Here is a 576,716-nt window from a genome sequence, read left to right as displayed (position 1 = left end):
AGCTGGAGTTTTCCTGCCTGGCCCACAGTCAGGACAAATCTCTGTCACCCGCCAGTCCCACAGCCGTCAGACCTAACCAAGTAAACACAGAGACTTATATTGGTTACAAACTGTATGGCCGTGGCAGGCTTCTTGCTAACTGTTCTTACAGCTTAAATTAATCCATTTCCATTAATCTATTCCTTGCCACGTGGCTCGTGGCTTACGGCATCTTCACATGTTGTTTGTCATCGTGGCGGCTGGCAGTGTCTCTCTCAGCCTTCTGCTTCCCAGAATTCTCCTCTCTCCTTGTCCTGCCTATACTTCCTGCCTGGCCACTGGCCAATCAGTGTTTTATTTATACAGAACAATATCCACAGCACATATCCATGCATGAGATGTCTAGGTATAGGAAGAGACACTCAGAAGAGGCCTAGTACATGAAGATTCTTTGAGAAAATCTCCAGTGCCTCTATATCCAAAACCTAGAAAGTAAACAAACACATTCAGACTTCAGCTTCCCTTCTGTAGATACAACCAAACATCTATACTTGGGTGAGATGGAATAGCTCCCAGCACAAATCTGGGCTGCAGGGCTCTTCACTACATCAAGATTGGCCTGTCTGCCCTTCATGTTACCTCACCATCCCTCCCTCCCTCCCTCCCTCCCTCTCTCCCTCCCTCTCCCTCCTTCCCTCCTTCCATATCCATTCACAGAACCTTCTCCAACATCTTTTTGATGAGTCCTCACTGTCCCCATTTCTCAAGCTGGCCATTCACCATGTCTGCAGCACCTAGTCCACTCAAAGCTTGTAACCCACTTGAGAGGGAACTGACAGAGTATAAAGGCATTGAGAGGACATAGGAATTATGTCCAAAATGCACTCCCCCCAACCCCGCCCCAGATCTTTAATTCATCCCTAAAATTCCAGGCTGTCTAGAGAACCAAGTCACTGTTGAGGAAGTTTTTTTCCCAAGACTCAGTGTTCGGTGTTTCTGAAACCTGTCTCTCCTTCAGCCTTTCTGGGTGCCCAAGAGCAAAGAAGAGCGGCATCCGGATAGCACAGAGCAAAGAGGACAAGGAGGACCAGGAACCAATCAGGTATGGGGGCCAGCAAGGCCTGACCTTGGACATCTGTGAGAAAAGGGGACGGTGGGTTCTAGAAGGTGCCTGCTGAGGTTTCACTAAGCAACTAGGCCAGATGAACCTAAACCAAAGTGCATCTGCTAACTGGCCACAAAGTTTCAGATGTCCAACCCCAGTCTGTGTCACCAAGTAATGTTCCCTTCCCCAGAGTATACTGGGGACTACAGGCTTGTGAAAGGCTGTGATGGCTTAAACATAATACTGAAAGCAAATTTTCTGCCCTCATGCTGGCTTGAGAAAAGCAGCAGTAGTGCTTTGCCTTTCCTGATGTGAGCTTGGGAGTTCAGCTGCACTGAACCTTCCTCTGCAGGCAAAGGGCTGGTGGATCTGCTTGTATTTTGTTTTAATTTTCTATTTCTCCTTGCTTTCCCTCCCTCCCCAGGCCCCAAACCTCACAAGATAAACTTGGTGGGTCTGCATTAAATTTCAGTATCAGTACTTTAAGAGATAAGTTTTAACTCAAACAAAAATCAGTGAAGACATAGATTATTAAGATAAACTAAAATGTATCAAAATAAAAAATATGGATTCTGTGGTATGTAAATTTTGCTATTCAAAAAGAAATGTGGGGTTAGAGATATAGCTTTATTGATAGAGTCCTTGCCTAGCATGTATGAGGTTCAAAACTCAGCACTGCATAAATCAGCATGGGTGGCACAGACCTATAAGATGAAGACAGGAGAATCTTCAAGGTCATCCTCAGCTACATAGCTAGTTCCTCAGGCCAGCCTGGACTACATGAGACCTGGTTGAAAGGAAGAAAGGGAGGGAGAGAGGGGGAAGAGAGAAAGGGTAGGGAATGGAAAAAAGAAAGAAAGGGAGCGGGAAGGGAGGGAGAGAGAAGAGGGAGGAAAGCGAGGAGGGAAAGGGAGAATGGAAAATGAAAAGAAAATGCAAGCAGACACATGGCCCTGAGCAACGGAGATTGTGAAGTCAGCCTCAGCCTTCTCTGAGACACACTGGGACACTTTCTTGGCTGAGCCTGGGTTCCTCCTGTACTGTGGCAAGCAATCAGCTGTACAGTCCCAGGCAGGGACCTCCAGCTCCCCACACCTTCCACTCTAGAGCCTTAGATACGGCTCCTGAGGTATGCCATCTCATCTAGCTGAAAGGACACTTCGTGTCCAAGAGCACAACCACATACAGAGTGCTTCCTAAGCCTTGAGAGAACGCAGGTTGATGAAATTGCTTTCATTAGCATATACTAATTGAACTCCTACACTGACCCATTGGCTTTGCATTTTACCACAAGAATTCTGTCCAAAAGTGACATTTTCTGCAAACACCTGCATTTCACCAGTGCTCCTTGTGTGAGTCACCATACCTCCCAAAGCACAGGACATAGTCCCTTGAGCTGCTTATCTGTCCCTAGTGTCCATTTCTAAAAGGGTGAAATACCATGTGTCCCCATTGTGTGGTGTCTTTCTAGGTCATCTTCTGTATCCTGATTCTCCTGCCTCTAGTTCTAAGATTATAGCCGTGTGCCACTACATCTGGTTCTTACTGTTTCCCTTTCTCTTGTCCAGTAAAGCATGGGTGATAGTTAGGTAGTTAGGTAGTTAGTTAGTTAGTTAGTTAGTTAGTTAGTTAGTTAGTTTGCCGTCACATGGGGTGACTGTATTACATAGACCACTATGCCTATGATGGTAAAGACAATGAAGTTTGCCTCCTGTCTGTTGTCCAGGTGCCCAGTCCCTGGCTGTGATGGTCAGGGCCACATCACTGGGAAATATGCATCCCACCGCAGCGCCTCCGGGTGCCCCTTAGCAGCCAAGAGGCAGAAAGATGGATACCTCAATGGCTCCCAGTTCTCCTGGAAGTCAGTCAAGACTGAGGGCATGTCCTGCCCTACACCTGGGTGTGATGGGTCGGGACACGTCAGTGGCAGCTTCCTCACACACCGCAGGTGAGTCCTCATCACTTGGTGGATCCACTTTTCAGCTCTATGGTGGATGCTAAAGGGAGCAGGTTTTACCTTCTTCCTCATCATTCATGTTAAAAAAAACCACAATGAAAAACATCCAGCAAACTAACAAAATGTGGAGATCTGGGAAAGGTGTAAAGCTTCAGATTTATCTCAAAAGCACAAACCACTTCAACTGTGTTTATCTACCATGACCATGGTTTTTGGGTATTTTTCTTTAAATCAGGATTCATAGTAAGAAGCAGACTTTAATCATACATGAACCCACAAGAGCACACACATAGATGTCTGTAGACTGAAGCATGTCTTGCTTGGAATTCCAAAGCAGCCCCATCCTTGGAAAAGATGGTGGTGCTTGTGACAACGGCCTTATCAGATACATGAGAAAACTTCCAGGAAACTCAGCCAGCCCCATTCATTTTTATTTGTTTAATTTAAATAGAAACATGATTCAATGTCTTGAAAGAGGCCTGTTTTGTGGTGTGTCCTGGGTTCCTTGGGAAAACAATGGGTCTCAATGGCAGCAGCCTCGCAAGAAAGCCAGCAGGACCCATTTGACAGGGTGTCTGAGTGCCGGGACGACAATGCACAGTGTCAATCCTGCTAGTTGGGGAGGAGTCACAGGGGTCCCTTGCTGATGCTCCACGATGCTTCTTGCATGCAAGTGTGCTCACAAATACCTGGGTCTGCATAAAACCACCTCATTAATAAGCAGACTAAAGGAGTAACATTAGCTTCAAGACTTTGGGACACAGAGCCTGAACATTTCGAAGTGATTTTAGTCATTGAAGAAACTCCTGGGATAGAAAGATGACTCCGTGGATAAAAGCACTGACTGTGTAGACATGAAGACCTGACTTCAGAGCACAACACCCATACAGCAATGAGGCCTGTTCCTGTGTGTGTGGTAACTCTGGCACTGAGGCAATCACTGGGGCCTGTTGGGTGCCAGCCTAACCAAAATCCCCTGAGCTCCAGCTCCAAGGAGAGATCTTGCCTCAAAATAACAAGATGCAGAGTAATAGAGGAGTACATCCAATGTCCTCTGGCTTCCATGTGCTCACAGGTGTGCACACCCTTCAGAATAATTTACATATTAATACAACATACACACATACATACACAAAAAAAGAAGGAAGAAAAAAGATAGTCCTGCTCTGGTAGAAAACTCCAATGACCTAAATACTTTATAAAAAGAAAAATAAAGGTCTTTCCCATGATACATTCTCCCAACTTCTTTCCAAGGCTAGTGGTTCTTGTTTTCTCTCAGAAGTTTCTCTTATACAATAAGTTTACTCAGTGGAGATACTTCACAGGAGTTCAAGTGTGGTCTGCAAAACTGCATCTCAAGGCGTGTTTCCTGGAGAAAAGGAGACTATGCTAAGTGGAGGGGAGTTATGTAGCAACAAAGTATCCCCAGCACCAGCAGCTCCAAAGAGAAGGGTCTCATCCCCAGGAGAGGAGTAAGCCCAGATGAATGCAGACAGTGGAGGGCGTTACGATGAGGGCTTTAGACGAAACCTAGCTTTTGTAGTCCTAACAGAAGGCATAGAAGACTAGAAAAGGCAGAAGGAGGAACTGAGAGGTAATGTTGAGCAAGAGGATATGTGGTCCCAGCCACAGCAGGACTAAGAAAAACAGAAAAGAACTTAAGTTTTAAAGTTGGGCATATCAGGGGCACTTGCAATTATAACAAAATGTTAAGAGACTAAAACCATTCTCTATGCAATGGAGTTGAAGCCTGAAATTAAAATGGAGGCATTGCCTTGGGGGCTGCTGGTGAGAACCATTTCCTTGTTTGCATTGTCTTCCCAGGGTGGAGAGAGAATATAAGTCCTTTTTATAAGAACACTAATCTGATCAGGTCAGGGACCACCACCTCACCTCATTTAGCCTTAATGGCCTCATTAAGGATTCTGTATCCTGATACAGCCCCGTGGAGTAGAATCATGGATGGGGAGGCTAGGGATATTCGTTATATAAACTGGGTGTGGTGGTGCACTCTAATCCAAGCACTCCAGGTAAGAGGGAAAGGATCAAAAGTTCAAGGTTATCCTCAGCTGTATATCTAGCTCAAAGCTAGCCTGGGATACATGAAACCTAAACCAAAACTGTGTGACCTGGGATAGAGCAATGGATCAGTGATTAAAAGTACATACTGCTCTTGCAGAGAACTGAGTTCAGTTCCCAGCAACCACATTAGGTGACTTATTACTGCCTGTAACTCCTTTTCTGGACTCTATAGGCACCTGACCTCACGTACACACAAAAATAAATAAATAAATAAATAAATAAATAAATAAAACTAAATCTTCTTTTTAAAATGTGAACTTTGAGGCACACAAACATTGAGACTATGACAGAAGAAAGCTGGATTCATCTGAACTGTGTTTTCTTGAGATTTTCTGGCACTTTAGACTAGAAATGTCCACCAGACAGCTGGAAATAGGGTAAGGGAAAGATCTCTAGTAAGATCACTGTCTGATCACACATAGGTCTGTGGCTTATAAGGAGCAGAAATGGCAGAGAGGAGAGTGGCACTCTGAGAAACATCTCTTGGCTAGTGAACTGATGAGGTCAAGACCCCAAGGTCACATGACAGGGCAGGCCCACCAAAAAAAAAAAAAAAAAGACTAATATCACAGATATTGCAGAGGCCACATGGCTGAGAGGGCCTTGAGGTAGAGTTTTAGATGATGGTTAATCTCCAAAACTGGATATGTCTCAGCTTGGGTACCCTATCATTCTATGAAGGGCTTAGGCAGAGGGCTGGAGGCCCAAACCAGATTGCACCAGGTCTGGTCAGTAACAGTACCAAGGTAGTCACAGGACATTTCCAAAGTCCTGATCAGGGAAGAAGAGACAAGAGTGGGAAGCAGGAGAAGAAGGAGGGTGATTGAGGACATGACCCAGGGCACAATGAGGCCCAGTCCTGGTGGAAGTCAGAAAGCCAAAAACGAGGAGGGGAGTGGTGTGAACATCTGTGGGAACATCTAGGTAGAGGAACCACAAGCTAGAGGACATGGGCGTACTGTGTGTGGTGGGGGGAAGCTAGGGTGTTTTGAATTTCCTTCAGGAAGACTGATAGGAAGGACTGCAAGGAGAAAACACTGCTCCAATCAGGTCCCTAGTGTCCTTGTGTATGCTGAGTCACTGCCACCTCCTTCATACCATCCTCACCTCTCAGTGCTGCACAGAACTTCCATGCATCGGACTCTACCCATAGGAGGAAAGGCGCTCAAGTGTTGTTTAAGATAGGACACTGTGTTCCCTGCCACCCTGCATATCTGAAGACCTGAGGTGTATAGTATCCAAGTGAGCTTCACTAGATATGTGCAAAAAAATGGGAGGGAGGAAACAAATGCAGGCAAGGCCTCTGCCAGGTCTGAACTGGCTCAAGCCTCTGTCTTCTGGGAAAGCTTCAGTAGATTTGGGCAGAAGCAAGATTAGCCAGGGACATGCACAGCAGCTTCATAACATCTGGAACTCACTATTCATGTGTGAGTACAGGCAGCTTCTCCATCCCAGGAGTCAACCCACTGCAGGTTGCCTGGGCTCTGAATGTGTATACCCTTTATCCTGTCATTCTTCCCGAAGCAGCACAGTATAATACTGGTTTCCCCCGCATTACAGTGTTGGGTTTTTTTTTTTAAGATTTGTTTTTATTTTTTAGTATGTGTATGTCTATGTGGGGGGTGGGGGTGGGGAGGGTCTGTGCATATATAAATGCAGGTGTCCACAGAGTCCAGAAGAGGGCATCAGATTCTCTGGAGCTGGAGTTACAGGTGGTTGTGAGCATCACAGTATTGTTACTGGGGAACCAAACTCAGGTTATCTGCAAGAGAAGTATGAATGCTTAACTACTGAGCCATCTCTCCAGCCTCTCATACCAGCTCTGAAACAGTTACAGTGTATGAGTAGTATAAATGATCTACAGGAGTTTTAAGGTGAAAGGCATAGCTCTGTGGTAGAACATTTGCCCTATGCTCAAGGCCTGAGGTTCAGTTCTCAGTACCACAGAAAAAGAAGTGGAAAAAATGTTGGGATGTCCCATGTGAATACTAAATCATTTCAAATGAACGTACTTGTGAGTGTTGATATCTGATTGGGGCTTTGAAAACAATCTCAAATACTGAAGGATAAGTGTGTACCAAGTAAGCATCTTCATTTACTATCACCTCAATTCTAATTCCACAAAGAAACCAGAAAGAGTCTCCAAAATTAAAGTTTAGATTCACACTCTAAATGAGTATTTTTGTAAGTAAGACATATTTTCTTTGGAGGCATTACTCAGACCTCCCTGGCCTTGGGCTGGGCCACGAGTCTTTCACAGTCTTTCTAGAGTGTTTGTTTGGCTTCCCAGAACCTTGGCAAAGCAGACTCCCAATGAGACATTTATTTTTCTCTACAAATGGCAGACTGGAAGAGGACAGGAGAGTGGGTTTGGGGTGTCTTCAACACAATTTCCAAGGGTTGTATTATCTGCAGCATAAATGTGTGTGGTGGTGGTGGTGGTGGTGGTCTGGGTTTTACTGTTTGTGGTGGCAGTGGCTTTAATTGTGTGGTATTTGTGGTGTTGTGGTGCTTGTTATAGTGGTGATGGTCATGGTTGTGGTGACTGTTGCAATATAGAGATTATTCTGGCTATGGTTGTGGTAGTTGTAGAAGCTGTGATTGTGATGGTTTTTTCCTTGTGGTGCTTGTTATTACAGGGCCTGCTGTGGTGATTGTGACAGTGGGAGCTGTGGTTGTAGAGGCTGTGGTGATGCTGGTTGTGATGTTTGTGATTGTGGGGACTATAGGAATGAATGGTTGTTGCAGTGGTGGTGGTTGTAATATTTATTGAAGTAGCAATTGTGGTAACTATGATACAGTGGTGGTGGTGGTGGTGGTATTAGTCACCACAACGGTCACTACTACTGCCATAACTACTATCATTGCAGCAATCATCACCATCCCCACAACCACCACAACCACCACAGCATGGCTACCATCCATGCCCATAACTGAGCATTCTCTGCAACAGAGTTACTCTCATTTAGCTGTTCTTCCCATGTAGCAACGCCACTGGAGCAAAAGTAGCCTGTATGTTTAGACAGAAAGAAGACGGGAGCATGGGAACATTTTGCAAGAAACCAGATGTGTCACCAAGATGGGACTGCACTGATTTCCAAAGGCCGCCCAACGAACCAGTGAGCACTGGGAAGTTTAAGTCTTAGAAATGTCCCTCTGTAAGTAGAGTGGAAATATCAGAAACTTTGAAGATAGACCTTCCCAGGCCTAAGAACTCTGTCACCCCAAGCTCTGCTTCCCTCTGTCCTCACAAGCCCTTCTCTCCTTGTGCTATTGTGTGATATGGGTAAAGTTGCATTTGAGTCCACACTAACTTGACCTTATCCTTAAAGACCCTATTTCCAAATAATGCTGTACTGAAATAATGCTCACAACTTGGAATGTCAGCCTTTCCTATTTGAAGATCTAGCAGAGCAAAATCACTAAGTCTTGCCTAAGCCCCATCACCAGGAAAAGAAGAAACAAAATGGAGCTAGCCTTGCTGTCTGTGAGAGTCAGGGTTAGGACAAGCCTAAAAGGACCCAGATAGAGACCTAGCCAGAGACAAGCTCTCGTTCTGTAAGCACAAGCACTTGAAGCTGCCCTGGGGCCTCGGGTCATACTGCTCTCCCTCTGGCAATTTGAGCCTCCCTCTTTGGTCAGCAACCACATCTTGGATAAAGAGATTCTTTCAGGTCACCAGACCAACATGCAGGGCCACACTTAGTCCAAGGTGTACAAACAATACCCCACTAAGTGCTTGAGTCTAACTTCCTAAGAAAGGGGGCAGAACCAGCAGATAGACACCTGGAAAAGTGATACACCAGCTCTTTGTTTATGAAGTTACAGGAACATATTCCCCAGCAGAAATTTTACTGTATCACCTCTATTGAGAATCCTGGTTAAACTCCATAGACTGGTTCACACTTGTCCTCACTGAATCTCATACCAATAGCATGACCAGTTCTCCTCATGAACCTACAAAATACCATAGTACCATACAACATAAATACAAAGGAAGAGAACACATCACACTCACAGACACTGGCACATGCAGGGGAGGGACACATTCAGGGCTCAGCCTCCTGTTGAGAAGCTGGACTTGGGATGTGGAGGTAATACACAGAAAGGGAAGGAAAGCTGAAAAGAGGAGGACAGGAACACACACCTCTGAAGGTGTTGAGGCCAGCTGAAACTCTACAAGGGTAGGAGGGCTCTTGAATCCTGAGCCACATTCCTCCTGCACCCCAGTAAATGGAGAGTAGAGAACCTTGGTAACAAGTGCCCTGCAAGCTGAAAATGGCCAAATCTCTACAGAAAGCAGGAGCGAGAGGTGCAGTGGAGAGGCCCTGCTTCCTTCTTGGCCTCGGATTCCAGCTGAGACAACTGACCACTCCTGCAAATCTGCAGTCCCTGCCAAGTCCAGCTCTCTGGAAAAGGGGCCTGGCTCCCCACTAGAGTCGGAAGTCAGGCAAAAAATGCTGATGGCCACTGGCACCTATGAGAGGTAACCAGAGCCAAGAACCACAGCCAGTTAAGGACAGACAGTGCTGCCTTTCCTGACAGAAATTGAAGCAAACCAACCCAGAAAGGAGAGATGAGACAGAAAACAACAGCAACAAAGCAAACCAAAAACCAGAACACCATGCAAACAAAAGAACATTTTCCAAGCTTATCATTTGTCATCAGGCATAAAAGGATGGAACGATCATTAAAGTGTATCGTATGTATAGCCCAAGGGGAAGGGAATAAATACATCTGAAAAACCTAAGTACAAAGGAAGGGTTATCTGGAAAGTTCAGGTGCAAAATTGATGGTGTCTCCCATGAATTGCCAAGAGAGATAACAGGATGTCATAAACTGTATTTCAGAAGAATGTGTGACTAGTTCAGGGGGCCTAGTCACCAACTACTAAAGAGTACCCAGGAAAACAAACAAAAACAGAACTGAGAAAATGAAAGCAAGAGTATTACCAAAGAAATAAAGCAAGAAAAGTTCCCAGGGTGAAGATCCTGAGCATTTCAGGGGAAGACCTTGTTGAGAAACCAGGAAATGAGGAAAGTTCCCAATCAGGCTTTCCCAAAGAAATGGCTCCCATAGGAGATATGGATGGGACCCTGGCAAGAAAGGGGTTCCTCCCCCAGGGCTAGGAAGGTTGGTCCACCCATCAGGGCTACACTAACACTGCAGCCCGGGAACCCTGTCTCCTCTCAAAGTCTGCCAGCTAGTTTTCCCCTCACCTCTTTTCTGAAATAACTGAGGTGGGGTTTGCTCACTACAAATATCATCACAACAATATGCATTGTTGGATTAAATAATAAACAGCTAGAAACTGCAGTCTCCACAGGGACACATAGACCTGACCATGACAGACAAATTCCAGAATGAGGGAAGAAGGGAGGAGAGAAAAGAGAAGAAGAGAGGAGAGGAGAGGAGAGGAGAGGAGAGGAGAGAAGAGAAGAGGGATTCAGCAGCAGCATGGGAAATCAGAAGGCAGTGGAGTATCTACCCCCCCATGCCTAGGTGGTACTCTCTCCTGTACCCACTGAACCACCCAACCCAGTCGTCTCCCCAGAACTCAGTCTGCTTCCCCACAGCAGCTTCCACTGTTCTCTAGCTTTCGTCCACAGCCCTTTGCAGGTGTTCTCCATGATTCTGCCAGCAACACAAGCTTCAGGGCGCTGTCCTTAAATCCATTGCCCTCAGCAGATAAGTCAGGTCTCCAGCCACCAGCCTCTGCCTGTCTCTGCAGCTCCTTCTGTCATTCTAATGCTGGCCATACCTGAGCTCAAGGCTATCCACCTCCACCTCATTCATGGCTGCTCCTTACCCACCAACTAAATAATCAAAGGTAAATATCTACCAGACTTCCCCAAAGTCTTAGATCTCAAGTTAGGGAGACAGTGGTTCACAGGGGTCAGCCCAGGGACCCTGCCAAAATCATCTGTTATTCGGGGAAAGGACAGAGGACTCAAGCTGGTGCTTGGCAGCCGCTGTAGCACAGCATCTCGTTGCTATTGTCAGGGCTCCTTTTGTCCAATGAGTGCTGCTGCACTTGGGACAGCTGCACAAACACTGTTGAATCAATGGCTGAGGATATGAAATTCTGTGACCATACAGGGCCTGCTTTTTTTTCTTAAACCTGGGCCTCTCTGTAGCTCAGGCTGACCTTGAATTGGATGGAGATCTGCCTACCTCATGTGTGACTATGCTCAGCTCCTGGCAAGGTTCTTGACACTCTTGTAGTGTTTCAGTGATCACTACTGCTCAATAACCCCAACACTAACCTCTTAGGAGAGTACCAGCCTCTTTGATATTCCCAAGCTTTGGGAGGAGTATTTATTTATGAGACTGAAGAGGCTGACAGTAGTTCCACCAACTGAAAAAGCTAAACCACTTGGGTAGCAAGGACTTGGGTCTAGGTGGTTGATCACACCGCAAATTCCAGTATGTATAATACTAAATGGTGAAGGTTGCTGGAAGAGAAATGGCCTACACAGAGACAATGGATGCCGCCCCTCCCCCACTTCTAAAAGCCTCTAGAAATCTGAATCTAGGACTGCCTGGTTTTGCTGAGCAGACCCCCAGTGGACTCTGATTCCATGCTTCCCTGGGGAGACACTCTTCAGGAGGCATCTTACCTTGTGATCTTCTAAGGCAAAGTCAGTCATTGAGTTTCACTTCAGTTCTTAATGTTTCTATTCTATCCCTTTAAACTCATTCTCTTATTGATTTATAGCTGCTTTCACTTAGGCTAGACTCTAAACTTCAATGGGTGAAAATGAGTCATGTATCTGCATCTCCTCCAGCCCCTGCTACCTTTCAAGGCTGCATTAGGCAGCTGTCCTCAGAAGCACAAGTGATCTGTGGGCTTTCTATGTTTGCCATGGCCCTGTCTAGAGCCATGTATGGAAGTGACCATCCCAGGGTGTTTCCTGAGGAAAGCCCCATGAGTCCACTAGCATGTTGGAGAGAGGGTCTCTCCAACAGATATCATTATACAGCAAGACCTCAAAGAGTTCTCAGAAGCCCAGGTCTCCATCAGTGTAGTCACAATGCAAGACCCAGGAGAAACAAGCAACACCAACCAGGCCCTCTGGGTCTTTAAGATGATCACTCGGTGCCACTTACAGACAGCCAGGCACCCTATTTCCCCATGTATCCAGCTGTCTGCCTGGCACAGAAGTACCTGAAATTTCTCTCTCCAAATAGCTCTGGAGCTTCCTGTTTGGCACAGAATTTAAAGCTAAAAATCTTTCAAATTATGGATTAAGAGGGATCACAGGGATCCAGTTGAGACAGAGTGGCAGGAACTCTATGTGGCTCACCATCTTCTTGCCCATTCCTCACGGTGCTTCTCTCAGCTTGTTATTGATAGAAATGGAGCTGTGGTGTGGAGGAGCACATCATGGCCGTGTGTGTACACCATGCGTGGTGTACAGTGTGTGCCATGGAAAGCATCACTGCACTTCAAGAATATGAAAGGCAACTCAGCGAGGAATCAGAAGTCACATCAGTGAGCAAAGTGCCTGGGACTGTGCCTAAGAGCCTGATTCTAATGTGCCTTTCTTTGGGCGCCTCAGGACACCTGGCCTCTAACAATCTCCCTCCCATCTGTTGTTACCTCCTATCTACAAAGTGAACAGAGTTCACATGGTCAGCCAGCCTGTTTGTGAGTCACATAGACTAAACTTTCTTTCAGATCACATTTTTGCTCCTTACGATCATGTCCTGCCAACTTTGGTCATACACCCCCTTGGAAGTTTACCTACCTAGGTGCAGGTGAAGGTTCTCCAGGAAACCAATGTCCTGGTTAATACTGGGAGCCTTTTCTTCTCCTTGAGAAGCCACTAAAACTCTTACTGGGTCCTGCAATGATGACTGGTGCCAGATTTCTAGGACCCCAGGCAAGTAAGAATAGGGGAAATGGGCATTAACTATGAGTTGCCCAGAATTTCTCAGCACTGAAACTGCAAGTCTAAGCTCAGAAACCACATGTCTTTGTTAAAAAGAGTTTCCACAACAGAGTGAGCTCCTTCACTTGGATCTTGCTTTCTGTGGCAGGGAGGCTGGCTATGTGTTTCTACCTGGGGCGGGTAGATGTGTAGAGTACCTTCTACTATCCTAGAGTCAGCCATGCAGAGGAGACTGCATGAGTGACCAGCAGATGGCAGTATGTCTACAAGGAATCAGACACAACCCAGAAGTCTGAGCCAGAAAGCTCAGGGCTCACTTCCAAATTTGACCTATGGGGAAATATACTCATGGATTGGAATGGCAGGAACTGAATGAGATATTTGAGCAGGATGCAACATTCTTTGGGTCAGCCTTTGTTTCCTGATTCAGTTTCCCAAACTCCCACCCAGGCCTCATCCTTATGAAACACTGTTATTTACCATTCCCATCAGGGAGATTTATTCACTGAAGACAGAGAAGCAACATAAGATTGCTATTTCTAGACTTTATGTCCAGTTCAATGCGAGATGTCATTTTTTGTTTGTTTGTCTTTTATTTCCTCTTACAAATGTAAAAAGGAAAATGTGGGGATTCTGGGCAGTAAATTCCCGAGATCTAGACTGGCCCAGAATCCATCTGGCTTTCTACTGAGGACTCCAAAGAAAGGAGCGAGCGTTGCCTTGAGTTAAGTCTGAAGCTCTACTTCAGGAGACCTTGAGCTAGCTGCTGATAGAGCAGAGCCACTGGGCGGCACTTAACAACTGTGTCGTAAGCAATTCAGGTCAGCCCTGGGAACTCACTGGAAAGGGATTCTATAATCCTCATTGCAGAGAAAACAGAAGAAACTAGAGACATTCTCATAAGTAGAACCCACATCATGTCCCATGAAAGCTGAATCTTAAGTGGAGAAAATGTCATTCCTCCATCATTGACTATGTGCAATGTTACTGAAGTCTACAAAAGCACTCCTGAAATTCCTGGTGTGATGTGTTCTTTGTCTAGGAACAGCCTGAGATGCATGGGTATGATGTCTGAGAATATGATCCCTGAGGGCTGCAGCTGTCCCTGAATTAGGAGAGGCAACATGACCTGAGTAGAAGCGTGTGGTCCTATTTAATAGATAATTAGATGAAAAAAGTTGTGTGGTCAATACTCAGTGCTGGGGCAGGAAAACAAGACCAGAGAGCATCATGGGTATATGTAGAAGAGCAGAAAGGAGTCATCAGTGTGCAGAACCTTAAACTGACAATGTGGACACTTAGGAAACACTGGTCTTAAGGATCTGAAGAGATGAGCTGATGTCCCAGAACCACTTCACAGGATGTGTATGGTGTGTTGGATTCAGCCCTGCAGTTCCATTAAGGGACATACATGGGTGCAAGGCATGGTGACAGTGAAAAATGACAGGTAGCTTAGATGCATCCTTGGGTGGCAGCCTGGGTACACAGTAAGGAAAGGAGGCAGGCCTCTGGAACCCAGAACTCCACACTCTGAAGCTCTCTGTCCAACTTCTAGAAAATCTGCTGCAAGAATGTCCAGAGGCTTGCCTGGGAGAAGACAGTAACTGCTGTAATTTGGGAGATTCATGCTCTGTGGGGCTGGGCCAGGCCTACAACTTGGGCAAGGTGCTGTCCTTGTCCATAACCACAGTCCTGGGAATATCTACAGGAAGCTTTAGAGGTCCTCATGCCCTTGCCCATCCTGCCCTGGAACTGGGGATGGGTCCAGTTATACCCCTCTTTGAGAAACATGAGACCAGAAGCTCTGATTTCAGGAACTGACTAGCACAGGCTGGTGCAGCAATGTGCAGAAGTTACTGCAGTCCTTAGACATTATGCCCAATTCTAATCTGACCTTATTCTCCTTTCACAAGTGAACCAGCACAGGTCTATACAACACATGCCCTTGATGCATCCTAGCCAATGGCTGACAGAGGTCCTATAGATCACACTGTGACTGAGGCCTCTTGTCCCTGGGGTACCATACCCATCACAGTGGTATACCCCAGGCATTACATGTGTGTTGCAAGCAAAGCTGTAAACAATACCCACCCCAGCAGAGCTGGCCATATCTGAGCTCAGCACTTATGATTATGTACAGAAATGATGCTGATGATGTAACTGTGAGCAAGCAGCTGCTGTAGAGACCAGCTGTAGAAGACTTCTGTTATTTCAGAGTGAGACCCTTCTAATTGTACAGAGAAATCTGACTGTAAAGCAGTTGTGGTGTCTCATGGCAGTGGCCTCATCCAACATCTCGTTTGCACAAGCAAGTGTTTCACCTTGAGTTTGTACAAGCTCATCTCTTCAGATCCTTAAGACCAGTGTTTCCTAAGTGTCCACATTGTCAGCTTAAGGTTCTGCACACTGGTGACTCCTTTCTGCTCTTCTACATATAACCATGATGCCCTCTGGTCTTGTTTTCCTGTCCCAGCACTGAGTATTGACCACACAACTTTTTCATCTAATTATCTATTAAATTACAGTGATAGACTTGCTTGTATAGATCACCTTGTGTTGCATTTATCAAAGCACACAAAGGGGCAAAGGGAATAGAACTGTGTCTGTTCCCTGTGAATCAGCAGCAGCAGTTAAGGCTATATGAGGCCGGTTTTTCAGGAGCAAAACATGCCAAAAGCAGTCTCCTGCTTTCAAGTCTCCTGGTACCTGCAGACAGACTCCCTAGAGGGAGAACTCTGGGCAGTAGACTCAGTCTGAGTTCACTCCAGGGTTGGAGAAGTGTGCTTTGTTTTGTTTTCTGAGGAGGTCTCATCTAGCCTTGGCTGGCCTTGAACTCTTCTTTTAACTGAGACTGTTTTTGAATTCCTAATCATTCTGCATCCACCTCCCAAGTAGATGTGCCACCTCATAGGAATGTGCCACCATACCCATGCAGCCTGGGAAGGTTTTACTTTTGGGAGAGGCTTCACAAGTCATCTACTGTGCTTCTTCTTTTATAATACGAGCCTGAAGTCCAAAGTCAGAGGTGATTTTATCAAGACCCTGGGAAACTTACGTTTCAGTACCCTACTGCTGTCAAACTTCAGAACTGCACTGGGGTCTCTACATGGTGCAGGATATGGGGCCTTTGGAGGAATCGTGAATAGGTGATGGCCTGTGCCTGCCTGATGGGGTCCTCCTTTCCCTTTTTCACTGCCAGGGGAAGAGCCTGTGCTTTGGTGGGCATGAGGAAACCCACATACTCCATCCATGGAAAAGAGCTCTGTATAAAGGGCATGCTGGTTCCAGCAGACCTTCAGCCAGGAGAGCCCCTGTGCAAAAGTCCCATAAGACATGTCCATCAGAGAGGCAGTGGAGAGCTAGAGTGGAATTGGACTAGGTGTGGTATTAAAGAACCACCAGAGAGCCATGTATTTATTACTGTGACCAAAAGCAACTGGTGGGAGGAAGGATTTACTGTAGCTCATGGTCCTGAGGTCCCATTATGGCAGGGAAGGATGATGGCAGCAGCTGCTGAAGGCTGTGGGGGTGAGAACTTGCTCACATCTGTGTACATCAGGGTGCAGAAAAAAGGGGGAAAGAATGCATTCAGCTTGTTTCCTTCTTTTAAAACCCTTTCTATTCAGTCTAGAATCCTGGTATATGGAATGGTATTACCAACATTTGGGATGGCTCTCCCTCCTTGGTTAAAACGCTCTGGAAATGCCTTCCTTTGAAGGACTTTTACAACAGAGGTGCTGCTCCCAGGCAATTCCAAATCTAGTAATAGTGATAATGCAGAAGAACCATCACAGCAGGGCCACCTGAAAACTAGACTACACAGCTGGCTGGATAACAAGTCTGGTTTCAGAAACCTTGGTATTGTGTTTGACTTTATGCCTGCTTTCATCCCAAACAGTCTGTGGGAGAATGAGGTGAAGGGGACTTGCTATGGGTCATGGTAAACAAAGCTGGGTGGAACATTCTTACACTACTTTGTTTTTATGTGTTTGAGATTGGGTTGAATCTGGTTGTGTAAGTTTGATGCTGTTCATAAGAAGCAAGGTTTTAAGGAATATAATTCCCCCCATAGAAGCTGCAAAAGCTTTGTGAGCTACACCATGAGGAGCGTGTGTCCCCTTGTCTCATATGCCTGCTCTGGAGATCCCACTCCTAAGGCCACACTAACTATGCACCCACAACCAGCCCATGAGTGTGCTCATATGTAGACCATGTTACCATTGCACGTAAGTGCTGGCACACAGCACCATTGAACTATACTTCTCAGCATCTCTGTGATGGCAGTTGAAGTGATAAACACTGAGATACTGCACCTGCCACTGCAGGGCTTGGGCTTTGCTGAAGCACGTAGCTAACAGCCATCTCTTGCCTTACCAACAGCTTGTCAGGATGTCCAAGAGCCACGTCAGCAATGAAGAAAGCAAAGCTGTCTGGAGAACAGATGTTGACTATAAAGCAGCGAGCCAGCAATGGTAACCACACCCTGGGGTCCCCAGCATTCCTGCTGGTTAGAGAGGTGGGATGTCACTGCATGCCAGCTCAGCATCAGTGACTTAGTCCACTGTTCTGAGACCACAGAAGATCATTAGACTCCACCTATATCCCATATCCCAGGATCTCCAACACTGGGTCAACTTTCTCACCAACAACCATGGCACACCTTTCCTTCTTTTTTCCTCCGGCCTCTATTCCTAAGCCTGTAACCTAGGAGCAGCATTAGAGCACTAAGGACACAAAACAAGGACAGCAGCCTCCTTCTGCCCTCTCCTCTTTCTCAGCATGTTTGATAACTGATTGTCTTGAATTCATCTGCAAAGTCCACCCCCTTCAAGAAACCCTGTTGCTGGTGACTATTTTGTATGTGTATACAAAGTTTACCAAGGAAAATCAGAGATCTTGGGAGGATTGTGTAAGTAACATGTAAGCCACACTAGCTCACAGATTCTAGACACACCCCTCATGACTTTTGGATCCCATAAACATAGTTTAGCCACTAGCTAAAATTCATTTGCTGGGGCACTTTTGGAGCTATCTATAGCTAAGCATAAAGAGCAGCAGCAGCTAAGTGCCAATGTCAATCCCAGCCAAGATGAAGGAATGCTCTGCCCTGTGTCTCAGGTTTCAAACTGTAAACGAGTTTCTTCTTGTGGTGGTAGCTACTTGTTTTTTTGTTTATGTGTCTTTTGGTGACTTTCTTGTGGGAACAGGTCCCCAGGCATAGAGATGAAACACTGACTAGTGTCTCTGAGAGCATGAACCCATGATGTCCCTTGCAGAAGAAATGATTGTATGGGGATGCCTCCTTCAGAGAACATTAAGGTGCTTCAGGATGTGGGTTTGGTTTTGACCCATGGACTAAAGAGTCTTTATTCAAAAACACATAGAACAGGGCTGGGGAGAAAGATCAATAGTTACCAGCAGTCGCTGCTGTTCAAGCTTGAGGTCTTATATTTGGCTTCCTAGGACCCATGAGAAAAGTCAGTGATGACAGCATGCTCCTATAACCCTAGAGCTGTGAGGAAAAGAGACAGGCAAATCCCTAAAGCTCATATAGCCCAATCAGTGAGCTTCTAATTCAGTCATTGATTCTGTCTTTAAGAGAGAGAAAGAGACCAACCAAGTAAAGACATCCAAAACAGAACATGGCCTCCACTCACATATACACACCTTATACACATACAACACCACACATAAACAATAAATAAATAAAAACAGAGAAGAAACCAGAATGTCAGAGACTGGCAGCACCTCCTAAGTCTCCCTGAGACCCAGGGCTCAGCACTCACCCAAGCTGGTTCCAGTAAGAGACCCAGGGCTCAGCACTTGCCCAAGTTGATTCCAATAAGAGACCCAGGGCTCAGCACTAACCCAAGCTGGTTCCAGTAAGAAACCCTTGGCTCAGCACTTGTCCAAGTTGATTCCAGTAAGAGACCCAGGGCTCAGCACTCACTCAAGCTGATTCCAGTAAGAGACCCAGGGCTCAGAACTCACCCAAGCTGATTCCAATAAGAGACCCAGGGCTCAGCACTCACCCAAGCTTGTTCCAGTAAGAGACCCAGGACTCAGCACTCATCTGAGCTGGTTCCAGTAAGAGACCCAGGACTCAGCACTCACCCAAGCTGGTTCCAGTAAGAAACCCAGGGCTCAGCACTCACCCAGGCTGGTTCCAGTAAGAAATCCTTGGCTCAGCACTCATCTGAGCTGGTTCCAGTAACCTGTGAGTAAGATTTGCAAAGTGGTAGGGATGTCCTCACCAAGAAGTTCCACCTATAAAATCAATACTCAGAAGCAGTCACCCTGAAGCCAGAAAGGTAGAATCCCAGGCCCCTTTTGCATGATAATTCTAACTCTGGATTCACTACAAACACAGTCTACAGGTCTGAGAGATCCCCACATCAGATTGGTAGATCCACAATGGCATCCCAGTTCAGACCCTAGACCCTAAGTTATAACTCTGGTCAATTTCTGTCTTCTCTAACACCAGCTGAAGGCCAATTGCAGTGTGCAGGTACATAGGCTCAAATCATCCCCTTTCTATCTGTCATCTCATATTATTTGATGTCCTAAAAGTAGTACAATGCATCTGCCTACAGAAACTTTCTCTGCCAGTGACAGGTATAAATACTAACACGTGGCCCATCATTCTCCAGAGACATACTTGTATGTGTGGTGCAAGCTTTGGGACTTGAGGTACTGTGAGCCAGTGTCCATTCTGCCCAACACAAAGGACATGGAAATGGAGGTCAACTAGAGTTTCTGCTTCCCAGAAGGCCTAGGGCCTATCTGCATGCTCTCTCTTTGGAGCACCAAATAACCAGCACAAAGAGCTTGCATTGAGACACTTGCGGGCAGTGTCCACCACTCTCTTGCTTACTTAAGAAACCCAAGTTCTTTGCTAGAAAGAAGATAGGCACTGAACTCCAGCCATGCAGCAGGCATTGGCAAGACACTTAGCACTGCATCTTACAGACTAGTTCTGGTGCTAAGGCGAACACCTCTTAGTGCCCACTGGATACACATTAGTGAAGGAGGCAGCCGTCAGACAAGGATCAGCTCAAAGGAGAAGAGAGTGAAGAAGCTCGGGGACAAACGTGCATGTCCTGGAGGAGGTACAGCTCACACTGGACGGCCCTGTCCAGACAGCATGGGCAGCCAGCACTCAGCTTCAACCTTCCAGCCCTCTGTCTTACAGTAAAACATTTGTGTTTTGTTTTTTCTACTCACTAAAAGCAACCCCTAAGACTCAACCACCATAAACTTGTCTCTCTCTCTTCTCTGCTGGGACTCTTGGCCAAATACTACCTCTTTTCAACCAGACTTCACATATTTTTTTAGTGTCTCTGACATCCATTCTGGGCCCTTCTGCCTGCAAAGCTTAAAAACAGACTCTGCAAGGCCTGACCTAGTGCGTACTTACCCATTGGTCTGCAGGAGGGGCAGGTGACCAATGATACCCACAAGCCCAGGACTGTCATGTTTGAGAATAATGCCATCTGTAATTCTTCTGTACTTTGTGTGTCCTCAGCCATGTAAAACCACATAGTCCCAAACAAGAGAATCCCTGTCATATTGATATTGACGGTGCAAAGTTGTCAGCAGCAGAACACAGCAAATCAGATGTTGAAAATACCCTTTGTAAACACAGGCAGTTAGTCATGTGCCTGCGTTTGCCAGGGCTGGCCTAAGGAGACACCCAGGCTCTTGCACATTGGCAGTTGCTGGCTTGGACTACTCAGCCTGAGATAGTCAGGTTCACACCCTTCTCAACTTCTGAACATGTCTGGGGTCAGATTCTCTTAGGACTCATTATGGAAACGTGGTGTGCCCAGGATGACAGAACCAAAAATGAGCATGCTAGGATGCTAAGTGCAAAAAGTAATGAGTATAGCTAGATGAACTAAGGGTTAGCAAAGCAACTTCTGCCCAGAGTCAAAGGACCAAATCCTAAGGCTTTGGGCATTCAGCTGGAGCTCTTACCTATCAGTAAAGAACCTATCTTACCCAGGTTCTTTCTAGAAGGGCTTCACTTTCTCTAAGTGCCTTGGTCATAAGGCAGGCTGGTGTGGGGCAAGAAAGACATACACACTGTGACTCTTTATAAATTCAATGATATATTTCCCAAGAAAATTCAAGTCCAAATGAAAAAGGAACAGAGAAAACAATGTATTTCTGCTGCAATGTTTTCGGGCACTAACGTGTTGATTTTGCCATTACAGGTATAGAAAACGATGAAGAAATCAAGCAGTTAGATGAAGAGATAAAGGAGCTTAATGAGTCCAATTCCCAAATGGAGGCTGACATGATCAAACTCAGAACTCAGGTAACAGTTTGTGAAGCCGCAATTCTAGCTCCAGCGTGGAGCCCTGCTTCTTGTTCCTCTGTAGTTGCTGTTCCTGTTGCATTGAGAAAGAGTGTCCCTATGTGCCTAAGCTGGCCTAGAACTCCTGGAGTCCTCCTGCATCAACTTTCAGAGCATTGAGCTTACAGGCATATGCCAGTATCCCTGCCTGGCCCCAGTTCTAGCTCTAATGTCAAACTTTTAATTCTACTTCTTACAGAGTTGCAATCCTTGTACCAACGTCAAACCCGAGTTCTAGTCCTGTGATGATGCCTCGATTCTAGTATTAGCAGTTCAGCCTCAATTCTAGGTCTAGCATGGAGCCTCACTTCTAGTTTTAACAAGAAGCCTCTGTTCTAGTAGTAATCTGTGCTGTTGCTTAGAGGAGGGCTGAAGGCACCTCCTGGGAGAGCTGTTGTTTCTGTGTTTTCCCATTTTTCCTCAGATGTTCCCCTGGTGGGTAACTTTGCCTTCTGCAGAATCATTGCATGGCAATATTTTTGGTAACACAAAGGCCATATGTTGTCTACCTACCTATGTGTGCTTCTGTGCTCAGCCAGATCCATTTCTGAATAGCCATTCCCAGAGTATCACCTGCTGTAGGAAAGATGTGGGTTTTCTCTCAAGGTGGTTTAGGCCATAGTGTTACTGGTCATTTTGCATCATCCACAGTGATGGGGGAAGCTCCTAAGGTTTCTGAGAAGCATTGCCTCTTGCTTATGTCTCTTAGCTTGTGGGTTGGTGGGAAGCTGACCTTGCATTTATATGTTAGTTCCCAGGGTCTCGTGGCCAACTGGGAAGGTGAGGAGAGAGCTTGTTGTAGCACTTAGATGAGTATTTACTAACAGAGGAGCCTTCCCAGCCCTTCGTGACAATCACTGTGGTACTCACTGTGGCAGGTGTCACCATGGACATACATGTCACGCATGTCCACTCAGATCCTGGGTGAAGCACTTTTTCCCAAGGCTGCTTCATATTCTTGGGCTATACATTAACACAGAGGTAAACCAAAGACAGGTTAAGGCTGAAGTCACTTCTGACAGGATCACACTGGAACCAGGAATAGAGAAAGTCACAGCCAGTGCCCAGGGTTGTGGTTCCACTTAGGTGACTGGAGTCCTGCTCAGGAAGAGCCCAGACCTAACTTTGTCAAAGAACTAGAGAGTAAATCCTGGAAAGTAAAGAGGAGGTCCATCTGGGCATTTCAGTGTCTCAAATAGTTGACCTGTCAAAGAAGACCTCTCCTGCCACCCACGTTAGTCCATTCCTGTTGCTGGTGTGTGCAGTGCTGTAGAGGTTCATGGTGTGAAGGAAGCAGGCCCGTTTTCACTCATGTTTCTGGAGATCCAAGGTCAACGGCCACATCTGGAGATAGTCTTCTTACTGCTGGAATCCCCAGATGGTATGGCCTATCACATGGTGAGGGACAGTGTGTGTGTGTGTGTGTGTGTGTGTGTGTGTGTGTGTGTGTGTGTGTGTGCGTGCGCGCGCGTGCGTTTGCACACGCTCACGCGCTATATTACAGTCTCTTTTCCTCCTACAAAAGTACCAGACTCCTATCATCTAATTATGCGTCCACCCTGAGAACCTTACCTCATACTAATCACCCACACAGGCTCCATCACTAATATCAATATTTGGATTAAGTTTTCACTTTCATCACTCTTTTTCTTTCTTTCTTTCTTTTTTTTTTTTTTTTTGGTGTTTTTGAGACAGGGTTTCTCTGTATAGTTTTGGTGCCTGTCCTGGATCTTGCCCTGTAGATCAGGCTGGCCTCGAACTCACAGAGATCCACCTGGCATGCCTCCTGAGTGCTGGGATTAAAGGTGTGCGCCACCACCACCACCCAGCCACCTTCATCACTCTTCACAGCAGGTATTAAATGTCAACATGTGAAGCCCAGTGACACTTAAACTCCTTCCAAAACACAGTGTCTTCGCTAACCTAGGGCCACTGTTGTTAAATATCCAGTGTGTTCAGTTCACTGTCCACTGTAAGAATTCAATTTGAGAGACAAAGGTACCACTTAACTGGGAGGGTGAGCCCGTGATTTGGTAATACAGTTGAGCGGCATTTCTTGTCAAGTTGGTACAACCAACACGGCTTTTGTGAGCCCCAGGTGTCCCTGTGTGTGCAACTCTATACAAAGAATTCAGTCCCTAGGTCTCTGGCCCTATTATAAACTTGGGTCAAAGGTCCTAAGTGCCCAGACACCTCTCTGGGCCAGCAGAATGACCAAGGACAATATACACTTTATTCCAATTCAGCTGGACTCAATGTAGCACAGGTAATGGGGCTCTAGGTGTGTTGGGCACCCAGCTGAGCACTCTCAGACTGAGTCTCAATTCAACAAGTTAAGCACATAACATTTCATCCAGTCCAACTCAGTTCTCACCCACTGTATATAAACGTTAACAGCTTATACAGGAACTCAAACAGAGCTACAAAAGTGAGCTGAGCACACTCTGGACCAAGGAAAACATAGAAACTGAATATACACTTGGTAAAGAATGAGAAAGAGGAGACTAAGACTCATGGAACATGGCATGGGGGGGGGGGGAAGGTGGATGTAAGCTACCCCTGGGTGGTTGTGAGATGGCCCAGGAGAAAGAGAGGATGCCATTGGGTAGTAGGAAGGGAACATTCTAGCACAGAAAATGCAGGGGCAGAAGGAGGAGGGTTCAGATGGGAAGCCTGTAAAGAACCTGTCCCCTGTGGTCACCAGTTGGGCTCAGCAGCTTTATTGGGGAGGGAGAAGAGAAAGGGATGCTAGAATATGAAAGAGAAATCATATGTTCAGACAAGATCGCTAATGAGAAATTACCTGGCATCTGGCTCTGTCCTTTCTAGCTTGGCCTCTGCTAAGTTGGCTGGTGTCAGCCCTGCAGCTGGTCTTCAGCTGCTGTATCTCTGAACAACTCATCAGAGTGTGGTTTGTTTTCTCTGTGATCTAAAATTCTCTGTGTAACTCAGTCTTGGTCTTGATCCCACTTCAGTCTCATGTGGTGGTAGACGGCAGAGGACCACTTTGCTGTGGAGCTTTCCTCAAGTCTCTCTCCCTCAGTGACCTCACACTGGGTGTATGCTCTGTCTGTGCATCTTCCACACACACCTGTGAAGTATGTCACACTGGCCTTGGTTCTCAGCAGCCAGGAATTACAGAACAAATGTGCTGGCCTCTGGACCCCACAGCCTTTGTCATAATAGTTCTGTTCCAGGCTCCTGGCTGCTGCCATACAGCTCTGTATGTGAGGAAACAACCTGAATGCATCACAAAGTGATGTCATTCTGTTGGGTTTACAATAGCCACTGAAAGAAGCACAAGAGGCTCACAGGTCTGTCACAAGTGGGCCTTGGACTGTCTTTGATCTCTAATGACTCCTTCTGATAGAGGCCATCCTGGAAAATACTTAGGCCCAGAGGCGAGGTAGGCAGACAGACATGAGACTTGCTCAGTGGAAATAAATCTGTGGTGTATGATTGCCCTTTGCAGACCTCCATCTCGGCTTAAAGATGTCCCATTCCTCATGACCTCCTGTCATGATCACAGAGGATCTGAGGGTCCCTAGAGATCAAATCTGTGCTACCTAAGTAAAGAGCCAGTGTTCTTCCCAGAGGTCCAAAACAGGCACATTCTGACCCAGCCCTCAGCCTGAAGCCTGGCTCTGAAGGTAGTACAGGCTCTTCACATACCACTGTTGAGGGCCAGTACTTTTGGGAGAGCCTGGGGTTGGGGAAAGATATGTCCCCATATACTCTCCCACAGCACTCTGACTCTGAGAATGGCCACTGTGTTTCAGTTTTGACACTTCAGTGGAATTAAGCACCCTAGGAAAACAGATATCTTGTTGCCAGTGTACATAGAGGCTCCTGCTTATCCAAAGAACAAGGAAACTAGAAAAATAAGGAAAAAACTAGGGAAACCAGGGCTAATAGTCTGGGTGGACTCCCAGGGTCACAGTACCTTGACATAGGCCTCAGGCATGTGGATCTGAGTCCATAGGAGAAAATGAGTTCAAAGCCCACTTGAAAGTTGGAAAGTCAGATAGTTGAAAGGAAGGAAGCCAGGTTGCAAGACTTAGAGATGCCTACGATTCTACTGTGTATCCAGATACCCCTCTGAATGCCCTACCCACTATCCTGAATTGTCCAGGAACCCCACACATGGGCAGGTGTGCATATGAACAACCTGAACCTGGCTGGCTTACACCTAGAGACTGAAATTTCTAGGCCACAGCTGCAGCTTGAACTCCCTTTCTGATCAGAACTTGTGCTAGCCCTTCCCACAATCTCCATAGTTTTCCCCCACAGCTTAGTGGTTGGTATCTGCACATGAGACTTGTTTATTTTGCAAACAGTGCAGCTCAAGTCGCTATCTTCTCATGGGTAGTACTCCAGGAAATGATGGGGTGTCTTTGGCTGGAAAGCCTGCTTTAGACACATGAGTGGAAAATGCAGGGTAGAGGGGAAATTTATCTGAAATAGCCTATGAATGCTGGTGGATATATCCAGGCATAGCCTGAGGCTTGAACCACTCAAGTTGCTCTGACCATTCCTATGAAATCAGGCTGATTGATGTAAACCCACTGTACAGTAGAGAGAAAGCCAACGCACAGAGAAGTGGGGCTAGAGCCCTGCAGAGGTTTCCTGAGGTGGAAGACCATGGAGGGTACAAGGCCCTAAGCACAAATGCGAGGGGGTGGATCCTGGGGACCTATGTGGCCAATAGTTAAAACATGACTGTCTGGCAGACAGAGAAGCCAGGATACCCAGTGGCTACCAGGATTCTGTTTCCACTCCCCTCCTCTCCCTTTACTCTGCCTGAAATGTTTGGCACCTCCAGCCATCCTGCCATCTCTTTGAATTATATTTTAATCTCAGAAATCATGCTTTTAGGATCAGTTTCCTAGAACACAGGAAGCCTTGGATTCCATACCTAGCACTACACTAACTGGGTATAGTTACACCTGATTGTAAATCCAACACTTGGTAGGTGGAAGCAAGAAAATCAGAAGTTCAAGGTTGTCCTCAGCTACAGGGTGAGTTTGAGTGAGCCTGCACTACATAAAAAGTGGGAGGAAAAGGGAAGGACCCTGCATAGATTGGTGTCCTCTATACTAACCCAGCAGCCAACACTGGCTCTAAGGAATCACGCTGACTAGAAGAGCACATCTTCTGCCATGGGCCCAAGGGTAGCTGCCTCTGGGGCCTCCTTCCTCAAGAGCAACTGCTCACACACCCACTTGCAGGCCTGGGAGGTATCCCTGGGATGGTGCCTTAGTCACTTGTTTGTTGCTATGAAGGGACACCATGACCACGGCAACTCTTTTACAGGAAAGCATTTAATTGGAGGCCTGTTTACAATTCCAGAGGTTTAGTCCATTGTCACTACAGCAGGCATCCTGCTGGAGAAGTAGCTGAGAACTACATCCTGATGTACAAGCAGAAAGGGTGGGGAGGGAGGGAATGGGCCCTGGCATGGGTTTTTGAAACCTCAAAGCCCACCCCCAGTGACACATTTCCTCCAACAAGACCACATCTCCTAATTCCTGTCAAGTCCCTGGTGACTAAGCATTCAAATATATGAGCCTCTGGGGGCCATTCTTATTCAAACTACCACAAATGGAAACATTAATTTGACAGAAAAAAAATGCCAGAAAGTTGACCAAGGTATCAGGAGGAAAGCATTTGGCTCCAAGGAGTTCTCGCATAGGACAAAGGGGATGTGTTCTTTCCGAGGAGAAGTCCCACTAACACACTGCTCCAACTCTGAGATATGCTGAGTATCTCACATTTTCATAGGCCCTGGCCATGGTGAGAGGTGAGAGCCTAGAACCTAAACCAAGTGCAGTTCAAGGATGACCAGAACATGGGGAAAGGAGAAAATAAGGGAAAGAGGGATAGAGACACTAATGAGAGAGGAACTCAGTGTAGGGGACATATGGCAAGTCCTGAGCATGGACCATCTTGGCTTCCCATCCATGTAAGGTGGAGGAGGATCCACCCTGATGCTAGCACTCTAGCCCTTGGCAATTCTCCATTTCTCCCAGACCTTTTAAAACAGTGGTCCTCAACCTGTAGGTCCCAACCTCTTTGGGAGTTGAATGACCCTTTCACAGGGGTCACCTAAGACCATTGGAAAACACAGATATCTACATTATGATTCATAACAATAGCAAAATTACAATTATGAAGTAGCAATGAAAGTTTTGTGGTTAGGTCACCACAACATGAAGAACTGTATTATAGGTATTGGGAAGGTTGAGAACCACTGTCTTGGAAGAAGGAGGCCAAACCAAGAGACCAAGCCTCCACCTGCATACACCCACTAGCCAGCCACCCACATGGACACAGGGCACCCATCAGAGCAGATAGGAACACTACAAAAGGAAGTTACCATCGATTCTAGAGATTCATACAATTCCCACAAGACAGCAGGGACAGATGGACAGATAGGAGTACCCAGACTTGAGAACATTCAGTGGGGGAGAGCAAGCTGACAGTGAGGACACCATGGCTGCTGTGGCCAGCACCATGTGTTCAAGTGTAAAGAACCGAAGACACAAGTCCAGGTCCCTAAGGTGCAGCCTCTGCGCTCGAGCAGAAAGCTTCTGTCCTTGTCCTATAGCCTAGTCCCTCACAGCCAGTGTGCATGCTCCCAGAAGCCTGCCTTATGTTACATGTCACCCAAATGTGTGATTTCAGATCACCACAATGGAGAGCAACCTAAAGACAATTGAGGAAGAGAACAAAGTCATTGAGCAGCAGAACGAGTCGCTCCTGCACGAGCTGGCCAACTTGAGCCAGTCCCTGATCCACAGCCTCGCCAACATCCAGCTGCCTCACATGGTAAGTGACTGAGCTCAGGTGAGCACCTCGGAGCCTCCGCGGTCCACCTCACTGAGTAGATGTCTGTTTCATTGTCCATGGTCCTTCAGCTTTTGGTTGTTTTTGGTCACCACCCTGAAACCATACCGTTAACCGCTAGAAACATTGGTGGGGCTGATCGTATAACATTAAGTGTGCTCTGAGTAGGCCTGTTAAGTATTATGGAAACAGTGGCTCTATGCTATGATACTGTTTTATGCTTTTGTGAATATACTATTCAGAAAATAAAAGTTGTATATGAACTACTATTTAATATCTCGTAGGATCCAATCAATGAACAAAATTTTGATGCTTACGTGACTACTTTGACGGAAATGTATACAAATCAAGATCGTTATCAGAGTCCAGAAAATAAAGCCCTACTGGAAAATATAAAGCAGGCTGTGAGAGGAATTCAGGTCTGAACAGCTGCTCTAGTGGTGACTCATGCTTAAAAAGGATGCCTCTTGTTTCTTGCTGCTGTAACTTACCAGAAAGTGTTATATATTTATTTCTGTCGGAACAGTGTTATGCTACAAGACTTCATAATGGTTTTGTGTGCTCTCAAGATAGTACCTGCAGACTAGTTTTGGATACATTCACATTTTGTACGTTTTCATATAAGCTGACATAGTGTGATTTGCCATGTAATGTTTATAGCTGCTGCTGTCTGCACACTTGGGGGTCTCTATATTTCTGAAGAGGTAAGCTGATCAAAATAAATAGAGTGTAAATTCTTTTTAATGCTTTAGTGATTCAATGTTTTAGTATTTTGAACTGAAATGGACAAAAAAAGAAAAAGGAAAAAAAGCAGGTTTGGATGATCACTTTGTGGCCTCATGGCCACTTTTAGACATTATAATTTTGCCTCAGGTTGGAGGACTTTGTGGAATTTAAGAAATACATTTTGTGTGCATATTGTTTCATAGCAAGAATTGGTTGCAAAAAATGCTTTATTTTTGAACAATGCTTGGAAATATTATGTGACTTTTTTGTTTGTTTGTTTTAGGAGGATGGTGTATGGTGGGGGCAATAAATGAGGTTTTTTGCATTCCAAGGAAATGGCATATGGATTAACTATAAGAAATGAAATAAGTAATTTATTGTAAGACAACATCAAGCCATGGAAACTTGGCAGAAGATTCAAAGCAGCTTAAACAGCACTTTTAATTAACTCCTAGACATTACATGGTGGGACTGTGGAAACTCCGTTAACACAGGAGCTTGTCAGAGGTGGACAACATGAAGATTTCCTTTGCATTTTCAGTAACCTTTGGAGCACCCTTCTCTTATTTCTCCTAGAGCCCCGTGCCCCTCTGAACTGTTACCACAATATAGCTTACCTAGCAGAAGTTGATTGTTTTCCAATTTGAGAAAAAAAGGTAATTTAAGCATTTATCTCCCCTTTCACTTTCAAAAATCATCATCATTCGTTATTCTTGTTTCACATCTGAGGATGAAGGCTAACGGCTGTGGTTGCCCCGGTTACTGGATGGGATTCTCTGCTGGGCGGGTGGGAAAGCAGCTCTACCCTTCCCTTCCCCCTACCTGCCCCAACTCTGACTTTGAATAAGCCTTGGTCTATTCAGAACACTGTGGACACCAAGGCCAAGGACGTTCACGTTCTGCCCTCGCTGGGTCCAGCTGACTCCAGCATCTGCACAGCCTTGTTTGGTTTATGGTGACCTAACCTGAGAAGGAATGCAATCAGATTTTAAAGTTACTAAATATACTTCGGCACTTTTTTTGCTTTAAACTAGATCATCTTAGACTTGTTGATACCTTTGAAATTTGATGGTTTCATCCCAAATGACTGCACTATATGTATGCATACGGCCACTTTTGATTGCTGTGCCCCCTTCTGAGTAGTCTTTGACAATGTGTTGTGTTCCCCGACGTCGACTTGATTTCCTTTTAGTAGCATCTCTCTCTTCCATGTCTTGATGTTATGCAGGAAGTACAAAAGTACTTTAAAATTTTGTTATGAAATAAAAAAAAGATGGGTTTTGTAAAAATAAAAAAAAATATTTTTAGCAGAACAGGACTTACAGGGTCATTGTCCCCACAATGTGCCAGTCGGCTCTTTGCACTCGCCTTGTCCTATATATCCGTACGGAGGTGTGCAATCCTGTGTCAGTCGCCTTGTGACACTGAAGTGGATGAGTTATAGAGGAGGCCCTCGAGGCTGACCCAATACGGTTACTAAGGGAGACTACAGGGATCTCACGACAAATATTCTGATACAATACTCAACCTCGGTATATATATATATGTATAAATATAAGAATATCCCAGCGGCACTTTATACTGTTCACTGTACAAAAGCTTACAGTTTTCCACAAGGACTTTAATAACTAGCTGGGGAAAAGATTATGTAATTACTTGGGGCTCTGCGGGACCTTCTCTGTCCAGCGCCCCCTTTCTGTTGTGCGATTAGTTGTAGCTGCCATGCTCAGAATTGCCTTTTTGAGAGCTGAAGCAAGGTGCTTACTGTCACCTGATGCCATACACATGGTCCCAGGCCCTCACCCGGGGGGAGGGGGGGCTCTGTTCATAGCGGCACATGCATTTCCCCACCGCGTCTTGTCTGCAGCTTCTTGGCCAATGTAGTAATGCTTTTAGTAGAGTAATAGGTAGTATCAGTTTGGATTCTTATTGTTATCACCTATGTACAATGGAGAGGGGTTCTAAGCACAAATCTGCTGCTCATGTAACGTTGGTACATAATATCAAATCAAAAGTTATCTGTGACTATATATAGGGATCACACAGTGTCACATGTTAGAATGCTGACTTTCCACATGGGGTTATTGTGAGTCATCAGAGCATATTTATTATAACTTATTGTTCATATTCATTTCTAAGTTAATTTAAGTAATCATTTATTAAGACAGAATTTTGTATAAACTATTTATTGTGCTCTCTGTGGAACTGAAGTTTGATTTATTTTTGTACTACACGGCATGGGTTTGTTGACACTTTAATTTTGCTATAAATGTGTGGAATCACAAGTTGCTGTGATACTTCATTTTTAAATTGTGAACTTTGTACAAACTTTGTCATGCTGATGTGAACACATCTTACTCTGAATAAAAAGGTGTTGCCACGTTTGTAGCACGAAGGATCTCTGTTGGGTCTGAGTCTTCACTGGAGCCTGGAATGCCCTCTGGGCTCCTGGAATCCACGCCCCTGCACTCTTGCCTTGGGCGTAGCACTGTGGGGCTGGGCTGGAACTTGAGGCATGTGTGGATGGATGTGAGTCCCCATGCATCCTGCTGGACGTGCTTCCCAGAAGGGTGATGTTGCTTCGTTTACTGTTGCTCCTGTCCCTCACCCCCTCCCCAGCTGAGAGCCAACCTGAGCACTTAAGGCCACTTCAGTGCATATGTCTCGCAGCGGCTTGGTGCCTTTCCGTGACTCTCACTGGGAACAGCACTGCTGTTGGTGAACGTGAGCCCATATCCAGAATGCCCAGGTGGACTGCAGTGAGTTTCACAGGGCTTCCTTACCTAGAGTTCCATCTGTGATAACACCCTGGTTCCGGTACTCGCTCTACCCATTTTACCTCCTTATCACTCCAGTTCCATGGGTCTCCTAGGACACAGAAGCTTCCAGGGGCCATCATGGTTACTTCAAAAAATGCCCCACATTGGCTTCTGTGATTCATTTTAAAGGAGTGTTTTGTTCTTATACATAGCATCACATGACTGTTGTTGGTTATTAAACCCAGGAGCTCACAAAGGATGCAGTGTTGCTTTCAGGCTGTTAGCAAGGAGGTGAGCAACAAAATCACCTATGAAATGTAACCGGCCCTTCAGATACGGCACTCACATCGTCCTATTAATAAAACTTTAAAATTCAACAGTACCCTTCTATAGCATGCACAGTTCCCTAATACAGACAGTCTAAGGAAGCAGCCCCTGAAATCTTGGTGAAACTAGGACCTCACTCCCAGTGGTACCCTCTGCTGCTAAATACTTGGGGTCAATTGAACTCCTCAACCCTGTTCCAGCAGATTGCTTCTTGGAGAGCTGGCAGCAGCAAGAAGGTGCCTGGAGTCATTGTTGAGATCTTCCAGTGCCGGCAGGTGAGTGGTGACTCTTTACCCTGTTCCTTCATTTCTGCCTCAGACCTGTCTGTGGGCTCCTGTTAAATCCCATCTCTTGAAACAAATAAAGCTAATGAACCGGTGGCTGTCAGTGTCTCAGGTCAGCCAGCTTAGGAGCAACCCTAGAAGCAAGGTCATTATTTAATAATGTTCATAGTGTAAGAAAATTTAAAAAAGAAAAATTAAACTTGCTGTTTCTCAGCATTTGTCCTGAAAATACAAGAACAGTTGTGAACAGAGAAAAAAATAATCCCAAAATCCTATGATGGGAGAATGGATGAACAAATCTGAGAAATGCACTTTGCAGAGCATCACAGAAGTGATACATCACCAACTGTGATGGTGTTAAGTCAAGAGTAAGTGGCCAAAACCCAGGGGCCAGTGTCAAGGTGAGCTGAGTACACACAGGTAACCCAGAGACAGAGTGATGTTGGAGTGGGCTGAGTGCACACAGGTAACCCAGAGACAGTGCAATGTTGGAGTGGGCTGAGTGCACACAGGTAACCCAGAGTTGGTGCCATATTGGGGTGGGTTGAGTGCACACAGGCAACCTAGAGTCAGAGTGCCATGTTGGGGTGGGCTGAGTGCACACAGGCAACCTAGAGTCAGAGTGCCATGTTGGGGTGGGCTGAGTGCACACAGGTAACCCAGAGTCAGTGCCATGTTGGGGTAGGCTGAGTGCACACAGGTAACCCAGAGGCAAATCACAGCACTGGTGTGGGTTCAGCAAGCACTTAGCAGGAGAAATAGAACAGGAAAATACTCCCAGATTACTGCCCCAAGAAAATCAGAAGAAGAGGGACTCTTGGAAGGTCATAGCTCCCAGCACAGCACCTCTGTGTAAGACAGCACAGGCACAACAAACAGTGGTATTTCATACGCATGTCCAAGAGCCCTTTGTCTGAGACTTTCCAGTCTTCCCAGACTTACCAGTCTCTAGGAGAAGGGCTTGGTCATATATTTCCCACCATGGATAGAAAATTTGATTATTGTTTTTATTATTTATTTTGTTTTTTCAAGACAGGGCTTCTCTGTGTAGCCCTGGCTCTTCTAGAACTTGTTCTGTAGATCAAGCTGGCCTTGAACTCACAGAGATTCACATGCCTCTGCCTCCCAAGTGCTGGGATTAAAGGTATGCAACTACCACCACTCAGCTTGAAAAATTGATTTTTTTTTTTTCCGAGACAGGGTTTCTCTGTGTAGCTTTGCACTTTTCCTGGATCTCGCTCTGTAGCCTAGGCTGGCCTCAAACTCACAGAGATCCTCCTGCCTCTGCCTCCTGAGTGCTGGGATTAAAGGCATACGCCACCACCGCCCAGCTGAAAAATGGATTTTTATAACCACAATACCCAAGCTAGGGCAGATGAGGGAAGAAGCCATGGTCTGGGGCTACAGCAGATACCCAGAGTGGCAAAGAACAGCTTTGTAGCATCCCTTCCGCCATGGGCATTCAAACAGCTTGGCAAGCACACAGGGTGCAGGGGCAGGGAGGTCAGGTGACGGCAGAAAATGGCATAGTCACCTTAGGACACTGGCAGGAGGCACTGACCAGCCACCCACAGGGAGTCCAGGTCAGTGCCTGGCCACACCTCTTTGGCTGCTTTCCACTGGGAGGGTCAGTACCCTCTCCCACCCCTTAGCACAACCGGGATTGGGCTTCTCTTCCACTCACAGTGACAGCAGGACACACCTCTCACTGCCCCCTCCCAGTTCATGTCTAGACAGACACTGTGTACTTGAACTCAGTAAGATTCCACAGAGGGCCCAGGATCTTAACCAACATCCAGTTTAACTATGTGCCAAGGAGAAATTCAAGCAGTACACTTGAATAGTCTTTCTATTTCAATTGCTGTCACACACACACACACACACACACACACACACACACACACACACACACACAGAGTCACCAAGGCGGCTCTGAGCAAAGTGGGGAAAAGGCAAAGATCAAGTACATCCAGTGCACAGTGGACACAGGACAAACCTACCGCCCTGGATTCTGACCCATCCTTACTTCAAAGGTCCCCTCCCTTCTCTTCTCCAAACTCTTGAGGGATTCACTTCCCACTTACGTATTACTTCTATCGGATATGTTGCCTCGAGTCATTTTTCTTCAGCAGGGCAAGATAAGAAAGCAAAGGATAAGTGAATATCAACAAAACCAGTGAGTTACATGGGGGAGGCTTAATGATGAAGGAAATCTACTAATGGAAGGAAAACAGGAGCGGGGAGATGGGGCACGGGATCACAGACCAGTCACCTCCCAAGGCATAAAAAGTGACATGGTCTCAGGTAAGTCACAGCTGTCTTCTGCCCTGGTGGGGTCTGTGGTGGTTGTTAGGAGAGAAGTGCACCTCACAGGCCCCTGTATTTGAACAAGTGGTCCCAGGTGGTAGAGCTGTTTGGGGAGGCTGTGGAACCTTTGGCAGATGGAGCCTTGCTAACAGAAGTGTGTCACTAGGGGCCGACTTTGGGAGTCCATAGCCTCCCCCTCGCCCCGCCCCCACGTCCAGTTTGTTCTCGCTACTTCATGTTTTCAGTTGAAGATGTGATGATCTCTCAGCTTCTGCTGCCTGCTGCCATGCCTCCCTGGCCATGATGGACTCTGCTTCTGGAACCAGTAAGTCCAAATAAGTTCTTTCTTTCATAGAGTGCTTTTGGCCATGGTGTTTTATTGTAGCAACAGATAAATAATTCAGGGTCTGGGTTTGTTCTGATATCACGGTGCTGTGGTGTACTGGGTTGAGCCCCAACATTGTTTCCCCCAAGAAGCGGTCCACCCTGCCAGGGTGGTCAGCAGAAGTCATGAGAAACAAGGATGCTCTTTCAGGTGCTGACCACAGCTGGGGAACTACAGAAGTTTTGGCAACTGTTTTGTCTCGGGTTCAGGGTAAGTTTTCCACTTCAGGTCATGTGTAAGATAGAGGCAGGAGATGCTAAAATAATTTTTTCATCTAGTATTTGGGAGTACAAAAAAATACATCTAAGACCACGTAAGGAGTGGGCTGGGAATAAAAGGGCCTTATACTAACTTCCCCAGTCACCAACCTAAACTGGGTCTTTCCATAGTCACCTCAGAGTAGGGTCCTCTGGGCCCCAGAGCAGCAGCCACCCAAAGGTCAGGTTTGCAGAGGCCTGTCTGAGAGCGGCCTGCTTCTTAGAAAATATCCCAGAGAGAACCCTGGTCAAGGGACCATGTTCCTCCCTCTACGCTTTCCCAAAGTAGAGCAGACTTCTGGCCATGTCCTAGATCATCGTAGTGGGGTGAGCAGAATGATGCTGCCTTTCTCCCTTCTCTGCTAGAATGACCCCTAACAGAGACACAGACCAAACTGCCGAAATCTAAGTAAATGCATCTTAAACACAGGCTGAGGACCCACCTGTCAGCAAAGGGTAAGGACAGCCTGATTCCAAGTCCACCTTATTATGGAGAACAGCCAACCATAGTCTGGGAGAACACTGACTCCGTTAAGGAAAGATTCAAAGCAACTGCTCAAACTTGGGCTTCCCAGCAGCACCCACAGGAGCCTTCAGGTGAGCTAGATGGCAGTGGCTGGCCTCAGGAAGCCAGGAATTGCCCTGGGTTCCATCTGGGTTCCATCTCCAGAAATGCATACACCAGAGGTGGTGGCACAAGCCTGTAATCCCAGAACTCAGGACCTAGAGGTACGACATTCAGAAGTTAAAGGTCATTTTTAGGTATATAATGAGTTCAAGGTCAGCTTGAGCTAGAGATTGGGTAGAGGGATGGAAGAGGGGAGGGAAGAGAGAGGAGAGGAGGAGAGGGGAGGGGAGGGGAGGAGAAGAGAGGGAAAAGTTTAACTGGAATCTTAAAGTGCACAGTGTAACTGCAGAAAACACCAAAACCATACGTATGGCTACTACTAAGACTCCAAAGTGTTACTTTCTCAAGAAGCCCACAACCGTACTTGTGTCTCATCTCCTCCCTAAGCATCACCCTTTCTGTTAATGCCTGTGCTAGATATATATTAAAATATCTTCTTTAATAAATTCTGATTCTACGTCACACTGACTCTTCCTAAAAAGAAAAAAGTAAAAACAAAACAAAAAAAAAACATGTAAAAATGAAAAAGAAAAAAAAAAACTCTAGCTTTCCTTGAGTGGAAAGAAGTCCTTGGGCTGCTCCAGGGAAGAGCATGGAGCTGCCTCTGTGACTGCGGCATAGTAGCTGTCATAATCAACAGCTGCCTGCAGAGGGTGCTGGAGGGCACAGACAGGGAACAAACTGGAAGGTGGGTCATGAGCAGCAGGGCTGGGACTCTGACCTGCAGTGAGTCTTGTCTGGTTTAGAAAAGGAGAGAGGAGGGAGAGCAAGAGGTGGTTTAAACCCAAAGCTTCTCATCTACCCCAAACCCACTGACACTCATTCTCCAGAGCGGAAGTGGCTTTGACCAGCACATCAGGTAAGTATCACCATTTAGCGCTGTGTATGTTTGAGAACTAGTCTACAGAGGATGCAGGGATGGGAGCCATGAGCTGGAGTTCGTGGACAGCTCGTGGGAGTGGGGGCCTGGGTTAGGGCAGTGGTGGTGGTTAGAGACAGGGGGTGGACACATTGCTAGTGGGGAGCAAGAAGAAACCTGTAGTCAGTGGGAAGAGCTACATAGGTCTGCCCTCAGGGTACACAGCCAAGCCAACCCACCCACGGCACTGCATGAAGGCAGGGAAACACCTCCGTTCTGGCAGAGGACTGTGTGGCTGGAACCCAGAAGTAGGTGATAGCAAGTCCTAGGAAGGAAGTTGGGGGTAGAAGTCAGAGGTGTCCTGAGGCTGGCTGCTGACAAAGAGAGGGAAAGAAGCTTGGGGAATGTGTGTGTGTGTGTGTGTGTGTGTGTGTGTGTGTGTGTGTATGTGTAGATAGACAGGCAACAGACAGATAAAGTGTAGTTTGAAATAAATTCAAACTAGTGCTTTACAGTCTGTTCGTCTCTGGCTTCCTATGACTGCATCAGGCATAGACGTCATCCCAGACCTGGGTAGCTGGACACTGCCCATCTTCATTCTGCTAAGAAAGCAGCGTCCCTAGAAGGCTGGGGGCAATCACTGAGACTCTCACCTTAGCAGCCTGAGTCCAGGGCAGAGAATGATGCCTCTAACCCATTTTCTGTAGGAAAAGAGGAGCTGTGCAGCACCTGCTCATGGTGGGACACTCAGAAAGGGACAGACATGCTGAACCAGGACGCTTGGACAAGCAAGAGCCGCTCATTTTGACTAAAGCTCCTCCTCTGCTTGGTAACTAACAGCTTGGCCCTGCTGGTCCCCAGCTTCCCTCCATCACTGCCTGATACCAGGGGAAGGTAGAGGCCAAGCCCATCATATCTAAAGCTACAAAAACATGAAACTGGGGCTGTAGGAAAGCATTCTGCTAACTGAGTTATAACCTCAGCCCATAGTTCCATAGTTTTTTATTATTTGTTTTTTGTTTTGTGTTATAAACAGTCTGAGTTTTGGGTCCAGTGTGCTAAGAGTGCTTTGTGGCTCTTTTCTGCTAGTGTTTGTTTGAGACAGGGTTTCTCTGTGTATTCTTGACTGTCCTGGAGCTTTCTATGTAGACCAGGCTGGCCTTGGACTCAGAAACCTGCCTGTCTTTGCCTCCTGAGTGCTGGGATTAAAGGTGTGCACCAACACACCGAGTCTGAAACTGTTAATTTACAGAAAGGACTTGGGAGGCTAGAATGTCTGACATTCATTGTGAATGCCTGGAAAGCCAAAGAGAATGCAGAAGAATCCAGGGAGACTCTGTTGTCTCTATGAACATTTTTGGGATTTTCAATATGGGAATCTCCAAGGTGCTACTCTGGCCTTGGGTTGCACCTTCAGAACACAAGATCACATCTAGAAGGTCTAAAGGGGACTCACAGAAGCTTCTGGCCTTTCTGGGTCCCACCAAAGGAATCAAGGGCATCTGCTCCATGGCAGGGCATGCCCGACCTCTAGGAAACACTGGTATAGTAGGAATTCCCCTGCCTCTAACATGGACCATCCATGGGCAATGTGACTTCAAAGGCCTGCATCCAGACAGGCATCTAAAGTGAACCACGCATCACAGCCCACAAATTCTTGGGGAAACTGGAAGCCAAGTGGCACAAAGAAAACCATGAAGCACAGGTCTCCACACAATTATGGTGATTTTCTTTTCACCATTTTCCAAGGCACTATGGCAGACAATGTAACATTCAGTCAAAGTAAAATCTCCTGACCGCAGAGATCCAAAGTCAAAAGGCTCAAAATGGAGATCATGACAAGGTAACATCGTTCACACAGGGACCTTTACACTCAAGACCTTGGTAGGAACCTGCCATTTATCTCCCAAAGTGTGAGGGTCAGAGCCTGGCCTAGGCATCCTTTATTCCCTGTTTAGGTTCTAGCTCTGGTCTCACTTACCAAAGATCCTGCTGGAGAGGAAGCCCAGAACTATGGCATAACATATGGCCTACTTGGAACTCACCAACAGGAAGGAGGATCAGTGCCAGTCTCAACATTTGAGTCTATCTTGTACGCGATTATTGTCTTGGAGCATGTCTTGGGCAGAATCTATATGGAAAATGTTTAGAAACAAGGAAACACAAGTCATTCAAAATCATAATGAGCATGTCTACTAGTTGAGATGATGTCAGCAACATGATTTATAAGCCAAGAGTTCAGAAATGCCAAGTCACCTTTGTTCTTTACATATCTGGGGTGGTTTGAATGAAAATGGCCCCCCAAAGGGAGTGGCGCTATTAGGAGATGTGGCCTTGTTGGAGGAAGTGTGTCACTATGGGGGGCAGGTCTCTTTTGTTCAGGCTTCCCTCACTGTGATTGTCAGTCGACTTCCTGTGACCTGCATATCAAGATGTAGCCAGCACCATGTCTGCCTGCATGCCACCATGCTCCCCACTATGATGATAATGGACTGAACCTCTAAAACTGTCACCCCAACTAAATGTTTTCCTTATAAGAGTTGCCATGGCTATGGTGTCTCTTCACAGCAATAGAAACCTAACTAAGACAACAAAAGATGTAAATAAGAGCTAGGGAGGTATCTCACTTAGTGGAGGGCTTTTTCTGGCATGCATGAGGCCCTGGCTTAGATTCCCAGCAATATATAAATGAGCATGGTAGTGCAGAATTATAATTCTAAGCACGCAGGAAGTGGAGGCAGGAGGATGAGAAGATCATCCTTAGCTACAATGTAAGTGTGAGGTAAGTATGGCCTAGAGACCTGTCAAAGAAGATAGAAAGGAAAAGGAAGGGAGTGGAAGAGGAAGCAAGGTGGGAGGAAGGGAAGGAAAGAGAAATAAAATCTTGCCCAAAGGGTCTATGTCCCTTGCATTATTATTGATGAAGAGAGTTGGGTGTCTTAGAAAACTGCAGACTGATGTAGGGGCTCGCTCTCACTGGTGCTCACTCTCCCTGTATTTCCAAGCAAGGAACCTGCCAGTTGGTTTTCAGTTTCCTATCAGTCTCAAGGCATACTCTTCCTTTTTCATAGCTGAAATGGATTCTGAAGTTCTGAGTGGTCAATCTGTCCAAAGCTAGGAGGCTGGCCATATTGGAGCTGTCTTTGGTTCTAGACTCAGGTAGAAAGAGAAAGGACCTCATTTTTTAAACCACCACTGAGAGATGACTTTGGTAGCTATAGAGCAGGAAGCTTGGGTTTTATTCCTAGCCGAGCAGAGCTTTGGAGCCCAGTGCTCAAAAATCCTAAGTTTCTGTGTGCTGTGGGACCATCAAGAGTGCTCCTGAATTTGTGTTGATTTACAAAGAAGGGTCCCAGAATTTTCTCATAAAACAATCTCCTTTATTCTCTAGCTGGGAGACACACCAGCAGCTGAAGTCTCTGCTTAGGTAGTGTGCTTGGCATTTCTTGGCTGCTTGGTGTGAGATGGGAGGTAAAAGCTGCCAGGTAGCTTGGAACGCATTGACAGAAGCTCCTGACAAGTTAGAAACATGCCACCAGGAGCCACCTTGGCACTCCTAGGTCAACAAGGGCTTTGCTACAACGGGGAGTGGTGGCTGCCCACTCTCTTCTAGAGTACTTAGCCAGCCAGCAGATCACAGGTTCGTTAGTGACAACATAAGTACTTTGGCTGGAGAGTCAGCCTGTCTGGGAATGGAAGGTGGGGCACTCCAGCTTGTCCTCCACTGTAGAGTTATGGCAACACTCTCCACCGGCTCAGCAATCTGCTCAGTACCCTTTTTCATTTTGTGAAAGTAATTAATCCAGAGATGTGGGCTTTTCAGTGTTTCTCAGGGCCCCGTTTACCTTGTGAACTTGTCTGTGGTGGTGTAGCAGGAGACAGCCCCCAGTGTTGCAGTCTGGGGAGTTCCCTTCTAGAGGCCTCTCTACTCGGATACAAAGCTTTATCGGTTCTGGCCCATTTTCAAGCTTGGAAATGTTTCTCTCTTTTAATGAACTATTTCCCTTTCTGTTAGCATCCACATGTCTCTATCTGAACCATTGTTCAGAGACACAGAAGCTGGAAATTGCAGTGGATGCCTCCCAAACTCAGATCTGACCCACAGCACCATTTGGGGGGGCTCTCAAGTTATAGACAGGGTTTCTCTGTGTAACAGCCCTGGCTGTCCTGGAACTCACTGTAGACCAGGCTAGCCTTGAACTCCCAGAGACCTGCCTGCCTCTGCCTCAAGTGCTAGGATTAAAGGTGTGTACCACCACCACCACCACCACCACCTGGCCTCAAGTTACATCTTGATGGGTTGCCTTTTTTTCCCTTTTTGATAAGTGAGATTATCAGGTAGCTCCATTAGGTCTCTTGGATACAATTACAATCTGATAAGATGAAATCATCATCCCTGGGCTGCCCAGGGGGATTAAGTTATATCTTTTTATTGCAAGTGGGATTTCTAGAAAACTGAAGGTTTACAGCCAGAAAAGGACAAAGCCTTATATTCTTGCCCCTTAAGCATGGTCCATAGCTGTTTTAACATTATTATTTTAAATAGTTCTGTATGAAATAAATATTGTCTCTATGTAGGCAACCTTCACAGCAAATGTTATCAATTGTGCTGGAATTCTTGAGTCCCAGGTAGACTCCAGGGTGAGAGGCCTGTTTCTCTTCCTAGTCTCCATAATTTTCCCTCTTTCTATCCTTCTTCCGTTTCATTTACCCCATTTTCATTGTTTCAGGGACCACTTTGTCCATGTTTCTCACCTACATACATAAAATGTTACCTTTTACGGTTTAAAGTTAAGATTGAGGCACTTCTTAATAATTTACTTTAATGTATCTAAGGTTCTAATAAGCTTTATTTTGAAATGATGATAAATTCACAGAAAGTTGTAAACCCAGTGCTGAGGCCTCTGGGCTTCTCCTAATGCCTGTGCACGCATGGATGATACTTTTCAAAGCCATAGCCTACAGCTAGGCATGTGTTGACCCCAACACTGGTGCTCATCCACATTCTTCTTATTGTGACTGCAAAGAGGCCTGAGCCAGCACGAGGGCTGGGTCCACCCACTTGCCCAGCACCTTGTATTCCAGTGGTACTTTGTTTCATTTGAAAACCAGGCCCTACTGTACTGTGTAGCTAGCCTCGAACTCCTAGTTTCAAGCAACCTTCCTGCTTTAGCCTCCTGGGTATCTGGGAAGATAGGCACACACTAAGACCAGCAGCCAGCTAAATCTGCTCATCTCTAGGACTGTGTTGTTTCCCAGGGGCTGGGTGGGACTGATGGCTCACTTCCTAGGAAGTTGAAAGGACTCTTTGCTGACTGCAGTCACTTCCCTTCTGGTTCCAATTTCTTCCCTGCCTTGCCCATCCTGTATATGGGACTAACCTGATATGGCAAATCACCAAAGCCCATGATCAACTGACTGCTGTTTAGTGCCATCCAGTATCCCCTCCCCTTCCTTGTTTCCTGGAGCCAGGACTGGGTAGTAGCAGAACATCCACCAGATGGGTACACCCCTGTTGGGCTCCATCATAGATAAGTCTGGTCAGGATCAGGTTAAATATGACCCCTGGCATCGGGTTATGGAGTGGAGGGCTTGAGTACTCCCTGCCTCTGCTGACAGTGGGGACTCTGGAACTTTCCTGGTCTAGACCTCCTGTCGTATCTCACTTCCTGCTGGGCCTGGAGGGCAGCCTGAAGGCCTCACTATCTTTACCAAGGAGAATGTGTGTCCATGTGCAGACAAGGATCTAGGAGTGGATAGAAGGTAGATCTTCCCTGGGGGAGTCTCCAGAGAGAACCAGCCTTCCTTCTGGCTCAGGACTATGGGAAGGAACATTTCTGATGTTAGAATTATTTTGTCTGTGGTTCGTTGGAGGGTTCTCACCTCTAGCCTCTCAGCTATGGGCACCTAAGGTGACCCCTGCTTCCCCAGTAGGCTGTATGTGAGTATAGTGGTTAATTTTGCCTGGGAGTCAGGTGGAAGGGTCAGGGCAGTAGGTGGGGTGGGGCTGACTTACTGAGGATTCTTAAGTATTCCCACACCAAGGTCCAGCCTACACCAGAAAGCTCCCAGGGAGAATATGTCCGTGGCTCATTGCCTTACTCACACAGCCCACACTGACCGAGGATGAACTAGACAGGCACCTCACACTCGCCCACCCAATCCTCACTGGCTGTGGGTAGCAGCTGACCTTGCTTTACAGATGGAGGAACTGAAACTCAGAGGAAAGAAGGTTGAGGGGGTCTCAGCATTGGAAGCTGTGGCGATAAGGCTGCCTCCCTGTGAGCCCAGGCTTAGCTTGGTAGAGCAAAAGAAAGGATCTTGAGGCCATGCTGAGGCTGGAAAGTGGAGGTGTGGTCTGCATCTCAAGGGGAAGTTAGGTGAAAGACTAGAGCAGTGCAGCAGGGACTTGGGGTGCTCTAAGCACCCCCTTCTCATTCACAAAAGGGAACAAATGTGGAGGATGATAATCCAGAGAGGGTTGTGTGCCCCTCCCTTTGGCTCTGAGACTATTGAAACAATGATCTCCAGGATCTGGAATTTCCCAGGAATCTCAAACTGAGAGAGAGAAAGGCTGAAGCCCTGATGCCTGCCAGCAGGGGGAAGAGGGAGCCAGGTAAGAGATCTCACACAGTTCTGACCACTTGTCAATTTGCAAGAGAAGCCAGAGCTGAGACAGACCACACCTTGACTAGGACCACTTGGTTATATATTTCCTCTGGCCCTCCATTTAAGCCTAAACCTCTCATCAGGACCTTGAAGATGGACTCTGTGCGTGTGTGTGTGTAGGGGTAGGTTAACTGGGCCTACTTATTTTTTTTTCCTTTTCTCAGTGTGGCTACATTTAATAAATTCTCATCTATTTAATTGGCATATTGAAGACCCATGGTTGAGTCTATCCTGTTAGGGCTGCCAGGGCCCAGGCTTTGACCCAAGCTCTCTGAAGACAACATTTGCCTCAGAGGTTTTCATGAGGCTCCAAAACCAGAAATACCTGTATGAATATGGTTGGGGGATCACAAGATAAATGGATGGCATGAGCCAGGAATAGCTGGGAGGGAGCAGGCAGGGGAACAGCCACTGTTCACATTGTCTCAGTCCGTACCATCACTGGGTGGAAGTATTCGAACACTCCATCACCGAGCATTTCTCTTTGCCTGAGTATAATTAAATGTTTGCTGTGGAACAAGAAACAGGGTGTAGGGCTGATGGAAGGACTTGGAAAGAGCTTATAAGAGGGAAATGGGAATTCGCCTGGGTCAGAAAACTCATCCAGAGGTCATATGGAGGTGTGAGTCTTCCAAGAGCCTCTAGGGGGCACATGAAGGCGCTGATGAACACAGAGCATGAGAAGGACATTTGGCTCAGTGTAAGAACTTCATTGGGAAAACACACATTCTTTCAGTCCTTAGTCACGGTCCTGGCACTTAGTTCCCACCATATTTCATTGTTTAGAGCTGTACAGATGACTGCTATGCCTATCAGGCATCCTCTGGGACACAGAAACAGCAGGGGGATGGATGGACGGATGGATGGATGGGTGGATGGATGGGTGGATGGATGGACAGACAGACCGATGGCTAAATGGTTGGATAAGTGGATAGGAAGATGAGTGGTATGGATGGATCAGTGATGAATGGAAGGAAAAATGGGTGAGTGAACTGAAAAATGGGTGGATGGATAGGTAGGTAGATGGGTGAATTGAGTGGGTAAATTGAGTGGGTAAGTGGCTAGAAGTGGGGTGAGAAAGACTGGAAAGGACAGGCGCCACTAGATGGATGGATGGATGGGCGGAGCTGTTTTTAAAAAATGGTTAGTGTGTACAATATATGTTTGAGTGTATTTCTCGTACTTGTGTACACATGTGGAGGCTAAAGGTTGATGTCTGGTCTTTATCATTCTTTATCTTAATTTTTTGAGACAGAGTTAGGCTGGCTAGACTAGCTGGCCAGCAAGTTCCAGAGAGCCACCTGTCTCCCTTTACTCTAACCAAAGCCTACATGCTAGTATCATAGACCTCTGCCATTATACCAGGCTTTTATACATGGATGTTTGAGGGCCAAACTTGGATACTTCGGCTTGTCCAACAGGTACTTTCCCGACCAAACTGTCTCTCCAGGCTCTTGTAGCAGAATTTCTTCTCTGGGAAAACTCAGTTTTTATTCCCAAGATCTCAGATGATTTAGTCAGATCAAATATATTAGTGAGATCTCCCTTATCAAAGTCCACTGGTCAATTTTGGCCACATCTACAGAGTACCTCTCCAGGGGAATATCTATTCTTAAAAAGTCATAGGATGCTTTTATCCAGTCAAATGGATACATAAGACCAAACATAACAGATGGCTTAAACAGCAGCTGTACTGAAAAGAAAGAGCAAGCACCTGGAAATGTGGCTCACGCTGTGGGTGCTACAGGTTGGGGGGTGTTTAGGATGTGAGGAGTGGGGCCACTGCATTTGAGTGATGCTGAAAAAAAAAAGGACCGATATGCCTGGTAAGAACTTAAATATGAGATGAGACTGCCTATAGTAAGGACCATTTCCAGGTTGTTGCCTATAGAAAATCATAGTGTGTGCCGGGCGGTGGTGGCGCATGCCTTTAATCCCAGCACTTGGGAGGCAGAGGCAGGCGGATCTTTGTGAGTTTGAGGCCAGCCTGGTCTAGAGAGCAAGATCCAGGAAAGGCACAAAGCTACACAGAGAAACCCTGTCTCAAAAAACAAAACAAAACAAAACAAAACAAACAAACAAACAAAAAAAAGAAAATCATAGTGTGTGTATGGGGGGGAGATAAGTGTTAAGTGGGAAAATGCAATTTTGGGGGAGAAAGATATTTTTGGTTTCTGGTATCATACACTTGACTAAATTTTTAACAAGTAAGGAGACATGAGTGGCCTAGGGACCCTGAACTTGCAGTTGCTGTTGAAGGCAAGGCTGCCGGTGCTGGGGTCTATCAGGCCCTTGACTTGTACTAACTGCAGGAGGTAAGTCTGGTCTCTGTCACAGTATACAGGCTAGTCTGTCTCATCTTGTCCTTGCTCATCTCCACTACAATATATACCTGGAAATTCTGCCCTCGTGGAAACTTAGCTCTGGTTCTGCAGGAGCTCATGGTAGAGTGAAGGTCTCCTGGGGTGGGCAGCCTCACAGGAGGCTTTGTGGTCGGATCACTCCGTTCTGTCATTCTACTCAAGGGAGTGTGGCAGAAGTCCTGGAAAGTGAAGGCATGCTCCAGGCTTAGCAGGAAGGCCTTAATCCTCTTCTCCCCCTGGAATACAAGCTCCATCTGGTTGGAAGTGTGCCAGCCATGGAGAGGTCCCAGTGATTAGGAACTGGAGGAGGCTCCAGTTCCTCTGTGGTACAGCCTGCCAGCAGTGCAGCTGAAGCCTTGTGACCGTGCCTGAGTGTGACCCCATCCCTCAGCAGTACCCTGATGCGGGACCCCCAGAAACACCCCTCCCATCAGAGAGACTATCTGCCTGGTCACAGTGGGAGGACCGTAGTTTGCCGGTCAAGGCATATCTGGTGAGTTGGTTTTCCATCAAAGAGACAAAACACCGAGGCAAAACAACTCCAGGGAGAAAGATCTGTGTTGACTCAGTTTCAGAGATTTCAGTCTGTCTGTCCAGAGCTGGGCAGCTCCCTTCAAGTAGCCAGAAACCACAGAGGATACCTGGGCAGGCCGATTTCTTTCTTCCCATCTGTCCTATTACACTGCCAGCCTATGGGTGTCACTCTGGTTCCTAGTGGGTCTTCTCTTTTTAGGCAACTCTTTTGTAAATTTCCCTTAGACACAACCAGAGTCTTACAGAGTCTCCTAAGCGCTCTGTTCATTCCAGTTGAGAATCAAGATCAACTGTCACACCTGGACTCCACTTCCAAATCTGATACCTAAGAACTCTCTTCCTTTGGTTGTATTGCCTAGCCTGGACCTCCTGGTCTGAAGAATGGAGAGACTGGAACCCCAGGGAGAATCAAGGAAGCATATGTATAAACTGTCAGCATTCGGTCTTTCTTAGCACACACTCACGTTAATCTCAGGGCTTCCCTTTTATGCTGTCCATGTAAAAGCAATCTGGCCACAGGTGTTCTCCATCTTTCCTACAAAGGAAAGCAGCAGGTGGGCCAGGGCTCCTCACAGGTAGTCAGTGTTGGAGGCCTCGGGAACCCTCCCCGGGGAACTTCTAATTCTGCCGCACGGCTTCCAACAAGCTGTGCGCCACGGGGCTGGCCGTCGGTTTCTCCAATAGGAATGAGGAAAATTTAAATCAGGGATAGGTGCTTTGTGTGGGAGCTGCGGGGGGTGGGGGGGAAGCTGAGGAAAAGGAGTGTGAAAGCTCACTTCCTAGAACACCCAACACTTTTAAGTGTTCAAAATAAGGCATCACCAGCCACAAAACCCTTGCATACAGGCAGAAAGTATGGTTAAGGGATGTGGGGTGCCTTAGTTGCGGCACTACAGTTTTAAAAGTAGAATCAGAGATCCAAACCCGGTCCCAACCCTCGCCTCTGCTCTTCCTGGTACCCCCACAGTGGAGTCTGTGCGCATTGGACACGCTGTGCAGGGAGGCCCGGCTGCACCTCCCGTGAAGGGTCGCGGGGGATCCTACACCAAGGCCCTGGTGGTGCTTGCCCAGCCCCCGCCTTCTGCGAGGCCGAGAGGGGCGGAGCCACGCGCATGTGCACAGCTGGCGCCCCCCGCCCCCCGCGCACAGCTGGGACGTGGGCCCGGGACCTGAGGGCTCAGTTGGGAGCCGGCGGTGGACGCGCCCGCCGAGGCCTCCGCTGCGGTCCACGCGTGCCAGCGTCTGTCCGCGCCGTCTACCATGGCCGTGCGCTCCGTGCGCCGCTGCCTGCAGGCGCTCGTGCTATGCTTGGCCTGGGGGGCTATGGCGGTGGTCGCCTCCAAGCCAGGGGCAGGCTGTCCGAGCCGCTGCCTGTGCTTCCGTACCACGGTGCGCTGCATGCATCTGTTGCTGGAGGCCGTGCCTGCGGTGGCGCCGCAGACCTCCATCCTGTGAGTGCGGCCCGGGGGGTGCTGGGGTCCGCGGGACATGTGATTCAGGGGGATCGAGGGGTGTGAGTAGCCTGGGGAACCGGGGATATTGGTTTGGCGAAGTGGGGAGTCCCGGAGTCCGTCCTGGGCGTGCTGGGCCTTTGTCCGTCCTGGCTGGGACGCCAGGGGCGGACCTGAGCTCTGAGCGTGCGGCCTTGGGAGCCGCCTTTGTTCAAACTCAGAATCTCCCGCTGGCCCGGGAAGTGGTAGGGAGTCGCCAGGGAAAGCCCCGTGCGTCTCGTGCGCCCTCCCCGACTGGCCTCCCCTCCGGTGTCTTCTCAACTTTCACTCAACCCACTCCCTCTCCTTCCCTTCCCCCCTTCTCTTTCCCTCTCCTTGACTCTCCCTCTTCTCCTGAATCGCAGGCCTGGGGGGTGGGTCGCCCCTCCTCTGACCTCTTCCTCCACCAGTCTACCTGCCCCCCTTCCTCTGCCTTCTGGAGCGAGGCCCACACCACACCACCCTGTGCCAAGGAAACCTCTCTCGCAAATTCTGCGTCCCGCGGTGCCACCAGCACCAAGTGTCTGCTCTCATCAGCTTCTGTGCTAGAGCCTTCAAGTTAGCTGGGTGTCCTGGGGACCCTGTTGGGCGCAGCATTTGTAGGGGGCTTTTTCTCTGCCTGGAGGGAGCCTGACATCCAAGGTGCTATGGAGGGCCCACCCCTGTGCGGGTGACCAAGTTCTGGGCAGCCCGGGGGACCCCTCTTGCTGTTTCTACTCTCAGCTGGTCTGTTTCCCAAAGGTTCCCCACTTCCTGGACACTTGACTTTCACCTGGAATTGTGCACTTTTGCCTCTCCACAAGCCTCCAGATCAGAAGGAATCCCAGTCTCGTCTCGGGGAGAGGAGCCAGAGTTGGCTGCAGGCCTCTGTGTGCTCTGAGATTTGGTTCTGGTGAAGGCAGGCATGCGTTTCAGGGGCCAACTGTAATTCAGGGCCCTGCAGCTGCACTTCTGCATTCCAAAAAGAGTTTTCACTTTTTGTGGCTGGGCTGGAGGACTTTGGCATCTCCCGAGGAGCCTGTGAAAGTTATAAAAATCTGAGGGAACTATTCAAGGAGTGGGCGGTCAGTGTTCTCACTTCTAAAAGTGCATGGGTGTCCTACTTCCTCTGGCGGAGATTGTGCGGGCAGCAGGGCCAGGCTGGGGTGGGAGCGCCTAGTAGAGTCCTCTGAAGAGCTAAATAAGGCTTTCCATTCCAGAGGGTGCGGATGGTCAGCCAAGGCTGTATCTGAGAGGACAGACATCATCATGCTGTAAAGCATTAAACTTTTAAAATGGGCCAGAGTGGAGTGTCTCCAAATGTAGGGAGTTTCTGTAGTGAGTCAATGGCCACAACTTGGACCCTGAAGCCATTTTTAACATCTGGGCAAAGTCAGATACTCAGACTGTGTGTTCCCAAATCTTTAATTGCTTTTTGCAACAGTGTTTTAAGATGAGTGCTGCAGTACAGAATTGGAGCCCTCCACTCTGCTTTGCATACTACCATGCTACACATCACACACACACACACACACACACACACACACACACACACACACACACAATGTAGCTGGGGGGCAGAGCTCAGTGGTTAAAGATCTGAGTTCAATTCTCAGGACCCACATGATGGAAAGAGAGAACTGACTCTTGCAAGTTGTCTTCTGACTTCCATATGCATGCCACATGCACCCCCCTCCCCGTTATAGGAATAAACTTAGAAAATTAATTTAAAACAATTTAAATGTAGCAGAGGGTGTGAGAGGTGTCCAGAGAAACACTGGAGACAGTGTTTGGAAGATTTCCCCAGAAGGTGTGTTTCAGAAATTCAAACCTTGTACTTTTATGTCTGAAGTTTCCTGAAAGATTTTTTAACAAGGTACCACTGATTCTTCCAGGCAAGTGCCTGACAGAACATATGGTAAGTTAGCCCCATTCTGTGTCTGTGTCTGGGTTCAGGCTGGTATGGGTGGGATGGCCCGATGGGATAGTCACACACAAAAGCATTGCCTTCTTTCAGCTTCTCTGCCCACTCCCTGCTCTCACGTACATGCTGATACTTTATAGTTTTCTACATTGGAGGCAAAGGGATAGCTCAGTGGTAGAAAGCTTGCCTTAGTATGTGAGGCCTAGAGTTAGAGCGACAATGCTGAGGAATGAAACAAGAACAGTTGGTTATGTAGAAATCGGACACAAAAGATAGGAACTTACAGAACCCCACCGCCAGAGTCAGTGGGACCATCCCATTGTCACACCGCTTGCGGCCTAAAAGTCCCCCCCCCCCCATCTTCTTCAAAGACTGAACCTTCAGGTTCCTTCCTTCCCCAGTGTTTCAGAGAATGCCCGATTGTTTGGGGCTTCAGAAAGTTCCCAGGCCACCTTTGGTACAGGTTGAGACTGGCTTTGCTTCCTGGCACCTGAAAGTTCAAGGTGGAAGATGTCATGGGTACCCTGCACCTCTCTGTGCTCAGTGCCCTGAGCCTCTTTAGGAAGTGTCTGTCTCAGTCTGGCTTGGAAGGCTGGTAGAAATGCCTGCCTGGTTCTTGCATAGTGTACTGAGTAAAGCACCCCATAAAGCTGTTCCTTCCTCTGTGCCTCTGCACCCTGGCCTTCTGGGTCCTGTAGGTACTGGGCTTCTCACCTCACACCCTGCTCCTTTCACATCCTTTATTGTCTCCTGAAGTCTTTGCTGCTGAGGTCATGGGAGTTGAGCCGAAAAACTTAACATCCACTGGGCATTCCAGGCCACTCCAGTGCCAGGGAGTTGTTACAGACTGGTGGTGTGTCAGAAGCCCCAGTACAGGAATGATTGAGGCTATGAGTTTGGGACAGCTTTGGGTACCATGCAGAGGCCCCAGAGCAGTCACAGCCTGGCCTCCCGGGCCTCTGTCAGTCTGCCAGAGACCTGGTGCTCATTCTTAGTTTTCTGATTGCCTTGTCTATGTTTGGACTTGTGATAGATTCTAGACTAGCCACTTTAATAAAGATCCAATCCCTGTCGTCAACCTTGTGGGATATCGGCATTCTTGACGGAGACCAGGACAATGTCCAGGTGTGCCTGTGTGGGATAGAGGAGGCTGCAGAGCTCTGGTAGAGTGGATACGCTTGGCTTGACTGCATGGGTAAAATTCCCAAATGCTGACATCTCTTGGACCCATGGGTATGGAGATAGATTCAATTGTTCAACATGCTTGTCCCATCAGTCATAGCTGCTCACAGCTTGTCATTTACCAGCACAACATCCAAATGAGGCACTAAGGAGAGAGCAGCTTCCTACAGCTGTCCCTGTAGAATCAGTCACCTTCCCACAGGAAGCACAATCTTCCTTGCCTGAAGACTGGAAGAGAAGGAGGGCCTGGGGTGGTGATGTTCACCAGACTCTCCATTCCCGGCATTGCCAGTAGTGTGTTAAGTTCACAGGAAGTTCCCTGGCTCCTGACCATGTCCTCTGGGGACACCTTTGGCTCTGGTTTACTAGGATATACTATCTACAAAGTGGTCATAACATGAGAACTCATGTTCCTGGCCTCAGGGCTGAGGGATGCTCAGATGCATGAACTCACTGTTTTGTCCCATTGCTCACAATTCAGCCAAGATCTGGGAGGCTGCTGTATTCATTCTGGGTTCTTGGGGTGCTGGCCAAAGAGGAGAACCCTCAGTGTCCATCCAGGGCTCGGTAGGACCTGTGTCTATATGGCATGCATTGACACCCTTGGGGTGATCTTTGAGGCTTTATTCTGCTGGGACATCACTATTTTGTTCTCTGAATGCTTGTTCTTGTGTGTCTGTGGATATCTTTCCTCCTGTGAGGGAAATCATAGTGGTTCCACTGTTCTTTAGTCTTTCTATCTCTGCTCTTCAGTGTGTTTTAACGTCAAAGAAATGATATAAAGATAATCCATATACCTGGGACCTTTGTAGTGGTATTTGCTCCGCCCGTGACCTTGGACTATATGACCCAAAGGAGGCGGTACTTCCTGCCCTTGTATGTGACCTCTTATGAGGGGTTGGAGAAGGGTCACATGTGCTTCTCCCTGCTCCTGCTTGCCAGGTGGATTTGCTCCCTGTCAGATCAGAGGATGACTTTTGCTGTGTACTCCGTTCTGTAATCATGAATGTATTTCCTCAATTTATATCTTAATAAATTCTATTACCCATTTAATAGACTCATGTGGATTGATCATAATAAGTGGTGCCCAACTTGGACCAGGCAGCTATGATGGAAGCTTGGCTCTTAATGAAGCCACCTTCCTTCAGTTTTCTCCTCCTGTGCTACTTTTGGCTTTCGCCTATGTTAATAGACTCAGTTGGTGGTAACAGAGTATCAGGTTCCCTTCAATGAGCTTGGGAGGAGAATGCTTGAGTTTGGTGCAGGGTTTGTGGGGAGAGCCTTCCTGGGTCAGCTTGTTTGTGATCAGATTGCTTTCACTCACTCTATGTCTGCAGTCTGTGTTCCCCACAATGGGAACCAGAAGCTGAAGAGGAGTCCAGGGGGTTTTATCTGAAGTTTTGGGTGCAGGCTGGACAAGAGGTGCTTCCTACACAGATCAGAGGCACACCATTAACACATGGGCCCAAAGTGTATCTCTTTATGACTGTAAAACCATGAGAGTTGAAGAGTCATCATTAGTGTGCTTATTCCCATTGATGGAATATGAGCTTTTGCCCATCCTGTTGGAGAAACTGGCCTTTTTCCTTTGTACTGGGCAATAAGGAGAAATGAAAACAGATTCAAATGATAAAGTCAGCTAAGGCTATTATGGAGTTAGGAGGGTCAGGACCCCAGGCCTGGAGCTGGAGATTTCTTAGGAATCAGGAAGTTAAGGAAGTAAAGAGGCATCTGCAGGCCTCTGGCCTTTAGTGCCATTTGGGGAAACCTCTTGAATTTCACAATATCCAGGACAACCACTTGTTTTCACAATTACAGCTTTGTGGGCTTTGAGGTGCAGAAGAAAATTATATATTTAAAATGTCATTGCTTTAATGAATTCAGATTAAGAGCAGTTTAACTTTAATGTGGTGCTTAAGTAGCTGGGACTCTGTATTAGTTCCTGTTCTGTTGCTGTGGTAAAACACCATAACCAGAACAATTTACAGAAGAGTTTATTTGGGCCCCCAGATCCAGAGGGATGAGAATCTGTCATAGCAGGAAGGCACAGTAGTAGAAGCAGGAAGCTGGGGGCTCGCATCCTTAACCTCAAACATAAAGCAAGGGGAGCAAACTGGACGTAAGCAGGGATTTTAACTCTTAGAGTATGTCACTCAGCGACACACTTCCTGCAAGGCCACACCTCCTAGACCTCCCCAAACAGTTCTATGGACCAGAAAGAATTCAAATACTGGAGCCTACAGGAGACATACTTATTGAAGTCACTGCTGACTCTTCTGTGGCAATTCTGTCTCGGTGAGCCAGGAGTCTTTGGGATCGGAGTGGGTCTGTTTCTTTACCAGACTCTGAAAGCCAGATACCTACCATAAGCACCTGACACAGCAGCGCTCTGACAGTGTGTGGGAATGCTTGTTGCTTGAAGTGACAACTCGTGATGACTTAGCATCTTCCAAAGTTGGTAATTTCAGTACTTTATGCTTTCTTTGTCCTGGTGTTTTTGTTTTGAAAAACAGGAGCCTCGCACCATCTCCTACCCGTTTCTTTATCACTTGGTGTTCTAGTTTCATTTCTGGTCCCATGACCAATAGCTCCGATCAAAAGCAGCTTTGAGGGAGAAGCGGTTTATTCTGCTTACAATTACAGGTCGCAGGCCATCGCTGAGGAAAGTCACGGCAGAAACTCTAGTCAGGGTTGGAAGACAGGCCTCCTTGCCATTCCACACAGCTTTATCTCAGACGAGGTGCACCAGGAACCAGAGAAGATGTTGATTGCTGGATGGCAGGCAGGCTTATGCTTAGCTAGCTTTCTGTCTTGGCTAGTTTTACGTTACCACCATTTGGGAATCTCATTTGAGAGAATACCTGCATCAGATTGGCCCCTGGGGCATTTTTCTTGATCTATGATTGATGTGGGAAGGCCCGCTCCCTGTGGGCAGTGCCATCCCTGGGCTGATAGCTCTGAATGGTATGAGAAAGCAGGCTGAGGAAGCCATGAGGAACAAGCAAGTAAACAGGATTCCTCCATGGCTCCTGCCTCAGTTCCTGCCCTGACTTTCCTTAGTGATGGAGTGTGACCTGAGCATTGAAAGGGGCAATATACACCCTTTATTCCAAGTTGCTTTTGGTCATGGTATTCCTGTTGGCACAGTAATAGAAACCTTAACTAAGACACTTCAGGTTATAGGTGTTTCTATCTCACTTTAAAATTTTATGTGTGTTTATGTTCAAAGTGCATTTCTTGTAGGACCTTGCATTTCCATTCATCATTCTCTCCAGCACCATGGTATGTTTTTTTTTTTTTTTAATAGATCCTAGACGTCTTGAACTTCACTTTTTTTTGAGGACTGTAGTCAACCCCAGCTTTGTTCTGCTGATTTAGAGAAGTCACAGGAAGTCAAGAAGTTGAGTGCCCTGTTCCCCCAACCTCAAGTCTTACTATTAAGATTGGTGAGGCAGGACTGGAGGCTCCCTTTTAGACCACTTATTATTAACCTTTCAGGGCGAGACTCTTAAACACCAAACCAGAGCCCCGTGGCTCCTTTGCCGTGTGATGGACGCAGATGGGCACTCTTCACCTTGGTCCAGTCTGAGTGCTGCCTTTGAGCCATGGGGGTGCTTCTGCCCATGTGGGTGGATGTGAGCTGTCAAGCTCCGCTGCACACTCTGCAGCTTGCTGCAGTCTTCTTTCTCTCCTCCTGGGGTATTCTGGTGTTTCTGGCATCTCTCCTGAGAGTTTTGGCTGCCCCAGGATCTCCTGACTCCTGGTGTTATCTTCTCTCTCAGACAGTGTGCTGGACCAGCTGCATGCTCACCCCATTTGTTTCCCATCTCTCCAGGTTCATCTCTCGTTTTGACTGAGGTACAATACCATGAAAATGGTTGCCTATACATTATTTGGGGTTCTTTATAATGAAAAAGTCTCACCTGTTACTCCATCTTACTTGAGAATGAACAGCCCTACTTGCCTTAAAAAAAATTTTTTTTTGCCTTGTTTAAATTCTTTTTCAGAAAGATGTGGTAAAAAGGAGTAGTGCTCAGAATAAATAAAATGCTGAGTTAACTTTCACAAGTTCAGAGTCTTGAGAAAAATGTTTCCCATTTGTCTTTGGGCCATTTAGCGTGAACTGCTCTGACAAGCAGTGGCAGGGTCCTGGTGTATTGCACCATGTGAATTCCCACACAGACATTCTTGGCTGGACAGCTTTCTGCTGGAAGTTCTGCTTAAAGCCAGGGGTTACCAGCAACAGCTGTGAGTAGCCTGCCTGTTAAAGATGAGGTGTTGTTGGGACAAGCCAGGACGGGGGCTCACATTTTGTCTGTGGCTGCCTGCTAACCACAAAAGCAGAATGGAGTAGGTATCTGTACAGATAGACTGAATGGAGTAGGTATTTATACAAACAGAGTGTTTATATAAACCAAATAGTCTTTACTACCTGCCTCCTTCGGTTGCATCATGTTGGGTGTAGACCCAAGGATCTGTCCTCTGTCTGTCTTGAGCTTGTCTCTCTTCCATGGCCTTGAGGCTGTGATGGAAGCAGAGTGGGGTGGGGGGGGGGGGGGTGGCGCTAAGCTTCCTGAAGTGATGCCGCACTGGTGCTCACACTGCATTGGTGAATTCTGGTCATGTGTTTCACCCTACTTTGGGGTCCAGGACTGGATCAAGAATGTACCTATAAAGAAGTGGCTTCGAGCAGCTCATCTTCTCAGCTGTGGTGTCTCTAGGTTTCCTTTCACTGATAGATTTTCTGTTCCGTGTACTTCTTGACAGGGGGCTAGGTGGAAGGGTTCTGAACTTTGGCCTCTTTTCAGAGAGGTTCACCAGATGTCCTGCTGTATGTGTCCCTATGTTTCCATGTACTGTGACTTAGGGTAACTTTTACCCTCACCCCTAAAAGGAGAGTAGGAAATACTACCATAGAACAAGGTAGTCTTAAGACCCTCTCCTCATGTACTGCTTGGGGGTTCACAGTGGCCTGTTCCCGAGTGACATAGGGTTATCTGTGCTTTGGCCTCAGTGTTGGTCCTCACCTGTGCCCTTACAATAGGATGACTGCCCAGCCATTTGCATAAATGGGAGTTCTCCAAGGGATGAGACCAGTGGGTTCCTATCCTGACTGCTTCAGGTAATTGTTAAAATGATGGGTGATGTGGTGAAGGACTAGAAGAGAGAAATACAGGAAATCCTTCATCCTGAGGATCAGACCAATAGCTTCTGGGGACCAGGGGTCAGTTGCATTTCTGAACAAGTTTGGCTTCTGCTGTGACCATGCATCTTTGTCCACTGTGTGCCAAGGATGTGAGGCTGCAGCTCAGGTTCCTGTCCTCTGGCTGGAGGATACTTGGCCCTTCCTGTTTACCTCCTATAGCTCTAACGCTGCATGCTGCATACAAACTTGAAGATCTTCAGAAATTCACCCCTTGATGACTCCCTTAGGGGTCTCTGAACCGTCATCTCTGGGAGGAGTTAGGTTCAATAAACAAACATGTTAGATTAGCCTTCCCTGAGCAGCCATCTTCACAAGTTGTGCTAGGAGTTATGAAATCTGTCCCCTCACCCACTGATTGACCATTTTGTTTTTCTTTTACAGGTTATTAAAATTTTTTTTGCAAACAATATACATTTGTATTAAAAATACTTTAAATACAGATAAAACAAAAACAGATAGCTTACTTTCTGTCATTAGATCAGATGTACATTTATACAAATGTCTATGTGTATGCCTAGACATATCAATGTTGACATGCCTGTCATGTCTGTTTTCAAAAATTAGGACATGATACCTGTCCTGTTCTGTAATGTACTTGTATGCTTTAGCATTTGGCCAAGTACCATACTTTGTGTGTGTGTGTGTGTGTGTGTGTGTGTGTGTGTGTGTGTGTGTGTGTTGTATGTTATCTGGGTGTGTGCATGGAGGCCAGAGAATGATGTGAAGTGTCTTTCTTGATTGCTTTCCTTATATCTTTTTTATTTAAAAAAATTGTTTTATTCATTTTACATACCAAAGATCCCCCTCTTCCCTCCTCCCATCCCCTCAGCCTCCCCCTCCCAACCCATCCCCCATCCCCTCCTACAAGAAGGTAAGGCCTCCCATGGGGAGGTACATTTAGTAGAGACAGGTCCAAGCCCCTTCCCCCTGCCCCAAGGCTGTGCAAGGTGTCCAACAGGGTCTCTCACTGAACCTTGAGCTTACCGGTTGGCTAGACTGACTGACCAGTGAGCTCTAGGGATCCATCTCCCTCTGTCTCCCAGTGCTGCTGAAGTTAATGATGTCCAATGCTATGCCTGCTGCTGCATATTCAAACTCAGGTCCTCATGCTTGTATGACAAGTGCTTCACCCAGTGAGCCATCTCCCCGGTCCCACAAACTTGTTTTGATCATGTGTTTACTGGGTAATTGAAAGTCATTGTTTATAGGTAGAGACATGATAGATAGATAGGTAGATAGATAGATAGATAGATAGATAGATAGATAGATAGATAGATGATAGGTGGATAATAGATGATAGATAGATAGATAGATAGATAGATAGATAGATAGATGGATGATAGGTGAATAGATAGATAGACAGATGGATGATAGGTGGATAGATAGATGATAGGTGGATGATAAAATAGACAGACAGACAGACAGACAGATAGATAGTTGTAGTTTGAATGAGAATGGCTCCCTTGGCTCATATGTTTGAATACTTGGTCCACAGTTGCTTAGGAAGGATTAGGAGGTATAGCTTTGTTGGAGGTGTGCCACTCGGAGCAAGTTTCAAGGCTCAAAGGTCTCATGCTATTTCCAGGATGCTCTCTGGCTCCTGCTTGTGGATCAAGATGTGAGCACTCAGCTGCTGCTCCAGCTGCCTGCTACCATGCCTTCCTCCTCCATCATAGACTCTAACCCTATGGAACCATAAACCCAACTGGGTTGTTTTGGACAGAGTGTTTTATCACAGCAGTAGGGAAGTAGCTAATACACATGTGCACACACACATACATACATGCGAATTTGTGTGCATACATTGGGAATTGAATCCAGGACCTCAAGCTGCACCACTTTACCACACCCTCAGTCCTGCCTTGTCATTGTTAATGAACACTGTATTGATTTCTATGAAGTTGCCAAGTTTATTTAACCAAATTCTTATTACAGACTGTTGCTTTGCTTTCACTTTTTAGCAAATGTAAACAATACTTCTAAAATACACGGTGCAATTTCTGTGAGTATCTGTCTGGGTTATTTTTAGGGTGTGGTTCTGTAATCCTGTAAAACACAGGGTGAAGTTTCTTCGGTCACTGGCCACACTAACAGATCCACGGATAACACTGGTTTTGTGTGTTTCAGCTTGAAAATGCCTAGTGTGAGCATATAATTCATCTATTAACAATGAACTGGTGGCTAATAGCCCGCCAACCTATTCCTGAATGGAATCAACCTGTCTTGATCTGATACACTGTGTGTCTACAAGGCCCACCACAGCTGCCTGTTTAGAGACCAGGGCACATACCAGCATCATGCTCAGCTGGGATGTTGTAATAGCAAAATCAACAACACAGAGTACAGAACCACCAAAGCTGTGGTACTAAACAGGCCTTTAGAAGGGACCCTGTTGATAACATAAGGACTGGAGCAAGGAGGCCACCTTGGTCCAGCAGGTTGCCCTCCTTACAATTACTCCCAGCAGTCCCAACAGGCCTGAATGCTTGTGGGAACACCCTGGGAATCTGTGCCCCAATCTATACTAGCTGAGGGCAGGACAGCTCTATGCAAAGTAGTAGTAGGATGCTTAATGGTTTCTGAGGGGAGACCATATGTCAGCCTTTGAGGATACAACCATCTCAAAGTTGTTCAGTTTCCCTACTCTTACAGAGAACACACAGGGTGGAGGTGCAGTGTAGGAAGTGTGGGGTGTAGAGGTGAGCTAGGTGACTTGGTGTTAACCATGTAGTGGTCTGGCAGGGGGCAGGAGACCCCCTCCCTGGAGCCCTCATGTTATGGGGTAGGGCTGGATCTGGTGAGAGGTGAAGACCAGGCTCACAAGGTTATAGGCTCAGGAAGACCCCATCAAAGTGTGCTGGCCAAGGTGTGCTGGCAGTTCTGTTGGTGAGCAGGCTGTGAGCTTGCTGGACCCGATCCTCTCTATTTCACATGTTGACTTTAGTGGACACAGAGAGATTTTAATGCAAATAGGAAATTGCGTGAGTAAAGTTTTCCATGCATGCTTCCATGGGCTTTTCTAATGGGCCAAAAAAGATGTTTAAGAAACGTCTAATTTTTTCCTTTTGAGGGTGGGACATGGAAATACCCTGAGATTGTGGGTGCTGTCCTCAAAACCACTTCTTTAATTTCAGAAACAGCTTACCTTTTCTAAGACACTACAGACCTAATGTTACTCATTAAGAAGAGAGGACAACAAAAGTGGAAATGCAGACTTCCTGTGAAGAAGGCTGTCAGTAGAGATGGGAAATTTTGGTTTAGCAATGATTTGAGCTCAAGCTAATATTGTCTGTTTCTTAAGGGGAAAAATAAGGCCACCAACACTCAGGAAGATTTTTTTTTCATTCACGTAGAAATGTAGGAGGATTGAGATTGTAGCACAGTTGGAAAAGTACCTACCTTAAATGCACCAAGTCCTGAGTTCAGTCCCCAGCCGTGCTGTATAAACTGGCATGGTGCAATGTTCCCAGAACTCAGTGGGATCTGACAGTCAAGCTTATTCATGGTTATGTCGAAAGTTCAAGACCAACCTGAGCTACCCTAGATCCTATCTCAAACAAAACAAAACATGTCATAGGAAAGAAACAGTGCCTTTTGGGTATAATGTGAGAGACAGTATTGTTTCTCCAGTGGAAAACAAGCACTGCAGTGTGTCGGAAGTCCTTGTCATTAAAGTCATGGCCCTCCTCTTCCTAGTCATCGCTGGCCTTCCTTTAGGGAGTAAGATTAGGTCCGTTGCTTCCTGGAGTGAAACAAATGTTTCTGAAGCTCTGTAACCAGAGTAGCTGCACTTTTAACTTTTAAAAATAGCAATTAAAGTAGATTGATGGTCACCATTGTTTCTTTTTCAAATGTGTGGGATGTTTGTATTGGCATGGCAACAAGTTGATTAACCTTGAACATTTGTTTTCTCGTATGTGTTGTTTTTCATTATACACTTCTCTAAAAGCAATGTCATATTACCCCTTTATCCACTCATCCACCTACCCATCCACTTGTCCCACTTACCCATCTATCCATCCACCTACCCATCTGTCCATCCACCTACCCACCTATCCATCCACCTACCCATCTGTCCATCCACTTACCCATCTGTCCATCCACCCACTCATCCAGCCTCCTTTACCCACATATCCTTCTAGCCACCTGCACACTCATCATTCCATCTATTTACCCATTTACCTACCCATCCACACATTTCTCTATCCATTTACCCACCCACCTATCTACCAGTTCATCTGCCAACACATTCATCAGCTCACCATCCCTTAGTGACTCAAAAAGAGAGCCTTTGTGTGTCAGGTGCTGGTGTGTGCATGCTCTGTGGTCAGGCACTTGCTTTAGGGGAAGGGCTCAAGTCATAAGGCATATCAAGTAGTACTGGAAGATGCAGCAGTGTTACCTAGTTACTACCCACCCCCTGGTTTAAGTACAGGGCTGATACCCAGCCACCTCATTATAGAAGAGCTAGCTACAGAAAGAGCCTAGTGGAAGGCCTCTCCCCTCCTGTGCTCAGCCTTTGAGAACACTTGTTTGCTGAGACTCCCCGAGTTCTGTGTCCAGGTTCATCGGGTTCCCAACAGACCATGATTATTTCCCCAGCTCCCAGGGTTATCCCTGGCCAGCATCTGGAGGAAAGAGAGTTCCTCCCACACCAAGGTGGTACTGTTGTGCTTCTCGGGTGCTCAGGGAAGGGCAGTTCTGCACCTGGACACTGATTGGCACTGGTGTGGGGTGGTAGAGGGTGAGTTGGGGCGACAAGGGAGCCCCAGGAAGGGATATGAGGAAGTCCTCATACCCTTCAGAGGGACTTCTTTGGCTAAGAGTTGCTTTGGCTCTCTTTACAAGGGTCCATTCCATTTAGAGCTCCCAGAGTGCTGGGGGTGCAGATAGCCTCTCTGGTACACAGAATCTCTTAAGCATTTCTACTTGGTATACGTGTTTGTGGATTCTGTTTTACTACTACTTCCTCCACAGTCAGCCTGACTGAGCCTTAGGAAAGCAGCAAAGATCAGTTGGGGTCAGGAGGCCTGGGGTCAGCTCTTCATGCTGGCCTGTGGCCTTCTGCTGGCTAGGCAGCTGACTGATCCTGGATGGCTGCCCAGTGGGATAACATGATTCATCTATCTGCTTGGCTGCACCCAGAGTGTTCTGGTCTCTATGCAGAACAATCTTGGTTAACCCGCTCAGTTGTTTAGATAACAATGTTTTTGGTACATCTACCATGTCAACTGTGTAAGAGGGAGGGTACCCTTCATCTCACTGCCAGCCTATCTGTCCAATATGGAGAGTGGGGGGGGCGGTTTCATGTGTCAGTACAGCTAGGCCACAGCTCCCAAACATGTGGTCATATATTCTGACTGCTTCTGTGAAGGTATTTAGATGAGACTGAGATTAAGTCAGTATCCTGTGAATAAGACAAATTTGCCCCAAAAAACCTGATGGGCTTTGTAGAGTCAGTTCCTTAATAGAGTGGAAATAGGTCTCCCCTGAGCAGAAGGAGGGCAGGGTTGGAGGGGAGGAAGGGGGCAGGGGATGGGGAAAGGACCAATGAAAACAGATTTTAAAAATGCCATAACGAAACCTGTTACTTTGTATGCTAATTAAAAACAAACAAACAAACAAACAAACAAAAAACTAAAGAAACTTTTGAAAAAGGAAGTGGCAGCCTGTGGCAAGAACCGAAGACCACGTTGTGTCAGTAGAGTCAAGAGGGGCCTGTAAGAGAGCGAGAAAGTGCTGCTGGGAGGGGAGGGTGGGACCCCAGAAGAGCAGCCAGCTGGGGAGCTTCCTGAGAGGAGCCAGTGGGCACGTGAATTCCTGGCTATTGCTTGATTGAAAAAGGAAGGAGGGACAGGAGAGAAGGGAAGGAGAGCTTGCTCTTATTACACAAGCCAGGCCATTGATATCAGGTTTAAAAAGTACCTTAATTAGGAAAACTTGATAACCGTGGGGCCTGTAATTCGTAAGGCATGCAAACTCTTCTTCCCTGCACATCTGTAATTTTTTTAAGTATTTAGTAAAGAAAAATCCGTGCTTCCTGTGTCCTGTGTCTTTCCTTCACCATGCCTTCTCTGTGAGTGTATGGGTTTTGCTGTGTCCGGCATCTGTGTGTTTCTTTGTGTGTACACTGTGTATGCCTGTGTGTGTGCTCCTTTGCATCTGAGTGTTTCTGCATGTAGGTTTCGCTCCATGTGCCTCTGTGTGAATGCTGAGGTCTAGGTGTCCGCTGAGGAGCCCTTCTGAGGCTGTAAGACGTCCCCAACCTCTTCCTTGCTCGACTGAGAGTGTCCGTTGTCTTGTCGAGTCTTGGGCTGTACCCTCTGATGGAATGCCCATCACAGCCCATGGTAAGAAGCCTTGGTCTTAGTGTTATTTTCCAGGTCCAGAAGCAGATTGTGGGAGGGCTTTGAACATTGAGAGGTGTGAGGGACAGAATTGAGCTGGCCAGCACACACACCAGAGCTGGAAAGCTGCCTTGTCACAGAATACCAGAGAACCAGGGGCCTCTGAAATCTTATACCCTAAACAGTGAGTGAGCAATGAGTCACTCCCGTGTCCGGGGAGGGGAAGACACCAGCCCTACACCAAGGCCTGTTCTTCGAATTAGAAGACACAGCCACTCAGCACCTGTGTCCTGTTTTCATAACAGGAAGACTTGTGCAGTCCTCCTCCAGCCTCAGCTCAGGATTCCCTTTCCCAGTGCTGTGTCTGAGTGACTCTGTTGGGAATGGGCCCTCTACCGCAATTTTCTTGGCTGGTTCTGATTAGGAAGATGTCTGCCTGGTTATGTTTTCACCAACACACTTGCTTGGAAACAATGAGTTTCATGCTTTGTTGTGCTGTTGTTTTTTTTCTGACCTCCTTATTTGCTTAGAATAAGAGCTTGAGATCTTCTCTCCATTTATTGGGTTGCTGTTCTCACTCTTGGCCCCAAAGTGGGGAGCTTTCTAGGGCAGCATGAAATGGCCTTGACAGGAGTCACCTAGTACAGGTTTCTGGCCAATTATTGAGGAAGCAGGGAGAATCCTGACTTCATTTTTCAGTATCCATGGGAAATGTTTTGGGTTTGTTCCCAGGGAAACAATATGCATGGACTAGGGAGGGCATCTGTATTGTTTATTCATAAGGCGCAGCAGGGGGCTTTGCAGTGATTGCTTGTGTTTGCAAGTGGCCTGAAGAACGGTGCTCTAGTAAACAAAACCTAGACATGGTTGCACTTCTGGGTCCCAGCCTTTGGCCAGGCCTGCAGCATGCAAGCTGTGCATTCTGTCCTTCCTTACTCTCTGGGACCTAGGGACGGTTTTAGTCTGGTTTTGTCCAACTAAGCATTTCACACTTTTAAGTGACTAAAAACTAGGCAAGAGTTTTATATTAAATTGACATCCAGTGTGGTGGGTGTTAAGTCTGTTGGTTAGTGATTTGTAGAACCGTAGAGGACACAGTGTGGAGCCACTGGCCCAAAGCTCTTCCACACTGCAGGGAAATCAAGGCAGCAGGACAGACAAGGACAGAAAGAGAAGGAAAGCAGGCATGCTTTCCAGGGCTCAGTTCATTTTCTCTGTTATCCAGTCTCAACACAGGGAAAAATGCCACCCGCTTGTGGTCTAGGGTTTCCCATAACAGTTCCCATAACAATCATGACAATCCTCCACAGAGATGCCTACAGAACAACCTGATCTAGACGGTTCCACATCTTTGCAGGTGATTTTAGGTCATATCAAATAGACAATTAAATATAAGCATCCAAAGCCAGAGTCCTCTGTCCATGGAGCACACGTGGACCTGGAGTCCTCTCTGTGGAGCATGCATGCTCTCTGGAGCTCTCTCCTTACAGCCTGGGCATTCACAGGCCTGGTTTCTCCAGCCTTGCTCATCTAGTTACCCATCTCATGGGGGAGTCGCTCAGTTAACCAGTCACATGAGAGCGCCCACCACAGGGTTATTTTTGCAGCTTCAGTGTTCTCTTCCTCTTCAATGACGAGTGCGGCACAACTATGCACAGTTCCTATTGGGTACATCTTCATCTTGTACCCGGGACACCTCTTCCCAGAGCAGCCTCTGTCTGTGGGCTTGCATGGGTATCATTTGAAGAGGTAAAGAAACTAGAAGTCAACACGTGAGAGTGCCCCTAGCACCTGGACGCACGTGTGCTGTTCAGGCAGTGTTGTGTGTTACGGAAGTACCTGACTCCCGCCAGGTTAGGGCTGAGCAAACCTAGCACGCTGACTTTTCCATAATGAGCAATGCTCAGCTGCTGATGCAGTACATTCACACTTGGTTGCACAGGAAGAGCAGACTGGATAGGACATGGGCATGTCTGGCACCCCTCCTGTTTGGTGCTTTAGGGAGGAGCTCTTGGCTTGTTAAAAGCCGTGGTTACCATCCCAGACAACAGTCCTGGCTTTGAAACAATTGTTGTGTTTCTTCAACCACCTCCCACCCCTATCTTTATAAGTCAAGTTGCCCTTGTACCTATTGCTTTCTTTGTTTTTTAAGTGAGACGGAAGTGATGGAGGAGACAGACAGACAGACAGGGGGCTGGGGAAGGGGCAGCTCTCTCTCTCTCTCAGGCCTTCCTTCTTAGGCCCTAGATAATAGATCCTTTCAAGGTACTTCCTGAATCCATTTTCCTCTCCTGCCGTGGGGAGGTGACTCATCAACCTGATCTTTGAGAATGAAATGGTCGGAGAACTTGAGGGAGGTCTTTCTATTCTGTGACGGGAAGCAAAACTGCATTCTTCAAAGTCTCAAGGGACCTACATCGTGAGTCCAAACAAATACCCTGTATCAGAGTTTATATTGGAAAACCATCTGTGAATAATAAAGCAGGCACGGGGGTGACATTTCACTGTGTGCATGCATATAAGTGCTAAGCCTCTGCTCAGCTCTCCTGAGGCCCAGTGTGGGCATGACTGTTTCCTTCTGGTCACAAACAGAACCTTTGGCCCCACCCCTCTGAGCCTACTATTCATTCATGACATTTGGTGAAGTCTCACAGAGTTGTTTGTGGAGACAAGATGACTACAGATTCATGTTGGGCATTTGGGATAACCATTTAACATCAGAGATTGTCACGGGGCACCCAGGATGTGCAGCTGCCTTGTCCTCAGAGGAGTGTGGGGGCTTACCTCTGGGCCTTGTGCAGTTTTCCCTGGCCAGTGTCCTTCTCTGCAAGTACAATCCTGTTTGGAGCCCTGTGGAGCTGGTGAGCAAGGCTTGAGAACCCATCTGATGGTACAGTGGGGTTTCCATAACTGTCCATATGGGGAGCTAGCTTGTCAACAGGGAACCAGTGCAGACACAGGCCAGGACCCCAGCTTCATGCTTCTCCTGAGTTTGTCCTTTGTTCTTGCTGATCTGTGCCAGTTTTAATTTTAGTAACTCTGATAAAGGGAAGTGTATCTGTGTATGGTAGGGAACGTGTGCCCAAGAGGATTTGTGGGTACTTGAGTGCTGAGCAGGGTCCACAAAGGCCTCTGCAGACTGAAAGCATGAGCTAAGAGAAGTGGGGCGAAACTCATTAACTGTCTTGTTGAGTTGTACATTAAAGTTGTGCCCTGGGCTACAGGGAGGTCAGAGAAGCAAACAGAGCCAGCTCTTGCCCTGCTCAGCTGCTGTGTTATCTATGATTAACGTGAAAAGTTTTGCTATTGCCTCAACCTCAGCAGCATCTTAATTCCCCTAAATAGTTGGTTCAGTGTTGTCCTGGATCCATCGATTTTTGTACTTGAGTATAATTTCCTTCCTATGTTGCCTGCTGGGATACGCAAGGTCAGACTCTACCCTCAGCACCAGTGTGGCCCAGCTTTTGTGTGTGTGCTGCCCTAATTATCTGTGAAAGAACAAGAGAATCACAAACACAAGGATGTTAATCAGTGTACAACCTGCTGCGAAGTCCCCATGTGACCGTGCTAACCATTGTGTGTTATCAGTTTGGCTGTTTTCTTCGGAACTGCACAGAAGATGCTGGGGTGCGGGGCAGCTTCCATTTTCCACTCTTTTCATTATTGTAGTCGGCACATATCATAATGAGTTTCATTTGCACATAATACACACACACACACACACACACACACACACACACACACACACACATATATATATATATAAAATCACAGTATGTTTTCATTTCTAAGCCTGTGTGTATGTGTGTTTATGTGTGTAGGGACACATGTTATGTGCATTTCCAGTGCAGGCCAGAGGATAGTCTCAGGTGTTGGTCCTCAGGTGACTTCCACTTTTTATTTAAGGGAGGGTCTCTCTTTGATCTGGAACTTTTCCAAGTATACTAAGATTACATGTACACCCCTTGGTACTTGGCTTTTTACATGATTCTTGGGATAGAACTTGGCTCTTCAGACTTTATCAATAGATCCATCTCCCCAGCTTTGTATATTTTTAATATGAGCTGCATACCTATCAGATTGGGGTTTTATTAGTTACTTTTGTGTTGTTTTGGCAAAACCGTGTGACACATCATAAGAAAGGAAAGGTTTATTTTGACCCAGAGTCTCAGAGGGTATGGTCCATTTCAGCAGGTATCCCTGGCTCAAGGTGTCAGAAGGAACAGTCCATTGTGGCAGGGAGGTCCTGGATCATGATGTCAGAGGATACAGTCCATCATTCCAGGAAGGGCATACATCATGGTCTCACAGGGTGCAGTCCATCCTGGCAAGGAGGACCTGGCTCACAGTCTCAGAGTGGTTCAGTCCACCATTGTAAGGAGGGCATGGCAGCAGGGCCATACTGTAGAGTACTGTCATATCATGTGGACCAGGAGACAGCAAAGGCTTTGGAACCAGGGATGGGCTCCAAGCTCCTGCCTTTTGTAACCTACTGCTTCCAACTCCTAAAGGTTCCAGAGCCTCCTAAAATAATTCCACCATCCCAGGAACAAATGTCCAAAATGTGAGCCTTTGGGGGAGGTTTCAGATTCAGACAGTGTGGGTTAATTCACAGTCATTCCTATGGTTAAGTCAAGAGTATTGTTAATTCGAACCCAGCCTTGCCAGGTAGGACATCACTACTTCCATGGAGAATGGTGGACAGTCTGCTCTTGGGCAGGGAGGTGATACTGCCTCATCCTTCAGGGTTGCACATTGGAGATGCAACTCAGAAGAATGGCTCAGGTGAGTGGAAACCCAGGTCTTGCTGTCTGTCAGGAACATGCAGCTAGACTTGGGTGTAGGAGCTCTGACAATCTCTCCCTAAGGCAGAGTCAGGATCCACAGCTTTCTCACTGTGTGTGGAAGAGAGCTGTGTTAAAGCACCATGTTCTCAGGCTGGAAGGATAAAGTCAGACTAGGAGCTGTTACTGGGGTGGGACCTATCTCTGCTGTCAAAATGTGGATTATCTCTAAAGCCACACTCTCTGTCCTGAGGTCCGGGTACGTGGTTGTCACTTTATATCTAGGCTCTGGGGCTGAGAACAAGAGAACCCAGTGATTCTCCATTGCTCATGCTGTCCCTGCACTGGTGTGGTGATGCCTGTCCTCAGGGTGGTTCTGTCAGTGCTGACTGTTGAACCAGCAACCCTGTCCTGCAGTCTATGCTTCTCAGCCCTCTTCATGATGCCAAAGTCATGACTTGGCACCGGACTGTGCCCCTCCTTAGCTCCTGGCCCATGTCACTTTGGGAAGGAGCTTGGATTCTACCCCCTGGTGAGCAGCATCATGCCTAGCATTACTGATTAGAACTGATTACTGGATACCCCAGATTCCGGGAAATTAGGGCAAGTTTGTGGACATGATTGACATCACCTCCAAATGCAGCTGGCCTATTGTTTGTCCTCTCACCCAGCAGTAATTCTTAGGGACATACGCATTCATAAACGGAAAGTGGTCTGCACAGAAAGCCCCATTGCAGTGCTACTAATAGCAGCCACGGAAGGAAGGTCCTGGATAGCGTTTGTGGGAAGGAAGAAGCAGTGGTCAGCTGTGTGGAGGACAGAGGACCTGGAATAGTATCTGCATACTACTTGTATTAGCCAGCTCAAGCTGGTGTAAGAAAACACCACCAAGGGGTCCTGAACAGTGATTCTAGGTCTGGAAGTGTGAACTCGAGATGCTCGTGTCATACAGCCCTCCCTGCTTGCCGGCAGCCACCTCTCACTGTGTCTTCTTCCCCTGGTGTAGAAGGCAGAAGCAAGCACCCTGGGGTTTTTTTCCTCCCTAATCCCACATGGGGGCCCCATGTTGAGTGGAAAGCTGAGAATGTATGTTCTACTAATTCACCAAGTAATTCTGATTTCACTTGATAATCATGCCATTGTCAATCACAGAGCCCAGATTCTTTTATTCCAGTCTTAAATGCTATAATAACATTAACTCTCTGAACACACATTACACTGTTATATTTAGGTTATACAATGGCTATGAACAAGTTAAAGAAGCTACATTGAAGACAGAGATGGAGAGCTCACACAGCCTCAGGGAAGAGTCTGTAAGGGACCAGATCTGAGGTCTTTACGAATGGAGCTGCAGGGCTTATAGCCATGCAAGTGCACAGTTGTCGAACGTAGGTCATGGTAACAGCTGGTTCAGGAGTTGGCTTGAAGTGGATTGAGTATCATGGGCAGGAAAAATAGATGTCCCCTGCTTTAATAGTTTCTCAGAATAAGCTTTGAGACAACTGGTGGGTAATCCTGCTAGCTATTCAGTCTTGGTGTGCTACTCCTCTGCTCTTAAGGTGAAGAGGTTATATGTGGTGTGTATAATAGGTTTGGGGGGCCTACTTACTTTTGACACTAGACTTTGGATATGCCCATGTGCCTTAGTTTACTCTGATCAAAGTTTACAGGTAGTAGGCAACTTTTTTACTTGAGAAAGTTATTTATCAGTCTTTGCTTCCTGGGTGGTGCTGAGTGGTCTCTACACACACAAGTGCTTTTGTCTTGCCTGTGTATTTTCATTAAAAATGGAGTCAACTGCTACTTTGTGAAGTAGTCACCCAGGGTAGGTCATAGCCTGAAGCTGTTGTCTTATACCATATGGAGTCATTTTAGATCAGGGCACAATCTGATCTCCTCAGTATGAGTGTCCTGCTCCATCCTGGGTGAGAAATAGAACCTTGTGAATTCCATCCCACCCATGCAAAGGTAGATGAAGATCCTTTGGGGATCCTAAGGACTTTATCACTTCAGTCAGGAGAAGGCTTCATGGCAGTACAGAGATAGATGGGAGGTATGGCACCTGGTGGGATTGTGCAAAGGCAGAGGTCGTGGAGCTTGGAGATGAAGTCCTCCAATGGACTGTCAGGTCAGGGATGAGGTCCATGTAGCTGAGAGGAAGGTGAGGAACTCTTCCCTCATGCTAGCTCTGTGAGCCTTACACCCTGGCAGAAAACAAGACACATTTTTCTCCCACTGAGCTCTCTGATTGGAACCATGTAGAAACCAAGGATGAGCCTTTTGTGAAACAGTCCAGGCCTTTGGAAGTTCTCAGCAGGGTAGGGAATCCAAAGCAAATATTAGCTACTGGGTTTACACACAGCAGAGATGGGAAGATAATTTAAGAAGGGCCATTCTTCCCAGTCTGCAGGGCTGGGCGTGCCCTTGTGTTCCCAGGACAAGGCTCATTGTTTCTGCTGGGGCAGGGTTCCGATGAGGGTTCCTGGGTCATTTCCATCCCCGGGCTTGGTGGGCTCTTCAGCAGTCTTAGGAATTGTCTTGGGCACTCGGGCAAGGGTACTAGTTATTCTTAGGCACTGAGGGCTTCGTGTTCCTTCTATTAAGTGTCTGCGATCTTCTCGAGGATGAACTGGCAGATGGCTGCTTTGGGCACATGGACACAATTCTCTTCCCTGGGATTTTGACAAGGGTACAAAAACCTTTGGCTTCTCTGCTGTGTATGGCATATTCTTCCCTTGCCATACCCAGGCATCCTGGTCTGATGCAGAGGCACCCCACTGTGTGTGTGGGGTTTGCTCTTTCTCTACACTGGAAGGCTGGCATTGTTGTCAATAGACAAATTGTGGAGAGGGCTGGGCGTGTGGCCTGCTGTCTAAACGGAAGGCAGAGGAGCCTGCTGTTAAAGTAGATCTGCATTTTGGTTGCTTGTATTTGGCAATGTAATTTTTGAAAGACTTGCTAATGCAGGTGGGGCTACTTAAAAACACATCTGTGGAAAAAAACTTCAGCCATAAGGAATGAAGTTCTGTCCTTTGCAGGCGAACGGGTACAACTGGAGTCAGTCATTGAGTGGATTAAGTCAGTCCCAGAAAGACTGTTGCATGTTTTTCTCATTTGTGGGCCCTGGACTTTGTAGATGCATAAAATAACATGTACAGATGATATGAAAATAGAAGTAAGTGGTTTAGGTTGACGATGGTACATGGAGAGGGGGAGGGGGCTTGTAGAGGAGTGCAGCAGGAATATGTCCAAAGTACATTGTGCATATGTGTATAAATGCCCTTATGTACCTGTATAATAAGAAATAGTGAAAAGAGCCGGGCGGTGGTGGCACACGCCTTTAATCCCAGCACTCGGGAGGCAGAGGCAGGCGGATCTCTGTGAGTTCGAGGCCATCCTGGTCTACAGAGCGAGATCCAGGAAAGGCGCAAAGCTACACAGAGAAACCCTGTCTCGAAAAACCAAAAAAAAAAAAAAAAAAAAGAAATAGTGAAAAGAAAGAAACGCATTTGTCTCATTTGCATGCAGTTTTACTTTCGTCTTTAATATATGGTAAAATTATACGTGTGTCAAATAATTTTTTAAAATAACCTTCCTTATGGTTTACTATCAGTAAAAAAAAAAAAAGGACACCTTATTTGGATTTATCTGTTTAATGGATCAGAAAAATTAGGAGTAACTTGGGAGTGCCTGCGGGGCTGTGGTTTGCACAGTTCCCCTGTAACCTGTTTGCTATAGGACTTGCTAGGACATGATGGAAGTCTGGGGCTGTAGCCTAGCTGGACTCAGGGGCTTCTGAGAACCTGGAGTTGAGGGCTTGGATGCAAACCCCTGCCTGGGGACAGTTGGTACTGGGACTAATTGCCTTTTGAAAGTGAACGGCTCATAGTTTAAAGTTATTTTCTGAAAAGCTTAAAGTGGAAAATGTGATTTTTAAAAGCCATCACCAGGACCCCAAACCCTGAAACAAATAGCTCATCTAAGCAGGGTCTGAGCCACAAGCTGCTTTCATGCCTGTCCAGATTTTAAGTCTTTAAGAACTTTGCTGAGCTTTTTTGTTTTGTCTCTTAAAAAAAATTATTTTATTGTTTGTTTATTTATTATCTACTGTATGTGTACATGTGTATATGTCTGTGTGTACATGTATATCACTGTGCGGAAAAGGGGGTGGAACTCAGGCTGTCTGTCTTACCACCTGAGTCCTCTCGGCAGCCTGGTTTTGTGTTTTTAAGAAGCTCATTTATGAAGGTACATCATAGAGCTCTTCTCTTAGAGCTGAGCCTTGTGGCTTCAAATTCTTAGCATGCCTGAACACCTCGGCAGGGCCTCATCACAGTGCTTGCTCACATGGAAGTTTTGTTAGGCTCATGAGGAATTCACTCACTGGGCTCACTCGGTTCCAGAGCCCCAGGACCCCAGAAGTGTATGTAAAGTCACAGTGGGGTCCATCCAGGACCCTATCAGGAATTTTCTTTTTCTTTCCTTTTCTTTTTCTTCCTTTATTTGAGGTAGAGTTTTACTGTATAACCCTAGCTGGCCTGGAACTTGTTGCATTAAAAACCAACATGGCTGCTGTGAAGAGACACCATGACCACAGCAACTCTTGTAAGGAAAACATTTAATTGGGGTGGCTCGCTTACAGTTTCAGAGGTTCAGTCCACTAACGTCCTGGTGGGGAGCATGGCAACGTGCAGGCAGACATGGTGCTGGCTACATCTTGATCAGAAGGCAACAGGAAGTGGACTCAGTGTCACACTGAGGGAAGCTTGAGCAAAAGAGACCTCAAAGCCCATCCCCACAGTGACATATTTCCTCCAACAAGGCCATATCTACTCCAGCAAAGCCACACCTCCCTTTGGGGGAATTTTCTTTCAAACCACCACAGCTGCTAGTTTACAGAGATCAGCCTGCCTCTGCCTCCACGGTGCAGGGATTAAATGCATGCACCACCACACTAGACCTAACATGGCTTTGTGTCACAGCCTGCCAGACTGGATCCAGCTTTTCCTGAACTGTTGTGGTTACAGAGAGTTCATGGGGTGTATAGTGAGGAATGCTTCTGGGTCAAGAGGACATCATGTGCCAGGCCCTGGAAACAGGAGTTGTGTCTGACTGCTGGGTGGAGGAGGCCTGTGTGCAGTGTAGAGAGGGTTAGGGCTGGGTGTGGAGCCTAAGAAAAGAGGGAGGGAGGAGGGCTTTGTTGTTTGCCTTCCTAGCAGCAGTCATGGCAGTCACAGATTGGTTGATTACACCACTGATACTCCAGTAGGCCTCTGGTGGGCCCCACCAGGTGGTCGAGGAACACTCTTTACAAGATAGGGAGTGGAGTCCATCTAGGGATGGTAGATGGAGTTGGAGATGGGGGAACACATGATGCAGGAGGTGAAGCAGATGTGAAGTCCAGTTACACCTTCCTGTAGCTGCACGTGGGAAGGCCAGGGCATCTGAGATGCCCCTCTGAGATTTCCATGCTGAGCTAATAGGAAAGGATGTACCTTGGGCGTTGGGGGGATTGTCAGTCACAATGTCAAACATTCCTCTCCTTAAATCATTTGAAAGGATTTTGTTCTAAACACCCTATCTCAAAGAGCTCTTAACGTTTGAATAGAAGAAGGGATGTGCTTACGCACACTAGACTTGGATGTTACGGGTCTCAGCAAAATGCATGACTTTAACCCACAACGATGTTCAGGAGGAGAATCCAGAGTCTGAAAAGTATGCTCCTGAACTGCATGGATGAAGGTGAAGGAGGTGGGCACAGAACTCCACAGGCTGTACCCAGCAGCTTCCTGCCCATCGTGGCAGAGTCTGCCACAGCACACTTACTTTTTAAATGTCTGTGACTGAATACCTGAGTCCCATACAGCTCACAGATGAGATAGGAGCAGCATTTACAAGCAGGTCACTGTAGGACAGCAGGAGCCAGAGAGCACACAGAAAGCAGAGGCCTGGGAACAAGGTTGTCTTGGGACTACTGATGGGAAGAGGAACCACAGGGATGATGGATGCTTACAGAGTGGAAGGGGGAAATTAAGCAAGATTGCTGATGGAGAGCTGTGTGCTGAGGGAAACAAACTCTCCATCAGCAAGGTAGTTCAGCATTCTGGTTGAGGCCATTCATCCTCCTGCACTTGAAGACCCGTTTTCCTTGCGGTGCTTTGCTGTTGGGGGACCTGCAGGCAGAGCGAACCTGCAAACTCTACTGTGTCCTCCCTGTGCTACCCCTCCACAGATCATTGAAGATGAATCATTTCAATCAGAAGATGCCCCATATCACCCTCAAACACAATTTAGTGAGCTCAGAAAGGAGCTACATGTTCCAAGCTACCAGGAGATATCTAGAAATTTGATCTCTGGAACCCAGGTAAAGGTAGGAGAAAACCTACTCTTCCCACAAAGTTGTCCTCAGACCTGTCCACATGTGTACACACACACACACACACACACACACACACACCCATGGTGGAAAGGTTGTGAATGGCAATGGCCATGAAGCTTAAGCACATCCCTCAGGGCAGGTGGGCAGATGGGCAGGAAGCTGCTGGGTACAGCCTGTGGAGTTCTGTGCCCACCTCCTTCACCTTCATCCATGCAGTTCAGGAGCATACTTTTCAGACTCTGGATTCTCCTCCTGAACATGCATTTTCTCCAGCACATACTCAGCCCTGCCCTGCCCCTCCCAACCCTCTTCTTTGTTTCCATAAGTGTCATTCCAACCCTGGGCAAACAGTTCGCTAATTTACACCACAGGAATTCCCTGTCAGCTGCAGACATGGTTTGTAGTGGTTTGTAAAACACAATGCTTCCCTCAAGTCCCTTTCACATCTAACATCTCAAGCTGTAGTCTTCCATCCTCAGCAGGGCTCAGGAGCCTCAAGTAGTTGAGAAAAGAAAGGGGTGTCCACAGCTCCCTCAGCACACAGCTCTCCATCAGCAACCTTGCTTCATTTGCCCCTTCCACTCTGTAAGCATCCATCATCCCTGTGGTTCCTCTTCCCATCAGTAGTCCCAAGACAACCTTGTTCCCAGGCCTCTGCTTTCTGTGTGCTCTCTGGCTCCTGCTGTCCTACAGTGACCTGCTTGTAAATGCTGCTCTTACCTCATCTGTGAGCTGTATGGGACTCAGGTATTCAGTCACAGACATTTAAAAAGTAAGTGTGCTGTGGGCGACTCTGCCAAAAGACATCCTAACAGACACAAAATGAGTTGATTTCTGTGTTATTCCCCATAGGGAATGCTGTCTTTCACTATCAAAGCACCAGGTTTTAGCATTATTTTTTTCCAGTAAGAGGTATTCATTCATTTATAAGCACAGAGGGTAGAAGTTCTTTTTGGTTTTTCGAGACAGGGTTTCTCTGTGTAGCTTTGCACCTTTCCTGGAACTCACTCTGTAGCCCAGGCTGGCCTCAAACTCACAGAGATCCACCTGGCTCTGCCTCCCTGAGTGCTGGGATTAAAAGCATGTGCCACCACCGCCTGGCTAGAAATTCTTTTAGTACAGCCAAATATTGCTGAAAAACATGAGGTCTAGTTTTAGGATGTTGTTTTTCACCTCTCATTCAGCTGCCATTAAGTAGCTGTTCAGCATTTCACGATGAGATGCTGGGGTGTCTGGGGCTGGTCATAGTGTGTACTCTGGGTCATGCTAGGAGATGGGGCTTGAACCTGGCTTGTCATAATTCTGATTTTAAAAAGTAGAATGTATTTAAAATATCTCCTCTATAAAGAGAGGGAGACATTAAATCCTTTAGGTGAGTGGTGTGAGCCTACATTCCTGGAGAAGTGTTTGTCAATTGAAAATTTACAAGTCTAGGGCACACCCACTCTCAAATGCATGGAGAGCAGAAAAGCAAGGTTAACTGCCCTTGTGCTCAGTGACTTTTGATGTTGTGATACCAGTGATATCAGAAGTCTTCTATAACATGTAAAGATACTGAAATTAATAAAAAGAAAAAAAACTCCAGGCTGTGAAGAGAAAGTAGCAATAAAATCATGTCAAGTATACATGCATTCAGTTCAGCTCTGTGGGGTATTTGCAGGCTCTTGCTGGTAGAAACAAGCACCAAATACTAAAATACAAAGCAAAACCCAGTGAGGTGCAGGCTGTGTGGTCTTCATACCTGAAAAGTAACTGTATGTGGTTTGATGCTCTGTCAGCGTTCTTCATCTGTGAGCAAAGGAGTTTTGGTTCTCAGACCAAACAGAAGATGCTTACTGTTTTTAATTTATTGACCAAATCATTCTTAATATAAAAATTGAAAAATAAATGAAAACACGTGGCACATTTTTTAATGGGAAAAAAACCAACATTGTTGAAGTTCTGTTATTGAAGATTGCAGTAATGAACTTTACATGCCGCAATCCTTAAATGTGGCTTTTTTGTTCATAGCTGGTTCCTTCTGCTTAAGGTAAGCATCACTGAGTGGGGTGTGCCTCCTAAGTTACTGTGGAAGGTGATTCTAAGGCAGGGTTCCCAGAGAAAGATTTAAACTTGGGTTTTGAACTGTGAAAATGGCTTAATGGGTAAGAGTACTTACTGTGTAAACATGAGGACCTCAGTTTAGATCCTTGGCACCTGAGCTAGATGTGGCCATGTACTTCCCTGTAACCCCAGCCTCCACACACGCACATACATGTTCACTTGCATATACTTGTGTGCGCACACTCACATACTGCCCCAAATCCCAAAGCAACAACAATAACAACAACAAACAAAAACATCTTACATCTTATTTTTACTGTTCTATGGTTGTGTGATGAATTATGACTTTTAATCATTAGTATTACATTTACTTAGTGTGTGCACATGTGCACTTGTATGTGTGTGCCTGTATGCCATAGCATGCGTATGGAAGTCAACTTTGGGTTGGTTCTCTTCTTCTACCTTGTGGGGCTGGGGAAACTTAGGTTGTCAGGTTTGGTGGTAAGCGTGGCCGCAGGCCCCTTTACACCCCGAGCCATCTCACTGGCCTCAGGTGTTATTGGTTTTGATGTATAATACCAACCTGAACTAGATTGTCTTTTCAAGCATTAGGTTTTGCTATTCTGGTAGGTTTTATGTTAAAATTGAGAGTTTGGAGTGATGGAAAAAGTAAGCAAACACTGAAAGCAAGACAAACCGTGAAGCTCCTTGCTGGCGTTTTAAATGACTCTCCCCGTAGTCTAATGCTGAGCTGGAGTCGGAAACTTTTTATTTCATGTTTTTACCCTGATCGAAGGCTCTTTGCACCCCAGAGGGCTGTGCCAATTCAGAAGGCCGGTGCTGTAACCCGGGGAAGAGGAGAAAAGGTGCTGTCGGGACAGGAGAGTCTGGAAGGGGCTGAGTCTGCCGGGAACTTCCCCAGCAGGAGTCTGCTCACGGCTAAGCCCGATTCCCAGCCATTGCGTTTTTCCTTCTGCTGTGTACAAGATGACAGGCTTTAGACGGTTTCTAGTTTCTGAGCCCTTGCTTGCCATGTAAGGGAGTTTCCTCTGGCCTGACTCTAATCGCACCCCCTCCCCTCCTCTCCATCCCCTCCCACACACACCCCACGCCCCACCTCCACTCCCACAACTTCCCTCTAGCCCACAGCCTTTAGTTCCTTCACCTAATATCCCAGGGCTCTTCTCCAGAAGGGAACCTTGGCTATTACCATGGTAGACAGATGGGAACTATGAGGCAAGCCGTGATCTTGCCCCCAAATCACCATCTGGGGAGCCTTTGGGTGACTGCCTGTGCATTCTGGGGATACTCAAGTATCAAGCCTGCCTAACAGAGAGATTGACACCCGGTCTGTGCTGTCGCCGGGTGAATCCCTGAGCTCTGTGGGGTACAGACGATAGTCAGGATGAACGTTCATGGAGCTTCCTGTCTGAAAAGGCTGCTCACCTGGGATCTGTGTCCTTTATGGTATGCTCCTTGGTCTCACTTCTATTGGTTTTTATGATCTAGTATCCAGGGTTTAGAAAAAACAAAACCAAAAACTGGTGTTCTTCATCATGAAGAGCTGCTGTAAGGGTTTTTCTGGGGTATGGATCCTGGGGGCAGCGGAACATTCATAGTTACTCTCTCTGAGGTTCACACTCAAAGATGTTTTTAAGTAATCATTCTGTTTATGGCCTTCCCAGAACTTTCTAGAATCCACCTCCATCCCTGCTTCATGCCAACTTCATGGGGGAAGTTTGAGACATTCATTATTTGCTGGGAAGTGTTTTTTCTGAACCATGAGGGTGGGCACCAGATGGCCTGATCATTAGCAAGTGGGTGGGGAGTAGTGACTCCATGGCCATTGGCACACTTTCCCCACTCCTGGCCCCCGGCTCCTGGCCCCCGGCTCCTGGCCCAGTGGAGGAGAGTGAGAACTGAGAGCCAGGAAGATACTTTGAAGTGCTTTTAGTTTGTGAAGCCCGGGGCCATGGTCTTTTTTTTTTTTTTTTGGTTAGAGTTTTTGGTAGAACTATTTATTATGATGTTAAAAACAAGAATCACAGTGTCAACTGAATTGTACTAAATCTGTGATGAGGAGAGCAGAGGACACACACACTCCAGTTCTCTCTGGTCTGTCTCCTGAGGCACGTGCAAATGTTAAAGGTTGTTCTATCCACACTTAGACTGAGGCACGTGCAGATGATAAAGGTTGGTCTATCCACACTTAGACTGCTCAGCAGTGATAAGCAGATGGAGGGGCTGGAAAAGAAGTAAATGCTGCTGTAGCCGCACACCAGTGAATGCACGTATAAATGCCATTTCCGTATCATATATGTACACACATGTACAAACACATCTGTGTGCTGTGACCTTCCTGGCAGACTGAAGGGCATTGTTTTTGAGCATTGTCTCTCTTCCCCCAGAGAGTTTGCTAAAACACACACGTCTGCGCTGTCCCAAAGTTCTCATTTTGTGCTCTTGGGTGTGACCCAGAATTTCTTTCTGAAAGTCCCCAGAGGCCGCCTCTGCCACCACTTCTGCTGCCACCACCACTGTTGGTGACTGAGGACACCGCGGGACCCTTGTAAAGGGACAGTCTTCCCTGTGGCTCCTTACATAAGCATTCTTTCAGGAGAAATAAAGCCCAGTCATGTGCCTGCATGTCCTTGAACTTGTGGCTCATCCTTGAAAGGGCATTTGGTTCTTCTTGGAATAGTCTGCGGCCATAGCGTGTCTCTGAGTTGAAGCATAGAAGTCCGCCATCTGTCCTTCTCTTTCCTCTGCAAGATGACAGTGTCTGAAGCTATTCCAGTGTCCCCGTGAGGCGTGGACATGTAGACTGAATTGTCGGCCTGGCCTCCTCCCCTTGATCATGACCATTTTAGCTCTTTTCCTGTGCTGCGATCATCAGACAGAAAAACCTACAAGTGTACAAGGATAAATGCCTGTCTTTCCCGTTGGGTATCCTCCCCTGTTCAGCTTGGCTTCCAAGGTCCCATTTCTGCAACATGAAGTGTGTTGCAAGGTATTCGGAGTGAGCTTTTCATCTCAGCTGCCCTTTCCCCGTTCCAGGGTTTCACTTTGGTTCATTGAGGTTTCAGTTTGTTAGTTAAGAGCCCTGCCACCCCTTTGGTTTCAGAGGGGACCCTCTGACCCTCTTAGCATCAGCCTGAGATTGGCAGTCCTTGGCTGCTTATGTACAACTTGTGAAATCGCCTTCTGAACTTGTACCAGCTTTGTCTAGCAGAAATGCACTGTGACTAAGATGCTGTCACATTATAAAACAAGAACCAGCTCGGATAGCGTCTATCCAACTCTACTTGTCTAGTACTTAGATTTCAGCATATGGTCACCACAGCCATCGAAGCCCTGGCCGAGTGCTCAGAGCCAGCCCTCTGTCCCTAAGACCAGAGGATTGGTGGCCCCAACTCCAGACTGGGGAGCGTGCCTTCTGTAGCTTTCTCTTTACCCTGCTTAGACTTCATCCTCACTGACCAACCCACTGGCCATCATCCATTGCTTTCTAGCTTCCGAGTGATCATGCACGTTGTCCTTTGAAATGGAGTTTGATGAGTTCGAGATAGTGTGTGTCTGGTTTCCTAAGTTGAGCATGTTTTCTTGACTGAAAGTAGTAATGTGCAGCACATCTTCCAGAAGATGCCACGTGCCTGACACTTGCTTCAGGTCGGAGTTTCTTCCCCGCGTTTGACATCATGCTAAAGCCTGGCTAACCAGGTTGCATTTCTTGACAACAGCTGGTCCATTTGGCTCCCTCCCTTCCACCGATCTTTCACCTGTGGCCCACCCCCTCTTTTGACTCTCCCCATGTCCCACTGGATGCACTGTGAAGTAAAATCTCACTTAAATGAAAACATCTATGTCAGTACCGAAGAGGGCTGGCCAGGCCAAGAGCAGGACCCACAGTAAAATCTTAGAGGAGAAAGTAAATAAGGGGAGGGCGAGGTTTGGAGGCTGGAATGAAGCTGTGCTATTCTCGGAGCGGGAAGGCAAGCAAGCTTGGTTTACCCTTCACCTGGAAAACTTGACAGTAGCAAGAAGGACCACATCCTTTTGCTGGCTCCTCAGCTAAACAGTGGCGTTAGTGACCCAGATACATTTTGTGAAGTCTCCTTTTGAACCACGAACTGGAACTGATTCTGTAGGTCACTGGCATCTGTTGAATCTGCTCAAGGTAATTAGAGACAGTGAACACTTCAGGTCAGAGGGCATTCTAGGAGAATCGACCTCTCATTACTCTGGCTTTGAGTTATCCCGTGATTCCTATTCTATCCCAGGGCTGACTACTGCAGACTGGGTGGCTTAGCCAGATGTGCACAGCTGTGGGTGGAGGCAGGAACCCTAAATCAGGGAGCCCCCTCCCTCACCTCACCTGACCTCTTCCCTTCTGGTAGACTTGTGACCTTCAGTAGCTGCCCCTCCTCCCATCCTTGTATGTCTGTCTCCCTGTTTCCCTTCTTACAGGGACACCAGTTGTGTCGCGCTGGGACCTACCTTTTAACTTGATCTCCTGTGGAAAGACCTCATCTTCATACACAGCCATACCCGGAGGAACTGGGGTTAGGATTTATATGTATGAATTCTGAGAAAACACAGTTCAACCCTCAGTTCAAAATCCCTGCTGAAGTAGGAGGAAGGAATTTTAATTTTCTAAGACGACCTATTAAAGATGTGTGTTTCTCTTTATTACTCAGTGACATTCACATGTGTAAATTTAGGTGTTTACAGTGTGTGTGTGTGTGATTGTACGAGTGCCTCTGTGCTACTGTGTATGTGTGGAAGTTAGGGGACAACTTTTGGGGGTCACTTCTCTCCCTCCACCATGCGGGTCCCAATGAACAAACTCTGGTTTGTCGGGCTTGGTGGCAAGTGACTTTACCCTTGAGCCATATCATTTATATAAATTTACTATAAATTTATATAAATTGACTTTTCAGCTCAGGCTTCCTGAGAAGGGTGAGGCAAGTGTCTGCACATGGTCACTGCCTCGCTGCCCGAAGGCCTTTGACCCGACACTGTCCTGTCTCTGGGCTTGTGACTTGGTGTGTGAGTGGTTCGAATCTTCCCATACTTGCTCTGAGCTCAGCTCCTTTGGGGTTCAGAGCCCCTCTTTGGCTTGACTAGCCCAAAGTTAGTTCTTTTGTTTTCTCCTATGTGCTGCGGCCTACATATGTGCCCCTCCCCAGGGAAAATGAGATTCGGTTTTACTACTTTAATCTAAGCAGAACTTGGCTTATGTACTTGTTTGGAAGCACCAGCCCGCAGTCTGTGCACAGGATGGCCCTCCTTCCCAATTCCCCTATTGAGATGACTTTGTGCTTCGAGGCATCCGGTTAAATTCATGGAGATAGCTCTGTCCCTCAGTTGTGTTTTAGCCCATGTCCTTGCTGGTGAAGGCTAAATGTTTCTGCGCTCACAGCTGGCGTGACACCTTGAAGCTATACAGATCTACCTGTGTGTGTTAAACCGAGACTTTCTGGAAGTAGAACGTTCAGTGGGCTTGGCTAAGGGTGGAATGTGTAGGGCATTCATTCCTGTCATTTTTTTTTTTAAATCTACCCACACTGGTTAAACAGATTTCTTGTGTGTAATGTTGTTCACTCAGAAAAAAATATTCTTACATGAGAGAGTTCACCCAGAAATGGTGGCCTATATGATGTCATTTTTAAACATCTTTTCATCTTGAAGTCATTTGTTTAAAGGAGAGCAGCTGTGCATTTCCTACCATTAAAATACATTTCCTATCTCTTCGCAGGGATCTTCGGTTCAACAGAATCAGAGAGATCCAGCCTGGGGCATTCAGGAGGCTGAGGAACTTGAACACATTGTAAGTTAGAACATTTAGTTGGTAGCCAGTGAGAGAAAAAAGGAAGGCAGTTGTACTATGTACCTGTAGGTAGATGTCAAATGCTGTGGCCATCCTCTGATTGCCACAGTTAGAAGGGATGAGTGATAGAAGCCAGGACAGTGGAGAAATACCTGCCCTTTGCATGTAGACCAGCACACCCAGACTTCCTGTAGGACTAGCTCCCACTTCATACTTCCCTTTGCTGCCTGGGTTGGCCTCAGTGGATACCTACCTTCACCTTCCCCTTGTATGGCTGAGGAGGACAATCATCTCCTGAGCTCAGACTGGCTGTAGACAGGGCTTCGGAGCCACTGAGTTATGCCACAGAGCTTTGATCTCCCAGGGCAACAAGGAGCCACCACAGACTCCAGGCTCTTTGAAGTACCTTGAACACAGCAAGAAGCTGCTCCTAGGGGTGTGGGAATAAGGAACCACACAAGCCCTGAAGGGCAGAGTGGGAGGTGGCTCTGCTCCTCATCCTGTGGAAGAACGAATGGCAAACCTCAGAGACATACATCCTATACAAACTGGCCCTTAGTCATGTCAGAACAAGACTCTGAAAGGTGATGGACTAAAGATGCATATTCCTGTGTCACCGAGGGAGGATTTACTTCTTTAATGTATATGACAGTGGCAGAAAGAGATAATCTGGTGACCATAGTAACTCAAGCTGGTCCCTGAGCTGGGATTTAATGGCTGCTGGCAGTAAGGTCTGTATTTCATTATTTTCTGACCCTTCCAAGGCTACAGAAACAGTTTTCCTTAGTAAAATTTGGAAGCATTTTTGTTTGTGATTACATGTCTGTTGGCATTTTCTTCCATAGGCTTCTCAACAATAACCAGATCAAGAAGATTCCCAATGGTGCATTTGAGGACCTGGAGAACTTAAAATACCTGTAAGTTATGGGGCAGCTTTCTACCCCACAAACATGGGCTGCCTGCCTTTAGAGTATAAATGTAGAACCAAGGTGTGTCCTGTGTGTGAGTCACTATAAAAACCCCATCCCAGATGGTTTTATTTTTAGGTGAGTGACATTCCAAAACATGCCATCATCTATATAAAGTGATAGGTGATGCGGGCTGAGTGACATTCACGTATGTACTGCCTTTGGCAGCTGTGGTCTGGGCACTCTGACTTTCCAGGGTGGCAGGGCAGTGTACACAGCTTGCTTGGGCAGGCACAGCCTCCTGGGGTATATATACAGAGAGAGAAATGCATTTTGTCGATATGAGGTTTCAGCTGCTTTTTCAGCTGTAAGCAGGTTATGACCGTGAATTACTAATTTCTTTGGAGTGTCACTAATTCCTGGTAATGTTTTCATCTTCCTGATTTTGCTTCATCTTATTTTTACCTGGTTAAGTGATTTTATTTTTGAATATTCACCTTTATCATTTGAATCATCTCCTGCTTGTTGAAGTCAGCTCTGAAGTTTAGAAAACCATCACTCTTTAAAAAAAAAAAATGTTAAAAAGCCAGGAGTGGTGTTTGTGAGTGTAGCACTTGAGAAGTTGAGGCAAAAGGACCACCTGGGGTTTAGGATAGCCTGGGGTCACATAGGAATATCCTGTCTTGTACTGACTTAGTGCCCTGCCCAGGCACTTACTGTAAATGGGAAGGATTGAGGAGAACATGGTGTTTCTAAGGGTTGTGTCCAAAATGTGAAGGATTCTTTTAGGGCTTAGATGAATTCCCAAAGTGAGCCATTTTGTCAGTTATTTTTGTCGGGGAAATCAATACCATATTACATGTAAGCACCTTTAATTTGAGCTGATTTTTAAAACCAAATAGTTTTTTTTTTCAGTGTTGATGTGTACTGGAAATCTGCTTTGATTTCAGATGTCAGTGGACCTCCCTACAGTTCTGTTTTCTGAAATATATGTTTCTCAGTGCAAGTGTTGCATGCAAACCCTTTCCCAGCTTCTTTGGCGTAGGACGCTGACTTTTGGCGCTGATTCTTGAAGCCAGGATGACAGGCTTTCTGCCCCTCACCTTTGTTGTTGACCGCCTTGCTGTTGAGGTCCAAGGTCCACCGGGGAGCCGTAACTTCCTGGAAAGCGGATGGCATCAACTGATGCCAGCATCGCTGTATGTGCATCTGTATTTTTAACCATTTTGTGTTTCATTTTATTTCTCCTTCTGAGAATGCACTCAGTCTCAGGCAGTCTGGCGTACCGTTTCCTAGGATGTCTTTTAAATCATACTCGCTGGCCTTACCCTTTGCTTCCCTTCCAAGCGGCCATGCTCTGGCTTCTCCTCTCCCTCCCACAGCTTAGAGTAGGGTCTGGACAGTAGGTCTCCTTAGAGACAGGTCACACCGGAAGACAGGCGCCTAGGACTGGAGCCTAATGTCTCCTGCAGTTTTGCGTAGGTCCTGATGCCTTCCTCCTCCACTTCCCTGGGATCTCATTGGGAGAGTACTTTGATAATCACTATAATAATATTATTTTAAGTGTTTAATATGTCTAGGGACTGGAGAAATGACTCAGCTGTTAAGAGTACTGACTGGCCTTATAGAGGACCAGGGTTCAATTCCCAGGACCCTCATGGCAATTCACAACTACCTGTAACTCCAGTTCCAGGGGATCCAACACCCTCATAAAATACATACATACATACATACATACATACATATTTAAAAAGGAAACAGAATATCTCTAAAATGTATTGATTATTTCAGCTTTGTGGCTATTTGGTTAAAACATGGTTTTTGTTTGTTTTTCTTTTTAACTGTGAGTAGTCCTTATTTCCTGGACCCTTGTTGCTTCTATTTAGGCACTGGCCACCTTCTTCATTTAATTATTTCCCAGTGATGAGATGGGTGCTTGAGATAGAGTTCACAGTACAAGGATCAAACATGTGAAATAAGAAATTACAATTAATTATTAGAACATCAACTGTTGTTTTAGTCTTAAGGAAATACATTGTGTCCCAGTGTCTTCAATTTTATTTTTAAAGGTTTTGTTTTGTGGTACCGGGTATGGAAATCCAGAGATTTACCCCTCTACCTCTGAGCCGCACCCCCGACCCCACACCCGTGTCTTTATAAACACATATTCATATATATTAGTTGGATTTAATTATTTCACACACCCTTCAGGATTCCATCTCTCTGCATTAGTAGAGGGCAACATTCTTTGGTATTTTGCTTTAAGAAGTGGACACAGGAGTCAGTGGTAACTCAGGCCTAAGATGTTGACATGTACCAGGCATTTCCTAAAAATCTTGTACACAATTATTTAACTCAGTGATTCTGTCCATTTAAGAAACTGGGGTGCAGAAAGATTGAGTCTTTACTGTAGGTACATGGTTTCAAAGAGGATCGATTTCTGACGTGGGTTGGGTGTAGGTGCTGGGCTGTTGGTGGGGACAGGCAGGTCCTGGATGGTTCGTGTTAAAGTTCATGGTTCTTTGGGGGGCACTTTAGTGATTTCCACAGAGAGAAGAGGTTGAGACCCTTTGACAAGGTGCAGTCCCCTGAAGTGGGGTCTTGCATAGACAGCAATGAATACTGATCCGATCCTAGACATGTTATACCCCAAGAATTAAGGCAGAAAATGCTGGGTTTTTTTTTAATTTTATTTCCTTTTTTTCTTACACATCTTTTTGTTTGTTAGTTGCTATTCATGTTTTTTCAGTTTTAATTTTTTTATGTTTATTAATGTTAACACACAAAGGGCTGGGCTTTATTATGGCATCTTCATACATATCTGTCATTATGCTTTCTCATTTGTTCTCAGACCCCATTTCCCTCAGTGTGGCTCCTCTCCAGCTGGTTCCCTACTTCCCTCAACCCTGACTTCTGCTTTATTACCTGTATTCATTACCCCCTCTACTTCCTGCCTCCCTTAAGGTGTCATTCATTCTCTGCTCTCATGATATTCTTTCTAGTTTCATCATCACACACACACACACACACACACACACACACACACACACACACACGCACACACACTTGATGTGTGTTCGTGGAAACAGGTAATAATACTCGATGCTGAGCCATCAGCTTGAAATGTACATTTCACCTGACAGGGAAACAAAGTTGCCTTTGACCTGACCTCTGCCTGTGTCACCAATGAAGACAAGCCACCCAGGGGGCAGGGGAGCCATCTTACAGTACCCTCCAGAGCCACCAGGGTGGCTGCTGAGGACTGGGTGATGAGGGGCAGTGCAGGCCTGGCATGTCCCCATGTTGAGAAGTCACACTGAGGTAGGCCCAGCACACACACTAGGTGGCTCCTTCGGGACCTGTGGCACTTCACAGCAGCGGTCCTCACCCATGCTGAGTCAGGTTTCTCTGTAGAGGATCAGGGCTTCGGATTCGATCACTCTTCATGCAGCACCAAGGCAGACAAGGGAAGCTATGGAAGAATAGTGGTACCATGTTCCCACAGACCGTCGGAGGACACTGAGTGAGGAACATCACGCAATGTTCCCTTGTCGTGAAATACGATTATTTGTTTTAATTTCGACCATTGAAAAAACGTAAGGTCCTTTCTTGGACTGTATGCCATTCCAAAACAGACCCTGTAGTACACATGGCTCTTGGAAAGGATTGCATCTGCTGTATAAGAATGGGGCTCTGGGTGGGAAAGAAATTCAAGACACCTTCAACCCCTGTTTTTCCAGAGCTGTGCTGGTATTTCTGTTTAGCATAAAGTGCTGGCTTTGATCTTCCAGTCAATGCCCTTTACATGTGTAGGGAAATCATTTTATCTTCCCCAGGCTTTGAAGCAGATGTCAGCACATTAGTAGACATAGTAGGAGGATCTGTGGACCACTTGCTTTTGAACCTTGAAGTCTCAGAGACGCAACTGTTGAGAGTGGCCTGGTACCTACAGTGTAATGTCTTGGTTGTACCCCCATGCAGGCATTGATTTTAAACTGTTCTCCGTGTGTCGACCCAGAACTTCCCACCTGGAGTTGAGCGCTCATGTGTATGCTAATACTCCTCCGTGTTTCTTGTTTCAGCTATTTGTACAAGAATGAGATCCAGTCAATTGACAGGCAAGCATTTAAGGGACTTGCCTCTCTAGAGCAACTGTAAGTGTCCTCCATGCCATCTGCCTTATTGTCTCCCGCAGGGAGAGATGACTGATTGCATGATGCATGTCTGTACTTCCTGGGGTGCAGGGAGGATGTGCATGACGAGGAGAAGCAGCCGTGGGCGTTTTTCACCCACCTCTCCCACCTTGCTCCCCTGCGCCCACCCGAGAGCAGACATTGCTGTGTTTCTTCTATGCATCAGACCCTGGCCCTGCGTTCACCATTGCAGGAACAGGAGCGTAACTTGTTTTCCTGTCTAACAGTGAGAGTTTGGTGTTCACACGGTGGTGAAGACACAGACATGCAAACAAGCACAACCTAGATGGGCTGTTGTGGTAGGAGTGTCCAGCATGGGACAGGATCTGTGTTCACGGCCACATGCGGTTCCAATCACGGTGTCATTGTTTTGGAGAACACAAGCCTTACCCCCTTGTAGTTTTAGTTAGTGGGTGTTGAGTATGCCAAAAGTGCCATATGAGCTTGGACTTTGTTATGAAATCAGTCAGTGTGGGCTTTTTGTTTTTTGTTTGTTTCTTTCTTTTTTTTTTTCAGGCATAAAATTCAAGTAAAGTTACGAAGGATTTTCTGGTTTATGTGTCTGGCTAGTGACCTTTCACTCAGTAAGCTGAGGCAATCCTTGTGGGATTTCAGGCTATCTTGAGTTTGCAATTTCGTGGATGGGAAGCAGCTTTTAGATGTACTGCAGGAGTAGCCTTGCACTCCAGTCTCGTGTCTGTTGCTGTGTTTCACCGGAGGATTGGCACAACTGGGTCACGGCAGCCGCAGGCAGGGCCGTGTGCTGCAGCAGCCCACAAGGTGCACCTGTATCCACACAGAAGCTTAATTAGTCAGTAGGCAGGTCTGGGAGCCCAGAAAAGGGCGTAAGCATGTTCAGAAGAAGTTTGTAAGGCCTTGTGCAAATGGCTCCAGACAGATGAAACAAGGAATCCAGGTTATTGCGGAAACTCTTGGAAATACCTAGAGACTTTACAGATGTAGACGTTTACAAAGGGACACATTCTGTTTTCACCAAGTCATCATGGTGCTAACCTGGCAGTGAGTCCAGGGAAGGAGCCCATCTGGGGGGAATAAACAGCAAGAGGACTTGAGTGGCTTCCATGAAATAGCCAGTAGAGCTTTCTAGTGACAGAGAGCACCATCCTGAGACAGTGGGGATTTAAAAAAAAAACCCAGACTAGTGGGGACAGGCTGCTGCTGCTGGGGTATATGGCTTTCTTTCTGAGAACTGAATGCTGTAGTGAGACTAGGGGACGATGGACCCCTTGCAGGTGTGATCAGAGGAGCAGGTCAGTGTGTCAAAAAGGACTCAGACCTCTAGGGCTCTGTCTGACATTTGTGTTTGTACAGAGTGTGACTGGGAACAGAGTTCCTGCTGGCTCTGCCTCAGACTCTCGTAGCTTACCTGCAGAAGATGCAGGTCCTTGCCACTCAACAGGGACATTGGGAACCATGAGGCCTGGATGGGGAGCCCTGGAGCAGCACTGGGATCTGCCTTGCATTTTCAAATAGCTCCTCAGGGGGTCCTCGTCATCCTTCTCAACACCATACACTGGCCCAGAGTTAGTGGCTGATTCAGCAATGGTGTTCTGAGGAGTCGCACTCCCTGACCTCCATTGTCTCAGGCATCCAGAGAAGAAGGGCGATGGTGCCCAGAATCTACCTGGAGTCCCAGCAGTCCGGAGTTTTGCAAACTCTGAAAGCCACTGTCCTTGGTGCTTCTTGGGGCAGGATGTCTGAGGCCCACCTGTCAACTTCACTGCAGGCTCAAGGGCTTTGAACACAAACCATGCTCCCTGCCCTTGTGGGAGTCTTGAATATCCTGCTTTTGTTCCCTCTTGTTTTTCCAGCTTAGCTCAGGTTCAGCCAGAGACTCCCCAGCAGCTCCCCAGGGTTGATGGTTCATGTGAGCCACAGGGCCTTAGAGTCTGAGCATATTGGCCTCAGCTTCCTAGCACACACCAGGTACACATGGTGGAGACTGAGGCTTTCTCTTTGGTCCTGTTTCCTCTGGTATCCTTGGATCAGATGCGGTGCTGGAACACTCACTGACCTCGATGGCCTTCCTCTTTCTGTCCTGTCTCGCAAACACATTGTCATATGGAGAGTGAGGAGCACATACCTGCACCTGAGGAAGGTCAGGGAGGCCTTGGTGCCCTGTGCCCAAGGAAGGGCAGGTGGGCTGTGGACTGTGGCCCTCAGAGGATTAGTTCTGCCTGGGGAGTTGCCATGGAAAGAAGCTCGTCTGGGGACCCAGAAAGAACACTAATCTCACAGCTAATGAAAATGGGTTTGGAGAACAAGGCTTTATGTGGAGCTGTGGTGAAGAAGGCTGCATGTTAGCTCCGCTGCTTGATTCTGTCTCTGGCCCTTCATTGAACAGAAGTGTCTATTATCATAGTCACCCGAGGGAAGACTTTTCTCTAGGCCAATGAATCCTGGGTAAGAAAAGTGACTGACATTTTATTGAGCTGAAAAAGTCCCACCATCTTTCAAAATGAGCAAACTAGCATTCAGGAGAATGAAATTAGTTATATCCTAAATTGTAAATTGTTTGACCTAAGGAGACGTTCACCACCTCATGTTACCCCCTGCCTGAGTGCCTGGTTCTGTAACTATAGTGTTCTTAGTGTCACATGGAGGCATCCACAGCTTAGTGCAGGGGTCCTGTGTGTGCACATGGACAGGGGTCCTGTCTGCTAGGTTGCTTTTGGTTTTTCCTTGTTATCTGTTGCTGGGTATTTCATAGATTAACATGAAGGGGTTGGGCCACTATCACACTACTTGGGTTCATGGGGACCCAGAGCTTGCTAAGTCGTGAGGTGTCACCTGTGGGTCAGCCAACTACAAGGTAGCCTGCCTACTCTCACGTGTGTCCTCTTGTTTCCACACACTGTGCAGAGCATGGGAAGTACCTAGTGACATGTGGAAAAAATTTTGGAGCCAAAACTCTGGGTTGAAAAGGTCGATAAGTCGTTCACATTGTGCTGTTCTTTTAATCCCCTAGGTACCTGCACTTCAATCAGATAGAAACTCTGGACCCAGAATCCTTCCAGCACCTGCCAAAGCTGGAGAGACTGTGAGTACAGCTCCCTTCTTTAATTTGCAGCCAGGGCCCAGCTCATGCTGCCAAAATGGTCAACATCTGATTAACACTTCCTTGATGCTTTTTTGTAAAATCCATCTCTTGTCTAATAATCAGAAGTGGACCTTAGTATTCTGTGTTCGGTAGTAAAATAGAACAGAAATCCAGTTATTTCTTGAACTGAAGCACGTAGCAGTCAAATTCACTCATGTTAAATAAATACAATCGATAAGATGTGTGACCTCTTGGGCTTATTTTCACGTTTAGGAAGTTTTTGTTTGTTTTTTTAATGCAGTTTTGCTCTATTTTCTCTTTCCACAGGTTTTTACATAACAACCGTATCACACACTTAGTTCCTGGGACATTCAGCCACTTGGAGTCCATGAAACGACTGTAAGTGTGTGTGCATTTGGGTGTCTGCTGCCTTCAATGTCCATGGGACACCCTCTCTCCAGCTTCAGGAAAGCCTTAAGATGCATCTATATGCCAGGAAGGCAGGCCTGTTAAATCTGTTTCACTGTGAAGAGGCAAGCAGATGACTCACATGCGGCAGCAGGCTGATACTTTAATAGGGATCTTGAGACAGTTTTTAAATTATGTTTAAATTCCCCCAATTAAGTTTTAATTGCAAGCCACATATTTTACTGATGAGAATGAAAGCCATTCTGGAAGCATCTTCAGGCGTATGCCTCATATTCCTTTTCTTGAAATTATTTTACCTGAATAAGTAGATAGATGTCTGCCCAGTTTTTTTTTTAAGGCCTCCTGAAATAACCTTTGTATTATTGTTATTATTATAGTAGAATTAAGGTATTTTAGTGCTAATGGAGTTATTTAACAGCCTTGATTGTTGTCTTGTGGTCTCAAGAGCACAGTTTAGATGTTACTGGAATGTGTGGTGTCTATAATGGACTCCAGTGCTCATGGGGCTGGCTTCATTTCTGAAGCTGACCAGATCATGAGGCTCTCAGCCTGAATACTATCAGATGCACAGAGGCAAGCCATTCCCACCCAAAGAGTGGCTTAAATGGGGATAGGAACTCGCTGGGGAGCATGACCAGTCAGGGGCTGTTACTTTTTTGTCCATGTCCATGAGACAAAAACTCTTTCTCCAGAGAAGAAATTACCACCAGGCAAGGTGAATCCACATTTGGGGTAGGAAAATAGAATGAAAACTCATGTCTTTGGTGTATAAGAGGGGAGAAAGACATTGCTAAGATAAATGTCAGGAGGGCCCAAGCGAAGGATGGGGCAACCCATGGACTAGCCTACAGATGGATTTCCCTATTTACAGCCTCAGAGAGACACACTGCTCTTTTAGAGGAATCCCAGCCCTTCTAACCCAAGACATTCCTTCTTTTGCTGCCTTTACCTTGCTCAAACATGAACATCCTATATTTGGAGATAAGGACTAAGTCGATCAGAGTTGGCCCTTGCCCCTCAATGGCCTCACTGAAATGCCCTCTCCCAAGGAGTAATCAAGATGGTGTGTGGCCTTCTTCCAGCTCACTCAGCTGGCTGGGGTAGACTGGACACGTATGTCATGCTGAACTGCCCATCCAGGCTTACCCACTGCCCCCTTGGTACTCTTCTGACTGTAGGATCTTGCTATTCAGAAGTGGATTGCAGGCTGGGTGCCCCAGGAAGCGATGGCTGTTATCCAACCCAATGCCCATTTCTTACCTGAGTGTGGGGTGCTGCATCTTGTTGGCCATATTTCTGCCAGGGGATATAGATGTGTGTAGTGGTACCAGATTTGGGTCATTGATTCCTCTGAGCTAATACCCTGGACAAATGTGGATTGGGCCTGTGTCTTCCCCCTGGGTACCAGATTGTGGAGTGTGTATCTAGTAGTAGTGTTACTACCCAGAATTCAATCCCCGACTGGTCATGTTCCCCAGGGAGTTCCTGTTCCCATTTAAGTCACTCTTTGGGTAAGAGTGGCTTGCCTCTTTGTGTCTGATAGGATTCAGGCTGTGTGCCTCATGACCTGTCAGGTGGCAGGTGTCCCCACTTGAACCCCAAAGACCTTGCCTTTGTGCAGAACAATTTTCAAAGTGAGGGATCCTGCTGACTCTAGCTATGGAGGCAGAGTTTGTCCCCACAGTGCCGTTACCCTGGTGCTGCCTCATCCATGAGATGCAACCCCGGTCATCATGTCTGTGATGGTCCCATAGGCATGGGGACATTGAGCTGCTCTGGAATGCCACAGAGTGGAGCACTGTTGTGACCTGTCAGTGACTCTCAGGAAAGTCTGTGACTTGTCTAGCCCATACTTGCTGTGTTTTTTGATGTGTTTAGTTTGAACCTAGGGCCTCCAGCATGCTAGGCAAAAATGTTCTACTACTGGGTTATATCCACAGCCCATTCCTGGGTTTGAAGCTAAGTACTTGGTCATTGGTTGGCTTTACCTCTCTACTGAGAGCCTTCTCAGGGCTTTAGACTCTCGGGGCTTTTCTGTAGATATTTGACCACTACTGCCTCCCTCAGTCCTTCAGATTCTCTCCTGTAAAAACCAACTCCTTACATGATTAATGACCAGATGTTCATCATCTTTAGTATCCTTGAGGCTCTAGAACCTGGAGGTTGCTCTGTCCAGGATAGGTCAAAGTCTCCTTAACTCCTGGAAATCTTCATGTCTTCTTTCCATAGACGACTGGACTCAAATGCGCTTCACTGTGACTGTGAAATACTGTGGTTGGCAGATCTGCTGAAGACCTATGCCCAATCTGGGAATGCACAGGCAGCAGCCACCTGCGAGTATCCCAGACGCATCCAAGGACGCTCTGTGGCTACCATCACTCCAGAAGAGCTCAACTGTGGTGAGTGGTCCCTGGAGTCCCTGCCGAAGGACCAATATGACCCCAGGAGTCCAGGCTTATCCTCAGTTGACATTGCAGAGGGGCTGATTTGTCTTCTGTCATGGAAGGCTGAAACTCTGGAAAGGCAGTAGTATGTCATTTTTGGGGGGGAGGGGGGTGCCGAGATGTGTATTCAGGCCTTACAGTATCACTCCGCCAAGAGGATTCTGATTTGGGTTCCCACCTGTTTGAGCCTCATGTTTCTCCATGGTTCATTCCTTGCATGTAGAACGGCCCCGGATCACATCAGAGCCGCAGGATGCAGATGTCACATCAGGGAACACCGTGTACTTCACCTGCAGGGCCGAGGGCAACCCCAAACCTGAGATCATCTGGCTTCGAAACAAGTGAGTTGTAGAGAGTAGAAATGTTCACTGAAGTCCTGGGGGCCACATCAGGAGCCTATGCACTTCCCCATGCTTGACAGACACCTTCCCCTTCTATGTAGGGAGATATAAAGGAAGAAAACGTTCCATACCTTCCCTCTTCCACATAGCAGCTGCCTGGGAGACATTTTTGAGCCTGAGTTACTGGGAGAAGAGCTTTCTCTCCAGTGGGACTCATTCCTCCTAGGCCACAGGTCTCTTGCCCCTGGTCAGCCATTGACCTGGCAGCATTTTGGAACTTTCTTGCTCCATCCATTAGGAGTTAGGGAAGTGTTGTATGTCCATTTCTGTCCATTTGTTCTCTGGCCAGGGCTTCTGGTGTTTGGCAAGATGTTAGTAAGTTTTGGACCTGCGCCGTGATGATGGACTTTCTGGGGTTGGAGACAGATGACGTATTTGACCCATTTCTTCTCTTCTTTAAGGCCTAAGTGTGTGGGCTATGATGAGTCTACACAGGCCTCCTTTGGCTTCTGGAGTCTTGTTCTGAGTGAAGGAGCTTCTCTTCATTCTACAAACATGGTTGTGACTGCCTTACACCTCACAGCAGTTGTTCATGGTTGACAGAAGGGGTTATCTGCTTGCCAGCACTCTGGCCCAGCTATGGGATCATCCCGCCAGCTGGATCTGAGAGCTGGGTGTTGTTTGGGTTTATTGTGGGAGGGAAGTGGACACAGAGAGTCGAGGAGAGGGACACATATGAGTGGGGTTGGGACAAGCAGTGATGACCATGATGTAGGGGCAGAGACCCAGTCTAGAATGAGGTCAAGGTGCCTGGGGATAGTACTCTTGTCTGTGGTGATGTAAAGCGTTTTTAAACTTACATTTTGAAGGTGGAATCCTTAGAGGGAAATCCTAAACACAAAACCATCATATAATCACCTCTTAAATCCATTTGTACCAACAGACATCTGCCCAGAGTGATGATTGCATTCATGGTCTGGCTCCCAGTGTGTTCATGCCAAGCTCACTGGCTGTGCCCAGTCTTTCAGAAGCAGAGAAGCCTCCTTGAGAACATCACAAATTGAGTTTAGGAACAGAAGGTTCAGACACTGACTGTCAAGTCATCCTTGTTCCAGTTGAGACTCAGATTCCATAGCAAACAGGAAGCTCTCTTAAGTAAAGCTCTGTTTACAGACGAAACAAATAGGAGAATGACCACTCAACATTTGATAGAGTTCAGGGGCACAGTGAAAAAATGATACATCAGAGTCATGAAGAGCTCAGGATTGTGCCAGGTCTTGCGTTGGTCACATTGATCTTGGAGCCAACTGTATGGGGAAAAATGTGAGATACATTCAACCCTTTAAAAACCTCCATGTCATGTGTAGTTCTGGGGCTGATGAGAGTTAAAGTCTAGGACTGACTACAGTGGGATTCTAAAGTGTTAGAAGGTTGTATTAGACAATAGAGGAGCATCACTATGGCTCAAGACCTTCATACCTCTTATAAATGGAAGACTTAAGTTAAAACTACAAAAATAAATATGACTGACCTTGAGTCAAAGTCTCAAGGCCTGCCCTCCGGTGCCAGCTCTGCTTGTCACTCACTGACGTTCACTGACATTCCTGCTGCTGACCCACATGCACCCAGGGGTTGCTGCCTTCCAGGACACTGAGTCAGAAGCATGCTCAGAGTCTAGAAAGGAGTACCAGAGGTTGTTTTGTTTGTTTGAGATAGGATTTCATGCATCCCAGGTTTGCTTCTAACTTGTTGTGTAGTGGAGGATGACCTTGAACTTCTGATCCTTCTGCCTCAGCCTCTCAAGTACTGAGATGATAGGTATGGGAACCATACTTAGTTTCTTGCTTTTAATTGTATAAAACTATGTTTCTACATTTTTTAATGTAAGGGAAATGTGTTATTTGCATTTTCCATTGGGTTAATGTTTTCCTTGTTTGGAATTAGGACCACATTAAAGCATTTAGATTGGGCATGCAATAGTGAACACATATTTGTACTCCCCTAGACATGTCTGCTAAGTCACACTTGCTGAGGGGAACATCTGGAAGCAACATATCTGTTGCTCTTGTTCTCTGAGGCTAGCATGTGTCAACTGCATTCTAGAGCATTAGAGCCCACTGGAGGACAGACCCCCGGGAGGGGTACAGTACTGGCCTGAGCTGTGAGCACACTGGTTTCTGTCTCTGTAGTAATGAGCTGAGCATGAAGACAGACTCACGCTTAAACTTGCTGGACGACGGCACACTGATGATCCAGAACACACAGGAGGCAGATGAGGGCGTCTACCAGTGCATGGCAAAAAATGTGGCTGGAGAGGCGAAAACACATGAGGTGACCCTCAGGTACTTGGGGTCTCCAGGTAAGTGGAGGATATTGCACGTGAGGGCTACCCTAACCACCCACCCACTTCCTCCTTTCTTTGTACTCCAACTCAGTGAAGTCTGAGGTGGTAAAGTTCCCATGCCAAGTGGCTCACAAGATTTCTGAAGCATAGGGTCATAGGTCGTTCTAACCTGCCTCAGGCCCAAGGCTACACCCTGCTGCAGGGGTATATACAGAAGCTTTGAGTTACTACCACAGGTAAGAAATGAGGAATAATCATAACCAGTTCCATCTGCCTATGACAAACAGACTTAAAATCCTTAATTGCTTATTCCTCAGTAAGCAATATAACATCAGTAATTGCAACCACCGTGATTTAAACCCCATGAAGCTTTATAGGAGCAACCACACTAATAATCGCCAATGGACTTACCTCATCCCTGTTATTTTGCTTAGCACATATCAATTACAAACGAATTCATAGTCGAACTATAATTACGACCCGAGGTCTACAAACGCGTTCCCACTAATAGCCACCTGGAGAGACTGGCCATGCCTCACGGCAGGTACCCGCACATCCACATCATATACATGCTTCTTGGCACTGAGGCCTCTGTTTGCCAAGGGCTTTGATTATTTCAAATTAAATTTTAAAACGCTGATTTTTGTTTAGCATATCTATGCTTAAGGTACTCACATATCATATTTAAAATGCCAAACGTCTCTCCAAACCAGAGGAAACACAGCTGTGGCCTTTGCCCCTCTGCTACAGTTCCACAGGCACCAGCCCTGTTCTGGTCTGCTTGCTCTGTCCATGGCCGGTGTTCACTGTTGATCCAGAGAGTGGAACACCATAACCCAGCAGTTCTCAACCTGTGGGTCATGATAGTTTCTGTTTTTTTGTTTTGTTTTTTAAAGAAAGGCAACATAGAACATAATCTATTTACTAACTTATACTCTGGGGTGATATACCACAATCTAGGTGCTAATGCCCACAAGGAAAGCTGTATATAGAGTCTCAGTAGAAACTAGAAGTGCCTCGTGCTACTTATGTCAAATTTTGCAAAATAATTTTTTTTTTTAAATCTTGTTTTTTGGAACTTGTTGGATTACATGTTTATGGATAAGGGTTGTGGACCCACAAGAAACAGTACAGGGCATAATACAGACTTAGGAAATCATGTGTAGGTTGAGTATCAACGGTAGTTTCCAATACAAGGGTAGTTGTAGTGTAGTTTCCAATACAAGGGTGAGTGCAACTTCCATTCTTATGACCATGGCTCCCTCTCTCCATGTAGGCTATGTCTGCTATGGTCCCACTGCGTGTGAAAACCTTCCCATGAAACATAGTAGCAAATGTGGGAATTCCTCCCATTAGATTTAGAGTTGACACTGTTCTTTCAATTGCAGGTTTGGTTTTTTTTTTTTTTTTTTTTTTTTTGTGTGTGTGTGTGTGTGTATGTGTGTGATGAAAGTGATATTTTTTATATGGTTTAAATATACCCCACAATTTCTTATGGCAATAGAGACTACCACAAAGGTTTAATCGGGTTGCCAGTGTATTTATAATAAACAAAAGCAAAGGTTCTTCAGAGAATTTAGAGTCTGTCTGGGGAAAGAAATACAGCTCTCCCCATAGTGGTCACTGTCCACAGGTTGCCTACCTTTGGTTGAGCTGAATGTGGGCACCATTTTATTTTCTGCACTTTTTTCCTCCCATTAATCCATGTGTGCATGTGTGAATGTGGAGACGTGTGTGCCACAGTGCGGAGATCAGAAGGCGACCTTGGCTGTTGATCCATGCATGCCTTGTACCTTGTTTGAGACAGGGTCTCTTGTTGGTCACCCTACGTACAATAAACTAGCTGGCCAGCTAGCTTCTGAGGATTCTTCTTCTGCTTCCCATCTTGCATTATAAATGCTAGAATGACAGATCCTGTCACATCTGAGGTTTTGTGTGCTGGGGATTTGAACTGAGGCCCCTGTGTTTAACATGGCAAGTGTCTTATTGCCTACTGAGCCATTTCCTCAGCCCCATCTATGTATTTATTTGGAAAAGCAAGACAACAAGTGATTATGTAATTAAATGTTGTTGGTTTTACTTATTTTGGAAGCCATTAGGGTGAATGGACAGCCTAGGCATCAAAAATACCAAGTAGAGATCTTGTGAAGCTGTGAGAAATTAATTGAGAATTTCTGTTTGTGACAGCCCGACCCACTTTTGTAATCCAGCCGCAGAACACAGAGGTACTGGTGGGCGAGAGTGTCACTTTGGAGTGCAGTGCCACAGGCCACCCTCTGCCGCAGATCACCTGGACAAGAGGTGACCGGACACCCTTGCCGGTTGACCCTCGAGTGAATATCACTCCCTCTGGAGGACTGTACATACAGAACGTCGAGCAGAGTGACGGTGGGGAGTACACATGCTTTGCCTCCAACAGTGTGGACAGCATCCACGCCACAGCCCTCATCATCGTACAGGGTGAGCCATCAGATGCTTGTCTTCTCATGACTCCATCAGTGCCCTCGGCTTTGCCTAGCCTGCACCGTATCACATGCCCTCTGTACCACTTAGCTTACCCTTTCATTTTTCTTTGTTTTTTGAGAATAAGGTCTTTGCAGCCTAGCCTGGCCTTGAACTTTCGATCCTCGTCTCAAGTGCTGGGATTAAGGTGTGCACTGCCATGCCTAGCTATTTTGATATGTATATGTGTGCATGCTTATGTGAACATGTTCATGCATGTGTATATTTGTATGTGGGTGGGTGTGCATCTATATAACCAGAGAACAATGTCAGGTGCCTTCCTGGTTGTAGGGGTTTGGAGTTGTTTTGAGACTGAGTTTCTCATTGCCCTAGAAATCACCAAGTAGACTAGGCTGGCTGGACAGGAAGCTTCATGGACCCACCTCCCTAGCACTCTTTCCAACTTGGTTGTTTTATGTGGCTTCTAGGGACTGAGCCATTTTTCCAGCTCTGCCTTGATTTTTTTTTTAATTCTATGTATTATTCACATCATACATCTTGATCCATTCATTCCCCATCGCCTCACATCCACCCTCCGTGCCTGCACCCCCCCAAATAAAACAAAATTCAAGAAAAAAAAGGAAGAAAGTGTGACCAAATAAGTCACACCATATGCTCCTTTGTCCATACATCTCGACTTGCAAGTGTTCATTGCAAAGAGTCACTGGTCTGGTTCGAGGCCCCTGGTCTCCACTACGTGTTCAATGCTGGGCCCTGACTAAGATTCTTCCTGGACATCCCCCTGCCACCCTGTGTTGTGGAGATCCTGCAGCTTTAGGTCTGTGGGTCAGGTCCCTTCATGTGCTCTATCTGATCATAGATGAGGTGGGTGTTGGGGAAGGCCAAGTCATAACTCTGGGTCTGGGCCTGGGCAGCTATAGGGTTGGTCCACCAGATGGGAAATTGGGACAGCTCTCCCATAGTCACAGTTTTGGGACTGGCTCCCCTACACCTGCACTAACAGGGTTGGCTCTATTGTGCTACCCTGGTGAGGTGCAGGGCCTGCTCTCCCGAGTGTTGCAGCTGGTGGGGGTCAGGGATGGCTCTCCTACTCTTATGACCACAGGGTCATCTCTCCCACCTGCCTCTGGCATTGATGGGCAGTGGGGGGTGGGGGGGCACCTCTCCCCTGCCCCTGTTGCCACAAGACGGATGGGTAATGGGGACAGCTCTCCCATGGTCACAGTATCAGGGCTGGTTCTCCTACACCTGTACTAACAGTATTGTCTGCCTTGCTTTTTAAGATCTATAGCATCCCTTCCATTTGACCTGTCACACATGGTTTGGGGGTTAGACAGCTTTCCTTAGGAGAATAGGACTTTGAGGTTGCAATGTTCAGAGTACCCAGGTACTGGCATCTGTGAATGTGGACATGAATACCTGGGCGTTGAAAGTAAATCAGTGTGTATTGATGCAGATAGCTCTGAGTATACCCTGAGGTCACAGTGAGTCAGTGTGTGCACCTTGCATACAGTTTTGAATGTACTGACATTACAGTAATGTGTATACAGTATACATTGCCAAGGGCACAGTAGTCATGAGCCAGTGTGAGTGCTTTGCATACAGCTGTGACGTTTCTTAGATTACAATGCCATGTGCACCTTGTGCATAGCTGTGAGTGCAGATCAAAGTACAAATGTCACCAAAGTCTACTTGGGAAACCAATGAGTTTTATAGGGGTTATTTACAGGAATATGGGTGAGCAGAAATAATTCAAAGACAGCTGCATCACCAATGCCCACCCAAGCATGGGTGACAGCTCACCAAAGCAGGGAACCTGGAGGATACTGCACAGCCTGCAGGAAGCTCAGCAGTTTGGAGAGTATCCTTTCCAGTTGGCTCAGTTGGTCTGAGCATTGTCCAAGCAACTCAGTGTTTTTATTCCTTCTGGTCAGCTTGACTGGTCTCTGCTGCGTTGAGGCTGTTTGACTGGTGTTGACTGCTTCTTCCAGGTGGCTGGGACTGTCTGAGAGTCTTCTCTCAGCAGTGTTATTGTTTATATACTCTTGAGGAGGAAGAGGCCTAGGGAGTCTGGTCAGTTTGGGGGACTTCCTGAAGCTCTTTTGCAGTGTTTCCCTTCCCCTAGACCATCTGCTGTTTCACCTGCCTTTCGTCGATACTCCTTAAGTCTCCCTCGAAGATGGAAGGTTTTAATCTTGGAGGAACTGCTTACAAAGTACATGATACCCTTGGTAAAGTCCCTTGGCTGTGCTGTCACTTTATAGGGTGTTGTCTCTCAGTGTCACATTTAAATGTTCTTCCCCTGCAGCCCTTCCTCAGTTCACTGTGACCCCTCAGAGCAGAGTGGTCATCGAAGGACAGACTGTGGATTTCCAGTGTGAAGCTAAGGGCTACCCTCAGCCAGTCATCGCCTGGACCAAGGGAGGTAAGGTGTTACCCTGGGCCCTCTGTCTTCTCATTCATCTGGGACACAAGCTATTGTCCCTGGGTCAGGCAAAAACCAGTATCTTTCCCAGAGGGGTGAGCTGTGGCTTTGAAGAGGAAGAGGTACTCATAGAACCTGCCTTGTGGTGCCGCACTGGTGGTCCCCGTAGGCATCATGGATTGAAGCCGTCTTTGCAGAAGGACTCAGGGTGCCTGTTGGAGCATCTGTACAGTGGTTCACAGTGTGTGGGCTAGAACCTGTAGAACCCACTAAAGCAGGGTTTATCCCCTAATTCCCAGAGCTGTCCCACCATTTCTGCACTGGGTGTGTGATCACTTAACACTTGGTCAGATCATGGCTCCTGGGGTCTGATGAAAACTCATCAGGTTGGGTGAGATTGTGGCAAGGGCAGGTGCTAAGTTCACTGAGGAAACCTCTGTAGGTCTCCAGTGTTCCTGCCCTACAGCCTAGGCAGGGACCCTGGAGATGATCTGCCACCTTGGCTTCAACGAAAAGGTCGCTGCATCCTCCTTCTGGGGAGCGCTCATGGATCCTAAGAAACAGAACGAGGTAGAGGTCAGTTGCACACTTCCTCTTGGTTGGCTAGGAAAGCTACCTGGTGGAAAGGCTTATCCACAAAAACGTGTGCCAGCATCCTCCGCCTCCAAGGGGGCTTGACTTCTGTGCAGTCTGGGCCTAGGTTCTCTTTCTGTCTGTTTCCTTAGGCATAGCTTGGGGTCAGCCCTACAGGCACCTTGAGTCCTTGTCTTGTCCTCACCCCTAAATTTGCCTTTTGGCTCTGTTCCTTGTCCCTTTTTGTGATATTCCTGGGATATGATATTCCTTGACTCCTCCTTTACTGTTGGAGCCCACACGGGGATGTTGAATAAGTACCTACTTGCTGGAGCAGGAGTGGGCATTTGGTACCTGATCCAAGAAGTTCAGCCCAGTGACATTGCCATCTTCAGAGATAACATTCTCTTTAAATTGCCTGTCTCTGACCCTGACCCTGAAAGCCTCTATATCCAGAGTGACTGATGTCTTGCCCCACTTTGTAGGGAGCCAGCTCTCAGTGGACAGGCGGCACCTGGTGCTATCCTCAGGCACACTCAGGATCTCTGGGGTTGCCCTGCATGACCAAGGCCAGTATGAGTGCCAGGCTGTCAACATCATCGGCTCCCAGAAGGTCGTGGCCCACCTGAATGTACAGCCCAGAGGTAGGTGCTGTTGACTGGGTAGATTTGCGAGTGCCTATCACCAGTGACACACTTCCTGCAGCTGACATCAGCATCAGTATTGTAGTTCTAGCTCTTCTGGTCACTGTGTTCTGCTTAGCACCGTGGTACTTGTGTTCATGAGGGATTCACAGGCACTTATATCTTTATTTCCTTTGTTATAAAGACATTTATTCATTTCATGTTGGCCTCAAAGAGTCTGACTTTGTTAGTGAGCATATTAGGGAAGACAACTAGATGCAGCCTGAGGCTCTTGATTTCTGTAAGGCCCGTGAGGGTACCATGAACCTTGTTTTGTCTCTTAGACCCATAATGTCCACTGCGGGTTCTGTGGACTCCCCTCCTGTACTTGCTTGGCAAACGCAGTGTGCTCAGGTGCACTTCCCCATGGTGGGATCGCACAGCGGTGCCTGCCAAGCTACCTCTTCTGCCCGATAAGTCTTGAACATCAGGATCATTGTTTTGTCAGTGGGCCATACCGCACTGCATGCTGCTGCCTCTTGGTAAGGGGTCTGAGTTGAGGAGTGCAGGCAGCCTGGCTTGCCAACCAAGCCGCCATTTTTCATCTTCGCCAACAAGTTCACTTGTAGGGCTCCAGGTTGGCCTGTGTGGGCTCTGCTCTTCTGACGCTTGGTGATAGGAATCAGGAGCTGCTTCATTCTCCACACTTGCCTCCTAGTCACCCCGGTGTTTGCCAGCATCCCAAGTGACATGACTGTAGAGGTGGGGACCAATGTACAGCTGCCCTGTAGCTCCCAGGGGGAACCGGAGCCAGCCATCACCTGGAACAAGGTAAGAGCTGACACCTCACCCAGGCTCTCTCTAATGTGGGAAGTGTGATGCAGGAAGCGTGTGTTTCAAGTACCCTGAAGGCAGCCTTAATAATAAAGATAATGAAAACAAAATACACACTCCAGCATCAAAAGTAAAGAAAGTCCTCTACAGGTACACAACTTCAAGGAATGAAGTTGAATTTTTATTACTTCATTTTTTTCTTTGCTCTTCATATTTAGCCCATGGTTAGGCAGAATCCACATACTGTACACAAAGGAGCTTGCTGAGATGGAATAGTGACCTTACTAGGGATCCCTCAGAGTGCCAGTTCTCAAGGCTCTCCAGCTCCTTCACTGCCCACCCACCTTCTCCACAGTGGCACAGCTGTGGTCTGCACACGGCTTATCAGTTCTGTCTCAGAATTGCCCTCTCTCCTAGAGGCCTGTTTCTCTGAGCCCTTTCATGACCATAGCTCAGGGCCTCCAGGAGTTACCACAGGTGCTCCCAATATAGTGGGGCTCATCTTTTGCATATAGTTCTGTTCTCAGCAAAGGACAGGTGTGTGGAAGAGCTTGTCTCATCGAGTTGGACTTGGGAGAATAGTAATAACTCTCCTTCCCTGGGAAGATTGGGACAGATGTAAACATAGCCTCAGAGATTTTTTTTTTTTCCGTTTGAGTCTTAACACTGGGTGGACTTTCCTTTCTCCCAGGGCAGCAACTTCTGTTTCCCAATCTTACTGCAATATCGTTTTAATTATTCTGCTCCAGGATGGTGTTCAGGTAACAGAAAGTGGAAAATTTCACATCAGCCCTGAAGGATTCTTGACCATCAATGATGTTGGCACTGCGGATGCAGGTCGATATGAGTGTGTGGCTCGGAACACGATTGGATATTCCTCTGTCAGCATGGTACTCAGTGTGAATGGTAAGATGTGTATGCCAAGCACAATGCATTGTCTCAGAGGGTTTGGGAGATATAATATCAGGGCTGTATCTTCTTCCTATGAGCATCCGTTTCAGTGTGACATAATCTAGAATCACCCAGGAAAAGTTATTCAGGAATTATCTAGATAGGGTTGGCTTGGTGATGTATCTGTAGGAGATTGTCTTGATTGTTAATTAATGTAAAAAGACCAAGCCCACTGTGGGTGGCACCATTCCCTGGGCAAATGGTCTTGAACAGCGTAAGAGAAGAGGAAGGATACATTTGATTATTCTATGCTTTTGACTGGATCTGATACTTTTAAGTTCTTGCCTGACTTCCTCAATAGTGAACTGTAACCTGGAACTGTAAGCCAAATGTATCTTTTCTTCCCTAAGTTGCTTTTTGCCAGGATATTTGTTGTGGCACCAGAAATCAAATGAGAATATGATGGTAATATGATTCAGAAGTCAGAAAGTTTGGCCCTAACTAGGTCAATGGCTGAGCTTACCTTGGAGTAACTTCTTCTTCCTGTATTTTTTTTTAAATCTTTGACATCTCTTTTCATACCCAACAGTGCAATTTATGGTGATCCCTGCAGGCATTTCCATGCCTCCCAGTTGGTTATAGCTATGTGCAGCCTGGGATGTTCCTCATGCACAGGGACTGTCCTTTCCCAGGGTAGTAATTAGCCAGAGTGTGAAGATTTCATCTCTGCATCCTCCCCCACTTTTATTCTCCCCTCTGCCTGTCTTTCTTAACTTTGGGGAAGAGGAGAGCCAAGAACCCTGCTCAGACACAGCAAAGGGAAGAGATTGATGAGAGAGGTGGGAGGTCTGGAACTCAAGGGAGGAGTCGGGGCTGAGTATATTAACACCCAGGAGAACCTGTCTACAAACCAGAATGGCCATTCTGCCCTTGGGTGTCCAGCCATCAAACTGGCTAAAAAAGGAAGTCAACAAAAAGATATTCTCCAAATGACCAGTGAGGAGATGGGGCCAGAGAGCAAGGATTATATCAAATAGACTCTGTACCTGTCAATCGATGTGGAGAGAAGAGCCAGAGTAGGGGAGAAGAGGAAGAAGAAAGATGATGAGTGTGAACAGGAAGGCAATATGCACAAATGCACCAGAGGCTGGTCGAAGCGGGTAGTTCCCACTGTGTCCCAGGCAGTGGAGTTTTGCCTGAGCAGGAGAGTCTATCCCAACCATGCCTTGTCTGTCCCCGGGGAGGAAGTCCATCCCAGCAGGGGAGTTCACCCTAGTCACACATTGTCTGCCACAGCAACCAAGTGAAGGATCATTTCAGCAGGGTCTCTTCAGCTGTGTCCAGGCCTGTGAGGATATAAAGGAGAACTAACCATTGGATTAAGATGGAAGTGGTGAGAGCTGCTTCAGTGGCTGAGGGTAAAGATGGGTTAGGGTGGGGTTATTTGTGCTTGGCAAAGACTGACTACTGACCAGTTCTTAGGAGGTGAGAAAGGAACAAGAACTGAGACTCACACTGGAGTTGGTGGTACATGCCCTTATTGCCAGCACTTGGAATGGTGGTGCATGCCTTCATTGCCAGCACTTAGAAGAGACAGGTAGCACTTTGTGAGTTCAAGGCTGGTTTGGTTTATACAGTGAGTTCTATTTCAGCCAGGGTCTGGCATATCTTATCTATATAGATACATAGATAGATATAGATGTATACATATAGGTAGATAGATAGATACATAGATAGATACATAGACAGATAGATACTAAGACCTTGTTTCATAAAAAAAAAATAAAAAGGAATCAAGTGTGAAGCTTTGATGGAGACAGATTGTGGTGTGTTGCATTTGCTGTGTATTGTGTGTGTATCTGTGTGGTGTGCACTATGGTGTAGGCTTATTCTGTGTGCGATGATGGTGTAATATGATGTGATGTGTCTTCTACAGTGTGTTGTGTGGCATGTTTATTCTGTATGCTGTGGTATGTGTGTTATGTGTATGTGGTGTGTGCAGGCCATCTGGGTATCTAGGTGCTGATTTTTTTTTTTGCTCTGTGTGTGTGTGTGTGTGTGTGTGTGTGTGTGTGTGTGTCTGTCTGTCTGTCTGTCAGTCTGTCTGTCTGTCTGTCTGTGGGCCCTAATAAAGATGTTGTGATGATGACCACGCAAGCAGGGTAAGGGACTGGCAGTGGGGCGGGAAGTAAAGAGTGGAGTCCAGCATTGGGGATGGTTGTCCTTTTAGAAGAACAGAGACTTCTAGAATGAAGGCACCTCCCCTGATGTCATTATCCACCAGATAGACCTGAGAAGCCTCAGCCCCCCACAAACATCATACTGGGTATAAGCACTTGCGTGCTTTGTGTCACAGACATTTTGCCACTTTTACAGGATATCATATAATTTTTCACAATTAAAGAGCATATGATTTCCACACTGTTTAAAAACAGCTTCTAGCAGAATTGATGATGAAATAGCTTGAGCATGGATTCAGCAAACAGAAATATCTTTTGGATGAAAGCATGACTTATGTCTAGATGATGTCGTGTCTAGACGTGGTTGTATGAATAAGAACGGAGTGTTTATTTTTTTTCTGCTAACGTGAGTTCATGTTTTCCTAGTTCCTGATGTGAGTCGAAATGGGGATCCATATGTCGCTACCTCTATTGTTGAAGCCATTGCAACCGTTGACAGGGCCATCAACTCTACGCGGACACACTTATTTGACAGGTATGGTGGGCAGGGCTGTGGTGCTGGCCTTGGATGGGGAAGCGGGTGGGGTGGGGTGGAAGTCATGTTTTCCTAGTGCGTGGGTCTTTTACCTGTTTCACTCCCCACACTTCACTATAAAAGTCCTAAGAACTTCCATATGACAGCCACCAGGAGCGTCAGCTGACTGGCTTCTCTGGGGTTAGCGTGCTAGCAGGAGGTGGACCTTCTTCACAGGCTCTGGACTGTGATTCACAATCAAAACATTTTTTAGAAGACCCACCTCATTCTTTTTGGCTTGTTAGAAACCATTTGGCAAAAACAAAATGTTACTGAGGTGGCCAGTGGCTCCGTCCATGTTGGCAGCTGCTACAGACTCTATGTACCTTACCTGAAATGCGATGCCCGTGACTCTCTCTCTTGACTTATTAATGGTTTGTTTTCAGTGTCTTTGGTTCTTGTTTGTCTGTCTGTTGCTCTGTCGCCTTCCACCTGGGATGAGTAAGGTACAGTGCACCACGTTGTCCAACGTAGCGATAGAAATTTAGAAATATCAGTACAGATTTAGTTTCTGGATTTTGTCCCCAGTGATTTATCTCATTGATTCTCTCTCTCCCTCACTCCTGCCAGCCGTCCTCATTCTCCAAATGACCTACTAGCCCTGTTCCGGTACCCACGGGACCCCTACACAGTGGGACAAGCCCGGGCAGGAGAGATATTCGAGCGGACCCTGCAGCTGATCCAGGAGCATGTTCAGCATGGCTTGATGGTGGACTTGAACGGAACAAGTCAGTACCATGTTCTTCCACCTTCTTACTTGAGCATGAGGTAGCAAACACACCCTGCTGCATGTGCATTGTGTGAGAGGCTCTGGCCATGACTGCATTAGTATCTGAGCCCATTTTTTCCTGAACTTGCATAGGTCCTAGTGTCTCTTTGGGTCAGCTGGGGACTTTGCCCAGTATAGGACCTGATTAGCTGAGCTGTGGCGGATTGATCTATGTCTCTGCTGGGCTTCCTGTGTGTCCTTCTTTCTACAGACCTAGTCCTTGTGTGAAGGGGAAGCTTCATAGGACAGTCTTGAGGTAGCTGGTGTTTCTAATTGCTTCTCTCAGCCTGGAATTCCTCATGCCCCCTTGCTTTCTTGGATCTTTGTATGGATATTTTGAAGATCATCCTCTGTAAACCTTTAATATGTGCAGACTGAGTCTCCAGAGCCAGACATAGGCTAGAGATACTTTAATGAAAAGATTCAGTGCTGACTTTGACCAGCAGAGAGAGACAGAAAGAGAGAGTAAGAAAGAGAGAGGGAGGGAGAGAAAATGTACATGTATGTGTATAGGTCTTATATGCCTGAATATGTGCACATATGTGAATGTAAATGTGCCCATGTGTGAGCAAGTATCTCTATGAGCATATCTTGCATAGGGGCATGTCATATGAGTGTGCAGGCAGCATTGTGAGTGAGTGTGCATGCATATGTGTGTGTAGTTATGAGAGTTCATGTGTGAGTGCACACATGAGTGTCAGCATGTGAGCATGGCCCCAGATTGCATGTGTACAGGTGTGTTCATGCACAGATAGCTTTTCTGAAGACTCTGGTATATTCTGCAGGGGAGGAATAGTGAGGAAGGTGAAGGCCTTGGTGTAAGCAGAGTTTTCCCATTCTGGGAGCCACTTCCAAATTACCACACAGAGACTTATATTAATTATAAATGTTTGGCCAATAGCTCAGGCTTATTACTAACTAGCTTTTACATTTAAATTAGCCCATTTCTATTAATCTATGTATTGCCACATGGCTCGTGGCTTTACCTGTCCTCTAGCATGTCTTGCTTCCTGGGTGGCTGGCTGGCATCTCTCTCTCTCTTTCACTCTGTCCTTCCTTCCCCCAGCATCCTCAGTCTGGTCGCCCCGCCTATGCTTTTTGCCTGGTTATCAGCCACCAGTGTGTTATTAACAATGAGCATAATCCACAGCACCTTGGCTGTGCTAATGTCTACAGGCAGCATTTGATAAAACTGAGCTCTGAGCATGGGATCCTGGGGTCATTGTGTGGCTATGCTTGATGACTTTAGGAAGGTCATGGACACTTGGTAGAGGCATGCTGCTGACCAACAAGACCTGCAGTTCTCCTGTAGCAGGTGGACAGTCCGAGGTTCTTGATCAGGACGCCAACCCAGCAGGAGCCTACCCCTGGCTGGACAGGTTGGAGGTTATGTTTTGTGATGGATTCTGTGAAATTCAAGGCCAGTGTCATGAACAGTGTCCTAGGGTGATGGCAGAAGACTGGAAAGGATGGGAGGAGTCACACATGCAGGTGGCTATAGGATGGCCTCTGAAGAAAAGGCGTTTGCGTATAGTAGTCAGTACAATGTGTAGGGATGGGCACAGGGAAGCTGTTCCATAAGGAGGGGACCTCCTGTGGCTGGTGTAGAGGTACATTCTCTGCCTGTTCCGTGAAGCAATATGAGGTGAGGCTGAAGGTCCTCGGCTTTGGACCGCTGAATGTGACGCTCCGTACAGAGCCAGTCACATTATGAGAACCAGTGGTATGTACCATAGGCCTGATGGTAGGGCATTGAAACCATTAGCAAACAGTGAGCTGAGCCAGACGGTACATTCTACATCAGATGCCAGAGCATCTGCAGGCACCAGCTGAGACCCTGAGGGCAGTGGTCTGCACTGCTGGTGGAAGTCAGTACCACCCTGCTGTGTGTTGCAGGTTACCACTACAACGATCTGGTGTCCCCGCAGTACCTGAGCCTTATTGCTAACCTGTCGGGCTGCACGGCACACCGCCGTGTGAACAACTGCTCAGACATGTGCTTCCACCAGAAGTATAGGACGCATGACGGCACATGCAACAACCTGCAGCACCCAATGTGGGGCGCCTCGTTGACTGCCTTCGAGCGCCTGCTGAAGGCTGTGTATGAGAATGGATTCAACACGCCCCGTGGCATCAATCCCCAGCGTCAGTACAATGGGCACGTACTCCCCATGCCCCGCCTGGTGTCCACCACACTGATTGGGACAGAGGTGATCACCCCTGATGAACAGTTTACGCACATGTTGATGCAGTGGGGCCAGTTCCTTGACCATGACCTGGACTCTACAGTGGTTGCCCTGAGCCAGGCTCGATTCTCTGATGGCCAGCACTGCAGCAATGTGTGCAGCAATGACCCTCCCTGTTTCTCCGTCATGATTCCCCCCAACGACCCCCGCGTACGGAGCGGGGCCCGCTGCATGTTCTTTGTGCGATCCAGCCCTGTGTGCGGCAGTGGCATGACATCCCTGCTCATGAACTCTGTGTACCCTCGGGAGCAGATCAACCAGCTCACTTCCTACATCGATGCGTCCAACGTGTATGGCAGCACAGACCATGAAGCCCGCAGCATCCGGGACCTGGCTAGCCATCGTGGCCTGCTGCGTCAGGGCATCGTGCAGAGGTCTGGCAAGCCTCTGCTTCCCTTTGCCACGGGGCCGCCCACCGAGTGCACCCGTGATGAGAATGAGAGCCCGATACCATGCTTTCTGGCTGGGGACCACCGTGCTAATGAGCAGCTGGGCCTGACAAGCATGCACACGCTGTGGTTCCGGGAGCACAACCGCATTGCGGCAGAGCTGCTGAAGCTGAACCCGCACTGGGATGGGGACACTGTCTACCACGAGACTCGCAAGATCGTGGGGGCAGAGATACAGCACATTACCTACCGGCACTGGCTACCCAAGATCCTGGGGGAGGTGGGCATGAAGATGCTCGGCGAGTACCGGGGATACGACCCCAGTGTCAATGCTGGCATCTTCAATGCCTTTGCCACGGCGGCCTTCAGGTTTGGCCACACTCTGATCAACCCTGTGCTCTACCGGCTGGATGAGAACTTTGAGCCCATCCCCCAGGGCCACGTGCCCCTCCACAAAGCCTTCTTCTCACCGTTCCGGATTGTCAACGAGGGAGGCATCGACCCACTTCTCCGAGGGCTGTTTGGCGTGGCAGGCAAAATGCGCATTCCCTCCCAGTTGTTGAACACGGAGCTCACAGAGAGGCTGTTCTCCATGGCGCACACAGTGGCCCTTGACCTGGCTGCCATAAATATCCAGCGAGGCCGGGACCATGGCATCCCACCCTACCATGACTACAGGGTCTACTGCAACCTGTCGGCCGCTTACACCTTTGAGGACCTGAAAAATGAGATCAAGAGCCCCGTGATCCGGGAGAAGCTGCAGAGGTGAGTACTGGTCAGCTGGGGCACTTTCATTAAAGATGTGTGGATGCCGGGTGATCTTGGCTGTAAACCATGGTGTTACCATCACTGGGTTCAAGTTTCTGTGGTGGCTCAAGGTCAAGTGAGAGAAATCCGTGGAGGCTGAGATTAGACAGCTGACAGCCCGTTGTCTGGGATGCTACAGTGAGCCTAGTATTGGGTAGAGGCATGTCTGCCAGCCTCTCTGTGCCCAGGTGGTGGACTTTGTAAGCTGCAAGAAGTTTTCTGTTGAGTGTTGAGATAGGAGTTGTATTTAACTGGCTAGGACAGGTAAGAGTCAATGGCAAATGTGCATCAGACTGGCCAGCCTCCTGGGGTTGGCTCGGTTTGTAGCCCCCTATGCTTACTCAGGTGGCCGTTGTTCATGGAAGAGGAGAGCTGGACAACAAACAGGCAAGTTTCGAGGGGCGACGAATATCCTACCACTCGGAGGATAGGCCCAGGTCTGCCCAGGATTGGGTCACCTCACCTAGGGCCAGGCTTCTTCTCAGACCTGCCTCCTGGGAGCTGTTCAGACCTGAAGGTCTATGGAAGGGCTCTCTTTTTGTGAGATACCACTGTGGTTTCTAAATGAGCGCTGCTCTGCCTTCTGTGATCCAATTCGTTTACATAATAGTATTTGATTACTGGCAAGGGAAGCATATGAGTTGTCCGTGGGAACCATGTATTTTTTTTTGTCACCGTTATGCTTAATTGGGATTTATGCTCACTGACTGTACTTCGTGTGCTTCAGCGTCCCCCTGTGTTCCTATCCAGATGGCCACAGATGACTTTCCCAGTCTTTTTTTTTTTGATTGCCAAAATATTTCAGAACTCCTTAGTTTCTGGTAATCCTGCCACTGCTGCTAGAGATGGTGATCCTGTCCTGTCTGCAGGGGAGAGACCCCTGGCAAAGACAATGCTCACCCCCTACCCCACCCCCACAACACGCACAGAATTACTCATCGATTTTTTTTTTCCTGTGAACCCATTACCAAGAGGAAAAATGAGACATAAACAGGAGGAGAGATGAATGGCAACAAAATCCAGGGCTGTCAGGATTTTCAGCAGGCCTTAGGGACAGCAGCTGCCGTCTACTGTACTGGCAGCCTGTTGAAGTTTTACATTTCAGGGCTGCCTGGGGATGAAGAGCTGGGCTGAATCTGGGCTTCTCTCCCTGGTGTGCGTCCTGTAGGCTACACAATCCGGGTCCCCAGGCCCCTGAGTGAGAGAGCTTTGTAGTGTCATGGAGACCATCTCCAGCAGGCCTGAATTGGATATCCTTCAGCCTCCTGCCATCCCTTTATGAGTGGGAGGGTGGAGGACAAGGAGCAGGTATCCGGAGGAGGCACTGGTATCTGGTGCCTGTGGAGCAAGACCAGCAACCCTCCAGGCTCCCATGTCAGGTGGCTTCTCGTAAGGCCTTGGAGGCTTTAGTCCAGCATGCTTGTCCCTGGACATCAGACAATGAGCACAGTTTGTGCTTGCAAAGGCTGGATGCCAGCTTAAGTGAGAGCACATTTATTCCACTCACAAGATGAATGAATATCTTTTCAATAGCATGTCACAGCTAGATGGTAGGGTATTCCGCTGTCGTTCCAAGCCTGCTGGGGAATGGAGCCAGGGGGTGGAAGATGCTATTTCATGCTCTAGCAGAGTCTCTAGCAGCAGTCGGAACCAAGACCACCTGCTGCCTTGTAATCTCTTGGGAAATTGAACATAGAAAAGAAAGGTCTATAGGCATTGTTGTTTCTTTCTGTATGAACATATATTCCTGGAACTTGGAAGACTTGGTGAAAATGCTTTGTTAAACATTTTCAAATATGTAAGCTTCTTGTTAGATATCTACCCTATCTAATTAACCAGTGTTTCCATTGACAAGTACATTTCAATATATGATAAGGCCAATTCCTGTTATTTTCAAATACAGCTACTCATTGTTCATATACTTAGGGAAGAAGATAGGTGGGTGTGCCTCGTGGAGTTAGATGGTTCTCCCTGAAGCACAGGAAAGAACGTTTTAATTTTATTATCTACTTTTGGCTTTTCAAATCATTTGTAAGTTGTGTGTGTGTGTGTGTGTGTGTGTGTGTGTGTGTGTGTGTGTATCTGTGTCTGTGTGTTTGTGTATATAACAAAAGGAAATTTTTTAAAAATATCATTAAATATGCTTTAAAGAAATACTGGTGAGCTCTCTTTGTTCAGTAAAAATCTGGAGAATGTGTGGATATGAAATACTCGCTGTGTTTCGTATCCCAGGCACCTATGCTGGGCAGACCTGACTTCCTCCTTGTCTGTTCCAGGCTGTATGGTTCGACTCTCAACATTGATCTGTTCCCGGCCCTCATGGTAGAAGACTTGGTTCCTGGCAGCCGCTTGGGGCCCACACTCATGTGCCTGCTCAGCACACAGTTCCGACGTCTGCGGGATGGAGACAGGTGGGTGCTGGAGAACCTTGCTGTACTTAGATGGTTGTTCTGGACTCAGGACAGATGACAGTGAGGACCCCTCCCCACTTGCTGCCCTTCCGACGGCTCCATACCTCCTGTAGCTGCCTGATACCTTATCCTTTCCAGCTAACACACTGAGTCCCAGGAGCTGTTGGTCTCTGAAGCCTTTTGACTATTCATGGCGGCACTCAGAAGGACTAGAACATTGATGTTTGTTTTGTTTGGATTTTTGAGATAGACTCTCAGTGTATATCTCAGGCTGGCCTCACTCATGGCAAGTCTTCTGCCGCAGCTGTGCACCATACCACCTAACTGGGGCTTGCTTGTGGCTTGTGGCAAGACTTCTTTTCATTCTAACAATGTTAGTTTAATGAATGGGAAAGTTGGCCAGACCTATGGCTGAGAGTTCAGTCAGAAGTTTAGCCACCCATCTCTTTTGAAAAGTAGCCCATCTTCTTTCTTTCTATCCAGATGGGCAAATGTACCGTTTCTTATATGCTGGGGCTTTTTGCTTTTCTCACATTTATTGGGTGAGAATTCGAGCAATGTCTGGGTCGTTTTTTGTTTTTTTTTTAATTTCTGTTAATGGAATCAGTGATTTCCATGTTGGAAGAACATGCTTACCTTGGATCCTTGTGGCCAGCTGTCTCCCTGCCTGCTGCGGACCCAGCTGACCCTGTTGTCATCTCTGGAGTACAGGTTGTGGTATGAGAACCCAGGCGTGTTCTCCCCCGCCCAGCTGACTCAGCTCAAGCAGACATCCTTGGCTAGGATCCTATGTGACAACTCAGACAATATCACCCGTGTGCAGCAGGATGTGTTCAGGGTGGCAGAATTCCCACATGGTTATGGCAGCTGCGAGGACATCCCCAGAGTGGACCTGCGAGTGTGGCAGGACTGTTGTGAAGGTACGTGGTGCCAGCCCCTCTTGCATGTCTCCCCATGCTTTGCTGCTCTGGCCCTTGGTATGGTCATTATTTGTGGTTGCTTTGCTTGGTGAGTGGTTACGTGGTCTGAGAGATAAATGTCAAGAAGTCCTATCATGAAGGCACCTTATATCCTTCAGCCTAGGCTATATAGGTTGGTAACTCTACACCTCCACACTGCCTCGTGATGAACTTAGGAGACACAGAGGTACCCACGGTTAGTGTGCCACTTTACCACCTTAAATAGGTGTACACTGAAATGCTGATAAAAGTTCAGCACGGTAGGTGCACACACCAGCCACTGAGCCATGTGTGAGCATAAATACCATGCATTTAATGTCACAGTCCATCCTCCTGCCAGTGCATCATGTTTATTGATGGCATTATCACCACAGATGCCTGTGTGAAGATGTCACTAACTTTATTATCTTAGGCTGCACTGCATTCTGATAACCAAAATACTGTGTAAAAGAAACAAAACTTGAGTGTGTCCCTATTGCATATCTAACATTGAACCTTTTGTACAGCTACATCCAGGTGCTTGTGTGTTAGTCCCGTGAATCACAGCCACAAAGAATGAGAAATAGCTCCTCAGGAAGCATAACAAGCAACCCATGTTATGCTGATACCCTGTTGTAACTTATAGCCAGAGAAAGGAGCTCTGGACTCTCTTCTTGAGGAGGTAGAGAGTAGCCTACAGGTATGAGAGGTCTTGATGTTAGGGGTGGAAAGCCTCATAATGAGGTCCGTACAGTGTGGTGATACTTTATTTGTGCACCCCAATAACGCTTATCTGGAGATCAGAGGACAGAACCAGCTGCTAGATTAGACATAGAGGCCAGACACTGGTGGCACATACCCTTAATCCTATCACTCGGGAGGCAGAGATCTGTGAGTTCAAGGCCACAGTGGAAACAGAGCCAGGCAGTGAGTGGCACACACCTTTAATCACAGAACTGGAGATCTCATGTCTTTGCTTCGGAAGGACACACGCCTTTAATCCCAGGAAGTGATAGAAGGAAGCAGAAAGGAATATAAAAGGACCAGGAACTAGAGACTTTTTAGCAGCAGTTCAACTGAGACTCTCAGGGGTGAGGACTCAGAGGCTTTCAGTCTGAGGATTCATGGAAACAGGATCGGCTGAGAAGTTGGCGAGATGAGGTTGGCTGTGGCTTGTTCTGGTTCTCTGATCTTTCAGTTTTCACCCCAGTACCTGGCTCCGGGTTTCTTATTAATAAGACCGTTTAGCAATTCGTGTTACAGTGCAGTGCATCCCAGTCTGCCTGGGGAGGCCTACTCCCTGTGGTGTCTGTCCACCTCATACACAGGGTTACCGTCACAGCTCTAGCAGCCACGGGCTTCCTGTGGTGGCTGTTCTGCAGTCTCCTTCCCACTTTGCATTCTCGAGTTCCTCTCTCGGTTAACCTCAGTTTCCAGTTTCTAATTTGAGTGCAATTTTGGCTTTATCCAAACTATGATCAGAACCCCATACATAATCAAGCTGGGGGCATTTACAACCTAAGCCGAGTGACATATGTTTGTGGTGAGAATCAGAGGACTCAGGATGGATGCTCCAGCCACACATGGAGCAGCACACTTGGTCCTCAGCCCTGCCCTACCCCTTGGAGGCCCTGAAGAAGGTGGGCACACAGAAGAAAAGAGGTACACAGAGTTCAGAACTATGGTTATCTCTTATTTTTCTCCTAAAGTAGTCACCCAGGGTATTTATTAAAATGAGGTTGACTTTTGAAGCTGCATTTAACATCCTAAGAGGATGTGTGGTGGGGGTGGGGTGTATCTGTATGTGAATGTGTATGATCATGTGGTTTGCCCAATCTGATTTGTTTGTCTGCCTATCCCCCATATGTTTGTATATATGCATGTATTGTGTTCTCTCTCTCTCTCTCTCTCTCTGTGTGTGTGTGTGTGTGTGTGTGTGAGAGAGAGAGAGAGAGAGAGAGAGAGAGAGAGAGAGAGAGAGAGAGAGAGAGAGAGAGAGAATTCACATAAAGGACATTGTGCTTACTGTGTACCCAGTACTAAATGACTGCTGTTCTTGTGCTCATATTGTGGGAACTTGTTCTGCTTTTGCTTCTTTTTTTGTTTTAAACTCTCACAGGTTTTTTTTTTTTCAGTTTAAATACTTTGCTGCAAGGATGGCAGAGGATTTCATTCTGTTTGTAGGAACCTGTTGTCTTGAAAATAGTGTGCAAGGCCCATTCTGATTTCCAGATACAGAGCCTCTATTTTCTGATAACACGACCAGATCCCCTTCTGCTACAGAACAGAGCCAGCCTTCACTGTTTACTTAAAAATATCCACAGTCCTGGAAGAGGTCGTCTCTGAGGCAGGCCTTGTCTTGGCATGTGCCCCCAATCTTTTCCATTGTTCCAGCTACTGCAGATGCTCGGTGTCCAAAGTTCTTGCCGACACAGCTTCTTCCAGATACTGTGTCTCTTAAAATAGCAGGCTCAGTCCAACCCCAGAAGAGCTTTAAGATTCTAAATTTACTGGTTTCTGTTTCAGCTCAAACTCATTTCTAAATCCTGCAGGAAGAAAATGTTGGTTGCTGGGTTTTTTTTGGATGTGTGTGTAGTGTGTGCTTGCATAGCTTGTGTGTGTTTGCATGTGTGCAGATGCACATGCATGTGGTGCAGCTGGCATGTTGAGGCCAGAGATGGACATCTAGCATCTTGGGTTGACCATTCGGCTTGTCTAGCTAGCCAGCCTGCTCTAGGTATTCAAACTCCACTTCTTCTGTTTGCTCAGCGAGGGCTTTATTTACTGAACCGTCCCCCCAGACCCTGTTCTTTCAACTCACCTTTGAAGAAAGCTCATGACAGTATCATGACTTCCTGGAGCTGCACCTGGGTCACAGCCCCTAGAGCAACACGCATGCACCTCAGAACCTGCAGCAGCTGCTTCTGGGGTGGGGTAGTGTCCATTTCTTTTTACTGGATGTGGGAACTGCAGCCTCTTTCTAGGGACTTATGCATCCTGAGGGATTTCATACATACTTACACACATGTGCACACTCCCACATATGCAATTTGAAATATTATAGTAATGATTGAAATACTAAAAAGAATTTAAATATTTCACCCAGATTCACCAACTGTGTTAACATTTTCTACATATTTACTTATACTTTTATGTGTGTACAAGTATGTATTGTCTATAAATAAATAAAACACAGAAGTTTTTCTAAACAAGCCTAGGGAGTTGCAGATTTCCTGCTACCGTGCTCCTAAATAATCTATTTAAATATAATCGGAATTGAAAAATTTAGCATAAATAAAATAGTTACCTAAGTTTTGGATCCTGTTTGAATTCTATTATTTTCCCAATGATGTTATTTCATGACAGGTTCCACCTCACTTAATTTTACCTGAATGTTCCCAGGCTCCTGTATCCAAGATGAGTTCTTAGTCTGTTTCCATCTGGGTCCTTTTGGTAGGTTTCCCTCCATGTAGGTTTGTCTGACCTTTCCCTAAAGGTTAAACACAACAGTGGGGCAAAGATCGAGGCACAAAGAACTGTGTTCCTCTTGGCACACCGTAGCAGGAAGCACAGGGTCCTGTGACCAGTGACGGTGATTCAAGTTACTTATTTAAAATGTTTGACTCGACACTTTGAGTGTGAGGAGGGTTACAAACGTGGGTTCAGTTAGAATCTGAATATTCTCCTCCTCTACACCAAGCTCTTCCCGTTGTGCAAGGCCCTGGGTGGAGAACCATTCTTAGGCAGGGCAGGTGTTCCAGGTGAGGTTCAGGTTTGGAGCACAGGTCTCCTGTATACACAAAGCTTTGCATGTGTTACCATGGTTTGGTACATTTGCATTGTGAACATGGCTGCTTCCATAGCAGCAGCAGCAGCAGCAGCATTGTGTGTGGGGTTGCACTAGAGGCAGGGTGCATGCAGCTGAGAAAAGTCAGGCAGAGGAGTGTAGCCCAGCTCTGCTCTGTGCCTGAGGGAGAGCTGGAATATCCGTGGCAAATACGTGGCCCTGGATTCTCAGAACCCATCTATGTGTAGTGCTTAGGTCAGGGTCCCTGGGCACAGTCCATTCATATGAGGCCCACCTTGCCTTATTGTTGTTTTCAAATAATCTAGGGCAAGGCTTTATGAGGGAGAATCACCCTCTTCCAGAATATTCAGGCTTATCTGGCCTGGCTTCAGTTTTCAGGAAGACTTGGAGGAAGAGACTTCGGTGAAGACTGGGGAGTACAGGAAGTAGATATGGCATTGGAAGTCCAAGCTGCTATGGATCTGGTTTAGGTCCTTGGAGCCATCTAACAAGCTGCATTATCTGCTCTGATTGTTGGATAGGGCAAATTTAACCCAGCTTAACTGGGATCAGATAATGACCTGTGATAACAAGTTCAGAAGTGAGGGCTTGATTTAGCTGGAACACTTCCTTCCTTTTCTAGCCATAGACATCAGAATCTTAGATACTCTCATCCAGAAGCAGGCAGGCACATGACCTCAGTTTATTTCTCCTTTGCCTTTGTCTTGTAGGATGTTTACTTTAGTAGGGTCACAGGACTCGAGAATTTGGAAGATTGCCTTTGGCCTTTGCTTTCTTCTGGGCCAGGCTATTTTTAGGGGAGAAAGGAGACATAAGATTTGTGTAAAAATGGGTGTCTTTAATGAATAATGTAGATGGGGCTTAGGTGAGAGAGAATAGGGTTCCTCCCCATATCTAGAGCTTGGGATAGAGCCTCAACCAGGGCAAAGAAATTGCCTGGACTTGTTGCAGGTTGATTTGGGCTGATCGTGAGGTCTCGGGGACAGGGTACCATTGGAGAAGGGCAGGAGGACTTAGTTTATGATGGTGAAGTGCTCCAATTCTCCATGTGTTGCCTGCAGGAGGGCACAGTGGTCACCCGGGGTGCTCTGGTCCAAGGTGGTTTGTCCTCAGGGAGACTTGCTGCAGCTGTTAGCAGGGTTAAGTACTGGACTAACAGACCGACCCACTGTTCGCTCCATGAGTCCTTTTAGGCACTGCCTGGCATCACAGATGTCCTAACTGAAGGGGGAGGGGAGATGATGTGTGACAAAAATAGCTTCTACTTGACAAGATGTGAATTTATCCTACATTAGCGTCTTCTGTCACTGATTGCCCCTTTTTGCTTTCTCACCAGACTGCAGGACCAGGGGACAGTTCAATGCCTTCTCCTACCATTTCCGTGGCAGACGGTCTCTGGAATTCAGCTATGAGGAGGACAAGCCCACCAAGAGAGCCAGGCGGCAAAACTCACTAAGGTGAGTTTTGGTGCTGTCTGCGAGGTGTCCTAGCGACTGTGGGTCTTTGCCACAGGCTAAGGTCTTGCTGTTGTATTGAGCACGGTCGTAGCCTGGGCTGGCTAAAGCAGAGGTGTCCAGAGTAGAGTAGACAAGGCCTGTGTCCTGTTTGACAGTGCTGGGCTTCAGTGTGCTAGGCTGGGCTCTCTACAAAAGAGATGGATACACTTAGGAATACTGGCTTAGACCTGCACAGTGACACTCTGAATCTCCTCCTTGGCCCCTTAGTGTGAAATATGGCAAACATCTTAGCAATGTCACATCAGCCACCCGTAAGCCCTCGGAAGGACCGGAGACTAATGATTTAAAGACGTTTATTCTGGAAATGCAAAATGTCATCACAGACCTCAGGAAACAGGTAAGGCTGGCCCGAGCCAATGCCGTCTTCACCTCCTTGGACCTCTCACCAGCACCCCCCAAGAGGCCTTGCATTTCTGGGTGATGGTGAAGGTGTTGACTTTGCCCTCACCTGCCGAGGACTGGCCATTTGTGCAGCTTGCTTATCTCTAGCTTGCTGCTAGCTAGGCTGCACAGGACTCTTGTCTTCCTGCTTCTCTGTGGACCAGTGTGCTAGGTACTTTTTACTTTTTATTGCTGTGATTAAACACCACAAGCAAGACAACTTCCAGAAGAGTTTCTCTGTGCTTACAGTTTCAGGAAGTTAGCGTCCATGGCTGTGGGTGAAGGCATAGGCAGTAGCAGGAGGAAGCTAAGGACTCACACCTTCCACCAAAAGCACGAAACAGAGAGAAGAAACTAGAGATGGTTGGGGGCTTTGAAACCTCAAACTCTGCCCCCAGTAATGTACTTCTTCCAACAAGGCCACACCGTCTCAGCCTCCTCACACAATTGGGAAACAATTGCCCAAGACTATTAGGGGACAGCTCATTCAAACTGCCACAACGGGGGCACTGGGCCCAGTGGACAGCTGATGTCTCTAAATTTGGGACACCCTGCCACGGAATATGACCGAGAGGCTATAACTGGAATAGACAGACACCAAAGTCCCAGAAAACTCAGGCACAGCCAGAGGAAGAGGTGTGGGGGAAGACAAACTTGAATTCCTGCTGGTAAGCGACTCCTTCAGGAGCCTAGTCAGGATGGTAGACTCACCAAGGCTGCATGGCAGGGTACCAGGGCTACACACCACGGCCCTGGCTGAGGACCTATGGGTAAATTCCTCTCCTTCTGCATAAGGAACTTTGCTCTGCTTCTCCCAGGCTCTGTGTTCAATTACTAAAGGCCTTGTTTCAAAGAGTGGAGGCTGGGACCTCAGGCTAGACACGGGAGGTCTGTTCGCTTGATAGTAAAGAACATAAGTGTGTGTACCTGAATTATGGGACAGAGAAGTGTCCTGGGTGGTGTGGAGTGTGTCCCAGGAGGTAGTCTGACATTGGTGACTGGTTTGTGGGATTCTTGAGTCTGGCTCTGTCTCTATCCCAAGGCTACTCAGGTGATAGCTTAGAGGAGACTCATGTAACCCAAATTTCTTTCTGGATACAGAAGCCATTCCTATGGCATCTACTCCTGCTTGAGCCTTGCCCTGCAGGCACAGGGATCCACCTCTGTGCATTCCATCACCCAGCTTGTTTTGTCCCAAAGCACCTGAGTGGGTGGTGCTGGGGACTCCTGGCTCGGGTGGAGAAGCTGAGACCAACCCAAGGAGACCTCGGGATACTGATGGGAACAGGTGTCCTTCAGATCCATTCTTGGTCTAGGTAGGCCACATGGACTTAGTGTCCATGATACCACCATTTACGTTCTGCCTGCAGTCATGGGGCAGGACTTCTTGGCTGGAGATGCCAGCAGACCTGACAATACAGAATGGCCTTTGTACAGGCAGCTCAGGCGATTTCGGCCCTTCCCTGTAATCCCTGCATGACAATCTGTCAATGCTGATGGCCATCCAGATCATAGCCACCTTTGTCCTTAGCTTTTCTGGGTTTTGAGTTAACTCAGAGTCAGCCACTGATGCCCAGGTTACTCTCCACTTCCTAAGGATACTGGTCCTTCCTTTAGTTTTCTTCATGGCCTCAAGTAGGAATGTTGAGGGTTAACTAAATCGTAAATTATGCTAGTGAGTTATGACTACAGAAAAGTTTGTTTTGTTTTGTTAGGAAATGCTAAAACGTATCTTATAGTGAATAGCTCTTTGGCTAACTAAATTCCAGTTGGGATTTAGGCTGTTAAGATATAGTCATCCTAATACAAAGACAACAGAGTGATCTTAGTGCCAAGGGGGCTCACAGAGTTGCACAAGATTCTGTGCTCTGCTCCAGTGTGGACTGGGGACCACATTGTGCTGTAGTTGGAAGTTTCTCCAGTCCCACCCGGCTCCACAGTCCCATGTTTCTCGGTCCCACGGTCCTGCAGCCATTTATAAAACAATCACTCGCTGGGTGGCACATCCTTTAATCCCAGCACTCGGGAGGCAGAGCCAGGCGGATCTCTGTGAGTTCGAGGCTGGCCTGGTCTACAGAGCGAGATCCAGGACAGGCACCAAAACTACATAGAGAAACCCTATCTTGAAAAACAAAATAAATGAATGAATGAATGAATGAATAAATAAATAAATAGGTAGATAAATAAATAAATAAAATGATCACTCATTTTATTTTAGGCTTATATTAATTACTAACTGTATGGCCTATGGCAGGCTTCTTGCTAGCTACTTCATCTTAAGTTAACCCATTTGTATTAATCTGTGTTTTACCATGCGGCCATGGCTTTACTGATCTGCTGGCATCTTGCTGCTCCTTTGGTGGTGGCTAGGCATCTCCCCCTCCTCTCCTTTCTTCTCTCCATATCTCTGCCTGGGTTTCCCACCTCTGCCTCTAAGTTGCCTTGCCATAGGCCAATGCAGCTTTATTTATCAACCAATTAGAGCAACACATATTCATAGCATATAGAAAGACATCCCACAGTCTTGTGCTCAGTAGGTAGGACAGGGAAATTCAGGGGCTGAGGTTGAAATCCACATGGGAAGTAGACTGATTTAAAATGCTGTGGTTCCTATCACTTGTTGTAATGCAGAAAGCCTCTCCTCAGCTGAGCATAGTTGTTGAGGTTTATTCCACCAACTTGCACTGCTCTATGCCTTGTTGTAGATAACCAGCCTGGAGTCTCGGCTCAGCACCACAGAGTGTGTGGATGACAGTGGTGAATCCCACGGCAACAACACAAAGTGGAAAAAAGACACATGCACAGTTTGTGAGTGCAAAGTGAGTATGGGGTCGGTTCTGTGTTCGTGCCCATCACGTTTGGAAAGTGGGTGGCCCAGGTGTCAGAGTGAGGTCCTGCTGGCCCTGATCCTCAACCCTGGTTTCCCCTCATAAGCTGGAGAGAGCACATGGGGGCATTTGTGTGAACCACCCTAGCTTCTAATGGTGTACAAGGAACATACACACACCTGGGAACCTGAAAGCTCCACAGCTCATGACCCTTCCTCCCAGAGCTGGCTGTTCCATTCACCCCCTTATCCTCACTGTCTCTGTCCAGGTCTGGCCTGGGATATTAGTTACAGAGAATACTAAGGGCACATGATCCATTTTGGGGAAGAGGTGACAGATAGGCCAGGGATATACCTTAGTTGTGAACAGAGGTTCCCCTGAAGCCCTGGCAGCAGTATACTTGGGACAGAGCCAGAAGGCAGGGCAGCAGAGATGAGGACCAATCCAGATCATCTCTTGTCTAGCAGGGGACAGGGTTCATCCCTTTGCCGGAACAGTGCAGGGTATTCCAAGCATCCATGGGTTGCCTGGCTAGTGAAGATTAAGCTAGAGGAGTCAGCATTCTTTGCAGAGAAGACCATTTCTCTCGGGTCTCATTCTCCTTCCTGGCAGAATGCAGTGGGAGACCTGGGGTGGGACAGCTCAATCTTTTGATCCTGGGCCCCACAGTGTAGGGTTAGAGGGCAATGGGAAAAGTACAAGGTGTGCACTGTGATCCCCCAGGGGATGTATTTATAGCTTAAAGGCTCCAAGTGTCTTCAGTCACAACCCCGGGAGAGGAGAGAGCCAAGCACAGAGACTCCTGGGGCAGGGGTCGTGTGGATCATGCCCCGTAGAGGATTCAAGAATGTGACAAGACTCTTTCTCCCTCCTTCAGAATGGTCAGGTCACCTGCTTTGTGGAAACTTGCCAGCCTGCAGCCTGCCCAGAGCCCGTGAAACTGGAAGGTGCTTGCTGTCCGGTCTGCTTCAGGAGCACTGCAGAGGAAAAGCCTTAGCGTTCCTGAGCTGAGTGCCTGGAAGCTGGTCCACAGAATCCTTGTGAGCTTAGGTGGCAACATGGGGAGCTTCAGACCACAGGACAAGTTGGAATTGCAGACATTTCAGGGCCTCCACTGTGTCATCACTGAAGCAGCCCGGGTTGTGTTTGTAGAAGGAAATCGAGCAGGCAGGAGTGACTCTGGTCCTCACTTCATGTTAGACTTCTCAGGTTCTTATTTAATTATTTTTAAATGAAAAACTGGTGCTACTATTAACTCGCACAGTTAAGACATGTGGGTTCCTACATTGCTTCTGCTCGATGATGCCACATCTGTTTAATTGAGGCAGAAGGCCTTTGACAGGCTTCATTTAAGCAGAAGCATTTGGCAAATGGAACAGGATCTTTTAAAATAACTTCCCAGGCCAACAATCCCCACAGAAACACCAGGGCTTCCTCCTACCATTCCTTCGTGTCTGCTGACTTCACCTTCAGGGCTCTTCAATATTTGACCACAATCCCAATACAGTCCTGCATCTTGGGACCATGTCAGCCCTTCTACACATGACTATCAAATTATTATGCCACATTTAGAAATGATCTTGTTTCCACTTAGAATGTGTGTAAATACTGCCTTGCTGTAAACTGAATGTGAAATCCTTTGGTCCCATGCCACATCCAGTGACCTGAACGGCCCCTTGCATTGGCAGGGTGGGTCTACAGCCACCACCTGTCTTGGTTCCTGACCATAGTGTAGAGAGGGTGATTCGCTTTCCAGGCCCCTTCAATAGGTGGCAGGCAGGCAGAGCCTGAATGTCTGAAATCACATTGTGTGAATGCTTTAAAGGAAAAGAAAAATCCCGATACCTCATTTTTTATTGCATGATGTTTTATAAAAAAAAAATTGCCCATTTTAGATGTTAGAAAAATTATTTCCACTATGCAAAAGATTTTTTTTTAATTCAGTGAAAAGCAACTATTATACCTCATAGTCTCTTGTTTTTAATTGACCAAAATGTTCCATTCTATTCTCACAAGGTTCTGAGGACTCTCCCCTGAACAAGCAGGTCTCACCCTATATACACTGATGTGCCCGGCACTGTATGCTAGCCATGTGCGTACATCAAGAGGGTCATCTGACCAAGGGCTAGAGAGGAAGACCTCAAGGACACAGACAAGTCAGTGCCAGTTTGAGAAGGCAAAATGGGTGCCATTATAGGGAGCCCATTGCTGGGTAAGGTGATGTTCAGCTCCTTGCAGCCTCTGGCTTGTGTTGAGCAGTAAGGCCATTTTGGTACAGTCTATGTGTGACCCTTATGCTGATATGATTACCTTCCCAGAGATAGACACAAAGCCACATGTGTAAGGCTGCTGAGCAAAGACAGCATCCCAGCATGGGCATGTTCACCGTGGATTCACCACATTGTGTATATAAAAGTGGTCACCTGCCTTACTCTCCTGTTGCTAGTGATATTCAGAAGCCCAGTGGTCCAGCAGGGATGGAAATTTGTGAAATATTAAACTGAACTTCGTGATGAGATCTCAGAATAGACTTCTGTGAAGTAGGAGACATAACTGTGCCATCTGAAATCTGATGGCCGTGTAGTTGCTCAGGCATAGAAATGGCAAGAGAGCCCTGTCCTGGGTAGCTGGTATTTCACATGCGCCCTGGGGGTGTGTCTTGTGCCAAGGCATACAAGTGCACATGGTACCGAGACCGGCGTCCAGGGTTTTTGTTCTCTGATCCTGTGAAGGAAGCTGGCTGTGATTTAATTTCTGTAATTCAAACCAAGATGTCTGCAGATCTCCATTTTGATGTTATAGCATCACTGGCCAGGCAGTGGGCAGTGCCCAGACACCCTTTCTGATTAGCCACTGCACTGGGCTTCTGTGATACAAAGCAATGTACATATTTATTTACTTTTCTGACTGTTGCCAACAGTCAAATGCCATTTTATGTTCCTTGTATTCAGTACATTACCAAAGAGGTGTTTGCACTTTGTAATGACACCCTTTCAGTTCAAATAAAAGGGCCACGTTGTCAAGTGGAGAATCTGTTCTTTTTGCTTTGATGCGAAGGATAACTTGCTTGCTAAATGATGTGGAAGTATGAGGAAGGGACACAGTCCTACACAAAAACCCAGAGCTACACTGTGAGCCACAAAAGGAAAAGGTAACGGGAGGTGTGTAGTTAAGAGACTTTTTCTTCTGAGATAGGGGGGGACACCTTAGCCAGGCTGATGTTATATGGGTTCTGCCCCTGGGACAAGCCTCCAGCATTTCCATGTGGTCCAGTATGTTCCTTTTTCAGGAAATGCACAGTGCTTTTGGCCCTGGGAGGGGGGTAGGGTGGGTGGGTAGCTTCTGTTCTTCCCAGAACAGGAATAAAGATCATGCCGGTCTCATGGCACCACCAATGTTGAACGTTTTTCCACATGTTTGTGCTTGTGTCTGGCCTTCAGCCCAACCAAGGTGACCTGGGCAGCGGGTTTGGGAGGCATGCTGCTCCGAAGGAAGCAAGAAATTGAGGTTGTTTTTACAATGGAGAAGATCATTGCTGTTCATCTAACTATCGTCCAAAGGAAGATGTGATGTGAAGGAAACTTAACTGCATTAAATTTGTGTATGTTTATGTGTGTGTGGATGTTCATATGTGTGGAGACCAGAGGTCAGAGAAAGGTGTCTTCCTTGAGCGCTATCCACCTTGGTTTTTGAGACAGGGTCTCTCTCATGGACCGTGGAGCTCACTAATTAGACTAGGCCAGCTGGCCAACAAGCCCCAGGGATCCTCCCATTTCCACATACCACTGTTTCTAGCTTTTTACAGGAGTACTGGGGATCCGAACTCAGGTTCTCATGCTTATGTGGCAAGCACTTGGAGCCATCTCTCAGTGGTTTGCATTAAGCTTTCTAAGTGGCCAGATTGTTTCAGAAATAAATGAGAAACTGTAATTCCATGAATGTGCCTTGCTGTGGGAGAGGATGTGTGGGATTCTCTGCTGCACTGTCCTGGTGAGACAGCTTTCCCACGTGTAAACCACGGGCTGTGACACACTCAGTTCACATGAGGTCAGGAGCTTAAAACTGACTTTTGCAGCCACTAAGAATCACATGAAAATTCCTGCTGCTCTTTTATCCTCCCCAGAATGGTAGGTGTAGCATAGCTAAGCCTCCATTCTGCTTAATCTTTTTGAGGCAGACAGATCTCACAAGGCCAACTGGGCCCAGTGTTAGCAGAGCCTAAGAGCAAAATAAGTCCTGGTCCTGTATGGTGGCTCGCCAGCTGGTCCCGGATTTCCTTTGACACCCTGCTGACTGACAGGGACCCTGAACCATCCCTGCATTTTTACTTCTTCAGATGTGGAGTGTTTTTTTACTGTTCAGCTGAAACCATCCCATCATCTATATTCACATGACCGTCATTCTCCTAGTGCCATGACTCGGGGGGTAAGAGCACCTGCCCCCAAGCCTGACACCCTGAGTTTGATCATTGATCCTTGGGAACTACATGTAGGAGGAGAGAACTGACTCCCACAAGTCCTCTGACCTACACCTATTACCACCCCCCCACCACCACACACACACCAAATCTATATATATTTAATTTTTTTTTAACTTCCTAAACCCAGACTAGAGCCTTCAGTGGTGAGCAGCAGGAGTGAATTCAGAAGTTTGCAGAAGCACTATCGTGGCTGGTTTTCCATTTGGGGAATTTGTTAAAGGCAACTCTGTGTATATCTGTTACTGTAATGTCTGACTTTCTTTATTCAAGCAAGTAGGACTCCACAGGGAGGAAGCTGAGGTTGAGAACCCCAGAACCTTCTCCACAGTTTTTCTGTGTCACGTCCTAAAAGTCTCTCCCGAGTTGATAAAGACTGTGAAGCGGCTCTCCCCTTTGTTCTGAGTGCACCCTGTGATCTTCTAGGACTGCAGAAAGCCATGTGGCAGGTGCAGCTGTATTACTGGTGGCTGTGTTGCTGAGGAGAGATGTGGGTTTTGAGCATCTTCATCCCATTTTGACTGCTTCAATACTAACTATAAATTGATTTGTAGATGTCAGGAGAGGGTAAGTGACAAATCATATCATCATATTTTCTTTGTCTAATGTTGAGCATAAGTACCACGGCAAGTTTTATTTTTCAGTGTGCTTTACATAGACCCGACTTTATTCTTACTAACCCACAGTTAAAAGCACTCCTCGCCAAGAAAAATAACCTCTGACATCATTGTCCCATGTCTTCTAAACCATCTGCATCTTAGTGTTTTATTGTTTTGTCTATACTTAACCAGACCGGGCAGGATACACACATTGAACCCGAGAGGCCTGCAGCTGTTTCAGAGGAGATCCCTGGAAAACATCATGTTTGTGTTCCTTAAAGATGACTACATCAGGAATCATCTCAGATGAGGCTGCTGGTCATCATTGCTTATAACTATGACTCAGAGCTCACCGGGGGAGGAGGGAACAGGATGTGGTGCCTGTGGTCTCCGAGGGCACTGTGCAGCCTGGCCATTAGGTTTCCACAGAAGTCCCAGTGCTGCTGTCATAGGACTCTGTCTTTTGCAGAAGTCACAGGACTCTCCCCTTCTGCCTTGTGGGGCAGAGCTCTCCTGTAAGTCAGGAGCACCCAAACTGAGACTCAGGTCTTGCTGGCCCCAAAACCAATCCTGTGTTCATGCCACCAGATTTAGAGAAGCAGCACATCCATATTTGAGAACACTGGTTCTTTGTGCACCCTTTCAAACTGGTCCAGATAGATTTGCAGAGCTTGCCAGGCATGCCTCAGGTGTAAAAGGATAAATCTGTGATCTTAAGAAATCTTGATGCTTCCTGTTCTCTTTGAGTGTTCAAAGGTGATGAAGTCAGACCAAAACAAAACAAAACAAAAAAAAAACCAACCTCCTTGTCTCACCCAGAACCGCTTCGATCTCACCAAGAGCTGATAGCCCAAGTCCCACAGGGGCCAACACTGTTCCTAGGAGGCTACACCCTGAATCCAAGCCGTTTTCACTTGCCCAGGCCTCCTTTGTCAATCCTCCCTCCTTCTGGTGTGACACCTCCCATAGTCTCCCCAAACACTTACTGCATCTTGTTATGCCATGTTCAGTTGATATCACTGAGAAGCCTGTTTCCTGAAGGGAAATGGAGGAGCAGTGGATCTGGGGTAGAGGGGAGGTAGGAGGGAGTTTGGGAGGAGGGGAATGAGCAGAGGCTGCCATTGGGATGTATTGTATGAGAGAATTAAAACTAAAAGAATCTCTGTGGATGGCAGTAGCTGTACTTTAAAGCTCAGTGCCTTGTGGGCTGATCTTAGCAGAGACCTTTTTTTTTTTCTCTCTTTCTCTTTCAAACACATCTAAAGACTTGAGGTTTAGATAAGTTCCATCTCTGTTAATTGCCATTGGAGCACAGACTATAAAATCCACTGGGGCCTCAATTTCTTCATCTATAACTATCTAACTTGTAAGATTTCTTTTAATTAAACAAGATAAATCTAGTGGAGAGAAAGGAGTGTGGGTATGTTTACTGCCAGAGACAGTGTCTAGAACAGCCTCATGGTGCTCTGTATGCTGACCCGGAGGGATAGAACTTGGTCTGTGGGCTTTTGGGGTTCTGAGGGTCAAGTGGTGCTCTCCGTAATGTTAATTAGAAATCTAGCCCTTTAGATAAAAATCCATGAATTCTCCATCCTGTGAACTCTAGATAAAGGTGCCCTTGTTCTTGTGTAGAGGGCACCGAAGCCTGAACATGTGCACCTGCTCCTCCTGGATTTGGACTGTCAGCGTGAACAGGAATCAGAGTTACCTACATTTGGAGATGGACTGAAAAGTGTGTTCGAAGTTAGGAATGACTGGCCACCTAGGTAGCCCTTCTTTACTTGCTCACTCAGCAAACAGTAACCAGCTCATAGCCAGGGGTCCATGCTAGACTCTAGATGTGAGCAGATACACCTAAAACAGACATAGACTAGACAGATGTCCCAGTAAAGATTACCAGATACAGGCTAAATGGGCTAGAAACAGTCTAGAGGCAGAATATGGACTAGCTATTGACTGCTCTATATAGAGACTCACTGGACATACAGTAGGTAGATGGAACACACAGACTGGACATAGGCTAGACAGATTACCAGTCTGGGTTTGGTATAAATAGCCTATGTGTAGACTAAATATAGAACAGATACAAACTAGAAAAATGCTGAAAACGAACTAGCTGCAGACTAGACTGGTTTGCCCTCTCAGCACCATGGGATGAAGTTGGTGAAGGGCCAGCTGTGGAAGCTGAACTGTGAGACAAGGGGCAGGACCTCCAAGGAGTTTACCTTAGAGGCTAAAGAACTTCCTACTAGTGAAAAGCAGAGGGAAGGGCTGTGGTAGTAATACAGTAGTGTCTCCACCCCAGGCGAGGGAGCACCAAGGTGGGGAAGTGGCAGGTTGGCAGGGTGAGGTTTCCTTAAAGACTTGGCTCCTCTGGGTCCCTAGTGGACACCCCAGAAGGCTCGCAGCAGGGAAGTACTGCAATGTTGCCCACAGTAGCAGCCTCATGTCAAAGTAGGAGCTAGCTCCTCTACAACTGCACAGCCAGAGGGCCTTTTTTTTTTTTTTTTTTTAAACATCTCTCTTGCTACAGATGGGGGAGAGGTCAGGAAGGACCTCTGGGGCAAGAGGAGCAGTTAGGATGACATGACAGTGTCTGGTGAAATCCAGGAAGGAAGGAGGATAGAAGTACTGTGTGAGTAAGAGTGGGAAGTGGGAATGGACACATGAGTGAGCTGGACAGCTAAGCCACAGGGGTAGGTAGGCAGCCCCTCCTGCTGCTGTAAGGACCCTGTGACGAGCTAGTCATTGCTAGTCCTCCAGATGCCTCTTGTTTATTTGCTGGAAAGTCACAGGATCATGATACACAGTGACTGGCAGGTGCATGCACACTACAGATGTGTGGCCTTCAGGCTGTAAGTGTGCTTGGAAGCTGGGTGTTGCTGCTCTGGCTGTTCCTACCTTCAGTACTGTCAGTGCCAGAGTGGAATCATCCAGGATACCTTGGAAACTCCTCTCTGTGTGGCCCCAAATTCTTCCTGTTGATTACCTGACAACTTCAAGAACATGTCTGCCCATTACTACTATAAAATGTACACATCTAGGGTTCTTTTTGGTGTACAGTTCCCCATAAAGGTCTGCAGATAACTTCCATCTCTCACCTGGTTGGTTGCTTTTCACTGGTATAGTCTTCAGTTTATGGTTGTTATGGCCATGTTGATGGCGAGAAACAGTGGTAGAATGTGCATATACACATGACGTGTAGTAACCTATAGCTCTAAACCATTCAGACAAGGATCAGAGCTGTTAACAGTGTTCTCTGGCATGAGGAGCTGAGAGTGCCTCACCAGGGGCAGGTATCTGTGTTCAGATGAAGCACAGAGCGTCAGGGAGTCCTGAGAAGACACCAAGAGCAGGTGAGGAAACAGATACCCTAGTCGGTGAAAGGCAGGGTGTTTTGGGTAAGGCTCATACAGTCTTCAGAGCTGGCCCCCCATGGAGATGCTTCCTGTCATACCTTGGCTTGCAGATTCACTTCTGGTCCTGTACAAGATGCACCTCTGGAGTGGTCAGTCCTATAGCTTCTATCTGTGGAAAAGGGGGAGGGAGAAACAGCCAGCTGGCCATGGCCTTTGCCCCTGGAGACCTTAACTGGGACCTGGAACATCCCAAGTGAAGCACTTGCAGAACCCATCTTCCTGAGATTTGTCCTTTACCTACCTGGGACATGGCATTGTCTTTGTTTCTGAGCTGAACAGTAGTGTGGAATGGTGTCACACAGTGAGTGGAAGATTTGGAACCCAGTTGGAGTCTACACAATGGAAGTCCAGCTTCCTGGGAGTATTTTAGATCCTTGCATTGAGACAGCAGCAACAAGCAAACAGGGATCATGTGCCTGGACCCAACAGAGGAAAAAAGAGTCACACTCACAAGCTTCTCACAGGACCTTGGGAGAGCAGTGACCAGGAGACGTGTTGCTGGATTCTGGGGCACATAGGTCCTCAGACAGTTCATAGATGTGTCTCCACAGATCTTTATGTAGGACACATGACTGTAACACTTTAGAAGAAAACAGCATTTAAGAAACTTTTCTGGACTAGGCATGGTAGTGCACACCTTTAATCCCAGCACTAGGGTACTGGGGTGCAAGAGAAAAGTTCTCTGTGAACTCAAGACCAGCCTGGTCTACATAGTGAATTCCAGAACAGTCAGGACTATGTAGAGAGAACCTGTCTCAAAAAAAAAAAAAAAAAAAGTAAAATTACTTTTTAAAGCACATTTAAAAAAATGAAAAGACAAGCTACAGGATATATGAAAAATGTCTTTAAATCATATTTAATGGGAGACTTCAACTAGAACAAGATCTCTTAAAGCTCAACAGTAGGAAACAAACAACTCAGTCTAAAAGCAGGTAAGCTATTTTAACACTCACGTTCTCAAAGAGGATTTAAGAAAGATAGGTCATGTGTAGCTCCATTTCAAGTTCGGTGGTGTTTGGTTGGTTTTTCTCTTTAATCTCCACATTGAGTTTCATAGCTGCTGCACCAGCTTGCTCTCCCACCATCAGTAAGTATTCTTTCCCTGCATCCTCACCAATATTTGCTGTCATTCGATTTCCTGATGACAGCTATCTTGAATAGGGTGAGAGGGAGTCTCAAAGTATTTATTTACATTTTGAAGTGTTTATTAGCTGTCTTCTGTTCAGATTTATAGCCCATTTGGGGGGTTATAAGGAAGGAAGGCAATAATCATATCAACAGATTGTTAACTCTATTAACCAGTGGGAAGGGAAATTGAGTTGAGGTCCAGCAGGAAAACTATTGACACCACAGATGCCAAAAAGCGTAGAGGAAAGAGAATCTCATTCATGCTGGTGGGAAGGCAGGTGAGCATCCTTTATGAAAGACAGTGCAGTTTCTTGGGAAATTAAATGTGTGCTTTTCAGAGAGCCCATACCCTGCTCCCAGGAGAGCAAGGGGAGCCTATAGTAGGATTTTCCATGCTGAGTTAATCCCTAAAATTGATCTGTCTCTCCTCCACTTCGTCCCTCCTTCCTTGTTTCTCTCTCCCTACCTCGTTTCTTTTTCTCAGTCCTCAGCAGGGCAACACTAATTACCGTTGAAAGGCATGGTAAAATCCTTGGCTGAAATCCTTGGCACATTGTGTCAAAGTTCAAATTCCATTCCACTCATGTCAACCATAATTGGGACATACAAGGCTTTTGCTTTATTTTGTTTACCATTCCCTCAAGAGTAATTAAAAATATCTTTATACCTCCTAAGTTTCAGAAAACATATCATTTTCTTTTATTAAAATTGAGGTCAGTAATTTTATTATCAAAGATCTATGTTATAAGATGGGCATAAATTTGACTTTTAAAAATATACTAAATGGAGGAAGGAACATGAGCCTTCAACCTTAAACAAAGAACTACAAACAACTAAGGAATGCTTAGAGTTTGAGAAATTGTCTTCCCTAGGGAAGAGCACACCAGTTGGGTTGTCCAATATCCAAATGGTCAGCCCTGAAAACATACATAAAAATAACATTATACAGACTGACAGGTTGTAGTTAAGAATTTATATGTATTTATATATATTCATATATGCATGTGTCAATAATTAATGAAAAGGAGGCCATGAATTTCAAAGACAGCAGTAAGGAGGGGTATATGGGAGAGTTTGGAGGGAGGAAAAGGAAGAGAGAGATTGTGTAATTGTATGATAATCTTAAAAATAAAAGAAAAAATATACTGAGGACAAACACTTCTTTTAAAACATAATCATTTGAGATACACAGCCAAAATATCTTTGGGCAATCTTCATTTGGAATGAGCTGTTGGGTGGCGAGTGCTCAACTTGCCTGAGTATGAGGGTCTCAGTCTCAAGCTCAGTCTTTCTGACCTAGACAGGGGCAGTCTGTGTATTTGCAGAGGTTCCCTTGGTTACAGAGCCAAGACTGCTAACCATAGGCCAGCTTTGTTGAGATATTTGCAGTCGTGATTGCTTTCAAACACAGCCTCCTTTAGTCTTTGCTTTGGCATTTCCAGGAATCTCGTGGGGGTTCACTGTCTGCTCCCTTGTGTGGGTCTTGTTCAGCCAATGCAGCTATTGGGGTGAGTCACCGCTGTTCCTCATTGTTCTCCATTCTCACAGCATAACATGTGATTTTTATTGACTCCAGGCAGTTTTTAAGCCAGAGCTCAAAACAGCACCAGTCTTCTTGGCTTTCATTGTCCTCAACCATGAGGTGGAGATGCTGTGAAAGATGGAAGCCCTTGCCTCTCACAGGAGAGGGAGAGCTCGATTGAAAATATGAAATGTGAAAGTCCTGTGATTATCAAAATACTCTGCACTTAGTCATCCTTTAAACTGTAGTTCCGAGAACAAGCTGGAGAAAAACACATTAGATATTTAAATGATTAGATATTTCCCTAGAATTCCCCCAGAAAACAGCACAGTTTAATGTGATAAGAGAAAAGAACACAACCAAGAAGTCAGCAAAAATATCCACCAGGGATGAAGACAAAGTAAAAGGAAAGCATAGTGACTCTGTCACCAGCAGAGTGGGGACAACTACTATGTTGGCGATAGTTCTTGAGGACACAGAGAAAAGGCTGGTGAAGACTCTGACCTTCAGCGTTGTAGACAGCAAAGTAGAACTGATAAATACTTGGGAAAGCATCAAACACTGCCTTTCTCCTCCTGGGGACCTATATTTGTGTTGAGTGTGGGAAGCAAATCCATACCCACAGTGTCCAGTAGGAAGGCTCCTTTGTATGTACAGAATAGAGCCCTATTGTTTCAAAGCAGACCAGGAAACGTTGCATATTCTAAGCACTGGAGTAGCTGTTGAAAAATAACCCCACTAGGTATAGAAAATGCCAGCACATGACTTGAAATGAAATGCTAATAATAATTTTAAAAGCTAAGAGACAGTGGGAAGAGAGGAACAAAAAGTTAATAAAATGGCTTTTTAAAACCCAACTAAGTTGGTGATGATATTGTATGGTTTAGATTCACCACCAATTAAAATAATATTGGGTGAATAGACAAGGAAGAACCTTCAACTACATGCCATTTCACAGACCCACATTTTAAAGGTCCACATGGGTAGAACATTAATGGGTGAATCAAGATATGATAAACCCTGAATATAGATAGCTGGAGTGTCTGTTTTAGTGCCAGGTAAAATAGATTTAGCAGCAATAATATTGCCAGGGCCAAAAGAGAGACATCCCATAATAATGAGAAGTTTATCAGGAAACCATCATAGTTAACAGTGTGCATTTTTCACCATGCAGCACAGAAGTGGAGAGAGTTAAATATAAAAGCAGACCCTTTCACAAAGCAGGGGATTTTAACACTCCTCACCTGTGGTCATTAATAGAATAGTTAAAAAAAAAAAAAGGAAAGAAAGAAAATAGAGGCTGCCAAACATAGCAATTTCCTTGGTCTAATTGTTTCTTATGGCTCACCACACCCAACAGTTCCTCAGTCTGCATTGCCTTCAAGGGCACTCGGGCATTTGGTAAGGGTTAGTGTGTCTTTCAGAGGAGGAGAAAGAACAGACAAGTGTGAGGGTGGGAGCTGAGCAGGTGCATTTGTAATTCCTCGTGAGGGCTGGGGGAGAATGTGATGAGCTCTCTGCGCCTAGAAAGAGACTCAGCTGAGATTGAGCTGGGCCATTAAGCAGAGAGAGTTGCTTTGCTCTTCTCTGAGAGTGGTCAGATGGGAGGGAGGGAGGGAGGGAGGGAGAGGGAGAGAGAGAGAGAGAGAGAGAGAGAGAGAGAGAGAGAGAGAGAGAGCGTGTGCGTGTGCGTGTGCGTGTGCATGTGCGCGCGTGCTGTTTCCTCTCCTTGTGAAGGATATAAAACTCCGACCTGGCATCCCACAGCTGAAGAGTACCATGAAACGAAACAGCATCTCCAAGGGAAAAGGCAGGTAAGGGAAATGGTTGCTGTTCCCACCCTCTAGGAAGATGTGTGAGTGCACAGACTCTTGAGTGTTACCTTCCAGGGTTATGATACACCCTTGTGCTGGGGAATAATCCTTCTGTACATTGTGAAAATGTGTTGCTCTCATTATTAATAAAAAGGCTGATTGGCCGGTAGCTGGGCAGGGTGTTCGTGGCAGAGAGAATGCTGGGAAGAAGAAGGGCGGAGTCTAAAGAGCCATGAGCCTCATGCCAAAGAAGCAACTTGGGGAGTTCATAGATGAGGTAAACAAGCCTTGGGGCAGCACATAGACTAATAGAAATGGGTTAATTTAAGTTGTAAGAGCTGGCTGGAGACAAGCCCAAACTATTGGCTGAGTATTTATAATTAATAACAAGTCTCTGTGTGATTATTTGAGAGTGACTGCCAGGACACAGAAAAACTCAGCCTACACCCTTGGGATGAAAGCTACCTTACTCCTCCTGGAGATGGCTTCAAATCAGTCCCTGATCGTTGGGCTTCTAACAGACTAGGGTGAGCATTTGAAATCAGAGCTTCTTAAGTCTTATTGTGCTTAGAAATCATCTGTGGATCCTAAAAATCACACTTTATTCGGGTAACTGATTGTATACTGAGAAGAGTGGAGATAGGTGAGTGGTAAGAGTTAAAATCCACTGGGATCCAAGTACCTGCTAGAAACCCTGCTCAGTGCTTCCTACCTATTGTCTCTGCATTTATCTACAATTGAAACAGCTTCCCAACAAGGAATCTGCTGCCTTAGAGATCTTAGAGCCTATACCCAGGTCCATTTGGCTTAGAGCCTATACCCAGGTCCATTTGGCTTAGAGCCTGTACCCAGGTCCATTTGGCTTGGTGAGGACATAGATCTCTGCTCAGCTTCCATGTTAGGTATGGAGTAGCCTTGTAGGCTACAATCCCAACTAGCACTTCCCTGGACCACTCATTCCTTGTCTGCCAAGCCAGCTGGATTCTAGTCATAATGTACGGCTAATAGCTTTGATGCTGAGCTGGGCTTCTGCTCAAGAGGGTCCCCTGTACATTTCAAGGACTCTGACTAGTGACATCATGGTAGCATGGATTTCTTGTGGCTGAAATAATTGAACTTGACACTGGTACATGGTAAACCCAGAGCTTTTCCCTGAGAGCTGGTTGTTGAACAGTTATGAACATTGCCTCACTATGTGCAGTCCTAGGGGGACTTTGGGTTGTCCAATTGGTCCCTTACTCCAAAATTATGCAAAATCTATGGTAGGTAAATGATACATGTGTTTTCCTTGAACTTTCATGTTCTGGTAGCTCAGTCACCAGTGTCTACCAAGAGTTGGTAGGACTTTTGAGAGGTGGGTCTGTGTGGATGGTGAAAAGAGAATGGTCCAGCATCTTCATTAATGGAATCAAATTTTTCATGGTTTGTTTTTTGAGACAATGTTTCATGCTTGAAGTCTAGGGTGGCTTGGAACTATTATGTAGCCCAGACTGGCCTTGAACCTAAGTGCTCACTTGAGTTAAGCTTCCCTCTGAAGAGTGAATGGGTGGATGGATGAATAAATGAATGGGAGCATATTCGGTGCAGTGCCAGGAGGTACAAGAGCCACAGAGGCTGCCACCTCTACCCATGTTTGGCCTAGTTCTACACATTGGATTGGGTTGATTACTTAGTGGACTCCAGGCACATGTAGCCAGGCACGTGAAAGTTTCCCAATGTGTACCAGGTGTAAGAAGTCTTTGCCCCAAATCTAGGGCACCTGGCTTCTCTGCAGCCTGGACAATAGCCCAGGTCACAACCTCTACAGAGAACCCTGGTTCCTCCAGCGCAGCAGCTAAGGAGAACAGCTTCACTAAAACATAGTTATAGTCTACTAGAGTTTGGTGTGAGAAGTTCACTCTCTTCCTTAAGATCTGGTTCTAATTTTGAAAACAATCTTTTGTTTACATTCTTTGTATCAACAACAGTATTACCCTCAGGAAGAACCTTGAGATGGAAGTGAGCTCATTGTGAGGAAACTTGGAAAGTCAAACCCACCAGAGACTCTGGGGCTGGCAAGAAGAGGAGGGCACTTGAGGCTGCACAGCCACGTGGTTCCCAGTGGCAGGAAAGCCGTGTTGTGGATGCCCACACTTGCCGCCTAGCTGTTCTGTGACACTTGGGTGCCGCTCAGCATCTCTGAACCTTGGTGTATCTTTAAAATAATGAAAATTAGCCCTAGGCTGAGGATCATTTTTCAGGACTTCATGAAAAGACACTTAGCACAGTGCCTGTAAATCATTACCTCATCACTATTATTTTATCATGTACATACTTTTCCATTTCTCTGTCTTATTCATTGGCGTAGCAGGTGACTGACTATCTAATAACCTCGTATTTTGTGCACGTGTGTGTATGTGTTCGTGTGTACAAGATGCACATGTCAGAGACATGTCAGGCATGTGTGTTGGCATATGGAGTATTATTCCCTTAGGCATACCACCACCTTGTTTTTTTTTTTTTTTTTTTTTGTTTTTTTTTTTTTGTTTTTTTTTTTTTTTTTGAGACAGGATAGCTCAATTTTGACCTGAAACTTGCCAAATAGGGTAAGCTGATAACCCAGCAAGTCCCAGAATTCTCCTGCCTCTATCCATACTTCAGTGCTTGAATTACAAACTTATGCCGCCAAGCTCAACTTTTTCTGTGTGGAATCTGGGGATATGACTCAGGTCCTCACACTTGCCTAGCAAATGCTTTACCAAATAAGCCACAAGATTGTGGTTTTGTTGTTGTTGGTAGTTGGCTTGTTTTTTTGATTTCATAGCTCTCTCAAGAACTGTGTGAGTATTAAGAGCAGCTTAGGAGGAGACAATTGTCAGAAGAAGGTAGAAGCCAAGTGAGAAGCACAGGGAAACTCTGGTGTGCCAGCCAGCTTTCTGTCACTACAGCAAATGCCTGAGGTACTCAGCTTACAAAGACACACGGTTTATTTTGGCTCACAGTTTTTGAGGTTCTGGTTTGTTTGGCTGCTCTGCGGCTTTGGGCCTGTAGTAATGTAGCACACAATGGTGGGAATGTGTGACAGCAAAGCCTCCCACCTCAAGATCCGAGGACAGGTCAGGGAGACCCAGCCCTCCCCGTGCACCTGGCTGGAGGTCAGGCATTATTAGAAATCACTGAAAACAGTAAGTTGTAGTGCAAATCCTAATTGGTCTTAATAAGAAAAACCTGGAGCCAGATATCGGGGTAAATGCTGAAAGATCAGAGAGACAAAGGAGCAAGCCACAGCCACCTCTTACCTTGCCAACTCCTCAGCCTGAAAAAGGCTGAGCTCTTGTCTCCTCCCACCTTATATTCCTCTCTTCACCCAGTCATATCACTTCCTGTCTCCACTTCCCTAGCACTGGGATTAAAGGTATGCACCACCACTGCCTGGCTTCTATGGTTAACTAGTGGCGAGCTCCATACTCTGGTCTCCAGGGAAGCTTTATTTGCTAGAACACAAACAAAATATCACCACAAGAAGTCCTGATAGACACCCCTCAGTATTTTTCCTCTTATATGACAGAGTGGTTTGGCTCCTTGATTAGCAAATGTCAGACTCCCTGTGTGCCCTTCCCCCAGGGCGGTTTGCAGAGGGTGAAACTCAACTCTCAGATTCGAATGCTGGTCAGGAGCAATTGCTATCCTTCTAAAGTTCCCAAGTCAGCAAGGCTGTGAATGGAATTAGAGAACCACTCGGGTTGGAGGTAGCAAAAGTAGCTTCAGCCCCACCATTTCCAGATGCCTGGGCAGCTGTCAACCATATGGCCACTCTTTAGTAGTTCTTCAGACTGTCAGTTGGCTACTTTCAACATTCCTAGCTTTCAGGGGAGTAACTGATCCAGCTACGTACACCTGGAGGAGACTTCAGGCCAGCCACAGACACCTCCAAGGAAGTTCATTGGCATTAGGGGAAGGAATGCAGCTATCATGGCCACTGTTCCTGCATGGCTTTGTCTTGAGAAGCTTCATTCTTGCTATGACAGACCAAAAGACCCTTAGATGCCCCCACTTAGAGTCACTTCACAAAACTCCATGCACAGTTGCTCTGGACTTCATCATAGCATTCTTCAGTCTGCTTTGGGAGAAACCCCTCTCTCATGACAATGTGTACACACTATGAACTGTATAAATTGCTCCACTTACTCTCTGAGCAACAGTCTGAGACCTCCCTCCCTTCCACTGTTCCTATGCTTAGGCCTAGGTTCCAATGAGTAGTTATACTGCTTGCCTGTGGTCTTTCATTATAATCAGAGTGGGTTGTGATGGTAACATAAACAGGAAGCTTCTGAGAGTGACATACTCAAGCCCATGACTCACTTGTCCATCTCTGCCTGGCATACCTCCATCTCATCATCTACCTCAACTACTAACGGAGTGACTATGTGATTAACAGCTCCCCAGGCCTCTGAAAATGGTGGGGCTGACGCTGCTTTTGCTACCTCCAACCCTACAATTTCCTTCACAGCCCACTGGGGAACTTTGGAAGGACAGCAATTGCTCCTGACCAGACTTCACATCACAGGAAACTTGAGTTTCGTTCCATGGAAGCTGCTACAGAAAAATGGGTACACAGGGAGTCTGACAGCTGCTAATCAACCAGCCAAACTGTTCTGTCATATAAGAGGAAAAATACTGAGGGGTGCTTATTACAAAGATGTAGCAAGACCTTGGTCTTCATGCAGAACCCAATTCCAAGATCAAGTACTTCAGGATGCCCCTTGCTCTGCAGTCTGGTAGAGACATGTTCTGTGAGGTCAACACAGACCCATCTACAGAGGGTTTGGAAGAGATGTGTTTATGTACCATGGAGGATGCTCATTTGTGAAACTTTGGCTAGATACATAAACACCCACATAAGTAATTATTTTACCCATATGTTTATATAGCGTCTTGGTTTGTTTTGTGCAGCTATAACAGAGGGACTTAGATTGGGTAAATTGACAAAGATCTATTTTTATTCATAGAGATTTGTTTCTGATGGTTCTGGAGACTGGGAAATTCAAAGCTTCAGCTGGGAAGGGCCTTCTCACTACACCATCTCCACAGAGGGTAGAAGAGAAAGAGCAAGAGAAAGCAAGAGGGAGTTCAGTTCCCTTGTCTGACAAATTTCTTGAAACAGCAGACATAGTCCTTTGTAAGACCTTGATCCATCAGCGCTGACAAATTCTCTTAAAGACCCTGCCTCTCAGTGTGGTTGATGAGGAGACTGAGGTTCTAACACAGGAACTGTCAGGGATGCAATAAGCCCTAATGGTGTATAATATGTATTTACAGGTGCTTGCTTATTCATGTGCCGTAGTCATTTCTGCTTGTAGATTTGTTTTTTTGTCCATGTCTCATGACCAAACTGCAGCAAGGCAGAAGCAGGGAAAAAGGTGGGTGGGTATACACCACTGGTAATGAGGGTCTCTGAGTAGGGCTGTGCTGTGTGCAATATCTAAGGATTCTTGAAGAACCTTTGAATGCATGGTTAGGCAGGAAGGAAGAGTGGTGGGTGGGAGGACAGTGTGCTTGTATTCCTGACTGGATTCCCCAGTGCTGTGTTTAGATCCTGGTAAACAAAACTCTGAGCCTGTCTCTTGCACCACTGGCTCTTTTATGGGGTCACATTGCCTCCCCAAGAATGGCAAAGAAGGAGCATATTGAATCAGCTGCAGTTTGAGGCTTGATGTGAATAATGTTGCCTGGTTCTGCAACATGAATGCTCTGACATCACCCTGCACATCTGGGGAGAATCCAGTCTGCTCAAAAGGACTTTCTTTCCCAATTGTTTGACCAACAAATGCTGCTAATTGTTCCCATTAGAAATGTTTATTAGTAACTGAGACAGGCCTCTGTTTAGGCTAGGGCTTCTCAAGGCTCATTCCAAGACTAGTAGTGCCCCATCTGAGCGCTTGTCTGAGATGTACGGTCCTGGTCACTCTGACCTCTGGAAAGAAACTCTGGGCATGGGCTATGGATGTGTGTGTAACCGTTATGATTTCAGTGCTCAATGATGTTTGAGAGGCACTAAGTACATCTACTGGTGATAACGCCCTTTAAATAAGAATGAAAACTGGGCCTAGTAGTTTTGACTTGTCATTCCAGCTACTAAAAAAAAAGGGTGAGGCAGACAGATCGCAAGTTCTAGGCCATTCTGAGCAACTTAGGAAGGTCTTGTATCAAAATAAAAAATAGGAAAAAGAGCTGGAAGTATGTGTAGTACATTGGTAGTGTTCTTGCCTAGCATGGGTGAAGTTCTGGGTTCAATCAAGAGCATAATTCACACAGGAGGAAAAAAAGACTCCCCACTGTTCTCTTAAAGGGCCTAGGATGCCCTGGAGCCTGAGTTCTTAGGAGTGTGAGCAATTTGTATTAAATTAAACGGAACCACTGGGCACTGCTTAGGCCTATTTGCTCCGAATGCTTCTGCTTCTTATCCGGAGGGATTTCCCCTCCCCTGGTAAGTTTGTGGTTGATATGGCTTTTCCACAAGGCACTAGGAACTTCTACCTCAGAACCACTGAGATCCACCTAGGCACTACTTCCTACCCGTGAGCAAGATGTCACACATTACATGCACCAGTACAACTAACTTCTGCCCATCCTGTGGTCATGTGCCCATTCTGCCATACTGTCAGCATAGGAAACATGGATATCCGTGGTGGGAGCTCTGGACCCCATGCTGCTAGGTTGTGTTTACCTAACTCAAGAGAGTTAGGAGAGACTGAGGCAGATGAAGTATGTATCACTGTGCCTGGCAGCAGCAGGGTGGAAACTTTTTAAAGTGTTTCCCAGCCCAGTCTCAGCCTCCTGTGAGCTTCCCATCCACTGTGGCCCAGCTGCTGCCTCCACTCGAATGTCTGGCTCACCACATTCAGGACAGATGTCTGGATTCTCCTCACGTTGCCCCTTCCACACCTCCCATCCCAGCCATCTGTTGGTCCTTCAATCATCAGATCGTAGGCAGGATAGCGAGCTATGCTTCCTATTATACAGGAAGCCTTGCTGCTACCCTCAGCTCTGTGGCTTCCAGGGTTGTCATCCTGCTCTCCTCTGGCTGCTCTCACAGAAACTTTGCTCCCTACTGTGCTAGGAGGCCTGGGTCCCTCTACGGCATCACTTTCGTATTTCTTCATGCACAGGGGTATCCTTCACAGATGTGGTCCATGAATGCAGGGAGTATGTACTAATGGAACCAATAACCCCGGTTTCTGCTTCCTTGCTCCTCTCCATCCTCCACAGTTCATAGGCCATTTAGTTCTGGAAGGTTATTATTAAGAATATATAACATGGCTTCACTTATGGTATTTTCTGCTTTGATGTAGCTGGCCCTGCCTCTCACCTAGACCACCACAGTGCCTGGCTCTTCCTTAGTAATAGTCAGTACAATATTTCTCACCTGGAGCTGATCTTACTCACCAGGAAATCCTGAGAATGACTGGGGTCAGTTGTGGTGATTACCACCTTCAGGGTGAGAAGTGGAGACCAGCGGTGCAGCTGTGCACCTTGCACAGAATGAGAGGAGTGTTGGCATACAGAACCAAGAACAAGACCGTCTGACTCTCTTGAAGCCCTTTGATACTCCTATGCTTAGAGGACAATATGAGTTACTTTACATAGTCAACATGTCATGTCGTTCTTCTACTCGAAACCTTGTCTCACAACCCTGTCTCCTGGAAGGAGGCCCATTCTTTGAATAGATGCACAACTCTGGGTTTGTTGACTTTACTGAGAGGGGCTGTGGTAGGCTGATGAGTTCCTTATATTGCATGTTAAAATACACACATCACATCCATGGCTCCAGTACCAGGCCTTTGCTTCCTTTGAAGACCTCACAGACCACAGGAAGAGTACCCTCCTTCCAGTGTGTCACCTGATCTCAATAGTCTACAACATTGCCTCTATGCTGAAATCCTTTACCTTTGATTGATTTGTTTTCTTCATTTGGTTGCCAAGTTCCCACACAAGGATGGATTGTTTCAGCTGAGTATTAAGACAGGAATGTACTTTTCCCTCAAGAATCTGGACATGTGTAGCAGGGCTTTAGAATAAGTAGCATGGCAGCTGGTCCATCACCATAATGATGGGCCCTTGCTCATGCCCTCATGGCAGCTGGTCCATCACCATAATGATGGGCCCTTGCTCATGCCCTCATGACAGCTGCAGAGGCTCCTGCCATTATTTGTTTGTTTCAGACAGCAAGAAGAGACAAGGGCCGAAACAGAATGCAGGGATTATTGGGTTTGTCTTCTATTTAGGAGATCTGTAGGAATCTATTGTGAATGAACCATCTGTTTCTGAAGTGGTAAAACACTAACAATCTAGAAAACAACCCATAGCCATCCAGCCTGATGTGATAAATGCAGTCTATTAGGTGGTTATTCCTTGCAAGTGGTGGAGGACAATGGATGATTGTATTCACTCCATGTGGCCACAGCACTCCTGTCCAGCTCCCATTCACCTCTATGAGGATCTAAGGCAGAGGACCACTACTGTACTTAGGATGGCCTGAGATTATGGTTCCCAATAATAGCAAAAAGTGATGCAAATCTAGCCTTACAGCCACCTAGAATTAAGGCAGCCATGTAACTGTAGTCTTGGATAGCCAGGCACACACAAAACCAGACTCCTTGTCCTTCTAGGGGATTCTGCTGTCTTGGCAAACACTGTTTGGCCCTGGGAAAGTGTATCAGTCAAGGTTCTCTAGAAAAACAGAACTGATAGGATTAATTTATATATATTAAAAGAGAATTTATTAGAGTGGCTTATAGGCTGTGCTCTGGCTGGTTCAACATTGGTTGTCTCCTAATAGAAAGCTCAAGGATCCAGGGAGCTAGAGAGATGCCTCAGAGGTTAAGATCACTGATTGCTCTTCCAGAGTACCCAGGTTCAATTCCTAGCACCCACATGGCAGCTTACAACTGAAAGTTCAAGAATTCGATAGTTGTTCAGTCTATGAGGCTAGATGTCTCAGCTGGTGTTCAGTATATATTGGAATCCCAAAGAAGTAGGTTCTAATATCATTGAAGGAATGCCTCAGCGGCAGGATAGATGAACTTGCCAGCAGGAGTGAGGGTAAGCAAGTAAGAAGCAAAAGCTTCCTTTTATATCCTTTTATGCAGACTGCCATTATAATGTGTTGCCCAGATTTAGGGTGAGTCTTCATACCTCAAATGATCCAATCAAGAAAAACCCCTCACAAGTGTCTCCAGCTACTTGGGTTTTTGATGATTCCAGGTATAGTCAAGTTGACAAGATTAGTTATCACAGAAGGACAGTGTGTTTTCCTGCAGTCTGGAAGCTAGATCAGTTAAATGGTGGCTTGTTGCAAGATGGAGTTACTTCGGTGGATGAATCTCCATACATGATCCTACCCCAAACCTCTCCTCACCTCTGTCCAGATCTGAGGCACAGATCTACACTGTGTCTGAGAAATACACGTTTGCAGATGCTGCCTGTGAGACTGAAAAATCCAGTTTGTGTCGGAAAGGAAAGGGAAAGCTGCCACAAATCTGTCTGTATTTTCGTCTGAATGGATGCTTTCAGAAGAAAGTTCGTGTTAGTTCTGTTCTGAACCTTTGGCCCTGAGCCCTGTGCCCTGAGTACAGAGTCTCAGTAAACCTTTTTTAGAGTCTCATTTCTGGTCCACCTTTGTGCTTTTCCTCACTCAAGGTCCAGATCTGGCCTCAATGTCTTCTGTGCACAGGGCAAACAAGGGTCACCGAGTTCCACTTATTCATACTGCAGTACCAGCGGGAGACACAGCAACGGCCCCTTTGCTCTCTGGGTGCTGGAGACTGACTAGGTATTGGTGCATGCATGTGGTGGGAAGGGGTTTCCCTCAACCTAGGTGGGGATCAGCCAGCCACTGAGAGTTCTGGAGGGAAAGCTTCAGAGTCCAGACTCTCCCAGCCCTCTCACCAAAGTATGATTCTGCCCAGGCCTCACAGCATATTAGCATTTTAAAAGATGGTGGTGTTCATACACGTGGGCTGGGCAGTGGTCTGATTTCTGTTACCAGTCACACAATACCACAGATGGGTGAGCTGCAAAGAAAAAAGCTTTATTTTTATTCTGCCACATGGTTGCATCTGGTGATGGTTTCTTGCTGGCAATTAGGAGAAGCCACAGGGTATTTTATTATGTGCTGAGATGGCAGTATGGGGGGGGGAATGTGTGTATGTGTGTCCTTGACTCTTCCTCTTCCTATAAAGCTATCATGACTCAATGACAGCTCTATCTTAGTGAACTTATCAAACCACAGACACTTCCCACAGGTCCAGTTGTTAAATCCCATAGTTGGGTTGGATTGATTTTCTTCCTTCTCACATCTCACAGAGGGATTAATCTCAACACATGAAGACTTGAGAGACCCACGCAACTCCATCCAACTCAACACAAACTGTCATAACCAAGCTACACAGATGTTTTGAAGATGCTGGCAGTGTCTGGTCTCCTGAGGCCCCCTCACTGGCCTGTGTAGGCATCTTCTCCCTGTGTTCTCATGTGGTTGTCCCTCTGTGTTTGTCTGTGTCCTGATCTCTTAGAACTCCAGTTTCCCTGGGCCTGGATGCCAGAGTGGCCTCATTTCAACATAACCAGCTCTATAAACTCCTACTTCCAAGGACAGTTACACTCTTGAGTCCTGGGTCTAACCCTAGCTTATACGTTTGGGGACACAGTACAGACCTTAACAATGGACAAGGCTGGAGCTGAGGATGCCAGCCATGAACTGAGGTTTCTGTCTGCACCTGGAGCAAGAGAGGAGTGTTCTATCTAGAACTGAGTTCTGGCAACTTTGCCCAGCTACCTCTTTGCCCAGCTGCTCACCAGCCCAGACTCCCTTCAGTTCCAGCTACCCGCCCCACCTCAGCCACCCACTATGGCTCAGCCATCCTTCCCTAACTTAGCTACCCCCTGGCCTGACCTCTCCCTGGCTTAGTTTCATTCTTATCCAGCTGACTTCCATGCTGACACCCAGCACCGGGTGGGTTTACAGTCTTCCTCTGCTGTTTCACAGGAGGTGTTAGACAAGACTGGTAGACTTTGCTGTTCTCAGTTTCCCTACCTGTCTCTTAGGGTGTGAGCAAGGTGGTCTAGATGGTCATGTGGACGTATCCGAGTGACTCTGGGTGCAAGGGCACAGTCTAGGGACTTCAGTGACTTAATATCAGCCAGGTTGGTAAGAAAATGCATTTCCCCGGGAATCATGGATACTGGGAAAACGTGGGTCCAGCTAGAGCCTCTGAGACTTGGGAAAAGACCCAAATGTCTCTTGGGAAATGGGATCTTGCTTGGAACCCAAGTTGGAGTTGAACCTCCTGTTATGTAGAAATGGACACCCCTGTGAGAAACTCCATGTGCACAGTGACCCAGCCTTAACGGCCTAAGGGCAGAGAAATGCAGAGTCTTCATTAGTCATGTGTGTGTGTGTGTGTGTGTATGTGTGTATGTATGTGTGTAGATATTTTAGTATATGTGGGGTGTGTATATGTGTACGTGATATGTGTATGTGACTGTATGTTTCATGTTTCTGTGTGTATATGTATGTGTTTGTGTATGTATGTGTCTGAGTGTCTGTGAGCATCTGTATATGTATGGTGTGTGGGTAAATGTGTACTTGTGGTGTGTAAGTAAGTGTGCCTATGCTCATTTGTATGCATATGGTATATGTGTACATGTGGTGTGTTTGTATGTGCGTGTGCAAGTATATGTATGCATCTCTGTGTATAGGCTGTGTATGTCTTGTGTGTGAATTTGTATATGTGTATATATGTGTGTCTTTGTGTGTATCTCTGTGTGTGTGTATATATATGTATACATATATATGTGTGTGTGTGTTTGTACGTGAGTATGCATCTCTCTGTGCCTATATACAGTGAGGGGGGCAGTCCTGTTTGGACAAAAAAAATGCATCTTTAGAGAATGACTCAGTGATTTAGGGTAACCTCAACACCCTTCTTCCCAGTGCAGTGTCCACAGAGGCCATGAAGCATGGGAAGTGTATGGCCAGGCAGCTCAGGGTGGCCTGGCAGGGCAGCCAGAACACAGAGCCAGGGAGGCCCCTGCTCTCCCAAGCCTCCTTCCAACAAAAGGTTCTTGTTTTCCTCTCCAAACCCCTGTGAGCCATGTGGGACTAGAGGGCCAAAGTCTCCGCTGTGGTACTTTCCAGGGAGGGGAGCCAAAGAAGGCGGGGACACTGTGGTCACAGCTGTCCCACAGATGAAGCGGGTACCCCTGAACAATAATGGGGTGGTAAGCATTGGTAGGGGGAGCATTAGTGAGGCTCCCAGCTAATTTGGGAGGACCTAGCATCCTTCCAGAATTTGTTGGTGGAGTTATGTGAGGCACTTAGTAGAAGCCCTTCCCTGAAGGCAGGGAGGCAGGAACAAGCCCCTCACAGATGTCAGTAGCCTGCCTTCACTTTCCAGGGAGATCTATATGCTTGGTTTCCTGGGGTAGCTGGTATTACTCAAGTAGCAGCACCTGACATTTTATCAGCCCACTAAGCAGGGCCTGACCGTGTTCTATGTGTCTGTGGCAACAAGGCCTGGGATGGTTCCTCCCTAAGAAATAGTCTCTTGAGTCAAAAGAGACACAGAAATTCCAAAGTATAGGTCCAACAGAAGTGAACAGCCTTGGGCTGAGTGCTTCTTCAAACCTTGAAGATGGTACTGATTTACCTAGAGGAATGTGTTTCTCACTGTGGTGGTTTCCATTATTGTTATTACCTTACATGTTTTGATGTCCAGGGACCTCTCAGCCTGGCCCCCAAAGCACAGCTTTCCCACAGAGCTCAGCACGGTAGAGAATCTGGGAGATGGGGAGGAGAAATGTCATGATGAACTGTCTGTTCTACTACACTTTAGATGTAATATCCTCCTGCTCCTTGGTCCTGGGAGGTATGCTGCCCTTTCTGTGGTTAGCCGAAGATACTTGAAAAGTCATTTTCATATTGATTCAAAATATGTGCCTCTTGTGTGAAGTGTGTATTTACTCGAAGATTTGGAATGTGGTTCCCAGTAGTGTCTTGTTGAACCTAGATTCGTAAAGAAAGCTCCCAAGGCCATAACTAAATGCCAAATAGCTTCACAACCACACCTCTGGGCTGTGCATAGTCTACCTACCAAGAATGGAAAGCCTGGGGCTGGCAGCCTCGTGGTTCTCTCCACTAGACTTGTTACTGCCCAGCTGAACCAACTGGCACCTTTCTGTTGACCCTGGGGCTCCCACTCGTGGGAGTGGCCATGGTCAGACAATCAGAGGCCTGCTGAAGTCAAGGGGTACTGGGAGTTCTCCAGATCAAGGGCCAGAATTCCAGAATAGAAACATTTCACACAGGATTGCAAGGAATGTGGGGTTAGCATATCCAGGGGAGGGGCTCCAAGCCCCATCTCTGGGCTAAAGAGAGACTTTATAGGTCAAAAGGCTGTACTGACTAGTTTGATGTCAACTTGACACGAGCTGGAGTCATCAAAGAGGAGGAAGTCTCAATTAAGAAAATGCCTCCATTAGATCCGGTTGTAGGAAAGCCTGTAGGGCATTTTCTTAATTAGTGATCGATAAGGGAAGGCCCAGCCTATTGGGGATGATGCCATCCCTGGGCTGGTGGTCCTGAGTTCTATAAGAAAGCAGAATGAATAAACCATGGTGGGCAAGCCAGTAAGCAACACCCTTCATGACCTCTGCATCAGCTCTTGGCTCCAGATTCCTTGCCTGCTTGAGTTCCTGTTCTGACTTCCTTTGATGATGAACTGTGATATGGAAGTGTAAGCTGAATAAACCCTTTCCTCCCCAAGTTGCTTTGGTCATGGTGTTTCATCACAGTGACAGTAATCCTAAGACAGAGGCTGGCTAACATAGGACTCTATTTGTAGGGTGATTTCTCTTCAGCTTGAGTGGCAGTTTGTCAGAAGCCAGGGCCCTGGGCCTCATTTCCTCAATGTCTTCGCTGCTTGGGTCTCTCCCAGGTGCTAGGGCAGTCCCCAGGATGTGGTACCCAGGGTGTATGTCTTTGGAGGTTTGCAAGGAAAGAACAGAGCTGAGACAGATGTATAAAAGGTGGTAGACTATCCCCAAGAGATTATTGAAGTGTTTCTTGCTGGGTGTGAAATAGGCCTAGGAAAGGCTTTGTGTGGGAAGGGGCCTGGAAGCACGAGGGACCATGCTCTCTGAGCATTCTTCTGCTCTCCATTACCTGCACCAGAGGTTACATCTACAGACACCTGGGGAAGTGGGAGGCAGAGAGCACAGGGAAAGAGGACATTTTCAAAAGAGACAGAAAGAAGTTAGTGGTTTCATTTCATAGTTATTCTGTGGAGCAGACACATGAGTGGAGAGAATGGAGAGTGGAGCCAGGGGCATGGTTGAACAAGGCCTGGCCTTGCTCAGGATCACCTGTGTGCTACCTGGGCTCTGAAAAAAGTTGTGCGGGTACAGCTCCAGGAGCTAAAGACATCGTAGATGTTCTAAGCAGGGTGACAGCAGGGATGGGGCGTCAGGGAGCATCTTGGGTGCTGTTCCCATCAGGATGCAAGAAATCCCGAACTTTACCTGACTTCAGCCCAAATGCATCGTCTCCAGCTCTCAGGATGGAGTGGGACAGGATAGAGATCTAGGGGATCCAACAACACGGTGACTCTCAGCTGGAGAAAACCTTGGCTGTAGTCAAGTGTGAGGCAGTTGACACATTCAATCATTTCCATCCGTTATAGCAAGGGGCACAGATTGCCTGGTAGCCCTGCATCTCTGATACTGGGAATGGATCCTGCTCTGCCTTTGGTCTTCCACAAGATGGCAGAGTATGCCCAGGGTCCTACCTGGTAAGATGGTGGCACTCTTGTGCTGTAATAGCACGCTTTGCCGTTCATTGCAGGAGGGACTTGGAGGGCTGGCCACTGATGAAGAGGATCCTGGAGTTCTCTCTAACAGTGGGAGGAGACCCTGATCTTTTACAGCTGTGTTTCAGCAGTCATGCCTGGAAGGGAAAACTGAACTGAAAACTGTGCAGTAATGTGATGCTTCCTGTGTCTGGAGAGTTGAGGAATGACGAAAGCCCTCCTCTGTATGAGATTTCTGATGTGCAGGCCAACCTTCTCTTCAAAGTGAGAGAAAGTCTACTAGAAGTAAGCACACTGGGACAGAAGGCGTCCTGGTCTGCCTAGCCTTGTAAACAGGAATGGATGAATATATGACTTTTAGAAAAATCTAGACCCACCAAACTGTGGCAGCAGGCCAGGTCCCATTTAACAGAAGAGCTGGGTTTGTAGGGGTTACTTACTGGTCTCTCAGTGTGGCCAATGAGCTGCAAAACATTTTGTCTAAAGAAATGGACCTCTTGATTTATAGGATTTGGATGAAGCTAAGCTGGGGAGTGCTCCCTTGGGAAGCGCTGGGGCTGTCTTAGCTCACTAACAGGGAACCCAGAGGGACAGGGAGAACTTGCTTAAGAAAGAGATAGGAAGTGGAAGGGACAGAGGGAAGGAAATGAGGTTTGAGGAGCAGCTACGCATATAAACTGGGCGTTTGGAGGGGCCGGGTTAAACACAGCTGTGTCTTTGGTTGCTACAATGTACCTAAATCCACAGCGGGCTCAGAACCCTTTCAGGGATCACACTGGCTCTGTGAGGCAACACAGGAGGATATCCATCATAGACACACTCAGCACACAGTAGGAGGTGGTGTGGTCAGAGTCCTGAGCTGGAAATGTGTTACAAGGACCCAGACAATTGTGTCTCTACTTTTGCAGATAAATGAGAAACAAGCAAGCCAGGTAGGAGTGTCATACACAGCATCAAGGTGAGGCCACCTGATGTGGGTTTAGTACAGTATTCTCTTAAGGTTACGGGTAAAAGAAAATAAGGGTCTCTTGGATACATATGGTCTGTGCTACAATTTACCTCTCATGAGCATTTGAGGCTTCCACAGTATCTCAAGCTTGTTTAGTGTTACAGGCAGGGTGCTTGGAGGGCATGGCCTACCGGAGTAGTTACTGTAAAGCAGAGGGTGAGGACTATCCTTCTCAAATGTCAGGGGAATCTTCTTTGTGAGGAATCCAATTCATACAACAATTTACCTTCAGCACAGCATGACGGGCTCTGGAGCCCACTTGTGGTGCTAAGCATGGATCTGGGAGTTGCTCTTTGATATACCAGTGAGTTATGGCTAGGAGGCTGACTCCCTGTGAAGTGAGGCTGTCAGTGACTCTGAGCTCTTGGCTTTGTGGGAGGGCCCTGCAGGAATGAGGGTATGTTAGAAGCTGAGCATACCCTACATAGTTGCTAAGAGTTCCTTTCATTTTTATTATGATACTGGGTTACGTAAGGCTATTTTCATGCAAGTGTGTAATGTACTTTGAGCATATTCCCCCTGACATTATCTCCCCTTTACCAGCCTCCCCCATTAATTCCCTCTGATCCTCTATATTTTTACATCATCTGTGTATATATGATTTTATGAATTTATAAAGCCTAAAGCCCACAAATGAGAGAAAACATGTAATATTTGTCTTTTTGAGGCTGTTTAATTCATTTAATATGATCATTTCCAGTTGCATTCATGTTGGGGAGCCGGCCAGATGCCTCAGTGGTTAAGAGCACTGACTGCTCCTCCAGAGGTCCCAGATTCTATTCTCAGCACCTACATGAGGACTCACAGCCATCTGTCACTCCTGTGCTGGGGAATCTGACTCCCTCTTCTGACTAGGCATGCACATGGTACATAGACAAACATGTAGGCAAAACATCCATAATATAAAATATATATACATACATATAATATTTATATATATAAAATAGAAATAGAAAAATTTAAGAAGAGTATCTTTCGTGTGGGGGGTCTTCTTATCTGTTGTTGCTCATGGCTCAGGCCAGTCTTCTACTGAGCACTAGGTGTCTACAGGTTCCATTGTAGATGCCAGGGTCCCCTTTCCCTCCACTTGGCATTTTGGTCCCTTGGACCTGAGCTGGTAAACTCTGGAAAAAGGATTTGGGTTGTTCACAGACTCTAAGTGAATGCCTGCTGTATGCCAGATGCCTGGGTACACAGTGAATAGAGCAGGTGGCTGGCTGAGAGCAAGGAACCCTTTGCAAGCAGAGCATCTGATGCTGAGCCATAAGGGACTGAGGAAGATATCTGACTGTTCCTGCAGGGCAGAGGCTCTTCTGTATCGAGTGGCTTGATGTCACAATGCCAGGCTCCCTGCCAGGCCACACCTGGCCCTTTTAAGGGACCACCAACACTGTGCTGGAATTTGCTTCTTTATACCGAGGCCCAGAGGAGGACAATATGAAAAGGGGTGTTTATGTTGGGAATGCTCTTACCTGCTCACATCAAGTTGACACCCATGTCAACTTACACGTAGGCTGAGACATTCAAGTTCTGCTTTGGGGACAAGGGTGTTGGACAGGAAGGAGGAAGGAGCCTCATCATGGAGACAATACCTGGATGGTGTCTCAAGGAAGTTGCAGGAGCAGTTCCTGAGTGTGAAGCCGAGCCCAGTCTCTTTCCAAAGTTTCCATTTCTCTGTGACAAGAACTCCCAAACTAGTCTTGAGGCAGGAAGGCTGGTCTCAGAGCCACGTCCTTGTCTTCTTGAAGTTTGGCCTCCAAACCTGTTCTTCACCCGGGAGACATACTCTTCGCTGAAGCTTCCAGCTGTTGTCACTGTTTTCCACCGAGGAGTAGGAGCAGAAAAGAATAGTGGAATGGAAACAGACAGTATCATCACAGACACTGTGAACAGCTGGCCATGCTCTGGGCCAAAGCTAGTTTTTCTGAGGACACATGGGCTGGTTTTAATTTGTGTTTTCTACCCTCCCCCCACCCCCTTTTTTTTTTTGCCAATAAAAGTGTTTTTGTTTGTTGGGTGAATTAACTATGGAAAAACCTTGAGAAGTTCCAGAAGGAAAGCGTGGCTTACAGCTGTCACCCTGAGGAGTTTGAGGATTGTTATAAAGTTCTATGTAGGGGCTTCTCTTACCTAGTGGTTTTTTTTTTTCATAGTCTGTGGCTCTTTGTGGGGATCATTGTCAACCCTGATATGCATGACAGTGATGATGACTATTATTACTGCTAATAATAATTCATCATAATGTGTGTATTGTATATACTTTTATATAGATGATAATATGGTTTCTTATGACTTTCTCAGACATCTCCTCCTTCCTTCTTCTGCCCCTTCCCTAATTAATCATCCGGTTTTCTGTTTCCTCCTTCAAATCACTTGCACCCTGCTAACCCACCCTCAACTGCTCCCCTTCACCACCATTATTCCCTTTTACTTTCCTGGTTTCTGCAGCTACTCCAGGTTATATACTCATATCTGAAGACTTAAAGCTAGGAACCATGAATGAGAGAGTTATGTTTGTCTTTCCGGGTCTAGGTTAAGCCACTCAATATAATCTTCTTTAGTTTTATCCATTTACCTGCAAATTTCATTTTTCTTTACTATTGCAATCTGTCTGAAACTGTGACCCCTTCCAGGTCCATAGACAGAGCTGCCCCTGGTGTTAGTACATGTTACGTCCAACTAGAACATGTGGGCTTATGTGAACCCTGCGGATGAGATGTGGGAGGATATATGAATTGGAGAGTTTCTAGCCTGTATCACATGACCTTAGCATGAGCCCACAGTGATCAGAAAATGTGTTGTACTGTGCATACTCACTTAACCAGAGGGTATATTTATCATGATGTCACATACTCCATTGACCATAAGGAATGCCTATCGTACCATCACATACTTAACCAGAAGGCACACCTATCATGATGTCATATTCACTTAAACAGAGGGGGTACCTACCATGATGTCACATGCTCATTTAAACAGAGGGCACACCTACTTAGCCAAAGGACACAGCTAGTGTCAGAAGGAAAGCATGGCTTACAGCTGTCACCCTGAAGAGTCCAAGGATTGTCCTAAAGATCTGTTTAGGTTGTCAGGACGAAGCCCCAGAACCATGTGGACACTGGGGATACTGCCTCTCCCAGGATCTCTGTAGCTGCTTCCTTTCTTTCGCCCTACTCCCAGCCCCTTGTGCGTTCTCTCTGAGGAGAAGGCTGTGGATGATGGTGAGTTTCTTTGGTGTGTTTCTAACCATATTCTTACTGCCATGCTTTCTTTGGTGTGGCACCAAGGGATATGTAATGGAATTTTCCCAAGGCCAGCCCTGAGAAAATTCCTCCCAGAGACCTGGGAAAGATGCTATGTCTGGCGTGGGGTATCTGAGGGAAAGGAATGTACATACACTATTCTTTTGTTCATTTACTTTATTCCTTTAAGACAAAACTCTATCTATACAGCTTCAGTTCTGTCCTGACTCTCAGTCCTCTCTGTACCCACTTCTTCTGTCCCCTCACAACCCTGGTAATAACTTAGCCCTTATGCTTTTGATCTCATCTTCGTCCTCTGTTCCTCCGTCCTCCATCTATCCTTCCTGGCTCCTTACCCCTGGCCCTGATAAACTCTATAAGAGATCTGCTTTACCCTCTACAGAACCTCTGTCTCCCTCTTTTCTCTGGCCATGTGGTACTCTGTCTGTGGAATTCCGCTCCAGTCCTTACTGCACCTGTTTATGCAAAAAACCCTATTGTCTCCAGTCAGTCTCTCTGCCATGCCCCTAGGCCTGAAGGCAGGGGAAGGTCTGAGCTTCATTTGCACAAGAAGCAAAGTTATGCATCTAGGGTGCCAGGCACTTGGCCTGAGAGGCAGGTTGTCTCTGAAAGGATGTTTTACCTAGTTCAGGGGCTTCAGGCACCTAGCAGGTGGTCTAGTAGCTGTTCTGTTCCTCCTTGTCTTTCAATGCTTTGCTTTGGGCTGGCCCTATCTTTGGATGTGGCTAAAAGAAAATATTTGCAAAAGGCAGATACCCAATTCAAATGCTAAAAATGGGAGTCAGGAGCTCAGAGGCAGAGTTCTGCCTATGTGACTTTATCCAAGTACTTTTAGTGTATGTGCCCGAGACACACACACACACACACACACACACACACACACACACACACACACACACACACACATATATTCTAGGGGAATTATGAGCACAAGGAATTCATAGGAAGGCACAGCTGAATATTAAAGCTGCATAACGTCAAATATTCCGTGATAAATGGCTTCTCATTTGATGGACCCTTGGTCTGTCAAAGTATAGCTTATTATATACAGCTAGACTTTCTATTTCATTTTCTTGTGGCTCACCACAGATGGGGCGGGGGGGACAGAACTAGTAGGAGCTCTTGAGGAGGAACTACCTGGGGCCAGCAGTGGATCAGAAGGGAACCTCTGCTTCTAGGTGTTCTGACAGAACCCATGGGCTCTAAGACGATAGGAACAGGGCATCATCGAACAGGCTAAGGAAATTTAGACAACAGAGTCACAGGTGCTTTCCTGGCATCATGTGCATTTGGAGCACACTCTTGGAGGTACCACAGAGTCATATACCGTCCTGAGTGACTTAGAGTTTTCTGAGTCCCTTCCTTTGGTGTCACTGCCAATCAGAACCCCCAGTGCATTCAGAACAGGATAGCACACCCCAGGTGCTCTCTAACACTCCCAGGCACCAAGTGGCTGTATCTGTGGGGCAACACAGGGTCCCAGCTAATTAGAGAGCATTCACTGATCACTGGTTTCAAAGGAAGTATTCCAGAACTCCATAATCCAGAGCTTTCCTCATAAAATTCAGTAACAAAGCTGAAAAATTTAACTGACCCATTCAACCCTTAATGGTTCTTTAAAACAAGACTAGGGTTGTTTAGACAGATATTAAAATAAATTCTGACTGGAGCATATGATAAAACCTTTTTATCAATTGCTTTTCCTGTTTCTGTCACAGTCATGAATGGTCTCTAAAAGGCATGTTTCCTCCTTGAGTTTACCCCAACAATTTGTTGTTGTTGTTTGGCTGTCCATGTTCACGTAGCCATGCACTTCCTCTTGATTTCAGAAGTCTGGACTGGAAATTGGCTTTAAGGAACATTTTTCCTCCACAATCATTTTCCTGGTGATTAGCTACTTGTACGCTCATGGACTTGAGCCTGTTGCCTGGGCAAGCCCACCTGTGGGAGGGAGGTGCTGCCTTACTCCAAGATGGGTTAATGTGGAGAGGGAAAGGCTGCTGTGGGAGAAGATGGCCGAAGGCACAAAGGAACAACTTGGAGGTAGATTTCTGATAGAGCCTCTGTGTGAGCCCCTGGCTTGTGATAGCAAAGATGGCCTCCTGTAGTGTTCAGATGGAGCATGCCTGGAGGAGCTCACAGGCAGGGACAGTAATTTCCAAAGACACTTGTTCATGAACGCTCCTTGCCTGCCTCAGGTGGAATTTGGAGAGCTCTTGTCCGCAGTGATTGGAGAGCCCCTCACTTCTCTGAGACATAACTGGATTCAAAGTGGAGTAGCCCATTGGCTTGACTCAGTTTCCCCTTCTGTGAAGCAGCCCCTCCCTGCTATCCAGCCTGTGTGGGGCAACCAACCTTTTCCTCTGGAGTAGCAGCTACCCACAACCACATCTTGAGCTGGTCCAGATTGCATCTCCAGAGACTGAGCTGCTGAGCAAAACACACTGCTTTCTGGCATGCCCTGAAATGACTTCCAGAAACGGGAAGGAATGGATTTCCTTGAGTTTATGGGAAATCTTGTGGAATTTTCTCCACCCTCAAGGAAAAAGGGCTCTAGCATATGTTTCTGTTTGATCACCATGGCCGATTTTCTAGAAAGGTCTCTCATTATCCACCAGCCTACACTATGGTGCTTCTATGGCAATGATGACTGTGCCAACCATAGCTCACTTGGGCATATACCCGCTAGGCTGAGCTACATTCTGTGGGAAGTGTAACACCCTCTGGATTTCATGCTGGGAAAACTGGTTTGAGCCACCCCTGTGTGTGGTGGGTCTCCTAACCCACACACAGGCAGTCTGGTCCCTTCTGCCCCAAACAGCTTTCCTAGTACTAAGCCATAGAGGACAAAACATCTCTAATGGACTCCGGGTTTCAGAGGGTCACTGACCCAACTTCTAAATCAAGCCATGTGGGCAGGATGGTTTCTGCCTAGTCTGGGCAAGCCATCTATTGTGCTAGAGAAACCCAGTCAGCATAAGGATGAAGTTGCACTTAGAGGGGAGCTGGGGTCCCTGGGAAGGTCTTAGAGTTTCCAAATGCCCCTAGCCCTAGCCCCCAGATACTCCAGCAGAGTATTCATATGATAGAGCAGATATGAGCTGTTCCATTCTGCTGGTATCTGGGCCAGTCCCACGGTGTCTCTAGGAGGCTGAGGTGACTGTGTCTTCTTCTCTAGACCTGCCTCCAGGGGCTCTGCCCACCCTCCCCATGCTACTTGGTTTGCTTTGGGGATGTGATGAGGGTATTGAGCCTGGAACCACCTGCCAAGAAATAGACCCATCTCTTTGGGTTGGGTCACTCAACTTCCAAGACTGATTCAATGAATACTCAGACAACTGATCAGACGTCCAGCTATGACCACACCCATGCCTACCCCTGCAGAAGCAGGGGGGCACCATGGGAGATTGGGACCCTCATTTAGAGGAAGGGGCTGAAAAGGCCTTACAGAGAGGAGCAGGACCTCTAAGCCCTGGATGAAGCCAACCAGGGAGGCCTATGGTGTTAGGAATCCAGTAGTCTACATCCAGGGAGCTGGCCCAACTTTCCACCTAGCCCTGGAGGTTCCAGGTAATATTCCTGCCATTGAACTGCTTAAGCATCCACAGAAGACAGGATCTTTCCATAAATACTCTTTTGTCCCATGAGACTTGCCTGTGCTTGTGTGCATCTCCCCCTTACCCCCCCGGGAGTTCTCAGCAGCATTTTCTGAGGCTGTCCTAGGCTCATTGAGCTTTACTGTCATGGAAGCCCTGCCTTACTCCAAGCTGACCACAGCTCATGTTGTACAGGATGTGGTTGTAGGCTGAGATCCTCTGAGAAGAGGTAAGGGGCCAGTAGGGGGGACTGCACAGTGGTGCTTAGCAACCCAGACTGAACGAAGCCCAGAATCCTGGATGTCAGACTCTGATAGAGGACCTGATTCCATCAGCCATTGAAGAGGGTCATCTGAATAACTGAGACAATGTCTCCCCTTTAAAAGTCAAACTAAATCTTAGGAGAAATAACTGATCATACAAAAGTGAGAAAATAGACTGGTCGCGTTACACTTGTAAGAAACAAGGGCTCTTCACCCATGGACTAGAGTCTCGTAATAGACATTTGCAAGGCAGATTTGGGGTTCAGGGAGAGGCAGCAAAAGTCACCTGGTCATAACGTGACCTCTGAAGCACAAGCCCACCCAGCCTGCCATGTCTTGTTTGGGGAAAGCCCCTCAACCAGCAGCCCTTCTCCCTCTGTGGGAATGCTTAAGGTTGCAGTTCAGCATGTCCGGACAGCTCTCTGAGATTGGCACATAATCAAGAGCTCCCTCCCCGCCCCAGCAGAGCCTCTTGTTCTCTGCCTGACTTTATTTGGAAGCTGTCCCTGAGCCTGGACACCTGACCCTTCTCAAGCGTGACCTTTGACACAGATCCCTGTAGATGCTCTCCCCCGGCTGCCCATATGATAATTAGGTATTCTGCTCCAGCCGAATGGTAGGGCTGCACTGTCGAACACAGATTAGGTGATGCCCCAGCCTCTGTCTCCATCCTATATATTTCTCCTCACTCTGGAATAAACCTGATCTGGGACACTGAAACTGTCTTCCGGAAAGCTGTTTCCATCGTGTTCACAGCCATCCAAACTCTGCTTCCCACTCCTGCTCCCTCCTCCATCGTGGATCCCTGCCCAATGATCCCCGAGAAGGAAGGAGACCCACACCCTCCTCTCTTCTTTTTCTTTCTCTCCTTTTTGCTCCTCTATTGATGGGCCCAGGATCATCCCTCTTGTCCACACAGCCTCTCCACTCCCTGCTCTTCCTCATCATGATACAAGCCTAGGGTATATGCATGTGTATGTGTGTGTCCATGTCATACCTGAAGATTCAGTATAATGGCTACAACTCAAGGTGTTGAATACCACAGATAAGGGAAGATGCTCAGTGAAGTGTCATGTACAAGGGAAGTTGTGACACGTGATGGTTATTCAGCAAATCGCCTTTTCCTGCTCCTTGGGGAAAAGCTGACTTTCTGCTCTGGGCAGAAGTCACTTGAGGAGGGGCAGCAGGTCAGACCAAGGCACTGTTTTGAATGATGCTCTGACCAATCACCATCTGTCCTCCAGAAAACCCCACTTCCTCTTCCACACCCGAAGGGGGCTCTGCTTTCGGAGCTCCCAGCGCCGTCGTTAGCCCTTCACTTCATCCACCTCACTGTGCCCTATGGCCCAGGGCCCTGCTCCGGGGGAGCAGATGCAGACTGACTCACCACTGTCCAGACAGTCAGGCCTCACTCAGCACAAGACCCACTAGCTGGGTGACTAAGCAAATTCTGTTTTCTTAACTCACCGCAGTGTATGATCAGAGGCCTGTGCCCAGCCCTTCACAGTAAGTGACAGATCCCGTGTCAGTGATGAAAGAAAGGGTTATGACAGGGAGGAAAGATGGAGGGGAGGAAGGCCACTTAGGAGAGAAGAAGAATGGCTAAGTAGGATCAAGTGGAAGTCACCAGGCAGGAAATGTTTCCATAGTAACACTAAAGAAATTCAGAGTTACAGCTAATACTGAAGGTTTAGAACAAGCCCAATTCACAAGTAACAATTTGTTTATCATGAAAGGTCAGATCAGACCATGACCACATCCAAAGTCTGTCTCTTTTACAGGGGTGACTTCTAGACTCCCTCTATTAACAAGAGTTAGCGTCTCTGAAACTCACAGAGCAGATGTGTCCATCCCTGAATGATAACAGCTTCACTGATGGTATCAAGTGAGTCTGACAGCTGTTTAGTTTGAGGTCTTCAGGCCCAACGATGAGTATTTAGGCACCTTTAACAGATGTCTCCACTGGCCCCATGGGAACTAGGGGAGCCGATGGATGAGTCGGCAGGAAAAGGCTCTCTCCAACCATTTTCAGTGTTGTTGACATTAGGATGTTCCTAGGGGTGGAGCGATTTGTAAGAATGAAGATGTTAAAGAGTTCAGAGCTCCCAGACCTGCTATGGAACCACAGAGTTCTGATTTGTACATGAAATGTCCCTTAGAGCTTTGCTCCCTCAGCAAACAGAAACATCTATAAGGACCAAGAGAGCAAGTCACTGCTGATAATACCTCAGCTGCAGCCCAGGCCTAGATGTCACCATGTCTCCTGTGGCAGTACAGGCCACTCAGCACAATAACTATTTGATGGCAGATAAATGTTTCCCAGCCATGTGTCACTTTCCCATTGGCTCAGCGTTCAGTTTCTCCCACTGGTATCAATCATACAGGTGAGGACTGAATTCTGATCTTCATCCCTTCCTGTTATACAAGTTCCTAGCTGTTTCATGCTCTTTACTCAGTCACATGACCTCAGCCCACATCTGATCTGTGGTCCCTTCCTGACCCTAGGCCTTTCCATCATAGTGGCAGACACAGACCAGCCATGTCCTGAGATTCGTCCTCCTGGTAAAATGTTCATAGGCATTTCTTCCAGAAGATAGTTCGAAGCTTGTGTCCTTCCCTGTCCACCACTTTGTGAAGTTTTCAACTCACTAACGTGCAAACCCCACGTATGTGCAGAGTGAGTGGCTTTACAGCAGATACCAGCAGTCACCTGAGCTCTTTGGTGACATGTGGATGTAGTGATGGTTGGGGTGTCTACAGAGCCCACAGTGTCTGCATTGTTTTCAGTGACCTAGGAGGAACAAACTGAATTGGCTCCAGCAGCCAGTTCTGAGAGGACTCTCCTAGAGAGGGAAAAAAAAAATCGAGTGAGCATATTGTGCTCCCTGCCTTGTGACCACTGTTGGCCTTCTGTCTATGCCACTTCAGATGAACTCAGATGGCCGCGCATTTCCTCTGCAAAGCCAATTCTCTCTGAAAGCTCTTAAAGCTGGCTGGGGGCTCAGCTCAGAGCCAGGAAGGCTTTGTGGCTATCACTGTGTGAGGGGCCCTTACCCCTGACTTCTTGTCCAGTTATTACTGTCTTATGACTGTTTGTTAAAGTCATACAGGCACCTGGCAGTGTTTCAGATTTTCTTCTGGTGTGCTTATGGGATAAGGGGGCAGGGTACTTGTATTTTGCAGGAAACTGAGTCAGAGGAGGGATGGCATGGCCTGCTGTTTTCTTACATCATATCTGCTCTAAGTGGACACAGGGTCCACCTAGATTGCTTTCTCTGTCATTTGCATAACTCCAACAGCAATAACACAATCAGTTGAAACAGTTACCTACAGAGACACATCTTTGTCATCCCAGAAGTAGTGTGGGCCTTTTTCTCTTTCATATACCTTCACAAGGTGAAGCTTTATAGAAAATACTATCAGATATATAAAGTTGTGATAAAGTGTACAATTACTTTAATAGAGTCCTTATTTTTAATATTTTTGTCACTGTATAGACAGATACAGAATGTTCTTTCTCTAAATTAAAAACAAAAATATTTAAATATAATCAAATATTTATAGTAACATCCAACAACTAGGCCTTCAGTGGCATCTCAAAAAAAAATATAGAGCATGTAAGATATAGCAATAATTTTCTAAAGCTAAATTATAACGGAGTCCTTTCTGTTTTTCCAGTGTCTAAAATGTTTTGTTGACTGGAGCTACTTGTACAGGCAGGATCCTCCTTCCTCACGGATGGCTGCCCAGGCCCAGCAAGTCCAACTATTTGCCAAGCTTTGTTCTTTCTAAGTAAGGGACTGCGTATTCTGAGGTTGCACGGAGTTGCCTGTGGCTCTTGGCCTCAATTTTCCATCTAGTGTCACAGAATGAGCCTTCTGCAATATCTTGAGACAAATGGCAGCTGCTGGTTCCTTATCTGTCCCACCAAGCTGGGAACTGAGCTTCTTCTCCACCCTGTGAGGCTATGGTTCTTCTTTGATGTTGTTGTAAGCTTGCAGGAGTCAAATACTTAAGGACTGCTGAGGCCTGAGAAGAGTGTGTCCTACTCTACTGGGTCATCAAAAGGAAGGTGTCCCACCTCCTTGTCTTCCCATCACCATCAACCCCAAGGTTAATGTGCTAGCCCTGTCCTGACTGGAATTACCATTTAGGGCTCTGGAACGAAGACATCCCTGTCCTTTCTAGAGGATCCCACTCTGTCCAGGTTTGCCTACCCAGTCCCTCTCCTGCCCAAGGCCTGTGGCTAGTGTTTTCCAGGAGGGGCAGCTTGCCCCTCAGATCAAGCTAGACCTCTTTCTTAGTTCCTTTATGATCCAGTGTGGGATGCCCTCCAGCTCCTAAGGGAAGACTTACTCTACCTGACCTCACTGAGCTGTGTCTAATGGCATATGTGCTCTCTAGTTCTAGAACAAAGGCAGTGCTGGCCACTGGTGTTGGTGCTGAGTGAGGGAAGGAGTGGGGTCATCTCCAGTTCAACTCCTGTGAGTCCTGTGCTGCTTCTGTGAGGAAGAGAGGAAGGACAAAGGGGTGAGGGATACCCACACAGGGAGAAGAAACCTCCTGTGCATCAGGTTTGGACATGTGGGGATCAGGGGACTGTTTATTCCTCTCACTCCCATGGTACCAGACTCATGGTTGCCACTTTTATACTTAGAGACACGTTAGAAAAAGAAAAGCATAGTGCAATCATCTGTGGGGAAGGGGGGGACAGGAGATGTTAAACTTAAAAATGAGTATAGAGGATTCAGGAGTGCTGTGCTTCTGTGCCAAGTCTGAGGAAAGAAATGAATTGTCGTGGAGACGCATCACTGAAGGCCTGGGGCACACTGCTGCTGATGACCTTCATGGGCCAGGCTGGTGGGTTAAACACAGGGAGGTCATGCTTGTCACAAAGCAGTCTTGAGGGATGAAGTTAGGGGCAAGTTTCCTAGGATCGAAGGCTGGCTGGACTGAGGATTCAAGTTTCTATGACTGCCTCAGGGAGAAATAGTGAGGAAAGAGCCTGCACTGTGTTCTCCAGCCCCTGCAACTCACAACACTCACAGACTGAGTCGGACACATGGGAAGTCTGCGCTGAGCCCATAGGATCAGGTGGCAATGATGATACATACATTGCTTATGAAGTGGCTGCTTCACAGATGTGTACTAGGACAAATTTAGTGTTGGACTCTTTACTTCCTCCCTTCCTCTTGGCCACAAAGTCCAGGTGGCTCTTCCTGCTATCATGTAATTTCTTTGCATTTTTCCTGAACAAAGCTGACACACTTCCTGACTCCATGCTGGGTTTTCTTCCTGTAGTTCTGGATAGTTAATTTCCATCCATCCAATTGGACAGAGCCTCTATAATGCCCAGAAGGGCCATGAATTTACCTATGGCCTCTATTCTAGGGAACCAGGCCTGCCTGGAGCCATGAGGCCACTGCTGAGGGTGCAGTGGAGAGCCAGATTCTGTGCTTTGGACAGCGAGCTGGGAACCCAGTGCTGGGCTCAAGGGAAGGAAGCTCAGAGTTTACAGTTTCAGGCTTGAAACACTTCAGTATATTTTTGGAGCTTGGAATCTAGTGTGAGGCAGAAACTGTCATCCGTGACAGAGGACGTCTCTGTCATTCCTATCTGCCCCTGCAGGTGTACGGCAGGTGCTGTAGAAGGGAGGGATGAACAGGTGTGTGCTCTCAGCATGTACTGATGTGGCTCCTGGAAATCTATCAGTGTGGCTAAGAGTAGGCTTCAACAAGCCCTCAGCTCATCACACTCAAGAGTCTGCTGATAACCAAGGTGTTCAGATTTTCAGCCAAATAAGAAACTACCCATGTATATATAACTCTAAGAACACACTCATACACACACACACACCCACACCCACACACACACACACACCCCGGACGAAATGAAAAGGCTTCTGTGTGTGAGTCTCAAACAGCACATTGGAATTTAACAGACCAAGTAAATACTTCCCAGCAGAGCTAATACAATGGTAAGAAAATTCAGCAACTGTAGGGGTCCCCTATATGTGCCAGCAGGTGGCACTGTGGGACAATGGACAGAGCAAAAGCTGCCTCAAAGAAACCCTGGATGATGGGGTCTACCTCTTTGTCCTTTGTTTCTTCCTCCCCAGAATCATAGCTCTTCACCTTTTGGTCCTGCAGGAAGCTAGGTGTTATAGTTCTATGTCAGGGGATAGGAGCAGTCAGGTACTAAGATGTGTCATCAGTATGAAATGAAGGGATTAAAAGCTACCTGTCACACACAGTGGGGCTACTGGGAGATTTTCAGTGGGTAAGGAACATGTTATAGTTTGAAATATAGGTGTCCCCAAAGGCCAGGCTAAAGAGGGGCAGCACTGGAGGTGGGGAGAACTTTTATTTAGTTTTTAAAATTAGCTTGCAAAGTTAGTATATTTCTAATTATTCTTCCCCCTTTCTCTTATTAAATAGATTATTTTCTCATACAATATGTCCTGATTACAGTTTCCCCTCCTCCTCCCAGATAACACCCATCTCCTTTTCCATCCAGATCCACTCCCATTCACCATCTCATTAGAGAAGAACAGGCTTCTAAGAGATAAAAACAAAACATGACAAAATAAAATGTAATAAGATAAAACAAAAACCATTATATCAAAGTAGACAAGGCAAACCAACAGAAGGAAAAGAACTCCAAGAGAAGACACAAGAATCAGAGACCTACTCATTCACATACTCAGGAGTCCCATGAAAATACTAATCTGAAAATTGTAATATATATTTTTTGTATATATATTTATGTAATATATATTGCAGACCCATGTCAGCCCTGTGCTCGCTGCTTTAGTCTATTCTAATCTAATCTATGCTGTTTCCCCCTCCCAGGGAGATACATGTGCCCCCTTCTAGTCCCCATATTTATACCTAACCTCTCTGGTCTACAGATTGTAGCTTGGTTTTCATTTAATGACTAATATCCACATATAAATGAATACATACCATACTTATCTTTCTGGGTCTGGATTATCTCACTCAGGATGATTTTTTTCCTAGTTCCTCCCATTTGTCTGCAACTATGTCATGTTTTTAAAGCAACTGAGTAATACTGTATTGTGTAAATGTTCCATATTTTCTTTATCTATTCTTCTGTTGAGGGACATCTAGGTTCTTTCCAATTTTGGGATATTATGAATAGAACAGCAGTGAACATGTTGAGTAAGTGTCCTTGTGGTAGGATGAAGTATCATTTGGGTATATGCCCAAGAGTGGTATAGCTGGATCTTGAGGTGGATCAATTCCCGTCTTTCTGAGGAACTGCCATACTGATTTCCATAGTGGCTGTACAAGTGTGCACTCCCACCAGCAATGGGTGTGTGCTCCCTTTATTCCACATCCTCTCTAGCATAAGCTGTCACTTGTGTTATTAATCTTAGCCATTCTGACAGGTGTAAGATGAAATCTCTTAACCACTGAACCATCTCTCCAGCCTGTAGATGGAATCGCAAAGTAGTTTTGATTTGTATTTCCCTGATGGCTCACGATGTTGAACATTGTTTTAAGTGTTTTGCAGCCATTTGAGTTTCCTCTATTGAGAATTCTCTATTTAGACCTATACCCCAATTTTAAATTGAATTTTTTAATATCTAGTTTCTTGAGTTCTTTATTAATTTATCTAATCTTCTATTAGATGTGGAGTTGGTAAAAATATTTTCCCATTTTGTAGGTTTCTGCTTTATCTGAATGACAATGCCCTTTGCCTTACAGAAGCTTTTCAGTTTCATGAGGTCCCATTTATTAGTTGTTGATCTTAGTGCCTGCACTAATGGTGTACTGTTCAGAAAATCTCCTGTGCCGAAGAGTTCAAGGCTATTCCCCACTTTCTCTTCTATCAGGTTCAGTGTATCTGGTTTTATGTTGAGGTCTTTGATCCATTTCCAGTTGGGATTTGTGAGAGATGATTAGTTTGGGTCTGTTTGGATTTTTCTGCATTCAGACATCCAGTTTGACCAGCACTATTTGTTGAAGATGTTTTCTTTCTTTTTTTTTTCAGTGTGTATTTCTGTTTTTGTTTTTGTTTTGTTAATGAAAGTTCAGGTATCCATAGGTGTGTGCATTTATGTGTGGGTCTTCAATTAGATCTCATTGATCAATGTGTCTGTTTTTATGTCAATACCAAGCTGTTTTTATGACTATAGCTTTGTAGTACTTACTTAAAATCTGGTATAGTGATACTCCCTTCATTTCTTTTACTATTCAGGATTGCTTTAGCTATCTTTTTGTTTTGTTTTCCCTTATGAAGCTGAGAATTGTCCTTTCAAGATCTATGAAGAATTGTGTTGTGATTTTGAGGATACTTGCATTGAAACTGTAGACTAGTTTTTGGTAGGATGGCCATTTTTACTTTATTAATCCTACTGATACACAAGCATGGGATGTCTTTCCATCTTCCATTTCTTTCTTCAAAGACTTGAAGTCTTATCATACAAGTCATTCACATGCTTGGTTAGAGTTACCCCAAAATATTTTGTATTATTTGAAGCTATTGTAGAAGATGGTTTTTCCCTGATTTCTTTCTCAGTCTGTTTGTCATTTGTATATAAGAGGGCTACAGATTTTTGTGAGTTAACCTTTTTTTTTTCTTTTTTTTTTTTTTTTTTTTTTTTGAGACACGGTTTCTCTGTGTAGCTTTGTGCCTTTCCTGGAACTCACTTTGTAGAACAGGCTGGCCTCGAACTCACAGAGATCTGCCTGCCTCTGCCTCCTGAGTGCTGGGATTAAAGGCATGCGCCACCACCGCCCCGGCTGTGAGTTAATCTTGTACCCAGCTACTTTGCTTAAGGTGTTTGCCAGCTGTAGGAGTTCCCCAGTGGGATTTTTAAGGTCATTTATGTATGCTGTCATATCATCTGTAAGTAAAAATGCTTTGACTTCTTTCTTTCCAATTTGCACCCCCTTGATCTCCTTCAGTTGTCTTACTGCTCTAGCTCAGATTTGAAGTACTATATTGAACAGTATGGAGAGAGTGGACAGCCTTGTCTTGTTCCTGATTTTAGTAGAATTGTTTTAGAGTTTCTCTCTATTTAAGCTGATGTTGGCTTTGGGCTTGCTATAAATTGTCTTTATTACGTTGAAGTATGTCCCTTGTATCCCTAATCACTCCAGGACTTTTATCTGAAGAGGTGTTGGATTTCTGTGAAAGGTCTTTTCTGCATCTAATGAGATGATCATGTGGGTTTTTTTTCAATTTGTTTATATAGTGGATTGCATTTATTGATTTTTATATATTGAATCATCTCTGCAGCTCTGGGTTGATTATGGTGTATGATCTTTTTGACATGTTCTTGGATTCAGTTTTAAAGAGCTTTATTGAATATTTTTGCATCAATTGTCATGAGAGAAATTGGTCTGTAATTCTCTTGCTTTGTTGAATCTTTGTGTGGTTTGGGTATCAATGTAACTGTGATCTCACAAAACGAATTGAGTAATACTCCTTCTGTTTCTACTTTGTGGGTTAATTTTTTCCACTTTCACTTTATTTATTCTATATGTCTTTTACATCATGTATCTTGACCCCATTCATTTCCCTGTCCTTTTGCGTCCGCCCTCTGCCCCTGTAACCCCCTCCCAAAATAAAGTAAAATTTAAGAGAAAAAAGGGGAAAAATTAAAAATCTTACCATGGAGGCTGCAGTGTAACACAGTGAGTCATGCAGTAAACCCCTTTATCCACATATCTTTATTTGCAAGTGTCCATTGCAAAGAGTCATGGGTCACCAATGGGTCTGGTTCAAGGCCTCTGATTTCTACTATACTAGTGATGCTGGGCCCTCACTGGGACTCTCCTTGGATAACCTGTTGTTTCCCTGTGTGTGAAGATCCTGCAGCTTTGGGTCTGTAGATCAGGTCCCTTCCTGTGTGCCAGCAGAGCATAGATGGGATGGATGTTGAGGTGGGCCAAGTCATACCCTGGTTCTGAGCTGCAGGGTTGGTCCCCCTGACAGTTCTTCCCCGTCTTCACTGCCAGGGTAAACTCTCTAGCATTGCCCAGCTAATTCACCTCTTGCAGCATTGGGCAAGGGGTAGGGCCTGTTCTCCTGCTTTCATGCCCTCAACTCTCCCACACCTACACCATCAGGGCTAGCTCTGTTGTATTGCCCAGGTGAGGTACAGGGGCCACTCTCCAGAGTGATACAGCTGGTGAGGGGTAGGGACAGTCCTCCCGCTCTTATGACCCCAGAGCCAGCTCCTCCACCTGTCTCATTGATGAGTGGGGGTGGGGGTGGGGGCATGACATGGCTCCTCTGTCCATGCTGCCACATGTCAGATGAGTAATGGGAACAATTCTACCTTGCTCACAACATTGGGGGTGGGTCATCCTCACCTCCAACCACCAGGCCAGCTCTTCTGTGCTGCCTAGGTGAAGGACAGGGCCCACTTTCCTAAGTGCTGCAGCTTATAAGGGGGAGGGTCAGCGCTCTAGTCTGTTGCAGGCAGTAAAGGGCAAGGGGTAAGGGGGCATCTCTCCCCTTCTTGTGGAATAATTTAAGAAGTATTGGTATTAACTCTTCTTTGAAAGTCTGGTAGAGTTCTGCACTAAAACCATCTGGCCCTGGGTTTTTTGAATGGGAGAATTTTAATGATTTCTTCTATGTAGTGGGGGTTAGAGGTCTGTTTAAATTGCTTATCTGATCCTGATTTAACTTTGGCAAGTTGTACCTATCAAGATAATTATCCATTTCTTTTAGATTTTCCAATTTGGTGGAGTACATGTTTTTAAAGTATATCCTTATGATTATCTATATTTCCTCTGTGACTGTTATGTCCTCCTTCTCATTTCTGATCTTGTTAATTTGGATATTCTGTGTCTTTTAGTTAGTTTGGATAAGGGTTTGTCTATCTTGTTGATGTTTCTCGAAGAACCAACTCTTTGTTTCATTGGTTCTTTGTGTTGCTCTCTTTGTTTCTATTTTATTGATTTCAGCCCTCAGTTTATTTCTGTCATCTACTCCTTTGGGGTGTGATTTCTTTTTGTTCTAGAGCTTTTAGGTGTGCTGTTACATTACTAGTATGAGATCTCTCCAGTTTTTTTATGCAGCCATTTAGTGCTATGAACTTGTCTCTTAGAATAGCTTTCAGTGTGTCCCATAAGTTTTTGTATTTTGTATATTTATTTTCATTAAATTCTAGAAAGTTTCTGCCTTGACCTATGTTTTATTCAGTAGAAAGGTGTTCAGTTTCCATGAGTTTGTAGGCTTTCTATTGTTTCTGATGTTGTTGATATCTAGCTTTAATCTGTGGTGGTCTGATAGGATGTAGTGAGTTATTTCAATTTTCTTACATCTATTGAGACTTGCTTTGTGTCTGAGTATGTGATCAATTTTTGAGAAAGATAGCCAAGGTATGGAGAAGAAGGTATATTATTTTGAGTTTGGGTGAAATGTTGTATAAATATTCATTAGATCCATTTGGTTTATAATGTCAGTTAGCTCAAGTATTTGTTTAAGTCTCCCACTATCAGTGTGTGAGGGTCAATATGTGATTAAAGCTGTAATAGTGTTTCTTTTATGAAATTGCATGCCCTTGTGTTTGGAGCATAGACATTAACAATTGAAATGTCATCTTGGTGATTTTTTCCTTTTGAACACACACACACACACACACAGTGATATTGTTGTTCCTTGACTCTTCTGATTAGTTTTGTTTGAAGTCTATTTTGTTAGATATTAAAATGGCTTCACCAGCTTGATTCATAGGTTTTTCTAATCTCTCCTCTATCCTCTGGTCTTCTTGCTGATCCCCTTTCTCTGTCTTTTTCTCTTTTTCTAGAGTTTTTTCACCCTCTCATGGCCTCTTTCTAGTTCCAGGACCTAAACCCTCCCCACATACATATACAGTTATAAGAGAAAACATATGCTTACTGTCTTCCTGAATCTGGCTTATTTTGGTTAATATAATAATTTCTATCTTTTTCATATACAAAGGTCAGGATTTCAGTTTTCTTTAAGGCTGGATAAAGTTTTATTGTGTACATACACCACATTTCCTCTGTCTGCTAATAGATACCTAGGATGGTTCTCTTTCTGAGCTCTTGTGAACAGGGCAACAATCAACATGGGATGTGCAGGTATCTTTGTGGTGTACTGACTTAGTGTCCTTCAGATCCATGCTCAGGAGTGGTATGACTGGGTTATAAAGTAATTCTAGTTGTAGTTTTTGGAGAACCCTCCATAGCACTATCAATAGTGGCTTCAACCACTTTATAGTTAGGTGGTGGAACCCCTAAAAGTTAGGCCTAATGGGAAGATCACTGGACACAGATCCTTAAAATAGACTGTGAGTCTCTGTTTTAGCCTTGAGTTGAGCATCTTTGCTGCACTATGTGACCCCACCATAGTGCTGTGTCTTACTGGAGGCCCAAAGCTACGTGACCTATTGGTCATGGATGAAAACCTCCAGAATCATGAGTAAAAACAAAGCCTTTCTCTCTATAACTTCATCATGCCAAGTGTCCGTTACAGCCGTGCAAAGTGGACTAAGAGTGAGAGGACAAGGAGGGATTAGAGATGGAGAATTAGTGTTAATGAAAAAGCTAAGGTGGTTAAAGTGAAACAATGTTTCCACAGCTTATACAGACATGTAAATATGTTTTTAATGCAGTCCCAGAGGCGGGGGATATCTGTACCAGACCAGGATAAGGCTGTGGCATTTATTCATCTGTGCTTTGTGGTGACTAGGACATAATGAGAGGACTGAATGTATTTGGAGAACAGTCTTGGTGAATCTGAATGAACATAAAATTGTCTTGAAGGATCTGGAGTCTATGCCAGCTTCTCTCAATCCAGCCTTTCAGCCATGTGTGATTCTCTTAGCCTTCCACCCACTCATCCGTTAGCCTCCATGTGTAGGAGAGGCCTTAGCGAGGTCTGGCCTGGACTGCTTCCATGGAAAAATGTGAGATAGAAGTTAATGAAGCCTGTCCATGAGATTAACCATCCTGCTTCCTCAAGCCTCCGACTCCAACATGTGTCATGTTCTTTCCAAGCAGCTTGAGACCTGCGTTTGTCAATGCCTGGCTCCAAAGCAGTGAGGACTTCTACTCACACAGAAGGACCTGGGATCCATAGGCAGGTTCCTGCTGGAGAGAAAGCATGGTGAGCATTGTCCCCATTACCATTTTAGGTGCCAGTCAAGCCACTGAGTTGTGAATTTAAACTCAAAAGTACCATTGCATTTAGCTAAACAAAATCCTCACTTTTAGCAGGGAGAGCCCCAGGAGACAGGCTCAGCCACATTCAGCTTTGCAGTGAGCCTCGGGTGTGTCCATTCACCTTAAGGGATGGGTGCTATGGCTTCACCCAGCAGTGAATATTAGGGTGAAGGTAGTCATTCAAGACAGACCCCTCATGTGATAGGTGACTTTAAATTAAAGTGTGGGAGTTGGTTCTCTCTCTCTCTACCACGTGAGTCCTGGGGATCAAACCTGGGTCCTTAGGCATGGTAGCAAGTACCTTTACCAGTGGAACCTTGTCTCTGGCCCTACATTTTTTCATATGTGCTAGAATTGTGGAGTAAGTATATCAAGCTAGTTAACTAACTTGCCACCTCACACACTTAGTTTTCATGTAGTAAGAACATTTTGTATATCAGTTTTTCAACAACTCTGAGACTTATAACAGGTCTGTGGTCACATTCTGGGGAACAGCCCTCCTGTATGATTGAAGTTTCATCCCCCCATCCTGCCTCTCTGATGCTGGGTACCATCACTTACTAGCTGTGTCTAGGAACGGAAACCAGAGTCATATATGACCTATAAATACAACATCACCTGGGGTGCACATAAGGTAAGAGGTAAATAATCAAATTTATACTGATTTCCCCATGCTGGTTATAATCTTATTTTTGTTCATTTTTAATCCTGTGCATGTCTGGCTCTGTGGGTATGTGTATATGTGCGTGGGTAGCTGCCCAGGCTGTAAGAAAGCTTCAGATCTCCTAGAGTTACAGGCATGTGTGAACAGCTTCACATATATGTGTGGAACTGAACTTTGCTGCTCTAGAAGACCAGCAAGTACTCTTAACCACTGAGCTGGCTCTCCAGCCCTCATCACCATTTTATTTTAAAAGGCAAATGTAAAATTCAGGTTTTTTTTTTTTTAATTTCCTCCAAGTAATAGCTCAGATAATGTTTTCCTGTAGTTTTGTAACTGGCTTGTACACACCTTTTACTCTGGGGGCTTTGACACCAGATGTATAAAGCAAGGACATGACTGCTCCAAGGTATGGTTGAGATGAAGGTTTTTATTGTAGATATGAGGGAGACTACAGCCAGAGACATTTGGAAGAGTCCAGAGCAGGAAGAGAAAGTAGCAGACTAAACATGGACAGTAGCATGAACCAGGCTATGGGGGCAGGAGTGAGAGATGAGGACCAAGAGGGCACAAATGGCAGAAATATAGAAATGAGAAGCTGGGGTAAGGGAAGAGGCCCCATGAGCTGGAGAACTTTAGGGTAGGGGATGGTGTGGGAAGAGCTGAGAAGATGCCAGCATGGACTCTGTAATAGGTACTTGCTATGCTGAGAAAGCTTAGAGGCCACCATGAGCTGCTTTGGTATGCTAATAGCTACTACAGTTAGCCATTCCAGCCTTTTTATTGATAAGGGGTAAGGTAATCTCTTCTGTAACTGTCTCTTAGCTAAAATTAAGGTGTTGTCAGAGCCCAGGAAGGCTGGACTACTAGTCAAAAATCAGGAAGAGAGAGAGGAGTGCTGGGGGACATTTGTGTTGCTTGCTACCCAGATTCTGCAGGACCACCTGTGTCTAGCAAAATGCAGACAGCTTTAGTGCAGTCTGGACGTGCTGATTCATCAGAAGCATCTAGTTTACATTGGCTTTCAGCTAGTTCCAGTTTGGAGCGGTGTGCAGTCTCCAGTTGATTGGAAATAGTTGGGGCAGATATATATTAGGGATAGAAGGTAAAGTTAAGGATCTCAGGGGAAAATCTATATCTTAGGTGTGCACTTGAAACTTCTGGGCCTGTGGTCCTGGTAGTTGGTGTGGAAGTGGCAGGTCCCAAGAAATTCTGTTTCTCAAAGTCTGGCATTTAGATAAAAGCTAGCATTCTCTTAGGGATTTGAGAAGCTAGTTCCCACTTGCTAGAAGTCATTTTCTTATCTCTGGAAAAAGGGACATACAGCTCTCCTATTAATATATGCCTGTAGTGCCTATCAGCATGGCATCATCCAGGCTAGCCTCTACACAGTCCCTACTCACAAGTACTTGTTATACATGGCAAAGCCTCCCACCCTAGTCCATTGGTTCCCTTTCTCCCAGGTATCCATTCCCTTATATCCCTGAAGACCTTTCCCCCTGTTGCTTCTCCAAGGTTAGGTCCACCACACAGATAATTCATATCTACTGGGGGCAGAGGCAGTTCCCCCGATAGACCACCACTGGAATTTCCAGGTTAATGCTGAGAATTAGTCCCCTGACAGAGTAGCCTGAGACAAAATGATTATTTGCCACCTGGTTGGCCTCCCATAATGTAATTCATTGTGATAAACTGAGAGAGGTGTTGTGGGAATTCGTTCCACTCATAGCTTTGGGGTGTGGCTTCTTGTCTGCATATATGACCACTTAAAAGGGTTGCACTCTCTTGGGGTGAGGAGGCCTGGTCAGGCAGTGGAAAGTGGCTTATAGTTGGTCCCCAACGGCCTTGAGAACAGAAACTGGATCAGGAGTGGATCTGCAGCACATCTACCTTGCTTTGTATTAGTGAGTCTGTCTCCCCATTGTACCCCTTAATAAATTGATACATATATACCTCTGTGGGCTCTCACCTCAGAGAGGTCACTTAGAGGCTGGATGAAAATCCTCACCCTACTTACAGAGGCTCTCCTACAGTACACAAAGCTAGATGCTAATTCTCAAGATGGCATGCTTGTCTCACTTCATCTCCCAGTTAGCTCTTGATATTTAAAAGGCTGGATGACAGCCTTCAACCCTCCAGAGAGATCTGTGGAATATGACATTTAAGGTGTTTAATGGAAGTGCCAGCTCCTAGAGGAAGCCCTAAGGTCTCCTCCAAAGAAGGGGGACACAAATGAACTCCACGTGGAGCTTGCTTTAAAGTAGGAAAGTTGGCCCTGGGTGAAAAGTTGTCCTTTATTTTACCAGCCTCCAGGACCCTGCCCAAATTGTAGACACCGGAGAGTTGACTGCATCTCTTTGCCTCACTAAGGTAGGTCAGTCCCCCCAAGTTTCTCCTCCATAGAAAAGTCCCTTACATCTTCTGGACCTGGTGGCTGCCCTGGGACCCCCACCTTCAACAAAACCATCAAGATTACCAAGGAGGAGCTTAGGATAATTATCCAGGTAGTGGGTAAGTCTGTGTCATTCTTAATTGATTCAGGAGCTGTTTGGTCTATACTTCCTGGCTACAGGTTCTCTCCTCTTTCCTCTCTAGGGCCACCTGATAGCTCACTCCTTTCTTATCACATTATTGGGCAGAGATATCATGTTTAAGTTATACTTTTCCTTTTCAACCAACTCTCTCTGGAATTTCCTCCTCTGAAGAGCTCCCTTATTCAATGACCAATATTAATGCTTTACCCTCCATCATTGACCCAAAAGTATGGAATACTTCCTCTCCCTCGGTGGCCTCCCATCCTCCTCCTATTAAGGTCCTGCTCGGGGACTCTACCTCCTACCCCTGTCTCTTTCAATACCATATTCCTCTAAAACATAGACAGGGCTTAAAATCTATCATACAGTGCTTTGTTGATAACGGTATTCTCAAGAGCACTCACTCACCCTGACTATACTAAAGCCTGACGGTTCTTACCACCTAGTCCAGGACCTCAGGATTATTAATGCAGCAGCTGCAATTCCTGTGCGCGCAGCAGTCCTTAACCATTGTACTCTACTCCCTGATTCCCTTCTCTACCTCTCATTTTACAGTCCTAGACCTTAAGAACGCTTGCTTTCTTGAACATTCCCTTTTCCCTCAGATTCACACGATGTCTTTGCTTCTACCTGGGAGAATCCTGACACCAGTATAGCATCCCAGCTTACTTGGACAGTCCTCTCCCAGGGCTTCTGAGACAGCCCACATTTTTCAACCAGGCTGTAGCCACTGACCTTACCTCCCGACATCCGTGCAATATGTTAATGACCTTCTGCTACGCAGCCCCTCACTCTCACTCCTCCCAACATTTTACTCATCTTTTTAACTTTCTAGAAAAAAAAGAGGATACAGAATCTCCCTTTCTAAAGCTGAACTTTCTGTCTCTCAAGTCAAGCACTCCCTAACAGCTGTGAACTTCCTCTTGATCACAGATGGTATCTGCGGACCCTCATACCTCCAACCACCAAGGAAGAGATTTGAGAGGTTCCTTGACCTGGCGGGGTACCTTAAAGCCTGGATTTCTAACTTTGTTCTTCTTGCTCTCCCCACCTACGATGCAGCTAGGGACACCCTAACCGAGCCTGTCATGTTGTCTCTGAGATGCAAACTCCTACAGGCTGTGGCTCTCTCTGACCTCGACCAACCCTTTACCCTGTGTACAGCTGAAAACTGGGGGATGGCCTAGAAGTTTTGGGACAAATCATCTTTGGCCCTGTTGCCTACCTTTCCAAACAGCTAGATACAACAGTTAGGGGATGGCAGCCTTGCTTATGGGCGGCAGCGGCCTCTCTACTGGCCCAGGAGGCTTCTAAGCTCACTTTGGGTTGTCCCCTCTCTCACCACACCAGCTCAAGGATCTCCTATCACACAGGAGTCTCTCCACTCTGTGCTTTTCTAAGCTTCAGATTTTTCACATCACCCTCCTAGAAGACCTTGATATCTCATTCGGTTCCTGCTCTCCATTGAACACTGCCGCTTTCCTTCCCAATGTCACTGCCCTCGCCCTTTCCTGCCTAGAGCCTCTTGATACCCTTACTGACAGAAATCCACAACTTCCTCTTACCCTCTGTCACATCCTGACTATACTTGGTTTACAGATGGAAGCTCATCTCTCAGCTCCACTGTTTCCTGTCAAGCAGGCTATGCCATAGTCTCCTCTGAGCTGGGTGTAGAATCTTCCTCTTTACCCTAGGCACTACTTCTCAGAAGGCAGAGCTCCTAGCCCTCATTGGAGACCTCAACTTAGCACAAGACAAAACCATCAATACATACAGAGATTCTAAGTGTGATCTCTGTATTCTGTATTACTATGTAGATTCCGTATGTACATTACCATGCTTCCATTTGGCAGGAGAAAGGATTTCTCAACCCCAGAGGCACATCTATTACCAATGGGCCTCTAATTCTAAAACTGCTAGAAGCCTCTTATCTTCCCAAGCAGACAGCAGTTCACTAGGCCCCTACTAATGATACAGCTTTGGGAAATGCTTTGCTGATAAGACTGCTAAAGAGGCCATCCAACATTCCTACTCCCCCAAGCTTAATCCTTACCTACTGAGAGTCCCAACGACAGGCCCTCCAAGTTATGAGAGTGGTCATGGATCTTCAGGGCTGGCTTCTCCTACAGGACAGGGACCGTCTCCCTAAACATCAAAGTCTTTTCTGACAGGCATTAACAAATCTTTTCACACTGGGTCTCAACCTCTGATTGCTCCAACCCTTCTTCTTCCCCAGACAGCTAGCCCCCCCTCCCCCCCCCCCCCCCCCCCCCCCGTGATTCAAACCTCCCAACAGGGGGCCTTGCAAACCTCTCCTCCTTTCAACCCAACCACAGGTGATCTTCTTGGGAGGACTGGCAGATTTCACACACACGTGCCTACTAACAAAACACACAAATACCTTATTCTGGTAGACAGTTTCTCAGGAGGATAGACACTTTCTATACTATAGCTGAGACTCCAGAAAAGGTTCCCACCTCATAAATGATGTCTTACCCAGATTTCAACTTCCATACAATCAGATAATGGCCTAGCATTCATTTCTAAAGTCAGTCAGTCTTGAGGGCCTTAGGGGTGCAGTGGAACCTCCACATTCTCTATTGATTCCAGTCCTTGGGAAGGTAGAAAGGACCAATGGACTTATTAAGACTTGTTTATCACTACCATCTTCTGAACTTTACCTTCCTTGGACTCAACTTCTACCTTGTGCCCTCCTTCCCTTCCGTGCCTCACCCTGAGCCCCCTCTTTCTTCAGACTGTGAGTTAGTGTCCGGCAGTCCCTTCCTTCCAGGAAATCTCGGTGACTATTAGACCTCTCTTGAGACACCTTCTCTGGGAACATGTCTGATCCTATCACCCAAACCATATCGCCAGGAGACTGGTTTTAGTTGAAACCCTCTCACCCACGTACCTTCAACCCATGCAGGATGGTTCCACATCAGGTCATCCTTAAAAATCTCAAGGAGTTGCAACTTGGATCCACCTGTCACAGTTCAAAGGGGTGACTGCTAATCTGTTAAGTGCAGCCACCAGTCTATGGGCTTTCCTGCCTACTACCCATCCCTGAGAATGGCTTCTTTTCTCACCCTCCTGCTGCTCTCTTTGTTCTCTTGACCTCCCACACAGCAGGACCTAGACAAGCCTGGAAGTTCCAGATATATCCATCCAAAATAAAATTATTCCTCCTGTCCTGCCTCTGGCTGCAGCTCAGAGCTTCTCTAACTTTTGACCCCCAAGCAGACTTTTTCTGCATTTGCAGAAAGCAACAGGCCAACTTCAATTTACGTGACAATCCCAAACCTGGCCTGGACACCTATGTTCATTACTCTGAACAAGGATGAGGCATATAGCCTCTACAACTCTGCCATGGGCCCACACTACGTATGGCCACCTTCTCCAGAACTCCTGGAATAAAAAAAAAAGAGAGTCCAAGGGGCTGTGGTGGCAGATCCACACCTATAGGAAGGCAGCTTCTAGCCTGTCTCACAGAGGGGCAGTGATAATTTTTAGATCTCTCAAGGAAGCACCTGACACCTTTCTAGTGGTAGAGGCTATTCAGTGGTCTGAGATTATCCTCTAGCCCCAGCTGTGTGAGACATCTCCTAACTCGGCCTTTGGAAGACTATTCTAAATGAACCCCTGAGTCTCCTCCACCCCTATGGCAGTAACAGTGGATCCCTTACCATAACTTCATGGCTCCTTTGTGCTCTCCTGCAGCAGCTATTCCTCTCACCCATGTAACCCTAAATTCTATGTTCTGTAACCCCAAAATCGTTTCCTAGCCCTCATCGCCTCTGGTGCCTCTTTACTCTCTGGAGACAGCAGGTGGACTGCTATGCAATAACCTCTGTCAGTCCTGACCCTCATCAGCACGTGCTAACTTAACCAATTTCAGGAACCTCAATAGCCCCAGAAGGAACCCTCTTCTTGTGTCCATTTAAGTTTTACTAATGTATAAACAAATCCACTCACGGTCCCTGTTTCCCCACTCTGTTACTTCCCCCAACTCATTCTATACATGGAAGGAGAATTCTATACTCTCCTCCAAGTCTCACACAGGGATCAGCAAGGCCATAGCCCTCCCTGTCCTGGTCAGAATTAGTCTGACTATAGGCAGCTTGGGTCACAGCCTATATCTTATCTCAACAGGTATCCACCCAGCTAGCAATTAGGATCCAGAAATCAACCTCATCTCTGCAATTACTCCAAACCAAAGGCCTTCTGCTTACTAACTGCTGAAAGGGAGGCACTTACCTCTTCCTGGAAGAATGCTGTTACTATGTAAACCAGTCCAGCCAGGTGGAAAAAAGGATTAAAGACTTCATAAGAGGTGGGCTTGGGGGATGCTTTGGCTTCCAGGGGTTAATTCCTTTGCAGAATTCTCATTTTGGCCCCCTGGCTCTTACATCTCTTTGGCCTACTGATTTCCATACTCCTCATAATAATGATCACACTATCTCTTTAGGTTTTTGGGTTTTTTTTTTTTTTCCAGAAAAGAATTAGCAAAATTGCCCTATGGTCAGTAAACCAGCTGCTTCTGGCAGAATTTCCCCAGGCCTACCATCGCCTACCAGTCTGAGCCCCTAACTGCTCCAAAGTGGGCTATACTTCACTACTCCAGGAAGCCCCACAGAACCTGGGCAGTGAGTGAAAAACCCAGATGTTCCTGGCCTTTTGATTGGTATTTCAGTCTTCCTGGTTCCTAACATATGAAACCCTAATTTCATCTGAGCCATTATAGAAGAAATAAATTCCTTCTCCTGAGGTCTAGCATTTAGACAAAAGTCAGCACTCCCTCAGGGACTGGAGAAGCTAGTTCCCATTTGCTAAAAGGAGCTATTCTCCTTAACATATGCCTGTAGTGCCTATCACCATATCAAGGTCCATGCTAGCCTCCAGACTGCCTCAGTTCCCACTCACAATACTTGTTATACATTTCAAAGCCGCCCAGCCCACTGGCTCCCTTCCCCTCAGGTATCCATTCCCTTACAGCCCTGAAGACTTTCCCCATCATGTGTCTCTGCTTTCCTGAGAGAGACACTTGGCAGTTTGGAATAATTTTCTCCCCTTTACATTCATGGAGTGGCTATTTTGGTTTCTTTACAAAACTCCTCACACTCAGTCAGTCCCAAGATATGAGAAAGAGGCGGCAGGGGCGGGGGGGGGGGGGACCTTCATGAATAGGTAGGTGGGAAGCCTAAGTTACTGAGTCTTTTTGACCTATGACAGACAGATCCAAGTCATGACTCCCTGAAGCTTACATGAATTTCAAGTTTACAAGAGAGGTGGAAGTTTTAGATACATTATCGTTACCATTGTTTGTAATCTACACAGAAATCCACACTGTAAGTGTCTGTAAACAGGCACTTGTGTCTTTGAGTCGTGGCTAAAGCTATGGTTTTGGGTTTAAAGAAAGAACACTCCTGTCAAGAGGGTTGGACATACGAATTGAACAGAGGATGTTGCCAGGATCATGAGAAGCACTTTTAAGTCTACACTTAGAAGACAACCAAAGGAAATTTAAATTTTGAGCTGTGACTATAATAATAGTATAGCAGTCAGTGCTTTATCAGAGCTAGATTAATACATTATCAGGACTCAATTGATTAATGTTGAAACTCTGAACATTTGAAGTCTTCATACAACAATAACATAGTGAGAAGGAAAGAAAATTGAAACATTCTCATTTTTCACACAAAATCACTTTGACCCTCACAACTTACTTAAGCTTTCATATCCTCAGACCTTTACAAACCTTAAATTACTTTCTTAGACCTTCACAGCTTACATAAATTTCAAACCTTTTCTTTTCATCCCATCATTTACCACGAGACACAGGTGGTTGATTACTAAGATTTGTCCCTGCAAAGCTAGTTCCTTTAAATAAAGGAATAGTAAAAAGCTACATTGAAACCTGTTTTGTGAGTTTGGAGTCTGCCAGCAAGGTAAACTGTCTTGATTTTTACACATGAAATGGACTGACCTGGCAGTGACAGCCTTCGGGTAGGAGCTGGTCTGCTTGCTGCTGTTAAACTATTAAAGATACAGTTAGCCACCAACATTATCAAAGATCTGAGAACGATAAATTAGAACAGGAAGTATATAATCTGCATTATTTAAATGCAGATTTAAATGCCGGAGATTAACCTGCAATCTGCATGGTTACACTGTGCTCCCCTGTGGTAATTTCAATGGTTTCACTGGGGACAAAATTTGCTGGTCTTCTGGATGTCACACAGGACAGTGTGAAGTCCTCAGCTGCCAGACCCAGAAGGTCTGAGAGATTTTCCTGTGGAGGGGGAACTTGGGAGTCAACCGAAAATCGTCTACAGTTTGGGTTGCACCCTGGTGACGAGCCAGGCATGGGGCAGTTTTTCTCAGTGGTTAACATTACCACAATCCAGGTGGAGTCATCTGGGCCCCATCATTGTCTTTGAAGACCTTACAGTCGCCTCTGGGAGCTGGCATTTCTGTCTATCACAGAAAGATTTTTCTATTAAACATTTAAAATGCCATATTTAGCAGATCTCTGAGGAGTTTGGGGACTGTCTCTTAAATATAACTGATTTTAAGCAAACTTTACTTGTTTTTAGTTAGTTACTTTAGGCTTAGCCTTGAAAACATATGCTGGAGAATATATAAAGATTGTCTCTGTAAATGAATTATGTTTGTGCTTAGCATGACCATGATCAAATTTCTGAGCACATTAAAGAATTTGATCATTTATAAGGTAACTGACCATTAACTGGCATGTCTTAATTATCTTTAACAGTTTACAACATGTTAGTAGCTTATATAAGGTTAGTATTTTACAATTTTATTCCTATTAAGTTTGGGCCCTAAAAATTTTAATTTAAGATTCAATTGAGGGTTATTTAGTATCAAAATAAAACTTTAAACCATAAATATAGTAACAAGGACAAAGAGGCTAGACATATATCGTCAAGTCAGTTTCTACTAGCCTGAATAGACCTTAGGAATTTATAAACTATTTATCAAACATATCTTATTCATCAAGCATATTGTTCCTTGTCTAAAATTTTCTAGAAGCCTAGTGTTGAACACAACAAGGATATAAGTGATTAGACATAAATCTCTAAGTTAGCTTTTGTTAATATGAGTAGACCTTTGTAACTTTAAGAGTTTATAAACCTATTTATCAAATATTCCTTATTCAAACATATGTTATTCCTTGTCTAAAATTTTCTAGAAGCCTTGTGTTAAGCAATTAGCAAAGACTTCAGTAGTTAGATATATATCTCTAAGTTCATTTCTGTTAAACTGAGTATACCTTTATAACCTTAAAAATTTATCATCATACAAAAATCCATCCTAATCCAAAATATTTGAGACTTGCTGTTGCCTCCTTAGTTTAAAAAGGAGATACAGTGAGAAGCAGAGGGTTCAGTGGAACTAATAAGTTTTATGATTATTGCTTTAGTTGCTTTATACCATGTGGTCATCTTAATCAAGATGGTGTTGAAGTTACATTGGCATGTACCCTTTTTACCCTTAGTTATGATGGCTGCCAGCCACGTGGTTGCTTCCATCATGAGGTCATCATCCAGGATGGAGGCAAGCCACATGGTTGCTATTTGAAAACAACTGTTTTCCTAAACAAGAATTGAATTCAAGTTACACCTATAGTATACTGTCATAGATCTATTTTTTTAAAACAAGAGTTAAACCACATATATAAGATACTGTAGTAGATTAAGATTAACTATATATAGATTAAAAAATTATCAGCTTTAAACTTGTAACAAATGGCTAACTTTTCATTACAGAATTTACAGTTTTTGAAACCATACCCAAAAAACTTACAAATCCAGAATTTTAAGAGAACAGAGAGCAAGGAAATCATAGAGATAAAAAAAGGTTTTTAAGAGTGGAAAATAGAAAAAGTTGAGTGATAAGAGACTTTTGAGAGTGCAAAGCAGAGAAGGTTTAGATAGAAGAGATTTGAAGCATTTATTTGTGCAGTGGCAGAAGATGTCTGAAATGTTTCCATGCCTCAATATCAAGCCTCTCTGCTGATATAGTAAATCAGATCAGGCCAAATTAATGTCCAGATTTAATCTGAGCAGAGCAAAGCAACTCCCAGGTGACTCTCAGGAAGGCAGGAGAGAGCACATGGGTCTGGCAATCAGGTCTTAAAGAGCCAGTAGGTATGGTCTGGAGCCATCCTCCGGGGAGGGACTGACCCTTGGCAGGCTTTCTGAGTGGCAGGTTCTGGAATGGGAGGAGTGAGACTGGAGTGTGGAATGCCGCCCCCTCCCCCAAGCTAGAGATCCTCAACAATGTTACCATATGAAAGAATTTGAAAATCAAGCATATCAATTTGGGCCCTTGATTGAGCTGTATTGAGGTCAAGCTGTTTCCAGTAAGACAGTGGGCGAGGTTTTTTTTTTTTTTTTTTTTTGGTTTTTCGAGACAGGGTTTCTCTGTGTAGCTTTGCGCCTTTCCTGGAACTCGCTTTGGAGACCAGGCTGGCCTCGAACTCACAGAGATCCGCCTGGCTCTGCCTCCCAAGTTCTGGGATTAAAGGCGTGCGCCACCACCGCCCGGCCGTGGGCGAGGTTTTAATGAAATCCGAGTCTGAGGAGAAAAAGGAGAAAGGGTCGCAGACAGGAACTCCGACAGATGGAAGGTTCCAGTAAGCTCCAAGAGGGAGCAGAGAAACAAAGGAGAACGGGGCCATCATAAGGGACAAGGGTCACAAGCAGGGACTCCACAAGAGAAAGGATTCCAATATCATAGAGACCCAGGAGGATGTAAGGAAGCTTCAGAATTTAGTAGCTCTTATGGGCAGGTGAGGAAACTTCAGGTGAGAACATATGGGAGAAAGGGTGTGGGAGAGAAGGCAATGCTGAGAGCTGCTGTAGCCATGGCTCTACCAGAGACTGTGGGAGTATACAGTAGGTAACAGCTAGTGTTCAGCAGGTTAACCCACTAGATGGATTCTCTGATGGGAAGCCCCACTTGGCAAAGCCGTGGGGGTCACTGACTGTAAATGATTGGTTGCTTCTGTCTGTAATTTTTCTCATGTGCTACTACATTTCTTCCCTAACAGCAGCTGTGGGTGTTTTTCCTAATGCTTGTGTGTTTATCTCATGTAAATATTCCACCTATTAGGCACATTTATAGCTGTGGATGGTCAGGAAGATGATTTCTGCTTAATCTGTATAATTCTGATCAATAGAAATAATACTAGGATAATTTTTATAACTGACATAGGAAAGTAACAGTATTCTCAGTCTCAAAGACAGCTTTTTCACACATTTAGCTAACACCTCAAAACAAATTCAGAACAGGCTAAGTTCCCAAGTGTCTGTTAAACCAAAGTCAGGCACAAAACTGCTTTAGTAGACACAATTCTCTCAGCAGCTGGCTTTCTGCACGTATTTCTGACCAATCAAGTTTCAGCCAACTAATTGTTTATTGCCTAAATCCTGGGTTTCAATGTCATTTTCTGTCTGGGAACTCTGATCACTCAGGCTACATGCACAGCCACACATTACTTGCTGGATGGTCAGTGTGACTTCCCTAGCCTGAGAAAAAAATGTGTGACTTATCATGTGATGTAAGAATGGGTTGGGTCCTGAAAATGTAACATACAATTGTCCTGAGTTTGGCTATTGAGAAGTGTGTGGGTGTGTGCTGGCAGGAGATGTAGCTGTGTGCAGAAGTGTGAGAGAGTGAGTGAATGATGTAGTAGTGTGTGAAGGAATATAGCAGAAGAAATGTGTATAAAAGAGATGTATGTATATAAAGAGAGATATATAGCTGCATGTAAAAGATGTAGCTGTGTGGAGATAAGGAAGGTGAAGCTGTACAGAAAAAAGATGTAAGTATTATGTGAAACCCATGAGAGTCTCTTTAAGGGGTATCAAGGATTTACTAAGATATGAAATGGGGAAAAATACACTCACCGATACAGAACCAAGTAAACAGCCATTCTTGTCCTCCATTCTGCCTGGCAGCAAATGGATCTGGCTGTCCAGTCTCTGATCACCCCAAGAGAACCACCATGCACCCTCTCCTCAGATTTTAAGCAGTCCCATAACCCTCCAAGAGGTCACGCCCTAAGGCTGGTATTCCAAAGCTATTGGCAGAACAAATACCCACAACACTTCCCCTTTTGTCTAAATAAGGTTCTAAACCTAATACAAAACTATACAGTAAGAACGATTACCAAGAATCGTCCAGGAGAAAGAAAGGTAATAACATAAACAAAAATGGAACTACAACCAACAAAAATAACATCAAGCTAGAAACACATAAGGCTGATACTTCAAAGCTATTGTTGGGATGAATACCTACAACATGTAACTGTATGTAGAGATGTATGGCTGTGCAAGTATGTGGCTGTATGGAGAATGTAACAATGCGGAATGTAATTGTGGATACAGAGAATTTCAGAGAGAGGATTTTTTTAAGATGAAGTAAAAGAGAAAGTTACCATCAGAAAAATGTGTGTTTTCTTATTTTTCCTCTCAGTCTAGCCCTCGCCACATTCATGGATATTTTTTTTTTCTTTTTTTTGCATACCCTGGACTGCTGGAGGCTGGCCCTCCAGGTAGCAAGGGAGTAAATGCCCCAGTGACAAGAATTTCAATTTAGGCATCCCCAAGCAGAGAGAGAAATGTCCCAAAGCACAGAAGAGGCATCCCTTTCCATGTTCATGGGGGCCCAGGGAGGTAGGAGGAGCATCCTGGCACATGGGTGAAGCTTTTATAGTAATAGCAGACAAAGCTGGCAGCTCTGGGGTGATACTTACCCAGCAGAGGAGAGATGAGTGGTTAGAACAGGTAGGTGAGAAAGCAGCTGAAAAGGGAGGATTCCAGTAGAGCAGAAGTTCTCAACCTGTGGGTCGTGACCCCTTGGGGGGTCACATCAGATATTTACAATTCATAACAGTAGCAAAATTATAGTTATGAAGTAGCAACAGAATAGTTTTATGGCTGGGGGTCAGCACAACATGAGGAACTGTATTAAAGGGTCACAGCTTTAGGCAGGTTGAGAACCATTGCAACAGAGTGAGATGGGTCAATTGTCTTAGCAGAGAGATGCCCACATGATGGGCACCTAGGAGGGGACAGCAGGCTCCAAGAGCCAGAAGGACTGAGAGGACACTTAATGAACGGACAAGGACAGACAAACAGAGCAGGTGGAGGGAAGAAGCAGCTGGAGAGGCAGACTCCAGAATTTGGAGTCAAATATGGTGGCAGAAGCCAGCAGAAACAAATGATCTATATTTATTTTAGGAGAGCTGAATTGGTAGCTTGGTAAGGAGTGGCTGAGCTGCCATGTAGAAGGGGGCTCATACATGCCTCTTTTGGGTTTCAGCACTAGCTGTATAAAGTGAGGACATGGCCACTCCAAGCTATGGTTGAGGGAGGTTTTTATTGTAAATACGAGGGAGAGTACAGACAGGGGCATCTGGAAGAGTCCAGAGCACAGAGAGAAAGTAGTAGACTAAACATGGCCAGTAGACTAAATTGGGCCATGAGAGGACTGGGTGGGGGGACGGGGGGGGGGGGGAGTTGGTAGGTGGGGAGTGGGGTGTAGTAGGGGTGGAGTAAGAGAAGGAAGACCAAGAGAAGGGGCTAAGAGAACCAAGAACCAAGAGGGCACATAGCTGACATGGCAGGGTTATACAGGAATGAGAAGCTGGGAAGAAGGAAAGCCCATGAGATGGAGAAGTTTAGGGGATGGAGTGAGAAGAGCTAGGATGCCAGCATGGATTCTGTAGCGGGTACTTGCTATGCTGAGAAGGTCTGGAGACCAGCATGCACTTTGGTATGCTAATAGGCACCACAGTTAGCCATTTGTCTTGGAGTTTCTTTTGGACCTGACAGTTACTAATTCTAACTCGCCTGTACTTTTTAAAAAGTTCAACTTCTGACAAATTGTCAGTCTTTTATAATTAGTGTGAGAAAGAAACCCAGCATGAGGGAAGGACAGAAGAGTACAGAGGTCCATTTTAAATACCTGCATGGAGGGGCCCTGCACACAGCTGCAAGAACAGCTGATAGTCACAGTGACATGCCTGGGATTGGGACGACAAACATACCCTACCTGTCCGGTGTCTTGAGTTGCAGCCTTGTGTGGAGAAATCCCCCTCTCCTGACTGCTTTTTAATCCTGACTGGGTGGTCACTCTTACATTTCCCTCCGTGATCAGCAATGTGGATTTCCTTTCAGAATGTGTCCTGTGGATAAACACACATCTAGTCATTGTTATCAGAACTTAGAAGACCACTCAAGGGCCTGTGTACATCCTGCTCCACAGTAGCTGCACACAGTCATGCAAACAGTAACTACTTCTCTAGATTTAAAGTCAGGGAAGTCACTCAGGGGACCACAGATTTGTCTTCCTCTGTGGCCTCATGCAGGTCATTAACTGGTAGCATATGACTCCAGAGGACTCAGTGGAGAGTGTTTGTTTTTTTTGTTTTTTTTTGTGTGTGTGTCAGGAGGAGCCCCAGGGCACAGTGTCTAGAAAAGCCATTCTTCATGGCTTGTGAAAGCTGCATCCATGCCTGACCCTGCCTCTTTTAATTTATCATGCTTTTATTTATTTATTTATTTATTTTTCCGAGACAGGGTTTCACTGTGTAGCCCTGGCTGTCCTGGAACTCATTCTGTATACCAGGCTGGGATTAAAGTCATGCTCCACCACTGCCTGTCTCATGCTTTTAATTATTAAAAAAAATTGTGTTAATCAAATTTCAATGCCTGTAAGGAGAAATAAAATTGTGAAGCAGAAGTTTGCTACTCACTGCTCATATTCTTTTTAATGGCCTGTCATGTTTGCTGCAGCTTATAAGCTGTCCTGTAGACATGTAAGGCTACTTTACTGTCACATCACACTGCCTATCCACCCCATGGCTCTCCACTCCCACGTGCATGCAAATGGTTATGTGACACTTGAAGAGGAGTCATGTTTTCTTCTACCCATGGACCATGGGCTGCCTCTCTGTACATTTCTCTCCAGAAGAGATTTTTGTCATATACACAATTTCTCTTACAACAAAATAACAGGTTTCTGTGAGACTGGTGACCATGGTTTAAAGAAATGCCTTTCCAAGAAAATAAACTAGGAATTAGCCCTGGACTCTGGGGCCCTAAAACGGGCTTCCAAGCACCACTTAGTGTGTAAATGTCTTTACCCGAGGGAAACGGGATGTGTAAGCTGTGGTTAACTGTATGTGTGCTTGGGAAAGAATGCTGTGAATGTGAAAGGGAAGTCTGTCTTCTAGAGACAGGATGGGAGGAGGAAAGGGGAGAAGGAAAGGATAAATGTGGGGTAGGGGGAGCAGAAGAGGAGGAGGACGGGGAAAGGGAGAGAGGAAGGGAAAACCTGACACTTGACCCAATTCATGCTGGACACTGATGAACTGGTGGTCACCCTGGCCAGAGACTTGGAATACTCGTGAGCTGCTTAGTCAAAGATCCTCCCAGGAACCCCTATGTGATGCTCTACACAGTATGGATGTGTGCCCATCCTCCACCCTGTCCTATTATTTGAGAGGCTAATCTTGCTTATTCAGACACCACAGCTGCATCTTGACTGTTTCCCATGATACTCTGTAGGGCCCTACCACCATAGCTGGTGGGTAGTAACTGCCTCAGCTGGTCACTACTCTGGTCATACATCAGTTACGTGCGTGGCCTAGTTCCTTCCCAAGGAATAAGGCCAGCTCTTTTCTGGCCCTACATCACCTGCTTTGGTGATAATTTGTTCTCTAACAAATAAAACTTGCCTAAAGATTAGAGGGCAGGCAGTGGTGGCACACCTTTAATTCCAGCACTAGGGAAGTGGAGACAGTAAGTGATATGGCTGGGCAGAGAAAGGAATATAAGGCAGGAGGAGACAGGAGCTCAGCTCCCTTTGGCCTGAGGATTTGGTCGAGGTAAGAAGTCTCTCTAGTGATTGGCTCCTTTACTGATCCTTCAGCATTTACCCCAATATCTGGTTCCGAGAGTTTTTATTATTAAGACCAATTAGGGTTCGTGCTACAACCTGCCCTACCTTTATTACCTAAATCACACCTGAGAGTCTAGTCTGCTGTACAGTGGTCTGTGGTAAGATAGATTGGTGTTTCAACTGCCCTCATAATGAGGGAGTTTTGGGAAGAGCCACATCCAGAGGAGAGGAAATGACTGTATAGGAAATGGGCATAAGGAGGGACTTACCACCTGCAAATTACAGTCCAGGTGAGGCTGGCCAACCCACCAATGAGGAGTGCACCCAGCGCAATGGAGACCCAGGATGCCCGAGGCAGCCTGCCAGAATCTGTACAGGAGGACATAAGTCAGCAGATTTGGCCAGCATGGCCACAGATCTCTACCTGGCTGCCTCTGGGCACAACTCATGGAGGAAAGATTATAATATGTTCTTTCCGAGCGAAACAGAGGTGGGGAGAGCTGGTGGGAACTGGCCCTGTAACTGGGAGAGAGGGTTAGGTCTAGTGACTGGCACAGTTCCAGGGCTGGGCTAGGGATGGGGATATCCTTCCTTTCTCATCTTGGAAGACAGACAGTGAGCTTCTGAGTGAGCTGCTTAAGGCTCCTAAAGGAATCAGACGGGAGAAGACAGTGGGCACATGGCAGCCGCACCTGAAGAACAGATACAGTCCTAGAACTGCATTCATAGGCATTTGGGATTTGCGAAGATTGTGAGATTCAACTGGGGTCCCGGAAGGCAGACTGAAGCCCCGTGCAGTTAAAACTTTGGGGGATCTAGGGACAGATGGCAAATTACCCAGTGATCTTTACAACACAGAGATAAATCAAACCATTCACTGGGACTTAAAGAGCAAAGGGCAGAACCCTTGGACCCATCTAGCCAGGAGCTTGAAACCTCTGATACTGGAGTCTGAGCAGATGCTGCTGCTCATTTCTTCTATATTCCTGCCAAGTTCTGAACCCGCTGACTTCTTGTGAGGAGCTGTCAGTCTGTGGCCAGTGGCCTTTTCTCAAAGTCCCTGCTGTCACAACCTTGTTATTGACTCTTCTGCCAGCTGCTCATCACTGGCTCCCTGGAATTGTTAGAAATCCTCCAGCAGAGAACTTGTTTTTAAATGTCACAGTGTCACACACCGTACTGTGTCCACCGCTGTAAGGTGGCATGCCCCTAAAGCTATGAGGACTAGTCCCAGCAAGAGGCGCAGGGGGTTGAATCAGTGCTGGCTAGGGATGACACTGAGTCAGAGAGGACGTGCTAAGGCCTGGTAGCTTGAGGTTTGGCAGCCTGGTGTGATTAGACTGGCTTTCCAACTGGGGCCTGCATCCCACATGTTCCCTCTATATAGAATCTAAAAATCTCTCAGGGTTTGACCCTCTTGAAAGCTAGGGACACTGGTATTTCTTACAGCTGACCCCTGGGGTTTACATTTGGCCGTATGTCAAGTGAAAACTACTTAAATGGAACTGCCTTACCAAGGCCTCTCTATCCTTCCCCAGCTTGAATTTGGTGTTTCATTAGGCCACCCACTGTGCCTCTGCCTGTACATGACTGTGGAGTCTCCAGGCTTGGCTTGTGTACCCTGTTCAGCTCTAAGCTCCGCTCTAGGAATCCTTTGTGCAGGGTGTGAAACCTCCACACATTTTTCACTCCAGAATGACTTGAAGATCAATGTCAGCCCTGGTTAAGACCTTCAAGCCCCAGACTTGCAAGGGCCCTTGTCCATCTTGCATGTTTTTTGTAATGTCCTTTTTGGTAATAACACATCAAATGAAGAAATTCTATCCTCAACAATTTTCTGGCTTCAGTGGTAAGCATTCAGAGGGGAATGCCAAAGACATCCCAGGCCAAACAAACATCTGAATTGCAGACAGGTGCCCTTTGGCTGACTGACAGCATCAGGAGTTTTATTCTGGGCCCTTGGAGCTGTCTCATCGGATAAAATGAGGTTAGCAATATTGCTGGGCCTATAGGGAATTAGGATGCTGACTTCAGGGTCTCATGGTTCATTGTGGCAGGTTTCTTTCTGAATTAGTTATCTTGGGCTTGCAACTGTATATGCAGACAGAAGCAGCCTCAAATTCTGCTGTACACATTCTGTAGCACAATTTGCATCTAAAAAGTGTTTCAGACATACTATTGAAAGTTGACAAGGTTCCATTCCCCGAATTTCTCCAAGTTCTCCTTGTCTACTCACCACTAGGCAGGGAGAGCCTCAGTTTGGCACCTGGGAAGATCTGGGGCACCCTCTAGGAACATCACTAAAGTTTGATGACATTTCGAGGAAGCCACTCACCTATGCAGGTCTTCTCATCCTCACCTAGCACATACGGGTCTGTGCACACACACTGGAAGCTTCCCTTGGTGTTCTTGCACTTTGCAGAGGGGTGGCAAGGTGGGTGTGTCAAATCTGCACACTCATTAATATCTGCAGGAACAACACACAGTCAGTAGTAGAGAAAGAAGAGCCTATGTCCCCAACCCCAAGTAGCAGACCCTTCTTGTCCAGGCCAGCTACCACCTAGGTCCACCCTTGGTGTCAGGAACATCAGTGAATTAGCCTTGCCACCTTCCCAGTTGTACTGTCACCTCATACTCCTTGTGCTTGTGAGTCACCTGCAGGGCACCCTAGCACTGGTGCTGTGTCCAGGGCCATCTCACCAGCTCCTGTGGTTCATGGCCCAGCTGTATCCCTTAGGTTCTTGGTCTACCTGTGTCCCTGCTCTCTCTGTCATTCATGCCTCCACTGCCTTTTCCACTGACAATAAAAGCCAAACTTGCCTTTCCTGCCTCCCTGTGTGAGGACTCTGTTACTATGGACCCAGCTCTGCCAGTGTGCATGGCAAACTGTGTGTGTGGAAGGTAATGGATGACAGGCATCATGCCCTTCTCTCCTCAGTGAATCCTGGGGATCTTATTCTTACTTTTCCTGTATGCATTTTTTGTGGCTGCCACAATGAATTACCATAATCTGAGAGCCTGAGAATAGAAGCTTAATGAAGGTGTCAGAGCACAATGCCTCTCCACAGGCTCTTCCTTTGCCTCTTCCAGAACAACTCTGGGTATGTCCTGTCTTGTAGACTCATTGTATTTCTCAAGCCTCTCCAACTATCCTTCCTTGGTGTCTTTTCTTGTAAGGACACTGAACTCTGGGTGAGGGATACCTGGAAGCATCTGTAAAGATTCTACTTTCAAATAGGGCCACATTCTGAGACACTGAGGCTTAGGACTTGAACAAATCTTTCTTTGGGACAACTGTCAACCTCAAACTCAACATGATCAGTTTGTTCTAAACAGAAGTCACTCTAGAAGGCTAGTGAGTTTGGGATCATGTACATTCTGGGCTTTCTTGCAGAGGATTAACCCTGAGGAGTGTGCTACAAGTCTACCTCGAGAGGAGCTTGGTACTTCCTACAAAGGATAAGAGAAAACATGTTGAAGTTAGCCACCTTATTAGAACTCTAGGGCAACCTGCATGGAGGACCAAGGTGTTGTGTGCTGATAAGATTTTGTAGTGTTTCTTTTTCTTTTTGAAAAAAAATTATTTAATTTTTAATTAATTTATTTTTAATATTTTTTTTTTTGTGAGTGCTTTGCCTGCATGTATGCCTTCATGCCAGAAGAGGGCCCCAGATCTCATTATAGAAGGTTGTGAGCCACCATGTGGTTGCTGGGAATCGAACACAGGACCTCTGAAAGAGAAGTCAGTGCTCTTAAACACTGAACCATCTCTCCAGCCCCCAGATTTTGTAGTTTTTCAAGAGCAGCAGATTGTATCCTCAGATGACCATGAAAATATCTTCACAGATCTGTCTATCCCTGGAAGCAGACATAGAAATATATACGCTCATCTCTTATACACACATTGTGTAACAATTATAAAAAGCCACAGACAGGCAGTTTCTATCTACTGGAACCTACAGCTTGAACAAGACTTATCACACACACTGGTTGGATTTTCCTATCAGTTTTACATGGATGGTGTATTAGTTATTTTTTTCACTGCTATGATGAAGCACTGTAACCAAGGTACCTTAAAGAAGGAAGGTTTGGGGAGGGCTTATAGTTCCAGAGGGATAAGAGTCTATCACCATCGTGGTGGGAAGCATGGCAGTAGGCAGGCACGGCGGCTGGAACAACTGAGAGCTGACACCTCACAATACCACAAGCCACCAAACAGAGGACAACTTGGAAGTGTGAGGCTTTAAACTCTCAAAGCTCACCCACAGTGACATATTCCAACAAGACCACAACTCATGAAACTCCCCAAACAGTGAAACAAACTAGGGACTAAGTCTTCAATTGCTTAAGGCTATGGGAGACATCTCATTAAAACCACTACATTCCACTTGCTAGCCCCCATAGGGTCACGGCCATATCATAATGCAGAATGCATTTAGTCCAACTCCATTGGGTCTTAGCATGGTTTAAAAGTCAAAAGTTTGTGTCTCTTCTGAGACTCAAGGAAATCTCTTACCTGTAAGAGATTGTAGCCCCTGTAAAATGCAAATTGCAAGCTTCCAACACATAATGGTACAATATGTACACTGCCATTCCAAAAGGGAGGAACGGGAGTGTAGTGAGAAAACAATAAACCAAAGCAAGACAAAAACCCAACATGGAAAATACCAAATCCTGTAGCTCCATGTTTGATGTCAAAAGCTTAGACAGCTTTGCCCTTCCAACTTTACTGCCTGTAAGATCTCTCCCCCCACCCCCAGGCTGTTTCCACTTCCTGTGTGCAGCTCTCTTTCGCAGATACTCATGGGTCTGGCATCTGAAACACCTCGTCTCCACTGACACACAGGGGTCATTTTTACAACTTCATGCACTGGCCCCTCGGGGCCTCTTGCTTTCTCAAGGACCCTCTTGGAGGGACTCCCCTGCCCCACACTGCCTGACCTCAGCAGCTCTCTGAGACTGTGGAGGAAGATGCCATGACCTATTTACTCCCACTTTTTTCACTACCTCAAATCCAGCACCATGTGGCTGCCAAGTTTTGCTACCAGCCTGGGATGAGCCTTAGAACCCTCAAGTCACACATATAGCAGCTTTGGTTTGTTATTATTTCCTAGGACAATTCCTTTATTCCAATGCAGAGAAGGCCTCTCCTTGTCTGCCTATCTCTTTCATCACCAGCCTGGGTTACAACATTAAGTTTCCTGGTGCTCTTTGTCTCTTCAAACTATTTTGCATTCCTTTTTGTCTTACTTTCTCATTTTCATTGTAGACATGCATAAAGGTGATTCCTAGTCACCATTTAATAGTCAATATTAGGATGTCTTAAAATCTTCAACAAATAAATTAAACCATTGCTTTTAAATTTAGCCCCAGGCAAGTTTGTAGGACAAAGGCAGAAAGCAGCCACAATTTTGCCAAAAATCTCACAATACTATCGTGTTCATCTAGAATCTATTGAGATGGGCCCCCAAAGTCCACAAAGCTCTGCTGCAACATTAAACCACGTTTCTAGTCCAAACTTCCAAAATCTTCTTCCACATTTCTCCAAAAACTAACATGATCATGTCTGGCACAGCAAGAGTCCACTCCCTAGTTCTAACATATGTAGCCATTACTTTTATACTTCTGTAATAAAACATCACAATCAAGGCAACTTATAGAAGAAAGGGCTTATCTGGACTGACTCTAGGAGGTTAATAGTCCATCATGGCAGGGAACCATAGCGACCCTGGCAGGTGTGGCAGCTGGAACAGCTGAGAGCTCACATCTTGAGCCACAAGCACCAAACAGCAAACCTGGAATGCCACATGAATTTGAACTCTAAAAGCTTGTCCCTAGTGACATACTTCCTCTACCAAAGCCACACCTCTTAATCCTCCCCAAACAGTACTACCAGCTGGGGACCAAGCATTCAAATGCCTGAGACTTTAACTCATCAAAGCATCACAGCTGGATTTTAGTGAGTAAATGGGATTTAAATAGAGAAGATAAAATAATCTCTTTGGATTTTTTCTGTGTTAAATAGTTAAGCTTGTAGCTCTCCGTTCCATAGTGAGTCACATGGATAGGCACACACTAGTTGGAGATCAGTTAGATACATATTCATGCCAATTATATTTCATGCCAAAAATATTTAGTTTCTATCATTCTTTAAAGGTATGTTTTGCTTCCTTGTAATTCCTTCCTTGGATATATGTAGTTAGAGGTAAGATTTAGTGAAGATACCTGTATGTGTAAACACATCTGCACCTAGAGTGTTCCCTCAATGCACCCTCATGGTTTGCATATAAGAATATTATAAAAACAATAAGGCAGGAAACATGGATTTGTCATCATGAAATGAGTAGTCTCTCTTCCCATCTTGCTCTGCAGAGACCTCTGCAGTTATAAGGTCTTGGTCCTGGCATACTCTTTGCAAGCTCACGAAGACCTTATCTGTGCAACACATGCAAATAGGTGCCACTTCTTCCAAAAAAAGCAGAATGGATTCTCATCAGACATGCCCCTCTATCAGTTGTGTTTTTGTTCAATGGTGTATCTTAGGTGAACTTGGTTCTATAGTACTAGCAGACCCTCCTGTGGTGATATTTTATTTGTGCACCCCAATAAAACTTATCTGGGGGTCAGAGAACAGAGCCAACCACCAAATTAGACATAGAGGTCAGGCATGGTGGCACACACCTTTAGTCCTATCACTCGGGAGGCAGAGATCCTTCTGGATCTCTGTGAGTTCAAGGCCACACTGGGAACAGAGCCAGGAGTGGTGACACACGCCTTTAATCCCAAGAAGTGATGTCAGGAAGTAGAAAGGTATATAAGGCATGAGGACCAGGAACCAGAGGCTTTTAGCAGCAGTTCAAGCCTGAGACCCTCATGGGTGAGGACTCAGAGGCTTTCAGTCTGAGGATTCTCAGAAATAAGATCGGCTGAGGAGTTGGCGAGGTGAGGTTGGCTGTGGCTTGTTCTATTAAAGGTATATAAGGCATGAGAAAACAGGAACTCATGCTCTTGAGGCTAAGGATTTCAGTCAGAGGATTCATGGAGTTGGTGAGGTAATAGCTGGTGGCTGTGGCTTGTTCTATTTCTCTGATCTTTCAGTTTTCACCACAATATCTGGCTCTGGGTTTTTTATTAATAAGACTGTTTAGTAATTCATCTTACACCCTCCTTAATATATTCAGCATGGTATTTCATGGTGTGCACACATTCACTGTTGTAAGGGCACTAGGTCTTGTTCTTAATGTTGTGCATTCATTAATTTAAATAGGCAACCAGTGAGCTGGATCGCATGACCATTCTCATTGAACATTGGAAGGGTTGGAGGCAGGAGTAAGCTGAGTGACCTCAAGGGGCAGAGCAATTAGCTGCTGAAAGAGATATTCTGATGTGAAGCTGCTGAGTTACTGTACTGAGGAAAAAGGACATGGTCAGTGCTGCCCAATGGGTACCTCACCCTTAACACACTTGGCTTTGCAGTATTTTATGGACAATGCCAATTTGATCTCAGAGCTGTTGGCCCTGAAAGGATGCTGGTCTCAAAAGAGAATGTCATTTCTTCTGGTCACAGAATCCACATTATAAGCTCATTTGTTGCAGGCAGAGGCCATGCCACCTGATGTTCCTACCAACAAGGAGCACCTGGGAAGCTCAGAAACTAAGCTGATGGCCACTAAGTCCTTGGTACCTGCTGACCACAACTTCCTTAACTTTAGGGAGCCAGGGACTGCTAAAATGAAAAGTCAGGATAAAAACAGCTGAAGGGTGTAGGCTGGGGACAAAAAAGTGGTTTCTATGACATAAAACTGCCTAGTGGAGGCAGAAGGGGTATGCTGCTCTTACACGTTCAGTGGAGAGCAGCCTTGTAAACTGTTATGTCAGCTCATATTCAGTACAATTAGTGGTCAGCACAAGCAGACTGAGAGACATGTAGAATTTCCCTCAGCTAAGCTTTCCTTTGCAGCTTTAAAACCTAAAACAAATAGCCCGGATGAGTATGTAACAGTTCAGGTTTTTAGACTAAAGGAAGGAAGGTGGACAAGCTAAAGGTGCATCGTACCAGGGCTGATCAGCCGTAGAACATCACTGTACCAAACCCTAAGAGTCACACCCTGAGGAGACACTGCCAGTGGGAAGAGCTAGTAATCCCGGTCAAGTGAGCATTTCTTGTCTGCTTAGTTGCTAAGCCAAAAGAGCGTGGAGGCTTCCAGGTCTGTCATAACGTTAACGGAGATTAACTACAGAATGTGATAATTCAGAGTGATCTAAGTAGCAGTTGTCAGAAACAGCAGATGCACACAGATGTTGCTGCTGTGTAGAACAGCTGGACCTCTGTCACTCATTCTGTGGGGATTCTGTCTTCTGGCAGAGAATCTTGGATGATGTTCTCAGTGATAAGGTCCTTCGCCTTGTTCCCTGGCCCACTGTTGCTCATGATTAGAGCCAAAAGAGTACTGGGGAGTCTGTCAGCACTGGGCCTTCACAGCCCACTTTCTACTGGTACAAGTCTGGGAGAGCAGGACTGTGGGTTTACGTCCAGGTTTCCAGCCCAGGTGGGTGTTTTCTGGCAATAGCTTCCATCTCTTACCTGGTGGCCTTCGGATCCACTGATTCCTGGGCAGTTCATCTTGCTGCCAGCTATTTTCCTAGCTCTGCTTCCTCTCTTCCTTGTCCTGCTCTGTCAGGCTACAGTTGTGCACTGGGGGAACCCGATGTGACTATCTGCCATGGTGTGCAGAACACAGGAGTCAGCCATGACTAGGGCTGAGACTTGCTCGTCTGCCTCTTTACTACTCAGGGTTTAGAAGTGAAGATCATTGCAATCGTTCAAGGACAAAGCATTTTGGACTTCAAGGAAATGTTCATCCTTGTGGGAAAGGAGATATAAACTAAAGCTCACCTTCAGACACTAGACATAGAAAGCTCAGAGGTGTCTGGCATGTTCACAATGATATGCAGAGTCATACCACCTTTTCACTGCTCTTGAAAACAAAAACAAAACAAAACAAACAAATGAACAAAAAAACTTCGGACTTTATCTCTGCTTGCAAACCATCCAAGTTCTTTCATGACACCACTTCTGCTTTCAGAGACTTTGCTGAATGTATGCCACAGCAAGCAGGCCGTGGAAGGGTGGCTCTGGCATCCATTCCTATGGGATCACTTGGCATACAGGGTCTGTCTTCCATTCAGGAGTCTATCATTCATGTGACTGCTGGACATTGAGTTGAGCAGCATATCTTCTCTAAAAGCAGGCCTCCTGTCCCTTCTCTCACTGCTCCCTGCCCCTTGCAGAAGAACTACTTACAGGAGGAAGATTTTTAAATAGAACAGAAGATACCAGCTACTGTACCAATAAGTCTCATTGCCAGGGGACTAGGGCCCAGGCTTATTCTTTCTTACAGATTTGTCTCTTTGCAGAAAATAACCAGGACTCAGGCTCTTCCACCACAAGCTGACACTCTTGCCAACTTCCTAAGCATCTTGGGGGCAATCCCTACTTTGCACAGTCACAAGAGAGAAGAGGCTGGTGGAAGCCAGGGGAGTCCTTACAGCAGCACCTGAAAGTGCCTGTTTCCTTCTGCTCTCCTATTACTGGATGTGAGAAGGATTGGGAAGTGATTCTCTCAGCATGAGGAGGCCAAGAACACAGCTGGGAAGGTGATGCTCAAAAGGGGGTGATAGTTCTGGGTCTCTCTCTGGGTGCCTGGAGTGAGAACCTTCTCTGCTATTTCATCTGCAGAATGGGCTTTCTCAATTCTTTCTACAACCTTGTTGAGAACTAACTGGCTCCTTTTCTTCTCTCCTTGTCTAAATCACCATGAGTCCAGATTTGAAGTGACTGTATCCATGTTTTGCCATCTGAAGAAAGCAATAGAGTATGGCCAACACTTCTCCTTCTGTGCCGGGACAGCTCTAGGTATACACCTGTGCTCAGAAAAATGTTTTGGTGAGGGATCTGATGATCTCCTTTGGGGAAACACAGATTGTTTTGTAATTGCTGTTAACCTTCACACCATGTGGCACCACTGACCTTTACAGACAGGAGGCTCAGAGTCCCATCCATTCTGGGTGCATGTGACCTGCTCCTGGCCTTGCAGCTTGTATCCATGGAGACAGGAATATACCAGTACCAGCTTCCCAGACTCTTCACAGTGCACAAAGTTCCCATTGTCCACCTTGTCTGGGAAGACACACTTGTCATCTGTGAAATGTTGAAGGTCAAAATTCAGTAAATCCACAAGAAAGAAAGACTCTAGACCATCAGCCCTGCTGTGGGTTGAGCTGTACCCCTCAATTAAAACTTCATTTCCCAACACCTTGTATCTGCATAGCATTACATTTGGAGATGGAGGCTGCAGAAAGGGGGTTCCTTGGCCCTTTCTTAGTCTGGGATGGAAGTGGTTAATAGGTTTGTATGTGTGTCTCTCTATGGGCATGTATGGCATGCATCTCTCTGTTTCTTCTGGAGAATGGGTGCTAGGCCCTGGATAAGTGCCTGCCATGTAGCCAATGCTTTTATCTCCTGTTTAAAGTCAAGACTCACATGGCTCAAAGCTGATGTCATATAGTTAATGAAAGAGTAAACACTTGGTGCGGCTGAGAAAATTCCTTGGTCAGTAAGGTGCTTTCTGAGTAACTGTGAGGACCAGAATTGAGATGCCCAGAACCCACGTAAAAGCTAGATGGGCATGGCAGTCTGACCATAATCCCAGCACGCAGGAGGCAAAGACAAGGAATTCCTAGAGCAATCTGACTGCCCAGACCAGCCAGTTCTAGAATCAGTGGGAGACCTTCCCTCAATAATGTAAGATGAAGAGATCAAGGACACTCAATGCCAATTTCAGGCCTCCAGATGCATGTGTGCACAAATGTGTGCCCAAATACATGCCAATATGAATATACACAGCCTACATATGCCACACATATGCACACACATACATGCAAAAAGAATAAATGTTTTGTGTCAGTGGTATTTCACGAGATATAATTTGGTCTGTCTGAAGTATAGAACTAAAACCAAGGTGAGAACATTTACCTTGCTAATTAAATCTCAGGAATCTGTAGGTCCCTGCTCAATCTTACATCTTTTCTCCATAGCCAAATGTCAGTCACTACTTGCTCTTAAATAAGAGCTCATCTGCTGCTGCTCATCCAGGAGGACTGAGCCAGCAGGATCCCAGGAGACTTTGTACTCATCTATGGTGGGCAGAGCTCCGTAGTGCTGTTGGAATCTCATGGGTACAGAGCTCATAACAGAAGGAGATTCTGGGGATTGCCAGTGCGAAGGCTCAGCAGCTACCAAGTAGTGTGTGAACCTGGATGGGGTACAGGTCTGTCAACTGTTGCAGACTTCTGGTCTGATTCTTAGTTCTCACTGGGGTGCTACCACACCACAGGGGAAGGCAAGACTCAGTCTCACCAGTACTTTCTCAGCAGCACAGGGTTAAAATCAGCCATGTTGAGAGGTTACACTGACATTATATAATAATGTAACAAGAGGCTCAGAGTCACCTTGTGGAAAGGTCTCCCTCCACACTTCAAGGTCCATGCTAGGGATGTCTTCACAGGACTCAAAGTCCTGGGGGAATTTTCCAGTACGGAAGGCATCCACAGGTACCCTGGTGAGGCCAGTGTTGTCACAGATGACCCGAGGTAGTGAATGCTTTTCCAGTTCCTGCCTCTGAGCGTCTGTGAAGACATGGCTGTTCTCCCACCAAAACCTGCACGGGAGAGGGCACGTGAGTGGGAGTAGCATACAATGCTACTTCCCTTTCCTCATGCACTCAATATCAGAGGGTGACCACAGCATCCAGGGCCTGTGAGAACCAGGCACTGTAGATACAGAGGAGAAAAGAAGGGTAGAAGCCTGTGCTATGGGATGTTCTATATGTTAAATGTGTTGCTCTGATTGGTTAATAAATAAAACACTGATTGGTCAGTAGCCAGGGAGGAAGTATAGGCAGGACAAGGAGAGAGGAGAATTATGGGAAGTGGAAGGCTGAGTCAGAAGACGCTGCCAGCTGCCTCCATGAGTACCAACATGTAAGATATTGGTAAGCCACGAGCCATGTAGCAAGGTATAGATTTATAGAAATGGGTTAATTTAAGATGTTAGAACTAGATAGCTAGAAGCCTGAGCCATTAGGCCAAATAGTTTAAATAATATAAGCGTCTGTGTGTTTACTTGGTTGGGTCTGAGTGGCTGTAGGACTGGTGGGTGAGAGAGATTTGTCCTGACCATGGGCCAGGCAGGACTGGAAAAAACTTCAGCTACAAGCCTGTCTGGAAAGCGCCATCTTCAGGGCAGTGTGAACTGCCCAGCTTGTAGAGGATTGACTGCACTGTGCCTGTATGGGTGCACCCCTGTCTCAGAAACAAATGGGGCAACAGCAAAGTCAGCCACAGGAAGAGGTGCCATTCAGTCCAAGGTCCAAATGTTGTTCTTGTCCTTACCTCCAGGCCAGGGTCAGCAAAGAGAGAAAATAATGTTAGTTCTTCCCAGAATATGAACATTATGGACAAAGCTCCAATTTCCCACAACCCTTTACCATATAAAGACTGCCTCTGTTTCTACTTGGGAACACATTCCCTTAGATTGTGAGAAGGAACTGAAATCTGCAAAAGGACTTGGACAGGATGAGAAGGAGTCTCCCCTATATCAGTTGGCTGATTGAAGTTTTGCTTTTTGGAGACATTCGGTCATAAACACTAGGGTGAAGAATCACTGCATCACCCCAGCATCTGCCAGAGGCTCTTGGACTTTGCCATTGAACCTGACCCAGTGGCCATGTCATACTCAAGGAAGTCCAGGAAATGACCTGCTTCCAAAGTTTGTGTCTTCTCATTCCCTAATTATGTCAAGCCACATGATTTGTCTAAAGATATAGTTTCTAGGGAGATACCCTCCCCACCAGGATTTCTTCCAGTTGTCTCATCTCTGTGAAATGCTGTATCCCAGAAATTAATGGCAACATTTCTAGCAAAGGCAAGGAAAGAATCCTAAGGCTGTGTCTAAAAGCTGAGGCACTCTTTGAAAGCAATCTTATAGGGAGAGAGGGAGGGAGGGAGGCAGGCAGAAAGAGAGAATCTTTTAGTATCAGGGTAGGTGGGGACTATTAAAAGAAAGAAAGAAATGCTTGTTTTATTCTTCATGGTTCCATAATTCTAACATTTCACTTTACATTGCCCTGATCACCATCTGGTGTAAGCTCATGGGGTCCACAGATAATGCACTTGCTTCTGTACCCCACTCTGGGGAGCTCACAATTCTAGGCTGAAATGAGGAAGGAGCAAGTGCAAGGGCAGGCAGGAGCCTCAGCCAGCTGTGTCGGGCTGGAGGTGGAGGCTTGGTGGGGAGTGGGAGTGAGTCTGTTTAGCACAGACTGCTCCTGGGTACTATCTGGGGTCCACATCTGCATCAAGGCAGGTCTACCTGTCCAGTGTCAACAGTATCAGTGAATGGCCAACGATGGAAGCCATAGATTGTCACAGTTTGAATTGTGTTATGTGCTTCCTCATCCACATGACTAGAAACATAGGAAAATAATAGTAATATTTCTAAGTGAACAGGATATTCTATATGTCTTGTGGTCCTTTTGTTTGGTGTCAACATTGTTTTAGAGTCAGGGATGTTATGTTTGAGAAAAAAAACCTGCCCCAGGTCACATAGGCACTTGAGCACAGATCTAGCTGCTTCATACAAGCCTTATGTAGAACACTGTATTATGCCCAGAGTGCTTTGCTCAGAACGTGGAGAGACTTTCCACAGGTACTTACCTGTCTCCATCCCTCAGGGCTTTCATCTGCTTCCCAATGATGCATGCGAACAGAGGGCCAGTGCGGGCCCCCAGCAGGAAGTTTTCAGCCAGGCCTCCCACCCAGACGTCGATGTTGTCTGCGTGCTTGTACAAGTCCATTATCTTGTTGACCATGCTTCTATTAGTAATGGCCCTGCTCAGTTCGGCTGGTGTTTCCAGGCGTGACAAGCCACAGAACTCTCTCCATTCATTGTAGCCTGCACAAGAAAGAGAGGATAGGTCTGTTTTTATAGGGACTTAAGTTTCACCAGTCTACACATGGGTTCTGCTGACCCCTGGAAGAGACAGACAACCCCTGTTGCAGAGACACAGCCCTGTCTGCCATTCCCTGTTGCTGAGAGACCATTACATCATTGTGGCATGACATTCAGTCCTATGGAGTTCAACAGGACAGGCGATGCAGCACAGACCTGGGGTTCTTATAAAGAGTGTATTTTGGGGTGAATTAGGATTGAAAGGGTGCCAAGTCAAGATATTTTAGTGGATTCGTAGTATTATTGGCTCAGTCTTCTCCTACTGAACTGTGGCAACAGGCCACACCCTCTTCAGAGCTGTTGATGCTCCAGAAGGATACTGGGAGCTCATGGAGAACAAGAGCATACCAGCACACACACAAATATATACTTACACACATACACAGTCACAAACATAGATGCTTTCTTATATTCACACTCAGATACACACTCTCTTATACACACACAAACACACACACACATACTCACTCATAGACACATACTCTCTTATACATATACACATGCACACATACTCTCTTCTACACGCACAAAAAAACCACATACTCTCTTACACAGATACACTCACAGATTAACACTTTCACTTACATACATATACTCATGAACATACTCTCTTACACACATATACACACACACACTCTCCAATACACACATACTCTTATATATACACAAACTCTTATACACTCACAAACACACAGTCTCTTTACACAGACACACAGACACATACACTCTATTATACACACCCATAGACATTCTCTTACACAAACACACATACCACACACAGAATACACATATGTACATGCCTATCTTTACTTGTCTGACTGTCTCTAATATTATAGATTATCCCCGTGCTTGAGGGTGAGCTCAGCATTGCTGGCAAAGCCCTGCCCTGGCGTCATGGCCCCAGTATCTCTCACCCTCTCATTGTCTCTACATGCTGCATTCTGACTGTGTTGTGCTGCATTCTCCACTGGACACATGATCTGATTTTGCAGTATCCTCCTTGCGGGCTCCCACTGGCCTCATCCTCATCTGGACTTTCTCCATCAGTGCCAGTCACAGTCTGCTGTGAGACTTAGCAGGCAGTGCAGTTCCATTCCATTCCCTTTGTTCATTCTGCCATCTGTATTCCAGTGGAGTCTGCCTTGTGTTATTTCCACTCCCTTCCACACCTAGACCCTCAACAAGTATTGCATAAACACACAGAGAGAAATGCCCTGAGGCCCAGGCCACATCTCCACAGGGGTGACAAGGCATTAATGGGATAAAAACTTTGGGGACTCAGAGTGAACCCTATGGATAAAGTAGACTCTGAAGAAATGATCATGTACCTTCTGGGGAGTCTAAGAAGGGATGCTAGAAGAGCCTTGCTGAGGCATGGAATGGGGTGTTGGGAGCTTCTAGCTACAGGGAACAGAGGCAGTAGGTTACAGTAAATAAAAGCCAAAGTCAAGAAAAACATCAATGAGAATTTAAAAGCTGGTTCATGAATGTTGCCATCCAATGGTACTGAGAATTGTTGAGACCAAGGTTGGATAAAGCACAGAGACAAATAGCCAAATGAATGGAAACACATGAACTATGAACCAATGGCTGAGGGGTCACCAACTGGATCAGGCCCTCTGGATAAGTGAGACAGTTGATTAACTTGATCTGTTTGGGAGGCATCCAGGCAGTGGGACCAGGTCCTGTACTCAGTGCATGAGCTGGCTGTTTGGAACCTGGGGCTTATACAGGGACACTTGGCTTAGCCTGGGAGGAGGGGACTGGACTAAATCTACCAGGTTGAACTCAATACTTAGGGGAGTCTTTGCCCTGGAGGAGATGGGAATGGGGGGTGGGCTGGGGGGAAGGCGGGGGGGGGGGGGGGGCGGGAGGGGGGAGAACAAGGGAATCCATGGCTGATATGTAAAATTAAATTATAAAATAAAAAAATAAAAAAGTCAATTCTCAATAATGGCAGCTCCCTCCACTCTAATTCAGAAGAAACTGGTATCTGTTTAATGTAGCTGTTTTTTTGTTGTTATTTTGTTTGTTTATGTGTATATCTACATATGATGCAGGTAAGCATCATACCACCTTTTTCAGAGCCATGGCTCCTGAGCTTCCTGGCCAACAAGATTGTTCTACCTTAATTCAAGGTCTGCTGTCCACAGCTGGGCCTGGTGAGTGGTAACTCATTGGCAAGTCCCCTCTTAGTTCCTTAATTCCAGGTGGGTCACCTCCTGTTATCTTTCTCAGGAGCCATCTTGCAAGATGACAGCCTCCTCCTCTCCTGTCTCCCCAGTTGTGAGGAATCCCATAACATTTCCAATTCATCACTTTCTGCTTTAGGACAGACCTCCCAGATCCCGTAATCTCATGACAAACAAAATAAAATCAGTGAATATATATATATATATATCCCCTGATTGCCACAGATGTTAGGGAATATAGCAGTTACTTCATTAAATATCTACTTGAAGGATCATTTATTTTCAGAACATTTGAAGCTCAAAGAGTGAGTGAATTGCACTCAAAAATTGGGAAAGAGATATTTCAGGGGCCATAAGCAGCAGATATATTCCTCCACAGGTCAGAGAAATAAGTGCACCTGGAGTTCAGAGTGACACACAGAAGGTGTGTGGTCTTTCAACACAAGCAGAAGGGACCCTTTTCTATGTCTTCCCAGTATATACTTGCTCATCAAATCCAAGTTGCTACAAGTTGAAGGCTGTGGTGAAGGAAGAATGATACAGAAGGACACACCGACTGCACTCTGCAACCAGAGTTTCAGAATAGCAGCCACAGTAACAGCACCTGCATCTAGGACTTTTTCTGCTGCATATACACAGAGCAAGGGCACTGGCCACTGGCCCTGTGAGTGGGCCTCTGGGTTAGGCAAAGCATCAGTGTAGTAGTTCCTGGGGAACCCTGGTGCTCCACAGGCTTCTGTGGTGGGGACTCCATTAGGATCCTGGGAGAGACTGCTGTTCTGTAGTTGGATGCCCTTCGAAGACTGGGAATTGTCCCAAGGGCATACAAGAAAAGACATCTCAAGTGCAAATCACATAAAGGGACACAGACTCTTCCATAGAGCTCACAGGGTGCAGAGGAGCCAATTTACACACAGATATGTAGTTAGTTACAGGCCTGGTACATACCTATAATCCCAGTTACTTGGGAGGCTGAAACAGAAGGATCATGAATTTGAAGCTAGCCTAAGCTACATAGCAAAACCTCATCTAAAAACACACACACACACAAGCCAAACAAACAAACAAAAAAACCAAAACACAAATCTATTCTCTTGAAGCTGGTAGTGCAATAGATTTGTGGGTATATTTCACTTTACACCAGACACTGAACCAGATGGTACACCTCAGTATGTGCTGAGGGAAGGACTATCTAGAGACCTGACAAACCTGGTAAGCCATGGTCACGGCCCCTCTGCAAGTCCATCGATGCCAGATCCAAGGTACCAACATTAGGCAACACAAAGAGCCTCTCAGTCAGCTCCTCATTCATCAGCTGCTCCTGTACCTGCAGCTTGGCTGATCTTGCTAGGAGGCCTCTCACTATTGGATCCAAACCACCTGAAAAACATCATACACAAATCAGAGAGGTCTCTGGGTCCCTGCTGAGTTCTGAGGACAAAGGATAGATGCTCAGTTATAAAGCATGTTTACTCTTAACAAACATCTGTGCAGGTTCCCCAAAATACCTTTTGCAAGTCCAAAAGCTTTCCAGGTTCCTTAGAACATGGCAGTTATTGACAATTGTGTGCTGAGGATATACCTTCAGCACCTCAGGGACTAGACACAGGCAGGATCACATTACTGAGATTCATCATTATTTATTTTTCAGCAGCAGAATGTTTAGAGAGGTGGTTCTCAACACCCCTAATGCTGCAATCCTTTAATCATACAGTTACTCATGTTGTGGTGACCCCCAACCATACATTTATTTCCATCGTTACTTCATAACTGTAATTTTGCTACTATTATGAATTGTCACATCTATGAATAGAAACATCTGTGTTTTTCAATGATCTTAGGTGAGACTCCTGTTGAAATGGTCTTTTGACCCCCAAAGGGGTCACAACATACAGGTTGAAAACCACTGGTTTAGAGTCCAAGGAAATATTCTCTGGACTCCATCATCTGGAACAGTAAGATGTTGCCTGGACTGGCAAACTCTTAGTTTCTCAAGGACGTTGCTCTGCTACCCACTAAAGCCTGAGTCATCCTCATAGAAGATCTCAAAGGAAGTAAACCAGCCAGTTCCTATGTCTTGCCTACCCTTAGCTGTATGAATCCAGAATTACATGCAATAGCATCAACTAAGGGGCCAGTTACCATTGGTGCCCACCAAAGGCAAATTTATAATATAGTTTGAACTGGGTAGAATGACTCAGGAAGACCCCAAACCTCTCTCCTCATGTTCTGAATGATAGCAACTTGATTATCAGTGGTGAGGGAACACACTGTCAGCTACCATCATCTCTACCCTCCAACCTGTTCCTGTACCTACTTTTGAGACAGCTTAGAAATGATCAGAGGGAGAGAAAGACCATGGGGAGAAGAGTAGAAAGAAATAAATGTAGGGAAGCATGAAAGCAATTCTCCAGAGTAGAATCAGAGAATCAGAGTTTTGTTGTTGTTGTTTGTTTTTGAAAATGCCAGCATCCTGCAGCTCACAGTGCTGGTCCCGTCAGAGAACAGTATAGCGCTTGTTGATGAAGGATTGGCAGTAGCATCTGTAAGGCATAACCACCAGGACACTTCTACTCATCTGTCTGCAGAGAGAGAGAGAGAGAGAGAGAGAGAGAGAGAGAGAGAGAGAGAGAGAGAGAGAACGCCCTATACCTGGATAATTTATCCTGAGTACTGGATAGCTCCAGATGTGAGTCAAGGCATTTCTCAGGAAATTTCACCTTTCAAAAAACCTTGAACACTGCACTGGGGGAGTGGCTCAGCCGGCAAAGTGTGATGCAAGGCAAGCACAAGAACCTGAATTTGCCCTCAGAACCCAGGGGAATAATTGTAGGGTGCGATGGTGTGTGCTTGTAATTCTGGTATTGTGGAGGCAGAGACAGGGTGATCCCGTGGCTTGCTGTTCAGCCAGTCTAGCTTCATTGGTAAACTTCAGGTCAGTGAGAGACCCTTTCTCAAAGGAAGTGGATTGCTTTTCCAGGAATAACAGCAGAGGTTGTCCTCCAGCCTATATTTGCACACACATGCACCTGAACAGACAGAGACATGCCACCTAAATATATTTATTCCCTCTAAATACTGATAAATTAGATAGCATTAGCTTAACCAACCAGCATGGAAGGTAAAGCCTCATGCTAGGCTACTGTGGCTGTGCTTAGCTGTAGGATCAAGTCAGGAGGATGGGCATACCTTCCTGGATAAGCCTCCAGGGCCTGAAGAAGACATCATGGAGTTGCAGCCCGGGGAGGTCTACGTGGTCCTGGAAGTCAGCATCCAGCCGTCTCACCAGTGGATGGACTGTGGCGTGGCCAAAGCGGAAGGCAGCAGTAGAGAAGATGTTGGAAACAGTAGGGTTCACAGTAGGGTCATAGCCTTCATAGGGGCCCACATACTCCCTGAAGGCATCAGGACCAAGGATCTTGGGGATATAATCCCTCATGGTGATGATCTATAGAGAGGGAGACAGGTGTTCTCTGAGCAGGGAAAGTTTTCAGCAAAGCCTAAGGGTGCCTGCAGGCCAACAGGAGATTAAAAATAAAGCAATAGGGAGGAAATCTGCCTGGGCATCCTTGTGATAGAACACCATAGGATTGGTGAGCTTCCAAAAGGAGGACACAATCCACAGATGCAGTCAGAGGTGTGGGAGGGGACATGCCCATCAGGTAAAGGCACAACCCATAGGAATGTTCAAACAAACAAACAAACAAACAACAACAAAAACCAAGTAGAGAAGAGACACTAGATTGATGAGGGTAATACAGAAATCTGAGAGCATCTTTACTGTTCATTTAAAATGATTACTTTTTTTTTTTTTTTTTTTTTTACTGAGAATGTTCAAGGCAGCTGAGATCCTCAGATATGCAGAACTAAACCCTCTATTTTACAACTACTGGGCTCATGTAAGGGCATACCAAGGGACTCACACCACCAATACTGCAGAACTTTACTAAGAAGAAACATGGAACCAGGGCCCTCACTCATCACAGCATTTTTGTACACGTGAATGATCAGTTGTGGACCTATGTGCAGTGACCCCTTGGGCCTTCCTTGGATGACTAGCCAACCCTCCCTTAGACAGTATAAACTCTGGAAGAGGCAGAAGGGAAGGAGACTCCTCCTGGGATTATTCCTGGGACTTTCACCTCTGTAGAAACTCAATACATATTCACGAGTCACCTACACTTGCCAGTACATTCTAGCTGCTTGGAAAGAAGAATGAAAATAACCAGGCCTAAATCCCTGTCCCTGTGAAGCTTATGTTAAGAGAACAAACTTGTATCCACCATTAGCTGGGTCTGGAAGTCATAATCAGGGAGAGAATCATCATAGATTCATCTCCCAGGGCAGAGAGAAGGCAGTCAGCTGTGTGTGTGTGTGTGTGTGTGTCTCCTGTTGCCATGGGATGACACCCCACTCTGCACAAAGAGGTCACATGTCTGGCCAGCTCCTTGAAAACGTCAAGGCTTTGGGGTTCCTGGTTTTGTCCTAAAGCTACTATACAAAATTGTTTTGCTTCTGCCCTCAGATACTGATGTGAGGTTCTGCTAGGGATACCTGCAGTGATTAATAAAAAAGTGTCCGTTTACATATGCCTATCAAGCAAGGTTACAGCTACTCAGTGAAGCACTTTGCACTCAGTTTATTATAAGCCTCAGTTTCAAATAAGCCTCAGTTTCAAAGTTTTGTATATCTCATTTCTACTTTCTTATCTAACACAGCACAGCATAGGCACACACAGACTAATGAATACAAATACAATCCACTACAGAAACATACACGTAGAACAGATGCAGAGCACAATTTAAAATCAGAGACAAACACTCAAACACACAACACACACAAATACTGAGCACAGATTCAGTAACACAGTGCACAGGACTCCTTAACCAGAGCTGACAGACACCCAATGTGCACCTCTGTGTACACACACATCCTGAGGTATTTGAACATTTCTGTGGGGTTGGTAAAGATGTTTCATTCCCTGATGCCCCCTGTCTTCATGTCCTCCTTACTCCCAGCAACTCATGGGCTATGCCAGGTCCTCAGGCACCTGAGGCCATGGTAGGGCAGGTGCTCCTGGGCTGCCCCTTGCAACTACACACAGGAGGACAACAATCCCTTCCTTATTTGTTAAGTGAGATTGAAGTTATCTTCCTGTCTTAGTTAGGGTTTCTATTTCTGTGATGAAACACCATGACTGAGAAGCAAGTTGGGGAGGAAAGGGTTTATTTGGCTTATACTTCAGCATTGCTGTTCATCACTGAAGGAAGTCAGGACAGGAATTCAAACAGGGCAGGATCCCAGAGCAGAAGCTGATACAGAAGCCATTGAAAGGATGCTGCTTACTGACTTGCTTCCCATGGCTTGTTCAGCACACCTTCTTATAGAACCCAGGGCCAGCAGCCCAGGGATGGCACCACCCTGGTGCCATGGGCTGGACTCTCCTCCATTGACCACTAAATGAGAAAATGCCCTACAGCTGGATCTCAATTAGGCATTTCCTCAGCAGAGGCTCCTTCCTCTGATGACTTTATTCCTTGTGTCAAGTTGACACACAAAACCACCCAGTACACTTCCCCACAGGGTTTCTGTGAGGACACAGGTGATGTCAAGTGCCTAGCACACAGCCTGTTCTAACCTGACACTGGAAGAAGGTTAGCACAGAGCGGTGGTTCTCAACCTTCCTAATGCTGTGACACTTTAATACAGCTCCTCGTGTTGTGTTGACCCCAGCCATGAAATTATTTCATTGCTACTTCAGGACTGTAATTTTGCTACTGTTGTGAATTATAATGTAAATAGCTGATATGCAGCCCCTCGAGGGGTCGAGACCCACAGGTTGAGAATCACTGGTATAGAGTAAAATAACTCATTCCTCCATAACAACCCACGGACACTGTGAAGTCAGTACTGCAATTTTTTTCTTTCCCTTTTCTTTTCCTTCCCTTCCCTTCCTTCCTTCCCTCATTACAGTTACCAGGCAGCAGCCAATGAAGGGACCTGTTGTTGCTGGGCACAGTTGTGGCTCAGGAGGTCTGTGGCCCTATGGTTACTCTGGATGATGCAGTGCTGGGACTACAGAGCCAAGAGGAGCCCCCTAGTACCAGGAGTGTTTTGCTCACACACACTTGTGCCTTGGAAGTCCCCACTTGAGTATCCCAAGGTGATCCTACCAGAAACTCAGAGAGACCATGCTGGTCCTGCTGGAAGCCACTGGTAAGCCCGCAGTGACCCTGTCCAACACCCCTAGAGTGCCCACAGTGGCCTCGCAGACACACCTTAGGGGCACCCACTATTCACTGTCTGTATCCCCCTCCCCCCATGCCGAGGCACATACCTGGTGCATTGCGCCCACCACCTTGCGAGCCTCCTGGTAAGCAGTTTCAGCACTCCAGTGTGTGTTGATGGCCTTGAATGAAGCAGCTAGGCGGTTGTGCTCACGCAGCCACAGGGTGTGTACTGCTGCTAGGGCGGGGACCTCGCTTGCACGGCCATCGCCAGCCAGGAAGCAGGGCCTGCGGGTGGCACGTGGGGCACCAGGCTCCGGAGCGCAGGCAGCAGAGGCGAAGGGCAGATAGCTGCGGCCTGTGTCTTGGTGGCGTGTGTTGACCCGCAGCAGCCCTGCGGAGCTGCTCCAGTTACGCAGCTGCTTCTCAACGGCAGGCGAGCTGCCATACACAGTGGATGCGTCAAGGAAGGAGGTCAGGGCATTCATCTGCTGCCGCGGATTGGCCGCAGACAAGTTGCCAAAGAGAGCTCCCTGGTCCCCAGTGCCACAGGCGGCTGAGGAGCGGTAGAAAGGCAGGCACGCAGTGGTCCCCGAGGAGTTTGAGGGAAGCTGTGGCAAAGCGGAGACTAGGTATCACCTCAGGCTCTTGGGCCCTTTTAGAATCTTAAATCATAAAATAAATTTGTGTTGATTAGATGATGTGGAGTAAAGGGTAATAACTGTTGCTGAGTAACCATCCCTGGTTCAGAGCCTGTATATGGCACGGCCTGGGAAATGTGGGATCATCTGTACACACAAAATAGTGTTGTACACAGGAATGCATTGACTATCCAAGGAGCATATGTGGAAAGCTCTTGAGGACAGGACATGGGGAGGAGACTTTGTATTTCATTTCAGGTTTTTTTCTGTTTAATTTTTAAAAAGGCATATGTCGTTTCATAATCAATGGAGAGTTTAGGGAAGATACCTGTATAGGGAAGCAGGGATTTTGGTTCTCACAGGTCAGCTGGCAGTCAACACCTCCCCAGAAGGCTGTTGTGCTGGTGCTCTGTGGTGTGAGAGCAATGTCATGATCGATGTACTGTCCCCACACCGTCAGGAAATCAGAGTACTGGTCATCTTCTGTCACAGCCTCATTTGAAACTTGAATGAGGTGCCTTGTCACCTCCCGAACCTGGATGAAGAGAACAGATTACAATGATTTAGAGAGATTGCACTGTAGCCAATAATGGAGACCTTGGGGTCTTAAATTCACAGTGAGGATCTTGCTCACAGCTCCAGAGAGTCTTGGGAAGAACTGTCACTGTGGATGTGATGGAAGATAGACACATTTGGGCTTGGAAACTGCCCCTGATTTGTGATGTCTGAGGCCTTTTAGGTCACTTCTCAGAGCCTTAGGAAGATCATATAAAATCTGTAAGTGGATAGAAAGCTATCAGTTCCCAGGTCATTGTGGGAAGTACGTGAAGAACATGTAACCCATGACATAGCCCTGAACTGCAGGGTTTTGATCAAGGTATTGGCACCTAAAGACTTGTCTGATCTCATAGTTTGGAAGCAGCCATTCCCTCTTTGTTCCCTTTCTTCCTCCCTGTCCTAGGATAGTGCTGACTGTTTCCAGGACTGTTAGGAAGACATATTTTGGCAACAGAAAGGTTTCCTTATTTCACAGTTTGAGTCTCTCCTTCCACTATGGGTCCCAGGAACTAAACTCAGGCTTGCATGGCAAGCACTTTTAACAGGTAAGCCATTTTGCCAGCCACAGGTTGAGATGGAAGAAAATTTGTTTCCAGGTGGATCACATCCATAACCTCTCCCTATATGACTTGGTGACTAACAATGGTAAGATTTGGGTTGGACATTAGACCTATGGTGTGAGTGAACATGGGTGGATATATATGAACCTTTGGGGATCAGAAAGTAGAGTATGATGGGCAGAATAACACCTCCAAATATGTCTGCTTTATAATATATAACCTGCCTATGTGGTTAGAACAAAGACTTTGGGATGCAGAGATTATTCCAGGTTTCCAAGAATAGTCAATCTGGTCACATGGGTCTTCAAATTTTGAGAGCTTTCTTGACTGTTGTCAAAGAGCTCTGACTTGGGGTGGAAGACATGGAGAGATACAACATTACTATGTGGTAGAAGAGCCATAAAGGAAGAGTGAGTGTAACTTTAGTTAGAAAAGATAAGACTCAAGAGATGGTTTGGTGGTAAAAGCACCTGCCTTGCATGTAGCCCATCCACAAACGAATTTGGAAAGAGTCAAGGAGATGAATTTCCCCCCAGGACCTCTAAAAGGACACAGTCTTGAGACATCTTGACTTTAGGCTTTTGGCCTATAGAACTGGAGTTAAAAATTTGTATGAGTCAGTAATCTTGGATTACTCTGTTAGAATAAAATCAAGAAATGAACAGGCTACATGTAAATATACTTGAGTGCTGATTCTTATAATGATACATAAACAGACATGAGTTTGTAGAATCTTAGTACAGAGCTCAGAAGACCTCAGGATTTGAACTGGTCCATTGCCAAACACATGATAGGCAAGAGAAATATCTTATTTAGGTGTAGACATGAGTATCATGCTTTCTCAGTGAACCTTGGTACCCAGCTCCACTTGCTAGCCCCCCCTAACTGCTAGGAACATTTCAGTCTCTCAATAAAAAGACACCTGAAAAAAACTGAATCTCTGTTGGAGAGCTTTGTGATGGTAAGGGTGTCAGTCCACAGCTGACTGGGTCAGCACCTCCCTTCTGATACTGATTTTCCCTAGACTGAGCTGAGGATCTGCTATCATACATTTTGAGAATTCTGTTGTGGAATGTGGCATAAAAACAAATGTTGACTTCTCCATTGACATGAAGAGTCAAACAAGGGCCAAAATGGACCATGTTCTGATGAAGTAGAACAATGGACCCAAGGGCACACGCTGGACCAAAGGACCAGTAGGAAAGGAATTCATTTCCCAAATCAATGTGCCTCTGATAGTAAAACTGTAGCCAGCATGTGCACGTATATAGTGTACACGAGTGAATTCATTAATGAATGCATGTCTTTGGCTGAATCTTGTCTTCTACCGATGAACAGAAGAATTTATTTGAGAATATTAAAGTGTTTATCAAGAGGAAAGCTGTCAAACCAGATGGCAGTAACTTTAAATCTCAGTTGTTCTCCTCACTAGCTGACTGTGGCTAACCTTCAGAGCCTCAATGATAAGTCTTACACCTCAGGGCTCCAACTTCTTAGGAAGTTTGGGAACACAAGGGGTTGTTTAAATCCCTATGGATACTAAATCATTCCAGTAGTTGTCCATTGCTCTCCAAGGCTGCAGGGAGTATGTTAGCATTATGGAAAACCTGTTCCTGTCCTGTTGAAATAGGTTTTAAATGAGTACCAACTGGGGGCAGTAGGAAGCCATGGTATAAGAAGTCAGGGTTCCAGCCTCTGGGCTGACTGAAGCCATCTTCATAGACAGGAAGCAGCCATCTTGCTAGGGCTGTGTTGGAGGCTCCCCATCTGGGGTGATCTCTGTGGAAACAAAGGAGGGGATGTGTCTGAGATGGAAGAGAATAAAGAAACGCCAGGGTCTCAATACAGTATCACTCACTCAAGACAATGCACCAAGATGGCATCTTTAAGTCTCCAGATAGGCCCTACCAGCTTGTCCCCCAGATGGGCTTCCCTGGAGTATATGGAGGGAACTGACTTCTGGGGCCTCAGTCTATACCTTCGTGAGTGGTAATCTTACCTCAAGAATCTCTGACTGCTGGTAGCCTCTTTATACAGCCCCTTACCAGGTGCCACCCTCAGGCTTCTCTCCAAAGAATTTACTATAGGTTCCTACCCAGAGGACAGATATTTGGGGCATTCAAAGGGACTATTTGAAATATTGTCACATTTAAGCACCTTTAATCAAGACACTATAATCAAGACACATCCAAGACCCTTGTGCTGATCAGGATGATGGTATTTCTACGAGAAATAAGGTACCCAGGAAATTACCGAAGTGTTATAAATTCAGAACTGAGAGGACTGCCAAGGGAACACATATTAATATGCACATTTGAGTTAAAAATAAAATTAGGCCCTTTTCTGAGTTAATTGCTTTGAAGTAAGAATGAACCCCACCACGCAGGCTAAAGGGGGATATTTCCTATGCTCAACCTAATCTGTGATTTTATTCTTTGGTTAAAGCATAACTTAGAAAAGACACATTTAAGATCCATGTTAAGGAAAAGGTATGTTGATCAATACTTTACTGATTTCCCAAGCTTAGGGACAGTGCCTCTAAGCCAAGGGGGAAAGGGTGTAATTAAACGATGACACATCTTGGCACCTTCTTCAGAAGCAGAGGAACTGAAATGTTAGTTATTGGCTGCTAATCCTAGGGAAAAGTAGATGCTTTCCAAGTTCAAGTAGAACCAACACCTGGGTTTTGTTGATTTATGATAGACCAATATCTGTTTTGTTTTTGTTTTGAGATGGTCTCCTGGAGTCCAGACTGGCTGAGCTAAGATTTGATGACCTTGAATTTCTGATCCTTCTGCCTCTACCTCTCCAGTGCTAGGGTTACAAGCATGTATTACCATGTCCATGTCTAATGTATGTGGTGTTGATTCTTGAACCCAGAGCCTTGTGCATGCTAGGCAAGCACTCGGTAAACCAATGCTACTTCCCCAGCCTTAATAAGTGATTTTAACAAAAGCTCATGTGTATGTTTGTTTTCTTGTATATCTCAGGAAGAATTTTGGAACCCAGATTCAATTTTCATAATAAACTTCTGTTGGTGACTACAAGTTCACATGTACAAGGTTCTCCAGCCCCCTTTACTGAAGAGGGGGAAAGGTGGTCACTGTGTGTCTACCTCATGCCTTATAAGAGGGAACTGTGATCAGTGACTCAGCCTGAGTCACTGGGGGAGGCGGACATAGATTAGAGAGGTGTGGAAGAGCAAAGTTTCAGAGTTAGAGGTGGGTGAGTGACTATTGTCACCCTGTGAGGTCACAGAGAAGGGAATTTGAAATAAAAATGCCTGAGATTTTGATTTTGAAAATTGTTATCTGCACTCCTGCCAGGAAAGCAGGTGGGCTGACTGTAGAACCTCATCTGTCCTTCTGCTCCTGCAGATCCAATCCACCAATCTCATCCCCACCCCAGCTCTGCAGCTGAACACCTACTGCAGGCTCCCTTTCCTCTCTGACCCCATTCTTTGCAGATCAGGGAGATCTTCTCCTCCAATTCCTTTCCAAAACTCATCCCATTATCCCAGCCTCCAATGCCAGTAGGCATCCCCTGGTAACACACCAGCTGAGCAGGCCAGGGAAACAGGTAAAGCTATTGAAGATCTTCACTGATCCCTCTTCACCTACAAATCCAACCCCCAGTCTCATCCTGAACTCTGCAAGACCTGCTGTAGTTTTCCCTGCTCCCTGCCCACATCTCCTGTGGATCCTACAAAAGGTCCCCTTCTAATCTCCCTCCCCCCACCCATTGCTTTATCCCAGCCCCCAGTAGGCATTCCCTGGGAACACACCAGCTGAGCAAGGCAGAGAAGCAGGTATGCTGACTGCAGATCTTCTCCTCTTTCTGTTTCTCCAGATCCAATCCTCTAGTCTCATCCCCAGCTCTGTAGCAGACCTTCTAGGGTCACCCCTCTTCACTCTCTGACAGAATTCCAAGGAGGCGAAATAAGCAGATCCTGGCTGGACACTCTGCTCTCCCCCCTCTTGTGAACACTTTCAGATCCCTAGCCTATCCCCATTCCTAAGTGTCAGCTCCTAATACCCACAAACACATTTTAACTGGAACCCCCCAGTGGCCACAACTATCAGATCCACAGAAAATTTTCTACCAGGCAGCATACAGCTATCACAATCTTCTGAAGTCCAGAGAGGAAACATAAAACAAAGAACAAAGCCCCCACCCAACAAAGACCAGATGTCAGCACCTAGTCTTAAAATCATTCCAATCCCAGATGCCTAGACACCAGGGTTTTAAAACCAATAACACCCAGGACAACAGTCTCTACTAGAGCCCAGGAACCATACCATAGCAGGCCCTGAAAATTCCAACATAGCTGAAGCACAAGGAAAAAAGACCTTAAAACAGCCTGTCTGAAGATGATATTCTTAAAGAGGAAATGAATAAATCCCCCAAAGAAACCCAAGAAAACACAGATAAACAGGGGAAGAAAATGAATGAAACTGTTCAGGACATGAAAAAGGAAATAGAATTCTGGAAATAAAAAAATTTAAGAATTTGAACAGGAACTAGATAGGAAAGCATCACCAACATAATGCAAGAGATTAGATAGAGAATCTTAGGCACAGAAGATACAATAGAAGAAATAAATTGGTAAAGAAAAAGTTAAATCTAAAATACTCCTGACATAAGATATCCAGGAAATCTGGGACACCACGGAAAGACCAAATCTAAGAATCATAGGAATAGAGGAAGAAGAAACCCAGATCAAAGGCCCAGAAAATATTTTCAACAAAAACATAGAAGAAAATTTCCCTAACCTAAAGTACATGCCAATAAAAGTATAAGAAGCATATAGAACACCAAACAGATTGGACCAGAAAAGGAAGTCCCCTTGGCACATAATGATCAAAACACAAAACATAAAGAACAAAGAGAGAATATTAAAAACTGCAATGGAAAAGACAGAGTAACATAAAAAAGCAGATCTGTTAGAATTACATCTGATTTCTCAATGTGGACTCAAAAAAGCCAGAAAAACCTGGGTAGATGTGCTGTAGACTCTAAGAGACCACAGATGCCATACCCAGCAAAACTTTCAATCACCATAGATGGAGAAAATAAAAATTCAAGCAATATTTGTCTACAGATTCAGCCCAGCTGAAGGTGCTAGAAGGAAAACTCCAATCTAAGGAGGTTACCTACAACTATGAAAACACAGGGAATAAATAATCTCAGACCTGGAAAATCAAAAGAAGGGAAGCACACAGTAGCACCACCACCACCACCACCAAAAACAAAACACCAGGATTCAAAACTCAATGATCATTGATGCCTCTCAAAATCATGGATTCAATTCTCCAATAGACACAGACTAACGGAATGGATGTGAAAACAGGATCCATCCCTCTGCTGAATCCAATAAATACACCTCAATGTCAATGATAGGCATTACTTCTCAGTAAAAGGTTCCAATCAAATGGACCTGCAAAGCAATGTCTAATTAATGTCTAATAAATTAAACAAATTAGACTTCAAACCGAAACTAATCAGAAGGGATAGGAAAGGACACTACATACTCAAAAATAAATCCACCAAGATGATATGTCATTTCTTAACATTTATACTATAAACACAAGGGCACCCAAGTTTGTAAAAGAAACACCACTACAACTTAAATAACATATTAACCCTCACACACTGATATTAGGAGTTTTCAACACCCCAATCTTGCCAACAGACAGGTCGTCCAGACAAAAACTAGACAGAGAAATGCTGAAGCTAACAGGCATCATAAACCAAATAGACATAACAATATTTACAGAACATTCACCCAAACACAAAAGAATATACCCTCTTCTCTGCACCTCATGGAACTTCTCCAAAACTGATCACATACTCAGACACAAAGTCTCAATAGATACAAGAAAATTGAAATAACTCCCTGTATCCTATCAGACCAGCACAGATTAAAGCTGGTATCAGTAACAACAGAAACAACAGAGAGACTCATAGAAACCGAACAACTCTACACTGAATAAAAAATAGGTCACGACAGAAATTAAGAAATTTAAAACTTTCTAGAATTGAATGAAAATGAATGTACAACATATGAAAACTATGGGACATACTGAAAGTGGTTCTTAGAGGCAAGTCATAGCACTAAATGCCACATAACAAAACTGGAGCTATCTCATATTAGCAACTTAACAGCACACCTGAAAGCTCTAGAACAAAAAGAAGCAAGCACTCCCAGAAAGAACAGATCACATGAAATAATCAAACTCAGGACTGAAATCAATAAAATAGAAAGAAAGAACAATACAAAGCATCAATGAAACAAAGAGTTGGTTCTTTGAGAAAATCAGTAAGATTGACAAATCCTTAGTTAAATTAACTAAAAGGTGTGGTGATATATTGTGTCCCCCAATATATTGTGCATCCTAATAAACTTATCTGAGATCAGAAGACAGAACAGCCACTAGATAGACATAGAGAACAGAAAATGGTGGCACACACACCTTTAATCCTAGTGTTCTGGAGGCAGATCCGGATTTCTGTGAGTTCAAAGCCACACTGGAAACAGCCAGGCATGGTGACACATGCCTTTAATCCCAGGAAGTGATGGCAAGAAGCAGAAAGGTATATAAGGTGTGAGGACCAGGAACTAGAGCCGGTTAAGCTTTTAGGCTGTTCGATCCATTCAGTTGAGGACACAGAGGCTTCCAGTTTGAGGAAATGAGATCAGCTGAGAAATTGGTGAGTTGAGGTTAGCTGTGGCTGGCTCTGTTTCTCTGATCTTTCAGCATTCACCCCAATACCTGGCTCCAGGTTTGTTTTTGTTAATAAGACCTTTTAAGATTTGTGCTACAAAAAGCAGAGAATATATCCAAATTAACAAAATCAGAAATGAAAAGGAAGACATAACAACATGCAGCCCATCAAATTGGAAAATCTAAAAGAAATTAATAATTGTCTTGATAAGTACTACTTGCCGAAGTTAAATCAAGATCAGATAAGTGATTTAAACAGACTTATAAGCCCCAGTGAAATGGAAGCAGTCATTAAAATTCTCCTAACAAAAAGAAGCCTATGGTTTTAGTGCAGAATTCTACCAGACTTTCAAAGACGATAGAATGACTTGTATGATAAAACTTCAAGTCTTTGAAGAAAGAAATTGAAGAAGATATCAGAAGATGGAAAGGTCTCCCATGCTCATGGATTGGTAGGATTAACATGGTAAAAATGGCCATCCTACCAAAAACAATCTACAGATTCAATGCGATCCCCATCAAAATTCCAACACATTTTCCCACAGAGCTTAAAAGGATAATTCTCAGCTTCATATGGAGACACAAAATGCTCAGGATAGCTAGAACAATCTTGAATAATAAAAGAATTGCTGGAGGTCTCACCATTCTAGATTTCAAGCTGCACTTCAAAAATTCTAGATTTCAAGTTGTACTACACAGTTGTACTATAGTAACAAAAACAGCATGGTATTGGCATAAAAACAGACACATTGACCAATGGGACAGAATTCAAGACCCATACATAAATTCACTCACCTATAGATACTCGATTTTTTAAAAAGCCGCCAGAAATACACACTGGAAAGAAGAAAGCATCTTCAACAAATGGTGCTGGTCAAACTGGATGTCTACATGTAGAAGAATGCAAATAGATCCATACTTACTACCCTGCACAAAACGACTCCAAACGGATTAAAGTCCTCAAAGTAATCCAGATATACTGAACCCGATAGAAGAGAATTAGAGGATGACCTTGAACTCATTGACACAGGGGAAGATTTTCCAAACAGAATACCTACAGCCCTGGCACTAAGATCAACAATTAATAAATGGGAACTCATGAAACTGAAAAAACTTCTGTAAGATAAAGGACACCATCATTTAGACAAAGCATAAGCCTACAGAATAGGAAAGGATTTTTACTAACTTCACATTCAATGGAGGACTAATATCCAAAATATATAAAGAAGTTAAAATGATATAAGAAAACCCCAAATAATCCAAGTAAAAATATCAGATCTATACAGAGAATTCTCAATAGAGGAAACTCAAATTACTGAGATAAACTCGAAGAAAGATTCAACATCCTTAGCCATCAGGGAGATGCAAATTAAAACTACTTTGAGATTCTATCTTATACCTGTCAGAATGGCTAAAGTCAGTAACACAAGTAACAGCTCATTCTGGCTAGGATATGGAGCAAGGGGAACACTCATCCATTGCTGGTGGGAGTGCAAATTTATGCAGCCACTGTGGAAATCAGTATGACAGTTCTTCAGAAAGATGGGAATCTATCTACTTCAAGATACAGCTATACCACTCTTGGACATATACCCAAAGGATACTTTATCCTACCACAAGGACACTTATTCAGTCCTGTTCATTGCTGCTCTATTCATAATAGCCAGAAATTGTTAACTACCTAAATGTCCATCAACAGAAGAATAAAGAAAATGTGGTACATTTACACAATGGAGTATTATTCATCTGTTAAAAATGACATCATGAAATGTGCAGGTAAATGGATGGAACTAGAAAAAAGTCATCTTGAGTGAGATAATCCAGACTCAGAAAGATAATTATAATATCTATTCATTTATAAGTGGATATTAGCCATTAAATAAATGATAAACAAGCTACAATCTGTAGACCCACAGAGGTTAAGTATAGAGAAAGGGACTAGGGGGACACATGTATGCATGTATCTTCCTGGGAGGGGAAATGAATACAATTTTGTGGATGGAATGGGTGTTAGGAGGATGAAAATAGAAAAATCAGGTGGGCAGGGAGAGGGGAGATTGGGTTGAGGGAAGAAGTGTGGACAGAAACAGCTAGAATTGAGAGGCATTTAAGGGGTGGTACAGAAACCTAGTGCAATGGAAACTTCCTAAAATATGTGAAGGCAATCCTAATGAATTCTCCAAATGATGAGGGGAGTGGAATCCCACTGGCCATCTCTTGTCTTCAAACAAAGCTTCTAGTGTGGTGGCTTGGTTACATCTAATTAAGTTGTTTGCCAAAGGGGTTCCATGGAAATCCCCAAACACCCAGGTTGTTGCCAAGACAATATGTTCATCTCCACAAACTGACAAGACCCTATTGCTGAAGACAACACACAACTCATTGAACATGGAGAGATCAAGCTGGTGTTTATATAGAACCTTCACACAAAAGTTCTTGGGTCTTTCCTATGGAAAGGTACTGTGTGGGCTATCAAAAGAAAAAAGTAAACACCAGCCCAGACACAAACCCTTTGATCCACAACCTGTTCTGCCTTCAAAAAATTCTAGGGCACTGGTGACACAAAGCTTATGGGACTAACCAACCAATGTCTTATTTGACTTGAGGCCCACTCCAAGAGATGGAACCCATACCTGACACTGCTTGGGTGACCAAGAACCAGAGACAAGATATCCCAGAGCTTTATAGTAAAACCAAATACTACTTTTTTTTTTAGCTGCAAATGACTCCTAGTGATATTCTGTTGTATGGATCAATTCCCTATTGAGCCATCATCAGAGGAATTTCCTCCTGCAGCAGATGGGAACAAATACAGAGACCCATGGCCAGATACTATGCAGAGAGAAAAAGTTCTTGGAACATTTACCTCTAAATGGAATGTATCCACCAAATCCCTCCTCTCATTTCTCAGGGAACCCCACAGAAGAGGAGAGGGAAAGTGTAAGAGCCACAAGGGATGGAAGTCACCAGGAGAACAGGGTCCTCTAAAAAAATCAACTGAGCAAAGCTCAAACTCACTTAGACTGAAGCAGCAAGTACAGGGCCTGCCTGCACAGGCCGTGTGTGTGTGTGTGTGTGTGTGTGTGTGTGTGTGTGTGTGTGTGTGTGTGTGTGTGTGTGTGTGTGTGTGTTATAGCTTTCAGTTTAGTATTTTATGGGACTTGGAGTGTATGAACATGTGGGTCTCTGGATTCTTATGCCTTCTCTTGGTGCTCTTTTTTGTTGGTTGACCTTGTCCAACTTTGATGTGATAGTTTTTGTTTCATCTTATATTTTACTTTGTTATATTTTGTTATTTCTCAGAAGCCTGTTCTTTTCTAATGAGACAGACAGAAAGGGAGTGGATCCAGATGGGAGGGGAGATGGGAGGAACTTGGAGGAATAGAGGGAGGGGAAACTGTAATCAGGATTTATATGAGAAAAGAATCTATTTTCAATAAATGGGGAAGAAGGAAAATTGTTATCTGGATATATATGACCTTAGAATACAGAATTATAGTGAGGTGAGTGATTTTTTTTTGCAGGTGTGTTCATGTGTGCGGATGCACATGTGTACGCAGTTGCATGTGTGAACAGTAGTTTACGTCAAGGATCCATTTCTATTCCTCTCCATCTTAAAATTTGAGCAGGTTCTCTTGTTGAACCAATGCTCCACTATTTTGGGTAGTCTGGCAAACTATCCAGTTTGCCAGTTTACTCTAGAGATTCCCTTGTCTCTCCCCACTTGAGCTTGGGGTTATATATGAGGTGCCACATTCATCTGGCATTTACACAGACTCTGGGGATTCAACTCCAGTCCTTGCCCTGTGTGGCAAGCACCTTACAAGTGGAGACATCCCCCTAGGCCAGGCAAGCGATTTTTAAAATCTTTTGGAGTGTTCCAATGCTGATTTTCCTTATCTACACTGTTGTGGATAGACGTTGTAACCCTTCCTTTGTGACTGAGATGCTCTGCAGAGGAGGGGTAGCAGTTATGAATTACAAAGAACTGCTTGAAATGACCCCAGAGGGGAAAGGCTTCATCGTTTGCCTGTCTGCTGCTTTACCTATAACATTCCAGAAGGACTAGTTAGCAACAAACCATGATGCTCCAAGAAGGCTTGATGACTTGTGTGTCTGGAGAGACAGTAAGTGGGAAACAATTCTATTATTAATACTTTATTGACAACTAGCCCACCAGCTGGCTCGATTTGCAAAGGTAGGTGTTGGAGTAGTGCTTTTAATTAGAAACATGAAGGCAGCCAGCCCTTCACACAGATTTGTTACAGTCAGCTGTTCCTTACTGCATCTCCATAAAGCACAGCTCTCAGGGTGGCCCTATTTCACCCAGTCAATACTAACATAATGTTCACACAGCCTCACTGTGATTTCTTTCCTGGTTGGCTTTTCTATTTCAACAGCTCACAAGGAGGTCTTCAGTACTCAAGAACACTGGGTTGCTGCTGTGGACACAGTGTCAGTTGGGATCAGCTGTTTCATAAGACCCCAGGTGGACAGTACTGAGTGCCTCTTGCTGCTCTGGAGCCCTTGGGCTGTGGGGGACCACACAGAGACACCTGTCAGCAGAGCTGAAAGAGCTTCCATCCCCAGTGGGTTCCATGTATCACCCTGCATTTATCTTTAGTTCTCCCTTTATTAGGCTTGCATTAAAGATGGCCATACAAACATGCTGTTTTTCTGTTCACCCCATGAGCAGAAAACATTTCTGAAAGTGCTTTTCAGGAGAGTGGTGCCTTATTTCCTTCATAGCTCCAGTGACCAGGACTTAGGCACAGGCATCAGGCACTGCAGTCTTCTTGGTGTTCCCCATTCTGACTAGGAAGACGCCCTATACCTCCAGCTCAATAAGGAGTATGAAGCTATTATGCCATTGGGTTTGTTTTTCTGACCATTACCCAACCCCAGCACATAGGGGAAAATAGAAGAATAGCCCTGGGTCAGGTATGAGATTAGCTTTTCTCTTCACTTCTACACACATGTTGCTTTCTCAGCAGTAACGTGGAATTACGTGATAGAAGAATGGTAGCTGCTTTGCATGGGGCAGGCACACAGAGAGTAGCTCAGCACCCCTTAGCAGTCATGCAGTCCTAGGGTGGTCCAAGGGCTTCACTACACTTTGAAAGCTGGTCTGGAGGAGTGAGGAAGCTCTGATCCTGATTAGGGGGATCTCTGGCAAGAGCTGCTCTACTGGAGACAATTAAACCATCCTAGAGGTGGGCTTGTCATTGCTGTGGTCAATGAAGCACATGGGGGTCTCTGAGATTGAGTGATGTGCTTTTCTGTAGCTGGTATGAGTGTGACCCTCAAGAGTTTTGGACATTTACCTTCTGGAGCCACTGGTACCTATGTGATGGTCTGAGAGTCCTACGGGACACCAGCATCTCCCACCTCACCAAGAGGAGTTGTTTCGATTTCTAATATCTAGTTCCACATTATTAAGTGATAGCTCCCTCTTTGAATTCTAAAGTGTGATTTAGATTCTGCACAGACTCGTGTTTGTAACAACTGTTGTCTAAAGCAGCTTAACTATCAATGCATAGACTTTCCCCAGAGGGGTTGATTGTGTTAATTCCTCCCAGGAAAGCTCCACAATTTCATGCGTTTATGTTAAAACACAAAGGAAAGAAGTAGGGATTAAAGGTGCCTGTGAATGTATGCCCACAGACACACATCTAGGGAAAGGTTTCACTGTGCATTTAGACACACAGAAGTCACCAGGCCTCCCTAGAACATCCCACCTGTTCCTAGCTAGTCCTTCTGGAATGGTCCTAATTGAAGCTGTCAGTTATCAGGAGTTAGGTTATCTCACAATGTGTTTGGAAGGCAAACTCAAAGTTTAATTTAACTATTAGGAAATGACTATAGAAAGTTGTAAAACAAATTACATTCTATGTGCAGATGGAATTGGGAGTTCTGGTAACAGACACATCCACAAATTTCCTTTTCCGAGTTTGTCATTTCCCCTAAGAATGATTTCTGAGTGTTTGGACTGAATTGAACAGAAAATATCCCCCACAAAGAGGAGTGAGTACAGATCAGCACTATGCTAGCCCTTAGTAGGGTTCTGCAGACCATGGCATGTGTCTGTCTTTGAGTAGGAGGTACAGTTGGCAAGCCTGTCTACTAGGCAATGGTTAGAGTCCCTAAAGTCAACTCTGGTGAGAGGGTGATAAGACCACAAGGGACTAGGTCATCAGAGATCATCACATGCTTTCCAGAGGCTGAACCATAGTACCCTGAGGTCAGTCAAGTTAGCCAATTACTGTAGGAACTCTCCAGGACAGCTCTCCTTGGAAAAGCATGCTGAGTTACACTGGGGCATTTTGAGGCTCACGCCTGGGGCCAAGAACATGGAGGTTAGATGCTGAAGAGTCACTTCATGGTGACAGTCATAGTAATTATCACTGGGATCCAGAGGACATGTATGACTGGTGGAGAGGGGCACAGTCTCATCCATATTCCTTTCAAGAGGCCAAGCCTTGGGCATGATATCACAGGGATGGGATTCATGCTCTGCCCTGCCCAGTCCTCGTCTGTTACCATCCTTGTTGAATGGGTCATATTGCTTCCTCAAGGGCTAAGCTTTGACTCTCAGGTTGTGCTCTAAGAAGTGCTGTATGCATCTGCATCCTGCAGGGGAGGGCTCTTGGACCCATTCCTGCTACTTCTTCCCTTCCCTTAGAGATCCACATGTCCTTTCTTTCCAATTTAGTTTAAGTAGAAGGCTGCTTCCCAAGGTAGGTAGACATCTCTACTCCCAGGAACTACCCAGAAGGAACTATCATTCCCTAGTCAGGGAATCGTGGTTTATCAAAGCAAAGAAAGTCAACCAAACATCTGCAAGCTCTCATGAACATGGGTTGTTGTGTAATCTATTTCTGCTATAAGTGCTGACCTCCCTTCAGCTCTTTGGGGGCTCTTTTCCCTTCTCTATGTTCTGGGAGGCACTTGTTTAACACAATACCTGTAACACGGTATCTGTTTCATCGGACTCTATGTTTAAGTCTTGAGGGCAGAGGCATGGTTCTGAACTATATCATGCTTGGGATCCATCCCTCTGCAGCACCCAGCATATATGAACAGGGTGTGTTTCACAATGGCTGCTCAGCATCTTTACTACATCAGAGGCTTCTCCATTTGGTTGGATTTTAGGTTGTTTGCTTTCCTTTTTCTAAATACTCACTTGGAGACTATTTTTAAAAGATGAAAAAAAATCCACATTTCCCACTGGTGGGTTCTGAGGAGTATGGAATTGGGGGTAGGAAGCAGACATGGTTCTATGAATCCTGAGGGTTAAGAACAGTCACCACTTCCCAGGGCTTGATGAATAAAGCTGAAGTTTCCTGCTAATAAACACTAGTAGAGGGAAAAGCTCAATAATAAAATGACAGCAAGGGTGGGAGAAAAATCCTACATGGGTGGGCAGAACACACCCAGGTCTGAGAAGCAATTCTGAAAGGCAACCATTGGATTGAAGGGTTGAGAATTTGGGTATCTTCTTTAGACTCAGGAACTCTCTAAGTAGGCAGTTCTAGGTTTCTAAACTAGCTGATATAAGCTCCCTGATAAGTAGTATTTAAGGGCTGTGTTTTCAGGGAAGGGGAAATGCTGCTGCAGCCCAGTGACTAAAATGAAGTGTCTCTGTCATGGAAGGTGTTGACCCTACAGCAGTGGGGTAGACACCTGGAGTTTTCTAGGGGCCAGCAGCAATCAGACCTGTGAGAATTTACTGACAATCAGAATTAGGTTGCCTACAAAAAAAGGGGGTAATGGTAATTGGGGGAGGGTTCTGCTTCATCCCATTCCTCACAGCCACCTGACCTTAGCTCCTTGAGTGGAAAAAGCCAGTGTCCAAGTGGCTCTTCTTTGTGGTAAGAGCCACAGTGGCTACTTGCATGTCACTGATGTCTTTGTTTCTGTTGGATTCTGTCTGTTTTTCTAGAAGGGGTAAGACCTCTGTGATCAGTTGTGTACCCTCCCGCCCCTAATTACTAGGATCCAGCAACAAGTTCTCACATATATGAGGCTCCTTGGTTCATGATCAGGCTCTACTGGAATTCAGCATGTAAACATTAATGTTTGAAATACATTGAATATCATCTGTGTAGACACACACGAAGCTCTCCTCAGTCCTTACTACAAATATCACATAATTTACCAAATGAGGGACTTACAGGTAAGATGATGGGTTAGAAGCCCCTTTTGATGGTTAGTGTTGATCATCAACCTGACAGAATTTAGCATCATCTGGTAGACAAGCCTCTGAGCATGCCCGTGGAAAATTATATTGATGTGGGAAGACCCATCTTAATTGTGTGTGATCCTTAGGCAGGGGATCCTGGACTAAATAGAGTGGAGGAAGCCAGCCAAGTAGCAAACATTCAGTGTTTTCTTTCATGACTGTGGTTATGATGTGAGCAGCTGCTTCAAGATGACACACTGACCTCCCCATAATGATGTAGTCCAGAACTATAAGTCAGAATAAAACATTTCCCCCTTAAATTGTTTTTGTCAGGGCACTTTATGATAGAAACAGGAAGAGAAAGCTAAGGCAACCTCTGCATGTCCCACTGAAAGAAATAAGATAGTAAGCAGTAGTGTCTATTCTAACAGCTGAAAAATGAGAGGATACACCAGGTGAATTCTCCAGAGGCAGGAGCATGAAGTTTGGGCCAAGGCTAGGGGTAATTTCCAGAGGGACCCTTCAGTTACACACATGGTGGAACTCTGGGCTGGAAAAAGATAGGCTATAAAAATGTGACCAGGGGCTGGCTATACAGCAGAGAGACATAAGACCAGCACAAGCTCTGGAGACAGAGGCTAAAGTGTGCCTGAAGCTGAGATTCACTGGGAATCTGGAGGGAACAGTCCAAGAGGGAAACATCCTGCTATTACCTGGGCAGGTGGTGATCTGGGAACTAAGAAGTACAATGCTGAACTCAGGGTAGGTGTGCCCAAGTCAAGACAAGAGGAGTGACTTGATATGAAGCTACATGGTGACTGCAGAAACAGAATCTTACAGGGGCAGCTGGAGTCCTGATAAGAGGAACCTGCCCAGCTGAAACGTTAAGCCATGGTGTGGGGTGTGGTCCCATTAATACCTTAGATGTAGAAACTCAAGCCAGGGAAGCAAGACCATCCAGAACATGTGGAATAATAACCCGTGGAAACTGCCTCACATCAGTCTATACTGAGGGTTGGGAGAACTCAAGGGCTGACATCTACTGGCAGCTGAGCAGAAATAACCCAAAAGATTCATCAGAATATATGCAGTGTCTCCCTCAAGGAAATTCCTGCAGGTAGTGTCTCTCATCCATATTAACTCCACACACTTCTTGTGTGGAGCTCTGCCCAACCACAATATGCAGCACCATGTATCATTAAGACAAGATTATGGACCCCCTAGTATAGGGGTGCAGGATTGGGAGAGGGTAAAGGAAAAGGTTAAAACTGATAAACATGAAGAAAGTAATCAAAATATTGATTCGAGTAAGTGGCTCTCTGGACTAGGTGGGATGCCCCAGAAAAGTACACTGAGCTAGGATCTTACTCTGAAACCAAGTGAAGTCAAGAATCAGGGGGTGGGGGAGGCATGGTGATGGTTTGTGTTTAATATTGGTCCCATACATGAAGGGAAGCAAGAGCTACGTGCCACATTAGTCAAGGTTGGTACAAGGAAGCAGAAAGTCCTAGTAATACACTAGAGATAGGTAGGAGATTTGGAGAAGTCAAGGATGCTGTCTAATTATCTGGATTAAGACATTAGGTGAGGGTAATCCATTCTATGATTTTAGGAGATAAGGATGAGACGGAGCAAAAAAGTTTACCTCTGCTGTCTATATCTGCAGTGCAGGGCAGCATGAGGGTAGAAATGCCAAGTAGCTAGTGTGTGGGAGAATGGAGCAGAGAGAGGGGTGGATAGCCACAATTCATGGATCTAGAGCCTACTGCATGATGGCTTGTAGTCATGATCAAGCCATGAGTGGCCCATGACTGGTAGAGGGTCTTCACACAGTACCTGTTGTTGCAAGCCCCTGTGATGGGTCGGTACTTATTTGCCAGGCATGTATCAGGACATCTTGGAGGCAGCATGAACGGCAAGCATCCTGACAGGTTGGCAATTGTGCCCAGAAGGTCTGCTGCTAGGGCATCTGCATAACAAGACAGACCAGTGCGTGTGTGACATCAGTACCAGATAAAGTACCTTTCCAACTGTGTATCAACCATAGCCTCAACATCTGCATCGGGACTTCCTGTATAGACTCAGTCACCATTCTGAGAAAACCACTATCTCCTTCTCAGTCATATACACTTTCATTTAATCTCCTTGAGCATCTTCATTGTTAGGAGAGTGGGAGTTTTTCTACTTTTGTGCTTTGTGATGATTCAGAAAAACATCCTGAGCACCATGTGGCTCCAAGACAAGCCAGTAGGCTACTACTTAGAGTTGTCACCCATTCATAGCACACATCACTAGGGCCAACTCATTTTATCTGTACAACAAAAACATTCCCATTTCACAATTATCCAATGCTTCAGGAGAATACTAAGACAGGATGTCTATCCTCCTGTAGAAACCTGACTTGGTTTAGCTTGCTAATAGTGTTCATTCCTTCCTCTATAAAAGCCTTTATTTTTTTCTCCTATTGATTATTTACTCTTATAAACTTCTCTAGATTAGAGCCTTTGGATGCAATCTCTTTGGTTTATGTTTACTGTTTTTCTTGCCAATTCTGTCACTGTTTATGTTATTCAACAAATCAAGGTGAGGAGGCTTGAAGATAACCCTACAAAACTTGGATGGCTATATACTAATGAAATTGAGACACTCACTAGAACAGTGGTTCTCAGCCTGTGGGTCATGACCCCTTTCACAGGGGTCACATATCAGATATCCTCCATATCAAATATTTACACTGTGATTCACAACAGCAGCAAAATTACAGCTATGAAGTAGCAACTAAAATAAATTTATGGTTAGGGGTCACTACAACAGGAGTCAGCAGGCTCCCATCCTTGGGCCGGGTCACCCCACACCACTTCTACCACTGTCTGAGCTGATGTCACTGCTGGGTAGGGACCAATGTCCTTAGAAAGGTCTTTCAACTATGCAGTCTGAAACAAAACCCTTTTAGGAATGACTTTTTGGTTGCTATAAAAAATCAATTAAACATAACTATTCAGTGTAGGATCTGAGAACTGTGGTTGATCCTGGTTTAAAAGGAGTTCCTCTTACCAGGCAAAGCAGCACTAAATTAACATATATCAGAGATCAAGTAACTCACGGCACTGCATCCGAAATAAATCTCACTGAGCTTGTTAAAAGAAAGCTGATTTTCCGAGTGTGGCTTCATAGAAGTAATGACGCATCTCTGGGCTATGCCCACATTTGCTTCAGTATCTCAGGTCCACAGAGGTTTTGATCTGAGGTGGTTCATGCTTTCTTCCACTGTGTTCTACTGCAGCTGCCATGTGAGCAGCCGGAGACTGCAGACTCACCTCAGTTTTGGAAAGCCCGTGTGGCTGTTACATTCTTTGAGTAACTAAAATCAGAAAGCCCTGGCTACAAACTGGGAAGGTGAAGCTCCTGACCAGCCCTTTGCTTGCTGTGACAAGACACAAACAGAATGAATGTTTCCTCAGAGAGCTCCTACAAGTGAATGTGTTCCCCATGTGTCACTAGGTGGGAAGGCTACAGGAAAATTCCCAATTTATTTTAGACCACAAAGGGCACGTTTCTCTAGATAGGATTCGAATACCAGAGGAACTGTATTTCTCAGAATAACACAAATAAGAAATCGTGTGTGGGTTTAAGCAGAGGCAGAGGCATTTGGCCACTTACCTGTGAAGAACTGTGATTGTTCACGTTTCAAGGCTTGTATTGATGTTTCCATGATCTCTGCTGCTCGGGAAACAGCCCCACTGGTGGACTCTGGCAGCTTGGAGAAAGAGAGAAGCTGGGTTGGGGAAAGGACTTCCCTTTTCTTGAGGTTCCTAGAATAAGGAGGTATAAGTTAACTGGGGCTGGAGAGGCAGATCAGCTGGCAAGAGTACTTGATGAACAAACACGCAAGTATTCAAATTGGATCTCCAGAACTTATAGAAAAATCTGGGCATGGTGATATGTGCCTGCAATCCCAGTCCTGGGGGGTTGGTGGAGACAGGTAGATCTCTTGGGCACCCTGCAGACTAGCCAAACTGGTGAGCCCCATATTCCAATGAGAGAACAAGTCTCAAAATATAATGTGTAAGGCTCCTGAGGTTCACTTCTGGCCTCCTCATGCGTGTGCATGTGAACCTGCACACAGACATCCCCCAACACCCTTCCCTATCACTAACACATATATCACATATACATATACACCAATAAATAGAACACTTAGTGAGTGACTGCACATACCAGACAATGCACCAAGGGGCATACAAAGGAAAAGCCTAGATGGTTCTGAACCACAGAATTGCTGGGGTCCGTAAAAGGGATAGAGTATCAATATTGGGTGCTGAAGAAAATGGCCAATATTTTCTCTTTAAGAAACATCCATATCTAAATGATCTTGATTCTCTCTTACAGTTCTTTGGTTCTCATGAAAACCTGGGCTGGGCAGTCACCACAGGGCAGAGTGTCTCAGCTGTAGTGGGGAGGATCATCATATCAACCACCTCCAGAGTCAGAGTGTCTAAGGCCAGGCAGACCCCTGCAGCTGGCACAAGTGTCCCTTTCCTGTTCTTGGTTGTCGCAGATGGACCCAGGTTTATATCACTGCAGCTTTTGGGAAAACAACTCAGCCTTCTTTTCAGTTTTCTCATATTCTGATTAAACGGAATGTTTATATTTTCCATTTATTACTAATAGCCTAAAATACATACTGCTCTCTGAGCAAACATGTTTCAGGAGATTCAGTGCAGTTGCATCATATTATAGCCTGAAAACATGATGAAAGAGGCCACTTGCTCTCATTACAGAACAAAAGCAGTTACTTCAGGTGACCGACAGTGTCTGCTGTAATCATTTCCACATCTCTGTGTATACCCAAACAGCGTGCTGATCACCCCAAAATATGCAATACAAATAAGACTAAAAAAAACCTCAGGACATAAATACTATGATTATGACAGTTTTGTAGGTAAGGAATTTAACACTTAACTCATGTAAGGTGAGTAGCTTTTGCAAAGTAGATATGAGTGACAGCAGCAATGTTGAGATACAAACACACACACACACAGTGGGGGCCCACAAAGGCTTCTTAGTGAAATCTGAGCTTGCTTTACACAGCAGGACTGCATTAGGGGATAGCTTGACCATGTGCGTGATCACCAGGTACCTGGGAAAATCTGCACTTGGCTGTGCTGGGGGGAGGTCTTTTGCTCTACCACTTGGCATTCCTTTAAAAGCCCTTTATTAGAGACAGAAGGGGCTGGTGATTTTGACCCAGGCCCTCCCAAGGCTATCCTGTGTTTCTGTCTCTCCCCTCTATATTTCTATGTACATATTCCTCATTTCTCCCTGCTCAAGAGTACCCTGGGGGAAAAGTGGGGTCAGGCCCTGACCCCTTTACTTGTACTGGAAATGACTCTGTTTACCAATGTCCATGATATAAAATATGACTTATCAAATACTTCTATTTTTTACATGCCCACATATTTGTAAAAGATCCAATGAAGTCCTGAGCCTTGAGGAGACAGGTTATACAACATGCAAACTAAGATATGAATTGATTAAAGTTCCATGGGAACTGACAGAGGCCAGGAGACCCCATTTCAGAGGTGGAGGTCATTGTCTCTTATCACTAGCAGGGCTATATCTTCCTGAGATGCTAATGGTAGACAGGAGCATGGCCCCTAAAGACAGACATTTCTCTAAAATTTATTTGAGCAAAGGACATTGCTAACAGGGAAAATGGGATGTTTTAGTGTTTGTATTTTGAGCACCCCTTCTGATGTTCACCTCTGTAAACGGGCAAATATTTTGGGTGCAGGGTGATTTGTCTTTCTACTTAGTGGTTGATGAACTCTTCCTGACTGCCCTAGCTGCCTTGAGGGAAAAAATGGTCAGTCTAACAGCCAGCTGGCTATCATTATGCCAGAACCAGCCATTGAATACCCCATGGACACTGGAGTATGGGAAACAAGGACCCCCGCTCCTCCAGGAGGTCTGTCCCAGGCCTTTTGCTGCCATGAGCCTTGATGAACTGTGTCCGCCTCCTTTGAGGAGCACGTCTGATGTTCTAGCAGAAAAACTGCTGAAATTGATGCTGGGGCTAAAGAGTGCAGTGGGTCTAAAACCCAAGCCTTGATGGCGGTGATGGGTGCTAGGGAAGGGTTGAGCATCCAGCTGCCTGACTGCCCAGGAAGCAGATGATCAGTCTGAGAGCAGCTAGGGCAGGAAGAACGAAGCAGAAGGAAAGAGGAGGAGGGAGTGGAGAGTTGAGAGAAAGGAAGGACAAAGGTGTAAGAAGCCAGGGAAGAGAACACGCCAGCCACAGTTGATGGAATATTTTCAGGGAGCTGCCAATTCCTTAGAGCCAAGGGTCTTAGACCCTAGCCTGAGAGCTATAATACTAGTCTCTGCCAAGGGCTAAATTTCTAAAACTCCAGGCCTGGTAGGTACCGGTACACTTGTAAGGCTAAGGGTTCTTATACCTGAGACTCACAGGGACTGTGACACTGGAGGGCACCACTTTCTGATGCTGTTGCTCACTGCTGCCAAACGAGGTAATGAGAGCTACTGGAGAGCTTCTCCTTGCCTATCCAGCATTCCTATCTGGAGAGAGCAAAAAGAACCCTTGGCCTGCTGATTGGTGATGCCAATGCCCTCCTCTGTTCTGAGGTAGACAGCCACCGGAGACAGTCTTCCCTGGTACCTTGACCCCTAGGCTGGACATTCTAGTCCTCACAGCTTGCTGATGATAGCGGTCATTACCACGGACCAGTGCCTCTGTATTCCTCTAGCTTGTCCCCTTAGCTATCACACAGCCCTTCAAGAGGACTGGTCCTCCCTGGTGGATTATCTCCCTTCATACCCAGCCTGCCATGCGCTCTGATCTTAGGGGCTCGATGAAGTGTTTGTACCAGTTGCCCAGTCAGCTGTCCATCTGCTGCTGCCCCTGGGGAGCAGAATAGGCAGCTCCATGTGTTAACCCTCCAATCACAGTGCATGTCTCCAACCATTGTGCAGGGCTCATTAACACTCCAGCTGCAGAGACTGGAAGGGTATTCAACGATGGGCGTGTGTCCTTATATTTGCAGAAGGATATTGACTTTACACTCACATTTCGGGAACTCTGTTCAGCTGGCTCAGCATTCCTCATGTGAAAAGCCGAGGAGAGCCATGTGTCAGATTTATGTTCTCTTTAGTCCCTGGGGTGTTTGAGGAGTGGAGAATGCTGCCCAGCAGTGTCATCCTCATTAAACCATCCTGTGCCCTTTGCCTCTCAATCTGCTGCCAAGTGGAACCTGGAATATTTCAGTATCGGCAGACTAAGATGATGTCACCGATCTGAGCACTGATAATCCTGCTGAGAGTATCCTGGAGCCCACAGGCGACTGTGAACCAGAAATTCACTTTGAATGCTGAAAGGGAGCACATTTGTTGCTCCAGGAGTGGGCCTAGTGGGTGAGAATGCGATCCTGGCACTTTGTGCTGTCTATGGCTTCCTGTTTCCCCAGATCCACTGCCTCTCAGCAGAGAAAAAAATAGGGAAAGTAATCTTGTCCACATTCTGGAAGGGAAGGAGAGGAGAGGAGAGAGTGAAGGAGGGGAGGGAGTGACAGAGGAAAGGGGAGAAAGGGAGAACAAAAGGAGAAGAGGGGGAGAAAGGAAGAGATAGAGGACTGCCTGGTGACTATATGGATATAGATTTTTTTTTTTTTTTGGTGCATCTGCAGATGCACAAAAGCCAGTTTGAGCCAGGAAAGCTCATTTGCTTGGTCTGATGAGGACTCTTGGTCCAAGAGATTAGAGGCATTGGTGTCTTTACTCTTAAACCCAGAAAGGGCTGGTGAGCATAACTGGTCCCCCACACAGGGGTCTTTGGAGCTACTTCCTACAGTACAGTTGACCTAGGTGACCCAGCCATGACTGGCATAGGCCCTATCCACCCTTGCCAGCCTTTAGACCTGGCTCTACTTCCTACTGCAGAAGCACAGGCTGCCTATCACAACTGAAGCTGCCATACTGCCAGTTCAGCCTCATGCCCTTTCCTCCCCAAATGATGCAGCCGGGGCCTTCCCGCACCGAGATCGACACCATGAAACTCTTTTAAGTTTATGAATTCTCTGCCACCTCTCCCACCTCCAGTGGGTAACTCTTCTGGCTCTAAGATTCCCAGGAGCATCTCGCACTACTGAAAACTCCCCGTCTTCCCTGACGATTCCCATCAGTTCATCTTCTAGGGAATATTGTTGCCTCTTTTGTTCACCATCAATTTTTTTTAATAGTCAAGTAACAATTTGTCTGTAGCCAACGTGGAATAATGAAACATTTTCTGCCTGGAATAATAGAAATTTGAAGCAAATCGGAAGGTGTCAGGTAATAATTTGTTCCTTGAGAGATGCTGTAACTTTTCACCAACTTCCAATAAAACAATAAGCTTGTGAAGACAAAACCTAGCATGTTTTTTGAAGTTTTCTGAACATCTAACGAGACACCACGATACCATTAGCACTGGCGTCTGTCACATATCTAAAAGGACGATGTCAGGGGCTGGAGAGATGGCCCAGAGTTAAGAGCACTGACTTCTTTTCTAGAGGACCCAGGGTGGATTCCCAGCACCCACACTGTGTGGTTCATAACTGTCTGTAATCCAGTTCTAGAAGATCTGATGCCCTCATCTGGCCAGTGCAGGCACATGGCATGCACATGGTTCTTAGATATGCATGTGAGCAAAACACGTACACACATACAATAAGATAAAACATTTTTTGAAAAATTGAAAATGAGTATATGATATCAGTTGTTTTAGGAAAAGATGATGGGCAGCTTTGGTTCTAGGCTTGAGGTAGTGTCATGGGGACATCCCAGTGGTTAGGCACCAAGCCTGAGGTGTACAGCACCCTTTCTTCCTTGATGTGTCCTAATGTTATTCCTGACCAGGCTTCAGACTCTGTCATCATGGCTCCCTGAACTATGACTACACTAGGGGCCTTTGATCTGTGTTTCTCTGAGCTGAGAGTTTGAGACTGAGCATTATTTTTTTCATTGCTGCCAACAGCACTGGAACCATGAGTCATCTCATATGAGCTCATTTGCAAGAGGGAGTAATGGTGAACACTGTCCCTTACCTCTTCATGGTGCTGTAGACTGCATTGTCCACCATGAGCTGGCTCGCTTCCACCACATGGGTAACACGGGACTTCATCGTCTTCCCTAGGATATAAAACATGGCACCACTAAAACAGACCCACAGTAAAGGAACTCTGCCAGCTTTAGCTTCCTTCCTCAAGTGCAGATGGACACAATGCCAGTCACGTGGTCTCTAGAAATGAATGGATTATTGGGCTGTTCTTGAGCATTAACATTTATATAAAAATGAAACAGATTATGAAAAGGTAAACTAAGTAACTGCGTATTTCGGACAGTGTGTCAGTGAGAAGGCCTATAGCATTCAGCACCTGACAGCATCTACCTTCGCTGTTTGATGTAAGGAGAAGCAATATGATGGGAAACTGTTGGAGAATCTGAGACGTTTGTGATCTCAAGTCCCCGAGACACCAGCTTGGGGCACAGTGTCTATTCATTCTCCAGCTGACTTCTAAATACACCACCTTGTTATACCCAGTTCTCATTTCCACTCCTGAGTCAGCTGTGGTCCTGAATTCACTAGCTGGGAAAAGTACTCATCCCTCAGACAGTGCCTGTCTGCTTCCCACCATGATGATCTTGGACTAACCCTCTAAAAACTGTACACCCCTCCCACACACACATTTTAAGGCTTTCTTTTTGTAAGCATTGCCTTGGCCAAAGTGTCTCTTCACAGCAATAGAACACTGGCTAAGACAGCGTCTGAGAGTTTGTCTGGAGTCCAGTGCGTTGGAGACGCTTGAAAATGTGTCTCTTTTCCTTTCACTTCATTAGTGCCTTTTTGGGAAGTTCTGTACCTCATAACTGGCTTCCCCTACACTCCCATCACTGAGTGGGAAAAGTGGCAGCTGAGACATCTCACCTTTCTTTCCTTCCTGTCTTTTAAAATACGGACCTGCTGGACTGCGCCTCCCCTCACAACACAAAGACCCTGATGAGTAACATTCAGACTCCTTTCTGTGGAACACAAGACCCTAACAATCTACAAGGACCAGGTTTAATATTTCAAAGTTCTGGGTGTGATAGCCTGATTTCCCCCTTACTTTAAAAAGTATCATCCTCTGGTACTAGAGAAATGGCTTAGTGAAGAACATCTGCTACACAGCATTAGGAACTCAGTTCAGATCTCAATATCCATGAAAAAGTCTGGCACGATTTCATGTACCTTTTACTGAAATGCTGCACAGAGCAGGGACAGGAGGATCACTGAGGCTTGCTGGTTGCCAGTCTAGTTTCAGGTTCAGGGAGAGAATCTGTCTTAGGGTAATAATGTAGAGTGTGGTAGGACTCCTGATGTCTTTTTCTGACCTCTATACACATACACATGGGCACAAATGCCCTTACATACCTGTGTACATATCCCACCCACCCCCAAACTAGCTACTTAAAACAGGCAACTCATTTTCTCTTCTTTAACAAAATAATGGCCATTTGAGTAGATGCAGCAGAAGAACTTGATCCGTTCTTCATGGTGTATCCTGTGCACTGTGAACCTTAGAGAGCTGGGTACCCGACCTCTATCCAGTGGAGGTTGTACTTAGTAGGCATTTGTCATGTGTAAGACCTAAATGATTGAATAAAAGAATTAACTATAAAGCAAAAAAAAATTATTTTTTTGTGTATGTATTTACTATTCTGGGGAATAGTAGCTGCCAGTGAGAGACTTTCCTGTTATTTACCCCTATTAAAGTGAAATTTAAATTAAACTGATCATGCATTGCTTATACTTATTTGCTACATTACAAAATATTTTACCAAAATTTAAAGAAAGGTTTATTTCAAATTTTGTCTTTGAACCAAAGATTTTTGTATTAAAATTTTTCCTGTAGAAACACTTTCTCATCTATGATCTCATCTAAAATCCCTGTGGGACTGGATAGATTTTAAATTAATTATGTTTTGGATAAACAGAGATGTCTCGTTTATCTACAACAGAGGAGAGAATCTTCCCCTCTGCCCATCTCAGGTTAACTTTCTGGGGCTGCATAAATTAGACAGACAAAGGAAGGATAAACAAGAGAAAAAACTGGCAGCCAGCAAGCCTTGGTCTGTTTGCTGATGTCCCACGAGAGCTGCCAGAGCTAACTGACAGAGCAGAGCTGAGAAGTTGGCTAGATGGCATTCTCAGGAAAGGAAGAAAAGAGGGGAGGAAGGGAGGAAGAGATGGAGGGAGGGAGAGATGGAAGAAAAGAGGGAGCAGGTGGTTAGTGAACGAGCTGTGAGGAGGCAGATAAATGGGGAATGCCACCAGACAGCTGGCAGCTGGGTTTGTGATGTGGGTTCCTGGATGTCTGTGCCTGGCTAGAGACCTGGGGCCTTCCTTTCTTTCTTCCCCTCAGGGAGGGGTGAGACACTTTGCAAGTGGATTTTCTGGCCAGCAGGTGGAGACAGAGTGCTTCTCTACGACCTGTGGCATTCTCTCTATCTCAAGATCCACCCAGCAGGTGCACAGGCTACCCATGACTTGTGGTTGAGGCTAGGACAATGACCCTGAGAATTTCAACTTAGCCTCTTCTGTTTTTCTAGAAGAAAAATCCAAATTCTAGAGAATAACTTGACTCATTCCCTGTCTGGGAGATATCATCTGTCATCTGGCTTTCCACGTGTACCTCCTGAAAGTGCCATCTGCTCTGGGAGGCACACTGGCCTCTAGAATCCCACCCTTTGCATATTCATAGCTGGAATGCAAGAATTCATTATACAAGAAGATACTGTGTGTCAGGACAAAGAAACAGGCTATGTAGTTCCAAACATGTTCACTAATACAAAGCAAAACGGAGTGAAACACAGCAAAGAAACCAAGGTTTCCTCTCCAAAGCCACAGAGGCCCCAGGCTCCTAAGGGCTGCCCTTGGCTACTCAGATCACTAGGCTTTTTCTCAGAGCCACGTGTGGATCCTGTTTTGACGGTCTCTGTTTTCAGAAATCTGGTGAACTGGAACAGAGCTTGCCAGCTTTCCTTTTAAACAAACTCCCCCACTAGGCTAGCTTCCCAATCTCAGGATTTGCAGGCCGCTTTCCTGCTCACACTGCTGCTCATTTGCATCTTATTTTCTTTTCACAGCTACAACTAGCTGCTGAGTTCACCATGCAGATAACTTCGCACAGATCTTAATTTTGCACCAACACTGGAAGCCTGTCTCAGTTTGTAGAGAAGAATACGCGGGTCTTCAGGAAGCATGTGCCACTAAGCATTGTCAAGAGATGCTCCGAGCAAAGTTTTCTTAGATTTATAGTGGTCGTGGGTATACTTCAGGAGAAAATGAAACCTTTTTTTCATTTTCAGTACTTTGTTACCGAATTTCCAGGTGTTGAGGGCTCTTTTCCTCTGTGTTTCGAGCCATCTGGCTCTCCACAGTGATGTGTGTGTGTCCTATAGCTTTGCTTCCCAAAGTGCCACTGATGTCACCCAAATGCACAAAGTCACCTCTGCATTGTCATCTTCCAAATGCATTTAATTTTGGCTGTGGTGAAATAGACCAAATGAAAACTATGTTTCAAATACATTTTAGCAGTGAATATATATTATTTCAAAGGGCTGTTGTTTTGTTTTCAGCTGACTAAATAATGTTCATACATCAAAGAATGCAAAATTGAACCACTGTGAAGCAAATGCTTTTTGCTTGCTTTTGTGTTTGCGACAGGGTCTTATGAAGTCCAGGCTGGGCTCACTTCAACTTGCTATATATCCGATGCTAGGTTTGAACTCTTGATCCTCCTGCCTCAGAAGAGATTACAGGTGTGCCACCATACCAAAAGAACTTAAAGAGCACTACCAGTGATTTTAATGATTTTCTTTTATTTAGTACCAAACCCAGGGCCTCATATATGCCAAGCCAAGTTCTGCCCTGCTGACCTATACCAGACCAAACGTATAGCCAAAGCTGGCCTTAACCTTGTGATTCTCTTGTTTCATCCTCTTTAGTGTTTGCCTATCGAGACGTGGCACCACTGCTGGCATATTTTCTAAATAAGAAATTTATGGAACAGATGGATAATAAGTCTGCTTTAAAATATCAGAATGAATGGTAAAATACATTCCAAAGTGCACTATCATTGTAAAAATTGTTTTCTGCATTATCATATATTATTAAAAATGTAAACAAGAGAGTTAAGTATTTTACAGATTTATAAATCATGCCTTTCAGCCCAGCATTCTGGAGGCAGAGGTAGAGGCAGGGAGATCTCTGTGTGTTCTACATAGCGAGTTCCAGGCTGATGGGGGCTACATACTGAAACCCTGTCTCGAGAAACAAAACAAAAAAATCTGTGAGCAGAGTTATAGATAACCCACATCCTGATTTTTGAAAATAACACAATTTCTAAAATTTAAAGCCATGCTGTGCAGATGTTTTTATGAACAGCTCATGGGTGCAACAGCGTGCTCTTGACTAGCCTCCTGACCTCTGCCTTTTCAGTCTTGTTTTATTTCTCTAGGGCCTTGATAACGATTAAACAAAATGATGAAGTGGTTTACTCCCTGTCTGTGTGCTGAACACCTGTTCCAGATGTTAGAAGGGTTGGTGTGGAGGGGTAGGATTTAAAATGACTACCTCTTTTGTTTCCTCTGGTTGTCAATGGCAGCACACTTCCTAAGTTAAGGCTGAGCAGAAATGCCTGTGATGGTCAGTTGAAGGGACCCAGACTTGGAAGGGGAATGGCATGCCCATCAGAAGGAGTGCCTTGCAGGTCCCAGTGGGAACACCCAGAAGGAAGGGAGAGAGGGAGGGAGGGAAGGAGGAAGGGAGGAAGGGAGGAAGGGAGGAAGGGAGGAAGGGAAGGGAGGAAGGGAGGCTTTCTTTGGGAACTCCTGACTGAGCTTGCAAAGGCAGCTGGTGATTTCAGCACAGTCATGATGTCCAGACATTCAGAAGAAACAGGCAGAACATGGCTCCTAGCAGGAAGCAGGTTCGAGTGTGGATGAGTGTGCTGAGGCCCAAGGGCTGGGCTGTGTTTGAGAGATGGGAGGCAGCAAGTGCCCCTCCAGCATTCTGCCACCAGGATGCTTGCTCCTTCCTACCCCATGTCCCTCTCTTCTTCCCTTCCCTATCCCCTCCTTTCCCTCCTTCCTTTTCCTTCTTTATAGCAAAGATTATGTTAACCGTGACATCTCAGTAGCTTTCTTACCGTAATTTTCCATACAACTGACGAGTTCCAGAAACTATACTAGAGACATTTAACGAAAGATGGTTTTATAACAAAGGAACAAAAATACTCAGAACTTTTCTTCCAGATAGATGTACAGGTAAAATGGAAATGATTTATTCTGCAGTCATGAAAGAAAAATCAGTTCTTTTAAAGGAGGAATTACAATTTCATCCTTCTAAACTGAAGAATTACATTATTCTCTTTGAAAAGCACAAAAGGGTCTTAACTGGTTCTCAACAACTGCTGTAACATGTTCAGTTTGTTGAGTGTGAAAAACAACTTTACAAGATGAAAAGATCACATATTATTTGTTACTTACCCCACAAGGCTTCTCTGCGTCTCAAGATAAAAGGGAAGAAAATTCCAGTTCCCATTACCACCAGCGTGACTGCCATGGCTCTAAGTGCTCTCATTCTGGAGCTGAAGTGGGGAAGAGATAATCAGGTATTCAGCAGTACACCGTGGGATCTACTATAAATACCCAGGCCTCTCCTCAGGTGGGCCCTCCCAAGTCCAAGGCTGCCACTCCTTAGTAAAGACACTCAGCCATCAGATGCATAGACAGCCTGGGGTGCTTATCAGAGCTGGTCCTCTGTTCATCAGAAATGTGAGACTAGAGAATTGGAAATTTGTCTATTCAAAGACATCTATATGGAGCAAACATCTGACATTAAGCATTTAGCACTTACAAAGATAAATCCTTGCACCTGCTGTATGTCTTAAGGAGTGAGGACTATAATCAAGTGATTTCAGAAGAAACAGAAGATCCTAAATTGGTCATGCTCCACTTTCTAAGTCTTTATTTTCCTACTCTTAGACACAGCTGGTTTTGAACCCCTGACTTTGCTAAGCAGGACATCCCAGGGAGAACACATCATAGTGCATATCATAGTGCGTGACCCAGCACACCTGAGCTGAAGTCATGGGAACAGGGCGCTGCCAGGCTTTGCTAGGAAAAGCTGTTTGCCACACAGCACAACAATGGCCTCCCATAGACAACTTTACACCTTTCATGATAGATTTCTCTTAGAAAATGGAAAATAAAAAGTTTTACAACCTGACCACTTTCCTTCGCTCAGCCGAGGAAGTAGGGTGTGCACAGTTGGGTGCGTTCTTTGTGGTCTTAACTTCTGAAATGTGAATCTTGATTAGTTTTCTGGGACTTGGTCACCTACCCTATAAATGGACTCTGTGCTCGGATACCCACTCAAGCTTCTGATGGGAGTGGCTCCATTCTATGTTTGCTTAGCATTGTATTCCTGCCAAGTTCCCGTGTGTCCTGGCTGGTCAGAAAGAAGGTGCCACATCACAGGGGACACTCTGTCCACCTGACTTAGAAAGAAGTGTGATATTCAGAGAAAGAAGAAACTTATTAAAAACCAACCCCTTTAACACTTGCACTTTTCTGAACTGATACAACAGGACGGATGGACAGATGGACCGACAGACGGATGTACGGACAGACATGGAGACACACACACACACACACACACACACACACCCGTGTACACACACATGCACACAGGACATTAAAGTAGGAGGCAGACTTTGGAAGAAGAGATTTAGTGGAGGGTAGTGGTAAGGAAATGGGAGGATAATGGGGTGCTCTGATATGTAATACATATGAGAAATTGTAAAACAATACATAAAATTAATAAAAAGTACCGCATAAAAGAGAAGATAGGAATCACCCAAAATCAGCTGAATTGTGTGCTATGCTGGTCCCCAGTGGCAATGGCAATGGCAACCTGGAAACCTTATTGTATATCCCTGAGGTACCAGGGTCCTTCTTCCTGAAAAGTGAATAAACTACAACCTCGTTTGTAAGGGTGAATAAAAAGTCTTATTCAGGATGCATTTGAAGCTCACCAGCAACATCCCCAAATCCACCATCTCTGAAATGGGAGAGATTCACTGGGCTCCTCCCTGCCAGAGTAAACAATAAAAGCTGTGAACAATAGAAGCCAAGATGCAGAGAGGACTCTGAGACCAGCCCAGCTGCCTGGAACAGGTCTAGATCAACTGTGGCACCTGGAAACGGCATCCTGATTTGAGCTGCCTGCAGGCTGCGTAGGGTGCTCCAGCTTACCAGCTTTATGAGCTGTCACCCATGCTGGGATGAGCTTTGGTGATGCAGCTCTCTTTGAGTCATTTCTGTCCCTCTATGTAACTCCTCACCCGTGTTCCCACAAGTAACCCCAATAAACATGGTTGGTTTATCAGGTTCAACTTTGGTGGCAGCCATACTTTGGTCTGTCATTGGTTCCCTATCTGGGGTGAGTAGACCTGTGTGTTGTGTCTCCCCAAGAAAAGTTCTGGTCACGCATATGTAAATACACTTCAGTGTTACCTGGAGGCCAACAGAGAATGCCTAAGAACATGATGATTTGCCTTAGAGAGACCCCCATGAAGGCAGCAGAGTGAATGCTAGAAAACTATAACTTTTCCTCTGAACTATAGGCTGCAATTTCCCCTTGTATCTCTATTAAGCTATAGTGATGAGTAAGTTACATCCATATGTGGACACCAGTTAGTACACTTTAGTGTACAAAGCAAAGAACAACAGAATGATTGGCTTTGCTTAAGACAGCCATCACCTCATGTATTCCTCTTTTTACCTCTCCTCATCTTCTCTTCATATCTCCTCATGACCTCTTCTCACACCCTTTTCTTATCCTCTCCTCATGTCCTCTCTCTATTTTTTCTCAGATTCTTCTTTCCTTGCAGCCTGTCTTCACATCTTCTCATACCCTCGCCTCACAGCCCTTTCTCATCATCTCCCCTTAGCTTTACTTCTCACCCCTCTCTCTGCATCTTTCCCCAATTCCCTTCTCACACTGTGTCTTAGTTAGGGTCACGATTGCTGTGAAGAAACGCCATGACCATGGCAACTTAGAGAGGAAAGGGTTCATTTGGCTTACACTTCCACACTGTAGTCTACCATGAAGGAAGTCAGAGCAGGAAACATGAGAACTCGGAGGCAGGAGCTGATGCAGAGGCCATGGAGAGGTGCTGCTTACTGGTTTGCTCATCGTGGCTTGCTCAGCCTGCTTTATTATAGAACACAGGACCAACAGCCCAGGGATGGCACCACCCATAATGGGCTGGACCTTTCCCATCAATCACTAATTAAGAAAATGTTCTACAGGCTTGCCTACAACATGATTTATGGAGGCATTTTCTTAATTGAGTCCCCCTCCTCTGAGATGACTTTAGCTTGTGTCTAGTTGACATAAACTATCCAGGACAACTGACCTCTTTTCAACTTGACACACAAACATATCACCATTAAGTCACAAACTTTCCTTTCTCATTCATCCTCAAGATCTCACATAAAAAAACATAAATAGCTTTAAAAGTCCCACAGTCTTTACATATCCAAACACATTAAAAATCCAGTTCCTTTAAAATATTCAGCATGCCTTTAATCCCAGCACTTGGGCGGCAGAGCTAGGCAGATCTCTGTGATTTTGAGGCCAGCCTGGTCTACAGAGTGAGATCTAGGACAGGCACCAAAACTCCACAGAGAAACCCTGTCTTGAAACACACACACACACACACACACACACACACACACACACCAGTCTCATTAAAAATCCAAAATCTCTTTTAAAAGTTCAAAATCCCTCAACTGTTAGCTCCTAAAAAACAATAATTAAGTCAAATACTTTCTTTCTTTAAGAGGGAAGAACCTCTTAAAGAAAGGTCAGAATCAGATTGAAGAAAAACCAAACTCCAACAGTGTGAATAACAAAATATGCAATATCTGGGATTGACTCACGATTTTATGGTCTCCTTCAAAGGGGTTGGGTCACTTCTCCATCTCTGCCCTCTGCGGCACACACAACTTGTCTTCTAAGTTCAGGATGGAGCTACTCCACTGCTGCTGCTGTTCTTGGTGCTCATCCCATGGTACCGGCATCTTCAAAACGCTGGGGACTCTGCTGCAACTAGTCTGTGCTTTCACCAATAGCCTCTCACAGGCTCTCTTCATAGTGCCAAGCCTCAATTTCTTTGCATGATCCCTTCAGTCTTGGGCCTTCAACTGCCACTGAGGCTGCACCTTCACCAATGGCCTCTCCTGGCCTCTCACAAGCCAAGCCTCAGCTGCTCTCCATGACCCCTTCGTGCCTTCACAACCAGTACCACCTGGGTGACTCTTACACTATGTTCAGCTGCCAGCACAAGGTACAACCTTGGCCACCTCTGAACACAGCTTCTATGTTTCTCTCAGGAAACACTTCCCAGAAGGATTTTGGCCAAATGATGGTGATCTCTTCTTAATCACTGCTAATTTCTAAGTTCCAACCAACCAACATCAATTGTGCCAGTAAAGCAAAGGTTTTTATTTAGTGGTTCTGTTCTCTTGTTAATCATAGCTGATTCTTCAGCTCCAGCTGATGAGACACCACAGATTTTTCACATAAATAGCTCATTAGAGTCTTTGCTTCCCTCTGAAACTTCACAAGCCAGGTCTCTATCATCTCCTCTGGTCTCAACATATCTTCAAAGTTCCAACAAAACTGCTCACTTAGCCCTCAGCATTCAATGGCTCTTCTGACTGAAAGTTCTAAAGTTCTTCCACAATCTTCCCCCAAAACATGGTCAGGTCTGTCATAGCAATACTCCACTATTCCTGGTACCAGCTTCTGTTCTAGTTAAGGTTAACACTGCTGTGATGAAACACCATGACCAAAAAAACAACTTGGGGAGGAAAGGGTTTATTTGGCTTACACCTGGACATCATAATTCATCACGGAAGGAAGTCAGGACCCCCCTCAAGTGGGGCTGGAACCTGGAAGCGGGAGCTGATGCAGAGGCCCTGGAGGGGTCCTGCTGCAGGCTTCCCTCCTCTCACATGACTTTAGCTTGTGTCAAGTTGACAACTATCCAAGACACATTGTCTCCTCACATTCTGTTCTCATAAACTCTACTCAAATTCTAGGATTTTGTGATGAAATCTCTTAAAATCTCCTTCAACCAACTTCCAGGAAAGAATGCATTGTGGATACATTGTGCTGCACCCTAGGTCTTAAGAACTTACTTGTCTTAAACATGAACCTTTGTACTCTTAGACCATAATCTCCTTAGTTCATACTCCTGCCCTGGTACCAGCTTCTATTTCTCACTTCCATAAACTTGACATATTTAGGTTCTACATATGAGAAAGATGGTGAAGTATTTGACTTTCCATATCTAGGTCTTGTGTGGTATGCATGTGTGTATGTGTGTGTTCATTTACAAACTTGGTTATGATTGTTTCAAGGGAAGAATATCTTTAAGCCATGGAGTCTAAGGATTTGTGATACCAACGCCACAGCATTGTATCCTGGGATAGAAAACAGACACAGACTGGAGAATTTAGGGAAATCAGAACAAAGTAGGTTTTTAGAATTATCTTGGTATTTCATTCTGGGTTAAAGATTGTACTGTAGCTACATATAGTGTTCCTTTTGAGGGAGGTGTTGAAGGTAGTTGCAGTCTTCCAGCTCATTTGAGAATCATCTTAAAGCTTCCTAGGCTTAAAAACTGAGTAATATATTGCATTCAAAAATCAATTAACTTACCTGGTAGAATTCAAAGAATCATTTGGTTTTGTTCAAACTTAAACTTAGGTCAGTAGGCAATTTGCTATATTATACAAGCCAGAATAAACCAAAGACATATGTACCGAAAAGACATTAGTTGACAGAAATTAAATAGACAATGACTCTCCCATACCCTCTAAAACCTCAACATCTAGTCATCACAGTTTCTGTAGTCCAGATGTGAAGTGGGAGCCTTAGTCTGTGGGAGCTCTAGAATGTATTCTCTTATTTATCTCAGACTGTGAGCATCATGTTATGTCCAGGGTAGAGTCTCTGTTTATGGATTTGTACTTTTCATTCATGTGACCAATAATTACAATCTGATCAATTAAATAGACCTAGCCATATTTTGATGCTGTGTCAGGCTCATGGCCAAATACACACCTGTTTTCACAGCATCTGTGATATGGCTGCATATCCCTTCTAATGTCTAAAGGCATATTCATTCTATAGGCTCGTACCTTTCTGAGAGCTAAATCTGCACAGTGGGTCTCATCTAGGGATTCAGGATATTTCATACCAGGTATATTCTATACCCACCCAAAGTCATCTTCTCAGAATAGTGTTAGGTTCCCCTGACATTTAGAGATTTTAGCCATATTGCTCTAGAGCAGTGGTTCTCAACCTTCATAATGCTGTGACCTTTTAATACAGTTCCTCATGTTGTGGTGACCCCCAACCGCAAAATTATTTTCATTGCTACTTCCTAATTGTAATTTTGCAACTCTTATGAATTATAATGTAAATATCTGTGTTTTCCAATGGTCTTAGGTGACCCCTGTGAAAGGGTCTTTTGACCCCCCCCCCGGGTCATGACCCACAGGTTGAGAACTGCTGCTCTAAAAGGGTATAAAATCTTCACAGAGACAAAGTAGACCAAAGAAAGAAATTAATGTCAAATTCATGTGTCATTGCAGAGTTCATTTTGTAGGTTCTCATTTTCTTGGTTCTCTCCTACAAATAAAGAGATTGAATAATATGATTGGAAATATGATTCCTTGTATTAGTAAGGCCATGTTCTGCTTTGGACCCATAATGCCCATGAGAAGCTCTGACTACATGGACAGCAGGGACTTTCCTGAGCACTAGGATTGTGAATGGGTTGGTCCTAGTGCTCCTTAACTGGTACTGCTGAAGGCAGAGTGAACAGGGGGAGGGGTACAAAACTTTCCCATCCCAGTTTCTAGGAAAATGTGACTTCAGCTACACTCTAGTGTGGGTGTTAGTTTCTTTATGAAATGCCTAGTATGCTCCCACTTCTAGCTGTGTACACCAACTGCTAAGCCAGGAAACCAGATAATCCCTTGCCAGGGACTATGTGCAGCTCTTCCAGAATCAGTTTGGAGACACCCCCTCCCTCCTCCCCGGTAGCTGAAACACAGGAAGCCAGCTGGCACTGACTGCTCAATTAAGGACAAGCAGTAAATTGCTGTTTTTGTAGAGGTAAAGCTAATCACAGTCCTTACCTGACTGCTCTGCTTTGACGTCAGACTCTCAAGTACCGTGTGTGTCTTCCACAGTTGCTCTGTGAAGTGGGAATGTTGAAGGGTCCTTTGTTTCTCTCAGGAGTTCTCAAGTAGCTCTAAACCATGTGTCACACCATATCATGCTCCCATAGAATCCAGAGTGTCATCAGGCCCAGGAGCCATTAGGAGAAGTGAACCGTGGTCTGAACTCTTTGCACTTGTTAATTGAAGTTCTGGTACAATTCACCTGTTTACAGAGTAACCCTGAAGAAGAGAGTCCAAACGTGAACACCATACCCTTGACCTAGGAGACAGAGAAGATTGCAACAATGTTCTTACTTTAGTGAACTGAGGTTGTTGCAAAGGAAGGGAGCGGGTGTGACATGTCAACGAATCTGAGACGGCATGTACTCATACGATTTGCAAATGTTTCTGATGAACTCAGTCCAGCTTTAAAACACAAGTTTTTACTCTGTCACTCAGACTGGCCTTAAACTGGAAATCCTCCTGTTTTGAGTGCCTCTTGAGTTTGGGGGTTATAGGCAGTGTACCACCTCTCTTTGCCTGATTTAAACTCAATTTTATATTCGGCATTAAGACACTGATACTTGGTGAGTTAAGGAAAAACAACTGCAGGAATGTTCTAGAATGTAGAATCCATTTATTGGTTTAAAGACAACCTGGGAATTAGAATGCTTTGGGAGATTTGTAAAAAAATAAATGTGCCACTCTTAGAAAGAAAGAACATAAGACCTCGTAGTTTTTCTTACAGTGACAAATAATGCCAAGGACTTGCCTGGTTGGTTGTAAAAACTAATGGAGCCACATTTTCACACAGCATTCAATTAATTATCTGTGTCTTGAGAGCCTTAGAACAGCACTTCTTGATGTCCAGATCAGATCCTTACCAGTGTCTGCACCTCAGGCTGCCTTGGGCTGCAGGTGAGGATTACCATGGGTGGGAAAGTGCTTCGCTGCCTCTACAACCTTTCTAAGAGCATGGGGAGTGAAAGGTGCCATATGGCTTGTCAGTGTTAACAAGAATAAAAGCCCTGGAGGACACTTGCAGAGAAGCATTCATCAAGACGTTCCTGAAGGCTGTCTAGGAGCTTCTGTCTTACCTACAAACTCTGGTACTGCTCTCCTCTCCCATTCCAATATGTGTCCCCCTCTGCATAAGCCTATGCCTTCTAACATCCATAGGCAGGAAAGTGAATTCGCATCTGTCTCTGGGGTAATGTGCTTATTGAATGGTGTGATGACGAATTACACTCATGCTTCTTCCAGGTCTCTGATCCTCCAAATGACAGACTTGCTCAAAATGACTGCTCCCTTCGAATGGGGCCTGGCAGCATCCTCCCCTTCTTTGGCTCTCCTACCCTTGGTGAGAGCAGAGAGGCAGCTTAGGGTTTCACTCTTGGGAGGACGATGACTGTCTGTGCTGCAAAAGGTTGCTAGGGATGAAGTGTTAAGGGGTGAATTTCCCAACACCGTGGGAAGCAGATCCCCTGATGTGAGACAACAGGAAATGGGATGTTCCCAGGTCCTTGAGCTCTAGAAAATACAGGCAGGACTATGATGGACAGAAGATCAGAAGTCTAGTTTGCTGTTCTTCCCAGGGGACATGGAGGCTGTAAGCCAGGTGTGGGGATTTCAAACCAAATCCTCACAGAACAGGAAGGCTGTGATCATACACATCAGTGGGTGTGATAATACATTGCTCAGCTAGATTCTTCACATGCTTCAAGATAATAGTCATGGAAAGAAAACCACAATACAGTTGCTCTGGGGGAAAAAAGAGACATCTTGGGGTTGTAAAAGACATGCTGCATTCCTACATTCCTTACTTCAGCTAGACTCAGAATTATTTATTAGCTGTTAGAAAAAGTTCTGGAACCACACAGCAGAACTTCTCACCAAGGACACCTTTCTAATCTGAATAAGGAAGGTTAATAAGTGAGATTGAATAATTTGTAGAGTAATTTGACTATCACTAAACATCTCCTGGCTTGTAAGCATGCCCCTTCTCTGAGGGAAGCAAGAGGACATTTGGTTCTGTTGAATTAGAGTAATTTGGAGGAGGGTGGAATCATCAAGTGGATTAATTCAGGGATTTAAAGAAAGCACAGACCCCAAAATTAGATAGTCCATGTTGTCTAGACCAAATTACAGTTTGAAATGATCCGTGATCTCTTTGTCAGTAGACCTGGATGGACTACTGTGACAGTAAGAAAGGGGAAAAGAACATATGTAATGTATGTAGGTAAACTTTTATTTAGAATTCAACTCAGTTGCAATTTCTTACATTGATTCATCAAAATAAATGAGTAATATTTCTTCTTAGATTCAAGAAATAATTACTACACACCACTTTAGGGCTGAGGTTTGTGCTTGGGAAGTGTATAAGGCATACTCTATGTCTTTGTAGAAGTTATATTTCAATCAGAATAGATAAGCACATACTTTCTGTGGGTGTGATGTGATCCACTTAGAATTATGGAAAGTGAATCAGTGGGAGCAGGGAGGGACTACCTGATTATTTGACATGATAGGAAATGTGTGAAATAATAGAAAGGAGGGAGAAATATGGAGGAAGTTCGAGAATTCTGGCTATGGATAGATGGATGGGTATGTGAGTGAGTGGATAATGAATGGATTGATGGACATGTGGATAGTTGAATGAGTGAAAGAAAGGATATGGCAATAGATGGATGAGGGGATGGATGGACATATGAATATATGGGTAGACACAATACATGAGTGAGTAGGTGGGTGGATGGGTGGATGGATACACATGTGAATAGATGATGGATGGGTATGTGGGGAAATGGATTGATATGTGAATAAATGAATTGGTGGATGAATACATAGATAGGCACATGAATAATATAGACATATAGGAGGGCAAATGAGTATAAGATGGGTAAAATAGGGGCTGGAGAGCACTGGCTGCTCTTCCAGAGGTCCTGAGTTCAATTCCCAGCAACTACATGGTGGCTCACAACCATCTGTAATGAGATCTGGTGCCCTCTTCTGGCTTGCAGGCATACATACAGGCGGAATACTGTATACATAATAAATAAATAAATCTTTAAAAAAACAGATGGGTAAAATAAGTGAATGAATGAATGAAAAACACATTTTAGGAGTTGTCTGTGTCATTATAAGGATATATTATAGTGAATGAGCAAGAGATATAAGGTATAAAATCAGTCTTTTAAGTTGAAACCAGCTTACTTTTTAATGATAAATTTATAAAGGAGTAGGAAGAAGAAAATACTTTAGAAAGGATTTTCTTTTTATTTAGATTGTTTGATTTTTTGGTACCAAGGACACATGATTGGAAAACAATCTCTCTCCTGTCTCTGTCTCTGTCTCTGTCTTTCTTTCTCTGTATGTCTCTTTCTGGGTGTATGTTTGTAATTAAGAAGACCTTCTTTAGGCTTACAGATCAGTGACTGACTTACCAGGACAGGAGGAAGCCTGGGAGTGAAGTCAGTGTCCTCCTCTCCTCAATCAACTCATGTCTACTCTAAAAACGTAGAGGAAATCCACACATCCGCCTTCCCTGCCTGGGATTCTTCACTCATCACAACAGCAAGGATTTTATTCTTAGATAAATGTGGAGCCAGCTCCAAATATTTTGTTTTTAAAGTAATGGCTGCTTACAATTTCCTGTATTTTCTGTAGCTCCCACTGAGCTTCCAGAACAGCATTTGAAAACGAGTTTTCTAAAGATAAGAAGGTACTACAGAAAGGAGACAGGGAAAGTGACCGTCCAGATCAGGCTGTACCCTGCTCTAAGTGGTGTCCTATTGTGTGAAACAGTGGCTTTCAGGATGTGTGTTGCCCTGGGTGATTTTGTCTACAGTGTTTGGCTTAATTTTGAGCACAAATGTAGACAGCAGGATGGCTCTGCTCCTAGTTGTTTGTGTTAGCACCACTGCTGGTCCTGCATCATTCACTAGGCACTGACTGGTAAATAACTTACTTCTAATAATAAAAACTACCACTTTATAAATTTGCCAGAGTCAACTGGCATGCCATGAGTCCTTGGGCATATTAAATCCCTATCAGAAACAAGACTTGAGAATTATCAAATACATCAGACCAAGGAAGGGTGCAAACTCATTTGGGGCCTCATAAAGAAGAGGACATAGATGCTAGAAAATTGGGATGGGGCTTGCATCCACAGAACTGGCATTGAACCGCCCAGTGTGTGTATCAAGGAACCAACTGGCAGATAACTCCTGACTCTCCCCTGGGCTTCAGCTCAGTTTGGTCCCTTCAGTTGACACAGTCTACTCAAATTGCCAACAGCATATTCATCTATTTGTTTTTTTGGCCTGACGGTGTATCTTTTCTCTAAAGTTCTATAGTACTATACCTGCCTCTATGACTGGCATAATCCCACACCTCACTTTTGTAGCTCAACTTAGCTGTAGATCCTGTTAACTGAGACCTGCAGTCAGTCTTGCAATTCAGTTCCTCAACCCTTGAAGCTCTCTAGTACAATCCCTTCAGACTCCTTAAACCTGTTGCAGCCTCCTTAACCCCCTTTCAGCCATATTCTCTCTCTCTCTCTCTCTCTCTCTCTCTCTCTCTCTCTCTCTCTCTCTCTCTCTCTCTCTCTCACTCAGAGTTATTGTGTGGTGTGTTGTATGTGATCTGAGACTTAATATAACCAAGATCAGAAAGAAAGAATCTGTATTTGTTAATAGCTCCATAACAAGGACTCCAGGACTATTCCTCAAAACCTACAAGGATCTATTCTTACTAAATAAATTGTTACATTATGGAAAGATACACAAGTACCCATGTTTTTGTCATGGTGTGCTCACCACAATGCCATAAGAAGAAGGAAGGTGAAAGTTTATAATGTCCAAATAGGAAAAGAGGTAAATTTCAGGCTGAGGAATGCTGAGGTTTCCTGGGAAGCCCTGGCATGGAAGGCTGCCTATGACTTCAGGAAGCTTGATTATAGTGGAGTTCACATAGCAGTGACCATCATCATTGACGGGTGGTCTCTGTAGTGTGCTACAGCTGTTTGCAGAACTTGACTTTCCCCAGGCCAGGCCAATAGCTGTGGATGAATGACATGGTGGTGTTTATACTAAATCAGCACTGAAAATCAGACAGAACACGGCGTGGTGGGATGAGGGCTCTCTATAGAATGTTAGAACATAAGAGGTTTAAAGCCATGTGGAGGACTGGCCAAAGCCAGCAGGGACCTTGGGGAGATTTTACAACTGCAAGTGGAATTTAAAACCTGTTCAGTGGCCATGATGGCCATGCTTACAATGAAATCTAATGATGATATGTATAAGAGCTTGAGGAGACCTCAAGTGACCTGGGGAGGGGTCCCTATGAGTATACCAAACATCTTGTAGACTTGTGGGATGATAGATTGACAGAGAGAGGGTATGGTCTATATCTTACAAATATACCTTGATAAAAGACCTGCAAAGAATTTTTGCAGGAACCCTGGTAAAGTGAATGAGAGGGCCCACCTCTCCCTGGGTGCTATGTAGGTATTAAGCATTGTTAAAATCCATCTTAGTATGAGGAGATTCTTTATGTTTAAATGGCTCACTGTGTGTGATGCTTTGATGCTTTGGCAGGGAAGTTGTAGTACATGCCAGAACCTCACATGGGCTGGAATATGAACACATATGGACAAGCCATTGCTTCAGAGAAGAAGTTTGGAGAAGCTATTTGAATGGGAGCCACCTTTGACCTCTGCAGTGTGTGTTCCAGCATGGACTTGGCATCGGGTATTCTGGGGAAAGGGTCTGAGTTCAATTCAGAAGTTTCTAGAAGATCCTGAGCCCAACATGAAAATGATCAGAAAAAAAGTTTTGGGCATGTTGACTTGAGCTGTTAGGACCATGCTTGGGCCTAATGACTCCAGGACACAATGATACTGCCCCATACTACTAGATGTCATCAGGCACATACCTACCAGCAGAGTATAAGGAGTGGACAGAACCATCTCTCTCTAATAGTCCCGACCTCTGTGGTCACTGCTGAGAGATGCTTTCTAGCTGGTGCCAGGGTTTTTTTGGAGTGACTGGGTTCATTTTCTCTCACTGCATGTAACTGGAACCTAGTATATGGATAAAGTTACATGCCTAAAAATATCTAAACAATATTTTTTCCCATCCTTTGTAGAATGGGAATTTTTTTTTTCATGGTTGCATATTTGGATCCCTACAGACAGGCCCAGCGGGAGTTGGAAAATGAGTTTCTGAAATGTGAGGTAGGGCCTAAAAATGTTGTGCTCAGCCATACTGGGAAGAAAGAGCAAAGGAAGTTACCTGAAAGGGTGAGCAAATAGCCTTGCTGGGTGTCCAGGAAGGTCCTAAGAGGTGGCAAGAGGCCAGGGCAGGTACTTGTTTCCAAGGCAACAGACTCTGCAGTTTAGAGGAACACTATCATGAGAGAGGGGACTGTGACCAGATGGGACCAGAAGTCAGTGGGTACCTTCTGGAGAAGTGTCTGCTGCTCAGCCTCCTGCACAGACTGGGGGAGGCCCCTTGTGCTGTTACCTGTGGCACTGTGGTGTGGGTGGGCTGTGTCTGCCAATCTGAACCACAAACCCGTGGAGAACCTGGAAGAAACAAGGGAATCTACTGGGATTTAAGCAAAGCAGGGCCTTGGGGAGTCTGGGGAAGAGACGTGCTATCCTCCTTTTGGATAATGTCAACAGAAGGACACAGGATAGTGATTAGTATTTTCATCAGTGACTACCTGAGCAGATCATTTATACATATTCAGGCACTAAAAAAGCCCAGGGTCTGGGCTTCATATCAGATTTGTTTTCTTGTGTTTATCTGCAATACACATGGGTAACTGGAATCAGGAAAGAATACTTCCCCAAATGCAGACAATTTACAGAACACTGTAACATCAATCACAGGCTGGTAACTGAAATTATCAATAGATAGTAGAGATATATTAAACTGCATATGGGTTAAGTTCTGATTACATCTATCACTATTTCTCTCTTTTAGATGAGGGAACAGGATCAGTGATGATCATCTTTGGGTCTGGAACAGATTAAGTCTTATTTGGAAAATACCTTCAATGAGAACACGTCCCGAACAAATGTGATGTTGTTTTATGCAGTATAAAAATGTTCAATTCATAGTCTATGATTTATTCCTAAGTAGGATTTTAACTAATCCAGTAAACACATGACCTTAATTATTTTTAAATTGCACAAAGCTGGCTGATGAAATGCAAATGTGTTGGATCTGTCTGCTCACAGTTATTTCACAGAGCTTTGCTTGTGTCTTGTGAAGGCACACACAGGTCTGCCACCACCCTCAAATGCAGAGCTCACACTCCTTTGACTAGTAAGGCATTCGGGCTGAAACAGTGTTTCTCTGCTTAGAAGATAGCCACCCCTGAACATCGCAGGTACAACAGCTGGTAACACTGTATCTTCCCTAGTACTTACCTGGAGAGATGGGTCTGTTTCTAGGGTGGCAGACACCACATAATAACCTTCATGGTTATGACCTGACAAAGCCAGTGGATATTCTCAGAATGGCTAGCTTGTGGCTGAGTGAGAAGTATACCAGAGCTGGTGCACTCCACTGACAGCTGTGTACTTAGGTTTCTGTAGGTCCCTCTTAGCTGAGACTCACACTGTTCTGCTTATGTGGTTTTGGAGGCCTCTATCTCAAAGGATGTGGCTGTCAACACCAAAGCACAGTTCTTACTTGAAAGAGAACAAGAGGGTTTGTTCTGAAGTCAGATTTGAGTGACTGTGGCTTGGGAATAGATTCATGTTACTCCAAACAAATACCATGCTCCTAAGTAGTAAATTTCATGAAGTTTTATAGTAATGGAACAAGAAAATCATAAATAAGACTCCTTTTAAAAACATTGTATGAAACATCAGGCAAGCAGTTTACAAAACAATGGAGAAATCCCTACTCTTGGTTTCCCACGCTATCTGATGACATTATTAGCCTTTGTGTGGAAGCTTGGGAGGAAGCTAGGGTACAGGATGGAACTGGTCTAGGGAAAGGATGATGATGACTGAGATTGAAGAGTAATTAATACAGATTATAGTAACAATAAATTCTAACATACATAAACATTTTTCATGTGACAAAGCACTAACTATGTTTTACTTGCATTAATCAATGCCATTAACAGTCCTTGAGGAAAATACAATAGGATGGAAATGTGACTAGATAATTAAAAATGAAGACAACTTGGGAACAGGACATGGGACAGCGATTGGTGTTTTGATCAATGACTGGCTATAGGGATGAGAAGCGAAGGAATTATCAAAGATGCCCGATGCCTTCACCATCTCAGCTTGGGGACTGTATGCTAGTGATTCCATTTATAAAAAGAAGGATACTGGGCACACAGATATATCTAGTTTCAAATGTCAAGAAGCATTCGGGTTTATATATTAGTTGTATAGATGCCCCTCCACATTTGATAGTTTTCATATGTGAAACCCACTATGTGACCCAAATAACAAAATGCACAGGAGCTACCAAACCCTGCAGCTCAGCAGCACAGTACATTGCAGCATCTGTGGGGTCCTTTGTGACCTAGAGGCAGCCCAGAGCTGACAATGCTCTGAATCATGAGAAAGTGCCCCATTGTGTACCACTAGCCTTGAGAAAGGTCAAATGTAGCCTTTGAAGTGTGGCTTAAATTGGACGCACATCACTTTTGCACCATGGAATTGGGGACCGTGTGTAAGCCTGATAAAGCTGTACTTTATATGAATTATGCATTGGTATAAATGACAAAAGGGCAACAAATAAGAAAAGCCACTTCCTGGGGAGGTGCTTTGAGTTCCTATTTGAGAAGAAAGTTTACAGCACTCTTAATAAGAATTTCTTTCCATTATTACTCTCTTGTTTTTGCTGCTTACTGGTCTGTACTACCAACCAAGGATGTTTGTCAACTCCAAGAGGAACTTCAAGGCAATTCACCTCCTTTTTAGTGTCTACATTTTCCTTGGTAGCTCAGTTCCCTCACACTCAGTCCTGCACTTATGGAGAAGAGTGCCCACTATCATTAGATCTAGCTTGTCATACATACCACGCTGCTGGACCCCACCAGTGAACGGCCATTTAAAAGGCCGTGCCACTGACTAACAACTATTATTTGTCCTTGTGGGCTGACACTCCCTTCTATGGACTATTATCTCACAATCCTTCTCTTTCCATACTCTGAACCTCCCCTGCTTCCCCTGCACACTTCCCTTACAGCCAAATCCCTTCCCACAGCCTTAGGAACAATAGCAGTAGGGAGGGGGTACTGATGGCACCACTGCTCACCTGTCTTCTTCCTGTTCCGCACTGTCTTTGGGGCCCCAGCTCCTATGGGCAGCTCCATGGGATTGCTGGTATGTGAGATTCCAGGTAAGGATAGAGTCTTGATGCTTATGTTCATGGATTGCCTGAACCTGCAGCGGGGTCTTGCTGTTGAAATGTTAAGAATGCAGTGACAAATCACTTTGATGTGCTCCTTACAGTCCCAGTATTCCCCGGGGGTGTTATGTATCTGTCTGTCTGCGGTAGTTGGGGGAAATGTATACCCAGTTTACTTGGGTTTTGGCCAATTACACATCTTTGTTTGGCTCATGATAATCGGGTATAAAAGGCTCCTTAGTAAATATAATAAAAGTCCATGATTCTTCTGTGACTAACATATCTCACATCACCTTGGTGGTCCTATGTCCAAAGATGAAATTTGTTTCTGTTAGCTAGAGGATGGATTAAAAGTCTTTTCTGTGAGTTCATCTCCTGCTGTTCTGCAGGTCATTCATATCTCCCCTAAAGTGTTGCCTATATAAAAGTTCAAGTCTTCTGCTTTTCCTGACCTCAGTCCTCAATGAAGTCCTTTCTTCTCAGGGCTATGCTATCAAGCATCCTGTTCTCTATTTTGAGTCAGCATTTTATTCCATACTGAATCGTTTAAACACATTTTTGAGCGTCCCCTAAGGATCTAGTGCTTTCTTTGATCTACTTTGCAATTAAACTGTTTTAAAAACAATCAAAAGTTGTTGTGGAATTGCTAGCACCTTTGTGAACCACTGATGGGACTGTTAATGGAAAACAGTATGGTAGGTACTCAAAAACTAAAAATAGAACTGCTGTGAGACTCAGAAATGCCACTTCTGTGTTTTTAATACAAAAGAATTAAACACAAGGATCCAGACATTTGTACAAAAGATGTTTGTACACCCAGGAGCACAGGAACATTGTTTAAGATAGTCCAAAGGAGGAAACAACCCACATATTCAGCACATATGTGCATATGCACACAAGTGCACACATGTATATATAACTGTGTACACAGACACATATGAAACAGAATATTTGGCTTTAGGAAGGAAATTCAGACACAAGTACAGCATGGATAAACCTTGATGATATTGTGCAAAGTGAAATAAGCTGTTAAGAAAGGACAGATATTGAGCAATCCGACTTATAAGATGTTTATAGACACAGAAAGTAGACTGTAGCTTGGGAAGACTATGAGAGGGGAGGGATGGGGAGTTATCTGTAACAGGACAGAGCTGGTTTGGGATAAAGAGCATCCTAGCTTTGAGCAGATAATGGCTGTACAGCAGTGTGGCTGTGCCTAATGTTGTAGCACTGCTAACCGCTATATTTTTACCTCAGCTGATACAAACCTTCCCATTCTCAGTCATTCTGCTCCAGGCTTTCTTCCCTACCATCCAGGGCTATATTCCACAGCCAAGGTCATGTGGCTCATGGTCAAGATTACTTTAAGCAGCTTTGACACAGTCAACCATGTCCTAGCTCCTGGCGTCCTTTTGCATACAATGGTCCTCGCACCACACTCCTCTGACCCCGCCCCCCCCTACACTCTCCTTGTTGTGTTTTTAGAGCCCTTAGCTGGTCTCTAAACTCTTAACTGTTGAGGCAGCCCCTGGCATAGCTGCCATGTCACGCCAGTTCAGTGTGCTACTAGGTTTGCAGTCGGATCCAATTTTAGGACTCTAAAGGCCACCTGCAGCTGATGCTCTATGTTCTGGGCTCCAGCTGGACTTGGTCCTGGGCCTTCAGGCTTGTTCACTAGATTTGCTTTTGTCATCAATCCTACCTCAATTTCGACAGTAAATTCTGAGTCATTTCCCAAGCCCACTTCTCACAGTCCTCTGGTTCTGTAACAGCTGCTCATTGCCCAGCATATCAGGCCACATCCTCACCCCACATTGAATCCCCCATAGTTCTTTCCCACCATCTGTTCCGTGGCTGTAGGCCCAGGAAACAGCCTCTTTCACCTGAGTATCCACAATGCCTCCTGAGAGGCCGGTGTGATCTTTTCCTCTTGCCATCTCTTTTCAGTGCAGCAGCCTGGAGAAGTCTTCTCGTCCCTAGGGTCAGACCTGTCTGTGGCCTCCATTTCCCCTGTGATACCAGCCATCTTGGTTGTGGTCCACAAAACACCTGCTGCTCTGTCTCCAGAGCCTGGACCTTAGATCTTGCCAGTGGCGTTTCCCCTGGTCCTTCACTCCATCAGGATCTCTGCCCCAGGTCGAGCCTCAGAATGCTTTCACCTTACCTGGCACCTCAGCAGGCTTCTGGGGTTCTCCTCCATGGGGGTTTTCATCAGGTGCTGTGTCAAGTGTCTCTTCCATTGTTTTCTGATCATCTCTTGTCCTGGATCAAAATTCTTTGACGTTTCTTTCATCAACGGTAGGGGAAAGGTTCAATATTACCCTTACTCCTTGTTGCATAATCTATTAGAATGTGCAGGTTTTATGTAACAGCAATAAGACTCCATATGCACATGTGCTAATGGGAACCCGACAAGCATTTCCTGTGTGCTTAAGTATTTGTGTGTAAGAGAAATCTCGAAGGACAGGAACTCTGTGGCAGCAGGTAGAGCAGACCTTCTTTCCCACCTTTCTGGGTGTCCTTGAGATGACACAGCAGGTAAAGGTTACTGTGATGAGATATACAAACGGATTTGTGCTGGTGAAAATGTGAGTGTATGTAGACAAGTATACAGTCTTCCTTAGTGGGGCTTCTGCTCGGTGTCATGTGATTTCCTCGGGTAGAACCTAAGGGTATCTGCTCTTTTCTGTCAGCAGTGTTTTCACTCCAAATTTAAAATTGAAACCAGATGAAGCAAGGCACACCTAAAACTTCAAAATATCACTTGTCATACTTTGGGTTAGAGATTGTTTTTCCAGAGTATCAAATAATGCATCATAGGATTGTTAACCTGGCGCCAGGAAGAGCCATTTTGGAAGAGGGAATCTAAATTGAAAAAACACCCCTACGAAATTGACCAGTGGGCAAGCCGGGGGGAGCATTTTCTTGGTGATTTATGTGGGAGGGCCCAGCCCATTGTGGGTGGTGCCACCCATGGGCTGGTGGTCCCGTTTCTATAGGAGAGCAGGCTGAGCAAGCCATGATGAGCAAGCCAGTAAGTGACACCCCTCCACGGCCTGTGCTTCAGCTCCTGCCCTGACACTCATCTCAGGGATGGACTGTTACCTGGAAATATAAGACGAAATTATTCTTCCCTTCCCAAGTTGCTTTTGATCATGTTTTATCACAACAGCAGAAAACCCAAGATAGCAGGTATGGAATCCTCTTCAGGATGAGGTCAGGCCTGTGGTTGAGCAACAGCACACCTGTGGAGCTGTGACTGAGTACACACAGTGAGAGGCTCCCCCTCTCCCTGGCAGCCAGCACCTCCCTGTGAAACAACCACAAGAGTTGGGAGTATCCAGCTGGAGAGCCACTCACGTGCACACTGATCCGTGAGCCCAGTCTAGGGTTGGACTGCACCTACTTGAAAGTGGCCCAAGACTCATATGCCAGGACTGCTTTCCAGCACATTCTGTTCCTTCCACGAAAACTTCTCAGAAGTAATTCACGTTTCCCTGGCACCTTGTGTAGGCATGTTACACAGATGGGTGAGAGAAAGACAGCATTTGAGGGTGTTCACAGGGCACTCTTAGGGCTCTTCTTTCCTGTCTGTCACTATTCTCAGGACAGGCACATGGCGTTTATCTCCAGCAGAGGCTGCTGAACTTGAGAGAAGTTGCCCACATGGCAGACCTGCTGCAGGGATCCCCTGGTCTGAAGACACATGCCCACAGCTCAGGTGTTTCCTTAGTACTGCTGTCCCATGCCTGGGTAGGGGTCTATGACGGAAGGCTCACTAAGTCTGTGCTGCCAGGCTCTAATCCTGGGTTGTCAGCAGCAGCAGGGACGGAGACACAGCTCCACACTGCCTCCAGGAGCACTCTGAGAATTCCACTAATCTAGGACCTCTACTTAGGTAAAGCCAGTGAGTAGGAAGCAGAGTTGAAATTTACCCAAAGACATATTAAACAAAGATTTAAAAAAAAAAAAAACAACTTTTTTTATGTCATGTGCATTGGTGTTTTGCCTGTATGTATGCCCATGTAAGGATGTTAGATTCCTTGGATCTGGAGTTACAATTTTGAGCTGCTATGTGGATGCTGAGAATTGAACCTAGGTACTCTGGAAGAGTAACCAGTGCTTTTAACCAGTGTGGTACTTCTCCAGCCCCTTAAACATAGATCTCAAGCACAGGGATGATGGAAGAGAAGTTCTGTGGAAGAAAGATACATCTGAGAGCATTGGCCAGGATTAAGTGCCTCCAGAGCAGCCATGTGTAAGGACATATTCTTTTCATGGAAAGACCTTGGGCTGGTTCCTGCTGCTCATGGTATGGGATTGTTGGATCACAGCTGACGAGGTAAAACCCTAAGTCACAAGGGTTGCAGGGAAGTTAAGATGTTTACCGTAGCCGGGCGGTGGTGGCGCACGCCTTTAATCCCAGCACTTGGGAGGTAGAAGCAGGCGGATCTTTGTGAGTTCAAGGCCAGCCTGGTCTACAGAGCGAGATCCAGGAAAGGCGCAAAGCTACACAGAGAAACCCTGTCTCGAAAAACCAAAAAAAAAAAAAAGAAAAAAAAGATGTTTACCGTACAAACAAGGTTTAGTCCTGTTTTTGAGATTAGCAAAAAGAAAAAAAAAAACTTGTCTAGGGAAGCTATAGACCATACTTGTAGGTCACACAGGCTTAGGTCTTAAGTTAATTGCATTGCTCTTTTAATGTTCTCCTCCATACATAAAAAGAAGGTTGTCTCTGTGTCAACAATCTCTACAGTAAGTTCTTTTAATTGTGCTGGAATTCTTGATTCTTAGCTGGAGAGAGGGAGAGGGAGAGAGAGAGGGAGAGGGAGAGGGAGAAGGAGAGGGAGAGGGAGGGAGGGAGGGAGAGAGAGAGGGGGGGTTTTCAATCAGATTGTGGTGTGAGGGGCTCCTTTTTCTTTTTATGTATCCATAATTTTCCAGGGTCATAGATGAAGATCAAAGCCCACCTCCACCATGACAGCAGTTGGAGGCCTTAGCTCTGCCCCCTTGTGCCCTCACATCTCATTTTCAAACCCCCTTCAGTGGAGCTGGAGTTGCCGTTTTAATTTTATTTCTCAGAGGCAGTGGTGATCTCTGTTCATCCTAACATCATATGGTCTGGGATGAATAGGTTGAGATTCTGAGTTGATCTCCCCATGAAACCCAAGAGGAGGAGATAAGTAACTCTTTAAAATGCTTGTGAAAGCATAAAGAACATGATCAAAGACAGTATGTTGAACTAAGAGTTCATTGAACATGAATCATGCATGTGTGGACTTTCAGCAAATCATGAGAGACAAGGTGTGCTGAGGCAGGATAGAAAGACCAGTGTGAGGACAGCTGAGGATGCCATGCAGGCAGTGGATGCCAGTCAAGTTCATTTCCATTCTGTTTATGGGCTGTTTCCTTTATCCCCTGTTAAGATAGCTTTGTCCTTATTATTCTAAGCTTATGTGAACTCCTCTCTCCCTGCCTCCCTTCCTTGGAACTGTGATTCACAGCCCTTCAATCCTGTCTCCTGATGGCTGAATCCAAGGCCCCAACCTTTCGGGGATTTTGAATTTGTACTGAACCACATGTAACAGTCACTGTAGATCACAGCTTTCCTTTCACTAAAATGGGAATTAGGACATTACAGAGTGCTGCAGGTGGGGATAAGTACTGAGTACTCTGTAGCACATATCCTGCAGTGAATGTTAAATTCCAACTTCTTCCCTTTCAATTCACTTCCTTGTGTCATTTCGGCCATTTCTGGCAAGGTATAGATAGAATGCAGATGATACGGAGGAAGAAATCTTTCTTATTTCCCCATGCCTCCTTGATTCTCCTGTAAATGGGAGTTGAAGCCAAGGAGAAACACAAGGAGAGGCTTGGGTGCACACCTCATCGCACTCCTGGGGAGCTCAGGACTTGGGTTTAAAGGACAACAGGGGACAGGGCTCTGGCTGCTGTTTGCAGAAGTGGCTGTAGGAGGGTGGCCAGCACAGAGGTGAGGCAATGTCCTTCAGGAGAGGGGCTCAAGGTTAGAGTCACTACCTCTGCCCTGAGCTGAGCTGTGCAAATTCTTCACTTTTCAGGGCAGACTAGGAGACATGATCTACAGGTGAGCATCTCCTTTAAGAGAGAAACTCCTCTCCCCATGTCAGTATTTCCAGGCAGTGGCTGTTAGATCACAACAACCCACATGCCAAGAGTTCAGAGATGAAACTCCTCTGTTACTGCTTTTGGACTGTGATGGCAGCTGGGTGGTGGTGGTGGTGGTGGTGGTGTGTGTCCTTGCTTGAGTGGTGTGACATACAAATTATGAAGACTTGAACTCTATAAAGAACTAACACACCTGAACATAGAAAGAAGCTTTTGTTATTTGTATAACAAATCTTCATCTAGCACAGCTCCTTTCTGAGAAATTACTGACACACTTACAGCCTCGTAGGAAAGTTTGTACTTCCTGATACACCTAGAATTTGATTTGGTTTACACCATTTCTAGTGTGTTCCAAGCTACTTAGAGAAAACTTTATGAATGTTAGGTGTTGTGACTCCAGACGGTTTTAGTCTCTTGCTCTTAAATAACTTCCCATTAAAGTCAGAATGGTGCTGATTTTGAGTGTACTAGAGCTGATATGGGAGAGTATAGAGAGGTGTTCAATGACAGAAGGACCACTTAAGTCCTACTTAGGAAAGGGGCTCTTCCTCAAGCCCTGGGACTGAGAAGAGTTGGATCATGTTCAAGTTCATTTGCATATGCCAGCCTGCCAAATTGACTCATCTCCTCTGGTGTTGGCTTCTGGACCCAGGATGAACAGATATACAGGTATCACAAGGTCATAGTTCAAGCATAAAGACTCACATGAGTAGATCTACCTCTTGGTTGGGGTTCAAGGTGACTCATGGCTGCAAGAGCTAGAATAAGGCTCAGCATCTTCCCCTCTACAGGAAGCATAACAGATGATGTGGATCTCATCTGGGTTGAAGATGCTGAGCAGCCAAGTTTCATTGTCATGCTTCTCAGAACAACACAGCAGCCATGTTGACATAGACTCCTTGTGTTCACACTTCTTAGTGGTTTTCTGAGCTTTCCCAGTGGGAGTTGGTGACTGGTGAGGAGTGCAGTCTTTACATAAGCAAAGAGTTATGTTCTCTCTCTAAGATTCTGTAATGAGTTAGTTGTGGGCTTCCTTCTTTCCTTCCTTTTTTTTCTTTCTTCCTTATGGTGATATTTTATTTGTACTGAAATGTAATTTTATTTGTATGTTAATAAATAAAGTTGCCTGGGGGTCAGAGCTAATAGCAAGCCATAGCAGACCTGGGCGTTGGTGGAGCATGCCTTTAATCCCAGCTCTTGGGAGGCAGATCTAGGTGGATCTCTGTGTGTTCAAGGATACAGCCAGCATGGAGACCCACGCTTTTAATCTTAATACCAACCATAGAAGACCTGGAGGTCTGTACAGACGGGCAGTGACAAGGAGGTCATGTGGTTGGGTTTACAACCAATGAGAAGGCAGAATAGAAAGTCAATAAAAAGCACAAATACACAGGAAGTAGGTCTCTTTCAGAGAGGTAGGACAACAGCGACAGTGAAGGGTAAGGTTTTTAGCTCTTAGCTATTGCTCTGACCTCTTGGCTTTCATCTCTGTATTGGCTCTGTGTTTCTTATTTAATAAGACGGTTATATCTACACTTCTTTCTTTTTTTGTGGAGAGATGGTTCAGTGGCTAAGAGCATTTGTTACTCCTGCAGAAAACCTGGGTTCATTTCCCAGGCTCACAGCCTTTCCACAACTCCAGTTCCAGAGGATCTGGACCCTCTTCTGCCCTCCCTGGGCGCCAGGCATGCCTGTGGTGCGCTGACACAATGCAGTCAAAACACTTGTGCTCATAAATAAATAAATGTAATTTTTAAAAGAGTTGCTTTACTTTAAGTATTTTTGTGTATGTGTGTCTGTGTGTATGTGTGTGGATATGTGCACTTGAGTGAAGGTACATGAGGAGGCCAGAAGAGGGCATCAGATCTCCTGGAGCTGGTCACAGGTGGTTGTGAACCAATAGCTGTAGGTTCTGGAGACTGAACTTGAATCCTCTGGAAGAGTAGTACACACTCTCGATTGCTGAGCCATCTCTCTAACCCCAGTTATTGGCATTCTAAGTGTCACTCAGGCTAGCCTCTCTATCCTGTGAATCTATATTTCAGGTTTTCCCAGAATTGATCATTATATCCCATTAAGTAACAAATGATCTTTAAAAGCCACAGGGCAGTCTTCCTGCCTAAAACCCTTAAACCAATCAACTTCAACAATTTCCATACCTGTCACAAGGATGGTGCTTGGTGAGCAGAGTGTATTGTTTCTCAATGGGCAGTTTCTGTGCTTAGATTTAGAGCTCTTTTGCCAATGGGATGTAGATACACATTTTGACTCCATAATGGTCTGCATGGAAGCTGCTGACATCCTAGACAAGGAAAACCTGCACCCATGGGTCAGGAAGAGAGGAAATGTGAGTAGCTATCCAACTGAGAACATCTATGCATTTGGGGGCATTTGTCCAAGTATGAGGTTAATCTGCAAGACCACCATTCCCAAGACTCAGGGAGTCTAAAAGGTCTGAATTCTGTGCATGGTCCTGGCAGGCCTCTCCTTAGGGGTTAAGGTCAAACCATGTTCAAGAGGTTTACAACATTAAACTCTACATGGCTATCCCAGCATTGGACATACAGCTTTCAGCACCCTATCTAATCATTCACATAACACTGCTACCAGCAAAGCTGGAACAGACTATCTACACTTGCTTTGATGCAGGAGACAATTCTGTGAGACATGGTTTAGTCTGGGGAAAAAAAAAACCTACCCCGGTAAACTCTTTGAGAATTTAATTGCTTTGTGTATAGAATTAACAATAGATTCTTATGTTCAAGTATAAATTTTATGACATGTTAATTTTGAACTAGGTGGTTTACAAGGATAGCTTAGCAACCTTGGATCCCTACACACACACACACACACACACACACACACACACACACACACACACACCAGTCCAAACAAAGCAACTGGTCACTACTCCCTAGCACCATCCTAGCATCGCACTAGAACCCCCCCTACACACATTTTTATTTATTTGCCGAACATATGCTGGACTACATCCTGGAGCTAACATCGAAGCCTAGAATGGTTTGTGGTATGTGCACAGTAAAGCAAACTGTGTCCTAAAATGAACTTTTAGGGGAGGGGAAATCCCCTATTTACCATCTCATGCCTATGTATGATTAGCCACGCACATTATTAAAATCAGATGCATCTTGGGAAAGACTATGAACAGAGAAGAAAGTCTTATGTAGCCTGTCAATCAAAACAGAAAACATCAGTGCTCCTGCTTCTAATAACCAGTTCCTCCAGGTCCCATGGAAAGAAGCCCTATGAAGTAATCTAGAGTGCTTGAGTAAATCTCACTCAGGGCCCACAGCTCTATTGCAGTGAATCTCCTCTACTTTCATTTTGCCTTTGAATACAATCTCTTTATTACCCTGTTATTTATGTGTACTTTTCAATTCTTTGAACTAGACATTAAGAACTTGATTTGTACTAAATGTTTCAACTCATAATGATGATACAACACTGTGTTATGTGATAACAAGCCTGATAATGCTTCCTATGGCCAAGTCATACAGCTATTCTAAGGAAATGAGATAAATGAGGTTTTCATTGGGAAAACTATTTTTTTTATGTTATTAGATAATATAAGGAACAGATTTCCTTTCTTTTTTATTTGGATTTTTTTGCTGAGTACTTGTCAAAGCAGAATGAAATAAGAAGACAGATGACACATGTTCCTAAAAAGAAATCAACGTCTATTGTGTTAGCACTAATGTCTATGAAATCCACAAACAATTGAGGTAGAAGTCTTTTTCATTTCTTAAGACAGGGTCTCACTAAATGGCCAAGGCTGGCTTCAAATTGGTGTTCCTCCTGCTTCAACATCTTAAGGGCTGAAATTACTAGGCACCACCATGCCTGTTTCAAAATTTATTTTTTAAGGAGCCAGGAGAAAATATTTCTCCAAGTTTAATACAATAATGAATATCTAACAAGGTCAAAATCTTCTTATGGACAAAGTCACAAGCTGCTTAATGTAATAAATTATTTTCAAGGTTCAGTATTTCAGGCAGAAGAATATTAGCAGAGTGATAAACATATCAATAGGAAGAGTCCTCAGCAGATGGACATTTTTAAGGAAATTCCAGGGGAGTCATCACTCAGTAGTGGTAGAAATGAACAGCAGAGTCAAGGAGTCAGTAAGAGAGTTATTTTTGCAACCTGGGATGCTTGGACTGGAAAGTGGACACATGTGAAAAGGATTGATGGGTGCGAGAGGAGGACAAGTGATGAGACCATACCCAGACGCAGGGCACCTAGACCCTGGCTCCCCATCTCCTGCTAACCCCTGTGGCTTCCACTGACATTTTGGCTTTAGGATCCCAGCAAGGGGCAGCCATTGCAGTCCTGTGTTTATTGTCCCTCTCAAGACCTTTGCTCTTGTCTGCCCTCCCTGACTTGGCTGGGTGCACCCTCTCTGTGAAGTTTGATACTGTTCTCTGAGGTATCCTGGGCACTAGCATTATTTTCTTTTGGCCAAGTACCTATCCCTTCTGCAAACCTGAGTGTACTGTGCACCATAGGTGGGGTTAGATGTCATTATCTCTGATTCCCCATCAATGGTCTGCATTCCAGCTGCCCTGGAAACCTTTTGTAAATGGAAGATGAAGTCTACACTTGAAAATCAATGGATAGTACACGTGCTCATAGATCTTTGAGGTTCAGTGTTAGTCAAATTTTCCTGGTTCCACTATAATGCAGAGGCATCTGGGAGATTCAGAGATGAAAGAATGTAGCTGGGCATCTAGGGAAGGGATTCACAGAAACAGCCGATAAAAGCAGATCTGTCCCAGGGCTGCACTTTTACTGATGTTTGCTAGTCCCTTCACACTAAAAACACCGACCAATTTAAAATAGTAGAGACAGCCACACAAGTTCTGTGTGTCCTAAGTTTGCAGTCAATGGGGACACATCCAGAGGAATTCATTATTTTCTTAGTGACTGTGCTTAAACAAGGGCACCACTCTACAGCCCCATACCTGCACTGCTTTCCAGACACACTGATCTGGGGGAAGTGCAACCTTTGATGGCTCTTGGTTTCTTTTCCTGTTGCTGTGATAAATTACCCTGACTATAGCATCTTATGGGAGAATGCATTTATTTTAGCTCACTGTATAGTTCATCATGGTGGGGAAGGCAACGCAACAGAAACTCTAAGCTGCTTGCTGGCTACCTTGAGGTGGAGAAGCTCCTCTGTCACACCTTCCCACTGCCATGATGTTATACCCAAATGCATAGTCTAAGCTATCCTAGACTAAAACCTTTTGAGACTGTGAGTCAAAGTAATGACCTGCTTTTATGATGTTTACATCTAGCATTTTGGTCATGGCTAGGCAAAAGTCACTAACCCCTTTCCTCCTGCCCCAGGATTCTGGTAGAACGTATAAATCTTCCCAAAAAACAACCTGCAAAGGAAACCTGCTTGTGCGTGCACTCTCCTCCCTGCTGGATCTGAAGGTTGAGCTGAAGAACAGCCACAAATCTACCTGAAAGGGGGGTGTCTTCCCTCTTGGCTGTGTATGCCAAGTCTTGCATTTTCTCTGAATCTCAGCTTTAAATGAACAGTTTATCACAAGAGAAACATTTTTCATGGTGGTAAATACATGTTGTTTAAATTTCCTAGCTGTTACTCTGGTGAAAATATAAGAGTTAGGAACCAGTAAAATATCCATCCTTCACCCAGCCAAATCCTGTGGAATCTATTTTGCCACTTCCAAATATAAAATAGTTCTTTTAAAAGTCAAGTGTTCACTAAAGCTGTCTCCACTGCCTCCCCATGCACTGTTCTTTTAATACTGCTGTCATACTGCCAAAGCTGTTGGGAGATTTATTTTTAAATGTAGAGATATGAATTTGGCTTTCCACTCACTTGCAGAACCATTTAAGTTTCTTCAGCTTTTAGAACGATGCTGATGCTGTTCTGTCAAGAGATGCAGTTTTTCTGTTAGATGTCTTCACTGCTGGGTTAGTCAGGGTTCTCTAGAGGGACAGAAATGATAGAGCGAGTACATATTACAAAGGGGATTTATTAGCTTGACTTACACAAGGGTTGGGTAGGTCAATAATGACAGTCTGCATGCTGGAAAGGCTGAGAAAGCCTTAGCCACTCAGTCCATGAGTTTCATGAGCCTGGTGCTCCAACATCCCTAATCTGATCCCAAAGGATGGAGATTCTAGAGAGCAACTGATCTTCAGTCCAGATTGGAATGTTGAAGCTGGGTTTTGATGTCCACAAAGGTTGGCAGCAATGGTGCAGAAATGATTCCTCAGAGCTTCCTCAGGATATGATTCCAAAAAGTTTCATTTGTTTTGTCCATCTCTGTTTCCAGTCTTTGTTGACTGGGGACAAATGTTTCCTCCATGATCCAGAGAGAAGTACCTGGACTTAGTTGCAGACAGATTGGAAGTGCTCTGGGAAATGGGGTCTATTGTCTTTTTTCAAGGCTATCTTGCCCCCAGGTCCTAAACATAACCAGTGGCAGTAGGAGGGGGAGGCTGTGACAGATGGACACACCAAGTTCCCATAAAATCAGGTGTATTGAAGAATTTCTTTAAAAAGGAATTTATTTTTGCGCTCTCTCTCTCTCTCTCTCTCTCTCTCTCTCTCTCTCTCTCTCTCTCTCTGTGTGTGTGTGTGTGTTTCTGTGTGCCTGTGTTAGCACACATACATATGTGCATGAGGGTCAGAAGAGGGTGTTGGCTCTCTGGAACTGCACTTAACAGGCAGTTGGGTACTGGGAACTGACTTCTCATCCTCTGAAAAAGTAACAAGTGTTCTTAACCAGTGAGCTATCTCTCCAGCTCCTATTTAAGAGTTTTCAAACACAATCTTCCTTTCTGAGGAGAGAAAAGGCTTCTACAACAATAATAGGCACAGGCACTCTACATCAATCATGATTAAAGAGTTTGCCACAGGATGGAGCCCTGATCTTATACCCAGTGTTCCGGTCCAGTCACACTCTACATCAATCATGATTAAAGAGTTTTCCACAGGATGGAGCCCTGGTCTTATACCCAGTGTTCCAGTCCAGCCTAAGAAGCCCCACTTATACCTGTGCACTCCCAGTCTCCAGGCTTGGGACAAGATACATATCCTGTCTCCAACCTACACATTCTGTCTGCTAGACTTTGCCCTGATAAGCCCTTTGTCATATTCATCTTCCAGGTCAGCCCAGACCAAGCCTGGTGAGCTCATCGTCCTAATCCTAAGGCTTCTATGCATACCCCAGTCCTCAAGTAGAGCCCAGGTACCACACACAGTGCTTCAGTCCACTCAGAAGCTGTGCCTTCCAAAGCTTCAAGTTTGGGCCAGGATACATATCATGTGTGACAATCCAGTCTGCTGTGTTCACAACAGAACACAACTAACCAAAAACTCCACATGCTCAGGTCTCATTTAAAAAATACAGCAGTGTGAAAGGTCAAAACCATATGACTTCCCCTCAAACTATCAGTCCTATAAAAGTGTACTTCAATGAAAATTACCTAGAAGAATCAGAGTACACAAATATTAAAAGAACAATCATAAATTTCATCAAAGATTTAAGGAGTTTAAAGAAAACACAAACAACTTAATGAACTTATAGAGAATGAATTCAAAGAGTGCCTGAATGATACCCAAGAAAACACAGCCATAAGCTTGAATGAAATGATAAAAGCAATCTGGGAGTAGAAAACTGAATTCAATAAAGAGAAACATTGAAGAGAACTCAAGTTGAAATGAAGATAGAATTGAAAAATCCAATAACCCAATTAGAAACTCATGCGAGTGGATCCAATAGAAGACAGAATATCAGGTCTCAAAGGCAAAGTATTGGAATTAGACCACATAAGCAGGAAGTATGAAAAATATAGAAAAGAAACATTCAGGAGCTGTGGGACACCATGAAAGAAAAAAAAACAAACTTTTGAATTATACGCATAGAAAAGCAACAAAAATCTGAGGACAATGGCATAGACCAGATCTTACCCAAATTTAGGAAAGACATACCCACATAGATACAAGAAACTCACAGAGCATCCAATAGACAAGACCATGAAAGAAACTCCCCAAGTTATATCATAGTTAAAATGCTAAGTATACATAACAAAGTATATTGAAAGCTGCAAAAGAAAACAAACAAACAAACAAAAAAACCCAGCAAGTCACATGTAAAGAAAACCCCACCAGAATAGCTGATTTCTTAATAGAAACTCTGAAATCCAGGAGAGCCTGTAGTACTCCAAGTCCAAAAAGACCATGCCTGCCAACTTAGGCTACTGTAACAACTAAAACTATCTGCCATAGTTGAAGGAGAAAGAAAAAAACTTTCCAAGCTACAAACAGGCTAAAAAATTTCATGTACACCAAAACAATCCCATGGAGAAGTATGGAGTGAAGAGAAGTACATGCAGAGCCAAGGCACTTGGAAGAAACAAATGAATCCTAATTACTGAAACAATATGTCAAGGTAAAGATGAGAACTCAAGGCTTATTAAAAGGTATTAGTTGATTGAGTCACATACTCAAAAAGAAATTCAAAGCAATACTGAAGGAGATTCTGAGTGACCTGCCGATATTCTCAAGATGATTTTTCCTTTTATTTTCTGTAAACAAATGCTGTGGAGATACCAGAATGAACTCAGAGGTCACTAAAATTCAGATCACAAAATGAGAGTAAACTCATGTGGATCTTTAAAATCTGTCTCTAAGTCAAGTCTGATCATGCAGGCCTGTAATATCAGCTATTTGAGAGGTTGAGGCAGGGCAAATGCAGCCCACTAGGACTGCAGAGTGAGTTCAAGGCCAGCCTGGGAAATTTAGTAAGGCTTGCCTCAACATAAAATGCAAAAAGAGAGCTGAAGATATGTTCAATTGCAGAGTGCTTTCCTAGAATGAACAAAGCTCTGGGTTCCATCCTGAGTATCCCTTACTGCCCTGCAAAATTCCCAGTGTTCAAAACTATTTGTTATGTATATCATTCTTACTAAAATTTAACCCTGATACGCCAAGTGTTAGTTATCAGAACATGCCATGAAATTAATATATTTCTCTCTTTTCAAATCTAGTTAATGCTTATTGAAACCTATTTTTACCCCTTGGCTTGAGACCATAGTGTTAAGCTGAAATTGTGTCTCAACTGGCCTTTTTTTTCTAAAAGAGATGAGGTTCTTAAGTGTTTTTCCTCCCTCTATGACAGAGTTCATTCACATCTGTTAGCTTCACTTTGTTAAAATCCAAGGTATTGTGCATGAACCACATAAGCCCACTCTGAAGGCAAGACACCTAGATGGGTTGGGTGCCACTCCCCATGACACACACAATGAAATACTTGTAACCTCACTTCTTTGCCTTTTAGGGTCATTGGCATTCCTAGTCTTCCTCAGAAAGGCTGTGAATAAAATATCAAGATCAACAATTATCAAGAAATGCTACTAATGGTGGGAATTATCTACTTGGAATAATCTTCTGCCCATATTTGAATTGTAAATGAAATGAGGGTTGATAACTTGGATTAAAATAATTTTCAAAATGAGATTCTTCACCATTACTCACATTTCATTAATAGAAAGCTTTCTGTTCTTACTATTTAAATGAGACATAATATGCATAAATGATCATGTTTATAAGATAATCGCCGCTATCATTTTAGAGTCTACAGTTTATTTGGTAGGACTACAAACACTGGGTGGGATGTGATGAGCACCAGGGAGGCTGGGCTTGCCCCATTGCCAGTCTCATGAAGAACCTCATATGTAGTTGTAACCAACCGTCTTATTAAATAAGAAATACAGAACCAATGCAAAGAAGAAAGCCAAGAGTCAGAGCTAAGAGCCTTACCCGCCTGCTGCAGCTAGCCTCTTCAGCCAAGAGACCTCTCCGAAAGACACTTACTTCCTGTCTGTTTGTCTTTATATAGACTTTCTGTTCTGCCTTCTCATTGGTTGTAAAACCAACCACATGACTACCTTGTCACTATCTGTTGGCTGTATCCTTGAACACACAGAGATCTACCTAACTCTGCCTACCAAGTACTGGGATTAAAGGTATGTACCACCACCGCCCAGCTTTTGCTATGGCTCTAATAGCTCTGACCCCTGGGCAACTTTATTTATTAACATACAATTAAAATCACATTTCAGTACAAATAAAATACCACCATACTCATAAGCCTCAGTGTCTTTACCCTGGCAGCAAGAGCCCAAGACTAATTTTACCTGCATCTAAATGAGCTGTGAGCTTCAAGGACTCAGTGGGAGACCACAAATGGCCTCTAATCAGAGATCACAGTGATTTCTGTCATTTTCTAATAGAAATATAGAACTGAGGTGATCTTAAGATTAACTATATAATCCAAATAAAAATAAAACAATTTCTGACCCAATTCCCACTGTGAAGGGCTGAGAAGAAGCAGATACTAAGATCCTGGAGGTATCTTGTTCTGAGAATGGTGAACAATTTGACACCTGTAGGAACCCAGGCTTAAAATGTGCCGGTGGCCATTCCAGGGTGCAATACTTGGCACCTGAATAGTGTGCAGAAGGCAGTGAGCATCTGGTTGTTTTGAAAATGTGCATCTTTCAGAAAGAGCTATGTGTTCATATAAATGTAAAAATACACTTTAGGGTATAATCTTCTGGGGGAAATGCTGTGACCTTCTCTGGTCCATTTTTGTTTTTTTTTTTTTTTTTTTTTGAGTGATACTTTTTTTATTTTTTAATTTTTTTTTAGGTTTTTCGAGACAGGGTTTCTCTGTGTAGCTTCTCGCCTTTCCTGGATCTTGCTCTGTAGACCAGGCTGGCCTCGAACTCACAGAGATCCACCTGCCTCTGCCTCCCGAGTGTTGGGATTAAAGGTGTGCACCACCACCGCCTGGCTGATACTATTTTTTTTTTTTTTTTTTTTTAATTTATTTTGCAATACAATTCAGTTCTACATATCAGTCACGGATTCCCTTGTTCTCCCCCCTCCCGTCCCCCTCACCTTCCCCCCAACGCCCCCCCCCCCCCCATTCCCATCTCCTCCAGGGCAAAGCCTTCCCCACAGACTGAGGTCAACCTGGTAGACTCAGTCCAGGTAGGTCTAGTCCCCTCCTCCCAGGCCGAGGCAAACAATCCTGCATAGGTCCCAGGTTTCAAACAGCCAACTCATGCAATGAGCACAAGATCTGGTCCCACTGCCTGGATGCCTCCCAAACAGATCAAGCCAATCAACTGTCTCACCCATTCGGAGGGCCTGATCCAGTGTGGACCCCTCAGCCATTGGTTCATAGTTCATGTGTTTCCATTCATTTGGCTATTTGTCCCTGTGCTTTATCCAACCTTGGTCTCAACAATTCTCGCTCATATAAACCCTCCTCATTTTCGTTAATTGGACTCCCAGAGATCCACCCAGGGCCTAGTCATGGATCTCTGCATCCAGATCCCTCAGTAGTTGGATGAGGTTTCTAGCACCACAATTAGGGTGTTTGGCCATCCCATCACCAGAGTAGGTCAGAGATTTTTCATAAAAACAAAATGAAAAAATTCCCCATTTCCTAAACTCTAGTCCAGAATACCTTCCAATTTTGAGTGGGTTTGGCTTTCTTTGTTTTTGTTTTTTTGTTTTTCGAGACAGGGTTTCTCCATGTAGTTTTGGTGCCTGTCCTGGATCTTGCTCTGTAGACCAGGCTGGCCTGGAACTCACAGAGATCCATCTGGCTCTGCCTCCCGAGTGCTGGGATTAAAGGCATGTGCCACCACCGCCCAGCTGGCTTTCTTTTTTTTTTAATAAAGAAAAATCTGTTAAATTTTGAGACTATGTCCCAAAAGATGATTTGGAGAGAAGGAATTTATCATTCTTTTTCCTGAGTGAATGTTCACAGAACTCTTAACTCTTATTGCTACAGACATTCCTACTAACAGAAGTTTGAGTAGAAACATGAGAATCAACCTCCATATAGACAATGCTGTCTGGTCCTCCATGGATACAATTTGTAGGGTAGAATGGGAGGACCACTCCGCTCCCATAACCTGAGAGAAAACTTAGTGTTCAGAGGGGTGCCATGTACAACACATAGTCTATATACATGATGGATATACACTGGGTGAGGAGGCTGTAATTTCAACAAGAGAAACACATACTATATTTGATATGCTAAAACTATTTCCTTCCTCTCAGATATCAGATAAACATGGGTGGATGGCAGTCAGGGGTCTGTGGCTGATTGCCAAAACCTTTGCTGCTTCAAGGTCTGAAGGATAGCTAGACCCCAGCAATGTTTCTCTGCTTCCCACAGGGCCCAGGTGTTTCCTTAGGCTTCTGTGCTCTTCAGTCTGATGGTTTATGTTCACCCTTTTCTACAAGCCTTGAGAAATAAGAGCACAGTCACACCTTTTCCTAACCACAGCCTGAATTTCTGAAAGGAAACTCAAGAATTCCATTAAACTTTTTTTAATAAGAAAATAGAAAAGTCCCAGATTTGAAGTTATAAACAATATGAAAGACAAGGAAACCAAAGCATGTGCTGTATTTGATTGATTAGGAAAAAATAGAATTTCACATTTAAATGACATATAATTCAATTACATAACAAACATGTAAGCATTTAATATAAAACTAAATAATTAAAATTCCCTCATCCCCCCATTAATTTCTCAACCCAAATGCCTGTCCCACCTGTGACAAAGGGAGAGTTACCAACATGCCTGTGGGAAGCCCCTTCCTTCTAAGAAAGAGTAAGTGGCGCAGCTTCCTACTCTCCTACCAGTTTCTTTGCAAAAATAAAATTTGGATTTCACGAATGCAAGCAGTAGACTGTGGTGTTGCATCACTGTCTGTTTGAGACAGGCTGGGATGGGATGGTTTCAGAGGACCCTGAGTTCCCACCACCACTGTGCCCGGTCAGATCTGTACCCCACTGTCAGATTCAACAGTCTGACCCATCTGTGAAACTAGTGATGTCTTTATTGGTATCACAACTATAGGCTCATTATAAAACCACACAAAGTTGCAACATTGTGCAGGAAATATTTGTTTCTTAAGAAAATAATTTAATTGCTTGTAGCACTCTCCAGACTCATTTTAGCTGTTGCACGTGTATCTTCTTGTCATACTCTGGCTGTCCATGAACACAGGGTCCAAGGAAGCCACCTTGGCAGCAATGAAAGAGTGGATACAATGGAGGACTGCCGTCAAGTCCTGGAACTCCAGCTCCTGAGGGGAAATGAAACAGGACTGTGGTCACTAGGAAGATGCACTGTGGCAACTTTTCGCAAACTCAGCTCTTTGTATACTCCAAGACTTTTCCTCAAATAAATACAAATACACATTGAAACCGGTAGCGTTAAAATAAAGGCAGCATGGCACAATGAACATATATCTATAAAGATGGATATACTGTCGTTTGTATTGATACTCTGGCAATGCAGGATATGTTTCCTTGATTCCATACAGGGTAACATGCAATCCTTTTATGTGGCATTCTTCCTTAGTTTGTGCTCAGTCTTAGGTAGACCTGAAGATCACAGTTATGATTTATGCCTTCACCATAAGCTGGAAATGCCAGGGCTAACAGTGACATTTAGATGAGGGTCCCATGGCAGTGGAGCTAGCTGTTTGCTTACCCTGGTTCCAAGTGTACACTCTCCCATGTGTGGCTTGTAAAGGGCATTTTTGGAAGGACAACCAGAACCCTTCTGTGTGAGCAGCACACATAGGGGGAGACCTTGGTTCCTCCTCATCCAGTTGTCATGCCAACAAAAGAAAGAAATGATGCTCCAGAACAGGATTCTTTAGGAGATTGTGGGCTTCACCACCACAGAGCATATGAAAAATACCTTAAATTCCTGGGTCCTTACTTCTCCACCTTGACGCTCTCAAACACTCATGGAGATCAGAGGAAAGGTTTACAGAGCCAACTCTCTTCTACCATGGTTTCTGGGATCAAATGCAAGTCTCCAGCCTCAGCGCCATCCTGCTAGTCTCTGGGATTATTCCTTTCCTTACATACTTCTCCACATGAAGTCCCCAGCCCAAACCAGCAATGAGCTTTGTAGGCTAAACAGAAGTTTAACAGTCTTCAAATGTCATGCTGTTATTGGGAAAATCAATCTTCATGTCTTGGGATACAAATCCATCCAACAGTCAGAAGAGATGTTCTGAGTGCGTCATTGGTGTTTTTATTTTTTTTTTCCTCCTCTGTGTTGTTCCAATGTGGTAAAGAACATCACAATTCCCTTAAGGTGACTTAATTATTGACATTCTATTTATTCAATTTCAGCAAAATTCTATGATATTACAAACTGCCTAGACAATACCACAGAAAAAGCTTCATCATTTTCAGGAGGACAGCCCACTAAGGCTTGTCAGTTCCCCAGTTGTGCTCCTTGAAGCCTGGCTAGGCAGGACCTCTGGGATGGGAAGTCAGTCTCCCTCCGTAAGGGAGGGATGGAGCTATCCACAGGTGCTGAAGCTCCCCCCCCCCACATGAACCCCTGATAGTTTTACTAAGGCATTTCTCTTCTTAAAAGCAAGGATTCCATATTTCAAAACCAGCCTCTACCTTCCTTTACAAAAGACTCCACCCAAATGCCTCTCTTGTGATCTTGTCCATTCCTTTCAGAAACTGCTCCTGTCCTGGCGCTCAGGACCTTGAACCAACCAGAGTACCATGGGAGGGTGACTGAGAAAGGGGACTGGAGATTTCACTTTGGAATGACTAAGAATTTGTGCTGCTGGTACATGGAGAAAACGAGCCAGCTGGAAAATGAGTCCCATGGAGTCATACCTGGCCAGAGACAGAAAAGACACGGGGATGGGGTCCCTTGTACTTGGAAGCTGTCCTCCACCTCCTTATGCTTGTGACTAAAGGGCTCTCTTTTCATTCTGCCAATGTAAGATTCTCCTTTGCATGCAGGTGAAGCTTAACTTTGATTTTACCTGCATGATTTCTTTCTTTTTTTTTTTTTTTGTCTGAGTAATGAACAAGATACTCTAGATGCTTTGGGTTCTCTTTATATTGCTAAAGGGGTTTCATAGTGAAGCTCTGTACTTGCTACACAGGTGGCCCCATCCTAGCTGTTTGTAGGATCCATGAGTTACCTAGCTCCTTATCCCAGTGTCAACCCATCCACTTGTTTTCGGCATACCATGAGGTGGTAGTCAGGATTTTTTTTATTAGGTATGATTTTTCTCCAGAAGAGAAGAAGACCAAGTAATATTCTAGAACAAACATAAGATTCCTGCAAGCTTAACAAAACTCTACTTCAATCTGTGCATGCTCTTGGTAGTAATCTCCTTCTCAAGGGGACGAGTAGAAGAATAAAGCCACAAAGTCCACATCATGTGCATTTCAGCAGCTGTGCTTTATGTATGGGAACTGAAAATTACTTTACAAATTCCTACAATTTACTCAATAACAGCATGACACACTGGAAGAAGAAGCAGCCAGATGGCCACATGACATTGAGGCACAGATCCCAAAGCAGACTTGGTATTTCCTGGCATGGTAAATTGAAGCCACATCAAAAATTTTTGAAAAGACTATCACAAGAGAGTTGCTCCATGCAAAATCTCAGCCAAGAGCATTCCCATCCAGGAATCAAGTGTAAGTCTCTGGAGCAGGAGTCAGTCTTGGTCCAAATATAGCATCTGAACATTTCACAGAACATCTTTGGTTCAACCAAGGGCCAAGTCATGACACCTGCTGCTCTGCCTAGATCCCAAGCAGACTCTGTCAGCAGGGCCACTCTGAATTGCAGCTATGCAGGTGTTGTTGACCAAAGCCATGTTTGGTCTCTCTTGAACAGGACATTCATGGTGATCCCAGTGCCTTTCTGTGACTGCCACTCCCTGCTGACCCCTCAAACATGTGTCACAGGTGGTGGTGTGTTGCCACCTTCTACTTGCTGAGAAAGAGAATCTATAATTGACTAGAAAGACATACAGCAGGGACAGAGCAACCTCCTCCAAATTCGTCTGACAGGCCTGAGGTTTATTTAATAAAGATAATTCTTTTCAAAACTAGTTTTAGGAAAAGCAGGAAAAGCCAGATAGTGTTTGTAACTGTAGACTGTTGCTGCCCCTTCACCACATCAGCTAGGCTGTCTTCTCCAGGAGTGTCATATGTACTTTTCAAACATATTTGACATTTTAAGAAAGTGGGCTTCCAGATGAGCACTACCCACCAGTGCAATGGAGCCATGAGAAGCCCAGGTTAGGATAAAAACTTTCTGATTCTTGGTGGGATGTGATGTATTATACTGTTAGAAAAGGTACTTCTATGCTTAATCATAGCTTATTGTCAGTATTTTTCAGTCTCTGAGGTGAAGTGCACCAATCTGGAAAGAAGTCCTGAAGACCTGTGCCTGTTTACCTGTGCCAGCCCAGTCTGGAGCTGAGTTGATGGTTCATATCCCTGACACATAGATATCACCTTGCAATTCAGACTCTGGCTCCTCCATTTACTGGCCCTGCAGTCAGGCAGTGGGACATTGTCAACTGCTCCCAATATTCCTGACATTTGTTACTTGCTCTGCTGTCAATTGTTCTGCCATGATTGTCTTTAAATTATAGAAAATTTTCTGAAAATTTACTCCATGAATCTGGTGTGGTTCTGATCAAATACAGTGCATGGCTGAGCTGGGCAGCCTGGAGACTGTGTACCTTGGAGGTAGTTTCCCGGTCAGTGAAACTGATACCACACCATCCTTAGCATCCCAGTGTGACTGAGGTGGCTGAGAACAGGGGACAGTTACTGGAGTCCATCAATGTGAGATGGATATTATTTATTTATCAACATAATTAATAACATTTCCTCAGCCTCAAAACTACCACATAAACTAAGACAAAAGTCAGAGGCTACCACTTTCAGTTTCCAAAAGAGGAAATGGACTTTCAAAGCAATCTTCCAAAGTGACAAGGCCAATTAGTTGCAGAAATGTTACTTGAAGTCAGGAATCCAAGAAGCTTCACAGGGCTTCCCCGATCCCCCTGTTAGAGTTTTAGGAACTTGGTACTACAGTGTCACCATGTTGCAAGCTATCTGAGAATGAGAGTTACCCTGAGAAACCCTGAATCACCAGGATTCCTGAGATTCTCTCAAGTGCAGAATCTCAGCTTTACCCAACCTCCTTCCTCTCTGGCTGTCTTTGTCCTGGGCATACCTTGAGGACTGGGTAGTGCTGTTGAAGTGACACTCACAAGCCAGATGCCGTCATCTAGGAGGAACAGGGAACAGGGCCAGTGACTCATAGTAAAGAGGCCAAGGAATAGAGGAGGTGATTTTGATGGTACCTTCCCATGTGTATCAATCAATTGAACAAACAATTCTGAATTTGGCAGGGGTAGGGATGGAGGCATTACAGAAAAGGGCAGGAACCAAGGACCAAAAGCAAAAAGCAGGTGGTAGCTATGGGTCTGTGTATGGGTACTGTCATGGAGAAAACATGCTGGGTAGGTTCTGGGAGATCTCTAAGCTCATAGCACAGAGGACAGCCCTTTAGGAAGTACAGGGAGCTATGGGTGGAGGGTGTATAGGAGAGAGACAGAATCATGTCTGTGGGGCAAGGACACTTGTCCAGTATGAGACAGAAGGGAAGGCCTAGGGATAGGAATTCTCATCAGAAGAGGACAAGAGTCCATGAGAAAAGAGGGCATGAGTTAGACTAGAAAGGAAGCCAATGCCAGTTTTGAGAGAGGGCAGATATATGCAGGATTGGTGTTCTTTGGTACAACCCAGATGAGAGACTCCCCAAAAGCACCAGAGAGAGGTATGCTCTCCAGGAATGGTGAAGCAACCAGTGGAAGAGAGAGACAGACAGACAGAGAGAGAGAGAGAGAGACAGAGACAGAGACAGAGAGAGACACAGAGAGAGACAGAGACACAGACAAAGACAGAGAGAGGTGTGCTCTCCAGGAATGGTGAAGCAACCAGTGGAAGAGAGAGACAGAGAGAGAGAGACAGAGACAGAGAGAGACAGAGAGACACAGACAAAGACAGAGAGACAGACAGAGACAGAGAGATAGAGACAGTGGAGGAGAAGGGAGGGAGGGAGGGGAGGATGTGTGCAGGAGAAGGGGAGATCAACTCAATACACTGATCCAACTCAAGGAGCTGGAGGGACTAGTGGAGTGTAAGAATATACTGCTCTCCTCAAAGGAGGCTCCTCTTCTAATTTTATTTGGAATTTAATTGCATCAGCTGGAGTAGACTGTGGTTTTACTGTCTGGGTCTTAGCTACATGTGGTTCACTGTAACATAAAGACTGGAAATTTTCAGAAGTCAACAATTTGTAGGTTTTTAAGTTGCCCACTAATCTATGCAGCTTGATGGAATCATACACTGTCTCCTCCATCTTACCCAGGATGTGAGACATCCTTCTGTCCACTGTCTACACACTGCCTACACTGCCTGCTGCTAGTCATTTAGAAGCCATCTGTTATTAGATCAACTGTCTTGGCACCACCATGACCATTATTTTACTTAATGGTGACTCTAAAGTAGAAGACTAGTGATATTGGCAATTCAAATGTGACAATTAGAAACCATAAAGTACTTCCCTTAAACAAAAAAATTTGTTTATCATAAACTTGTATAGGAGTACTTGTATGGCGTATGCTGGAGAAAACACAGATGCACAGATTTCAGTACTAAATTAGTAACTTTTTAGTCATTGTGGCAAGGTCTCTGATAGAGGGAACTCCAGGGAGGAATTTTACTTTGGTTCAAGATTTCAGGAGATTGCAGTTCATCATGGTAGGCGGGGGCTGCTCATGGTGGCGGGAGTGTGTGGAGCTGTGGTGGCTCCTTACATCTTGAAAGATCAGGAAACAGAGATCTCAGCCAGAACCAGAAGCAGATAGATAACCTTTAAGTTCTACCCCAAACAACTCAAGTCTGCTAGCTAGACCTCAGTACTAAAGTTTCTACATCCAGGTGGGGACCAAGAATTCAAACACATGCAGGGAACATTTCAGACTCAACTCGAAATAGGTACTATTTGGGGCTTTTGGTAGCCACTGGGTGGGGGATGTTTAAAAACGCTGCCCCTGGAAATGGAGACCCTGTCATCTCTTCTGCCAAGCTCCTGTTTGTCCCTGTTGGTATTCTATTGCTGTGAAGGGACATCACGGCCATGGGAGATCTTATAAAAGAAGGTATTTAATTAGAGGCTTTCTTACAGTTTCAAAGGCTTAGTCCATTATCATCATGGCAGGGAGCATGGCAGCATGCACAGTACTGGAGAAGTACCTGAGAACTTTACATCCTAATCTACAGGCAGAAAGAGACTAGGCCTGGCATGGGTTTTTGAAACCTCAAAACCCCAGTGACAGACTTCCTCCAACAAAGCCACACCTACTCCAACAAGGCCATACCACTTAATCCTTCTAATCCTTTCAAGTAGTTCAATCCTTGGTGACTAAGCATTCAATTATATGGGCATAGGTGTCATACTTATTCAATCTACCACAGTGTTCATTTGTCAGGATTTGAAGGTATATATGCTTTTCAAAACAAACAAACAAACAAAAACATTTGCTGTCACCTTCAGAGTTGGTTCTGTAATCTGTCTCCAGGCTGTGGTGTGTGTTAGGTGGTGAAATCTTCTAGACTTTTTCTGGTTCACATCCTTTTTTAAAAGAAGGATTTATTTTTATTTTTAATTATGTGTATGGTTGTATGTTTATGCTGGGGTATATACATGTGACTACAGATACTTGTGGAGGTCTAAACAGGGAATCAGATCCCCTAGAGTTAAGTTATAAACACTACAAATTTCAGGGCAAGGGTCCTATAAATTGAACTTGGGTCTTCTACAAGAGCAGTATGTGCTTTTAACCACCAAGCGATCTCTCCAGCACCTCTGTGCAGTGGGATGTCTTTGTGTATACTGTGAATATATGTTGTTCCCATTGGTTAATAAATAAGCTGCTTTGGCCTATGGCAAGAGATACAGGAAAGAGAAAGGTGGGATGAGAGAGATGCCAGCCTGCCGCCCAAGGAGCAACAAGATGCCAGCAGACCAGTAACACCATGGCCACGTGGCAACATATAGATGAATAGAAATGGGTTAATTTAAGATGAAAGAGCTAGCTAGTAAGAAGCCTGAGCCATAGGCCATACAGATTGTAATTCATATAAGGCTCTTTGTGTTTACTTGGGACTGAGCAGCTGCAGGACTGTGTGAGACACAGGAAAACTTTTGCCTACACCTCTGGTTCACATTCTTATTCTTCCTCTTTCAGTAAATAACAGAATTACAAATTAATGCATTTTATTGACTTTGGCAGGATGTTAAGAAAAAAATGACTTCTGCAAATGACCCTGACTCTGTCACTTTTGCTGTTTCCACATATTTTAAGACGAACAACTTTTGGCAAAGCTGTTTTAATTAATTCAGTTTTTTCAATTTGCCATGGCTCCAGAGTAACTCATGCACACACTGACAGCAAGAAAGCTTGGGATGAAGAGTGCCTATGGTTTCACTTTTTTTTCCTGTGCTGGTAAATATTTTATTTAGAAATTTCCAAGTTCTGACGAAGATAAATAACTCCTGCACATTTTATTCAACCAAGGTCAATATCTTGAAGGACAGTATAAAATTTCTCTCATTTTTAATTTAATGCCAGAGGGTAAAATATTGATAGTGATGCACTGGAAAGAGATCTTCAGCTATTCTGGTGTACAAATAATTTACAAATGCACAAAACTGACTGGCACTGACTCACATCAGTATATACTTTGCCACTTGGCTAATCATTAGTCTCTGCAAGGCTGCCAGTATAGCCTCCTGTCTTTCCTTCCTGTTCTAGTGAGGACAGCAAGATGATAACCTCCATCTCCCTCTTCTGGGGGCATACCAACACTTGTGCTTCTGTTTCCCTTTTTAAAAGCACAGTGCTCAGATCGACTTTTCATTCTATCATTAACACGAATGATGTTTCTTTGAACCTAAATCTTCAGCCTTTACTCATCTCCAGGGCCAGTGAATAATGAGAGCACACTGGCATTCCACAACATAGATGGAAATTAGGTCCAGCTGTCCCTGCTTGTAAAATCTGTTATTTAATGAACTATAATTAGAAGAAAAATGGTTAATAAAATGGACAGGGAGTAGAAGGTATAATCTAGGCAGTTTCCTTGGATACAGAGAAATCGAGTCTACGGCACACATGTGCAGGTGCAGCTAGGCCAGCCACGCTTCAGGGTGTCCAACACACATGTGTTGTTTGGCTGTGGGGACAGAGTACTCTTTGTATGTGGAGATAAATCCTTTAATAAAGCTCCCAGGAACTCAATTAGCTTTCTAGATAGCACCTCTTTCCAGGTAGAGCCTCATCTCTGTGATGTTTCAGCCTACATTCACTTTCAGGGGCGTGGGGGTTCTCTGCCTTTCCCAAAAACCTAACGGGTACCCAGAGAGTGGTATCTGTACTCTAGAAGGGACCCTGGGGCATAAGAATGTGACTAAGGAACCACTCAGGGCTTTCTGATCATCTAACTGGGTAGCTTTTCCTTGTCACTAATAAAATCTTTAAATTTTAATTAAAAATTAAATTTTAAACAGACACGTATGATTTATTATTACCTCCAAAACTCTCATAGCTCATTCTTTTAAAAGAATCATTTCCAAAGGTTGGGGTGAGCTAACCCTGAAGCACACTGCATGTGTGTTGTACTGAGTTTAACTGATAGTGATGGTTAAGAGCACATTCCATGCCTGCCCACAGGTATAGACTTCTGCCCTGGAAAATGATGTCCATATCAAGAATTGGGCATGTGCATGTTTTCATGCACACTGGCCCTTGGTTCCAGGCCTCATTTTCAGCAGGATGTCAACTAGCTCTGAGTGTCATGGTTCCTGTTTTCCTAGACCAAAAGAAGCCTTGTAGCCTCCAATTGGCCATCATCAGTTTGTCTCTTGGTCACCCTTACCTATCAGGCATGGTGATGAGAATGCTACCTGGACACGCACTGCTGAGTATGGAAGACAAGCAGAAGAAAACAGTCCTCTCAGGGGAGATTCCATGCTTAGTGATAGAAGAAGGTTCTGGAGATGGTGGGGCCATATGGGTGGGGCCATATGGGTGGGGCCCACATGATGAGAGTTTTGTTCTTGTTTAAAAACTCCTTCCACTAAGTGAGGACACAGAGAAGGTGGTATTTGTGAACAAGAAAGCCTCAGACACCAGAAGCAAGATATGGCTGGACCTAGGACTTGAAGCTCCCAGGACTATGAATCGACCTGTTCTCAAACTCAGCTCCATGCTGGCGTCCACCTGGTGTCCTCTGGTGCCTCACTCTGGAATAGCATCTCAGGGCCCTCTCTCCAGTGTCTAATTATGCTGATTTTTTTCCACTTCGGGCCCTTTTTCTTCCTTTCTGCATTCATAGATTGTTTCAGGGAACAGGCCCATAACTGCTTGCCTCACTGCAGGGCCAACTCGTTCAGTTAGCTTAGGATCTGAGCTGCCAGAGTGCCTTAGAAATCTCAGCCCAGTGATATCCCAGATGGGGTAAACTTATTGTCAAGTCACCATTTCCAGTGTTTTCCTGATGGAAGAGGAGTTGTACACTTGCTTAGAGATTACATTGTGTGGGAGCTCGTTTTCAGGTTCCTTGTGGCTTTACTCAGCAGGTCCACATAGAGAGAATGACTAGGACCATGGGCCTGAGTGCAGGTCTCTCAGATGGTCTGCACTTGACTGTGCTGGGGGGAGATCTTTTGCTCCACCCCTTGGCGTCTCTATAAATACCCTGGGGCAGGGACAGTCGGGGCTCATTGGAAAAGGTTCCAGGCCCTCTCAAGGCTATCCTTTACTTTCTATCTGTTTATCTCCGCAATATAAATCCTTCTATCTAATATTTCCTGCTGCTCACACTCAAGAAAACTCTGGGGAGCTGTGGGGTTGGTAGGTAAACACCCCACAACATTGAGCTATGTGTTTCTGTTAATACTGTAATTCTAATTCCATGAACAGATAGGACACAGTAACTTTAATTCCATGACAGACAGGCACACTCAAAACCAAACAAAGGTAAAGTAAGCCACCTGCTATTGTGGGTTGGTTAAGTTGTGTGAACAAGCTTGTGTGGAAGCAGACTCTCAAATGACTCTGAGGAACATTTGGGACTGGGCACTGCACCTGAGAGGCATTGAATCTCAGAGTTTCTACTCTGAGACCTCTACAGAGGTCTCTACTCTTCCTGATGCAGACAGAATTCATCTCTCCCTGATTCCTGCTCAGTGTTACAATCTGTGTAATGATTAGGTTGGGTTAGGTTGTCCATTCTTCTTTGCTCCTTCTGATTTTCTGAAGTAGTTTTTCAGTGTAACTAACTCAGCAGCATCAGCAAAGCATGCCTGGCATTGGACTCTGTGGGGAGACTGAACAGCAGTTTGCTGCCTGCTGCTCTTAGCTCACAGTTATCCACACTCAGTCCTTCTCTCAGCATCTGATAGGCTTCTCTGGCTTCCTGATGATACACAGATTGCTCTTGGAGGGTGAAAATTATGCGCTATTGTTTCTCTCAAAGACAAAATTATTCTTCATTAGACTGTGTTTTGTTACATGGATACAGACGGGAATATTAGGAGTAAGATGAGTGCATCACCTGCAGTGGTGAAAGTGTTTCCTTTTAATCATGGGAAGTATTTTCTCCTGAGAAACTTGAAAAACTCTGAGTATATTTTGGTAATACCTCCCTTTCTCTTCCCCTCTTCCTTTTCTCTCCTTCTCCCCCACTCTCTCTCTTCCTTGAGCCAGGGTCTCATGTATTCCAGGGTGCCCTTGAATTTGTTATGTAACCAAGGAGGACTTTCAACCTGTTATCCTCCTATCTCCAACTCCAAATTGCTGAGACTGCAGGTGTGTGCCACCACACCCAACATTCGATAGCATTTCCTGCACTCAGTTTCTTTTTCAGTGTTAACATATTAATTTAAAACACATTAGTAAACTACGTTCAGTGGACCTCATGCTGTAGAAATAACCTATCTAAACCTGCCCTGAGAAACTCAAACTCAGACACAAGGCTGGGGGCGGGGACATCACAGCGGGAGGTAGGGGTGGGGTTGGGGACTGTTCTTCCACCGCTGTCCCATACTGTGTCTCCTCATAATCTCACTGTACGTCACGCGTCTCATCAGTCTTTCACTGACGAAGATTTCAGAAGTGGGGGAGATGCTCTGTTGGTAAAGTGTTTGCCACACAAGCATGAAGACCCGAATTAAGATACTCAGCAACCGCACAAAGCTACCTAGCACTGGGAGAGCAGAGACAGGTGGATTCTCAGAGCTTACTGCCTGCCAGCCTAGCTGGCTTAGTGAGCTCCAGTCTAGAGAAAGTCCTTGTCCCAAAAAATAAGGCAGAGAGAGACAACTGAGCCAGATATCAAACATCAACCTCTGGCCTCTACACACAGTACACAGACATATATGTACACCTGCATGCACGTGTGCACACACCCGCGTGAACACATGCATACATGAACCACACATGAGAGAGAGAGAGAGAGAGAGAGAGAGAGAGAGAGAGAGAGAGAGAGAGATTGAGGCTTTATTCTAACTCCAAGAACACCTAGAGGTCTAACTCTTTCCCCGTTTCACATAAGCTACAGCAGATGTAGCTGGGACCATTATTTCTGAGATGAGCAGGGTTATGTGAGGAACCATCCATGTTTCTTTCCCTTGTCATAGTAAGCTCTGGGCTGCACCTGCAGAAGCCTCCAAAGCCCAGGTGGTACCCTTGGTTCTTGCTTCACTTCAGTTAAAGCCTCAGCCTTTTTCTGCCTATTCCCTGCTTGTGTCCCAAGAGAAGCCCAGGTAGTCTGAGCTCTATGAAGCCTCAGGGTTGGGCTGCAAGTACGTATGTTTGAATTTGTTGAGATATATTCACACACCTTCCAAACATTGCTATGTATGTATGTATGTATGTATGTATGTATGTACGATTTCTCATTCTTTTCCTAAAAATATCCTCACAGAGTGTTTAATTTTCAGCATTATTCATCCAGTATTCATCTCTATGGCCTCTGTAAATTTTAGATCTTTTTCTTTTCTAACAACTAGGATGGAAACCCACATAATCCAAACTAAGGGTCACAAAGAGGTTAACATTCATTTCAAATCACTACACACCCATTCACACTCATCTCATACTGATGCATTCACTCCTTTATCAACACAGCCGACCTACAGTTGACTGACTGATGGCTGAAAGATAAGAAATTATACCTTTAAATCCCACAGTACCACTTGCTGAGGGGCATCTCAGATGCCAGGCAAGCATGTGCTGCTCTTTCAGCTGGTGTTCTAGGCAACAACAGTGTCTCAAGCATACTCTGGACCTAAGTCCTCAGGGCACTGTGACTCCTAGGCTGAAGATGTGACAGTGACAGGACCCTGCCATGGGTGCCCCATCAATGAACAGACCAGGGGGAAGAAGAAATCTTGACATGAAAGTGATACAAGTCACTCTCTGCTCGACTCTCCCCACTCAGTAATTTCCACTCAGACCACAGGACTGAACTCACAGTAGAGTGCCAGGATGCAACCTCTCCAGCCAGCCTAGTGTGCCAAGAGTCTCATCTCCCCACTTCCAGCTCACCACAGAAGCCCACAGCCTATCCCAACCCGGGGCTTTACAGCTGGCCCATTTCCAGAGCTTCACACCCTTCCTCCAGCTCAAGGCTCCGCAGCTTTTCCCCCAAACTCAAGGTTCCACAGTACATTCCCTGAAGCTTATCACCACAAACCTCCATAGTTTGCCCTCACCTCAGGACTTCACAGCTCGCCTGCCCACACTCAGGAACCCAGAGCCTGAATGTCCCATCTCAGAAACCCATAGCTTCCTACTATCCTTCAGGGCTGTAATCTTGAACTGTCCACAGCCTGCCCAGTATGTGCATATCCCACTGACCTTGGCCAATTCTCCACATAGAAGAGCCAAGCAATTCTGCACAATCTCTCTTCTACTTAGAAAGCAGTTCTGAAACACTCTTTTGTGGAGTGAGACAAGGAAAAGATAAAAATAGACCCTAAACCTTCACATATAACAATATCAGGTGGGTTGTGTTGCTCAGGTTAATTTCCTAAGAAAGAAATGCAAGGGAAGAGGTGACATTCTAAACAGTGTGTGTGTGTTCCACACACAAGTCTTTCAATGTGCTAAATTTATATTTTCATTTGACTGTAGTCTGTATTAAAGCTAGTTTGTTGATGATATATTTATGTAAAAACATGAAGGAAGTCTACCTATTAATTACAAGAAGATACCTCAGTGTGGTGCTTTTGAAAGGCACAGGGGACTTTTCTTACATTCACTACTATAGACATTCCATCAGACAATGCAGTTTGCAAAACTCTTCTATTAGATTTCGGCTTCTACAGCATTTTAAAGTATTGATTTCCTGCTACTATTTACTAAGCAGTGTGTGGATTTTGATAGAATTAAGTACTTTGTTTCATCTGTCACAATTTCAGGACACAAACTCTCCGCGAAAAATCATCAGCCCTGGGTTTGTTAAGTTGATTTCCAGCTTTGGGATGAACTTGTCTCCTTCTCATGCTATGTTTTTACCAGCTGACCCCTCTCCTTATATGTCTGTGGGTGCAGGATATGCAAGCTTTACCTTCGTTTCGATCTGTTTGGTATCCGGATTCTGAAACAGCAGCTTTACTTTAGTTTTCCCATCATCTGAAGATCCCTTAAGCTGGGAGAACTTGAATCTCCAGAGCACGTTCTGCAGAGAAATGAAATAAATGAGTGATTCATAAGCATTTACTTTATCATCATTTAATTAATATCTAATAAATCAAAGCACCTATCAGGGTAAATGCCATTTGTTATGACATGTCCACCCTCAATGTGTAGAGGCTGATCCCCATGCCCAGCCAGCTCAGGGTCACACACTGGCCTCTCTAGTCTTCACCCTGCTTTTATCCTCCTGGTCTTCCTGTACTTACCCTGGAAGTTTTCTAAGACCGTTGCTTCCTTCTTCGCTTGCAGAACTATAAAGTCTACTGAAGGCAGGCCTCTTATCCAGTAGGATACCTGCCACAGTGCAGTTAACATAGAAAGCTTGGATCCTGGCTATATCATCCCACCATGGCTACACACTGTCATTCAGCCTCAGGTTCCCGAGAACCAACAGGACAACATGAGCAGCATGGCCTTACACTACTGCTTCAAGTTTGCTTAGCACTTGCTGAGATGCTTCAGAGGCAAAATGTCATCTCAGCTCTCAGAAGGCTGACACAGGAGGATAACCACAAGTCTGAAGGTAGACTGGTTCACATAACCAGCAAGGGCTCCACAGGGAGAACCTGCCTCACAAAACATGAAAACACAATCCTTATCTTCCTAGTAAAATACCAATGGGAATTAGCATTTAGCATCCTGCAGGTCAGGATTTTATTGCAAACACTGATTTCTAAGTAATGAATAAAGAAACATTGATTTCTAAATGACCAACAAAGCATTTTCATTGTCAGCTGGACAAGGAGGAGGGGGATGGAAAGTCTCAAGATGCTTTTGTCCCTCCAGATGGCAAGCTGTGTGCCACACTGTCCACGCTAGCCTCACGATTCCATTCCTCATGATATGTTTCATACTGAATTGAGGACATGGATCAATGGAAAAGTCTCGAAAGCCCATGCTCCTTCTATATTTCAAGGCAGCTGGAATCCACAGTATCCTGGGAACCACTCATTCCATCCTTGCCTTTTCTTGGTGCTGAGGCTGAGAGTTCTGGTAGATCCAGGTACATAGGTGTTTTCAGAGAAAAATTACCAGAGTCTGTTCAGATTGAGAACTTGAGAAATCTCACCCCAGTCACTGCACAAGACTGTCAATTTTATCATGCAGCCCTTGTTCATGGGTGATGTAAGACAATGGTGCTTTTCTGCTTCTCCTGGTTTGGAATGTGAATACATGGTGAATCGGGTAGTAAATAGGCCTATTCTCCTTTTTTCTTTTTTGACTCATGTCCTAAGCATGGCAATGCCTTAAGCACCCTTGGATGGTTGACACTTACATAGCTAGTTGTCTTTAATGACTAAGAATCATTTGTTTCAAATTTCTCATGCTTTCTCTCACGAACTTAAAATGTAATTTTTTTTCAAAGAAAACTATTTCTGAAAGCTGTGAGTGTTATTTCTGCCTGTGGTCTAAGTGAGCTACTTCATTTCTATACTCTGAGCCCTTCTCAATATGTGACTGAACCTCCGTACACAGGTCTGGGTATGCAAGCTGGGAACTCAGAGCCCAGATTGGCTGCTTGGAGAGCATGGCAATAACAGTGCTCTCTTTAGTTAAAAACATCAGGAGATGAATATGAAAGGGCATTGGGTTTCCCACTGGAGTAATAAAGGCTGAAGGGCATCTCAACACTCAACTCTGAATCACGGAGCTGGAAGGCATCTTTGTGTGGTTTTAGCAACTGAAGCACAGGTCTCCAGTTACATGGCATACATATATTAAACACAAGACCTTCCCTTTTTGTTTTCATCATTGACAGTTTTGCTGACAGCCACTTCTCACCCTTCAAAACTACTTCGGGTTTTAAGGCATTGCAGGTGGAAAGTGACACCAATACTCTCTTTAGGGTGCCTGATGGCATCCACAGGGGCCATGATACTGGAATGGTGATGTTTTGTTTCTAGCAGAGTGACCTCCATATCTTCCCTTCTACCAGACAGTGTCCTTTTTCTTTTGAATTTGGTCTCTCTGTGCCTCTACTTCCTCCAGTCTTAACTCAACCTCCAGCCTGGGGATCAGGCTTCATCGGCACCAGCACAGCATTGAGCAAACAGGAGATCTGCACTGAGCAAACTGGAGTATTGCTGCTGTGATCGAGGAACATCCCTGAGGCAAGAAAAACAGAATTCCACCATTCCAGGAGTTCTCCAGTTAATGGCACCAGAAATATTTGCCTCCTCTGATCCTGAGTGGCAGAAAATTCCCAAGTGTGGCTTCTTTCAGAGAGGGAAAAGAGCCTGGGTGTTGCTGGAAATCTGAGTGACACAAACCCTGGAGTCCTAGGCTCTGTGTTGCTGCTGTAATCCCACTAGAGACAAGGCTGGGTGTTCAGACTGTTCACAATAGCTGGTGAAGGCAGCTCTCCTTATCGGCTTTGGGTATCTGGCTGATCTTTATTCCACACATGTGTGTCAGGAACTCAGTCTCTGCTTCACCTCTTCACTTCCAGCTCTTCTCCTGCTTCCATGTACCATGACAAGACCAGAATGTCAGTTAGTGTCAAGCCATAGAGCAAAAGAAAGCTGTGATGACCAGTGTCCTAACGCCAGCTAGCCCATAGATACATCAGGTCTAGGGCTATGGCCATATATCGAGAATGGTGTTTTGGATTATTCTCACTTTGATGATTTTGAAATGTCCTTCTAGAAATGAACAAATGTGTGCTAGACTATGGTCTTCTCACTTAGTATCCAGGTCCAAGCATGTTTCCTGCCCTTCCTAATTATTCCTTATGTTAATGAAATAGATAGCTAATACGAATGGATTGTTGCTTGGAGACACCTGTTTGTCTCTCTCTGGTAAAAGTAGGGATGACACAATTTAACAATTAGTGTATGAGAGATGACTGTGGATATCCACTAAAGCAGGAGCAGTTATCCAGAATTCTAGCACAGTGTGTGTGTGTGTGTGTGTGTGTGTGTGTGTGTGTGTGTGTGTGTGTGTAGGTACATGTGTCTATGCTGGTATATGCATGTGTGTACTTGTGCATGTGGAAGCCAGAGGATTAACCTCAGTTGTTCCTCAGGTGCATTCTACCTTATTTTTAGAGATAGGCCTGTCATTGGTCAATAAGCCCCTGGTATTTACCTGCCTTTTCATCCTCTGGCTTCCTTATGTGGGTTCTGGGGCTGGACCTCATGCTTTCAAGGCAAGCACTCTATTAACTGAGTCATCTCCTAAGTGCCAGTGAGTCTAAGTTTTACACACCAAAATCTCAACATGTCTAGCCCACAGATCTATTTGGTTTTCTCCACAATGACTTGGACAAAAGGCACAACTATCCATAAATATTTCATGCTTGGTTGTTATTTATATTTCAGAGTTTACAGCAATAATTTAAACCTCCTTACATGGAGTTTACAAATGCTGTACTTGTTTAGGGAATGAAGACTTGTAATTAAGGCCAAGAGGGGAGTGTTCCATGGACTCAGGACCTTGTTTACCTATCACAGCTGTGTTGGAGAAACTTTCTCAGTATAGAACTTACTGAAGAGGTCACCATGAAAATGATGCAAGGACAGGAAGTGAGAGCTCACCTTTAAAAAGGCATAGTCAGGAGGTTGTGGCCCAAGCTCAGCAAAGATCATCTTAACTGGATCTTCAGGAAAACTTGTCAGATAATGGATGAGGTAGTGATCCAGTGATTAGGTGTGAAGCTTACAGGGAGATGCTGGATGAGGCAGTGATCAGGTGTGAGGCTCACAGTAGTGGTGGAAAGCTGTCACCCAGAAGCAGAGAATCTGGGAGAACTGAATTTAGAAAAGGATCTGCTGGGTTTCCATGGGAAACCACAGGCCAACTCTATCATTACCCAGAGCTGCTGTGGGATATTCTCTATGCTGTGAATGTGTTGCTCTGATTGGTTAATAAATAAAGTGCTGATTGGCCAGTAGCCAGGCAGGAAGTATAGGTGGGACAAAGAGAATGGGGGATTCTGGGAACAGGAAGGTTGAGTCAGGAGATGCTGCCAGTCGCCACCACCATGAGTAGCAACATGTAAGATATCGTTAAGCCACGAGCCATGTGGCAAGGTATAGATTTATAGAAATGGGTTAATTTAAGATGTAAGAACTAGATAGCAAGAATCCTGAGCCATTGCGCCAAACAGTTTAAATAATATAAGCGTCTGTGTGTTTATTTTATAAGTGGGCTGTGGGACTACAGGGACTTGGCGGACCCGGAGAGAAACTCTCCAGCTACACAGAGCATTCTGGGTAAGGGGCAGTCACTTTGTCTAGTCCAAGGAGGCATTAAAGGACTGACATAAATTCTAATGTTTAATGGCCAAAGTTCAGGTTGATTAGATCATCTAATCTAATCAAAGGTCAACCTCAGGAACAACTGAGGTTAACCCTCTGCCCTCCACATGCGTAAGTATACACAGTCACTGGTGAGTCCAGATCCCAAGGGCTCATAGCAGTCATGTACAGCATTAAGAAACAAATGATACCATTGGAAAACTTGGTTATGTTAATTTTAAGGGAAAGATGCTAGATTCAATGGTAAGAAATATCCCTCAGAGTACCATTTGAGACTTGCCTTGGAAATCAGGAACATTGCCTGAGGAAAAGGAGGGCAGGAAGCAGGCAGGGATTCAAAAGTGAAGGAAGGTGGCTGATGTATGACTGAGCTGATAATGTAACATCATCAGTTATAGATATCCACAAGTTCAGTATTCAACATCCAGAGAACCCAGCCCTCACCCAAGAGGGAAAGTTTGTCCACCATGGGATCAACCTCCACACAGGAACAAAGGGCCATGTAACCACGAGGCTAAACTCACTGATTGGGTTTTAGCTCAGAACTTCCCACAGACCCTTACAGAAACAGGAAGGGAGCTACAGAGTACTAGACCCCTCTTTCCAGGTCACCAGGAACCAGAATTCACATTAAGACCTCCTGGCAGTGTTGCCTAGTCCTGGCTATTCATTGGACAGTGGGTAGACACGGTAATAGCCTCTTTTTTTTTTTGGTTTTTCGAGACAGAGTTTCTCTGTGTAGCTTTGCGCCTTTCCTGGAACTCACTTGGTAGTCCAGGCTGGCCTCGAACTCACAGAGATCCGCCTGGCTCTGCCTCCCGAGTGCTGGGATTAAAGGCGTGCGCCACCACCGCCCAGCAAGTAATAGCCTCTTGTACAGTCATAAAAGACCCTCTGCAGACTCTTGTGTGGACTGTGCTAATCCCTATACTGACAGGAAGCCTGGGTGAGTAAACCAAAGGCAGAAGCACAGTGAACCTCCGTGGGATCTCCAGCAGGCAGCAAATCTTCCTTGGTAAGGGCTTGGCCAGGATATATTCCAGGATGTTGCCAAGTACAGCAGAGAAGACACACAGAGACTCCTACAGGCTCTGTAGACGTAGACCATGCCAAGTTGCCCTTAAGGTAGAATCCAGAGGTCTCAGATTTGGTGTCCTGAAGTGCAAGGCTGTGCATCAGAGAAGCAGCAGTAGATACTACATGGGGTGTTCTCTTTCCTCCAGGGTAGATGCTATAACATCACACTCATCCCAGAAGGTCATGTGCAGCAAGAGTATTCAGGTCTGCCTTCCTGCTCATATTACTAGCAAGTACAGGTCCTGTGCCTGTCTGTGTACATACCAGGGTCAACAGAAAGGTACAATGAAAATAACCCTTGACAAGGGTCAGAAAGTCATTTGCTGACTGTGGACTATAAGCATGGATGGACTTTGATGTTGGATGCAGAATTAAAATCCATTTTTGATATTAAATTTTTATGCTATTGCATTTTGTTATTACTACAATCACTGTATGAGTCCATACTGGGAAACATCATGATTTCCCTGGCAGGAAGTGAAGTGAATGTTTTCAGGAGCCAGGATTGTGTGACAGAAGCAGCTTCCATCTCTGTCTCAGGATTTTTCCACCTCTGCACACAGAGTGTTTGGATACTATAATTCTATATGGTACTCTCCTGTTTGTGGCAGGTGCTGAGCCGCACAGCAGGCCTCCATCACAAGCATTCCAGATGTGGCAGATGGTCCCTTCCAGGTCCTGGCAATGAAAAACCTTCTTCAGACATCTCCATGTGTCCCCTAGAGGGCACACTTGTCCTGACTGAAATCTTTGTTCTGGCAGAAGGAACAGAAGTGGAGGACTTTTAGATAAAGTCACTGTAAGTACTTATCAACTGGTTGCAGAGACTGGGTCACAGAAGAGTGTAAGTAGCCCAAGAGGCTTAGATAGGGCAGCTTGGAAATAACTACGAGAAGAAAATGATTGCTGGTTTTTAGGAACCTTCCATGATGCTTCACTTCTTCACTGTGAGCTCTGGGAACAGTGAAAGGCCAAAACTGAGCTTGCACAATGTATGTGAAAAGCAGGTTTCTGGAACTCTGATTATGGTTAGTGATGGTAATGAAGACAGGATCTAGTAGAATCATGTGTATGGGTGAGCTCAAGCATGAGCCCTCAAAGACCAGACCAGAAGGGCATCACTCATGTCAAGTGGCACATCCACAAACTGAAGCTTTATACAAGAAAATCCCCAACAGTCCAAATTTTCCTAAGTCCAGATTGGCTCCTGCTTGGAGGGACTCAGATAGCCTGAGTGGACAATAAAGACATCTTTTCTGCTTTGTTCTGCAAGAGCAGCTACAGGAATCAGCTCCCTATGAGCCATGGGGTTCCCTTGCATGAGGCCCCTTGATCCTGCTCAAGACTTCCACAGAAACCACTCTTCTGCTCTGTGTGTCTGCAGCGTGCTGCCATGCTTTGCCCTTGCTAATGAAAGCCTGTGAGATCTCTAAACTAAATACACTGGCAACCTCTTTTCACAGCAGCATACATCATAGGCATGCTTTCCCAATCTCCACTCATTCTTAATTAAAAAAACAGATTTTAGCCGGGCGGTGGTGGCGCACGCCTTTAATCCCAGCACTCGGGAGGCAGAGCCAGGCGGATCTCTGTGAGTTCGAGGCCAGCCTGGTCTCCAAAGCGAGTTCCAGGAAAGGCGCAAAGCTACACAGAGAAACCCTGTCTCGAAAAACCAAAAAAAAAAAAAAAAAAAAAAAAAAACAGATTTTTATAAATATTATGTGATAAAACATTGGCTCTTCACTTTGGCAAACATTTTTTCTTATTACTTATGTATTTAGGAGAGCCCTCAGATGATGGTGGAAATAATCCAGTGAGTTCCACTACTCACACAGGTGGCTTTAATCAATGATGCTGGAATTGAGGGTAGCTTTCTATTCATGGATACATTTTACCAACATGTAGAGCTTATTCTCACCAAAACTACTCAGGTTTTAAGCAATGGTTGGGATTCTTTTCACTGTGTCTTAGTGTTGTGTGTTTTTTCCTTCAGAGGGATCAAGAGAACCCCATCATATGCTTTCTTCTCTCTCCTTTCCCACTTCTCTCTCCCTCCCTCCCTCCCTTCCCTCTCCCCCTCTCTCTTTGTGAATCATAATTGCCAAACACCATTTTGCTGGAGTTTTGCTGCATGGCTCTAGGGACTGTGAACACTCAGGGATCCCAAACTAGCAAGAAGGAAGGCAGGTTATATAGGCAGACCTTTGGCTCAGTGCACAGCTGGTGGGTGCTGTCTGCTCTCAGACACCTCTGAGTAAGTGCAATGTAACATGTATAGTGTCTACAGGGGGTCACTACGTCTTACCTTTGTTTTACCGTCAAAGCAGGTAAATCCCAGAGCAAAATCCACCGTGAAGCACAGCATTTCTCCTTGCCAGCTGCACAGATATGTTTTTGACTAGAAAAGAGTATCAATTTTGAGTAAGCACTTTACAATAGTTCTGGTTAACTATAGGAAGGTAGTTGGCACATTACTACTTTAGCCAAAGTATGCTGTTTTAAGTCTAAACACACAAATTATGTAGAATAAATTAGAAGGTTTGGGGGTTGTAGGGAACTGCACAGACACCAATAGGCAGGGAGATCTTCATTGTTTTCTGTGTTTAGACAGACAAGGATGTCTTTAAAGGCATCAACTAAACAAAACCAAATCATTAAAACATTTCAACAAGTATCTGTTCTCCAAGGTACCTCTAAAAATACTCACTGGAGTAGTCTAGAGCATATAAAGTACATATAGAAATAAATAGTCCTAAAATTGGAAAACGTCTTTTTGTCAACTTCAGCAATCAGTTTTCAGGTTAAGTTACCCCAGTAAACAGAAGATCTGAAGCCATCATTTGAGTGGGGAAAATCTGGGTGCTTTTCATGTGATAGGGATGAAGGTGTTGCTTAGGGATGACGATGAAGGGGGCAGGACTTGATTTTCTGGATCTCTGATGTGTGTGTGTTTGTGCACATACACAAACTCACATGTCCAACACAGGGAAGTCAGGAGGCGCTCATCTCACATTTCCATTGATACTTATCACTACACACAGGGTGCCCTGTACATTGTCTGCCCCGATACTGGTTCTGTCATCTATCTGTTTTTATACTATATTTTTTCCTAGTAACTAGACAAATGCCCTGAATATCATTGAAATGTATCAAAGATCCCCGCTGTGACTGTCACCACATCTTGGCTCCATTCTCTCCTTTACCTCTCATGGGAAGACAGAGAGCAGGCCCACAAAGTGAGGACCCTATCCAACATGACTTGACGACCCTTCCTTCTTCTCAGCCTTCAGTCAGCTTCCTAATGTTGGCAGGTATCCATAGCTGCCCACCAAAATCATGCACAAAGCAGATGCCCACTGCATACTATGCAAACTACTAGTGTTTTGATGCTGGTGGGAATTGGAAGCTCCAAGCTGTTCCTCTAGCTCACCTTTTCTAACTTGACCCAGACCATAAGACATGCTCACATTCTTTCTGCCAAGTCCATGACAATTTAGGCTTTCATAGTTTAGGACTTGCTATTTTTTCTAGAATTTAAATGTAGTGATTATAAACTATGAGAAAACATTTCTAGGAAATCATTATATTCTTGTAGCCCAAGTCTCTGACATCATGAAAGCAGTGGAACTGTGAACCCCAGTGGATAGTGCCTGATCTTTGGAGGGCAGGAGAGCATTGTTGCAGAATGTTACACATTCCCTCAAAGGACAGAGGAAAGAGGCAAAAAGTTTGTGCAGAGGCTCAGCCCTACAGAATCTCACAGCAGAGTCAGTCAGTGTCTGCCAAATACACAGTCTCTTCCCAAATCTTCAGAATCTGGTATGGTGTGTATATTTGTGTATTTGTATTTGTGTGTGTGTGTGTGTGTGTGTGTGTGTGTGTGTGTGTGTATGCATGTGTGTGTGTATGTGTGTGTGTGTGTGTGTGTGTGTATGTGTGTGTGTGTGTAATATCAGTATTCCCATTGTGTTATATATTTACTCCTTCTTTTCCTTAATATTTTGGGGAAAAAAAAAAACCTGTTTCCAGTTTGCGGAGAGGAGTCTGCCTCGTGGTCCATTCAGTGGGACAAAGGCATCAGAGGAGTGGTCATAAACATGACCACTTTGAAGGTACCCTTGTGGACTGCTTACATTTTTAAAATTAAATCAGCAATTTAAACCTTTTAATGCAACTGATGGGGGGCATTTTCATGACACATATTTGGAATTGCTCAAGATATGGAGGCTATAAGAATAACTTACTTAATGACTTTAGATCTACTGGTAAAGCATGGATAAAAGTTGCATACAGAATGCCAGCTGCTGGGTAGAGGAGTAAGATGTGTCTTTTCTTGAGGGACTCTATCTAAAACATGTTATACAACGACCTACAAAACAGTGCTTAGTGGTTGACCATGGCATTGGACACCTAACAGAGCTTTGTGAATAAATTACTGTGCTCAGGAGAGAAGTACTAAATGCCTCCCACAACAACTGCCCAGACTTTAGAACAAGTTTCCAGAGCGTTTTAGAACATATTATATGAAAATGTCAGAGAGGCCTTAATAATAGCTCAAAATACATGGCTGTGAAGGTCAGCTTCAGAACAAAAGCAAAGGCAACAAAAAAGAGCAACCAATGTTTAAGAAAAATATCAAAAACTTCAGGCACAGAATCACCTGGGGAGTTTAAAAAAACAACAAAAAACCTAAGACAAAACCAAACGAGAATACCGGTGATCATAAAACGCCTTCTCAACTTTGTTCTGGATAAAGAGCCTTGTTGCCTAGAGATGGCGCAGAATCAACCCCAGAACAATTGCTCATGTCCAAGGAGGAAATTATGTTAAAAGAGTGAACAGTCAGTTGGGTTTAGCGCTGCTTGTCTGTAATGCCAGTTTTCAGGAAGCTGAGGCAGAAAGACTGGTAGTATGGGCTAGCCTGGCCTACATAGTCAGACCCTGTGAAAACAATAAAAATGATGATGGTGATGGTGGTGGTGGTGGTGGTGATGATGGTGATGATGATGATGATAATGATAAAGACATCAAGCCAAGCAACTTGAAAAGGTCCTGGACGCCAACACAGAAAAGTGAGGAACAGGTCTGATCACATTCACTGTGGAGAATTGGTTTGTATTCATGAGGAATGTGGTCACAGTGTCCTTTCTGGTGCTCTCTTTGTGCCTCCTACATTCTCGTGTGTGTGTGTGTGTGTGTGTGTGTGTGTGTGTGTGTGTGTGTGTGTGTGTGTGTATACATCTGTCTGTCTAACTCCATTTCCATCCTTCCTTCCTTCTCCCCTTGATTATGGGTAACTGTTTTCAATTTTTTTCTAAATATTTAATAGAAATCTCCAGGTGAGGCATCTGGTCCAAATATCCCTTTCTTGGGGAAGACGATCTGCCTCACCTTGATGGAGTTCCCCTTGATTTTTGTCACCTACTCTATGTATGCAGAGCTCTGTCAAGGTCTTTATCTTTCCTGATTCTGGCAATTTATGTCCTTTCCTCTTTCTGTCTTGGGAGCCTTTTTGCAAGCTTGTCAAAGTTAATGATATTTACAGAGACCCAGCTTTGTGATTTGCCTTAATGCTTCTCTGACACTTTGGTGACTTAGCAATTGTTGTCTTCAAGTATTTCAGTATGCTCCCATCCATTATCTTTCAGTTATTGATTACTGTTTCCAATTTGGTTGGAGCACATACTTTGAATGGCTTCAGTTCTTACCAGTTTGTTGTGGTTGTTTCATAGTTGTGGTATGGTTTATTTTGGCAAATGCCCCACAACCCTTCAAGATAACCTCCAGTAAGCTACTGTTCAATGGGGTGCTCTATAAATGCCTTTTGTGCATTGCTGTTGGTTTGTTTCCCTTGGCTCCATCTGCTTTTACCTCATATATTTTGCAGTTCTGTGTCTGGTGAACACATGCATGTTGGCTAAATCTCCTTGGCCAGGGAGTTGGTTGCTCATCCTCCCACAATACCTCCTGTGATAACATTTTCTGCTTTGGAGTCCACTTAATTTGACAACAGCAACCCTTGCTTTCCCTTGACCTGAGCCACATGGTGTAGCTTTTTCTGTCTTTTCAATTCGAACTGTGTGGCGATATTTGAGGCAGCCTTTCTGCAGACATCCTATGGTTGAGTGGTACTTGCTGTCTGTAAGTCATTTCATCAGTGGCATACTCACACAGCTTCCAATTGATGGGATTTGTGGTGTCATTACCTTCTGTTTGCTTCCTTTCTGCTTAATGTCAGCCTTTAGTTTTTATTTGTCTGAAGGGTTTAGGGTTTTGTTGTGGCTGTGCTCACCCCAGAGACTTAAAGAAGCCTCACCTGCTTCCACATGGCTTCTCCTCACTGTTGCTCACTTGCTTTAAGCATTTTCTCTATGCACATTTGGACTCATCTTAGACAGTGGTATGGTTTTTGCTTTAACCATGAATGTGACAATCTCTATCGCCCTTCCCCTTTTCCAGACACTTCTGGGTTCCAGCTTTTGTCATTTACTTTATGTTTAGAGAAAGTCTCCATCTATTCCTTTTAGGTATGTCTGCCAAAGGTAATTTATCTTAATTCCCCTTAATTAGGAAATGGCTTGAAAGACATTTTTCATTCTTGAAAGGTATTTTCAATGGCTATGGGATTCTGTAAGATAATGTCTTCTTTCTGGCACTTAAATACTGGAACCCTTACTTCTGCCATCATTGTTCATAAGAAATTTCATGTAATCTGAATTATTTTGCTCTGTAATCTTCTATTACTCCTTTCTTATTGATTTCAAGGTATTTTTATTTGATTTTCCGAGCTTTAATAAACACGGAAAGTCTCAGTATGGGCTTCACAGGGTGTTTCTATTTTTAACCTACTGTCTTTTCAGATGCACAGGCTTATAGCTTTAAAAGTTTGAGCTGTATTTTCTTCGAGTATATTTGTCTTTCTTCTTGTCTCCTCTCGGGTCTCCAGTCACAGACACTACACTTCAATCTGTGTCTTGAGTCTACTGTTTCTCCAATCTGTGTTCTCTCTGTTACTCACAGAGACAATTTTTGTTAGCACAGACTTGGCCACAGCTCCTCCCTCTGCCCTTATTTTACCTCCTTGCCTGAGCTTTTAACTCATAATAGTTTCCCCATCTACATTTTCATTTTCTTTATTTCTATCCTCTGTTGTGTTGTATCTCTTTGTCTGTACTTATGATATTTCCATTCGTTAGAATATATTCATACTTGCTTTTTGAACCATACATTTTAAAACCACAGCTGCCCTCAAATCTTTCTCAAATAAGTTTAACATTTCTGAATTTCAATGTTGGCACCTGAGGACTGTCTGGCAGTCTCTGAGATTTTCCTGGTTCTTGGCATGACAGGTGGTTTTCTTTTACAATCTGGGGAGTTTTGTATTATGAGACTTCTGATCTTAGGCTAACATTCTGTTTTGAACAATTTTCTTGACATTGTTTCAGCAGGGGAGGGGATACTAAGTGCGCTGGACACCCAACTCCTCTCTTGGCTTGCCTTGTTCCCCCTGAATGAAGGTGGATATCCTGGCCATGTACTTGTCTGCTGTGAACCCACCTGTGAGGGATGTTCAGACTTCCCCATGGATGACAAAAGTAGAAATCCTGGCTCAAGAAAATTCCCCACACTGAAATGAGAACCATAAAACAGGCCCAAGCCTTCAAGAAACCTGCAGCCTGAGGAATTCTGGTAAGTAGGCAATATCCATCATATACCCAGGAGCCAGGGGTTGCAAAACAACCTGGCTCATCTCTCACCTTGCAGTTCATAAAATAATAATAATAATAATAATAATAATAATAATAATAATAATAATAATAATAACAGCCACAGTTTGGGGGCCTGACAAAGCCAGCTCCTCCCCTGTACTACTCTCGACACAAAAACTGATTCTCAGATCTTGCATGACACATTCCCCTTTAACCTCAGATACTGAGCTGCAGGCTTGTGGTCACCAGCCTCTTAGACCAATAAGACTGTTCTGTTTTGAGCTGAACAGTCATTGTATAGATGATTTCTGGTTTACCAGGCTGCACTTTTTTCATGGGACTCTTCTGCGTCTGACTGTTGGCAGTTATGGGATTTTCTGGTCATAGTTTCTTCAGCTCCAAGTCTGGGCAAGTAGCAGAAGGAAACCCAGGAATCACTCACTTGGTTCTTTCTGTCCCAAGGCCTCTGTCTAGTCAGTTTCTGCTATGGTTTGGATGTAACTGACCCTGGAAAAGATGGACATATTGGGCAGTTGGTCCCTAGATGGTGGCACTATTTTGGAATGGTGCAGAAACTTTAGAAGGTAGGACCTAGCTAGAGGAAGCTGATCACTAGAGGTGACTCTTTGGAGGATATTTTGTTCCGGTCGCATCCCTCTCTCTGCTCTGTGGCTGCTGAGAGCTGAGCAACTTTGCCTGCAGACTCCCCTATGATACTCTGCCTCACTATGGGCCCAGAAACAAGTGATTATGGGTGGAAGCCCCTGGAAACGAGAGACATTTGCCCTCTGTGGCTCTGCTAGGTGTTCTTTGATATCAACAGTTTCCTGTTTTCCTCTTCTCAAAGCTACCCTGTACATTATGTGTTATGTTTTATTCCACTTAGTGGAACCAGAAAGGAGCCCCACACTGCTCTTTAGAAGTAACAGCTTCATATTAACATTTCCAAAAATTTTATTTTTAGTTTTGGTCACGACATAATGAAATGTTTAATAAAAAAAAATTTAAAAATAAATTTACTGCTATTGAAATTCCAGTGTAGGTTTTCTGAGGTAATCCCCAGGTTTCTTAGTACTATACACAGTTTTGTCTAGAACACATGATGAGGCTTTCCTCACCTCCCAGTGGCCACAATGGTTCTGTCTATTGCAAGTCTACACAGGAGTACAGGAAAACACACTGCAGCTGGGTGCATGATGGGCTGTAGAGCCAGCGGACTCTGCATGCTTTTCCATGTGAGCTACATTCAGGGACAATCCCAACCTCTTCCACCTATCCCTGAGAAGTGTGAGAGTCCTTTGCCCCCTTCCATTTCTCAAGCATATACCTCAGTGATCAGCTATAGTGAAGGATTTACAGAGCTCCTGTCAGCCCTCAATGTGATAGGGCAGACCCTGTCTTCATAAGAAAACACAAGAGATTGGATTTGGAGCTGGCCCGTGTCCGCGGACACGTCATTCTTAACTAAGTGTGGATTGATCGCTAAGGCTGTGGAGGACCCAGCGTATGGGTGTTTTCCACAGGCAGCACAGCATAGATTAAACCCAGCCTCAAGCTGAGCCCGTGAGAACTGCAGATCTTGCAATGCCCACTGTGCAGAGCTGCAGGCTTCAGCTGCTAGCTTCTTTTGGCACAGTGCGCCTGTTGCTAATCAAGACTTACAGGCCCTGGGAAGGCACAATCAGAAAGGTTCTGAATACCTACCTTTGCTTTCATCTCTGAACGCCACTCCAGAAAATTATATATGTGGTAGTAACAGGAAAATCAAGATAATTAAGATTAAAATAGCTCTTTGTACGATGGTGGGTTGTGAACTAAATCAGACTGTGCTAAAATGTAGTTTTAAATAGCACATTTGGGTTCATTTTCACATATTAAAAAAATATTCACACTCTGGTACCATTAAATAAACAAAGGCATGAATATTAGCTTTTGAAATATCATAGAGAACATGGCAGAATGTTTAAATGGAGGCTGACAAATAACAAAGGAGCTGAGGAAGCAATTCTTTTCATTGAGAAGAGCAGGAAGCCCGGGGCTGTTTGGAGACACCAGAGCAGGGAAGAGCTTGAAAAGCAGCTGCAGCAGAGGTACTTCTCAGGGCAGAGCAGACAGAGGCCAGTCTCTAAGCCTGGGCTCACTTTACCCACCCTCCTGTTAACAGTGGTAGAACTATGCTAAGTTCTGCAAATCACATCCTCTCAGTAGCCTAGGAGGTCGGTACCTTAATTACATTTTAAGGTGCGCAGCTTGCCAAAACTAAAGGAGGTGCTCACTGTCCTTATCCTGGGGCAGGCTCCTAACCACGCTGCTTCCTGCACAAGAGATCAGAGTTGCAGCCTAAGTGTTCACATCCTTTATAGGTTGTAATGTGCTCTACTTGAAAAGTATGTTGTGATCCTAAATCAGGTGAACACAGTGCTAAATGGGAGGTTTACAGTGATAAATGTGAAAGTTAAAAAATACAGATAGCCAATCAATATTATGCTTTGAAGAAAAAAAAGGAAAAAAAAAGTTCTACAAGAAGGAAGAAGACAATATTAAAGAAGAAATATAAATAAAGAAAAAAATAGAAAAACAACAGAGAACATTTACAGACTCAAAATGTGACCTTACAAAAAGGCTTAAAAAAAACCCAAATTTTATCTATATTGATGAAATACAAAGAAGACTCAAATAGCCCAAGTCAGAAATCAAACAGGACACATAGTTACTGATTGTACAGGAATACAAAATACTGGAAGAAAACTTTAAACAACCTTGCACCAATAAATTAGATAAATTATATGAAATGGATGTGTTCCTAAGAGACACACAATCTGCTAAGACTATTTATTTAACTAGTAAAGGTGCTGAGCCACAGCCAGTATCCCAGATGTAAAGGAAAACAACAGACCACACACAGTTTCATTGGTAAATTCTACCAACTATCCAAAGAAGAATGAAGATCTCTTTAAAACTTAAAAATTGGTGTTTCTAAACTTGTCCTCTCAAATCTACATTGTTTTAGTGCCAAAGCCAAAGAGACCCCCCAGGAGAAGAAAAGTAAACATCAGTGTCTCTCATGGATACCAACCAAGTTTACCACAGAACACAACATGAACGCCCAGAATTCAACAATGCATTACGGCCATTATACACCATGACAAAGTGGTATTTATCTCTGTAAAGAAAAGAAAGCTTGACACCAGAAATCAATCAATGCCCTGCACTGTATTAAAAACGGAGGGAGGAAACTTTATCATTTCAACTGATGTAAGAAAGGCAAAATCCAACACCGTTCCATGATAAAAGCAAAGAATCCACTGCTGGAAACATAAGGAAACAACCTCATGCATGTGAAATCCCACAGCTAATGTCAATGAAGAAAGACTGAAGTTGTCTCTAAAGGAAGCAAAAGGCATCAAATTGGAAATAGAAAAAAAAATGTAAATTGATCTTTGCTCATAAATGATATGAACTTATGTGGAGAAAGTCTTAAAAATTCAACAAAATTGAACAGTATTTGAGCATAGGAAATTAGCAATGAAAGTAAATTATGCTTCTACATGCCAATCATGAACAGCCTAAAAAGGGTGTTAAGGAAATAATCTCATTTACGATTACATCACAAAGAATAAAATACGTAGGAGTAGAACAGTCAACTAAGGAACAAAACAAACTAACCAATGAATAAAGCATTTAAAATAAAATATTTAATCCAGGAATTAAAGAACCATAAACTTAAAATTTGAAAACTCGGGGGATCTGTGATTGGTATGTAAAATGAATAAAAAATTGTCTTAATTAAAAAAAATTAAACTCACCTTGTGTCCCTACATCAGACTTAATGTTGAGGTGCTACTACCACTAGAAGTAACTAATGACATCAATGCAACCCCCTAAAAACTCCAAAGACATTTTCAGAAGATTAGAAAAAGTGTTACAATCAGGTTGTGCTCTGCTGTAAGTTATTCCAGTTCTGTGAACCAGTGTTTTTGTCTCCCACCGAGGATGGGGGGGGCAGAGTTGTGTCTTGTTTTGAGACGCATCATTTTAAATGCAGTATTTCATTCCAACTTCAGCGAAAACACAGAAGCAGGAGGACTCTGCACTTTGCTATGAACTTAAATACCACCCATCTACACACTCCAGGAATTGTTTTAAAATTTCTAATTACCAATTATTTACCAACAGTGAAGCAACCCTCTGCGATTAATTCTCTATTCCATTTTATAGAAAAGGAAACCAAAGGCAGAGATATCAAAGTTTTCTAGCTTGTGTGCAGTGAAGCCAGGTCCCTGGCCTAGCTTCTAAAGGCTGTACAGCTCACGGTTGCTGTGGGATGTCTTTCTGTACACTGTGAGTATGTGTTGCTGTGATTGGTTGATAAACAAAGCTGCATTGGCCTATGGCAAGGCAGCTTAGAGGCAGGTGGGAAATCCAAGCAGATATACAGAGAGAAGAAAGGAGAGAGAGAGAGAGAGAGAGAGAGAGAGAGAGAGAGAGAGAGAGAGAGAGAGAGAAAGAAAGAGAGAGAGAGAGAAAGAAATAGGCAGCTGCTACCTAAGGAGCAGCAAGATGCCAGCAGACTGGTAATGCCACGCCCATGTGGCAACTTACAGATTAATAGAAATGGGTTAAGTTATAAGGCTAGCAAGAAGCCTGCCATAGGCCATGCAATTGGTAGTTAATATTAGGCCTCTGAATTATTATTTTATAAGTGGCTGAAGGACCATCGTCATGCCGGCCAGGACTGGCCAGGACTGGAGAAACCTTCCGGCTACAGATGGTGGTGTCTGGTGATGGAGTGAGTGATTCAGGGCCACTGAAAGGAAACTCCTGTTAAGACCATCGTTGTTTTTTTGTTTGTTTTTTGTTTTTTGTTTTTCATGGAGTCAACTTTAAAATCCAGGCAAAGAAAACAACACCTGCTGCTCCTCACCTCCATCCTGCAGTGGAAATGCCACAGGGCCTTTTCTTCACTTCATGGATGTTTCAGCCTGGACTTTGAGGCTCAGAACAATAGACGGGTACTATGAGTATATGTATGGTCTTGCTCATTGTGACCTTGGGCCTTCTGTTGAGTATTCCACGTAATGTCTGCAAGGATGGTGCTATTAATAGTGTTCTAATTTAGCTTCCAAATCAAGAGTATTTTATTGTTTCAATTTTCCATATCACACTGATTGCTCAGTCCAGAGCTGCTTGCTCCTAAGACCACTGGCATTGTGGATACTGCAGGGTAAAGTTGAGTTCTCCAGCACTGGTCTATCAATAAACATTGCTGTGAATGGATCATAAGCAGCATGTTCCATGAGGAGACCAGAGGGCAAGGCACATTGCTGATCTCCAACTTTTCTTGCTGCTGACTCAGTGAGTATATCCTGTTCCAGCAGAGACCCTTACTTCCTGGAAGTATGCTATTCATTCTAACCAGTAGTCTTAAGAAATAAAAAGTTAGAAAACTTTTACAATTTAAAATCTTCTCAGTGTCCTACAAATGTGGAGAACAGCAGCTTGTTTGTAGATGAAGAATTGGAACTCAGAAGCTGTGGGCTCCCCCTGGTATACTCAACATGAAAGGCTCACGGTGGCTTCATTGTTCTCTTGTCACAAGTGTGGTTTCCTATACTATTTCCATGACCTGTGTGAGTGGATCCCAGTAATTTGGGTGTGGGGCAGTGAGGGTGTCCACTGGAAGGCATGACTTCTGTAGTTTCCCCAAGCCCATCCATACCCGAAGCCCCTGGCTCTGAGAAAGAAGAGAAACCAGGTGAACAGGCTCAGGAGGAAGGGAATAAGGAAGGACAACAGCAATAATAAAGGCCATTTGTTGACAAATTTTCTTTGAAGTTGGTTGTCCTGGCCTGGTTGAATTGTTTTTATTTTTGTCAACCTGACACATGCTAGAGTTATCAGAGATAATATTCTACTTGTTTTGTAAAAAATGTTGTTGTAAGTAAAAATTTAAAAGTAAACCAATTTTCTTTTGCTTTGTTCAGAGGCATATTTTCAAAGAGATCCATATAAAAACTGCAAAATATAATGGTTTGGAATGTATTACAAAAGAAAAAGAAACCCACTTTTCATGGTTGCTTTGTAAGTTTTGGGGAGTACCTGATCTGTGAGACAGTCCTTTGAAAATTTGGGGTTAGAGTGACAAAGAAAATAGGGTACTGGTTACCCTGAGATTATGTTCTGGAAAACCATCTGGATTTGACTGTTAGACATATTACCAGGTCAATGGTCATCCCTTCCCACACCATCCACCAGAATGGGAATGCTAAAACATGGAGGGCAGAAGCTTCAAGATGAGCGCAATTAATAAAAGCTAATTTGGCAAGCTCTTCTGGAGATGGGAATGTTAATTGAAGGGTTGGATTAAACCCTGAAATAAATTAAGTTGCAGACATAAACAGTACCACTACTAATCTAATTAAATTAAGCTATGATGGGCTTTAGGGTAATGCCTTGCCAGCTCTAACCCAATCTATGCTCCAACAGCTTTTTGGATAATATTCAGGGAGGCTAATTGTGCCAAGAACACTAAGCAAGAGTCTTCATCACCTCACAGCATAATATATTCTGGATTTAACCACTGAGCCCCCATACAATGACATTACCCTAGATTGACCTCAACTTACTGAATAGTCACACAGCAGCTGCTAGGCCCCTGGAGTGGGGAAGCAGCACATGATGTCCCCAAGCATTGGTAAGTTGTCAGGCAGCCTAACAGGGACATGGACAAACAGAGAAGACTGATATGCACAAAGTGCATCCAGTCTAGCTTGCTGGAGCACAGGACGGGACAGGCTATCTAGTGGCATCATGACAGAGAGGTCTATCCGAGGACAAACTCTGCAGGTCTGGCTTTGATCATGGAAGAGAGCCTCATAGAAGGATGTTTGCTCTGCAGGAACTCTGGCTCTCGGATGTGTGACAGGACTAGTGAAACTCAGTGTAGAGTGGGCAAGGGGCATATACAGCAGAGAAAAATGGTTCCTAGACATTGCTCATCAATGCTGATTGACAGGCAAATCACACCAGACACAGCCAGATCTAGGACAGTAGCTGAAGGACCTCAGGGTCAACCAGTGGCAAAAGGGACATAGGCACAAACATGTCCCTTCTTGACAAAGCAGGATCCCAGCAAGACACTCAGAAACTATCCTTTCTTCCTTCCTGAGAATTTGGGCTTTAGAGTGGATGCTGCTTTTTGGCTTAGAAGCTGACGCATATACATCCTGTCTCCATGCCTGTGTTCTATGCCTCTTGATGATGCTTTGAACTTAACACAGACAGATAAGTGCTTGTCTGTTATCACAGGATGCCATAATGTATAAGGGGACCCCAAATGGCTTCTATGAAGAAGAACCTTGTGGTTATGGGAAATGCAAAACTCCATTCTGACTCTGTCTGTGGCATTAAAAAAATAAAGAGAACCGTACTCTTGAAACAAAGACTGAGGAACAGTGCGAAGCAGAATGTGTTGACCTGGTGTGAAGGATAAGAGATGCTCCTGAGAGTGTATACCATGAAGAGAAAGGATCATAAGACACAAACAGATGGATCCTCTTGTTGGGTGTATTAGTTGTCTGTTGCTGTGATAAAACACAATGATCAAGGTAGCTTATAAAAGAAGAGTTTATTTAGGTTTATGGTTCTAGAGGGTTAGAATCTATGACGACAGAGCACAGGTGGCAAGCAAGGTGGCTGGAAAAGAGAGTTGAGAACTCACCTCTTGAACTTCAAGCAGGAGGTTGAGAGAGGGAACTGGGAATGCTAGATGGCATTGAAACCTCAAAAATCTGCTCTCAGCACATACTTTCCAGCAAGGCCATACCCCCTAAACCTACACAAACAGCCCTACCAACTGGGGATCAGGCATTTAATCATCTATGCCCATGAAGGACATTCTCATTCAAATCACCACACTGATTATGGCTGAGAGGCCTGCAATTTAAATTAACCCAACTTTGAGGCACTGAGCCATCTTGAAGCTCAGCATTCTCAGAACACAGGTAAGTTTCTGATTTCAAAGCATGTAATACTCTCAGATAAATACTATTTCCAACAGAAAGAGTTTAAGTAAGGTCAGGAGTGATGAATGAAGAATAAACTGGAGATGCTACCTTCATCTAAAAGGATTATAAGAGAAGACACATATACAAGTATATAGTGCTATAGTAGTTTCAAGTGAAAAATGGAATTGTTATATTTGAATGTAATTCAGGTACAATGAAACTATTTTTTAAAAATGGATCCACATTTATATCTTTGTGAAAGAGGATCCTGGGCTCCTTTACAGTGACTAGAATGGGGTATGGAGGAAAGTTACTGAGGACATGTCAAGCCCAGTGAGTAATTTGGGTGCACATGACTCTCATGCACGCACCTGTTATAATCATATTCATTATACTTACGTTATTGCTGCAGTACATTTTTCATTGTCTTAACTAAGTGCTACAGACTGGTAACTAATAAAGAAAAGTTCATGTAATTGTTTTAATTTTTTTATTTTGTGTATGTGTGTACATATGTGTACATGAGCATGTATGTTGGAGCCAGAGGACAACTTCAGGTGACTTCCCTCAGGTTCTGTCTACCTTCTATGTAGATAGGGTCTCACTGCCTGGAACTTACCAAGTAGTTTAGGCTTGATGTTAGGGAGCTCCAAGTATCTGCTTGTCTCTGTCTCCCCAGGGCTGGGATTACAAGCAAATGCTACCACACCCAGCTGTGTTTTAATGTGAGTTCTAAGTATCTAACTTGGGTCCTCATGCTTGCAACAGAGGCACTTTCCAGGTAAAGGCATCTCCTCACACCAAAAAGGTGTGTAAACTCATGGTTTTGGAGTGAGGTTTATCTCAGTGATGTGGATGCCAGACTCCTATAACAGCACACAAGACCCTGAGACAGTCTAACCGCTTTTCCCAACAGACCTAACTTCATATAATGCATAAACCTGCTAACCTATCAATTTATTAATCCATGAATTGATCCACCAATTAGGGCAGAGTCCTTATGACTCAACCACATTTTAAGTGTGTTTCTTAGTCTGTCTCCTTAGTACCTGCCAAAGGGGACTATACTCAAGACAAATGTTTCACTGCATTGCAATCCAGAAACAGGAAATTCCAGGAAGGTTATAGGATGTGAAGTGTGTATGTTATCCAGATCATCAGTGGTTGGAAATCTTTCTCCTGAAGAAATAATCTTAGAAATGACAGCAAAGTCCCAAGGCTGAGCCATCCTGTTCTGGAAGTTGAACATCAAGGCTACATAGAGAAATCAAGTGATACACACATGCCGCATGATGTTACTTCATTTTGTCTATACACTTGCTCATGAAGGTGAACCTGCTGGATAAGCAAAGACCCTGGTCAGGGCTTGGGCCAGAGAACTAAATAAATCTCCGCTTAAAAACAAAACAAAACAAAAACAAAAACTCTTTCCTAAGGTGCAATTTTCTCCTTTGTAAATGTAGACTGACATTACTCAGAACATGTTTGATTTCACAGCAGCCAGCATGCTTTGAGTGCTGTGTCCTCAGGAGTTGTGCAGAATACCTTCTGGTGTCCTCAAATAGCTATAATGCACAGCGCTGTCACCCTGTGCCCTCGTGGAAACAGAGTCCCTAACATACCTGTGCTTTTGATTTGATCATGTGTGACACCACTCAGATAAGAACATTTAAATATCTCAAGAATGATTTCATGTTTGAATTCAGGAGAGAGGAAGGGTCATAGGCCAGTTTCCCAGCTCAGGTGCTATCTTGGGATCACACTGTGCTGTCTGACTTCAACCTGAAATGTGCCCCCCCACCCCCAGAAATGCAAACCCCACAGCACAAGGTGATAATTCAGTAAGTGTCTGTTATAAGGGAAAAGCATGCCCACTGCAAACACCCTGTTATCTCTTAGAAGGAGGTGAGTCTTGTGCAACTAGAAAATAGATGAAAGACACTGAAAGGAAAATCAGCTTCTTTTCAAACACAGCAAAGACGAAGCTGGTACACCATCTTCTGTCAGGCTGTATCGGTCACTGGTCACTCACTTCTCTGCTCCCAGCCTGGCATCTGCTCATACCCCTTGTCTAAATGTATCTCTCGGGGGCCTCCAACTGCAAGGGTACCATAATGAGTTATTTGAGGATGAGGGCAGCCCTGTGTGCCTTTCCTGATTGATATGTGCCCAGGGTCAGGTTAGAGCCTGAAGAAGATGTTTGAGTTAGTAAAGACTCCAATGTTCTTTTAGGTTATTCCCTAGTACACAGCCAAGAGCAGCCTGCCAACCTTGGAAAGTTGTGTCACATGTTAATGGTAAAAGGCAGATGAGATTCCCTATTACCCCAAGGACTGTTGGTGAAGAGCTGTCTTATCTTTCCACAGTCTGACTCCTGCCATATATTTTCATCCAACTGCCATGTTAAGCTACTTGATCTAAAGTCCTCTGCCCATTCTGGGCATCTGAAAGCAACTCTCAAGTTCCCAGATTTCTCCTATCTGGATGAAGTGCCTCTTAGGAATTCCTGTCATCAGACTTTAACCTCTCATGTAAATGACAATGACATCCTCCTGTAATCTGTCCTTGAAGAATAACTGAGCTCAACTTCAAGCTATCCACAGAGCTGCTGATGGTGCTCACAGAGAAGGCTTTCAGGAAGGAGGTCAGAAAGGAGGTGGTTCATATGCTTTCCTCCCCAGATGCTCTTCTCACTCTCCTTAAATACAATAATTCATTTTATGAGGACGCTGGGCCCTGTCCTATGGCAGTGAGATGATATTTAATGTGAATATAATTGTGATGCATGGGGGAGTGGGACAATAGAGTCAAGAGTTGAATCAGATCATCCTTTGCTAGGAAAAGAAGGCCCAGGTTTCACTCAGATCAGAGACTGGACAGACAGAAGCCACTGAGGCAGAGAGTACGGGGCAGGCATCCAGGGAGAGGTTGAGGATCAGTGGTCTAGAAGACAAAGAAGCTCAGCAGGACTCTGTCCAGACACTACACATTCCTACATCAGGGGTGGTGGTAGTAGTGGTGGTGGTGAGGGTGGGGGGCATGATCTTCAAGTGCATAGAGAGTGGATACACACGGGGAGGAGGGGGCTCAAGCGGGGAAGGGCAGAGAAAGGCTGGGGCAGCAGAGTTTAGAGGCGAGGAGGATATGGGATCATAGGCCTGAGTCAAGAGGGCTGCAGTACTTGTGTGTGTTCTCACCACAGCACTCAGGGAGTATGCAGGCTCTGGCTGGAGCATGAGGAGTTTGAGCACTTTCTGGCTGTGGCCAATCATGAGGCAGGACACTGAGCTTCCTGAGCCTCTACCGCCCAAGAGGAGCCTAGGAAACCTGAAGAGGGATTGCACACAGTATACTCAGTGGCTAGTTCATTAGAGTCTCTGCTGTCCTTTGCTCTACAAGCTGTGCATGCACACAGGAGAGGGGACAATGGATGGAAGGAGCAGCTAAGCTTTAGGCTGCATTGGAAGCTCATGTTGGAACAACAACAAAAACTTAGAGTTAGCAAATCAGCACACAAGTGAATAGTTTTAGAATAGTTAAAACTGTTACGTATTTCCTTCTAGTCAGGTTCACATTCCCATGGGAGTCCAACAACGTCAATCAATATTCTAACAAAATATCTTTGCTCAAGGGCCAAGGTCTTCTTGAAATGACTCATTTTTCTCCTCCACAAAGTCACAAGAAAAAAAACTTATTGCAAACAGTTGTTTCCTGGCAACAAGAGCCAAAAACTTGGTCAGTATGTATATCTGGTTGGAGCTGTGTATAACACACACACACACACACACACACACACACACACACACACACACACACACAATCTCCAAACACTGGATAGCTTCAGTAAAGCCTGAAACTATACATACAGCGATAGCCTAGCCTGAGAAGGTTCTGGTCAGCAGCATCATGAACTCCGGACATCCATCTAGTAATGCCTAGGACTTCAGGCTGTTCACTCCCTGAAGTGACTAAAAGGGTTCTGCAGGTATGATAATTGAAAGACCTTCAGGTCAGGAAAGCAAACTAGATCATCAGTCAAACCTCATGAACCTCACCATGGAAAACCTTCTGCCAGAACAGACCTATCCCTGGATTTAGACAGAACAGAGCCAGGCCAGGAGTGTGGGGTGGAGCTTCTCTGCCAGCAGCTGGATGTGGCGCCATAAGCCCACCCCAGACCTCCAACCTACAGAGCTGCGGGAGAGATTGCCCTAGAGCCAGGTAAGCCACAAAACACATGCTAATCCCTGTAGCAATAATACCAAAGCTCTCGTGCCCAGACTGTTTTGATATTACCATTTTTCTGTGATTGTTAGCAAATCCATTATCTTACTTCACTCTCGAGGTTGGCTGAAAAGACCATTTTCCAGGCTAGATCTCCGTTGCTTTACATTTCATATTTGCCTTTTCAAAATAGTTTCTTAGGAGTTGTTTGTGTTGGACAAACATAAACACAATTCAAGTCTAACTCCTATGTGCAAACACTAGGTGGGACAGCCACTGATAAATGTTTGCACAGATATGTATCCCCACATCTCTCACCACCCTGATGGGAAGAGCTGGTGCTGGATTCATCCCTCCTGTGCTCTCCTGTCAGGAACCATTAGTATTAGCCATATCTCATGACATGATTTGAGGTTGTGAGCTTGGCCAAATGAATACATACTGCCCAGAAAATGAGTGGGTAGTACGAAGGGCGTGTTCAACATGAGGTCCCACTACCTCTACCTTCTTGAGACTCTATGACTCTACAGGAGTTTGCTAGAGAGCTGTGAATTGTGGATATCTGAGTTTGACTGGTTATATAATACTGCAATATGCTTAACAGAGACAAAATACTAATAGAATTGTAAAATTCAGTTAGATTTTTTTAAGATAAAAAATTGGTATTTTTTTGTGTGTATCCATGATGCACGTTTGTGACAGTGCACATGCAAAGGCTTACATGTAGAGACCAGAGGACAATTTTACACACTTAGTTCTATCCTCCCACCTTTAGGTGGTATTTGGGAATTGAACTCAGGTCCTCAGGCTTTCATGGCAAAGTGTTTTACTCCCTGAGCCACCTAGTCAATGCAGACTTTAAAGAAAAATTTAAGTGAATGTATTGGATAACATCCATACGAAGATACTTGTGAATTTATTGAAAGTCAATATCCCCCTCATGGCTAAGAACATCTCACAGAGAACATTCAGGCAAGTGAATAACAGGAAAAGCTCATTTTAGCATGGATTTTTTTTGGAACTTCAAGAAGGAGGCATCCCAAGTGTCTGTCCTATGCTCTCAGAAGCAACAAGAAGAAGAACAAGATGCCATTTCAAGAGTAATGGGCACCACACTGATGGTTTTAAATTAAGATAAACCTGACTAATAACCTACTTCTCCAAACAGCTCAGCAAACCAGCACTATGGCATGCTGTTTTGTGTACAAAATTAAAACAAGCTAAAATTTAATTGCTTTTGGTAGCAAAGTGGTGATGATCTTTTAATCATCCATTAATCTAACTCAACACTCTTTAATATTTCATTTGATGTCTCATAGGTTCTTTTGTCTTTCAGAAGAAATAGTAAAACATTTGTAACAGTCACATGGTATTAGAAAATCTCTCACTAACAGTGGTTTTTGAAGTAACTCCAAAATTGAGATTTCTCTAGAAATTATCTGGAAAATTAATTGAAGCACTTAGGGAATTATGTTTTTGCATATTTTAATGTGAAGTGTATTTTAAACATTAATTAGTTAAATTACTGGTATCACTCAAGAGATAAAATAGTAATCTCTTTAGAAACAACATCCAAAAGGAAGGCTGAGGTTGCTTTCCCATTCCCTTACAAACTCAAACGAACAAAGGTCAGCAAGGGTCCACTTCTCCCAAACACCTCCACAGCACACTCTCTCACATATGGAATTTCGGTGTGCAGAAAGTATCTTCTCTGTAACCTCATGTTATCTGTGATGATCAGAACCAGTCCTCTCTTGTCTGCACCTTTTGCCTACAAGGTGAGAATGCCTTTGGAGGAGATGGTTGCCATCAGATGCTGATCATTGGTACCCTAAACAATAGGCAGCTCATCAGGAAGAAAGGATTAAAGATTTACCACAGTACCTAAGATAATGCCAACCAGACCAGGAACCTAGACAAGCTAAGACTCCAGAGTCAGCAGAACAGCTCACACACTAAACTCTAATTCCAGTTTATCATCCGCACTCATATCTTTACTTGGGTTTATTTGCTCACTTCTGAAGAACACTGAAGGGTGTCACTGTTTCGTTTCCCTGGTGACAGAAGACATGGCAATCTAATTAGGAAGAAGAGGGTGTAAGCAAGAAAAAAGAATTAATACTTAAAGGATGAATGGGGACCTAGGAAATCCATGAAATGAAAGGATGGAGCAGATAAGACATTTGGCACTAGGTAAGAGCAGGTTTCACCAGTATACCCAGTGTGCATCCCGGCCATATGACACTCTGGTTATTTTGTGGATTTGCCCTAACTGAGATCACTTGAAGTGTTATAAAGAAATGAAGAACATACAACATTTGGAAACTTATCCATAAAAAGGTAGTTGTGGGTTTGTTTAGAACTGAGATAAACATCCTCCAGTTTTTAGAAAGATTCTGATAGTCAACCGATGACATTTGACAAGTGAAATCATGGCAATGATGAATGATATCCAGTGGATTTGATGCATGCTTTGGTGTTGGAGAGAATTCTGCTAACTGGGAAGCCATGCCAGTGTTATCTCTATCTCTTTCCCATCTGAAGTCATAAAATGGGCCAGTCACATGTCTTCAGTATATCCCTTAGGGCATGCCTTGGTACTGAACTCCTCCTTCATTTCTTCAGAGGGAGAGGACCTGCCTCCAGGACTCTACTGTGCATCTATAGTCAGCTTTCCTGCAAAATGCATGTGGTGGCACCCAACGTGAGAGGCATCACCCTTGTCTTTCCTGGAAGAGAAGTGCCTGGTATCCCCATAGAACCCACAAGAGAGACTAGCAGTTGTTTTTGTTGTCACATGCCATCTAACAGATAAATCCTCTTCAATCCCACGGCTTTGGAGTTGTTGCAGATTTCCATCGTTATAAATGTAGCTATTTTGAGCATTTTCCTGTACATTTAGGTGAGCAGGGCATCACTGACCTATGGTAGGTACTAGTCCACACTGAAGACCCTGACAAGCCTGTGGCATTTTCTATTTTGCTAACAGTGGAGACTCTAGCTTCTTCAGTCTTATAGGTAGAACTTTTCTACTCATGTGCTTCTTCTTGAGTCAACCATTTATCACATACTCTCCTCTGGGAATTACTGACAAGTGAGCTGGTGATCACTGTCCCCAAACCAGCCTGCCCTGCTTTTAGATAGCTCTAGAGTTAGAACACATATCTTTTCACCATCATAATGGCTTGGTCCTTTCCTGTGTACTGCTTATAGACTAGGATGAGTATCTCACATATCTCTAGACTGTCCTTGCATGCCACCCTTGCGACATAGGACCAGGTTTTATAAAGGAAAACACCCCAAAGCATCTCCTGGATACAAAGGGGTTTACTGGTCTCTATGCCATCCCCAATTCATCTTCAGGCACCCTGGGAAGAGTCATTCAACACAGCTGAAGTCAGGGGGATCCTCAGAGGATGCCACTGAGGAGCTCTCGGAAATATGTGACCTTACATTATAGTAATCACAAAGGCTACATTCTTTCATATGTGGCTGGCTACTTTCCTGTTCTATATAGGACCACTGAGAACATCCAAGTCCATGTAAAATAAATGATACCCCCCATCAATCACATCACCCCTGGTGTGGTGACACTTCTGAATATACTTTGAAAACAAAGATTGATGCACACAAATAATTTGTAAAGCACTGGAGATCCGGTAGACAAGCAATGCCGTCTTCAGGAAATCATCTTTCAATCCTAGAGATATCAGGCAGTCAGCTCCTATGGGCAGCTGAGGGTCTTTGATGTGAAGCACAAGAACAATGATATCAGAGCATCAAATGTCAAAACCAAGGCTTTGATCTTCCTGTACTGTGAGCCTTGCTGCTTACTGTCCAGCGCAGGCATCTCAGAGGCTCCAGCTACCCTCTGTCCATTCAAAGGTGAGAAAGGTAATCTCTAGCAAGGAGATCTGGAGATTAACTTGTTTCATCTGCTGTAGAGGGATGGTGGTGGTGGTTTAGGGAACAAATTCCATCGCAAGGGCTCTGATGCTGAGAGAGGCTGTGCGCACAGGTACCTCCAAAACTATGAATGAAGGCCTGCAGCTAGGTGAGAGCAGCACTGTTCAGACAAACCTCTCGGGCCTGAGTCTCCACACCATGCTTCTCACCTGCAGTCCCTGGTCACTCAATGAAACAGTGTCCTTACTGGCTAGTTACCTTGCACTCATCTAGCTCATACTCACTTCTTAAATTGCTCACACACCATTTGAAAATAATTCCCTCCTTCTTTTCAGATTTCTTTTCCATAGCCTTAGTTACCTGTACTCACTGTGGTTGGAAAATATTAAATGGAAAATACCTGAAAAAAAAATTCATGAGTTTAAATGTACTGTTCTGAGTGGTGTAGTGAATTCCTGTTTCATCTCCCTCAGTGCGATAGAGGATGAGTCCTCTCCTTGCCCAGCATGTCCACACTGTGTGTACTACCCTCCTCATCAGTTACTTAGAAGTCAGAATGGTCCTCGGGTTACTGTTGAAGTGTCATATTTCTCATTCCTACAGTTTATGGTTTTTTTTTTTTTTTGTGTGTGTGTGTGTGTGGTAGCTCACATGTCACAATGGCTATGTTGGCACCTCCTTCCCTTTCATCAGGTTGGCATTGCATCATCTTACTTCATCACTAACAGAGGGATGAATGAAGGCAGTATAGAAGATAGTGTAAGAGAAATGGGTCTCCTTCACATAACCTACTACATTGTCAAGCTACATGTTTTTGCATGTATCCATGTGATTGCTAATTTCTACAAATTATACCTTACCATAGGTAGACATGCACAAATAAACACCGTATGTAGGATTCAATAATCCAAGGGTTATTTTTAATCCACTGGGGGCCTTGGAACATAACCACAGAGCTTGAACATACAGGAGATATAAAAATGAAGACATAGCACTGTTTTCCCACTGAATCTGAGATGGCATGTGCTTTAATAATCTCCGGGGAGAACAGAGTTTCTCTTATACTCAGATCTCCTTGTCCTTCAGAAAGTCTGCAGTGGTCTGGTTGTCTGACATCTATGCCCAAGTCCTCTCTTCCCATAGGGCTCATAACTGAGGTGCTTCCATCCCTCTCCCACTATGCTTCAGAGGAACTGATGTCTTCCTAGTTCCCAGAGCAGAGGCTAGTGACAGAGACCCTTTAGCAGATGGTGTTCCCTGTATAGCCATGTGGTCTGATGAATTCCCGTTTCAAGCTGTCAGAATCAGTCTGAAGAAGAGACCTCAATTTAATCACTGACTATGTCTTCTTGTCCACTAAGCATTCAAAAGAAAACATTTTGTTTCTGAGGAATGGTCTGTAACCAGGAGGGTAGTTACCCAACAAATATATCCAAGTGTGAAGCTTAGCAGGGTGGAGTTACTGGGGCCATTTTTTCTTCTTACTGTTGATGGCAGAATGAGTCCTGTTACTTGTAGCTAATCAAAACCTATTAGATAGGTATTTTAAAGTTGCTGGCTCTATGTTATTATGAAAAAGATATTTTATTTCCATTTTAATTGCTAACCCAATACTGATGGCATAAACAAAACTTTAGAGGAATTGATGTGGAAAATGCATAAAAATATTTCATGCTGCAGAAAAATATGCATAAAGTACATATTTAAATAAAAAATATTCTGCTATATATGTCAAAACAGCTTGAAAGCTATCCACTACAATCTTGGCATTTGAGTGTGAGTTTGGGAGGCAGTAATGGAGCAAGTAGACCCATGGAAAAAGTTACATGTTTCTGAGTAACACTGAAACTTTAATAATTTTGATATCTGTGATATAGACATTATTTAAAACAATATTGCATAGGACAATGCAGCTTGAAGAGACTGTTCAATAGAGAAGCACTGACTTTTTTGTTCTGACATCTTAGGGTTTTTCTGCACAATGCCTTGGCCACATGGGCAATACATGAGGAGCTTATCTGTAGAAATGTGTCCTGAGTTTGAAGGAGAGTCCATGAGGCACAAAAAGCATCATTCAGATGTCTTTCTCTAGAGGTGATCTATTAGCTAATGCATGCAGGAAGATGAGCTCACAGCTGCCCCAGGGAAGAAGAACCTTGTTATCAACACTACAATCATGCACATCATCCAGATTTAAATTGGAGAACCTTGAGTTGGAACAAGATCCAAAGTCAGTAAACATAAAACCAGTGAAACAAGAAAAAGTGGAGATGGGAGATGGATGAAATAAATATGGCTTTGCTAACCAACAAAGTAGGTTGCTATTTATTGTGTCTGAAATATGCTAGTCACAAGGTGCTTTCCTATAATTTCATTCTGTCTCCAGGGAGGCTGTATGTCTCAGTACAGTACATATAGCTTAAAAACTCTTAGACTATGACACTATTATATAATTTGTAGGTGGCCATGGAAAAGTCATAGAGCCCTTATGTGCTTATGAAAAGAAGATGAAAGGAAATCAATAGTTACACACAGCACATTTAAAAATCAAGTGTGGTGTGTGGAAAAGTATGCATGGACAGTAGCACAGCTTCTAGGACAGCTCTTTGATATGCCTATGTTAGAACCCTCCATTTTCAGGAATCATGCTGCAGTTTGGAGAACTACTTTGAACAAGTTACTGAAGGAGGAAGAAGAAGTGAAAGTCCAGGATTGATCTTGCCTGAAATCAGAAAGGCATCCTCTCTCCTGTCTATCTGTTTCCTAGAGGGACCACAAGAATACAAGGACTGTAAGTCGCTTCCTGAACAGAGCCTTGAGAATAGCTCCAGGGACGTTCATAGGTCTCTAGAAGGAAGTATCAAATAAGAATGGATAAAGAAAATGTGGCATATATACACAATGAAGTAATACTCAGCAGTAAAAAACAACCATATCATGAAATTTACAGGCAAATGGATGGAACTAGAAAATATCATCCTGGGTGAAGTAACCCAAACTCAGAAGACAAACATGGTATGTACTCACTTATAAGTGGATACTAGATGTAAGGCAGAGGATAACCAGACTGCAACCCACAGCTCCAGAGAAGCTAGCTAACAAGGAGAACCCTAAGAGGGACACATAGTTAGCCCAGCGAAGGAGAAATAGATGAGATCTACATGAGCGGACTGGGTGTGGGGGTAGGTAATGGAGGGCAAAAAATGGGGGATGAGAACATAAGAAAATAGGAGGTTCAAGCCATAACAGGGACAGAGTGGGAGAGCAAGGAAAGAGACACCATGATAAATGAAGACATCATGGGAATAGGCAGAGGCAGGGTGCTGGGGAAGTTCCCAGGAATCCACAAGGATGACCCCACCTTGGACTACTGGCAATGGCTGAGAGGGTGCCTGGACTGGTCTACTCCAGTGACGGGATTAGTGAATAACCTAACTGTCATCATAGAGCTTTCATCCAGTGACTGATGGAAGCAAATGCAGGAATCCAATCAATGAGAGAGAGGAAGAATTCTGTGGGCAGGGGACGTCGAGATCATGATGGGAAAATGTACAGAGACGACCAGCCACACTAGTGGAAACCCATGAACTGTGGACCAATAGCTGTGGAGCCCCCATAGGACTGGACTAGGCCCTCTGGATAGGTGAGACAGTTGTTTAGCTTGAACTGTTTGGTGGAGGGGGACAGACAGGGGGATTGGGATCCATCCTTGGTGCACGTGCAGGCTTTTTGGAGCCCAGTGCCTATGGTATGACACCTTGTGCAGCCTTGGCGCAGTGGGGAGGGACTTGGACCTGCCTCAACTGAGTGAATGTACCAGGCTCTGCTGACTCCCATGGCAGACCTTGACTTGGGGGAAGTAGGAACGGGGTAGGTTGTGGGGGAAGGCTGGGGGCAGGAAGAGGGAGGAGGGGGCGATATGTGGTTGATATGTAAAATGAATAGAAAATTTTGTAATAATAAAAAAAGAAGAATGGAGCCTTCAGACTCTCCAGAGTTTCTGGGACACACTCACTCCTCCCTTCATCAACCGTGAAAGACCCGTACAAGCTCAGTACTGGATGCTAACAGTATTTTCTTCAGAATTTGCTTCCTCTCTTCCAATCTTAATCTCAATACTCTCTCTCCTTCCCTCCCTCCCTCTCTCTCTCCTTCTCTTTCTCTCTCCCGCCATCTCCCTCTCTCCCCCTCCTCTTTCTGTCTCCCCCATCTCCCTCTCTCTCCCTTTCTTTCTCTTTCTGTCTCCCTCCATTTCCCTCTTTCTTCCCCCTCTCTCCTTCCCTTCCCCCTCTCTTTTCCTCCCTCCCCACCCCCCACCAAGGTTCATCAGCTCACACCTTGATTCTCTGATTTTTCCTACAAGGAAGGACTCCTCCTGTTCTCTTGTGTGAACACTGTCAACTTCTGGAGAATAGATGTTGTGACTGTTATTGCTCTAATCCCTCAGCCACTTCTATCCTCTTTTAGAAAATGACAGTTCTAAATATAAAGTAGGACTTATTGACCGTTGTGAAAGAAGTTCTCCTGTCTATCAACACTGCAGACACACTTATCTATCAGACTGAATCACTCACAGTGCCCACCATGAGAAGAATGGCTACCAGCTTCCTTCTAAGTTCTATGATGGAGCTTCCTCTTTATCTCAGGACATCTCATGGTTGCCTGTCACTTGTCTTTCAGGGAGACTGTATTCACCTGATTACATTGTCTCAGGTGCCTGACCTGAGCTCTGTAGAGCAGTGGCCATGGCAACCAGATGGGTACCATCCTTGTGTCTCCTACTCTCATGTTGGAAGCAGAATGTGTGCTGCTGTCCTCAGAGCAAAAATAGCTCCAAAGTCCCCTCCCTATAATGGGCATCATAAAGTTGCCTTCTGGTGGCATGGACTCTCTGTATAGATGATTTCTAGGTGGCAACAAGTCATCACATCCAGGAAGTGCTTGAAGGAGAGTCAACATTGTGGGTTTTCCTTCCAATGTAATATTCTACAAAAAGTGACCTGGTGTCTCAGCTCCAAGATGCTAGGGAGGATCAAGAAGCAAGTTACCCCATACCATGCACAGGGACTAGTTCAGGGGAAGATCTCAGGGGCTGGGTGGAGCAAAACATTCAGTTTCTGTGGACATCTAGATGTTAGGGCATTTAATGGTCTAACAAACTTCACATATAATGAATTCTCAGGAATGATCATTTCCCAGTGACAGCTCATCCCATCACAAAGCCCATGTGTATGTTGGTAGTCAAGTTACAGGTAAGTAAACAGAATCTTTTCATACTGGAAATGAAGTAATTCTTTAGTTTCTATGCTCACACTCTTAGAGTTATCATCACCAGGCTAGTCATGAGCCCAGACTCTTGACAAGGAGACAGACCTTGTCTGATGCATTGCTTCATTTATTTTCTGTCATTCTTTTCTTCAGCAGGACATATCCTGTGAAGAGGCCCATATTTATGATAACATAAACCATAACGCATCCTTTCTTATCTGCTCAGTGGATACACATTTAAATTTGTGGATGATTTATTTGCTGTCTTCAAGAACAGAGAAGCAATTCAGACACATTGCTGTATCATATTCTCCTTTGGACTATTAAGTCTGAGAGGAAAGGCCATTAGTGTCTTAAAATATTGCACATTCAGGTGATTCAGAGCTGTCTCTGAGGTGACTGCTCTGTAGCCTGCATACTCCTCCTACAGTGGCAGGTGAGTCCCACAGTAGAAAGAGATTTGGCCCTTTCCTCACAGTAAACATGAATGCACATATGAACGAGATGCATGACCCTATGACAGACAGCGCCCCTTATTAATGAAGGCCCTGCTCATCATGGAAGATTGCCTTGACATGGTGACTCAGATGAAAAACGTTCACCTCTCATGGTTCACTTTCCTGAAATAAAACCCTTATTTATACTCCATCCTCTAGGTGTCAGGTGCTGCCCAAAAGCTGATAGTGAGAAAAGTGTGAATCCCATAACATACTCACCCCAATTCTCTGAACTTCCATGAAAGTTGCTCTTTGGAATGACTTTTCCCACACGGCCAGCTCACTGCCCAGCTCCACACTGAAGATGTGGCTCTTCCCATGGCTGGCCAGGACACTGAAGCAGTATGATCTGGGGTCTTCACAGTCAAAATCTTGGAGACCCAGATACAAGTTTGCCTGCAGCCAGTAGTTGTCCGAAAGCCAGAACTGAAAAATAGTGTGGATTGGAAATGGGTCAGGATTGGAAGGTTGAGCCCAGACTGCAGACCACAGCCCACCGTTTGGGAAGAGGGTTGCATTTGCCTTGTCTGGTGGAGGTCACCTCTTCCTCACAACCACCAAATGGGGCAAGTGCTTTAGTAACAATTTCAGAACAACAGCTGGAGCAAACGAAAAGAAGGAACGCACTAGATGATCCTGATAATCTCACAGACTGACCAGTCCCCGCCAAACAACACCTTCCAATGATGTGCTTGTTTTGGAGCAGCCACACCCTCTCAGGATTTCCTCCTGTCAAGGTTAGCTACAGGGACCTGGATGCCATCAGTTGTTACTGCTTCCATATGAAGCGTTTGGAAGCAGGCAACAGGGAACACTGAGAGGAGTCTTCTGGAACAGGCTCCTTCTCATACACAGCTACAGAAATGACTCACAAAAATATTGTACATAAGCTATGCCCAGATTCTGATTACCAGAGGTTAGCTTTTCCTCCTAAAAGAATGATAACTACTATTTTTTATATTTTACTTTTAAAGACAAAAACTTTGAGACTCTTGTTTAGCATAAACCCAACAAACTGAGAAAAGCCCACGGAGCTTTTTGCCTACAATGATTCCCAGACAGCCTGGGTGCACTTCTAAGGAGGAGTTCAGGCCCAGGGCTTCAGGATGGTAGCTACTGTTCTAACACCTGAGTTTTGAGGTGAAATATTATTCAATAATAGGTCTCTAATGCAGAGACAAAAGTGTGCTCTTGTTCTTTCTCTTTTCAACCATAAATTGTAGTGAAGGAGTTCATAACTGAATGAATAAACCTGACTGGGGAGAGAGACAGTACTTAGGAAACTGAGCTAAGAGGTATAAATGAAGACCACTAACATCTTTATTAATAGATTTATCACAGCAACTATGTATTTAAACTGTCTTGCTAATAGTGCTAAAATGACAGGAACTCCGATCACTAAGATACATCTCGCTTGATATCTAATAACTCTACATAATTGGTGAATAAATTACAGTTTATTTATAAAGAATTGTTTCAGAATAGACTATGAAATGCTGAGTGGTAATTCACAGATCTGGCCACATAGCAACATTCCCAGGAACCTTTATGTAAAGAGAACTCAGATGTCTGAGTCACATCTCACAGCATGTAAAATAAAATTAGATCCTTTGCCTTTGGTGAAGCTCCCTCCAGATGACCACAATACAGAAAAGGTTGAGAATCCTTGCAGTGCAGCACCCTGGCCTTGCAGAACTGGAAACTACAGTCTGTCTCACAGGGACATGAAGGATGTGGTGGCAGCATGTCCAGCAGGCTTTTCCCCACTGCCTGCCATCATCTTCCCAGCTCTTGGTTGACAGAGGCCACCCTCAAGTAGAGACTGAATTTGAGACCAGCCTGGGCTGCATAGACTCCAGTTTAAAAAAAATACCAACAAAACAAACAAAAGACAAAACTTCCAACAACATAACTAAAAGAACCAAGATCCTGAATCTCAGTGAAATCCTATGTGTTCAGTGGCTCACCTTGGTGGGCTATGCATTTATAGGTCCTGTTCATTATTCCCAGCAGGTCAGCACAGCAGTGGAAACAGGAAAGACTCACAAAGACTCTCTCCAGGTAAGACTCCCTTACACTGAGTCCTTGTCAGTAATGACACCTTCCCACTAAGGAAAACTGACTTCCTGCCTGTGGATCTGCTACATGGGAACTGTGCAGTACACTGGACAATTCTGACAGCTTCATGGGACTGCTGTGGATACCCCTCCCCTTCATTATCTTTGAATACTTTCCTATAATTGGTTAGAATCGCTTTACTCATTATTCTGGCCTATCCAGTCCAGGATTAAATAAGAAATCCTTTTAGGTCACAAATTTGAATTTGAATACTAAAATATTCCTCAACAGGGCTGAGATGGTTGCTTAGCAGGTAAGAGTGCACAAGTGTGAGGACCTGAGTTCAAATCCCCCATCTGTGCAGAAAAGCCAGGATGATCCTCTGCATTTGTAACCCCAGCACACTTAGGGGCAGAGAGAGGAGGATTGCTGGAGCCTGTTATTGGCCTACCTCCAGGTTCAGTGAAAGACTCTGTTTCAAGGGAATAAGGTGGAAAAAAAAAACAAGAAACCTAGCATACTTTCCTTGCCTTTGCATATTCAAGGGTGTGGGCACTTACTTACACACACACACATACACACACACCACCACCACCACCACCACCACCATCCATCCATCCATCCACCTCAATAATCAATAGCTTTTATCATGGACTGGACTGGGCTGGAACAGCTAGTGAAACAAGAAAGGTTCAAGTTACTTTACTATCTCAAAATACTCCTCAATGAACGTACTGCGCCTCCCAGTCTGTTATCTGAAGGGTATCTTATCTATGAAAGTGTCCAAATGTCAAGGATACCCACCTTGTGAACTTTAAACAGCACCTCACAGAGGTTATAGGCACGTTCTGCTCGTCCCCAATCCAATGTGCTTACCTGTGGGAGATAAACAGATGCATTTGTGTAGGAAGGGGAAGGTCCTTCAGCTAAGTGCTCCAGTGCTTACCACTATGGAGCAATTCCATATGTCTCAGCTTAGATACTGGACTTTCCTTGCCCTGGGTGACAATGAACTTTATAGTCTGGTGTGGATTCCGAGTCTGTGTCCTCCTCTAGTGTTCAACGGGGATACAAAGGATACTTTATTGAGATACACACTAGCAATATGAGAACTTTATACTCTAAAATATAAATTTAGGGATCCATTTTTGGATTATCTGTCAATTAAATTTTAGTTTAAATGCAGAAATGTAAGAAGAGTATGCATGTGAGATAGTGTGACAATCAAGCAGACACACTGTTGACCAGCTGTCTGTTACTCCGGACTAAACTTCCTAGACATTTCTGCTTCAGAAATGAATGGAAAATTTACCTAATCAATTTATCTGAATATGTTTTTGGATGGCTTGTCATATCATAGCTCATAACTATTCATTTTTGAGTGATGTGTTATGATTTCTAATTTACACTCACATATATGATCTCTGAGTTAAAATGTTTTTGGTAAAAATGTACATAATTATCAGCAGTGTGAGAGATTTGGGTCTCTTCTGTTGACCATGCACTTAGCCTTGCAGTCAGTAAACTTAAACAGGGATTTTCTGTGTTATCTTTGAGGCAATGAATCCACATGTATTTAATCAGCTGGTGGCTTCTTAGCAATCATCCCGCCACACAAAGTGCTGCCAAGGTACTTAGATGCAAAGCTACTGAAGCCAGAGCACTAGCCAACAGTGAGTTTGACATGGAAACAACATTGATGTGTTACCATTTAACATATCATTGCTCCAGAGCCAGCTTCTGCTGGAATTGAACAACAAAAAAATACAAGAAAAATACACCTTAATAGAAAACAAGTAGGATTAAAGTGTTGACATGAAGCTTGGCTTTGGGTCAACATGCAGGCCTGGCCTGGCTTCTGGGATCAGCAGATGGTGGTTGGTCTTTTGGTCTGATGGTGGTTTGCTGCATCTTTCAGATTCAAAATATCTAAGACTTTTGTACCCCTCCCCAAGGCCATGGTGCTCAGGGTTCCCAAGACAGTATTGTCCTAACTCAAAGACAATGCTCACTGAACCTGGAGCTGCTCCTGTCCTTTTGACCTATCATACTGTTCACCTGGGTAAGGGAGATGCAGATGCCTCTCAGGGTAGAGCCCCAGGGCTGTTGGTATTACCAGCCAAAAATAAATCACACATGGGCAGGCCCTATGCTCAACTTTCCTATTAGAGAAGAGCTGATTATTTTGAGAGAATTAAAAAAGAAACACAAAGAAATGATTAAACACATTATTCAGAGACATGCTCCCTTAATAGCGGACGTGATGTTTAAATATGCGTTATACATATTCATAATTTGCCTTTTCAAAATGTGGTTTGTAAAATAAGCATTTCCCATGCCATTAATTTTTTTTCAGAAATAAAATTTAAATGGTAGCTTAGAATTTCAGTGTGTAGATTCATCATTTTTGTAAGCCTGAACTTTATGCTGGACATTTTAGATTGTGGTTATATTTTAATCATTCTAACAGTGACTTGATTATCACATTGAGGACATTATGTTCTGATATCCTGTGGTATCAAATGCATCTTCTTCATTAGCTTGTCATTAGTATGTGGCAGAATAGCCTGCTTTCTGAGCTGTGTTCTAAGGTAAGGGCGGGAGGAGGTGGTGCTCCTTCCCTGCCATATTCAGGGTATTTTCTGGGCACCTAATTTCCTTCTGTCTTAGTTTTCCTATCAGGAGGTCATGCCTGTCCCATGAGGATGACCCCAACTCCATTCTAGCCCCTGAGTTGCTGAAAGTGACTGATGTTCCCATCTTGTGTTGTGCATAAATCATGCCCTGCCCTTCATTATCTCAGTCACTGTGATGGATTCAGGGAAGAGACCTCAACAGAGATACAGAGGAGGTAGAAGGGCTAAGATTTGTTGGTAAGAGACATTTCATCATTGGACTTGGGGCAAATGCACTACCTGAGCATTGCTGGAAGTCACAATAGGCCTCAAAGACTTTGGTTACTGCTAATGTCTTAACACTACTTCCTTTGCTATAACAACATGTCACACTGATGCAAAGTGACCCAAATGGAGGGAGTCAGGTAGGTTGTGGCTGCCTTTTATTGTCTGCTTTTTCTGTACATCTAAAACTCCCTAAAATCAGACTGTTTAAAAAACAGGTCTCTCTCTTTATTCCCTTTCCCCAGGATTCCTAAACTCTTCTTAAAGGCTTAGCTGAGACCCAGACCAGAAGTATTTCTTCCTATCTGGAAAAAAGACTCAGTAGCCATGTACCTGGGCCCTCAACCTTCACTCACCTAACACTGCATCCTGTCAGCTTTTGCTCACCCAGTGTACCCTGGTCTGCTATCCAGCAGGCCCTGGGAGAGAAGGGACAGGCTACATGCTCAGAGAGGAGCATGTGTGCTCAGCAAAGTCCCACCTTGAGGCTGAGCCAGTAGTCAGACTTGATAGCCCATAACCAGCCTGGTTCTAGCCTGCACAGTAGTCCCTCCCCTTGTGATTTTGGTGTAGATACCTCTAATCCAGTGGAAAAGCAAACAAGAGGAGTCTTTGAATTTCTCCTTGCAGAAAATTATCAGCAAAGTATTTGTCACATTCTGCATGGTTCTTTTCACTTTTTATTAGTTATATCTCTAAAACCTGGCTGTGAATTCTGAATTCTGAATATAACAACCTTTCAAGTAGTTATCCTGATATCCACATTGCTTGAGTAGGAAACAGTTGACATAAACAGCTATTTGACATATAGTCACATATCCATAACAGAATATAAATGCAAAGTTCAGAATCTTAGGTCTACCTGATCAACAGTATTCTGACAAAAGTGAGGGTCTATTGAGCTCTGCAGGTCCCTGACTTAGTGTTCAGGGCTGAAATCTGGGTAAAGATACAACACCCGCCAAGCTCACCAAGACAGAGGTCCTTGGCCTTGCTGTGTTTCAGATGAAGCTCAGTGACCTTGGTTTTAATTTCTAAGTAAAGTGACATTGGTGCATCAGAAAAGACTCTCTAGTGGGGCAAGTGAGGTAGCCACCTCAGCTTCTACCGACACTTGTGAGCAGTGGAGTCTCAGGTGACCCAGGACTAAGCATCCGTGCACACTGCTGAGAAGCTGCACAGCCACACCATTCTCCTTGTCTGGTGGATTTGTGAGGAAACACAGAGTCCCCCAGGCTCTTGAGAAGGGAAGAGAGAAAGACTGAGGAAACAGAAAGGACGTATTTTGGATAAAAAAAAAAAAACACTGTATTACACTGCAGACCTGCATTTAATTATTGCTATCCTTACAAAAAAAGAATTCCTGATTTTGCAAACCAGGTTCTCTGTGATATCATTTCCTCATGTGAAAGGTTCCCTCATACAGGAAGTACAACTTTTCTTTCCTGCTACAATGCTTTCATAGTACCCCTCTCATGGAAGGGATAAGACCTCAAACAGAGAGAAGGGGTACTCAGCTTAACACTCTGAGCTATCATCTAGCTAGATTATTTAGAAAGTGGCTTCATGTGTCAGTCACTGGCCCTGACTGTAACTTCATCTGGTGATGCAGAATCAACACAAGCAGAGACTAGGCCCACTGATTCCAGACTTCAAGGGTGCATTGCAAAGAGGAAAATAAGCAGGCATTCATGTGAGAAGAGACTAAAGATTTCTAAATCACATATCCTTGCTCCTCCAAACAACGGCACTTGATGGCGTTCTGACTTGTCTGGCCATATGTGGCTTTTGGTAGAGCAGTATATTTTACTATAAGACACACTATGTTGGTATCTTTTAGGGTTTTCATGGGATAACAGGATGATGCAGCAATTCTACACTGGATTCATTCTTGTCTACACTCTGCAAACTTTACTTAATTCAGTTCTTTCCAGATAAACTTTTACAAGTAATAGAATATATCTGCCTAACTGACTGCTAATATTTTCTATAGGCACAAGGGCCTTTACCACATAATTTTTCCACTAATGCTACATGATGTTGTTAAAATGATTTTACAACCTTACTTTTAACACATTTTAATGGTGTTTGAAAACATGAATAGCTGAAACATCACCTTTTGGATTCCCATTTGCAAGTCAGAAATAAATATTCTGTCAATGAAGTTGAGCAGAGTGAAAGCAGGGCTGAGGGTCTCAGCCTTCCAACCCCATCTTTCAGGATCTCTGAGGGTTTGGGAGATAGAGGATGGAGAATGGATGATGAGGTTCCTTTCAGACTAGACCCTACTTCTTCCTCATTAGGACACCTCACTGCAAAGGATGCTGACCCCTATATTTCTCCATCCCCCCCCCCTTCCTGAAGGAACTCAGAAACAAACTGTCCTTGATTGAAAGATATTTTTTTTTTTAGCTCTTTCCAAATTTCCCATAATAAGAATCTTTAGGTCCTTCTAGAACCCATTTCAAAATTCTGAAAAGACATGTTGAGAACTACAGCTTAGTGAATATTTTGACTTTTCTGCACTGTCAAGTTTTTGTAAATGCCTATAATTGGCCCTTAGGATGAAGGCTGGTTGTGCCGTAACCACTTCAGGAAGCTGGTGACAGTCATTTAGGAACATTTACAGAATTTCTTCTCTCTAGAAGTCACTTGTGTAGCTCCAAACTCCTGGAACAGAGACTTGACCTCCTTCCCCTAGGGAGGACATGTTGACTTTACTGAGATGAAGTCCATCCTTTGGGGACATGGGTGGGTGTCCTGTTTCGTGCACAAGGTCCCATCTGAAGCTCAGGCCTCTGCAGGTGAGGGGACCCTGAGCCCTGCTGGGCCCACACACTGGGGAACCTGGTACTGGAAGTTCTGCAGGTTATTAACTACCTGTCTCTGATCCGGGAGCTTCAAGCTTCATGCAAGGTTAATTCATTAAACCTTAATGTTTCTGATGTAGGCAAAGTAAAAACTGTTATTGGAAATTAGTAGCAATGCCAAGATATAAATCCTAGGCCCAGCAAACATACATAAATATTTAGGTATAAATTCACTTACCATATTGTGTGCATTACTATGGCAACAAAAAGCTGTCTAATATTAGTAGTATGATTTTTATCTTTTAAATTTAACGTGCTTCAGAGGCTTCAAGGCACTTACGTAAGTAAGCTATCCTGTGTTCACTGTGGCCCGGTGGGATATTCCAGTCAAGATTTATTATCTCTGACATATAACTGGGGAAACTGTTGGATAAGGAATGTAAATAAGTTGTTTCATGTCCCTGGCTGGTAAGCAGGACAATTATGCTGAGAACTTACAGCTCTGAGTTATTAACCTGCAGCCAATTCCACTGAGACACAGAGTAATTCCTCATTGTTCCATACCATCTTTTCTATCTCGCTTTAAAAATTGCTTTGGCTATTGCAGATAAAAGATGAATTTTTTAAAACATTTAATTTTGTCCAACACCATTCTATTATGTAAGGTAAATTTTTATCTTTCTATTTAACATGTTGTCTAGGCTGCTTGTAGCTCTTTACATCTTTATTTCATACAGGGCTGTCCATTTTGAGCATGCTGCAAGTGAATGAACCTAACCTGTTTGTCTCTAGAAATGGACAGGTGTTGAACTACGTCAAACATGAAAACCCTGCTTTCATGGCCTGGCTTCTAAGCTGTTGATGTCTTGTGCTTTCGATTTCACTCCTTCTTGCTGATGCTGTACAATACGTAACCAAGGCTTTCAAATTACTCAGAAACTAATCATAGCCTCTTTCTTTTGTTGCCCTTAATTATCAATGGAAACAGCTGTCATGTCTACTTAATGGTGTGGCTGGTCATCGTGGCCACCATGACATTGTCCTACACTGTGAAGACTCTTGTCCTGGATGCCCCTGCTATGTGGAGCTCTTGTCCCATGGGGCCAGCTGACTTGGCCAAGAGCTTGGATGGGCTTCCTCCATCTACCCTCTATAATTCTTTTATAGAATAAAACGACGTTTGTTTCTCCCATTCCCCTCTCCCCTCCCGCTGGGGATTGCTTCATGTAGATTTGAGGGATTGAAGCACAAAATGCTTTTGAGATTTGCTACCCACCCCTACCTAAAAATATCCAAAGGGTTGATTTTTCCCCTTCCTATCCCATTTAGAGAGTTTTCTGACATTTCCAATTCACTGAGCAAAGCTGTTGGGGTTTACTATCTCCTAATACAAGGGATTACCCAGTCAGTGACCATTCAGCCATCAGAGAGTGTCTATGTTAAGTCATTTAACCTCCTAACCAGCAGCTACTTTATTATCATTTTAGAGGGATAGCAATGACAGCTATGTCACTGGAGAATTGAAAATTATATGAAGACATAGGGACTGTCCAACTGAAACCCTCTACTTCAGTCTGACTTTGGGCTGAATATTCATTCACAAATCATACTGTTTTCACCATTTGGTTTCTGTCAGCATAATTACCACAGGAAAAATGGAAATATTCCAGGCCTAGAGGAAGCATGTGGCACTTTCCCCCAACATAGCTGAGGATCCAGCCAGATGAGCACCACACTCATGTGGTCCCCACTGTCAATATTACCTGCATGCTACTGACATCATTATTTGGGAAGACTCTAACACTACTCAAAAAAATCCACTTACTCTGTTAGATAAAACCATATAAATTAATTTAGCAACTTTAAGGGACATTAATTAGTTTACCCTCAGGAGAATTAAATCAGTGCTTATGCAAATATTTACGTGACTGTAATGTGAGTAAATCTACAACATAAGATTTTTTTTAAATAAAAAAAAACAAACTTGTAAGTAGACACATTGTTGTCCTAATTCAATTCTGGGCAAGAACAAGCACATTAGTGGAGAAAGCCAGCGAAGGTAGCAGTACTCCATAGTGAGTACATTTTCTCACTCATAGCTTTTCATTTTATACAGGTTGCATACCCTGAGGGAAGTTCAGTGAAGGGTGCTTCTGAAAATATAAAATTATTCCAAACATTTGTGTTACTTTATCTCATTTTAATGGTAGAAATTTATCTCACTATTTTTGTGGATCTTGTTTTTTCAGGGATGTTAAACTAAATTTCTTTACTTATTAGTTCTAGTGGTCAGAATCCCAAAAGTAAATAAAAAAAACAACAAACAAATAAACTTCAAATGATGAACTTTTAGGCAGAGCACTTATAACCCATTTGATCAATCTGAGAACAGTGTGGGTAGGAATTGGAAAATAGAAGTATAGAAAACAGCATCCATCCTTACAGTTACGTGATGAGTCCCACTAAAGCAGGCTGTTCGCATTAATCAAATCTGGAAATTGTGTGGGAAAGAATAACTTCAGAAATTTCATTATTTGGACATTTAGTTAGAAATATCTAAAGAGGGGGGCTGTGTTTAGGTTTGACTGCGTTTTGGATCCTTCAACTGTATAAGTCAACCAAAGAGCTGTCTGCATTCCACCTCCACACCAGCTGATGTTTGAAGCAGAGACTTGCTATGGCTGTTTGAACTGAAAGACAGAAATGGACTCCTTTATGAGTTTGCAGTAAGTCACTGGTGGTTAATCCATAAGCAGGACCCATTCTAACCAGTGAGTCTGGAGAAGGCCACGGACAGCTGCCTGTCTCTGCCTTCTTCCAGGGCCCCATCTCATATGAGTAACTCTAGCAACCAGCCCCTCAGCCCCATCAGATGCAAACTCCTTACCGGGGGAGTGCTGAAAATGTAGAATGATGAGCCCTTCAGGGCCAAAAACTTGGATCTGAAGTTCTGAGGGCTGTCAGCTCCCTGGCGCCTCTCATTTACCCAGCCCATGTGCACCACCTGCAGAGGGAAACCTTGGAAAATTAAAAGCCAAGCCTTAATGAGATTGTTCTAAGAACAGAATACTAACCACATTCAACGTGCTAGGCTCCTTGACCTCAACCCAGTATGCCCAGAAAAGAGGGGAAATCAAAGAAGTCTGGGTGAATCTACAAGTTTCAACTCAAGTAGACAGGATAGAAGTGTAAGACAATTTGTGGTGAATACCCAGACCTTGTGGGGTAAGGCTCTCCACAAGCAGCTGAGTTGTGGATTCTTTGTATGTCTTAAAAATGTGGTGTTACCAGAGAGATGGTTCAGCTATTAAAAGCACAGGATCATGACCCAAAGGACAAAAATGCAGTGTTAAATTACACTCTACGAGGGGTTATACAGATGGAAAAATAGCTAATTATATTTTCAGTGTTTATAGTAATCATGTAGTATCATACAATGTGAAAAAATGATTAAAGCCTTTTTTTTTTACAGTTTATCTACCTAGCAGTGAAAAATCATATAAAACATAAGATTCTTACAACTCAAATAGTTTCAGCCTCATTCTACAAAAATACAAACTATAAGATCAGAATGTGGTTCAGGTGTATAATGGAAATACTGATACAGTTTGAGTGAAATGATTTCAGCCATATTAAAAAACAACCCTCATCTTACCTTAATTTACATATGACACATACTTTGTAGTAAATGGTATGAGCAACTTCAGTTTAACTTTCCCACCTCCCCGTTTTGCCATTTCAAGGAAAACCAATTACCTAAAAAAATCCTTATTAAACAAACAAACAAACCCTAAATTAAGACAGAGTTCCCAATTACCCTCAACCTCATTCTTCCTTCTCTAACTTTTAGGAAGGGTGTTGCTATGTAGCCCTGGCTGTCCTGGCACTTGCTATGTAGACCATGCTGGCCTCAGCCTCATAGAGATCTGCTCGTTTCTGCCTCCACAATGCTGGCATTAAAGTTGTGTGCCACCATGTCTGACTTCTCAGCACTTTAAATGATATATCTTATTCACTACTTCAATGAACAATACCCAGGGTCCTTTGGGACTGATGACCTTGTGTCTGGAGTTTTGGACAAGAGTAGAAAGCTCATCAATAATCCCCATGGCCTGGGTTAGAGCAGCCCTGAATCAACTTTTGCCCAATAACTCCTGGCAGTATTTACTCTCACACATGATAGACCTGCCCTTGAGGTCAAGATGTCAGCTGACAGCTAACAAGACAGACAGACATGGTTTCTGTTGGTAGGGATAGTGTCATTCTGTGCAAAGTAGCAGCCATGGCTGAACATAATCACAGTATGGTATGTACTGACTACAAGTAACTGCTACACAAATCTGTAACTTTTGTCATTTACTAGAATTTGCATGTATATGTCAAGCAATGTGTATGAATATTCAAGCATGTGTAGTGCATGTGTTTTCACGGGTGCATCTAATATATGTACACATGCATGCATGAAAAGTCCTGAATTCAGTCTTGGCTATCATTTCTCAGGCATGGTCTTCCTTGGCTTTTTGAAGCACAGGGTCTCAGTGGCTCAGAACTCGTCAAGTCTGGTAGGCTGACTGACCTGCAAGTCCTAGGATTCTATCTAGGGTGCTCCACGGTGGGTTACAAGTATATGCCACCATGTCAAGTTTATTTCTTACAAGCTACATGGATGAAACTCTGGTCCTAATGCTTGTGAGGCAAAGCACTTTACCAACTGAGCTGTGTCCCCAGCCTTAACTTTGTCTTACATGTGCCCCAAGAAGGTGAGTTATATCAATGTGATGTGATAAAGTGACAATATTACTATTTTGAAAATTTCATATGTGACTTGGGATGACTTTAACATAGTTGGCTTTTTATTATAAATGGGACTAGAATCCACAATCTCATATGATAACCATAAGTATTTAACACCGTGTCTTAGAAAAGCCCCTGGCACAATGTCTGCAGACAGAAGCAAGATGGTATTTGTACTCTGAGAAGACTGCTGAAATATTAAGTCCTCCTTGAATGTCTTCTGGATCTGGCAACCTTCCAGACTGAAAGCGTGACAGCAACAGGGTCTTCTGTCTTCCTCCTCTTCGTATGACCACATACACTGCCATGAGTTCTGAGAAGGAATGTGACATGCCCACACAGAAGAGAGGATGGTGACATTCATGGGCACATACATGAGTGTGGATAAACAGGAGTACACAGGAGACGAACAGGCACTGTAGACAGCTGATTAGTGAGTCAAAGATGAAGGTGTCAGTTCTGGAACCCTGGCTGAAACAGAGAAGCTGCAATCTTCCTTCCCACAGCAGCAGAATTCAAACAAGGATGAACTACCCTTGGATTCCAGGTCATTTGAAGGCCACCGTGGGTTGTCAGAGCTACAGGTATTAGCTGGGAACCAGTGCCACCTCTGAAAGTACTGCAACCAGCATTTGGCTCTCCTTGTCTACTACAACCTTCATGTTATCAGTGTCCTGGTGAAGCTGGTCTCTCCACACTTGGTCAATACCATGCCCAGCACATAGTCAACAAGAATTCCATACTGAAGAGTGGCGGAGAAGCTTCTGCTCTAGCCATGGTGACAGCTCAGGTTAGTAAGCATCCGAATCACCAATTAGCTGGATGTGAACTTAATTAAATCCCATGTGTAATTTAATTCCGCCTACATCAGTTAGCCCAGAAGTAAGTTATAGCTTTGCTGTTATTCAGAACATTGGCTGCCTTGTGAATCTTTTTTATGTATATGTAGCTCGTTCATAAATAATCTACAGGAAGCTAATCTTATCTTTTACATTATGAATTTTTTAATGACTTGCTGCATGTTGTAAGAAGTGTATATCACACTTTGGTGAATGCTGACCTGATGGTATTATGTGACATAATTAACTGGGGACACAGGGCCTCACCATCTCCACAGAGGAGTACTTTGTCATCTGTCTGGTGCCACTTCTGTGGAAAGTCCTGTTTTTTGTTGGGTCAGTGTAGACACTTGGTTAAGCCTACACCAGATTGTCATTACACATGTTTTTTTCTTCTACATGAAAAGCTAGTTTCCTGTGCTACTTACATTATTCTTGGAGTATTAATCAAGGCATCATCACATCATTTCCCAAAATTAAAATCCAAGTTAGAAATTTTAGAAGAAATTTATTTTGGAAATTAAATAAAGCTGTAGTTTTACTAGGTGATCACACTTTGGCTTACCTAAAAGATTTCTCAGTTTGTGCTTATTGTCATTAGATTTAGGTTGGCTATGTGCACGTGTGTGCAGTGCATACCCACACGTACACACACACAAGCTCACAGGTCAGAGGTCAACAATGGCTGTCATTCCTCAGGTGCTTTTTGTTGTTGTTGTTCATCTTTTTGTTTTGTTTTGTTTTGGAAAAGGGTCTCTCATTGGCTTGGAACTCACCAAGAAGACTCTCCTGGCTGGCCAATGAGCCACAGGGGGCTTCGTGTCTCTGCCTCCTCAGTGCTGGAATTACAAGCACACACCACCACACTTGACTTTTTTTTTTTTGTGGGTTCTGGGGACCAAACTCAGGTTTTTAATGCTTTCAAGGCAAGCATTTTACAACCTGAACCATCTCCTCAAGCCAGCTTGGTCTTTGTTTCAGACAAGAGTGCTCCAGTTTGAGCAACAATTTATAAGGCTGGATGCTGATTTTTGTACTAGCCTCCAGATTCTCTTTTCTTTTTATTTCAGTTTTAGCAGTTGTTAGATGCCATGCTGGATAGTTTTGTGTCAACTTGACACAGCTAAAGTCATCTGAGAGGAGGGAACATTAATTTTAAAAATGCCTCCCTAAGATCGGGCTGTAAGCAAGCCTGTAGTGCATTTTCTTAAATAGTGATTGATGGTGGAGGGCCTAGCCTACTAGGGGGGTGGTGCCACCCCTGGGCTGGTGGTCCTGGGTTCTATAAGAGAGCAGACTGAGCAAGCCATGAGGAGCAAGCCAGTGAGCAGCACCCCTCCATGGCCTTCGCATGCGCTCCTGCCCTGTTTGAGTTCCTGTCCTGTTTGAGCTCTTGTCCTGATTTCCTTTGATAATAAACAGTGATATGGACATATAAGACAAATAATTTCCCTTCCTCTCCAAGTTGCTTTTGGTCTTGGTATTTCATCACAGCAATGACAATCCTAAGTAAGACAGATGCCTTTTTTTCCCCACATTTACTCAAGTATTACTTGTTTATACCAACAACCAATGATTAACTGCTTAAAATGGAGGAAAATAATGCTTTTCATTTTTGAAGGGCTCAGTGTCAGCTCCCAAGACACATAATAGAGTGTGTGGAGTTTGGAGCAAATGTGTCACACCCTCTACAGGTGCATAAGCAGACACCCAGGATGGCAGGGATGGTTTGAAAGCTGCCATATAGGGTGGTTCGACTTCAGTGTCCAATGTAAGAACACCAATGAAGCCTCTAGGTAAGTCCAAAGTAGTATAGAAATTCTAAGTCCAGAAATAAGTATATGAATAAATAAAATCCCGGAAAATAAAAGTTTAGGTTTAGAATACCCAACATGACGTTGTTTTGCTGTTCAGATGCAGGAATTGAGGTTGCCAGTTTGTTCAATGTTTCTGCCAGAGATGGACATAGCTGGCCTTAGAACCCAGGCTTTCCTTAAGCAGGGCCAGCAAATTAAATGTCACGTGAGCAAAGTGTGATGTGTAGTAGTATTCACCAAATGAAGCTGGTGTCTCTGGTGTGAAAGGTGATTCATGGAGTACCTGCTCCTCAAAGAGTCTGCAGTTCCCCAGCATTGCCATTTCCCTGTGGCCCCTTGATATCCAATGACAGGAAGATGTGAATTCCACAGTAAAGGAGACATGTTCTGGTCACAGACCCATGGTCTTTCCATGGAGGCCAGTTGTTAGTATCCATCTGCAAATCCATCATTCTCTGAAGCAAGTCCGATTCATGTTCTGGAGACACGGCTTTCCAGCGGCATGCTGGAACCCACTAACCTCGCCCCTTCCAGAGGACTTGATGTTTCCACCTTGTTTATCATGAGAGATCTCCTCTGTGGTCACAGAGACCCCAGCAGGCAGCAGAGCCCTGCTGGGGTCCCCACCAGGGGGGGGTCCCCACCAGATCAGCTGGAGGACCTGAGGACAAGGACCATCTGTGAAGGGGCTGATTCTCCAAGCACAGAGTCTGAGAGATGCTTCAGAGTTCTGAGAGGCTAATAGAATTCAGTTTCAAAAACAGTAAATCGTTTGCAGAATAAGCAATACAAACTCGGTTGGGCTTCCCACCAGCAACAAATAAATTGAGAAAATGTCTATGTGTGAACCAAGTGGAGGTGTCTTAGTGGAAAAATTTGTAAGAAATTTATTCTCAAACTGTAAAGTTAAGTGGGAATATAATAATTTAGTGTGGGAAAATATAGCATGAATGCTATTCTAGTTTGAAGATGTTTATAGGAGTATTATTCATAAAATAGCTAAGCCCTCATTAATCTATGTAAAACACAAATAGTTGATGATAATTTATAAAATATTGAAAGTAATAACTTATATTTAGAAGAGTTATATTTAGAAGTTGTTTCTTTTTCCAGTGTAAAAATGCTGACTAACAGGTCCGATTGAAGTGCAAACTGAATTTCTTATCTTTCTCAGTCAACATTTAATTGAGAGGAATATTCTCCTGGGTGTCATTGTCTTGAATTTGGGTTTTTTTATTATTATTTTTTTCATTTATTTTACATCCTGACTACAGTTTTCCCTCCCTCCTCTCCTCCTGCTCCTTCCTCCCACCTCCCTCTACTCATTCCCCCATCCACTCCTCTGTTTCTGTTCAGAAAGGGGCAGGCCTCCCATGGGTATCAACAAAGCATGGCATACCAAGTTGAGGTAGGACTAAACTCCTCCCTTTGTATTAAGACTGGGCGAGGCAACCAAGTATGAGGAACAGGTTCCCAAAAGCCAGCCCAAGCATCAGGGACAGGCCCTGATCCCACTGCTAGGAGTCCCACAAATAGACCAAGCTACACAACTGTCACACATATGGAGAGGGCCTAGGTTGGTCCTATGAAGGCTCCTTAGCTGTCGGTCCAGTGTCTGTGTGCTCCTATGAGCCCAGGTCAGTTGTTTCTGTGGGTTCTCTTGTCATGACCTTGACCCCCTTGGCTTTTACAATCCTTTCCCCCTCTCTTCAACAGGATTCTCAGAGCTTGGCCTAGTCTTTGGCTGTGGATCTCTGTGTTTGTTTCTATCAATGACTGTATGAAGGCTCTCTGATGACAATTAGGGTTGTCACCAATCTGATTACAGGAGGTGGCCAGTGAATTTGGATTCTGATGCTAACCACTGTTTAAAGGGCATTCATAAGCACCAATTAAAACAAGAGTAATACATTAGTATTAGTTTCTGTAACTTAAGGCTATAACACTTGCTTCTGAAAACCTATGAAAGATGTAGTCCAGAAACCAATGAACTATAAATAATTTTCCCCTCATGTATTCAGCCTCATGTGTGACTAATAAGCATTCCATGAAAGGCAGAGCCAGGAGTACTCACTAAGAGCTGATGGAGAGCTGATGTCAACGAGGGGCCTGATAGGGGAGCCCTGCCCTAGGTACTACATGATATAAGAACACTGCCCAGAGTGGAGTGACAGGATTCCCCCCAATGATATTAACACCTGTTGGGTCAGCACCTTCTGGGGCCCATAGCAGCTTACAGATAAGTATGTCATAAACTGAATTCCATCGCTGTGTTGAGGACTCTACAAGAATGACTTGGTTGTAGAGTAGAGATGTTGCAGATTGAGAGCCAAATCATCCTGATCTATCTTTAGTTCCCTTAATAACCATTCATGGCTCCCTCCATGTCTGACCTATCATCCTTGTGACAATCAGGTAAATCCTTTCAGAATTTATTAACCTGCCACCAGCTCCAAAGCTGAGCATAACACCAGACAACATGTGAAACCTACAGCAGAGATTTCCCCACTTTGCTCTAAACAACCTACGTGATGATCAAATCACTGTATTTGAAAAGTGCCTTTATCTACATGTTTCTTTGTTCTGTTACCATAAAAACTTCAAGAAACTGAATACAGTATATAGGGGGAACCTCCACCTGTGTTTCTGGGCCACAGCTACTGAAATTTGATTCCAGAACAAATTCTCATATTCCCTTTGAGATGAGAACTATGCTATTGAGTCAACAACATCATATAACAAAATGATCCCAAGTCACACAGGCCTTTCTCCATCCTAAATCCCCTCTGGGCTTACACAGTCCTCTCTAAACCCTGCTAAGATCACATTTTCTACTGGATACAACCCACAGACAACATTTATCTTAGTAAACACAGGCTATCAGAACAGTCCCTGAATGTGTTTCCAAATAAATAAAGAGCACTGAGTTCACACATGGGGCATGGCATACCAAATTCAGTATGATTCTCACTAGCATATTCCTATCTGAATTTCACAAGAGGAAGCATCCGCTTTGGGCATTTGTTATCCTACTGAGCTGAAGGCATACACCTACCTGGTCACAGGGAGAGCAGCATTTATTTGCCATTTTCATCTGTAGAGAGAAGACAGCAAGGGGTCAATATGCCACACACATTAATGCCTTCATTTTTCAGCCTGTCTAAATGGCAGCTGAAATTAATCAGCTCAGGAAACTTCTTCAGAAGTTTTTTTTCCTTTATGCTGTGCTTATCTTCAAACCAGAGCAAACACACACTTACCACAATAATTCTCAAAGCAGGAAAACAATGAAACAAAATAAAGTGTACAGACACACTAATGTCATTGTTCCCAAATAGCAGCCATTGAAGTGAGAGTAGCTGTTGGATGACAGATGTTTAAACATGTGAAAAAGAAATAAGGAAGATGGCCTCCACTCTGTCACATTAGCTAACTACAATGACCGATGGCCACAGTGACTAGTCAATTCTTTACTTATTTCCCCAAACCCTGTAGATGTCACTTTCCATAATTTTACCAGTGAAGAAATGGAAGTCCAGAAGAAGATATACCCCAAACTGTGAGCCCACATGTCTGCCCTGCCATGCTGCCTAGGAGTCACCTTCAATATTCATCCAATCAGGAGAACCCTGCACTCACTGGCTTTCTTCAGATGCCAATCCAGCCCTACCCATCTCCTTTTTCTTTGCTTATTTATCCATTTATTTATTTAATTTAAAAAATATATATATCCATCTAGATCCTAGGGATTCAAAGTGTGGAATATTAAAACCAAGAATGTAGGAAGGCACTTCTTTATACAATAGTAGAAAGATGGCTCCTTGTGTCTTCAGAGTAGAAATCTCACATATCACTGCATCCATAAACATCTCAGATTATTCAGCCAACTTCTGTCTGTCAATGGGCAGGGCAAGGCAGGGGATGAGGAGTGAGGGGGCAGCAGGCACTAGGCTATGTGGTACAGAGTATCACAAGTTGTGCCAGGCTGACGAGAGCAGATAAAGGAATGGAGTGCAAACACATGCCATGGGTGTTGGAGTGAAGATGGGAGCTGGGCCAAGCCTTTGGTTAGGGGCCAATCCTGCCACAGCTACACAGCTATAGCTTGTCATACTTCATGATGTTCTTCTCCCCCAAATCATCTCTATTTATTCCTCTATTTTACAAATCGTACTGACTTTGAATATTAAACATATCACCCAAGGGCACAGAATACTTTTTTTCTGGCCCAGATGCCTTCAGTGAGACACAGCATATGTTTTTGGTTTGGATAAGTCCTTTTTAATTTTTTAAAAACAAATGTTCATGGTTGGGATGTGTGTGTGTGTGTGTGTGTGTGTGTGTGTGTGTGTGTGTGTGTGTGTGCAAGTTTGTGCTCATGTTTATGTGTGCACCTATTTGGGGAGGCTGTAGAAAACCCAGGGTGTATATCTTGTATTTTTATCCCAGTTAGTAGTTTTTCCAAATAAAATTCACATTCTATTTAACACATTTGTGTGTGTGTGTGTGTGTGTGTGTGTGTGTGTGTGTGTGTGTGTGTGTCGAGAGAGAATGGGAGGGGTGGAGACAGAGACAGGGAGAGAACTAGCCTGAAAGTTTCCAAATGTCTATCTATATCTAGATACATTTTAATAGATTAAGTTTCAGTTATTTGAGTTAGATATTCGATCTGTGGAGACAAGTACATATTCGGCATGCAAACCCAAACTTGCAGCGGGTTAACTATACTTGGAAAGTTCTCATCACTACTGCTAATGCAGACACAAGTGGGAGTAAGTCCTGCTCACATGTTGAAGTGTCAGGTCACTGATGTTGGCTGAGATTGCACGCAACCAGTCAGCACAGTCCTGGGCAGTGGGGAACTGAAGGACCCCTGTGCTGGTTCCATCCAGGGCCAACACCTCGAACGCACTGGACCTACAGCAGAAGAGAACACCAGGGAGGCTGTCAGCTGAGACAGGATGACACCTGCTCCGGTCCATCCAGCAGGGGACAGGGGCTTCCAGCACCTGCTGTCCTACGCTCAGCTGTGGCACACCTAGGAAAGAGTAGATAGTCTTAATCTCCTAGTCAACAGGCATAATAGGTTAGCTTAGCCAAAATGAAAACCCACACTGAACTCCCTCACTAGGAACCATTTCTAATTCAGTAGGCACAAGGCAAGCAGGGCAGATGGGAAAGAAGCCTTGCTCTGGTTGAAATCTCAGAGTTATCATTTTATAGGCATCCTAGCCGTAATTATTTTGAAGCCCATTTACCTCATGGAACCTAACATGACATCAAACAACACACTCAGTACTGACTGGGACTGAAACTTCCCAGTGCATACACTCAGGATGGACAGCAGAGCTCTGGAGAAGCCCCGTGTCCTTACTTTGATGTGGACATGGGGGTGATTGACATGAAGCTGACTCAATCCCAGTATCCCTCCTTGTTGAGAAGTCCTTAAGACCCATATTGCACATGTATCCACTCTAAACTGTGTTGTTATAACCTCTCAGCTATGAGTTCTGCTACCCAAGATGAGGACTTAGGGGAGGAGGGCTACCGAGCCTTTCCTGTGTGTGAGCAGCTCTCAAAACAGCTTCCCACGAATGAATAATCTTTCTTTTTAAAACAGATATCTCCCTGACTGTCCCTACCTTAATTAGCACTTCTTGAATGAGAATGAAGCATTTAATTATTCCCGGCTGATTCTTCAGCCTGGTGGAATATGAAGGGTGATGAGTGTATTTTTGAAAGTATCACCAGAGGATGAACCTAAGGTGAAGGTGAGTTTTAAGTGAAGGTACAGGCAGTTGACAAGATGGCTTTGAGGAATGGGCCAGGCATTTCACCACAGCCTTCACATGGCTATTTCTAGTTGCTTCTTCCCATTGCATCTTCTTGGTAGAGTCATTTGTCTCTAACTCCTTCATTTCAAGGTTCCTTGTTCCCTGTATAGCTGCCTTAGACCTGCATGTTCCATGACAAATTATCACTTTCTCTATGTGGCACCGAACAATATTAAAAATATGTCCTTGTGTTTATTTTGGACACTGCAAGGACATGGACTTTATTCTAACTCCAAGAGGAAGTCACCAGGAGGCTTTGAGCACAGAAATAGCATGGTCAGAAATGGATGATAAATTTGCAAAAAAACTTGTATTGGAAATGGGCCAAAGGGATAGTGGGGAATATGAGAGAAGTCTGGTAACTGCTGGAGTAACCAGGCAAGGAGAGGTGCTTAGGAAAGCCAGCCTCGGGAGGTGACTGAGGAGGGGAAATTAGTCAAGAGATTGGACTCAGATTATGGGACAAAGAGGAATCAACACTGAACACAAGGTTTGGCTGAATGCACAGAAGTATAGCTGTAATGTTTAGCAGCTGTGCTGGAGTAACTGGACCCAGCATGTGAGGAAGGCCAGACTCGGGACAGAGTTTGGGCCATCTGCTTGCTTGTGATGCTTCCCAAGTAGAGCTGGGAGTGGGTGGTGGAACAGTCAAGTGTGGGCACTAGGGACATGTCTTGTCTAGAAATAGAAAATGTGAGCTGTCCACTGTGCAGGGTCAGGCTGTGAGAAGGAGAGAGCTCGCCAAGGAGCAACATGGAAAGTGAAGCAGCTGGAGAAAGGAGCAACCAGCAGAGAGAACAAGACTGACTGGCAAAGTGGGATATGCTAAGCTGGCACGCTTCCCTGAAAGTCAGCCCCCAAAGAAAGGTTTCTGCAACAGAAATAAATGTTGGTGTACTGACGCTCTCTGTACACCAGATGTGAAGACTTAAAGACTCCTGCTTCCCCCAAATATAGAAAAGTAGTACAAACCAACAGATGTGTAAATCACAACACAAGAACACAGGACACGTGAAGAAGCAAGGCAACCAGGCTGTTCCAAAAGACCAAAGTGCCTCATCTACTAAACACAGATACTAAAATAAGCAAAATGTCAGACAAATATTCTAAAGCTTTCTGGTAAAAATGATTGACAGCCTGAAAGTGAATACAGAGTAGGTGATAAATTCAATCTAGAATGTAAAGCAGGCGTCAGAGGAAAATGGACCTGGATACTATCTCTATCATCCCTCAGGCAAACAGGAAAACAAGCCAGGGCTCTAGTCCTCGTTTGTCAGTGGGGAGGGTACCATCCACCCAGGGTGAGGTTGGAAGACCTCTGACGATGGAGTAAAGTCTAACCCTTTGTCTGGATCTGAATGGAATCTCAGTAAGTAGTAGTAATGGGACCAATAGAATTTTGACAGGATTTGGTTGTATTTTATGAAAGTATTATGTAAAATATATTTATACAACAAAGAAAAACTACTAAGGATATGGAAGATGGATGGAAATCTGCCAAAGTATACTTGAGCTCTTACCTGAAATAGAGACCCTTGCCTCTCTTTCTTCAAGTTGCTGGAATGCCATACAAAGCCCCTTCTGCATCTAGGTATCATGAGATCCAAAGCCTTGTGCATACTTCAGCAAGGCTTTAGATCCCCAAGATGTCCCTCTCTGAGGACAGGGCTGTTTCCAAGGGGGCTATTGCACACTTGCATGGTTATCAGGTCTCATATACAGCTAACTGCCATTCACTCTCACTGAGCTGTGCAAAGCCCATGTAAGGCTGAAGGAATAGTTGAATTTTAAGCAGCAACTCCTTCCTGAAGGCTCCAGTTAGGGAGTCCTCTGCATTCTCCAGTGTTGACCATCCAATCTCACTGCAACATCCATATCCATGTTAGTAACCACACAATCCGCTTATGAATTCCTCAAATGAAAACCTGCTAGATTATCTCAAAGCCAGTTGAATACAATGTATTGATCCTAAAACCGAGTTCAGAAATGGTGGTAGGATATGACTTTGTCAATCAAATCCCTCACTTTTAAACCTTCATCTTTGTTTGCATCATAATTAATAAACGTGTTATTTTATAACTTGTTCCACTAGAAGTCTCCTTTTTCATTTCAAGACCAAATGCTAAATGATGTCCCAAGTGTTTTTTGAGAAAACTTCATCAACAAATATATTGGCTTGTTAAAGGGTCTCGTGTACCAGGGAATTGCATTGTCCAGATGCTTGTGGAGCTGGGACAAGATATGATTCATCCACACCATGCACATTGCTCAACACAGAAACAAACCCTCTGGTCACTTGTGCCTTTCTGTTTCATGAGGATACTGGCAAGAAATTGAAAACAAGTTCTTAGCCACATGGAGTTTAAATTCTACTCCAAGGAGCCACAGGCCATGTTTTCTGGCTAGTATTCTACTGATTTTTATAGAGGTGAGAGAATGAGTGAAAATTTTTTACTGGGTGCAGTGGGCAGAGGCAGGGGAATCAGTTCAAGGCCAGTCTCAGGTATAGATATGTGAGACCCTGTCTCAAAAAGAGAAAAGAGAGGGAGGGAGGGAGGGAGGGAGGGAGGGAGGGGGAGAGGGAGATGGAGAGAAAATCTTCAGATAGTTAAAACGCAAGAATATAAAATTTTATACCCCTCTCTCATTTCTGTCCTTTAAAAAGATTTTTAAAAATTCTTTTTTGAGTACATGTGTTCATGTACATGTGTGGGTGGGTACCTTTGAAGACTAGAAGGGGGCATTGGATAACCTGTAGCTGGAATTACACTGGTGCCCTTTTGATGTGTGTTTTCAAACAGGCCAACAATGCGCAAAAAATTCTTATGCTTTTTCTCCTTGTATTTCTCTGTAAGTCTTGAAGTAAAAAATTTAATAACATGGGAGGAAAAACTGAGGACACTTACACATCTTATAAACAATGGTATTGAAAATAAACAATAAAGAGAGTCAACTGGCAGCTTCCTTTGTAATCAACACGGTACATCAGTTTTCAAACATTGCAATGGTGTTATCTTTACCTTATGAAGAAGGTACTATTATTGAGATCTAGAAACTGAGTGTATACATGGCAATCACTTACCATGTTTACTTATAAGGTCAGGCAGGCAAAGGCAAGGACCCATAGTCATCACCAGGAGAGAGGAGGGGCTTCTGACTCCAGCCCTCTTTTAGCTCCTGATAGTGAAGATGTCTGATCTGGAGAAACTATAAGATCCCTGTGCACTGAAACCATGGCAACTGCTGCTTCCAGGAGCACACAGCTCATTCTTCCCTGACCACACAATTCATGTGAACCTGGTTTCTGTTTTTGGTTTGGTAATGCTACATTGGCTATGATGGCCAGTGGTCGTCATTTTACTCTTTCCTTCTGGGACAAGACCACAGCTGCAGACTATAAGCACACGGGAGTCACACTGCTGCCTGGGGAAACTGGCAGGAGCTTTGAATGGGACCTTATCTAGGTAAAGACAAAAAAGCACTCTATGCCAGGAAACTGCTTGGCTGGGAGAACTCTTTACCTTCTTAGGCTCACATCTAAGATGAGCAAGAAGCAGAATGCATTTGCAAAGTGCAGCTTGAGGAGTCTCCTCTCAGCTCCGCACATGAAAAAACCTCCATTCTAGGGAAGGAATCTGGGCAGAAGAATATCCTTGGGAGAGACTTGGTCTTCATGGGTGACAGGTCAAAGGTCTATCAACAACAGTGTCCTTTTAAAGACCCCATTAGGAGCTCCATTACCATTTCTTAAATGTGAGATCAAAGTGAGAAGGTGCCAATCCACCAGAGGGTTACCAGGACCAGTTGCCATACCTGATCTGGGACTTCACACTCCATGGTGAAAGGCAGATCACTGATGCTGTCAGGTGCCTGGCCTGTGTAGCTTTGAGTTCAGACTATATTTAATGAGCCAGATTAAGCCTCAAGGTCACTTCACACACTGAGAGAATCAGGGCCTCTAAAGCCTTCTCCATCTCCTCTCCCAAACGAGGCTCTCTGGACCTGGTATCAAATTTCCTGACTATATCCCTTTCTTTACTACTGTGAAAAATCCTGCCTCTGTGGTTCCCTAATTTTATGGCAAAGATGAGGATGCTGGTAAACTGAGGACAGATAGACAGTCAAGATAAAATGACTTTGCCTACAGCAATGAGTCAGGAGAGGAGAAGTCAGATGCCTCTGCCACTGATGGAGATGAAAGATCTGTGCACACAGAGGGTGGCCAGGAGCAAGCTCAGGGGAGAAAGGCATGCACATTGTTATGTTTCTTTCATCTATTATGATTCAATTCCTCCAACTTTAAAACCTCTTCCTATTTATTTTCATTTCAGATCTTGAGAGCCTATTAAATCTCTACACACAAAGGAAAGGGGAATCAACTTAGCCTTCAAATGGGAGGACTTGTGATGAGTTTATCTTGCTCGGCTAAGAAGCGATCTTTGAGTCTGAAAGTGGAGGCTTTCAGGATCCATCAGCACATAGGGCACTAATCCCTAACAGTCAAGATGAATAATCCTCAGAGATAGAAATGAAAGATTCTACATGGAGAAACTGACATTCTGACATTCAATGCAGGGGGAGAGACAGAGAGTTTGAAGGAGTCAGGCACAGAGGGAGTAAGCAAAAAGATTATTTGTGAGTCAATCTGGAAGAAAGATGGCTGGTTGTGGCAGCAGGAGAGGTGAGTGTGGGGATGGCTGAGGGGACAGTTTCAGCAGCATTTTGCTTCTGGACCTGCATAGACCCAGATCAGGACAATTATGCACTACTAGCCAAGGCAGTGGTGACCTGAGTCCATCCAAAGAGTCTCTGTGGCTTCTGCAGAGCACTGGTTCATTTAAGTGCCCACTGAGCAGCTAATAGCACAGCAGGTATTAGGAACCCATGTAGCAAGGTATTATCTCTTTCTGTCAGTCTTCTGTCTATAAAATGAGGTTCTCTGTGGATTTAAAGATAGTGCATTTGAGAAAGCAACAGCAATTCTATCACCTGCTTGCTGCTGGCAAGGTTGTGAGGTCCCCAAGCAGAGAAGAGCCCTTCCTGGATAGGCTGGAACAAGGTGTAGGAGAGCAGAAGAACAGCAAAGCACATGTCCTACTGCCAAGGCATCCAACACAGCTACCTGGTATCAACGGAAGATTCCATGGTCCTGGGAAAGATGAAACCTGCTGCTCTCCTCTTCTCTTTTCCAACCTCCAGAATAAACACCATGCTAGATGATGACCACAGGGCCCCATTATTGACAACTCCCCATGCAGAGTTGACCTTCACTGTCATCCCTTACAATCTTTAATCTCACTGCAGGCCCCTCTTCCTACTGAGATGTGTGATGTTCAGGACTCTTTTCCTGCATACTATGTGAAGCTGGTATCTGAGGCTCACAGGCATTGAGAACACTGTACTGTGGGAGACCTTGACAGCCTGACACGTTCTATAGGGAAGTTTTTTTTTATTTTTGGAATGAGTGTTTAAACATGGCACCATCTTTTGCAAAACAGATCAAAGCATTTATCAGGATAATTGTGACTTGCATTATCACTTTGCAAAACGTGCTTATCTGCAACATGCCTACACATTCTGTTTTGACTCCACAAAGCCCATCTGGTCCTCCATGATTCTTATGTAAGGGGAACACTTCAAAACAAATGGGGTTTTCCCTAAGTTATGAAACAAATCTTCATTGTTATTTTCAGAATCTGGACAGATGGGGCAACAGGACCCAAAGTTATAGTCTCCATTTCCTCCCATTCTCTTTTCTCCTTTCCTTCCTGCTCCCCTTTCCTGATGTGCAAAAAGAACAAGGTTAATGACTCCTTATCCTTTTCAAGGTCAGCATAAAACAAGAGGTGTGGAAATGGGTCCTCTGTATGGGAGAATAGAGACTGTGCCTCTTGGAAAGGATCATGTAACCCAGGATGGTGGGTGGGTGTGGGCTCCCACACTGTTTAGCTTCATGTATTAGGGTTCTCCAGAGAAACAGAATCAATAAAGGCAATTATCTATCTATCTATCTATCTATCTATCTATCTATCTATCTATCTATCTATCTACCTACCTACCTACCTATCTCCAAGGGGATTAATTAGATTAGGTTACAAATTTTGGGCTGGGTAGTCCAACACTGGTTGAACTCTGGAGAGGCTGAGGACCTGAGAGCTACTCAATTCATAAGGTTGAATGCCGTAGTTCCTGGTGTAGCCCAGAGGATTCTGGAGAGCCATTGGTCTTCAGTCCACAGTGGAAGGCTGAAAATGGGTTCCAGAAGGATGGCAGCAACAGCAACAGAACAGACGCACTCATTAGCAGAGAGTGAAGGCTACTAGGGAAAAGTAGCAGCTTTCCCCTTGGGCTTCCTTGTGGGTTGCTACTGGAGGGTGCCACCTACTCTGAGGTGACTTCCTTTCTTAGTTAATCCTTCTAGGAAATACCTTTATGGACCTCCCCAGAGGCATGTTTCTTTATAGACATATAGATTATGGATCCAGTCAAGTTGACAATTAACAGTTCTTCTTTGGGGACAGTCATGCTTCATTTGCTCAAGGCATCTCCCAGCTCCTCTGCACCTACAGCTAGGCTTTATGTTGCTTTCACAAAACCATCTCAGGAAGCAGTGAAGTGTTCATCTTGTCTCTCATTCCCTTTGTTCAGCAAGAATAAAACATAGCCAGGAATACCTGCAAGTAGCCCCATCACAGTCCCTAGAGGGCAATTGGGGCAACCCCAGGTCCCAGTTCTGCATGCTTCTCTGAAGCCTTGACTCTAGTGCCACAATCTCAGTTATGAACTTTCTTCTTACAGCATCTGCCTCCAGGCTTTACAACCCCTCTGCTCAGTTTTTCTACATATACTTCACTGTCAGAGAGATTGTCAGTGGTCTGCTGGCATACATATTGCTCTTGGTTTTTTATCCAGCTACACCAATGCCTTGATCTTAGCTCAGCATGAACCCAAACAGTGACCATCTAAGTCAGGCAGTGACTGCCATGTGTCAGCTGCTATGCTTTATTGATTTGTTCCACAGTAGAAAATCAGTGTGGTAGAGCTAAGTGAAATGTTAGCTTGCCTCCATGAATAGCTTGCCTTCTTCATAGCCATGACCAGTAGTCAAGCTGTGTTTGTGAGAGAGGCACTTTGGTAGCTAACCCAGGAGTTAAAGTTGCAGCATGAGGCTGAGCAGTCTGCAATGCAACATGGCTATGGTGTCACAGAGTTGAGCCTACTCTGCTCTCTGCTAAGACCCTCTGAGAACATGCTGGCTATTGTTATGCATTAGTTTCACATCAACATATTCTGTCCTCAAATTTTCAGTGAATAACTAATTTCTGTTTTGTGTGGTATAATTTTAAAGCAGTGTTACTCCCCAAAGGGCTTGGTCACAGCCATACATGGCCCAGAGCCTGTTTCTGATACCATTCAGCAAGGAAGAAGTCTCATAACAGGGCCATAGAAGAAGGTCTGATTGTTTTGAGAGTTTCCCCATTACTCAGTGCAGTCCCTCAGCTGTGGGTCCAGCTCTGTCCTACAAACAAATGGACCTAGGGGGAGACATAGCTAACTGTACTGAGACCTTCTAATAACTGATGCTGAATGGTTCCTGAGTGTTCATGAAGCCCTTTCGACTATGGTCCAGGAACAAAGCAACCCATATGAGAGACCCACCTACTTCTGACACTGGTCAGGCCTGTTGATTTTAGTTTCTAGTAGATCTTGATGGGTCTGGAGCTCAGGTAAGCACCTCCCAACCATAGTCTTGGGGCAGTTATGTCCAGCCAGAGTTCCATAGGGAGATGCTTCTGAAGTCTCTAGGGCAGGCTTGTCTGCCAGTATCCTACAGTCACTCCTCTGTCATTCAAAGACTTGGATCTTAGTTCCAGTTCTTTGTGGCTATCCACTGAGAAAGGCTTGCCTGCATAAGAGTGGGAGAAAACATCTCCCACAGTGCCCTTGCAGCCTCTTAGGATGCCCCTACACCCGGGCTTGAGTTCCTCTCAGCCACAGATCAGAACAGTGTGGCCCACCCAGGAATCTTTCTAGCATTTCCTCAGTGTCATCTAGAGACCCAGAGGAAGACACTCCATTCTATGAACCCAGCACCAGGTTTACAGTATAAAATCTTTATCACAAGCCCCATAGAACTCCATTCTGGGCTGTTCATCCTATCCAGGATAAAATAGAACGCTACTCCTTAGAACTCTGATGTCTATCAACCATGGCTTCCACTGCAGGTACAGTTTAAACAGCTGACTTAATCATGCAAAAGACAAAATTATTGAAGTCAAATGCAGGTTATTTTAATAAGAAAATTAGTGGGAAAAAGCAAGAAAACAAAGAAAAAACAAAAGAGTAAATAAATCATGGTGGACTGAAGGGATACCTTCCGATATATAATGATGGGAGTTCTAGGTGGAGAGGAAAGAAGGAACAGGCAGAAAGCAGTGTCTGGAAATATCCTGAATCTTAGGAGATACAGAGAAACCCAGAAAAGAAAGTGTGAAATACCCCTAGAGTAATCAATTCAAAATGGCACAGCCAGCATATTAATCAAATTCTCAAGAGAATTCTGAAGCAGTAAAAGAGAGCAAACGTACTATATATAAGGGAAGAGCCTTCAGATTCTTGGTCAAAATCTCAGGAGAAGCTACAAACTTCAGGAGGGAGTTGGAATACTGCATTTATAGTATTAGATGGAAAAAAAAAGTTCCCAAGTGGGAATACAATGCCTGGCAAGGTTCTCCTCTGGACTAAAGGCTGAAGGAGTTTACCACCATGATGATCACAGTAGTGCTAAAAGAATTCATTAATCTGTTATGAACAAAATGCTAAATAATGCACAAAAATGCAAGAATGTGAAACCTTATCAGCTTTGCCCCAGGGTTGATGGCACTTACCAGCATGTGGCCCTGATAAAAGAAGAGGTCTGAGAGAAAAGCAGGAATGCTTGCCTTCACTTACTCCTGTATGGGTGTGTTTATCACTCCTGCCACCAGCCTCCACTGACACCAAACTCCAGCTTCTTCATTCTATCTAGGTAAGCTAAACACTAGTGACTCTTCAGGGGACTCCTGGGCTTTTGAACTGGGTGGGACTTCTGAGGCCTCTAGCATCATAGACTAAACAGCTATCAGGTCCTATGTTTCTCTAGCGTTCAGGCAGGCACTAGACTACTCTGTCTCTAGTGTGTAAGCTAACCTAATAAGTCCCCTTTATAACAGATACACACACACACACACACACACCCCTCAAGGATCTATAGCAGTAACAATGTCAACATGTGAGCCCGCAGATTACTGTAGATTACCCTCCTTCCTACAGTTCTGTGTACAGACAGACCTGTCTCAATTCACAGAGAAGAGGAACTAAAAACAACGTTTATGGGTGTATGTGTGTATACATGTGTATATTTGTGTGTGCGCATGTGTGTATATTTGTGTGTGTATATTTCTCCCCTCAACAAATAAGAACAATAAAAACAGACTAGAAATAAAGGCAACTGAAAGTATGATAAAGCCAGAAGTTGATTCTTTGAAAAATGAAATTGATAAAAATTTAGAAAGATTTAAAAAAGAGCAATCTCAAATCAGAAATGAACAAGAAGATATTGGAAATGATCAATAGGAACACAAAGGATCTCATGTGGCAACTGGGAACAATTTATACTAATTATTTGAATAACCTAGAATATTAAGATAATCTAGAAGACAAGTTCCAAGAAACACATAAATGACTAAGACTGAATCATATTAGACAAAATCTTAGAGAGCCATTAAGGAGGCTGGATCAAGAGTTTTGATTCTCATCAAAGAAAATGTAAGGACCTGGTGGCATTACTGAGTTCTATAAAACATTCAAAAAAGAAATAACACCAATGCTTCTCAAACTCTTCCAATGAATCAAAGACGATAGAACACATCTAAGGTAATTTTAAAAGACTATCATTACCTTTGGTCTGACCCCAAAGCCAGACAAAGACACTACATGAAAACACTAGTATGAGGAATACATGCACATTAACAAATACATTCAACAGGATAATTAGATGATCATTCATGTGGTCAAATGGAATTTGCCCTTGAGATGAAAAGATTATGAAGTACACACAATAAACATGATACATCATGCCAAGAGAATGAAGGGTAAAACTGGCACAACCATTTCAATGGATACAGAAGAAACATTTGACAAAAGTCAACACCATCTCATAATAAAAAACATTCTCAAAAAATTAGGCATGGATTGTATCTCAATAAAACCAAAGTGCAAAAAAAACCACAGCACACATCATACTCAGTGATGAAATGATAGCTATTTCCTGTGTAATTGAGAGCAAGAGAGGGGTGTCTATTCTCACCACCTCTATTTGGGACTGCACCAGAAATACTAAACAGCAAGCAGGAAAGAAAAAGAGAAACCTACATATATGTGTAGGAAAGGAAGAAATGAAATTGTCTCTGCTGATGACTTGATCTTATATACAGAAAAGATATACCACAAAGACTTCACACATGCATAAACACATAACACAAGCCATTCAAACTGACGTGTGGACTCACTACAGCTAGAAGATACAACATCAGCATACACAAATCAGTAGTGTTTTTGAACACTAGGAACAAACTGTATAAAAATAAATTAAAGAAACAATCCCCTTTGCAAAATAATAAAATAGGCATGCGCCACCACCAGGCAGAGGCAGGCAGATCTCTGTGAGCTCGAGTCTAGCTTAGGCTATAGAGTAAGTTCCAGGAAAGGCTCCAAAGCTACACAGAGAAACCCTGTCTCAAAAAACCATAATAATAATAATAATAATAATAATAATAATAATAATAATAATAATGATAATAATAATAAAAATAGGAGTAAATTCAAGGAAGTTCAGGATCTAATCACTAAAACCTGTAAAACATTGATGAAGGAAATTAAAGAAGGAACAAATAGATGTAGTTACATTGAGTTTTCATGAATTAGGAATATTAATATCAAATGTCCACACCACAAAAAACAGCTACATCGGGTGCTAACAACCACCTGTAATGCCTTTTCCAAGAGATCTGGCACCCTCTTCTGGCATCTGCTAGTACCTACACCTATTTGCTCCCACACCTCCCAAAAATGTTTTCTTTTTAAAATTTTAAATGTGAATATGCATGTGGAGAGTCTGGGGGCATGTGCATGTAAGTGCAGTTGTCTATGGAAACAAGAAGATGGTGTTGGATTCCATGGAGATGGAGTTACAAGGTGTGGGTACTGAGACCAAACTTAAGTCCTCTGGATTAGCAGTATAGGTTCTTAACTGCTAAGCCATCTCTCCACCCCTAACAACAACAACAACAAATCTTGAGGTAATTATCCTGATTCAGTCATCACATATTGTGTGTGAAATATCACGCTGTACCCCATAAATACATAGATCTTCATGTTTCTATAAAAAAGATGCCTGAGAACACATACATGCTCATACCACTTATCACATGTACAACTTTATACACACACTGTACTCACACCACATATCAAGCAGAAACTACACACACATATTTTATGACACACAAGGTTCAATTTGCAGCGAGATGTTTATGCTATGCCTTTGCTAATTGAAGCTGGTAGGCAGGTCACTGTTCTTGTATCTGGCTTCTCTCAAAACTCGAGCACGGAGCCCTGGCCTCTCAGCCTACCCAGAAGGGTACATGAGTCTTCACAGATACATCTTGAAACTACATAATTAACAGGGCTTCCAAACAAGTAGCATTTATTGAACCGTGGAGCTGGCCTAACCCTCTTACTTTATTAATGGAGAAAATGAAGATCACCAAGTTTAAATGGCTTTTCAGTATCTATTTGTCATTTAGAAAAGTATGCAGTCTTTTATAATTGAACCTATTCTGTTGATACTTAAAGTTGAAGACAGAGTTTCTTCTTCTTAGACTATTTTCTAAGCACTGACAATTGCTCTTGCTAGAAGGGAGAGCAGTTCCTATTTTAAAAAATAAAAAGATCAGCCGCTCCAATTGCTTCTGTATCCCTTTCCTCTTGGCCTTCAATACTTCCTCAAATGCTGCCCTGTAGAGACACTGCCTGTGCTCGCCAACGCTTCTGTCAGACACAGATACAGTAGATGGAATTGGCACAATGTGGGGCTCGCCAGACTTTCCCACAATGCTGAGTTTACTGCCTTTTCCTCCGGTGCTGGGTTTACTTTTCCCACTTCCAACATTGGTCACATACCTGAGCTTTTCTGTTCCAGCTTTGTACCTGGAGATCCGAGCCATGGACAAAGGGACTGACAAGGTGTCTAGCCAACGCTTCTCATACTTTGGTTCATTAGCTATGGGCGAGGAAGGTGATGATGGAGCCTGTGCAAAATAAGCAAGAGTCAGTCAACACAGGACCAGTCAGTCTACTGTTCTCTGGAGAGGCTTACAACTGAGGCACCCATCCCACAAAACTCAGATTAGCCCACTTCGATTGATGAAAGCATACAAGATAAATTCTCAGAGATCCAGACAGAAAGCAGCACTCATATTTGAATATAAAAGCTTTTAAAATACGTTTTAAACAATATTTTTTTTTGCAAAAAAAAAATGGAAGAAAGCTAAAGAAGAGGGCAAAGAGAACTGCATTTGGAGGAGATCTTAACTTAAAAATGTGGAACCTTAAGAGAAAGTAGTTCAAAACAAGCTGAGCCGATGGATGTTAAGCACTCAGTAATGTGGGCAGAAGCAGAATTGCTTCTGCCAATGGCAAATGAATCCCGGTTATAAGATAGATTTCTAGAACAACATCAGGCATGGTGGGGCTTGAGTTTCTTTGTTAGACATTCAGAAAGATATGAAGTCATACCTCTTCTTGACCTGAGAGGGACATAGTATCTAATGGGGTGACTACAGCTCTTCCCACTTAATTTTCAGACTTTGGAAATCCTAAAGGTCATGGCTTTCAGCCTCAGACAATAGGCATCTTTGAAGGGAACTGTGACAAATCTAATGGAATGGGTAAAAGTTGACGGATAAAAATGCCTTTATAATACATGTTTTAAAAGAATCATGGCATCTGCTACAAAGAGAATAAACAACAAAACAATCAAGTCCCTGGATCTAGAGAGGGTGGGAAGCCAGACAAGCCACTTAACTGAAGGTGTCAGGGCCAAGCTGAGGCCACAGAGCAAGGACTCTCAAGGGTGGGGACACACTCTAATACAGAGCCTGGCTATGTATGCCTGCCCATCTTAGAGTCACTATGGAGCGGGGACATTTTGCCTTCTCACCATCTCCCTTCTTGAGAGAGTGGTCATTGTCATCAACCTGGCCCATATCCTATGTCCAGTACGAGAAATATGGCTTCTCCATTGGCCTCATATGTTCAGATGAAGACCTGCCTTGAGAGTCACACTGGAACCTTGAGCCAGGAACCTCACCATGTGTGTCTGGTTTTGGTGAGGTTACTTGGTCCAGTTCCCTGGACCTGAGGCCAAAGAGATAGATCCTTGGTGATGTGGAGAGTAGACAAGTGCTTTGCCAACAGGGGGCAGGCTTTGAGATTGTAGAAAAAGTCTAATTCCACTGGGCTGTGCACACATGTGTGTGCTCCCCCATGTGGGGTAGAACTTGGGTATGGGGGGCCTCAGAGATTGAAGTTATACTTTTTTGGAAGCTCACCTTTGGCACTGCTAACAAGCAGCAAGGGAGCTCCAAAACCCTGAGGGACCTGGTGAGGAGAGATGTGAGCAAAGTGGACACCCTCCAGAAGACCAAACTCTGAATGGTCTCTGGGGCCAGCTACACTAAGCAGACAGATGTATCCCCTCAGCCCTTCCCAACTTGCAGATTACTTAATGACATAAAGCACTTTATTAAAAAAGCGATGACCAGAATGAGGTGCAAATCCACAAATACCAGACACAGCAGCTGTGACATAGTAATTATGAAGGAACAATTGAATTTGCCTCCTTGCATTGTATCTAAAAGGGTCATGCACCAGAGGGGCCCTGCCAGACTTCCTGTTCTGCATTCTCAATCAGCTACTATGCTCTGATAATTACTCAGGAAATAGGAAACAGGTTTTGTTGGTGAAAAGAAGAATGTGCTAACAAGAATAGTAACTGTTAGAAGTGTGCTTTTCATGATAGCACATGTGGATTAACTAAAATAATTTAGACTTTCTTCTCACCCCAACAACCCAGCAGACTGAAAACTATGTTGATGGTTGTGGTTCTTTAGGCTAAATTCCTACAAGTCTCATGTTCAACTGCATCAGGCTGGTGAGATAGTACTCTGATCCTGCCTCCTTGTTGGCAAAGGCATGTCCTTTATCCTGAGATAGTGGCTCCTATAAGCAGTTGAGAGACATTTATCTACAAGGGAGGGTGAATGCTGACACCAAAATGTCACTTCAGAAGATGTGACAACATGAGGCCCCCTGACACATTCTGCAACTGTGATAAGAAAGGGAATAGATAAGTGTCCAAGGTGTCACCTCTCTGGATACTCAGCTGCATGGCCAGAGTCAACTGCACCTCCACTCAAAGCACAGGGAACCTCAATGTCATCCAACTTGATAGCGAGCATCTGTGTTTGTCTGGCCCCTTGGTTCCCTTCCCTACATTTGCCCTAAGCAGCCTTTTCCCTGTGTATTTGTCTGAGGATTCTGCTAAATAATGGAGATCCTGGCTCTCCTGGTTTTCTCTTGTAACCTGGTAGGTTATTTCTGCTTTGTCACATGGAGTCTAGCCAAGTCAGAAATCTGCACCTGTCCCTTTGCCTTTTGAAGACAGAAGAATAGCTCATTGTTTCTTTTCCATTGTCCTAACACAGACCCCTAGAGGGGTGCTCTCCTGTGACCTGTCTTGCTGTGAGGGCTGGCAGTCTTCAACCACTGGGTTCTTGTTGCGTGAAAGCAAGGGCCTTGCTTTACCCAGCATAATGCTTTTTTAACTGCTGCCTCCTGTCACTTGGAATTTTCTTGTTTGAGAATTGTGCTACACAGGAAGCCTGGGTTGGCCATTTAGATTTCCATGTCTATGTCTGACAACATGTAGCATATTGACTTGAAAAATTCACTGTACATATAAATCACACAGTCAATTTCTCAAAGGTAAGCTCGCAGTCCAGTTTCAATGATATTTATTGATAATGAATGTGACCCTGGACTCGGCTTTCAGTATCCATGTTACCCTGACACTGTGGTGTAGTCTAGCACCATAGAATGCTGCCTTCATGCAATTGTCACTCCAGGTGGGATCCCCTACTCTTCTTGTACCTTGCTCTGTTACAAGAAATAAGTTTGTCTCCAGCTTTCCATGTTTATGAGTTGTATAAGCATCCTTTACTGTAGTGTTAACATAAATTTGTAAACGAATTTTAACTCCACTTTCCATTCATTGGAATAAAATGCAATGCTTAACCATGTTTAAAATAACTTCACCTTGGAGATGAGCATCAAGTGATATTGCCTGAGGTCTGGCTGGTAAAACCACAATAAGCAGGTGGAGTGAGGTGACATCTAGTACCTTGCCAGTAACTCCTGTCCTGCCCTTACTTCACCTGAGCACAGTTTGTGACCCCTGCCATGCTCAAATGTTGATTAAAAAAAAACACTCTGCACTCACACTCCATAATGTCTTTGTGTAATGTTTATTTCTATGAAATCAATTTTCAAAAGCACTAGAAAAATGCCTGAGGATTTTCTAAAGGTATGGATCATGGATATTCTGATATAATATGCAATAAAAAATTCATTACTTAGTAGACATTACCAAGAAGAGAACATGCAAAGTGTCAGTTTGAACACAAACAAAATGTCCCAACACAGCTTTTAGTGTGGTGTATATATTTCTTGCATGAAGCTCATTACAGAGTTTGTAGGTAACCATCAAATTATTTCAGTTTTAAAAGAATACTTTAGTCAATAAATAATCACTAAACCTAGGATGAGTCTGTCTCTAGCTATGTGGACACTTCATGTTCAATTTAAAATAATAATGGCTACTCAGCAGACAAAACCTGCCTGTGGGTCTCAGCTTGCAATTTCCATCTTCACAAATCCTTCTGGGGCTATGAGCCCTTAGTAATGTGATTTTAGAGAACAAAACCACACAAACATAATAAAAGGAGCAATATTTGACCAGAGCAGAGAAAAACTGATGACCCCAGGAAAGCCCTGATTGAAAGTGAAAGCTGTAAGACACTATCCATGTGCATGGTTAGTGCCTTTCCCATAGGGATTTGGTCGACTCTTTCCTTACAGGGAACTGTCATTTATAAATACCTGAAAAGTATTTTAAAACAGATTTCTGTGAGAAGTCCTAACTGCTGCTGTATCTTATATCTGTGCGAGATGTCAGTGTCTGAGGTCTGGCTGGGAACCCACAGCAAGCCACGGAGGAGATGCTCACTGCACTGTCAGCAGCTCGTGGCTTTGCTTTGCTTCATGTGTGCACAGCCCACTCTAGCTATACCCACTTCTAATTTTCTGGGCTATAGCATCTGACAAAGAGAGAATAATGGGTGATAAAAAAAAAATTGAAGAGCGTGGTAACCTTGTTCTATGAGATTTGAAAAAACTTGGAAAACATTTCCTGACATGGGAGGGATGGCTGTCAGGATTCCTGCCCTGTCAGTCCTGGCTCTGTACATACTTTGTCCTGTGGACACCAAGCTTTGTGCACACCTGACCCTGCACATACCTGGTCTGTTAAAACCTTACTCCATCAACACTGTCTCTTTGCACACCTGACCCTCCTCATGACTGGCTCCTTGGATACCTGGCTCTGCTTACCCCCTTGACTATGCTGGTAGGACAGCCTGGAAGGAGTGGTTCCAGTTCCCAGTAGCATCCAGAGTCCCTACACTTGCAGTCTGCAGCCAAAGTTGCAGAAAAACAAAACAGAGTGACTGCAAAGTCAAGGTCTTAATAAAGACACAGAGTTGTTTTGCTTTCATCTCCTCAGAGATATTTAGAGGAGTTTCAATTGTAAACCATGCTGAAGTGGAAACATGCTCTGAACGGTGGATTTGCTGCTACCTCTACTTGCCTTAGTAAATTCTTACTATGCTCCACTGCAGAAGACTAAGGAGGCACCAAAAATGCTTGGGGTTTCTTCCCCACCGTTGAGAGGTCTGTCAGCTGTTTTGCTGCTGTGATAAAACACCCAGGAAAAAGGAGTCATTTATCTTGGCTGTTTCAGAGCTGATGGCTCATGGTTGGCTCCACTGCTGTGGGTCTGATGGAGGGCTGAGATGCTACCGTGGAAGACTGAGGTGTTGTATATCAGTTATTTTCCTCATAACTGTGAATCATATCTGACAGCTTAGAGGAGGGCAGATTTGTTTTGGTTCACAGTTTGAGAGCAGAGTCCATGGTGGTGGAGAAAGCATGGTGGCAGCCACAGCTTGCCATTGGAGCAGCAGGCTCATTGCATCCAGTGGTTACCTGGCTAGAACTCCACAGACCTGTGTCTGCCAGCTTTGTAAAAAAAAAGGCTCCACAACTGCTCCAAACAATGCCACCATATGGGGACCAAGTACTCAAACACTGAGCATGTCAGGGTTATTTCACATTCAGACCAGAACATGGGAGAAAGCTGCTGACCTCAGGGCATTCTGAAAGCTGAGTGTGCAACAGGAAGGAGCCAGGACAAAATACACCCTTCACAGTCATGGCTACCATTTTCAACCAGGCTTCACCTCATGGCTTCTACCACTTCCCAATAATATCACCAAATTATGACTCCATCAGCAGACTAATTCATTTATCAGGTAATAATCAAACCACCTTCGATTGACTGGATACAGCATCAGGGGACCTTCCTCAAACATATGACTGCTTTGAGGAACACTTCATATCTAAACAATAAAAGGTAACTGAAGCCCACTTCTAAATGCAGTGTATAAAATAAGCTTAAGTCCTTGCTTTTTATACTGCTCAGGAACTTCCATAAACCCAAGACAACTCCACAGCAGTTCTCCAGTGGCAACTAGCACAGAGTGCTTGTCACAATTCACCAACATTTAAAGTACACTCTGTTTATGTAAGAAAGAATATTCTGCATCCCTTCTCTGTGGGGTCCTCATGAGATGAGCCCCTGCTCTTTACCCCTTGGGCTCCTGCTCCTAGACATTAGCCCTGAGCAGTCTCCTCATAGTACAGGCTTCTCCTAGTTGGGCACTGGCCCCAGCCTCCATGAAGGGTTACTTTACATGGGCCAGCACAGAAAATTGCTTGGCACAGAAGCTGCCCACTCATGCCATGGCAGTTCTGCCAAAGAACAGTGCACAGACCCTAAGCTGTCCTGGTAACAGCCAACTGCTGAGTTAGCAAACAGTGCTTCAGGACACCTAGGCTTCAAGACAGACAGCAAGCACAAACCTCCAATGCAGGGCAAGAACCCTACTCCTCCTCTCTTCCTTTTTGGGAGTGAGGATACAGGAGAGGTAAGTCTGATAGTTACTCCCTGCATTCCTGTGAACAGTGAGTTTGTGATTCTTCCCTTCTGGAAAGGCACAACAGGACAGAGAACAGCTAGGCCAGGATATACTGAGTCAAGAAATACAATTTCATTCTGAACCACCATGTCAGATAAACCCCCTCCCCCAACACACACATACTCCGAACCATCCCAGTACCCATTATTATCTGGGGAAAACCATGCAGAACAGGAAACAAGCTGGAGAGTGGTATTGAAGGTGATTTTAACAGCTGGAGGAATTGGAATCAATTCAAACATAATTGCACCCATGTATTCACAACAGAGATGAGAAAACAGGAAGCTCTGGGAGTTAAAGGGAGCTGCCTCCACCTCTGATACCTGGAGGACACTCAAAATGTAGAGAACGGCTGTGAAAGGGCAGCCAGAATGTACCTTCTGCTCAGCAGATTTATCTGGACATCTGCATTCTATTCCTCCAAACAACACAGATTTTGGAAATGATCCTTACCTTATTAAAATATGGGCCTTAAGTAAAAATTACAGTAGTTTTAAATGTGAATTGATGCTGTAGGTTGAATATGAAATGTCTGCTATAGGCTTCTGCTTTAAATGCTGAGCCCCTAGCCTGTGGACTATTATGAAGGATCTGGAATCTTTAGGAGATGGGGTCTTGCTGGGTAAGAGGGTCACTAACGAAGTCTTTAAAGGTTGCATTCCAGACTCTGGCCTACAGTCTCTGCTCTTGCTCTGTTATGGTGTAAGGAGCCTCCACCACATGCTCAGCTATCACAAACTCTTCCATGCCTTCCCATCATGATGGGCTGAAATTCCTTTGAAACTGTGAGCCAAATAAATCTTCTCTCCTTGGAGTTACTTCTCTGAGGTATTTTGTCACAGCACAGAGAAAAGTAACTAATAAAATTGCCTAGAATGTAATTGTCTATGTGGCTTTTATAAATAGGTCTCACTTTATGGGGAAAAAGATATACATCATCTACATTTGTTTAAAAATAAAACAAACACAGATTCTAATGTAGTATGAGAAAAGTATTTTTCAGTAAGATCTAAATATAGATAAAGTATAGCCATATTTCAGGTTGGATCTCAGCCCAAATATAATATGGATCTTTGAACTTCAAACTCTTCAAAAAGAGACTTCTAAACAAATAATTTTCAGTATGCACAGGCATAAGAGTGAGAGATGATCAGCAGCTAGACCTAAAAGTTTGCATGTAGATGGAGTTTTCCTGCCTGGCCCACAGTCAGGACAAATCTCTCTCACCCGCCAGTGGAGGTGCTGTGGGATGGTCTGTATGTCAAATGTGTTGCTGATTGGTCAATGAATAAATCACTGATTGGCAGTGGCCAGGCAGGAAGTATAGGTGGGACAAGGAGGAGAATAGAGCTGGGAAGTGAAAGGCTGAGTCAGAGAGACACTGCCAGCCGCCATCAGGATAAGGAAGATGTAAAGTACCGGTAAGCCACAAGCCACGTGGCAAGGTATAGATTAATAGAAATGGATTAATTTAAGCTATAAGAACAGTTAGCAAGAAGCCTGCCACGGCCATACAGTTTGTAACCAATATAAGTCTCTGTGTTTACTTGATCGGGTTTGAGCGGCTTGGGACTGGCGGGTGAGAGAGATTTGTCCTGACTGTGGGCCAGTCAGGAAAACTCTAGCAACATTTGCACTCACTTCCCCAGCTCAGGAGAAACTTTTTTTTTTAAAGGAAGCACTTTTTAATAACCAGGTAATGAAGATTGCTGTCAGTATGTAATTTAAGGTAACTACTTGATGTCGGAGATGACGGGTTATTTTGACTGAAGCACTAGAACCCCCTTTAAGAACTATTCATAGCAGATCTTACATATTTCTTATTTTGAAAACAGAGATTCCCTGCTTCATTTCAGGGGAGAGGCATGCCATCACTCTGTCAATCTTGTCATTTTTCTCTCAGCTTTAGTGACTATGTTATGGTAAATTTTACAACAGTAATTATTCACCTCTTGATTTTATTGTCTTGTTAAATATAATAATCATGCCACTGTCAACCATAGCTCACTTCTTCCCTGCTCTTGTGATCCAGTGTCTCCAAATGGGAATCAACCATGTCTTCCCATACAGGGAGCATGTTCCTAGCTGGGTGTCTTCTCTACTTTTGGGTACATCTTGCAGGAAGCAGGACTAAGGTGTCTATCTCAGGTCCTTTCTCACAGAACAAAGTTCACAAACACCAAAATGTAGTCCAAGTGCAAGTGCTCTGCGGACAGTAATGGACTTTCTACTGTGAGAGTAGAAAAATGGCTCTTCATTGTGATGGAAATACAGAACTGACTCTGTGAGTGTCCCAGTTCATCAATGACTCCTGTATCTAAGGTAACACAGGACAACAGCCACAAGAACCATTTGCTTTTCTCTGACTTGTCTCAACTGACTGTCAATATGTTACCCAGACTGGCTTCCAACTCCCAAGCTCAATTGAAGCCTCTGCTTCCTGAGTAGGTGGGACAAATAGGTGTGCTATTGTGCCTGGCTCAAAACTAATTTTTAAAATCAAGTGATGGCTGTGAAAATTAGGATGCTGTTTGTCTATGGGCCCAAGACAGGGAGATGTGACTTGTGAGTATGTTGCTTATTCTTTGTTAGTACAGAAGCCAAATTTTAAATAACTAAAATCTATTTAAACTGCTAAAGCAAGAAATTATGGTACCATGTAATTACATGAACAAACATGAATCTTTTCCCCTGAGTTCTACCTGCATGTGAGGGTGGGAAAGGATGTACTATAAAATATACTTTAAAACAGATTGTGGAATGCTAAGATTCTACTTCTGCACTAAAGTCTCTGTGGATAATAAGCCCACCTACCCAGAGAGAGACTGATCCTAGCATTAGGAGGCAGACCCAGGGTATCAGGCACTGGTGGTTGCACTTAGTTCTAGGGTCTTAGGATAGGAGAGGGTGAGGCACAGGATTAAGCCTCATGGCAAATGTACAGTGCTCATGTTTCCTTGATGTTTCCCATGAATTTGGGGATAAAGTCTCACTGTTCTCCTTTCATGTGAGTCTTCTAGAAATCTCCTAAGAACAACTTGACACCCTCTTGGCAAGGCTGCCTGAAACCCAGAGGTTACTTTGAATTCTACCTCAAAATGAAGACTAGTGTTTGCTTTCCATGCAGTTATGAACTACTGATTGAACGTGTCTTAGTGGGTATAAGGACAAAGACCCCACATGGGAGTAAATTTCAATAAAACTGACTAATTCCTGTTTTCATTGTTTCTTCCAGAACATCTGCATGTGCCTCTGCAGGATCATGGACAGTTTTCTCCTCAACCCAGGGCCCTTGGGATTGAGGTTCCCAAGTTATGAGGTCAGGGGATTGCACGTGCTTACTGTGTGGCTGCAGTGTCCATTCAGGTGCAGGCCACTGTCAAAGAGAGGTGATGAGGCTCTGCTGCTGTGGTCACTGGATGGCCCTGGGGACCCTGAAACAAAATGAGAGGCATTCATTCCAGATGTAGTTGTCAACTACATCACATGTGGCTATATGACTGCAAGATAGCTAAGCACACAACGACAGCCAGCAGTCCATTGCTAGGTCCCTCTCAGGGATGTGGAACTGAGTTGGGGATGACTCTCTGGTCTATCGATTAGCCAGAGGTTTTCCCTCTTTTCCCAGAACCTGGCCTCCCCATCAGTGCTCCTAATGCAATCTCTTGCCTGTTATGTCATAACGCACTATCAGGATGCAAGGCAGGGCTGTGTCTACAACAGGGCTACGTGCCCTGGCAGTCTCTCATCCCACTCCATTACTATGGCATATTCCCTCAGAGTTGCAGATGGGTGGGTGACATTTGGGTCTCTCATTGCTGCAGACAGGCAGTGTGAGAATGTAGACAATGCAGAAGGGGTAGCCCTGCATCAGTCACACACCACCACCATCATAATCTATGACAAACTGAGTTAAAATCCATTTGCGTATTGTGTACAAATGCAGTGGATTTGCTTGTATAAAAAGCAAAAAATAAATGTGGCATGTGTATCAGTCATAACCATCACTGTTTTACCAGTTGGGTGATGGACGAATTTTCCTACTGTGTCTTTTGGCAGCTAAGTGTCTCACTGTTATGGGAGATGATCTGACTCAAAAAGGCTTTCTCAGGTCAGCACATTTGACCCAGTCCAGAGACAACAGGTGCCCAATAACTGCGAATCCCTTTGAGAACAACCCTGCAACCAGCTTTCACACAAGTTCAATAATCAAGTTAAACTAGTAGTTTCATTAAGAATTGTTAAAGGGAAGCTTGGGGCCATTCCCAAGGCTTCAGGCCATTCACTCAAGGTCCTGAGGGCAACTCTAAGAAAAAGAGTTTTCTGTGACTACCCCGGCCCCATTATTTTCTGCACAAACAAGAAGTGTAGACAGATCCTGTGTGTCAGTTCTTCCATTTTTTTGTGGTGATGTCTCATAAAGTCAGATGGTTGAGCACCACTGCCTGATGACCAGACTCTCAGAGAATCTGCACAACTAGAAGCACATAGGAAACCTTCTTATGAAGGAGAGAGACAGCCCTGAGATTAGGCCTTCAGAGCCTTGGAAAGCAAGCAGAAGTGCCGAGGACAGCACAGTGGTAGGCTTATCACTGACAAGCTGCAATCATGGTGAGGCTGTAATGCTATCAAGAGAATGAAACAGGAAGGCAGGCCCTTTCCCCATCAGCCACTTGCAAGAAAAGGCAGCAAGAAAGGAACCGAGAACTGGATGGGCACCATCCTGCATGTCAGTACTGGATCATCTCATCTCATTCCCAGGACTGTAGTGAACTGTCAGCCCTCCTCAGTGCATATGGACATGGGGTGCCTAGTGACAAGAAGGCTCCAAGGCTGACTGTTCATTTCCAGTCTACCTCTGCACCTCCCATCATGCACAGCCCAGCAAGTCAGTGTCCCTTTCCCACCTATGTCACATCTATTAGGACAAGCACTACGAAGCACTTCTCCGTATTCCTACATGTGCTGAGAGACACAAGAACTCTTCGCCTTTATTTACACAAACTGACAAGTGAGCATTTCTCTGATCATTTACTACCCCAGATAGATACAGTTGTTGCCCAGTGGAATCTATCCCGGCCCAGGCTTTTGTTACTTTCTATTACAGAGTGCTATTTTTACATTAGCACAGTTTTTTTTAATAGCATTTCCATGTACACTTTAGGACAGTCCATGCAACTCTTTCCAAAGTCTTTCATTTATAACCAGAATCAACTTGTCATTATTTGCAAGAAAGATGAAAACATTTTGAACTGCCTAAAACCCCCTAGGTAATGCTGTTGCTCTGAGTGACACATGATAAATGTCACCATAAACACATGTCTAAAGAAGCAATGTGTACTAAGCGAAGAAATTTAAAATTGATAGTCTTTTGTAGACATTGGACTCATATTAATTTCTCAATGACTATCAGCTTTCCTTCTGTATCCCCAAAGAAAAATTTGAATACTTCCTATATTGTTTTGTTTACCACCAGAACATCCATTTTTCAAATCTGGTCAGTGCTAGTAATTATGGTGTGTGTGTGTGTGTGTGTGTGTGTGTGTGTGTGTGTGTGTGTGTGTGTGTGTGCGCGTGTGCGTGTGTGTGTGTGTGTATGTAGGGGGAACATGTTCATTTATGAGCAGGTGTACGTGTGTGGAGAGGTACATGCACATGTGTGCACATACATGTTGAAGTCAGAGGACAAATTCATCTGTCCTTCCTCAGGTACCATCTACCTTGGATTTTGAATTGGGGCCTCTCACTGGCTTGAAGTCCATTAAGTAGACTAGGGAGGCCGAGGAAGCCACACTTCTCTGCTCTCCTGAACTGAGATCGTAACTGTGTCTCTCAGCACATGGCTGTTTTTATGTAGTAGGGCCTGGAGGATGTTTTCAAGACAAGCACTTTATTGACTAAGCTATCACCCTAACAAAGTATTAGCAATTATTAATTACATAAAGAGTTGTTCTAAAAAAAAACAAAGAAAAATACATAAATCAGTAGTTATAAAACTCTTTCCTTCAAAGACTGAACTATAATCTGTCCAAAGTCCTATGGCTACTTCACTAGACTCCAAGCAGCAGAGCCACAGAGGGAAGCACTCTGGAAGACGCTCTAAGCTAAACATGGCATTATTGTAGGATCCAGAATTCTCTTCTCTAGGTAGAGACTTAACAAAGATGTCCAAACAAAGCCTGTTGATGAATGTTTGCAGCAGCATATTCATAACAGCCCAGAAATAGAAACAAGTGTTCATTAGCTAAAGAGTGGATGGAGCAATGCCCTACAACCATATAAAGCAGAGTTATGCAGCTGTAGCAGATGCATGCTACCTCACCAATGAACTTTGAAAGCATCATGGTAAGTGGAAGGAACAGCAAGCCAAGGTCACAAATCGTATGAATGCATTGATACACATTTCCAGAAAAGGCAAATCCACAGAGGCAGAAAGCAGTGACTTTGAGTGATTGGGGAAGGGGAACAGGGGCTGCCTGGTAGCTTGTGGAGGACCTCCTTTGAGCAGTAAAATGTCAAGAAATTTAATCAGTGGTGATGGTGTATAACATAGTGAAATACTACAATGTGCAAAGTCTATCTGTATAAAATCACCAATTGTCTGAGATTCTGAAAGAAAAAAATATACAGATCTGCTGACTCAATCTCACTGGGTATTTATGTTCCCATTAATATCAATTTAAGAAATGTTGAAATGGACATTTTATTTACTATTGGTATGTTTTTCTACATCAGCAATCACCTCTGTGGGACAGATGTTGCTTCAGACAAACAAGCAACCCAACAGAATCTACACAGGCAGAAGCAATTTTCCCTCATTGACATGTATTCACTAGAGACCATTTTGCATGGATTGATGGAATGATTATGGCCCTTGTGTTTAAATTTTTATAGATACTAAGATTTAACTGTTTTAGGTTGTAAAGAACCAAATAAAAGGCGAATGGATATTTATAGAATTAATGGAGAACTCAACATCTATCTCTGGAGTCTACACTGCCCCTGAGCAATGGGGCTCACAGGAGTTCAGGGTTGGGCTAGCCACAATGGCTGAGCTCTGCACAGGCCCTCAGCAGGAGAGTTCACAAGAGTTCCTAGATAACCAAAAGCTATGGGTGCCAAACCCTCAGATTCCAGTCAAGCCTGTGAATGGAAGTTACTTTATGGTTCCTGGGCTTCAAGAGCTCTTTTGAGGGAAATGGCAGCTTCAGAGCCATGGTGACCTTTCCTTTTCAAGAAACAGATGTTGAAATCCTTGTGGCTGTCAGTTCTACTGCTCCTATTACACCAGTGTTAGCAGCCACCAAACATTTACCCTCTCTCTTTATCCAGAAACGTTACTGACCTCTGATGGAAAGCAGGGAAAGCTGTGCAAGTGTCCTGTTGTCTTCGTCTTTCATGTTGCCCATTGGGCCAGGCTATAACTATCCCTCACTTTCAATCTCAGTACAAAGGCACACTCAGAACACAGAGTTAGGCCCATGCAGGAGGCGAAAGACACTCACCTGGAGGTAGGCTGCTATGCACGAGGCTTTACTTGTGCAAGAATAAGATGGAAACAAATGTTTAGCACTACTACCAATCTTCTATACCCTGGGGAACAGTGCTGTGGGGGGCTGGCTTGGGTACAGCCTCCCTTGTACACAGCCTTAAAAACTCCCATCACTTCCAATTAAGAAATTTCCACCATCCTTATGTGGTTTGGATACATGTGCTTCAAAAGCCATGTACTAAATGGCTTGGTCTCAGCCTGTGGCTCTACTGGTAGGCAGAGGATCTGTTAGGAAGTGGTACTCACACAGAGTGAGTCTAAATAGGAAGTATCCATCAAATACTCCCCTTCCTCAGAGCTTGTGGAACCCATGGAAGAGAAGGCCAGAAGAGTGTAAGAGCCAGAGGGATGGAGGACACAGAAGAACAAGGCCCTCTAAATCAACTAAGCAGGGTGTATGTGAGATCACAGATACTGGAGCAGCAAGACAGGGCCTACATGGGTCCTCCACATATATATTATAGCTTTTAGCTTAGTATATTTATGGGACTCCAGAGTGTGTGAACAAGTGGGTCTCTGACTTTTGTGTCTGCTCTTGGGACTCCTTTTCCCATTGGGTTACTGTGTCCAACTTCAATATGATAATTTTTTTCTTTATCTTTCTATATTTTATTTTGTCAAAAAAAAAAAAACTTAGCCAAAAAAGAAAAAAGGAAAAGAAAAGGAAGTGGCACTTAGTGGGAAGAAGTCAGGTGATGTGCCCTGGGCACCCTATGTCCTTCTTCTATGTCCCTCTTGTTGCTTCCTGACCAGCAATGCAAGCAGCTGCCTCCACCATGCATCCCTGCTGTGGTACGCAGGGCTCCCACAAGCCCAAAGCACATGGCAGTGAATTGAAATCTCTTCAACTGTAATCAGAGACCCTCCATAGAGCTATTCTCCTCATGGTTTTGTTATAGCCATGGGGCATTGAGAAACAATCCTCTTCTTTAAACTTCCCCCTTGTCCCCGCCCGCCCCCCCCCCCCCCAGAATTTCAGAGAGGGCAGATGTTTTCTATCCTTGATGATCCACGTGCCACCATATCCGTAGCAATGGGAATGGCCATTATTGTATGCCACTCTGCTAGCCACACTTCCACATCACACCCTGTTACAAAACCTCTGTCGACATTCAACGGGCTGTATTTCCTGACTCAGCTTCCCAACTACCGAGACCGGCTCCTGACTTCACTCTCTGAGTTGGTAGAACTGGTCAAGAAGAGAAAATGCTGAAAAGTGTAACTCTCTCTTCATTTTTTATATTTGTCTTCTTTTATCACTCTACTGTGTTCTTGTTCTCTCTCTCTCTCTCTCTCTCTCTCTCTCTCTCTCTCTCTCTCTCTCTCTCTCTGTGTGTGTGTGTGTGTGTGTGTGTGTCTCTCCTCCCCTCATTTAACACTCTTATTTCTTCCATTTCAAATCTCCCTGGTAGCACTGATAGAATACTGAGTCTTGCATCACCCCCTCATGTACTAAGTGACTTGTAGAAGAGCGCTCATCCTGATGTGTGGTAACACAGGGGAGCTGGAGCCCTCTGGGATCTCTGAGTGATTGATCACAGGCATCACCACATCCCTGTCTCTGTGCACATGGGAGCATTCTTAGCATCCCTCATGAATTCCACAGTGACAACTGTAACTTCCTTCTAGTCTTTAATCTGTTTCTGATATCTACTTTTCTTACTATGGAGATCTTCCCATCTGTACATGAAACCCTTCCATGCCATCCACAGATCCTCAAGAACTTGTCACCTACTGCTCTTCCTCCATTTCACAGAGATGTGGTCCCCAGGAACCCAGGGTAAGTAGCCACTCTTATCCATGTGTCTGCACATAGGGAACCAATTTCTCTAAAGTGAATACCACAATTACTCCTTGTGGTCACTTGGAAATGACAGGCTCAAAGGTCTCAGGGAGAAGAGGATAGGAGGAAGGTCTGAATCTAGTGACTCTTCTGACAGAGCATGAAATGGGTGCATGGCCAGAGTCCACAGCTGACAAGGCCTCAGGAGCCAGGCCACTTACACAGTAAATAAGGGAGATGCTAACAACAGGGTTACAGTGATGGAAGAGAAGGAGGGTGAGCATGCAGGACGGACCAGGGAGAAGGAGCCACCCTTTCTTGCAAGAAGAGGATGGAGAGAAGAGTCAGTCAGGACAGGAAAGGAAGGCTGGCCCAGGCCAGGAAGGGTCCTGCTGCTATCAGCTGCCCCTGTACTTGCAGCTGCAGGAAGTTTAGCTCTACAGATGCTGAGCCTTGTCTTTCAGATCTTTCCTAGAAGTAGAAGACAGTATCTAGGAGTCGGCCCACTGATATCCAAAATAAGGGCAGGACCTTCTGTTAAACGCAACAGCTATGGAGAATAAGACACAAACCATGCTCAGTAAAGTGCTTTTCTAGGCTTGATGTTTACCAGTCTCCCTGGATCCAGTACAGCAGCGTATCACAAGCTCTGCCTCATCATGGTAGGTACTCTGAAGTGTACATTAGCATGACTGTATACTTAATATGAAGTCAACCTAGATATTATGAATACAAACTACTCTACAGATATGCACATGAATGCATGTGTAGTTAACTGGGTGTGTGCATGTGGGTATGTTAGTGTATGTGCATGAGTATGTGCATGTATGTATGTTAGTGTGTGTGAGAGAGTATGTAAGTGTGTGTATGTGTGTGTGTGTGTGTGTGTGTGTGTGTATGTGTAAACACAAAAGTAGGGAGTTCATGTGAAGGAAGACACAGAGTTGTTTCTGATTATGATGCCTGGAGTGCCTTAGGATCCTGTTGTGCCCCTCTGTCTGTCTAAATCAGTCTTCTCTCTGAGAATGTGCTTGGGAAATAATTTATACCCACTGTGCCAATATATGTGGATAAATAATGTGGGAAGGAAGAAAATCCCACAACACCCTAACATCTCTCCCCTTCCCACTTACCTAAAGGGAGCTTCAGAAATGAGGGCGCTTCCCTGAGATACTCCACAGTGATGGTAACGTCATCGCCAGCATTTCTCAGAAGATGCACCTGTTCAGAAGGTGAGAATAGCACTTCACCATCACAGAAGAACCAGACATAAGTGAAAAATAAAGTCTTTGCAGATCTTTCCTGCTTTCCAAGAACTCATTTGAGAGTTACTTCTGAGACACTGACACTCTGTAGGATGAAAACAGGCTAAAAACTAGCTATGCACATCTAAGTGTGCAAATCACTTGTGCTTTGTCTATGAGTGTGTGGACATCAAAGCGTCCGTGTTTATCCACAAGGCAAGGCTACCTGCATGACTAACAGTTTAACCTACCAGAAAGTAAGATCCCATGCACAAGAACTCAATTTGCTGGCACAAATAGCCAAATGTCAGACACTGGCAAAAGACACACCAGTTGAGTGACTGTGACATAGCCATATAATTTCAAAGGTCAGACATCACTTAACTCAGGAAAATGACAGGCATCATTAACTCTGATGTGACACTTTCCATTAGAATCTCAAATTATTCATGTGGGTTTGGTTTTAGTCACACATCTCATGTCCATTTCACTACTTAGGGAACCTAAAGTCAGCTTTTTGTGCATAATGTATTTGTTGTTTAATTGGATTTTATTAAAAACACTATTGGTCTACATCCTATAAATCTATTCATTAGGATTTATTTGGGCTCCATCACATATGTGATGACAAAGTTTCACCATCTGAGGCTCGTCAGCTGTCTCCTTGAACTGTTACCATTGTGTACTCCTGACAAAAATCCTATATTCTCTCTGCTCTCCAATTTCTTCATACATCACCCTCAGCAATTCTTTATTGGACAGCTACAGTATGGAATATTGGTCTAAACTCTTGGTGGAGCAGGGGGATGGACTGAAGAATGAAGAGACACAGTTAAATGTTCTCTGGCTCCCAACATCAACATTCTTCTATGTCATGAACGGCTCCATCTGATTCACACCCTCTGAGCTGACCAGATCTTGATTTGGCCAGACCTTTTAAACATACCAGACATTCTGTGCCTACCAGATTTCCTGTGCCACATACAGCCTGCTCTAGGCCACCTCCATGAAACATCCTTAGGTCATTACTGGACCATGACCTCATACACCCTTCCTTTCTACTGGAATTGCTGAAACCCCACCCCCACCCTGCCTACCATCATTATGGATTTTGGATGTCCCTCCCCTTATTGTTGTCACTAGTGACCAGGATTTTACAGTACCCACGCTGTGGAGATGCCAGGTGTATGTTCTTCCTGTGTCTATGTGATTCTGACTATTAACTTGCCTCATACTTTCCAAAGTTCCACCCAAGGGTGAGACTGAGCCAACCTGATGCTATTTCCCCACAGTACTCCTTTACGTGATGCTCTGATAAGGGAACACAAACCAAGCAAAGGGAGATAAGGGCACACAAACTGAGCACAGGGAGGGGCACATCACTCCCCCCGCCCCAGGCAGGTGTCATACCCTAAATGTTCAGCCTCTATCTTCAATGTACTATTAGTACAAATATACCAGAAGAAGTAGGCCTCACACAAAGCAATAAACATATTGAACTGAGCAGGGAGGAGCTCCTCCTTGCTTGGAACATATCTCAGAAGGTGACCCATCAGCATTTGGTCCTTGGCCAGTCCAAGAAAGTGTCACTGTCTTTCCTTGGCAATTGGAATCCAGGAGTGGATGAGAAAAGGACAACTTAGCTGTACCCTCTCTCTTCAGCAAAGGGCTGGCTTTGTAAATCTCACCCAAAGATACCTTATCACTGGACACCAGATGCTTAACAGTGGGCAGAGGATGGCCACGAAGGCTCATTCGTGGACAGTCAGTATAATACTTTATGTCCCGAGAGCCCAGGGTAGGTTAGTTCCAAAGAACAGGGACAGGTTGAGATGTGTGAAACTCAGGTTGTCACAGCCTTGAGCAGCACTCTTTACTCCCCACAGCCAAGTTACAATGGTCCTGTAGATCTGCACCCTGGTCAGTTTGCTCTGAGTGTGTGTGTGTGTGTGTGTGTGTGTGTGTGTGTGTGTGTGTGTGTGTGTGCGCTCCCTGTTGAATTATTAAATAAAATGAAATTTAAATCTCTTTAATGAATTTCAGAGCTCGTCAGCAATGTGGCTTGAAGCAAGTATGGCTTAAAATCTGTGATCACATATTTATATGATCACATATTTATATGTATCTTGATAGATAATTTTGTTTGAGAGTAGAAGAGCCATCTGGAAGAGTGTAGCCTGAAATATTCAAGAACTTTATTTTAATTAAAGGTTGGACACATTTGGTTATTTCTTAAATCTCAAAATGCTCACATTTCTCTGATCTGTCAGGTTAATATACGGTTGAGACAAAGGTCTTGACCTACTAGCAATCCTTTCTAGGTCAAAGGTTGTGTGTGGAGCAAGAAAAAAATGGTATTGGCCATGGATGTTGCCATGTTCTCAGTGACCTACAGCTCTTTCTCCCTTGGCAGATCCCTGCCTTACACTGACAGGAGCTGGAAGCAGCTCCTTCTGTCAGCAGCAACCACAGTTGCTTTTTGTGATTGCTGCTGTTCCCTGGAGACAGTTGCTTTGAGCCACGTCCCTGATTGTAGTACATATCTCTCTGGGCCCATTGGTACAGGCTGCTGTTCTCATCTCTGGTTTCTAGTCATGTCCTCACAGGTAAGCCTTCTTAGAAAGGATCCCACATCTTAATTTTTTTATACTTCTATACCATCTGGGACATTCCCTACATGTGATTACCTAAAGCTGCCTTCTCAGATTATCCAGACCCACAGCAAACAAACACCACACATTTCCTTCTCAAGGTCTGGGTGCTGGAGTTGGCAGTCTGAGTTTGGCATGTTAGCAGGATTGATTCCCATGACATATTCACTGTCCTATAGCAGGAGAACTGTATGTTCACCCATGGAGAGAGGCACTCTCATGATCTTATGATCCCCTCCCAAGGGCCCCACCTCCAAGGGGACACAAGTACTCTGCCTATAAGCAAGGATGGATGACAACCCAAGGCAAGGACTCTGGGACCCCAGATCTGTTGAGTCCCCCAGATGCCTGGGGACATGAGTGGGTGCTCTGTAGGGGTCGACATGAGGCAGTTTCAGAAGACTCATTGCACAATTTTGGATACAAACGTATTTAAAATGTAATGAAAGAATGCATACTTTTCACCACCATTCCCATCTCAACCTTCCAGGCCAACGTAAAGATGTTTTTCTCTTTCCAGAAAGTCATATAAAAGTCCTGTCTCTGATCTCAAGGGAAATTTGGCCTTATCTGTAAAAATTCACTGGGCCCCATTTGCCTAGTGACCACACAATTGGATCCACCAATACCTGTGACATGTAGGAGTGATGCACCATGAGATTACTCACGTTGTCTCAACTTTCACATTAATGGATACATGCCCTGAACTCTGGCAGAATACCTTCTCTGCCTAAAACAAACATCACATGCTCATGATTTTCTGGCTTTTCTGGGTCTCATGTGTCTGATTCAGGAATGTTCCTGATTTAGGTTTGCAGAGTGGGTCTGTCACTAGGATCTTCTCACTGATCCTTGGTTCATAGGCTTTGCCTGGTGTCTTCAAAGCAGGAACCCTGCTAACAACTGCTGTTATCAACTGTGTTTCTCTCAGTGCCTCATGTTTTTCCTTTTATAAACTTGCTCATCCATCTCTGTCACCTCCTTGTTTAAATTCCTATGTTAATCCTGCTTTAAAACTCCGATGTGGAAAATAGATTAAAAAAAAAACTTTCTTGGATGTTTAAAAGCTGCTACCTACCCAGGGTTATCACCTAGCTGTGTCTCATAATTCTGACACAAGAAATGTTTTAATATTGTTCATGCTATCTTTTATGATTAAAAAATCTTTTTATATATGTTTGTTTTAACGGTTTATATCATAGAAATGTGAAAACATTTCAGCTCATATAATCCCTCCTCTCTCTTGCCGGTTGGACTCCTGGAGCTCCACCTGGGGTTTGGCCGTGGATCTCTGCATCTGCTTCCACCAGTCACTGGATGAGAGTTCTATCATGACAGTTAGGGTGTTCGGCCATCCAATCACCAGGGTAGGTCAGCTCAGGCACTCTCTCGACCATTGCTAGTAGTCTATAGTGGAGGTATCTTTGTGGATTTCTGGGGACCTCTCTAGCACTCTGCTTCTTCCTATTCCCATGGGATCAGCCTTGGTGCAGGGAGGAGGGGACTGGACCTACCTCAACCAAATCTACCAGGCTGGGCTGAATCCCCAGGGGAGACCTTGCCTTGGAGGAGGTGGGAATGGAGGATGGATTGGGGAGGAAGGCGGGGGTGGGGGTGGGAGGAGGGAGGACAGGGGAATCCATGGCTGATATGTAAAATTAAATTAATTATAAAATAAAAATATTTATTAAAAAACATTTCAAAGAAGGATCATTTTGTTGACTGGGCGAAACCTATGCTAGGCTTCCTTTTGTGGCTTAAACTACTTCAAATATTCCATATATTCTTAGCTAATTTGTATGAACAAAGCAATTGAAAAATATATGGGGAACAGGTAAATTAATTTAAAAATAGGTATGTCCAAATGTGTATATATGTGCATTAGTGTGTAAGCATATGTACAAGGGTGTAAGTGCATAAGCAAGAGTCCATGTCTGGAAATATGTATATGTAAGTGTGAGTGTGTGCATTTATTTACCACAAATTTCACATTCTGACTAACTGAAAGAACTTTTAGTCTCTTCCATTTCTTACACCTAGCATTGAAGAGAGTTCACAACATCTGTAGAAGAGGCAGAAGGGGCATCCATGATACCATTCTCTTCATTCTGAGTATAAGATCAGATTGGTACAAGGTCTGGAAGGGTCTATCACCCAAAGAGACAAAGCTACATGGAATCTCCATGGAAAACACCCTAGCTCACTTCCTTGTAAATACATCACATTCTTGACGGCAGAGCCCAGTGGATTGAATTTAATTTGAGCATTTCTCCTATATGAGTTGTCAGTGTCTTTGAGCACAGAAACCAAGAGTTAGGACTTTATAGAGGTGAGAGCAGCATGCCAACTTGGACTTCGGCTGATGTAGAGCCATGCTCATGGAGCCTCATCTCATCTTTACCCTGCACATCTGAGTGTGTGAAGGGCATGCTCACTGTGAACTGACCACACAGTCTCCAAGTGATCCTACTTTCCAAGCTGAGTCACACCAACTTAAATTGATTTAAATGATTTAAATCCAATCTTTGCCCCATCTCAACTGAGACACCAAAGTGACCCAGGCTGTATAATCTAGCCAGAGAAAATGCCTCAGGTTCGTCCTGGTCTGAAGTAGTGGCTGTGAGTGTCTAAGCTCTCAGGAATACAAACACTTCAGAATCTAGGCCCTCCTCTTTCCCAAGATGACATCTCCTTCCTCTCTCTGAGCATCTCCAATACTATACCCCTCCTTTTCACTCATCCGCTGAAATAGAGATCTTCATTCCATGTTTATGCAGGATGTGCCTGTGTTCCCACCTTCGAGTCTGGCTTCACTCTAAATCTCACAAGGATCTGATTTTTCTTCATCTCAGACTGAGTCAATCATCAGCCTTCTGAAAGCTGCACAACATTTACTCCATTATTCAACACATCCATTCTATGCTGAGCTCCTCCCCTTGAATAGCACCATGTCAAAGTACCTTGTGCCACAGAAACAATCTCGAAGGTGTGTTCCATGCACACCTGTGGCACTTGTACTTTTTTGTCCACAGCAAAATGCTGTTAAGATTTGGCTTGCCCTCTAGTTCCTCCTCATGTCTGCCCTTCTCAGATCTCCTCACTATATCTAGTCTAGTAAGGTAGAATTCCTAAACCTCAGCTCACGTAAGTTGACCTCCCAGATACCTTCAACCTGACTGATCCCTGCTCCTTCTCCATCAGTCTTTTCCTGTGTGTTCCAGTACCCATCTTCCTATCTGGTTACCCCTGCTATTAATGCTGATTTCTGAATGCTTGCATCCTGAAGAAGTCATCCTTGGGCGCCTGACCTTAGCAAACCTCACTTTCCAAACACTCACTTCTAAGCTCTGGCTTTCAAAATCAGACATACACTTAATGTCTCTACTTCACATATCAAAGCCCTTTCTTCAAACACTAACTTCCAGTCAAGTGGATATCTCCCTGCAGCCCAGCCCAGCAGCAAGTAAAAAGTGTCTAGGGCCGAGACATCCCCCATTTGCACCACTGTGGCCAAAGAACACAAACTCTGGAAGTTGACTGACATAAACAGGAGAACCCAATGCTCTCAGCCAAGAGTCTGTTAACCTAAAACTCATCCTGTCCTTAAATTACTAACACTTTGTAACACTTTGGAACTATCATCTTAATAGTTTCATGTGATCATGGGAGTGCACAGGAGCAGTATGTATCAGTGTGTGTGTGTGTGTGTGTGTGTGTGTGTGTGTGTGTGTGTGTTTGTATACAAGTGTGTGCCTATGCATGTCATGTACAAATGTGAGTGTGATGTGAGTACAATGTGTTTGGCAGGGAGGAAGGAGGCAGCTTTGAACTTCTGAGTAAATTGGGAAATACATTTAAGGGAAAAGCAATCTAATTTTTATTTAATGCTCCATTATGTTCATTTCGATGTTCATTTTGAGATTGGCCAGAGTTCAGAAAACATCTCTGTTTGTTTTGTATGATGTTTCTTTTACTAACTCCCTTAACTTTACATTCTCAACAATAGTTTTCAATGTATCTGTAAAAGTTAATGTTTCATAATCTAATTTTCTAATTTAACTCTATATGATCAATCAATTTATCATCTATCTATCTATCTATCTATCTACTTACTTACTTACTTACTTACTTACTTACTTACTTACTTACTTACTTACTTATTTATAGGTTTTCAAGACAGGGTTTATCTGTGTAGCCCTGGCTTGAAACTCAAAAATTCACCTAAAGGCATGTACTGACATACCCAGCTATATATAATAAATCTTATTTAACATCCATCCATCTATCCATCCATGCATCCATCCGTCTATCTAAAGAGACATTTACTTTCCTTCCCACCAATAAGAAGTTATGCCAAAATTTGCACACCCTGCTGCCTGCTCTGTGCTGTGGGGTTGGCTGTTGTTGCTCTTTGTGTTATCAGTTCTGGACTGGCTGATGCTTCCTAACTTTCAAGTACACTTCCACAAATCCCACTGCTTTGGAGCTATTCCCTTTAAGGAAAATACTCTCTCTTGGGGGAAGAAGGAAGCTCTAAGACTCAGGAAACAAAGGAAACTTACAAGGCCCAGCAAGTTGAGAAAGGGACAAGATTCACAAGTCCTCTCTCCAAAGTAGCAAAGGGAGAAGGAAACCTCTCTGGAGGAGCTGCCTGCAGGTTGGGCATATCTGTTTTATGCGTCATTGCCCGTGCTGAGGTGGGCCTTACGTGATGCCGATGCAGCTTTCCATGAGCCACTTACCTTTTTCTAAGCAACCCCAATACACTCATTGGCTCACCAACCAGACAGGTGGAAAAATTTCTGTGGTATGTTATGCCTGAGGTGAACAGATGTCCGTTTGTGTTTTCCTTAACAAAACCAACAAACAACAAACAAAAAACAATCACACACCAGCCCTTCCCTGTGTTTTCAGTTGGGTTTCCTGTGGATTCAACCACACTCCTTCCCACTGGTTCAAGAAACTTCGTCTTCCAAGATCCTCTACAACTGTGAAAATTTCCTGGTTTTGTTTAAATAAATAGGTATATTTAAAAAATCACCTTGAGTGACTTCATATCAGAACCAAGATTATACCTTTTCATATCTAGTTTCTAGCATTCACTTAGCTTTTTTCACCCTGGCTTATTTTAAACACAGACTTCTACTTAGAAGCCATATGCATGCTACAGCTAAGTCTTGTTTTAGTAGCTACCCACTTCATGTTAGCTGCTGCAGGCATTGGGTGCAGCATGCTTTACTGTGATGCTGAATTATTAGTCATTTGTGTTGGGAAATAGATATGATTCTAGCATCCACTAGGGTTTGCTGCTTTCAATCAGATGAATTTTATTGCTTGACTTAGTTACTGTGCTTAAACAGATTATAAGTAAAATATGAACAAGGTCTAGCCACAGGAAAATCAAATGTCTTACTTCTGTGAATAATTATAAACTTTGAAGCAGTTTCCACTTTCTCATTTTCTTTGCATCACACAATTTCTGTCTACTCATGTACTTAGACAATTGCATTTTAATTATCTAAGAAGACATTCTTTGGAGTATTCATCATTATCAGGCATGAAATAACTACATTTGGGCATTTTTATATTTGGATGTGTATTTTTAATAATTTCATATTTTCTTTACATCTCAAAGTAGCAGGTCCTTTTCTGTGTCAATCAAACAAAGATGAGACTATTTTCAAGTGTGGGTATTTTTCTTTGCTTATTTCAACACAACCATCACATAATACGGCAGTTCATAACTGACTATAATGGTAAATTTTGTGAGTCAATCCTGCTGGGCAACACCCAGTTAGTTATTAAATTAAATATTAACCTTGGTGTCACTAGGACAGGTTCTGCAGATATGGTTAGCATCCACCCTCAGCTGACACTAAGTGACAGTCTCCTAAATAATGAGAACGGGTTGCATATAATCTGTTGAATCTCAAGGTTTTCAAAAGGTTTATCTGAGGAGGAAGTTCTACCTATAGCATATACACACATACACAGTTGCACGTATATCATATGCTTGCACACAGGTAAAGCATGCATCTACATGTCTTCTCCTCTCCTAATGTCTCTGGTAGAATCAAATGCATCACTGACTAGCAGCGTAATGATTGGCGTGACAGGGGCAGTGTGAACCATCAACTGGGGGTTCAGATTGAAATCACAGATACACAAAGAGAAGTTCAACCAAGTCAGAGCTCAGGGTGTCAGGGTCCTCCACACTCAGGGTTACAATTCCTTGGCAGCCAGAGGAAGTAAGTCCCAGCGCTCTCTAGATCTTCCAGTGCTAGGGATGGCCTTTCTACCATCTTTCGTGTCCTCAGCACTTGCATAGTGTTTATAGTCTCATCACTCCAAATTCCAAACCCCAGCTTTCTGGAACCTCATTTCTAATTACTCAGAACCCTCCATCCACCCTCTAAGGGCTATTAGAATGTCTGGGCTGGAAGCCCGAACACTGTCTGTTCTTCCTGTTATCCGCTCAGCTTAGCCTACCCATCATCAAGACTCCAGTGGGGACAGGGTACAGCAATGGAGGACAGTGTACAGAGGGGAGGTCTGGTGGACTGCTACCATGAGAGGTGAGAGGATAACTGTTTATACAGTCAATCACACATGCCCATTAGCAGTCATGAGTTGGGGAGGGGTTTTTCACCCCCAGACTGGGAACAGCTACAGGGAAATCACTGGAGCAATGTGTGTGGGGGTGGCTGGGCTATCCCAGGGTCTTCGGAAACTGTTATGGCTAAATCAAATAGCCATGGCAGGTATCTAAAGTAGCCATGACTTAAGCAGAGTATCCTGAAGTTGTTAACTGTGTAGCAGCCGTAACAGTTGTGACTGGAATGAAGTCTCTTCTGTGTTAGTAGCTGCCTCAAAGCATCTGTGTCTAGATCCAAGTCTCCCTGAGCAGTCATAAGATATTTAAAGCATCCAGTTATCTTGATTACAGCTGGAGTAATGGTGAGAAACATGGCTGTGTGATTGACAGCTCCTATGCACAAGCTGTCTTTTCTTTTTTCTTTCTTTCTTTCTTTCTTTCTTCTTTCTTTCTTTCTTTCTTTCTTTCTTTCTTTCTTTCTTTCTTTCTTCCTTTTTTAACTTTTGCATTATTTCCTGTGTTCCATTTCATAACTTCTGGTTTAATTTTTATTACTTATTTTCTTCTATTTACATTCTTCAAAAAAACATCAGCTCATTTTATTATAATTCTTTAAAATTTATTTTGAGTTGATGAATAAAAAAACGTGTAACGTATGTAACACAATGCTCTAAAATGGATGCAAGCCTGGATCATAACAACCATCTATTTTCTTTCTCTCAGTGGCCACACATCTTAGAATCTGTACAATGACAATATGGACAACTTGCTGTCTCCCACAGCTACTATAGTACTATACAGCACTATAACACACAGTTGTGCTAAAAAAGAGAAACTATCTATTAAGTCATATATTTATATATTTAAAACTTTTACCAACCTCAATTCATAGATTTTTTTCAAATCAGCAGACTAAGATTCACCTTGCAGATAGAGTTATGTTAGAAAGATTCTTTTCTCCGAACATAACTGATGATTTTCCTTTAAGAACTAAAACTAGAATTTACTATAAGATTGAGGGGGCAAAACTGTGCAATATATGAGGTCTTTTACAAATGGAACATCTCTATTAAATTTATGATCCTGGCAAACTAAGATTACATATATAACTAACAGTGCTCCTCTAATTTATTTTGTATCACAAAATAATGTAGACATAACAGTTGATAAAAGTATGTTAGTGTCAAATACTTTTAGGGTGTAACAACATTTATAAAATATACATGCCATTTACTCAAGAAAACGTTTCTTGGATGAATACTTTTAATTTTATTTACAATGCTACTAGTGTTATAAAATGCATAGCCTTTCTTTCAATTATAATATGTTTTCTTACCATTAAAAAAATCATACTTTGCAGAAGACAAATAGCAGTATTAATCACTAAGTCTGGAAAGCCAGTAATGAGTTTGCTTCCCATAGCTGATTCTAACGCCCAACTGCACATCTCTAGAGACCAAGAAACATGTCTGTCCCTTTGTGACTCTCCTCTAGTCTGGCACACAGGTAACAGCAATATATATGCCCCGAGTGAGGAATTAATAAATAAATGAGTTGCTTGTGCTGAGCAGGTCTTCATTTGTGTACAAATCACTCTACTCATCTGGTTTCATGTAAATTCAGCTCTGGGCAGTGAGGGGACTTTGCCTTAATCCAGAATAGAGTTGACTTACTGAAAAAGCACTGATGAGTGAAAGGATGAATGAAAGAATGCCCATTAGGGAATGCTAACTAATTAAAAGCCTATTTGAGTTTTACTGCAACACAGAATGAGACCTGAGAGGGACCCTTAGGGGGTCTCCTCCAATCTCATGCCTGCCTCTTCTTTCAGTAACTCTCTGTGTCTCCTCCTTGCTCTGTTCTCACACCTCATTCCTGCTCAGCCCCTGTAAACGTGGCCTGCTCTGCCAGTACTTCCCTCCCCTCCTCCTCCACCTTGTTTCTCAAGATCCAACTTTAATGGCATCTCCATATGTGCCCCCTCTCTCACACGCAAGGCAACAAGGGCCCTTATTACACAGGCTCCATGGTACCAGGTTCTCTGAATGGCTGCACTGTGGGCCTCTCTCTCTGCCCAAACACTAGACTTGATGCTTCAAGATGAGGTATCTTTTTTCATCCTTCTTTGTCCTTTTAATGCAACATGATCTGAGTCCATTTTCTTGGGGTGAACTGCTTACAAATACCTTTGACTCACATCATCTTAAGCAACCACCAAACATGCCTGTCAGTTGACTCCTCCACATTATACATTTTACACACTAAGATGCTGGAGTGAGCCAATGTGTCAGAAACTGAAGACTATTGCGCAGTGAGGGTCTATGTGGTACTAGAAAGACCCTGAGGGATGCCTGGCAGATTCTGCTTTATGTCTCGAGGTGACCCTCTAGGCAATGCAGTAAGTCAAATGCTTCCTGGATTTCTGTGCCCTTAAATTTAAAATTCAAAAAAAATCTGATGTGTTCTCTTCAGTACTTGTGATGACCTGAAGGTCCTTGGTGTGTTGTAATTAGCTAACTCAAGCGCTCCTTTCCAATTCTAAGACTGTGTCTATGAACACATTCAGATAAATGTAGGCTAATAGAAAAAATATTTAGAAGAAAGTAACACAAAAAATAGACCCCTCCCCCATGTAAGACTTACCACTTCTTCATGGGTTGCATTTTCTACATTAATGCCATTCACCTGAACAATGACAAATGAAGAATTTTGAGGATAATGATTGATTGGAATAAGTTTAAAATTTAAAGATGCAATAGAGTTAAGGATTAAAGTTTAAGGTACTGACCTGCAGTACAGCATCTCCTATGAACAACATCTCTGTCTGGTCAGCTGCAGGGTTGCAAAAGCAGCAACATTGTTAAGGGGATCTTAGCAACCTTTCTTCACAGCAGTCTTTAATCGACATTGTATTTGCATAAACTGACATCCACATGCTTCAGTATCTGCATATGTTTGTGCACGTATGCCCAAATATGTATGCTCTGGTATGTGTGCATATCAGTGTTAGTGTGACTGGAAGATAACAGTGATGAAAGTGTGTGTGTTATGTGCATGCTTGTAGGTAGGTGTGGAATGTGTATTCATGTACATGTACATGTGTGTACATGACTGTGTGTCAGTCTGTGCTATGTATATGTTGTATGTGCATGGGTCTGTGTGTATATGTATGTAGTCATGAGTGTATGTGGGTATGGGAAAATATAAGACACCAGTGAGCTAAGTGAATGACCAATTTTAAGCACCTTAAGAGATCTGTGATGTGAAACACAAACACCACTTCCTCTAATGATGGATTTGATTGAAGTATGTGGAAAGTTTGGTTCACACTTTTCATTAAGTCAACACAGACAATAAATGAGAAATTTCAGAAGCCATTCAGCATCTCCCTCTCCTCCACACGGATGTGCACAGATTGCTGTCATTAAAGCAGGAAGGACTGTATCATAAAGCTGAATGGAATCTCACACATTTCCACTCAACATCTCCCCCGCCATTGAAGAGATAACTCAACATGACTGAACAAAGCTGCACTATGTGAGGCATTTTTCTTTCACATAGGACGAGATGAAAGTCTGTTTATGAGTTTGTTTGAATTTTCAAAGGGCTTTCATTAAATACTGGAAAAGAATAACTTTTTAAAATACTGGAACGCTCTTTAAACCATATGTACAGCTGGATGTGGTAGCTCATGCCTTTAATCCCAGCACTCATGAGATAGATTCAGGTAGATCTCTATCAGGTCAGCCTGGTTTTAATAGTGAGTTCCAGGATAGCCAGGGCTATACCATGAGACCCTGTCCCCCAAAAAACCAACCAACTAAACAACCAAACAACCAAAAAACACATCATATGTAGAGATGACAATTGTCAATGCTATTTCTATTTATTAACAACATTAAATCTTATTGAAAATAAAACATATCCTCCATATGCCTGAATCTTAAAGCAAGGACGTTAAGTAATCCACATGATGTTCTCATCTCACTGAGGCTTACCATAGACAAGCTGCCACAGACCATCCCTTGTTGCAGCCATGTCTCCCTTTGGTTCACTCCTGATGCTCAGAATTCTCTTTCCCTCTGTCCTTACTTCCTCTGTCACCATCCCCATCCCTCACCATCTCAACCTTCCCGCTTCTGGTTCTTTCTCATGGCTTTGCATAGCATTCATCTTCAGCTGTACCAGAGTGGGACTAGGCTCAATGAGAGTCATTGATCCTCTGGCACACAGGAGAGATCTAAGGGATGTGGACTACAAGAGCATCAAACCCACAAATTTTCAGTCCACCAAAAGTCCACCAAAAGATATTGCACACGTAATGGTAAAAGTATTTACAGGCTGTGTATGAGTTTTCAGGGGACTGGGTCTATGTCTTCTGTCAGAAACATATTGAGGAGGTTTATTTTGTCCCCAGGATGGCCAGAAGCCACAACCTGACACCAAGGGAGTCCCTCAGGGAGTAGAGAGGGCAGGAGCTGGTGCTCAGCCATGCCCACATCTATATGCCTGTGCTAGGCCATGCTTGCACTTGGATCTCCATATATGCTATCCATTTTCTTCTGTACCCTGTGCTGTGGCACACTCACATCTGTTCCCTCCGGCCTTGCCACACTGTACCCCTGTGCTACATGTGCCCATGCCTGCATCCCCATTCTATGTCATTCCTTTTACCTGAGTAATGCCTACTTCCTGCCATGACACATCAGTACCTGTATTTCCATACTAAACTAAGCCCCAAATGTTTCCTCCTGCTCTGCCATGCCCTGTACCTGTTCCCTGTGCTGTCTGTTCTGGATGCAGTGTAGTCTCACCAGGACTGGAGATTCATTAGATGACAAAGAATGCTAGGTTGGGCTGACTATGCACCAAAGCAATTCCTCTTAATGCATCTTGCATAGAATAATAATAATAATTTGACTGAAAGGAAGTCTGGTTTATTAAAACTTATCTCTGGCCATGAGCTTTGCATGTCTGATTCAACATATTTCCTGTTCTAAATCAGCTCATACGCCACCAGAACTTCCATCTGGGAGAAGCAGCCACTTCCTATAGTCTCTGGAGTGGATGGTGTTGTGTTCTGCAGGCTGTGCTGGGTCCAGATGCTCCATGGAAGCTGGGCAACAAGAGGATCAGCCCTAAGGAACTACTGCACAATTTTGATGTGCACACAGATAACATGTTATAAATTCCCAAGTAATGAAATTAAAATGTCAGCAGCTATCTAGGTAAATAGCAAAGTACTTGTATAAAATTTCAAATGTTTTTGAGAACAAATTAGCATCCTTAAAGAAAAAGGGGAAATCCTCTTTAAGTAGAAGTCAGTGGCACATGCCTGACTCATGTCTCCAATGCCTCTCTCTTCTTGCCTTAAAAAGCAGTTCTTCTCCATCCACTGGGAGTTGAAGAGGCAGTGGAGGAAGATGTTTGAAGAACAGACAGAGGGAAGTAGACTGTGCCTGCCTATCCTTCAGGAAGGAAATGAAGGCATAGGCAGTCTTCCTCCCACACGGTTTCTTTGTTGTTTGCTATTTTGTTCTATTCACGGCAATAACTAGCTTTACTAAACTACCACTATTGAATTCACAGCAAACTTTAAGCTTTATTTCTAGAACGATCAAGGCTCTTCTATATACCGATGCAAAAAAATAGTCACAAGGCAATTTAAAGTGTTAGCCACAATTTCACTGAACTTCAAATGATTCTTGGTGCAAATTTAATTCTAGCTTAAGAAATAAAAAGACCATAGAATAGCTGTCTGCCATGTAGTTAAGTGTAGCCAGTACCATTAATAACAGCTCAGATAACGGTAATGTAAAACAAACAAACAAAAACAACCGAGGACCATGCTCAGCTCTGGGTCAAAGCCGATGTTGGAGATTTGGCTAGGGGCACCACAGGGAAGCAGAAAATGATCCAGTCGCAGCTGAACAAAAGAAATACTTTGCAGAGTCTAGTCCCTACAAGATGCCATTAGGTCCTGTTGGGTATGCTCATCTTTCTGAAGTCTGATTCAGAAAGGTACAATTTGTCCTTTCTCATCTTTTTCTTCAGATGCTGGCCAGAACCTCCACTGCTTTGTCTGGTGCCTGAGGCTTTCCCACCCTTTCTCCAAAGTTTCCTTTCCTACCATATGGCTGACCTCCATATCAACTTAACTCGACATGCCTTTTTTCTTTTCTTCTTTTCTCTGTTCTCCTCCAGGTAGCTTCTGAGATTTAAAATTTGTGTTTGATTTCCTGAATCACAAACAAACCCAAAGCAAGTTGAAAGTGACATGGTCTGTGATAAAAGACAAACACAAGAGTTGGGTTTGATTTTAATTTTAATACCCCTAAATAACATAATCTGTTTGGTCATGTTGGACTAAATTTGTGAATTTTAGCTGAAAAGTGGGTCTAGCTCATCTCCCTGGAATAAAGTTATTAAACAATAAAAGAAGCATGATCCACATAAACATCGCTTGCAAGTAGGCCTGGTGGTGATAAAGACTTTCAGCTTTCACTTGTTTCAGACTTTATTTCTCACTAATTTCTGGAGGACAACTTTGACGGTCATAGTATACTTTTTATCAGTCAGGTTTTTATTTATTCAGTTTCCTCTTTGAGCCAGGAATGGTGTCATACACCTATAATTCTATAATTGGGAAATTATAAGGAGAATCATGAGCTCAAAGTCATTCTCAGCTACATAGAAAGTTGGAGGCCAGCCTGGGCTACCTGAGACCTTGTATCCTCGGATTCACAGTGCAGACACAGTTAGGTACAGTTTTCCACAGTGCTGGGGTCTCTTTCTTTAAGGTTCTTCCATTAGAAATGTAATGTTCTCATGACCTCATTTTGCATGAGTGTGGCAGGCATTTATTCCTCACAGAGGGCAACAGACAATATCAGAGCAACCTGGGACCAGATAGGAGCATGTCTAGTCTTTTCTTAAGTGTAAATTTTCTATGAAAAAAAACAGGGTAATATTAAAATTTGATTCTGTTAAAAGTAAACAACAAACAATATATTAGTATTGGGAATCTGCTAAAATAATCAGTCCTCTTTGAACTTTTTGTGTTTCTAGAATAAATATTAGAGTGCCATCCCTGAAATAATCCAGGCTTTGAAACGCCAAAGCAGCCCCACCATTGCTGAGCATTCAACTATCTTTGGTGATTTTAAAATATAATTTTCTCAGAATAAGCCTCTATTTTATCTCCCCTCCCCCATTTGGAGCGTTGGGCCCAATGCATGCTAATCCTAAACTCTAACCTGAGCTGCCTCCTCAGTGCAGTAGCCCAATATGAACAAGAGTGCATGTGAGCACACATGAACATGTGTGAGTACAGCATAGCTTGACTTATCTAACATCTGCTGGCCTCACCTTGTACTCCTGTAGTTTCCATGTACTTTTTGTTCCAACACCACAATGGGAATAAAATGTTCATGCATGTTCATTGTTTTGGTGAACCAGGGAAAGCAGCACACCTGCTTATGCAGCCTTTCCCATGCTGTGACTTTCATTAGCTCTGCCTCACAAGCAGAAACCAGTTAAGCCTGTCATCACCTACCCCAGTCGGTCCCTACAACCCCTGAACTCCCAGTGCATCTTGTCCAGTCATATAGGACTAGGGTAAGCAGCCAGCCACAATGGCGATGTTCCATTTAGCCATGTGTTCAATAACCCTGGCTTAAAAAAGGATATCAGAGATGGGGGTAAGGAGGACCATGTGGCCTCATGTTGAGAAGATGGCTCACTACTACCCACTTCAGGGAACTCACCATGGGAGTTCAACATCCAAACTCAGTTCATTTCCCAAATACTGCCTTTGTTAAGTTTTTACGTCTTTCTAGAAAGGTGTATTTTACCTATAACAGGGCCATCTACACTTTTACTGTAGTTTAAAGGCTAGACTTTGAAGTAAGATATAACTTTGACTTAAATGGTGCTTTCTGTCTCCCAGGAGGCTCTTGGAAGCAAAAGCCAAGGATCCAATGACATTGGGTGACTTCAAGAGCAGAAACAAATGACCCAAACCCCATTCCTTGGGATCTGTGCAGGTCCTGTATAGGCACTAGGAGGTTCAAGTATCATGTTCTTGGGAAATTTGTGTGGGTCCTGGCTAGGCTTGAGAAGGCTCCAGGACACTGGTCTGTGGATCTGTGAAGGTCCTGTCTAGGCACCCAAGAATACATAACCACCAGCTCCATAGTGCAAGCCTGTGATCTGTTTCTGACATTAATTAACAACAGCTGATAGAGTTTGTTTACTTTTCTTCAGTTCTGCCTTAACTCAGCCATTGTGATGGAAGTTTCTACATAGAATTTAAATGAAATCTGCAGTAGATTACATGTGCTTCAGAGCTCTTGAAATATCTCAAAATTCTTTTGGGTGTTTTCACATTTCTCACTCAGCTATGCAGTCAATTTGATTATCCTTGTCAAGTTCTATTTACTCTGATAGCTTTAAAAGCGTATCTCTCATTGATGCCTTAACAGTGAAGGAAAGTTGACATATTCTCCCTTTGATTTGTGATCCAACTCAGGGGTGAAACCAGAGCATTCTTTATTTAGGTCTAAGTCAGGCTAACCTGAGACCAGAACAAAACTTACTTGGCACAGTAAACCAAGAAGGAAAAAGTTCAATGTAAAAACTCCAACTCTGACTCCACATCCACCTTGCCAGGCAAAAAGGGTTCCTTGTAATCCACTTCTGACAAGTTCATCCAGACACTGAGACAAGACAGTGTCACATGGTTCCAAACATCCAGAGAGAAGATCGTCACTGTCTTTCCCAGGGGCCCTGAGTGTTCACATTTTAAACTTCAAGAGCAATTCCCTTATAGATACACAGTGAAGGAAGGGTGATACACATCGAAGGAAAAGCCTCGCATTTGAGAAGCCATGTGCCAGAGACAGAGCAGCCTCCAACCCAGGTGGTAACCATGACGGATGCTCCAGGGCATGTGAATACTGGAGTCACAGACACATCATGAAAAGGTTATTGTTATTTAATTTAATAATATTTAATATTTAAGTGCAAGTGTGGGAATCAGAGAAGTACAAGTACTGAGAGGAAATTTCCAATATTAGATTCAGTGACACAAACGAAAAATATCAAATAGAAAAAGAAACTAATGACAAGAATGTGTCCTGGGGGTGTATGGCAGGGCTCTGATGCCAGGTGAAGGTTGGGAGGAAAGATAGAATATGTCTTCTACCTACCTACCTGTCTATTAAACACCATCTATTTTCTGTCATCTATTCACCTGTTAATCTACATCTATCACACATCATCTATATATCTGTAATCTATCAATCTACTATCATTTAGCATTTATCTCTCATCAACCTACCAATATTTATCCATCTGTCTGTCTGCCTGCCTGTCTCTCATCTACCTACCTACCTATCTATCTATCTATCCATTCATCCCCACCCACCCATAAATCTATCCACCTAAATCACAGAATGGTTTTCCTGGGTACATGTGCAAACATCTGAGGAAATGACAGCATGGTCCATGTTCAGCCTGACACTAAGCCACAGTTCAAATCACGAGTCAGTCTTTGTAAGATCCCGATGCTAACTGAAGGATTTTGCCCACACTTCACCTAAATATCACAGAAAAGATGACAAAATGATCTTAATTTATTTTTTCCTGTTTGTCAGGATGCAGTTCTCTGTGTCTTTTCTAACTGCTCCATTTGTCTCCTGAATGCAAGCATCAAAGCCATGCAGGACCCACACCTATCCAGGTTCTTAAGAAACAATAGTAGTATTTTATTAAGTTACCATTGTTGTCACTTTTTAATTAATTTAAAAAGCTGCATGTTTTAGTAGTATACAATGAGATGATCTGCTGTGGCACAAAGAACTATATTTTTAAACAAGAATTTAAGTTCACTAAACCGCTCTGGACTAGTGGTGACAGACTGGGTAAGTCATTATTTCTACTTGTTTCCTGACCTACAAAACGATCAGAGCCTATATGCCATTTCATAGCTTTTCTGGAAGTTCTTTTCATATATTGCAGTTATGGTCTCAATTTATAACTGAAAACTTTTCTACCTTGCACAGTCCTACCATTCATTCTTCATGATCTATGTGTAGTTTTCCTTGGATATTAAAATTTTGTAAAATCAGAAATATCATCATTAAAGTTTATTAAATTATTGAAGAAAGCTTCATTCTTCCTCACTTTGAAAGATCAGGTGGGTTACAGAAAGTTATCATGGACAGTAACAGGGGTATTAGTGAGCTAAGTGACATATGGCCTTTTTATCAAGATGCACACACAGCTCAAGGTTCCCTGTGGTTCAGTAGCCTCACATACATGTGCACGTTACACATTTCTTACAAAGCAACATGAGGTGATATATGTAGTGGGTGGGGAGTGTGTTTTCATACTATATAGGATATGTATGATGAAGGGAAGGTAGATCCCCTGGGAGAATGCAGACGTGGCTGTAGATAAAGCCTGGGTTAGCACCAATGACACAAAGGGCGGCTCAGAAGTTCCACCAGCTATTTCCACTTATACAGCAATTGAGAATCATTGTCTATTTATGGGCAGGGGGCAACAGCGTCACACAGCAGAATTAAGACCAAAGAAGATAAATATTAGAAGGAAATTTACATCCTCAATGTTAGCATCTCATTCACACAAAACAATCCTATTCTAGTAAACTTACACATGCCCTTTACAGAAAGGTGTTAAACTTGCTGCCATTGGGGGAGCTGGGTATTTAGTACTTTTTTTTTTTTTCCTCAGTGTGACCCAGGTTCACAGGCAGCCATTCTGATGAGCATGAAGCTTAGAATCTTGAACAAACGGGTTTTGTCAAGTGTACTTCAGGTGCATCTCTAGATGGAAAAGCAAGTGTTCAAGTTTGAATGCCCATGTGGCTCAGCCTGACCTTATGAGAAGCTGGTGGGGTTCTCTCTCATGACATGACATTACCACTTTGCAGGATGACAACTATGTGCCCTAAGTGACTGATTTTTGCTACTCTGTAGCCACTCTGGTATTAGGAGGAATGAGAAAGTGTTCTTCCTGTGGGTTTTAACACATTCCATTCTTAGCTTAAATCTTTTCAGCCATTCACTACTGCCTGTCTACAGCAGCCCTCTGCTCAGAATTCATGCAAAGAGGCAAGAAAATATGGGCAGGTCATGGGGGTGCTACTCAGAGTCATAGGCTGGTACAAAAAGGCAATGTCCTTATGAAAGAGAGTATGGCTTTGCAATGCTAATCACTCTTAGACTCTCAGAAAGTACAACAGACCAAAGGTCTGAGGAACTTCTTGCAAGTCTGTGTAGCCACCAGGAATCCAACCCACAGCTTCCCAGACGGGTATGGGAGATAGCTGTAGTGGCTGCTATTGAGCAAGAAATTTGGGTTCTTCAACTCAGTCATCTTTTACAATGTGTACACAGAAACAAAACAGGGCACTAGCTTTCTCAAGACCCAAGTGAGTCCTCAGTGTGTTTTTCCAAGGATATGCAAGGTCTTCCTGGCCATGGAGAGGTCACTTTGGCATCTAACAGAGGCTAGTACACTTCACAGGAGAATCCCAGGACAGTCAAATATACTGTACATTGCAATTGAAGAGATATATTTACTTCTATCATGTTAAATTTATATTCTTATGATTATATGCTTGAGGCCATCTAACAAAATATGTATTTGAGATGAATATATATATATATATGCATGTATGTATAAAGATCAAAACTAAAATGTATATATATGTACCTGTACACACAAATACTGAAAATATTAGATAGTTGAGATGTAGATTAATAAACAGATAGAGGATGGGAGGGTAGACGGAAAGATGGATTGAGAGACAATATGATGACAGACGAATAGATTTTCAGTGACTCAGTACAGCTCTCATCACTATGCTAATGAGCTTCCCAAGTTAAGGATCTTGTACTGTCTAACTCTGTGTTAGATAAGTGTGCTAGCAAGATACTAGACACTCATGATGGGATTTCACAAACACAGAAAGAAGGAAAGAAAGGTGGACAGGGAGAAGAACTCATGAGATTATTGTAGACTGCTCTGGCCCATGTGTCCTTTGCTGTTTCTGATGGCTTACTTTGTGTTACTAAAAACCTAGCAAACTCCCATGTCAGTGTCAGTGGTTCTCAACCTTCATTATGCTATGACCCTTTAGTACAGTTCCTCATGTTATGGTGACCCCAACCATTAAATGATTTTCCTTGCTATTTCTTAACTGCAATTTTTCTACTGCTATGAATCATAATGTAAATATACATGCTTTCTGATGGTCTTAGGCAACTCCTGTGAAAGGGTCATTCAACCCTCCAAAGGGGTCATGACCCACAGGTTGAGAACCACTGCTATATGGGGGTAAGTGCTATCTTACTTCCTATATGGAAGAGAGTAGAATTGTGACAGGTATGGCTGCTTCTGAGGACCTCTATTTCTAGAAGTTTATCACACAGAAGACACTGTAGTCTTACAATCTGAGCAAGGAGAATGTTCCAATGCTATTTCTAATGTTTTCATTCTAGTTAGTAACAACTTGTAACCATGATTAACAGGCAGAGTGCTGACACATCTTTATTTACCACTACACATTTTTAAAATTAAAATTAGCTATCATGCATAGTGCAGTAACCCGAAAGACACTCAAAGATCATTCCCTATCTCAGTGTGTCAACAACTCTTTTGCTTCTCTCCTATTTAATTGTGTATCCCCAACTCCTGGATCTGTCCCTCACGTAGCTCCCCATAGTCTCCAGTCAAGGACAAAGACCCCTTGTCTAGTACTGAGCCATATTTTGAGGAGGTTAGCTTGGGGCCTGCTCCCCACTTCTCTTCTAACCTGTGCATGGTACCAAACCACACCCTGTTGTGAATCTTCTAAGTGCTATGTTAACAAAAAACCAAAAAGATCAGACAGTAGGATAGCTTGAAAGATTAGGAATGAAGTAGGTTATCTATCAAAATGGGGGAGAGCCACCCATGAACACAAGCAAGAAAAAGATGACTCAGTGGTGTATGTGGGGCAGTGAAGTATATGGGGCGAGGATGATCAGGTATCCTAGAGAGCCTAGTTGAATAGACAGAGCTGGTCCTGTCTCCAGGAAGGAAGCTTTGGATGGTAGTACTGGAGGGGATGGATACAAGTCAGGCAAGCCCCTGTGTATTCATACATAACTACCATGTTCTCTACACTAAGAGGTGGAGTCTTCCCGAAAGGAAAATACACCCTGAAGCTCAGGGTGGGGAGAATGCTCTCACAGGAACTCATGGCAAGTGAGTTACCTCAACTTCTCAGAGGGTGAATTTAATTATTCAGGCAGAAAGGAAAGAATATGATAGGTTTCCCTCCCAGAAAATGGAGGTGGAGTTGCTTGGTGATTACTCACATTTCCCTCTTAAACCTGGAATGAAGATTAACCATCTTTCAATAGAGTTGCCCTACAGCATGCATGAGACAAAAGCCTAAAGGAAACCTCACAAGCTAAGGGTAGACAGACACATGTCAGCACCATTGCATGCAACTGTTGACTGATTGATGAAGGAAGTGTAAATATAAAAATGCTTGAGATAAGTGATTGACTTAGTCACTTTTCTTTTGTAGTGATAAGACACCATGACCAAGGCAATGCTTCATCTGGAGCTCACAGTTCCAGAGTTAGAGTCCATGATCATCATGGCAGGGAGCACAGTAGCAGACAGCAGGCATGACACTGGAGCAGTCGCTGAGAGCTTACAGCTGATCCCCAAGCACAAGGCAGAGAGAAAGCTAACTGGGAATGGCATGGGCTTTTGAAACTTTAAAGTCTGTCCCTAGTGACATACCTCCTCCAACAAGGCCACACCTCCTAATCCTTCCTAAACAGTTCTATTAACTGTGGATTAAACAGTCAAATATATGAGCCTGATTCAAACTATCACAGTGGTCTAGTTATAAACTGATTTGAGAGTCAATAAAAATTCTGTATTCAGTTAACAACTAACAACCAGAATAATCTGTGAATGGATAATTCCGGTCTTAGAACCAAGCTCATCCAAAATGCTGCTTCAAGTGTCTTTCCCATTGGCACCACAAGCCAAGTATCACCCAGTCTTATGAAACAGGAACCCAGAACAGGGCAACACAAAGGATGCTCAGTTCTAAATGAAGAAGCAGCAGAGACATTCTGACTCTGTTGTACCAACCTCACAGTGCTGTAAGGAGCTGCACAGGACAGCAAAGCCAGAAACCAGGAACAGGCTTAGGGGCAAGGGCCTGAATTGCCCTGTTCCTGCTGCTGCTGTCTATCATTAGGAAAACTCTTCCAGATATCTACGACTCAGTGTCCTCATCTGAAATACGTGGATGATCACATCGAGAACTCATGGGAATTTTAGAGGCCGCACAGTGATGTGTGGGACACAGAAGCCCCAGCTCCAGTTTAAACACTTATTCAAGCCAGAGCCACACCTGGCTGTCGAGTTTTCCCTCTCGCTTTGCAAAGCAAACTAGTCTTTCTCCACTGCTCTCATCACCAAAGTCAGTGCTTATCATAGCAAAAATGTTAAAAGGGAGGGAGGGGAGGAAAGAAGAGGGAGAAAAAAAGGAAGGAATGAAGGCAGGAGGACTGTAATTATAGTAATCATGAATGTTTTGCCTGTTTGATGGAGTTTTGCAATTACCAAATGAATCAGTTGCAGACATGTATAAAATTGATCTGAAGTAGGTGAGGAATCAAAGGAACTGAAATTTGTGATGAAGTTTTAATGCTCTTAAATTATTTTCAAGATTTCTTTAATAAAATATGTGATGACAAATTTCCCCGTCATGATGTCAAAAATCACACCATATATTAAAAAGGATCTGGAGGCCAAGATGCTCAGATTAGCATCTGGTTTGTGGACAGTCTCAGGATCATCTGGTCCTCTAGCCATGGGAGGGACAGACCTGTAAGACTGTAAGACTCTGGGCCTCTGAGATCATAGGGGGGCCAGGTTTGACCTCACCTAAAACCCAGGGTGGGTTCTAAGTAGGTGATCTAAATTCTATGACATTCCCATATGGTGCCATCAGGATCTGAAATCTGGTCACACTCACTAACTTGCCTCAAAGTTTCATGCTCCATAGCTGAGGAGGCGAGAAAGATCACTTCCCAAAGGATGGGAGAGCCAGACCCAAGGCAGCACTATCTTTCCTTCTCAACTCCTGTGTCCGTCCCCTTTATCCCTATCCTCAGCACCATCTCTATCCACTTGTGTCCTTAAGTTCACTTTTTCATCAATTCAAGTTAAATTCTGCTTTTCTGATTCCTCATCTCTATGGTGTCCTCTGAAGCCATGCACATACACCCTTCTGCTCAGATCACACAACTAACATGGAATATTGTTTTCCGGGCCATGCTTTCACCTAACTCTACGGGGCTTGCCAGTCACTTTGTCAAAGTCATCACCTGTTTTTGAAGTTGATGAACCAGCAGTAGACAGCACTAACTCTGTCCTCTTGCTACCACATTTCACCATCAGCAGCCTGATGCTTCATCTGCAAAGAGCATGTGAACTCTGTCCATTCACTCTCAAGCTCAGCAGAGCACTTGTGCACAGTCCATCTGGGTCTCTTTACCCTGCCTGATGTTCTGCACTGCTGCACCTGCACCTCCAGGAGGTCCTCTCCTTACAGTGACTGCATGATTTTAAAGTGCAAAACAAACCTTACCACCTCACCTCCCAAAAGATTTAATGTGGCACCTCTTAATCATAAAGTCATCACCTATAGAGCAAAACAGTTTAAAAAAAACAGCCATGTTTTCTTATTCAATCATCCTTAGTATCTCATATATGACACCTGGTTCCTGTTCTCTGAGTGTGCACGGCAGGGGTGTTTACTGTCAGCCTGTCCTGCAGGACCCCACTTCAGTCTCCTCACTGAATGCTCCAGAGAGCTATTTGTGGGACAACACTGGACAAATTCTTAGACACATAAGAGAGTTCCTGATTTTTCTTCTTTGATCCAACGGGCTACGTCAGCCTTGTTCCAAGAGAAAGACAGAAGGGACAGCCCGAGGGACAGCTGTGGTCAGAGAGTAAGAGCTAGAGGATGCCTTGCTTGTACAGACCTTCCTCCCGGGGATGCTGCAACACCTATCTAAGTCACGATGAACATCTGGGAGCATGTTGGGATACATGCAGTTTCTCTTGGAATAAGCAGGCATTCCCAACTCCAATGTCTCATTCTTGTTTCTGATATTCCTGAACAATTCCAAGGCTATCCGAAGAGACAGTGTGGGCTCTGCATGTCCACATCTGGTGAGAAACATGGGCTCTATTTCTCAAGTCTGGGAATAGTTAAATGTCTGATGCCTTCATATATTAGTGATGAGGGTACCTACTGCTGTGAGGTCCATCCTCCAGGGATCCTGCAATATTGGGCAGTAAGAATCACACTCCACTACCATATTCTTCATGTGAATGGTATAGCCCTCTGTCAGCCTCACATAGAGACTCGGCATGAGCAACCCTCCTTTGCCTATGACTCTGTCATACATTAAGATATGAGCAAGTGAGAACAGTCCTAACCCTAACTGTAACCACAATGCTTGTATTCCTTCAGACATTTTATGCAAGATACTATAGGGCAACTGACATAGAAGATGAACACTATGGAGACATGAAGAGGTGTCTTTGAAGCATTCTATCAAAGTATTGAGAGGGTCCCATAAGAAAAGGACTGGGGCAGAATAGCACCGTCAACAGATTCTCTGGTTTGGCTGTCAGTGGTGGATGTCAGATGGAAAGACGCTTGTAATATGACACCACCTTCATATCAGCCTGGCTGGACTGGAGTTACATGTGAGGCTTCCAAGGAGCTGAAGAAAGGAGTCCCCTCACTAAGAGCACCATGCCAGTGTGCCCTCACTCTAGACAGCTCCATTTGCAAACTTCTAAGTCCTATGCCCTCTGACCACATACATCTAATTATGGTAACCAGGCATAGGAGATTTCAACAAGGTCACGTAGGGTCTCCTTCTCAAAACCACAGCCTCACTTCCACTCTTGTCTTAGGTGGCCTCCTGCACTAAGATTTTCTTTCTCAATTGAGCATGAAATTTTCCACTGACTTTCTATTGGTTAGCCTCATTCCTTTTTGAAGCATTTCATATTCACAGGTTAAAAAAAATGCACCAATGAAAAAGAACTGATAATGTTTACAAAGATTACCTATAGAGACAGAAATGCATACGAGCAGTTTTCCTTCAATTATTAATCAGCCAAGCAGATGGTTGACAGGGGTGCAGAAGTAATTAAACACAGCTAACACACAAGAGAATTGATTTATTCCTTGCTTATAGAATTTCACTTTCAACGCACCAGAGCCTATACTTCTGTAAAGCATGTCAGCTCCACAATTACGTCTGATAAACAACACAGATCCTGCAGTCCAATTTAACCACAGCATTTGTTTCTAAATGCTTTAAAAATCTCAAAGAATGATTATTTGATTCTGAGAACTATATAGTTCTTTCACTTTGCTGCTTGCCAAGGTTACAGCTAAGCTCGTATTTTCTGATCAAATGAAATCCTTGGTGCCACCAAGGGGGGCAGGACATATATATATATATATATATATATATATATATATATATATGTGTGTGTGTGTGTGTGTGTGTGTGTGTGTGTGTGTGTGTGTGTGTGTGTGTGTAGTAAGTGCTTCCATCTTTTCTATCCTGATCTATAGGTAGTGTCTTCTGCCTCTGTGGGCCACAGAAAGCTGCATTCCTGGGCTTATTGGATCTCAATTCTAATTAGATATCCTGTCTGCTGCAAGCAGACTTTGCCGCCTTGCTCAGAAAGGATGAAAGCATACCCCTGTGTCGACTCCTAACTGACTTAGGTGAAGGCAAATTTTCATGTAGATGCCAATTTCAGAATGAACCATGTGGGCACTTCTCTCCTTCCCAAACATGTTTTCAAAAGTGTCATGGGAGTCCACAATCCCTCTAGAAATTCACCTCTTATTTGAAGTATCTCTTCAACACAATTCGATGCCTTTTGTGACCTCTGTCAGTGGCCTGGATGGGTCTATGACACAGACTTTCAGACATCTCCTGCCATTAAAGCACTCCACCTACAGCATTCAGTGCAGTTCAGACCCAGGCTAATTGTACCAGACCAAGCTGAGTTCTTGGTCTAGTGCAATCAGGTGAAATGAATGAGAAAAGTTTGAGAGAAATTTCAAGCTTATTCTCCTCTCCACACCCCCATGCCTTCTGTTTCCAGCAGGAGCAGAGCCAGGGCCACAGGAGTCCATAGCTGCTGGCCACCTCTAGCTTTGGTCTCAGTTTGAGGTGTGGCAGCTCACCAAACTGACCCCACCTCTGGGTCCTGACTCACCTTCTTTTTAAGTTGAGGCCTAAGGATGCATGTTAACCCCACCCCATACCCTGGGACACTAGACTGCAGGGGACTGCCCATATTAACCCCAGCACACCATCCTGTGGAGACTGAACTTCCTAGGCAGGGGCTGGGGCTGGGAGGACAAAGTCGGAGAAAGGGCACAAGAGGCTGTTATGAGAAGCTGACAGCAGTGTGTCTCGTAACGAAGTCATTTTGGGACATCAGGAAATACTCTACTTTTCTGAGAATTCCCTGCCCCATAAGGAAGTCTCACCCTCACCTTCTATGTCCATGTGTCTTCCCAGGAGCCATTCATTCTATCATTACTAACTATAACTGGTGTTTCTCTCATGGCCTGATATGATAGTTAATGCCATGATGTCCATGTGCCATGGTTCCAAGCAGTGGATTTTCACTTCCCTCTGGGTCACTCTTGAGCATGCCTGGAGTTCTACAATGAGTAAGTGACTTGGATGCCCACAGGCTCTTGCCAGATACCAGTGGACACTACAGGGTTTCAACCTATATTTAAGTCTCCTCAGCTTTAAACCAACTGTAAGAGACTCATCGCTCAGACTTGTAGTAGCAAGTGCTCTCTGTGGTGACTGGACACATCACACAAGAAACAGTCTTTTATGGGCTGACAGAGAAAATGGAAAGGGAAGCCAGCATGTATCAGGGGACCAGACACATCCTCTAAAACAACACATAGCTATAGCAGTGAAGTGCAGCTTAAAGAAAGCAGCCAAAATAAGGGTGTGCTAATTCCTATCTCTTAAAAACTATTTTCTTAGCCGGGCGGTGGTGGTGCACGCCTTTAATCCCAGCACTCGGGAGGCAGAACCAGGCGGATCTCTGTGAATTCGAGGCCAGCCTGGGCTACCAAGTGAGTTCCAGGAAAGGCACAAAGCTACACAGAGAAACCCTGTCTCAAAAAACAAACAAACAAACAAAAACCAACAACAACAAAAACCAAACTATTTTCTTATTGTAGTCAGTGTTCATGCCCATCGCTTGGACCAGTCTTACCTGCTTGGTCTTTGAATATTTTGGATATGACGACAGGGACTCCATGCTCTGCTCCTCCCTAGAAGGCAGAGAAATGGAAGGAAACAGTTATCAGGACTGACACTGAAGGTTTTGGGGCCTGAAGGCAGGGGCAGCAAGAAAACAAGCTCATACCTTGATACTCAGGCCCAGGCCACCCACAGGTTGTCTGCGAAGTGTAACAGTTCTGTGCTTTAAAAAATGTTAGGAAAAAAATAAGTTTAGGTTACAATGCGTTATCAGAGAATGAACAAAGGAATGTATATATAACATCCTAATCAAAACCTAAGCAATTTTAAAATAAAAATTCCTAATTTGGCGCTTTCCGACCTCTGCAGTAGCAGTGACGTCGCCAGCCTTCAACCAGTGGTCTGCTCATAGGGAAACAAGGTTGCTGGTAAAATCAGGTCCTGTTGAAGGCATAGCTGGAAACCCACACAAAATTTCTACAGACCTGGTTAGCTTGCTGTCTCACCCTCATAGGGCTCTGCCAACAGAGCCCCATTTGGACAATGCCCATGTCCATTCTCCAAGTGGAGAAGTTGGCTCCCTTCAAACTTGCTCCCCTCCCACCGGCCCTAGAAAGGAGATCCTCAGCACACGTCACTGCAGTTCCCGTGTTAAGTTCCACTGTGATCACCACTATGCATTCCAGAAGGAACCGTCTTTTCATACCTATGAACACAGATGGCTGAGAGCACTTAAATGAATATGGTGATAAAAGCTAAGAGCACAATATACCTGTAACTGGCAATATTCAAAATCTCATCTCTTACATATGAAACCACGGTCTTTCATTTTGCTGTGGTCTAAACTGACTGAAAAATTTTTACACAGCTGCACATAGGAATGGGCCAAACCATGCAGGAACCATGCTGGAAAGGACAGGGGAGATGGCTGGGGTGCAACAGTAAGCAGGAAAAGCATTTCTTTTTCCTCAGAAATACTATAGGAACCATAAACATCATACTTTAACTGAAAAATAGTAACATTCAGACTGAAGGGCTCCAAAGAATCAATGTTGGAAAAGCAAGGACAGAGGCTGAGAACAGCAGAACACCTGGGGACCCTGCTTCATCCTGGGGCTTGGGTACCAAAATAGTACAGATAGAAAACAGTAGGCTGGTGGGAAAAGCTGCTGTGGCCCTTGGCATATGTGATGTCTTCCCCAGACTGCCATATCAACCTGTAAATAAACTCTTAGGAAGGACTGTGTTGGTTGTGAGATGGCTAAGTTCTAATTAGATGTGGTGGCATATGTCTGTGCTTCTAAGAGAGCCTCCCAGAACAGCAGGACACAGAGGTCTGAATCCATCACTCCCCAATAAAGTTGATGCCTTAAATACATCATACACTCAGAATAAAGAAACAAAAAAAATGAAAGTAAATAAACACACTTTACAGAATCCATGAGTAAATGCTCTGCATAACATTGTAACTGGAAGAATTATATTTTGTGCATAGTCCATGCGTCTAAGTAATGAACCCTTTATAAGAACACACACAAGGAGAGAGCTGTTATTTAGAGACTTTAATGTAAGAGCAGTCATTTTCAATTTTCTCATCTAGGCCACATTCAAGTGCACCTGGCTCCCATTGGAGACACCATGTCAGTACTTATCTGAGGGGCCAAGAGTGTTGTCATTCACACGACAGCAAGAGAGCAGCAGCACACAGTTTAAACCACATTCGTCACAGCATGAATTACAACATCCGGGATCTCAAAACAAGCTAAGTATCTAAGAATGAATAATTGATTGAGATTCCTCAGTGGAATACCAGTCAACCTTGAACAGGAGGGGAAGTTACTCATCTGTGACGACATACATGAGCTGCAGAGGATTATTAATACGTTTGCGACAATTCAGGCACAGAAGAAAAATATGGCATGATCTCATGTCTGTGGTGGGTGCTAGGGTTACAACGTACAGATGTAGCAATGTTGGCCAGAGGCAAAGGTGTGAGTTATATGATGGGTAATTTATAGCTGAGTGTGGCGGCACATGTCTGAAATTCTAGCACCTAGAAGATATAGGCAGGAGGATCAGGAGTTCATGTCTATCGATTAGTTACACGGGGGAGTTTGAGGCCAGCCTGGGGCCACAGGAAACTCTGTCTCAATAAAATATAAACAAAAAGGGTTAAATTCTGGGGCTCTGACTACAAGATAAGGATGACAGTTCACAATATTGTACTGTATACTTGAAGTTTGCCAGGAGGGTAGATCTTACACTGCAATACCACCGAGGCCTCCACACACATGCACACAATGTAAATATGCAAGATAATATATATACATATATAATGAAATAGTTTAATTTCAGCAATCATTTCTATATGTAAGTCAAATCACACTGTACAGCTAAATATATGCGATTTTGTCTGTCATTTATATCTTAATAAATTTGATAAAAATCAAACCAGCTGTTGGGACAGAGCATCCCCTATTGGGAAAGGAACCTTAGTTGGGGTTAGTATTGTGATAAAACACCACCATCAAAATTAACTTGGGGGAGCGGAGGGAAAGGGTTTATTTTGGTTTGCAGTTCCAACATCACAGTTCATCATCCAGGGAAGTCAGGGTGGGGACTCAAGGCAGGAACCTAGAGGCACAGATCTGAATGCAAGTTTGAAGCTGTAACAAACTTTAGTCTGGAAGTTAAGAAGTAAGAGTTATAGTGGGTAAGAAAATTCTACAGGAACTTAAAGAATATGACTATAGGAAAGCTGCTTCTAGCACTTCAAAGCCACTTTTGTGCTTAATGAAAAGACACATAAAGGGTAAGAATCATCTGTGTCAAAGAAGACAGCTGTCTTGACATATTTATAATCCAAAGGAAATGTGGAGAGAACCAAGTACAGTTGAAGGGAGACTACTGCCAAGGTGTGAGTACCAGCTGATGGTCAGGAGAGTATGCTGGGCTGAATGGTAAATGCAATCTCTTCTAAAAGTCATTTTATAATACATTCTGGGAGTGACATGAAACAAAACTTGAGAATTCAATGAGAACACACCCACTTCCCAGACAGAAGGTTTTATCACATTTCATCATCAGTCCTGGATCTGTTCCTCTGACTAGTGAGTGAGGGCTTGTGTGTGTGGAAATGGGTAAGTGCTCATTTGTAGGGGAATGTCTAGACTACACATTGCCAGGGGTCAATCACATTACACATTCAACTTCTTATCCATCTCTGAATGCTATGGCCTTGACTCTGATGGGTGGTTCTTGACACACAACAGATTCTGTCTTGATATTTCTCTTGACCACAATGATGAGTTCACCAGTGGTTTGATCTGTGCAACAAGAGCTCTCATAATCCAATATCCTCCAAATGACTGGATCCACTAAACTTTGATGCATGAACTATGTGAAGGACGCTTCACTCCAAACCATACACTGGTTGAATAAGTCAATGGCACTCTGATGTTGTTCTGACTCTTTAGATAGACTCTTACTAAGTGCCCCGACTAGCTTTGAACTTGCTATGTAGCCCAGGCTAACCTCAAACTCACAGATATATATGACTGCCTCAGACTCCCAAGTGCTTGGATTAAAGATATGTGATATCACTATCACTTTTCAAATTCAGTTCCTACCCAGAGGTATCTGGGTTAAGACTTGTGCAGAGATAGGTGGATCCACTGGGTGGCTAGCCTAGTCAAACTGAGGAAGTCTGGGCTCAGTAAGGAACCCTGTTTCGTGAAATAAGGAGAGAAACAGAGGAGGACCTGATGTCAAACCCTGGCCTCCACACACTCATACAAATGACTATACCATACCCCCCTCTCTCTCTCTCTCTCTCTCTCTCTCTCTCTCTCTCTCTCTCTCTCTCTCTCTCTCTCTCACACACACACACACACACACACACACACACACACACACACCACACCTCCCCTACCCCACATGTACACACACATACACACACTACACCTCTCCCACTCCCACATACAACATTAAAAAAAACAAACTTGAAGAAGGTATGAGATAGAACTACAAAATGAGTATTTAATCTTGGGATGTAACCAGTCAGCCCTTAGGGATAGATGAATTGCAGCATGCCAGTTTCTCACAGAACCTTCCTGAACAGTGATTTTTGAAGGTCTTTTCTGACTGCTGGACCTGGATTGGGTTGAGGCATGCCCTGGAAGCAGGAGTACTTACATTAGCACCAGGAGGGGCTCCCCCGATGCAGATGACATCTTGCTTTTGAACAGTCAGCACCTCTTTTGTCAGCTTCAGCCGGACGTCATAGGCATTTTCCAAGCCTTCATCATACAACAAGGCCAGAGCAGTTTTGGTCTGTGAATAAAAGGTGATGATATGAACAAGTGAGTCCAGGAGCCCTCAGAAAGGAAAGATGACAGGTGCTTCCTTTCCTGCTACCTTCTAACCTGCATACACATATTTCTCTTCATTCACGGTAGAAACTGATTGATTTACAGATATATCTTTATATACCTCTCTGGAAAGCTGGGCTTTCCTTGTACTCTATAAATGCTGGTTGGGATTTTCCAGACTTCCTGTGACATGCTTTCACATCCTCATACCAGAGATGCTGAGTAATCCATGTCTCCATTTGCAGCAGGCATTCAAGACAGCAGGACTACTTTAGCAGCTCTAGATAGGGAACTGCAGGATACTGAGAGTCCCTTGGGGTCAACACCCAGAACAATAAGAACCTGTTTAGCAGTTGCAGTCCATGACACAGGGGCTGTCACCAAGGGAAGTCACATCAGGCAAGTGCCTGAGGAAAGGGCTCATCTGTGGAGGACAAGCAGAGCTCTCAGTTGACATGGAGAGGTGAGGTATCAATTCATGGAATGTCAATATGTCAAGCACACAATCACATGTGATATTAATTTTCAACAAATTGAAAATTGAGTCGAGCATCTTGTGCCAGTGAGTTGTCTTGGTGAAGAAAATCCCTGGTCCCAGAGACTCCAGGAAAGGAAACAACTGGGATTCATTCAGAGGAGAGAACAGTTGTGTAGGATGGAAGCCAAGGAAAGGGTGCTAGCCCTTTAACAAATGAATATGATATTCTAATTATACATTTTGTGATAGTTAATCTCTGTGGCCAGCTTGGCTGGATGGAGAAGTGCCTAGGAGACTACTAAGTGGAGTTTTCCTGAGGGTGTCTCTAGAGAGGACTAGATCAGGCCATCTCTGAGGTGATCAGTGGTTTAACCCACTACGGATCCAGAAGTCAGACAATGGGGAGGTGATGGGAGTGTGGAGGGCAGGTCCTCACTGGAAGAAGTGGCTCCCTGAAGGAATGCCGTTGAAATGAGTATCTTGCCCTGTCCACTTCCTGTTCTTCTCTGCTTTCTGATGCCAGAAGGTCACCCATATGCTGTAGCCTCCAAGATACCCTGATTCACCATGGCCTGAAGCAACAGTGCTGGCATAGAAACCTCTATAATTGTGACTCAATGTAATCCTCCTGCCTCACAGTGTTTTCATGAACTTTTTCACAGCTACTGAGATGGAAGAGCACACATTTTAATATTGAATACCATCCATTTAAAAGTTCACCAAAGAGATCAAACAGGACTCAATAAAGATCGGCACGGGCCATCTGCTGCCTTCCTTTGCCATCTGAACCAGGTGACACCAGTAAACTCAGCTCCTCAAATGTTAAAACGAGAAAAATGAAAAGTCAGGAACAAAACCAATTTGGAGATAATTAAGCTTTCTAAGTCAAAACTATAATTTTATTCTAATCATTTCCTCCTATGAAAACATTCACTTACACCCAACTATAATTAGCTTGGCAGAGATAATTGTGTGCTTTGACATAAATATGATGCAACATCCAGGGGGTGTGCTGTCTGCCCCTTATTGTACCTCTGCAGACACCGGCCACTATTCTCAGAAAACTCATCAGTGTAGTCCAGATACCCTGTGAGAAGACCTCAGCTGGCACCAAATCCAGAGTGGAGAAGGGACCTGCCTCCTTCCTGCCCAACTCCAACCCTGTACCCTAACCTCTGTACCATGGCTCCAGCAACCAATGTTCTTTAACCAGACAATCAGGGACCTTTTCTTTTACATAGTACCCAAAATAAAAGTTACCTTAATCTGCTTCTTCAAAGTAAACTTAGATCTTCTCATTCATAAAGAAAAAAATTAAAAACCTAATAAAAACCCTTATCCCTTCTGTAGCTTTCCATTCTAGGGTAGACAGTGTCATTGCCTAAGGTATATGTGGCCCTCTGACCACCATGTCCGAATTCCAACAAACTCCTTGCAGCATGCAGGAACATACCTAACTGTAGTCATAGGACCCAGTATTGTCCCGAGTCTTCCCAGTGCCACCCATGGCCCCACAGGCACTCTGCATCATCATGACCAGGAAAGGCTGCTAAAAGTTGGTCGATATGACCTCATTCTTCTGGGAAAAAATGACCCAGGGCTCTTCACCTCACAGAAAAGCCACATTCTGCACTGCTGTGAGCTTTGGTTCCATCTGGTACCTCTTTGTTCCCACCTCAGCCCTTCTGTCACCCTGGGGGCCACCAACACTGCAGTCCTGTGCCCACCTGCTCCTTGCTATTCCCATACAGCTCCTCCTTTACGGCCTGAGGGGTCACCACTAAGGTGTAAAATCCAGACACCATAACAAGTTATGCCCCCAGTGTCCTGGTTCCCTTCTCTACTCTGCTTCCTCTTGAGATCTGCAGAAGCTGAGTTCTATGCTCCAGGAGGATCCTATTACTTTGCTCAAGGCTGGGTTCAGGTTCCTTCAGCTGGAGTCAGTATTGCCTAGGACAGAGGAAAGTTCCTCTCCCCAGTGAGACCCAGGAAGAAAATCCCTCCCTCCCCCTCCCCCTTTTCCTCTCCCTCATTCCTTCTCTCTCCCTGTGTGTGTGTATATACAGTGTAGTGTACTGAATTAGCATGACTTAAGAGCCAAAATACACTGATTCACTGCACAGAAATAGTCAACCTTTCTATGACAAGAATGCCATATACAAAAATGTGAACATAGAGCAGATAATAGATTAGTGTAAATAGTCTTACTAATCAGGGTAGAAAATTAACATTCTGTTAAATTGAGAAAAGAACATTGAATACAAATCCCAAAAGATCTAAAAATTAACTCCCTAGAGAAAGAGTTACTTGAACAATAAATGATCATAGATAACAGAGTAAAGTCACATTTGTGTGTAAACACAAGTTTGTGTGTGAAGGTAGTTATGCCCCAAATTTACAAAGATGGGCTTTTTAGAAATCGTATTCTATATAAATATGGGCATTTTTTAAAGTTTTGAGCATGCATCGTATACTGCTGTCTATTTAAATATGCCAGGTTATAGCTCACTATACCTATTTCTTGTCTGTTGAAGTTGATTTCCATTTCCCTTCAAGTAATTTAAGGTAGGCCTCCATGAATTTAGAAAAATTATACACATTGTATATTTTTATTATTTATGCCTCTGGGTGTATCTCTGGGGTATAATTAGTTATGGATGAATTTGTCACAAAAGCCCCAGAAACACCTAATTAATAATTTAGACAGAGGACATGGATGTCTAGAGTGTCCATGACTAAAAGAAGCACATGTGGCCATTTCATTGTTCAAAGTATGAAAACAGGTACAAGTTAAGAGACGATTTTCCTGGTTTATTTAGAACTGAATATGTCTTCAATGCACTGTTGACATTAAGTGAATTAAAGAATGAATATCAGATGCCAAGAGAAACCTGAAATCAACCAGTTCCCAAAATGCAGAAAGGAAAAGAAACTCAACTGGTCACCTTTTCAGGCTCTTCAGAATGGGGACAGAAGGATAAAATTTAATTTAGCTGTGATTTTGGAAGCATAAAGCTGAGGCGACTCTAAGTGTTTTAGAGAATTCTAAGCCCCTCCTCACATCTTCCACATGGTTAAGAAAGCTTTCCAGATGTCAAGACCTCATGGATGAAGTCAGTTTGTCAATTGTGCAGCCAGTCTTGTGCATGAGCTGCTGCGCGTCAACATTTGCACGTTTCAGGGCAGCATACAGACCACAGTTTACTATGTTTATCTTATGGTTTTGATACTTGTAAGAAGCAAGCACTTGACTTTGGCATTTCTGTCCTAGACAGCATAGGTCTGAATAATCCCTTTTACAGGTGTGAGGCCTATAGATTGCCAACTGTGAAGCAGGCTGTAGTCTCCATGAAGCTACCAGCCAGGCTCTATGATTTGTTCATAGACCTTCCCATTAGTTTTCATAGCATAGTCATCACCAGATATCAACAAGTCATTGAAGCCTGACATAGATTATCTGGGAGGTTCCCTCTGTGAACCTGAACATCAGCACCATGGTGCTGTGGGATGGTCTGTATGTCAAATTGCTCTGATTGGTCAATAAATAAAACACTGACTGGCCAGTGGCCAGGCAGGAAGTATAGGCGGGACTAACAGAGAGGAGAATTGAGATAACAGGAAGGCAGAGGGAGACACTGCAAGCCGCCATGACAAGCAGCATGTGAAGATGCCAATAAGCCATGAGCCACGTGGCAAGGTATAGATTTATAAAAATGGATTAATTTAAGCTATAAGAACAGTTAGCAAGAAGCCTGCCACAGCCATACAGTTTGTAAGCAATATAAGTCTCTGTGTTTATTTGATTGGGTCTGAGCGGCTGTGGGACTGGTGGGTGACAGAGATTTGTCCTGACTGTGGGCTAGGCAGGAAAACTCTAGCTACACCATGGGTCAACTCATACCTACATCCTGACAGATTTCAGGGTTATAGACAAATTGCTTCTTGGTGGTGGTGGTGGGACTTGTACAGTGTTGAAAATGATCTCTTCATTCAGCCTCAACCTAACCAAAAAGCAATGATCTGAGGCTAGGAATCCAACAGTGATCAAGTGAGAAGGGGGTGCTATCCCCCAACTGGGTGGACAGGCTCCGTGCTTCTATGTAAGTTGTTGCCTCTGTGTGGAAATTGTCTGGAAATTGGTGCCTCTGGCAAATGTGCTGCATGGCCATGCCACACCTGCAGCCCAGTGCCACTTTTCACCAATGACTGTGCCATTTTCCATTAAAAAAAAAAACAAAAAAAAACTGGACAGTGAGATGAGAACTCCCTCAGGAACAGTAAGTATCTAATGGAGAAACAATATTTCCCTCCCCTGTTTCACCCCTTCAAACTGTGTAGCCCCAGCCAGGTATCCATCCCTACTCTATCTTAGAAAAGTGTGTAGAAGCTGATAACTCTCAGCCTGGAGCTGGCTCATCACCATCTTTATCCCCAGCTGCAGATTTTCCCAGTCCATAGCCACTACCACTACTTTAGAGTAGGATTCCCACCAGAATATAGTTCTGTTTCCCATACATTGGACAGTTTTGGGAATGTAAATTAGATGTGACAGTGATTTCTCAGCTACTCCCATCCTTCATCCCATATCCTATGGTGCCTTTGCTTGCTGTGAACTGAAGTTTCTGTAGGGAAAGCCACATTTATGTTTAAAGTCTCTACTAAGATGACTGACTGACCAGAACTTGGTGATTTTGAGGAGCTAGATGTTGCAAATCCAGAGCCAAATTATCTTGGGCTATCTTTACACCTCATAATAGCTGTTGTGGTCTACATCTGTATCTGACTCACTGTACTTTGATTACCATGTGAAATTTTTTGAGATGGGTTAACTTAACAGCAGAGTAGCTTTCACAACCTCAAAGCTAAGGATGTTATCAGATAGCCTCTGAAACTCATAGATTTTCCTGCTTTGCTTAACCTGCTTGCTAGATGGTTCCCCCAGTGTGTTTGAAAACTGCCTTGATTTATAATGTTCTTTTGTTCTGTTACTATAAAAACATTAGCAAGCTGTTACCACATTGAGACATGGTATTTGTGGCAAGCTGAATGTGTGTTCCTGGGCCATCATCACTCATATTTGGCTCTGAAATAAACAGTCTCTCATTCCCCTTGAGGTGAGAGCTATGTTTTGTATCAACACAACATTCAGCTTACAATAAAGTGACAGTTTTGTTGCAGAGATAAATCTGTAGTCATTATTTCAGGGTTAAAGCATGCAGTCGTTTATGAACATTGAATTCAAGTTCAAATGTAGACATGATGATTGTTAGACACATAAACATCTCGCTGCCTCACTTCACAGCACATTCCTTACTAAGAGGACTTAACAGCCCTGATCACACTATTGTTTGACAGGATAAATTGTTTTTTTATCTTATGTGTGTGGTATACATGTATGTGTGCATATTAGCATGTGTGTGGGCAGTGGGCATACATATGTGTGAGTGTACATGAAGAGGACAGCTTTGGGTGCTGTTCCTCAGTTGTTTTGTCCACCTCTTTTTGAGACAGGGTCTCTCATTAGCTTGGAACTCACCAAATAGGCTAGAATGAATTTTGACCCCTACCACTCAAGTAAAAGTCAGGCGTGGTGGCATGTACTTATAATAACAGCACCTAGGAGGGAGAGACAGGTGGCTTGCTAGAGCTTACTGGCCAGTCAGACTAAACTACTTGGCAAGCCCCAGGTTCCAGTGAGAGACCCTGTCTCAAAAACAATGTGGCCAGTATATGAGGAATGACATCAGAGGTTGACCTCTGATCTCCATACACACAAGCACAAACATATATGTATAGGTATATACACACATCTACAATTCACACACATAACACATTCAACATGTGTGTGTAAAAAGTAAACTCAAGGAATATTTTTAATGAGTAAAAAATAAAATGTATTTTAATGAACACTGTGTGTACAGGATGGAGTGCCCAGTGACAATACTGACGTAAATTAGCTGGTCAAGAGATGAAGTAGTTTCTATTTAGTGTTATAATAAAAATCATTATTCCTGCAACTTAGTCATTGACCACACTGTAAAATATATAATACAAAATTGTTTATATGTGTAATTTCCATTTTAGCATTTTTATAACCTATAGAATTTATTCTTCAGTAACTGGGAATACCAAATCAAATAGGAATAGAATTTCTCAGCACAATCCAAACTTCTCCTCAGTGACCTTAAGGGGACTGAAACTCATAAAGACTTTGAAGGTTGTCCTAACAGTGACCTCTTTATTGTTATTTAACTAATTACTATGAAAAACCCACTATACAAACACCAGACAAAAAACTATGGTCATACAGCAAATAGAAAACTCCAGGATACAGTCCAAACCATTTTTTATCATATCATATCACATCACATCGTATCATTATTAGCATTCATGTAGGTGCTCACATACATGCTGTGGTACATGTGTGGAAGTCAGAGGACAAGTTTGTTGAGTGAGTTCTCTCCTGCTACATTTATCTGAGTTCCAAGGATCAAACTCAGGTCAGCAGGGTGGTATATTAGGTGTTTTACCCACTGAGTCACCTCGTTGGCCCACCCAAAGCAGTTTTAAGAGGTACTTTCACAGCAATAAGTCTTTATATTAAAAAGAAAAAGACAATAGAAATACCTTTAAATTATGCTTCAAGGATATATAAAAGGGACAAACTGTAGATGAACAGTCTTATTAAACAAGAAACACAGAGCCAAATGCAGAGTTAAAAGCCCAAGAGGTCAGAGCAGTGGCTGAGAGCTGAGACTTAAAACCGCCTTCTTACCCTTCCTGCTGCTACTGTCCTTCCCCTCAGCAAGAGACATACTTCCTGTGTATCTGTCTTTTTATTGACTTTCTCTTCTGCCTTCTCATTGGTTGTAAACCCAATCACATGACCTCCTCGTCACTGCCTGTCTATACAGACCTCCAAGTCTTCTATGGTTAGTATTGAGATTAAAGGCATGTATCTCCATGCTGGATGTATCCTTGAACACACAGAGATCTGTCTGTCATGTGATCTGGATTAAAGTGTGCACCACTACTACCCGGCTTCTGCTATGGCTTGCTATTAGCTCTGACCCCCAGGCAGATAAAATAATGTTTATTTATTAACATACAAATAAAATCACATTGCAGTACAAATAAAATATCACCATAACAAACTAAATCCAAAGTTTATATAAAGAATGAAGAACAGAACAAATTATAAAATTCACAAGGAAAAAAATCAATGAATCTAAAAATAAACTTTCAATTTCCTTTGATATTAAATAAGCCTTTGTCTAGACTAAAGAGAAAATGAGGGATATTCAAATGCTGAGTGGAAAGAACAAATGTGTGTTTTAGCAGCACAAGGAAGGATGAACCATCAAGAACTCATGACACAGTGATGAGCTGATGATGAGTGAAAGTGGGGACATTACGCCAGATGCCACAAAAATAAAAATACCAGCAGGGGCTAAGAACAACCACATACCAACAAGTTGGGTATCCTAGAGGAAGTGAACATATTCCTAGACTAATATATGTTACCATGATTTAGCTGGGAATAAACAGGAACCCCCAAATAGGACAATAGTAAACAGAATACTGACATGAAAAGCTTCCAACAAAGAAAAGTCTGTGAACAGATGGCTTCTCAGCTGAATTCTATCAAACTATCAAAGATAAATTAATGTCAGCATTCCCAAACTCTCAAAATATAGTACCAGAGGAAATACTTCTCAACATACTTTATGATGCTGTCACCACCTCACACCAGAGACTGACAACAACACCACCACAAAAATTACACTGATGTTCAACATTGATGCATATGTCCTCCACAAAATATCTGCAAACTAAACTCAATAATATATCAAAAATAGTATGTGTTGTGGCTAAGTAAGATGCATCTCTGGCATACAAGGATGGTTTAACAGATATAAGTCAATGTAATATATCATACTAGCATAAAAGTTAAAAATCAAATGATCAATGATTAATATAGAGAAAGTATTTTCTAATTCAACATCCTTTCTTGATTAAAAAAGTCAGCAGTTTAGATATAGAAGGACATTTCCTCAACAATGGGAATATTATAAAAATCCTCCCACTGACATCATAAATAGTGGCAACCTGAATGTGTCATGCATCAGACTGTATGGGGGGAATAATGGTCTTTGTAATAATTGGTGCTGGTAGAATGGGATTTCCATGCACAAAAGAGAGGATATGAACTCATGATTCCATCACATACAAAAACCCAGAATACTTGTAACATCCAGCTACAACCTCTGAACCAGAAACCCCCTGAAAGAAAATAGCAAAAGCTCCTTGATATTGGCCTGGCAATGGTTTTTGGAAGGAGTATCACAAAAGAAATCAGGCTATATCAGCAACATAATAAAAAATAATAGTAATAATAATAAATGATAATAATAATAATAGTAAAATCATGAGGAATGGGATTGTAGCTAACTAAAATAATCCCATACCCAAAAGGAAACAATAAGGAAAATGAAAAGAGAAGTTACAGACTGAGAAACAATGAATGACCTGCAATCGATAAGGAGTTAACTCGAAATTCACAAACAGCTCACACAACTCAAGAACCAAAACCAAGTAAACTGACCAAACACTACTCAAAAGTCCTGAGTGACCAAGAAGTATGCAGAAAGATGCTCAACATTATGATTGCCAGTTAAAACCATGATGAAACGTCACCTCTCACTCAGTAGGACAGCTATTATCAAAGTCAAGAGAGAGGAGAGGATGTATTTCTTTGGTAGAGCACTTGCCTAGCATGCCCAAAGCTAGATTAAATCCCCAGTACTGAAAGAAAAAAAGTCAAGTGTGTGAGAACATAGTTGGCATAACCATTATGGAACAGAGTGTGTGAGTGTCTCAGAAAACTAAAAACGTATCTGCTGTGTTACCCAACCACGCCCTACAACGTGTACACTGAACCTTAAACAAGTGAAATCACCACATCACAGTGATAGCTGCAACCCCATGCTCATAGAAGCATCTGTCTCAAAATGTAAAAACAACCTATGTTTCTATCAATGGATGAATAGGTAAAATAATCAAGTTCTAAGCACATACACCTGAAAATTATTCAGACTTAATAAGGGAAGTGGTCCTATCATTTGCTTCAACATATATGAAAGACATTGTGATAAATTTTAAAAAGTACACACAGAAATGCAATTGTGGCACGGTTTCATTTGCATGTGAAACCTTCAAAATAAATACATCAAAGACAGGGAGCAAATTAGAATTTATTAGGAGTGAGACAAAGAAAATGTGGCAACATACATCAGAATACAAGCAAGACTGGGTAGACAGGGACAGCATGGATACCAGGTTTACAATGGCATGCTTTTGAGATTTCTATTAAATGAGTAAATTCCAGCTGTAGTTGTATCTTTTACTCTTTTGCTCTCATGGCTCTTTGCTCTTTGAGGGTTCCACCATCCAGCTCCCAAATAAATACACACGGAGACTTATTCTTACTTATAAATGCCCAGCCTTGGCTTGGCTTGTTTCTAGCCAGTTTTTCTTAATCTTAAATTATCCCACCTACCTTTTGCCTCTGGGCTTTTATCTTTCTCTATTCTACATACCTTTCTTTACTTCTTACTCTATGGCTTGCTGTGTAGCTCCATGTCCTGGTGTCCTCTCTCCTTTTCTTGCTCTTCCTTCTGTTCTTCCCAGATTTCTCCTCCTATTTATTCTCTCTGCCTGCCATTCCTGCCTATCCTTTCTCCTGCCTTGCTATTTGCTGTTCAGTTCTTTATTAGATCAATCAGGTATCTTAAACAGGCACAGTAACACAGCTTCACAAAGTTAAACAAATGCAACATAAAAAAATGAAACACATATTTGCATCACTAAAACAAATGTTCCACAGCATAAACAAATGTAACACACCTTAAAATACTATTCCACAGCATGCAGCTGCTCCTACAAGACATAAGAGTTACTCTAAAGGATGGTGGATATGTCAGCTTGTTTCACTGTAGTAATCATCTCACTAGTTGTATAGAATCTCATGTGAAATCCTTTCAATGCACAGAATGAGGTTTGCTTAAATATATTCAAACACACATTTGGGAATAAAATGAAATATATATTATAAGGCTCATGATTTGGAAACTACTGCTAAATTTAGAGAAGAAACATTTTCTTTGTAAATAATTTGAATTTTTAAACTGCACAAATTTATAGGAAGCAAATATCACTGCATAAATAGATACATGTCATGAAAGATAACTATTAAGCGAGCACCACTCCTGCCTGACAAGAGAAAACTAGCTCCATGTGCCATCACCTGAAATGGTGCATAGGTTGTGCTGGCACACCCCTGGGGACACTATGCCTCAATGTGCCTGCAGACAAAGCCAATTTATGTCTTGTTTCAACATAATTACAAATGGCCCTGTGTAGCTAGAGTTTTCCTGCCTGGCCCACAGTCAGGACAAATCTCTGTCACCCACCAGTCCCATAGTCGCTCATACCCAACCAAGTAAACACAGAGACTTATATTGCTTACAAACTGTATGGCTGTGGCAGGCTTCTTGCTAACTGTTCTTATAGCTTAAATTAATCCATTTCTATAAATCTATACCTTGCCACGTGGCTCGTGGCTTACCGGCATCTTCACATGCTTCTTGTCATGGCGGCGGCTGGCAGTGTCTCCCTTCCCTTCCTGTTTCCTCAGTTCTCCTCTCTGTTAGTCCCACCTATACTTTCTGCCTGGCTACTGGCCAATCAGTGTTTTATTTATTGACCAATCAGAGCAATTTAACATACAGACCATCCCACAGCAGCCCTGCCTTTGGGTGTCTGCACAATCACTTGCTCAGTGACTCAGCCAGGAGAGGGGTTGTGTAAGGGGCTGTGAAGAAGGTCTGGTTCCCACTACCCAGTGGACAGGTGGTGAAGGTACATAACAACCCTTCTATGAGACTGTTCTATTCAGGAGAGGAGAGTTTTCTCATGTTACTAAGGTAACCTGGAGCTTTATATTAAACTCCTGGAGAGATAGGTCTTGTTTGTGGGTTTCCCTTAGCGACCTCCTTCCTACCACCTGCTTCATCTGTATGAAATCCCAGAAATGACTCTCAGGCTTGTTTTAACCTGGAATGTCTTTTGTTTTGTCTTGTTGTGAAGCATGTTCCTTTTAAACACCATAAAGTTACATTTCATCATTTACTCGAATTTTAATCGGAGTCATTCTTTTCAAGGCCTTTGAAGGTAATACCTGATATTATTTGAGTTAAATATACCATGATTGGTCCTTGTTTCTTGTTGGACTCTTCTGTTCTTTTTGTTTGTTTGTTTTTGTTTTGTTTTTGTCTTTCCTCTTGACAGGAGTTAGCTCTCTATAGGCAGTAAGGTAAAAGGTAAAGCTAAACGGGTATGCAAATGTGAGAACACAGAGATCATATTTTAATTAATAGCCAGGAAGACACACCCAATCTGGGAGACCAAGGACACCTACAAGGTTGGTGACTGGCAATGCCAGTGGGACTGACAGGAATCAGCAAAATGATTCAGCAACATCAGCTAAAAACAAGTCAAAGATGGGGAAATGGGGGCTTCAACATGTGACCACTCACCAGTTTGGGTGACCTACACATGAACAGCTTGTGATCATTTCCTGGGAGACAGGCATAGGGTATGGGCACACATACCCAATTTGCTCAAACTCAGTATTCCCAGAGAATTAAGCAATCTCAATGGCATTATCTTGGCTCCCAAGAACAAGCAGTTCAACAGGTTTTCCCGCCCTTGGGCCCTTGCATTCTTGGGAGTTTCTCTCATTTTGTCTTGATTATACTTAATAAAGCTTGATCTCACTTTGCTTCTCTATGTGTCCCTGGCTTTAATTATCACCAGTGTGAGACAAGGAGCTCAAAAGTCAGTGTCTTGGGTTGATTTTGGGTGGCTATTGACTATCCAGAAGGTTTTGAGTCAAGCACATCACTGTGACCCTTTTTTCCTTCCTTCTTTAAATGAGTCAAGTATGTCTGATTCAAGTTCATCATATTTATTATTTTTAGCTATACCTCTTTGTTGTACTTTTAAGAATTTCTCTAGAGATGAAAACACTCCAATATCATCTCTCTGCCTTCTGTTGCTCTAGCAGCAACACTCACCAGCCTGTCCCAGGCCCAGGGTAGGTGGTAGAGACATATTCTGCACACATGGACCTTTCTTCATTTTCTGTTCACAATGAGCAGTGTACGGAGTAACTGTAGAGGCAAGAAAATAGCATCTCCTTTCCCAGGTTTAAAAAACAGAACATGTCTGTGGACACTATAGTGGTACCACTGTGAGGTATGATGTTAGAAGCTCAAATAATAAGGATGTCTGAAAAAGCCATAAGGAATCGTATTATTAACTATCTAGCTTTCTAATTGGATCTAAGATATGCCCAACAAGAAGGAAATCATATCTGATTGTGAAAACCTTCAAGAGCCAAACATTCAATGTTAGTGAAGTCATAGATCTTGAAGGATAACCTACAAACCAGCAATTTACTAAACCAACATAAACCCTAACTACATTCTAAATATTTGTCTTTATTCCTACAGATAAGTGTAGTCCTCACCCCTTGTGGTAGTTTAAATGTAATTGGCACCCATAATCTCAAAGGGAGTGGCACTATTATGAGGTGTGGTTTTTGTTGGAGTATGACCTTGTTGGAGGAAGTGTGTCACTGTGGGGATGGGTTTCAAGGTTTCCTATGCTCAGAATACTGCCAAGTGTATCAGTTGACTTCCTGTTGCCTGCAAGATGTAGGACTCTCAGCTACTATTCCAATACCACATCTGCCTGTATCATTCCATGCTCCCCATCATGATGATACTGTACTGAACTATACAGTTCTAAAATTATAAGTGAACCACTCCAGTTAAATGTTTTCTTTAGAAGAGTTGCCATAGTCATGGTGTCTCTTTGCAGCAATTAAAAACCCTGATTAAGACACCCCTCATCAAGTAAACTTCTCTTCGCTACAGATGGAGACCATTATAGAAAACTACAACCAGTCAAAATGCAGAGTTGTGAAGTCCATTCCCAAAGGATACATCTATCTACAAACACAATTCCTGCACCTAAGGCTCAGGGATCATTGCAGAGAAAGGGGCAGATAGATTTTAAGAGCCCAAGGAATATGAATTTGGTTTGAGATTGTGTCCACTGAGAATGTCAGAAAATATACTCTCATAAAATCTAACCAACATGACTTCATAAACATGAGCTGCACAAGGATGGCATCAATAGACATGTTAACATGGACAGATAAATTTCATGGGGCCTCAGCCCTAGACAAAAACTACAAGTAACCAATGAAAACTGAGAGCAAGAGAAACAGTCTTTCCTAGGAAAGAGCATACCGATTGGTTATCCAATATGAAATGATTATCATTGAAACTACACACACACACACACACACACACACAAACACACACACACAAACACACACGCACGCATGCACGCACGCACGCATGCATGCATGCATGCACACATGCACTCACACTCCACCATCACCACCACTACCACCACACCACCAACAAAGCAAAAAGAGGCCATAAATTTTAAAGAGAAAGGAGAGGTATGAGGGTTTATGGGAGGATTTGAAGGGAGGAAAGCAAAGGGAAGGGGGAAGTGCAGTTCTTATAAACTCCAAAAATAAATGATTCTTAAAAAACTCACTCTCTTGTGGAGAAATACAAGTAAAACCAGAAATAAACTAGGAAGAGCAGGAGGGAGGGGAAGATGATAGGATGAGGATGAGGAGGTGGTGGTGGTGGTGGTGGTGGAGGAGGAGGAGGAGGAGGAGGAGGAGGAGGAGGAGGAGGAGGAGGAGGAGGAGGAGGAGGAGGAGGAGAAGCAGAAGCAGACAAAGCAGCAGCATCTGCTGGGAACTACTGGGAACATGAAAATGTATGCATTTTCCTGTAGACCTAGTTCCAAACCTCATCAACATGTCACAAATGGTGCCCAAGTCTGGATTTTGGGACACCCTTTATGTAGACAGAACCTCCGTTAGTGCTATTGCAAACTCAGATGCTCCTGAGCCAGTCCTTGTGGAAGACTTGAGAACCTACACAAGCATGCTTGACTCTATTTTCCTACACATTTTCTACAATGAGTTGCTCAAGCTCACAAGTCATGAAGAACCATACCATGTTCAACTGGGAGAAAAATAAGTCAAGGATGGGTGTGTCTGAACACACAACAAGCTTAACTAAAGAACACATGTGTTGGGACACATTTAAAAGTGGATATAAAATAAATTATGCTTTTCCTCAAATGAGAAGACTGTAAGAAGAGGACAGTGCAAACATTCTGATCTGGAACCAAGTCCATGGCCTTTCCTTGGTAGTCTTTTGTATTATCACAATCACATGATTCAGTTTTACCTTCCTTGCTTTTCTAATTTTCACCTGAAAACATACCTCTCAGAATAATGAATGAAATACTCTTGTGCAACTCCAGAGAACACAAGACACTATTACCTTCTTGTCTTGGGAAAGAAGTATTCACTACTTGAAGGGTCAGTTAATTCTTCTTATGAATTAGGACTCTCAGAAATGCTTGCCTCCAGATGTTCATAGAACTGCCACCTAACACAGCAGGGATTAGGCTGGCTCAGATGGAAAACACTTATCAGCACCACAATACCTTTAGGGTTGTATCTATGCTGTGCCATAAAGAGAGACACAATCAGCAGCAGAGATTTTCTTACTCAAATCCTTAAGACTCAGTCAAAATTATATTCATACTCAAAATTACAGCTATATTAGAGCTAGGCAATGAAAATGCTGGACCCTGGAAGAATCAAACACATCCTTGGTCACAGTAGGATAGCCCTAAAGATCGTCAGAAAAATTGTATGTAGATATTCCTCAGGAGGGGAGACATTATGAAAACAGAAAGTCTAAATGGTGAATTGACAACTCAGAAATTAAACAGAGGAAATCTAAGGAAGATGAAAAATATGTAAAAATAACTTGGATCAAAGCCATAGTGAAATATTACTAAGCCAAATGACAGCACAATCAGAAGCCTGGCCATGCTGAGTTAGCTTAAGTGCATAACACAAATGAAATAAAAATGAAAATAAAGAGAAGATGGCAGAAATAAAAAGCCAGGTAAGAATGAACCTGCTTGTAATTGATATTTCCAAAGTAAAGGAGAAGTCATGCCCATAGATATACCAGGAAAATATCTTCATAAAAACATAGATGTGCCCATAAGAAAGGCAAGGTAAGACCAAGAGGGTGGAGGTGGGACATTAACAGCGACACCCCATACCACATCTTTCTAGAGCAACTGTCATGTATTAAAGGAACAATAAAATGATAAGACCTTTCAGTTTCAATATGTAGTGAATTTGATACTTCTGATTTTTCAGGTTTAAATTCACTGACATGTGGAATTTTGTATTGAATACAAAATTTTTCAAAATGCCTGATATACAGGTCAGAGGGACCCATCTCTCCCTGGGGGACTGGGGCAGGAGTTAAACATCTTTAGAGCACCGTTAAATACTGTTAAGTCACTCTGGATAAAATCCTGTATTGGCAGCATTCTTTTATAGTTGATTCTTCCTTTAAATAAGCTAAAATGTCGCAGGCCAGGATGAGTTCATTCCCTAATTTACAGCTGTTAGGCCTTTCCCTCATGCCTGGCTGCCTAGTGAAGGTCTGTCGGGCAAGCAGTCAGCTTAACAGCTCTCACATGAGCACTATCTGTATCAGACACTCCTGGATGCCTCAAGGTCTCTTGATACCAAAGCACAAGTCTGGCTCCAGAAGGTACACCAATCACAACTGATTGAAAATAGCTCTGGCTTGACATTTTGCCAGCCCAAGCTTAGGTGGACTCTGTAAGAATCTGTAGCCATTTTTTCACCTAGTCCAGAGGGGAATCACTTCCTTTGGTGGCCCTATGATTGGTGAAAATATAATTCTCTATTTGCATGAAGGTTGTCTTGATTGGTACAAACACCCTTGTCATTTTGTCTTTCTAGATTTGGAACCAAGCTACTTCAAGGATTATAATAGCTGCCACCCGCTTTCACAGAGCAATAGCTTCCTACGCCCAGAGCCAAAAGTCTTCTGAAACCTGAATGGAAATACATCTATTCCTACGTCCATTTAAAGGGTTTAGGTCATTATAAGGTTTATTATAAGCCTTTCACACAGTATAATCCAGGGGCACTATATCATTTTTAGCAAATTCCTCCCAGCATTTCTGGCAAGATGAACATGATACATATTCCTCCAGAAGACAGGAGTATAAGAAACACCATGAACCTTCATCAACCTCAGCCAAAACTCTACAAGGAGGGTGTTCTAACAGTATATCATGTATCAATCTACCTTGTAATCGAAGATGTAAAATTCCAAGGGAAAAAAATCCCCACTTATACTCCAAAGGAGAAATATTTTTAAAGAAATGGAAGCTAATCATAATTCAGTTTAAAATTTGGTGCAACCCATGACATGAAACAGTTACTGAGCCAAGATAATAGAATACCCATGTCTGGAATCAATCACAGGGGTGGCTTCCCATGGTACAGGTCCTGAAGAAGCTTCTACACAGGACCCTGTCAGTCCCTCTTTGGCTGTTAGGGAGGCTTCATTTAGTGACAGCTCCAGAGATAACAATTTAGTAGGAAAGAGCTTGACCCTGGGTAGAGGCTGAGGACAGTATCACAGATAGCACACCATCACATATGCCTCATGGAATGGTGAGAGACTGGCCTGTTACATAGAGGCATGAGTACAGGGTCATTGAAGATGTCCACAGACACTCCATGAAAACTGTCAGTGAATTTACAGAGTTCTTCATCTAAAAAAAAAAAAAAACTTGATGAAAATACATCACTCATCCCCAGTAAAATTTAATCAGAAGGAACTTCCATGGCCTTCCAGGTACAAAGGAGCATAGGGCTTCTGTGAAGTCTCCTGATGAGTTCCCAGTCAGCACAATGAAATTCACAAACACAAAAATCATGCACAAACATTATAAATGAGAAATAAAGCTGTCATGCTTTACAGATAAAGTCAGTAAGTATGTACAGACTCTAAGTGTATCTCTTTATAGAATAAAGACAGAATAGCAATTTATCATTTGAATTAAATTATTACTTAATCATATATAGTGCCAATATTTAAAAGTATATTTCAACATATAAATAACAAATAATTATTAAAGAGACAAAATGTGCAACAGCATTCAATGTTGCCATTATTGTGAGTTTACTGAAAGATTGCAGGATCTATACAGTGAAAATTATAAATGTTATTAAGGAGATTTTAAGATCTGTATAAATTATAGTTCATGCCTATGGGTTAGGTGAATTAATATTTCCAAGTTCTCAATTCCCTCCAAATTAAACTATACATTCAAAATAATAGAAATCAAATTCTCAGAATATATTTTTTTAAAATTAACAAAGTGAATACAAATCTTAAATGGAAATGGAAAAGGGCGCCTATAGTCAAGGAAATGTTGGAAAAAAAATGAAAAGCTTAAGAATTATGTGAACAGGTATCAAGAACTATTGTAAACCTAGGATAATTTTTTAAAAAAAGAATTTGTTGAAAAGACACAGCCAGAAAGGACAGAGAAAATACAGAACCCAGAAAGGATCCACATATGTGTGTCTACTTCATTGTGATAAGAGAGCCTTTGCAGTGAAGCATGGAAAAAAAATTAAAACATTTGCAATTGATAGAAAAATGAAGCATGGCATATAAAATCAGGTGTAGCTTAACTACACTTGCACAGCCAACTATGAAAGGCAAATCAGTAAACAAATTTAAAAAAACTTTCATTAACATGAGTGGATAAAGATTCCTTAAGCATCACAAAATATGTTCTCAACTGTAATTTAGAAATTGATAAATTACTCTACATTGCAACTGAAAAATTTTGTTCAATTAAAGACACTGCTATGAGAAGAGGGAGGGACCCACACGGATAGCTGCCCCTGCTTCTCCTGTGTTTGCCTCTTTTTATCTCACAGATTTGAGAGACTCATAAATGTAACACATCCGAAAGTCCTGTATCATTGTGCTCCTTTCCTTTCTGTTCCTTCGATAAGCACAATGACCAAAAGCAACTTGAGGGAAGACAGGGTTTGTTTCATCTTATACTTACAGGTCCCAACCCACCATTGAGGGAACCTGGAACATTAGCCATGGAGGGAATGAAACTTCAGCCAGTTTTCTAATACAGTCCAGGCCCACCTACCTAGGAATAGCACTGCCCACAGTGGACTGGGCCCAGGTACATCAATTAGCAATTAAGAAAATGTTTTATAGCCATACCTATAGGCTAATCTGATCTAGGAATTTTCCATCTGAAACTCCCATAATTAACCCGGGCCAAAGTACATTGACAGCTGCAGCTAATTGGGAAGGAATATCGTAAGAATAAAAAGCTAAAATTAGTAAATATATAAATAGGCATAAAAAGATTACCACAATCTAAAGCAGGTAAAAATGAAACAGGCAATTGATCTGAACCATCACTTCATCAGGGAGAGATACAGATGGTGAATCAGTCTATGAAAAGGTACTCAACTGTATCTTCCCAGTGAGTACTAATGAAAAGACCTAGAGCCACAGCACTAACCTGCAAACACCTAGGAGGATGGGAGCAATGGAGACTGTCACTCACAGATGATGAAGACAGCCACTTGGAAAATCCATATGTATGCTTGCCACATGTCCAGCAATTTCTCTCTTTGTGTTTACGTAGGAGTTCAGAACTTGTGTGCACACATAAACTGGGTATTTACAGCAGTTTCATCCACCGGAAGCAACCAAGATGCTACTCAGTAAACAAGAGAAATAAAATGTGCTTCACCCAGACCAAGGAGTATTACTCAACACTGAAAACCAATGGACCATTAAGCCATGAAGATCAAAAATATCACTCAATAAAATAAACCAGAGAGCACTTGGCCACTCCAGCATCAGTATGTGGTGTCTGTTATGGTGATATTTTATTTGTACTGAAATGTAATTTTATTTGTATGTTAATAAATAAAGTTGCCTGGGGGTCAGAGATATTAGCAAGCCATAGCAAAAGCTGGGTGTTGGTGGTGTATGCCTTTAATCTAAGAACTTGGTAGGCAGAGCTAGGTAGAGCTCTGTGTGTTCAAGGATACAGCCAGCATGGAGACACATGCCTTTAATCTCAATACCAACCATAGAAGACCTGGAGGTCTGTACAGACAGGCAGTGACAAGGCAGTCATGTGGTTGAGTTTACAACCAATGAGAAGGCAGAACAGAAAGTCTTTATAAAGACAGACACACAGGAAATAGGTCTCTTTCAGAGAGGTAGGACCACCGTAAGAGGAAGGGTAAGGTTTTTAGCTCTTAGCTCTGACCTCTTGGCTTTCTTCTTTGCATTGGTTCTGTGTTTCTTATTGAATAAGACGGTTACTTCTACAGTCTGTCTTTTTTAAAATCTATGTTTTTTTAGAAAACAAATTAATTATACACAATAGTGGATCTCAGTATGCTACTGTCATACACATGTATAATGTACTTTTTTAAACAAACAAACAAACAAAATCAAACTTACCCCCATAACTTTCTCTTGCTCTCTTCCCACTCCTGCTGATCCCCTTCCTCTTCCCAATTAGGGCATCTAGTCCCCTTTCTCCTTTTGTGTGTGTGTGTGTGTGTGTGTGTGTGTCTGTCTGTCTGTCTGTCTGTCTATTTGTCTGTGTCCATGTATGATCCAATGAGCTTTATTAGGTTCACTTACAGGAGCCTGGGTGAGGGATTATTTAGAAGATTGAGGGCACCTTACCAGTGTCTACACCACTGAAGAAAATGTCTCTCACTCCACTTGTAAGCACTAACTGCCCCAGCGAGGCATGGGGCCTCTTCAACCCTCCTTCTGTGGAACTTGCCTGTAGTTTCTCTTACACATATTTTTTCCTAGTGCATTATCATGAAGTGGAAGTGTTCTTACAGTAGCTGTTGTCTCATGGATCATAGGCAGTCTCCTTTCTTCTTTGTAGTGTCACACAACATGGCTGAGCATTACTGTCAATGGGTTCTTGGAATTGAAGAAATGTATCATGGAATTGAAATCATTAGAAACCTGGGATTAAATGTTGTAAAAGTGAGAAAAAAAATCAATGATCCTCAGTAGGCTCTCAGAGTGCCCCAAGTGCCCCACTGATGCCTGGAAACCTGTTCCTCACAGACCCTGCCAGTCACCAGGAACAGAAACTTGATTCTGGGCCTACTTGTTTCTTACATAAGAGGAAAAATAAAACAATCCAACAGTAATGATAAAAACAAATGAATCAGATTCTCATGGCATGCTGAACCTGTTAAACTATTTAAGTTGAAGCCTCTTCCTTGTTTTAGATGGGTCTTTCTATGTAGGCCAGGCTGACCAAGCACTGGAATTACACATGTAAACCACAATTCCTGGCAATTAAAATCTTTTTTTTAAGTTTTTTTTTCTACCTGCTGTGATTTAGAAATGAGTTCCTTGCTGTTACAAAAGACAAAAACCATTTGGGCAAGGAACAAATACACCTTCAGATAATTGTTCTCATCTAAGAACCCAAGAGTGATACATGCAGCAGCTCCATGCTGCCTGTCACGTGTAGTTCATGTGTTTACTGGACACGGGCTCTCACTCTCCCTGAGTGGGCGATAGGATGCACCTCTCTGATCTGTTCTATAGAGAAGAGATGTTGCTTCCTGCACAAGCCACCAGGCCTAAGTCATCATGAATCCCCCTAAAAATCTACTCTTGTCACTTGATCAAGAGTTGACAGAACAAGCAACACAGAAGAGCAGCAAACTCAGAAATCAAACCCCTCATTTGACACACACCCAGGCTCTGTCACACAAGTATATTTTTGAAGCATAATTTACATCTAATGTCAAGGGTGGTGGGCAGAATAGAACTTCACGGCCTACACTACCACTGTCGCTCAGCCTCTTCAAAAATGATATTTTCCACCTCATTTTTAAGTGTTATACACCATCACATCTCATGTGAATTCAAAGAAAAAATACATAAATTAGTTTTTATTTGGCAGATGAAATCAAGAAATGTGTGTTCAAGGAGACACTGTTTCCTGTTCACCAGTAGACTAATCTATTTGTTGGACAGGTCCATGTGGTTTTGGGGGGTGGCATTGAGGTCATATCTAAGTTGAAGAGCTTGAGAAACGTAGATCAAGTAGTCTCAGGGAAAGGGCAAAGGGCCAGGAGAAAGGAGCCAGGGGGTGCAAAGCTAGAGAAGGAGGACATAGGGGGAGAGAAAGTGGGGGCCGAACAGAAGGATCCAGGCAGTGGGTCTGTGGACTGAACAGAGTTGGAGGCAGAGAAGATGTCCTCAAATTGGAGTGCCCACAGGAATCACCTCGTGTTGGGGCTCAGTCACCTGGTGAAAGCCAAACGTTATGGATTTTATAACTATGTCCAGATTCTGTTGGGGAAACTAAGGATAGTTAAAGCCAAGACAAGGATGCAGAAGTGAGAAGCTGAAGGATATACGGCTGAAAACATAAACACGTCAGTGACAGGTTCGAGAGAAGCATAAGATGGGTCTGATCACAATGACCCATCATCTTCTTCCAACTGTGAACGCCCTGGCCAGACAGCCAAGCCCAGAGCATCCCATCCAACAGTGGTGAGGAATTCCACTCTCAATGTCTGTGCTGTGTTGGGCCATCAACCAAATGCCCCTAGACAGATACAACTCCATGTCTGATGATCACTAGTGGGAGCCACAGGCACAGTTCCCAGATGTGTAATAGAAGTAGAGATTACATTTTCTCTTACTCCAGAGAAAATAAAATTAAGTACATTCCTGAAACTGCTGCTTTAAAATGTATAGAGACTCAAACTTTAGACTAGTGGTTCTCAACCTTCCTAAAGCTACTAATATAGCTCCTCATGTTGTGGTGACCTCCAACTATAAAGTTATTTTGTTGCCATTTCATAACTGTAATTTTGCTATTGTTATGAATCATAAATATCTGATATATAAGCTCTGATATGTGTGACCCACAGGTTGAGAATGATTGCTTTATACAATGATAATGCCCTATGGTGATACTAAGACCTCTGTTATAGAGTATGGCATTAAAGAAAACCAACAACCTGTCAGTAACTGGACTTCAAGTAAGATGGGTAGGACTTAGAGTTTCTGAATGATTTCTCTTTCTATAAAAACAGAAACTAAAGTAAGTCACAGATCAACAGCTCCGCCAACATCTTGTACAGCAACTAAGTAACAGGACTGGATGCACACCACATTTCAGCATTATTTAAAATCTATATCTATCAGTCTGAACTGGATTTTAAAATGCAATCTAATTGTGAGAAAAGTGTTGAGGAAAAAAGATTGTACATATATTCAAGGATTATAAAGGCAATTACCCAATCAAAATAAAGTAAATGGATTGCTACTATGGATCCAACTGCCAACTCTTCTGAGAATTACTGCTCATAAAATGCATATTTTGACTAGAGTGCTGCCACTGACTATAAAATGCAAAACTAAAGGACTCCCTACCTTTACTGTATATGGGATGTATGTTTTAGATGTGAGACTGTGTAAATTTTTACGTACTCCACAAGGACTTAGAGATTCACAAAGATGAACATACTGTCAGGATATATATTTTTAAGATATCCTTCTTTAGATGAGCTAAAAACATAAAATGTGGCTCATATGGGAAAAATAAACTGCAGGTAGGAACAAGATGAGAAATAAATGTAAGACACCAACATTTCCCAAATGCATGTGTGTCAGAGATGTCACATTTGACTGTAAAATTAAATTAGGCACAAGCTTCTAATACTTTAAAAAATAACAGCTTGAGTTAGTGGATTTCACAGGCTCATCAACATCCATTTGAACATCCTGAAAACCTGTAACAAGGTTGAACTTGAACTGCCATGTGTCAAAACAATGGTGAAATTAATCAAACCTTATAGCTGAGTTCTTTAGAGGATAATTCTTCTTGGCTTAATTGTTAAGATCCTTCTCCTATATACTGAATTAATTTAGAATGTTGGATTACAGTATTATAAAGGACAATAACAAAAACTGTTCATTTATACAGTGCTTAATAGAACCAGAGGCAGAAGTATGAATAGAACTTTGCTTCAAGAGGGGGTTCCTCAGTCTACCAGTGCTCCCCACTATACACAGAATTCCCCAATACACATGATACCCCCCTGAGTGCATGCAGTGTCTACTCCATGCAGCAACCCCCAGACCCCCACCCTGAATCCACGGGATGCCCCCTTGTCCTTGCAGTGTTCCTGTCCATACCATGTCCCAGCCCATGCAGTAATATCATTCAGGCAGCACCTTACCCCATCTTACAGTCTCAACAGCTTTGCCTCACCCACAGATTCAGCCATTCTACCACCACAATTCTTTTCCACAACTAGCCAGTCCAAGTTCATGGATCAGTAAGATTGTTAACCGTGGCAGCAAGCCTCAAAACCTATTTACAGATTTGATCCAACCTTTCAAACAATCTCAGCTGCATCTTTTGCCAGGAACTGACAAATCAATTCTCAGTTCTATTTGGAAAATCAAGAATTTTAAAATATTCAAAAAGATTTTGTCAAAAAGAACAAAAGTAGGAAACCACAGGCCTCAACTTCAGAACACTGCAAGAGTGAATGGCAAAGCCCTTCAAGGCACCATGGTTTAGGCATAAGTACTAGTAACTAGATGGTGTAAATAGAATAGAAAACCCAGATATAAGCCTTGAGAGTGTCCTGTTCTTAAAAAAAATGGTGCAAAGATGGGAGATATGGTGGTACATGACCATAATCCCAGTTCTCAGGAGGCTGAGGCAGGAGGATGATGGCAATCTGGGCTATATAGTGAGTTCCTGAGTAAAAACATAATGAAGAAAGAAAAGAAAAATCAGGCAGAAAAGAAAGATACCAGGATAAATGGACACACATGCACACAATGCATGTGTCCTACATCACATCATACACTGAGATTAGTTCAAGAAAATTTGAAGACTAAGGGTAAAGGCAATGCCAGGGTCCTCTTCAGGAGCAGAACTGGTAGAATGAATAGGTATATGTATTAGAGTGGCTTACAGGCTATGGGCCCACTATTCCAACAATGGTTGTCTCCCAACAGTAAGGCCAAGAATCCAGTAACTGTTCAGTCTATGAGACTGGATGTCTCTTATCCAGCCTTCAATATTCATTAGAATCCTGAAGAAGTAGGCCTCAGCAGCAGAATAAACTTGTCAGCGAGAGTGAGAGCAAACAGGTAAAAAGCAAAATGTTTCTGTCTTCCATGTCCTTTTATTTGGGCTGTCACCAGATGGGGTGGTTTGGATTTAGTGTGGGTCTTCCCACCTCAAATGATCCATTCAAGGCAATGCCCAGTTGCTTAGGTTTTAATTGATTCCAGATATAGTTGACAACCAAGATTAGCTACCACAGGTAGTCTATATAAAGCTTTTATAAGACGACTTGGGAGCAAAGATGTGACATTGGTTTCTTAGAACTGACAAAGCACAGATACAAAGATATAAACAAAGCAAATTAGAATTTATGTGCCACAAAGGACCACATCAATAATGTTAAAGAACTCATAAAATAAGACTAGCAAATTACAAATAATATAGAATAACGATGTTCTACAACTCATAATTCAACAATGGTTTAAAAAATAGGAAAAGGCTCTTGAACAGAAAACAAAACCCTATGAAGATGTTCAACAATGCCATTGGGTACATGCAAATTCAAACCACAGTATGATTCCATTTTGTATCCCTTAAATTGGCCCTCAAGTGAAAACAACCCAAATGTCCATCAAGTAACTGGTGAGTAAATAAACTCTGATGCATGGTAAACAAAACATGGTGAATCCATACAATCAAATACTATTTGGCCATAAAAATAACAAAGTATCCATGTATATTAAGTTAAAGATGGACCCTGAAAATATTCTAAAGGAAAGAATATAGAGAGAAAGATCCCATACCCTGTGGCTGGGTAAACAAGTTATCGACAAGCCCATCAACATGTTCCAGGATGAGGAGGGCTGATTTCTAACTGGCATGAGGTTTCTCTCTAGGATGATGAAAGTGTTTTAATGTAGCGATGGGCATTAGAAACCCGAATTTTAAAGGATGAACCATTTGGCATGGGTACCCTCTCTCATTCAATATTAAGTAAAACTTGGTTGTGACAGCATCATTGGCAGCACCGTCCTCCAAGTGCAGCTATGCCCCAGGGACAGTGCACCTTCAACATCACACTGTTAGAACATCAAGATGTGGTTCTGATGAGAAGTGGGCACAGATGCACTCCAGAAGCCACAGGCCAGTACACACTGATGTAGGATTCCTACTTAAAGCTCAGGACTAGAACCCCTTAATACCATGGTGATTCCTAAAAAAGAGAGAGTCATGGAGAGAATAAAAGTAGGGTTTTGCTTGTTCTGATGTCCTAACTTGGTGTTAAAAGCCAGACATTTTTGCTGAGAAGAGCAGACACAGACATAAACAAATACAGAGGAAGACCATGATGGAGCTCAAGTTGTTAGACAAGGGGAAATCATGGAACTACTCTAGATACCCTGCATGAGGGGGAACAACAGAGGTGGTTCAGCCCCTTAACTGATGCTGGGCCATGCATGGAAAGGAAGATGAGTCCTACCAGGCAAGTGCAGCTAGCAAGGGCTGAGCAGGGTGGGTGCTCATGGCCCTGCACACTGTAGAGGTGGGAATCTACTGGAAAGGCTTGGGTTATTTTACAAAGACCCACTCTGACTGCTATAGCTTCCAGGTAAAACTGTGTGTGTGTGTGTGTGTGTGTGTGTGTGTGTGTGTGTGTGTGTGTGTGTGTGTGTGTGTGTGTGTGTGTGCATATGCCTCCAACACTGGACACAATTTTAGAAAGATTGGTCCAACGATAATTGTGAGCTGCTTGCTTCTCCAGACAGAGTCATATTAAATTGATGTATTACTTTGGAATGGATTTAAAGACACATTTAAAATTCTCTAAGCATGAAGCAAAACAAAATACCAAACAAAAGCCCCATAAAAGATTTGCCTCTATTGCTTTCCCCAGATTACCTGACAGTGCTTTGTGCTACCTAGTCCCTGACAATGCAGTGTTTGATGGATGTCACCTTAGCTAGTGTAAGTAAAGGTTCTCAGGTTATTTTATTGTTCAAAGATGCTTTGGCTGTGCATTCTTATCTTTTTCTTATAGATAAACCTCAGAGTTAATTTTTCAGTTTAAATATTCTTTGTGTTTTTGTTAGAAATCTATTTCAACCATACTTTCATGGAGAAAATAGATAATAATCTAGTGTGTCACCGAGTATCTACTGAAATAGTTCTATTTCTCCTCACTTTTATTATTACAACCCTTCAGGAATGTATTTTCTCCTGTTTATTTTCTAAAGTGAGGTTCTTCCATGTGTGGCCATGGGTCAGGCCACTGACATGGTATAAGGGAAGCTTTGTGGCATACAGTACTCATCCTCTCTCATTCGCTCTTTCTCATTCTCTTTCTCTCTCTCCCTTTCTCTTTCTCTCCCTTCCTCTCTCCCTCCCTCACCCTCTCTTGTTTCCATAGAGACTCACAAAGCTTGTACTATTCACAGTTACACCTTCCAGACCAAGACAACCCCTGTTCTCAGTTGTGACCAGTATAGAACCTACAGCTGTCTCTCACCTGTAGCTATTCTATGTAGCTCTCCTCACACTTCTAAAACTAGAAAGAATCTTATCCTGTGCTGATCACCTAACAAGGTGGTCATGGAGCAGAGCTTCAGCTGGTCTCATGATCATTGTTTCACAGAGAAGAAAACTGTCTTCCTGGGAAGAGGAGACATGCTAAGTCCATCAGCAGTTATTGTGTGTGACAAAAGGCTACTGACTGGGCAGGTTTAGGTCAAGTCAATGCGGAAAAGGTCCAGAGACTAGAGATAATGGCCAGTGCTCATCCCTGGGTAGGCTTCGGGAGTTCTGGTATCCAAGAAAAAATGGAGGGACACAAAGATGTTCAGATTAGGAGAACATAGATGTTATTCTAAGAATAACCTATTGCCCACTTTATATAAAATTGTGTTCTTGCACTTTTACAAAATGCTGCCTTTAATATTGTGCTTGTTCCCTTGGAGGAAAAATAGCAAAACCTTTGTATTTCTCTGGTCTTAAGAAAACTACAGCATCTGTCTATACATACTTCTAAAACAGCGATTTTATCCACAACAGTTCTGTGTTCCTACCAGAGTACAGCAACAGTGGATCAATACTAAGTTCCCTCCCCAACACTAGGAGAACAGGAAGTCCAGGGGAGGCCAGGCACTAACATCTCCATTGAGGGAAGTGATGCAGAGCCAGGCAGTTTGCATCTGATGACACAGTCCAGAGCAAAATAAGTAAAACTTCAGTTTTGTTTGATTTGTTTTCATTGCGTGAGGTGGAACCTAGCACCATGCATATGCTAGGCAAGCACTGTACCACTGAGCTGTGACCTGGACTCTAATTTAAAAAAAAAAACATTTTAAATTGTCTGGCCATAGTTTAGATATAAAGTGAAAAATGATTCATTTCAATACAACAGCAACATAAAACAGGAAACCTCACTCTCTTGCATCTCAGTGGTCCCAGCTCAGTGGCTTGTGTCTGTCAGTGGCTGCCATATTTCTGTTCTGGTTTGGTTCCTTCTTACCTTTGGCTTCTTCCTTTTATCTTTTGTCTCTTCTCTTCCCTGAGTGCATATTAATACTCATTCTCCAGCTCTTGTCTAAAAACCCTACCACCACCCTAAAGCTCAGGTATTTAGCTGGAAGGCAGCTTTCCTAGAAAAGAATGAGGAAAAATGATTCAAAGATGGACCATTTCCTTACTCAAGGTTGTGGGGTAGAGTTTTGAGAATCCTTTGCCCGTCTGCAGCATAGCCTCAAATCTATATTGGTTTAAGATATATCAAGGTTAACATGCACTAGGCACCTGACCACCAAGGAAACAAAGAGTGAAGTGCCTCTGATCTGAGATGTCCATCATACAATGACCAATAGCCATGAAGCTCACGCACTATTCACTTTCCAGGTCTGACCTGAAGCCTAGAAAAATCAGCCAGATGATTAAAATAGATGACTAATCTTCTCTCTGACTGAGGTTGTGGGACCCATGCTTATGTTTTCTCTGGGTCCCAAAGGAATCTGAGGTGCGTCTTCAGATACTGACCAGCATATTCTATCACTTCCCTGACAATTTTTGTTTCAAATAGGTAGCTGAAGCACCCTGCTAACAAAACCTCAGTTATTCCATTTGTAAAATCAGAGCCAAGGAAGGAGCATAATATATGTGCATGTGTTCTCTTTACTTAGAGAACACAATATCACTTTCTTGATTGCAACCATGATCATTACAGAATAGAAGAACTCATAATTCAAGCTAATAAAATATCATGAAAATCTGGATTTTTGGCAGTTGGTGATGTTATATATAGGGATCTTTCTCCATATTTAGAAGCAACTACAACCTACTCAGTTTCTATACATGTTCTTTAATTTTAAGGAAAATTCATATGTCAAAATACATTTGCTTTTCAAGCCCAATTTTATCCAATCTCTTTCAGCACTAACTTTGAGCTCAACCACTTCTCCTTCACATTTCACTGAACTGTCCAGTAGCTTGTATTCATACAAAGGTGCTACCCACATAACTTCAAAGCTTCATGCTTGACAATGGAAGCCAGCACCTCCGGTTATCACCTGTGGCTCATAGATGGTGATGAGACTTCCTTCACTCCATTCTGTCATTTCTTGTCAGTGGCATTCCTTGGTGGAGATGACAGACTGAACGGGACATGAAATGAGAGTAGCTTTTATTAACTGAACAGATGGCTACTCAATCACAAAGGGCAGATGTGGACTCAAAGCCCAAATTATGTCATTAGGAAACAGATTTCTGTGCTAAGATTATCCTCTACATGGTCAGGGCAAGAAGGGGCTTGGATCTTCCCAAACACCTAGTGTTCCAGTGCGATTTTCTAAACAAGCCCCAGTTTTATGCAACATTAATGATTATCTTATGCAACACAAAAAACCAAAAACCATTCAGTCAAAAGTCAATGGAATTTACCCATGTTAATATGCAGTAGCAATGTATTATAACTTTTAATTATGAAAATGGTCTTTCCCTACTGTTATCATTTCGTGTTTAAAATAATGAGGGAGTGAATGGAACTCAAAAGAACTACACCAATTTTCTGTCATTTCTTAATGTAGACAAATTACTACCTAGTACAAATTAATATTTTAATGAGGATTTCTATAATTGCTTCAATGTACCTCAATATCATTAGTGACTGTAAATTATGTTCATAAATTACTCATACAGTTGCTCAGTTAATTATCTGCAGGGGAATGACTTTATATCGTAGCACACGGTATTAATCCCATTCAGAAGTTTATTTGTTAATTCAGTAATGCATAGTTGACTTCTGTATGTGGGGACATATGGGTAAGTACATGTACTGACAGGGAAGTGCATCTCTGGGGAGCCTTCTGCCCATGTTGGAAACCAAGATGGCTGTTGTCACCTGCTACCTTTGTGCCCACCTATTTCTTACAGAGCAGCACCAATAAAGTTCTCAACAAATAGAAGAGAACTCTTTGGAATCACACAGGTGAAAATATTTTCAACATATCTTTCAAAGGACAACAGGAGAGTAAATAGCATTATCTACAGCCTCAATCCAGGGCATATCAGGGAGGCAGATCACAGGACACATCCATCCACATGTGAAAAAAAAATGTAGCATTTTAATCTCTGCAACCAGACTACAATTCCCTGGAGCCCTGGCCTGAGACTGTCAATTGTTTTAAAGGTCAAGAAAGAAGTAGAGGACAGCCCGTAAAGAAAAATGAGTCTTATAACATGCAGTGAGACACTCCCTGGGGGGCACATTGTGTCTCAAAGATCACTGCACTTGCTACATGACCTGTAATAATATGTTTTATAGAGTCCAGACTCAAGACACATGTTTACTCCAAAACCATGTTCCCAAAGATAGTAATACCAGTGTTATTTGTATTATGAAAGACCAAGAAGAATACTACATTTCCTCTATAAATATGTACCACACATACTCTGCCTATTGAATAACTTATAGTCATCAACAGAAATGATCATATTCAAAACTGAAGTCCATTCCAAAAACAATCCTTAAAACATTTCTATTAGAAATTAAAATTAAGCCAATGGTGTACCAAATCAATAACAAATAATACAGCAGAAAAAGGAGTATTTTGAAAAACTTTGCACATGGTATTGATTTTTATATTCTTTACTACAGACAAGGGTTAAAAATAAGCCAACATTAGAAATTACATCCCAAAGACCAGGGTTAGTAATAAACCAGCATTTAGTTAGTTTTACTGCTGATACTGTTTTTTCATTGAAATCTCAAAAATACTGAAAGTACACAGAGGGTGAGTTGATAATGTTATTGAGGTCAAGATATTCATTCACTGAAGAAAAGGATCACTCAAAAATAATTATAAATAGAAAAAATCTATAATGTAAAGTTTGAGGAAGTACCATTGATTTAGTGGTTTTTAAATGCTTATTTTTGTTCTGCCTAGGAAATGGTCTTATTTAGCTTTTGGTTTCTAATTGTACAGTTGAACAGTAGATTTTAGAAGTGTCTCGTCTCTCAGAAAGAGAGGACGTACCATTTCTAGGTTCTGTCCTAAGGACCAGAATGAGCCATCTCTTTCTGTCAGGGCCAGTATTCACGGGGCAAGTCAGCAAGATACAGAGGCCAGCTTGCAGAACCCCCTACCAATTACGCCTTAGACAATTTAATTACAAAGACAACAGTGACCATAATTGTAACATGTTCATTAAAGTCACAAATGTGTACACATACTGATACTAAAAAAGTAAAGAGCTAGCCAGAGAGAGAAACTTTAGGATTATCACGGCAGCAGGGGTCCCAGCACCACTTTCTACTATGAAGACTCACAATTTAAGATACAAAATTGGGTCTGGATGAAGTGCAGTGTGGAACATTCCAGCAGCCTGGGTGAGCCCTGGTTCCATTCCCAGCGATACACAGGCACACACAAAGAATAGAATTAAGCACCAAGCTTTAATTTTTAAGAGAAAGTACAGTTATCCAAAGCTGATGAAGGAACACTGTTCTTTACAGAAGGCTTTTGAAACATAATAGAAAATTGGTTTCTGTCAGATTCCATGAAATAACCAATTCAGAAGGTAAAGCCAGTAAGAAAAAGAGTGTTACAAACACTATTTATGCTGGCCACAAGGACTATTGATATAGGTGATAGACAGATGATAGATAGGTAGATAACAACAGAGTGATAACAGATCAATTATCAATACATGATAGAGACACAGAGACAGAGGTATGGAAAAGTGGGGGAAGTCAGGGAGAGGCAGGACAGAGAGGGTAAGAAAGAGGGAGAGGGAACAGGAGAAGGGGAAAGAGAGAGGGGAAGAGAGAGAGAGAGAGAGACAGTTAAATGTGGGAAATCTGTGAGTGACTCCCAATCAAATCAGACACTCAGCATATAAACACTGGTACAGCCTAAGAGAGATGCAGACAAAACTCAAAACATTTGCAAAGGATTTTCACTAGTTCAGTAGAAACAAAGCAAAACATAAAGAAAATACAATAAAAGCTTAATTTTAGGACATAAGTGATGGCTGTATGGGTGTTTATTGGCCGATACTTTTTACTTTCTGTGTTCTAGAAAACATTTACTGTTACAAATCAAGAGAATGATAGTGGGAGCCAGTGCATGGATAGAGCACCATCAGCTTCACATGAACTATGCGGCTCAGGATGACTACCAGATTTGGAACAAAGCTTTCATGCCAAGTCATTCTTAGAACTCTGGAATCCCAGACATTTTGCTCTGAGGTTCTACTGCAGGTGACCACTCAGTTCAGGTAGGTTGTTCACTAAATGGTCAGCTCAGGGGTGATGTGGAGAAAAGACAGCCCCTGGACAGTATGGATGTTGTTGCCAACCTCCAGCTCTCCAGAGCCCCCTTAAACAGAGCTACCACTCATCTGAGCTTGCCTGGTTCTTCTGTGGTTTTACCCAGAAGTAGTGTTAATTGAGAAGTTTACATAGTAAACAGTCTGTGACTACAGTCAGATTCCAAATGTGTCTACTTCTATCCCTTCCCAGATCAACTCGATAAACTACACAATTCAGAGTCACTCTGTCCCTACCCTCCATTCACACCACACATTTTTTTCCCCATATTTGGTAGCATATCTGTGGCTTTTTTCAGGTAACCTCTTCTTGCTTCTCAACTCACAGGTAAATTAATTTTCTATATAATTCCACTGATGTCCTTTCCATTCTGTCATGCAACCATTGTCAGGTTAGTATCCACCTCAGACCATTAGACCCTGCTCCAAACATGCTCACTACATAGTAAAAAAAAAAAAAAAAAATCAAAAATCAAACTATGTCCTATTTTCTACAAGGACTTCCAAGACTAGAGAGCTGGCCATTGTGTTTTTAGCATCCTCTCCCACCACTGAGACAAACTGAGACCATGCGAAGTTGTCATGTGTCCAATAGTCTCTGACGCCCCCACAAAATGCCTTGCCCACTGTCGCCTTGCAAAGTCCTCCTCCGAGGCTGGCTTCCTGAAGTGCTGATTGGCCCTGCAGACCTCACACAGGTTAAGACGTATTTTCTAGGCCAAGAAACCGTCAGGGATGGTGGTGTATATTTCTCTATAGTCTCAGCTACAATCCCTGCATCCCATGCCCAGCATTCAAAAAAAAAAAAAAATCTGCTGAGGATGAACTAAGGGTTTGACATGAAAGTCAATTAGAATGTGAAAGCGCACTTCACTTGGGCCTTTGCCAACTGCTTTACAGAATTCTCTCTGTCCCCATGTGCATGCTTTATGACCCACACTGCCCCAGGTTTCTGCAGCATGCAAGCTGTGAGCAGCTTTCTGCACCCATAGAGCTCACTCTGATGTTTGGGTGTGTACTTCCCTTATCTCTGTTTCTCTCAGGTTCCTAGGTTTTCTCTTGATGCTGTCTACAATAATCTCCATTGTCAACTTGATGAGACTAAGAATTACCAGTCCCTAAGGACCTCCTCGTCTCTTTTGGCAAGACTTCCCATTTCCTTGGTGCACTAAGCAGTACTTACTAGCTACTAAGATCCTTTAGAAACCAGCCAGCTTTAACGGGAGCTTTAAAAACACTGTGAATTATTTATTTTGAATTATTATACACATACTCATCACAAGTGGGAATCAATAGATGATCTTCATTGGAACTTATAGTTTGATGTAGAACCCACTAACAAACATTCATTCACCTACTATGCAGACATCAAAAAAGATGAGAAAACATCAAAGGACCTTGTAGAGAAGCCAGGATGTAGCTAAGGACAGTGTGGGTGGTTCTCTTCAGGAGCTTAGGCCTAAGGGAGCATTTGAAAGCACAAACTGTCCAAAACAAGACACACAGTGTCACTATGTGTCACATCATCACAACCTTCTATTCACAGAATATCAACTTTTTAGCCTGAATTTGAAGGTTGAAGGGATCTCTGTGTCTGATACACAATTGTGTATAATGACTTTCATTTGTCAAGGGCAGCTCATAGCACAGAGGCCAGGAAGCAGAGAGGGAATGCCATGGTTTCATGCTTTCTCCTTTTCAAAATGCTGTATTCCATCTAAGGCCTCAGCCTGTGAGATGGTGCTGCCCACATTTCAGATAGCCCTCCCCCAATAGATAACCCTCTCTGAAAACTCTCTTAGACAGATCCACAGGTATGCTTTACTCACCTGGATTCTCAATCCAATTAAATTCAGAATCAAGATTAACTATCACAAGCCTTGTCCACTTGACACAACATTCTTGTCTTGGCTTTGAAAGACACAAGTATGTCATACAATGAAAAATGTGCCCAGTCTATTGATAAGAGTTCATAATCTTAACAGTTCCAACACTGTCTATAAGTCTAAATTGAAACATCCTCTAATACTGAAGATAAACTCTTAGCTTTAAGTCCATGTTAAACCTAAAAAGCAAGATAGATACTTATAGCATATTATGGTATCAACATTTCTATTTGAAATATGAGAAATAATGGCAGACAATAGGGATTAGACTAAAGTAAGACTAAAACCCAGATTAGAACATATTAAATTCTGTAGCTCTGCTCCTTGTCTGAGGCTTTCCTAGTCATCCATTCCATGTCCATCTCCAACTTCTTGAGGGTTCCACTACATCGCCCATGTTGCCCTCATAGATTTACTTACTGCCTTCTCAGGGGATGCCTTCAGGAACTCCAAACTCATTACACATTGTCTGCCCTCCTGTCAGGCCTTCCTTAGAAATCTTGATAGATGCATTCACGAATCTTTGAGTTTTGAATTCTGCATGCTTGCATAACCAGCATTATGTGGACAGGACCCTGCCAGATCAATAAATAGGTGGGCATTTGAAGTATGGTTGCAGCTTCTGTGTTCCTGGGTAGATGAGCCTGGTAAAGCATATCCTAAGGAAACAACTTCCCAGGTATCCTGTCAGCAAGGTGTTCTGGTGGGGCTCTTTCCTCAAGAGAAAAATCTTGTAAATGGGTTTGCGTACATATACTTTGAGTCAGGGAAACATGTGTCTTGCCTTATAGCACTAATCATTTGGAAAATTTAGCTCCAAATAAGACAAACCATTCAACATCTTAAAATCTGTTTTCTTTCAGGCTTCCCCTCCTACTACTTACATCATAAAATATAACTCTGGCAGTAGTCATCTGCTTAAGCTATATATAAATTCCATATCTGAATGAGTGTTGTTGTTCCAATTACCCACCTCATGCTACAGAGTGAGGTGATAATTATGAGGCAAAATTGAAGCAGCCTAACGTCTGAGGTCCACAGAGGCCACATAAACAGTTCACCCACAGTTTCATAAACATGTCCACTCAGAGATGCGACTTATTAGCTACAGAAATAGCCACTATAATCCAGCACTGGCTCTACAATTCAAACTCACTTAAACACAAACTTTTAAATTATTATTATTTTTGGTGGTTCTAGGAATGGAAACCATGATGCTAGATAAGCGCTTTGCCACTGAGATCCAACCATAGAACCATAGTCATTTTTGTTTTGTTTCCTGAGACAAGTCCTCACCATGTAATACTGGCTAGCATGGAATTCAGGTCAGGTTGGCCTTGAACTTGCATCAGTCTTACTGTCTCTGTCTCTTGAGTGCTGGGATTACAGCTGTGTGCCATTATGCTTGGTCAATATTCTTGTCTTAAGAGGCCCTTGAATTATCTCTGAAACAGTGAAAACAATGCTGTATCCCCAGATGGACAGCTAAGCTTGGGCACAGTCCAAGAGATCATGTGAGCCGGCAACCTCTCAAAGCAGGCAATTCCATGTCCCCCTCACCATTCTAAGCATCCCAGCAGTCACAGGCATACCCACTGCTGTTTGCTGCTGGGGACAGGGATGTGAGAAACACAGCACTCTTCCTCATGAAGGATAGGAGTGGAAAGATCATAAAACCAGAAGCATTATCCATGCCTGTTTGCCATGATTCCACTCTGCAAAAACCTCATCCTTTTGGAAGCCTGCTTCTTGTTATACAAAAACAAGACACTAACAGAAACCCTTCCAAGGCAGCCAGCTGCACACAGATGCCAAGCCAACAGGGCACCAGGATTATGGCACTGCATTGTTAAAGCACATATCTGAACTATATATTTTCTATATATCAAGAGGTATGTTATAGAAGTTTCTAGTCTGCAGCACGAATCCTAATTGGTCTTAATTAAAACCCAGAGCCAGATATCAGGGTAAATGCTGAAATATCAGAGAGACAAAGGAACAAGCCACAGCCCTCTGATCTTCAGGCAAGCTTTATCTGTTAGAGCATACACAAAATATCAGCACACTAGTCTGTCTTCTTCTGTGTGCATTTTAGTGAGCAAAACACTTCACAATCACCACCTGATAGCAGCTACTCTTCCTGAAGCATGTTATATATTTTTAAGTGAATACATCTATGTTTCATTTAAAATGGGACCACAGCAGTAGGCCAGACTTGTTATGAAAGCCCATGCACTGCTGTCTCCATGCCTTGTCATTGTGGGATTCAAGTTACAGTCTTAGGGTTTTCTTTCAACATTGCAGGACTCAATATCTGCCCTCTGCCTCCTCCACTTCCCCCATAGATTCAATTGGCATACTATTTTTAAGACACGCATGACTTAGGAATTTGGATCGCCCTGAAAGCTCATTAGAAATTAACATCTGAGATGGAGCTTCAGGAAGAACCCGCCAGAGTCCTTTCAGATACAGAAAAATGAAACTCCTCCATCTGAGCTGGAGTAGACTGGATGCAAATCGCTAGCCACCAGCTCTCCCTCTGGTGATGTGCAAAGACACCACCAGCACATAGGATATACACATATTGGTCTAAGGATGGTGTTTATTGAGTAGATGGGAGACAGAAAAGAAGAGCAGTAAATTAAAATAGGAAAGAAAATCATTCATGCTTCCTTCTGAAATGATCCTCCCCACCTGCAAAAATTTAAAAAAATACAATGGCTTTTAAACACTAATTTCCTTATTGATATTTTTACTTTAAATTATTTTAACTTTTATGTGTTTGAATGTTTAACCTTCGTAAAAGTATATGCACCACATGAGTGTCAAGTGCCCAGTGCCTGCCAAGGTTCGAACTTGGCACCAGATCCCCTAAGAGAAGAGGTTGTGAGCCACCATGTGGGTGCTGGTAACTGAACCTGTGTCCTCTGAAAGGGCAACAAGTGTTCTTAACCATTGAGCCAGCTTCCCAGTCCTTCCTTGATATTTTAGAAAGGGGGCACAAACTCTTTCCTTTTAGTTTCAAAATAAGATAACATGTAAAAGAGATACTGATTGGAGACCAGAGAGGCAATTTTCACTTCATATTGTGTAAAGAAATCTGGAGGTACATGTTATAAATAGCTCAGCAGGTTCATACCATAATTCTCAGAGACAAAGCTGACCGCCTGTCCAGAAGGACAAGACTAAATTTTGGAATAATAAATTACTACTTGTTTCCATTCTCTGAAGTCTGCTACTGGAGATGGGGGGGAAGGCAAATTTTGGGATGTTAATCCTCTTCTGTCTTCCTAGATTACCAGCAGGCTGTCTAAACAAAGCACAACTTAAAGATTCAGTTCCTGTCTCTACTTGCTGGCATGAACAGGCACTCTTTATTCCAGTTACAATACTATACACTGATTTAGTAGAGCATGCTTATGTGCTTTATCCTCAATTTTGATACAAATACCCACACCAAAATTGATGATTTATAGAAACAATAGCGGAAAGATGCCCACGATTTATAGCTAAGTATTGTTACATGCAAAGGCTCATGTCCTCCAGGACTCATATCTAACTGCAATGTGATGGTGGTCAAAGTCAGAGCCTCTGGGAGGTGACTAGGTCTTCAGTATGGTGTCTGAAAGACAGGCTTAAGGTTAGTGCCTCTGTAGGATACTTTTCTCCTTTTGCTTCAGGAATAGACAATGACAGGGACCTCTGTGTTCTAGGAAGCAACTGCCAGCTCCTCGGTCTTGATCTTCTTGTCTCTAGAAATCATGAAGTGTGAACTTGTTAGTTTAGAAGCTCTTAGAAGCTAAGGGTCATGGCACCACCATACTGACTTTCACACATCTGCTAAAGATGGCCAGTGTCTCTGAAGGCAGGCAAAACTATGAGCTTTTGTATTTACAAAGAACACCAGAAAAAGATGGCATCAGTAAAGCAGATTAAGCAGAAAAACTTTCTCTCAAAGGTCAACATAAACTCAATGCTGAGTGGGAGGTAAGATTGGTCAGTCACATGTCTGAGAGTCTGGGACCCAGAGCCAACAGCAGGGAACATCAATGAGATTTTTTTTTTTTTTTTTTTTTTTTTTTTGGTTTTTCGAGACAGGGTTTCTCTGTGTAGCTTTGCGCCTTTCCTGGAACTCACTTGGTAGCCCAGGCTGGCCTCGAACTCACAGAGATCCGCCTGGCTTTGCCTCCCGAGTGCTGGGATTAAAGGCGTGCGCCACCACCGCCCAGCGAGATTTTTAATAAGAGTAACAAAGCAATTCACTGGAGAAAGGGTATTTTTAAAAAATGTTGCTTAAGCAGTTGGAGAAGCATGTTAAAAAATATTTATAACAGTTTAGGAGGAAATAAAGAGGGAAAAGGAGGAAGCAAGGGAGGGAGGGGGAAGAAGAGAAGGAAGAAGGAAGGAGAAAAAAAGACAATCTGCATTGCTACAAAATTCCAAAATGTGCATTCTATAAGAGACATTTTTCACTGAGACTGGAAAACAACTGAAAAAGGGAGAAGACAATTACATATTGAAACATATCCCACCCCAAACAAGAGTAACCATTGGCTATCTTTCATGTAGGATTGGGATGTGGATGTCTCTGGGGGCAGCACAGCTGCGTCAGTCATCTGATGTCTGTGTGGATGGTGACTGCCTCCATCACCTGCTGACGTGCAGCCATCTTGCTGGCTTTTGCCATGTACCCTCAGCCTTCCTTCCTGACCCACATTCCATAAGGTCTCCATCTCTTCTCAGCTCCCACTGGATACCAGGGTCTTCAGGAAGATGGTGACTACTTAGAGCAAGTGAACATATATTTTGCTATGACTTCTGCATCTTCCAAAGCACTTGGCATGGGCAATACACATAACCATCACCTCAAAAATGTGGGTCAGAGAGTATGTGTCAGTATATGAGTGTGTGTGTGTGTGTGTGTGTGTGTGTGTGTGTGTGTGTGTGTGTGTGTGTGCCATACATAAATGTGATACTCATCTGTGTAGAGGCAACAAAATAATATTCAATTTATAAAAGCTTTTAAATGAAAAGTTATTGTAGTTTGTAGCAGGCTTTCTTTTGGGCCACTAACCAGCTCCCAAATCATGACACAAAGACTTGTTATTATTTATGAATGCTTGGCCTAATCTTATGCTTATCTTACTAGCTCTTATAACTTCACCTGTTTCTCTTCATCTATGTTTTGCCTCTGGGCTTTTTACCATTCTTTCACTTTGTATACCCTGCTTTCACTGCTTCTCTGGCTGGCTGGCTGGTGGCTGCCTGGCTTCTGGTCCTGGGGTGTGTCCCTTCTTCCTCCCCTATTCTCTCCTCCTTCTCTCCCAAGCCTAAATTTCTCCTCCTACTTATTCTCTCTGCCTACTAGCCCCATCTATCCCTCTCCTACCTAGCTATTGGCCATTCAGCTTTTTATTAGACCAATTGGGTGCCTTAGGCAGGCAAGGTGAAATAGCAACACATCTTTACATAATTAAACAAATGCAGCATAAACAAATGTAACACATCTTTATATAGTTAAAATAATATTCCACAACAGTAGTTTATATTTTACCAAATTCTGTCCCTAAATTTGTAGTTGTAAAGTACTGTTAGGTGATTTTCCTGGCATGTTTCATTATTGTGGAATGTCAAGGACATTTTTTTAAACAACACAACTTGTGCTTTAATTAGACCGGGACTACATATTGTTTTTCCCCACTAAAAGAACCAATCATTTATTTCATGAAGAAAAAACATGCTTCAGCTGCTAATGAAGAATCTTTTCTGGGTTTTTCATGGAAGTTCCGAGGATATCTTTTAAAACTTTTAAAAGACTTATTTAATTTTATGTGTATGAATGTTTTGCCTGTATGTTTGTATGTGTATCATATGCATGCCTGATGCCCATGGAGATCAGAGACAGCATCAGATCCCTTTCAGTTAAGATGGTGGTGAGCCACCATTTTGGTGCTTAGAATCCAACCTGGGTCTTCTGCAAGAGCAGCAAGTGCTCTAACCACTGAACATGAATTAGAGATTTAAGAATCTCATCTCTGAGAATCTTAGAGCTGCTTAAAGCAGGTTCCAACTTCACATTCAGCCTGGCAGACTTCTTCTTACGTGACCCCACACTATCTTGCTTAGTCTCTCCTTTTGTAATTAACCATGACCATCTTATTCATACATACTGATATCACCTTCTGCAGGGGACATACAGCCTCTTTAAACTGCCTGCCATCCTGGTAAGTATAGTTTAACTCATGCAAAAGATAGGCTTTCAGATATTAAAGGGAAACAAATCTGACTCCTGAGTTTCTCTTTTTCAAAGGATAAAGTTACTTGGGTCACCATATCCCAATAGCCCAGTAAGCACCATAGAGGAGAGGCCCCTGTCCATTGGAGGGAGCTGAGGCTGTGCTCATGCCCTGTGGGGTCTCAGTGGCTAAACAACACCTTGACACAACTTCAGCCCACCTATGTGGAAGGAAAAGGGATCCTTGGCAAATATAAAATCCAATCCTCCTCCTCCCCTTGTACACAGCACTTGCAAAAAAAAAATGTGTATTTTCCTTGAAAAAACAATAAAAGCAAAATTCATAGAATAAAATATATTTCATTTCCCTCCTCTTTGTTTTTATGCATACTGTATATGTACTTGTATAGATGTGTGCATGTGTGTGTGAATATGTGTGTGTGCGTGTGTGTGTGTGAATATGTGTGTGTGCGTGTGTGTGTGTGTGTGTGTGTGTGTGTGTGTGTGTGTGTGTGTGCGTGCATGCATGTGCACGCGCGCACACACACACATTTAGGGGCTGGAAGTCAATGTAGGGTGTCTTCCTTAATCATTGTTCACCTTAGGTTTTGAGACAGCATCTCTTTGCCAAATCTGGAGTTTACTAGTTTGGCTATGATGGCCAGAAAGCCCCAGGGATCCACCTGTCTCCACCTCCCCAGTGCTGGGATTAGACATCTGAGCTATTTATGAGAATTGTTTTCTCTCTTCAAATCATTACACTCAGATCCTCCAAAGTTAGAGAACAATGGCCCTAGGGTAAGGACTTTAGCCCTAACTGGTAATACCATAGTGGTCCAGAAATGAAAGGCCTGGAAATAGGCTCAGAACAGGGATGTTCAGAGCAGCATGCCTCAAGTTCAGAGCTGCTTTGCTGACTTCCTATAAAGAAGAGGCTACCACAGGGAAAGAAAGACTGAGAGGAAGGAGGGATCTAATTACAGAAGTTGCTCAGTGTGACATGTCTTCTGGATTGCTTCTGCATTTGCCAAATGGAAAAATCAAAGGTAAGTTTGTTTTTGTATTTAATGAGCACAAGCATGTGTGCGCCATGTTCTTTAGCACATCTGATGGAAACTCATGGGTGGTGAAGCAGACGACTCCAGGGAGCTGGCGTGGTGTTTTTCTTGATGTCTTTTGCTTTAGAAACTAGCTTGTGCCTAAGAACAAAAGTGATTTTTATATATTTGGCCCTCTGGAATCACTTGGTGCCTAGAGTTTGATCTGGACAAGATACAGTTACTTGTTTTTGAAAAAAAAAAAAAGGAATGAAAAATATAGTTCTTGGGAATAAAAATTACATAAAGCATGAATTCTGCAGAGAAAAATCTTTCCAAGCAAATTATATGGTTTGTAACCATATCATTTCTGGTGTTGTTGGAGAAACACATATACATATATGTATGTATATGTGTGTATGCACACACCATATGGGTGTGTATATATGTACACACACACACACACACACACACACACACACACATATGAATATATTGTCATCTTAAATTAAATAGTAACAGCAGCTTAGCACACCCGAGAGGCTGAGCACCCATCAGTTGTTTAGCCCTTGAGGCTGTGATTACACCAATTGGAGCAGTCCCACAATGGCTGTCTCGCCTGGGGAACCAACAACCTGGCAGTTGCTCAGTCCACTAGGTTCAGTGTCTTGGGAGTCTGGTATTGAAAACCGGGAAGGTTTCTGGATAGCTGCTGGTCCTTACTACAAGATGGAAGCCCGAGAATGTGGGTTCAGGAATTAGCTGGGAATCAGCAGCAGCAACAAAAAATAAGTCAGAGACAAGAGGGAAGGCTAAACAAGCCAGTGGCAAACAGTCTTCCTCTGCCACATCCTTCCTTTCTGGATTGCTACCAGAAGGTGCCACCCACCATTGGGGAGGATCTTCCTGCATCAATGGAGGCGATCAGGAAAGTTCTTCAGTTGAATCTGCTTATGCAGGAAACTCTAATTTGTAGCAAGTTGGCATTAAAACAAACTATAATAACTTCTACATTGATAAAATACAGAATAAAATTTATTCCGGCATACTGCATGTCTGTGCAGGAACTGAAAAGCGGATGTTTTGTTTCTTGCTAATCAAAGTGGTGGCTCTCAGTGTTTCCTACCTTATAGCAACTGTGACCCTGTCTTCTTCACCCTCTACAGCCCTCACTCAGAAGTTGCTTAGTCAGTACTGTCTTGGATGTAGAGTATGAGTCCATAATGCTGCTCTCTACACTGGAAGTGCTCAGTCCTTCTGTGACCAGTGCCTATGCAATGGAGGTTTGGGGTTCATGGGGAATATAAGTCACACAGGCCAGGATGCAGGACAAGTTAGCACAGAACTCCTCAAGGGACCTCACAAAGAGTCCAGTCAGTGTAGCACTGAGCTTAGAAGAGGGCTGAAGTCTCACAAAGGCTGATGCAGGACAAGTCAGCACAGAGCTCATCAAAGAACTTCAGAGAAGGATGCAGGACTAGTCAACACATGACTTAGCAGAGTGCAGAAGTCTCACAGATGAGGATGAAGGACAAATGATCATGGGACATAGCAGAGGTCAGGTACCTCACAGACAAGGATTCAGGACAAGTCAGCATAGTACTCAGAAGAGGTGGGAAACCTCATGGACAAAGAAACAGGACAAGAAAGTTGAGCCCCAGGCTCCAGCAGAAGGGGAAGAGAAAAAAATGGGACAGGTTGGTAACGTCTGTTAGAAGACAGGAGTGTGAACCCAAGGTCCCTCCAGTGTACAACAGGATTCTTGTTTGACTGTGGGGACATTAACCAAGCAGAGGAGTCGTCCTAGCTAAGATGCCACAAAGCCCACTGCTCACGACCAAGTTGACACACTTGCCATTTCTAAACCTGGCTAAAGGTTTGCCTTTTGTTTGATTTCATTCATTGTGGAAGGGGTTGCTATTAATAAAATAAAATTTTGTTTGCTCCATGGTGGGATAGAGTTGGTGCTTTTTCCTCCTCCTCTCAACAGAAGGGATTGGACAGGAAGCAGTAAACTCAGCATTTGAGAAGAAGATTTAACATTACAGATTTGCCAGTGAGCCTACTGAGATTCAAATTTCAACCAAAGCTACACTCCAGCCTTAACTCTACACTGTTAACCCTAGGGTTAACGTCTTCTTGCCTCAATTTCTCACGTGTAATCCAGTTCCTCAACAGGGCTATCACAAAGATTGTTTACTTAGCATCTATAAAGCTAACCTTAACCCTTAATGTATGTAATGAAGTACAGAGGCCCTAAGCTTAGAAAATTACTATATCTAACATTCCCTTAATGTGTTTCAAGGATAACAAAGTATTTTCTCTTTTGTGTGTGGAATGGCAAATATTAAACAAGGTTTCCCTGTGAACATTTTCTTTGCATGTGTATTGGTATAGGTGCACATCTATTTGCATGTATATATGTGCACATGGAGAGCCAGAGACAAACTCAGGAGTCATGCCTCAGATGCTCTTCTCTTTTCTTCCTATCTTCTCTTTCAGACAGGGTCTCTCACTGGCCTGAAACCTGCAAGTAAGCTAGGCTTTCTGGCTTTCTGGTCAGCATGCCTCAGGAACTCACCTGTGTCTGCCTTCCCAGCACTGGGATTATAAGCACACACTATCACACTTGATTTATTTATATGGGTTTAGGGGATTAAAAAATTCCTTGTGCTTGCATGGTAAGTACTCTATGCACCAAAACATCTCTCCATTTTCTGAAGCACGTATTTTAATACCACACCAGTACATTTATTATGCATGCTAGATAGCACATAGAACTAAAATTGCAGATAAACATCAGTAGCAAAGAGTGAGCTTTATAGGAACCATTGTATTCTCAGCAAAACAAGTGATAAACCCAAACTTCTCCTTCTCTTCAATTTAAATATAAAATGGAATAGAAATGTGGGTGTTCTAATCTAAAATTTATCATCTATGTACTTCAGCAGTCTCTGTGACTTGGAAACACAGTATTTCCTATGCTGATACCAGATAGTAGGAAGCAGAATGGAGCCCATGAATTATTCATCTCATATGCCCAAGTCCTGGAGGAGGCCATCTTCCTCTCACTGATCACTTGAAATCATCTTTTCTGACCTGTCCACCTACAAGGAGAAGTCTTTCAATGAGCTGACATATTAATAGTTAAGGGGTGTGGGACTAAGAATCCACTGTAGAACAAATCATATGGAAGTCTCAGAAGTGCCATAGAGACAAGGTAGTGTTATACAAAATTATCTAGCATCTAAGGAAATTCTTCCACTAGAAATGTTGGGTGGTAATTTATCTACTAAATTCTTTCTCAAATTCTGATTATTTGTTACTCTTGAAGACTTATTTTTGATAGCACTCAGAGACCCAGAAGCAATTCTCAGTGAGAACAGCCTAGTCTCTTGCAATCTGTCTCTGTTGGTCTTTCTTTCTTCCTTCCTTTCTTTCTTTCTTTCTTTCTTTCTTTCTTTCTTTCTTTCTTTCTTTCTTTCTTTCTTTCTTTTCTTTTCTTTAGTCTGTCATTCTCTTGACCAAAAGTTTAGCATATTCTGAAGCCTCTTCCATGTTTTTCTTAATAAGTTGTTTATTCAGAGCAATATGTCTATATTTGTGTAGTAGGACACACAGAATAATAAGAGGCTGAATCGTGGGTGCTTTGGCCCTGGGCTTTTCACCTTCATTGTTTAAAGGCTTTCTGACAACATAATGGGTGGACATCATCTTCTTTAGAAAGATTGAAAAGCTTTCAGATTGTGTTCTTTGGAGGCCCAACCACTGAGGCACAGTAGTATCTGTCAGTCCAGGAATATCCTCCTTTCTCCCACCCCTCTTTATAATAACCAAGTTGAGAACACTCAGATTGGAATCTATGATATACTCATGAATAGTTCTTCTTTCTAATTATCCTTCGAATAATTAGAATTTATAATTCTATAATAGGAATGTCTATAATAGGAATGTCCCTTACTCAATATCATGCACATTCTGCTATGGGTTAAGACACACCGATTCATGGGAAAACCTTGTTAGTCATTTTCACTGATTCAGACCACATAACCCTTCCACTCTTTATCCAGAGCATCAGCAGCTACTTGTGTGGTCATGCGTTTCTCACAGAAACTACGAAGCTTGTGTTCATCTTCTACTTCAGCGAGTTTCTGACAACTGCTGGTTGGGAAGGAAATATTCAGTTTCATTTTAACAATGCCTAGGAGTCCCGCCCCAATACAAAGCTAGTTTCTAAATTCTTAATAAAAAAGAGTGGCATCATAATGTGTCTGTAACTAATCCCTACACACGGGAACACAAAGCCTACCCCAAACTGGAGGCAGGTCACACAGAACATCCTTTAATTTGTGAGTGAAAAATTATGGAAGGCAGAATAAACTAAGACTTGATTCTGTTTATGGCATCCACAAAAACTCCTGTTTAATTTAGACAAGTCACTTATTAGATAAGAATTAAAGTTCTCAATATTGTCCTCCAAAAATATCAGATGGCATTTACCTACCAAGTTTGACGAGAAAAGCAATAATTTCAGAGTTCTTGAAGAATGTATATTTTAATAATTCTGGAAATGTTTGCTTCCAGTGTGCTCTTCTCAGGCATTTCCTGATTGGAGGCATGACAGTTCTAGGAGTGGGGACAGATACCCATTTTCTTGTTATCTCACATTCTCTTGGACTATCACCCTCAGTGCATGGTGAAATTCATTCATAAAATTATAGTCCCAAAGTATATGTATCCAACAACACTTCAAGGCATACAAAGCAAAAGCAAACAAGTACAAGAACAGAAAAAGTCATGAGCTACAGTGGAGACTTCTGTTTCTTTCTCTCAGTAATTAGTGTAACAAAAGTTGACCAAAAATCAACAAAGATACAGAAGATAGGAGCCAATTGCCATACAACTTCATTAGTGACATCTGTACAAAAAAAACTTGCAGAATACACATTTTTCAAGTACACCTGAAACATTTATCTTCATGGGAAGATAAATAATGTTCAAAACTATCAAACCAATTCTGAAAATGCGTAAGGACTAATCTTACACAAAGTGTGCCCCCATTCATACTATTAAATAAACAGAAACACCACATGTACAGAAAGAATATCACATGACTTTCTACAGTCCATGATGTAACCCTGTTAGAAAAGCTACTGTGGGGAATCAGGGACTGAGCTGAGGTGTACACTAGAAAATTAGCAAGGATTATGCTGGATCTTGAGGGAAGACACTCAGTCTATAGGAGCCCTCAGGAGCCTGCGATCACTCTTCCCAAGAATCACAGTAACAAGGGACACAGGTGTGATGTTTCCACCAAGATTACACACAGCAGCACAAACAGCACAGGCTTCTGCTCTTCCTGCAGAGATCTTCAGTTGGCACATACCAAGACTGCAGACCCCAGGAGAAGGTGGGTTCTCAGCCCAAACCATGTCATCTGCACAAACAGTACACCATCTCCTTGTTGGGAGCGGGAGTGTGGACACAGTTCTAAGTCCAGCCACAGTCCATTTCTGCAAACAGACCTCCATAATGGACAGAAGTTTGGGACCTACTAGGATAAAGTTTTGTAAAGAATAAAAGAACTAAATTGAGAGGCTTCTGGAAGCAATGAAGACACTGCCTAGTAGAAATATGTGCTATTAAGTGCTTACAGTAGGAACAAAGGGATGAGTTGGATCAATTGTATGAGATTCCATCTAAACTATGAGGAAAAAATGAAGCAAAATAACCTCCAAAATAGGGAAGAGTAAGAAGAAAATAGTAAGAGAAAAATTTCAATAAACTTCAAAGACAATAAAAATATACAAAAAATTTTGAAACTAGTAATGCACTAGAGAAAGCATGAGAGAGAAAACAACAAACAATAAGAGGAAGAGAGGAAGAAAGAAGAAAAGAAAAGAGGACTCACCATAATGAGGAACTGTATAACACCCCTGAAGAGCGCGTGGATTTTAGAACCCTGATGAGGAATACTATGAACAACGATTTTTGCAAAGTGAATGAGTATCACTCTCTCTTACACACACACACACACACACACACACACACACACACACACACACACACACACACCATACTGTGGTTGAGTGAGGTTTTTCCCCTGGAATGTAAAGTGGTTTTGATTTTCAAAAAATCAATATAATCCATTATATTAATAGACTACAAACACAAAAACCATACTATCATCCTAATGGATGCATGAAACACTTCACAAAACTCAACACATTCTTCTATACAAACCCTGGAAGTAGGATTGGCAAGACAGCTCAGCATATCAAGGACTCATTGCTGAGTCTGATAACCTAATGACCTGGGTTCAATCTCAGGAATTCACATGGTGGAAGCAGAGAACCAACCTCTGCAAATCCTAGAAGGAAAGCTCCTGCAGTTGAAAATGTCATTAAAAAAAAAACATACTTGACAATGAAAAACCAAATCCTTCTCCTTTACGTTCACAAAAAAGGCAAAATGATCCTTCATTTTATCCATGTGGTACTATACCTGAAGTGCTACAAATTATAGTAAAGCAAAAATAAAAAGATAGGGGAAAAAAGGACAATTCACTAAGAAACAAACACCTTATTCACGGGAAATATGATCTTGCATTTTTAAAAGATAGAACATAAAACAACAAGAAAAATGGCTTAGTGGTTAAAAACTCTTGTTGGTCTTGTAGAAGACATGGATTTACTTACCAGCACCCATAGCTGCTCATAACCATCTGTATCTCCAGCTCCATGTCATTCAACATCCTCTTCTGGCCTCCCCAAGAATCAGACATGTACACACACATGCAGGAAAAACATTCATACTCAAAATAAAATCTTTTATTAAAAAAGACCCCACATAGCTGAACCTGATAATGCAGGTCTGTCATCCCAGCTACTTGAGAGGCTGAAGCAGGAGGGTTGCAATTTTAAAGCCTACCTGGACTGCATAATGCATCCAAGACCAGCTTGAGAAAATTAGTGCAACTCTTATCTCAAAATAAAAGAAAAAAGAGGGCTGAGGATGTATTAGCTCAGTTGTCCAGTGTTTGCCTAGCATGAGGAAGATCTTGCTCAATATCGAATGTTAATTTAAAACAGACTCCCCAAGGATCCAAATGATGAAGAGTAATGCCACTGTAATGACAAGACGTAGTGTCTGATCCAACTCTACAGGATGCCACAACACACACACACACACACTGACACAAGTTCACACTTATTGCAGAGAAGTAGTGACAGAAATGGTGGTCTGTGTCTCAGCCCCAGCCCATCCAACCTGGGACACCTGAGTCATCTGTCATCTAGAGGATACAGCAGCCAAGGCCTGAAGGTATAGCTATGTACCTAGCTAGAAAGAGTGACTGGGACAGGAAGAGCTGGCCTCCTACAGAAAAATGTATGTCACCAAAACTGCCATATGGCACCTGAACAAGAAAAAGTCTAGACAACAGAACCCTGTGACCTTTCAGGAACATACCCACAATACTCACAGCACTGCAGGGGAAAGACCAGGGTGTTTACAGAGGAAAGGGCCACCACATTACAGAATTGGGTACTCATACTTCTGTGTCAGAGACTATCTGTAAAAAGCAGATCCACAATACAGCTGACCAGATGGGTCATTAGAAGGAAGGAAGTTGCAGGCTTCACAATGGAGCTATGAGAATTGTACCTGGAGTCCAGAATAAGGAAGGCAACCTGCTCATAGCCTACTTTGTGGCCATGACATAGGGGCCCAGGGCTCACAGATGCAGGTAGGAGTCCACTGGTGACCTAACCAGCAGAGTAGTTAACTGAACAGGAGGGAGACCTGAGGTTCAACCAGACCAGCTGAGTGGATAGTCCTGAACCTCTCACTCACTTTCTGGTTTAAACTTTCCTGAAGCAATCTATGATAGTCCATTTTCATTGTCAATTTGATGGGATTATAATTACCTAGGAGACATTTCTGAGTGGATCTATGAAGGTATTTCCAGAGAGACTTAGCTGGGGAGGGAAGACCCACCCTGAATGTGAGTAGCACCATCTAATGGGTCAAGCACTAAATAAAAGAAGACAACAAAGAAAGCCAGCTCCCTGACTACCAGCCCCTCCCTCCCTTCCTTCCTCTCTCTCTCTCCCTCCCTCCCCTTCTCCCTCCCTCTTTGCTTCCAGAATGTAGCTGTAATGTCACTAGTTATCTCATGCTCCTATTGCAATGGACTATACCCCCTGCCACACACATACCAAATCAAGACTAAAAATGTATCAGTCATGAAAGGCAAAGGATAACCAGAATACAACCCATAGCTCCAGAAAGGCTAGCTAACAAGGAGAACCCCAAGAGGGACACATGGATCACCATGGGAAGGGGAAATGGATGAGATCTCTATGAGTAGACTGAGGATGGGGGTGCAATGGAGGGTAGGGGATGGGGGATGAGAACATAAGGGAACAGGATGGTCCAGCTGGAACAGGGATGGAATGGAAGAGCAATGAAAGAGATGCCATGATAGAGTGAGACACCATAAGGATAGGGAGAAAACAGGTGCTAGGGAAGCTCCCAGAAATCCATAAGGATGACCCCACCTACTAGCTATAGCAGAGAGGGTGCCTGAACTGGCCTACCCCGGTAATCAGATTAGTGAATACCCTAACTGTCATCATTGAGCCTTCACCCAGTAACTGATGGAAGCAGATGCAGAGATCCACAGCCAAGCACCAGGCCAAGCTCCAGGAGTCCAGTCAAAGAGAGAGATGAGGGATTCTGTGAGCAAGGGGCATCAAGACCATGATGGGGAAATGTATAGATACAACCAAACCACACTAGTGGGAACTCATGAACTGTGGACCAATAGCTGTGGAGCCTCCATGGGACTGGACTAGGCCCTCTGCATAAGCTAGACAGTTATGTAGCTTGATCTGCTTAAGGGGTCCCCTGGCAGTGGGATCAGGATCCATCCCTAGGGCATGAGCAGGCTTTTTGGAGTCCAGTGCCTAGGGTGTGACACTTTACACAGCCTTGGTCCAGGGTGAGGAGCTTGGACCTGCCTTAACTGAATGTACCAGGTTCTGCTGACTCCCCATGGGAGGCCTTGCCCTGGAGGAAGTGGGAATGGGAGTTGGGATGGGGGTGGGAGGAGGGAGGGGAGGGCATCTGTGGTTGGTATGTAAAATGAATAGAAAATTTCTTAATGAAAAAGAAAAAGAAAAAATGTATCAGTCAGACGTTTTGTCTCAGTATAAAGAAAAGTCACTGAGGCAGTCAGTCTACAAAAAGCCCGAAGGCACTTGAAGCCAACATCAGATTTCCTGGATAAAGTAGTGCTGTAAGGTCTTGCAAAAGGCCACAATGATGTATCTCACAGTCCCCCAACAGTTCCTATTTTAACACTTGAAAAATGTAACAAAAAGCACCTTCATTAGTTTTGTGTGCAATTAATTACAAGAAGGCTTGTTTCAATGGAGATTTCTTTTATAGGAATGAGCAAGTTATTTCTCAAAAGTCACAGGCACAATGTAGTTATTCATCTACTCAGAGCTTCATTAAGAGATGATGATACACAAGTAATGCCTGGGTGCAGGGACATGCTGGTGTCTGAACACTGCAAGAAAGAGAGGAGTAAGGCCTCAGAGCCAGGGTGTATTACCCAAAAACTCAAGGAAACTGATACTCATTTTTAGAATAAAACAAAGGTAATGAAGTGAGATTTCTAAGAACATGCAGTGGGTTTTCCTGGCTGTGAGTCTTTTTTTACAAAACCCTTTCCAGTGGACTTATGATATCCAATAAGAGTCACCACTACAACTTAAAAATTCTGAAGTCAGTTTTAAGTGAAGATACTTTAGCATTTACTGTTCCCACAGATACTTTCCTGGCATCTGTGGAACCACCCACTGTTGTAGGCAGTTAAAAAATAGCGTGGAAAGAGACACCAAGGCTCAACTTAGTGAAATGAATATATAAACTCAAATACATTGAGTCCAATATATTTGTGTTTTCAAATGTACACCTTTCAGAAGTCAATCCAGATGTACTCATTATTAATAATTAATTTTATTAATTCAGTTGTGAGCACAGCTGTCAAATATCAGAGGGAGGTATATCCAGGGTGAAATGACTTTCATACAAGTCCTCATACAATTTAGGCAATGTGACAGCCACCTTCTAACCTGGGAACTTTGACCAAATGTTTTTTAATATTTTCAAATTTGAGAAAATCATGTACCCATGTAAATAAAAAAAAAATTGTCCCTTTGGAGCATGCTGCCTTTCTTATCTGCTTTAAGATAAATATCTATTTATATTTTAATGCAATTCAGAATTTCTTATATCATTCTATTTCAATTTATGTGTAGTAATTTTTAATTCCCAATAGTGCTTACTTTATAAAGAAAAAGAGGTTTAGATTCATGTTAATGTTGAACATTTCTCAAATAATGAGGTCTAACTGTGGGTGTTTTAGAATCTCAAAACACAGAGTGGTAAAAGTTGCAAATCAAAATCTCTGAGATCAAAAAAAGTGACATGAACCAGGAACTCAACTCGGTTTTATAATAACAAGAGAATAAGAATCATGTTCAAAGCCAAAATCATCAACATTCACCTGTCTCTCTTCTCCCAAATCTCCAGCTACTGAAGGAGTTAGGCCAATGACCAGGTCAGAACAAGACTCCTGCTTATTGGAAAATGTGCTTATTCTCTTTTAACATTCTCTTTTCTCATTTTTTTGTTATAAAACTTTTAGTTTTCTAATTTATATACCTCTCCCCAATTAGATCAGAGGTGAGGATAAGGCTCCTCCTGTCTCTTTCATAGAATTACCCGATTTTCTTTACTTGGCTTCATTACTTAGCATTGTAAGTAATTGAAAGAACGCAACCTTTCCACCCAAGAGAGACAGAACCTCTGCTTTGTGCCATAGATAAGACACTCATCTCAACTGATTATTTCTATTGGGGAGGCTGATGCCATTTCCAAGGAGCCAGCGCCTAAACCCCACTCTTTTACAATTTAGGGCAATGTGTTTAAACAGATCACGATTAAGTGGAACAGGGACAAGTCAAAGCTACAAGGCAGCAGTGTTCCCCAACTGCCCCTCAGAGCCAGGGCTTCTCTACAGTGAGGAAACCATCCTCTACCACACTTAGCTGACCAAGCTCAGCCTCTGCTACACCCAATACTGGACGGCAGCTCCACTCTGAACAACCACCACTGATTTACACTGCTTCCTTGGGAATGTGCATGCATGCAGAACAAGGCAAACTGAACTCAAAATGACACAACCCCAAGGAAACAAAGTGACCACACCTAAAACTCGGGAACAAGGAAAAGAAGTTCTATGGTGGAGGATCTTCAGGAAGGTGTAGCTCGGAATTTATATGGTAATCTTGCACTGAGTAAGGAAACATCACACAGAGTCATGGTGACAAACCAAATTCCAGTAGTTTCACTAGTTACTTTTCTTGTTCCTGTGAGAGAAACAAGGTAAGGAAGGACGGATTCAGTTGAGTTGTAGGTTTGAGGAAGTTCAGTCCATCATGCCAAAGAAGACACTATGTGGAAAGGGGCTCACAGTTGTGGCAACGAGAGCAGGAAACTGATGCTTCTATCTTACAAGAAGTCAGGGAACAGACACCTTAAGCCAGATATGGGACAGGCTGTAACCCATAAGCCTGATTAAGAGGTGAGGACTAGCCACTGAAGCCAGAATCACGAGTTAAAGAAAAGAGAATGGGAAACAAATAAGACACAGATATCTGAAGTAGTTGAGAACATAAAACTTCATTCTAGTTCATTCAAGAGTACTAACAAAATGGGAATTTCCTTTTTGCATGCCACAATTATTTGTCACTCCAAAAATTCCAGCAACAGCAGTACACCAGCAGAAAGTGAGGCACTACCGAGTGGCAGTGGTGCATATCTTTAATCCTCTGTGAGTTCAAGGCCAGCCTGGTCTATAGAGCAAGATCCAGCACAGGTACCAAAACTACACAGAGAAACTCTGTCTCAAAAAACCAAAAAAAGAAAGAAAAAAATAAAAGAAAAAAGTGAGGCACTAAAAACTGGTGTAGGTTACCACGATCAATTCTATTTAAAATTACTACAGCCTTTATTAGAGCGAGTAGAGTAGGTATAACAATGAGCATTGTTGAATCGGTGGATTTTGAGAGACACTGAGACATGGTAGAGACCCTTCTCAGCAGGGACAGCATATTCTTGAAGATGGCTACTCTTTTCTGCTGCCACACATGCACCATTCCATTTCTGAGTGCCACTGAAGGGCACCTTGAGGCTGATGCTATCATCTTGAGAAACCTCCAAAATGAAAACAGGCAGCAGCATATGCAACCTGATTCACACTAAGTATTGTAAATAATCAGGACTTCCAACTGGACATTGCCAGAGAACAAAGACAAGAATCCCTAGGACATGGTGAGTTTCTACCAGTCACCCATTTGTAGATTCATAGACACATGGGCAATAAAAGTGCATGTGTGAAATGAGCTGAGGTCAGTCTGAGTACTCATCCTCATGTCAGCCTGAACTGCTCAGCTCAAAGTCACACACAACAGAAGCTAGTAACAAAGCAAAATACAGGTTGTAGCCAGGATATTATTGAGGGTAAGTATGGTGTGAAATCCATCACCCAAGGCATAGAGTAGACACCACCCAAACACCACTTTCTGTGGTGTTCTCAAAGTTCACTAATGTGTTATAAAAATGTTAGCAGGACTAGAGAAGCCATTTTCTGGAAGTTATTTTTAGACAAACCTGGGTCTTCACTACTCAGTAGGGAAAGCATCAGAATGTCCTGTGTCAATACAGAACAAGGGTTGTTCTGAACATCCCCTCCAAAACCCACTCTGAAAATTAACTCTTATATGGAACAAGTAAGCCTAGAGTGGCTCAGTTAATTAGAGAGCAGGTCACTTAACCCTACAGTGGATCAGTTAACACAGGTGTAGGTCAGTTAATCTATAAGGAGGTCAGTTTATCAAAGAGGGATCAGTTATCCCATGTATGATACAGAAAATGGCTAACTACTTCTCCATAAATTATAAGTATTTGGGAGAAATAAACCAAAACAATCTAAACAGAAAACAACTAAGGTATACTTTAATAAAATGATCCCAACTTATAAAAACAGATGAACATGTATAGATATTAGGAACTACTTTGTGTCCCAGCCAACCTAAGTAAACGGAGTTTAGGAACTCTTTCTTCCCAATGCTTTTCTACAATTCATACACATTCTAAATTGAGGTACTGTTATGTACTACCCACACAGACCTCAGAAGCTTGAAGACCACAGAGGGTGGCATGAAAACACAGCTTGCACACTGGCTGGTGTCCTGGACTCTACCCAGAATAGCAGTTTTCAGAGCAGCCTCCAGCCAGGTCAGTTGGTCTGGCCATCTTCACATTGCTTCTGCATGGACCCCCTACCTGCCATCTTATTCTTCCTTCTCAATCCAAGGGCTTAACGCAACAGTCAACAGTTAATCCTAGGGCACCCACACAGGAGCTTCTGAGTAAACTCCCCTACACCCTATCTTCTTTCTTTCTGAACAACAAAATGCCAACCTAGAAGTATTTGATCCTACATTAATAAGAAAGCAAGCTTCTCTGAGGTTATAAGAGAATTTGGCAGAAGTGCTGGAAGGGAATAACTGAAATACCCAAGGCACCTAGAATTTTCAGAGACCTGGACCAGGCCTGGTCTCTCCTATGTGAGAATAATTACATAGGTCACAGAGAAGTACCCTTGCTTAGAGGCAGTCACTTCAGAAAGATCTGTATTTTACCCTAATCAGACAACTTTGCCATCTCATCTCCGCCCCGAACCCCCCTCCCCCCGACAACATGCATACATCACTTATAACTACCAGCTCCACATCCAACATTGTGATTATTTTTAACCTAATAGCATGGTATATCTTCATACCAAAGAATGTTTCTAGGTTGTAACATAGCCCAACCTAAAAATGCTTTATTCTTATTTATTTATTTATTTGCAGACTGGGATAGAACCGAGAGACTCCCCTCATCTAGGCAAAGCACCCTATTACTCACCTATTATCCTTAGACCTCTTTTTACTTTTTACTTTGAGATGGGGTTTTACTATGCTGCCCAGGCTGCCCTTGAACTTTGCAACCCTCCTGGCCTGGCCTCCTAAATTGTTGGGATTACAGGCTAATTCTACCAGGCCAGCCCTAGAAATTATTTTTTATCATTAAATCTGAGTAATGAACTTCCTTAATACAGTACTAGATGCTCTTCCTATTTCCTTTGCTAGAAAGAACAACCCATTTTGTATACAGAAAAGGGGGTCAGCCTATGTGTGCGTAATCATTTCCTTATCATGGTTATTAGCAGTCTCTAAATTGGAATCCAATTTCTCCAATCTTAAAGTATTTTGTTATCTTTAAATCCCAAATGTCAATTATGCACATTTGATATCACAACTACATTAATAGCAAAATACTTTTAAGATTTAAGAAACCGTACATTTTTCTAACTTTAAGAGAGTTCAAATAAAAACAATTTGGGAAGTTCACAGTACTTTTTCATATCTCTCTAGGTTTTAAATGAACAGATTTATTTTTAAAATACATTTTTTACATTATAACATTTTTTGAGTTATAAATCAGTTTCTACTGCATTTCAAATCCTAAACACCAATTTAGACAGTGTTGACTTTAGATTTTTTTTTCTTCTAAAGCAATTACAGGAAATTTACAAAAGCTAAGCCAATTCAGCTTCAAAGAAATGTCATATCTTTATAAAACTTTTAACATGGCATTTTCACATGAAAATACTGCTCTCTGTAGTTATAACCACCAAGAAATACAAAGTAAAAGATAACCCGTACAAAGAGCCAGGCCTGGCACTGTTCTCCTGGTAAGCCCCACTTTGGGGAGTCTGAGACAGGAATGTCTCAAGTTCAAGGCCAGCCTGGGCCACATAGTGAGGCTTGAAACTCCACCTCAACAAAACCAAAATAAATAAATAAAATAAGCAGCAAAAACACTTTATAAACAGAAGCTTAATATAGAATAAAAAACTCTCCAAGACGATATTCTATTTTACAACTGTATTAAACCAAGTATTTTGTTACTATAAACTGAATTATAAAGTATTTTTTTATCAGTTTCAGTTTTCCATATTATAAAAGCATACTAGAAACTATAAACTGAATTATAAAGTATTTTTATCCATTTCACTTTTCCATATTGTAAAAGAATACTAGAAACAATTTTTTGAGTAAACTCAAGAGGGAAAATCCTCCTCAAAACTGGCAGCCACCATCATAGAGCTAGAAGTGTCATTTACATTTCTTACATTCATATGGTTGCTTTCTCATAAAATTCTACCAGCACTCAGCTTTTCTTATGTCCCCTCACAAGGCCTCGCACATGTGTTCTGTGCACCAGTGGCCACCTTCCCTGACCTATCAGCTGTCTGAAGTCTGTGGTAGTGAGTCAGAGTGAAAACAAGTGACTGACTTCAAATGTGGACGCATCACTTTTGTGTCACTGTAACAACATACCTGTCGGAAACAATCTGGGGTGGGGGATCTTTGTTCTGGCTCACTGTTTTCAGAGGTTTGCATTCATCATGGCAGTGAACACATGGTAGGCCACACTCCAGCCTTAACAGTGGGAGTATGAGGCAGTTGCTATGAATGGCAGAATGAACCAAGAAGCAGACAGAACATCGTCGGATCCAGGAGTGAGTATCACCTTCAAACACCCACCCCTTCATTTGGAGTCCATTTCCTAGGGGCTTCCCAGCCTCCCCAAATACCATCAGTCACTGGAAACCACCATTCAAGCATGAGAATATGAGAATAATTCAAACCCAAAGGCAGACAAAGGGGTCCCTCCCTCCCTGCTGGTTTCTGATCTTCTTAATCTTATTGATCCTGGCTAATAGAAACAGGTCTATTTAGTATCATTTCTCTTAGGTATACACAGGATGTAGAGGGGCCTTCTGTAGCCAGACCCCTGTTGGTGCAGCTGCTGGCTGGACAGTCAAGGACATTTTGTCCTTATTTGATCTGTAAGTGGCAAGCCTCAACCATGCCCACCCAAAGGGCTGGCACTAACTAAAATCATGAAGCTCTGCAAAAAGTTCTCACAGCATAGCACTAGGTACACCTTGGCAACTATGTAAATGTTTCTAATGGCTTTCAGGAGAGTTGTCTATTGTTCAAGGCAACCAAAGGCATTGTCTTAGGATTTCCGCTTCTGCAAGGACACGTGATGACACACGATGACCAAAGAGCAAGTTGGGGAGCAAAGGGTTTATCTGGCTCACATTTCCAGATCATAGTCAATCATTGGAGGAAGTCAGAAAGGAACTCAATCAGGGCTGGAACCTGGAGGCAGGAGCTGATGCAGAGGCCATGGAGGAGACCTGCTTACTTTGCTTCTCATGGCTTGCTCAGCCTGCTTTCTTATGGAAGCCAGGACCACCAGCCCAGGGATGGCACCACCCACCATGAGCTGGGTCTTCCCCCACTGATCACTAATTGAGAAAACTCCTTACAGCTGGATCTCATGGAGGCATTTTCTCAACTGAGGCTCCTTCCTCTCTGATGACTATATCTTGGATAGCACAAACCTTAAAAGTTCTTATTAATAAAATCAAACCTGAGGCCAGTTATTGGGGTGAACACTGGAAGATCAGAGAGACAGAACAAGCCACAGCTAACCTCACCTGGCCAACTTCTCAGCTGATCTTGTTTCCTCAGATTGAAGCCTCTGTGTCCTCATATCCGAACGGCTCTCAGCTGAACTGTGCTGCTCAAAAACCTAAAAGCTTAACCAGCCAAATGCTTCTAGTTTCTGGTCCTCACACCTTATATACCTTTCTGCTTTCTGCCTCACTCCCTGGGATTAAGGGCTCGCTTTCTGGGATTAAAGGCGTGAGTCACCATGCTTCGCTGTATCCTTGAACACATGGATTTCTGCCTCTGGAATGCTAGGATTAAAGGCGTGTGCTACCACTGCCTAACTTCTATGTTTAATATTGTGGCTGTTCTGTCTCTGACCCCAGATAAGTTTATAAGGGTGCACAATATTTTGGGGAACACAATATCACCATAATCTTGTGTTAAGTTGACACACAAGACCAACTAGTACAGGCATGTAAATCATTGAAAACCACATGTTCCTGTTTTGTGTATGTGCGTGGGGGACAGGTGTGTGTAGTTAGTGTTACTGTGACAATATTTCCAACAACCACCAAATCTCTTTTTTTTTTCCCCATAGTTCTGTATTCAGACGTTCAAGATCAAACTTCTTGGCTCTCCTATAGAGGATCCTGCCTCCCTTCTTCAGCACTGAAAGACTCACATCTCCATTCTCATATTCCTCTCTGCTTCGGTGTGGCCTCCTAAGTCCTCAGGCTCCCCTCTTCCTAGCACCAGAGTCCACGTGCCCTGCTAAATGCCACTCAGACCATTCCTGAGTGGATCCTCTCAGAATCCCTAACTTAGAGGAAAGCCTGTGGACTCACATGCCTGTGGAGTAGGAACAGCTAGAGAAGCAGAGGGAGAAATGGTGGGTGCCAACAGCTGGAGGAGAGAACTGGGAAGACACTGGCTGGAGCAAACAGGCTGTATGCTACTTGCAATTTGCTGAGATGATACATACACACCTTAAGTGCCCTGGCTGCACAAACACATGCTCACACACACAAATGGTAAAAATAGGAGGTGATGTGTGTTAAGTAATTTGGCTTTGTAGTTAGTACACATGGTATCCACATAATGAAGATTGAAGATCACACTGTATACTCTGAATATATACACATTTTGTCAATTAACACTTAAATGTTAAAAAGAAATGTCTCAGTCACACACTCTGAATAAGGCAATATTACCTACGTACACTTCCATGACTGCACAAATGCAGATGTGGCTTCAAGTTTAGGGGGCCATACTTCTATTCCCTATGGAAGCAGCAGAGTTGAAGGCTTCCCAGACACACTGAATATTTTGTCAAAGAAGCCCTCGATGGGGAAACCTACCTCAGTTTGTCAGAACCCAGCAGACTTCAGCAGGAACAGTAATGGTTCTAGGTTTTCAAAACTGCACTGTACACTAAAAAATGTACCACCTTCTATGAGTCCCCTGTCTTTCTGAGCAGGCACTATGACCCTGAATCTCTTCCACTATTGATATACAATGGAAATAGAAACATTAACTCTAATATCTCCAACTCCACAGACAAGTGTACTGTGTACACATGTGTGCTCTGCATAGTACATGAGTAAATGTGTTGAGTAAACATTTGTGTTCTCCATCTCTGTGCTACCTACATGTGTGTGCTGAGTTCCAAGCATGTGTGCAGTGTACATGACTGCTCTCTGTGCTGTGTATGTACATAACCTATATGAATGTTGATAAACATGCTGTTTATTGTACATATAATTGTGCAGATATACAGGTGTATGTGCATGCACAGATACAAAGAAATATATCTGTTATATGCATATGCGTAATGTGTATACATGTATACATGTTGTGTCCATGTATATAACATGTGCATTGTATACACATGTGTGGCATGTACAATTATTTGAAGTATGCATGTGTGGTACATACAGGTATAGCATACATGTGTAACTTGAATGTGTGATGCATGTGTACCTGTATGGAACATGCTGCACACAAGCAAGCCAATCTATCCCTGCCCCTGAGGCTGAACAGGCAAGTCTCTGCATCCTCTACAGCCTTGTCTCCTCTCCCTCTCTACTCTCACACCAACTGTTCCTTCATCTCTGGTTCTCATGTTATTGACTGGCTCACAGACTCCTCAACCCAAACAAAAGAGGCTACCAAAGAGGCAGGGCCCCTCCCTCTATGCCTCCTTGATCAGTGTAATCACTAACCTGGTTAAAGGATACACTCCTGTGTCATAAAACGCCCCCTCACAATAGTCATAAAATGTGCACAGCTTCTGTGTTCTGTTCTTCAAATGCAGACCTCTCTCAGTGGACTCTGCATGTATCCCTGGCTACACTGGTCACAAGCACAGACAAGGAATCTGCTCATTGAAACTTCAGTCTGCTGGAAAGCTGAATACAATGGCATACACCTGTAACCCTAACACTTGGGAGGGATAAGCAAGCGAATCAGATGTTTAAAGTCATCCTTGGCTACATGGTGAAGTCAGTGTCCTAAAACAACAAAGATAAATGCAACCTTGGAGTCAGACAGAAGCAGGGAGGAGATGCCAGCCTGCCGTCCAGGGAACAGCATGTAAAGGGAACAGGTAAAGCCACGGAACACGTGGGAACATATAGCTTAACAGAAATGGGCTGAGTATAAGTGTAAGAGTTAGACAATGGTAGGCCTGAGCTAATGGCTGAGCAGTTTAAATAATATAAGCGTCTGTGTGTTTATTTTATAAGTGGGCTATGGGACTGCCAGGACTTGGCAGTCCCCTGAGAGAAAAACTCAAGCTACACCTGGGTAGCTCAGTTGTGTCCTGTAAGTTATACATGTGTGCATATGGTCACATTCGCAATCAATCATACAGCATTTTCTAAGTGGCATTATTCTCCTCAGCATCACAAAGTCCCATTCTCCAGAGACTCTCCATTCCTCTCTCAATGCACAGAAGTACTATAACCATTTTTCTGGTGGCACCAAGAAAAGATAGTATCTATCTTGTTGCAAACACAACCTTTTTTTTTATTATTTTAAGCTAGAACTGAAGTCTTACTGTGAAACAAGTAATATTACAAGAAGGTAGCATGATCTTCTAAAATCTCCAGTGTCAGCCAAAAGACAATGCTTGGTGAAAACAGACACAGTGGTACCAAACACAGGGTGTACGTTTAACTATTAATAAGACGGCATATCTCCCCAAAACTAGGAATAAATAAGAGAATGTAACCCATGTCGACAAGGACAACACCAGCATGTGCTTCTCAATAGGCTGTTTCTGGCCCCTGTGGATTCTGAACACCCCCGATTTAAGGTAGGAAAAGTAATTTCACATCACTAGGGACATAATGAACACTCCAGGTAATTACAGTGCAAAAAGTCAAACTGATAGAGCCATTTGGAAGAGCATAATTACCTGAAGAAATCACTAAGACAATCTCCAGCATTGGGAACAGAATAAATTACATTTAACTATTAACAGTTATACTAATGTGAAAAATTAAAATTTAGCTACTATAAAATAAAAATGGCAAAATTCTATTGAAGCATAAATAAGCTAAAAGTTTCATAAATGATCAAGAATCAGAAATGGAGCTTTTCCCTCTCATTCGTAGCAGTGACTGCTATGAATAAACACAATGCAATTAACTGGCTTTCATACCTGGGAGTAAAAGTGAATCCCCAGGCTTGCCTCCTCCTAAGAAAAGGGGCATAATTTCCACTCATTTGGAGATAATATTGCTATCAGAGCTGGGGCTGTCCCTTCCTAAAGGTTAGCATAGGCACACTGCTCTTAAGGATGGCACATGGCACCATGTGGGCAGAGCATACAGACAGCAGGGGATGCTGGTGGGAGGTCCTGGCTGAGACAGAAACTATCATGAGCCAGTGACAGGGAAGCTAGAGGAAGAGCAGGCTAAAATGACTGACTGTTCAGGAAATGAAACTACCCAAGAAAAGTTGGAAAACCAAGAGTCCAGAAGTTCAGTGGGCCCAGTCTCAATAGTCACCATAGGCTTGTGGTTGATTCTATGTGATGCTCAGACATGTCAACATCAGAGAGAAAACCCAGTCCAGGGTTATAGTAGAAGGTAAGTCTTGAAGATGTTTTCTGTGAACCCTCAAGCAGAGCTGGTCCAATCAGAGGGGCTGTAGACAGCTTTGGGGTCCACAGAAGGCAATAGTGGCATAATTCAGGGAGGCCCAGGACCAGGCCAGCAAGAAATAATACAAAATATATGGGATAGCTTCCAGTGGCCATCCCATATACACCAATGTGAAAACAAAATTGGAGCAGTCACCCTATTACAGGGACAGAAAGAGAAGAGGAGCAGTCAACAACACACCCTGAAGCTGAGAAGTTGTGAAGCTGCCTTCAGACAAACGCACAGACTTCTGGGACTGGGGCAATGGGGTCAACCCTGTCCTCAGTGGGGCAGAGGACATGCTCAGCAAGTGGAGCACAGCACAATACCTCTTGCCACTGTAGAAAGAATCATAGAATCGGGGACACAAGTTGGGGGTGGCCCACTCCCTCTCCTTTACCTCATCTTGGAAAGGGCATGAGGAGGAGGAATTTTTTGTTCAACTTCTAAAAGCTGAGTCAGCCAACAGTGTGGGAATTGTCCTAGATGCAAAATATTTGTTTCCCATGGAAAATAACATAAATCTTATTGGAATTATTGACACTTATACCACACCACAAATATGGACTGTTTTTCCTAAATATTTCAATGGTAAAATCAAAGTTTTATTGTGGAGCTTGGTGTGATACTATGGTTATATTTTACCTATAATGAAGTACTATCATTTAAATCTCTGCCTGCTAGAATCAGTTCTAGGAATGGAATTCAACTGTGCCATGTGATTTACCACCCACTTATTTCAATTAAAATAAAAATAGATACATTTATTTTTCATTGGTCAGTGCATAAATGACTTTACTACTGTCTGGAGTAAGTTGTACATTTGTTCCTGGAGTTGGGGTCCAAGGAATAGTGATAAGAGAAATAAATCCACAACATGGAAGTCAATGAGCGTACAATGTCGTGTGTGCTTATATTTATCGTAATACAAATCAGTGCTGTAATCAAGTGGGATCTATCCAAATGTCAAATGGATTTTGGTGCCTATCCCAGCTGGGAAAGTCAAAATGCTGACAGTTTAGAATCAGCATCATTATTCCACAATAAAAAAAAAATTACTGCAAATAGTAAGACAGATAATGTGTTAGGCAAGTAAAGATAATGGAGATAAAACAGGTTAAACAGAATGAAAATTCAGCAATTTTGGAGTAAGTAGTCTCTGAAATTAAAATACCTTATGTGTTAAAAATATAACCTGACATTTTTATAACTTTGCAATTACAGCCTTAAATAAGCTAAAAGGCATAGTCATTTTCCTTAAATCTTAATTATTTGCCTAATAAAAATGTAACGGATGAATAATAATACCAGATCTGAAAAGAAATATTTAGCAAGGACATTCAAACTGAAAAAGAATCTCAAATCCTTGCAGCACTTTTTAATAGCATGTGTTGAAGCGTGCCGGATGGTAGTGTTAGAAGTCATTGTCACCGGCAGGATAGGATTGCAAAGATGCCCTGTACGTCCTTGGGGGTAGAGAAGAACAACAGCAGATGCTCCCAGAGGAAGCCAGGAATGTCCGTGAGTAGGGATCAAGTCAGCAAGGGGAGCTTAGTGCAGAAATAGAAGGGATAAGCCGGCTTGCTTCCAAGGTCTGAATGGGACTCCAGTGAGGCCTAGGAGACAGCACCACCTCCTGTTGGCAGAAAACAATGCAAGATTTCCAATCCCAGTCATAGGCTTATTGGACCACAAGGGAAAGAGCTCACGAGTAAAAAACCCAAGTGCCTTTTCCGTGAAATTATTGTCTTTTCCCTAGAAGGACTTTTGAAACCTTCTTTATTTCATTTTATACAACCAAAATTCTCAGTCTAACTAAATAGCCAGTTTCTGAGATCATACTACCTAAATGTATGCATAATGTATGCATATATCATAACACCAAGATGTACTACACTGATTATATGGAAACTGTAATTTTTAAATGACAACTAATTGCTAAGGGTGATTGGTATTAGAATCCAAGTGACCATAAGAATTGCTCTGGAGAGTTTACAGGTGAGAAGCAGGTCCATGGACTTCCCAGGCTGGGGTTGCTAGTTTTCTCCTATGCTAATCAGTGAGTCCATCTTCACACTGTAAATCCAGTGCACTCCCTGGGTACCAGCACAGCATGGCACAGGGAGCAGGAAGAAAGGGGAGTGCCTTCTTAACTGTCACTCACCCTACCTGATGTAATTAATTACCTATGCTCACAGCAGAGCACAAAACCAGGCTCCAGAGAATGTAACCATTTAATAGCAAAGAATCTGGTGCAACAGCTTCCCTCTCATTCTGTGCTGCAATGCTATCACCTCCAGCCTCTCTAAAGATGGTTGTGTGAGTTGCCTTGGAAAAATATATCTATATTAAAACTGAAAACTATGTAGATATAATAGATTGTCACATATTTCAAAAAAAGATAAAATTTCATTTCCGATATTGACAAGTAAACAGTTTTCCAAATTAGGTCCTGTTCAAATATTCACTATGAGACATGTCTCCTGGTAAAACCAGGTAATACCCTGCTTTAAAATACATGGATTTGGCCTATGACGTCACAGGTACCAAAAAAAAAATTCCATAGGTGAGATCAAAAGTGTCTGAAAGAAGGAAGGACACATAACAACAGCAGGAAACAATGGGTGGATCCTACAGCACCTGCCTAACTCATCCTGCAGCAGTGGCAGCGCTAGAAAAGTGGCTAAGTGTTATCATTAATAAGCGTACCTTCCCATGGGCAGGGCACGTCATCCTATGAAACTGCAGCTTACCAGCTCGAACTGTTGTGGATTGAAGAATGACCACTTAAAAACAGAAAATACTCAGTAAACTCAAGTTCTGCTTAGAATTGCAGACTCTCCATCAATGAGATGGCTGATCCTCAAAACAGAACTTCATGAACTGACCTAACTTAGAAAAGTGTGTAAGACACCAAACCCAACCCAGTTGCCATGATTCAAGCAGCCATTATAAAGAATACGTTAAACTTTTGACTTCAGACAAAAAATTAAAAGCAGTAATACAATAGATTCAGTACCATCTTTGTTTTATAATTATTTTTCCTAAGTAGATGCATTAAGTTCTGTTAACTTAAATGATCGCGTAGCTGGGTACTGCAAGCTCTGTAATGTTATGCATAGTGATTGCTAAGAAACTGAGTTTTTCGATGACTATGCTCCAGTAATTAACAAGGAAACACCACCCACCAAAGGTTCAAATGCTGCAACATGAAGATAGTCGACACAATGTTGGGATGCTGAGATTGTGTAAATGTCAAACTTGGCAGATTTACTTTGAATAAGAACTCGAGCCTCACTCATTAAGACTTCAGCACCGCACCACAGTAAATCTCAGGTATGTTCTGCATATTACTGAAGTGCATGGCCTCAATGGTGGCAAAAGTTTCCTTCAAGGACAGTTCTGATGGGCCATTTCACATCATCAAGGCTGCTGTTACACATGAGGCACTGAGCAGGTCTTGTGCTGCCTAGCACCTTAGCCCGGGACATGGAGTTCAATGAGCCGATTTGAAGGCTTCCAGGTAACACATGCGCTTAAAACTGAAGTCTGCCAAAACTCATGGGTAGGTTCAAAGTAGAATAAACCACTTCAATTTTCCTCTAATTACAGGAGTTACTAACAAGACTTGTTGCAATAATACTTCCCAAAATGCACCGTGGGAGGACACCCTATTAAAGTCCCGAGAATAATACAACAGAAAGTTAACGACTCATGAGCTTCTGCACTTGCTTTCTACTATTTCCAGATAATCCAAGTGTATTTTCTAAGGTTTGAGTCTGCTGTAGTTGGGTAACTATTCATATTACAAAGTATTAAAAAAACAAGACAACAAAACCCCATCATATTCCACCAAAAACGTTAAAGATGTCGAGGGAATCGCTAGAATGGTACAACTTGCAAAGCAGATACATTGGTCTCAACACATTAAACGTACCACTGTGCAGTACCTATTTCAGAAGACTGGACACCTGCAGCCACTCCAGTCTGCAGTTTCAGACCTTTGTTACCCTAAATGGACCTTCATCTCCTGTAATGCTGAGGGCTTGGGTTCTTGAGCAAAGTTAAAGAGGAGGTGTGACTGCACCCCAGGACACAGGCACACAGCTTCCTAAGGCCGTGATAAACAGCTGCTGTCTTGCACCCTTTCCAGAACACTCGGTTGTGTCGTGTGGGTGGCAACTTGAAGGTTTCCAAGAACTTTCCGTTTTTGTTTAAGCCAACAATTCTGGGTTTTGTCAATCAATAGTTTTTTTTGTTTGTTTGTTTGTTTTGTTTTGTTTTTTGTTTTTATAAGGATGGGGGGGGTGATAGGATCTAAAATAGACTCTAAAAAGTTGGCCCATCAGTGTCCCCTTGGTTTCTGGAGGTCCTGAGCTGGTGGCCCAAGGGATAGGCAGAGGCATTTGGCACCACACCCCATCAGGGGGACAGCAAGAACCCCTGCACAGTGTCCGAGTTGCTGCAAGAGCCCCTGCCTGGAGCAGGAGGGACCATTCCTCAGAAGAAATGCTGGGCAAAGCCCAGACCCCACGCTCTGAAAGACCATAGTTACCACGCAGGAAAGCACCTGTGCCCCATGACCCAGATGTTCAAGATAAGAAAATCAAACCCTGCATGCTGGTAGCTGTGATGTAAGAAAGACGAGGTTGCAGTGCCCAGGGGCTAGTGATGTCCACTGTTCCCAGGGCCCAGCGCCAACCCCCGCCCACAAGAGCCACCCGGATAGGGGGACACAAGGACGCGAAGAAAGGAGGGGGCGCTGGGAGAAGAGGGGAAACAGGGGGACCAAAGGGAGTCAGGAGAGGCAGAAAAGGGCCTCTAGGGGACCCCACTCACCCGCGCGGGCACCAGTAGGTGACTAGGACGTCCGCGGGGGGCGGCCAGGGACTGCGATCCCTCGGCGCTCATCGCCGCCCACGCGGCTAGGCGCGCGCTTCGGGCTCCGGAGCTCCCAAGTCCAGCGCCTGCACGGCGCCCGCGCCCCTCTCTGGATGGGCTGGGGCGGACGGAGCCAGCAGCCACTGCGCTAGCAATCAGGGCAGGCACGGAACCCCGCCCACCTTCCAGCAGCCCGGCCCCTACTACCCTGCTCACCGCCCACCAAGCTCCGCCCATTACCATCAAGCCCCGCCTTATGCCCGGTAACCCGGCCCATCAGCTCTGCCCTTCCACCTCCAGCCAGTGCAGGCAGTACTGGATTGTGAGAGCTGCAAGTGGGGATATCACCTCCTTACAGGGGTAATCACTTCCCCACCGGGGCCGGCAAAGTGCAGAGCTGAGGCAGGGTCAGAAGCGTGCTTCCCTTAGGGCTGGAAGGCTAAGAGGGCACCTGGACCATTGGAGACTAGGATGCTGTTCCCTGTGGATTCTGGTGATACCATCAGTGGAACTTACAGACGCTTGGTGACCATCTCCACTGGCAAAGCTTCTCAGATTCTGAGTGTGGTAACGCTTTGCCCCGACAACATTCTTGGGTCCTCTTGGTCTTTGCGGATCTCCACGCCATAACCTAGCCTGGCAACCTTCAGGACCCACTTTCTGGAAAAAGAAAGCATACTAAAGTACCAAGTCCTTCAACCTCAGTGGTCTCCATTCCTGTGTGCTCCTCTCTTGGTATCTAATTAGGCCCCAGTCCCCAGTCACTGTGAGGGTTCCTTCTGATGTACGGGGCTGGGGCTCTGATTCCATCTTGCCTCCCACACTTTCCAAAAGGGCTCCAGCTTCGTCACCAGTTTCAGTTAAGAGTTTCTCATATCAGGTTTGTTTCAAAAGAAATATAAAAGCAATATTGGGTTTTATAGATCCACACTATCCTAGTATAAATGTAAATGGAAACTTGTTGGGAACCATTCAGCCTAGTACTAGACCAATATATGAGTGCTTGTCCAATGGGTCTCCAGATGAGGCAAAAGCCCATGGGGACAGTCTCACTCGGCAAGGACCAGTGGACTTCTGGACAGCACAGGATACTGCTGGGACCGCACGGCCTGCATGCTCTCTTCTCTCTTGTAATATTGATGATTCTCTTGTCAGTTTTAGTGTCATTTTGTCAATCATGCATGGGACAGATATGATCATTCCTGGAAACCCCGTTTTTTTCTCAAATATCTTCCCCTAAAATTCTTTGGGAGCTAATGCTTCTCAGGTTTCTTGTCTGGGGACGTCAGCTGTCACTTCAGACCCCGAGAGGTGTTCCAATTCAGTGCTGACAGGATCGGAGGCAGATCACCCCTATTTCTGTAAATAAGTTTTGAACAATAAATAGCATTCTAAAAAATATGTGTGCCTATGTTTATCACCCTTGGTTTTGTAAAGACAGGATGTACCTGGCTCGATATTTGGCCAAGCTACCAAAATGGTAAGTGTTGTTCTGAGTTTGAAGATGTTTTGATGTAAAAGTTGGGAAAAAAACATATTTGACATATTTGTTTTTGCTGGAGGTTAATGTTGGAGGATGGGAAAAACTTGTTTTTTAGTATGGAAAACATGCTTGTTTTTGAAGTACAAATAAAGATAGCTGGAGCTATTCAGGGCACACCACTTGTGTGAAACTGATCTGGTGGTTGGACACTTTATTTCTTCTCAGTGTCGCCCCTTCCTCAGCTCAGGACCTGAACCCAGGTTGCAGCTAGACCGGGGCAGAAACTAGTCTTTTAAGACTGTGCGTGCCTGCACCCTCACCAATGGCCTGCCAACACCTGAGTAAAAAGCAAACCTGTATTTTCCTCCTTTTTCAGGTCTTATGCCCCAGCCCTATGACTCACAGGCAGGCATCCTGAGATGCTCATGTTGGTTTTACTGCTACACTGCTGGGGAAACTGGGAAGTCTAATGTGTGGTTTTCATATGGCCCATAATAGACAGGCAAATATGTAACAATCTATTTACAATTGCCCACTGAGCAGCCCTGGGTTTGTGAACCAGAGGCACAGGAGCAGGGGGTTTCTGATTTCCAAGTCTTATTTATCCTCAGCCTGCAGTTCTACAGCTTTGGTTCATGGACAAAGAGGCTTATGACCATCCCTTTATGCTTGTCCAGTATAAAATACATGCCTTAGATGACTAGACAAGAAATATTAAGCATTTTTTGTCTGTAGAAAAACTTAGCATAAGTATGAGATCATGTAACTCATTTGAAGTTGAATTTTGAAAAGCACACGAGTTCAGTCTCTGAGAAATGAGTTCTAAAGAGACTTTTACCTAAATTACAAAGGGAAGATTCATCCCATGATCTGAAGGAGACACAAGCATTTGGTTATTCATTATGTTAGAGTTGATCGATTGGATATTAATTCAAATATTGCAAATAAATAAACATGGGTATCTTTTGATCAAATTCAAATTAATTATTAGTTAATTTGATAAATACTTTATCTTTCTTGGTGTTCACTGGAGCCCTTTCTGTGCTCATCCCATGATCCTTGATCCAGGATACTTAACATGCACTGGGCTGCCTTGGGAAGCTATACAGTTCAGGTTTTAACTGTAGTAGATCAGATTTTGTGCATTCAGAGCTAAGGATGCTCATAAGAGTTGTATTACTTCATTTCCTAAACGTTAGAGCTTCACTTCATAAAAGTATCAGTAAAACACCAACTTATCCAAAAACCTGAGAGGGGCTATTAGATGTGAATTTCCTGCAGTCTGACTCAGAAGTTTCCATGGTGCATGTAGAGTTCTTTCTGGAATGTGCTCCACAGTGAGTCAGTGTCTCCTTAACCATTAACTTAATCCCAAATTAACAGAAACATTGTAAATGCAGCACACAGTCATCATGGTAAGGAAGTCATGACAGTGAGATCTTAGATGCAGCTGGTGCTTTGCATCTACAGTCAGGAAGCCGAGACAGATGAACACAGGTCTATTCCCAATTTCTCCTTTTTACTCAGTCCAGGACTCCAGTACAGGAATTGGTGCCACTCACATTCAGGGTGTGTTTTCCCACCTCACTTAAGTCAGTCTAGAAACCCCCTTACTAACATGCCCAGATGCCAGAACACAGCCCAGGAATGGAGTCCTATGAGAAGAATTCTGAGTGCTTGTGATAACACTCCAAAAAAACAAGGCAAGTGTCTTATGACCTCAGTTTCTTCAAAACAAGGAGTTGTTCTTGGAATGTGTTTTCATGCTCCTCCCAAGTGTAGAGAATAAAAGTGAGTTTACTTCAGATTACTTATTATCGCTTGCTGCTGTTATTTAATTCAATGTTTATGCCTCCCTCTATGGAAAAACATGATTTTAACCATGTAGGTCGTCCCTGTGACTGTATACAGCTTGAACTCATGAGAACTTTACTCATGAGACCTTTCTTAACCCTCAGAGTATAAATTGTCTGGGGCTCTGAATAAAGTTGACTATTGCATGAGACTAGTCTACTTCATTTTTTGGCTTCATTTCCCCAGGTCCTAGTGTCTCTAGTGCAGTGACACCCAAAACTTTGTCCCTTAGGTGATTCTATGCCCCTCCAAGTTGACAGTCAGTGTTAACTATAAGATATGATCACCCCATTGCTGGGAAGCAGAAGGGAGGAGGAGGTTAGGGGGCTTAGGTCCTACTGTCTACATCAGAGGAACACAACAAATGTCTGAAAGACCAACCATTAGGCCTGCCTACTAAAGATTAAAAGTGCTTTGTGTGGTGCCTCCCAGCGACATAGGCCTTGGGAAATATTCAAAATGCCTCTTTGACACATAGGCCTGGGAGATATTCAACACCCAAACTGTGGTCCCATCCCTGTGTAGGAAAGCTTATGCTTCACAATAAGAAATTTTTTTGCTAATATAGCAAAGATTAACTCAAATTATACAGATTTTCTTAATGAAGGCCATTCCCTTTGGCTTTCTTTGTCTTTAGGTCCAGTTCAGGGTCATGTATTACTTTGACAAGGATTGCCTTAGTCTTGATATTTTGAGCTTGTTTAAACTCTCTTCCTTGTTTGATTCACATATTATAAATATATATATATATATATATATATATATATATATATATTAGGAATATCACAATACATCAGACTAGAAGGCATGATGCTAAATCTGCCCCAACTCTCATCATGTTAATTAAATCACTTGGTTGTTAGTGAATGCAGATTTATCTACTATAAAATTAAGTAATATATATTATAAATACCAAGTAGTACATTTCTGACCATATACATGAATTAAGTTACCCACTTCTTGAAGTGCAATACCTCAAGAATGAGTAACTGTCTCACACAGTATTTGTGGCCCAGGAGCTGAGAATTATTGGCTATGAAGGTCTTCTGAGGTCAAATTGGCCCTGGAATCATGTTCAGTTCTCAGTCCTTCTCCTCCACTTACCTCCAGGGAATGCATGTACAAGCCAGCTGATTTCCCTCAGAACAAGCAATAAGATATAACCTCTAAATACTATGTGGCCTAGATTCAGAAAGTACTGTCATGTAGGGAGACTGTGGGCTATTCATGGGCACCCTTCAGTCCCTGTGTGAAGACACTGGACATGAGCACCAGCAGGAGTGAATCTCATAAGAGGGGCTGTGATGTCCCATGTGTGACAAGTGGGTAGTTGAGATGTCCATTGATGATCCTTGACTATGTCTATCATCGCTGTGACAGCTGACAAATGACAATTTTATAGTTTCTTGGTGTGTGTGTGTGTGTGTGTGTGTGTGTGTGTGTGTGTGTGTAGGGGGCTGTGCACTAGAGTTATATTGATCACTTGAAAAGTACTTTGGCTTTTTGCTCATCAATTTTATTATTATTTCCTTCCACTTTTTACAGGCTTAATTTCTTGAGTTCTTTATATTTATTGGGAAGGATATTCAGCACATTAATTTTATCCTTCCTATTTTTATAAGCTGTCCATTCATGCTATAGCTTCAATCAAGCTTAGTTTTGGTATTTTTATAACTTCATTAAATATTAATTATGCTTATGACTATTTTAATTTATAATTATAGTTTTAATATGTCAAATTTAAACTGACAAAACTTTCATTTACCATTTTTTATATTTAATTCTTTTCAACTAAACAGGTTTTATTGTTTTCTTTTTAACAACTCAAAATTCAGTCATACTTGTCAACTGTCAGTTTTTCTGTCTCTAGTCATTTTTAATCCGATTATCTTATCATTAGCCAATAGGTATAATAATGTTTCGAACCCAGTTTTGGCTTTGTGATTTTGGAATAACATTATTTTACATGAGATAGTTTATGATTGCATTATTGCCCTCATGGGTAGTTTGTGGCATGAGCTTTCTCAGAGAGACAGAGGTTGACATAACTCCCAGTATAGGGGATGCCACCATGGGCCACACAGGGGCTGGACATTGGTGCAAGCAGATCTGTGGGTCAGTAGCAGAATGGGAGCAGTTATGCCTCAGACCCACAACAGACTTGCTGAAGCTCCTGTGTGGCTCTAGAACTCCAGAGATGGGGGAGCTAGAGTCTTGTACATTGTCTCCATAGAGGACATGAGCAGGTTGTCCTTGGCTGTGTTAAATAATCAGATCAGAGGAGAGACTGAAGTACTGAGGGTGACCTACCTTGTTGGAGATGGTGGAGGAGGAGGCAGAGATAAGTTAGCAAATGACACTGACTTTGCGGTTTCTAGCTCCAAGTCTTCAGATGCAGGTATATAACAGAGTATCTGCAGAAACCAGAAAAGTAAAAGGGGATAATGGCCAGTGTGGGGAGAACAACAGAGGTGGGAATAACAAGATTACAAGTGATTTGAACGAGTAAATGGGAAAAACAGAGGGGGGCTTTAATTAGAGAGCAGGGAGAGAGATAAATACAGAAGAAGGAGGAAGGCTGATAAAACAACAGTAAGACTGTCTAAAGAAACTCATAAGGAATCATACTATTAACTATCTAGCTAAAATACCAGTAATATATGTAGTCATTGCATAAATATACATATATACTTTTAATAATAGTTTTCCATCTGATAATGCCCCCTGCAAGAGCCATAGAATAACAAAAGCCCAAACACCAGCATTAAGAAGCCCTTTTTAACTTGTTGGTCAGAGTTGCCCAAGAGACTTCCTGAAATTATAGGCTATTACTACTGCCTTGTTGCCTCCTAGGGATGGAATCAAGTCCCTGTTGCTAAGGCCACCATGCATTTTGGATACAGGACCCATGCATTTTGGAACTGACCTGAAAGCATCCTCCTTGAGGACTAACTAGATTTTGTGGTACCAGAAGGTACCATGCAAGCTTCCAAGGGAAGAAGCAAACAACAGTCCTACCCAGCTATGATACCCATGGACCACAACATGACCAGGGTGACATGATAACCCTAAGGGTGCAATATTGTCATGTGTTTCTTCATAGTGACCAACAACTCTCCAATTAGTCTTAAGGATCATTCAACAAGAGAGAAACTATTCCTGGTACTGGAAATTTAGTCAACTACCTAGGGCTAGTGAAGTCAGGGATCTTGGAGGAAAACCTACAACTACCACTTTACTACACCAGCATAATTCTTAACTACATTTTAAATATTTATTCTTATACCCACAGGTAAGTGTAGTTCTCATCCTTCATCAAAGAAAATAACCTCTGCAATAGATAGAAAACATTACAGAAAACCACAACTGATTAACACACAGGGAACAAGAAATCCTGTGGTTCCCAGTTCCAATTGATCTAAGGTTCAGGAATCACTGCAAAAGAGAAGTTGGGCAAAGACTGTAAGAACCAGAGGGGGAAGTTTGTGGTGTGATTGTGTCTCCTGGAAATGGCTGTCTAAACAAGACAGAAACAATGGGCATGCCAACACGCAAGGCGGAAGAGCTCAGGAGGCCTCAACCGTTGACAGAGCTACAGGTTGACAGAGCTACAGGGCAATGCTGAGAGTGGAGAAATGGTCTTCCCTGGAGAAGAGGTTTTATTATAATTTCAAAAGTTAGAGAGAGAGAGAGAGAGAGAGAGAGAGAGAGAGAGAGAGAGAGAGAACAAATCATTTAAAAAGACACTAACTTAAGTCCACACAGCACACCCTTCAAGTCAGGAGTGTGTTTAGGGACAGGGACTCACACCACAGCTTCTTCTGTCAAGAAGCTGCAGAATATTTCCTCCTCAGTGTTGCAGGCTTGGTGTCCACAGCAGTCTCCTTTAGCCATATGTTGCCATGCACTTATTCTCAGGCTGTCTAACATTCTTTGAATCTAACTGGAGTCTTTCTTGATGTTTTATATATTGCTACATATGTAGATTTATATCTTCTTTTCTAGATGTCTAGTTTTTCTCTTGAATCTTGTTTTCTTTTGAGCCAATCATATTTTATTTATATAATTTTTAGTTGTGCTATTTATTCAAAACTTCTTGCTTATCTTTTCAAGTGTTGCCCCTGAAGCTCATCTTCATAAAGTGGCTTTATCTTGCTACTTTTTCATGGCCCCGATGCTGTGGGCTCTTTTGAGACTTCAAAGAAGGTCATTCTCCTACATGCCTAGGCTTCTGTTGAATTATATTTTAACTTCAGTAGGGATAAAGTAACATTGTGCCTCTTTTACAGAATTTGTTGCATTCACACAGTGGTGTGTGCCCCCTCCCCACCTTTCTTTTTGTGTCTTGGTCTCTGTCTTCCTCTCTTTCCTGGCTTCATTCCTTCTCTGACTTCCATTAAATTCACTGTTCATTCTCCAAGTGCTACTTTATCATAAGGTTGGAATTCTTGGAAAGACCAGTGAAGGTAGACCAGAAGAATAATACTTTAAATGCACAGAATTAAAAACAAAGCAATCACAAGGAAACAGGACAAACGACTTTAAAATGTAATTTATTGTAAGTGTATGGTTTTCTTGAAACCTCCTAATGACAGTGTTGTGGAAATATTTGATTCACTATGGTTTACAGCTCCTGCTGGTTCTAGCTAGGGATTAACAACAACAACAAAAGGGTGGCTCTCCAAGTTTTCTCCATACGTTTAGATTCTCTAAGTGCTCAGCTGGACCTTAAGACTGCTAATTGACTTGTCTTTAATTTGAAGATTTCATACATTAGTACACATACATTTGCATTATTTTCAACCTCTTCCTCCTCCAGTTCTTGACTTCATGCTTCATGACCACTTCTTCCACACATATATAATTTATCCTCCTGAGTTCAGTTCATGACCTGTTATTTGCATTCATTTGGGGTTGATCACTGAAGAAAAAGAACAAATAAGCCCAAATCCAGTAGATAAGATTATTGAAATAATAGCTACAAAACAATATGAAGAATCAATCTAGAGCTGCTTTTTAAAACAATAACAACAACAGAAGGATTTACAGACCCTTAATTGGATTAACCAAAAGAGGAGACCCAAATGCATAAAATTAGATATGAATAGGGAAGCATAACAAAACATACCAAGAAATTCAGAAAAAAATCATAAGGAATCCTTTAAAAACTATACTCAATTAAATTTGAAAATCTAAAAGAAATAAACATTTGTAGATACATCCAAACCACCACAATTAAAACAAGAAGAGATCAGTGACTTCAAGACTCATAACAAATACAAAAAGTCTCCTGGCTAAAAAAAAACCCAGGTCCAGATGAATTCACAGCTAAATTCTATAAGACATTTAAAGAACCAATACTTCTCAAAATATCCCCCCAAATTAGAACCATAAGGAACACCAAAACACACACTGAAAAGAAACTGGCACCTTCAACAAATGATGCTGAGAAAACTGGATGTCCATATGTAAAAGAAAGAAATTAGACCCCTATTTATCACCATGCAGAAAAGTCAGCTCTAAGTGGATTAAAGGCCTCTGTGTGGAACAAACTGTGAAACTACTAAAAGAAAAGATAGAGAGTACCCGACAAAATATGGGCACAGGAAAGGACTTTCTGAATAGAATTCCATTTGTGCAGGAATCAGTCCCAACAACTGACTCATCCCCAGCCCTCAGATCTGCTCTTAGACCTTCAGAGACCCTCAGGTGACAAAAAACCCATAGCTTTTCATGGGAAATGGAATCAGTAGGAATATTTGAACAATGTTATGGGATTCTTCCTAATTTGTACTGTGATAGAAGTTACTACAAGGTTGCTTTCTGGTCTGATGTGTTCTTTTTTCTATAAGCTGAGTTAGAAATATAGTAAGTAGATTATGAGCAGGTTGAGGTTCTGATTTTTTTTTCTTATAGAAACATTTAATTCAGAGACTATGGTTGGAAAAGAAGGGCTTTCACAGAACACCCAGACACAGCCAGGGAAATTGAGGTTCTTTTGCTATTATTATTTAATCAGGGGCCACACATCTGTCCCATTTACTTATTTACTCAGCAATGTGTTGAACTTGCACTGTGTGCCAGGCACTATACTCCTCAAGCTCTTGCTCCTGAAGAAACACATTTTCAGCTCTCTAAGATCTTTGACCCCATGAGCTAGAGCAGTGGCCTTTGACATCTGTGCTTCAGGCATCCTGCTCTTCCACCAGCTCATGCCCCACTAGAACTCATCTGCCCAGAATCAACAGGCAGCAATGCTGTGTTGTCCAATATTTCCAACATATTCAGCGATGCAAAGACATGTAACTAAAATATGAACAATCATTAAGAGAAGAGATAGAGATCATAGAAAGCAAAGGTAGTGAAGAAAATAATAACAGTGAAATATAATCATGGCATTAAATAAGCCAAGAAATATAGGAAAGAAAACCAGATGTGGGAAAATAGAAAATATATACTAACATTGCTGATTTAAGTACAGCTTGTCAGTTATTTTATTAAAATAGAATTGATATAAACAATGAAAAGCAGTCATTGAGGACGGGAAAAAGCACAGCCAGCAGGTGTATACTATTTACAAAAAGCACACAGGCCTCAAGGCCAAGGTTGAAATGGAGGCTAGCAAAGTTGGAGTTTTAAGATGTACCTGAGAGAATCCTTATCTATCTGTCAGAATTAGGCAAAGTAGGCTTTCAGAGGAGAAGGCATCAAAGGGCTGCTTCATAACAACAGCAGTGCTTTATCACAAATGTAGTTTGTGATATCAACACCTCATAATAACATTCAAAAACTTAGCTATATAGCCTAAGAAAAATATGTGCTAAAAAGAAAAACGTAATTTCAATATAAAAATTCTAATATCTTCTTAATATATTATCACTTAAAAATAAAGAAGATCACAGGCTTGAATCATGTCTTAAATGATCCTGTCTACTACATTGTACCCACAAACTGGAGTGGTATTTTTATTCATGTGCACATTGAACATTTAAATACATACAGTACACTATGTAAGAAAGACCAAAAATATCTTCAAATGACTGTAATATGAGTTTGTTCTATGACTACAAAGGAACTAAGATCAAAATAAAATTTCAAATGTTAACTATTAAATTTCATGTATTTAGATATTAAAGGTCAATTTCTAAATAACCCATGGACAATTGGACAATTATATCACAAATTAGTAGATCAGTCTTCATATCAAAATTCACCAGTTACCATTAAATCATGCCTTGAAGAAAATTTACAGTCTTCAAGTCCTAATTACAAAAAGAAAAGGTTAAAAAATTCATGAAGCAAACATCTGTCTCTGGCAGTTAGAAAAGGAAGAATAAATTAAGCCAATAACTAGATGAAAGGATGGAACAAAGAAGAGAACATAAATTAGTTAAATAGCAAATCAAACATAGTAAGTGGATCAAAGGAAAAGCACACACCCTGTGGAGCATGCATAGCACATGTGAGAAAGGCAGAGGGCTCTCTCCCCTTTCTAGAAGTGGCAGACATTAAACTAGAGAAAGGTGGTTAGTCACTAGGCATGTTCCTTGAGACTGAACCCCTCATAATCTCTTCTGGAGATTTTGCAAGTTACTTGTTATTTTCATCTATTTTCGAAATGTCATTTGTGTTTGTGATATATACATACATATATATATATATATACATACAGACAAGCGTTTGTGTAGATATGTATATATGTATGTGTGTGTGTGTGTGCATGCTGGTACAAGTGCATGTATGTGTAGAGGCCAGAGGTCGACAACAGGTATCTTTCCCAATCATTCCCCACCTAATTTTTTTGAGAAAATAACCTGGGGAAACATGAGTTCCTATAGCCTGGCTACACTGGGAGCATCAGGGATCCACCAGTCTCTGACGTGTGGCTTGGCTTTTTATGTGAGTGGTGGGATCTTCATCTTTCACAGCAGAAATTTACTAACTGGGTCATCTCTCTAGCCCCACAAACTACCATTTAAGGAAAGTAAAAGCCCCAATATCTGTGCTCTGAGTCTTAGTTAAAAGTGATATGCCATCTTTATTTTTTGTTCCTTATTTTTTTGAAATAACACTTCACTCTTTAGCACAGGCTGGGCTTGAACTCATGACAACCCTCCTGCCTTAGACTTCCATGCTGAGATTACTGGTGTCACTACTTCTAGCAAAGTTTATCTGATTTTTAGTGGTTATCTTTGGAACCATCTCCTGAGGCTGCTGTATCAGAGACAGAAATATGTTTTCTCACAATTCTGGGTAGCTGGAATAAGAACTGGATATCTACAAAGCACTCCCTCTGAAGTTGGATACACTGAGCTCCTGGACACTCCTAATGTCTCAGGTGCCTTCTGGGATTCTGGGTACATTGTTCCACATTCCACTTTCATGGTTACATGATACTCTTAGCTCTGTGTTATCACAGGGCTGTCTATACATAAGGACACTAGGGTGACCTCATCTTAATGAATTGTTCTTAGGGCTTATCAACAAGAATAATAATGCCTCCTCTGTGGGCTCATATATTTGAATATTTAGTAATCAGGGAATGGCACTGTTTGAGAAGGATTAGGTGGTATGGTCTTGTTGAAGACTGAGTGTGTCACTGAGTGTGGGCCTGGAGGTTTCAAAAACCCTCACCTAGTTCTCTTTGTCTGTCTGTCTGTCTGTCTGTCTGTCTGTCTCTCTCTCTCTCTCTCTCTCTCTCTCTCTCTCTCTCTCTCTCTCCCTCCACCCCCCTCTCTCTCACACACACACATACACTGTGGATTAGGATATAACTCTCAGCTACTGCTCCAGCACCATGAGTGACACCATGGTCTTATCATGATGATAATGGACTAAACTTCTGAAACTGTAAATAACTCCTCAATTAGATGCTTTCTTTTATAAGAGTTGCCTTGGTCGTGGTGTCTCTTTATAGCAATAGAACACAGGCTCTAGTCAAAATTAGGTATTGCTTAGTAGTTTCATTGTAAGCATGATTTTCTTTTGTCAGAAGTGGAAGGAGATGGTCTCTGACAGTCTGAGATGGAAAAGTGGGCACTAGAACTTACTGGACCTGGGAACAGCTTTATCGATTAGAACAACAATAGCTTCAATTTTCCAAATCACTGGGATGGATTTTCCATTTCAGTGGTTACAATTTTCCAAATGGCTGAATTTACTCAAAACTGACAATTTTAAAGCCTCTTGATAACTGCTGATTCTTAGTTTGAGAATGTATTTTATTTTGAAGGTATTATTAAGTGATGATTTACTTTCTTTTATTTAATCAACTGATAGAGTTCAAATCCTGTGTTCATCTAACTATCGTTTCAAAGATCGGCATTCAGATGAAACAGGCTTCTGTTGTCTTTGCTTGCAGGGGTGGAATCAATGCTCTTTCCATCACCTAGAACTAATTCAGAATGTGTGTGTGTGTGTGTGTGTGTGTGTGTGTGTGTGTGTGTGTGTGTGTGTGAAAGTTAAAGATCAACACTGAGTATCTTCTTTATCTTACCCTTTGAGATAGGATCTCTCATTGAACCTAGAGATCACTGACACTGCAGTCCAACATCAAGGGAGATCAAGGAAGGAGTTCAAGTCAAGAATCTAGAGGCAGGGACTGAAGCAGAGACCATGAAGGAATCCTTCTAGCTGGCTTGCTCCCATGACTTGCTCAGCTTGCTTTCTTATACAATCCAGGGCCACCTGCTTAGGAGTGGTATGGTACACAGTGGGCTGAACCCTCCAACATCAGTCATTAATCAAGAAAATGTTCTCACAGACGTGCTCATAGGTCAATATGACACAGGTAATTCCTCATCTGAAGTTGCCACTTCCCAGGTATCTCTAGTTTGTGTCCTGCTGACAAACACTAACCCACACAGTCTTAAGAACGTAAACATCAGGATAAGAGGTTGAGGGTTCCTTATCTGCTACTATTATCATCCATTGCGATATTATTATCCATTGCTACTATTATCATCTATCAGCTGCTTTCTTCTTCTACAGGCTTCCTGGAAACCAGTAGCTTAACCTGTGTTGGGGATATGGCCACCATGGAAGTGGCAATTGAGAGGATTAATCTCTTACCCTGGGTAGTGGAATGTGACCTTCACATAGTCTTGTAAACCAAGTTTCTCTGTCCCACCCCATTCCCACAGCTGCTTCCAAATAATCACTCAGAGGTTTATATTGATTATAAATGCTTTCTCAATGGCTCAGGCTTATTACTAACTACCTCTTATATTTAAATTAACTCATTTCTATTAATCTATGCATAACTCATTCTATTAATCTATGCATCACCATGTGGCCATGGTTTACCAGTCCTTTGGCATATTTCTCCTTGGGTGGCTCTGGCTTGCATCTGCCTGACTCCGCCCTCTTCATCCCAGTTCTTAGCTTGATTTTTCCACCTAACCTTATCCTGCCTGGCTATTGGTCAAAACAGCTTTATTATCAACCAATGAGAGCAACCCACATTCACAGCATACAGAAGAACCACCCCATAGTGTAATTTTGCATTCAAGATCGGAAGGACCAAGGTGTCGGACACACTACCAAAAGGATCCCACAGTCCTTTTCTCCCAGGTCCCCTGGGTCTGTGCAGAGAACAGTTTTTGATCAGTGTGTTCACAGTTTACTGAGAACTGAGTCACAGTTCTTGTTTGTACTGTGAATGTTGCTTATGTGCTGATTTCTTCTGTCTATTAGGCCTTCAACCCTTGCATACATCTTCATAGTTACATTAACTAGCAAAGTTTGGGCACATGAAAAAAATCCCCAGTATTTGTTAAATATGAACAAATAGACTTTCTATTTCTCCCATATTTTGCTAAGACAGTTTCTTAAATACTGTTAAATTAAAAGAAATAAACGTATTCAAATATTTAGAAAAATCCAGAACTTAAATGATATATTATTTTGTCACATATTTTTGAAGTGTCTTTTGTGTCTGGGAATTGTGAGACCAGATACAAACTCTTTTATGGGGTGATTTGATCTTACCTGGCAGGGGTGAGACCTTAACCAGAGGGAGGAGCAGTACAGTAGAGTGTGGAGGGCCTGGGCCCTGTAGAGCTTGCCTGGATTATCCTCCCAAGGATTTGAACACTCATATTTCTTCCAGAAAAATAGCCTGGAAAAGAAGCTGGACTTTCATATCCTTTGTAAGAAAGACAGGTCAAGACTCCTTGAGACACTGCCCATGTTCTCATCAGGACAAAAACTGCAGTGGAAGAAATATTCACTTCAATTCTCCTCACAAGTTGCTAGTGTCACTAAGGGCTCTGTGCATCTTCACCACGAGGTGATTTTTCTACCTGTTCCATCTCAGCATGCATGGAATGTGCTGGCTAAATCTTACCTGATCATACTGCTTTGGGCTGGAGTAGTTCTCCAGTATATGAAACTCAGAGTCCAGCACTCAGGGGCTTTTGGGAAGGGATCAGGTTAAATGAGGTCATGAGTCTGAAGACCTGATGATGATGCCCTGAGAAGAGTAGACCAGATAACCTGTTCTCTCCACCATGCAAAGACAGAACAGGGAGGCAGCCACCTACAGCCCAGGAAAAGAGACTGCTACCAGATCTCACCATGACACACCTTGTCTCAGGCTTCTAGATTGCAGACCTGGGAAAGGATAAACTTTACTGTTAAGCTGCCAGTCTGTGGTAATTTGATCTGAAACAGCCTGGGTTACTGATACAGCTAATTATCTTTGGGTAACACTTTAGTTTGTTATACCTACTATTGCAGGAGTATAATTGAATTCTTTATAACTCATTTGTCTTTATGCAAATATTGCTATTATTGATATAATAAATACATTCTCTATTTTTTCCCTTTAAATAACCCAAGATATTTGAAGAAAAATTGGAAATACAGATTTTAAAAAATCTATAGAAGGGCTAGGGAGATACTTCAGTTGGTAAAGTGATGACCTGAATTTGATCCCCAGAACCTCATAAAAATTCTGAGTATGATGGTATGTACTTGTAATCCCAATCCTAAGTAGGATTCTTTGGGTCTTGCTGGACAACCAGTCTGGTCTAATTAGTGAGATCTAGGCCAGTAAGAAGCACTATCTTAAAAGAGATGGAAAGTATTCCTGAGGATATCTCCAAATGCACATAAACATATGCATACTTGCACACACATATTCACCTGCACACACAAACATAAGCATATATGTGCATAAACACTTGCATAGAAACTAGAGAAAGGTTCCACAAGGTTTCATTGCATAGGTAACCTATTTGTGTTAAAAGTGCTCTCTTACTTTTTTCCAGTGTGTATGTTACCGGCATAGGCATAACACATATATAACAGGAGTGGCAGAATACATTGTAATTTACTCTCTGCTATGTTTTCTCAGTATCAATACATTAAACATTTATCCATATAATTGTATGTTACATCACTTTAATTATTCTATAATGCTCTCCTTGGGGTGTAGCATGAGATATTTAACTCTCTTTCTATCATTGGTACCATAATTGTCATCAACTTGGCTAAGCCTTTCGCTGCTAAGATATCTGGTCAAATGTTATCCAGATGCATTAGTTATTTTTCTATTTCTATGATCAAACACCATGACCAGGGCTACTTATATAAGAAAGAGTTTACTTGGGCTTATGGTTCAAGAGGGATAAGAGTACACCATGACAGGGAATTGTAGTGGCAGGTGGCAGGCAGCAGGCATGGTGGCATGAAGAGCTGAAGGCTCATATCTCAAACTGCAAGCAGAAACAGAGAAATCACGTTGGGAATGATAAGAGTCTTCAAGTTCTCAAAGCCCATGTCCCGTGACATACTTCTCAAAAAAGCCATATTTTCTAAGCCTTCCAAATAGTGGCTCCTGCTGTGGGATGGTCCTTCTGTATGCTGTGAATGTGTGTTGCTCTCATTGGTTGATAATAAAGCTGTTTTGGCCAATAGCCACACAGGATAAGGTTAGGCAGTAAAATCAAGCTGAGGATGAAGAGGGTGGAGTCAAGCATATACAAGCAAGCCACCCAAGGAGCAAGATGCCAAAGAAGCAGTAAGCCACAGGATGTATGGTAATGCATAGATTGATAGACATGGGTTAATTTAAATGTAAGAGTTAGTTAGTAATATGCCCGAGCCATTGGCCAAGCATTTATAATTAATATAAGCCTCTGAGTGATTGTTTGGAAGAGGTTGTGGGACTAGGTGAGACAGAGAAAAGCCTCCATTTACAGCTCCAACTGGTGACTAAGTATTCAAATGCCTGAGACTATGGTATGTGTGTGTGTGGGGGGGTGCCATTCAAACTACCATACCAGGGGTTCTGGGAGGCTGGCTATGAGTGACATCAACCCTGGAATCTGTCACCCCACTATTATCCCCCCAATGCTGATGACCTTATCCATTGGGTTCAAGGTTTTTTCAGAAAGAAAAAAACTGACCCTCCCACATAGGAGGGCATTCTGTTGCCTCAGACAAGCTGTAGTATCTACCTCCCAGTCCTTAGGCTAGCTTATCCCAAAAGTCTTGTGACTTGTCAAGTTGTCTTAGTGATATGAGCCAATATTTTAGAGTAAGTTTCCACAAATAGACACACACATAATATTTATGTAATTCTCTCTCCAGTTATATATTTACAATACTTATATAATTTCTTTATAAATATTTGGACAGATACTAATCTCTTTCGATATAGATAGGTACAGAAAGACATTCAATTAATCACCCCATTGTTTCTGTTTATCTGTGATCTTTGACTAAAATATTAAAACATTTCCAGTCATTTTGAATTTAAAAGGCACTACAGAGAGAAGCTCTTTTGCCCTGATGGGATTCCTAGCAGTGAGATTGCTGGTCCATGCTGAGTATGTTTGGAGGTTGGAGACAGAAGGTCATACTCTGAGTAGAGATGGCATCCACTTCTCCTCCAGCCCCTCTAGATCTCTGTTCCTCATGTTGCTGCTGGGTCTCTGGAGTGTTCTTACTATCTCAAACATGTAGGGAAACACTGAGTTTTATTTTTACTTTTTATTTATCAACCTTAATCTCAACCTTAAGCTGAGTTTGAGATTGCTCTCATTTATTAATTGGTCATTGTTCCTATCTATGTTGGGTCATATCCTGTGTACAGTATGCATTTCCTGCGGGCACACTACTCATATGAGTCTCAGTTCAAGTATCCCAGTGGGAACATTCTGCCACAATCCCAGTACAGGTCACAAAAGCTCCCAGTGGACTCCCTCTTAGCACACTTTACCCAGAAAGACGTTTCTGTTCTGCCCTCTTTCAAATGGAACTTCTCTGATCTCTCCTTATCCCTTTGTGCCTATTTTAATAACTATTTATAAATATTAATCTCTACATTATGAAACCTGAAAGAAGAACCTTGTATTTTTCTTATCCATCACACTAAGTAAAGTGATCTGCATGGTAAGGGCTCAGACACACTTGTTGAAGGAATGAACAAAACCTGCTCTAAAATGAAAGAAGGAGACATATAGAACTAAAGATAAATAAGAAAGATACTTACTTTTGAAGAGATATCTCTAGAGATAGGACTACTTTAAAATGGAGTTGTTATTTCACTTTGAATAAATTTATCCTTGACAGAATAGCATCTTATTTGTTACCACATTTTAAATAACTTGTGAGCCAAAAATACAGCTCCCAGGAGGTTTGTCTGAAAAATATCAAAGGCAGACACAGGGTATGTTTCAATGTCTTTTCTGGTGTGACTTCTATACTGCTGGTGACAGCTAAAGTAGAGAAGTTTTGGTTATATGGAAATATTTTGCTTACATTTGTTTCTTTCTATGTTTTCCCCCATAGAACTCAGTGGTAAGGACGCGTGAACATCTGCTGGCCAGCTGTGCAGGCTCTGTGCCACTGTTTCCCCATTATTGCTACCTCAGTTGTGACTTTCCTACACTGAGATCTCTGACTGTCATATGGCCAGATAAACTGTCAGAATAACTAGTCTGGTATCCAGAATCGTGGGAAATCCAGCAGAGTATCCAGTATCAGTATCTTGGCTTACTTCAAGAGAAATTTATGAAAATTATTTTTTTTCCGTGAGACTCCACAGGCTCTGTAGCAAGGTTCCCTAGGCACCAAGTCTCAGAGAAGACTTACTTAATTAGTAAATTAATGTTTCTTTGTTTCTTATTTGTCTTCATATTTTACTTTCCCTGAATCACCTGTAATTCTGATTTTGAATATTTCTACCCTAGCCCAACCTTTCTCAAAAACAAACAAACAAACAAATAAAACTCCCACTGTCCTTTGCTTTGTTTATGCCACTGATAAGTACATTTGAGTTGTGTTGCGAAATTGAAATAGTCACGTGTTAATAAAACTTTAGTTATTGGAAACTGGAGCAAAGAAGAAGAAACTTTTTTTTTTCAGGAAGGAGGCAAATGCTCTGCTGCTGAGCTTTGGCCCCAAGCCTAAGAATATACGTCTTAATTAGCAAGGCCCCATGAGGGGGTGCAAGCAGCAGATCATAAGTGAACTAGAACTCCAGGAGATGCCGATGTCTAAGATAAAGAGATATACCAAGTGATAAACGGCAGCACTGGGCATTCTCAGCTTGTCCCTGATTCCAGAACCTGTGGAAGCAGTACCACAACCAGACTCAGGAGGAGCTTGCATTGGTCTCAGTTGGTTCATCCCTTTGCTCTGCTGAGAAAGTATATAAAATCTCTCAGATCATTGTTTACAGTAGTAACTTAAGTAAGACACATTACCCTTTGAAATGACCTAGAGAACATTAGCAAATATATTTCTAAGCAAAAAGTTCTTTTAAAAATTATTTTAAAATTTAGAACTTTAAAAAAAGTAAATAAATGCCTAAGTGTTTCAAGCAAAATCTGCATGGTTGATACAAAAACCACTGTCTGTTACTTTTTAATATTTTCCAAAATTTCTAATAACTGTGAATCCAGCATAGTCTGAGTAGGCCATTTTTATGCAGCTGAGTGACTGTATCAAAGTCAATCACTGTATTGTACAATGTGGTCAGAGAAGATTCCTTATAGAACAGAACAGGGAGGAAACTTCCTTCCTAGTTTGAGTTCTTTTCCACATATTTTGCACAGTGCCCAGCATGTGTAGCATCTAGATATCCAGCTTTTAGTAGGTCCCTGTCTGATCCTGTGACCTTGCCCTCTTCTCCCACATTCCAAATTCCTAAGCCCTCCTAGTGATATTATTTTGCATTTGAGCAGAGCTTGTACTTTTTAAAATTGAAGTTTTACTTCATTCACTCTTCATGATTCTTCCAAGTGGATGGCAATACCATCTCATTTGCAGAGATGACAAAGCCAAGTGTTAGAGATCCCATGCAACTTGGTTCCAAAAGCTTACCTCCTAATGCTTGGTCCTGGATATTAATACATGACAGCCATCTGTCTAATCAATACTACCCCCATATCTTACCTGAGATGACAGATTATATCTGCTCTCATTTCTGGGGATGATGTCCATCTTGAAGAAAGTAGACTTCACAATTCACATGCAAAGCATCTGATTCCTCAACTTTAGTTTCCTATCCTTAGTCAAGATTTCTCACCAGTTGGACTCACTGAGCATCAGCTCCTATAATTCTTAACATAGACTCAAATTAAAATATGCACCACAGTTCAGAGTTGAGTGGGTGGATGAGGTGCCCATTGTTTCTGCATGGCATTAACGAGAACCAAGAAATCTTGGAAGAGGGTATTCCAGCAGATATGAGCTTTTGACCAGTTTAGATATCACCGTGAGCCCTGCAGCATTGCCCGTGGAGCTCCTAGAACAGTGATATGCAAGTTTGTTATCATGCAATGAAGCAGTATTTCAGCAGAGACTATTGGAGCCCTGTCCTCAGAGCATGGTGGTCTTTTTGCTGAGTAAAATAAACAGAAAGTGAACAGTGGTGAAGAAATCACCACTTAACTATAGCTGGAATTGGTTGCATGGCCTCAGGCCATCCACACTTGAAAAATGTGACAGAGCTCATGGTTCAGGGTCTCAGTTGACCTGGTTCTCACTTTCCACTGATGGTCTGTAAGCCCAAATGACTATGAGCTACTTGAACTTCAAATTTTACTAACTCTCTGCTGTCTTCAAATAAATGGATGAAATATAAAATAAATTCCTCTCCTTTTGTAAAGTTAAGCTCCTTAAATACTAAATTCCCAAATCTTCTAACCTCTACTGTCTCCTCCTGGTGGGCCCAGAGGCAGGACAGAGGACTATGTATTTAAGGCAAAGTTTGCCTTCTTACGGGATTCCCACCATATCTAGAGGCTCCTATAAAGGCTTTTTGCAAAGAGAAGGACGGATGAGCCATGCTCCACCTTGTTTTGTTGTCCTCACAGTGAAGGTTCTCATGGGGATTTGGGGGTCTCTGTGTATACACTTCTGTGATGTCCACTCTTACCAGACTGAGGTGAAAGGAGATATTGAGACACCACAAATGCAATGTGATATGGTCAACAACTATGCCTTGGTGTTGGAGCAGCAGGAAGGTGTAGAGCTGCAGAATGGGTGTCTGCACCAGCTCAGAGGTACAAGACCTGCTGAGAGACTCCCATGTAGAGTGCTTAAGGCCCTGCCAACATACAACTTTTCATGCTACAGTTTCTGGTTTCTTGGTACTCATGAGCATCACCAAGGTGGAGAGAAGCACAGCTTAACTAAGGACTTTAAACTTTAACCTGTGCTCTTCTCTGCAGAGGCCAACAAGTCAGCCCAATAACACTAGCTTTTGTGTCATCTGAACAGAAACACTTGCACGAAAGATCCCAGTATCCCTGGAAACAGAATCTATGATTCATACATGAAAGTCTGCAGGTGTTTCCAGGACCTATTTGTACAAAGGTTAGGATGGGAGAAGACATGGCAGCATTAGTTTTCAGCCCACAGGCCAGGCAAAGAACTCCCCACTGCCCTGCAGCTCTTCATTCAAGTGCCAGCTCCTTGCTTGAGGGCCCCCACTTCAACCACACAACATTGTTTTCATCAATCATCTGCACAAAACATTGATAAATCAGGTGGATGGAGAAAAGAGAAAAATATCAGATTTGGCCCTCCTAATAGGCAGCTAGTCTTTCTCGGGAGCTCAGAGTTCCTTCTGCTCCAATTTAAACTCATAAGTGAGATGTCAACTACAGTGCCAGGCTTCCAGTGAAGTTAGGAAAGACATACAGAAAGAATAGATTTTCTTGGTGTCAAAGTCAGAGGCATCAAATACCTTGCCTTCTAAAACTTTGCAAGTTGGCTTTGCTACATGGGGAAATGGTGTTCACCTCCCTTCTGTGATACTCCACCTTAGATCCATTCAGCTGGGAGGCAGCCCCTGTCTAGCTGGCCTGAATGCTGTCTGTACTTCCTGCTGATAGGAGGAGGCTTAATGTACACTTCTTTTTTTTAGCAAGAAACACCCCAGGAACTCATGTGATGTATAATTTCCTGAGGTACAATCTCTTGCTAGTGTCCCAAGAAGCTACTGTAACCAGATTGCACTCTGGTGTGGATTATAGCTCTCACTCATTTTCTGGTTGCATTTGGGCTTGCCAAGCCTGGTGGAACTTAAACTACATCACATGGTGAAAATGGCCATTGGTTATAGTAGAAACACTTGCCTCTCATGGGCAGAACTTGATTCAGGGTTTAGGTCTGTCTTGTCCTGCCAGTGCTAGAGCTTTGTGCTATTTCCTCTGTTCATGTAACATTCCTCTTGTTCCATTTTCTTTCTTGTACTATTCATGTCCAGCAATCTGTTTCCTAATGGATTCCAGAGATCTGCTTCCTAATAGAGTAGAGGAATTTGTTTCTTAGTGGATTCTTGTGAATCTTCTCTAACATAGTAGGATTTAGACTTAAGAACGCGTTAGGGTCACCTGAAATCTTCTTTTGCTCAGGTCTCTTGTCTTACCTACCATGCTCTTGTTTGGGAGGTATGGAAGGTTCAGAATCAGTTGATCAGAGCAGTTGAATTCTGTAACATCTGTTCTGTATGCCCAAGAGTGAAAGGATATCTGTGGGCATCCTCCATGAGTTCCTGGGTACCCATCCACAGCTCAGCAAGGTTTCTCCTGGGCTTCTCCATACACCACTGATGAACCTTATCCCCAAATAGTTCTTACCTTGGAACTCCTTTCCAGATGTTCATAATACATACTCTTACAAAATCTGACTTTTAAGTAATTTCAATCCTTCTTGCTTTTGTTGGTCTACAAGTAAATCATTAGTGAAATCAGCTGTTAATTTAGCCATAAATCTTTTATAGAGTGACAGTCTATCTAGTTCAGGTAGATAGTACAAAATTAATCTCTATATTGAACAGAGCAGAAGCAGAATGCCCCAAACATGTGTCAGAGGCTCTCAGAGTCAATGGTAAAGAAGTTACCTGCCTTCTGTTGTTCCTCCCATAGCCAGTCTCTCTTGTCTATCTGTAGGACTACTTCTTGTCAGGCTGACTGGAAGCTTGTTCTGCTTTCTGGCTCTTATAGACTGGCCATCTCTAGGATGATGCATCTATCTTTAGCTGACCTTGGGTTTTGATGTTGGCATATGCTGAGTGTCTTTGGCAAGTTCTTTGCCTGCTGTGCTACTGAGAAGACCAGACAGAGCAGGTGCAGGAAGACAGAGGTAATGTCTCCAGAGCAGTGGTGGGGAGACTTCATATCACTGATCATTCATGGTTCTATGTGAAGCCTGAGAGATAAGACCATAGAGCCCTGACTGTGTTAGTTTTGTGATGAGTCCCACCAGGGCAGAGACACTTCTGATCTCAATGTTCATTAAGAGTTCTTCTGATCCCAATGTTCTGCTGTCTTTCTGAGAGACTTAACACATTGTCATAGGAAGCTAACCCCAGAGGACATAATCATAGCATATTTCCAGTGGCCTTAGAGCCAAAGGCACAACCTGAAAAAGTTACCAGAGTCACACCTTACCCTGAGAAGGTGGTCTCCTCTCATAAGCTGGCTATGTGTTAGCCTGTGTGTTTGCATATGTGTACAGATGTACATGCAGGATGAGTGTTTATGTAAAAACTAAAGATTCATAGAACTTTTGGGAATTTTGGAGAGATAGCTTAACTCAGTGGACTAGAAGACAATGTCAACATGTTTAATACAAACATATGCCAAGTAGATAACTCCATAAGCTAAAAAGTGTGATTCAAACACCAGAATGATAAATAATTCTACTCGTTGGTATCAGAGCTACCATAAAACAGCTCTATGGCAATGTTTCGAAGAGTAGAGATAAAGATTAAATAGAGTTGTGTTTGTTTCCTTCTAAAAAGCAGCATTATTTGGCTTCTTGGCTGGGCATTAGCAGTGGGAGCAGAAGAGGATTTTCAGACTGAAAGAGATGTCAGCATGGTTTGGCAGTGCCAAACCAACACCACTGGACTGGTTACCTAAATGCTTACCCACCCACCACACCTAAGCCTTTTCTGTGTCTCCTGGGTACCTCAGTGGGAGCTTTCTTATATTCAACAACTCTACTCTGACCACTATTCCTGTGCTCACCTATGATGGTTGACAATATGCTAACCAAACTTTTTGCTTGTTGTCTTTCAGATACTAAATAAAGGTGTCACTGTATTTTCAGCAAGACCATTGCAGAAGCCAAAAAGCATCCTTGAAACTCTCTATGAAATTCCAGAAGGTATTTTAGCTCAGTTACACCCTTAGGTACCTTGTCAAAACACATAAATTGACCAAATTGCTTCATCATGAGCTCAAGTGGAAAAAGTTCAGGTTTTGACAGTTGAGAGATACATTAAAAAAATTAATCAATTCTTAGAGTTCTTCAACATGTAACACCTGGAAATGACAACTCTGTCTGTGATAACTAAAACAGGAAGAGGACACAACAAAAGTAAGCAGAGATTCTACCCCAGAGTGGCATGTGTCAGGCACTGACCTACTATGTCCTATCCTAAACTGTCTCCAGCAACACTGCAATGCCTCTCAGAAGGGCAGGATTAAGGTCAGTGATGGTTCTGGAATATGATAGGAAGAGGTTGGCTGCCAGCCAAGTATGAGAACTGGGACTTCCAACTGAGGAAATGTGTTCAAGGTGAGCAAAGACATACTACTGATAGATGTTGAGGCAATGACCCTTCTATATACAGATGGATTCTATTCTCAGAATTCATGCTGTTTCAAAAAAGAAGCTGAATTATGAGGGTCAGTGTGCCTCTTTACTCTCCAGAGCCTCCAGAGTGTAGAAGAATGGACTAGTGTCACAGAGTCCCACATCTTACCTGGGGTGTCCCTGCTGTGCAGCAGCAAGGCTGGAAGCTAATGTTGCCTGATACTGCATATTACAGAGGTATGGTCCCTGGTTCCAGGGCTTCATATTGTGACCAAATAACCCACATGAAGCAACTGAAGGAAGAAAGGGTTTATTTTGACTTACAGTCAAGCAGATACATCCCATCATGGTGGGAAGGCATGTGGAAGGAACTTCGAGGTCATGTTGTACTTACAGTGAGGAATCAGAGAAAAATAAATATTGGTTTTCAGTTCTCTTTCTCCTTTTTGTTCATTTGAAACCCTCAAACCATGAAGTAGCGTCACCCATATTTTGGGGAGGATCTTCCCACTTCAATTAACTAATCCAGACAATCTTTCACAGACATGCCTAGAGGCTTGTCTCTAGATCCTGTCGAACTGGCATTATTAATCATCTCAGGATATGACATATATAACATATCCAGAGTGAGGCAAGATAAAGAAAATCACTAAAATACAAAGAAGACAATGAAGGTGAGCCTGACTTCTGATCCAGGAGTGGAGCTAGGGAGAGTGTGGGCTACATGTAGAAGTGAGAAGAGCACTGTCAATAGGAAACCACTGCCAAGCTCCCAGGACATAGACTCTCCTATGACAGAGCACAAGTAGAAAACCTCAGCTTCTTTCCTTTGACAGCTGAGAGGCATCGTAATGCCCAAAACTTAGGCAATAAGCTCACATCAAGGACACTTAGCTTTGACCATGATACAGCCTTGAAGATTTTAAAGACAGGTAGATACTCTGTGCTGTAACCTACATTATTTTCCAACTTTTGAAAGTCAAGGTAACATCTCTTATCTGTACTGTCCCCTGTGAAAGGTCACTAAGGCTCTTCTGTTCAAAAGACAAATATACTAATTTTCTAGATTTCCTAGGATGATGACCTAGGCTTTCAGCCTAGAGATCCTCTGGAATGTGTGTGCACAAGGGGCTGCATCTTAAAAAGGATCCAACATTAACCAAAAGTGCTGTCTAGGGCTCCCTGAACAGTCTCAATGTGAACAGTGGCTTTTAAAAGACTGGAGTGACTCACAATAGGCAAAGTGTCATACAACAGATATTTGGTGTCTCTTTCTGTTGATTTAGGATATTTTGTCTTTAGCAGTAGGTCTTCACTCTTTTTTGGCCCTTTGGGCACCTCTAGAATCTAGTTAGGGTCCAGGTAGCTTCATGGTTCCACATACCACACTTTTTATACAGACTTGGGGGGCATTCTACATACTCCCTATCCCAAACCCCATTTTCTCTCAATTGATGACCATTATGAGCCAAGCTGCCACCTGGTACTTAGTGTTGGAATCTTTGATATAGTACCTCAGAATGTAATTATACTGTAAACAGGATCTTTACAGACTATCAATGTTAATAAGAGGGAGAAAGCTTGGTCTCTATTCCAAACAACTTTTGTCTTTATCCAAAGAGATGAGGCATGCTGGCAGGCTGACAGAAGAGGCACAGGAGAGTAGCATCCACAAACCTGGCCTGAAGTAGATACTTTCTTCTTGAACTCAAAGGGACCCAGTCCTGTTGACCCCTTGACTTCAAACTGAAATATTCCATTGACTCCTTGAGTGTTGCACTTTATGATGTGGGTCAGCAAACTAATTTCCTCTCTTATACAAGCTATCTTTCCTCAAATCTTAGCATTTGATCTGTTCTGATTTTTGATACCTGGGAGTTGACCTCAGAGTAAGAGCCCTTATTAGAGCTTTGGTGCAGAGATGAATCTTACAAAACCAAATTAGAGTCAACCTGGGATGCCCAGGCAGGGCCAGTGAGTCTGTCTATCTATCTATCTGTCTGTCTCTCTGTCTATCTGTCTGGCTGCCTATCTGTCTATTGGCCTATCTATCATCTATCTGTCTGTCTGCCTATGTTGTCGATCTCTCTTTCTGCCTATCTATCTATCATCTATTATCTATCAATCATCTATAATCTATCTATCTATCTATCTATCTATCTATCTATCTATCTATCTATCTATCTTCTTCATCATCATCATCATCTATCTATCTGTCATTTACCTATCATGGCTTATCTATACTGTCAATTTGATCTAGAACCAAAGTAAGACATATTCCTCTTGAAAAGTCTATGGAGGAATTTATAGGTAAGATTAACTGATAGAGAAGACCTTCCTCCACAGTAAGAAACACTTTCTAGCAATAGCCAAAACTTTTAAGGTCCAAGGGAAAAACAGTGCTCCTGTGCTTATCTGCCTGCTTTTACTTCTTTCTGATAAGTGCATCTATTCTGCTATTGCTAACACTTTTGTGTTCACTGACATTGGAACCAAGCTTCTTGCAATGTGAACTAAAACCAAATGGCTCTCTAGAAATTCATCAGGCCTACAGCACCAGATTGAGATTGCTGAAGTGTCTAGCTTCAAAGACTGAGCAGCTCCCAGGTTCTTGTCCTCTCTAGAGACTTGAGGATCCTTGTTGGACTAAACATTAGGTACATTTATCTAATAGGTTTCTTTTCATAATACATATTTATCCTATTGGTTTTGTTTTTCTAGAGAACCCTAATTATTTATTTATCAACTATCATCTATCATCTATTTATCATCTATCTATCTATCTATCTATCTATCTATCTATCTATCTATCTATCTAATCTGTCATCTTCCTACTTATCATCTATCTGTCTGAAAATGTTTAGCATTGGCAAAATGACTTTTATGCTCTGATCACACAGTCTTTAAGGGATGTGAGGACTGATTTGAAAGCTCTTCTTATTTGGCAATATACCTGATTAACTTGGACAACTTGGATTGTGTCTCTAAAGTGCCATGATGCATCCATTGCCAGTGTAAGCACATGCAGCACACAGATTCTTCTAAGATATGGAGGTGAACAGGAATAGCTTCCTGTACTATATGGCATCCTGTAGTAATTGTAAATTGTTTGTTCTAGAAAGACTGTGGGTCTTCAGAGCCTGGGTGAGCTTTGATCTTGATGTTTCTTACTGGCTCTGGTACCCCTGCACTCATAGCAGATTTTAGATTTAGAGTCGTTTAAAACAGACCAAAACATACATTTTCAGGAAAAGTATCCATGCTAATCACAAAGTCCTCTGTAAACATTACATTCCTACAAAGACTATTTTTTTTTTTTACAAAAAAACCTTTGTTATAAAAAAAACAGTAAGTAAATCACTGTATCTGTGTATCTTGCTCAGCCTTGATGCAGGAGGGAGGTGCTTGGTCCTGCCTCAACTGAATGTACCAGGCTTTGCTGACTCCCCATGGGAGGCCTTACCCTTTTGGAGGAGGGGATGGAGGGTGGAAATGTAAGGGTGGATGGCAGGAGGGGAAACTGAGGGGGAGCAGGAGGAGGGATGGAAGGGATCTGTGGTTGATATGAAGAATGAGTGGGAAAGTTTCTTTAAAAAACATAAAAACAAATAGCAAGCAAAGAACCGTGCCCATTTTCCACACTCCCAATGCTAACTGTCTGTCTTGATAGACAAGCTGCCAAATGCTTGGTTGACATGGTGTGGATACCACCATTTCAACCGAGACTGAGGTGCTTCGCTTCCCTCATTGACAGTTTAAACTCTGCCTGCCCATAAGCTGTGTGGGAGGTCAACAAGATTCTAAGATAACCACCTGTCTGGTCCATTGGAAGGATCTTGATGGTAATCAGGGAACCATTCATTCTATCATTTCCACTGTACTTAGGAACCTGCGGGGCAGAGATATTTTGGAGGATATGGATATGGATACAGATGACAAAGCCTTTTTTGATGGCATTGAGGTCCATGAAAAAGTGAGTCCTACAGTCCGTGACCGAGCACAAGATCCATACCCCTGATTCTAAGGGCCACTGTCCCCATAAGATTCACTGAAATTGAGCCCCCTGACCCCATTCCATCGATGTGGCTCTCAGATCAAGATGTACGGGTGGAACAATAGCCTATAATTGAACCCAAGCTGTCAATCCTAAAGGAATTAGTTGCAGAACAGCTAAAGATGGGACACACAGAACCATCCACAGTAAACATAATACCCCCATATTTATTATCCCTAAGAAATCGGGACACTACCACCTCCTGCAGGATCTTCATGTAGTTAATAATCTAATGGAAAAAATGGGATCTATACAGCCAGGCCTCCCCCACCCCAGCACTATTCCTCCATCTTGTTATATTTTAGTTTTAGATATTAAGGATTGCTTTTTTCAAATTCTTCTGATGCCACAGGATTGAGATCATTTTGCCTTTACTATATGAGAACCTAATATGTATAAACCAGCTAAGAGATATCAATTGGCTGTTTTGCCCCAAGGAATAAAGAATAGCCCCATATTGGGTGCCAGATGTTTCTGGATCCTAACAGCTCCTTCAAGGGAGGGGGTGAGAAGGTGTGGTGTCAATGACACAGACATCAGGAGTCTGCTCTTTGCCTTTCACTGTCTGTGTCATTGATCCTGCACCTTCTCACCCCTCCCCTGTGGAAGCCGTTAGGATCTAGTAACAGAAAATCACATACCAAAGTTAGCCAGACCCACAGACTATATAGCTCAATGAATTTCTACACAACTGGAGTAGCCATTCAGAAAAGACACTGTGGAACTTCACATTGGATTTTATATTTTCATTATTGAACATATTTTTATTCACTTGCTCACCACAAAAAAATGGCAGAGTTAGAACTAGAAAAATAATTACTTTATGTCCTCTTTTGTAACTCATATTCCTTGCCTGCATTTAGCTCTTCCACTAATACTTAGCATTTCTTATTCTTTTTCTACATATTATGCTGAAAATACATGTACATTTATTAAATATATACATATGTTACTGAATAGATAAGAGAGAAAACATTTGTTTTTCTTTCTGAGATTCTGTGATTTTGGTTAATGTTTTTTATTGGCAGTTTTATTTTTTGGCAATTCTGGATATCAGCCCATTGTCTGAAGCAAATATGGTAAAGATCTATCTCATCTGTCCAGTATCTGTTTGCCCTGCTGATGATTTCATGCAATCTCAACTGTTTATACATGGGGTTAGGTTTTCTGCTATTGGTGCTCTGTTCAGAAAATTCTTTCCTACCCTAATACCTAGAAGAGTATCACCTCTGTCTCCTTCTAGAAATTACAATGTTTCCATTTTTAAATTAAGGTCTTTTACTTTTGTATAAGGTGAAGGATAAGAATCCAATTCCATTCTTCTGCAGGGAGAAATACAGTTTTGTCAGGATCATTGTTGAACAGGCCTTTTATTCAACATATGTTTTTCCTCTTTTGTCATTAAGTGGGCATAGTTTTGTCACTTTATTTCAGGGTCCTCTATTCCATTTTATTGGTCTTCTTGTCTATTTTTAGATGAGTACCAGGCTGTCTTTATTACTACAGTTCTATAGCATAATTTGGTCAGGCATTGTAACACCTCTGGTTGTTTTCTTACTCCTTAGGATTGCATTGACTATTTGTGTTCTTTTGTGGTTTCATATGAATTGATGAATTGTTTTTTTAAAAACCTGTAAAATATGTTATCAGAATTTTGATAGTTTGGTCATTTTCCACAACATTAATTTTTGCCAGTCCAAGAGAACAGAATGTCTAGAATCTTCTGTGATTTTCTTTTTCAGTTTTGAAGTTTTCATTGTAGAGGTTTTTCACACTTTACTTAGATACATAACCCTGAGTTATTTGATTGGAATATTTTTTCTAATTTCTTTCTCTGAGAGTACATTGTTGGAATAAATTAAGGCTACTCTTTTTTTGTATCTTGCAACTTTATTGTGTTTGTTGAGAACAAGAGTTTTCTAGTAGTGTCCAATAGAGTCTTTTAAGTAATGAATCATGTCATCTACAAATAGGGATAGTTTGACTTCTTCCTTTACTATTTTTATCCCTTTTATGTCTTTCTTTCATTTAGTTATTATAGCTAAGACCAAGTATTACATCAAATAAGACAACAGAGAATGGACATCTTGTTTCATTCCTGATTTTGGACAAAATGCTCTCAGTTTCTCTCCAGTTAATATAATGTTGACTGTAAGTTTGCTGTATATAGTCATTATTTTGAGACATATTCCATTTATTACTAAAGCCTCCAGAACTTTCATCATGGAGGCATGTTGGATGTTTTCAAATGCCTTTTCAGCAACAAATGAAATTAATATATGACTTCTCCTTAAGTTTATTTATGTGGTCATAATGTATAATCATAAGGTGTTCCTGAATTCAGTATGAACGTATTTTGTGGAGAGGTTTTGTATCCATGTTCACCAAGAAATTCATCTGTAACATTCTTTTTCTTTTCTTTTCATTGTTTTATAGTGTCTTTATCTGGTTTTGGTATCAGGATAATACTAGATTCTTAAAATTAATTTGTTAGTATTCCATCACTTTCTATTTTGTGGAACAAATTATGAAGAACTCATATGAGATGTTCCTTAAATGTTTGGTAAAATTCAGCAGCGAATACATTTGGTCCTGGGCTTTTCTTTGTGGGGAGGCATTTAATAACAGTTACAATCTCATTGATTGTAATAGGTCTGTTTAATACACACACACACACACACACACACACACACACACACAGAGTTGTTATTACATGTATATATGCACATATATTCCTAAATATAACCTACTCGGTCTGTATAATGTTACTTTTATGTATTTTTTTCAGAGCTGACGATTTGGTATTGGACAACCAATTAGTGTGCTCTTTCCTAGGGAAGATAATTTCTCCTGCTCTCAGCATTCCTTCTTTGCCTGTAGTTCTTCCTGGTGTTTTGCCCTAGGAAAAGAATGAAGTTTAGTCTCCTCCTATTGACTGTGCTGATTCAGTTACTATTGCTGAAGTCCTGGCTAATGACATTTTCCCAGGATGTGGCTGCAATCCTTCCTGGGGGATATGTTGCCAGCTGATTCACTTTCTTAATATATAAAGATAAATGTCATGCCTCTCTAATGGAGGAGATCATTCATATTTATGAATTTCTTTCCAGAGAGGAAGAACCTTTAAAAATCTTTCAAGAACTACACTGAACTCACAATATTTTACTGAGGGTATATTCATGACCAAAAATAGACAATCAAAAGATTGCCTTAGATATTTTTCATGAACTGCTGTAGACTTCATATGACACAAATCCAAGGGCCTGTTTACAAACATGCATCTTTCACAGTCAGATTATACCAAGTTAATCATATTTTTAATGAATAATTGATAGAATAAAGTAATCTTTTGGAAAATTCCAGGGGAAATTAATTCCACAGTTGTTGAAATCTGTATGTTTCAGCACTAAATGGGTAATGTCTAAAATAATGTAACATAAACTTTGAGTTGGAATGACATAAGGCTAAGAAATTCAGTCTTAAACTCCTAGAATCCTGCTCACATTTTACAATCAGATCTCATTCAAAATTATATAACCTTTTGTGAAGACACTAATAGAAAAGCCATTAAAGATAGTCACTTACAATTCCATTATCAAATTGTAAAAGAGATTTATACTAAATCATATTTCTTCCAACATTAATCTCATTACAATTTTGTCTTGGAGATAAAGCCACTTAGCTGTGCCCCCAAATGAGCTGGGACCTTTGACAATTTTTCCTTGTGTGAATCTACTGTGGACTGTTCAGTGATATCATGATTGATGTCTTAAAATGACAGAATATTTAGTGATTTTCTTGAGAGCAGAGCAATATTAATCAAGTAACTCCTTTGAAATGCATACAATCCCCCTGTTAGGATTTCCAGGTGTGTAAGATACAATGTGGGTAAAGTGTGAAAGGATTCATAGAAAAAGCCTAAAAATATCATCAATATTTGTGAGTTTGCTCTATGCTAGACAGTATTCATGTATCACCCAATGTCTGTCAATTTATTAACAGTCCTTCATGTCACTGCTAGCTTGTACTTATTGTAAGAGAGAAAGGAAATGACAATGGATGGTTAAAAAGCTTAAAGTTAACTGTGTAGTTACTGCAAACATATGAGTAGTTGGGTGATCAGCTATGGACAATCCATGAATTCTGGGGGAAGGGCAGGATTATAGAGGTTCATTTCTCTTTGTGGATGTATGCATCTGCTCAGGGATGGTTGGCATATCAAATGTTAGATCCAGTAGACATGAATTCTGCTGCTCATAAGGCATAGGGAGGCTAAAAGCCTAACCTATAGTCTTACAACCCCTCCTTGTTTAGAATGCAAGGCTTGTGAATAAAAATTCCTGGAAAGAAGTTGTGTCTGCAAAGACTGATTGATTAGGACTGTAGCAATATAAAGAGTTGGAATGTTACAGATCCAGAGTCAGCTTTAGCCCCTTGAATACTCATTCTTTGCCTGCCTCTGTGTTGGAACTACTATCCTGTGACTAATGAATAACACGGTTTGGTGTAGCTAGAGTTTTCCTGCCTGGCCCACGGTCAGGACAAATCTCTGTCACCCACCAGTCCCACAGCCGCTCAGACCCAACCAAGTGAACACAGAGACTTATATTGCTTACAAACTGTATGGCCGTGGCAGGCTTCTTGCTAACTGTTCTTATATCTTAAATTAACCCATTTCTATAAATCTATACCTTGCCACGTGGCTCGTAGCTTACTGGCATCTTCACATGCTGCTTGTCATGGTGGTGGCTGGCAGTGTCTCTCTGACTCAGCCTTCCACTTCCCAGAATTCTTCTCCTCCTTGTTCTACCTATATTTCCTCCTGCCTGGCTACTGGCCAATCAGTGTTTTATTTATTAACCAATCAGAGCAACACATTTGACATACAGAATATCCCACAGCAGTTTGGAATCTGTTCATTTAGCAGATTGCTAGCTCCCACCAATCCAAAGGCCCAGAATGTCATTAGATAGTATCTGAGTCCTAGAGAAAAACTTTCTCCATCTCACTGTGCCTTCCACTGCGATGTACCCAACCATGTATTTTAAACTTGCCTTGATTTATGGCTTTTTTCATTCTATAAAACTAAAAACTTCATGAAACTGCTTCCACGTTAGAACATGGAATCTGTATAACCTAAAGCTGTGTTCCTAGGCCGCCATCACTCAAACTGGCCCAAGAGTAAACTATCTCTTATTTCCCTTTTGAAATGAGAGCTCTGTTTTTATTGTTTGTTTGTTTTGTGATGACAGGCTCCACTCAAAGGCTTCTTGAGTTTTCCAAATGTACAAGATGTTCACTGGTTGGTACACTTCCTTGAGTGTTGGAAAGCTTAAACAAAATAACGGGTGGGTGTGGGTCAGTGAATTCCCACCAATTCAGCACCAATGACAAATGAGGACACAACTCAAGGAGACACCCTTTCTTCACTCTCAGGTCTACTGCATGTTGATAAGGGCTCTGAATCACTGCCAACCTGATTTAAAAATCAGGTGAATTACTGCCAGAATAGAATCACATAATTCTGTCCCTGAAGGAAAGAAATGTTTGTTCACAGTTCCATTTATTTATTAGCCACTAAATCTATTATGCAAATGAAATTGTGAAAAAAAACACTGTGTTTATCCTTGTGGGTGAAATGCTTATGGAAGAGAAGCCATTGAATATTAAAATACTTGTCATTTTGTAAACTTACGTTATAACGATTAAAAAATAAGTAAATCTATTAATTTAAAGTGTGCTAATGGATGGTTAACCAGTTAAAATAGGTAAATATTTACATTTTACCAACTATAGGCAGTTCTTTGGCCCAAGGTTCTGGAAAACATGTGGCATTGACATGACCCAGACTTTGTTCTGAAGTGAGCGGACTTAAAAATAGTGGAGAAAACCCTTGAGAAGCTTATGGGAATGTGCACAAAATTATCACAGGGTTTTAGTGAAATGGAAAAAAATGTTTTAAGGGAAAAATTGGATCTGACCCAGGTAAAAAATCACAGGAAGAGTCTGTCACTTCACCTACAAAGTAGAAACGTGATAAGCTTCTGCAGGTGGGAATACCTGGTGTGTCTGTGTGAGGAGACTACAGGGGACATGTCAAGAGCAGGCTGGGCATGACAGGATGTCAGTAGTCTATTCTAGGTGCAGACAGGCTTAGAAACTGTGATTCCAGTGGCTTTCTCCTCTTTTCCTTCTTGTTCTTTTCACACATCAATTGCTCTTATGTGTCAGCTCCTTCCAGACATGAGCCTGTACTGGAAGACAAAGAGAGGAGAATGTGTATACGAAGAGCACACAGCTTCAAGAGTCAGGGAGTAGGGTTCTCATCACACAGGTAAGTGGCAGAGGATAGAGTCTGCTATCCAAATGCTTAAAAAACAACATAGGATTGGAGGTTTAAAAGACATTCAAGGTGAATTGAGCAGTAGCTGGTGAGCTGTGACCATACTTTGGCCCTATGAGACCTATGCTTCCTTGCCTGGATCTGTACTGGTGGCGAGTCTTTAAGAACCTCTGGCACAGAAATCAGTTATGGGCTCATGGTGGTCAGCAGGAGCCTCATGCCTAGGAGAAAATGCTGCCCCTGTGACAGACTAAAGGGTTTGTTCTACCTTGGTAGCTGTGCTTCTTGGCTATTACTATTACTCACAGGTGACCAGGCCATGGACATAAGGATGCATCTTCAAAGCCAGTTCCTGGGACTCCTCAGTTGACACTGGTGAGAGCCAGCTCTGCTCCTCTGTCCAGAAGTGGACTACTGCATGAGGCACAGCATTGCAGGTCCCAGCCTGTAAGTCTGTGGTATTCTTCCTCTTCATGAGATGTCCACATATCATGTGCTGCAACCTCCATGTACTAGGTTCCTGGGGGAGAAGATGTGGTCCAGAAGGTAAGATGCCCTTTGTTGGTGGATAAAATAATGATGATACCAAAGGCAGGAAATGTAGGTCATAAGAGGCAAAGAAAAGAAAAGAAAAGAAAAGAAAAGAAAAAAGAACGCCCACATGTCCCAAAGAATAGTGGGAAATGGCACTTTTCTGCAGACAGGAGAGAGCTTGGTCCAGTAATCTTATCCACAACCATGAGCTGCCATCTGCGTGGAAGATACAAGTATACCAAGCACCTTAAAGTTATAAAAATACAAAAGCAAGTTAGAACCCCAGAGAAGCTAGGTAAAAAGTATGACCCTAAGAGGGACACACATGGAGGGCCCCAGGAAGGGAAAATAGTTAAGATCTCCTGGGTAAACTGGGAGTGGGGGTGGAAGAAAAGGGATGGGCGATGGGAACAGGAAGAACTGAGATGGCCAAGTGGAGGGAGGGACAGAGAGGGAGAGCAATGAAAGAGATATCTTGATAGAGGGAATCATTAGGGGGTTAGGGAGAAACCCAATGCTAGGGAAATACCAGGAATCCACAAGGATGACACCAACTAAGAGTCCTAACAATAATGGAGAAGGTGCCTGAACTTACCTTGTCCTATAATTAGATTACTGACTACCCTAATTCTCATCACAGAACCTACATCCAGTAACTGATGGAAGCAGATGAGCATGAGAACTGGGCTGAGCTCCTAGACTTCAGTTGAAGAGAGGTAGGAGGGATCACAGGAGCAAGTGAGGTCAAGATCATGATGGGGAAAACCATGGAGACAAGCCGGTAGGAGCTCATGGACTCTGGACTGACAGCTGGGGAACCTACATGGGACTGAACTAGGCCCTTTGAATGTGAGTGACAGTTGTGTGGCTAGATCTATTTGGGGAGCCCCTAGCAGTGGGACCAGGACTTATCCGAGGTACATGAAATGGCTTTTTGGAACACATTCCCTATGGAGAGATACCTTGCTCAGCCTTGACACGGGGTAGGGGCTTGGTCCTGCCTCAACTTAGTATGCCAGACTTTGTTGACTCCCCAAGGGAGGCCTTACCCTCTCTCAGGAGTGGATGGGGAGTGAGATTGGGAGAGATTAGGGGGTTGGAGAAAGGGAGAGAAAGGGAACTGGGATTGGTAGTAAAATGAAAAAAAAACTTTTTTAAATAAAAATTTAGAAATAGCAATCAAAACATCTCATCTGTGGAAGTTGTACTTTCAGTAAGTAGAAGATGGTGGCTGAGTATAACCCCACAAGGCCAGGGAATGCTTCCTACAGGGCACTGTAGAGAAAATTGACTTCAATAAAAACTACAAAGGCAGTCAAGAGGGAGAATGACCAAATTAAATGAAACAGTAGCCACTGGCAAAAGATAAGACAACCACCCAAAATTAAAGTTAGTGATAGTATAGTAAGGGATCTCTTGAGTCATGGATATCACCTTAGCTCCTGGAAAGTTCCAGGCCTGTGGGTGACTGAGAGTGGAACAAGAAAAATGACACCCAGTTGGCACTGAAGGTCCCAAAGTTTCTCATTCACCTTTGAATCCTTTCCTCTCAGGCCAGTCTCTGCTCCATCCAGGCTTTTAGCTGAGAACAACCCACTTAACCCTAAACCTAACAATACAAATGTTATTAAATAAAATATCTGACCAAAAATCTGGGCACTTTGTAGCTAAGCCACACTGTTAAGTGAAATTAACCATCAAATTAGTAAAAGAAAAAGAAAAATCAGCAAAATTATGAAATGCTGCTATGTATATTACTAGAACTTCAAAAATCCCAGAGGCAAGGTCTAATGAGCTATAATTACATCTTTTCCATGAGCAAAGATGAATTGGAGCTATATATTAGAAGGGCCTACTTCCACCTGTGGAAATTGGCCTGGAATGTTTACCACTGAAAAGCAGCCCGAAACAAATAATAGAATTTAGAGAAAAGAAAAATTAATCCTAAGGACCAAGGGTGAAATGTCACATGCCTTACCTGATCACAGAAGGAAACTAACCCCATTATTTTATGAGCATCCCTGGAGCCTGGACACATTGGAGCAGCTGTACAAAAGCCAGAAGGTTCCTGGCCACCAGCAACTCTAGATCAAAAGTCACTGTTCTTTGGGCATCAGGGTCAGAGACAAAATCATGGGCATGTAGGCAACTAAAGGGTGTGCCTCTGAGCTCCCCTGGGGAGCTGACTCTTACAGAGGCATTCTAGAACCACTGCAGTTATTATGGAGTTTGCTCCTATCTTCAACAGGGACCTGGTCCTTGGGAACAGGTATTTCCAGTGCCTGAAGATGTGATTTACACTTCACCTGGCTTTTCAGCCATTGATTTCAGAAGGTCAGGATTGTCAGGTTACCACATGGCTGGTGAAATAAGTCAACATTTATTACTTTGCTAGATTGGAAAAGACAAATTTCAATTTCTTCTTGTAGATTTTTTTTTAAACTGCGTTTGCCATTTATCTCTCTACACATTCGAATGCTTAGAGATGAAGTCCACACAAGGCCTGGAGTTGATGTTGCACATTCTTTGGGAATTAAAGGTAGTAGATTTTACATCTTTGATAATGAGAGGGATGATGCAGGCAATTCTTTACTAAATTTCAAACAAACTAACAGTACAGCCACTCTCCATGTACATGCAGTTCTATGGCTTTTCTACCGTTTATTTTAGCCTTTTTCCTTACTATATTGTTAATGAATATCATTGAAAGATGTTATTTGATTCCAGCTTTCTGTTTTTATCTAGGTGTCTTAATACAAATGGTATTTCTTAAAACGGCTCATGTAATAAGTATTCTTGGTTGTCAACTTGACATGCCTGGGAAGAGGGAACCTTAAATGAGAAATTGCCTCCATCAGATTGGCTCATGGGAATGCCAGTAACTTTCTTGATTGGTAAATGATGGAGGAGGGCCTAGCCCACTGGTGCCATCCCTAGACAGGTAGGCCTGGGTTATACATGGCAGCAAACTGAGCAAAAGTCAGGGGGCAAGCAGTAAGCAGCATTTCTCCAGTGCCTCTCTTCTTTTTCTGCCACCAGGTTCCTGCCATGGGTTCCTGCCTTGGTTTTCCTTCATGATGAACTGCAGTGTGTCAGCCAACTGAACACTTTCCTCCACAAGTTATTTTTAGTCAGTGTTTTATCACCTAAATGACAAGCAAACCAAGACAGCTGTGGTGGTTTAAATAGGTATGAGAGTGGCACTATTAGGAGGTGTGGCCTTGTTGGTGTAGATGTGGTTTTGTTGGAGGAAGTGTGCCACTCTGGGGGTGGGCTTTGAGGTCTTATATGCTCAAGCTATGCTCAGTGTGGGGCATTTGCCTCTGCTGTCTGTGGATCAAAATGTAGAACTCTTAGCTCCTCCAGCACCATTTCTGCCTACATGCTGCCATGCTTTTCACCATGATGATAATGGACTAAATCTCTGAAATTGTAAGCCAGCCTCAATAAATGTTTTCCTTTATGAGAGCTGTCTTGGTCATGGTGTCTCTTCACAGCATAGAAACCCTAACTAAAACAACAGTTTAGAATTCATCACAGTAGAGACTCCAAAATTGATAGGCTCTGTGATTTTTTTATCCTCCTCAAACATTAGGTCCTCTGAAGCCTATAGAGTTCCTTGCAACCAGAGGGTCAAATAGAGTCATTGAAAATCTGAGCAATAAGGTCGTGAGAGTTGCCTCATGGAGTCAGAGTTGCACAGGTGTTATTGAGATGTGAGTGTCCTCTATAGGAAGGCAGACTAGCTGAGATATATAGGGATCAGAGTAACAAGGGGTATGTGAGTCCTCCAAGTTCTTTTGTGGGATTTTCATGAAGTCTTGGCATAACATCAGAAATCAAACAGGGTTCTTGCACTCCTCATTGGGTGTCTCCTGTCATTCCATAAGGACTACATATACTGGATTATTAACTATGCATACTTAAATATCAAGAAGCAATAACATCATGATGATTAGTCATCATATAATGTGTATTTTAGATTCTAAATGAAGCAACTTCATTATGTGCAAGAATACTTTATAAAGATACATATTCTTCCATTTAGGTTCCATATTTCTCAAAAATTATGAATTGCAAAAGAATTTTTACTGTGAATCAGATAAACAATTATTGCATTATAAATGATAGATATGTCTCTAAATATAGGTCCTTTGGGAAAGCAATACAACAATAGCCCAGACATAAATTTTCATTTTAGATTTGAATAAGAAGCATTCATCACGATTCTTTCAAATTGTTATCTGAAGATGCTAATAGTGACAGGTTTCACAGAAAGGTATTTTTAGACAAATGTACACAGTACAAATTAAAAATTAATATAAAAACAATTATAGCTATTATGTTCATTTAAATGCCTTTCAAAAACATTTTATTGTATCAAAGAATTTAAAGTACACTTTTGGAATTCACTAGAAAATTTATTTCAAATACTCAGAATCTTTTGAATGATCCCTTTTTAGCACTGAAATTATTTCCACTATCTTTTGTGGTGCTCCACTACCAGATCATCTCCATTAAGAAATAGACCTTTGCTCTTGTGGTGTCCCACTGAAATCCATGGGTCATCATAGCTTGTAGCTCTGGTACTGACAATGAGCAATCCCTTCTCCCTTCACCCTAGTCAGCACTTAGAATGCCAGGAGCAGCTGGCATGGTTCCAGTTCTAGTAACCTTCTCTTGGCTAACCCTGGACTGATTAATACACTGCTCTGTGTCAAAGAACTCAACTCAGTGCAAAGTAGAGAAATGTGTGGCCATTGAGCTTGGTGGCTGACCTCCTCTCTGCTGAGTATGACAAGGCTACCCCTCTCTCCTCAGCAACCAGGAGCAGTGCACTTAATTTCTGAATTATTATCTCTACTAAAGGGTGAGGGCGTTGGTTATCTTTGGCAGCTGTACCCAGGCAGAACAACAGAGGACAGCTGCACAAGCGCCTGGCAAATGATTTTGTAAGATTTGTTCATCTTTTTTTCTATTGGTGATATTTGTGTAAAGTCTACTCTTTATCTGTTACAAATAGCAATGCAATGAGCAGTTGCATTTATACAACTCACAGAACATGAGTACACTCAGTTGCCTCTGGGGCTCACAGGTTCAGTGCCTATTCATACCCTCTTCCCACATGGATCACAGGTGCATCGATGTCCATTAGGCTGTTTTGCACAGAACTGCTTGACCTGTAGCTGAGTACAAGTAGCACTATGTCTTTTCAGAAGATTAGCTTTCCATTTCCAGGTCATAAACTAACTTGTTCCCATGAACTGCCCGTGTTTGGTTGACTTTACCTTACTGCTCTCAGGTCTGTTAATGCTCTCTGTCATATTACTGCATTCCTCCATGCTGATGTGATCACAATTCAGTGGAAGGGATCCTCCTGACTGAGGGACATGACTATAACATGAGGCTGGCCTCTTTTGGTGTTCATTTAACATTTCTACAACAATATCTACAGCTGACAAAGGCTTGTGCCTTTTTTCGTGAAATATACATATTTAAATACAAATTTATGCTGGTTTAATTATAAGAATTTGGAGGGTTTCTTTCATGTGATTTTAGAAAATTTCTATAATATTAGGAACATTAGGAATCCTTCTATGAATTCTCCCAAGAAGTTATATTTTTGGTGAATTAGTCATTTATCTCTTTTCCAGCCAGTTTACATTTTCTGTTAAATTGGGAGCTTACTTTGTGTAAGCTGTATTTTTGCCATTTCATCCAGAGTTCAAATATATTGGCATCAGGATTGATAAAGCACAGCATCATATGGCTTTAACATCTTCAACAATGTACCCTCTTCTGATTTCCATATATGTTTAACATGTACAGCATATCTTAATACATGTATGTGCTACCTTTCAGGCTGGTGTGTCCTGCAGGGACTCTTGTGTTTGGAAATTTGGTCCCTAGATGGTGGCTTTCTTTGAGAATGGTGTTACCTTTAGGACCTTAGGCATGGCTGGCAAAGGAAGGTCACTGGAGGCTGGACTTTGAAGGTTATACTGGCCCCTGGTTACTGTCTCTCTATGTCTTGATCAACTACAATGTAAGAAGCTACAACAGGCTCCTGCCACCAGAGACCAAGACACTCCATATGCCTTCTTCTCCATGAAACATTGTAAATCTTGAGTTAAAATAACCCTCCCCTTTAAGTGCTTTGTATTAGGCATTTTGTCACCATATAAGGTAACCAATAAAGTTCATACACAGTACATTGCTTACTCAAGTCCCACCTCCTCCTACCTAGTTAAGGTTCCTTTTCTTTGAGGTAAGAGCTGTACTCTTCTCTCTTGGAAATGCCCTGTGTTCAGCACAGCATGGTGACCTGTGTGCTTACTGTGTAGCACATCACCAACCTCATTCCACTATGGTGATATTTTATTTGTATTAAAATGTTATTTGTATGTTAATAAATAAAGTTGCCCAGGGGTCAGAGCTATTAGCAAGCCATAGGAAACCAGGGCAGTGGTAGCGTACGCTTGTAATTCCAGCACTTAGTAGGCAGAGCTGGGTAAGTCTCTGTGTGTTCAGGGATACAGCCATTATTGGATACACATGCCTTTAATCTTAATACCAATCATGGAAAACCTGGAGGCCTATACAGACAGGCTGTGAGGAGGCGGTCATGTGGTTGGGTTTACAACCAATGAGAAGGCAGGACAGGAACTCTATATAAAGACTTTAACACAGGGGTAGCTCTGGTTCGGAGAGGTAGGACCACCGCAGGAGGAAGGGTAAGGTTTTAGCTCTTAGCTCTGACCTCTTGGCTTTCTTCTTTGCATTGGTTCTGTGTTTCTTATTTAATAAGAAGGTTGGATACATCTACATTACACCTTCAAAACTCAGCTTCATACTTGAGAACCCACCTCCAATCCCTCTCCCCAATCCTCTCATAGAAACATTTATGTCTTCACCATTTAAAAAATACATCACATGTAAGAAAAGACTGATTTTTTAACCTGTAATATTCCTTGTTTTTCTTAGCTAGTTTCACTTCTCCTTTGTCTGTTTTGGTATTTCAGAGGACCAAGATTTAGCTTTTTGATGGCATACACTGTTTTTAATCAGTTAATTACTAAAACATATTTTTCTTCTGTTTCTTTTTTCCACTTTATTGATCTTTTTATAACCTCTGACTGGACCTTTAACTGGAAATAAATATTCATGTTTTTATTTTTACTGATGTGAGTGTTTAAACTTGTTATATATACCACAGAGCTTATTAAATGCCTAATATTATTTTGCTTTTCACCTTTTGTTTTGAAATACTTACAAACACCACAGAAAAGTTGTGACACTGCCTCAGAACTGCTATTATGACCTTCATCCTACTTCTCCATCATATTAGCTTCATATATTAGCATGGGCACTTATCCAAACCCCAGACACCCAGATTGGAACAGCTATGCTAACCAGGAGCCAACTGCTATGAGTTTCCAGGTCTCTTCACACAGTGTTGCTCCAAGGCCTCATCCTATGTTTGTCATCTACATTCCCTCCGAGTTGTAAATCTTTGTCTATTCTTACCTTTCACAAGTTTGATACTACACTAAAGGCTGTTTTGTTGCTGTTGTTGTTGTTTTGTTTGTGTGCTTGCTTTTTCTTGACATTTACTCATAATGGGTCGAAGCCATGGTTATTATTCAAGGAGTATTATAGGAAGGATGTTCCTTTTCCAACATGTTCGGTCAGGGGTAGGTACTGAAATCTCTTCTTCCTGGTACCTGATGGTCCTTGTTTTACTATGTCTTATATGACAGCCAGGCCCAGTGGTTTCCTCTTTAAAATTGTTTACATGCAGCCAAATTCACTTCTGTGGTTTAGTGTCATAGGCAGATAATGCATCAAGGGTGACCCACCACAGTCAAAGTTCAAGGTCCCAACTAGCTCCCAGTCTCTCCAAGTGCCTCTCTGTGGGAAAAGTCTCCCAACCTCCATTTCCACTTATTATTTTTCTGTCCTTTAACTTGGTTTATTACAGACTGCCACATGATCACAAACTTGGGGCCTTGGTCCCCAGCATGGTTCCATTGGAAGACAGAGAAGCCATTAAGAGGTGGGGACTAGTGGGAGCCATTAAGTCGCTGGGCGTGTGCCCTCAAGGAGAATCATAGGACTCCTCTTTCTCTCTGCCCTGTACTTGTCACAAGGAGACCAAGTTTGTTTCATGATTCAATATCACTATTATATGACCTGCAGCCCAAAAGTTACTTTGGGTCTGTGTTTGTTTTTTCATCAAACACCTTGAGTGATAAAATGATGAGGATAGTGTCTATCTCATAGAATCGACACCAGGATTAAATTAGCCTACCTATAAAATATTTGAGATTCTATTGGGCATGAAGTAGAATTACTTAGGAGGCAGCCCTCTACATACATCTGTGAGGGATTATCTTGATTATATTAATTGATTTTGGAAGATTCATCCTAATTGTGGGTGGGACCATTTCCTGAGCTTGGAATCCTAGACTAAATGAAATGAGAAAGGGCACTGAGCAATATGCATTCATCCATAAATCACTACTTCTTGACTGTGGATGTCATGTGACCAGCCACTGAAGCTCCCACCATTGTAACTTCCCTATCATGATAGACTGTGAGTCACAATAAACCTTTTCTCCCCCAAGTTGCATTAGTCAAAGGATTTAATCACACCAAGAGGAAAAGAAACCCAGGTAAAGAGCAATTCCAAAAGTGGTTGTTTCAGGTCTGTTTCCACTGTGGACATTGGACATTGACTCTCATACACCAGTCTGTAGGATATGCATGATGGAAGGGATTGGAGAGTGCTCCTTTGCCTCCTACTGACTGTTCTTCTCACTAGCAGGACCAGGGCAGTCTTGAGACCCAAAATTCTGAGTTTACAGCAGGTTCTTGCTTGTTTCAAGCCATAAAGTTTCTGCATACAAAGCTTCTAAAATATTCTTTCCCTTTAAACAGCTGAGTTATTCTTTGAACAGCATAATTAGCATATAAAGGGTGAGTTTTCCATCTAAAGGCACCTGAGGCATTTCAGATTCAAGTCTCTGGAAATGACCTTGCTTTTAAGGTGTCTTCAAATCAAGACGCTCTCACTCTTCCCATGAGTGCTTTGCTCTGGAGATGAAGGGGAGGCATTGTTTCAAGCACAAAGGGGCCCTCACACCAGCCAGACCTGAAAGACTCAGGAATGCTTTTATAAAATCCCATCACAAAGCAGAGGTGTTGGAAGTGCAGGATGCTGGGATTCAGCTCATCACTGTTTACTATGCTGTCTGCCCCTCCAAACTAGTACCTGAAAATAACTGTGTGAAACTGCTATTCTTGTCACTTATAGTTTAATTTCCATATTGCAAACATGCACTTTGACCTTTCATCACATGATAAGCACCACAAGACTCACAGAACTGAGAAGATTTATGCAGGTCCATATCTTGACTGGCTTTTGCCTGGAGTACTGGCTGTATCTTCAGGAGGTAGACATTAAAATCCCTCAACTCTGGATTGTTTAGGTGCATGCAGTGACTGGATTGTGGCTACAAGCCCTGAGTGCTATTGCTTTGGGTAGCAAAATGGTTAGGAACCCCTCTCCTGTCTATGGAGACACCTAAGCCTTGAGATTTTTCATTACAAAATATTAAAACCATGAACTCAATGCTTACCCTGAGTCTGTGATTTATTTTCTTCTTTGCTTTCCCAATTCAGGAGATTTCCTAGTTGTTCTGAGTGAACACAACCACCTTTAGTCTCTTGTAGTCCTTTATGATCAGTAGACAATAGGCTGGTGAGGTTTTAAAATCTGGCAGGAATGACCAAGATTTGGACTAACACTTTTTCTGTTTGCTATGCCTTGTGAGCCAATGAGGTTAATGTGGTGGGGACAGGGGGCATGGTGGTACCCAGGTGGCTTCTAGATTACATGTTCTTCATAGGATATGCCTAGGTTCTCATTTCTTTGGGCCCTGTCAGCTCTGCTTGATGGAGGAACACCAAGTCACAGCAGGAAGCAGCAGTTAAGGGCTTGGTGGTTTTGGTGGTGCGGTATCTACACATATCAGGTCTGTTATTGCCAAGAAATCACTCTGCTGGCTAAATAGCATGCACTCCACTGTTAGTTTACTCAAGATTCAGATACTGGCTTGGTCAAGGGCACAGTGAGGATCAACAGTTTAAGAGTAGAGCTTGTTCCAGATGCCAGGCACAATGCAATACCTTTGCGACAGTTGGAAAAGAGTAGGAATATTGAGAGCAGGCTATGGCCTATTCTAAGTTACTCTATATTATATAAAATGATGGTTTTCAGGTTCTACTTTACACTGGAAGACTCTATTTTACAAGCAGCTTTTTATTTCATTTTGGGAGAGATAGCAACTGAAGGCCCTGGGTGGGCCCAGAAACACATATAAGACACAAACCATTGAGTATAGACTAAATAACTTATTCCTGTGAATAGAAGAGGGTTACCCTATAAATTTATTGGGGTGAATTGAGACTATCAGAGCACATGGTGTATTAAAATAATATCAGTGAAAAAAGGTCCAAGAACTTATTGGATTCACTAACCAAGGAAAGGGTGTAACTTTCCCATCTGGACTCCAAAAAGTGATGAACATCTAGCATTGTGATGGTCCCACACCAATCTATCATCTAATACCTAGTGTGTGCTTCAAGGACTGATAAACAGAAGACTCCCCAACTGTCCCTGGAGCTTTGGCAACCCACTGTTGACAAAGCCCACTGTAGTACAAATTTCTAATAGGTATTTTAATAAAAACATGGAGCCTGTGGTGGTATTTTATTTGTACTGAAATGTGATTTTAATTGTATGTTAATAAATAAAGTTGCCTGGGGGTCAGAGCTATTAGAGCCATAGCAAGAGCGTGGCGGTGGTGGCACACGCCTTTAATCCCAGCACTTGGTAGACAGAGCTAGGTAGATCTCTGTGTTTCTTATTTAATAAGACAGTTGGTTACATCTATATTTGGCACCCAACGTGACAAGAATCCATTAAAAACTGCTTAACTTGGCTTGGCGGCAGGTCCGGTTTCCCGCCAGGGTGGCCAACTCCCTAGCCTGGGCCCAGGTCGGCTTGGCCTCAGGCCGGACTAACCTTGAGCTACTTGCTTAAAGCCGGTGCTACAAACAACTCAGGCCTGCCCTGCCGAACAGGGCCCCTGCCTGTAAAACCAATGCATGTGGTTGGAGCTTAAGGAAGTCAGAGCCAAGCCTTGACTGGGCTCAAGCAGGAACACGTGGCTGGATTCAAGCTCTTAGGCAGAACTTGTGGCTGTGCTTGTTCTCTCTCTCTCTCTCTCTCTCTCTCTCTCTCTCTCTCTCTCTCTCTCTCTGGACTCACACCTCGGACACTAGGTGGCTGTTTTGAAATTCCCTTGGATTTGTACTGTTCTATGCGGACTTGGTAAGTCACTTAACATATCAGATATTTTAAAGGAAACTATTTAAAAGAGAAATTTTTTCTACATTAAAAAAAATGGGGTTTCTGTGTACATTGGAAGAAAAAAACCCTACTCAGAGCAATTAAATAACCAAATGCCTATTGGAATAAATCATGCTAGTCAGGATGATGAAACAGAGAGAATAGAAAATTCAGGAGAAAACATAAAGAAATTTTTTTGGCAAACTTCTATTAATGAATAAAGACCAAAATTATCGATAAAAATAAATGGTGTTTTGTTGTATGGTCTGGTAGACACAGGTGCAGATGTTACCATAATTGCACCAGAATTTTGGCATCCAACTTGGCCTCTTCAGGAGGTAAACATTCAACTGTAAGGAATTGGGACATTATCTCAGGTGAAACAGAGTGCAAGATGGCTCGAATGTATAGGTCCAGAAGGACAGAGAGGAAAATTAAAACCATATGTAGCTAACATAGCTATGAACCTGTGGGGTTGAGACTTGTTGCAACAATGGAATACTCATATTAACATCTCTCCAATCTCAGAAACAAATCATAAACTAGCACATGTTTCTGAGAGAAGTATTAGAAGGCATTATTCTGAGTGGTCACCAGCCATCCATATTATACAAGAACAGGGCACAACAACTGATGATCTTCCAAAGACACCAACAGCTCTACCTTTAAAATGGTTAACAGACAAGCCTGTATGGGTCCAGCAGTGGCCTTTAACAACAGAGAAACTGCAGGCTTTAGAAGAGCTGGTAGAAGAACAGTTAAATGCTCAGCATATTGAAGAATCAACCAGCCCTTGGAATTCTCCTGTATTTGTTATTAAAAAGAAATCTGGTAAATAGAGAATGGTAACAGACCTTAGAGCAATTAACAAAGTAATTCAGCCAATGGGCTCTCTACAATCTGGAATTCCTTTGCCTACTCTGTTACCAAAAGGATGGCCTCTCATAGTTATTGATTTAAAAGACTGTTTCTTTTCAATACCCTTACAAGAAAAAGACAGAGAAAGATTTGCTTTCACAGTGCATACTTATAATAATTCTCAACCGGTTAAAAGATTTCAGTGGAGGGTCCTCCCACAGGGAATGTTGAATAGCCCAACTCTGTGCCAATATTTTGTACAATAGCCATTGGAAGTGATACGTAAAAAATTCCTAAATCTATACTTTATCATTATATGGATGATATTTTACTAGCCGACTCAAATGCAGATACTTTAGAAAGAATGTTTGAAGAAGTAAAGAAAATTTTGCCTTGCTGGGGTTACAAATTGCTCCTGAAAAGATACAAAGAGGAGATTCTATTAATTATTTAGGATATAAAATAGAGCTACAAAAAATTAGACCAAAAGGTGCAAATTAGGAGAGATAGACTACAGACTCTTAATGACTTTCAAAGATTATTTGGAGACATTTCTCATCTACGAACTATTGTTGGTGTAAAAAATGATGAACTGCATAATTTGTTCAAAACCTTAGAAGGTGACAAGGACTTAAATACTCCAAGAGAATTATCACCTGAAGCTGAGAAAGAATTGGCCTTGGTAGAAAAGAAAGTACATGAAGGACACGTGGATTGTATTGATCCAAAGCTGGATTGCATTTTGGTTATTCTACCTTCTAGGCATTCTCCTACAGGAATATTAATGCAGAGGGAAGATATTATATTGGAATGGATATTTTTACCAAATAAACCAAATAAAAAATTAAAAACTTATGTGGAAAAAAATCTCTGACTTGATTTGGAAAGGAAAATTGAGACTTCGTCAATTAGCAGGAATAGACCCAGCAGAAATTGTCATACCTTTAACTAAGGAGGACATTGAAAAATTATGGACAGAAAGTGAACCTTGGCAAAGAGCTTGCAGTAATTTTTTGGGAGAAGTTAACAGCAAATATCCCAAAAGCGATAGAATTGATCTTATAGAGAGCTGATTGGATCTTGCCTCAAATTGTACGGGAAAAACCCGTATCTGGAGTTTGAACATTTTATACAGATGCCAACAAACAAGGAAAGGCAGGTTACAAATCAGAAAATTTAAGTAAAGTGGTTCAAAGTCCTTATAATTCAGTTCAAAAATCAGAATTGTATGCTATTCTGTTGGTATTGATGAATTTTTCAGAACCTCTCAACATAGTAACTGACTCTCAGTATGCTGAAAGAGTAGTTACATATTGAGACTGCAGAATTTATCCCTGATGCTTCAGAATTAACTTCACTATTTATTCAATTACAAGATACAATCAGGAAAAGGAGTCATCCTTTATATATAACTCACATCTGATCCCATACTGGTCTGCCAGGCCCTCTAGCACAAGGCAATGATGAGATTGATAAATTATTGATAGGAAATGTGCTGGAGGCCTCAGAATTTCATAAAAAACATCATGTCAATAGTAAAGGTTTAAAAAAGGATTTTTCCATAACCTGGCAACAAGCCAAAGAAATAGTAAAGAAATGTCCTACTTGTTCCTTCTACAATCAAACACCATTACCAGCGGGATGTAACCCAAAGGGTACTCAAAGGAATGCAATCTGGCAGATGGACGTGTTTCACTTTGCAGAATTTGGAAAACTGAAATATGTACACCATACCATCGATAATTATTCAGGATTCCAATGGGCAACTGCTTTGAGTTCTGAAAAAGCTGATTCTGTAATCACTCATTTGCTAGAAGTTATAGCCATCATGGGTATACCTGCACAAATCAAAACTGACAATGCTCCATCATATGTCTCTGTTAAAATGAAACAGTTTTTTGCTTATTACAATATAAAGCATATTACAGGCATACCACATAATCCTATAGGTCAAGCAGTTATAGAAAGATCAAACAGAACTCTAAGGGATATGCTAAACAAACAGAAAGGGGTAACAAAAACCCCCAGAAATAGACTGCATAATGCTCTATTAACTTTGAATTTTCTTAATTCCAATGAGAAAGGAACAACAGCTGCAGAGAGACATTGGGTAATAGAAAAAACTACAGAATTAAATCAGCCTCTATACTTTAAGGATGTGCTGACCTCAGAATGGAAACCAGGGTATGTATTACGTTGGGGACGAGGTTTTGCTTTTGTTTCTACAGGAGAAGATAAGCTGTGGGTACCATCAAAATTGATAAAGGTTCGATTTGAACAAGAGAAACCTCTTACTTAGAGGAGGTGATAGTTCATCAACCAACATGAACATCCAATTTAAACTAACTTATACCAGTAACACATGCCTTTTCATTTAATCAGATAATAACTTGCCAAAAAGGAACATCCCCAAAATTAGTCTTGGGGAAAGGTTTTTGTTTTTCTCTTTTAGGAGAATGAAGGTTAAGGAATTTGAAGAACACTGGACAAATGAGACAACTGAAGAAAAGGGACAAATCATCTATCCCAGGAAACAGAGTGAAATGGCGTATGGGTATATATTATCTAAAAAATTTTATGTCTTCCTAAATGTTTGTTTCTGCTTTTCTCTAAAGATTTAACACTATTTGTCTTCTAATAGTCCCAGTTCAATTAAAATTTAAAGCTGACTTTGGAGTTGGAGAATGGCTCTCTCCTTCTTTAAACTCAAGCATGTTGTTAAAAGGAAAATGCAAACTCCCTGTATCTTGCCAGAATAAAAGAGCCATCTTCTGCTATGGGACAGGAGAAAAGCCAAATTAATTAAGGGACTATTCTATTACTAATCTCAACTCTTTTATTCTATTCTGATTCTTTAAACTTTTCTTAAAGTATAAATTTTATATCAAAATTTACAAGGTTAATATATATAGATATTTAGATACATATACATTTTAAACTTTGTTAAGATATGAATGGTCATATAGAATATTAACTAATTCTAGAAAAAAGGCTTCAATTAGCTGCATATATATGTCTTTGTGTTCGAGGAGCCAGAATATTAGGATAAATGCTGAAAGATCAGAGAGACAAAGGAACAAGCCACAGCCACCACCTCTTACCTCACCAACTCCTCAGCCTGAAAAACTCAAGAGGATTTCAATCAGAGAACTCGTGGAGTTGGTGAGGTGAGACATGGCACTGGCTTGTTCCTTTGTCTCTCCAATCCTTCAGCATTTACCCCAATATCTGGTTTTGGGGTTTTTATTAAGACCATTTAGGAATTCATGTTACATTTGGCATCCAACTTGTGGGGCAGGAATTCATGAAAAAGTCACAGGCTCAGTCCAGAGCTACATGTGGCTGGAATCTACCCTGCCTGGGCTGGGAATCCCTACTCTGCTTGCTAAGTTTCTGTTGCAGCCTCTCTGCAGCAAACTCCCCATGCCCAGGCTCCAAACACACCAAAATTAGCTGTTTTTGCATGTTTCCCCATACAGACAGCTGGCTTTCTAGTTTCTCCCCTTTGGCTTTCTCTAGACCTCATCGTCAGGCTGCTGTTATCTGAATCATCACTGTCAGCAGATTTGGTGAGTCAATTAAGATTTCTTAAAGGGGGACATTAGCTAAAAGAAAGTTTTTTCCCACATTAAAAAAATGGGAAACATTTTTATAATGGAAGGCATTTGATCTCTGTTTGACTAAACATTAAATGGTCTGACAACGGAACAATTAAATGAGAGAATAATTAATGTTGGTGGCATAGATGTAATATCAATTATAAATATTATTTGTTCGATCATTTTTATCATTAAAAAAGTTGGTTAATGCCGGGCGGTGGTGGCGCACGCCTTTAATCCCAGCACTCGGGAGGCAGAGCCAGGCGGATCTCTGTGAGTTCGAGGCCAGCCTGGACTACCAAGTGAGTTCCAGGAAAGGCGCAAAGCTACACAGAGAAACCCTGTCTCGAAAAACAACAACAACAAAAAAAAGTTGGTTAATATGAGTGCCAAGATAAAAGTTTTAGAAAAACTTGCTAAAAGAGATCTTAGAGATATTCAGACCCAGACAGAAGAATTTAAAGGAGAACCAATCTCAACATTGCATTATAAGGTTACAGAGAAACAGCCTAAGGCTTTTAAACAGTCAACCTTAATCTTTCCAGTAACATTACAGGAACTGCCCAGTGATAGATATCCTCAAGGCTGTGTAAGAGCTGACTGGACTCCTGTGCAAATGTTAGATTTGAGGAGATTCAAAGAAGCAATAGTCTGTTTGGCATCCACTCATCTTTCATGAAGCAACTGTTAAACTCCTGGTCAACATGTAGTAGAATTATCCCTCAAGACTGGAGAGATTTGGTTACAGCAGTCTTAGAGGCTGGTCCCCAATTACAATGGAGAGCCTGGTGGAAGGATGAGGTTAAGATCACTGAACAAAAAAGTAGAGCTAGAGGTATGGAAATTTCCCAAGATCAACTTCTTGGAGAAGGTGATTATGCTGATATACAAAGACAATCTTTATATGATGACCACATCCTAGCTTTATGCCAAATGGCAGCCTTGAATTCTTGGGACAAAATTGAAGAAGTAGGAAAGAAAATTGAGTCATTTACTGAAGTTATACAGGGCCCAAAAGAAACCTCCACTGATTTCTTACAAAGAATGAATTCAGCAATAAATAGAATGATACCAAGTTCAGAAGCTAGACAAATATTTATTGAATCTCTGGCTTTTGAAAATGCTAACACACAATGCAACAGGGTAATAAGGCTGTTAAAGGCAAGATCAGCATCCTTGGAGGAAGGGATATAAGATACAATTAATATTGAATCTCGTGATCATGATGATGCTTAGATAGGAGAGGTGATTTCCAGAGGTTTGAAGAAAAATCAAAAAGTCAAATGTTTCATTTGCAGTAAACAAGGTCACCTAAAAAGGGACTGTGAATAGGGCATTCCTAGAAACAATATTTTTCCTAGGAGTAATCCCAATAGAATGCCCCTCCCTTCTAGATTATGCAGAAGGTATGGTAAAGGCAGACATTGGACTAATGTAGATCAACAAGGGAGAGTAAAGGTAACCCTTTGCCATTGGGAAACTCCCTGAGGGACCTGTTGCAGGCCCCTATGTCAAATTCAGTTCAGGCCTTTCCTGTCATCACAAAAGAAACTCTTTGGCAAAGCAATTAAAGTATGTAAGAAACCATACTGCTCTAGATGATAGAACAACTTTAGAAAATAAAACAAAAATTTAAGAATAAATTATAAATCAAAATTGACAAAAATTGGATTTGGAAACCCCCCAAAGTTAGGGTTGGGGAAAGGTTTTGTTTTGTCTTTCAGGAGAATGAAGGCTGAGAAATCTGAAGAACACTGGAAAATGAGACATCTGAAGAAAAAGAACAAATCATCTAGAAAATATGTCCCACGAAAAAAGATTTTCTGCAGTGAGCCATGACCATGCCTAACAGTAACTTTGAAGTCTCCAAAAGAATGATGGGACACCACAATGATGATTCCATCAGGGCACTGATAATGCCATTCAGTTGACAAATACCACCCCAAGATTGGCTTTGGACTACAAACTTCTCAGGACAGTATTGAGATGACTAGCTAAGATGATATAGCCTCAAAGACTACTCCAGTCAGGACTTGACCATAATCCTAAATTTTATTTGCATCCCCATAAGATTACCAGCACCCCCAATCAGCAGGAAGTAGCCTACAAGGCTACAACCACATTCCCAAAAAATGGATTATGGATATTTGTCTTTGTTTAGTGGTTGGTTAAAAATTGTTATTGGTCATAGTCAATCTCTTTCTAAAAGAACAAAAAAAAAGAGGATATAGATAAGAGGTAGATTATTGAATCTACTCTGAAAAAGTAGATCTAGAAATGATAGGATAAAAGGTAGATTATTGAATCTACTCTAAAAAGAAAAAAGGGAGAATGTAGATATGAAATAACAAAAAGATAGATTATTGAATCTACTTTTAAAAAGCAACTACTAGTTTTAAATATTTTACATTGGATTGGATTTTTGTATATTGTATACAAATTTTGTATATTGATACAAAGTTTAGATTAATTTTGTTAGAGCATTCTGTAAATACATTTCTAATCTTGTTCAAGGTATTGTACCTATACAGTTCATTTAACAATCTAAAGCAAATTGCTAGTCCTTGAAAGTTATTATTAGCAACTAATTAGGATATAAAGAAATGAAAGTTAGTAGTTATTACAATCGAACTTGTGGTCATATTAGGTATGTTTTCAAGGTCAAACAGATATATTTTAGATAAATGGGTCATCTTCAAACACTTCAGAAATCTACAGAATATGACATTTAGGATATTTTAATAACTTAGATTCTTTTTTATGACAATGAGACATGTCTGCTCCTGGCAGCACTAATCTTCTTCAGAGAAGATGATGGGCATTGCAGAAAACTCCATATGGAGTTTACTTTATTTGTGGCAAAAGTTAGCCATTGGGCAAGAAAGTGCCCTTGCCTCAACTGTTGACAGTATGCTGTCTAAATGGACAAGCAGGACGCACATAAAAGGACTGCTGAACCTTGCCAAGACAAAGTAGGACAGCCAAGACAAAGTAGGACAGAAAAACCTGTTTCACTGAAAAGTCTGTCATATATGCTAAGCCTATAGGCCAAAGATGGATGCCCCAGTGTTGCAGAGGAACCTTAGGTGACTGTCCAGGCAGCCAGCTGTTTCTGTCATTTCTCACATTTTTTTGGAAGTCACTTGCTTGTACTTTCTGCTTACTTAGGTAATATTATTTCCTTCTTAGGTCTAAGAGAATTGAAGACTAGATAGTTATAGTTTTCCTTGTTAACAAATTCAAAAAAGAAACTCACTAAAGAGGTGTAAAGTACGTAAGTTTGAAAGACATCAAAATATAGTATTTGGTTGATAATACAAGTTAGGATAGAAAGTAAATTAGGTACAACATTTTGGACTCACCAAAATAGGATAGGTAATGAAGTATTTTCTCTGAATTTGTCAAATGTTTATGGACTGGACATTGTTAATGTGATTCTTGACTGTATATATTGTATATACTTATTGTATATAGTTTTTCTTATATTATTTCTTTTATTATTTTAGATGAAAAAGGGGGAAATGTGGTGATGTATTGTGTACCCTAATAAAATTTGCCTGAAGATCAGAGAACAGAACAGGCCACTAGATTAAACATAGAGGCCAGGCAGTGGTGGCACACACCTTTAATCCTAGCACTCAAGAGGCAGAGATCTGTCTGGATCTCTGTGAGTTCAAAGCCATCCTGGACTACATGACATTGACTCAGTCTAGGAGAAAAAAGCAGAGCCAGGCAGTGGTGGCACACACCTTTAACCTCAGTACTGGGAAGCGCACATCCTTTAACCCCAGAAAGTGATGGCTGGGTGGAGAAAGCTATATAAGGTGTGAGGAGACAGGAACTAAAGGCTTTTTGGCAGAAGCATTTCTTTCAGCTAGAGGCTTTTTCAGCTGGAGACTTTCAGGTGAAGACTCAGAGGATTTCAGTCAGAGGATTTGTGGAATTGGAGAGGTAAGATATGGCAGTGGCTTGTTCCTTTGTCTCTCTGATCTTTCGGCATTTACCCCAATATCTGGTAGCAGGGTTTTTTTGTTTTGTTTTGTTTTTGTTTTTTGTTTTTTTTTTTTTAGCAATTCATGTTACAAGCTAACTTGACTGCCTGTCTGTCCACCTGTCACCCATCAAGATCTGGATGGAAACCCCCCTAGTTCCTGCTCTCAGACCTAAGTTTCACCTTACAGCTGTAACATCTTTGATCTCAAAACCTGACTCCCAACAGCTCCTTCCTAGCATTAGTTTGGTTCATTATCTTACTTATTCAGACTTTCTCAACACACTTCTGAAAATTCTTGGACTTTACTGTATTCTCTTTAACTTGTATTCGTTCTGTAACCCATATATATGTGCATAGAGATACATAAATTTACTTACTCTGTGGTGTGTAATATGTGATGAGAGTTAATATTAGCAATTACAATAGAAATAAAAAACCATACATTTGGTTTGGCCAGGTTAGCAAGGTATGAGGGATCATATGACAAATTGCTGATACTGAAATAACCAAGCTTTGTGAATTTATTGTTATTAATACATTCTGACATTGTGGAAAGACATAAACAAGTTCATATATGTTTCAAGTGTAGTCCCTAACAGCACAGAAATAGAAACACAATAGAAATAATATCCTGACTGAAGAACTTCATAGAATTATTCTAGAAATATAGATGTAGCTTGAGTGGTACAGTGTGGCTGCTGAGTTAGCCTCACAGGATACCTACATATTGGGATACAGATAATGCTACAGAGCTTACAACAGTATTGTGGAGTTAGTTTTAAGATACTGTATGACCTATAATCCTAATGTGTAGAATACTTAAGGAATAGTTAGCAATCTACAAAGGTAACAATCAATGCTTATGAGTGAGTGGAAGACAGGACCACTGGCTTCCCACTTCAGCATAGGCTCCTTGGCTACATCCTCAAGTCCAGCAGTCTCTGGGTACATAATTTGAGCTTATGGTTATTTGCTCTGACAGTTGACAAACTTTGGGCCCTTCCTCTTAATTTGGGCCCTTGCTCCTTGATAAAGCTGCTGTTCTGGAAGCCACCTGCCAAGCAGGTGACATGTTGGGTTTCTCTGAGTGTTGTTAGATTTTTTTCCTCAGTATTTGGTTTCAAAAATGATGATCATGATGTATCATAGTGAATTTCTTGTGTTTTATGCTGACTGGGGCTTGTTCATATCCTTGAATCTATAGCTTTATGTCTTCTACAAAATTTGGAGGTTTCAGATACAGTTTCTTCAGGGTCCTCAGCATGAGTCTCTCCTGAAAAACGATAGTTGTGTGACAGTTGGAACTCCAATTCCATGGGACTTGAGGAGAGTTCTTTGTCTCTCAGTCTACCTTCTCCTTGTTCATTTTTATATTGCATATATTTTATATATATATATATATATATATATATATATATATATATATATATATATATATTCCAGAGCTCATCAGTTTATTCTCCTTTGACCAAGGGTGTCTTCCTTCTGCTTTTGAGTTTACACACACCAAGGTTGTTGTGTCTGCAGCTATAGCTATTTTTTCCAAGATCTTTTCTTTTCTTATTTGCTTTCCAGTGTTTCTAGTAGCTCAGTAAGAATTCTAAGACCATTACTGTTTGATTGTTGTCTTGTTCCTACTTAAATCCTCTTTTGGAGACTCAGCACACAGTCAGCATGCTCAAGTTCAAAGCTAGCAAATGAGTCACTGGCTCACTGCCATTATGATGGTGCAGGGGTAGTAGGTGTATATGTGAACTCCTGACTCTGCTCTTTCTTCTGCCCATCATGCTCCAGCTCATTTAAGATGCCCTACCCCAGCTGAAGAGGCCAGGGGTGTGCCTGTTCCTGCCCAGGGAGCCAGAAAGCAGATCAATCCTGGAACTGCCTCCTCTTGACTCCAGTGTGGAGACAAGAGCTAAACAGCCCCTCTCTGCTTGGGTCTTTGACCTATCCCAGCCTATAAGTATAATTCTGGTCTATTGTGATACAGATACTGATTCTCTTCTGGTCTTAATAATAAAATAATAAAAAATGCTATGCCTAGCATGAGTGAAAATGGGGAGACGTCTTGGTTGGTGAAATACTCTTCCTGCAAGCAAGTGGACCTGAGTTCAATCTCGGAAACCCAATGGGAAAAGAAAAATAGTGGTACATACCTTACCAGCACTGAAGAGGCAGATATAGCTGGGATCAGTGGGAATGTCTGGTCAGCCAGGCTTGCTTACTTGGTAAATTACAGGTCCGTGAGAGACCCTGTCTCAAAACCAAGTTGAGCGACATCTGAGGAACAACACCTAAGGTTGTCCTCTGGATGCTACATACACATGAACCTGCATACACATGTTCCCATGCAAACACACACACACACACACACACACACACACACACACACACACACACACACACGTTGAATTGTTTGTTGTTTACTTGTGTTTGTTTTAGCTTTTAACCGAGATAGACATTTTTCAAGATTTATTTTTTGTAATGTGTCTGTGTTTGTGTTAATGAATATCATATGTGTGAAGGTGTCCATAGAGGCTGAAGAGGGTGTTGGATCCCTGGAGCTGGAGTCACAGGCAGTTGTGAGCTACCCCATGTAGCTTATGGAAAGTGAAATCAGGTCTTCTGAAAAAGCAGAAAGCACTTTTAGTCACCAAAAGATGTCTTTAATTTCAACAACAAAAAAGAAGGTGTTCTTTCTTTTGCTTGCTTGTTTGCTTGTTTTTTTCTTTGTGTGTGTACATGTGTATGGACAAGTAGAATTGTGGTTATGGATATCTGTAGAGACAGCTGGCTTGATACATGGGTACTTGGATCTGAAATCTGGTTCTCTTGATTGAGGAGGAAACTCTTTTAACCACTGAACCATCTCTCCAGCCCTAGATAAACATGACTTGATGCATAGATTATTATAAAAATTTTGTCATGTCTTACCTTCTTTGGAAGGAAGCTGAGCCTAAGGAAGATAGAAAGACACCCAAGTCAAAGGCCAAGTGAAACATCCTAGCCTGAGCTCTTGTCTCCAGAGCACAAGTCTTAAACATTCGTGGTGAGTTTGAAGTTATCCAAAAGCAGTATCCCGAGGTCTGACAAATTCTGTTCATAGCAACACATCCTCTAGCCTGTGACCAGCATGGGCTTCCAGGGTCCTGTGAGGACAGTTTAGAACCTGAAAGACAGCCTAGAGAAAGAATCTATGAGGGAAACCAGCTCTGCAAGTCAATTCCAGTGTGGAGCAGGAGCCCAAAACACAAACAGAGAAGGGGAGAGGGAGAGAGAGAGAGGGAGAGAGGAAGAAGAGGAGAGAGAACTTATTCCAAGGTGTGGCTTATGTGAAATCTACATTCGTGAACACTTCCCTGGGCCTGGCTGGCAGGTAATATTTTATTTCCTCAGAGGATGGACACCCATTTGAGATTTTGGTGGGTCAGAGGGAGGATTCTGGGGTTAAATTTACCTGAACAACAATGAGACTTGTGTCATGTGAGGTTCCAGGGCTCTCTTCAACATGCACAAGGAAGCAGGTTTTCAGCTAAAGATAAACAGACCCTCCCTGTGGGTTTAGTAAGCTGTATTATCTGCCTGATGAAAATGGAAACATTAGCATCCTCTTACAAAGCAGCCGAACGTCACCCTATTGTTCTCAGATTCTCCCATGGTAGAAGTAGAATTGTTAAATTTTCTAAGTCCTTATTTATTTATTTTTTATTGCCTTTCTCCTGCACATAAAAAGGTTTCTAAATTCCTTGGGGTTCCTTTGAGAGAATGTAAATGTATTTCATCACTCAAACAAAATGAAACCAATAAAGAAGCAACTACAGGGAAGTGAAAGAATTGTGGCTGCTTATACTCAGAAAGGTTGATGCAAAACACTTTTCATGTCTGATGAATCCCTGGTGCTGGGAAGGAGCTGCAGTATCAGTCAGATTGTGGCTGAGGTGTTGCTGTTACCCTCCATTCAATGGGACGCTAAGAAAGACCTTTCCCTTGCCTTCTTGCTAAAGATGTCTTCCCTGGAAGGTCTGTGCTGGTTTTAGAATAAGACATCACATTGTAACTACTTACCAATAAAATCTAGAGTGATCTGAAAGTAATAAACTTTATTGAGCATAGGAAGGATCAGGGACTTTAGGCTCATCACCTAAACAACTCACCCAGTTTTCTTCAGAAAGGTGGGAGGATATATGTGTTGAGTTACAGTTTGACTCTATAGTTGGGCTTGGAATCCAGAAGGGGATAATCTGGTGCACGTGTCATTTGTAAAGTTCAATGGCACAAAGTGTGTAGAGCCCTTGAATTATGGTGACTACTGCAGGACCCATAATTATGATCTGGATGAGCAGGAAGTCTAGTGGCTGGTGATCTGGGGATACTTCCTTGGGTAGGACAAAGGGCAGTCAGACATTATATGACACTGAGCACCCTCTGAGACAATGAAACTGTCACAAGACCACCCTCACTTGGTCCTCATTTTAGTTTTTAGTTATCTCCTGCCAATGTGGGAATTGTCCTCACCTTAGCCTAATGACATCCACCCAAGGGAGTGAGGTATAGGCTGGGCTAGGATGCAGACAGCAATTGGTCTGAATACTGAGTTACTTGGTTTGGGTTGCACGTTTAGTGGATTCCAGATCCTACAGTATACATTGTGTATATAGTAATCAACAGCATAGACACTTGCTTGGCATAAATAGGGTTGTTAATCCTGCTATTTCACTCCTGGGAATATGAGTAGATAATTCATACCCTATCATAGAAACATTTCCACTCCCAATGTTTATTGCTGCTTTATTCACTATAGGAAAGCATTGGAATCAACCTAGTTGTCTGTCAACAGATCAGATGAATGAATAAAGAAAATGTGTGCGCGTGTGTGTGTGTGTGTGTGTGTGTGTGTGTGTGTGTGTGTGTGTACTATTCAACTCTGAAGGAAAATTAGATCACAAAATTTGCTGGAAAATACATGAACTTAGAATGTATAATAATAAGCAAGGTCACATAATCACAAATAGAAAAAAATACATGTGTCTGGATTCCTCATATGTGAAACCTAGACAATTTTGTGTGTGTGTGTGTGTGTGTGTGTGTAAACAAATGCACATATGGATTCAGTGTAATGTGAAAAACAGAACAGGAAAGAATAAATACTAAGGGATGAGGGAGGACTGAATACACCTAACGAACACAGACACAAAGATACTGCTTTTCTAGTTCTAATAGTGTCTTGGTTAGATTTTCTGTTTCCATGGTTAAGACTCTGACCAAGAGCAACTTAGAGAGAAAAGGGCTTATGGAAGTTTATAGCTTATAGCCCACCATCCAGGGAAGTCAGGTCAGGAACTCAAGGCAGGAACTGATGCAGATGCCATGGAGGAGTGATGATTACTGACTTGCTTTTCCTGGCTTGCTCAGCCTGCATTTTTAAAACTACAACTCAGGACCACCTTCCCAGAAGTGGCATTTCTCCCAGTGGACTAGGCCCCCAAAACAAGTAAGATAAACAGTAGTTTAGCCTCAGGTAACTTGTATCAGGCCTCTTTGCTGACACAGGCTAAGGACAGTCCTCAGAGACCTCAGGGTTGCACAAACCAGCTTGGAAGACACAGGGAAGCAGTGGTTCAAGTAACCCAAGGCACCCTTCTCAGACAGATGGATCATCTGGAGTTCTAAGTAACACCACTTATTTTAGATACTTGCCAGAGAGGACTAGAGAATCCTGGGCTTTGGACTTGTTACTCTGAGAGAATTGTCTGAAATGAATCATATGTAGCTAAGCTCCTTGGATTACTGGGGAAATTATCAGGATGCTAAATTGAAGCAAAGTAAAAAGTAAAAAGCCATTAAGACTAAAGTCATTTGGGTTCCAGAGCACAGTGGTGTCAGGACACACTGAAGACTGGTTTTTAAATACTCCTAAAGCTCTAGAATACCAACTTTACAAGAAAAGAGATTTTATCTAAGTAATTCTCAGACATTTAAACTGTTTGAATATTTGCATAAATAATTACTTTCAGTAACTCCCAGTGGTAGTACTTTCAGTAATATGTTCACATTATTTTCCAGCGGTTGTTGCTAATGAAAGTGAACTGCATTTATGAATATAAATTATTAAGATTAGCCAACTGATACATGGCAGCTAATTTTCAAGATACTCTCTGTAAACACATAAACTTGTATTAAATATTCATATAATCATTGTGATAATTAATCCATAAAGCAATTATAGCTGAAATTAAATTGTCTTATAAATAACCAAATAAAGTAGGACTTTAAAAGCCAGGAAGGTAACACATCAACTTTTACAACTTAACATAGCATCATTTTAACTCTGCTAATCCCAGCTGCACATAGTAAAGCAAAGTCCCCACCTTATTCATAGGTGTATAGCTACGTCATGAGACTGGGAGGGGACCATGGTCCTCTGTAAGAGGATTTTAGAAGAAAGCAAATGATGCCTCCTGGCCAGATGCTGCCTGGCATTCAGTCTTCAGGCTTTGCCTTTCATCCCTGTCTTGGACCAGGTGAAATCAATAGTCCCCTAAATGTCCACTGAAGACATGGCTACAATGTCACAAGGAAAGGATGGGCAGGAGGAGCATCAAGATCCAGTTGTCTCTCTCCAGCCAAGATCCTCTGTGATGAGTCAGATGGCTTAAAGTTCCTGGATGCACTGGGTGGTTCCAGGCTTGATGGGAGGGTCTCAGTGTCCTGACCTTCCTCTGTAGGGAGACTCTAAATAGAAGGGTGGAGAGTATCATGAAATGCTTATCCATTTTGTACAGCTTTGGGTACGTTCCCACTCTCTCCATCTGATGTTCTGCTTGTGGGCCAATCTCTCTGCATGGACTCCTGGCCTCACCCTTCTCTGCTCACTGAAGCTCATATTTTCTTCCTTGTTGCTGGCAAAGAAGTATTTTTATGTTTCTGGATCCTCTGCCCAGAAGCATTTCTGTCTTTCCATAAGTCCTGGTGAGCTTTCTCCAGTGAGACTTCTCTAGGCGAACAGTTGATATTTACAGTACCTTATAAAATTTGGCAATACATTACTATATCAATGTGGTGATGAAGATACTATCTTTGTAGTAGAGGATAGGGGATTTAAAAAGATTATTGTAGCATATATTAGAGATAATTTGGTAAAACAATGAGTTAAATTCAATTCTAATCTGTAAATTAAACTCCATGCTTGGGTCTTTTTCTTCTCCTTCCCCTCCCCCGCCCCCCACTGCAACCTCCTTCTCCAAGTCTCTGGCTCTGGCTTGTCTCCATATCTTTCTGTCTGTGTTTCTCTTTCATCTCCTTCTGTCTTTCATTTTGTCAGATGTATATATAGGAAATGTGCTGTGGGATGTTCTGTATGGCAAATGTGTTGCTAATTAGTCAATAAATAAAACACTGATTGGCCATTGGCTAGGCAGGAAGTGTAGGCAGGACAAGGAGGAGAATAAAGCTGGGAAGTGGAAGGCTGAGTCAGAGAGACACTGCCAGCCACCACGATGAAAAACAGCATGTAAAGATGCCGGTAAACCATGAGCCATGTGGCAAGGTATAGATTAATGGAAATGGATTAATTTAAGCTGTAAGAACAGTTAGCAAGAAGCCTGCCACAGCCATACAGTTTGTAACCAATATAAGTCTCTGTGTTTACTTGGTCGGGTTTGAGTGGCTGTGGGACTGGCAGGTGTCAGAGATTTGTCCTGACTGTGGGCCAGTCAGGAAAACTCAAGCTACAAATGGCGCCCAACATGGGGCAAGAGTTTCCACCTAAAAAACTGAAAAAAAAGATTCTAAAACGGAGCTAAAAACAGCTTCCTAATTGTCTCTCTCAAATGAGCGGCAGCTGCTGGTTTGAGCTACTGGCAGGTTCCTAGCGTGCATGCATGCTCGACCTGCAGTATGGTGGGAATGAGGCCTCTGCAAGTGGCACACTAAGCTGTGTGGAGGATTTAGTCTTTGCTAGTACAAAAAAAAAAGAGGTTTCTGGGCTACACGCTGCTTTGATAGAAGCATAGACCCACTATTTCTGAGAGTTGATGGCTCCCAGAGCTGGCGGAAAACGTATCACTGCCATGTTGGGAAGCTGAAGTGGGCGGAGCCAGCAGCCACAGCGCCAGCGCCGTTTCAGGCTTACAAGGCTACAGTTTAAAGCAATAGGCTCAAGCTAATATAAAAAAATAAGCCACGTAAAGTTGGCTACCACACAGAGAATCTGGATTATGTTCTCTTTGATATTCGTAACTAAAGAAAAACATTTGATTACAAAAGCTGTTGAGTTATGCCAAAATGTATATTTTAAAGGTACCTTGACTTCAAAATTTGGATGTAAGGATATGTTGCTTTGGAAAGGAGGCTCTGCTTTTGTTCCCACAGAAAGCCAGAGGCTATGGATTTGTTCCAGATTAAGATACATCAGGTTTGACCAGCCAAGACCCCCTGAAAGGTCTCCAATGACACCATGGCCCAGATGATCCAACATCCAGAACCGTTTCAAGGCAACTGGCTCAGACGATACACCCTCATGGACTACTCCATAATCCTAAAATATTCTTTGTGTCCCCATAAGATACAGTGCCCCCCTCCAGCAGGAAGTAGTAAGAGAAGCTACGCCCAAATTCCCAAATATACCAAGCTGACTTTGGAGATGTGTAAAGGTTAAAACCTTCCTTTTTAAGAAAAGAAAAGGGGAAATGCTGTGGGATGTTCTGTATGGCAAATGTGTTGCTAATTAGTCAATAAATAAAACACTGATTGGCCATTGGCTAGGCAGGAAGTGTAGGCGGGACAAGGAGGAGAATAAAGCTGGGAAGTGGAAGGCTGAGTCAGAGAGACACTGCCAGCTGCCATGATGACAAACAGCATGTAAAGATGCCGGTAAGCCACAAGTCATGTGGCAAGGTATAAATTAATGGAAATGGATTAATTTAAGCTGTAAGAACAGTTAGCAAGAAGCCTGCCATGGCCATACAGTTTGTAACCAATATAAGTCTCTGTGTTTACTTGGTCGGGTTTGAGTGGCTGTGGGACTGGCGGGTGTCAGAGATTTGCCCTGACTGTGGGCCAGTCAGGAAAACTCAAGCTACAGAAATGTCTACAGATAAGCAAGTTAGTATAGTCACTACCTTTTGATGTATGATAAGAACAGCTAAAATCTACTCTCTTAGCATATTTTCAGTACAAAATACAGTGTTACTAATTCTACACATTAAATCTCTAGACTTATCCACCCTGAGAAAGCTCATACACCTTGTCTCACTCCCTATAATCTAGCTCTAGAGCATATGGCATTTTCCACCCTTCCCTGAGTCCTGGTTAAGGTCACTTTTTATCAAGCACCACTTCCTCAGTAATGCTAAAGACTTTTAACTTACTCCTTTTCACTAAAGAATACTTGACCAAGTAGAATTTAAGAGAAACAAACAAACCACTATAAACAGTAGAGATGTGTCATCTATCAAACATATGTGTAGCTGGAGTTTTCCTGGTCCTGCCTGGCCCATGGTCAGGACAAATCTCTCTCACCCACCAGTCCTGCAGCTGCTCAGACCCAACCAAGTAAACACACAGAGACTTATATTACTTATAAACTGTATGGCCGTGGCAGGCTTCTTGCTATCTAGTTCTTCTATCTTAAATTAACCCATTTCTATTAATCTATACCTTGCCACATGGCTCGTGGCTCACCGGCATCTTTACATGTTCTCATGGCGGTGACTGGCAGCGCCTCTCTGCCTCAGCCTTCCACTTCCCAGAATTCTCTTCTCTCCTTGTCCCGCCTATACTTCCTGCCTAGCTACTGGCCAATCAGTGTTTTATTTATTAGCCAATCAGATCAACACATATAACATACAGAACATCCCACAGCACATATGATGTCTGGAAGTGGGATCAACACTATCAAGCTGAGCTTTGCCTTGGGGAAAAAAAACCAGCTTCATCTGTAAAGAAAAATAAAATCATGATATTTGTAAGAACATAGATGCATGGATGAACCTGGAAAAAAATGTTATGCTATAAGCCAGACATCTTTGCAAATGTCATAATGAAACCTATTACTTGGTACGCTAGCTAAAAATTAAGAATAAAACACCCCAGCCAACTGTGTATATTATATTGTGCCTGATCTTTAGCTTGCACCCTGTCTTGACAAAGAAATTACATATTACTTGTCAACTACTCCTAGTCAAAATTCACATGTGTATCCTTGTACCATGCTCCCAATTTTGTATAAAGTTCCCCAGAGAAGCTGCCAAATTACAGTGCTCATGAGATCCCATACTCCCTCTCTTGAGCTTGCCTTTTCAGACTGTAACACAGGTCTTCCCAGTTCTTTACTGTGTTTCCTCTCTGAGCTTTTTCTATAATGGTAACAGGAACCTACAAACACTGAATAGAGGTCTCTTTCTGTTCTTTTCGTCCCCAGGAAGCTCCAGCCTTCACCATGGGCAACAGGCTCAGAAGACAAGCCCTGTGGGAGTGGAGACCGATGCACCTCAGAATTAGGACTGCAATCTAACCATGCTACTGAAGAGCTCTGAAGACTCGCAGGCTGTCATTAAGATTACATCCAACCTCTCTCTGTGAGTTCGAGGCCAGCCTGGTCTCCAAAGCGAGTTCCAGGAAAGGCGCAAAGCTACACAGAGAAACCCTGTCTCGAAAAACCAAAAAAAAAAAAAAAAAGATTACATCCAACCTCACTTGGTGTTCTCACAGGGACATCTTTGGTGAGGAGAGTGAGCCTCAGAGCTGGCCAGAGGTTCACTTCATGCCTAGCTTCTTAAGTTCAGAAGAAGGCACAGGTATTGTGTTATACCCAGACATTACAGATTCAGAGTATGTGAATTGTAGTATTGCAGTATGCTAAAGCCTGTGGTGACCTCACCCAAATGATCTCTTCTCTCAAACACCTCTTGAATCAATTTTGGGGTGTGAATCATGTTGGGAGTTTAATGTCTAGATGTTTGTGGCTAATTAATAGGTTACTTATGTAAAAACTACTATCATTGGTCACTGACAGTGCTAGCCCATCTTGACATATACGGGTCCCCTTTGGTCCTCTCTGACATGTGTAGTTCTGTGAGGATGCAGGGCTGTCCCTTGGAGAGTACTGAACCTGAAGTGTGAAAGGTACAAGTGCTATCCCTATGAAGGATGAAAAGAGCTATGAGACTATGGGAACAGTGCTCAGGTGCAGGGTGGAATTCTGGTCTCCAGTACATGGTGGACTCAGCTGAGATGGAGAGCTGAGGTTGATCTAGTGCCTGTGCACCAGCAAGGGTTCCCTGGGTGACACCACACTGCTTTGCTAACAGACCATCTTGCCTTTGTGGTGTGCTCTCTAAACTACCTCTGGTCTTTAGAAAGGGCCTATGTCATGGGTAAGCCGAATCAGCACCTTGTCATGGTACTGATTAACCAGTACAGATTCGAAACCTTGCCATGTAGCCCACAGACATATCTGGCTGGTTCTGACAGCTCCCTCTGGACTTCTGAACTAGCTATTTTTTAGAACTGCAGCTATGGAAGCGAATATGATTCTGCATTTTATTTCCCAGATAACGTGCTTTCATGAAGACACTCAGTTCTGTTTGGCTACCTTCACTGCTGGGGTTTTCTAAGAAGCCGTGAGTGAAGCCTGGAGCTCCACATACCCCAGTATCAACTATTTGTGTGCAGGATACTAAGGAGAGAGACCCAGCAGAAGAACTCCAAGGATCCTGCTAGTTAGTCCATAGTCTTCATGCTGATCTGTGCTACTTACCTTAGCCCTGAGGGAGAGACAGAAGTCTCTCTACAACTATAGCTAGAAATGGCGACTGTTAAAGCGATAGTAATTTTGTCTTCTTTGACAAGTTCCTGTATATGTGCTCAAACTAAACTAACAGTGCACTTTTCAGTTTTAAAGCTGCACAATGCCCATTATGTGTAGTAGCAGCCTGAACCACTTAACACACAAATACCCAATGCTTTAAAAATGCCAATTTTAGAATGCAATTGGAAAAAATTGCCATTGTTCATTTGCAAAGAAGTAAGTCAGTAAGCCATTTAACTGGTTATGAAGTAGTAGCCTTAAAAGCTGATTGGAGCCTTGCTTACAATCATTTTCTCTTTGAGAAAACATTTTTGCTTAGTGTCTTCTGAGAATGCTAGTGAACAGCTGGTCATATTTCTGAGCAGGAGATGAAAAGGAAATATATTTGTGTCTCTCTGTGTGGTTGTAACATGGGCATAATAGAGTGGTCTTTCTTACTTTATTTTTTAAAACAGGATTCTATCATGGAGCACAAATTATTTAATGAGACACCTCAAAATGTGACATATTTCATTGGTGGATGGCTTGTCATCAAGTCTTTCTAAGGTTAAGTTTGCACATTTCACATTAGCATTAAATATAATCCTTGGAAGTAGAATAGATTCCAAATTTCAGATGGCAGTGTTTCAAGATCATGATCAGCATCAGGGGGAGCTACATCATGTCACACACTGAACATGGCCTCTGACCAATCCTGTGCTGAAATCTGAATTTGGACACACAAATGACTCACATGGATCTCTGCTTGGAGCTGATTGGAGAGAAAAAGCCAAAGAGAACACTAAAAGAGTACCTGTCTTTGTGTTTTTGCTATCAGTATCCTTCAGTGGCTGCAAACTTTAAAGTAAAGCTTACCAGCTGAGGGCCTATGACACTTTGCTTCTTTGAATTTGCATGCTGCCTTACATTTTGATAGACCACTGGGATTTTTTTTTTTAAGATGAAAATGTCACATAAAAGTGGTGGTGAGTGTTGCTTGGTTTTTGGGTTTTTTTTGTAAATTCTCAAAAAAAAAATGAGAAAATCTGGTCTTCATGGGGCCTCTGAATATAGAATAGGGGCCTTAAGTTGAGTGGTCATCACCTTGCCCACACGAGAAAGCGTGGCTTCCTTACCTTACCCCAACACAAAGAGGGTTTAGTATGCTGGTTAGTTTTATGTCAACTTGATACAAACTAGAGTGATTGGAAAGAAGGGTGCCTCAATTGAGAAAATGCCTCCATAATATCCAGCTATGGTCAAGCCTGTAGGATATTGTCCTAATTAGTAAATGATGTGGGAGGGCCCAGTCCATTGTAGGTGTGGCAACTCCTGGGTTGGTGGTCCTGGCTTCTATAAGAAAGCAGACTGAACAAGTCAAAGGGTACAAGCTAGTAAGCAGCACTCTTCCATGTATCCACTTCCTGACTCCAGGTTCCTGACCTGTTTTAGTTCCTTTCCTAACTTCCTTCAATGATGAACAATGATGTGTAAGTGTAAGCTACAGAAACCTTTTCCTCTCCAAGTTGCTTTGGTCGTGGTGTTTTATCACAGCAATGATAACCCTAACTAAGACATATGGCTTCCTCTTTTCCTACCCACAGGAAAAGCATGGCTTTTCAACTTTTTCCTTCCATGGTGAGGATATGACTTTCCAGCTGGTTTTCTTCTAAAGGGGCCTAGTTATTAGTCAAGTATCCTGTTAACATCATCTGCCTTCCACAGGTAGGTTTGAATTTATTATTTCTGATTCATAGGTGGCTTATTATAATTTACAGAGACAGACTTCATATTGACTTATAAGTTGCCAAGCACCCATCTGTCTGTGTGGGAATAGGAGAGTATGTAATTATACATGGAGTGAAAAGAAGAGAGAGAGACAGAGGCAGACACACACATACAGAGAGGGAGGGAAGGAGGGAGAGAGAGAGAGAGAGAGAGAGAGAGAGAGAGAGAGAGAGAGAGAGATTTGAATAGACTGGCCCAGTCTATCACCACTGTTCTAGGGTACCTGATCTTGTCAATACCATTCTCATAACACTGTCTGAACCTCTCAATGAGTAGATCACACATGTTACCATCTCAATTTCTTCACAAGGAAGCTAGAGTGGAGGGATGGTCTGGTTTATTCTTGCTTGGGGTTAGCATTGCAGGATGATGGCTTTGACTTCAAATCCACAGTGATAACCCTGTGGTCTGTCCATGGTCACACAGGCTCTTCCAGTACTTTTCAGATTGACAGAGTGCAGTTTGTCCACCACTAACCTAAGAATACAAGGTGCAAAAAAATGCCACATGTAAATTTTCTTTATCTTCACTTAAGAATAGAATTGAACTTGTCACTATTTGATTCAGAGTAGCTGTCTGGGGGTCATTGTTTGTAGCTGTTGATGTTGACAGCTTAACTGATATCAACATTTTTCTGTCAAGAAAATGAAGTAAGGTGAACTCTTTTTCTTTTTTCAAATTACAACAGCATCTGAGGAAATTGGTTTTATGTAATTGCGAATTGTAGACACTGCATGTTATGTTGGGAGTTTAATGAAAAACCTCAGGAAAGATGCATTTGACCTTCATTTTAACTGTAACTACTCTCCTGCTTGTTGAAATAGGAAAATGTCTTGGAGAATCCAGTTCCAGTGAAGTAAACAGATCTCAACATGATTTTCATGGGTACCTTCCTAGTCCTCAGGATGACTCAGGACCCCTAAACTGCCAGTCCGAGGTGTTGTGGCAGGATAGAAAGCCCCACCCTACTGGGCCCCCAGCATTCATTTGCTACTCCAACTCCAGAGCATCCTCTTTACTAAACCCTTGGGTCATTCACTGGAAAATAAAACAGAAAGCCATTTCAAAAGTCAACCAGCATACTGAACAGTTAAAACTCAACATGTGTCTGAGTAGAAAAGCAAATAAAGACACTCTAAGGTTACACTCAGGGTGAGGGTCAGCCTAGAGGTTGTTGGGGCAAGACTGCCTAAAAAGAGGAGATGTTATCCTGAGGATGTGACATGGCCAGCATCTGCTGAGGTGTCAGCACAAGTGATGGAGAAGGACATAGAGCATGCAGATGTGACAAGACCAAAAGGAACAGAAGAGCCAGAACAGGGAGGCTGCACCAGAAGAGGACTGTGGCTGTTCAACACACAAAGGCATTGTGTCATCTTTCCTCCTTCTAGAACATTCCAATAAAAGAAATTTTATATAGTCATCTAAAAATGTGCTAGTATTCAGAAGAAACACCTTTGTCAGGCCTTGTTTATAGGCATGGTGGCAACACATCTTCAGACTATTTACAGGGATGAGTGGTTATTTGATTATCTTTCCTAGGGTGAACTAAAGAAATGTCTCATCACCCCAGATAGAGAGTGAATAGAGAGACCAGAGCAAGATTTCTATCCAAGTCCAACTTGGTGAGCCAGTGAGTTATTTTGGAGTTACTTATAGGATTGTGGACACTTCTCAGGTATCTGCAGCACATGGAAGTACTACCAAGCAACTGTTTGCTTCTATATAACCCACAAAAGGAATGGGGACTGTTGAGGATCTCACAAGTATCTCCTGACACACATGAGACTCCCTTCCAGGAGGGAATGTTGGCTCCTATGGGTCCTCACAGGAGAACATTCAAGATGGAGATGATTGTGCCTGACCCCAGGAAACAGCTAAACTACAGTGGCCTAATTAAAGAGATGCCTGTTTATTCATCTCATTCATGGTTATTCACCTCATGTCATAGTGACAAGGTTTCGCTTGACTGACCTCCTGTGAGTCTTCTGGAACAGCTATTCACATTAGCATGGCCCCTGAAAGGCCTTCATGGGAAGAACCCTCACCTTTTTGTGGACCACCTTCCTCCGAGTAAACACCCCACACCCCTCATCCATCCCAGTTGAGTGCCCCCCCACTGACTGAGTGGCCCTCACTGCTTCCCCAAACTCTGGCAGCACAAAGATCACATTGTCACAGCTGATGAAGAGGATGTTTATACAGAAGTCAAATTAGAGTAAGCTTGTACTCTGAACCCCAAGACAGCCTACAGGAAGAGTGCTACTTCTAAAGTGAGGATGTAGGGCACTGAAGTCTTCCACTGTACCTGTGGGCCCGGGCCCTGCAGTGCCACAGTTGACTCCAGTTCCTTTCTAGAGACTTGTTTCTGGAGGGAGTGGTGGGAGGGTTAACATACCTTGAGACATCGGACTCATGCTGTGGGCAAATCAGACCATTGCGTTTGAATTTGTGCACCTTGTTCTTGATAGTCCCTCCTGCTAGATAAGCATTTGACCCATTGTCCATTGGAAAGAAGGGATTATGAACACATATGAAGGAAGAAGAGATACGGAAGAAGGAAGGGGGAACTCTGGAAGTATGCTATGCTGTAGTTTACCAGGGAGAGGCATTCTATACCTCTGAATTCTGCATAGTTCACCAATTATTTATAGAAACCTCAGGATGCCGACATTTGTCACCATTTCCAGACAAGGCACCCTCCTTAGAACTTCATCCTTAGTGTTGTGAGAATATGGCTAAATGGAAACCCCTTTCCACTGAAAGCCTGGACAGAGGGTGAGGGAGGCTTCTGGGGAATGCTTTCATTTCCTGAAGACGTTGTGAGTAAATGGGGTATGGGCAGCAGAGTCATACTGTTCTGGGATACTGATTTTGCAGCAAATTCTTTGGTGCGGGGAACATTTGCTATACACAAGGAGAACTGAGTAGTTAGTTGTTACATTTTTTTTCCACAGTGAAGCACTGAGCCCAAGTCCTCCTGCTCAGGGGTGGTTTGGCAGCCTTTAAAATGCTACCCGTTTCTGACTCAGACATTCCCTTTCATGATACTCTTATTCACTGTATTACCAGGAAAACATCTGCACTGCCTGGGCGGGGAGCTGGGTTGAAATTACATTCTAGAAGAAAGGACATGATATACTCTCTGTAGGAAGTGTCACGAAAGAACTGGGGGATAGTGGTGATAGGAACAAGTGAAAGTTTGTGATTGTCCTCATCTGTTTATCTGTGTATCAAGAGCTAGCAGGCCTCAGAGCACAGCAGAGGTTTCTGTCTGATAGAACTTGCTGAGCTTCTGCATCTGCATCCTGCTTGCTGCTATCTCAGCTGACTTCCTCTGCTCGCTGCTCAGGCTGCATGCAGGTGAGACAGACTGCTGCCAGCATTGGTTTGTGAAAACATCTACATATTTCAGTCTCTCTGGAATATTGAAAATTGCAGGGATTCAGGGAAAAGAGCACCACAGGCAGAGATGAGAGCCAGCAGAGACAAGGGAGGGCTCAATGAAGGCAGGGCACTATTAGGACACCAGAGGGGAGATGCCAGACTGCCATGGCCTTGGAACCATGGAAATGTCTCTAGAACTCAAGTACCATAAGTATAATTACATTCTACATCTGCTCGTTAGTTTCAAGAAAGGGAAGAGGTTCACCCTTCAAAGTGTTCTATAAGCAATCTCTCTCCATTTCTGAGGATGGAGCACACATGACTCAATCATTTCCCATAGTTTCCACTTCCTCACTCTAGCCCACTGAACATTAGAACCCAACATCTGAGCTGTAGGAAAATATAGAAGAGAAATCCACAGAAGCCTACCAGAAGAGCCAGCTCCCATGAAAAGGCAGAGTAAGGAAATCCCCTTGCATTGCCCCATATAAGAAAAAGGCTGGGAAAGAATCTGTTATTACTGATTAGAATCTGAATATGCCCCCCTAAAACTTATACATTAGACCTTAAATCATAATGCAATTATGTCATTATGTCTGGATTGGGGCAACCACAAAAGCTCATGTGTTTAAGGCGTGGTATGTAGTGGGTAGAAAAAAAACTTTAGAAAAGTAGGACCTACTTGGAGGAAGTAGGTCACTGGGGGAGGCTTGGAAGATGATATTTTGTAACTGGTCCCTTCCTTTCTGCATTTCTGCTTCCTGGTCACCATGATGTGAGCCCACATGGTCTGTGGTATGCCACCCACTCTTACCACAGACCTAGACTCTCCAGCTGTAATCTATGAGACAAGTCTTCTCTCTTGATTTTCTCAAGTACTTTGTCATAGTAACAAAAGGATGACTAATACAGAAGGTAAGGCCTCATTAGACCACAATGGCAGAGCCTCTTACAGAAGAGCTAGCCCTTAACACCTTTATGCCTTTTAGTCATGTGAGAGCAAAGCACCTAGGCACCATCTTGGAAACAGTCTGTCTACGGTGTTTAATATAGCAGCGTATAGAAGCTAAGGCATTGCCCATTCCACCTGCACACTATGCTCCATTAGTCATCTCAAGTTTCCTTCCAGAAATGTCCTGATGTGTAGATGCTCCAGTGCCTGAGTTACAGGTAAAAGCCAATGGCACCATTGAAACTATCTGTGGCAATACTATCTGTAGTGATATATTGTGTACCCAAGAAAATTCCATGGGGATCAGAGGACAGAGCCAGCCACTAGATTAGACATAGCGGCCAGATAGTGGTGGCACACACCCTTAATCCTATCACTCAGGAGGCAGAGATCCGTCTGGATCTCTGTGACTTCAAGGCTACACTGGGAACAGAGCCAGGCAGTGGTGGCACACACCTTTAATCCCAGCACTTGAGATCTCATGCCTTTGCTTGGGAAGCATACTCACCTTTAATCCCAGGAAGTGATGTTTGGGCAGAGAAAGGTATGTAAGGCATGAGAAAACAGGAACTCACCCTCTTTAGACTGAGGATTTCGTAGAGGTAATAACCTGTGGCTGGCTTGTTCTGCTTCTCTGATCTTTCAGATTTCACCCCAATATCTGGCTCTGGATTTTTTGTTATAAGACCTTTTAAGATTCGTGTTACAACTATCCTCTGCAGGAGTCCTCAGCTGACCTTGCACTGGTGGTTTTGAGGCTGGATTCATGGGGTGATGACTGAAGGGTGTGCTAAAGGGGAAAGTATGTGAGCATATGTAGAAGGATACAGGCACATGCATATCTACTCAATGTAAAATTTCTGGAAAATGACTTTTCTTTTTTGACATATACACCTACAAAGGAAATGTATTTTGTATGAGAAAAATCTATGACATTTAAATCCAAGGATAAAGTGTAAGAGTATAATTTCGTAAAATCCCATAGCCAGAGGAAGCTCTGAGTCTAACGAAGAGAGAACCCTGGGCCACAGGATGAGTTCATTGGCTGAGCAAAGATGTAGCCAGTCTATTTGTAGTTGCATGGAGATTTAAAAAACCCATAGTTCCATTATAGCATGAACATTTGACTTAGAAAAAAGCAACAGCTTCATCGCTGTACCATGTGTGCTATTAATTTAAATTGCTTAAATGCATTTCTCATGCATTAGTAATAAAGCTAGACTAAATTACAATCCTTAATTTTTTGCTGATGTTTTTATTGCACTATGATATATGGAAATTTGCAGATCACTGAGAGTTTTAATTCATCTCTTTCCCTTGTCAGCCTCCTGGGACAGGAAAAAATAACAGTAAAATCAAATTCTCCTGGCATGTTAGAATGACAAGCCTTAGGAAGGCAACTACCTAGTTTATAACCTTACAGCAAAACAAACAAGGGAGATTTATAATTTCCAGTGGGCTCTACAGCAATTTATATCTGTAAACTCTTTTATGTCATGAAACATCTTTAAGAATAAACATTTTCTAATGTTTAAAGTAGATTTGGATTTGTAGAAAAGCTACAGAGAAAGAGTGGAGAATTCACACAGACCTCACACCCAGTTTCTAACATTACTGATTGCATTAATATAGGGCACACAACACCCCATTAGTGAATTAGCTTTGAGATCACTGTGAACTGAAGAACAGACCATTTCAGATTCCTTTATTTCTTTCTGGTGTGCTGTTGTTCCAACACCCCATGCAGAGCATCAGAGGACAGGAGTTCCACTCTCCTCTCGGGTTCCTCTTATTTTCAGTCAGCACTGCTGTGGTTTGGATACAAGTGTGCCCATTCCCCATGGTTTATGGGCTGAAATTTAATCCCTGGTTTGAGGTATGAAAAGGTTTGTAACTTAATCTGACTCTGGAGTTTAGAGGTGGCATCATTGGGGTGATCAGGATTGTGTGGAGTCGTGAAGGAAACTCCATGATTGCATCTTTATGAAGATGGAGACCACATATGCATGCTCATGCTTCCTGTCCCTCGTCAGGTAGTGTCTTCACTTTCTCATGACTCTTTCAGCAAAAAGTCATCACCAGGTGCTGCCTTTGACCTTAGACCTTTGGAAACTTGAACACAAATAAACTTTTCTTTATAATTTATTTGACTATGGTGTTATGTGGCAATGGAAAGCAGAAAAATATAGTTCTTTAGGTTTAGAAATGCTGGTGATTTTGTATTATGTCTCTAAATTAGATTTTTCTGATATTTTTCATGCCTCATCAGTGGGATCGTGAACTTCGGGGGGAAGATGGAGGAGATAATATCCTATTGAGGACAGTGCTTCTAGTGAGTCTCAATGATGACACTGACCATGCCCTTCCCAGAGTCACGCTTGTAGGTTCTCTATGGTGAAGTCATGCCTCAGCCCACCCTTCCATATTGTCATGCAGAGGAAGTCTGAATGTACAGTTAAGAGCTGAGGTTACCTGTGTGCAGTGCCACCTGAGCTCTGTGTGCAGAGAGGCACACTCATTATACAGAATCCTTCCAATAATGCTCTATTTTACATTGACTTACATGGTATGGTATAGACACATTTCACACACACACACACACACACACACACACACACACACACACACACACACACTGCCCCCCATATCACCCCAAATACTTCTCCATACAATAATTCCAGTTACAAAATGAAGCTGCTCAAGGTTGGGAATGGGCTGAGCACATGCTCATTCAACATTCACTTGTTACAGCTTTTAATACTCAGAATTCAAGCATAATTGTAATTCACATTTAAGCATTCATTTCAAAACAAAATTTGAATGTTTATGAAGAATGAGGAGGCCCATATTGGATGAAGTGGCGGGGCTGGGCAATGAGGCTGCAAATACACTGGCCCTGGATTTGGCATTTGGGGGTCCCTGGGGTTCTGAGCATGAAGGGGCCAGTGAGGGAGGAGGTGATTCTTCTGAGGGACACTAATACAAGCTTTCCAGAAGCTTACTGGGCAGGGCAGAAGGAATGAGTGAGAGAAAGAGGGAAAGGGGAAGCAGAAATAGCTAGAAACCTTGTTGGGAAATGAAATATGCACTGCATGAACACAGCCATGGTGGTTAACTGTTCACTTTCCCTGAGCATGCCTTGCTGCAGCTCCCAAGAGCTCCTTCCCAAAGGAGGGATCTGTGATCAATAACTGTCTAAGTCCTTCTGGGACAGGTGTGTAGGATTTTTAAGGAATCTACACACTCTGAGTTTAACAAGAAAACAGCCGTTTTTAAACAATGCCTCCTCAGGAATTTCCCAATCCATCTAGCTGTGAGCCTGTAACGCTTGTTGATGCTCACAGTCTGTGCTGTGTGGTGCCCCTGGGAGACACATCCAGTATGGTACAGGATATGACCAACATGCTGTGAGGCGTCTGACAGAAGATGTGTGACCAGAAAGTAAAAAATGAGGAGCTGGCAAGACCCATTCAAAGAGTGGAATTTGAGAAAGAGCCAAGGTAAATTTTCACATCAGGAGAGAAAATACAGGTTTTGGAACCCTGAGTAGGAGAGGGCACAGGGGAGACAGAGCTGCCAGGAACCTTGGCAGGCTAGATACAACTGAACTTCCTGCATCCCATCGGTTTCACGAGGGACCTCTTACCTCCTCACAGAGCCTTTACTTGTTCATGAGAATCCATCTTGTGGTCCCAACCCAGCAAAGACTCATTAAATACTGACTGTTTTTGTTACTGCCTTCTCAGACTTGCTTAGAACTAAAATGCAATTCAATACAGAATATTCTAGAAAACTCAAAAAAGGTAAGATTTATTTCTCATTGAAATTTGTACTTGAAAATTCAAACAAAAACCATCTCTGACTTCTGGCTTTATTAGAAGTGTGGAGCCAACACCAAGGCACTGAGCAGCTATGTTTGTGGCAAGGTTTCAGGACCTGATTCCTAATTTGTTTGTTTGTTTGTTTTTTGTTGTTGTTGGGTTTTTTTGTTTGTTTTTTGGTTTTGGGGTTTTTTTTTGTTTTTTTGTTTTTTTTTTGAGAGAGGGTTTCTTCACATAGTTTTGGTGCCTGTCCTGGGTCTCGCTCTATAGACCAGGCTGGTCTTGAACTCACAGAGATCCACCTGGCTCTGCCTCCTAAGTGCTGGGATTAAAGGTATGCATCACTGCTGCCCGGCCCTAATTTATTAATGACAGTAATTTCTGTCTTTATGCAATTTTTCTCTAATCTCATTTAATGAGAAACAAAATCAAGTAAGCTAATTACCAAATGGAGATATGAAATAGAAACATCAAATCTGTACAAAAAGTAATACTTTAACATAACTTCAAGTAACATAAGAATTTTTGTAAACAATAATGCTTTTGGATGCAATTAAGTAAAATATGGCATGAAATAAATTAATGTAAAATCATCAAATTTAATTTACTTTTTCCATTAAAAATATTTCAGTTATTTCCCAATTAGATGTTTTTCTGAAAACATGTAACATTAAAGAGGTGGTTTAAAACTTTTCCTTTGTATGTGTTCTTTCTTTCTTTCTTTCTTTCTTTCTTTCTTTCTTTCTTTCTTTTCTTCTTCTTCTTCTTCTTCTTCTTCTTCTTCTTCTTCTTCTTTTTCTTCTTGGTGGTGGGGGGCTAGCAAGGCCATGGCACACATGTGGGTATCAGAGGGCGACTGTGGGATTCGGTTTTCCTTCTACCATGTGGGTTCCAGAACCTGCCCTGCTTTGGAAAATGCTATCAGCACTCACTGTTTCCATATTGCAGAATAATCCTCTGTTGAATGAATAAATCCTCTGATATCTCCTGATTTCTTGGCTAACAGTGTTTTCATTGATCACAACCTAGGAAGCAAGGAAGAGTGATGCCTGATGTACGGAAAACAAAGAGTGTACCACTGACAGAGGCATCCTGTGTAGCAAACCAAAACACAGGATAGACATGTAAACTAAAACGAGTTTTAAATTTGTGTTCATGAGATCACAGGAAACACTGTAGTTCACTTTAAACTGTAAATGTATAGATTTAATGCCTTTCTTTAGTATTTCCAGAATAGTTCAGATTTCTTCAGCAGTTTCCTGTTCTGAACTTTTTTCTCACAGGACTTCTTGTAGTTTAATCTCTCTCAGAACATACTGGCTACCGTGTCTGCTTGAGGGATTTTGCTCTCTGCTCAGTGAACATTTGTTGTTGACTTACTATGATCCACCTTAGCACCATGAGCCAGAATGTGAATGGGAATTTTGTGAAGCAAAGGTCTCTGGGAACTATCCCCCTCTGCTATGCTAAGCATAGGACATCAGCTCCCATGGTGAGATTTATAGTATAATCCAAAGCAAGAGAAAAGTTCTGTGACAATATCTAAGATCCAATGTGTTACATATCTCATCTGTGTGACCAAATAACAGACAAAGAATAATTTCATTGAGGAAAGTTTATTTGGGTTCATAATCCAGGGTTTAGGGTCCATCCACACTGGTAGGGGAAGCATGGTCCAGAAGCAGCTCACAGCTCCGAGGGGGGCAGGAACTTGCTCACATCTGGATGGCTCAGAAACAAGAGAAGGGAATATGGTGCTCAGCTTTCCTTCTCCTTTTTCCATTTTTATTCAGTCTGAGGATCACTCATGTGCAGGGTCAATTTTCCCTCTTCAGTTAAACCTTTCTGAGGCTGGGAGCAACCTCACTGATAGACTTAGAAAAGTAACTCCAGGGGGATGTCTCAATCTAGTCAAGTTGACAGTGACCATCAATCCAGTGAACATCAGTTGTAACGTGAGATATGTGAGCATCACTGGTGGAATGCTCTGATAGCATCACACAAGGTTCTCCTTAGCTTTGACTAAGCATCATTTCCACCCTGACACAAGCCAGCTGTTATATCTGTATTGTTTCTGTCAAAATCAATGTGACTTCTCTCATTGCCCCATAACTCATCAATAGATCTTGGAAATTTGCTGTGGTGTCTGATGGAGATTTTATTCTTGAGCATTTCTCAATAACACACACACACAAGATCTGGGAAGATTTTGTGAATGATGGTGTTACCGTCAGAATGCACTTCTTGAAGGAAGCAGTGTGCTCTTTTGTTAGCGCTAAAGAGCTGATAGTGTTACAGAATTAATGTATCTTCCCGGTGAGAAATCACTCTGCCAATTTAGAAATTAATAAAGAAAAAAAAACCTCTTCAATAATAGCATGTTACTGGTTCTGGCTAATGCACAAAAAGGGACCAGCCTCAAAGAGAAAATTTTACCAGGTTATATGGGCTGTAAGCTCACACACTTCACATGTGCTGTTATCCGTAAATCTCCTTCATGTCCTGGCCTCAGGTTACACTTTTAACAATTTAAACAGAGACGGGAGACTGCAAGTCTGGACACTTGGGCAGATGGGAGATTTATAGAGAAAAGATATAAGAAGAATTATTTTTTAAGCACACCAGTGTTTTTTGTTTTGTTTTTTGTTTCTTTTGAATAGTTGTTACCTAGGGTCATCTTTTCTACCTGGCAGAATCATGCTTTTCCTGATAAGAGCACAGGGAACTTGGCAGATTATAGCTTAAGTCTGTGACCCTGTGCTGCCCCCTTGAGCTGCCCATGTTCTTTCATATGAGGATGAACCTAATGGCTTGCCCCCCTTTGTTATGGGTATGGAGCCTAAGTGGAAGTCAATCTTGGTGAACAAACATTAACAGAAATGATTTCTCAGCAATCCTAAACTTCAATTATGGTACAATTTTTTTCCTACAGTTTCTAACAAGCCTGATTATTATACTACTTATCTTTCTGTCACATGGGAGGCAGTGCTCCTTTAGCTAAATTCTACTTTGTATAACAATATTTCCTAATCAAGTTTATTAAATCCTTTATAGCATTAATTTTACTACTTAAAGTTTCTCCTGCATCAATAGGACATAAATTGTGGAAACCCCAATTTCCATGGGATTATTCTACCTTCTTTCTCTGCCAGAATCTCAATAGTTAAAATCAGGTAACAGTGTTATGGTTGAGAGTTTACTTCTCTAATGCTTAGCTGCTAGTACAAGCTAGATTTGTGTGGCTTCCTTCATTTTTGTCATTGAATAATGACAAATATATACTGTTCAAAGAACAAAGACAGTACAATATTGATGATGAAGTATGGAATTTCAAAGGTCTAGAGACTGTAAAGCAGTATGAAGTGGAAGCTGGAAGGATAGTGATGAACTTTTTAGGTGGACTGAGTGACCAGAGGACACAAATCAAGACAGTAGCCATGTGATGTAAGACAGATTAATAGACACTATTCCAGCTGAAGCATGCATAGGTAATTTGAATGATGTATAAATCTATGAAAAGCACAAATTGCCAAAACTGATGGAAAAACACAAAATAAAGTCAAAAGATCTTGAAATGACAACCCATAAAGGATCAAATGGGGAAATGCAGATCAGGCATAGTTACGAACATAGTTAAGGTTCTCTTAATGAGTCAAATCCCACAGGAGAATTAATGCATCAGAATGACTGTTGCTTCAGGTTACACAATTCTCAGACTATGTGGTCTTCAGCCTTTGAAAAGTCACTTGGGATAGATTGCCATTGTAACAGGTTCTACCTACCTCAGGAGATTTAAAAACCCTATATCATTCACGATGTGAACTTACACAACCCAGGAATAGTGCACATCTTTCTTTGCTCCCTAACACTCCTCTGTAAGCTCCCCTGCTTTGAAGACTCACATGATCTCAGGCTCCCTGTTGCATTGCTTCCCTGGGCATTGCATACACAGAAATTTTGCCCTATTCCTAGCCCTGAGGTGCTCCATGCCAATGGTTGAATTTACAAACAGAAGGATTGAAAACAAACATTAAAAACTATAAAACAAAACTTACAATTGAAAGTGTTTTTAAATCAAATATATAAATGTAGTAAAATATTTTGCATATGTGTATTATACATTCTTGGTAAAGACACATTTAGACAATTAAAAAAGAAATATAATCATATTTCAAGAGTCTTTAAAATATTTACACCTTCAAGTCTAATACTTCTACCAAGAATTACTATAAACTTGAGAAAAATAGAAATACTAATATGTAAAGATCTTCAAACTGCATAAATAATTTAAGAGGTTAGAAAATATACACATTGGGTACAAATCAGAGCTTAGAGAACTCCAACACTGTGGCTAGCCAAGAATCAAACTCCACTTGAGAAGGAGACTGCTTCCCTCAAAGGTTGCTTTGGAATGAAAGCCCCTGCATGTGTATAGAGCTGCATGGCTTCAAGGTTAGCTGGGAATTCAGGATCAGGCAAGGCTTTGGAAGGGCTAAAATGAAGGACGCAAGGCTTAGTAGGCTGGTTCTGCAATTGTTTTTCTGTCTTCTCACCAGGTGCCTACAGGGTCCTTTCTCACCCTTCCCTTTCTTTCACTGTTGCTATGCTTGTGGGGCTGGCCCCCTGTCATAACATTTAGAATTACAGCAGAGCTCATGTGGAGCTGAAGTCAGTGGACTTCGAGAAACCAGCCAGGACGGGTCCAGAGACTAGCCAGACTCCACTGTACTGGGTCCCTGCCTCCCAACACAGCATCATCCCATGTCCTGCACCAGCCCTTCTCCAGGACACTGTTCTTTGCCAGTGACACCACTAAGAGGTGGCCCTGGCTCTCAGGAGACTGCAGGCCAGGCTACTTTGGCAAAATCTCTGCACTTCCTCCCAATGAGAGTGTATGATTTCAAGAGCACACTGTAGTTTACTGAAGCAGATGGCCTGTCTTGTGATGATGGTGGACTATGGTGGACACTGAACTTCATCTAGTGCATTTAGCTCTTAAAAGTAGTTTATTTTAAATGATTTTTGTGTACTCTTAATGAAAATAAAAAGCAGTAGGTTGCCTAAATCATTTTTTTATAAATTACAAACAAGAATGACAATTTTAGCTTGGAAATATCACTTAGACTTGAAATACATTTTAAAATTAAAACTATGGCATCCATTGACCTCTCTTTTTATACAACTATCACTATGATATCCATGCAACTTAGGAACAGTCAAGCCAAATTTAGTTTCTAAGAACTAATGAAGTTGCAATAGATATGAATCTGTTTTTATATTAAGAGCTCAGAAAATTGCTGATGTTATATTTAGTGCAGCTAGGCATATTTAATATTTTTGTCTAAAATAAAAATTATTTACACACAGTTTAACAAAGGTGTTTAGCATTTAATTATAGGGAGTCTAGCATTGAGAAATACGACTTTAAATTACCTCTATGTTGTCATGCTTCTGCATAAACATATATAAATTTCCTTGTAAATTAGTTTTTAATGATTTATTTTAAGTATGAAATTAAAATTTTGATGCAGCTTCATAAGCAATGAGATTGAATGAAAATCCCTACATTACAAATGTAATTGCTGAAATTGCTTTACTGGTAGGGTAGTGAGGGATGTTGGTGTGAGGCAGATTCCCATGCTTTTTGGTATAGAATGGAAGAAATTACCATGACACATTGGCAAAATTATACTAGTTAAAATTATTGATATTGGTTCAGATGATTCATAAAACATGCCAGGCATGGTGGTACAGGCTTGTATTTCCAGCACTCGAGAGGCAGAGGATCAGGTGGCTTTCTCTAAGTTCAAGGCCAATTCAGTCTAGGCAAGAGGTTGTAAGCCAGCCAGGATTATATAATGTTTTCTCAAGAAATATAATAAAATAAAAATATGTAGAACAAGTACAGGAAGGGCAGGGTCATGGTTTTGTTCATCATCTTTGTCAATAGCTCCTGTTGGATGGGTTGACCTGAAGTGGGGGTAGGGATTTTATAGGTGAACAGAGGGGAGAACAGTGGTGTGTCCAGGTCTCATGTTACCATATTGAGCACACCCATGGCTGACTCCACTCACTCCTTATGCTCTGGTCTTCAATGGAAACTCCTGGCTTTGGAACTGACCCGCTGCATTCCTCATATATTCTCTGGAGTCTCATTCATTCTCCCCTCTTCCTGCAGGCCAAGGCGAGCAAAGCAGAGCTTCTCTTTGGGAATAGCACAATCTACCTGAATGTTGTATTTTTGTCTGTGGTCTCTCAGTCACTCTCCGACTGTTGTTTGTGATAAACAAAAGGAAACAAGAACTGGAAGTTAAGCAGACATTCATGGCTTGATAGGAATGGGTATCTTAAGAAGACAATTGTGATGTTCAAGCCACACAGCAAGAAAGATGGTCTTTTGGATGTTTCATGGGTGCATTTTTCTCATACGTTTCTTTAGTTTATTAAGTAGGAAGTGAATGGTGGTTTAGCTGCATTGGGTAAACATGGTTATAGACTGTTTTCACTGAATCTGGGACGGGAAAAGGTAGCTGAGCTATTCTCAGCAGCATCTAGCTTCTTCAGCAGAGATGAAGATGTGTGGGAAAAGCACTACCACCACCAGATGCATGGGTCATTCTGACAAGACCTATATATCCCCCACAGAGACATTTGAGCTACCATGTATTTCAGAGGCAATCCATTGCAGCAGCAAAGAGAAATGAATGCCAAAAGTAAATATTTTAAAAGATTTTTACTTTTAAGTATGATCATTTGTGAGTCTGTATCTATGTAGGGACATGTATAAATAAACACAGTTGCCCATAGAGGTCAGAGTTTTTATATTCCCTGGAACTAGAGTTACAAGTGATTGTGAGCTACCAACATGGGTTTTGGGAATTGAACTCAGATCTTCTGAAAGAACAGTACATGTTGTTAACCACTGAGACATCTCTCCAGCCCCAAAAGTCACTTAACTTTATGGTAGGTAAAATCATTATACTGGTATGTTAAGATTAGAATGGGCTCTGCCTTAAGTGATTACCTATTGTGCAAAGCAGTGGCTTTTCAAGAATTTGAGAGTCTTCATTTTGCAAGCAGCTTTTAATTTCATTTTGAAAATAGAGGCTGCCTGACTGAACACATGAATGCCACCATCTATCTGGTACCATCCATGCTGCACAGGCTGAAAAGTGACTTAATGCTGGGAGTAGAAAGGTATCACTTATAAATTTATCAGGATGTTAAGATTGTAGGGACACATGAATTTATTAAAATTGTATCAGAGGAAAACAGGCCTAAGAATTTCTCAGACATGCAAGACCACCAGAGTCAGGAAAGGATGAAACTCCTTCACATAGACCCCATGAAGAAGAAGACACCTAACACTGCTGTGAAAACAGTCATCTGACCACTCACAGCAGTCAGAAATGGGAGGTGTTCATCCCCACACTGTCCCCTCCCAAGTTCAGGCAGAAAGGCACCTGCACCTGAGGGAAGATTTGTGGACATGGTGTTCATAGGACTCACGGGACATTAGAAATACCTGAACAAAGCTTATCTCCTAATTCACTTCAGTGGATTTCATAATATGTTTTTTCTAGGCAGAGATAAAACAGCCTGGAAATGCTCAGCTGAGCCCAGAATGCTTCATCCCTGAAATGATACAGCCTCACATCTATTCACCCATGACAAGTTTTGACTCTGGAGTTTCATTCTTCCTTCAAGAATTAATCCATGGGAGCTGAGATGGATGGTCGTAAACTTCTGCACGCATCTCTTTGCGTGCACATGTAACAGTGTCTCAGGCTCCTCTGAAAGGAATGCATTCAACTTAAATGGCTGGATTTGTATACTCTTCCCTCCTTCTAAGGAGGGCCTTTTTTTCTTCCAGATGAATGTTCCTCTTAGGTAACACGTCCACTTTCTATCAGTGAATAGAACTATTTATAAAATCATGTTTCCAGGCTAAAAAAAAAGCCTATAACCTTGTGTCTATAGTTCAGTGGAGAGGGTAAATGCGGCCATGAAACACAAGAGACAGCTGAACATTTGAGAGATTCCAGAAAGCTTCTCACTGGCAGCAAGGATTTGTGCCTGTCAAACTGTGAATAGGATAATAGCGTTGGGGTCGGAAGGGCTCCTAGTCTCTGTGCAGGAAAACTCAGGGTGAGGAAGACTAAAACAATGGCGTCCCTGAAAGGCAGGCAGTGGGTAATATGGATCCTGGTAGACTCGCTAGCTAATGAGATCTAGGGATCCACTTGCCTCTACCCAGCCAGCTTTGGGTTACAGATGTGTGCTACCATGCCTGGGTTTATGTGGGTGTTAGGGGATCTGGACCCAGGACCTCAGGCACAGCAGGCACTTGCTGATTTAGCCATCTCTCTAGCCATATGGACGTATACTTTACTTATGTAGTTATTGTCTTGACTTGGATTTAAATCAGGAGTGGTAGTGACTCAGCTCCATGCACACCCTACAGACCTGGAAGATGGACACAGGCAGCTGGGCCCTTTCTTAGCCTGAAGACAGACAGTGTGGATTACTGTGTCACTTACTTTTACATTACTATGACCAAAGTATCTGACAGAAACAACCAGCTTCAGATGAAGAGTTCAAAGCATGAGCCTGTCAGGGACATTTTAAATCAAAACCATAACATATACCATTACATTCAGCTCCCAGTGGGAGAAAAGTGTGTTAAAATCCTTCCTGGTAATGATATAATTCTAAGCCTGAGTCTCAGGGATGGAAATCTTTACTTTGCTGATATGAAGTCAGCAGGAATAAAGATAAAGGCCTTCTTGACTCATCTGATGACTTACCAAACGAGAACATTGCTAAAGACATTGCCCAACTCAGAAGGAGGTGTGCAGAGCAGTGTTGCTGAGGTAAGTAAGTGTAAGATTTGAGGATGTGGAATGTAATTGGTGCAACACCTTGATGCCACAGTAGGTACAGAATTACATGTACTGTTTACTTTTCTACCAGCAGATGATGCTTACTCTTTGTTTGACTTTCTTCCTTACTTCTTGACTTTTCTCTTTCTAAATTTTACTAGTTTTGGGGAATTCATACAACACATTTTGATCATATTCACTCCTCCTCCCCGAACTCCTCCCAGACCCAGTCCCTTCTCTACCCACCTTACTTTGTACACTCCCTGCTGTTTTTCTGTTATACATTCCTATTACACAAAGCTTTTGGGCAGAGTCCCTGAATTTACTACACTTACCATGTAGTGGGAAGAATGCTGTATGACAATGGGCTATGCGGAGTGTGATCAGTTCCTGGAACTAGGGTATAGGAGCTGCTCAAGAGGAACTGGCCTCAACCCAGGGGTCAGCAGTCCATGTTATTGTCCAGGTTAACAAGGAGAGAGAGAGAGAGAGAGAGAGAGAGAGAGAGAGAGAGAGAGAGAGAGAGAGATCAAGGAAGGCAAGGAGGGAGAGTGTCTAGAAAGACCTACAAACATCTCAGTCTGCAAAGAAGGGGACCTGCAATGGGAGATGATTCCACATGATTTTTGCTCACAGAGCATTATCATGGCAACTTGGAGACTCAAAATTGCCAAATTATTTGTGGAGAATCTGTCACTGTGGTGGTTTGAATGAGAAGGACCCTCATAGGCTCATACATTTGAATACTAGGGCCCCAGTTGATATAACTGGACTGTGGAATACTCCCTTTGTACACTGTAAAGATTTGTCATTCAAATTGGTTTAATAAAATGCTAACTGGCCAGGAGCCAGGCAAAACGCATAGCTGGAACAGCCAAACTGAGAATACTGAGAGGAAGAAGTATGGAGTCAGAAGAGATGCCAGCCAGTCTCCAAGGAAGCAGGACATGTAGAAAATGAGATAACAAACTATGAGCCACATGGCAAAGTACAGAAAAGAAATATGGGTTAATTTAAATGTAAGAGTTAGGTAGTAACAAGCCTGAGCTATTGGCCAGGCATTTATAATTAATATTAAACCTCTGTACTGGTTATTTGGGAATTGCCAGGCAGGACAGAAACTTCCACCAACATAACTGTTTGGGAAAGATTAGGAGATATGATCTTGTTGGAGGAGGTGTGTTATTGGGGGAGGACTTTGATGTTTAAAATGCCTATACCACTCCCAATTATTTCTCTCTGCCTAGTAATTAAGGATAAGGATATAACTGATCAGCTACTGCTCCAGCACTATGCCTGCCTACCTGCTGTCATGCTCCCCATCATGATAGACAGGAACTCTAACTCCCTGGAGTTGTAAGGCCCCAATAAACTCTTTCTTTTGTAAGTTGCCTTTGTCATGATGTCTTATTACAGCAAGTGAAAAGTAACTAAGACTTTTTACCAAAGTTTAATATGGGGCCTTGAGAAGAACACTATCTTAGTTGGGGTTTTATTGCTGTGAAAAGACACCATAACCACAGCAACTCTTATAAAGGAAAACATTTAATTGGGGCTGGCTTACAGTTCAGAGATGCAGTCGATTATCTTGATGGTGAGAAGCACGACAGCACACAGGCAGACATGGTGCTAGAGAGGAAGCTGAGAGTTCTATATCCAGATCAGCAGGCAGCAGGAAGGGAGAGTGACACTGGTCCTGGATTGGGATTCTGAAAGCCCAAATCCCATCTCCAGTGACACAATTCCTCCAACAAGGCCTCATCTACTCCAACAAGGCCACTCCTCCCAATAGTGCCACTCCCTATGAGCCTATGAGGGCTGTTTACACTCAAACCACCACAAACACCAAAGAAACAATTAGTGTTTCATTATGAAGAAATTATGTACAGAGATTTTCAGATTCTGACTATGCTTCACGCAGTCTGGAAACACTCCTCACTTAACAGCTTTCATCTGGTTATCCCATCATCCCTCCCCCCCATTCTGCAGAATATATGAGATCAGCTCACTTTACAGGCAGCAGCTTTTAGCTGGGACAGTTAATTAGATTGCTAGGGAGGAGAAAGGATGATACTGGAGACAGTGGGTCCTGTCAGTCTGACTCCTGGCTCCTGTATCCCTGAGTCACAATGACAAAGCTCCCTTAGGTCAAGGCATCTTTCTCTGAGCTCTCTAGATCTGAAGCCAGTCAAAGTAACATATGCTTTCAAAATTTTTGTATCTGTACATATAGGAGTGTCTATAAGCTACATTTTAATCACTGGGAATACCACATCATTAAAATTGATCATTTCTTTATTTACAACTGTAATAATTACTGATGAACTTGAGCTTTCCTTTATTTCCTGCTTTGTTCTGGATTGATTCTCTTTAAATAATTCTTTTTACATCCTGAGATTATGTCCTGATGTTCTCTAGATGACGGATTTAGACCTAACGCTAAGTGGGCCTGAGTCACTCAGCCTCTTGGGTGACTTTTTCCCTTTTTTGTAGTGAAAGAACTTGGGGAAGACAAACTTTGCTATATCCACCTCCTCCTGACTTCTTTGGAGTCCTGGGTAGGAAGATAATCTCAGGTACTTACTTTTACTAGAAAATAGTTCTCCACATTCATTCACAAATGCCTAAGTTCTATATATTATTTGCCTGTGTTCCTTAGAAAGCAAATGCCACTTGTATTTGTTAGCTTTTATTAAAATCCCATCATGCAATTTAAAAACATCACATGTTTACCAGTCACTGAGCTGACCCTATTGGTATCAATCACTTCCCCACTGATAGTCCAGGAATGTCTGCCATATATATTCCATGTTTATATGCATGTTATCTTCACTGTTAATTTGTGAGGTCCTCAGCTTAAGCACTACATCTCATTCCTCCTTATGCTCCCAGACTTATCAAAGTAGCTCCAAAGCAGGTGATAAATTTGTGAATTCATGAATTCTCTTGGGAAACGCAGTTATTTATTGGCAGATAATGGGTGCCTTTTGCAGGAAGGACAGTCCTGAGGACTAACGGACAAGCAGACATATATCCTGTCTGACCTGGATCCCATAGTGGAGCAGCATGGTAGGTGTCATAAGAGAAAACAATCTCTGTAAGTGTGAGGAGAGAGTTCATGTCACAGCTCAGAGCGGAAAGACGATTACCACTGGGGGCATTTGGAGAAATATGCTTAGCTGGAAGAGAATGTGTAGAAGGATCTACACCAGCATCTTATCCAATAACCAGTTTGTCTTTTACAGGCTTGGGTGCTGACACAGGAAGTGTCTCTGCATGCTCTGGGGCTTTAGCCATGTTGAAGAAAGTTCCGTCAGCCCTGCTAGAACAGACTGATAGGTAACCATGACTTGGTGAACAGAACTACAGGTAGTTAAAATGTCATTGAAGAGGTTAACCAGATATGGAAGATTCACATGTACTTAGGGCATTTCTATACAACTATCTCATATGAAACTACTGCAGTCAGCAGAGCTAGCACTCAGGTGATGGAAGATTTAGTCATGGTGACAGTACGATGCATGTCTGTTTGCTCACTTTATTAACGCTGCCCTGAAAGCCAAGTGTCATAAGTGTACCTTACTGTAAAAGTGATGGTGTTTGCATTTCTCATTACTGAAATTGAAACATATTATTTTAAGATCCATTTCTGCTACACCAAAAGACAACCAAGCTCTGCTTGTGTACTTCAATAAACTTCCCTTTTCATTACTGGGCATTAATTCTACAGCTACACAATGCTTTGACCTTCCACATATGACTCCAAGAAATGAATTCCAGGAGGCAAACATAGATGTCAGGGTTTTCCAGTGCAGTGATAGAAGTATCTGTTCCCTGGGAAACAGTTCACACAGCCTCTACAGAAGGTCCTTCAAGTCCTGGGTTGAAGGAGAACATTTTAAGTTTCCTTTCTGACTCCAAGGTCCTGTGGAAGCTTATGTAGATTTTCATTCCTATGAAAATGGAAAGTAATGTAAGATCCCACTAATAATAATAATCATTTTGTGACTATGATATTATAATCAGAATAGTTCTTTATGAGCTTATGTTGATAAAATTATAATGATAGTTTTCTGAGAAATTATATTCACACTTCTAAACAACTACTGTCTAATTAATTAATGACTCAACAAAGACTGAACAACTTCTTTGTGCAGGTGAAGGGGGCACAGGGAAGTGCTGGGAGCCAGATGGTCACGTTCTAAAAATTAGACAAGAAAGACAGCAACCAGTTTACAATCCTTAGAAATGATGAGCCCTTTACTGAAAGTGCCAAGCTGACTTATAGACGATGTGGTTAACTAGCAGATGCCAAAGAGGGCTTTGTGCATTAAGTGGAGCTCTCAATTAAATGAGGGCCCAGGTAACACAATCTGTACAACCAGTTCTTGTTCAGAAATAGATTTCCAAGGTCAGTGTTGAAGAAACCTCTGAGAAAAGTGCTGAGTTTTCTGTTTTTCCTTGTTTTGCTTTTTTAAAAGCAAGAGTCTTGCTATGAGCCGCAGATTTGCTTTGAACTTGAAATCAAACTGCCTCCACTTCTCAGCAGCACTGGGATTAGTGCTACTATGACAAATGCATACCACCAAGCCCAGTGAAGAGATTCTTTTGATTCAATCAATAAAAAGTCAGAAAGGCCAAGAAGGGAGTGAAGATCACTGGCCCTCAGACTTGAAGATGAGGTCTGGTGTCATGGTTGACCTGGGAAAGGGTGTGCAGAGTGAACCTGCTCTCATCAACATTGGCTCCTGCATGCCTCCAGGTATCCTTAACATCAGGACCTTTTCTGTACATTCACACAGGTGGAACCACCTAGATGCACACTTCATGAAGAAAGACATCCAGAAACAGTATGAGCAGGCAGACCCAGAGGTCACTGAGCAAGGAGATAGAACCCTCTGGCCTGAGTCACCATGTCCTGAATGGCTCCCTCAGCACTTCCTGTAGGATTGTCTCTTCATGAGGCTGCCCTTCCTTTCCAGATGGAGGCTGGCTTTATTGTCTTGGTTCTGTGACTGTATACCAGATAGCAGATCTGCCAGTCCCTGTGTTTCTCTTTGTAGCAAGTGTGCTGGCACGATTACAGAAATGAGGGAAGTTTTCCAGGGCAATGTGATGCTCAGAGTTTCATTTCTCTATCTGGCTACAGCCTGACTCAAGGCAGAGAATGTGGACTTAAGGTTCATGTAGTGCCAGCTCAAGCTGGTCTGCACAGTCCCTGCCTGAAAAGTGGCAGCAGCCTCACTGAATCTCAGTGTTTCCAAGTCTGTAATGAGGATCCTGTTGCTCAAAGCATAAGAAGTCTACAAGCCTGAACACTGCTTCAGAGTTCTGGGGCTGCTTCAGAGCATGCCAGATTTCTTCACTGAGAATATCAAACTTGGCACTGGAGACCAACTTCAAGGAAATAGCATCGGGATTATTCTGAACAGCAATAATGGCTGGTCTTGGTCTGAATACTGACAGAAGGACTGACTGATGTCAAGTCAGAACAGGCTTCTGAAGCTTAGTGATACACATCTGGCTCTGTGAGGCTCACACCCAGCCAGGACTCAAAAGACTGTTTTCCCCTTCTCAGCTGGGGGACTCCTCATGGCTGTGCTCATGGGTCCTCAGCTGCATTCTCAGCCACAGAGCAGGGACTGGTTTCCATAGCCATCAACAATCTCATGAGCTCCTCCTCTCTCATGAGGGTTAAGTTGATTTGCAAACTCACCTCCAGTCCTCCATCCCTAGATCTGTGTCTGCAGAAGAATTTCTGGGGACGCTGTGAAGCTGCGGGAGCTTTGCTTTTCTGTGATGATAGCTTTGTTCAAAGGATGGATTCAACTTTAAGAAGTTTGTTGCCAGAGGCAGCAGTTTCAAAGAATTTGAAGTTAATAAGACTTTCAGCAAAGAGCATGGAGGTAAGGGCAAGGACCCTAACAGCAATGTGTGTGAGGAGCCAACGGTGCACTCCTGGGCATGCAAGCTGACCTCTTTTGGGAGCTTGAACATCTGCATCCAGGGTATTCAATATCTATGTCTCCAATGATCCAGAGGATACCCAGCTTGCATCAGAGGCTGGAACAAGCATTAAAGGCCTTGTCCTGCATCTTACTCATCTGAGTGCCAACCATGGGCCACTTATATATTCACTCAGGCCACATTTACTAAGCACCTACCTGCACCTAGCCTGAGTGCTGGGGATGGAGCTATATTGCTAGTCTTACATGAGGAAGAAGCATACCATGAGAGGCATCAAGAGAAAAAATGGTAGGATGGGTGATCTTCTGAATATGTGAGCAGACACCAATAATAAGCAAGCAAGGATAGAGTTGTCCCGGAATGGCAAGAGGGATGAGAGGGACATTACAAGTCATGGCTGACTAAGAAGTTCACAGTCAAAGTCTTTTCATCTTGTAGTGCTTTTGTTCTGCCTTGGTGTAAGAGTGATGGTGGCCCCATAAAATGAGTTCAGAAGACTCCATCCTCTTCAGGGTTTTGGAAGAGTATGAGAAGGATCGCTTCTTGAGTGTTTGGAAATCTAGCCATGAAGATGTCTAATTTTCTTTGAGGGAGACTTGTCAATGACTCAGTCTCTTTACACTTATCTAGTTTGTTTTGGTTTCTTCCTGTGCTGTGATTCTCTTTCTGCAGGTTGTGTGCAGAAGCCTTTCCACTCTCAGGGCACCCAGCTACTTATGACTGTCTCTCGCAATCCTTGTATGTCTTTGCCACCAGTTGGAATGTTTCCTTTTTCAGTTCTGCTTTGGAGTCTTTCCTTTTTCATCTTAGCCTTGGTAAAGTTTTGTCAGTTTTGTTTATGTTTTAAAGAAATAAACTCTTTAAACTTGACATGGATTCTTTGTTAAGTACCAGAAAATAACAAAAACTCAAAATTGAGAATGGACCCAGGGGAGCCTGGAAGGACAATGGGGCTAGATAGAAGGGCCTCCTGACCAAGTGGAGGATTTGGTTTAGACAATAGTCTAAGGCCTGTGGCAAGGCATTACAGGTATGAACAGAAAATAATATCTGATGTAGACCTGAAGAGCTTTCTGACTGTTCTGTAGACACAAGGTCAGGAGCAACCACAGACTTTTCTGAATGCACATTGCCCAAGGGAGCTGACCCTTTTCCTGAGGTCAAGTTTCTTTCTTGGTTAAAATAGTCTTTCAGATTTTTAATTTATCTTCGGACTTCAATATTTTAGATGGAAAGTTAAAGTTAATAATCCTTTCATCTAAAGAAGCTATTTTTCAATAGTTATACTTTCCAAACTTATTACAGAATATTCCAGATCTCTACCTGGGAGAAAGGACTAGCTTAATTTAGTGCCAACTTACATACAGATTATTTGCCTACATGTCTCTGTGACTCCCCATCCTTGTCCCTCATACCACAAGTGACCTTATCCAGTTTGGCCCCAGAGCTGGCTGTGTCCCTTTTCTATCATCTAGATATTTATTTTTATACCACCTTTTCTCAGTATCAATAATGTCTTGAGAATATTTCCTTATGGAATTCTGCTAATATTTCCAAGCTACATTTCTACTCATCTCCCTAAATAGACCCACATGTCCTCAGAGACACACCAACATTTTAAAACTTACCAATGAAATATGCTCAAATGAAGTTAATTACCAGTAGCCTTTTAATACTATAAGATGCAGAGCCATTCCCTATATTTCTGCACTTATTCTAACAGATTCAAAATGCATTTTAAAATAGATTGTGCATTTGGAATAGAATCAGAAAAGTCACATGAATTATTTTGACTGACAGATCCCTTTGGATTCATCTAGACACCCCTCCATCACAAGACAAGCAGCCAGCCACTGGTAACTTAGCATCCCATTCACAGTCTTTTGGATTCACATTTCCCAGGCTTGATTTTTAAAAGTGTTTTGTCTGTTCCTTGTATTTCTAGTAAGTTGGGAGGTCGAAGTGTTCATTTCCATTTGCCCAGGCCATTTCCAGCAGGACAACAGCACTGGTGATAACACTTCCTAGACTCTCCACAGAGTTCTGTTAATTCTTTACACATAACAACCCCTTCCCCTGACATTTGAATATCCATACCCTTTCCCTGTTTATTGGTTAAAATATTTCCACAAAAAGAAAACTTCTTACTCTCTGGCTACCCTAAGGTGCATTTTCTTTTTACACAAAAGGCAGTATAAATGCTCTTTTTGGTTCTATTTTCAAAATTATTTGTTGTTTCTCTAGCATGCCCCCAAAGTGATCACAAATTCCTTTGATCTGCCATGTTAGCTAGGATCATTAATAATTCATGGTGTTTTATGTAATGGAAGTACTTGGAGTCCCCTAAGGTTTTTGTCATTCTTAATGCTAAATCATTCAATCCTTTGCCTGGGATGCAAAATCATGTGGTATCATGTGTACTTTTCCAGAAAGTTCTATCAGGTAAAAGAATCACACAGCAAGGTACACAGCACAGGCAGCCAGGACAATGGATTTTTATGAAGCAAGCTCAGTCTTGGGGCAGCAAGACCGAAGAGAGGTAGATCATGGTCAGCACTGTTAGTCCTGTCACCTCAGACCAGCATAGCTGCTGTCCTACAGGAGGGCCAGCACACTCCCGTTATGCCTGCTGGTGCTATGTCCGTAAATGGGGTCAGATAGCACACCGGCCCTCATGTCCCCCTTCTGTGGCCAGTGTTCTGTTTGTGAAGTTCACCTACATGAGGTCATATAGTTATACAAGTTTCTCCCTGCTCTTTTGCACTATCCCATGGTGACAATAGAGGATGGCATTGTCACCTCACTCCCTAGGGACTTGTAGTTTCTTCTGCTGTGACTATTCTGGGACATGTCCTCTGTGCCTTACACCAGAATCTCCTTGAGAGCTGTGTCCTGTGTTTTGGGCTACTGGTATATCTCCCCAAAATAGATCAGCTAGTTCTCCAAGGAGCATAGATCCTTTCTGCAGGAAATGGGAACTACACACCCCAATACTCTATTTTTATATTTAGCTGAAACTTAGAAGCAATTCCATCCAACGAAACTATTCACAATATTCAGAAAAAAGCAAAATGTGTTTCTTTACCTTTCAGCCTGCTTTCTCTCTTATCACTTTGTGAATGGGAATAGCAAGGACCATTAAAAGAGAAAATAATGTCCCTGGCTTGAAAGGATCAGAAAGGTTCTCAAATTTCAAGCACAATATTAAAAATCCCATGTGCAGTAACACATATGTCTGTGTTTCTACTAAAAATAAGTTGAATACTTATCTCACAATTTATATTAACTTTTAAAATAAACATTTAAATCTAAGATTTAAAACCTTTTAAGCATCAAAAACCTTGAAAACATCTTCTTATAGTATCAGAAATAGGGAACACTTCCAAGTATAAATGGATGTAGAAAAATTGACATCCATAATTTAATTATTTTGAAATGTGCATGGTTCCCAGAAAGTGGGCAAACCATCAGAAATGTTGCTATCAGAACAAACTCAGTTTTCTGATACCCACAAAGATTCTATAATAATAAAGACCAGTAATTTAACTACAGACAATCCAAATGGAAGCAGAACCAGTTCAGTGGAAAACAAAATAACGAGAAAGCAGTAAGAGCTGTGTTAGTCAGGTTCTGTCTCTCTGACAAAACCCACAAGAAAATCAGTCTGAAAGGATGAAGTGTTTACTTGTTTCAGTTTCAGATTCCAGGCATGGTTGCTTGACTCCCACCGCTTTAAGCCTGTGGCAAGTGAGAGCATCAAGACTGGGAGCATGTAGTGGGGCAAAGCTGCTCACTTCTTAGTCAAGAGAGAGAGAGCGAGAAAGAGAAAGATATCTCCCATTATCCCCTTTAAGAACACACCCCTAGTGACCCGGACCCTCCTCCTTACTGCGACATCACACACTGGGCACCAAAACTTCAACACCTGGATTTGAACTACCCACTAGACCCAAGCTGTACAAGGATGCTTATCCTAACTAAGAACAAGAAAGATTCTGAAGTAATGAGTTCTGACATTGCTTCTCAGATTAGGTGTAACTGGATCAATTAGATCCAGTTACAGATTTTAAATATCAGTTCTCCCACATGCTGCAGAAAGAATACTTGACCTTCATGAAAATACACAAACTAAGTAGAAGTACCAATTGTTTGATGTGATAACTCAACTGTCTTGAAGTTTATTATACAGATGCAATTCTGCATGGTCAAAGAGACATAAAGTGGGGTTTTTTGAAACCAATCTCTATGCACACTTCAATGAGGTACTGCTAAAGCAAATGATACCACTGAACAGAATATCTCCTTCCCTAAGACTGAGGAGTTCTGTGCTACTGAGAACTCTTTCAAGATGTACTTGTAGAGAAATACAAGGAGGCTTATTTCCACTTATACCAAGTGGAAATTTGAAAACAGAAACTGAATGTTCCATAAATAATGTTACGTACACCATGTAATAAGTTCTGCATCAAACATGACCTAGCCTGGTCTATGTATAATGTTGAATTCACAGTGCATCCCAATGTGTAAGGGAGGCATGCTGTGTATGGCACATGGTATTCCCCTGCTCACTGTCTCAGTTAAGGTTTCTATTACTGTGACAAAACACCATGACCAAAGAGCAAGTTGGGGAGGAAAGGGTTTATTAGGCTTACACTTCAGCATTACTGTTCATCACTGAAGAAGTCATGACAGGAACTCTGCTGTGGGATGGTCTGTATGTCAAATGTGTTGCTGATTGGTCAATGAATAAATCACTGATTGGTCAGTGGTCAGGCAGGAAGTATAGGCGGGACTAACAGAGAGGAGAATTGAGAGAACAGGAAGCTGGGTGAGGGAGACACTGCCAGCCGCCATCAGGACAAGGAAGATGTAAAGTACCGGTAAGCCACAAGCCACGTGGCAAGGTATAGATTAATAGAAATGGATTAATTTAAGCTGTAAGAACAGTTAGCAAGAAGCCTGCCACGGCCATACAGTTTGAAACCAATATAAGTCTCTGTGTTTACTTGGTCGGGTCTGAGCAGTTGTGGGACTGGCGGGTGGCAGAGATTTATCCTGACTGTGGGCCAGGCAGGAAAACTCTAGCTATAAATGGCGCCCAACAGAGATGGATTCTGGAAGCAGGAGCTGATGCAGAGGCCATGGAGAGGTGCTGCTTACTGGCTTGCTTACAGTTTCAGAGGTCCAGTCCATTATGATCAAGAAGGGAAACATGGCAGCTTGGAGGCAGACATGGTGCTGGAGCTGAGTGCTACATCTTGCAGGCAATGGCAAGTCAACTGTCTGTCACACTGAGGGAAGCTTCAGCAAAGAGACCTCAAAGCCCGCCCCCACAGTGACACACTTCCTCCAACAAGGCCACACCTCCTAATAGTGCCACTCCCTTTGGGGGGCATTTTCTTTCAAACTACCACACCCACATAAACTAAATATATACATATCATTTTATCATGTGTTCAGAGTGGTTCAGTAATGACTTAGAAGACATGGAAAAGAAAGTTACCTTCAGATGTGAGCAAGTTGGGAAAATATAGAATGTACCTAAACACATCTCTCTCTGTCTCTGTCTCTGTCTCTGTCTCTGTCTCTCTGTCTCTTTCTCTCTCTGTCTCTCCGTCTCTGTCTCTGTCTCTCTCTCTCTCTCTCTCTCTTTGTGTGAGTGTGCGTGTGCGCGTGGTGTATGGAGGTTAGAGGAGGACATTAGGTGTCCTGCTACTTTCTACCTTATTTCCTTGAGTCAGGGCCTCTTCTTGAACCTAGGGCTCATCATTTCAGCTAAACTGGCAGGCCAGGAAGCCCCAGTGATAGATCCTTCTCTCTTTGCTCCTTACAAAACTGGGCCTGCTGGCATATGACCATACACAGCTTTTTCCACCACGTGTTGGGCATGTGAAATTTGGTCTTCATATTTGCTCAGCAAGTTCTCTTACCCACTGAGGCAGCTCTCTAGCCACTAAACTTTTGCAGTATGTTTAGTTTTGTGTCAATGAAATGTTTAAATATATTTATATATTTTTGTAGTCCTGCTTTGAACATGGCTGTCTGATTGATTTATATAAGGAGTCATGGTCCCTGGTTCTCATATCTAATTACCTACTGCAAGAACCATCTCCTGGAGAGATCTACCAGGAGTTCCTCTACGGTTGCAAGACCTGTTTAGAGTGTCTGACTCAACTACCAGGACACACTGCCCAGGGTTACAGAAGATATAACTTGGTAGATAGGTTCCTGACCTCATTTTGAACATTTCTAACAACCCACAGAATAAACCAACTCCAGGTATTAGCCAACATAGCCATGGATATAGGTAATGGCTGAGAACTGCACATTGCTTATAGGAGGTTGTATGGTCCTTAGTTTCCTTAAAATCAGGATAATCGTGTTTGTTTCCTGGATCATCTTTCTTAAATGAAAAGCACAGTAGTACCATTGCTCCACACCTGCAAAAGAACCATTTGGCTGCATTCTATACAAGACTTAACCTACTACACAGCTAGATGTTTCTGTCCCAAGAAAAGTTAAGATAGCAGCATCTCCCACAGCTGACTATTACCTCAGCTTCCTGAGACCCATCATGGACTTTCTGTGGCTGTGGGAGATGAAAGACAGGTAGTTAGTTCCAGGATATCTGAAGAGCTCTAGGGACCCTGAGGTAGAAAGATGACAATCTGCAGGGCAGAATTCTAGAGGAAAAAGCTAGCCCTTTGCTTGGCACAGGGCTAAATCAGAAACCTAGCAGAACTTTATGCAAGGCCCATGAGGGTCTTAGGGGAAAAAGCAAATCTTTGCTCAGGAAGATTGTATAACCAGTGAGCTCCTGTTCCAGATGACCTTCTCATTGGGCAAGATATCCCAAGACTGACAAGATTGCCCCAGACTTTGTAGGGAATAATTATTTGAGTTAGGAATGCAGTCCTTTTGAACCGGATCTTTTGAGAGTGATGGGTATGTTCAATGTCCATTCTCACTTTCTGGTTCTTCTGAGGGCTGTCAGAGAAACCTCTGTTAGTACTGGTAGAAACAGGCTCATATTCATTTTGCCCAGTGCAGGTGCCTGGTCTTCTCTGTTCTGAGTAGTATCCCTCCTGTAGAGTGGGCTCCTGAAGTGATAGGCCACTTTCATCCCCTATACTCTATGTGATCAATATTGAGTCTGTATCACTGTGCTGATACGGTAACATGTTATGATATGAAAACAAAAGAAATGAGAATAGCCCACACATTTGGAACTGGAGAAGCATAGCTCCTTTATTGGAAGCTCTTAGGCAGAAGAAAGCTAAAACTTATCAAAGGGTGATCAGATTAGCTTGGCAATGGGAGCAGATGCCCTTTGCTGACTCTCTGGAGTAGGATAAGTTGTTCATTGGCCATGGGCATAGCTTCAGTGTTTTATTTCTTGTGTGCAAGCATCATCATCTTGTGCTTGCTGTGCTAACAGGCTTATCATCTGAAACCACAGAGTCAATCAGTCATTATCTTTTGTGACTCTCTTGTGTTGTGGTTTAATCTGGGCCTGATCATGGTGTTGAAGAACTGTAAGTGCTTGAGCTGCTCAGAGCACAGGGGTGGGTAGAAGAAACACATACTCACTCTGTCAGTAGGCTAAGTTTATCTGATGATATAGTTTTTGACAAAACATTTTCAAATTATCAACATGTCTACATCCAGACAAAGCTAGTAGAATCTGATGCTAGGGTTAAGACAACAGGTAGAATCAATGCAATATGATGACAGAGGTCCAGCCTTTGTTAGTGTTTTTAGCAAAGTATCAGGGTTACAGATAGTTGATGTTTTGTCTTTTCCTGGAATGCTTTCCAGTTCCTCCCAGACTTCTGTGTTGATGAGACTTTCCAAGTTGGCTTTAGACCACTTGCAGATGGTGACACTTCAGATTCTATCTAATCTGGGGAAGCCAAGGCTATGGTAGCTGATTAAGAAATTAACTTCTATACCCACACAACAGACTGCTGGCAGTGGTCGAGAGACAGCCCGAACTGACCTACTCTGGTGATGGGATGGCCAAACACCCTAATTGTTGTGCTAGAAACCTCATCCAACTACTGAGGGATCTGGATGCAGAAATCCATGACTAGGCCCCGGGTGGATCTCTGGGAGTCCAATTAGCGAGAATGAGGAGGGTTTATATGAGCGAGAATTGTTGAGACCAAGGTTGGATAAAGCACAGGGACAAATAGCCAAATGAATGGAAACACATGAACTATGAACCAATGGCTGAGGGGTCCCCACTGGATCAGGCCCTCTGAATGGATGAGACAGTTGATTGGCTTGATCTGTTTGGGAGGCACCCAGGCAGTGGGACCAGATCTTGTGCTCATTGCATGAGTTGGCTGTTTGAAACCTGGGGCCTATGCAGGATTGTTTGGCTCGGCCTGGGAGGAGGGGACTAGACCTACCTGGACTGAGTCTACCAGGTTGACCTCAGTCTGTGGGGAAGGCTTTGCCCTGGAGGAGATGGGAATGGGGGGGGGGGGGTTGGGGGGAAGGTGAGGGGGACGGGAGGGGGGAGAACAAGGGAATCCGTGGCTGATATGTAGAACTGAATTGTATTGCAAAATAAATTAATAATTAAAAAAAAAAAGAAATTAACTTCTTATCTTCCAGATCTGATATGGTGATTTTTTATCTTGTATTAAATGGTCACTTCATGA

The 576,716-nt window shown here is 43.3% G+C and overlaps 4 protein-coding genes and 1 long non-coding RNA gene across 45 annotated transcripts in view; 3 read left to right on the top strand and 2 right to left on the bottom strand.

The window, feature by feature from the left end:
* Myt1l (myelin transcription factor 1 like) overlaps positions 1 to 31,347 on the top strand; it is a 403,345-nt gene extending 371,998 nt beyond the window's left edge. For 16 of the 22 annotated variants that reach the window (XM_052745749.1, XM_052745740.1, XM_052745742.1 and 13 more), the window contains 6 exons: positions 998 to 1,081; positions 2,811 to 3,032; positions 17,399 to 17,490; positions 21,235 to 21,344; positions 28,062 to 28,205; positions 28,508 to 31,347. In XM_052745749.1, coding sequence (XP_052601709.1) covers positions 998 to 1,081; positions 2,811 to 3,032; positions 17,399 to 17,490; positions 21,235 to 21,344; positions 28,062 to 28,205; positions 28,508 to 28,648 — 793 coding nt within the window. In that variant the 3' untranslated portion in view covers positions 28,649 to 31,347. The remainder of the gene's footprint in view (positions 1 to 997; positions 1,082 to 2,810; positions 3,033 to 17,398; positions 17,491 to 21,234; positions 21,345 to 28,061; positions 28,206 to 28,507) is intronic. The other 6 variants (XM_052745761.1, XM_052745753.1, XM_052745751.1 and 3 more) reach the window with 3 other exon arrangements.
* A 15,976-nt stretch (positions 31,348 to 47,323) lies between these two features.
* On the top strand, positions 47,324 to 124,885 carry Pxdn (peroxidasin). Of its 3 annotated transcripts, XR_008220042.1 has the most exons (24): positions 47,324 to 47,772; positions 81,414 to 81,485; positions 82,331 to 82,402; positions 86,476 to 86,547; positions 89,576 to 89,647; positions 89,975 to 90,046; positions 92,306 to 92,475; positions 92,744 to 92,861; positions 95,051 to 95,220; positions 97,393 to 97,665; positions 99,977 to 100,093; positions 101,152 to 101,310; positions 102,008 to 102,120; positions 102,873 to 103,029; positions 105,621 to 105,729; positions 106,339 to 106,496; positions 108,434 to 109,937; positions 112,256 to 112,390; positions 113,102 to 113,310; positions 118,473 to 118,593; positions 118,861 to 118,990; positions 121,740 to 121,853; positions 122,740 to 123,071; positions 123,879 to 124,885. XR_008220042.1 is itself a non-coding variant. In XM_052745736.1 (23 exons), the coding sequence occupies exons 1-23, from the start codon at positions 47,582 to 47,584 to the stop codon at positions 122,857 to 122,859; spliced, it is 4,428 nt and encodes a 1,475-aa protein (XP_052601696.1). In that variant the 5' UTR covers positions 47,324 to 47,581; the 3' UTR covers positions 122,860 to 124,885. The 3 variants fall into 3 exon arrangements, 2 of the variants coding, with proteins under 2 accessions (XP_052601696.1, XP_052601697.1); XM_052745736.1 differs by having other exon boundaries at positions 122,740 to 124,885; XM_052745737.1 differs by lacking the exon at positions 86,476 to 86,547 and having other exon boundaries at positions 122,740 to 124,885.
* A 9,830-nt stretch (positions 124,886 to 134,715) lies between these two features.
* LOC128115246 (uncharacterized) lies at positions 134,716 to 178,573 on the top strand. The gene is made up of 4 exons (XR_008220041.1): positions 134,716 to 134,821; positions 170,809 to 170,914; positions 173,938 to 174,001; positions 178,315 to 178,573. It is a non-coding gene; the product is annotated as an uncharacterized LOC128115246 (long non-coding RNA).
* On the bottom strand, positions 170,456 to 266,444 carry Tpo (thyroid peroxidase). 16 transcript variants are annotated; one of them, XM_052745725.1, is made up of 21 exons: positions 266,288 to 266,444; positions 257,889 to 258,032; positions 242,725 to 248,835; positions 242,575 to 242,647; positions 241,837 to 241,937; positions 236,352 to 236,436; positions 230,914 to 231,065; positions 229,090 to 229,222; positions 213,996 to 214,125; positions 211,557 to 211,763; positions 210,698 to 211,198; positions 207,550 to 207,808; positions 205,570 to 205,740; positions 201,874 to 202,111; positions 199,609 to 199,817; positions 198,128 to 198,298; positions 190,433 to 190,564; positions 188,367 to 188,466; positions 186,247 to 186,379; positions 184,946 to 185,031; positions 170,456 to 170,898 (listed from the first exon to the last, which is right to left on the bottom strand). In XM_052745725.1, the coding sequence occupies exons 5-21, from the start codon at positions 241,928 to 241,930 to the stop codon at positions 170,826 to 170,828; spliced, it is 2,874 nt and encodes a 957-aa protein (XP_052601685.1). In that variant the 5' UTR covers positions 241,931 to 241,937; positions 242,575 to 242,647; positions 242,725 to 248,835; positions 257,889 to 258,032; positions 266,288 to 266,444; the 3' UTR covers positions 170,456 to 170,825. The 16 variants fall into 16 exon arrangements, 15 of the variants coding, with proteins under 15 accessions (XP_052601685.1, XP_052601676.1, XP_052601682.1 ...); XM_052745716.1 differs by adding an exon at positions 254,889 to 254,984 and having other exon boundaries at positions 241,837 to 248,835; XM_052745722.1 differs by having other exon boundaries at positions 242,575 to 248,835.
* Positions 266,445 to 277,034: 10,590 nt separating this feature from the next.
* On the bottom strand, positions 277,035 to 476,449 carry Sntg2 (syntrophin gamma 2). Of its 3 annotated transcripts, none has more exons than XM_052745735.1 (17): positions 476,220 to 476,449; positions 408,732 to 408,869; positions 404,704 to 404,760; positions 404,551 to 404,608; positions 387,938 to 387,981; positions 387,793 to 387,834; positions 375,793 to 375,880; positions 368,667 to 368,758; positions 359,071 to 359,198; positions 345,805 to 345,934; positions 344,073 to 344,111; positions 336,455 to 336,571; positions 328,662 to 328,733; positions 326,019 to 326,225; positions 298,495 to 298,587; positions 290,726 to 290,836; positions 277,035 to 277,305 (listed from the first exon to the last, which is right to left on the bottom strand). In XM_052745735.1, the coding sequence occupies exons 1-17, from the start codon at positions 476,289 to 476,291 to the stop codon at positions 277,174 to 277,176; spliced, it is 1,620 nt and encodes a 539-aa protein (XP_052601695.1). In that variant the 5' UTR covers positions 476,292 to 476,449; the 3' UTR covers positions 277,035 to 277,173. The 3 variants fall into 3 exon arrangements, with proteins under 3 accessions (XP_052601695.1, XP_052601694.1, XP_052601693.1); XM_052745734.1 differs by having other exon boundaries at positions 404,704 to 404,755; positions 476,220 to 476,448; XM_052745733.1 differs by lacking the exon at positions 277,035 to 277,305 and adding an exon at positions 279,077 to 281,309.
* Between the last annotated feature and the right edge of the window lie 100,267 nt (positions 476,450 to 576,716).

This window comes from Peromyscus californicus, unplaced genomic scaffold (genome assembly GCF_007827085.1).
Source record: "Peromyscus californicus insignis strain IS unplaced genomic scaffold, ASM782708v3 Scaffold_1__1_contigs__length_55948999, whole genome shotgun sequence".
NCBI classification, from domain to species: Eukaryota; Metazoa; Chordata; class Mammalia; order Rodentia; family Cricetidae; genus Peromyscus; species Peromyscus californicus.
The sequence above is the reverse complement of the archived record's forward strand: the minus strand, read 5'-3'. Positions and strand labels throughout refer to the sequence as shown.

What these genes read in the sequence shown, in the direction of transcription:
- Pxdn (XM_052745736.1), top strand. Translation starts at nt 47,582, where the DNA reads ATGGCCGTGCGCTCCGTGCGCCGCTGCCTGCAGGCGCTCGTGCTATGC. An exon ending in CTTGCCTCTCTAGAGCAACT is followed by an intron (nt 86,548 to 89,575) that starts GTAAGTGTCCTC and finishes TTAATCCCCTAG; the next exon opens with GTACCTGCACTTCAATCAGA. An exon ending in CATCGCCTGGACCAAGGGAG is followed by an intron (nt 100,094 to 101,151) that starts GTAAGGTGTTAC and finishes CCCACTTTGTAG; the next exon opens with GGAGCCAGCTCTCAGTGGAC.
- Tpo (XM_052745716.1), bottom strand. Translation starts at nt 241,930, where the DNA reads ATGAGAGCACTTAGAGCCATGGCAGTCACGCTGGTGGTAATGGGAACT. An exon ending in ATGGCTTCCTACTGCCCCCA is followed by an intron (nt 211,764 to 213,995) that starts GTTGGTACTCAT and finishes CTCTTCATCCAG; the next exon opens with GTTCGGGAGGTGACAAGGCA. An exon ending in TGGTGGGCGCAATGCACCAG is followed by an intron (nt 207,809 to 210,697) that starts GTATGTGCCTCG and finishes CCCTCTCTATAG; the next exon opens with ATCATCACCATGAGGGATTA.
- Sntg2 (XM_052745735.1), bottom strand. Translation starts at nt 476,291, where the DNA reads ATGAGCGCCGAGGGATCGCAGTCCCTGGCCGCCCCCCGCGGACGTCCT. An exon ending in GAGCCCCTCCTGGTGCTAAT is followed by an intron (nt 404,761 to 408,731) that starts GTAAGTACTCCT and finishes CATTTTTTAAAG; the next exon opens with CACAGAACTGTTACACTTCG. An exon ending in ACATTTTCAGCACTCCCCCG is followed by an intron (nt 328,734 to 336,454) that starts GTAAGGAGTTTG and finishes TATCTCCCACAG; the next exon opens with GTAAGCACATTGGATTGGGG.